Below are 526,725 nucleotides of genomic sequence, written 5' to 3' on the forward strand. Positions count from 1 at the left end.
TGAATAAACTAGGAAGTATATCAACCCAACTGTTATACAGGTCTAGTTGTGCCAGTTTTATCACTGCCCTCCTTAGACACAATTTGCCTATAGCCAACACGCTACTTTTCACTTACATGGAGGCAAAGTAACAGACATTTTCCTTTCACCCAAGTTATGGAACCTTCTAATTCCAACACAAGTCCTTTGGTTTCATCCCCACAGTTAACTAACTGAGCTGTAACCTAGTGGAGGGGAAAGGCCAGCAATCCAGTCTGACCGCTATCAACATTAATTCCTCATTAGAATGAATGTTTAACTGACAAGGGCCTGTAAGTCACTTTCCAGCAGGACTGCTGTTGCTACTGCCTGGCTAGTGTATGGAATCATAACTGCTCAACTGTCACAGGACTTGTTCTAACAGAGAATCCCTCTTTTGCTCCAGTGGCAGGGGCCTGTGCTGGCAGAGCAGGAAGTTCTATTGTCTAGCTGGCTCTAGCATGTATCATAAAAATACCACAGGCTGTGGATTTCTCCATTCCTGTTTAGAGAACACCTCTGCTGGAAGGGAATGGATTAGCTCAGTTAGGGCTCTTCCATCTTTAACCCTGGGATTAACCAAACATTTCACAGCCCATAAGTGCTTCTTACCTTCCAGACAGTTATTTGTATGTGGCTGTGTTGAGCAAAAAATGGATGGTCCTTTCAAGGAAGACTGTTGGTGGTGTAGAACATGCCACCAAGTAAAAGCTAGCCAGTCATTGCCATCGCCCCTGTAATGGTTACCTGCAGGACTTTCTATTTCAGCCTGACTGGCCTGGACAACAGCTGGCTTGTGTGTGCGTCAACCTCTTTCTTACAAGTTTCTCCATTAACAATAGGCGTTACATGGACTAAGTCATCTTAGAGCAGTATTATTATAACTTCAGCAGAGAGAGGGGTGAGTATGGGAGGGTGGGAAGTGACTGAGTTTACAAGTCTAACCCTTTTAAAATTGCTCCTAGCCCCAGAGAGTGAATTCTATAGGAACTCTGTGTTACCCAGTGGCAAACACCTTCCCTTCCTGCAGGACAGAAGCAGTTTAAAAATATAGAAGCCTTTAAAACAGCAGCCAGGGACATTTTCCACTTTGATTCTAAAACATTCCATAACTTTCCAAAAAGGGAATTAGTCTTAGGCCTGTTTTGTATACTTTTCTGGGGTGTGCATTGTTTGCTGCATATGATGTGTAAAACATACAATAAACTACAGTTTACAGTCCTGAAATCCTCCCTCCCCTGCCATGGAATGTCACAGCTTTCTGCTCAAACATTGGGTAGAGTGGTGCTCATCTTATCTGTGAATGCCCGTGGGCCAACTAATGCTAATAGGGACACAGACTACAAGAGAACGGTGGAGTTGAAGCTTGCACTGGAAAGGGTGCGACTCTCCAATGCTGGTGATGTCAGGGTCCAGATGCTGAAGGAAGGTGGCCCTGCTATTTTCAGAGTCGTCACTGAAACGGCAGCAACCGCCCAGGGTCTAATATCCCCTATTACTGCAGGGACCAGAGTCAAAGTACCATTTCCACATTCCTGGCATTGCTCTGAAGCTGGCGGTGGTTTCTTGGCCCAACTGAATGGGGTGGAATTCCACAGCATTCTAATTTATTCTGCTAAAAGCTAATGGAGAAATGGGTCCCAGGGACCTATGATCTCCTTAGTCTGTCACATAGAAAAATATGCCCAATTTTCTTATTTATATATCATCACAAAGGAAGGGCAGTGTGGGACTACAGCGTGGTCTCGCTGCCCATGTCCCGAGGGTGCTTTTCTGTGTCACTGTCTTCATAGTCCGACTCCATCTCTATCTTCACCTGGGGCACAGCGCAGAGAGGATTTCGGGAGTAGTTAAACGCAGGAGATGATGGGCAGGAAATCTTCAGGTGAAGCGTAATACTGGAAGGGTAGAAGGCACAACAAAGGGGTTACAATCCATGAGGCTGGGTTAAAGCCATAGTCTTTATCTAACGGAGTGGGAGAGGAGGAAGTCCTGAGATCTAGTCCCACCTCTGACACTGGCTACCTAGACTTTTGGACATGTTCTTCGTGGTTCATTTTCCCCAGCTGTATAACAAGGAGCTTGGGAAACCTGGATCCAGATGTCTGACTGTGCAGCCTGGACCCAGCTCTACTACACAGAACACCTGCCTCACAGAGGTCTTGAGAGAATTAGTTTGTAAAGTACTTTAAAAGATGAAGAGTCCCGTCTATTAATTCTTCATGTTCAAATCTTTTTCAAAACACCCCCTGAGGAGCTCCATGTTTTCTGAGCTTGGGAGGCAGAATCAAAGGACAGAAATCTAATAAGAAAGAAGGAAATGCTGTTCCCATTTGTTAATCTGTGGAACTCTCAGCTATAGGATACGATGAGACAGTGTTGGCAAGCTGTTAAAAAATGATATACACATCTAATTGTAAGGATGTTAAACTGAATACGATCAGAATTTCAAGGGCTATTGATTCTCTACCACATTCTTGGCCATGAAAAACACATCACGGACTGTGAAATCTGGTCTTTTGTGTGCTTTTACCCTGTTCTATACAGATTTCATGGCGGAGATCAGCATTCCTCAAATTGGGGGTCCTGACCCCAAAAAGGAGTTTCAGGGGGTCACAAGGTTATTTTAGGGGTGCTGCAGTATTGCCACCCTTACTGCTGCGCTGCCTTCATAGCTGGGTGACCAGAAAGCAGTGACTGCTGACCAATGGCCCAGCTCTGAAGGCAGGAGCACATAAGTTAGGTTGGCAATACCATACCAGGCCATCCTTCTGTGCTGTGGCTGGTAGCAGCTCTGCCTTCAGAACAGGGCTCCCAGCCAGCAGCTGCCACTCTCTGGCACCCAGCTCTGACAGCAGAAGCAAGGATAACCTTGCAACCCCTGCCTCCCCCCAACTTCTTTTTGGGTTAGGACCCTGACAATTACACCACCCTGAAATTTCAGATATAAATATCTGAAATAATGACATTTATGATTTTTAAAATCCTATGACCGTGAAATTGACAATGCCAATGAAGTCCTGCGCGTTTCAAGCTGGGACCCAAAAATGAAGGCTTCCACAATGTTTGGGCACTTCTGAAAATTAAGCCAACATTTTCACAAACACACCTCACAGAAAGGCCAGTATCTCCAGTATACAGAGGGCTAAACTAAGGCGTAGAGGCGCTACGGTCAATGGGACTTATGCTCCTAAGTCATGTAGCTACCTTTCAAACTTCCACCCTAGAACAACAAGCTTTAAGCTTTCATATGCACTAGACAATCAACAATGCAAATCCCTTTGGCTGGAGAAATTCCATCACAGTGAACAAAACCTCAGTATCTAGACAATACAAACGCGTCTCATTGGGTGCAAATGTCAACCAGGCATGTGCACATGAATCAGAGTACTAGAACTGACCCCAAACCAAAGCCCCAGATGCCAGGAGAGACTGCGGTGCTGAAAGCATCCTGGCCTGACTGGTAAATGGATTAGACACCCCCGCAAACCCCATCCCTCAAAAAAAAAAAAGCCAAGGAATCAGTAAACATTTCATGGTACGATCTCTCATGAATCATCAGGCCTAGAAACTCTGGCTATCACTCCTCACTATACATCAGAATGCCAGATGACCAATGCACTACAGAGGTGTGTACTAGCTTTCGGGTGCTAGAAATGTCAGCCTCTAAGAATCACACCGTTCAGCTTACACTCATGCACGGCCACTGCATCTAATACTTGCAGAGTAGCATCTCAGCCTGTGACCCAGCCAGTCAACACCTGCACCAGGGCAAAACAGTCCTGGGGAAGTGCAGATCCAAACTCTATGAATGGCCCGCCATATTTATTGTAGGCCCAGCTAAAACCCAGGCTCTGAATTTTGGCGGATCTGGACCTGAATGTTGCAGCTCAGGCCCATTTCTTTCTATTTGTGTTGCCAACTCTCATGATTTTATTACAAGTCTTGGATACCTGATGTTTTCCTTAAAGACCCAGCTCCTGGAATCATGTGATTAGGTGAGAAGCTCAGCTTTCATTAAAAATAGAAAGTTTCTAGTGCTTATGGCTGAGGAGAAAGACAAGAAAACATGAACCCTAAAAACTCTTAAAAGTAGAAAGAAAAACAAACCCAAAATTATTTTTAAAAAAATCTCATGATTTTTAGGCCAATTCATAATTTCAAAAGCCAGGGGCTGGCAGTACTGCTATTATGCTGATGAGGGTGCTCTGAAGTGAAAGGGCTTCAGTATCAGGGTAAAAACCTTTATGTGAAGCAGGAGTAAGAAAGACAGAAAAAGACACAAGAGAACCGGAGGTTCAACAATCGAATGAATTCGAAGCGGGACACAAGTTATTTAGTTAAGTAAGCGGATGGTCTTCCCAAAATGAGCTCCCAAAATCCAGCTGGATGGTTGCCGCATGTAGCACTAAGCATTAAAGTTCTTCGAAAGGAAGGATTGGAGACAGGATTCCTAAGAATTTAGAGCCAAATCTTGCAAACTCCAAACTGCCACCAAAGGAAGGATCAAACCCAATGACAAGTTGGTCCATCCCCTTCATCAATGCACAATTATTGCCTGCGGCCCATTTCCTAGTGCACTGCCCTCTACCCTCTGGAGAAGATTCCACGTCTCACTGCTGGGAAGCTCTTTCTTGGTATTCAGTCTAAACTTTCCCTTTTGTTATTCCAGTCCATTTCTCCTAGACAGGTCTACTGTACCACACTACAGAGTTGAAGGAAAATATGAACAAACCTTCACCTTATACTCAGATCACACCTAATTTGAAGATGGAAAAAAAATGGTACTTAATAAAACAAGCTTAAAAACTTTTCTTATTCCTTTCTAGGCATTTTCACAGAGTCTACTAGCCATCTGCGCTGTCTTGCACAGCCAATCATCTCTCCAGGTATTTATGCAACTATCTACAGGCATTCATAGCATTAGTGCCCTAGGTATTTACACCATAGCTTCTGAGCTACTTGCTGTTGCTTTGACAGGGTTCATTCTGGGCCCAGCTGTGTTAAACTACCAGAGGGCAAAGTGTCTTCCTGGGGTATTTCTGGCCCAACAGGGAAGTGGAGATACTAGAATTTTCACAAGTGAAAGTTCTCTCCAGCAAGAGTTCCTGCCAAAATTTGCTGAGCTCTGGATAATTCGGCCCAGTATCTGACCTGACCTCTAGGCCTTTTGACCTTTGCCCAGCCCACTAAAACACCATCTGATTAGACACATTTGCAGAGTTGCCAGTGGAGTGTTAGCTGCAGGGAGAGAAGAGTGCACCAATGGGGCTTAGTTCTCCATGTGCCACTTTGGAAAGCGGAGACACATTGCATGACAAGGGGGATGCAGAAATACCATATTACCTGCATGTGCCAGATATACAGACAGCCTGGGGAATTCGCTGCTTCAGAGGTCAATGCTCAGCACAGCAAGGAGCAGGAAGGACATTTTTTCCATTATGTGCAGCACTGTGCAACCTATCAGGTGCATTATAATTGGGCTTTCCCTTCTGCCCATTCCTTTCTCTGAATGATGAGATCTGCTATGGCACCGTGGTCTGCTATGATCTAACATGCCATAGCAATAACAAAACCTTAGAGGATTGGAATAGCGGGGGAGCCCTGAGCTGGAACAGCAGGGGATTCCATGAGTTAGGACTGTGGTGCACTGGCAGAGCTCGGAGTTGGGGGGAGAAATCCCAGGAGTGGACTGACATAGCAGGAGGTGCTACAGATCAAGGTTGTGCCCCCCATGTTTTGATAGTGTCAGAGTTTATGAATAGTGTAATGAATGGTGTGTGGGTGCGGTATTGGTGACCTGTGATATGTAGGAGGACAGACTAGATGATCTGGTGATCCTTTCTGGCATTAAACTTTATGACCTTTAATAGCTGTGACTTAAATGACTAAGCTGTTTGGAATCTGTCTGGCAATTCAATAACTTTTCGAGATAAGGGCCAATTCTCTTCTCATCTGCACCAGTTGGTGCAACTATTTACATTGTTTTTTTTTGTTTGTTTTTTTGGTTTTGCACAGGTGTATCCGCAAATCCCTAGTGAAAATGTGCTGCACCAATGTAAAATGTGAAGCTGGGATACATTTTCCAGGATTATGTTCTTAGTAAAGCCTAACTGCTGCCCCCTAGTGGTCACTTTTTGTTATAAACAATAACATCTAGACAGCAGTGCAATTTAGGTATGGCACAGACGTATCCCTATTCAGGCCCAGTTCTAGAGGGTGGGCGTGGCTGCCAAACTATTATGCTACTCACTGACTGGTTTTAATTTTTGTTCATCCGCTGAGGAACGTGGTGGAAGGCAGGAGGGGGCTGAAAATATTTTCCACCTTGGCTGGCAAAACGGTGAAGACCACTCAGTCTCTGTTCTCCCAAAGCTAAAGAAAACTTGGCTTGAATCAGGGTGAATAGCATCACTTCACTCTCTCTAATGAGGTTAAAAGAAACCAGTGTTTAATTAAAAAAAATCCAACAAATTTCCATACTTATGTTACAAATGAGACCTTGATTATGAAATCAGAAAGAAAAAATAGTCTAATTTGCACCCTTTACTTGTTGCGTGTCTTTCATTTGGGATAATGACAACATACCGATCAATTTCATTTTTGCTAACAATCAGGTTCTGATCAATTTCACCTTCAGAATCTCATGCATCAAATCCAATGCTGCAATCTTTAGTAATACAAGGGGGATCCTGATTTGCTTTAAAAAGCCTACTTTCCATTAGAATTAAAATTAAGAAAAAAACAACAAAACACAAAACCACAACAATGGGAACATTTGTACCAGCCTTTTTGTTTAATAAAGGCTCCGTCTTCACAAAGTCCAAAACAATGAGAGCAACTTAATGTGACAGTGTCCCTTTGAATAAAAGTTCTAGCTGATCTTTAAGATGTCATGTTTCCAAACAGACTCACTGGCTTTACACTAGGGCTGAATCGGACTCATTGTGTTTTGGAACCTAGCTAATGACATATATCTGGAATGGTGCAGCACAAAAGCTACAAGCCAGAAAAATCTGAATGCAAGACTGAAGTCTGATCTTTAACTCACACTGACCCCCATTTGGAAGTTTAACCTCTGCTTACCTATTTCTGTAAGTCACAACATCCAAATATTGTCACACTAATGGGAAAAGACTGCAAGGCCCTGTACACAGAAAGAAGACCCCGACAGCTGGTACTACACATGCAGTACACACAGGAAAATTCATCTCCGTTTTCTTTGTGGGCATCACGAATTTCATGCTGCTGAGTACACATCAGCCTATTTGATAACTGGGACTGGTGGGCAGAGTCAATTGAGGCAAAGGAAGGCCCTGCTCCCTTCACTGAGGAAGGGGGCCAGAACCTAGAAATCAACAGATCATAGGGACAAAAAAAGAAACAGCAGGGACTGGTGTGCGGGTCACAGAGCTGGAGACTGAAGTCCTCTTTTTATCTGCAGAACAAGGGTAGCACTGGCAAGCTTTTCTCACCCTTATAGACTCATAGACTTTAAGGTCAGAAGGGACCATTATGATCATCTAGTCCGACCCCCTGCACAAAGCAGGCCACAGAACCCTACCCATCCACTTCTATAACAAACCCCTAACCTATGTCCGAGTTATTGAAGTCTTCAAATTGTGGTCTGAAGACCTCAAGCTGCAGAGAATCCTCCAGCAGGAAGGACTCACTAGGCAAGAGAGGGAGGAAGCTCAGTCCTTGGTTTCTCTACCAGTGAAGGGATCAGCTCATGTCAATTCTCTTGACAGTTTTCAAATTAGACTGAGATCTCCCAGCTCTGCCAGTACAGACGCCACGGGGCCGTCAGACAGCAACAACCTGTGCTGGATTTGAACCAGCGACTGAGTCAACCTCCACTGTGGCTTTTGTCAGTTTGCATCATACGTTTGGTCTGGTTACAAGTGATTGTATGATTCAGGGGACCTAGGGTCTTTTATTTCCTACTCTGTTACCAAGAGATGCTATCCAACCCCATAACTGAACTGAGTCATCATTTCTCCAACAGACTGTAGCAGCGTGTTGGCTCATTCGAGCACTATCAGCGATGATACGGGGCCACAGTAGAAGAGGCTGGAGAGAATCACAGATCTTCAAAGACAGTCTATTTTCTAGCCTGATCTGCTGGCCGTTGCAGTGCTTCCTACAGCAAGTAAGACAGTGCTTTTACCTAGCTTTGTTTTAAATCTCTCAAGCAAGGGGGTGACTCCCCTGCCCTTGAGAGGAGATTTATACCCTTTCAGGTATGTTCTCTCAGCAATGATGCGGAGTTTTTGCAGCTTGTGTAGACATACCCAAGCTAGCTTTAATCTAGCTTGCTTGGGTACTGGAGCAGCGGAGCTTCTGGCTGCTTGAGGAGTTATCCAGGGTTCCAGATGGGCTTGTACAGCCTGTGCTGCTGCTGTTTCACTGCTCTGGTATCCGAACTAGCTAAATTCAAGCTGGCTCAGATATGTCTGCTCAAACTGCAGTCATACCCCGGGATTGCAACAGAGACACACTCATAAATCACCCCTTTGCAGAAGGCAAGCACAGGCCTGATGCCCCGTTTAAACCGTTGTGATTTAAATGGCTGATGGGCTTGTGCTGGCCCCCTCCGCACAAGGGTGAATTCCACCCACAGAGCCCAGGGTTAGAATTTTTCTTCCCCTAGATAAGCCTGCATTTTCCCTCCCTTCACTTCATCCTGTTGCTCCTAACTAGACCCTCTCCTGTTGCCCGAACCAATTCTGATTCCTCCCTGGTGTTCACACCCATGGAGATGCCTGATTCCAACAGGTTTGGGGGCAGGGTTTAGAACTGGGGAGTGATGATGAGCCTGTTAAATGTCATTTACCTGCGATCCAAGTCTGAACCATTAGGAGAAGAATCAGAACGCAAAGCTCCAACTGGAGGACCTCTTTCCTGAAGGGAAACACAGATGCATATGAAACCATTTCAGAGTGAGGAAGGAACAAAACAAAAACCAAAAATCCCCCAAGACCATCCCAGTTAGAGGGAAGAGGCTGGCCCCGGACTGCACAGCTGGGGCCATCCAGGTTTGAGCCCTGTGGAACCTCCAGTAGCTCTGAGACCTCAACCATGAAGTTCAATGAACTTGCATGGTCATCTCTCTCCACCCACTAACTGGTGGGAGAAAAAAAGCTAGTCTTAAATGCTGCATTTTTAAATGAATACAGCAACAAAGGGGAGGGAGCATCAAAGGCACAAATGAGAGTTAAGCATCCAACTCTCCACTGAACGTCGAGGTGTTTCTGCATCTTTAGAAATCATCCCCTAATTGCTGCAAAAGGGAAGACCTGGCTACACAAATCTGCTGCTTTTACCTCTCGTGTGGTCTTTGACTAGGTTTTCCTTTTAAATGTCAAAACCCACTTTTTCAAGCATGGGAGCCTCAAGTTAGGTGCCTAAATAAGGATTTAGGAACCCAAGTAAAATGTTGCTGAGCTCCTCTAGCACCCACAGATTTCAGTGGGAGTTGTGGGGGCTCAGAAACTCAAAGTCCTTTAACTTTGGGCAAATAATAAAAAACTAGAGAAAAAGCAAAAAGGAGCTAATTTCTGTGAGTTAGTAAATGTAGGGTCAAAGGGTGCAATTTTCAAAAGTGTCTAAGTGACTTAGGAGCCCAAGTGCCATTTTCAAAAGTGCTTTTGAAGTTAGGAGCATTGCATTGAAAGTCGATGGAAGCTAGGCTCCTAAATTACATAAGTACTTATTCTTTGGGGACAAATCTTGATCCCATTGAAATCAGTGGTGAAACTCTCCCTAACTGCAATGGGAACAGGATTCTGCTCAAAGAATTGGCATTGGTTTCCTCACAAACAGGAAAAATAAATCCACCAGCTAGCCACAAAGTCGACACTCTGTTGGCCTGAGGTTCAACCTTTCAATCCAGATGCAAACTGCTCCCAAGTTCAGGGTTGCTGGGATCCTCTTGATGGAGGACCATGAAGGAAAGGCATGTTTATCAGACAAAAGGGACGGGAAGTTCAGTGCACATCACAATTCAATCGCTGGCCTTCCTGCTGAGATTGCCACCAATAAGCTAGTGCCAATGATGGTGCTGGCCTCTATCCACTGGGAACAGAACTAGACTCTTAGCTTCTCTTTTATAGGCAACAAAACACCCCTCACATGGTATCAACTCTGCATCACAGTCTAGCCAGGCTGGCTTCAAACCTGTCTCCACAAGCCAAAAGGCCCTGTGTCTCCTATTGCCAACCCACTGATCAGTAGAATTTGTCTCTACAAGGCTTGCAACAAAAATGGAGGCCATTTGTCTCAGTGACCCTTGAAGGACAATGGGTTAGAGGACTGATCCTGAAAGGAGTTTCATTCTTGGAGAATTGACTTGGGAGACACCGGGCTCACTGGAAACAAGACTATTTAGAGAGACAATAAATATCCTGAATCTCCATCTAAATATGAACCGGAAGCCATAAATGGGGTGCCATTTGGATAAAGCCTGGAGTCTGCATTAGTTGTTGACAATAGCAAGTCCCAATTCACCTTCCAGCTGAGGATTAAATGTTATTTTCAGGGTTTTCAAAGCAGCCTAAGGCAAAGAGGTGCCCAAATCCCATTGGGAGTTGTGTCCTTAAGTACTTTAGTCCTTCTGAAACCCCATAAGAGATTGCCCCAAAGAGCAACCATGAGGAAAGACAGAGAAGGAACGACGACAGCTACAGCGAACCAGACGTGAACGCTGACCATTTCTGTCTCTTCCAGGAGAAGTAAAGGCCTTTCCCTAATATCCCAGCAAAAGCTGAGACAGCCCTTGTGTCAGGATACACCATGTGGAATAATTTATCGGTTCTAAGAAGTTCCGCCTCCACATGGCTGACTGCAGGGGACTCTCATGGGATAAGGTGGATCAGATGGACATGAGGGGCCAAAGTGAGGACAGTAACTGAATTTAGAGCTGGTGTATCTTACGCCTTCTGCTGCGCCCCTCAGTGTGCAGCCTGCACCAACTGGGACAGTCAGACATGTCGATGGACAATTTAATGCTCCCCAGACATCACCACATCTGGATTTTGCTCATTGAACCGGAGGGATTCTAAGAGGGGGAGTGGAAGATGGTTTAGATCACACACTGAGGAGACCACACAGTAAAGTTTGCCACCTTTCAGTCCTCAGACTCCACCTCAGAATCTGGCTCATTGAATTTTGGCCCAGCCCTTCCCCTCACCAGCACTGCTAGTAACTGGACGCAAGCGCTGCGCCTCCGGCCCACTCACATACAAGAGAGACGGACGCAGTTACGAGCATTGCAGAGGTTGGACCTTTCAGGCGTCTGGAGTGGAGCGGGACTTGGGAACAATCAGAAGCAAGCGTTGGTTCTCCACCAGTCTCCCTCAGAAAAAGGCACATTTCAAATAAGCCATCCCTTTACCAAAGTGACAAGATAACGTTTTACTGAAGGACTCAGGCATCCCTCTGACGTGCAGTAGCCTGGGACAGGAGAGATGGCAGAGGGGGAGGGCTATTAGCACAACTGTCTTTCAAGAATGCAAGGGAGTCACCTTTAATCCGACAAATGCACAGGAATCCAACGTCTAATGTGCACAAATTTGGTTAATGATTATCCTGGGCTGTCACTGCTTCCTGTACCAGGTTGCAATGGCAGAGGGCCCAGGCCCAGAGAAGACAGAATGAACGTTTCCCCCAAAAGACCTGTCATTTCAGGTGCTGAGCGCCCACAGTTCTAGCAGAGCTCGGCACGTGCCTAACACTCCTGAAAATCACGTCCGAGGTGCCTGAAGTTGGGCAGGCAAAATCAGAGGCCCCTTTGACTGCTGGTCACTTGCCTGTCGTCCCACAAGGAGATGGTACTGAAGCAAAGGCTAGAACCCAGGTCTCCTGAATCCCAAACCATCTGGCATTTTTTAATCTTTAACAACAGGAAGCAGCACTTTCCACTTCGCCAGTGAACTTTGTGCCACACTTTACACCCATTGACTAACAAAATTCTTATCCCCCACCCCTGCCGTAGGGGAGCTAACGTATTATCCTCTGCATATTTACATATGGGGAAATAGGCATAAGAAGGTTCATTCTCCATCCAGGTTCTGAGAAACGCACCCATCACTATGGTAAAGTTACTTGCCCAAAGGCAGGCAGCACGTCAGTAGGAGAGCCAAGATTAGTACTACGGAGTTCCTGGTTCTTGATCCGCCTGTGGGCTGGCAACCCCAGAGGAACAGGTTCATGTGAGCGGTTTCTGGCATTCCTAAGCCAGAATGTGGAGTTTTCAGGCAGCAAAACAATTTTAAAATCAAGTTTGGATCTAAAAAGCAGCTGAAGGATCCATGTGTGTTCTTTTCCTCAAGCCTGTTTGCGGATCTCTTATCTACACATATCTACAGCTTCAGAACAAGCCAAGCACCTGCAGCGGGTTACTTTGATTAGTCACAGAATAGACCAAGTTGTTGAGGATTAGTAAGTGGTAATAACGTTAGAACCTAAGCACTGTACTTACTGGTAATGCAATGGATACCGTTTTGGGGGTCTGATTGGACAGGTTCCATTGGGATCTTTATAACTGAGGGAGTTGGGAACCGAGGCTGGGAAAAAAGTGGGAAGAGCCAGTGAATACATTGATTCATACAGACATGTCTGGGGTTAGCATGTCTGAAAACATACTCATGCTGATGAAAATACAGATGCCCTTCTGCATTAAATGGATCAGTCTCATGCATATGGCAGAAGGCCAGGATTTTCAAAGGAGTCTAAAGGATTGGGTACCCAGTTCCCATTGAAAATCCCATCCTAGACATCTATGTATCTATCTGCATGGTGGAAAGATCAGCATCAGTAACACCAATTAACATTGATCAGGGTAATATGTTGCCTGCGCATAACAATACCTTACATTTCTAATACCATTCATGCTAAAGGATCCCACATAAACTACAGTAAAGCCGTTTATCTGAAATGGTTTGGGGACATCAGAAATATCTGGCTAAACAAGGAGATTGGATGAGAGAGTTACATTACTTGGTAAATAATTCACATAAGTGGACATAATTAAGATTAGAATAGGCAAGATTTCTAGGTCAGAGGTATTTGGATAAATGAGATTCTCCTACAGACAGAAGTCACCCTTCACTAAAATGCAGCCAGCTCTGGGAGGAGGAAGGGGCAATATGGCAGCTCTTTAACAATGAATGCTATGCATCAGTTTAAGACAGGCAGTGAAGAGAACCATTGTGTCCAATTCAAACTGCAAGGGGAGACTACATAGGTAGAATCAATGGGGAAATAAACCACAGAGTTTGTAAAGCTCAAGTGTGTCTACAAAATTTTATCCAGATACTTAACAAAAAACGCAAGGAGTTTGGCGATCAGATTATGCCCAAAAGCATAAGCCCTAATGGCCCTTGTGACTTTTACCTAAGCTAGGAGTATAACTGTCACTGCTAGTTTTAGTCATATAAATGCCTCCTCTTTTGATCCTTACTGAGACAACTGCTTCAATACTACCCTGCAGAGGTGAGTTCCACAGGTTAATTATGTGTTGAATTAACAAAGTATGTCTTTCTATTCATTTTAAGTGTGTTGTTTTTGATTGCATTATCCTAGCCTCTCGAGTCTCCTGCCCAACCAAAGTCCTTCCCTTGAGGCTTCTAATCATTTTGGTTGCTAGGTCTTTTGAGGTGACCAAAACTGACCACAGCATTCAAAACATATTTGAAATCATCCTTTATCCCAAAACTGCTTGCCAAGGTCCCTATTCGAGACAGCGCTTAAGTCCCATTGAAGTCAAAAGGACTTAAGCACATGCCTCAGTGTTTTCTGGAACCTTCCCAAACGTGCTGAGGGGCAGCCACAAATGGGACCTTGGGTGAAAGCTGGGTACGTACTGCCCTTTGTGACTCTCCCTTTTATGGGGCAGTGTAGTTGGAGGGGTTTGTATGCATTCAGTACCCAAGGTTAATGTTGGCGTTTTGGCCACATGCTTTTATTACTCAGGTGACAGAATGTCTCTCTTACATGCAGCAGCCTGCAGCAAGTAGACTTAGTTACTGTGGAACAACAAAGGGCTCTAGACATCCCTTGAGACATGTGCAAGACTGTCATTAGCGTTAACAGATGTTCTGCATGTATCCTCATCGTGGGGCTAACGGATTTTCTAAGCCTGGAGGTTGTTTATTGTAACCCTGCAATAACATTTGGAGAGACTTGGAACTAATTTTCTAATTGCACAAAACTGAACATCCTTGCCCCACCCCCTACTCCACCCCTTCTCTGAGGCCCCACCCTTGCTCACTCCAACCCCCCCGCCTCCACTCTATCGCCTGCTCTTCCCCACTCTCCCTCACTCGTTTTTACCGGGGCGGGTCGGGGGCTGGGGTGCAGGAGGGGATGAGGGCAGGGACTCCGGGCTGGGGCAGGGGCTTGGGGTGAGGCCAGAAATGAGAGGTTTGGAGTGCCGGAGGGGGCTCTGGGCTGGGGGTGTGTGTGCTCTTCTCAAGCACCTTTCATGAGTAGATCTTAAAGTGCTTTACAAAGGAGGTCTGTACTGTTCTCTCCATTTTACAGATGGGGAAACTAAGGCACAACAAACATGGACCCTCATGATATCGTTTGGACAGAGCTATTTTTCAGAGCAGAACTGCAGTGCAGATGGAATATTCCTAATGGCCTTATCTGAGCCCTGGAACAGGTGAGTGACATTAACATCCCTGAACATCTACAACACTAATGGACTGTAAGCCCCTTGCTGCTCCCCCCGAGCATGGACACACCTCATCCTCACTCTCCTCTTCCCCTTTGTTGCCTTTCTTCTTCTTCTTCTTGTCGTCTTCCTTCTTCTTCTCCCTCTCGGGGATGATGTTATCAATCCAGGCCAGGTCGTGTTGGGAAAAGATGAAATCCAGCATTTTCCTCACTAAGATTAAGGCTAAAATCTAAGGGTGGGGGGAAGGGGAAGGAAGAGAGATTTAAACAACCGCTGCCAACGTGGACAGAGCAGATCCAGATTCGAGACTAGATTCCATTGAAGAAAGCAGGTCAGACTCCGAATTGCGCTACAGTGACGAAACACAGTGGGGGAGGGGCAGTTGCGGGGCCGACCACTGCAGAACAGAGAAGGGGGCATGGAGCTTCTGGCTGAGGGCACCAAGAACAGCTGCTGTCCTCTCAGGATGTGCTATGGAACCTTGACAGCCCCACAGAGAACCGTGGCTTGTGACATGAAACACTCCCCATGCGGGAAACTTTATGGAACTGAATGGAGCTGCATCAGAAGGGCTGAAGTGACTCAAACCGAGGGATTCAAGAGATGTCAAACCCCAGACTGACACCTCCTTTTATCTTTGGAGAAGGCACCTGCTAGTACTGGTCACTTCATGGAGTGCTGACGGCATCCCAGGAGGACGACCTAGTCTCTTTAGTTCTAACTCAAGGATACGGTGATAGGCTGAACTAGAGGGAAGCCAGGAAGATCAGCTGATAGAAGGCTTTTGACACTCAGAAAACCAGACCTGCTGTCTTAAGGCTCTGGTCTCTACAAATACAGACAAAGTCCAGGAAGATCAGTGGTTGTATCCCTGTTGGGGATGGGGCAGAGGGGACTGCATGGGGACCCCAGCTGCTCACCCCCTCCCCACATCGTCTGTTCCAAGGAACTCCTGAGTGAGCGAGGAGGCCCTACCATCACAGGGAAGATGATAGCCGCCACAGTGGACTTCAGGATCCAGAGGATGGCTAGGCAGATGATCTGCACCAGGGTGAAGAGGTGGATCCGCCGCAGGGGCACGTGGCGAAGGAAGGCGTAGTCAGGCTGGTGCTTGGCTGGCATCAGGAAGAGCTTGCAGCGGTCCCAGAACTGCCAAGGAAAAGCAGCACGTTATTTGCCATCCCCTGAGTAAAGGCTGAGTTAGGCTTGGTTCTGAAATGAGCAACTGTCAAGTGCTCCATGCTGGCTGGAAAGGAGAGTGCTGCACGGACATCTGCTGAAGGTTTTGGCTCAGAATGGTCCTCACTTGGCCCAAAATTAGGCCAACTTCCCACTAAGTCCAATGGGAGATTTGCCTGAATGAGGACTTCAGCTCTAGTCCAATGGGCTGCTACACAGATTTCAAGGCCAGAAGGGACCATTGTGATCAGCTATTCTAGCCCCCTGCATTACACAGGCCAGAAAACTTCCCCCAGATAATGCCTTCTGAACTAGATCAACTCTTTGTATCTTTTACACAGTACTCTCTCAACTGAAGAGGGTCATTGCAATCCAGTTTGTGGTTGCACATGTTAAGACTGGGTAATTGGACTTCATGCTCCTTGGGCATATACTGATTGTCACTAGAGGTCAGGAAGGAATTCCAGCCCCCATCTACCTCCCTGCCAAACGTATCGCTGTATGCCTGGGCAAGTTAATTATTGGGTAGGAGTTGGGGCAGGGGGGTTACATTCCTCTGAAGCCTCTGGTATTGGTCACAGCTAGAGACAGGAGCAGGATCTGCTCTGGAAATCCTATGTTCTAATCATATAAAGCATTATCCAGGAAAATGATCTTTCCTTGTTTGTGCAGTGCTAATACTCATCTATGGTTTCCACAAACAAACTCTTCAGGTCGGATTTATGCTCCCGGGAGCTAAAGCTACGGCATCCGCCTTAAAATAGTTTCTGACGTTCAGACCATATTAACCTGGAGCCTAATTTTAGCTTAAATATAGCTTTAACCTTCACTTCAAAAAACCAACAAAACAAAGTGATTAAGACTCAGTGGGCCAAATTCCTTTCCGGTAACACCATTACAGTCAGTGACATTACACAAGGGATAAACTCTATCCCACTTTGTTTAAACTGAAATTATCCTTAGGGTTAATATGAATTGGATGTCAAAAAATCCTGGTTGTCATTTAAGAAATTGCTGTGTGTCATATATCCGGAGGGCAGCTCCTGTCCAACTGACCCAACCTCACTTCTATCCATCCAACCTTCATCACTGTAGTATCTGGGCACCACAAGAGCTGGGATGTTTGTGTTTGGACACCACCCTGCAGAGCTCAGAGTGAAGCAAGCAGGTGAGATTCCCATGGAGGGCTTTGCTGCATCCACTGCCAGCTAAATCCAGCAGCGCTCACTGAATGTTCCCAGAATGACCAATTTTGGTGCTGATCCAAAGGCTCTTTACAAGCTTAACGTTTTAGTAATTTCAAATATGGCCTGATTAAATTTCAACCTCTCCTTTCCAGGAACAGCCCTTAATCAGTCAGGCAATAAACCATGTGTCTGGATGAGTAATTCTCCCTGCACCTTGTAGGATCGTCACTTGGGCTCCAAGTTGCGTGTCAGTTTCCCAATGCAAGGCCTGTCTGCAGCTGATGGGGAGGGATGGATTATGCGCCGGAAGGGAAGAGGGATTTGAGAAAGCTTTTCCACCATAAGCAGAATGACGTTCATAGCATCAACCACTGCCTTCTCCCTCTTCCCCAGGCAGAGCTTTCTATAACTGAGAAAGGGCAAAGATCCAGAGATTCCCTGAAATTCTCTTACGGCCAATCTTCTTTATGTGGAAAACACTCAGATCCTATGCTGATGGGCCACAGTACCAAACCCTAAGACAGACAGAGGTCTCAAGAAACGTATCCCATTTATTCTCAGTGCTCTGAGCCTCCCCTTGACCACAGATTCTCTAGCAATTGGAAGGACCCAATTCCGCCTTCACCTATACAGGGGGTTGCCTGTGGGTCCATTCAGTTTCTTATGCAGTCAACTCATTAGTAGGCGCAATAGATGATTCAGTTTTCCTGTAGTTGTGTGAACAGATGAGGAGAATAAAGATGGGGATTGGGAACATGGTAGCAGCACATGAAGGGAACAAGCTCAGCAGTACAGATTCAATTCTTACCTGAATGCCATTCAGAGAGGCAACTCCCATGTAGAGAAAGACACCATAGAGCACCGGCATCGGAATATACTGCGGGCAGAGGAAAAACAAGCACATGGTGCTTAGATGTCTCCTGCGAACTACAGCAGAAAGGGCATTTCTAGCAGTGTTTGTCCAGAACGACATCCTGGGGAAATCCTGGCTGAAAAACCACCTTGGTCCATAACCAAGCAGACAGATGCTATAGTGACAGGGTACTACAGATACCATATAGAGAAGAGGTACAACGAATGCCCGGGGTTGCTTCTGGCGAGATGCAGCCACATGCTGTCTCTTACTAACGTCTCAATTGAGCCCTACATTTGGAGATCTTTTCCCTTTTGTAAAAATGTTCAGAGTTTTCTACCGCGCTTGACTTGAAGTGGCCCACATCTGAGCCGAGCACACAGGATCCAGCTCTGATGTTTTGCGGAGGTCAAGCCAGACCTGTAAGGAGCCATGTCACCACCTGCCCGGTTACTCTGGGTGCTGTGAAATGCTACGCTGGTATGGCTCACAGCCCTGACACAGAGAGCCAGTAGGCAAGCATTCAGGTTATCCCCTGGCTTCCCCCGCCCAGTTCCTTTTTGCAGCGTGATTCCCCCCAAACCTTCTGCCAGAGTGATGCTCTGCTGAGGTTCCCAGAAATGAGAGTTACTGGGTACATCTACACTGTGATAGAAGACCCACAGCACAGCTGGGGCTGGCCCAAATCAGCGGAGCTTGGGCTATGGGGCTTTGAAAGGGGCTATAAAATTGCAACACAGACATTCGGGTTCAGGTTGGACCCTGGGCTCTGGGAACATCCCTGACACACCAGCTCGTCTGCCTTGCCAGAAAACTCTTCAGTACTCTGCCAGGCCAAACCTTGTCTTCAGGTAGCAAACAGTGACCCCCAAGTCTCAAGATCTCCAGAGACACTTCCCTGCAGTGTCCAGCCTCCTCCTGGGTCACTCATGGAAGTTATTAAGTTCGCTGTTCCTTTAAAGAAACATGAACAGCAGCTTCCTAACTGAACAGCACTTAACAATTTCAGTCACAGCACTGAACTAGTTTATAGTAAATGTGGAACAAATATGTTTAATAAGAGAGGATGTAGGATCAAGGGATACCAAGAATAAAGATAGAAAGGACTGCCAGCAAACAATGGTAAACATACACTTCTAAGACAAGAATTTAATTTCAGCCAGTTACCGTCTTTGTCTAAGCAGATTTCTCATCTATATTCAGTTTTCAGAGACTTCAACCCCCTTGGTTGAAGGATCCACTTTTCTCAGATGAACAAGAGCCCTGGCCTCTTATCTCCCCAGTAAGGAATAATTATGGGGTTCTCTCCCCTTTCTTTTCACAGGCTAGTAAACCTTGGAAAAGTATTCTTTGACAAGCAAGCCTAGACAAAGCTCCCTTTCTGTGCTGACTGGTGTAGCCTCCATGCTGTCTTCCTCCCTGCGGGTGAGCTTTACAATGCAAATATTCTCTTCCCGCACCTTCGAATAGTCCACTGAATTTGGCCACATTTGGGTTGAGGTGTCGGCCTCTTTCCTTTGCCTGAAGAAAACCTGTTTATCAACTCCCCCTCAAGATGCCTGGTTTAAACACATTTTAGTCACATATTTTTGCCATATATTTATAAAGTCCTTTGTGGATTTACCATACACACATCATGCAATAATGTTAATGATCAGTGAGTTATTAGTTGTCCAAGGATATATTACCTGCCACCGTCTGGGTAAATATCATGAAAACAGTGCATTAGGTGTAGTGAGCGAGTCAGGTCTGACAAGAGATGCTGACACATTAGTGCAGAGGCAGATTACCATTTTGTGGGGCCCTGGGCCAGAGCAAGTGAGGGCTCCTCCCCACTTCTTCCGCCTGCAGTCGTCCCTCCCCCTGCGCTCCTGCTGGGGAGGAGGTTGGGGTATGGGGGTGCCTATTTTTCCGGGGCCCACCAATTGGCCCGAGCATGGGCCTTGTTGGCCCAGTGGCTAATCCGTCATTGCATTAGTGAACCACCAAAGGCCACAATGTTTTACTACATTTAGGATCACTATTTGCTGTTTGTACAGGACCTAGAAAATCTGATGGTAACAGTTTCAAAATAATGACTAACACTCATTTGTAAACCCTGTAATAGTCAAAGCCATCGTGAATTTATTTGGTACTCATATCAAGAAGAGATTACTACTATTATGGTCAACTGGTTAGTGTTCCTTCTACGAGACAGAAAGAACTGCACAACTGTGTATCATAGGCCCTATTTCACTTAGAAGATTCTTCTTTAGCTCAAGTGGCCTGGAGAAGAAGGATCTGCGTTCTCTCCACATAAAGTTCTGAGTGACCATGGCACATAGCATAGCGAGCCAAAATGGAATGGGAGCCAGGCTGCGATCCAGTGCAAGGGATAATATGCTGTGGGATTCCGAGACCCTTCTCTGGCACAGTTATCCATAAGGCAAAATAAGAAGAGCTTTCCACTGTATCCCCACAATACCTCACTGGGTCATTATTTCAGCACAACTTGTATTCTGCTTGGTGTCTTGTAGATATCTGAACGCTGACTGGGCCCCTGGGCCTTCATCAGCAAACTGTGCAGTGAAGAATGTTGTGTGAAGTAGAAAGAGGAAATTTTACCTTCAGAATTGGAGCCAGGAAGACAGATATCCCAGTCAGGACAAAGACAATGATTCCGGTGACTCTCTGCTCCCTGGCAAAGAACAAAGACAGGCAGAGTTAAATGCGGCATTGGAGCAGGACAATTTCTTGTGTTTGCCTTATGTTCCTATGATGAAATGAATGGCTGGGACATTGAGAACCAATGGGCGTGTGTGGGGCTGCTGGCCAGTCTCCCCAGCCCAGGAAAGACCAACACCATGCCCAGTCTCTAGGAGGCCCTTGCCTCACGACATGGTTTATTCATTCAAACACAAAACTCACAACCCAAGCAGGCTGCAGGACTCAGAGGCCTTTCCCCATTCATCTCTTCCCCCTAACTCCAGCGCCTGCCACAAGCACTAACCTCCACCTCTGGCTCCCTCCTCCCAATTGAGCTCTCTCAGCCCTTCATAGAAAACCCCTGACCCCTTCCAGCTGGGTCTGATAATTGAAGCTGGCCACAGACCCACTGGCCTTAAAAGATGACCTTGTTATAGTGCCAGATATCTACGGAAAGGAATCTAGACAGATGGACATATATGGTGATAGCCAGCCAGCCTGCCTCTAGTTAGGTTTTCATTACATCACTCCTCTCTGCTCCTGTTGCAGTCTCCCTGGTGTGATCCTTAACTCCCTCCTACTCTGGTCTGTCTGTCGACCCGTTTCTTTATTGAATTTCTCTCTCTCCCCCCACCCCCATATTCTTTTCTTTGTGAGAAATAAAACCCAGAAACCTTCGAGGTCTGAGTCAAACTTTAAAACCCACAGCGTTTGAGAGGATCCAGTATTAGGCAAAACAAATCCAGAGATAGCCTCGACCCCACCCTGCAAACACCCCAGTTTGCAACATTTTAGAAGGCCTTAAAAGCACTTTCGTGGCACTCCCAAAGTCATCACATCACCAGACAGGAGTTTAGCTCAAAAAGGGAAAGCCCTTATGTCCCACTGACTTTCAATGAGACTTAGCCTCCTTTTGAAGAAGGGACTTGCGTCCTTTGGTAAATGTGCCAAAATTCAGCCAATCCTGAGCCTCTCCTGATTTTGCTGCTAGAGCTGCAAGGCTCCACATCTATGGCAGGGTCTTTGGCTCATCCTGAACTTAACCCTTGTGCACTCTGGCACACAGTATATTCTGGGCCCTTCCCTCTGCTGTGTTCCATCGTCACACATCTACTCCCAGCGAAACAGGGGCTGTTGGCAGTAATGCTGCCACATCTTAAGCTACAGAGAGAGACCAGATGCTTTTGGACCCAAGCTGAAATGCTATTGTGATGTTTCCTGCTCATGGTCCATGTGGTCCAGAGCAGGAGCTGGATGGCATAGAGAGAGCTTGGGAATCAGGGAGTTTCCATTTTAATTTGGCTGAACATTACAAGTTCCTATCATTTTCCTCCACACACACTGTCAACACAGCCCAGCCAGTGGACCCAATTCTTCATATTTTGCCACACACTAGTACCAGTGCGGAGAGCTCTGCTCTGGGTGGGTTTTACAGTCACTATGCATGGGAGTCAGTGACTACAAAAGACGCAAAGGGCAGGGGAGAATCTGGTCTGTTACTTAGGTCTGCCCTTACTGCAAAGAGGTTTGGGGCAGGTGGGAAGGAAAAAGGTTTGCATGCTGCACCCTGCCCATTGCACCCAGAGGCACTTAATGCAATCACTTTACAGGCACCCAAAATTTATTGCCCTGCAATGAGATGGTGCAAAGTACAGCTCTTCTGTGGAATATCGCGTATCAACTATTGGAGGTGCTGGAAATGTGGCTCCCATTTCTGTAGCTAGATACATGCCAGGATTCCAACCTCCCTGACCCGCATGCTGCTATGCAGTGCCCTCGGCCTCCGCTCTCCAAATTAAAGTAGCTGCACGCTAGACTTGGAAGTGAACGGATAGTGGCATGGCCTTGTAAGAGTCCTCACCTCACTCCCAGGAACTGCGGCTGCTCCCCTGGCGCGCTGGTCTCCGTCTCCATCTTTAAGCTGTCGATGTGAGCTATGGAAATGACCGTGGCAGCTACATACCAAGGCAGCCCCATGAATGAGCACACAGCCATCAGGACCCCCACCCAGAACAAGTCCAGGTGATAACCTGCCGCTTTCTGCAACAGAGCAGGTTTCTGGTTAGGCAATGGGGGGCTGGCCCCATCCTCTCTGCTCCAGAATGTGAAATGTTTAACACTGCTCCCAGTGGGGATTTTCAAGAGCAGAGCAAAGGAGCTCGGCACGCAGCTCCCATTGAATTTCAGTGGATGGGAGGCCAAACTCCCTTCAGTGCCTTTGAACATCCCTGTCTAAAGAACCTCAGAGACTGAGCTTCTCTCCCTTGAATTCCAGAAGTGATCTAATTTCAACAGAAAACCCCAATGAAGTGTAAAGGGTTTGCACCTGAAAACAGAACCAGTTTGAGGAGAACATAGGGATTATTATTTATTTGTATTCCCGCAGCTCCTAGGAACCCCAGTCATGGACCCTGCTGTGCAGAACAATAAGACAGTTCCTGCCCCAAAGAGCTGATTCCCTAACTGCCAGACTGGATCAGACCAGCGTTCCACCTTGCCCAGCATCCTATCTCTGACAGTGGGCAGCATCTGCTGCTGCAGAGGAAAGTGTAAGATATCCCCGCGTGGACAATTATCGAATCATTTGCAGTTGCGCCCCTGACCTCCTGTTAGAGTTTGGCTTATATCCCTCCCATACCTTATTATCTTGATAATTAAAGAGCTCAGTTTTTGCAGCTAATCCCTGTATTAAGATCCAAAAGGTTAACAAAACAGCCATAGTTTTAGTGGCCATATGGGGGGGGTGACATGCTGGCATTCTGTTGTAGTAGGACCTTGCTAATTCACCCTTTGATAATCTGCACAATGCAGAGCTCACATCCAAAATCTCAGTCGCCTCTCCACATTGCTCCAAGATTTAAGATTCATTTCTTCAGAGAACACACTTTAAAACGCACCAGGACACAGCACACTTAAATAATTACAGCTACTCTGCCTTGAATGAAAGGCACTTTCACTTTCAGTGGAAGTGGGAGACCAAACTCCCTTCCGTGCCTTTGAACATCCCTGTCTAAAGAACCTCAGAGACTAAATAAGGATGTTGTTGAATAAAAGGAGCAGCCCAGGATTCATGAACTTCTTGAATCCCACCTAGACCCTAGTTTTGAGTAGCACAGTTCTGGCCTTCTGTCCAGGGGAGAAGCTCACCTCAAATGAACAAATGGATAGGTAAGCACTGATTCCAATCCATAGAGCACCAAATTTTACCCTTACACGGGCCATGTTACTTCTGTTGAAGCACACGTGTAATCAAGGGTAGAAGATGGCCTAGTTTCTGGTCTGCTCTGTGGTTCGTTGAATAGGTTTACACCAGTTCCAGATACTGTTAAAAGCCATACCCTCAGTTTATGCTCCTTCCTATTGACTATGACAGCTGTGATTTGCTGGTCCATGAAGATCAAGATGGTAACCAGCAGAGCTGGCAGGGCGCTGGCCAAGTAGATCCACCATGGATTCTTACCGAATGGGAACACAAACCATCCTCGATCTAAGCGAGTGGGCTGAAAACAGAGCAAGGCAAGAGTTATTGCATGCTGCTTTCTGACTCCAGGTCGTAAAAATTAAATTTCAGGAAAATGCCATTGCATTTGGGCAAATTTGTATGAAATCTTGGAAGAGTACGAAAACCTGAGTCTGTTGGGAGTGTAATGTAATCTTGTTCCAGGACAATCGGTACCTAATTCACATTGGGAACTGACCACCACCCTCTTGAGCCACTGGATAACCATTTCAACCCATAATCACAGTGTGGGGAACTGGCTAGCAGGCACACACATCACCTCCCCCTACTGCATGGAATTAGAATTGTTCAAATGTGGGTCATAGTCACAGGCACTGTGCCACTAACATACAAGGGATCCTCCTTTTGCTCAAGTGCTAGGGACCTGGGCTTTGGCAGCTAGAAGTGCTGCAGGCGTTCTGCCTCCCTTCCAGCATGGTTTTCTGAATGACCCTAGTATAGAGCATAGTGACAAACATTGTCTCATTCCATCTCATGCTCCTCCTATCTATTTACTGTATGGCCCGATCTATACTACAAAGTTTTACCAGCATAGCTATGTTGGTTAGGGGTGTGAAAAAACACACCTCTAACAGACACTGCTATGCCGACAAAACGTGTAGTTATAGCTTATAACAGCAAGAGTCCTTTTGCTAGTATACGCTGCATCTCCACAAGGGGACTCTAGCCTGTGTAGTGTAGACATGCCTTGAGTCACAGACCACGTCTACAGTAGGAGCACTTTCCTGGTACAAGAGTACTGGTATGCTATATGGGCAAAGCGCTCCTGGCATGGACACTGCTTATGTCAGCAAAGCTGCGCTCTGGACTGGCATTGTTAAACCATCCCACACAAGGGAAACAAGCTAGACTGGTAAAAACGCAGCTTAGCTGTGTCTACACTAGGGGCTTTTGCTAGCATTACCCCTTCACACCCCTGCAGCATAGACACAGCTTTATGCGTAGGCTTGGTCTACATTTAGGAGTGAGGTCAACATAGCTACATCCATCAGGGGTTCCTTCCACCACCACCCCTCCAGGCCCTATTATCATAAAATAATTAACAGTAACAATAAATAACTGACATTCTAACACAGCCACAGATTTGTAGCAATATGCATATTGTCAGAGAGCGCTGAATACTTTGAAAGGGACGCTAGTTCTTTTACCTTAAAATCAGTAGGCACTTGCAGTTTAGGAGTATTCAGTCCAAACAATACATCGAGACCAACAAACATTAGTATGGACATGAAGATAGAGAAGTCACTAATAAGTTTACGTAGCTACAGAGAGAGGGAGAGAACACAAATCAACACAAAGAAAAGGCAGAAAAGTGGCGGAGTTTGAGCATTAATCAGAGATGAAAATAATTCATGTGAGACATAGTGTTAGCCAATTCATTCAACAGAGAAATGGAATGGATATTTACTGATATCAATATCATCTTGCCTCAGCAGGAGTCGGAGCCATTCCCTAATGAATCATGAATATCTACCTAAGGTACTCATATGGACTCTGTTACCTTGTGAACACCTCCCATTCTTTAATGGGGATGCTATTATCCCCATATTACAGAGGGGAAACTGAGGCACAGAGAGGCTAAGTGACTTGCCCAGGGTCATATAAGAAGTCTGTGGCAGAGAAGGGAATTGACCATAGGTCTAGTCCTATCCGGGCTCCCTAACCACTTACCCAACCTTCCCATCACCTGCTCTAATCAATGTATTTTGTGTGCCAAGGATAAACTTCTTTCTATGTGATGTTTGCACATGTATCACTGAGGCTGGATGTTCAATGTCCATAAATTTGATGGCTGGGGGAGATGAGGTGCTCAAGAAATGTTTTTGCTGCTAATGTCACCATTGAAAAATCAGATCAGCCAATAAATTGTCTTGGAAACTGAATCCCTTTCATCCCATTCCTAATGTAGCTGTTGGAAGGACAGTCTCAAGGGTTAGCTGGAAAGGAATTGGAAGGGACAGAAATCAGGAGAGGAAAGAACCTCAAAACCGCTACATTCAAACCTTAATTATACTGGGAACATGCAGCTTTGGAGTGTCCAGGCCAAACCAGGCATCTATTCCACAGAACAGCAGAATGGAGAAGACAATGGAAAAATCAGCAATAAAGGCCCTGACCTGGAGGCAGATGGGGTTGGGAGGGAAAGGCTGGTTAAACAGAGTGGCTTACAGATCTACAAGCATGCAGTATACCACTGGGACATTAAGAGACACACAGGCCTGATCTCCTTCTCATACAGGTATAACTCTGTTGATGTCAAAGGAGTTACTTTTGATTTGCACTGGTGTAAGTCAGAGCATCCACATCAGCATTACCAGTTCTCGTGATTTTATTATTAAATCCCAAGCTCCTGGAGTCATGTAAATATGTGAGACTCTCAGCTTTCATTTAAATGTTCCTAGTCCTTCTGGTTGTGGAGAAAAGCTTGGAAATGTGACCCAAGAGCAGCTTAAAAGCTCACAAATCAGAAGGCAAATTAAAATAAAACAGTTAAAAAAAAAAGCTTATGATTTCAGGTTGGCAATATTGGCATATTGCTTTATTAAAACATCAAATCCTCAACTGAAATCTGGAAGAGGGTTTTTAAATGGCAGCAGCTTGTAGATTTTTAGCAAGTTAATGCAAAGTTTGAAGAAAGTTCATTTATCTGATATAGAAAAAATAAACCCAGAAACATGAATCAGCCTCTATTCCTCATAACTGGCAGAAATATCAGCCAGCAGTGGCTTGGATTCTGTTACTTTTAATTGAATCGTATGCATAGAAAAAGTTCAAGAATCTTTTAGAGAGATGCAGACTTCACAGAAATGGGAAGTGAAACATATATGGGCATCTTAAATTTACCGTGATTTTTAAATGTTGTTAAAAACTTGCCATTATAAAAGCTAAGACTAATAAAAGAACAACTCAGAAAAGGCATCCCAGTGAAAGCAGTATGCAGTGTTTGCAGCCCCAAACATTGCTACATCTGTAAGAGAAATGGACCATAAATAAAAGCAAAACATAGATTTTCATTGTCCAAAGTAGGTGAAATGCAAAAAAATCAACAGAGAACATCCATAGCAAGCAGCATACGGGATATTTAAAATCCTTTCATGTTTAATAATTTAAAGGACACCTGCTGGATAGGTTACGCTCAGAATTTTGCTGCTGTAAAATAAAGTGTGTGGAAGGGAAAGATAAAAGCTAATATGAAAATGTTTGCATGGATTTCTATAAAATAAAACTAATCTTCTGTACTCTAGTGCACATCTCTTTTGAACAGGTGTCTAATTAAAAATCTTGGGGCGAGCTAAAGAGATATTCATAATAATAAAAACCCCAAACACCCAAACTAGAAATCTTGCATGCTTCTATTTCTTCTTTTTCATATTCTCCCCACATCCCCACTCTGACCTGCACATTTGTTAAATAAAACCCTGATCCTGCAATTAGATCTACCCAAATCAACCTTTGTGCCTATAGAGAAGCCCTCTGACTTTGATGGGACAATACACAGGCATAAGAGAGTCTGTCCATGCAGATCCAAATGCAGGATTGGAGGCCACAATCTGTATTTCAAGTTCCAGTGTCTCTCTGAAAGGGACCAGCTTACAACTTATGGTGGAAACTGAAATATAGATGGGTTTCACGGTCTTTGTATTTTTTTCTTACCTTTGTAGGAAAGTAGCGACTGAACTTGAATTTCTTCAGAGTTACAGTCATGGAATAGGTCCCAAAGAAGAGGATGAAGGACATGAGGGCTAAGTCAGGAACAAATTTACAGGATTTCCCTACTAGGCTTCCACCATACTTTAGACATTCCTTCTTACTCAGTTGGGTCCAGTCCAGAGCTGTTACATTAATAGCATTGTACTTGGAATCAAAGTGTTGAAGAGAATAAACCAAAATATTATTAATATATTGAGCAATTCTAGTGTGCATGCAAATACAATTAGTCATATGGCACTGCTTAGGAGCACCATTATAATTCTGGGGAAAGTTAAAGTGCTCCATCAAATATACAGTGCAACACATCACCATCATCCGTAAGAACTTGGCTCAGAATCAACTTTATTTCAGAATTTGTAGTATTCAGCGTATTTCCTACAGTAAGTATAAGGATAACAGTAAATACAAGTAATGATATCCCTTCATCCAACAGCAAAATTGGCAAGTTGTTAAGGGTGACTACTGTCGTGACATTAAACACCAGCAGCGCTAAACCAGATAAGACCCATGTCTCCTAATAATGAGGCATCCAGAGCTTGTCTGGTGCCCAGGTATGAAAAGATTTTTCAGAAAGTGCCTAGTGATATTTGGATCCCCAACTTGAGACTGCTAAAAAAGGCCTGATTTTTGGAAAATGCTCAGCACCTGCCTGTGAAAGTCAGACCCCTTTAAGGTATCTCAAGTTGGGCACCCGCAAGGTGGGGCACCCAGAATCACTCACAACTTCTGAAAGTCTTGGTCATTGTTTGTACCTTGGCTAGTATCAAATACACACCAATATAACAGTAACAATCTGTCCCATGGTCTTGGATTCTCTAACTTGTGAGTGTAGACAAGCCCTAAACTGGTTTATAAATTGGTGCAACTTTTCTAAGGGCCTGTCTACCCTTGAAAGTTAACTTGGACTAAAGTAGGGTGTGAATTTAAAGTCTACTAGCTACTCCTGAATAACTGTGTGTAGACAAACCCTTGCTCTGCTGCATGTCCCAGGTGGCTGGGAGCTCCTTAAGCCACAGCACACAGAGTTTCACTGGTTTAACTTAAAATGTGACTTTTAATTGAGTTAAACCACTGTGGAGGGTCTTTCTTCAGTTTAAACCAGGCTCATTTCAATTTCAAACAAGTCAGCTATGAATAAATTCAGCTATGTTTTAAATTCAACTGAAATCACCTGCTCATAAATGGAAATAAGCGTGTCCATGCAGAGGTTTGCTCTGGTTTAAATAACCAGTGCAAGTTTGTGCATAGAGAGGCCTCACGTTCAATGGTGAGGTACATGCTTTAGAAGTGCTTGACTGATTGTGTATGCACTGCATACACAGCCACACAGCGGAGATTAACTAGCCCAGCGTGGCACTGCTGTGGATTCTTTGGCTCAGTCTGTTCTTTGGTGGTTTATAATATCCTGGTTGGGCACGTGAAGGCCAGTGCAACGGGAACGAAGAGAGACATAGTTCCCATTCTGCTCCTTCCCCAAAGCTGCACGTTAATTCCATGCTGTGATTTAATTCATTCGGTTGGCAAGTCATATAACTAAGAAGTTGATTTCTAAAGAGGTTGCTGGAGGCTCTGATAGCATCCCTGGAAGAAGAGTGAGTGACTGATTTAGCTGGCGGATCTCCAGTTGTCCCACTTACTTTCTTTCTGGGCTAAGAAAGGATCCAGAGGGCTCAGCTACTCCCTACTTGAATATACATAAAACAAAAGTACTTACCACAGAAATGTTAGTGTTGTTTGGTGCCAGCGGAGCTGAAGCATTGAACAATGTTGTATTCACTGCAGAAAATGAGTTAGTTATTAAGGTTTTATATATATATATAAAACAGTCAAATTCAATCCAGCATGGAAATCCTGTTTAAGCCTAGAGGACCCTGCTGGCTTGAACCAGTAACTGCCCTTTCATTCCCAGGAGAGAGCAAAAAACTCTGTGTTCCATTCTCAGCAAGGGTTACCTAGTGTCACACACAGCTGTGGGTCGTTTAGACAGCTCTGTCTACATGGAAGGGAAAGAACGTAATGAAGACTAGGCTAAGCACATTATTACAGACCTGTTGGAAAGGGAGGGGGACGGGACCCAGGAGTGAAACCTAGCACGAAGGGCAGAACACAGATTTTGGGAGCTAGAAAGTAAACCCTGGTTCTAACTCCAGCAGCGACTTCTCCCTGATTAAGATGGCGTGTGGCCTTTCATTTAGACCAGAAAATGACCCCCTGAGGGCCTCATTGCCAGGAGCCCCAGAGATGCACTTCATTGTAAGAAAATGGAACAGATTGCATCTTCCTTCAATATCTGAGGATGGGTGGCCCATGGAGACTACAGGTCCCATGGTGCAACACTTCATCTTAGGTCACATGACCTCAGACTCAGCTCCCATGCATCTTGGGATTTGTGGTGTCAGTGGGCTTCCCCTCCACTTTAAATGACCACATTTGGTCCATGGACCACATTTGGCTGCAGCCTAGGTCACTGTCAGAAGCGTTGCCTCTCAGCCTAAAGAAAAGAGTGGTCATATAAAAGAACCCCTTATGGTTTTCTGGGTAGCTCCCAGGGAGATATACTAATGGAAGCCCCTCCACCATCCATTAGGAGACCTCTCCCAGCTCCCTGAATGCCCCCTCAGTTGTTTATTGTGTTCTTTGCCATTATAACATACAGTTGTGCTTACCACCAGTTCAGAGAACGCATGACGCAGATGGGGTCCCTTCTTCAAAGCCCTCACTTTTCTGGATGTGATATGGGAGAGGGGATCATAGTTTGAAAGTTAAGATGTCCATCAGAAAGAATTGCCATTCTTGGGGGAGAGGGTGCTGGAGAGAACCTAATGACTCTTTCTTCTGGAGAGGGGTTTACCCTCATTCTTAGAGGGTCACTCCTTCTGCAAGAACTTTGTGGCTTTTGGAGAGATCCACTGGGGCCCACCTTTTCAGAAACAAGCTGTGAAAAAAGAAACCCTTCTCCCTCCAGAAGCTGCATTTGCTCAACAAGTCACCTCTCATCTAGGGTGAATCTCTTCTGTTGCCATCCTGGATTCTCTCTGCAAGAAGGAGGCTTCCCTCTCTAACCCCGCCCAGCCCTTTTCAAGGAGAAAATGGATGGAGAGACTTGGATCTCTCGCACTTGGAAACCCAAATGGAGAAAAACAAAACCACAGCACTAAGGATGGTACTTAGAGCACTTCTCTGGCACCTTCTGGTGGAAGATTTTAAAGTGCTTAACTAAGCGGCAACTCCCTTCGTATGTCAGTATTATTCCAGCTATTGTATAGATGAAAACTGAAGGACAGAGAGGTTAAGTGACTTTCCTAAGAAGGCAGAATGACTCAGAAGTAGGAACTGAACATGAGCTGTGAATTTCTGTTGTAAGCAACACCCACTGCCTGCTTAAAGAATACCCTGCAGAAGGATGAATTTACTGGAAAAAACCCTATGCATATTTACATGAGTTTTGAACCTAATTGTCTCACTGCTGCAGATGAACTTGTTAAAGTCATGAGGTTTCTTTTGGCAGGCATAGATTCATCATGGGAGCTGTAGTCTCCATGGGCCACCCATCCAGTTAACAATTCTTCACATATGTTAAAGATTGTTATAAAGAGGCAGCGATCAATTGTTCTCCATGACCACTGCAGGCAGAACCAAGAGTGAATGGGCTTAATCTGCAGCAAAGGAGATTTAGATTAGATATTAGAAAATACTGTTTAACTATAAGGAGAGTTAGGCACTGGAATAGGCTTCCAAGGGAGTCATGGAATCCCCATCAGTGGAGGTCTTTAAGAACAGGTTAGACAAACACCTGTCAGAGATGGTTTGAAGTTGACTTAGTCCTGCCTCAGCTCAAGGGACTGGACCAGATGACCTCCTGAGGTCCCTTCCAGCCCAATATTTCTATAATTCTGAAGGTGGCAAACACATAACATCTAATGTCCTGCCTCAGGATGCTGTCATTCCTTTCCCCAATGAACGACACAAGATAATTAATGAAGGAGAAGTGATCGCTGGATTAGAACCAGAGCCCTTGATGCTACCAAAACAATACTTCACCACCAGAGAAAAGGAAGGGAAAACTGAACTAATGTGACTTTTGGTTTGATTAACTCCAGACTTTACAATGTTAAAGGTTTCTTTCGATAACCTTTAGCTTTTCCAGAACCAGACATATTTGCAATTTCTACTGCTTTAAATTGTTCATTGCCCATCTTAAAGAACACTGTAGCATTGGCTGTATTTTTATGAGAAGGCCCATAAAAGTGCTTTACACAAATGGATATATTGGACTCGAGATAAAAGTAGGAGACATTAAAAAAATAAAAATAAAACAAAAGGGTAAGAGTATCAATTATTAATTTTTTTTAATATTTATAAAGTGATACTCACTTGAGATTGAAAGCAGCCAAAATAGATGTGTGCAGCAGAGACAAATATGGTACAAATCAGTTACAATAGTCAAAAATCAGAACTAACAAAAATAAATAAAAGGATCAAAAGGAGATTAACACACACTCTCAATAACTGGAAGAGTGAAATGTCCAAATCTGAGACCACTTTATTAGATGCTCAGAGCAACATGGGTGAAAGAATACGTTTCAGTGTGGCTGCTGTTGGGAGGAGACTGAGGGTTTATAGCGTAGAAAAACTTCTAGAGAAGAATGGAGTTTCCATGTGGACTTTGGGGTTTGCGTGTAACAAAGGAGATACGTGTGGTTTTGGTTTCCTCAGCTGTTTTAAGTCACTTAAAATATATATTATTATTAAATTAACTCAATGATGGTAAAAGATGCCAGCTTGACAGCTCTGGAGACTGAAATCCTTTGTCTGTCCAAAGAACAGATTCTGCATAGATGAAAAGAAGGCTAGTTGTCCACACAGACTCCGCCAACATGCCTCAAACTTTGTCCTGAAGGGACTGCTGCTAGGAGTGAGGGTAATCCAGTCTCTGTGGACTAGATCATGTTGTTTAGACACAGTCCAAAGGCAGAAAGTTCCCTGTGACTCCCACATGTTTCTGTATAATTCACCTGTCACTACACTCCTATATGGGTTTGAGTTCAAAGGAAGCTGTTACTACAGGAGGCCATCTGGCTAAAAAGAATATTATGATGAAGCAAAAAAACCACACATGCTTTTGTGCTAATTTCCTCAGAAATCAGATAGTTGATTTAGTTCCCTCTAGTTCAAACCTGGATCCCAGATGGTGTTCACAGGAGACACGTGAAATGCATGGGTGGGTCTCAGAGCAGTTTGCGGGAACCCACTAACCCACCATTACAACCAGGGCTGCCCAGAGGATTCAGGGGGCCTGGGGCAAAGCAATTTTGGAGGCCCCTCCCATTAAAAAAAGTTGCAATACTAGAGAATACTATAGTCTCGTGGAGGCTCCTCCGGGCCCAGGGCCTGGGGCAAATTACCCTACTCCCCCCCCGCAGCACGCCTGATTACAACTGGTTGTAATAGATAGGCAGTCTCAGAGAGGTCAAATGAGCCTTGGAGATTATGCTAGCAAATCATCCCTAGAGATGAAGGACCTGATTCTGTTCTCACACTGATTTTAAACCAATGTAACTCCATGCTTGGAGTTTTTCCCAGTCAGAACTGAGTGATGTCTCCAGGGTTGCATGGGGGAAGTCTGCACTGCCACACCTGTCCTTTGGATGACCAGTGGATTTCAGCTTCCATGGCTGTTGCCTCTGTCTACTGATGCCTTCCTTCCATTTGGGTATTGCTCAGCAATGTATGAAAAAGAAAGTGTTAGCAAATTTCTGCAGAAAGGTGTGTGTATGTGCAACATTTAATCAAATTGGAAAAGTTCACCATTGTTTGCGGAATATTTTTGGGGTAACTTTGCACTTACGATAGTCCATTTCTTTTTTAAAATGGTCCTTTTCTTGCTGTGCATTGCACCAGACAGAGATAGGGCTCTCTCTTCAGATTTCCCTTTTTTATATTTAATGCTTCACAAGATCACCCAGACTGTGCCCAGGCAGGAGAAGCACTTTTTCAGACCCTACTATCACTAGCAGGCCTGTGGCCACTGAGTGGGAAGTGCTGTTTCAGAAAAGACGACTCAAAGGGTCAAATCCTACTCTCAAGGAGGGCCTGATCCAGCTCCACCACTGGCTTCTACAGCATCAGGTCCTTACACCAGTTTACATGACAATCATTCCACTGAAGTCTGTGGAGTGACTCTAGATATGCAGTGACTTCACCAAAAACATAATTTGATCCCCTGGTGGCAAGAAATTGCAGCCTCTCTAGTCAAGAGTTTTAAAACATGGAAAGATTTAAGAAAAGTGATTAAAGACAGATCTGGAAAAGAAAAAGTTAGAATTTCTAAGCCAGTTTAAGAGGCCTGATTTTGCTGCCAAACAAATAGGCTACATTTTTGCGAAGACAGCCTATTTTTCAATCTCAGGAAAAACTCAATTTTCACTGCAAAAAAAGGCTAAATAATCTAACTATTTATGCAGACCGAAATTTAAGAGGCACTTTCAAGATTAAATTAATATATTTTAAAAAAATCTCTTCTGATTAAAACTGGAACACAAAAATGCATTTACTTTTCATTATTCATGAATTTTATTCGCATGGATTCAACTCAGTTTAGACTCAGTGAAAGTAGACTGCTCAGTTTCAGTGTGTACATGTTCAATTTCACTTTCTGGCTCATTTGCACTAGAATGATGATGTTATGTTTGAATTTCTAAAAGTGTAGGATGATATTTAAAAAGTGTATGTGTGTGTGGGTGTGTGTGTGTATGTGTGTGTGAAATCAATGCAAATTTCTCCTGTTTTCCTTGAAATGTAAGTGTCCTGAAAATCTTTCTATTCATGTTAGTTGTGGTGCTTTCAAACAAAATCCAAACTTTTGCCTTAAAATATTTGGCAGTTTCTCCAAACAGGAAGGGAATTCACTGAGATCTGCATGAGAGAACTGGCTGGAAAATGAAGGGGGTTTCCTGCAGAAAATTCTGACTCTTCATTAAAAAACCCTGCTTTCTCCCCAGTTTTTGGCAACTGAAAACTAATAAAATTTTGGCCAAAAAGTTGAATTTTTTTTTTGTTTATCAAGACTTTAGTTTTTCAATGAGAAACTGAAATTTTTCGAGAAACGCAGATCCTTTCTGGTAAAATGTTCATTTTTGGGTCAAAAATCCAGTTTTCCATTAGACTGAAGTTCAGATAGAAAATTCTCCAACCAGCCCAGATGGATGATTCAGAAGGGAAGAAATTGGAGATGGTATGTGAGCTAGTGGTTGCACTAACTGTAGTAGCTAGCAGGACTTGGAATGGGCAGTAAAAATACATAGTGTCATATATCTATTGTTTCTCAGGAGCCAGTAGCCCAAACCAGGTAGTCTATTATTCCTAAATTAATGAAAGGACATAGACTTGTACAGGAGGCTGGTTTCCTTCTCTTAGGCTACGTCTTCACTACCGGGTAGCAATTGATTTCTCGGGGATCGATATATCGCATCTCATCTAGACGCGATATATCGATCCCCAAATGAGCTCCTGTCGACTCCGGAACTCCACCAATGCGAACGGCGGTAGCGGAGTCGACAGGGGGAGCCGCGGACGTCAATCCTGTGCCGTGAGGACGGTAGGTATCTCGATCTAAGATACTTCGACTTCAGCTACGCTATTCACATAGCTGAAGTTGCGTATCTTAGATCGATTTCCCTCCCTAGTGTAGACCAGCCCTAAGCTTCCTGTGTCTCGCCATCTGCATTCCATATGGTTTTGTCATGTATTCAGTGTTCTGCCAGAGAATTCCTGGCAGACACCAGCTGGCAATATTTTGACATGCATCTTTCAGGATGGCACTGTACCGAGGTGACCTCACCAATTGCATGTTAACAGGAACAGGTTTCCAATCATATTAAACTGTAAATTCCAAGTTAGAAAATATTTTGTTTTTCAAAAAGAAAAGAGCTGCTGTTTTCTGTCCACATTTAGAGAAAGGGAAGGTATGTGTCAGCAAGGTAGCAAAAGGAAATTGCCTGTAGAACTCAAAGAAACAAGTGAAGTCCCCACTCTGCTGCAAACGGGACAGGCACACCCCAGATCTGGTCCAAACTTACCTCCTACCCTTCCTGGAGTCTGTCTTTTGTGTCAACAACCAAACATAAATCTCTTAAGCTTTCTGTAGGGTTGTTCCTAGAGTTTTTACCCTAGAGGACCACACACTGTCTCAGACCCTAGTTCTTTTTGCCCCTGTAATACTGTAAGTGGGAACTAACAGGATTCCATCTGACAGTATGAGGTGTTAGAAACAACTCTGCATCGTAATGCACCTGCAGATTCCTGCATGCCTGTGTGCCTTCCTGGAACCTGCCATTGTATTACAGCTCTATTCGACCTTTAATATATATTGCGGAAATTTCCCTTGCCCTCTCTCATCAGCTGCCTTGACTCTATCTGATGCATCATGTATATCATGGAGAAACATAACTCCAATGATGCACCAAGTATATTACCCCTGAAGTGTCAATGTTTCATTAGGTAAACTGAGTAATGGGCCCATGCGCACACACTGCACTTCCGTGGCAGAGCTAAGAATAGGACCCAAAAGTCCTAGCTCCAAGTTCCCTGCTCTAATCACTTCACCAAGCTCCAACACCAATGCTCCAATGGCATGCTGGTACTTCAAAGCACACTGCTGCATTATACCTTTGCAAAAAGGATACACATGAATCAAGTGAGAACAGAACACCACTGATTACTGCCTGGTAAGGAGACAATCCAACGGGTTTCTGCAGAACTGGACTGAATGCGACTGTGTACTGGACCAGGAATTTTTCAATTTCCTCTGAAGCATCTAGTAAAGGATGCTAGAGATAGGATGCTAGAGACCTAGGTCGATGGACAATTGTTCTGTCTGGTATATGGGCATTCCTATGTTCCTACAAAAAAGGGGAAGACTGCTTATGCTGACAGCAGGTCTTTCTGAAAGGTTACTTGCTACTGATGTAGGAAAAAGCTTCAACAAACCAATATTTAACACGAGCAAAGTCAGCTAAATGTTTCAGTGGCAGTGTTTCTTGATCAGCAGATTTAATATTCGGATAAGTCCAGTTTACCAACTTTGGCCAAGACATTTTTTTAGAACACACTGTAGGAAACAAGCCAGCACTGGCTGAGGATATGGAAAGGTGGCTCCATCAGTCACTAGTTTCTATGATTTTACAAGAGTAAAGATGGCAAAGGACCAAACAGACCAAACTGTGCACAAATGCTCAGCGATGCACTTCAGTGCAGATAGATTTCGAGACGGGATATTACTTTTTTCTACAGCCAGCCCAAAGGTGCAAACTGAAGTTCCAACAAGGCAGCTTTAGCAAGATGAGCACAGGCCCTAGCCAAGAAGCAAAACAGCCACTGCAATGCAGGTCAGGGTGCTGCCAACATGAGAAAACACAATAATGCACCACTGGAAAATTCCAAGAGTCCATTCACTTTTTCTGGTCTTCGCTGAGGGCTCATCTCCACTACCGCTTAAGTCGATGTAAGTGATGTCACTCAGGCATGTGAAAAAGGCACCCCTCTGAGTGATGTAACTCAACTTAAAGCAGTGTGCATGCCACGCGCTAGGTCAGCGGGAGACGCTCTCCTGCTGACATTGCTTCCCCCTCTTGTTGAGGTGGAGTAATGTCGTCGACAGCAGAGAGCTCTCCTGTTGCCATGGTGCGTCTTCGCCAGATGCACTCCAGCGGTGCAGCTGGGCCGATGTAGAGCGGTAGTGTAGACTAGCCCTGAATGAACCATTGGGGGGGGGGGGGCGGGGAAACTTAGAGATGCTTCCAGACCAAAACAACCCTGGAAGAACTTGCAGCAGTCAGTAGCGTGTTTCTGCCTGCTCAGCTTGAGAGGAAAATATAGTCACTAAGAATCTCCAGATATGGGGAATGTGAGTTGAGTGTCCTATATCGATGTAAGCCTCTATCAAGCATTCTAGCTGAATTCAGCAGAACATTTTAGCAGGTGCTTAACTTTAAACATCTGCATAGTTTCATTGACTTCAGTCAGGCTTCAGTCAGTCAGTCAGTTTCATTGACTTCAGTCAGTCAGTGTGTGCTTAACTTTAAGTGCATCTTAAGACTTTCACTGGATCAGACCCAAGTGCTCAGCCCTTGCAGGGTCTAGCCCTTAGTTTAGAGATGAATGGCCGCAAGGTTGTTATAATGTGACACTTTTCATAAGAAGAAAAAGAAAAGACATATGAGGCTGGTGGCACAGTTCATGGTTTCACAAGTGAAATCGTGACATCACGGTACAGCATCACAACCCAGTGTCCTCATGTTAGGATGTGACATAACATGTGACATAAAAAGCTTGCTAAAAAATAGTGATGCGGACTGCACCAACGTGTATTGGAGCCAGAAGCTTTGCAGACCTAGCTAAAGTACAGCTAGTCCAGACCAGAAGTACACCTACGGGAGCTGCAAATCACACACCAGGCTGCTGTGTAGATTTACCCACTGTGTCACAATGAGATGATGCAATATGGTCAGTCTAGGTATCCGTAACTGTGCTCATCAGCATGGTATCTGAGCTGGAGGTGACACTGTACACAGTGTTGTGGTTGTTGAGTAGCACAAATGCCAATTGTTGATAACCATGAATCAAGAAAAGAAATAAAAAAAAGTGACGGATGTTACTTGCAGCACATCAGGTAAGCAGGTAAACATGTAAGGAAGTGCAATCAGATAGATGTCTATGGAGGGTATTTGGCATGCCAGTGCTTATTTCTACATTTCTATTTCCAGAGTGTGTGTTGTCGTACCTTTCTACCTTCTTCCATAGTTATTTTAAAATCTCCAAGAGTGTTTTTCTTCCCTTAAATAAATCAGGAATTTTGAGGGAAAACATTTCCTGATAACATTACAGTAAATGACTCTGTTCTGAGTGCTAGTAGTACTTTGCACTTCTGAGTATTGTAATCTGAATTCTGGATAATTTGGAAATTAACTTCCCAGAGCAAATATGAATATTGAGGATGAAATGAAAATAAAAACTGGTTGGGTTGGTTTTGGTGTGATCTAAATGAGCCTGAATTACAGCCTTCTTCAATACAGCCACTGGCAGAGAATGGGTACATCTTGGCTCTGGAAAAAGGTTGGTTTCCTCTCACTCAATGTTGTTTTGCTTTAATTGCCCTATCTCTTTGTATCTTTGCGGTGGTAGAAATTAGCATAATACTGGACGAAGCTGTTAAAAATCAGAACAAAAAAACCCACCCCCAACTCCGACACAGTCACATTTCCAGAAAAGGACCAAGGGGCGAATCAGTCAAAAGGGTTGTGGAAACCTAGTGAATGTCCCACTGGAAGCCCTGTCACTGAATATACTTAAAACTGGAGATGATAAAGCCATCCAAGAATATACTCTTGAGAACAATTCAGCATTGACTGGAAGTTGGATCTAACAAGTCTTCTCCATCCCTAATTCCTATGGTTTTAGGTCTGGCCATCTAGAGGAGGTATTTTGCTACAAGACCTCAGTGACTGGGGATGGGCTGGTCTGCCAAGGAAGAGATGATTTTTAAAAAAAATTTTTTTTGCTCCCTTTTGGGAGCACTACTCTAGGGAACCAGGTTAGAGAACTGCTGGTGGGGAGGTCACTCTCCAAATTCCCATAGGACATAGACCATACTTTGTGGGATGACATTGTAATCCATTCAGAGATACTGGGCCCATAGGCAAATGGGCACTGCCACCATAACTGCTCTATTGTGGGGGGAGAGGTGAAACTCGTATCTAGGAATGTCTTTTGAAAGTTCAGCTGCTCAAGATTTAATAATCTTATTGTCAGGAGATCTTAAAAGCATTTTACAAAGCAGGTCAGTATCATTTCCCCCATTTTTACAGATGGGAAACCAAGGCACAGAGACTTGCCCAAGTTCACCCAGCAGGCCAGTGACAGAGCTGGGAAGAGAATCTAGGTCTCTTAAGTTCCAGTCCAGTGTTCTAACAACTAGGCAGCACTGCTTCCATTTAAAACAAGCTGCTGGAGTAAATCACCAAATGAAGCTCATGCAGCAAAGGCTACCTGCCCCTCCACCAGGTCGCAATCTGCAAGGACCAATCAGGAAGCTGTGTAGCACTCTCTCTCAAGAACTGGACCTCAGCATGACAGCTGCATGGTTCAAGCAAACTGGCAATTTCACAGTGAAATTCTCAACAGGGAATAGGACTTGTACTCACCTGGGTCAGGAGCAATGCACTCGCATTTGTACATGGTCACATAGTCTGCTTTGAAGTCTGCATTGATAGGGTAATACTTAAAGGCGCCGATCATCTTCTTGATAGCATCATAGATGAATATAAAGCTGATGAGGGTGGAGAACCCCTCCTCAGTGAAGCGTGTGATGTACTTTATAATGAAGCTGGCATCTGTAGCCACCAGGACAAGGCACTGTAGGGCAGAGTGTAAGCCGATCCACAGACGGAACTCCATGTAATCTATGCTGTTGCCTCTGGAATTGTGCACAACAGGAGGTCAGAACGACAGCTCTGCTCATGAAAGAGAGATACAGGAACTGAGGGCTCATGAAAAGTGTCACCATATCTGATCTCCAGTGAAAGGAAGCGCCTGCTCCCCACAGGGGTCCTTTCACACCAGTGATAACGGCCACCTTCTTGGGAAAAGAAACCAGAGTCTGTGTACTTATATGGCCTCCATTTCCATCCTTATCTATCCTTGCAGCACCCCTGTAAAATGGGGCAGTGCTGGTATCTGCAACTCATAGGGGGAACTGAAGCACAGAGACTACATGACTTGCCCAAGGTCACATAAGAAGTCTCTGGCAGAGCAGGGAATTGAACCTAGGCCTCCAAAGTCCCAATCTAGTGCCCTAATCATTGGCTCATCCTTCCTCTCTAACTCTGTGAGGTACAAATAAGAGACACAGGGACAGGGATGGAATCAAAGGAGCAACAGAAGAACCCCAGTAGGGGACACCAAGCAGAGAACCCCAGACAGGGTTTCTGCTCCAAGAGAAGATCAAGGGAGTCATCCACAGGACAGGTCTGCCACGAGCTTCCTCACTCTGCCCTGCCAACACGCCCCTAACCAGCGCAGTGGCTGCCAGGGCTCAGAGGTGACTCAGTCTCCATGGCCCATCCAGTATTCGGCCACCAGGCTGAGACTGCCAGTGACTGGGCCGGAGAGCACCAGTGACATGGGCGCCCTGTTAAGTCTCCTGGATCGATTGCTGGTGCCCTGCTCAGTAAGAAAACCCACTACGGGAGCTCCCCCAGCAGCCGCTGAGGAGTAGAGAGAGATGCAGAGAAGCCAGGGAGAAGACGCGGGAGCTCCGTCTGTCTCCTGGGTGCCTGCTTCAAGCTCCTGTTCTCACTGGGAGACCCACAGAGCTATGGAGAAGGCTCTCTAGGCCTCTTCTCTATGGTAGACCCACCTGGAGTGCTGCCCACAGCTATAATGTTATGGCCAGAGGGACGCTATGTAGGCCTCAACAGTGACTCTGAACCTGCCCTGCTCTTGTGCTTCCCCTTTGGTGTTACCGCTGTGAGGGCAGCAATTCTGAGCGAGCTCCACTTACTTGCTGAAGTCGAAGAGTAGCTTTTCGAAGATGAGGATGGGCCCTGTGCTGCTCAGGATAATGAGTGGCTGCCCGGCAAAGAAGCAGAACAGGGAGCCTGCCATCGCCGTGCCGAGGAAGCTCTCCATGACCCCCTTTGGGAAGAGAAACAATGTGAGGAGACATTCAGACATGTGCCCTGGGTTGCACCAGAGGAGTCGTGCCGAGGGGAGGTCTAATCACAGTGTGTGGCTGGAGAACACACTCACGCCAGTTCTCCTTGGCCTGTGTCTCACTGGAATCAGCCAGCGCAAGAACCCCTGCTTCGTTCCTCAAGACACAGGTCCGTGCTTTGGGGCTGATACTAAGCTGAATGGGCATTGGTGAATTATCCCACTTAGCACAGATGCCGTGCGACACACAGGCAGGGAAAACACTGGCAAAAGCAGTGATTTCATTACAGACTCGTCGCACTGTGAGGTATCTGTGGGGCTCGGACATGACGGTTTGGAGTCTGCAATCCCTTAAGTCTCCCCCTCAGGCTGAGTGACGGTTATGTCCAAGTCTCAGCTAGGAATGGCTTTTCACGCTACGGACCGCAGTGGGGTGGAAATCTCTCCCAGCAACAGGGCAGGGGTATTTACCTACCACATTAGGGAGGAGAACTGGCTGCAGTTCCAAAGGAACCTGGCCTGCTGCACAGGGGTTATAGCCATCTGCTGTGAATCCTGCTATCTGCCACGTGTTAGCAAGAGGCAGGAGCTTCAGCGTCTCACCATGCAGCACAGCTAAGGTACGTGGCAACAAAAGCCACCCTCCAAACATTGGGGCATCTGCATCCAAACTTCCAGCTCTAATAATCCTTCGGAGGAGGAGAACTCCCTGGGCAGCTCTTTGGTTTACCTGGTAGTTGTCTGTAGCATCACCAAGCAGCCCCCCAAATGTTATGGCATTTGTGATGCAGCCCAGGTAAATGAAGAGGATGGCGGAGATAGACTGGATATGAAAGCCTTCATAGAAATCACTGGGGAACCAGGGCAGCTTCCTCTTGATATCCAAATACAGGCCGCCGCAAAACCTGGGGAAGACACGCAGAAGGGTCCCAGGTGCGGCAATCCCATTAGCTCTGAGTGGAACTAGGCAATTTAGGATTATTGTTTGTGATGTTGTAGTGCATGGGAGCCCCAGTCATGGCTCAGGACCCCGCTGCACTAGGTATTGTATAAATAGGATGACCAGATGTCCCAATTTTATAGGGACAGTCCTGATTTTGGGATCTTTTTCTTATTTAGGCTCCTATTACCCCCCACCCCCTGTCCTGATTTTTCACACTGCTCTCTGGTTACCCTATGTATAAATGCATAACAAAGATGCTGTTCACGAGGGTGTGTTTTACTCTGCGATAGCAAGGGGTGACTGCAGTTTATGTAGACCTACCCGAGGCTGGCTTTAATCAAGCTTTGGTGGGCTAGCCTCACGAGTAAATACCCACAGTTCCAGGTGGGCGTGGAGTACTGAGTACTGGAGCAGGTGTTGCTGCCGCTCTCTTGGTCCAGTTGCTGTGCTAGCTCGATTAAAGCTCGCTCAGGTACGGTTACAAAAGCTGCAAACACACCCTGTGATTGCAGTTTAGACATACCTTAAGTATGAGAGAATAGGTGAACGCAACAAACAGATGAAGAGGGCACAAGCCACCAGTGAACCCCAGATAATCCGTACACATCAGGGATTGCATTCTAAGGCACGGATACTTCTGTGGCACATGCCGACCCCAAGGCGGAATCTAGCCTGATGCCTGCTCCTACTTTTCTTGGCAGCGTTTAGCCAGGAGACTAGGTCAAGCAAATTTTGCTTCTTGGCATTCAGCTGCAAGCATAAGCAATTGTGCACACACGAGACCTTGAGTGGGCAACTCCTCATTTTGCACACTCAAAGGCACTTTTGCACCAGCACCCTTCAGTGCTAGCCTCCACCTGTGTAAGGATCTGTGTAAACCAAAGCATGTCTGAGGTCTCATGGACATTTTTGGGGCCGTTTGGGAGGGGAGGACTAGGACCATTATCAACATTGAGGGCACTGGGGAGTGTGCTGAGAGGGGAGCAGAGGTGCTTGTATCTGGGGTGGGGAATTTCATTTATCCTTGAAGGGGAAGGGAAGATGCCAGGCTGGAAGGCGGAGGAGGTTGTAGGAGAGGGCTGACAGCATATTGCCCCAAAGTAGAGGAGCTGAGGTTTCGCTTACCTGCCTGTCCAGACAAGCTCTTCCCCAACTTCATGCACAGCTGGCATTTCTCCGCTGTCACTGCCACTGCCGCCCCCTCCACCTCCGCCGCTCCCTCCTGCCGCTCCTCCTGCGGTGCCGTTCATCTGCCCTGCTTCATTCAGCGAGAACACTGATTTCCTGAGAGAGACGTTGGAGGGCATGACTGGAACAACAGCGCTTCAGCAGCATCTCCCCTCACCCCAGGAAGGGGGCAAAGCACTTTGCAATCAGCAGGAGTTTAGCCTCCCTGCACCCCTGAGGGGTTGGTCATTCTTAATTCCCCTTTGTAGATGGGGATAATTGAGGCACATGGAGGTGAAGCAACTTCTCCAAGGTCACCCAGAGAATCAGGACTTCCAGGAGTCTTGATTTCCACGAGCCCGGCTGTGCACACAGGGCCTCCCTTTAGCACAGTTGTGTCTATGGCAGCATTTTGATTTTTGGTTGGATTTGCCTTTAGGATAATCTAGGGCTTCCAATAGTAAGTAAAAACACCTAGCTCTCCTAGAGCATGTTTAATCTCATAGCACTTCACAGGATCATCTCCATTTTACAGATGGGGAAACAGAGGCACAGCAATTTAGCCAAGGTCACCCAACACACCAGTGGTAGAGCCAGGAATAGATCCCAGGCCTTCTAAGCCCCAGTCCAGTGCTCTGCCCACTAGGCCAGACTTGATGGCTTTGCCTGTTTATTGCAGAGTGAAGTACAGAATGACCTGACTCTGTGATTGCAGATGAGGCAGACAGATTCTTGCACAACCTGGTCTAGTCTACACAAAAGCCAAGGGCTGTGTAGGAGCCTTGAGTTTTATACCAGCTGTCACGTGCCTGCTACTTCTTTTAATGGTATAGATCATTATCCTATTGTTATTTATCGATTTACATGGAACTTCCACAAGCCTCACAGTCAACTTAGAGGATTATAGATGATATGCATAGAAATTGCTTTCACTGACCCACAAGCAGCCCTTGTAACACTGCCAGCCATACTGCATCAACTGCCAGCACAAGAGGTGAGGAATGGTGCAAACTGCAGAATCACAAAGCCCACATTTGGATTTCCTTGAGAAAACAAAGCTTTCCATGAGGGACAGAGATCTAACCCAGCCTGCAGCGTTCTCTTCACTAGCACCCGACACACTACTCTTTTGCAAAACCTAGCCACCAGGGGGGTCACCCAGGAGGTGTAGCTGGGAAATTAGTTCCACTCTCCAACCATCTTCCCTGTTCCTGGAGTTTTTCCTACCAATAGGAAGAGAAAAAGTTGCACATTCTCCAGTTTAGCTCATGTGCACACACTGCGAGATAAATTGACCTTTAGCTATTGGATTAATGCATCATGAAAAACGGAGCATACTGTAGCCAGAAGTGGGATATATTTCGGTAAGATGTTATTTGGATCTAGCATTTCTCTTGCCCCCAAAAAGCAACTCTCCCCTGCCTGTGATTGTCCTGTAAGTTGTGAACTTTGGTGTTTTTTTCCTTAAAGTGCCAGCTGCTGGAGGCAGGGGATGAGCTAGCTTTTACTTTAAAAAGTAAGTTTCCAGAGAAACCAGCTGCAGAGAAAAACTTGAAAGTGTGACCTCTAAGGGTGTGTCTAAGGGCGAGTCTCAGAGCCTGGTTCTACAACCTCATGGGGCTCCTGCTAAGGTGCTAAAAAGAGCTATGCCCCCTCTGCAGGCTTTGAAGCCTGATCTCTAACCCGAGCCCAAATGTCTGCGTGGCTATTTTTAGCAATCTAGTGTGAGCCTGGATCTGCAGACGCGGGCTCTGAGGCATGCTGCCATGGGCTGCTGTTTGCTGTGCAGATGTCACCCTAAAAGGCTCAAAACCCAGAAGGTGAATAAAAATGCTTGAGTTTGGCAACCATGAAAAGTGCTATGGAATCTTTCTATCTTATGCCACAATAAGGGAGCACCTCACAGTCTTTAGTGTATTTATCCTCGCAAAATGAGGTCCTCCATGCAGCAAAAGTGCTGAAATGTTGTTCTGGAGTGTTCTGGCCCTGGCACAAGAGACGGATGGACCCCTGCATAATCCATACTCCCCATTTTAGAGGGTTACATGCTCACAGACTACTTAGCATCTGAGTGCAATGCTTGTATCTAGACTTCAAAAACAAGATGGCATTTAAGTAACTTTGCATTGAGACACAGAAAATATTATACAAGGCAGATTTCTTAAAGATTCCTCATATTAGCTACGTTTACATTTGTCTATAAAGGGATAATGCTGAGGTCCTAACCAGGAGGCTGAAACACTAGGATAGTAATGGCCAGGCTAATACAAATTCTGCTAATAAATTGCCTCATTTCATTGGATTTGTTACCCAAAATTCAGCGCAGCTCCAGCTAATCGAGTCTGATGCTGGTTGTGCTGGTTTTACACCAGTGCAATTCTATTGACCTGATTTACAACACTAACTATGAACAAAATCAAGCTCATTATGATGCTAATAATAATACTTAGCTCTTATATAGTGCTTTTTAATCCATAGATTTCAAAGTGCTTTACAAAGCGGGGGGAGGGTCAGTAACATTATCCCCATTTTATAGATGAGAAAATTGAGGCACAGGGAGTTGCCTAAGTTTATCCAGTAGCAGAGCCAGGAATAGAACCCAGGTCTCCTAAGTCCTAGTCCAGTGCACTATGAACTGCACTGCAGTTAACACCACCTACCTTTTCTCAGCAGAAGGGACTTTTTTGGGTGGCTCTATTCTAATGTTTGGATCCCACTCCCCTGGTGGGAGGACAATGACTTCATCCAGAAACTCATCTATTCCTGCAATCAGGTCATCTCGGTCTCTGGCCTTGTAGGCCACATCACTAAAAAGCTGGAAATACACCGAGAAGACAAAAGGTTTAGGCAAACTGTTAGCTAGGCAGTAGGAGAGATGGAAGAACTAATTCTGCTAGAAGAAGGGTCAGGCTTCATCTAACGTGCTTTCTAGATCACAGAGATTTTGGACCATGGATTGTGGCTCACCCATTGCTAGCGTGAACATTTGTGCTTGTTAACAATATTTGAATGAATCCATGGCTAGCTAGGACTTCATGGGTGTCACTCTGTTGCATGCTGGAATGTCGCACATTCGCTGGGACTTGACTCAGACCCTCCTGCTCCAAAAGCCCAGTTCCCTGTCATCTGAACGAAAGAAGAATCTTCGCTAAGTGTTGGCAATATGGAACCTATGACACACAGCTGAACGGATTCTATCCAGGGGAGGACAGTGGTGTATGGGCACGCATACACGCACACACACACGTTACAATATTTTAACTTTATTCCTATGGGCAGATCCCTCAGCTGATGTATCTCCACTGACATCCATGGAACTGCACAGATTTTTACAGTACCTGCCAAACTGGTTTTATGGAGCTCTGATGGGATGTCTCATTTCATCTTTGGGAAATCCCATAAATGTACGGACTGCCTGGATTTAGTGCACATGAAGGGAATGCAACAGGAGCATGGCTCTGCCATATCATAAGATTTACTTACGTCATCTACCATGAGGGTGGCGATAGCTCTGCCGATTTCATTGTAGGATTTTGCCTTTCCTGAAGGACCCAGGAGAATAAAAAGGAACCTGGTAAAAGAACAGAACTCATGACCTAATGGCCATCTTTGCAGTCTGTGGTTTAAATTACAACTCTTGTCAGTATGCAGGATCTGGTCTGAACCATCAAACTAACTAGTTTCAAGATGGAGCTTAATAAAGTTACGAGCAGGGTTATATGACAAGGTTATCTGCAATAGCAGAGGACTGGTCTCAATGGCCCAAGATGTCTTTTCCAGTCCTGAGCTCCTATGTAAGCACTTGTCTAAACACTAAGTTTAGCCGCTCAAGAAATACAGGATTAGGCCCTTTGATTTTCACCAGTTGGTTCTCTCAGATACAGCCTAATCCAGCTCCCATTGCAACCCCAGGGGAGTCTCATATAGAATCATAGAATATCAGGGTTGGAAGGGACCTCAGAAGGTATCTAGTCCAACCCCCTGCTCAAAGCAGGACCAATCGCCAACTAAATCATCCCAGCCAGGGCTTTGTCAAGCCTGATCTTAAAAACCTCTAATGAAGGAGATTCCACACCTCCCTAGGTAACCCATTCCACTCCTTCACCACCCTCCTAGTGAAATAGTGTTTCCTAATATCCAATCTAGACCTTCCTCACTGCAACTTGAGACCATTCCTCCTTGTTCTGTCATCTGCCACCACTAAGAACAGCCGAGCTCTATCTTCTTTGGTAGCTGAAGGCTGCTATCAAATCCCCCTTCACTCTTCTCTTCATCGAGATCAATGGGAGTGTTAGTTTGTGTGTCAACCCACACTAACGCATGACTCTTTGTCCCCTTCTAATGGCTAGAAAGCACAGAATACATAATGAGCCTGCTAGTGATTTTGAGTTAACAGATCTGGCCCTTTATTACAAGCAATAGAGGCTTGTAGACCCAGAGGGCCCAGGTTCGATGCCACAGATAATGTAACCAGGGTTGTGGTTACAGCTACACAAGGGTCCCCTCCCCTCCAAATAGGGCTGGTCACTGGGATGTGTGATCTGAAATGTAGCAAACCTTGAATACCCATAAGTACCAGAAATCCTGTTCTCATAAGAATCCCAACACCGTTCTGCAGACTGAAGCAGGGGTGCTGGAACAATTTGTATAGTGGGGGTATTGAGATCCGTTGAAAAACTATAAACCCTGGATAAGATGGAAACTACTTCAAGCCGGGGGTGCTGCAGCACCTTCAGCTCCCCCAGTTCCAGCACCTATGGACACGAGGCAGTTTGGAGACGAATACGCACGCTATCCGAACGGGAACAACTCAGCATTTCTGATCACTATGCAAAAGATGAGCTTTTCAAACGCTTTCAGAGCTGGCCCAACTTTGCTCCCACTGACAACAACATTAAAACTCCCATTGACTTCAATGGGAGCAGAGTAAGGCCACCATGGAGAGTTTTTGAGAATCTCGCCCCAAAGCATTCCACTATTACTTCTGTACGCAGCCCCGGCAAGTCCTGGCAACGCAAGTCAGATCCTATTGATGTCTAGGAGTTCATGGCAGGGATGCCCATGAGGCTAAATATTTGCCTTTGTTTCATTCATGGCTTTTGGAAATATTTTTTAAAAGTCTCAAGGAGGCGCTTCTGGACCCCCAAAATGTGATCTGCTCTTCAGTTCCTGAATGGTGAAAATACCATAAGGAGACCAGATCTTATGCAACAGTTATTATCTTAGGTCCTTATCTGGTCCCCCATTACTCTAATCTCTGAGCCTCACAATCTTTAATTGATTTGTCCTCACAACACCACTGAGAGGGAGGGAGGTGTTGTTATTCCCACTTTACAGATGGGTAAACCAAGTGATGTGCCCAAGGTCACACAGGAAATAGTGGATAGAGCAGGGAACTGAATCCAGGTCACTCAAGTCCTAAGCTAGTGCCTAACCAGTGGACAATGCTTCCTCTCTAGCTCCACCAAACAGGCCCCGGGTTAAAATTAAAAAAGAAACTGATTAAAGTATTTAAATATTTAGAATAATATCTACAAAAATACTAAATATTATATCAAATATACTAATATGAACAGGTGATTTTATGTGGGTTCCTCCAGAACCCAAGTGCCAAGCCTTACTTTTCCAAAGAGGCATTTAAATGCCCTATAACAGGGGTGGGCAAACTTTTTGGCTCGAGGGCCACATCTGGGTATGGAAATTGTATGGCAGGCCATGAGTGCTCAAAAAATTGGGGGTTGCGGTGTGAGAGGGAGTGAGGGCTTCACCTGGGGGTGTGAGTTCTGGATGGGGCTGGGGATGAGGGGTTTAGGGTGCAGAAGGGTGCTCCAGGCTGTGACTGAGGGGTTCGGAGGGTGGGAGGCAGATCAGGGCTGGGGCAGGGGTGCAGGAGCAGGTCAGGGTGCAGGCTCTGTGGGGTGTTTACCTCAAGCAGCTCCCGGAAGCAGCGGCATATCGCCCCTCTGTCTCCTAGGCAGAGACGGAGCCAGGAAGCTCTGTGTCTTCCCCATCCACAGGTGCCACCCCTGCAGCTCCCATTGGTCACAGTTGCCAGCCAATGGGAGCTGCAGGGGCCATGTATGGAGCCCCCTGCCTGTCCCCACAAGTAGGAGGTGGAGGGGGATCATGCTGCTGTTTCCAGGAGCCGCGCAGAGACCTGGCATGCATAGAGCAGGGCAAGCCACCTCTCCACTGAGGGTGCCTAACTGAAAATCCATGTTGATCATCAGAACCAACAATTAGATGATAATTGGAAGAAGTTATTTTGTGAGTAAGCAAGCTACATAACCAGTTTCCTTGACAATCTGAACCGAAGCACAGTTTGGAATATTAGTAGCAAGTGTAATTCATCCTGTTCCATGGGCCAGCGCAAGGCTATGTCCCACACAAACCTTTCTCTGAGCAAGAGCCAACATCAGAGCTTAGACATCAGAGATGTGCATCTCCATCTTTCTGGGCACTGACGTATGGAGGTGAGTGGGGGTGGACCAAGAGACCTGCAGAATATTCTATGCCCCTGAGCAAAGCAGACCCAGAAATCTGCAGCCCACTAGTTAAAGAGTGTAAGCAGCATTTAAGTGGTGCATATGCTTTGCGCAGACCCCTTTCATCCACTGCACCCATTTCATTTGTAAATATCAAAACACTTAAGGTCAGTATCATTATACCCATGGAGAAACTAAGGCACAGAGCAGGAAAGGGGATTCATATACCATTTAGTAGCCGAGCTGGAAATTGAACCCAGGAGTCCTGGCTCCCAAATTATCTCCCAAACGCTGCAAGAAAATATAGGTTAATAAAAGCTCTAGTCTCTCTCCAGTTCATGTAGGACCTGACTGCCCCACTATCATTAGTGAAAGTTACATGAGCTATTTGAACAGTGCATTAGACCTTAGGAACCCATAGCCTCCTGAGACAAGGGAAGAAAATGTTGTCCCAGCTAACATGGAAGGTAACATGCTATACTGCTAGAGGTGGGCAAAGTTTTTTGTCCGAAACTTTTCTTTTGTTGAAAAATGCAGATTTGGCGACACTGAAACATTTTGCAAATTCATGTCAGTTTTGTTGAATTGTTTGTTTGGGGGACTGCCATCCCTCCAAAATTCGTAAAAAACCCACCAAAATACTGAAAATTCTTCTCTCCATTTGCAATGACTGTTTGCTTTGAAATTTCTTCTAATTTTATTTCAAAGGTTGAAATGGTTTGAAAAACACTAGCAATCAAAATAAAATGTTTTGTTTCAGATCAAATGAAACATTATGTTTGACCCCAAACTATTTTATTTTACTTCTTACTGACTGGTTTGCCGAAATCTTTTTAAACATGGTTCATTTTGGGTTGACCCGCAACAATTTTTTTTAACCTTGATTTTTCAAAACGGCCAGTGAATCCAAAAGTGTTATTCATACAGCTCTAATTAGACCCCTTACAAATTTGTAGCCGTCCAGAGACAGGGGAAGAAAATATTGTCCCACCTAAGCTGAAGATAAGGTGTGCTATACCGCATCAGGTTTACATAAGAGTTTACAGCTGAAGCCCCAGTTCTGAACCACCAATACCTTTCTTCAGTTCTTGCAAAAGCACATTTTGTTTGTTTAAACAGCTGCGCACCTAGTGGGGACGGGAACTTCGGTCACCCCGCCCAGCATGGTGGACTGTATGAGCCTCACGAATGCCACAAATGGCTTCTCCAGGAAGTCTACCTCTCCCACCAGGACATTGGAGGCTTCTGCGTCTTTGGGGATCTTCTTTATGAATTTATTTTTTAGCTGTTGGGGGAAAAAGAAAGTTCATTCATGGGTCAGATCTTCCTTTACTTTACTTTTTTTTTTTCCAAAATAACACCACGACAAACCTATTTCTGCTTGACATTTAGGATGCTAAAAACTGCTGAGCACCTGCTTTGAAATTGGAGTTTCTCCTTTCCTCTAAGCATATAGTAGCACTTGGGTACGAGTTACTAAGTTAAGGCAAATCAACAGTGTGAAGTCAATGCACATGAGTTAAAGCATTTTAAACCCACCTCAGTGTGGATGCTTCTCAATCAGGAGTAAAGTGGCCTTAGTCTTCTGTAACTTAATCCTCCTTGCAAGTTTCACATCCCATGCAGCACCATGACAAGGTATGTCTCCACTGCAATCAGGATTGATTGATTGCAGCTCAGGTAGGCATGCCCCAGCTAGCTTTGATCTACATGTGCCCAAAACATTGCTGGACTGCAGTGGAGACATACTTATGGTGGTGCTGACTCTCGCTGAAAGCTGAGATTCTCACACATCCACATGATTCCAGGAGCTGGGGCTTCAAGAAACACACTAGATATTACAAAACTCATGATAAAATGGTCAGAGTGGGCAACACTGAAGTCCATCCTCACTGGGAACAGCCCATAAGCGTGCGCTAAACTTTAAGTGCTTACATCTGAGACACTTCAAATCGAACTTGAGCGCATTGAAGCAAGTTCAGCACGTGCTTAAGTGCTGTCCTGAATAAGGGCCTAAATAAACACATAACAAAACACTTCACCTCCAAATTGGACCCACAAAACACCCACACTCAAGTATGACAAAAGAGCATGTCTTGGAGCCTCTTTCCCTTCCAGCAGCCCCCACAAGTAATAAGGAAGGAAGATTCATCATAATAAGTAGCTTGAGCTTCCATTTTGTAGTTCATTCCCCCAGATATCTTCTTTGGAAAGGGGGCAAATAATTGTAGGTGGTGGCCTCATTTCACAGATTGAACCTTGAGTCTCTTGTCCCCTACAGCCCTTTCATTATTAGCATAAAAAGGTTCAATACAAACCCAGGTAGGATGTTATTATAATCTATATGCCAGCATGAGGAGAGGCATGTGAGCTGGGTGGCAAGCTCCCCCCATTCTAATCTTTTAAATCCAAATGGAAAAAAAAAACGGTAATAAAACCACTCCTCCGATACAGCTTGGAATAAGCAAAAGCAGGAGTTAACGGCAACCACTAAGCTTCATGAAAAACTTTAAGAGTCCCTTTGTAGTGAGTCTAATAGGCTGATTAAAAACCAACATTCTTTGGAACGAAATGGTTTGCATATCTTAGTGTTAACCCTCGATGCACCGACATTTGATTGTAATGTTTGGATTTTCTTCTCAGGGAATTTGCTTTCATTACAGCAGCTCTAAACTAAGAGCACCCACTGGTAAATTCTGACTATGGAGAGCCCTACGGAATATTTCCCACAGTAAATTCTTTTCCTAAACAGTCCGCACACACTCTGCTTCCATTAATTTATCTAAGTTCCACTCAGCACCCTGGAAAGGGCATGATTCTGGTATCCAGGCTGCAGTCCTGAAGCCCTTTGGATACATTACTGAGCAAGTGTAAAAGCTTCTGTTCACCACAGAAAGTCTCTATACCCATTTCAATCAGACTAAACTACAAAGGTTGTGACCCAGCTCTGCGGGACCCTCTCTTCCAGCTCCATCACACATAGATCACATGGCTAGAAGGGACTGCCATGATCATCTAATCTGACCACCTGCATAACACAAGCCAGAGGACTTCCCTGAATTAATTCCTGTTTAAGGTTGACAACACTATCGTAATAAAGCCACGGCTGCCCAGAACTTCAAGTGACAGCAGGGGATAGAACATAGATCCACAGCCATGTGTCCATGACCCAAAGATCCCTCCCCAGCTCAAAGGGAATCCCTTTAAGCACTCAGCAATAAGGGACTATGACAGAGTTTTTCAAAGCGTGGGTCGCCCACCAGTAGGTCATGGGAAGGTTCCAGATGAGTCACCACATCCAGGGCTGGATTAATTTATCACTGGCACCCGCCTAGGTAAACAAACACTTCTCCTGGCCCGGTGCAGATGGGAAGCCTGCAGGAATGGGTGCTGGAGAGCAAGCCTGCCTCTAGCAGCACTGGGCCTAGTGCCCTGCTCTGGATGTTGCAACCTACTCAGGTTTGGCCCAGCCACCCCTCTGTCGCAGACCAAACCTGAATGGCGCTGCAACCAAAGACAAAATGCAGTTGGGAGGGCTGCCATACTAAAATGTTTGAGAACTACAGAGCCATGAGTAGTTCTGATTGCATCCATCTGATTGCATGCGCTGAAAGCCAAGCTTGTCTGCTGTAGCGCGGAACAAAGAGAGCAGAGTGCTGATATTGTAATGTGACATGGCTTCCTTTTTGCTGGATGGCAACACACACAGGGCTCCTCCAAGAGGGAGTTTTGCGTCTGAGGTTCTTCACTGTGCAGGGAGGATAGAAGAGCAGGATTTCCTTGATGAGGCACCTTCCCCACCTCGAGCTCATTGCTCCTGTACCAACAGGAGTATAGCCAGTAAACAACAGTACCTAGCATTTCTCCAGTGCCCAAAGCATTAACTCATTGATCTTCACCCTGACCCTGACAGGTAGGCATGTGCACCGCCTGAGTACAGATGGGAAAACTACAGCACAGAAGTGAAGGGATCCACCCAGGGAAAATGTGGGGCAGACATGGGAAGAAACCCAAGATCTCCTGGCTCACAGGTCTGTGCTTTAATTTGATGAGGAAAAAAAACAACACGCCACTAAGGAATTCCTATTGACTTAAATAGGGGCAGGACGGAGCTGTAAAAATAGCATTGTGGGGTCCTATACTGATCCTCTCTTGCTAGCCGCCAGATCAAATTCAGTCAGGGTACAAGCCAAAGGATGGTTTGTCTAACGTCGCAAGGATTCTGAAAATCCATCTAGGTTGTTGTTTCCCCCATCGACGCTAGTAACAGAGATTCTGCCCATCAGAATGTGGCTGAAAAAATTCAGTGAATAATGCACGAGGCAGAAGAGAATCCAGTTCTCCCCGCTTCGATTGTAATAACTCCACAAAATCTTGTGTGTGTCAGCAAAGCCAGCAGAAGTGGCTTGTATTCACAGGAAGCAGATATGTGGAATAGGGAAGCTGCATTTCTTGCAAACTAGTAACAGCAGGACCTCAGCAATGTTATGGCAAAACGACTTCCCAAATGTTGGGAAATGTGTGGGTCACATTTATAGATTCCAAGGCCAGGAAGAACCACTATGATCATCTAGTCTGACCTCCTGTATAACACAGGCCAGAGACCTGCCCCACAATAATCCCTAGAGTAGAGTTTTTAGAAAAACATTCATCTTGATTTAAAAACAAACAGTCATTAATGAGAATCCACCGCAACCCCTGGTAAATTGTTCCAGTGGTTAATTACTCTCACTGTTAAAAATGTACGCCTTATTTCTGATCTGAATTGGTCTAGCTTCCACTTCCAGCTATTGGATCATGTTAGATGTTCCTCCGCTAGAGTGAAGAGCCCATTGTTAAATATTTGTTTTCCATGAAGATTACACATATATAGACTGTAATCAAGTTACCCCTTAACCTTCTCTTTGCTAAGCTAAATAGACAGAGCTCTTTGAGTCTATCATTACTGGGCAAGTTTTCTAATTCTTTAATCATTCTTGTGGTTCTTTTCTGACCCCTCCCCAACTTATCAACATCCTTGAATTGTGAACACCAGAAATGGACACGATATTCCAGTGGTGGTTGCATCAGTGCCCTATATAGAGAGATTCCCCTGTTTATGCACCCCAGGATTGTATTAACTCTTTTGGTCACAGTATCACACTGGGAGTTCGTGTTTAGCTAATTATCCACCATGACCGCCAAATCTTTTTCAGAGTCACTGCTTCCCAGGATGGAGTCCCCCATCCTTTAAGTATGGCCTGCATTCTGTCTAGATTTACATTTAGCTGTACTGTTTTCTTGTGCCCAGTTTACCAAGAGAGTCAGATTGCTCTGCAACAGTGACCTTTCCTTTTCATTATTTACCATGCACTCAGTTCTTGGGTCATCTGCAAACTTAATCAGTGACAATTCTGTTTTTTTCTTCCAGGCCATTGATAAAAATGTTAAAGAGCATCCGATTGCTGGATATAAGAGAATAGGATGTCACTGGTATGGTTTTGCATTAGAGTGTAAGTTTGATGAAGCCAGCGTATGCACAGCTTTTTGGTATTTGCTGGAGATGGAAATGAATATCTTGGGCAGTGAATACCAAAACCATCCCAGGCAATATAAAGGCAGAAGGGAATGCATGAGTCTTTCCCCTTTACTTCTTATGTGTAGTCTTTCAAAGGTTTTGCGTGGATGGATTATGTCATGCCACTACCTTAACTGTCATTGCATGCATTTTTGTCATAGAATCATAGGACTAGAAGGGACCTCAAGAGGTCATCTAATCCAGTCCCCTGCACTCATGGCAGGACTAAAGTATTGTCTAGATTGACCCCATTTTGTTTGCTAATCAGATATGTGTGTCTGTTAAGAGAAGTTGTGCAAACCCTCTAGGGCTGATTCAGATCTTGCGTCACTGAGCAGTCATTCCATTGAGGTTAACGGAGTTACAACCATATATGACGGTCAAGAGGAAATGCAGATCAGGTCTTCTCTTTTTATTGTAATAGGCCAACTCCTGAAATCGCTAGTCAAAAAGCTTGCTTAAAGTAAATGGAAGTTTTGCTGGAGTAAGGATGGTATGAAAACTAAGTAGGGAGCTCAGGATATGGCTCAATATGGTAAACTGTGACCATACAATGTACCTCCATTAAATAACTATTTGGGAGAGGAAGTATGGTCCAATAGTTAAAGCACAGGAGCAAGAGTCAGGAAATCAGGGTTCAATAATACCAGCACTCACACCAATTTGTGTGAGCTTGGACATGTCACTTAATAGCTCTGTGTGACTATTTCCCTGGCTGGAAAATTACGATAATACTCTTCTATTTTACAGTGTTCACTGTAAATTCACTACAGTTTGCAAAGTGATTTGAGCTCCTCAGTAGAACGATGGTTTGTTCTCCTTGGTTCTCTGTGCAGTGCCCCGATCTGTCTTTAATTCATAAAGCCAAAGGATCGAATGACTGGAACAGAGTGGTAGCTACAGTCTTTGAGCTTTAAATCTCAACCAGCTTTCATTACAGGAAGTTAATCGTCTTCGGCTATCCCTCAATGCGAGGATGTCGTCTGCCAAGGGGGTTCATTGGTGAGTTTTTAAGTAGCTGAGGAGCCCTGCAGATTTTCCCACAGAAGTGACAGGTGTGATCTTGGAGGAGACATCGTTGTTGGCTAGAGTGTTGTGCCTTTTCTTTCCTCCTTTGTCGCTTCTCTGTCTCATGAGCACAACTGTTCTCCCCAAAGGGCTTGGCTACACTGGAGAGTTGCAGCGCTGGTGGTGGCTTTACAGCGCTGCAATTGAATCACCATCCACACTTGCAAGGCACATACAGCGCTGTATCTCCCTGGCTACAGCGCTGGTTGTACTCCACCTCGACAAGGGGAATAAAGACTGTAACGCTGCATCAGCAGCACTGCCCGGCCAGTGTGGCCACCAAAAGCGTTGTTATTGGCCTCCAAAAGTATTCGGAGGTATCCCAGAATGCCTGTTCGAGCCACTCTGCTCATCAGTTCAACCTCTACTGCCCTGGCCTCAGGTGACCAACCGTCAGACCGGCCCTTTAAATGCCCCGGGAATTTTAAAAATCCCCTTCCTGTTCGCTCAGCCAGGTGTGGAGTGCAATCAGTGAATCTTTCCAGGTGACCATGTCTCCACACGGCAAACGAGCCCCAGCATGGAGCAATGGCGAGTTGCTGGACCTCATCAGTGTTTATGGGGTGGAAGCTGTGCAGTCCCAGCTGCGCTCCAGCCACAGGAATTACGATACCTATGGGCAGATATCAAGGGCCATGATGGAAAGGGGCCATGACCGGGACGCACTGCAGTGAAGGGTTAAAGTGAAGGAGCTGCGGAGTGCCTACTGCAAAGCCCGCGAGGGAAACCGCCCCTCTGGTGCTGCCCCCACGACCTGCCATTTCTACAAAAAGCTGGATGCGATACTTGGGGGTGACCCCACCTCCACTCCAAGGACCACCATGGACACTTCAGAGCGAGGGGAGCAGGAGGAGTAGTAGTAGGAGGAAAGTGAGAGTGAGGGTACTGAGGTGGGGGGAGATACCCCAGAGTCACTGGAGCCATGCAGCCAGGAGCTCTTCTCAAGCCAGGAGGAAGGTAGCCAGTCGCAGCAGCCGGTACTTGGTGGAGGACAAACAGAGGAGCGGGTTCCCGGTGAGCGGCTTTATTTTCAGGATGGAAATTTTTTGGGAGAGGAAGGAGGGTTAGGGCTGCATGCATGCATGCCTAGATGTGGAACAGCGCATTGATGTGATCTATCACGTCACAGTAATCAGCCTCAGTAATCTCTTCAAAAGTCTCAGCCAGAGCGTGGGCAATGCGCTTGTGCAAGTTTATTGGGAGAGCTACTGTGGTCCTTGTCCCAGTCAGGCTAACTCATCCGTGCCATTGTGCCACGAGGGGTGTGGGGAGGGGACCATTGCTGCACACAGGCAAGCTGCATAGGGGCCAGGGCGGAATCCGCATTGCAGTAGAAGATCTTCCCGTGCTTCCCAGGTGACCCGCAGCAGCGAGATATCTTCCAGGATCAACTCCTGTGGAAAATGTTGGGATAGTGTTCAGTGTAGGTGCCCCTTGCAGCTGTTTGCTTTCCCCAATGCACAGAAACCCCGAGGACAGTACAGCCCTGAAACAATCAGTCCCCCTTACTCACCATTTCAGGGCTCCCATGGGTTACGTGTGCTGTCTTTGGGATGGGAAAATTATGGTATTGTGAAAATTGAAAACTCTCCTTAACTGCGTGGGAATTACTTTGTCTGGTATAAACAATACTGCCTCTGTTAAGTGTTGCTTTTTGCCTTTACAGATGCAACCTTGAGATCTCGGCTGTCTGTGTTATCACCGGCTGAGAGACTACAAACCTCTGGAAGAGGCTGCAAAAAAGCAAAGACGACATTCTGCAAGAAGCGATGCACCAATCTCTCACAGAGAATCAAAAAGTACAGGAGTGGAGGGAGAGGGAAAGCAGGATCTGCAAGGAAAATGCAGTGCAAAGGAAGCAATGCATGGAGCGGTTGATAAGTATCCTGGAGCGCCAAGTGGACTCTTTCCAGGCGCTCGTAGCCATGCAGGCAGAGCACTACCGCCACCGCCCCGCCCCCCCTGCGCCCTGGTCCCAAAGCTCTTTCCCTTGTGCCCTCATGTTAGCCCTACACCCCCTTCCCCAGCATCCGGGTTCTTACCACTACCAGCTGCCTCCAACACCTGTACGTTCACCAACCAGCCCTGAGAACTACGACCTTTACCCCCTGCACTCAACCTCCATCACCATGCAGTACACCCATCCTGAAGTGCAGCAGTCATTGCACAGCACTCCAGACAGGACATATGCAAATCTGTGATTGTACCGTTTCCCACCCCACCCCCTTGCCCTTTCAGATTCCAAAAAAGTTGTGTGTCTTTCAATAAAGTAATTTTCTTTTGAATAATTGAATTTTTGGCTTTGAAAACAGTCTTTATTATTGCAGAAAGTTAAAGATATCTTAGCCCAGGAAAGAAACAGGCACTGCAAATCAGCTTAGGAAACAGAGATTCCTACTAACATTGTAACCACTGCACTTCACTCCCATGCAAGGCACCAAACATTACTGTTGATTTTCAGCCTCAAATTCCTCCCTCAAGGCATCCCTAATCCTTGCAGCCCTGTGCTGGGCCTCTCTAGTAGCTCTGCTCTCTAGCTGTGCAAATTCAACCTTCAGGTGTTGAACCTCGGAGGTCCATGCCTGACTGAATCTTTCACCCTTCCCTTCACAAATATTATGGAGGGTACAGCACGAGGATATAACCGCGGGGATGCTGCTTTCCCCCCAAGTCCAGCTTCCCATACAGAGAGAGATCGCCAGCGCCCCTTTAAATGGCCAAAAGCACACTCCACAGTCATTTGGATCCGTCTCAGCCTGTAGTTGAACCGTTCCTTGCTGCTGTCAAGGCTTCCTGTGTATGGTTTCATGAGTCATGGCATTAATGGGTAAGCGAGGTCTCCATGGATCACAATGGGCATTTCGACATCCCCTACTGTGATCTTCTGGTCTGGGAAAAGAGTCCCGGCCTGCAGCTTCCTGGACAGGCCAGTGTTCCGAAAGATGCATGCGTCATGCACCTTTCCAGGCCAGCCTGCGTTAATGTCAATGAAATGCCCATGGTGATCCACAAGCACCTGGAAAACCATGAGAAATACCCCTTCCGATTAATGTACTCAGATGCTAGGGGGGGTGGTGCCAGAATAGGAATATGCATCCTATCTATTGCCCCTCCACAGTTAGGGAAACCCCCATTTGTGCAAAGCCATCCACAATGTCCTGCACGTTCCCCAGAGTCACGGTTCTTCTTAGCAGGATGCGATTAATGGCCCTGCAAACTTGCATCAACACGATTCCAACGGTCAACTTTCCCACTCCAAACTGGTTCCCGACCGATCGGTAGCTGTCTGGAATTGCCAACTTCCAGAATGCAATAGCCACTCGCTTCTCCACCGGCAGGGCAGCTTTTAATCTTGTGTCCTTGTGGCGCAGGGTGGGGGCGAGCTCCTCACACAGTCCCATGAAGGTGGCTTTTCTCATCCGAAAGTTCTGCAGCCACTGCTCGTCATCCCAGACTTCCATGACGATGTGATCCCACCACTCAGTACTTGTTTCCCGAGCCCAAAAGTGGCGTTCCATGGTGCTGAGCATGTCTGTGAATGCCACAAGCAATTTTGTGTTGTATGCATTACGCAACTCGCTATAATCGTCAGACTCCCCACTGTCACTTTGGATCTTAAGGAATAGCTCAACTGCCAAATGTGATGTGCTGGCGAGACTCGTCAGCATATTCCTCAGCAGTTCGGGCTCCATTTCCCACAGACTGAAATGGAACACAGAAACTGCGCAAAGATGGCACCAAATGTGGACGGAAACACAGGGATTGCTGGGATTGCCACACTGCAGCGCTTTTCCTACACAGCTGTACGAAGACAGCTTTAACTCCCAACTGCAAGTGTAGCCAAACCCAAAGGGAGCTGTGGCTTGGTGTCTGGTGTGGCGCCACTGTGTTCTGTTCTGCGCCAAGTTTGGTTGATGTCTCCCTTTTTAAAATGTACTTTCAGTATGTCCATGAAACACTTCCACTGCCCTCCGTGAGTCCTTCTTCCCTTACTTAATTGAAAGAAGAGCACTTGCTTCAGGAGGCGAGTGTCAGGCATATGTACACAGTGGCCAGCCCAGCAGAGTTAGTATTTCATGACCTGAGCTTCTATAGTGCTGGTGTTGGCTGCAGAGAGAACGCTGATGTTAGTGCGTCAGTCTTCCCAGCTGATCCTGAGAATCCTCCTGAGGCAGCGCTGCTGGAACCACTCCAGCAGCTCCAGTAGTTTGTGCAGATGAGGGCTGTAGAGTACCTTGGTTTTCCCGATGTTGAGAGAGACAGATCCAGGCTGTGATAGGCATCCACAAAAAGATTTAGGGTGCTTTGCAGGTTGGCCTCTGTATGTGCAAGAATGACATAGTCGTCTGCATACTGAAGGTCAGTGATGCCAATTCATGTGATCTTAGATTTTTTTTTTGGAGTTGTCGAAGATTAAGAAGATGGCCATCCATACGATATGATAATCCCAATTCTGTCAGGAAGGCAGTCCCAGATGAGAATCAGGATCATGGTAAGGTACATGGAGAAGAGTATTGCAGTAATGACATCGCCCTGCTTGACACCAGTGCGAATGGTGAATGATTCGGTCTCTGAGCTGCTGCCCGAAGTGGTAGCAGTCATCCCATCATGGTGTAGTCTGATGATGGAAATGAATTTTTGTGACTAGACAAACCTACACAGCACCTTCCATAGGGCATCACAATTGATAGAGTCAAAGGCCTTGGTTACGTTGATGAATGCCATGAACAGTTCCTGGTGTTGCTCTCTGCACTTCTCCTGAATCTGTTGTGCCATGAAAATCATGTCGGTTGTGCCATGGGATGGCCTGAAGCCTGAAGTCTCTGCCTAAAGATGGCATTTGTGATGAGCAAATCATGCTCCAAACATTTGCTGAGGAGGCGAATACCATTGGGGTTTACATTTCCCACCCCTTCTTTGCCTATTGTGCCTCTCCATTGGGAATCCTGTGAAATCTCCCAGGAGGATGAGTTTGTTCTGCCTTCGGTGTGGTTGTGAGGACTGTACTGAGTGTGCTATAAAACTGCTCCTTATTATCTTCCTCATCATCAAGTGCTGGGGCATGTACACTGATGATTGTGGCAAATTGGCTGTTGCTAAGCTTGAGTCTTGAGATGCTCGCTGATCCCCACAGGAAGCTCCACAAGCTGACTGGCGATCTTATTTTTGATGGTAAAGCCAATTCCGTGACTGCATCTCTCTTCAGGTGGCTTTCCTTTCCCAAAGAAGGTGTAGTCACTTCCATCCTCTTGTAATTGGCCCTCATCGGCCCGGTGGGTCTCACTAAGTGCTGCAATGTCAGTGTTGAGTCTTGCCAGTTCTCTGGCAATTATGGTAGAACAGGAAGTCAGTGTAATACAATGGAATACACCTAGATATAGATAGGGATAGAAGCCAGTATTCCTGATTCCTAGCGCTCTGCTCTAACCACTAGACAATAATCTCTCTCATAACCTGGAAAGAAGACAGCAGTTCTGACTCCCAGTGACCTACTTTAACCAACAACCAACTATCCTTTCTATAATTGAGAACAGAAGCCAAGAGTCCTGACTGTCAATATCTTGCTCCAACTACTAGAAACACTCTCTCTCTAAAACAGAATCTCAGACTTCACTCGCGTCCCTGTGACTTATTTGAGCTTAATCTCAGATCTGTGCAGGGTCAATGAAATTGTGAAGGGGAGCAGACAAATCTGAGGTAGGAACAATGTGTCCCTTTCTGATGACCTTGAGGTGGAAGATGATGCTTTGAGGTCGTATTCAGGATCAAATTGAGCTTTAGTAAGTTAAAGGATTTCAATGTGATGGATGGAAGAGCAGGAAAAAAAAAAGCCCATGGTAGTCTCACATGAGGCACTTTGGTGGTTATTGACTGCGTGAAGCAGCACAGATTTTTAATTAACAAAATTGGAACATACCAGCCAGACCTGGACACAGAGAGAAGATGAGAGCAGTATCCATGTTTCATCAGATTGCCTTTATGTTAGAGTCATTTTTATGCTTTGCACACCACATTAATGGGAATTTCACCTGCATTTAAACATAGCCGTGGTGACAAGAAGAGAGATAGCACTCCATACCACATGGCAGAAGCACGGTCATACTGATGCAGAATATTACAGAAGAGGCATACACACTGTGCTCTCACCTGGAGACATTATTTTTGTTCTTTCTTGTTCGTAGCTTTCACTTAATCCAAACAAAAGAAGTCAGGCAAATGGGTTGCTCTTTGTGTATAGAAAAACATGACCGTCTACTAAGTTCTTATTTCCTCATGATCTCCTGCTTTTTCATCCCTAGACTAGTAATATTCCTAAATATGTCATCTTGTCTTCATCTCTATTATATTCCACAAACAACCCCACCTCTTTATAATCCTATCTATCCTTCCCACGCACACCCTGCTTCCTCTTTTATTTAGATATTCCTTGCTCTATTTCCTCCCAAAGCTTTCAAGAGCTTTTCTCCTCATCCCAAGACTCTAGCATTGTAATAAACAGATAGCTAAGGGTTAATGTCTCTTTCACCTGTAAAGGGTTAACCAACAGTGACCTGCAACACCTGACCAGAGGACCAATCAGGAGACAAGATACTTTCAAACCCCGGTTGAGGGAAGCCTTTGTTTGTAGTTTTTGGGTTTTGCTTTGTTCTCTCTAGGCTCTGAGAGTGACCACACATACCTACAGGCTCTCTAATCTTCTGTTCCAATTTTGTAAGTACAAAAGTAGAAATACAGTTTAGTCTTTTTAATTGTTTTTCTGTATTTGCAACTGTGTATCTGGCGGGTAGAGTTTTAATGTGTATTTGGGTGAAAGTACTTTAAATTGTATTTCTGCTGGAGAAAGCTTAGGAGAATTCATGCTAGTACCCATATTTTGGACGTTAAGGTCCAGATTTGGGAATTATACTATGACATTTAGGGAATGGTTTATTTCCCTTTGTTGTGAGACTCAAGGAATTTGGGTCTTGGGGTCCCCAGGGAAGGTTTGGGGAGACCAGAGTTTATCAGGTACTCAGAATCCTGATTGGTGGCAGCCTATCAGATCTAAGCTGGTAATTAAGCTTAGGGGAATTCATGCTAGTACCCATATTTTGGACGCTAAGGTCCAGATTTGGGAATTATACTATGACAAGCGTGTCATAAACAGATAGCTAAGGGTTAACCTCTCTTTCACCTGGAAAGAAGTATCTGAAGCACCTGACCAGAGGACCAATCAGGAAACAGGATTTTTTCAACTCTGGGTGGAGGGAAGTTTGTGTGTGAGTCCTTTGTTCTTTGTTCTTCTGCCTATACTCTCTCGGCTATGAGGAGTGATTTTTTCTGTTTCCTGCTTTCTAATCTTCTGTTTCCAAGTTGTGAGTACAGAGATGGTTTGTTGTTTTGTATTTACATGTCTATAGTTGCTGGAGTGCTTTGATTTGTATTCTTTTTGAATAAGGCTGTTTATTCATATTTCTTTTAAGCAATTGACCCTATATTTGTCACCTTGATACAGAGAGACCATTTTTATGCATTTTTCTTTCTTTTTATATAAAGCTTTCTTTTTAAGACCTGTTGGAGTTTTTCTTTAGTGGGGAACTCCAGGGAATTGAGTCTGTGCTCACCAGGGAATTGGTGGGAGGAAGAAGTCAGGGGGAAATCTGTGTGTGTTAGATTTACTAGCCTGACTTTGCATTCCCTCTGGGTGAGGGGGGAAGAGAGATTAGCTCTCGGTACTTCTGTTTTCCAAGGCTGGAAACGGGGAGGGTGGAATCCCTCTGTTTAGATTCACGGAGCTTGCTTCTGTGTGTCTCTCCAGGAACACCTGGATGGGGGAAGGGAAAAGGTTTATTTCCCTTTGTTGTGAGACTCAAGGGATTTGGGTCTTGGGGTCCCCAGGGAAGGTTTGGGGGGACCAGAATGCCCCAAAACACTCTAATTTTTTGGGTGGTGGCAGTTTTACCAGTTCCAAGCTGGTAACTAAGCTTGGAGGTTTTCATGCTAACCCCCATATTTTGGACGCTAAGGTCCAAATCTGGGACTAGGTTATTGACATGGTGGCAGCGGTGGGATAGAATCCAGAAGCCAGTAGGACTATTATATTTTTCTTTTCTCTGCTAGGGGCTTTTTAGCAGAGAGAAACAGTTTGGTTTTAAAAGGGAACCAGAGAGAATTTTTTTTTTCTGCTCTCTCTGGCAGTTGTGGCTTGCATATTAAGCTAGCAACCATTAAGTAACTATTAAGGGTCTTTTGTGACAATAGCACTCCCATTAGGAGGCAATTACCAGCACTATACTCATGCAAATAAAGTGGTTTTTGTGGTTTACTTTACATTGAAAAACTTAGCTAGAGAAAGAAAGGGAAAAAGGCACTGTTGCTAGGCAGACCCCAGGAGGCAACAGAGCCTGCAGTTCAGACAACAAACACCGGAGGGCACCCCAACACAAGAAAACAGGAACCATGCCTTCCAATACAAAAATGGTGGCCAAAGAACAAATCAAAGAAGCTGAACACAGGCGACAACTGGAAAAAAGACAAAAAGAGGTGGAGCTGAAAGAAAAGGAAGAAAGCATCAAACTGGCAGCCTACAAAAGAGAACAAGCAGCCAAAGAGGCAGCCCACAAAAGAAAACTAGAAGAACAAGAGGTGGCCCACAGAAGGAAACACGAAGAAGAAGAGGTGGCCCACAGAAGGAAACAAGAAGACATGGCCCACCGCCGAGAAATGGAAAAACAACAAAAAGAAAGTGAAGAGAAGGAAAAACAGAGAAAACATGAACTGGACTTAGCGCAAGCTGGGCTGAATGCGCCAGCCAATCCTAACAACCCTTCGTCAGTACTTGTTCCACAGCACAGGAAATTTCCCACCTACAAGGCAGGTGATGACACGAGGCCTTCTTGGAAAATTTTGAAAGAGCCTGTTTGGGTACAGCATCCCTGAAGACCAGTACATGGTAGAATTGAGGCCACAGCTCAGTGGACCTTTAGCAGAGGTGGCAGCTGAAATGCCTAAGGAGAAAATGAACGACTATAAACTTTTTCAAACCAAGGCCAGATACAGAATGGGGATAACCCCGGATCATGCCCGTCAGCGTTTCAGAACCCAAAAGTGGAAACCAGATGTGTCATTTCCCAAACACGCCTACTACGTTGGGAAAAATTATGAGGCCTGGATATCAGGACACAATGTTAAATCCTTGGAAGAACTGCACCTCCTCATACAAATGGAGCAGTTCTTGGATGGTGTTCCTGAGGACATAACATGGTACATACAAGATGGAAAACCCAAAAATCTCGCTGAGGCGGGGGAGATTGGAGCCAGATGGATGGAAGTGGTAGAAAGCAAGAAAGCTACTGTCAAGGGGAATGAATACCCCAGGGGGCACACCGACCATAAACCCTACAACCGAGGACAGCCAAAGACCCCACATACAACCCAAGTAAAGCCACAGATGCCCTATTCTTCCACCTCACCAGTCTCCAGTAACTCACCTCGTCCCAGTGACCCATCAGATGGAAGATGCTTTAAGTGTAATGAACTGGGACATATCAGGGCCAACTGTCCAAAGAACGCCATCCGAGTGCAATTCATTACACCACCATCACCCAAAAGATCCCCAGGCCCAGATGCCTCTCAAATACCCTTGGAGCGAAGGGAAAATTTGAGAGTGGGCGGAAAGAAGATTACTGCGTGGAGAGACACGGGGGCACAAGTGTCAGCTATCCACCAATCCTTCATAAACCCCAAATTCATCAACCCAAAGGCCAAAGTGACAATTTACCCCTTCATGTCACAAGCTGTAGACTTACCTACAGCTGAACTGCCTGTCCAGTACAAAGGCTGGTCAGGAATGTGGACTTTTGCAGTCTATGACAATTATCCTATCCCCATGCTACTGGGAGAAGACTTGGCCAACCAGGTGAAGCGGGCCAAGCGAGTGGGAATGGTTACACGTAGCCAAACCAGGCAAGCTTCCAGACCCATTCCTGTTCCTGAGCCGTCCACAGACGCCCCGTCTGTGTTACCAGAGACCCAGACCGAGGTAGTGGACCCGGATTCCATACCTACCACTGAAACAGCCACAGCACCTCCAGTCCCAGGCCCGGAACTGGAACAGCAACCAGCACCAGCAAGTGCAACCACATCTTCAAACTCAACGCCACAAGGCGCCAGCGAGCCAGAACTGGCAGAAGCAACAGACAGCCATACCCAAACGGCTCAGCCAGAGCCTGAAATACCCTCAGGTGCACCAGAGGAGAGCGGTTCACCAGCAACGGAAACAACCCCATCACCTACATTGCTTCCAGAGGGACCAAGCCCAAGTCCACAGTCTGAGGAAGAACTGGTGACCCCAGCCTCAAGGGAACAGTTCCAGACTGAGCAGGAAGCAGATGACAGCCTTCAGATAGCTTGGGCGGCAGCACGGAGCACCCCACCGCCTCTCAGCTCTTCTAATCGATCCCGGTTTGTTATAGACCAAGGACTTTTATACAAGGAAATTCTTTCTGGTGGACACTGGGAAGAATGGCAGCCGCAAAAATAGTTGGTGGTTCCAACTAAGTACCGGGGGAAGCTCTTAAGCTTAGCCCATGATCATCCCAGTGGGCATGCTGGGGTGAACAGAACCAAGGACCGGTTGGGGAAGTCCTTCCACTGGGAGGGGATGGGCAAGGATGTTGCCAAGTATGTCCGGTCTTGTGAGGTATGCCAAAGAGTGGGAAAACCCCAAGACCAGGTCAAGGCCCCTCTCCAGCCACTCCCCATAATTGAGGTCCCATTTCAGCGAGTAGCTGTGGATATTCTGGGTCCTTTCCCAAAAAAGACACCCAGAGGAAAGCAGTACGTACTGACTTTCGTGGACTTTGCTACCCGATGGCCGGAAGCAGTAGCTCTAGGCAACACCAAGGCTAACACTGTGTGCCTGGCCCTAACAGACATTTTTGCCAGGTAGGTTGGCCCTCCGACATCCTTACAGATTCAGGATCTAATTTCCTGGCAGGGACCATGCAAAAACTGTGGGACACGCATGGGGTGAACCACTTGGTTGCCACCCCGTACCACCATCAAACCAATGGCCTGGTGGAAACGTTTAATGGAACTTTGGGGGCCATGATACGTAAATTCGTCAACGAATACTCCAATAATTGGGACCTAGTGTTGCAGCAGTTGCTGTTTGCCTACAGGGCTGTACCACATCCCAGTTTAGGGTTTTCACCGTTTGAACTTGTGTACGGTCACGAGGTTAAGGGGCCATTACAGTTGGTGAAGCAGCAATGGGAGGGGTTTACGCCTTCTCCAGGAACTAACATTCTGGACATTGTAAGCAACCTACAAAGCACCCTCCGACACTCCTTAGCCCTTGCTAAAGAGAACCTAAAGGATGCTCAGGAAGAGCAAAAGGCCTGGTATGACAGACATGCCAGAGAACGTTCCTTCAAGGTAGGAGACCAGGTTATGGTCTTGAAGGCGCAACAGGCCCATAAGATGGAAGCATCATGGGAAGGGCCATTCACGGTCCAAGAGCGCCTGTGAACTGTGAACTACCTCATAGCATTTCCCAATTCCTCACTAAAGCCCAGAGTGTACCATGTTAATTCTCTCAAGCCTTTCTATTCCAGAGACTTACAGGTTTGTCAGTTTACAGTCCAGGGAGATGATGCTGAGTGGCCTGACGGTGTCTACTACAACGGGAAAAAAGATGGTGGCGTGGAAGAGGTGAACCTCTCAACCACCCTGGAACGTCTGCAGCGGTGACAAATCAAGGAGCTGTGCACTAGCTTCGCCCCATTGTTCTCAGCCACCCCAGGACGGACTGAACGGGCATACCACTCCATTGACACAGGTAATGCTCATCCCATTAGAACCCCACCCTACCAGGTGTCTCCTCATGCCCAAGCTGCTATAGAACAGGAGATCCAGAACATGCTACAGCTGGGTATAATCCGCTCATCTACCAGTGCATGGGCATCTCCAGTGGTTCTGGTACCCAAACCAGATGGGGGAAATACGCTTTTGCGTGGACTACCGTAAGCTAAATGCGGTAACTCGTCCAGACAACTATCCAATGCTACGCACCGATGAGCTATTGGAAAAGTTGGGACGGGCCCAGTTCATCTCTACAATAGACTTAACCAAGGGGTACTGGCAAATACCGCTAGATGAACCTGCCAAGGAGAGGTCAGCATTCGTCACCCATGCGGGGGTGTATGAATTTAATGTCCTTCCTTTCGGCCTTCAAAATGCACCCGCCACCTTCCAGAGGCTGGTAGATGGTCTATTAGCAGGACTGGGAGAATATGCAGTTGCCTACCTCGATGATGTGGCCATTTTTTCAGACTCCTGGCCCGAACACCTACTACACCTGGAAAAGGTCTTTGAGCGCATTAGGCAGGCCGGACTAACTGCTAAGGCCAAAAAGTGTCAAATAGGCCAAAACAGAGTGACTTACCTGGGGCACCAGGTGGGTCGAGGAACCATAAACCCCCTACAGGCCAAGGTGGATGCTATCCAAAAGTGGCCTGTCCCAAGGTCCAAGAAGCAGGTCCAATCCTTCTTAGGCTTGGCCGGATACTACAGGCGATTTGTACCACACTACAGCCAAATCGCTGCCCCACTGACCGACCTGACCAAAAAGACCCAGCCAAATGCAGTTAAGTGGACTGATGAGTGTCAAAAGGCCTTTACCCAACTTAAGGCAACGCTCATGTCTGACCCTGTGCTCAGGGCCCTGGACTTTGACGAGCCATTCCTAGTAACCACAGATGCATCTGAGCGTGGTATAGGAGCAGTGCTCATGCAGGAAGCATCGGATCACAACTTCCATCCTGTCGTGTTTCTCAGCAAAAAACTGTCTGAGAGGGAAAGTCACTGATCAGTCAGTGAAAAGGAATGCTATGCCATTGTGTATGCCCTGGAAAAGCTACGCCCATATGTTTGGGGACGGCGGTTCCAGCTACAAACTGACCATGCTGCACTAAAGTGGCTTCATACTGCCAAGGGGAACAACAAGAAACTTCTTCGTTGGAGTTTAGCTCTCCAAGATTTTGATTTTGATATTCAGCACATCTCAGGAGCTTCTAACAAAGTAGCTGATGCACTCTCCCGTGAGAGTTTCCCAGAATCCAGTAGTTAAAAAGTGTTCTTAAAATGTAGAAGTCTGTTAGTTATATACTTAGTGGTATATGTAAAGGTGCATGTGTTGAATAAGGCTGTTTATTCATATTTCTTTTAAGCAATTGACCCTGTATTTGTCACCTTGATACAGAGAGACCATTTTTATGTATTTTTCTTTCTTTTTATATAAAGCTTTCTTTTTAAGACCTGTTGGAGTTTTTCTTTAGTGGGGAACTCTAGGGAATTGAGTCTGTGCTCACCAGGGAATTGGTGGGAGGAAGAAGTCAGGGGGAAATCTGTGTGTGTTAGATTTACTAGCCTGACTTTGCATTCCCTCTGGGTGAGGGGGGGAAGAGAGATTAGCTCTTGGTAATTCTGTTCTCCAGGCTGGGAACGGGGAGGGTGGAGTCCCTCTGTTTAGGTTCACAGAGTTTGCTTCTGTGTATCTCTCCAGGAACACCTGGAGGGGGGAAGGGAAAAGGTTTATTTCCCTTTGTTGTGAGACTCAAGGAATTTGGGTCTTGGGGTCCCCAGGGAAGGTTTGGGGGGACCAGAGTGCCCCAAAACACTCTATTTTTTTGGGTGGTGGCAGCTTTACCAGGTCCAAGCTGGTAACTAAGATTGGAGGTTTTCATGCTAACCACCATACTTTGGACGCTAAGGTCCAAATCTGGGACTAGGTTATTGACAAAGCATCCTCTCTACAAAAGTATTTTTGCTGTGTTTTCATACTCCTAACCTGCTTTTTCTTGCTGCCCTGAGTCTGGCAAAGGTATTATTTCCAGGGTGGTCATCTGAGTTACCAGAGATCAATACACGTATTAAATGCGTTAATTAGAAGTCTGTGCATTTCCACTCCATCAGTAACGACACAAAACTCACATGGGCCTCTTATGTTGAACACAGAGAAACCCTTTGACACATCAACCTTCAGTACAATCCATGTCATGAATACAACTCCTTTCTATTCCCAGAGGATCAGTCTGAAGGACCCATTGTCCTTATCCCAGCACACACTGTAGTCGAAGTTTCATCTGAGGATCTCAAAGGGCTTCAACAAATATTAATTAAGCACCAGGGAGACAGGCCAGTGATATTAAAAGTGAAGCACAGAGCAGGGAACTGTTTTTGATTTTTAAACAACGTTTAAACATTTTAAAATGGCTCTGCAGCTGGTGCGATTGATGCTTATCACACCGGCTCCGTGTCGTCCCTCCATCTGTTTATTGTATCTGCCTCTTGTATACTTAAATTCTATGCTCGTCAAGGCAGTGAACATCTTTTTTTTATTTGTTTGTACCGTCCTTAGCACAATGGGGTCCCGATCAGAGTCTTTAGGTGCTATGAATACAAAAGAACAATAACAATAAAATTACTCCAAAGGAAGCAACATGTAGTATGGAAACTCAAGTTACCCCCAAACTGTGCACTGTACCCATGACATGAGTATGACAACACAAGAATGTGTATTCAGCATATAAATTAATCTGTGGAACCCATTGTTGCAGGGTATTCTTGAGACAATTCTTTGGCAAGATTCAGATCATTCTTTTTTTTTTTTAAAAATCCTATTTACTGTAACTGTGGAGTCCTCATTATCCATATAAATGTCTAATCCTCATCAGAATTCTGCTACACTGTTGGCTTCAATTATGTATTGTGGCAACAAGTTCCATAGGGTAATTCTAAATTGTGTAGAGAAGAATTTCCTTTTAAACTCTTCTAAGTTTGCTGCCTTTCACTTTCATTAGGTGTCTGCTTGGCTCATGGAGCTCAAGAGTTTGGTAGTATTAATAAAGGATTAGATATTTATGTAGGGATGAGAACATCCTATTAGGAGTGAAAATCCATAAGGGATGTGAACTTACCATCTTCAGGGCATAAACCAAGCACTAAGTGAGAGGGGATAGGAAGAATCATCTTCTGGGGACAGATTACTCTGTAAACATCCACCACAAAGATTTTTTGCTGCTTCCTCTGAAGCATCTTGTATTAGTTGGGAATAGAATACTGGACTAGGTCAGCTCTGTGAGTCTTACATTCCAATGTATCTACCTCTTGGTATGTAACAACTTGGCCCTGATTGGCTGGGTACAGGGCATCACAGATGCAGATTGTGGATTAAAATTAGACACTGAATGCTGCTAAACATAGGAAGTACATATTTTTCACCTGTCCTGCGTGAACACAATCAGCTTTGAGGCCACTCATATTTACGGTTTATGGATGAGAGTACAACAGCAGATATTTGTTTTTCTCCCCCCCGGTAATGGGAGGCCGTCGGTCATTACATTACACAGAAAACTTTGGTCCACAAAAGGCTTTTAGAACTTACTACCTGATCTGTGCTTGGAGTATCTGTAATGTCATTCATGCTTCTGCTTTGCGCATGGCCTAAAGAAAGCACAAGGGAAAGACACGGTAAGAGACATTTAGAGGCCACAAACCTTCTATGTACAGATTCACAGGCCCATATTGCGCCCTTCAGCGGTGTGACTGACAAGCGGCTGAAAAGGAGAAGGGGGTCCTGAATTGCCTCTAGTGCTGTTCATTTCTAGAACAGGCCATATTCTGGTCCCATTTACAACAAGGTAAATTTGGTGTAGCTCACCTCGACTAACTCCAGATTTAACATGGCATAAATGTGACCAGAACAGAGTTACCCTGGTGGAGTTCACTGGACTTATACCAGTGTAACTAGGATCAGATTTTGGCCACGTGTTGACACTTTTCTCTTACACTGCATGGGCCAAATTTTGCCATTACATTTGCATTTACAACTCCTGCTGAGTTAATGGGTATGGCATGGATGAATGGGGGGGCAGAATTTTGCTCCATTTTTTGGGTCCCTTTACCCTCTTCCTGTGACACGTTGCCCCAGCTTCCATCTTTTCCCATCAGGGCTTTCTCAAGGTCTGTGCAAAGCTGCAATTCCAGGAGAGTTCATATATGTCAAATCAGTGGGTGGTTAATGAAAGCTTTGCACATAGTCCCCTTTGGGGGTGACAAGCCACTTATCTCTCAAAGTATAACCAAACGATCAATTTCCAGGAAACATGCAGCAAAAATCAAGATACTGTATGCCACGAATGCCTAGCAATAAGGAGGCAGCGAAGGGAATAATTCTGTTACTCAAAGCTTCCCCCTTCCCCCTTCCTCAAGGACTATATAAATTTAAACTCATTTTTGACATTGTTTCAATTTTAAGCAACAATCCACCCTGAGTCCCTCTTCCTCCATTTTGTGGTTTTACAATTTCCTATTTTTCAAAATATATTTCTCTTCAGAACCCAAAAGGGGAAGCCAATTGCCAGAAAATACAGGGTGAACAATATCAGAGGGTAGCCGTGTTAGTCTGGATCTGTAAAAGCAGCAAAGAATCCTGTGGCACCTTATAGACTAACAGACGTTTTGGAGCATGAGCTTTCGTGGGTGAATACCCACTTCCTCAGATGCATGTCTGAGGGTGAACAATGAAATTGACTCAAACTGAAACACAGCGCTGACAAATATTCAAAGTAAGAAATCTGAAAAAGAACAACCCCAAAATGATTCCCCTCCCCCAATTTCTTTTAGTTACAGTAATTTTAAATGTGACTTGTAAAAATAGCCTGTAGAACATTTTCAGACAGCTGGCCTGACTCAGGAGGTCTAGGTTCAATCTCCAGTTTTCTTATGAGTCTTGCCTGACCACGGCCCACCAACTGAGGACCAGAACTTTAAAGGGAGATAGGCAGCTAACTCTCTTTTTAAATCTGACCCTTAGTGTCCTTGTGCCTTTGATTCCCCATCTGGACAGTAATAATTCTTCTCTTCCACTGTTTGTCTGTCTCATGCATTTAGACTGTAAGCTCTTTGGGGCAGGGACTGTCTTTTATTACATATATATACACAGCACCTAGCGCAATGCTGTCCTGATCTCAGATGAAGCACATAGATGCTACAGTAACAACAACTGCAAGTTTAAAGTTGACAGGCTCCCTTTAATTACTGCCTATTAGAATCTTGGAACCAAATGATTTTTTTAAAAAATCTATCAATCAAATCCCACTGCTTGAACGGAACAGCTTAGTTAGACTAGAAGAACCAGCTCAGAACTAAGTAAGTTCTAGAGCTGGGCACTAGCTTCCAGCCGAAATTCTCCAATTCATTTGCTAAGGGGAGCAAGAGGGCATGTCTACTGCAATACAGCTGTAGTATAGATGCTTCGGACATCAACAGAAGCATGTTTACCATCTATGTAGTTAATCCACCTCCTCGAGTGGTGGTACCTAGGTTGATAGAAGAATCAGGGGTTAGGTCAACTTAGCTATGCACACAGCAGTGTGAATTTTTCACATCCAAGAACGACACAGCTAGGTCAATCTAAATTTTAAATGTAGACCAGTGCTGAAGCAGTTAAAAATAATTATGACTTGTTCGTCTACGCATTTTGGTTGTTTTCTTGTTCTATTGTCTTGTGATTCTCTTTAAAGCTTTATACCTCATGGGTCACTACACCATCATCCATAACAGCATTCATCAGCCTGAGGATTGTGGTGCAAATTGATTGCAAAACCCTAAAGTCCTTACTCAGTTTTTATTCATTTCTCACCCCTCTCAACAATGCTTTCCCCTGACTAAGTGTAACCCACTGGTGAATGTGTGTATCAAGTCCCCCACTACGGTGATCCCCAGAGAACAAGAGTTGATACAGACACAGAAAGGGATCCTGTAGCAGCTAACGCTTTTCTATCTGGAGGTCCCTGATTCCATCCCCTGTGTGTTGGCCATCACCCCGCCATCACATAAATATTTGGGGCTAGATTCACACAAGGATTTAGGCACTGAACTGCCACTTTGGGCACCTTAATCCCACAATCATCACCCTACTCCCAGGATTCACAAAATCCCTGTTCAGCTGCCATCAACCTTGGCAGATAGCTAAATGTTTGCAGGAAAAGTTCCCCAGGTGCTTGTGTATCTGAGGTCTGAGCCTCAGCATGATGAAAGAACCAGCGGACGAGGTGTTCCTCCAACTAAATTACCTGTGGGCCCCCATCTGGGAGGCAAGCCCTGAACACGCTCTCCTCTCCTTTTTTGTAAGAGCTCGGTAGGCCTCTCCCTTGTGTCTTAGCCTAATGGTGAGGTCGCTCACTTGGGATGTGGCAGACCCCTGGTTCAACTCCCCCCTCCACTTGAAGAGGGGCCAGTCACTTGTCAAGAGAGTGCCCTAACCACTGAGCTATGGGATATTCTGATGTGGGGCTGCCTCAGTCTCTCCCGTCAAAGCTGTTCCACTGTGAATACATAATTAAGAGTAATTGGGCCAGAGAGCGCAAGGACAAGAATGACTTAGTAGCCTGGTGGCTATAGCACTTGCCTGGGAGATGAGACCCCCAGTCTCCCTGCTGTTGATGATCCACCTTCCCCTGCCCACCTCCCACGCCAGCTTCTTGCATCCTTGGCATCTCCCATTGGCTAACTTAACTGGCACCTGGCCTCCAGCATGCTGGCTTTTATGAACCCCATTCTGAGGTGCCTGCCTCTCCCCTTTCACTGTATAGGGAGCCTGGCTGCTTAACCCAGGCTTTGTGAGTCACAGTGATTTTCCAGGTGCTTAAAAATTAAGCCTGGAGATGCTCAGCAACACCACGCCCAAACGCCTTTGTGAATCCAGCCCTTCGGGGTTCGCCTCAGTGTAATTTGATTTCAATATGAATTATACCCACTAGAGTAATCAGAGCAGGCTGAAAAATGCAAAATCCGCCCCCCGCCCCGATTTTCATCTCAGGTTGAGATTGTCACTTGCCCTACACCCCTACGCAGCAGGATAAGGAGTTGTAAGGTATGGAGGAGGAAGTCGTCTGTGCCAACTATCCAGCTGTCACACACTGTGACTTTAAGTCAGAACGTGGTTTCTGAAGCAGCGTAATTATGTGCTGCCCCTTGCTCAGGGCTTGCTACTAAGCGATGATTTCTAATTTTAAAAACCTTTAATTTTTAAATGACACTTTCAATAAGTTCTACCTGGCAATACACTGTAATTATACTTTTTGATACTTATAATTGCCACCAGTGCATAAAAATGGCAGAACTACAAGGCTGAGGATAACTGCAATGTAATTGAAATGTAGCTAAACACACCTGGGCTCCAAAAAGTGATGTAATAAGATGAACACCCAGAGGTGTAACAATAAGGGAGTCTGTAATGCAATTCTCCTTCTGGTTATTTGAATTACTTGTAATAAGTTATGGAAAATCATAGCCACAGCGTAACTATGCCGCAATTGCAATGTAACTACAGTCACCATGGGATAAAGTGGCATCCATCTTTCTCTAATCTCTTTCAATCATAGTAATTTTAGAGTTTACATAGAGCAACATTTGCAGATGGAAAAGTGATTTTCAAGTGGACCATTCTCACTTTCCTGCTCTAGGAATAGTTGTTTACAATCAAGGCCCAAAGAGATGATGTGCTTTGCCAGATGTGAATCAGTCATATAACCAGGATTAGAACTCAGGAGTACAGACTCCCAACCAGTTGTTTGTTCTGCTAGACACTGCTGCCTCGCCAAACAAGTAAGTAGCTGTTGTTCAACTTACGTAAACGTCCATAATTTGCGTTCTGTCTCATTCTAAGATCTTCGGTGGAGCGATGGAAGCTGGCCCCTGCTGCTGGGCTCCTGACAGGACTGCGATCTGAGAAGGAGAGAGCATTTAGATCACATACATGTACATAATGAGGCTGTCAGCAAATGCTGCCAGCTCGGATCATGTGTGACCATCAATGAATACAGCTTGTCATTTTCAGGTATTGAAACTTGAGTGACAAATTAATTGTCCAATTTGGATAGATTTCACACCCCTATTGATATTCTGCAAGCTTGGCTATGAATTCAGCAGCATTTCCCACTTTTGACACAGACAGAGTAATTTTTCTATTAGGAAGGAATGGTCTTACTTCTGCCAGGGTATTTTTAATATTTTCCTTGTTGGGTGAATTTCATCCCTGTGCAGAGGGCCAATACAAGGCTTATGCCACTACCTTAGTCCCATTTAAGTCCTATTTTGAGGCCTGAAGTAGCATTTGACTAATGCACAGGCCCTCTCTGCACGAGGATGAACATCACACAGTGTGAATACAAGCTCTACTACTTACAACTGGCCTTTGTGCTCAGATACCATGGCTATAATTGAGGAGAGAAACGGAGCAAGGTGATGGAACTTGGCATGGTGTGTGACAGACTGATAATATCCTGTATTGTCCTGAAGAACTGTTCTGGAATTAAGATAAACTTCATTAAATTAAGTTAAACCTTATCAAATTAGGGCTAATACCTTTGCGGCACACTGTATTAAAAATGTGTGTTACTGTGGCACTGTATGTACTTTCTCTAGTAGGGAAGGAGGGATGCTAATGAAATTCCTCTGTTATCAACCCTTTGAAGCCACTCCCTGGCTTATACTAATTCAAACTGGAGTTTCCAGCAGGGACCAAGAGACAAAAAAGGGGTTTGGATAAATAGCCTCTGCATGATCCAATGGATGGACAGGACCCCCGGCATATGGAGGGCCCCAATCCCTAGGGTAGGGTCAAAAGGACTAAGCCTCCTGAGGCCCCATAAACCTGGGAGCTTGTTCTGAGCTAAAGCTGTGCTGAGCTTGTGACCACAAAGGAATCCCCTTGGGTTGGTGGTTGAAGGACGACTCTTGCCAGCATCCAGGAGAGGGTGCGGGTAATGCTCGGTCAGCTTATTAGCAAGCGTGCAGATTCCTTTATTGTTTTAATATGATTTCTCTGTAATCCTTTTTACCTTAAAAATGAAGTAGGCTTGCACAGGAAGTGCTGTGTGGTACCCTGTAGCAATTACCCCTGTTAAGCATCTCTGGAGAGCAAGCAAGCAAGCAAGCAAGCAATGTCCTTGGGCAACCTGCCAGTGGTGGGAAATACATGGTGAAGGCAGGGTACTGTGCAGGCAGGAGATCCCCTCCCTCCCTTCTGACCAGGGTGAGATAGAGAGGGGCAGGGAAAAGGGGATGGCTTGAGAGTGGGTGCCCTTGACTGGACCACTGAGCGGGAATACAGGGGCAGTTGCCCTGAACTCTGACATATACTAGGGGACTTGGGTTGCAGTAGATAGAAGCTCACTCTCTCATAGCTGTGTTGGCTCTATAGGTAGGGTGACCAGACAACAAATGTGAAAAATTGGGAAGGGGTGGGGGTAATAGGATCCTAGATAACAAAAAGACCCAAAAATCGGGACTGTCCCTATAAAATCGGGACATCTGGCCACCCTATCTGCAGGACTCACGAGCAAAAATTAGTACAAAACACACCTTCATGCCTAAAAAGAGCTTACAGAATTCTGAATAAACACAAAAGGGCCTGATTCTGATCTTGCTCACACGGTGGATGTAATGCATTCACTTCACTGGAGCCACTCCTGATTTACACTGGTGTAAAGGAGAACAGGATGAGACTCAGAGAATAGATCTTTTGATTAAGAAGGAGCTGTTTTCAATACAGACACTGTTTATGGTACAGCTGCATTGAAAGCGTTCAGGGACATCCAGCACCTCCCCAGTGTTAATTCAATGCTGCTGCCAGGGTGGGATCTTGTCCTGTGACAAAGAGCTCCTCGCTAGAGCTGGTCAGGAACTGAAATCTGCGTTCCACAGCAAGTTCCAATATTCTGAAAAATCCCTGAAATGTCCTCAAAATGAGAATTGCTAGTATCAAAACATTTGGCCTTTTTCATTATATTAAATGTTAAATATAACATATACATATATTTACATATTGTGTGTAGAATATTATTAAAATCTATATTTTAGACTATAAAAGTCAAAACAAAACTGAACTTTGATTCAAAATGTTTTTGACATAAAAAATGCTTCATTTTGACATTCTTCCCATCAAAAAAATGTTGTTGAAATCGACGTGTTCCCATGAAAAATATAGATTAAATAGCATTTTTCAATGAAAAACTTCTGTCAAATTTTTTTGACCAGCTCTACTTATTGCTGATAGACTTGAAGCAACAAGATGAATAGCGGCTAGAACAACAGCAATAACAATCTTCCCTGCAATTTAATAATGGGTCCAACACAGCATCCACCGAAGTGAAAAGCAGAACTCCCTTTGTCGGTAAACAATCTGCCCCTGTATTTTACTATATATTGTCAATATTCATTCCAACAACCTATTACTCCTTGTAGCGAGGTGGACTGGCTCCCAGCCGTGCCTGATAGGGCCGAGCTGGAACAGACGCCAAAGTGGGTGGAGCCACTGTGGCCTGTTCCCGCCCCCCGGAAGTCAAGGGGTGGGACAGGAAGTATAAAGGCCCGGCCCCAACGCTCAGTTGGCCGCTGGAGAGGACAGATGCTGGTGCCCTAGCTCTCGCTGGGCCGAGCCTGCCCCGTGCTCACTACCCTGAGGAGCGCTGGCCGAGCCTGCCCTGTGCTTGCTACCCTGAGGAGCGCTGGCTGGGTCTTCCCCTCGCCCAGTATCCTGAGGAGCCACCTGAACTTCCCAGCGCCCCAGGGCTGGCGCTACCATTTAGGCGATCTAGGCAATGGCCTAGGGCACCAGAATTTTTGGGGGGGTGTTATTTTGCCGGGGGGGTGGCACGCGGGTCCGGTGGACCTACTGCAGTCATGCCGGCAGACGGCCCGCTGCTGGAAAGGCTCCAGTGGAGCTGCCGCAGTCATTTCGGCGGATGGCGTGCTGGTCTAAAGGCTCCGGTGGACCTACCGCAGTCATGCCTGCGGCAGGTCCACTGGAGCCTTTAGACCAGCGGACTGCCAACCGGCATCACTGCGGCAGCTCCACCGGAGCCTTTCCAGCAGCGGACCGTCCGCCGGCATGACTGCGGTAGATCCACCGGACCCGCGGGGGGCGGTGAAATGGCTGTCTGCCTAGGGCGTCAGAAACTCTGGTGCCACTCCTGCAGCGCCCAGCATCCCGAGGACCAGCCCCGCTTACCCAGTGCTCAGTATCCTGAGGGGCCCATGGTGTGGGACGTTGCGGAAGAGGCAGAGGACACACAGGTACCAACAGAGGGGGAGATTGGAAGTGGCCCAGGGGTAGCCGACTCTAGTCTGGCTCCAGGAGACCCCGAACCAATGTCAGTGTGCTGTGGTCAGGATCCCCACTGACACAGCAGCAGACTGCCTGCTGCTGTTAGGGCCTCGGGTTGGGATGCAGTGGAGTGGGAGGGCCTGCGTCCCACCTGCCACCCTTCCAGGGGTGGGCAGAATCCCCCTCTCGCTGGCCTGAGAAGGGCCTGGGCTTATAGACTATTTGTTTGCTCAGCCCCTGCCTAAGGGCTGGAGCCTGGAACTGCTTGTTGCCCCACCCTGCCCAAGGGCCTGGGCTTATTTATGGGGTGTTTGCTTGGTCCCTGCCTGAGGGCCTGAGCTCCTGACTGTTTCCTGCCTCACTAGGCTAGGTCAACAGCTCACCCAACTTGTGTAGCAAGGCGGACTGGCTCCCAGCTGCGCCTGAGGGCTGAGCCCCCACACTGGACCCTTACACTCCTAAATGGAAAAAGACCTACAGTGTAAACATCGATGAGGAGTAATAACCACAGCCAAAATACCAAGGCTAGAAATCACTAAATTATGAACAAAGTTCTGCTCTGAGCTGTTGGGTGAATCTCCGTTCTGCTACACTGCTCTCCCCAGAGTCATGGATACCTCGCTGAAGTCAATGAAAGCATGCATGCTTGGAGAGCAGGCTATCGGAGATTACATCTGATGTGCGGAAGTGAAACCTTATGTTTGCACTTTAGGTTAATCTAGAGAGTGGACAACCTAAGGTTATTACATCCAAGATTCCATCAAAGTGCCTCCCATCTGAACCAAAGTTAATATCCTAGACTGGGAACAGAGAAATTCCCCTTTAAAATGGCTAAAAAAATTGGGTTCGTTCTACAGATCAAGCAATGCAGTGGCATACCACATCAGAGCAAGCTTCCAGCACAGCCCTCTGACAGGATGCCTTCGCCCTGACATGGAAATCAGGTTTCAATGCGCCGTCCAGCCTTCGGCCTCTCTGAGGGAATGGTCACCAAAGGTGCCATTTACAGCCTCACGGGGTGATACTACTATGATGGGGAGCTCTACGGAGACCACCAGCTTGCTTCACACAAACCAATGTCAGACGAGTAATATTTTTTGTTTACTAACAACCTCAGAAGGATTTGAATGGGTAATTGGATTTAATAGGCTGTAAAAGGCTGGGCCTTCCCTGTAGTGCCCCCTTCTGGCTAAATGAGGCTGTGTTGAGGCCCTGCCTCAATTTACTCTCCTCAAGGCTCCTTAGATAAATTCCACCAGGCCTGAGTCCTTTAAACATTCCCCTGGTGTCTGTAATTTATGTATATACAATTCACAACATTCAATCCTGGGGCTTCTTCCTTTTCCCAGGAGAGTGTTCTCCTCTCCCCTGAGTCATTTGCAGGCTTTCCTGCCTGGAGCCTTTGTCCCCTAGTGTCTCAACTCAGCCCTGGGGCCTCTCTTCTTTCCCCAGGAGAGGATCCCAGCTTTCTGCTCTCTGCAGGAGCCCTCTAAGGCTATGAATGACAAAACTTGTCTGTCAGAGGTGTTAACTCCTCCCCCTCCCCTTGAAACACAAAAATTTTGCTGCGACAAGTGCCAGTGTGAACAGCGCATCATCGGCAGGAGTGCTCTCCTGCTGACAACATGAACGCAGCTCGCTGGGGGTAGAAGTTTTTTGCCGACAAACAGCGGCTACACTGCGTGACTTTTAGTGGCACGGCTGCGGTGACACAGCCACGTCACTAAAAGCTGTGTAGTATAGCCATCGCCAAAGTCTCTGCAGCTTCATTCTGCCCCCACATTCCTCGCCCTGTTTCCCTCTTTATAAGGCCCAAGTGCCTTCCCTTAAGGCCAACTGAGCAGCAGGTAATCACTCACAGGTTGCACTGGGTGCTGCTCCTTCATAAAGGGGCCAGTCACGCAGCGAAGTAGACTCTACGTTCCTTTACCAATTCCTTGTGCCACCTTCTGGGCTACTGTGGTTTCCATCCATCGCTCTCTGCTATGATCTCATGGTCCCTTCTGGCCTTAAGCTCTACGAATCTAAGAACCACGAGCTTTGTTTTTATCTACACATTTCACATACAGCATAAGAGTTGTAGAACATATTGGATGAAATCCCGAAGTCTGTATTCAAGGGGAAGTGTAGAGGAACAGCATGGCCCTGCATGCTGCTTATGTCCCAATGAAGACCATAGGTATTCATACAGACGGAGCAGATTGGTGGATTTGAGCCACAGGGCTCAAATGGGCTGTAAATGGCGCATAGAACAGGTGCTAGCCCTCTGTAGAGAGAGTGCATTTTAGGGGCCTGAGTAAGGACTGAAGGTAGACGGCAACACAAGTTTACCCTGGGTTAAAAAAAAAATGAACAAGGACATTGGGATACAGCCACGTGTGAGCTGAATCTTGTGAACTCACTTGTGTTGGACGAGACCGATTTGCCAATGTCTGCCAAGGATCGGTGGATCGGCTTCTTGGTCTGGTGGCGGTGTTTCCTCAGTAGCACGTAACTTATTTTCTCTCTCAGCTCTGGCTTGAGCAGACCATCCTCTATCTGCTTTTCAATAACATCATCTGAAAGAAGGACATTGGAAGCACGTGCATGACTCGCTGGGCTGCAGTATGACAGGTTCTTTTGCAAAAAAAAATAAAATAAAAAAAATCCCCGTCCTTGCATCCTCTAGAACTGCATCACATGCCAAAGACTCAGACTTTAAGGTCATGAGGGACCATCATGATCATCTAGTCTGACCTCCTGCACATCGCAGGTCACCCATGGGAAAAATTAGTGGGTGCTCGGCACTCACCAGCAGCCAAGCTAGCCCCCGCTCCCAAGCACGCCATGTCCCCACTCCTCTCCCTCCCTCCCTCCCAGCGCTTCCCGTCCCCTCCTCCCCGCTGCCTAACAGCTGTTTGGCAGCACTTAGGACTTTCCCGGAGGGAGGGGGAGGAGTGGGGATGCGGTGCACCCAGGGGAGGAGGCGGAGAGGGGCGGGGACTTGGGGTAAGCGGGTGGAATGGCGGTGGGGTGAGGGCAGTGCAGGGGCCGGAAGAGGTGGGGACAGGGGCAGGGTTGAGCACCCACCAGGCAGAGGGGAAGTCAGCCCCTATGCTGAAGTCCTCAAATCATAATTTAAAGACTTCAAGTTACAGAGAATCCACCATTTACACTAGTTTAAACCTGCAAGTGACCTGTGCCTTATACGGCAGAGGAAGGTGAAAACCTCCCAGAGTCTCTGCCAATCTGACCTGGAGGAAAATTTCTTCCTGACCCCAAATGTGACGATCAGTTAGACATACTGGCGAGGCCCACCAGCCAGACACCTGGGAAATAATTCTCTGCAGTAACTCGGAGCCCTCCTCATGTACTGTCCCATTTCCAGCTATTGGAGATATTTGCTGCTAGCAGTCGCAAATCGGCTCCATGCCATTGTAGGCAGCCCCATCATACAAACTCTATGCAGTCTGTAGAGGTTCTATGGTGGGATCAGATCATCACAGGTAAGTTCACGCTCATTCTTTACTCAGAAAAAAATCACAGTTAATATCCTTGCTCCCCTTGAGGTTTTGCCTGTATAACGGAGTGTTGAACCAGGGCCATGTTACTGTCCTTTTCTTAAAGGTGTAGTGCTTTGTTCCTTATGTGATATCTGTGTAAAATGCAGCCATTCAGATATAGCAGGGTGTTGCATTAACTTTGCATAGGTGTGCAATGACGACACACAAGGAGCAAGGCAGTGAAGAATCAAGCTTGTTCTGCCTAACGGGCCAACTCCTGCAGTTCTTGGGCAGGCAAAACTCCCACCATTGGGAAGAATCAAAGCTACATGATTTGTCTCTAAACTTTCAAAACAAACAATATGCTCTCTCCAAGATGCTCATCATCAAACACTTGGGCAACAGTGAGATCAGTAGTGATTCACAGAAGGCACTAGGATGTTTTTGTGTGATAAAAACCCATCCCAGCATGAGGTACGTATACATCTTCGAAGCAGTTACTATGCTAAGCTAATCTGAATGGGTTGGTGTTGCCAATTTAGCTGCCCTAGGTCTTCAACTATACACAGGCTTGCACAGAAACAACAAAATCAGTTTGGAGTCTCTCTCCTTTTGTTATTTCAGTGCAGGTTTGTGGGTAGACTAGCCTTTATTTGTCCTGAGAGTGACCTCTTCTGATACTGTTAATTAATTCTGCTGTCCTCTCTTTTTACCCCAGTGTAAATTCCACTGATTTCAACGGAGTTCCTTATGATGTGACATTAGAATCAGGCCCACAAAGTTAAATTAAAAAGTACATAAAAAGCACATCACACCAGAGATAATAAGTCAACCAAACAGAGAGATGATTAATGAGTAACTCTACCGAGCTCAACACTAAACATGTAATAGTGCAGCAATTTGAGCCAATGTTCTAATGTATGCAGTGGGTTGTTACTTTGAAGGGCTGACTACTACACCGCCTTTTCAAGGGTAACGTGTAGTTATACTCTGAAAAGGGACAATAAAAAGGAAGCTGTAGAGATCTAAATGTATTGTGCTTTCTCTCATCACCTTGCAGAGCAAATCTGCTGTGATTATGAGTCGCTTGCTGAATAGAGAATCACAGAAATGATTGAGACGTCATCAAGTCCAGACCTTGCGCTGAGGTAGGACCAAGTAAATCTAGACCATCCCTGACAGGGGTTTGTTCAGCCCGTTTTTAAAAACTCCTGTGATGGGGATTCCGCAACCTCCCTTGGAAGCCTGTTCCAGAGCTTAGCTAGAGTTAGAAAGTTTTTCCCATTGTCTAATCTAAATCTCTCTTGTTACAGATTAAGCCCATTGCTTCTTGTCCTACCTTCAGTGGACATAGAGAACCAATGATCGCAGTCCTCTTTATAGCTGCCATTAACATATTTGAAGATTTATCTGGTCCCCCCCGGTCTTCTTTTCTTAAGACTAAACATGTCCAGTTTTTTTTAAACCTTTCCTCACAGGTCAGGAATACACAACTTTTAGTGTATTTATATGTAATGACATTTGTATGTAACTATATATAATCAAAGGAGAAAAATAAATAAGTGAATGGATGCACAGAAATTAGACATCAATTTTGTCTTCTTTTCTCAACTGTACCACATATCCTGCTTGACAACTGTTGCATTCTCTCTGGCTTATATTACGTAAGGCATAATGAAATGAACATTCATCAATAAAAAATGGAAAGTGAAACCCAGCATAAGGCATTGTTAGTTTTGATGGAATACTGCATCTGCTTTCTTCAGCTTTTCCTCACCTGTCAGGTTTCTATAATCTCAGGATGCTTTGCAAACATTAACTAGAGCCCTACTAACACCTGCAGGTCTCAGAACAGAACCCAGGAGTCCCAGCTCCAACCACGAGTCACAGCTTCCTTAACACATGCATGTGGGTTTATTGGGGGCTGTAAGCCTAAGACCCACCAGACAGACAAGGTGGGTGAGGAAATATCCTATCTAATATCCTGGGATGGACACAGCTACAATTACACTGCATAAGACCCACCAGGTAACAGAAATTCATCTAGCAACAACCTCATCATCATCATCCCTTCATTGCCTAACTTCATATTGGATGGATTACAGTGAAGTGATATGTATTAAAGAACCTCACTGCATCTGACTGCAAAGGTGTCAATGTGTAAACACGGAATAATGGAAGTCAAATGCAAACATATCAGAGCGGCAGTGATTTACAGTTGCAGTGCGTAATCTACTTTAGCTACGTATCTGTCCCCCAGATGCTCAAAGGTCTTTAGGGACTTCACTTCCATTGGCTTCAATGAAAGTCAAGAGAGCTCAGTACCGTTGAGGATCTGGGCTTATGCACTTCACAAACTATAACGTATTTATCCTCACAACAGCAGCACTGTTATCCCTACTTTACAGATGAGGAACTGAGGCCCTGAGAAACTAAGGCCCCAATTTTTAATAGAATTGAGACACTGCTGTGCTGAGCATTGCAATACTTAATTGATTTAGGAGCCTCTCATTTTCAAAAGGGATTTAGGCACACAGGAGCCTAAATAATTGGCATATTGGCTCCTAATCCCTTTTGAAAGTGAGACAAGGGCTTCTAAATCAGTTTGGGGTTGCAATCCTGAGTGCAGCGACACCTACATATCATTAAAACAACAAGGAGTCTGGTATCATTACAAATCTGGGCCTAACTGAATGCCCAGGGTCATGCAGGAGGTCTTTGGCAGACCAGGGAACTGAACTCCACTCTCCCCAGGCCTACACTAGTGGTCTAACATCCTCTCACACAGAATAAATTTGCGGTCCATCACCATAGCCACTTGCCCACATCATTTTATTATTTACATTACACAATCTTACTATTTATACACGTCAATGACTACACAAGTGGAGAATCAGACTTGATATTGTCGGTTACATTATGTGCCAGTTGACATGCCATTAACCCTCCCTTCCACCAAATTACTCTGAGATGAGTGACACTTTCCTCTAGTTCTAGGTAAGGCTTCAGAGCGCCAATGAAATCACTTCAAGAAAACCCCACCGCTGTTTGTACTGAGAGGTTAATACCGATGATCTGTGGTAAGGAGTAGCCGTCTAAGTCTAGGAGCACCGTCCCTGTCTGTAGACATGTGCGTAGTTCAAACAGGCTGTGCAAAGATAATGTTGACACATGAGGTTTGCTCCATCTCTCCCCTCCTTCTTCCACCTTTTCTTCGAATTTTATCCACCTGAAACAACAAAAGCCATAGTTGTGATCAATACAGGGTACAAATGCATGGCTGGTAAACTGCACATCTGTCCAAACAGTGCAACAATCATGTGATCAAGGACCAAGGTGATGGACACAGTGTAAGAACTTGAACAGAACAGATCTATCATAGGGCAGCTGCTGTACAGCCTGTGTGCATTTTAGTTAGATATATTTATCATCAATAAACTGGATTAACAGCCATTGCTTCAGAAGGAGCCAAGGTGCTTGGAGGAGCCCAGGACTGGAACAGCTGAGGACTGAGAGGCATTGGCAGAGCATGATTCAGGGCTGGGATATCTAGAAGAGTCCTAGGTCAGGGTGGTGGTGCATTGGCAAAGCTGCATAGCTAGAGGAATCATACAAGAGCTTTACCAGCTGTATTAGCATTATGTTATATGAGGCACCTCTTTCATGAGTCCAATTCATATATGGTTTTAAATTATCTTTTTTATTAAAGGGAGATGTGCTTCACATGTACATAGATAGCACTTTCCACCTGCCAAGTGCTTTATGAGCATTAACTAATTCATCCTCAGACCATCCCTGCAATGTATGTCTGCATATTACAGATGAGGAAATGGAGGCAGAAAGGTTAAGTTATTTGCCTAAAGTCACATCATCTGAAAGAGGAACAGAACCTGATGGGTTGGTAAATCTCACTGCTGGGATTAGGTTCCCCCCCCCTCTTTCTCTCTCAATATAATACTTATGCTGCTATGAAAAAAAATAGACTGTAAAGTCTTCAAGGCAGGGAAACCATTTTATCGGTGAAGTGCCATGTGCATCTATGGAATAATAATGTGCTTATGCATACAACTAACAAATACTAAAAGGACAGGTGTCACAGCATGCCTGGTGCAAGGTGTCTGGTTCAGTGAGCTCTTTGCTCATCCTTTAACAATTAAAGTTCAACCCCCAAAATTGGTCACCTGAGCCCTTAAACTTTAAGACCAAAAAAACCCAAACCAGTTTATTGTACCCCTTCAGCTGAAGGTGCAGTTAGATGATTAGGTTCTGAGGGCCTGGGGTTCCAGACCTGGGTTTCTGGGTTAGGGCCGGGGATCTCCCCTCCTCTCCCAGCTTCATCCAGCACTGCCCCTACGAAGCAAGCAAGCCTTCTTATATCGCCTGGTGGGTCCTGATTGGCTAATACCTCCTCCCACTCCCCTTCTAGCCCCTGGAGGACCAAGTCTTGTTGGCTCTGCAGGTACTAGAACCTGAGTGGCAGTGTTCCGAGGTCTAACTCATTGCCCCTCTTTCCCAGCCAATGCTTTTCCTTTGGGTGGAGTGCGTCAGGGCGGTGATGGGACAAAAAAGGCCTGGTACACCTGTCGTGGTAGAACACTGGAAAACTCATTTAATCAGCTTGATAGTGATCAGAGTTCCCAAAACCTTAACCTGCTCTGTTCATTTCAGTGATGGGTTAATTACATTTTGGCTACATTATTCGTGTGAAGGATTTCAGCATCAGGAAAATGTGAAATGGCAAATGAGAGAATGCAGCATGCTGACTAAGCAAAGTTTCATCCCCAGTGATGCAGCATTTATAACACACCTCCACCATTCAAGGATATTAAAGCGCTTTAGAGACATTTGTTAATTAACTCTAATGGCACTATTATACCATTTTGCAGTGGCTAAACTGAGATGCTGAGCTAACCCGATGTCACACTGTGAGTCAGTGGCAGAAAAGAACTTAGGAGCTCTCACTCCCAGTCCTCTGCTCCAACCTCTAGACCCACAATCCCTTCTAAGATCTGGGAACAGACCACAAGAATCTTGACTTCCAGTCCCTTCTCCAACTATTAGACCATGCTCTTCTACCAGACCTAAGAAAAGAACCCTAGAATCCTGACTTCCTGCTCCAATCACTAGAAAAAGCTCCCTCCCTTAAAAACCCCCTAAACTGTCCTGCTTTTAATGTTCTGCATCAGCTTCTTAACATTCATTATGAAGACTAACACAAATAAATGAAAGAGAGCAGATTTCTGCAGGCTCCCTGGGAATATGACTCGTGCTCCAATTAAGCACAAGTAATTCTCGGCAACGCGCCTGTATTTATTTTGGAAATAAAGCTGCTGTTCCTTTAAATCAGGTTTCCAGAGTCCCAGCTCCATGAATTCTCATGGATTAGTCAGTCTAGGGCTTAACTTGGCAGCTTTTAACTGGTACAACTTGGATTTTGGCTCATGTCACTGCAGTGGGGACAGAGGGAAAGAACAGAGGACAACAGGGGGCTTTAAAAAAAAAAGTAGCAACAGAGTATATGCTAATTATGCCTGGAAATACTGGAAACAGCTCTGGATTATCCAAGCTATGGTCAGGGACTTACCTGGTGGTTCCTTCTCCCTAGTAGCTCCTTTAGGTTGGCATTTACCTGGATTAGAGATCCAAACTACAAAGGGGAGGCAGATTGACACACTTCAATGTTTTTTTCCCAGTGGGAGAACTAATTTAGATAATCTTTCCCGCTGCAGCTCTGCTGCTCATTTAGGATTCTGGGATTCGTTGCTCTAGAACCAAGGCGGGGTGGGGAGAGACGTGGAACCCAGGATTCCTCCTAGTTAACAGAGTAGAGCAGCATTCACCCATTTAGCAGTGAAGAAAGGAAATAGATTCTGGGTGCTGCAAGTCTGATTCGGGGCAAGGCAACAGGCTACTGTTACCTCACCCAGATTTTGCAGGAAGTGATTGACAAAGTACGGTGGCTATTCTGTACTACTATTGCCGTATGATGGACTGTGAAGGTAGATTGAGAAACAAAAGGCTATCAATGCATCAGGAGAAGGAGACAGTGTAATGTAGTGGTTCGAGCACATGCGGTTTCTAGTCCTAGCTCTAACATGGATTTAATGTGTGATCTGGGCAAGCCACGAATGGCCTCTTGATGCCTCAGTTTTCTGTGCTAAACCTGACACACAACACTGCCTGCATTAGGAAGTGCAGCGCACCCAAGACAGTGAGAGCTGTAGGAATCTAACGCCTCTGATAATCAGGCTCAAGTTTGGCTGAGCAATCTGAAGCAACCCTAAAAAAAAAAATTAGCTCAAACTCTCTGGTGCTTAGGGTGACCAGATGTCCTGATTTTATAGGGACAGTTCTGATATTTGGGGCTTTGTCTTAAATCGGTGCCAATTAGTCCCCACCCCCTGTCCCGATTTTTCACCCTTGCTATCTGGTCGCCTTACTGGTGCCTCAGTTTCCCTTCTTTTCAGAGGGCAACCATAATAACTACTCACCCTTTGGAAGGCACTTGGAGAGCTTTGAATGAAAAATGTTACATGAACACAAAATGGTGTTTGTTAAAACTAGAGAAAGGGAATCAGTGAATAGTATTTTAAATAAATACATATAACCAAGAGGGCACTATACTGGAACCGCATCAGGAGATACTGCAGAGCTTTAGTTAGGAGAAATTCAAGGAATATTTTAAAGAACATCAACGTGAGACTCGTTATTCAGAAAAGGAATAGTCCTGGTTTGTTGCATTTTTCTTCCCATTACAATGTAGCTCCTTTCACCCACTGATCTCAAACTCTTCATAGATATTCGTTAATAAACCCTCACCATAGGTCAGCTTTAGCTCTCCTTTAATGTTCACAACGTATCACTGTCCTGTGTCTTTCACAAAATAGCAACCTGATGCTATGACACAAACATCGCCACCTACACTACAACCAAGCGATGACTCTCTTGCACTAACCTCTAGATACATACCAGTCCCAAAGCTGGGAATACAAACCAGGAGTAACTCCTCCCTGCTCTAACTGCTAGGAAACACTTCCCCACACCAGGATTTGAACCCAGTAGTCCTAACACCTAATCTCCTGCTCTGAATACTAGACCACTCTGTATCCTTTTAAGCAGAGCTACAAAAGCTGTTGCTATATTAACGTACATCTCAGTCACATTATTTACATCAGTGCTGGCCAAGAGATTTATGGTCACTGAATAAGATGCCTGCCATACAGAGGCTGGCCAAGAGCCCACTGATGGCAAGATATGAAGCCACCTGGAGATTTGCATTCTCCCAGTTTCCATTTTCAGTCCCAGTATCATGCAGTCCCACACGCATTGCAGTGGCTACTCTCACCCCTGTGCTTAGTTGATGCCTGGGTCCGGTGGTTCCTTTCCTGAGGCTGAGGGGAGGGACCTTTAGACGTGGGCGGGCCCACACCCACCCATCGGAAGTGCTTCGGTAGGTGTTCTCACAGCGTGCTCTGCCATTCGGGCTTTAGGAACTACCACAGTGCTAAGTGCTGACCATGCCAGCAGAAAGCAGACAGGGGTATCGCAAGTGGTTTCGCTAACACTGCTCCTGATCAAACTCTAACGAAGCTGGGTTAACACATACACCGTCCAGAGCTGGGAACCACGTCAGGTGGGCTAAGGAACTGTGTCAGATGAGGAACATTCGCTATCTATTCCGGCAAACCTCAATGGATTTGTTAAGAGCACTGCTACAGACCTCGACCAATGCACCTCAGTCCTGTCCTGGGACCCTCAGTTCTGCACTGAACTGCACCACCCTGGTATGGTCTAGTCATGAGATCTCACGCAGCAATGCTTATATCCCCGAGTCCCAAACGGGCCCCTCCCCATCCAGCACTGCCAATGCTTCTTAATGCTGACCTGCACCATGCTGCTGCTATTTCTGTCCTGCTCCCTCAGGACAGCTCTGCTGACACCCATAATTCTGGTGTGCAGCACCCCCTGCTGCTTTAGTCCTGGACTCCCTAACACAAGTAGCTCTGTAGTCTTTATCCACAACCCCCTGGCTATTCCACCTCTGCCTCTGACCATGTGACAATTTTGTGATGTGCCCAAGGGCAATAGCGTGAGCAACTCAAAATTATTGTCGCTTGTGAGCGGAGGCAGGATTTCAACTTCTGATCACAAAGGTAAAAGGTTTGTGTCCTCATCACCCCGCAGTCCAGAATCCTACCTATGGTGCTGTGAGAATTTACACCAGATGACGATCTGCTCACAAGGAAGACGACACCCCATTACAATATGGAATACTCACTGAGATGGGTGAGATTCCAGTACCTAGGGAGATGGTGGAATCTCCTTCCTTGGAGGTTTTTAAGGTCAGGCTTGACAAAGCCCTGGCTGGGATGATTTAGTTGGGAATTAGTCCTGCTTTGAGCAGGCGGTTGAACTAGAGGACCCCCTGAGGTCTCTTCCAACCCTAATTTTCTATGAGAAAAATTCCTTCCTGACCTCTGCACTGAAGCATGAGTTCCTGCTACCTTTGGCCTATTCTGTTTTATAATTTGTGTGACTGTTGCACCTCGAGGCCCCAAGAGAGGTCAGGGCCCCATTGCGCTAGGTGCTGTACAAACACACCCTGAAGATAGTCCCTGCCCGAAACAGTTCATGATCTGAACAGACTTAGTGTGACCAGGGGTCCGGTTTTCGAGCAGAAAAGGGGCCCTGCAGGCTCCAGTCAGCACCTCCGACCAGGCCATTAATAGTCTGGTCAGTGGTGCTCTGGCTCTAAGGAAGGCTAGTCCCTACCTGTCCTGGCACCACGCTGCACCCTAGAAGTGATCACCAGGTCCGGCTTCTAGATGGGGGGGCCATGGGGCTCCAAAAGCTGCCCCTCCCAGTTAGCACCGGCTCCGCACTCCCATTGGCCAGGAACAGCCAATGGGAGCTGGGGGGGCAGTGCCTGGGGGTGAGAGCAGCACGCGGAGCGTCCTAGCCCCCACATCCCTGCCTAGAAGCTGGATCTGCTGGCCGCTTCCGGGGCGCAGCGTCATGCCAGGACAGGCAGAGGGTCTGTCTTAGCCTCGCTGCGCCACTGACTGGAAGCCGCACAAGGTAAATCCATGCCCCAACCCTGAGCCCCAAGCTGCTGCCTTCTAAACCCAGAGACCCCTTCTGCACCCCAAACCCCTCATCCCTGGCCCCACCCCAGAGCCCATACCCCCAGCCGGAGCCCTCACCCTCACCCCCCGTCCCCCCTGCCTCAACCCACAGCCCTCTCTCACATTCCCAATCTCTCAGACCCACTTCCCAGCCTGGAGCTCCCTCCTGCACCCCAAACCCCTCATCCCCAGCCCCACCCCAGAGCCCACCCCCCGAGCCATAGCCCTCACCCCCTTACACACCCCAACTCCCTCCACTAGCCTGGAACCCTCTCCCACACCTTGAACCCCTCATCCCCCACCCCAGAGCCCACACCCCCAGTTAGAGCCCTCACCTCCTCCCGCACCCCAACTCCCTCCTCCAGCCCAGTGAAAGTGAGTGAGGGTGTGGAGAGTGAGCCACCGAGGGATAGGGAAATGTAGTGAATGAGAGGTGGGGCCTCAGGGAGGGGTGGAGCTAGAGTGTTTGGTTTTTGTGAGATTAGAAAGTTGGCAACCCTAAACAGACTAGACACTGTCACCACAGCAAGTGTAATTTCTGAGCATCATTATCCCAGGCGTGGCAATCTAGCATGCAATGCCTCACCCTTGGCCTTTTTGCGCAGTCAGCTTTCTCCCCATGTTAGACTCCCGGAGCCAAGCCCATTCTGTCTTGACAGCTGCTTGGCTCTGAAGATGAAGTTTCCTGTTTAGGCTTGCCAAGGTTTTATTTGCAGGTAGTGCTCACGCAGAGAAGGAGCTGGCTCCCCGCAGCTAAAGAGGCTGTGAATTCCTGACCCAAGGAGAGAGGAAACACAGGGCCTGCAATTTGACAGCTTTTAAACCTGCAGTGGAAATGCTCACATGAAGTCCTGGGCTGCCCCTGGAGACTGAAGCCCTCTCTCTCCAGAGCGGGTACAGCACAGCCAGTAGCACTGTAACCGTCTCCCTGCGCTACCCCTCTAATGTGCCTGAACCAGCTCTGATTGGGTGAGAGGGAGTCCAGTTTCCAGGTCCTGTTCACTCCTTGGCCTCCCTACTGAGGAGGGCTGATTAGTGTCAATCTTGCTGATGACTTTTAGGCCAGGCAAACACACCTGCCGCCTCAAGGGTCTGCAAAGAGATCCATCAAACTCCTTCCGTAACCTGCACCTTGGACAGCATTAAATTCTGGCACACACCCAGCCCCACAGAATAACGGTTTATCATAGAAAGGAATAAAACCTTTTGGGAAAATAATTAAATGGCTCCCTTAGCAGTGACCAAAAATATCATCATCTATTAGGAACATTAACCTGTAGAATGCTGGTGTTTAATCCAGGCTGGCAACAAAATGAATGCTTAGGATGTAGATTACATATGCCCAGTCTCCAAACGGTTAAACCACTTTCAGCAGACACCTAGCAGCCCTGGGGTCACAGCTTAGTGCAATCACGCTTCTGCTAACAACTCAAACACTTAGGATATGTCTACACTGCCCATACTGGGGCATCCACACTGCATTGTAAGCCTGGGTTTACAAGTGCTGGACCCGGGTTTCACAATTGTGCTAACGTGCCTATACTGCGTGACGCAGACCTTCTGACTTGGGTCTGCGACTTGACTTGTGTCCACACTGCACAGCGACAGGGATTGGATCCAAGTCAGAGTGGGACTTGGGCTCTGACCTACCCCCTCTTAGTAGGATCCTAGGACCTGGGGCCAGAGTCCCTGCTGGCCTGAGTCAGACTGATCTGTGTGTGGACGGAAGCAGGGGCTTGGACTCAAACCTGAGTCAGAGTCCTGGCTTAGTGTGCAGTGTAGACAGACCCATACAGAGCCAATTTAGTGTGCAGACAGGAAGACTAAGGGGAAAAAATGAAATACCACCCTAGGGAGGGATTTTCCAAATTATTCAAGTGAGTCAGGAGAACAAGTTTCATTGAAAGTCAGTGGGACTTGTGCTCCAGCTCACTTAGGTGCTTTGGGAAATCACTTGCTCCAAAAAACAGACTAAAAGCTAACTAAATCTGTTGCCCAAACAGCCTCGACAGCGTCTAATGCTTCACACGCATGTAGTTTCTTTGGATCCTCACTGATGGGACAGGGCTGGATCCTGCCAGGCTGGGCCAGGTTCTAAGTGACACCAGTTCCCACTGAAGATAAAGGAAGTTGATGGACTTAGCCCATTGCAGAATCAGCCTAATAGTGATGAAAACACATTGTGCTTCCAAGTACTTTTCATCCAAAGATCTCGTACAGCTTTCTAAACATTAATGAAACAAGCTTCACCTTTTAAGATAGGGACGATGCCCTACATTAATAGTTTCCAAGATCAGAACGGACCATTGTCCGACTTCCTGCCTAACTCATGCCATGAAAGTTTCCCAAAATAATTCCTAGACCAGAGCTTTTCATCTTCATTTTAAAATTGACACCGATGGAAAATCCACAACTCTTGGTAAATTGTTCCAGTGCTTAATTGCTCTCACTATTGAAATTTTAAACCATATTTCCCGTTTGTCTAGCTTCAGCTTCCAACCATTGGATGATGTTATATCTTTGTCTACTAGATTGAAGAGCCCACTGCCAAATATTTGTTCCTCATGTAGGTACTTATAGGATTTGTCAATATGGTGCCATTGTCTGCAATAGAGGGGCACTAGATTGTGTGCTGACCCATGTGGACCCTACTGGCGTGCAGTAAAAGTTCTCTAGTGCACAATAATGTGGTCCTATTTCAAACTGTACTATGTTAACATGCATTAGGGAACTTTTAGTGAATGCCAGACAAGTCCACAACACCAGTTAGTGCGCAACATGCTGGTGTGCTTTAGAATCTACTCCCCTGTAGTACGGACTAATATTCCATGTAGGCAAACCCATAAACTGTGATCAAGTCATCCATTAGACTCAAGAAGCTCAATTTATTGAGGCTGTCACTATAAGGCAGTTTTTTGAAACTTTTATTCATTCTTGTGGCTCTTCTCTGAACCCTCTCCAGTTTGTCAACATCCTTCTTGAATCGTGGACAGCAGAACTGGACACAGGACTCCAGCAGCACTCATACCAGTGCCAAACTGAGGTAAAATCTGTTATCTAATCCTACTTGAGGTTACAGATGCTGAGGAACAGGAAAAGGAAGTATCTTGCTTAAGCGTCACACAGCAAGTCAGTGGCAAGAGCCTCTGTCTTGACTCCCAGTCCCCCTTCTCTAACCACTAGACCACCCTCCCTCCCCAGAGCTGGGAACAGAACCCCAGAGTTCTGATACCCATTCTACCCATCTAACCACTAGACCCCACTCTCTGTCTAGAGCTGGGAACACAATCACTTGCCCAGTAGTTCAAGAACTTTAACACTCAGAACCATTAAACTAACTGTGATTTCCTTCTGCACCTTGAATCCAGTAAGTCTTTGCAGGCAAAAAATCCCCCCTGTGTTCATGGCAAGAAACTATCAGTTTTAAAAGCCACCAGGTTTCCGCAAGGTGAACTTTTTCATGGTGGTGGGTAGATCTGACCGTTACCCACTAACCTTTATCTATCTTAGGTAGATAGAGATCATATAGTCCCCAAACCATAGTACTGGAGAATGTCACAGTCTTTAATATATTTATCCTCACCACATCCCTGGGAAGCAGGGGCGTGCTATTATCTTCATTTTACAGATGGCAAATTACGGCACATGGGCCCTGATCCTTAAAGATGTTCAGGCTTTTATCTCCCATTTAAATCAATATGGGTTAGGCTCCTAAGTCCCAAGGTCACATGGGCTGTCTGGGGCAGAGCATGGATTTGAACCCATGAGTTCTGGACCACCCACTTCCGCATGGCACTTCGATGCATGAGAGGCACCACACTATTTGGTACAGAAACAAAGGGGTCAGTAGGACACCGTGTACCCATCTCATTGTTCCAGGAGCTGCACATGTAAATCCCTGGGTGTCAGAGAGCAAGCACATCCCTTGGTGCTGGCCCCCAAGCGCACATTAGACAAGGTCATTATGTGGCACAAGTGGGATGCCACTGGTGCACGTGGGTGAGATAGACAGAATTAATAAAAATCTGTTTTATTAACTGCCTGACCTCACCCCATCAATCCCATTCGAAATGGCATGAACACACACAAATCCCTTTGTGTTACAATAGAGAAAGGGCTCAGCTGAGCTCAAAAAGCCACCTAAATCCCTGGCGCAACAGTGACTCCTTTTTCAAAGAATGAAGCTCACTGGGGGAAAAAAACAAAACACCTAATAATGCTTACAAAACTTACGCTAGGAAGAGAAAATTCCACATGGATTTGAGATTTTTTACTCGGTTAAGCTCATAATTCCACAAAACGAACACTATTTGTGGTTCCTCTAATACTTTTATTAAAAGTTTTGGGTCTTTTCTTTTTCCTTTTTTTTGAGATCTGGAACAGTGGGGCGTGTTAACTCTTTGGATGCCCATGAAAAGGGAAAATGCAGAAATATTAGACAGATTGGGCTTGATTTTTCCACTGTCTTGACATGTGGTGGTATCATTTCCAAAGAGTGTAAAACAAAGGGTGTCGAATGCTACCAATCTAATCTGGTAGCATTTTGCACCAATTTTCTTTGCCATGCTGTCAGCTGTATATCAGTTCCATGCTTATGCTATGCCAGTTCCATACAGTGTTATCTATGCCAACTCCATGTGATGCCAATGAAGTTTCATTCGACTGAACCTTTATTTCACAGGTTACCAGCAATAGTAATGGCTTTGATTCCTAAATCCACTCATGATCCAAGCACAGAGGCAGAGGCTGGAGGAATGAAACTGAAGCCATCCACCAAGCACGGGCTGCGACTGCTGCTTATCACATGGGTCAGAAGTAGAGCTGGGCAAAGAATTGATTTTCCAGTTTAATTGTCAAAATGAAAAAGTCCAAAAAAATGTTCCTTTTAGGTCAGCCTGAAATGACAACCTTTTGGTTTTTCTTGCTGAAATGATACACTGGTGGGAGGCGGGGGAGATTTTCAGGTCGAATACAATGTTTTGATTTGGAAAAAAACAACAAATGTTTAATTTTTTTAAAAGTTTTTTTAAAAAGTTAAATCTAGCTAAATTTCCATACAAAATGTTATTTTGAAACAAAAAGTTGAAATGTTCTGTTTATACATTTTTGGAATCCCTCTCCTCTTTTTTCTGTGGCCAAAACTATTTGCTGAATTTGACTTAAATTTGCGAACGGTTTAAGTTGAGAATCTCAGCTATTCACTCGAAACTGCATTTTTCGGTGAATAAACTATTTAGCAAAAAATAAATATAAATAAAAAAATTCACCCAGCTCTATTTGTAATTGCAGCCTTGCCCAGACACAGGGTAATAAAACAATACATACTGGGGTCTTTTTATTTGCTGTCTGGTGGCAGAGCCTGTAGTGTGTGCTATTTTTCTCCACCACTTCTTCTTTCTTGCCACTTCCTTATTTGAAGTCAGCGACTTTTATAACTTTGTTCCAAAACTCATGATCATACACAAGATTGTCATGAAGATCGGTCCCTCTGAGATCTGCTGATATTTGGTCCATGTACCTAGTCTTTGGTCTCCCTCTTGTTCATCGTCAACAATCACAACAACAGCTCTCTGGTCTCTGCCAGATATGCCCATACCAACATAACCAAGCCTTCTTCAACTTGTCTTCAATTGGAGCAACCCACATTAGGCCCCTTACCACTCAAGGACTAGAAACTTACTTAAAAAAAAATACAAATGATCATTGAGATTCTCACCTAATCACATTCCTCCAGGTGCTGGGGCTTTAAGAAATACACCAAATATTGCAAGATTCAAGACCGGGGGCAGTTCCAGGCCCCAGCACGCCAAGCGCATGTTAGGGGTGGCATGCCACGGGGGGGGGCTCTGCTGGTCGCCAGTCCCGCGGCTCTGGTGGACCTCCCGCAGACTTGCCTGCGGAGGGCATGCCTGCGGGAGGTCCACCGGAGCCGCCTGCCGCCCTCCCGGCGACCGGCAGAGTGCCCCCCAGTGCGTGCCGCCGTGCTTGGAGAGGCGAAATGGCTAGATCTGTGCCTGCTCAAGACTCCATTCCACAGGCAACTGCAGTTTTTCAGCTCTGGAGTGGGCTCCAAGAAACAGCTATGTTTCTAGTCACCATGTTTTACATTGTTCCTCTTTCAGGATTTGTGTCACTTTGCATGGTCAAGCAATGAACTGGCCCATACTTGCTGTTTCCTAATCAATTTCAAACCCAATCACATGTTGCAATTTGAGGATCGATTAATAGATTTAGCCAGTGTGTTCGGTCTCAGCATCACCATGGTCATGAAGTCACCAGATATGTCCTATGAAAGCACCCTGTCTAACTTCACTGTGGTCACAAGCAATTTGTGACTTTTCTTTTGCATCATCTTACTTGCGATTATAACAACTTACTGCATTTCTATAGCTACTTCAGTGCTTTACTAACTATGAATATAGCAGAATCGCTTCATCCAGCACAGAAATGCAACCCCCTCTGGGGGGGAACGTGATAACTGCTCACCAGTACAGAGTTACACTATGCAATAGTTTACATATTGCCTTGTCTACACTCTTATTTTTTCTCCCCTTACAATTTGCCATTATTGGGAGTGCTAATGTATACAAGACTTACCATTGTGTCATCTATACCTGCTCTGAGCTGGCTTAGAGGAAATGGTGCTTAAAATGTGAGAGACTTCCTGGAGCCATCTGCCCTAAGGCTCTCATCAGTATTGCCACTCATGTAGCTGAACTAGTGGGAACAACGGTGGGATATTCTGGGACCCTATCTGCAGGCAGGGGACAACCAACTGAGTACTAACTCTGGGGAAAAAAAAGCCATCTACTGAATCATCAATGCTACCTCCAGCAGCACAGTATCTCCTAACTCTCTGCTGGGGGCACTAAGTCAGCGCTGACCTAGACTGGAAGCTGTACGGGGCAGGGACCATCATTCTGTTCTGTGTTTGTACAGCACCTAGCACAATGGGGGGTGGTGGTCCATGATTGGGGCTTTGAAGTGCTACCACAACACATGCATAACAACATTACCTATTGAACCACCAGCGCTGGTAAGGTGTCCTCTCCTTACCTGGCAGATTCTTTCCACTCCATTTCTTCCCCATCGTGCTGCAGTGTGTCCATCTCAGTGAACAGGGTGGGGTTTGGAGGGTCATCGTCTTCACCCAGGATGTAACGAAGGCGTTCAGCAGCTGGAGACACTAAAGTGAGGAGATAAAAAGAGTTCATTTAACCCTGGGCAACTGTGGATGGTTCTCACACCAATCCAGCTTCGAAAATGCTCCTGGAACCTTGTGAGAATGAGCTTTCTGGTGAATATGTACTGGTTACAGCCATAGAGTCACAGAGTTCAAGGTCAGAAGGGACCACCAGATCATACCTCTCACCTCCTGTATAGCACAGACCACCACCTGCACACCAAGCCCAGCCACCAGAATAAAACCAAAGTACTACAGACTTCAGGAGACTAAACCATTGAATGCCACAGGTAGAGCACACCAATGGCAAGGAACTGATACTGAGATATACCTATCCGGCAAGAAATACGAAAATGGCAGCTTTGCTTGTGATAATTTGGTCCTTTCAAACTCAGCTTCAGCCAGAGCTAGGAACCAAATCAAGAAAATGGAATTTGTTTCTTTCTCCAAAATGTTTTGTGGGCTCAGGTTTGAATTTTAGGTGGAGTCTCAGATCAGTTATTGAATCAAACCTGGCCGCCTGTTGGGGAAACAATCTTTGATTTCTCTTCCGTTTTGCTCATGCTGAACAATCAACTTGGGAAGACCTCGCTGGGCATCTCGTGCTGTAGCGATTGCAGAAGAGTTCTTTGTTGCCAAAAGTGCAGTTGTAGCAGTCCATTCGGGCAGCCTGAGCAGCACCCCCCGGCTCTAGTTTTCTAGGAAAGATGCTGCAAAGGCTAAAGGGGTAATTTTGATGGCAAGCAAAAGTGATTCAGCATTTTTGGGGTAGCAAGATTAGTCACTCCTAACCCACAAAGCTTTGGAGAAACAGAAAGGAGGGTAAGGGTGGAGGAGGGGACCAACATGCGTATCTTAGATCCTGTAGCGAAAAGGACATTTTGAGGACAATAAGCCGTTTGAGGGAACAACTCATTCAGAAACAAGAGGCTCATTGAGGAGCAGGGAAAGCCAAGACAATAAGCAATTTAGGCCAAGTTTCCTCAACAAAGAGGGCTTGAAATATGGAACAACTGGCAAATGTAACGAATGGAAAGCACACTCTCGACTTTGGTAATCAATGGATACAACCACTAGCTAGATTCAGAGGGTGAAATCCTGGTCCCATTTAAATCAATGGGAATTTTGACATCCGTTACAGAAGGGCCAACATTTCATCCACTGAATTCAAGGCCAGAAGGGACCATGATGTCCCTCTGGTCTGCCCTCCTGCAAAACACAGGCCAGAGAATTTCATCTCCTGCACCACGCACATATTTGTGGTTGAGCTAGAGCGTATATTTTTTTCTGAAAGGGACATCCAATTTTGTTTAAAAAGACATCAAGTGATGGAGAATCCACCCCATTCGACAGGGAAGTTGTTCCAATGGTAATTGCCACACAGTTACAAATCTGTTCTTTACTTCTAACTTGAATTTATCTAGCTCCAACTTCCAGCCATTGGATCTTGTCCTGCCTTTACCTGCTAGATTAAAGATTCCTCAGCTATCCCCAGGTAAGTATTTATGGACTGAACTTCTTAACTCTTTGGATCCGCTGGGGAAGAAATGTGACAAGACATTGTACGCATATGGTGACACTCTGTGTTTCCTTTAGGTTCTAGGGGGCAAGGTCCTGGATCAGGAAGGTTCCACCATGTCAGTGAGAAATTCTGGCTTTGCGCCAGTGGATGGCTCAGGGGACTGAGAAGTGGATACAGAGCATTTAACTTCCAAGTCACGAGCTAGAATCCAGCCCAGGTTGGGAAGTGACTGGTAGTTACCACCACCTGATGACTGCTGCTTGGTGGCCTATGTGAAATGAGTTTGGTGCAGCCCAATCCCAGTGCACAAGTGTCCATATCATAAGAAATACTGGTACAATTGCCCTTTCCATCACATGACACTGGTGGCTTAAGTGGAGAAGCCAAGGTCATGGAGTTTGAACCGTCCTACCTCCAGCTCAGGGAGGAATGTTGAGAAGCTTGCTTTGTACTGTGCCAGCTGCAGTTAAACATAGGACTTCAGTGTCCAGAGCTGTCAAGCCAGCACCTTCTACCAGCAATACAGCCCTGTAAGAAACAAGAAACCCTGGTCTCTAGCACAGGGGGAAATTTTGTCGCCCCCTTTTCTATGCTTTGTTTTCCTCCAGACATTGAGCCGAAACAAGAGGTCGTTGCTCAGACAAGACTTCCATTGACGTCACTGGGAGTTTTGCCTGATTGGAGCTGTACAAATTGGCCCAATGTTTCTGTGTTATAAATGATTTTTTTTCATACTGTGATATGTGAGTTCACCCATCAAATTCAAATCTGTTTCTGGGCTCTCTTTCTATTCAGCTATTCTGGGATTCCCCTCCCCCCAACATTTTCTCTCTCGATCTCAGAAAGAAAGCGAAACTCTGAGATAAAAAGAGAGAGAGAGAGAGAAAGTTTCTTAAGAGTTTTGCGCTCTCTCTCGGTCTCAGGCCATGTCTACATCTAAAATTTTGCAGCGCTGGCTGTTACAGCTGTATTAGTACAGCTGTATAGGGCCAGCGCTGCAGAGTGGCCACACTTACAGCAACCAGCGCTGCAAGTGGTGTTAGATGTGGCCACACTGCAGCGCTGTTGGGCGGCTTCAAGGGGGGTTCGAGGAACGTGAGAGCAAACCGGGAAAGGAGACCAGCTTCGCCGCGGTTTGCTCTCGCGTTCCCCGAACCACCCTGCAAACCGCAGGGAAGGAGACCTGCTTGCTCGGGGGTTCGGGGAACGAGAGAGCAAACCGGGAAAGGAGACCAGCTTCGCCGCGGTTTGCTCTCGCGTTCCCGGAACCACCCAGCAAACCTCAGGGAAGGAGACCTGCTTGCTCGGGGTTCGGGGAATGCGAGAGCAAGCCGGGGAAGGAGACCAGCTTGATTACCAGAGGCTTCCTCAGGTATGCTGGGATACCTGCTTATTCCACGGAGGTCAAGAAAAGCGCTGGTAAGTGTCTATACTTGATTACCAGTGCTGGATCACCAGCGCTGGATCCTCTACACCCGAGACAAAACGGGAGTACGGCCAGCGCTGCAAACAGGGAGTTGCAGCGCTGGTGGTGCCCTGCAGATGTGTACACCTCCTAAGTTGCAGCGCTGTAACTCCCTCACCAGCGCTGCAACTTTCTGATGTAGACAAGCCCTGAGGCTTCCCTTTCTTGCATTCTTTATGGCTCGAGCCTCCAGAGCAAAGCCTAATGCTCCTGTCATAACAAATTAACTTTGTTTCCCGCTAAGTGTCAAGGGGAAAAAAGAACAGTTGAGACAAGCTCCACTATTGAGCAGCTGCATCAGAGTAATCTTAGGCCTTTGGCTGTGGCATGTCACCCAGAGATGCGGACAGAAGTTTCAGCAGCACAGGAAGTTTTTAATTACCGAGAGAGCCAGTTCATTCCCTTTGAATTGTTCTGCCTGAGTGACTCTAATGCATTCCCTATAGCCGTGCGAGGGGGGGCAGGGAGGAGGAGAGCACACACTTGCCCTCCTGACTGCTTGCTCCATCGCTGAGTGAGCTTGGTGGATTTTCTCTTAAATCTCTGTGTTCACATGCTTTTAGATCTCTTGGCAGCATGCAAGGCGGCTGGCAACAGTCAACGCAATGCTAACCCACTGCTGATGTGTGCGAGGTTAAGAATAAATGCTATTTTAGCCAGGCTAGGAGAGACAAGGCCCAGTGGTCTGAATCCTGGGCTAGAAGCCATGAACTCCTCAGTTCTAATGGCGTTTCCTACCTACAGAGTCTAAGGCCAGATAATGATAAGCTATTATTATGATATCATTATTCCATGCAACATAGCCCAGGGAATTTCATGCAGTGATTTCTGAAGTGGATGGGGGTTATCCTTCCCCTCTGTGTAAGAGAACACTACCGAGTCCTATTCCATGATTTGTATCAACAGAGCGCCTAGGAGTCCTCATCATGGACCAGGACCCCATTGCGCTAGGTGCTGTACAAACCCAGGACAAAAAACTGATGGTCTAATTATAATACAAGACACTACATAAGGAGATGGACAGGCAGGGGAGTTCAGGGAAAAGTCAAGACTATATTCTCAGTCTTCTTGAAAGGTATCCAGTCGTGATTTAAAGACTCCTAATGATAATGAATTAACTATTTGAGTAAAAAGCGACAAAGGGTTCTGTGGCACCTTATAGACTAAAAGAAGTATTGGAGCATAAGCTATCGTGGGTGAATTATTTGATTGTGTCCATGAAAATGGGTGTAGTGCTCACGGCTCACCCAGAGTTGCAGTGGGTATTTTGAAGACAGAAGGCCCTAGATACATGCATGATAGAGAGGCAGGGTAATCCAGGGCTTAGGACACTGGAGTAGGTCCCATCTCCATCATTAACTCACTGGGTGATCTTGAGCAAGTCACTTTCTGCACCTGGGAAACGGGGAGAATAATCCTGCTTTTTGGTAAGGAGCTTAGATGGAAAGCACTGAGTGATAAATAAGAATATGCATGATTAATAACACCCAATTAAATAGCCCCATTCTTAAAAGCAGCTGTCACTCCAATAATTCATATGAATTCCAACTGCATCTGCATGCTGCTGTCCTTACACAAAAGTTCGGGGAGTTAGAAAAGTATTAGTTTTTATAAAAGTGCCATGCTCTCCACTATAGCATCATTACACCAGAAGTGATTCACAAACTTCCCCACACAACATAACTAGGAATCATTCACTCATTACTGAATGCTGTGAAACGTGACAACTGTTTAACAGAACCTAGCTATATCACATGACAACTTAAGACAAGAAGCTAAGAATCTATAGGTGCTCCCGATGAGTATCTGTCATGGCTGCTGCAGGAACTTTTGCCATGTTAAATTCCAGCTGAAATAAAGCTGCTCCCTCACTGAATGGCATTTCAGAGGGACCATTCTGACCCTTTAGTCTTACCTCCTATACAGCACAGGCCACAGAATTTCACTCCGTGATCCCTGCATTAAGCCCATAACTTTGGTTTTGGGACTGCACTTTGACTGTCACAACGGACATTCCCTCTCCCTGTACCAAAGCATACATTTGACTGCAAAATGCCAGCGTACTCTGGCAATGTCTATGCTAGAAGCATTTTTTGTTAATGGATGGGATTTTCAAGCGACTAAGGCAATTGAGCACTTAACTGCCTCAGATACTTTTGCAATCAGTGTGGTTAGAGCATTGGACTGGGAGTCAGGACACTCAAGTTCTATTCCTGGCTCTGCCATTCAGCAAGTCACTTCCCCACCCTATGCCTCAGTTTCCCCATCTGTGAAATGGGGATAATGATGCTATCCTCTGTAAAGAGCTTTGAGATCTGATGAAAAACACTGGGTATTACTATTTCTCCTACTGTGCTAACACCAGCTAAATTCCGTTGGTGGTAGCAACAGTGGAAGCACAGATGTTGACATGGCTGTTTTTTTTAACTCTGCTCAGAGCAGATCAAGACAACATGGCGATAAAACCACTGATGGTTGGTTTATGCTAGGTTTCCCACCAGCGATACTGGTGTAGGGGAACCGGTGCAAGAATCATGGTAGGAGATGTTAATAAAATTGCCGGTTTAGAAAAGACCTGGGAGCTAACATTCACAGCTCAAAATGGGCAGCGGAGGAGAGGTAGCACAGACAACCAAGATGGTCACAGTGCTCTAGTCTCTAATTTATGAAAAAGTCACACAGAATAATAGAAAATAGTAGTATTTCTGTAGTTTTGGTATCATCCTATTTAATGCGATAGAACAGGAGAAACTTTCTATAGATTACCTCAACCACCGTACTGAATTTGAGAGATAATTATCTCTCCCTGCTGTAGAATTTTATGAGATGGTTTGGAAAACCTACACAAAAGGTCACATTCATCATGAAATTCTATAGGTTTTTCAGAGTAATTTCTAGAGAGCCTTATCACATTTCTATAACCCCTATTGTTTCCATCTCTATTTCATTGTATAGGACTTTTCCATGAATGGAAGGAACATGAAGGGCCACGGGGAAAGAGGAAGCCTCAAGGTGACCCATTAACAACTTTAATGTTATGAAGGGAATTGATAAAGCTGACTGAGAATTCTCCAGGGGAGTGATTCTAAACTAGGGCCAAAAGCTAAAAATTAGGAAAGTAGAACTAAAATGGAGATAATCAGGGAAATACCATGTGCTCATGGAATCAGGCATCGTGACCAATTCAACCAGGCTCTATGCTGGCTTCTAAATGTGTAGATGCAGCTATTGGTCAGTGTGGGTTACAGGTCCTCCTTTGTTCAATCTGAAGAAGAGCTAATACAATTGTTGGATGCATAAAAAGGGAATTTTGAGTAGGGGTAGAGAGATGATTTTCCCTCTGTGTTTGACATTGCTGTGATCACTGCTGGAATCCTGTGTCCACAATTCAAGAAGGCTCTTGATAAATTGGAAAGCGAAGAGCCACAGAATCATTAAAGGATTAGAAAACCTGCCGTCTAGTGATAGACGCAAGGAGATCAGTCTTTTTAGCTTAACAAAAAGAAGGCTATAGGGTAACTTGATTATAGTCCATAAAGTACCAACACAGGGAACAAGGAGGTAATAATGGGCCCTTCAATCTAGCAGAGGAAGGTCTAACACGATCCAATGGCTGAAAGTTGAAGCTAGACAAATTCAGACTGGAAATAAGGCGTATATTTTTAACAGTGTGAGTAATTAACCATTGGGACAATTTACCAAGGGACGTGGTGGATTCTCCATCACTGGCCATTTTAAAATCAAGACTGGATGCTTAGTAAAAGATCTGCTGTAGGAATTATTTTGCAGAGGTTCTACAGGAAGGTCAGACTAGATAATCATAATGGTCCTATCTGGCCTTGGAATCAATGAAATCTACAAAGCTCTGGAAGTCCCCAGTTCTATCCCCTTATGTGGGTCATTCAAAGAGACTTCTAATGACAAAGTGGACAGATCCTACCTGTCACTGGAAGGCTCACTTATACCCTAAACTGCCAATGCTACCACCATTTCTGTTGTTGGGTGGGGTTGTGTTTGATACACAGGAGGTCAGACTTTCAGTGGTTCTCAAACTGCAGCACACAGCTCACAGCAGACAGCTGTGGCCCACGTGACATCCCCAGGGCCATACAGGTAATATTGTATGTGGCCCACATAACGCACTGTGGCCCACAATGGTAAATAGATTGAGAATCACTGGACTAGATGATCTGGTGGCTCCTTCTGACTTTAAACTCTGACTTAGTGAGTAGCTCTAGTCAAGGCAACAAAGGAATGTGGTCATTCCCCACAGTAGCATCTACCTACCTATGTAGGTGCGACATATTGCTGGGGTAGCGGAGACTCCTATGGCGCCTCGGATTGAAGGCAAAGATGGTGAGGGATGAAAAAGGCAGTACTATTAGCCTTCCCTCCCAGTGAATCCTCTACTGAGTCTCAGGCCAGTTCTGGCAATCCTAGACCATTGTCTATTTCTGGTGGATTTGCAGGAGATAGTAGAAAAAGTAGGAAGGTGGGATCTGCCAAATAACGACAGTCGTTTTGGGCCAGGAGGCTTTCCCTGTTCCTAAGATTCTTTAACAATCTTCTCATTTAAGGGCCTACTTTATGCAGAGCAGAACACACCAGTTATTTGCAGGCCACAAGACTCTCCCTAGGAATCTGGCAGAAGAGTGTGCCATGCGCCCGGTGTGTTGGAATGCTATTCACTCATGCTATTTGGGTCTGCTTCCAAACAGCTGAAAAATGCCTGTGGCGGAGGAACACCTTTGTTCAGAGGTAATACCACTGTGGGATTCCCAAGGGAGAGATCCTTGGGCCAACTGCAAGACGATACTTGTATGTTATCGCACAGCACGTCCAGAAGTGCCACAACTTATGTAAATTGGGGTGTGTGTGGGGGGAAGAGCAGGAATGAAAATGCAGGCATTTGGAAGTGATGTTGAGGGGGGACATCAACAGGAGAGTCAAAATTGATGGAGGCATGTCCTTTCTCTTCCCCAAGCAGTTACACCAATAGGCACATAGGACACAATGTACACAGCTTAGGCAGAACAACTACATTAATGGTGGGGAAAATTCTCAGAGTGCTTAATTCCAGTACTTTGACTAGATTTGGATTATGTGACTGGTCTAACCTATTAATTTTAAAAATCAAAAAGATCCCCTCCATTTCTAATAATCAGCACATGCGAGAAATGTACAGAAGCATTCGGCCCTTCCCATTATAGAAAGGTGGGACCCAAAAGCTAAGTGCTATGGGCCAAGTATTGAAGCACCCAAATCCCTTGTGATGGGGAAAGAATGAATGAATGGAGAACACACACACGAGGTACACTCCTAAGTGTGAGCACCCCTCTGAACATCCAGTCTCTTTCCCTGCCACTGCAGAATTTCTGCCTTCAGCACATTTGCTAGTATTTTGTCCAATCTGGTTTATAAATTCCCACTCTTTCCCTTGGGAGACTATTCCACAAGCCAATAATCTCAGTATCAGGCATCTCTTCTGATATTCAGCCTAAATGTTCTTGTCATTCATTCAACTGCTTTAGATGATCCTTCCCTGCTCCTGGGCACTTACAGCCTTCAAGTACTTCCAGGGGGTTATGACTGGCCCTTCGTTGTCACTTAGCCAGGCTAAGCACGTCTACTTCTTTTGATCTTTCCTCCTAAACCTGCTCCCCTCCAGATTTTTCTTCCTCCTTTCAGAACTCCCTCCCGTTCATCATCAGTATCCTTTGAGCCATGAGATACACAGAAATGACCACAATACTCAAGATGTGGTCACATCAGAGTCATACAAAGAGATGCTTTTTTGAAAATGTTACCCTCAGTCATTGGGAGTATGTCTATATCGCAATCGCAGGGTGTGACTGCAGATCAAGCTTTAATGTACCTAGTTTGGCTCCTGGATCCGTAAAGCCATGGCAATGCAAGCTTCAGCATGGCCTATACAAGACTGAAGTGGCTTCACTGCTGTGGGACTTCACAGCTAGCTTGGGTGTGGCTGCCTGAGTTGCAATCACACCTGTGACTGCGGTATAGGCATACTCTTCAGCCCTAAGTCCTCTTTCAATGGGATGTAGGCTACCATTGCCCAGATTCTCAAAGGAATTTAGGTGTCTAACTCCCGCTTATTAAGTGGTTTGAGGAATTTTACCCAGGTTGTAGTATATCCCCATTCTGGGACATAATGGCCTGCCCACATACAGGACAAAAAACCAGACAAAGGGCCAGAGTCTTGGCTGGTGTAAATCAGTGTCACTCCACTGAAGATATTGACCCAGGTTCAGTGAAGCCAATGGAGCTATGCCAATTTACACGGAGTGAGATTCTGGTCCACGGCGATAACTCACGAAAATAGAGAATGACATGAGGTAGAGATACAATTCCAGAAAAACTCACTCTGGACTCATCCACACGAGAAGGTTGCCCCGGTATAACTTGAGGTGCGAACTGAAACCAATAGAATGACACTGGCGTAAAAGACTCTGTGGACACTCTAATTTTGGTACAAGAGAGGCCTTTTCCCAGTTTAACTTAATCTGTTCCTGACTGACCTGAGCTAAACCAAAATAAGCCACTCCTATACTGAAGTAAATGCCCACACAGCCTTTTGCACTGGTTTATATTGGTTTAAAAAGAGATTTAAGTTATACTTTCTCATGTTGATAAGCCTTGAGTCGATGTATATATTGTAGATCTTACAATGCTCACACTACTTATACTCTGTAGACATCCTCATTCTGACATTTCTGTCCCCCTTGTAAGTGGTTCCCCTCTTACATACAGTACTGAATCTTCTAACTCTACATGGTATGCTTATCCAAACAAACACTCCCCCTCCAAAGCTATGTAAAGTAAAATAATCCCCCCCAAACAAGAGTGACATCCACTCTACAGGCACGCTGGGTTCAATCCAGTAGTAATTTTCATATTCCACACTTTCACAGTGCCTTCCATTCTAAGATCTCAAAGCACTTAACAAATGATTACAAACTTAGCATCAAACATTCCCATGAGGTTGGCAGGGCATTGCCCCTTCCCACACTGCCCCCTCCCTTCGTTTTACAGGGGAGGAAGTGGAGCAATACTGAGCTTACCAGACTTGCCCTAGGTCACACAGTGAGCCTGTCTAGACCCATCCAGCCATGCTCTCCTCCCGGCCTCCCCATCACCACAAGATCAGAATTTGTGGCAGAGCCACAAATAAAATGTAGGCCTCCTGATTCTTCTGATAATCTTTCCCCTGTTATGAAGAGAAACCATCTTCAGCTCCTTTAATATTCCCTGCTCACTGGCCTATGAAGCATCATGTTCGTAATAGGCATGCAAATGGAGAGACCTTTTGTGTGTCCCTAACTTGAGGGCTAAATCTCCTCTCCAAATTGCACAGGAGAATCTCTTCCAGCCCATTCCCCACTCCATGCATGTGCCTGAGTTATACATAAGGACAGCCTTTGGAGAAGTGTGCTCTGCAAAGCTAAGAGGGGAGTTTAGACTTGTGCTCGCAGGATCAAATCTGGATTCAAACTTCCGGTATTGAAGTCAATTGAAATTTTGCCTGAGTAAGGACTTCCGGACTAGCCCACGTTTCAACTATTATTTCTAACATTCTAACAATACTCTTGGCACATTACAAAATAAAGACACAGTCCCTGTACCCATAAGGGCTTATACTGTTAGAACTGATTCTGTCTCCTCATCACCCTGGCATTTCACGAAGTAACCTGGACAAGGACAGGAACCTCCACAAAGGTGCAGAGCTGCTGGTTTGGGTTGGGATGGTTGTCTCCTCCGCTGTTGGTGGTGAGTTGCTCAAACAGGGGTTTAACCCAACCACATGTTGGTCTCCTCGGACACCATGTATTTTAATAAACTGTTGGGTTTTAGCACTCTTAATATGTCAGATGTTAATCCACTTATGAAAATGTCTTTGTTAACGGAATCCCACTGCTCTAGAACTTGGAAATAAGAAAGTCAGCCAAATACAGCACTCAAGAAAGGGGCTAATTAAATTGGTACATATGTGTAAAAGGAAACTTCCTGCTGCAGCCAGAAATACTGCCTTTCCCATCCATAAAAATCAGGCGAAGCAGAATTCATAACTGCCGTGAAAGACTAGGATGTCCATTGCATTATAGTTTAGCCTGCTTTACTGCTTAAGACCCTTAAGCCACACCACCAGAGACTTGGTCATTATTATTATTATTAATTATTGTCGTGCTCTGAGGCTCTGGTTGGAATCAAGGGCCTGTCATGCTAGTTGCTGCACCAACACAAAGGAAGACAACCCCAGAGAGTTCACGACCGATGTACAGTAGGTACATTTCAGAATCTCTCTCGCCAAAAGCGATGCTGGGATAAAAGCAGAGGATGTGAGCTGAGAGGCCAGTAATGCTTTCTGATCCGATTCCTCAGCCCTGCAATGGTATGGGGAGCTCACGGACGTGAGAACAAGGATGGCATCAGTCCCCTTCCATTGCAATGCTACAGTCACGTGAGGTGCAAGCTCTGTATCCTGATGATGCTGATGTATTCTTTGCATAGTGGTAGCAACATGGGGCCATAAGCAGGGATTGGGACCCCACTGCGGTAGGCGCTGTACATGCACAAAACAAAAAAGCCTCCCTCCTCTGGCCATGGAGTTCCCTGATGGCAGTAGAGCCGGTGTGGGGTCTGTTATGCAAAAGATTAGACCCCCTCTCTCCAGATCAATAGGAAAGCTGTTTGTGATACATCACCCTGCTGAGAGGATGAACAACATAGGTTAAAAATAATAACGATTATTATGTGGCAGCCAGATGGGTGCTTCACAGAACACACATAAGACAGGTCCCTGCCTTGAAAAGCATAAAAATCTACATGATAATAAACAAATGCCACAGCTGGTGGGAGGGTTGAGGGGTCTCAGGCTTTGCCCTGGGAAGGGGGAGGAGTTGGGTGACAACCTCAACTCTATGCAACTTTCTCAGTTGGAGGGAAAGGACCTTCCCCCTGCGGGTACAGAGCTTGTTGGTTGGGAACCCTTTAAGGGCTCCATCCCAGAGACACCAAGGGAGATATGGACAAGAGCTATTCTGTATAGGAGTCCCTGCTGCCAGCCTCTCTGCAGCCATGTCCAAGTACCAAGTTAATTATTCCTATGCCAGCCTTGACAAAAGGGCATATCCTTTGAGGGGAATCCATAACGGCCCTTGGAAATGTCTCCCATCACTGACAGTAGCTATTTTAATCTAATCTATATTTTCCCTACTGTAGCTTCAGCCAGCCACCTTTCTTCTGTCTCTAATGACAGAGAGGAATTTTGTCCTACCTTTAACATCTCTTTGCAAAGTTCTAGACACCTTCTTTTCTCCAGGCTGGATCTTCCCAGATCTTGGCCCTAACCTAGGACTTGGGAGACCCTACTCTGCCACAGACTCCCTACGGGACTTTGGGCAAGTCACTTCGCCTCTCTGTGACTCAGTTCCCCCAGTGGGGATAATAGCACTGCCCTGCCTCCCAGTGGTGCTCCGAGGATAAATGCATGAAAGACTGAGGGGGCCACATCTGTACCTAATGGTCGTTTAACATTGTAACTTTCTATTCTGAGTGCATTTATGAAGAAAAAAACAAATTGTCAGCCATTGACGAAAACAAAAGACAAAGCGGAATATTTACCTAGAAAAGAGGGTTTTTTCTTTCTTTCTCCCAGCTTAAGGTCTAAGCCGATCTGTCTACACATAACACGTACTTTTTGCACTGTGCAGTTTTGCCAGGATGCTTGAGCTACTGCCTTCCCTTCATTCACAGCACACCTAGTCATTCAATATCATGCAAGTGGAAGGCCTGAAGATCATTTTTCAGGTCTCTTCCTGCTCTAGACTCTTAGTCACATTGTTCCCCTGACCGGGGTCACTGACCTGAACAAAGAGTTATTTGCTAAACCAACATCGATAGGACTTCATTGAGCAGTGGGGGCAGGAAGCTGCTGGAGAGAATGTTTGGTATTTATTCACCTGAGGGATCTTTTCCTCCCTGAAATAAACAAAGCCTATCTTAGCCTGGCCATAGTTTCAGGCACTTATTCATTTTTCTCAACTGGTAAGTCTGATATATCATTCAGCTTTGCCAATGAAGATACCAGATGTTCAGTTAGGAAGATATTTAATGGTGATTTTATTTTGAACATGCAAACCGGGCATCTTTGAAGAAGCGCTTATACAACATTCTTGGATGGCTTTGACATCTTAGCCTTATTAAAACTATCCTCATTAAAACGTTCCCTCTATTTACTACTTGAAGTCATTGGCCACCTTGCAGAGCACTGGGTTAAGAGGGCATATGAACGCCAATGGCTAGTTTAATAAAAGCTTTTTGCACTTTTGGAGCAAAAAAGTGACCCAAAAGCTTGCAGAGTTTTTGCACTTTTGAAAGACAATTCACTAAAGCTAAACCAGAATGCATACACTTATTCTAGGAACTTTACCAAAGGTCATAAAGAGATCCAGTGATTGGGCAGGAATAGATCATATTCATGTAATTTAAAAAACTCCAAAGAATTAAAAAGGATATTGTCAAGATGACAGATTTTGGTCTCTCAACAGTTTTATATCAGTGCAACTCCACTGGCTTTAGTGGAGTTACCCCTAATTTAAACCATAGTGAGATCAGAATCAGGCCCCAAACTTTCCAGAGCTGAAGGTTTAGCTCAACATTAATACTACAGACAAAACAGATTATATTAAAATGGATCATTGCACAGAATAGCACAATGTAATACTCGTAGTGTTACATGCATATATCTATATTAACGATGCACCAAACCCTCAGAACTACTTCCCAAACCTTTCCCCAACATGATAAAAGCCCCACCTAATGTGGTTTTGCAAAACAAAGGCCAACTCTGGTTTTGCTTCTTGGCTACCATTAAAAGAATAAAAGCAGTGCACAATGTTATCGGCAGGGACTGCAGTTTTCAACTAGACTTGGCGTAACAAATAACTAACAAGCACCTAGCATCTATTTGAAATGCTAACTATCTAATGGTGCTTGACAATTGTAATTATCCATTCCTTCAAAAGAGAGACATTCATTTTCTGCAGGACTCATTTTGCAGGACAATCAAAACATACAATGGGCTTTTTTCTCCTTTGCTGTCCATTTCTTGCCCCCTAAAAGAAGGATGGCAGCAACACTGGTTGTTCAACGGATTTAATCCTTGCAACTAGCTGCCTTCTACAATAAAGCATCCCAGTAGCAGCACTTATTGAACTTCAGGACTGAGAACCACTTAGAGGATTTAGATGCCCAATTTCCATTAATTTTAATGGGAACTGGATGTCCAAATTCCTTAGAATGCATTGAAAAGCTCAGCTCACAGCTCTAAATTATCCCTCTAAGACCAACATCCTATTCTAGATGCAATTTGCCTCTTCTATCCCACTTCCAGAACACTGTGATGCAGCAATGGTCTATAAAATGGAAGGCTCGCTCTCTCTAGCATGCATGTGGGCTTACTGCTAAACTCTCTTTGTTATATTTTTTGGGGTCAGCTGTGGCACATTAAGGCTCAGTATCCCTGAGTTTGTAGGCTGGAAGGGACAGTGACACCAGTCAAAAACACCTTTCTTACCCCCTCAGACATGAAGGAGCTGTGTTTGCTACCAAAAAGTTTATTTTCAGCAAGCACATCAGATTCCAAGATGCCACACTGTACAGTCTTGCTAATCAATTTCTCTTACACTTGCAAACAGAAACAACGTTGTCGCATTTTACCGGACCACAGAAGTTAAGAAATGGCTTTTGTAAGCAAGAAACAAAGCCCAGGAACACCAAGGTTTTTAAGACTGGACAGAGAATGGAAATAGCATGTGGAACAGTTCTTACCTGGATTGGTTTGCATTCTTTCCCCCCGTTAAACGTACACCACACCAAACAAAAAACACTCCAAACTTCCTCCTTTATCCACTCAGTCTTGTTAAACTCCACGGCTTAATGAGCAGATTATAGAGAATATAAAGCACTTTCCTCTCTCTTCGGCTCTCATGACGTGAAGTTACCAAATCCACTGAGATGCCTGTATAAGAGGTGAGTGAACTGGCGTGTGTGTGAGAGAGTGAATGGGGGGGGGGGGAATGAGAGAGAGAGGTGGGAGGATGGGAACAGCGGCACAGGTTTTGATATAATCTCTACAACTTCAGAAATGCTGCACATATTTAGTCCAAGCACGGACAGAGCCCTATGCCTCTTTACTCAGGCAAAATTCCCCACAGAAGTCAATGGGAGTTCTGCCAAAGTATGAGTTGAACTGCTGAACAGACCCTATTTTAGCCGGTTTAAATCCTAAATGTTTTGGATTCTCTATGTGCCTTGTGCTTTAGTGTTCCTTCATTTTGCATCAAAATGCATGCTTGGCCTCATCTTCAGATACTGACATCCATCCATCAGGAATATTGCATTGGATTGATTTCCTTCAAGGGAAGGGAAGGGAAGGGAAGTTCAGGACTCTAAGCAGGGTTAGAGTGCTCTACTAAGTGCTTTGGAGACTGTTTCAAGTAGACAATTGCAAATATTTGCTTTGTAAATGCTGCATTATTCAGAAACAACTTGCAACAACTACAAAGGACTGTACTCCCCTGAACTAGCCACAGTCAGAAACCTTTTCCATTTCCAGCACCTTTTACTGGAGACCGTCAAATGGAAGACAAACCTGCGCTGTTGATCCTACAGGTTTTCTATCATTTAGCTTTAATGCACTGCCTCTATATGCAAGTCACATTGAATAATTAACTGGGACACTATGCTTTGCCAAGCGAAAGAAAACAAAAAGTTTAAGTATAAGGAATTACAGGCATGATTTCCAGACTGGTACTCTGGTTTTACAAGTGCACTTTTGCCAGTGAATTGCTGGAATGCTTTGCCAGTGAAAAGCATGAATGAATCACAAGCAGAATTTATGGTGAGTACAAAATTGTGCCCTTAAAGAGAGGATTGGAAAGCAAAACCCTATATCTGGTCACTTTTTGTCATCCACCTCCTACAGCAGTTTGGTTTAGTGCACTCTTAAATGAGCAAAAAGAAGAGAACATCTATATTGGGGCTAAAACGAAGATTGACAGCTATTTTGCTATGTAAAATGTTAATCTTTGCTAAGGAGCTTTAAAAACTAGACTGGACAAGGCTCTAGGGAATAAACTGTAGGGAACAATCCTACTCTGGTGAAGAAACAGACTAGCTGTGATCCAACAAGGTCTTTCCTGTCTCTAACAACTATGAATCCATGACACCTTGAATTATATTAGAACAACGAATACATTTTCTGCTAAATTCTCGTCATTCTGCTCACTCACCCTCCCATTCACTCCCCACCCCTGCCAGTCTTCTCTGTTCACCTGTCATGTCCTGTCTGACATCTAGTCTGTGAGCTTCTTGGGACAGGGATGGTCTTTTTTGTTATTTTCTGTGTACTGCATAGCACAATGGGGCCCTGATCCTCAGCTAGGGTTCTTAGATGCTACTGTAATTGGAATAATAAACTAGGAGAAATAATAATACCTAGCTCTTTTATAGTGCTTTTCATCAGTAGATCTCAAAGCACTTTATAAATATTGCAATTAAGTCAGGATGGAAAAATGCAAAAAGTAATGCCTGAAAATGGTCAGCAAAAAGGCACTGCATTCAGTCATAATTCAGTGACCAGAAATATGGGCTATTAACTCTACTGTTTAGTAAGAAGCAGGAAATAACATTAATTACTTACAGCACAATAACACTTTGAAAAGACAGCATTGAAATGACCTTGCTGCATTACATACGGACTCTTTCAAAGGCTAACATAACACATCTGCTTTGCTTACAAACGAAACGGTGTGTTTTCAAATTGCTGGCGTCATGGGACTTGAAAAATTAAGGCTATGTTCTTCCTTGTTTTGGTATCATTTAGAATAGTGAAGAAGAGATCACAATTGTACTTACAGGCTGCAAATGCTATATTCTTTACCATGTTTTATCAGCAGAGAATGAACCCAGGACATTCAATACTAAAAGCAAGGATGGCTACCATTGAACTAGAGGAGTACCACATTTGCTATTAGCAGGAGTAGGCTCATGGACTTGGACGTGGACCAGCCACTACAGGAAACACACTACACGTCACACAAAATATAAAATAACCCAGTGAGTGGGTTTCATAAACATGCAGGATGGAGAGAAAATTTATTTAGTGTAGCTAGCCATACCCTATGTACTATGAGTGGTTGGTTGAATTAGGCCGAATATAAGGAGAAAAGCTTTCTGACAATGAGATCTATTAGGCTGTGCATTTCCTGAGAAAACAGTGGAAGTCCTATTTTTTGGGGGGGGTGAGGGTGGGGGGGTCGAGGGGGGCAGCTTGTAAAATTAGACTGGACACAGCAGTCCAAGCATCTCTAACAATTATATTGCATGGAGGATGGGTCCATCAATAGCTATTAGCCAAGACAGTCAAGGATGCAACCCCATGCTCTGAGTGTCCCTAAGCCAGGATACTAGGCTAGATGGACCATTGGTCTGACCCAGTGTGGCCGTTCTTATGTTCCAATTCTACAGTCAGAACTTACCTGACAAATTTGCTGATGCTGCACAAAGCAGAACAGAAACCAGCTCACTCTTCCTAAACTGCATGGGCTGAAAGAGACCCTGGCAACAAGACTTGTGCTTCAGCAGCCCTAAGCTGCCTGAACAGACCCTTCGTGGCCAGTGCAACCACCTATAATTTAGAGAAGCCTTTAGGCCATTCTTACGCAGCCGAGAACCAAATTGGCCCCTGGCAGCTGTGGGAATTAAGGGAGTACAAAGCCAGCTCTGGAACATCTGAGTACTGTTCCCCTGTGGTGAAGGCACAAAAGGCTATGTTAGCCTGAGTGCTACAGAGGACTAAAATTGAGTGAATAATGGTTTTTTGGGTCCGGGGCTGAATTGAATTAAAAAAAATAATAAAAAAAAAATTAAAAATCTGAACCAAAATGAAACTTTCAAAAGTTTTTGTCCAGTTGAAAAGCTGAAATTTTTTTTTCCATTGAATTAAACGTTTCTATACCTTTAAATGATTTTTCCCCAGTGTTTTGATTAGTTTAGAGTCAACCAAAATGTTTTCGGTCAACATCAAATGCTTTTGTTTTCAAATTTTTCATTTCAATTTGGCAGGTTCAAGTGTTTTTCACCTTTTTTTTTAATTGGCCAAATTTGGAATTGAAACATCAGTTTGAATCAAAAAGCCGAAAGAAAACATTTAGACTTCCAAATTTTTCTTCAACTGAAACGATTCATTGAATTCAAGCCCTGTTTTTTTAAATGAAAAACACAAATTTGTTGAAAAAAAATGATGCAAGTATTACAGAGGACCGCAGAGCCCATCTCAGGAAATCTGATCTAGCAAGAGCCCAATTCCTTTTCTTGATTGCGAGGTACAGCACAACTGGGACTTACTTGTCCTGCTGGCATTGTCGTTCCCATTGTCGTAGCTTGCTTGTCCTCCTTCATCGGTATCTGATCGGTCCTGGTGCTCATAGAGCCTTTCATTCTCGCTGGTTTTATCCCGGTTGGAGGTGGATCTCCGTCTGCGCCTTTTCCTCCTGTAGCCCCGTGGCATTGGTACCCCGATGTAAATGGAATGGTAGTCTGCAATGGAGGAAAAAAAAGAAACCCACCAAGGAACTTTCCATGCAGAAGCAGGGCTCTGGGTGTACAAGCCTCACAGCTTTTCACTTGTGAATAAAAGCCAGATCTTCCATATGCTCTCCCCACCCATCCCCCATTAGGCCTGAAACACCAAGCATTACTATCATGCTAACAAAGATGTCTGGCTACTCCCAAACCCATCATGGAGTCCACAAGTAGGCAGGCCCTTGGGTTCTGCATCTCATCGACACCCCTAGAAGCTACTCCCAAACCCATCGATGCTATGGAGTCCACAAGTAGGCAGGCCCTTGGGTTCTGCATCTCATCGACACCCGTAGAAGCACCATAACTCACATCTCCACCGATACATCAATGTGCACGACTATGCTAAACCATGTTTCATCTCCACAAAGGATGTTTTTACTTATTTAGATCGAAACATGACAAATTTTATCCATTTCTCCTTGAATTTTGGCATCACTTCTCTATTCTGTTACTCCAAGGAATACTACCCTGCTAGGTAGTCTTCAGACCATCTGAACAGCCCTATTCTGAGACATGCTGAGTAGCTACAGCTTCCACAGACTTCAACAGGAGTTGTGGGTGCTCAATACCTCTCAGGATCAAGCGTCAGCTGTTTAGTAGGAAGTGTAAGGCAGTGGTTTTTCAACTTTCTCCACCTCTTAGTCAAAGTGAAAAATGTTCATGTCCCCCTTACATTTAATATAAAAAAAGAGTAAAAAAAGGTATCTAGGATAACAATAAGTCTTATTTGTGTGCGTGCTTTGAGAAGTTGATAGAGAATACTTGACTTTGAAGAGTAAGGGTGTGTGAGGAGTGAGATTTTCTTTTCTTCCAAACAAATACAGTTTTCCATGCCTCACAACCCCTTTGGCTGTCATGACCCACGAGCTGAGAAACATTGGTCTAGTGGATAGACAGGGCATTAGACTAGGACTCAGGATATCTGGGTTCAATTCACAGCTCAGCCACAGAGTCCCTGTGTGCCCATGGACATGTCACTTAGAGCTGTCTGGGGCCTTAGTTCTTCATCTATAAATGGAGATAGCACTTCCCTACCTCCCAGGAGGGTTTGGAGAACGAATCCATTAATGATTGTGACATACTGCAGTGATGAGGGCCATATAAGTGGTAGGCCCGCAGATCAATCAATTACTGAAGTCAGTGAGAGTTTTGCCATTGGACTTCAACAGGAGCAGGATCAGCCTTCCAAGGCAAATTGTGGAACACCTGGAATTTCTCTTACCTTCATCATCATCATCATCATATCTCTTCCTGGAGTTGCTGAGACCTCTCTCACTCAATCCATCATCCTCATCCATCATGACTGAACCACTAGGGGAGAGAGCGGAGGGATTCGGGGGTGGGGGGGAGAGAAAAAGAAAATAAGAAAATATATTTTCATTTTAGATCAATAAGAGATTCTCTAGAGGGAGGCATCTGGCTTCACATCAGTGACTCATAGACTTTAGGGTCAGACGGGACCAATATGATCATCTAGTCTGACCTCCTGCACAAAGCAGGACACAGAACCCCACCCATCCACTTCTATAACAACCCCCTAACCTATGTCCGAGTTACTGAAGTCTTCAAATTGTGGTTTGAAGACCTCAAGCTGCAGAGAATCCACCAGCAAGTGACCCGTGCCCCACGCTGCAGAGGAAGGCGAAAAACCTCCAGGGCCTCTGCCAATCTGCCCGGGAGGAAAATTCCTTCCCGACCCCAAATATGGCGATCAGCTAAACCTTGAGCATGTGGGCAAGACTCACCAGCCAGCACTCAGGAAAGAATTCTCTGCAGTAACTCAGATCCCATCCCATCAAGACCACTGGGCATACTTAACTGCTGATGATCAAAGATCAATTGCCAAAATCAAGCTATCCCATCATACCATCCCTTCCATAAACTTATCAAGCTTAGTCTTAAAGCCAGATATGTCTTTTGCCCCCACTACTCCCCTTGGAAGGCTGTTCCAGAACTTCGCGCCTCTAATGTTAGAAACCTTCGTCTAATTTCAAGTCTAAACTTCCTAGTGTCCAGTTTATACCCATTTGTTCTTGGGTCTACATTGGTACTAAGCTTAAATAATTCCTCTCCCTCCCTAATATTAATCCCTCTGATATATTTACAAAGAGCAAGCGTATCCCCCCCAGCCTTCTTTTGGTTAGGCTAAACAAGCCAAGCTCTTTGAGTCTCCTTTCATAAGACAGGTTTTCCATTCCTCGGACCATCCTAGTAGCCCGTCTCTGAACCTGTTCCAGTTTGAATTCATCCTTCTTAAACATGGGAGACCAGAACTGCACACAGTATTCCAGATGAGGTCTCACCAGTGCCTTATAACAGTACTAACACCTCCTTATCTTTGCTGGAAATACCTCGCCTGATGCATCCTAAAACTGCATTAGCTTTTTTAACGGCTATATCACATTGGCGGCTCATAGTCATCCTGTGATCAACCAATACTCCAAGGTCCTTCTCCTCCTCTGTTGCTTCCAACTGATGCGTCCCCAATGTATATTTAAAATTCTTATTATTAATCCCTAAATGCATGACCTTGCACTTTTCACTATTAAATTTCATCCTATTACTATTAGTCCAGTTTACAAGGTCATCCAGATCTTCCTGTACGACATCCCGGTCCTTCTCTGTGTTAGCAATACCCCTCAGCTTTGTGTCATCCGCAAACTTTATTAGCACATTCCAGCTTTTTGTGCCAAGGTCAGTAATAAAAAGGTTAAATAAGATTGGTCCCAAAACTGATCCTTGAGGAACTCCACTAGTAACCTCCCTCCAGTCTGACAGTTCACCCTTCAGTACGACCCGTTGGAGTCTCCCCTTTAACCAGTTCCTTATCCACCTTTCAATTTTCATATTGATCCCCATCTTTTCCAATGTAACTAATAATTCCCCCTGTGGAACCATGTCAAATGCCTTACTGAAATCGAGGTAAATTAGATCTACTGCATTTCCTTTGTCTAAATAATCTGTCACCTTCTCAAAGAAGGAGATCAGGTTGGTTTGGCACGATCTACCTTTAGTAAAACCATGTTGTAATTTGTCCCAATTACCATTGACCTCAATGTCCTTAACTACTTTCTCCTTCAAAATTTTTTCCAAGACCTTACATACTACAGATGTCAAACTAACAGGCCTATAGTTACTCAGATCACTTTTTTCCCTTTCTTAAAGATAGGAACTATGTTAGCAATTCTCCAGTCGTACGGTACAACCCCTGAGTTTACCGATTCATTAAAAATTCTTGCTAACGGGCTTGCAATTTCATGTGCCAGTTCCTTTAATATTCTTGGATGAAGATTATCTGGGCCCTCCGATTTTGTCCCATTAAGCTGTTCAAGTTTGGCTTCTCCCTCAGATGTGGTAATATCCATCTCCATATCCTCATTCCCATTTGTCATCCTTCCATTATCCCTAAGCTCCTCATTAGCCTTATTAAAGACTGAGGCAAAGTATTTATTTAGATATTGGGCCATGCCTAGGTTATCCTTAACCTCCATTCCATCCTCAGTGTTTAGCGGTCCTACTTCTTCCTTCTTTGTTTTCTTCTTATTTATATGGCTATAGAACCTTTTACTATTGGTTTTAATTCCCTTTGCAAGGTCCAACTCTACATGGCTTTTAGCCTTTCTCACTTTTTCCCTACATGTTCTGACCTCACTAAGGTAGCTTTCCTTGCTAATCCCACCCTTCAGCCTACAGGGAGTGGAATTCTGCTTTTTCTTAATCACCTCTCTGAGATGCTTGCTCATCCAGCTTGGTCTACAACTCCTGCCTATGGTTTTTTTTTCCCTTTCTTGGGATGCAGGCTTCTGATAGTTTCTGCAGCTGCGACTTAAAGTAATTCCAGGCCTCCTCCGCATTTAGATCCACAAGTTCTTCAGTCCAGTCCACTTCCCTAACTAATTTCCTTAATTCTTTAAAGTTAGCCCTTGAGAAGTCAAAAACCCTAGTCCCAGATCTATTTTTGTTTATCCTTCCATCTAGTGGGAAGAGACTATTATTAAAATTGTCATCTTTTGGGGGCAGGGGCCATCCTTTAAGTTTTGTGTTTGTACAGTGCCTGATCCTTTTTCTAGATGCTCCTGCAATACAAATAAATAATAAATCAATACTGACGAAGACAGGAGTTTCTTGCTGATCCCCTGAGGTAGTTCTGCCGGATCTGGGCTAAGACACATTGCTGGGGGGCAGTGTGGAGGACGTTGCTTAAGAAATGTTATGTGTGTTACATTAGTGCCTACAGACCACAATAGAGATGGTGACTATTGAGCTAGGCATGGTACTGTCAGCTGGTGAGAGACAGTCCTTGCCCCAAGAACTTACAGCTTAAATAGACAAGACAGGCAAAGCATTGGAGAGAGGAAGGTCTGAAGACATTGTTTCACTGTGTGTTTGTACAGGGCCTAGCAAAATGGGTGGCTGGTCCATGATTGGGGCTCCTACCTTCTACTGCAATACACATAAATAATTACAAGGGAAATATTTAATGAACAAGAGGCCTACATTCACAGAGGTGATTGTGTTATTAATATTATTTTTGTAAGGGAACTAGCTAGGTTAGGAGGTTTGTAATGAGATACAGAAGTTATCCGCGCTGTAGGTACCTGATCCAATTGCCACTAAAGTCAAAGGAAAGGCTTCCCTTTTTATTACTCATTATTTGTATTCCTGTAGCATGTAGGGGCTCTATCATGGACCTGGACCCCACTGTGCTAGGTGCTGTACAAACACAGAACAAAAAAACTCGGTCCTTTTGATTCTCATTGGGGCTGCACCTGGCCATACATCACCAAGTTCAAATGTGACTCATTGCAAAGGGTAATTAGGTAGCAATGGCTTTTGACGTTTGTCTGGTGACTTGGGCAACATGAGGTTTTCAGCTCAGTTCCTAGCATACACATCACAACCATTGATCCTAACTGGTGGTCTCAACAGAAAGGCCAAGAACTAGGTAGGCCGTAGAGACTGAACTACCCACTCACTCCTAGAGAGAGTGACACATATATGGCAATTTCCTGCAATATCTTTGGGAGAACTCATTGTGGACCTGGACTGTATGAAATTCCATTGAGGAGAGTGACCATAGCCCTCCAGGAACGAAGAACAGTGGCTGGAGGTGGAGGGATGATTAGGCAAATTCATTCAGGTTTTAACATGTCCATAGGGGCACCGCTACCTGGAGAGGCTCACATATACTGCTTGAAACCGGATTCTCCAGAAGCCTCTGGACAAAGGAAGGTCTTTTGGATGAACAGCCTGAGTTTAAACTAAGGGTACTTTCAGATCCAGCCAACAGACAGGACCTTCTGTCCAAGGCAGGGGCAGGGTGTGTGTCCCCCAATCCTTAGGGAAGGGTTGGAAGGACTGACACCTGTCAGAGCCTGAGATTGGAGTTTGGAGGGTGGGTGATCGCTTCAATGTTTTTTAGCATGAGTGTACATATTAAACATATATTTAATATGTTTTCTCTGTAATGCTTTCCTCTTAAAATAAAGGTGCTTGCTTAGAAAGAGCTGTGGACTAACTTGTAACTGCTGGCAATTCCACCGGTCATAGGCTTTAAACCGTACGCCAAGTGCAGATGCTGGCCTGGTTAGGCAGACTGGCTTGCTGGAGATATCACAGTTTTCAGAAGCGAAAGGCTAAAGCAGTCTAGTTGTTATAGCAGTGGGGCTGGGAGACAGGAGACCGTTTTCCCAATCTTAAAAAAAACAACGATACTGACATCCCTTTATGAAGTGTTTTGAGGATGAAGAAAGTATATAAAAAAAGTGATCTACAGATACAAAATATTATTGGCCTGCTGCTTCTCTTAAGTGGAATTTGCATTTTCATCATGAACAGACCCATTTTGGTAAATATTTGTTCTGCTTTTTGCTCATAATTCTCACATACTGTCTTATTTTGAATGGAGTTTTTGTGTTTTCATCAAGAATAGTAATTAGTTACCTAATTATCTCACCTACAGTGATTGCCCTTCACACTTGATGAAGACAAGAGGATGGTTACTAGTAGTGGCAGTAAAATCAATGCCTTTCAAAGTCACTTTGAGAGTGGTCAGATAGCCAGCTTTGGGCTCCGAGAACCATCGCAAACTAATGACCAGCTCTTGTTTTCTCAACAGAAGGCATAAAACATGATCAGAGTTGATCAATTTAAAAAAAAAAAAAAAAGATTTGCAAAAGTAATAGTGAATAAAGTACTGAGTTACTGGCCTTGGGTGGCAGGCCAGTCCTCGCCCACAGACAACCTGAAACATATTCTCACCAGTAACTGCACACCGCACCATAGTAACTCTAGCTCAGGAACCAATCCATGCAACAAACCTCGATGCCAACTCTGCCCACATATCTACACCAGGGACACCATCACAGGACCTAACCAGACCAGCCACACTATCACCGGTTCATTCACCTGCACGTCCACCAATGTAATATACGCCACCATATGCCAGCAATGCCCCTCTGCAATGTACAGCGGCCAAACTGGACAGTCTCTACAGAAAAGGATAAATGGACACAAATCAGATATTAGGAATGGCAATATATAAAAACCTGTAGGAGAACACTTCAACCTCCCTGGCTACACTATAGCAGACCTTAAGGTGGCCATCCTGCAGCAAAAAAACTTCAGGACCAGACTTCAAAGAGAAACTGCTGAGCTTCAGTTCATCTGCAAATTTGACACCATCAGCTCAGGATTAAACAAAGACTGTGAATGGCTTGCCAATTACAAAACCAGTTTCTCCTCCCTTGGTTTTCACACCTCAACTGCTAGAACAGGGCTTCATCCACCCTGAATGAACTAAACTCATTATCTCTAGCTTGCCTGCATATATATACCTGCCCCTGGAAATTTCCACTACATGCATCTGACTAAGTGGGTATCCACCCACGAAAGCTCATGCTCCAAAACGTCTGTTAGTCTATAAGGTGCCACAGGATTCTTTGCTGCTTTTACAGATCCAGACTAACACGGCTACCCCTTTGATACTCTACGTATCTAGATCCATACACGCACACATTCAGATATTTTCATTAGCTTCAGAGGTTTTAATCTCAATATACAGAACTTTATCTGCTTATATCTGAGCCCTGGTCTCTACATCACAAAATGTCAGTATAACTATATCACTCCAGGGTGTGGAAAAATCTACATGGATTATAACAACCTAATCCCTGGTATAGATAGATTGATGGGAGGGCTTCTCCCATCGACATACCATCTCTTGGGAAGAAGTACCTAAGCTGACTAGAGACGCTCTCCCATAAGTGTAAGTAACATCTTCACTATGTGTTCATTGGTGCACTGCTGTAAGTGTAGAAACCCCTGAGTAGCTGCCAAGAATTTCAAAATAATATTCCCTGTCCCTCTTCCAAGACTACAGGAGAAAAAGCAGACCAATAGTAACTGTTGATGTAGTGCAGGTGTAGGCAACTTATGGCATGCGTGCCAAAGGTGGCACACAAGCTGATTTTCAATGACACTCACACTGCCCGGGTCCTGGCCACCAGTCAGAGGGGTTCTGCATTTTAATTTAATTTTAAATGAAGCTTCTTAAAACATTTTAAAAACCTTACTTATTTTACATACAACAATAGTTTAGTTATATATATATTATAGACTTATAGAAAGAGACCTTCTAAAAATGTATTACTGGCATGCAAGACCTTAAATTAGAGTGAATAAATGAAGACTTGGCACACCACTTCCGAAAGGCTGCCGACCCCTGATGTAAGTGGGTCAATGTAACTGCTGATTATCGCATTGTTTTAGAGAGATTCCCACAGCAGGGGACTGGTGCTCCTAGAATTTCTATTTTTACAACAGAAATATATAAATGGGGGTGGGGAATTTCCTAGCGTTTATGTGCACGAGTAGGATTTATAGACACAATGACAACAGGTACTCTAGCATTATAAAGAGAGCGCGTCTCTTTTGAGACGAAAATACATAACATCTAAAATCTCTCATATTCCACAAGAACATTCCTTCAAAAATCGTGACAACTATGTGATAGATTCTATTATAGGGCAAGAGGAAATCAAACATTACTTTTCTTAGAGGAGTGGTCATCTTATTACATACCAAATGATACAAGTAAGGGTACAAAAACAATAGCAGTGAAGCTGACGCTCTGCAGCTCCGAGGTCCCCGGGTATTTACTTGGGCGGCTAGCCTGTGCCACCACGACTATCATTATTTGGGCTAGCTGGATCAAAGCTAGCTTAGGTGTCTCTACACATGCTGCAGTCACACCTCTGACTGCAGTGGAGACTTACCATAAACCATGCCTTAGGTGAACTTTACTGCACACATGTTATTAACCTGCACTGTTTGGACTCACAATGTTCCATAAAAGAGCTTTAGTTTTAATAGGCAACCTTACCTTCTAATTCCCCAAAATGTTCAGAACTAAGCAGAGGGGGGTGTCCAGCAGCTGATCAGCAAAAGCTCTAGATGAAAAGAAGTCCTGGGTGTTGTAGGGTGAGAAGCCTAGTTTGTCTTGACAGAGAAAACTACTGATGCAAGCATGGTATTGACTTTGAATGTCAATGGCGCTGCCGCTTCCTAGTGAAAATGTGTTTTGGGCAATGTTGATTGATTTTTAGAGCGGAGCAGCATCACGTCACAGGACACAAATAGATCTCAGTGGAGGATGTGACATGTGAACAAATAAGGACCTAGCCTTGTACAGTCACAATAAACGAACGAAGGAAAAAAAAAACAGCAAGAGCATAAAAAATGAAGCCAACAAAATCTAACCTGGCCCCTTCTGTGCTGCGCAGAGCATCCTGTCTTGGGCGCATCAGTCTTGCTAGGATTGTCAGTTCCCCCTTTTGGACAGGAATTGCCTTCATTTTGTGTTTTGTACAGTGTCAAATATACTGTCAGCACTTAAGAAATGATCAACAGTAATAATAACGGAGCAAAGTTATATTGCACAGGACAGTCCAATAAAACCTATACATGAAAAGCCCCCTGAAGTCTGTGGCAGCCTGATCAGATGTATCCCTTCCCCACCACACTGTGTCATTCTTGTCTATTCAGATGAGAAGTTCATCAGGCAGTTATTCAGGTAAGTTCAGTTCTTTGTACAGCACCTAGCATTATGGGGGTCATTGTCCATGATGGGGGCTCCTAGGCATCCAAATAATAAAAAGAAATTCAAAAGTTGAATTTTTTTGTACAAAATTGAACATTTTGCGACACAAACACAATATGAAAACCTCAAATTTCAAGGTATTTGAGATTTCATTGAAAGTATATCAGATGGCCCGAGTTAAAACCACACATCTTTATAATTTGGAATATTGCATACAGATTAAGAGCCTGATTTTCAACTCCTCCGGACAAAGCTCCCACTGAAGTCAAGAGCACTGTGAGAACTCAGGACCACTGAAAATCAAGGCTGCATGTACGCTCTTCCTGACCTGGCAAACGTTTATGCAGGTGGTTAACTTTGTGCATGCGTGTGGTCTCACTAAATGCTTCCAGTTAAGCTCATGCCTATGATTACATCTACACTGCAATAAAAGACACATGACACAGCGGTAGCTGGCCTGGGTCAACTGATTCAGGATAGCGGGGCTAAAATAGCAGTGTAGACGTTTGGGCTCAGAATGGAGCCTGGGCTCTGAGACCCTATGAGGGTCTCAGAGCCTGAACATCTACACTGCCTTTTTACCTCCAAAGGCTGGGCCCTGTGACCTTGAGTTAGCTGACCCACGCTCTGAGGATCGGTGCTGCTGGGTTTTTATTGCAGTGTAGACTGCAAGTGTCTGCAGGATCTGGCCCTTTTAATAAGGCTTCTGTTCCAACATCACTTAGATGCTGTTGAAAATCCCTTCCAGCACTAAGGGTCTGATTCAGCAAGGTGCCGAGCAGCCTCAATGCTTATAGAGTTCAATAAGGATGGAGGGCACTCAGCGCTCGAAGGATCTGGAGTAAAACAAGCAGTCATGAAGTCCAGACCCCTGAACTGCACAAAATCACGGTATGAATTTTAAATTATGATGTAGGTGCAGCCATACCAACGACAGGGCCCCCGTGCTGACAGAGGAGGGCTTTCAAAAAACCAAGTTGAGTGTAACCTCTGCCTCTGCTCTCTCTGAGGCAGGAGGGCATACGCTGAGAATGAACTGCTGTGTCATTCAGGGATTTGGGGCATCCACCAGCTGCTTGCAATGGCTGTAAGTCTGGCCCCACCGCGATGTATGGAAAACCATTGCCCATTGACCCTTCTCTGTTTGAATGAGGACATTATCACTGCACTGACTGCATGGAGGCCTGAACCAAAACCATGGATTAGAACCACTGCCTGAAATCTGGTGTTTGTTGGGCCCATTAGAAATAGGGACCATCTGGAAATTTCAGATCAGGCTCCAATTTTTAACACCCTAGAGTTCTGATGTGTTCTGAGCTAGTATTTTTCATTTGGGTTTCTCTCATATGGAACCATGCATTTCTAATGGGCTTCTGTCCCAAATCCTCCACTGATCCAAGTTCTGATCTTAGTCTTGAGTTTGTTATGATCCCCCAAAGTGGGTGAGTTTCATGTGGCTTTAGGTTTTACTGCAATTGCTGCACACAGCCCTGTGCTAAATTTACACGGATACATCCATTTACATGCACACACACTGATTATCTGAGCTGTCCAGTTATATTTCACGCCAGGGCTGTTCAGATCTACTTATCCTTTTAACAAGAAATATCAATAAATCTGCATCACAACTGTCAATATAATTTCTGGATAGCTGGTCACACTGGTAAGAAGAAACAGGAATGGGAAGTGACATTTTACAGCTTAAGATAATGTGATAGGGGCTTCCCCACTCCCTCCTCCCCCAATTCCTTTTGGGAGATTATTCCACACACTCTTTTCCTGATATTTGGCCTAAAGCTTCTTTTGCTTTCATCCCCCTGGTGATAGTTAAACACCATCCTGCACCCGTTTCACTCCCTCCTCAGTGTTTTAGCCCTTCTAACACTTGCACACGATTTTCTTGGAATTGAAAATGAAAATGATCCATTTCTAGAGACAAAATTGCATGGTAATAGGGAATAATCCTGCATTTGCTGGGGCATGGACTTGCCTCTTACTCCTAGACACCTTTCCATCTCTACTTCCTATGGTTCTAGTATTCTAACAGCTAAAGCAGTAGGACTAGGAGCCAGGACTCCTGCATTCTCTTTCTGATTCTGCCACTGACCTTGGGCAAATCAATTAACTTTTCTATACCAATCTATAACATTTACTCACTTCACAGGTACGTTCTGAGTCTTAATTAGTTTTTCCTAAAGTGTATAGTGCCAGGGATCTCAAAACAAATTCAAGTTTACACCCCATCCCCTGTTAGTGCATCTTTAAACAGTTTGCAAATCCATCTCCTTGGAGACTCCTTCAAACATCCCAAACTTCTAACCTGCTTTGAACAGGTGCCATTGCAGAAAAACCAAACCTGGCCCCAAACTATTTCTTTACACAACATGTGGATTCCTCCCCACCCTATGCTCTGAAATTATACAGATCTGAGGTGCAAGATGGGTCCTGTATGAGTAACAGGTTTAAGGTCCAATATCATTAGTTTAAAGGGCTGGAGAGCTCATAGAAGACTCCTCCCTTTGCACGGGTTTTGTTTCCAACCTCGGTAAATTGGAAAGCATTAGACTAACACTGACATTCTGGGTTTAGGTCATTTAAGAGTTTCATTCATTATTTTTATATTACTGTGGCCCCTACATACTGCAAGCAAGATCAGAGCTCTATTTGCTGTAGGTGTTTACATTCAGGCTGGTCAGTAATTTTTCAGTAAAACGCTAATTTGTTTAAACCAAAACTTTTCATGAGAAAGAGTCAGTTTCAACAGCTAGGCATGCAAAAAGATTAATTTTTTTTCAAATTCTCAAAACATCCCATTTTGACATTTTCTAAGTGAAACATTTCAGTTTTCCACTTCCAAACACAGTAACTTTGTTTTCATATGTACACTAATTATAGAACTTTTTTTTTAAATGGTCAAAAAATCAAACAAAATATTTTAAAATGAAACATTTTGATTGAACTTTCCCTCCTCTCTCTTCAGATTTTCAGTTTGTAGACGTTTTCAAAGCTTTGATTTTTGGTCCCAATTTGGGCTGGGAAAAATTTATGAAATCTCAAAAATTTTAATGGGATAGGGAAATCATTTCCTGTCAAGCTCTCCTGTGCAGACACATAGGAAGATACAGTCTATGCCCCAAAGATTTTACAAGACAAGATAGACTAAGGGTAGGGGAAAAGAAATCTCTCCATTTTACAGATGGGAAACTGAGGCACAAGAGGGGACATGACTTGACCAAGGTCACACAGGGAGTCTCAGGCAGAGCTGGGAGTTGAATCCACATCTCTCAAGTCCAGTTCATTGCCTTAACCACCAGACCACACCATTTCTAACACTCCCTGCTAGCAGGGAATCTCAATCACTCAACCTCAGGTTAACCTGGCTACCTATAATTCTTAGCCCTTGTCTATAACAAGGTGACAATATACAACAGTTCTGCCCCCAGAGAAATTCTACATACTAAATTACCATGCAACCACTTTTATTAGTAGATTCTTTTTTAAAGCTCTGATACTAGGATTTTGAAAGACCCCAGGGACAACTCACCTTTAGTGCCACAGAAGCTGCATCCTGTTTATGTCAAACATGGAATTGTCCCTTTGTCTGAAGGGCCAGATTTCTCTCTGAATTGTATCTTAAGAATGGTTTAGTGAAAAGCAGAGACAGAAGGTATTTTTACTGTCCACAAGATGGTACTATAGCCCCACAATTTCCTTCACCACATGCCATGCAGTAATGTGCTGTTGGTGTAGTCCACATCATTAGTCACTTTACCTTATGTGTTTATCAGGCTCCATTTTTCTCTTCAGCCTTTGTGAAACCCTCACGTTCCCAGCTCGAGCCTCTCTCAGCATGCACCTGAGGTGAGCGCTACTGAAAAGGTTACTCCTGAAATGTTAAGGGGAGAGGGCAAAAAAAATTGTTATGTAGCTTATAAAAATACTAGAAATTGTTTTTGAAACTTCCTTGTCTGTGCTCTCAGGCATATACTTTCCTGAACATAATCCCATTTTTAAAAACTGTTGTTATTATTATTAATCTTCACTGGGAGAAAACACCAAATTCTACAGGGCTCTTTAATCTAGCAGAAAAAGGCAGAATAAGAACCAATGTCTGGAAGCTGAAGTCAGACAAATACAAACTGGAAGCGAGGCGCACATTTATATTGGGGAGGATGACTAACCATTGGAGCAAAATGCCAAGGGAAGTGGTGGACTCACCATCTCTTGATGTCTTCAAGTCAAACCTGGATGCCTTTCTGGGAGACATGCTAGAGCCAAACACAAGCTTTTGGACTCAGCACAGGGGTAACTGAGTGCAGTTTAATGGCTTGGGCTATTCAGATTAGATAATCTGATTGTCCCTTCTGGCCTTAAATAATAAATTCATAGAGTTTAAGTACAAACAATATACTTATAAAAGTGGCATCTTCATACTTAGCATATCTGCTCCCTACAAGTGCTGTGCTTCAGAGGGATGCAGGACCTTTTACGCTAGCTCTGCACAGGGGTGAGTTGCTGTACTCAGCTGAGTCACTTCTGCTGATTTTAATGAGATACAGATGCTTGTCTTGTTATCCCTGTGCAGCAGCTACAGCTATGGGAGGGTCAGCTGGATTCTAAGCAGTCTCATGCATCAGCCACAGAGCAAACAGCTAGGGTCAGACTGCAGAATCTTTATCCCTGCCAAAGATGTAAGCAGCAGCAAGAACAGTGTCAGCTTTTCAGAGTCCAGGCTCTGTTTGCAGTGCTAGTCCTTAGAAAAACCATCCTTTATCTAAGAAGTGAGTGAATGCAATTGGGAGAGACTAACATTTGAGCTCCTTATCTGATTCACCATAAGTTCTGGTTTCTCCTGTCTCTAACCTGATTCCTCCACCTATGAATGTGATTGCTGTGGGAACTCCACCCCGCTCTCCATTCAGACACTCCTCTTAAGGCAGGGGTTCTCAGACTTTTGTACTGGTGACCCCTTTCACACAGCAAGCCCCTGAGTGTGACCCGCCTCCCCTTATACATTAAAAACACTTTTTTATATATTTAACACCATTATAAATGCTTGAGGCAAAGCAGGGTTTGAGGTGGAGGCTGACAACTTGCAACCCCCCCATGTAATAACCTCGTGACCCCCTGAGGGGTCCTGATCCCCAGTTTGAGAACCCCCATCTTAAGGGCAAGGTTCTCCTGACTCTATGTAATTAACACACACTCTACTTATAATCACTATGCAGAGCTTAATAGTCCCTTCTATTTATACTGCATATTCCATCTGAAGGATTTCAAGATTTCCAGAGAGTCAGCCTTGTCCTTCTCCCATTGATGCCTCAGGAGTTTTCCCTTTGACTTTAGTGGCTTGCAGGCCTGTAACGTACACAGATAGCATCCCCATTGTCCTGGGCCCCATGAATGCAGTCTGTGGCTTCACAAAGGAATGCACCATTTCCCTTCCTGACTCGTTATTACACAAACTGTTACTGCCACCCCCTCCTGTTGGCTGTTATTACAGACTTATGGCGAGGTGACTGCAAGAGAGGAGAAGCAGCCAGCTGGATTTCCCATGGCCTGCCAGTTATTCCTGGACAAGGATACATACTCCTGTCCCACAGAGCAACAAAGCCTTGCAGAAGGGATAGTGCCTGAAGCTATCTTTCAGAGTACCTTGTAGCTGCAACCGTGCAGGGGTGCTGCCATTCAAAGACTGATGCCCTGAAAAATCCACTCTGGGAAAGCAATACAGCTTGCTTACAAATGAACTATATGGCAAATAAATGTATTTGACACATGGAGCGCACTTGGGTCCTACTGATTAAATACTCATTGCCTATGGCGCTGATTACTTACTAGACTGCACAGCAGAGAACATTTTAAAGACAGATGATGGCTATTGCCTGTACTTTATTTAAGGAAAAATAGAGTAAGCTGAACTTTCCTTCCATGGATGATTGTTTGGACTTGGTAATTGACAGGAAAGGTGCATGCCATATTTATTTAGTTGCGTTTATTAGGAGGGCTTTTAATGCACATTGCAAGTAAAACAAATATTTTAAAAAATTACAGCTGAGATCTGATGGTGGAATTATTCATTGCAAATAATGGCTGTTGCAAATGTCGTCCTTTTTTTCTGTTCATGGACTCAACCTGATTTTTGCCAGTGTATCCAAGATTTGCCAGGTAGTTTGAATGAACAATTCTCAATCTATCAGTTACTCATAAACCGTTCACTTTGTTAATTTCACTATTGCAGTGTGTGGCTGGTCACTTATGAGCTTTTGCTAGCTATCTAAACTTTTTTAAAAGTGGAGAACAACAAAAAGCACATAACAAATTTAATGAATTTTTGGATTAATATTAATTTATGCTACAATTCACAAAATTCCTAGTAACTGCTACTTGCCAGAGTACTTGGCAATCCTGTAAACAACAGTGAACTGAACTTGACTGATGGATAACACAGCTGGCTGGGGAAACTGCATCTGAAGAAGTGTTTCTTTACCCACAAAAGCTTATGCCCAAATAAATCTGTTAGTCTTTAACGTGTCACTGGACTCCTCATTGTTTTTGTGGATACAGACTATCACAACTATCCCTTGATATGTTTGAGATTTTTTAGAAATTGTAGGCAAGGTTTCCAAATTTTTTTCCAAAATTTCATCAGAATTTTTCAAAAGTGGAAAAATTCTGACTAGCTGGATGTCATCATTCTAGTTTGACTCATCCCACCCCATACAGGTGGGCATGGTATCACAAGGGAGCCTTTACCCTTGTTGAGGAGAAAACCAGCTACGAGAAAGTCCAAATAGCCAGCAAAATGCTAAAGCTAAATGCTACCCCTTGTGCAGGGTCTCCTTTATTCACAGAAAAGCCAATGCAGAACATAAACAAAACTTTCACCCCAACATCCCTGTGGGGTGAGTAGGTCTATATTAGGCTATGTCTTCCACATGAGTCCAGTGATTGCCTCTACAAGCTCTCCCCATGGGGTTCTCTTGGTTCCAGTCTTGGCCTCTGGGGTTAGGCCTCTTGCTCCTACTGGAGTAACAGAGTTCTCTGGAGTCAGCTGTCTGGGGAAGTCCATCCATTGGACTGTCTCCAGAGACAGCAGGTGATCCTTGCAAGGTCAGGCTTCTGGGCAGCATCTGAGAGACCTCCCAGATGAGACCAGGTCCTCTTAGATACCTGCTGACCCCAGCCTTCCACTTAGGAGGCCCCCATCTCTAGGAGCACCCTCTTACAAGCACCCCAGCCTGGTAGGTTCCCCAGGGAGCTCACCTTCTAGCTCAGACTTTTCCTAGGCACTCCCCTTCATAGGAGCCTCCCATCTCAGTATCCCTCTAATGGAGCTTGGGGAATCTTTATTAGGTCCAGTTGTTCGTTTACTAATCAGCTGTCTGGGGCAGCTAATAACCCTAGGTGGGGCCTTCATAAGACAGTCATGGGCAGAGTGAGTCCTAGCTCCCCCAAAAGAGCAGATTCCTTGGGATGTTCTGATTGAGAACATGACAAAAAAACCCTGCAAAATGTCATCAGTGTACATTTTTTAAAATAAAAAAATGTCAACAAAAATGTGACTGAAAAATGGAAATTGGAAAATTTCAATCATCTCTAATGGAGAGCAATTATTTTTACATTTGTGACTAAGGCTCCCATGTATGACTGACTGTATTAATGAAAAACTTACTTATTGTGATACTTTGCTCACAGAGATGCAGAATGAAGGTCTCAGATGGCTGGATTTCATTGGAATGACTTTATCTACATATGCAGCAGCTCCACTGGAGTTTCTGCAAACATTCAGGATGAAATCCTAGCCTCTCTGAAGTCAATGGCAAACCTCCCCCTGGGGCCAGGATGTCACCCTCAATACTTAAGCCTCATAAACCCACTCTGAAGCAAGTTAAACGCAACATACCTGTTAAATAGCTGGGGCTGCCGAGAGGTTAAGCAGTACCATTGAATCTGCAGTGAAAGTGGGAACAGAAATCCTGACTTCATGTTCTGTACTATAATCACTAGACCATGCTAGCGTTCCTAATTATAGCAAAGCCTCCCCCCTACGGGTGAAGTGAAGGGGGGCGGGTAATGAAAAGAAATAAGAGACTTCTCTACATTAAGATTCCTCTGTGTAAGGTGTCTACTACCAGCCACCTCGATCCTTAAGGTCATACCTGGCTTGGTCTCCATTCAGAACACTTCTGCTATTATCAGAGGGGAAGCCGTGTTAATCTGGATCTGTAAAAGCAGCAAAGAATCCTGTGGCACCTTATAGACTAACAGATGTTTTGGAGCATGAGCTTTCGTGGGTGAATACCCACTTCGTCAGATGCATGTAGTGGAAATTTCCAGGGGCAGGTATATATATGCAGGCAAGCTAGAGATAATGAGGTAGTTCAATCAGGGAGGATGAGGCCTTGTTCTAGCAGTTGAGGTGTGAAAACCAAGGGAGGAGAAACTGGTTTTGTAATTGGCAAGCCATTCACAATCTTTGTTTAATCCTGAGCTGAGGGTGTCAAATTTGCAGATGAACTGAAGCTCAGCAGTTTCTCTTTGAAGTCTGGTCCTGAAGTTTTTTTGCTGCAGGATGGCCATCTTAAGGTCTGCTATAGTGTGGCCAGGGAGCTTGAAGTGTTCTCCTACAGGTTTTTGTATATTGCCATTCCTAATATCTGATTTGTGTCCGTTTATCCTTTTCCGTAGCGACTGTCCAGTTTGGCCGATGTACATAGCAGAGGGGCATTGCTGGCATATGATGGCGTATATTACATTGGTGGACGTGCAAGTGAATGAACCGGTGATGGTATGGCTGATCTGGTTAGGTCCTGTGATGGTGTCGCTGGTGTAGATATGTGGGCAGAGTTGGCATCGAGGTTTGTTGCACTTCTGCTATTGTTGACTTCTTATCCAAATGCAAAAATGAACACTCCAGAAAGCTGCAGCCTTTGCTAGTCATCCTGCAACTGTTATTCCCGGCCCACGCCGGGCTAATTTGAAAGATCCTGTGATGAATGTTCTAACCTTTCCCAAGCCTTGCTGAGTGAAAGTGTCATAATTGTTTCCTGCCTGCCCTTTAGCTCGCCAATATTTCCTTGGACTGCTCTTTCTGCCCCCTCAAACATTGTCTTTTTTTCCGCTGCAGAAGCAATTGTGGGTACAGGCTTCTCTCCAACCTCTTCCTTTACATAACTTGGTACTGTTTTCCACCACAGATTCCAACTGAGTCCCCTCAGCTTTCTGTTGTTCAGTTTACCCTTCGCTATAGTACACCCTCTGCTTCCACAGACTGCTGTCCTCAACAGAGGGCATGCATAACTCATCCTTAAAGTGCATGTCCCCATTCTAATGGCTGGTCCGCACTGAAGTTTTATGAGTCTCATCTGGGTTCTGTAAAGGAGAGAGGCTCATACATTTAGTGCTGAAGGTTCTGGGTTGAAACCCCAGTGTTGTGCCATGGGTGGAAAATGGGTTTTGAACCCAAGACCTTCAGTGCCTATATGGACCAGCCATTAGTAGAAGAGTAGCACAGTATGGGAAGGAGCTGACCAGCCCTCTGTGGAGAAAGAAGTGGTTCAAAACTATTTAGAAAAGCTGGACAAGCACAAGTCAACAGGGCCAGATGCGCTGCATCCGAAGGTGCTAAAGGAGCTGGTGGATGTGATTGCAGAACCATTGGCCATTATCTTTGAAAACTCCTGGTGATCGGGGGAGGTCCTGGATGACTGACAAAAGGCTAATGTAGTGTCCATCTTTAAAAAAGGGAAGGAAGAGGTTCCGGGGAACTACAGGCCAGTCAGCCTCACCTCAGTCCCTGGAAAAATCATGGAGCAGGTCCTCAAGGAATCAATTTTGAAGCACTTAGAGGAGAGGAAAGTGATCAGGAACAGTCAGCATGGATCCATCAAGGGCAAAAGATGGTTACTCACCTTTGTAACTGTTGTTCTTCGAGATGTGTTGCTCATATCCATTCCAGTTAGGTGTGTGCGCCGCGCGTGCACATTCGTCGGAAAACTTTTACCCTAGCAACTCAGTGGGCCGGCAGGTCGCCCCCTAGAGTGGCGCCATCATGGCGCTTGATATATACCCCTGCCGGCCCACCCGCTCCTCAGTTCCTTCTTGCCGGCTACTCCGACAGTGGGGAAGGAGGGCGGGTGTGGAATGGATATGAGCAACACATCTCGAAGAACAACAGTTACAAAGGTGAGTAACCGTCTTTTCTTCTTCGAGTGATTGCTCATATCCATTCCAGTTAGGTGAATCCCAAGCCTTACGTAGGCGGTGGGGTCGGAGTGAAATGTGGCAGAATGAAAACTGCTGAGCCAGAGGCTACAGCATCTCTTGACCGTTGAACCAGGGCATACTGCGAAGCAAAGGTATGGACCGAGGACCAATGGAGCTGCGCGACAGATCTCGTGGGAAGGAACACGAGCCAGCAAGGCGGCAGATGAAGCCTGAGCCCTGGTAGAATGCACGGTGATGTGGCTTGGGGAAATATGAGCCAAATCATAACAAGTGCGGACGTCCGCCATCACCCAAGATGAGATCCTCTGAGAGGAAAACAAGCAAGCCCTCCCTTTGGCCCGCTACCGTGACAGAGCTGGGGCACCTTATGAAATGGTTCTGTCAGTGCAATATAAATGCGAGCACTCCACAGATGTCCAAGGAGTGCAATGGTTGTGCCCACTGCGTTGAGCTGTGGGTAACATGAAAGGCCGAAACCACCTTAGGGAGGAAAGCCGGGTGCGGTCATAACTGCACCTTGTCTTTGTGAAACCTAGTGTACGGCGGAACCAACGTAAGAGCTCTGAGCTTGGAGACCCGTCTGGCCGATGTAACAGCTACGAGGAAAGATGTCGTCCAAGACAGGTATAGCAGAGGGCCAGTCGTGAACGGCTCGACTGGGGGAGACATAAGTCTGGTTAAAACTAGGTTGAGGTCCCAGGTTGGGGCTGGGCGGCGCACCCGAGGGTGCAAGCGCTCCAAGCCCTTGAGGAACCTCGAACCCATAGAGCGTGAGAACACGGAACGTCCACCTTAGCCTGGCTGGAAGGTAGAGATGGCTGCTGAGTGTATCCTCAGCGATGATACCGCCAGGTCCTGCCGCTGAAGGCCAGAGGCAGGCCAAATAGAGGGGATCGAGACCTCAGTAGGAGCAAGATTGAGCATATTGCAGTGTAGAAGAAACGCTTCCACTCGGCCCGGTACGTTGACCAGGTGGAAGGCTTCCTGTCACCCCGGCTCAGTTACGCAGCAGCCACACCGTGAGGCGAAGAGGCTGCAGGTCTGAGTGACGAAGCCTGTCGTTGCCCTGAGTGATGAGGTCTGGGTGGGGTGGCAGGGTAATTGGGTCTGTTATTGACAGGCCGAGCAACGTGGTATATCAGCGCTGCCTGGACCACTCTGGAGTGATCATGATGATGCGCGCTCTGCCCCTGCGGAGTTTGAGCAGGACCTAATGAACCAGTGGGAACAGTGGGAAGGCATAATGGAGTTGGCCTTTCCCCGGCACCAGGAATGCGTCCAAGATCGGTCCCGAGGAGAGACCTTGGAAGGAGCAGAACATCTGGCATTTTCTGCTCTCGCGGTGAGCGAACAGGTCTATGTGAGGAAACATCTCCACTTCTGGAAAGCAGAACGCCTCACATGGGGCAGAGTGATCACTCGTAAGACAGGAAAGACCTTCTGAGTCAAAGCGCCAAGACGTTCTGAACGCCTGGGAGAAAGGACGTCACCAGCTCCATCGAGTGGGCCATGCAAAAGTGCCGGAAATGGATGGCCTCCTGACAAAAGGGGGGAGGACCATGTCCCTCCCTGGATATTCATGAAGCACATGGCCGTTGTGCTGGCTGTAAACACCGAGATACAACGGCCTCGCAGCTGCCGCTGGAACCCCTGGCACGCCAGGCGGACTACTCTCATTTTTGGGGCATTGATGTGGAATGCCAGCTCCCGAGAAGACCAAAGGCCTTAAGCTCGGAGGTGACCATGAGCACTTGAGCAGAGAGATGACTCATCCGTCGTCAGGGGCAGTGAGGGCTGGGGCGGATGAAACCGCATCCCTGCCCACACCAGGGAGGGAGTTAGCCACCACTCTAGGGAGCCTAAGGTGCTCGAGGGAATGGTGACTACCATGACCATCGGCTCCCTGTCCGGGTGGTACGCCGAGGTGAGCCGGACTTGGAGAGGACGGAGGCGGAGCTTGGCGTGTTTGGTTACAAACTTGCGGGCAACCATGGACCCAGGAGACTGAGACAAGTACGAGCCGAGGTCGTTGGGAAAGCCTGCAGACCTCAGATGATTGTTGCCATTGCCTAAAACCGCAGTTGTGATAAGCAGGCTCCGGCTAGGTAGGAGACCAGGATAGCCCCTAGGAAGTCCAACCTCTGCGTGGGAACCAGAGTGGATTGCTCTATAGTAATCATCAGGCCTTGACCCGTGAATAGACCGTGACGATGCCCACGCGCTGAGTGGTTTGTGTCTCAGAGTCTCCTCGGATAAGCGAATCGTCCAGATACGGAAAAACGCATATCCGACATCAGCGAAGGTAGGCGGCGACTATGGCCGTAAACCAGAAGTACTGACAGTTGGCTAGAAAGCGGAGGTATCTCCTGTGCGGAGGGAAGATGGCGTTGCGAAAGTACGCGTCCTTCATATCCAGGGCGGCATAGTAGCCCCCAGGAGGCAAGGATGGAATAATGGTTCCCAGGGATACCGTGCGGAACTTCAACCTTATCCTAAACCGGTTGAGTCCGTGCAGGACTAGGAAGGTCTGAGACCTGCGTTCGAGTGGGGGACTAGGGCATAACGGGAGTAAAACCCCTTGCCCCTTTCGTCCGCTGAAGGGGGACAGGGCTGGAACAAATTAGAGGTGGTACCTATGCTCCACCAGGCGCAGGACCCAGCGATCTGAAATTAACTGGGGCCACGCCAGGAGAAAGCGGGATTGGGATCCTGGCCTGTGACTGGTACACCGCCCTCAGGCGCACGTTGGAAGGTTTGTCTTTGGTCCCAGTGGTAATTGCGAGGGACCTTGACCTTGGCTCTTTAGGGGTCCTGACGTTCGTCTGCGACCACCTTGGCCTCGCCATTAGCCAAAGTCCTGTCTCTGGCTAGGCACAGAGTATGGCGGCTGGGGACAGAAAAGGCCTGCGTTTGGTCGCTGGCATATGCATGCTGAGAGAGCACATTAGGACCCTATTGTCCATCAGGCTTCGCAGCCTGGGGCTGTCTTTGCCGCGAAGAGGCCTGTACCAACAAAGGGTAAATCCTGAATGGCATACTGCAGCTCTGGCCGGAGGTTTGAAACCTGAAGCCATGAGATGCACCTCATGGCGACACCAAAGGCCAGAGTCCTGGCTGCAGAGTCTGCTGCGTCCAACGAGGCCTGGAGGGACGCTCTGGGTACCTTTTTTTTTTTTTTTTTCCCCCCCGTCCTCCAAGACGGCAGCGAACTCTTGGCGGGAGTTTTGAGGGAGAAACTCCATAAACTAAACTACCTTCACCCAGGTGCTACACTTATCGCAGCTAAGCAAGGCTTGTTGCTTTGCTACCCAGAGCTGCAGGGCCTCTGCAGAGTACACCTGGCGGCCAAGCAGGTTCATTCGCCAAGCCTCTTTCGGTTTCGGGGCTGGCGCCCGCTGGCCATCATATCAGAATCGTGGTCCTGAGCATAAGATCTGTGCATGTGGGATGACACGGATGCGTGTCCGGATGACCATGGAGGTACTAAAAGAAGGCACAGGCAGAGTCTCTGACTCTATCGGACCTTGCCCAACTCGGCACCGGGGACCGGCACCGGGAGGCGTACCGGTACCTGGAACGAGATCCAGACCCACAACCAGAACGGTGCCGGGAGGTCGACCGAGATCTCGAGGCTCGGGGAGAGGCTACAGGAGTCAAGCTACCTGTCGCGGTGCCGGGAGTCGGAACGGTGCCGATAGCGGGTCGGTGAACGGGATACCGACCGGTGCAGCGAGTGCGACCAGTACCGATGAGGAAAACAGCACCGGGACTGTAAGTGGTGTCGGGCGTTCCGACAGGACCTGGAGTGTCTGCGGGACCGTGATCATGAACGGTGCCGCTCTGCTGTGCTGACAGAGGACGGTCACATGAAGAGACTGTATTACCCGCACCGGCGGTGCCGGGGTCAGGCAGCATCGACTCTGTCATGGCAATGAGATCCCTCGCCGTTGGTAATGTCTCCGGCGTGGAGGGAACAGCAGGCTCAACCACAGTGCATACTGGGGAGCTGTCAGGCACCGGATTTGACAGCCCTCGTGGGACCGGGATCGACGGTACCGAGGTCGTCAGAGCTTCGGTAGGTGTCGGTGCCGGGCGATCCGAGTTAGATGAGCTGTCTGGCTGCGGTGCCGTCGGCACGGAAGCAGCAGGAGCAATAAGCTCAACCACGGCGCGTGCCGGGGAGCCGTCAGGCACCGGATTCGACGGCCCTTGTGGGACTGGAATCGACGGTGCCGACGTTGTCGGTGCCTCCGAGGTGTCGGTGCCGGGCAATCCGACTTAGACGAGCTCTCTGGCTGCGGTGCCGTTGGCACGGAAGCAGCAGGAGCAGTAGCTCAACCACGGCGCGTGCCGGGGAGCCGTCAGGCACCGGATTCTACGGCCCTTGTGGGACCGGGATCGACGGTGCCGACGTCGTCGGTGCCTCAGCAGGTGTCGGTGCCGGGCGATCCGACTTAGACGAGCTCTCTGGCTGCGGTGCAGTTGGCACGGAAGCAGCAGGAGCAGTAAGCTCTACCACGGCGCGTGCCGGGGAGCCGTCAGGCACCATATTCAATGGCCCTGGGGGACTGGAATCGACGGTGCCGATGTCGTCGGTGCCTCTGCAGGTGCCGGTGCCGGGCAATCCGACTTAGACGAGCTCTCTGGCTGCGATGCAGGTGGCACGGAAGCAGCAGGAGCAGGGGGCTCCACCACGGCGCGTGCCGGGGAGCCGTCAGGCACCAGCAGGAATCGTAGGCTTTCTCGACCTCGGAGGAAGGGAGCGGTGCCGAGTCGACTTCGGTGCCGGCGACGGCCGGTGCCGAAAGGCCGTGGCAGTACCGGCGGGGTCCGGTGCCGAGGAGGCGCTTCTGCCAGCCGCTTGATCATCGCTCGGTGCCCAAGGTGGAGGGGTAAGTGAAAGTCCCGCTCCTTTTTGTTCTCGGCTTAAAAGCCTTGCAAATGGGGCACTTAGCTGTCAAGTGTGATTCCCTGAGGCACTTCAAACAGGAGTCGTGTGGATCTCCCTTCAGCATCGGCTTCTGGCAGGCCGAGCCCATTTTAAAACCCGGTGAGCCGTGCATGGGCTCCGGCACCAGGTTCATGGAAGAGGCTACTTCCTGAACCCCGCTAACAATTACTAAACTAACTATGCTAGCAAAGAAAAACGTATAACTATACAAATATATATATAAAAGGATTATAACTGCATAACTATATACGAGAACCACGAGTAGCTAGGGAAGTGGAGGTCAGCTAAGCCGCGCTCCACTGTTCCAACGACTGACACGGGCGGTAAGAAGGAACTGAGGAGCGGGTGGGCCGGCAGGGGTATATATCAAGCGCCATGATGGCGCCACTCTAGGGGGCGACCTGCCGGCCCACTGAGTTGCTAGGGTAAAAGTTTTCCGACGAATGTGCACGCACGGCGCACACACCTAACTGGAATGGATATGAGCAATCACTCGTAGAAGAACCTAATCGCCTTCTATGATGAGATAACTGGCTCTGTGGATGAGGGGAAAGCAGTGGACGTGTTATTCCTTGACTTTAGCAAAGCTTTTTATATTGTCTCCCACAGTATTCTTGCCAGCAAGTTAAAGAAGTATGGGCTGGATGAATGGACTATAAGGTGGATAGAAGGCTGGCTAGATCGTCGGGCTCAACAGGTAGTGATCAATGGCTCCATGTCTAGTTGGCAGCCGGTATTAAGCGGAGTGCCCCAAGGGTCAGTCCTGGGGCCAGTTTTGTTGAATATCTTCATTAATGATCTGGAGGATGACGTGGCTTGCAACCTTGGCAAGTTTGTGGATGACACTAAACTGGGAGGAGTGGTAGATATGCTGGAGGGTAGGGATAGGATACAGAGGGACCTAGACAAATTAGAGAATTGGGCCAAAAGAAATCTGATGAGGTTCAACAAGGACAAGTGCAGAAGAATCCCAGGCATTGCTACAGACTAGGGACCAAATGGCTAGGAAGCAGTTCTGCAGAAAAGGACCTAGAGGTTACAGTGGACAAGAAGCTGGATATGAGTCAACAGTGTGCCCTAGTTGCCAAGAAGGCTAATGGCATTTTGGGCTGTATAAGTAGGGGCATTGCTAGCAGATCAAGGGACGTGATCACTCCCCTCTATTCGGCATTGGTGAGGCCTCAGCTGGAGTACTGTGTCCAGTTTTGGGCCCTCACTGCAAGAATGTGGAAAAATTGGAAAGAATCCAGTGGAGGGCAACAAAATGATTAGGGGGCTGGAGCACATGCCTTGTGAGGAGAGGCTGAGGGGACTGGGATTCTTTAGTCTGGAGAAGAGAAGAATGAGAGGGGATTTGATAGCTGCTTTCAACTACCTGAAAGGGGGTTCCAAAGAGGATGGATCTAGACTGTTCTCAGTGGTACCTGATGACAGAACAAGGGTAATGGTCTCAAATTGCAGTGGGAGAGGTTTAGGTTGGATATTAGGAAAAACTTTTTCACTAGGAGGGGGTGAAGCACTGAAATAGGTTACCTAGGGTAACGGAATCTCCTTCCTTGGAGATTTTTAAGGTCAGGCTTGACAAAGCCCTGGCTGGGATGATAGTTGGGGATTGGTCCTGCTTCGAGCAGGGGATTGGACTAGATGATCTCCTGAGGTTCCTTCCAACCCTCATATTCTATGATTCTATGAAGAGGGAGACCCACTCTCACTTGGTGTGGGGTACACATGATTTTAGGAGGCAGTCTGTGTATCTAGGGTACTTATATAGTCCCCGCTCCCGTAGTATCTGAGCAGCTCACAGACTTTAATATATTTATCCTCACAACACCGCTGAGAGGCAGGACGGCACCATTATCCCAATGTACAGATGGGGAACGGAGGCAGACAGAGGCCAAGTGGCTCGCCTAAGTTCACCCAGGGAGTCGGTGATAGAGCTGGGACTTGAACCCAGATCCTTGATTAGTTCTTTAACCAATGGACCATCCTTCCTCTAAGTGTGGGGCTAGATCAAAGGCTGTTGTATGGGCTACAGCCCCAGCTCTGCAACTGTTATGGTACAGAATTTTTGGCAGTGTTATTAACCAAACTAGAACCCAGCCAGGGCACTGAAGACAATACTTGTAAACTTATGGCTGCAGATGTCATCCCTTACCCAGCTCAAGGGTCAAATCTGGCAGCACAATACTGCTAAAATAAAGGGAATAATTGAAAAAGATTTAAAAAACCCACCTTTTCCAGGCTGCTGCCACCTGAAGACATTTGTGAAAGAGAAACATACCAGACACGTTTGTCTCATCATGCCCAGTGTTTACACCAAGTCGTCCCTCTTGACTCAGAGGTGCAACAGGGAAATGATTTTTTTACACAGGGATTATCTGCTAAGACTCACTGAACAGCAACTGCTTGTAATGAGCGAGAACATTCCCACTGCTAAACACATCGGTGAGTAGCAAGGTGAAGTGACATCGCTAACACTGATGAAATACTATCTAAAATACTAAGCCATTACTGAAATACTAAGCATCTCTCTGTTAGACTGATGTTCTGGCGCTATAGACTCTTGAGGACTCAGCCTCCTGTCTCTAAAATCCACCCCACAAAGAGCCTGATTCAAAACTTATTGAAACCAATGGAAATCTTTCCATTGGTTTTGATGGCCTTTGCATCAGGTCCAGAATGACCTCATTGCATCCTTTCCTGCCACTCAACAGACTATTCAAACCATTGTGTGTATTTATGAATCCTGATAATTCAGGCAAAAGCCTTGGTTATGCAAAAGTCCAGTGGACACTGTAACATCTGGATTTGGGAGAGAGACTAGGAATTGAAACACTGGATCTGAACAGTGGTCCATTTACTGGATCAGCCCACTATCTTGGCTTCAACAGTGTCCAGTACCAGCTGCTTTAGAAGAAGGTGCAATAAACCCCACAGGCGACAGCTATGAGATAACTTGTCCACACGGCAGTTTATTCCTGAACTCCATTAAATCACGATTGGCTAGATTCCTGAAACTGCATGTGAGTGTGTTTTCCAAAGCTTTTTAAAAAATCCTTACCGTTGTATCATTGGACCCATGCAACAGCCTGCAGGCAAGATAGGGACACAAAGGCATTTTGGGGTTAACAGAGTTTTGTAAAACTGAGGTTTACCTGCATCAGCAAAATGAGACATGGTAGCATGAGATGTTTATGTACAGCATATTCACATGTATTATCCTAACAATGGGTGACTATTGCTAAAGCTAAAATCCTTTTTTAATCTGAGGCCTATCTTTCTTCTCTTTTTGCTCCTTTATATATCTAATTAGAAAAAACAGAACAATAAGATTCCTTCATACAAACCAGCGCTCATCAATGGATTTTTAGGCTTTCTTTTAAATTCAGTTAATGTATATGTTTCTCTTTCAAGTGCGTCTGTGTTTCCTACTTGTCTAATACCAGAAAGTAAAGCAATGTAATACCACAGAAAAAGTGAGATCTCTATCCCAGCTTTGTCCAATCAGCTTCCGATAAGGATCTGAATTTTGTAAGTCACATAAGAAGCAGAATAATTGGATTGACAAAGTGATCTCTCTTGGATCTTTCTTTTTAAAGTAGTCTGGATTAATGGATTGTTTCCCCTTGGTCTGGATTCCAAATAAACCTGAGATTAGTAGTTAATCCACGGTCTTCTGAGCAAGGGAAGATTAGATTCAGTGGTGAATTCTGAGAAGCAACACAATGCATTACAAGCCTGCTGACTGCATTTCATTCCCTAGAGGTCAGACAGCCTTTATGGGCCTTGGCGGTAAATCTCAGAATGTTCAATGGAGTGAATGGAACATGATGAAAATACCTTAAAAATGCAGCAAAACACATTGATTCTCTAGGCTACAGGGCTGCCTCAACTGCAGACACCATATGCCTTTACAGCAAAATTATTCTTATTGCAGTGTTAACGGTAAACAGAGGTCGAGGAGTGAGTTAAAGTGACTGAATCCCTTCTAGTGGACACTCCTCGTTGAATCCAGTTAGATAAAGCTTACACAGGAGTTAACAAAAGATGAAGTTGGAGGCAAAAATATTGCATACACAAATGGTAATGTGGTAGGTTTTACTGGGAAGTAATGCCATTAAATCACAGGGGTGGACTAGTTATTTAAGGAGCTGATGTAGAGAGATGGAGCCTTTCATCTCGCTGAGCCATTGGTTTGAATCTAATGGGTATTAGCTAAAAGTTGTGCATGTCAGAAAGTACATTCAACAGCTAATTTTACTTAAACCAGGAAAAAAGATTCCGAAGCAGTAGAGATCAAAACACCTTGTGCAAGTGGTTTAGAAATCAGCTTGCTTCTAACACAGTGCTCAGCTTGCTGTGCATACCCAGATTTTGGCTAAACTCAGAACACCAGTTGCATTAATTAATGCATCACCTCAAGATCATGCCTCCATTAGACTTTTCTCTTCAAACTTTTCCACCAGCAGTAACACAGTGACAGCACTAGTGCAGATATGGCTGCTGGCCAAAGGCTGCAGGGCTTGATCTACTGTGTTATCTAGCACTGCTTGAAGCAAGGTGAGATGACATGGTGATTAAAATACTGGCACTTACCTCTAGTCCTGTTAACACCAGTGCTCCCATCACTGGGGGATGTGCATGAATGAGAAATTTTAAAGGGAAAAAAAAAGCCTATTCTAGAGGGCTTTAGTGATAGGAAAAGAACAGCTCACTTGGACTCCACGTGAATAAACTGAAAACTAATTAACCATTACTGTACATTGTTGGAGTAATTCACTGTTCCAAGCACATATCCAAATATTTTCTTAATGCAGTTTTAAGCAGCAGAAGAGTAAACACAGCTGCTCCAATCTTTTGGAGAAGACGAAGAAGAGACCAATTTAAATGCCAGTCTTTATGTAAAATCATCACTAGCAGCAATTGCTTCCAAGACTTTCTAATTACATGATCATAACTGAATCCTACCGAGACCAGAGCACATGTTTATGGATATGCAGATAATGGGAAAGAGAGCTGTGGCACTTTGAATGCGAAACAATACGCATACTCGCTGGAGCACAGAAGAAAGGCTAAGAAGAGCCAACAGGTGAACAATGTGGTGAAGGTGCTTAGCAGAGACCAGGCAGGAAATTGCAGGTGCATAGGCACATTGGAATAGCAAGAAGAAATGGATTTCTTAGACTAAAGCCAAGAGAACCCATTGTGATCATCTAGTCTGGCCTCCTGCATTGCACAGCTATTGTGTCTTCTACTATTTACCCAACAATCTACAATATGACAAAACTTCAGGTTCACAGCTGGGTCCCAAAAAAACGTCTTTACTAATGACACACTAACAAGCAAGGTGTAGCTACATACATGCTGCTGCTCTGACTGGTTTCCGGCAGCTTCCACAACACAGAACCCAGTGAGTGCCATTAGAGAGCTCACAAACCATTTAAAGGGAGACTACCTGATATGGGAGGTAGGGAGAAAGACTGATGTGACTATTGGGCCTAAAAAGTGTACCCCTGTTGTGGGCTCAAATGTAAAAAGCATGTGAATGTTCCATAAGATGTTACAATAACCATGAAAAATAGGTCAAGTTGTTTACAATGTTGAATGTCGTAACAAATTCAAGCGAACTAGACAAAGAAGCTGGATTAGTCTAAACCAGGGTTCCTCAAACTGTGGGTCGGGACCCCATTTTAATGGGGTCACCAAGGCTGATGTTAGATTTGCTGGGGCCCAGGGCTGAAGCCCAAGCCCAAGCCCCAGCCCCACCACCTGGGGCTAAGGTTACATGCCTCCCACCCAGGGCAGAAGCCCTTGGGCTTCAGCTTTGGCCCTTCTCCCCCTCCCCCTGCCTGGGGGGGGTGGAATTTGGGCAGGCTCAGTCTTCAGTCTCCCCCCCGGGGTCATGTAGTAATTTTTATCATCAGAAGGGGGTCATGGTGCAATGAAGTTGAGAACCGCTGGTCTAAACCAAAAAGGCCACATTGATATAATCCAATGACTGTTAAAATTATGCTTGGTGAAAACAGAAGATGTGGAACCAGAAGCTAATAGACCAGAATTTGTGTGATTGATATTACTAACTAGGGGAGGAAAATAATGAGGGGGAAGAACTATGCTGCCCACTTTTCCCCTTTCCACTGTGGAAAAAAAGATCAGTTCAGTTCAGCTCTCCCTCACATCTCCCATCCCACCTGGCATCCCAGCTCATCCCCCGACTGGCTGGCCCTGCAACTCATCTCGACTTGGGGTGACCAGATGTTCCGATTTTATAGGGACAGTCCTGATTTTTGGGTCTTTTTCTTATATAGGCTCTTATTATCCCCCCAACCCTATCCCGATTTTTCACATTTGCTGTCTGGTCACCCTATCTCAACCCATCAAAAGGACCGGCTGGCCTTGCTCTTGTTAAAGGAAATTTGTTTTCACCTGTGAGTGTTGAAAGTCATCACATTATCATGACACCCAGTCCTCAGCCCACCAATGGGGATATTTAATTATCAGCACTGCAAAGGCATACAAGATCCTGCATTGTATTCCCTTCTCTTGTTGAGGTTATTTTCTGTTTCTTTCCTCCTATGCTTTCTCTTGCTTTTTCATTGAATCCTGAAGTCAATCATATTGCATCTATCCAAACCTGCTCCGTCTGAAGAGAAAGGATCCAACTAGATTCCAGCTCCGACCAGATCGCAACTAACCAGGGTCCAAGCAGCAGTTGTTGTCAGGGCTCTGGAGAGGAGTCTGGAGATGGAGCGCGGAGCAGCTCCAGAGCAGTGGAGCTGCAGGTTTTTGCCTGGAGCTAGAGTGGAGCCAGAGCACAGCTCCAAAGCCCTGGTTGTTGTGGTTGACTTACCAGCCAAAGCATCCACTAGTAACTAACCAGCAGTCCAATGTTCCAAAAATATCAACAAAAGCCGTAATTCACTCATCTTTTCTATCTCGTCTCTCCTCCACCTTGTGTCTGTGTGTGTGTTTGATAAGAACAGGATGAGTGAATGCCCTTCACATCAGGCCTGAGAGTAAAATTAACCTTCTTTTCTTCAACAAAGAAAGGTTGCTCTGAAAATAAAGAGACTAATACTTTGACTCCAAAAGGAGAAAGACTTTGATAAGGTCTAACTAAGTTTGTTTTGCATCATCACTCAACCTCTGTTTCAATAAAAAGGCCTCTTTTAATGTCATGTTCTTTCTTGTGTTTATAGACTCATAGACTCTAGGACTGGAAGGGACCTTGAGAGGTCATCGAGTCCAGTCCCCTGCCCTCATGGCAGGACCAAATACCGTCTAGACCATCCCTAATAGACATTTATCTAACCTACTCTTAAATATCTCCAGAGATGGAGATTCAACAACTTCCCTAGGCAATCTATTCCAGTGTTTAACTACCCTGACAGTTAGGAACTTTTTCCTAATGTCCAACCTGCAGTTTAAGCCCATTGCTTCTTGTTCTATCATTGGAGGCTAAGGTGAACAAGTTTTCTCCCTCCTCCTGATGACACCCTTTTAAATATCTGAAAACTGCTATCATGTCCCCTCTCAGTCTTCTCTTTTCCAAACTAAACAAACCCAATTCCTTCAGCCTTCCTTCATAGGTCATGTTCTCAAGACCTTTAATCATTCTTGTTGCTCTTCTCTGGACCCTCTCCAGTTTCTCCACATCTTTCTTGAAATGCGGTGCCCAGAACTGGACACAATACTCCATTTGAGGCCTAACCAGTGCAGAGTAAAGCGGAATGACTTCTCATGTCTTGTTTACAACACACCTTTTAATGCATCCCAGAATCACCTTTGCTTTTTTTGCAACAGTATCACACTGTTGACTCATATTAAGCTTGTGGTCCACTATGACCCCTAGATCTCTTTCTGCCATACTCCCTCCTAGACAGTCTCTTCCCATTCTGTATGTGTGAAACTGATTGTTCCTTCCTAAGTGGAGCACTTTGCATTTATCTTTATTGAACTTCATCCTGTTTACCTCAGACCATTTCTCCAATTTGTCCAGATCATTTTGAATTTTGACCGTCCTCCAAAGCAGTTGCAATCCCTCCCAGTTTGGTATTGTCCGCAAACTTAATAAGCGTATTTTCTATGCCAACATCTAAATCGTTGATGAAGATATTGAACAGAGCCGATCCCAAAACAGACCCCTGAATGATACCCCACCGCTTCTCCCTTATCCACAAGGCTCATTATCCTATCAAAGAATGCTATCAGATTAGTTTGACATGATTTGTTCTTTACAAATCCATGCTGGCTATTCCCTATCACCTTACCACCTTCCAAGTGTTTGCAGATGATTTCTTTAATTACTTGCTCCATTATCTTCCCTGGCACAGAAGTTAAACTAACTGGTCTGTAGTTTCCTGGGTTGTTTTTATTTCCCTTTTTATAGATGGGCACTATATTTGCCCTTTTCCAGTCTTTTGGAATCTCCCCCATCTCCCATGATTTCCCAAAGATAATAGCTAGAGGCTCAGATACCTCCTCTATTAACTCCTTGAGTATTCTAGGATGCATTTCATCAGGCCCTGGTGACTTGCAGGCATCTAACTTTTCTAAGTGATTTTTTACTTGCTCTTTTTTTATTTTATCTTCTAAACCTACCCTCTTCCCGTAAGCATTCACTATATTGGACATTCCTTTAGACTTCTCAGTGAAGACCGAAACAAAGAAGTCATTAAGCATCTCTGCCATTTCCAATTCTCCCGTTACTGTTTCCCCCTCCTCACTGAGCAGTGGGCCTACCCTGTCCTTGGTCTTTCTCTTGCTTCTAATGTATTGATAAAAAGTCTTCTTGTTTCCCTTTATTCCCATAGCTAGTTTGAGCTATGGGAATAAATCAAATAACTTTAAAAATAAACTTTCAATTTAAATAAATGCTTTTGGGTGTTTGCCAAGGAACTGAATAAAACCAAACGCTTTGTTTAAAAATAACCTCAAAACCTATCACTGTTTAAGGCTGGCCAGTGAGACAGTTTATAAACACCTTCAACTCTTTGGGCCTTTGAAATCAATATCTATACCTCTGCCTGGAGTGCCCTCCTGTGGCACACCATGGCATGACAGGCGTGCCTACCTCAGTTTCCCACTTTCAGAGTTCCCAGTAACTCCATTTCAGGCTCTCTTGCTAAATAATACACTTCTTTGGGCTGGGCTGTTACCAAAACATAGTTGAAATATTCCCCAACAAAAATCTCAAACATATCCCTTTCCTCCACTGTACATAGTCCTTAAAACCCTGCCCTTCCCAGCTGGAACCCCACCCCCTGAGCTCTCTGCTGGGAGTGCATCCTCACCATACTCTGGTCTCCTTGTTAGACTTGTTCTGTCCTCAGCCAGGACAGCCACCCAGCTGAAGTGCTACCTTGCTCTTCCCAGTGGGAACCCCTACGCTGCTGGGATATCATCCTGACCCGGGAGGACCCCTCATTCCCCCTACCCTCCTACTGTCCCCCTGGCTCCAGTGCTGAAACATCAGTGGATAAGCCCCTCCACTGTTCCCCTGCCCTCAGCTTCAGCTCTCCGGCTTAGACATCAGTAGGCAACACCCTCTGCTGCTGTCTGGCCTTCAGCCTTCTCTGACCCTGACTCTCACTTGGGCGCACAAGCCAGCCAGCAAACCCCTCTTGCTGCTCTCCTGCCTTCAGCATTCCTCCATGAACCACATATAGCTTTTTTCCAACACTTTCCCTTGTCCTGCAGTCTCTGGCAGCTCTCACCTCCCCTTTTCCTGACTGGAATCAGCAGCAGGCAACCCTCATTCTCCCAGTCTCTCCCCCTCGAGGGCCCAGGTGCTGGCTTTGTATCCCGCATTCGCAGTTTGCCAGCTCCTGGGACTCTGGACTGAGTCTCTAGGGAGTCCTATCCTTTGGGCTACAACAATAATGTCCTCTGACACCATTTCCCAGCAGCAAGCACCAGGGGGCAGAGGTTTGAGCCCCATTTCAGGAGACACGGCTACATCTTTTAAACCCAGTTGGAGTGAGCTGATGATTCACAGATGCACTAGCCTGGGTACCTCTTAAAAGGAGCCAGTACAGGTCAGAGAATTTGACCGAGTGCTTCCTGCATCTGGCCCAACAACTGGAGGCTGAAGTACAGCAGGTTTATTCTAATTCCTAGATCCTCAGAATCAGGAGCTACTTTGGTAATAAATGTTAATAAAATAAATAAGTAGTCATATGAACTATGCACTATGCAGCAATGATAGCGCTGCCTTGCCCTTATAGCCGAGATGGCAATTTTATTCTATGGGCTGTACTGTTCCCAGCCATTGAAAAAAAGCACAGAACGGTCGCTAACTCTGAACCCTATCCCTGCCATACAATGGATATACAGTCAGTTGTGCCTTCGCTTGCCCTCACATCCACAGTTATACGATGTTGCATGTGATTCCATGTAGCCATTATAGAACGGCAAAAGCTGCAGGTGTCCTGATGAGGAACCTGCTGTGTCCTGCGCTGCAGCACATGTGTGATGTAGATGGAGAAAGCCAAGGTAGATGAAAAATAGGCCTAAAACTATTCTGTGCCTGCACACACATGCTAGAAACCCCTATGTGCCCTATGTGCAACATGCATACACAGGCCACAGAGACTCACCCTGTGTTTCTCAAGATGCTGACATGTTATTCTGAACCACCAGACGCAGAGACAACCTGGAGTGAGTCAATCTCTGCTGCCCAGGACAAGCCCTGGCTTGCCATGGTCCCGGTAGACTATTGCACAGCTGTTCAAAGTAATGACGTGACATCATCTGTTTTTTCCACGACCCCTCCCATCTTCCCCCAGACTATGTCCCCAATTCTGCTAGCTGTGTTCTCTCGTATCACAGCCGTAGTGTATCGTACCATTTCTATTCTATGTAGGTTTTTATCTGGCCCTCATCACTGCAGTATCTGAGTGCCTTCCAGTAGTGCCTTAAACGATGCGACTAACATTTGTCATGTGGTTCATTCTCTCTCATTGTGCCTGTCGTCCAGCGGTTTGTCTTGGTAGGGATGTGTTTTTTTAACATTCCACACTGCTTTGGAGGGAAGGCAGGTCAGAGAAGTGTGCCTGGTATTTGAGTAAGGTTCGTGACGGTTTTCAGTTCTGGTGGGAGTTCATTCCATAGGCTGGGACCAGCCCTCAAGGAAGATCTGTGTCTCTTGCACAGATGACCCTGACTCTTATAGGATAAAATTTTATTTTGCCAGAGGAGCAGAGTTATCATGCTCTTCATGCGGGAGCTCTACGGGAGATTTTAGAGATGTTGGGCCCAGACCACTGAATACACTGAAGAGAAGGATCGAGACACTGAACTTGCCTCAATATTCTATGGGAAGTTAGCGTAGAGAGCAGAGGACAACGTAGTGTGGAAATCCTGGCACATCTGCATTTCCCGATTGCTTGGGGCATTCCCAAAACTATCTGCAAGGCTAACCTTTGCTCCACAGTTTTAGAAGAGTTACTAACTCGACTGACTAACCACTGCAATATACAACCCTACATTCTCTATTTTTCAGTTGTTTCTCGTTTCCTTTTGCGGGCTGAATTTTTTCATGTCACTTCTCAGTGCAGAAGAAAAATTTTCTCTATTCACTTATGTAGTTTAAAGAAAATCCATCAAGTCATTTTTAATCTATCAGAATGGGAAGAACTTTATATTGAATTAGGTGTGGCTCTGGTCTATTAGCCAGCTGGCATAATTCACCCCAGCAATGGCTGCCTCTCAGTGGTGAGTGAACTAGATCCTCTTTCTATAGTTTGTAACACCAATGGAAAAAGTTCTTTAGAGTAGCATGATGCATCTGAATGATACTCAACCAATTAATAAAAACAAAGGCAAAATGGTTAGTTAGTTGCTTTCATAGGAACTTTTAGCTTCACTCCTGGGGCCACATGCCTTGATGAAACACACCTCTCACATTTTCTACCCACGCTGCAATTACTACACTATACAATTTATGATCAGATTAATAAATCCAGCTCCAGGCTTCAAAATCATTCCTTATTAATATTAAGAGGTGCATCAAAATATGATCATTAAAAAGGGCATTTGCAACAGTCTTTTGTGGGGTCAAGACAGTCACTGAATGTACTCTCACTCCTAAAATTACAGCTTTTGCATTTAATGTTAGCAATTATTATACCGTATGTTAACCCTGAAAGCCAAGTGTTTCACCTGACCTATGCATCCGCTATAACTCCTGTGGGTAATAATGGGAGCGAAGCACATTCACAGACGAAGTATACATCTCACATCTACAGTTTGTGAAAGCAGAATGAATTATATTGTGAAAAAAGAAAGGATTAAAGAAATGCTGTCTGTACCTTTAAGCAAAACTGTTGGAATGCTGCAATCCAGGTGTCAGGAATACAGACATTAACATAGAACAATTGCACTGTTTAAGGGCAATTGGTGAAGTATTAGCCTTAGATCGATAAGAGTTAGTAAGGAAGTAGGATATGCATGCTGTGCCCCTGGTGAATTTTACTGTTTTGCTTTCTTTGTGCCTTTGTCTAATTCCCACTCTTTTATCTGTATAAATAAGACTGTTTGGGTCTTGCATGGCCACTCACATTATCTGGGTATTATTGGCGGAGCGCTGCGCTAATAAAACAGAGTGGTCTGACAAATTGTGAGTCCTGATTCTAACTTTGACAATTTGGAGGTTCCACTGAGATGGCAACTGTCTTCACTGGGGCTGTGTGATTCCTGACCATTTTTGTAGGATGACCGTGGCAGCCGGCACCTGGGCATTTGGCCCGAGCAGTCCTCCACTAGAGTGGAAAGGTGCCCAGCCACAGTGAGGTCTACGCCATCGAACCTGTTGGTTCCCACTCTGTTCTGGTAGGGATCCCGGGATCTGACATCAGGAATCTGGTCAGGTAATTATTTCTGTGTTTTGTCCGGACTGAGGATTGTCCTGTCTCTGTGTCTATCCATCCTCTTGTGGAGTGTTTGAGTCTGGGTGCCGTCTCCGTCCAGGAATAGGCCGACCAAGGGGTTCCTGTCCCCGCGGTTTGAGTGAGTGGAATCTGCACAATCGCAGCCGCACCGCACTTTGGGTAAAACCCCTGGTGTGAAAGCAAGGGCGATTGAGGCAGTAGCCTGTGGGCTCCTTTTGTGTGTTGCACTGGGCATCGCTCTGATGAACCCGAATTTCCTTCTTGTGTGATTGGTGTGTGAAGTCCTCCTGTATTGGTAACCAGATGTCTAAGTCGGGACCGTTCCCTAAATGAACACTGGCTCATTTTATGTATTTAGGATGGGTCCGGACTCCTGTAAAAAGGGTCCAGATTCCCGTAAATTTCTGGAAAAATGGTCTAGGCTAACTCAGGGGGATCCCAAAACTCAGTGGCCACTGTTAAAATCTTGAAACAAAGACTGCGTGGACGTCTTAAAGGACAAACTCGGCCAACCTAAAACTAAATTGGCTAAAGGAGAGGTTAATTGTTTCATGTAGTGGTGGCAAGAGGCAAATCATAGGTGGATAAAATCAAAACTCGCCTCTCTCAAATATTCAAATAATAAGTTAAAAGCTTTATTAAAAGCCTCCTCTCCCACCACCAGACTGAGCACTCCCCTTTACCCCGTTCTCCAAACCCCGGATCAATCCAACCCCCTTCATACTCCCATCTCATTGTAAAAAGGACAAAAAGCCCCTTGTTCTGTTCCCCTTTGTTGTCTGCCTCAAAAACTGATTCTTTAGTGTTCCGCTACCAATTCAGCAAGGAGGGTGGGCTCCTCAACTAGCCCCCACCCTTCCTGGTCCCTTTCCTTGAACATTTCTTTCAAAATTGTGAAATGACCACAATATCACTCACAAACGGTTCATTGAAAAAAAAAGCAGGATCGGGTCCAGACAAGCAGGCAAGCAACAGATAAACAAACTGAAAAACAGGTTGAAAGCCCTAAGGGAATAGTGTCAGGAGTAAGAAAAGCAGTAAGTGCAGGCATGAACCCCTGGAACAATACTTAAAATGGTGAATCTGAGGCGATAAAGGTGTCATTTTGGGACATAAACAAGTGATTTAAGAAAAGAGAGTGAAAAATTAACTCTACAGAGGCTGAAGAGAATTAAGCAGTTAAACTTTGTGGAAAATGTTAAAAAGGACCATGTTAAAGAGAAAGAATTCTTGGTTTCTTTGCAGCCATTCTGAAGGGAAAATGGGCCCTTTTTCCAGAAGAATGCCTGTAAATAATCCATATATATATATATTTAGCTATGTAAAAACAAAGCAGTGTAAAGAAATGTTAAGGAAAAGAAAATGTGTATGTATCTATTTGTCTGTGAAAATATGTAACATTCTAAGAATCTAAACCAACACATCTGGTTTGTAAAACTCCTGTTTTCTAGGTGTGGGATAAATTGGTTTTGTTTTTGTTTTTAATGCCACTAAAAATTCATTTGACTCTTTAATTCAAAGCTGCAAAACTGACAGACCTTTTTGCAAGACCCAGGTAACACTGGTCTACAATTTTTGAGAAGTCGTCTGCTTCAGAGATAAAATATGATATTTATTATGTATTTTGATGTGCTGAATTCAAATATGACAATTAAAACAACTGATTGGCTACTGGTTCTAAGATATTTAAGTTTTTACATTTTATGTCTATGTATATTGTGTAGATAGTAGAGTTTTAATAATAAATTGTAAACCTAGGTCTTCTCATGTGTTTATGGTTGCTTTACATGATAATATTTCACCTGTCCTGTTTATGTAACACTTTAAAAATCAGCAAAAGGATTATATAAATAAAATTTATTGTGAAACAAATGGCAAAAAACTATTATGTACATAGTTTAGTCCTATTCAGGGTCTACTCGGCGCTTCTTGGCTTGTCTCTTATATTCATTAAATGGAGCATCTCTTGTCACTGTCCAGCAATAGTCTGCAAGCATTGATGGGCCCCATTTGCCCTGATTGCCTGTCAGGAGATTCCACTGCTGTAGTCTGGAACCCAACAGCTTTGCCTTACTCTTGGGTAGTTCCAAATCCTTGACAAGGTCATTCAGTTCACCTTGTGTTATGAGGTGTGGTTCAGAGGAGGAGGATGGGAGCAAATGTGTGTCCTGTGACATTGATGGTTCAGGACCAGAAGTTTCATCCTCTTCCTCTTCCTCGTCTGACTCAAGTGAGAATGATTCTGGTGCATCAGGAACCGGCAGTCCTTCTCCGTGGGGTACGGCTCTAGTTTTCAAGATACGCTATTGGGTCAGTATATACGACCCTTGACTTGGGAATGGCAGAGGATAAGTGAGTTATAAAGGGATGGGATGTCAATTTAAACCAGAAATGACTAAAATACATCTTTGACTGGATCTATGAATAAATCTAAGACTGGGTTTGGACAGTACTTGCTTTTTAGGCAAAATAATGCTGCAATCTGAAGCTGGTATTGCATCATACCTGATATGAATTGCATCATGTTATTCCTAGAAGTCATGGATGATGCAATCATAACGAAGCTTACATCACTCTGCTGAACAAATTGCCCTATATCAGCTCTAGAAATCATATAGTGTCGTGTTCTCTTATTTGTCAGTGTTTGATTTTGCGGTGATTTTGTGGTGAAGTGACTTTTGCCTATCCCCTTTATTTTGGCTGCAAAATTGGAGATCAGGACAAGAGGTGGACCCCAGACATATGCTGCAACATTTGTGAAACAAATCTTCGCCAGTGGTTGAACAGGAAAAGGAAATCTCTGCCTTTTGCAGTGCCAATGATTTGGAGAGAGCCAACAGATCATACCAGCAATTGTTACTTCTGCATGGTACCTCCAGTTGGGAAAGGTGTGTCAAGAAGAAAAAATGGACTGTGCATTATCCAAACATTCCATCAGCTATACGCCCAGTACCCCACGGAGAAGGACTGCCGGTTCCTGATGCACCAGAATCATTCTCACTTGAGTCAGACGAGGAAGAGGAAGAGGATGAAACTTCTGGTCCTGAACCATCAATGTCACAGGACCCACATTTGCTCCCATCCTCCTCCTCTGAACCACACCTCATAACACAAGGTGAACTGAATGACCTTGTCAGGGATTTGGAATTACCCAAGAGTAAGGCAGAGCTGTTGGGCTCGAGTCTACAGCAGTGGAATCTCCTGGCAGGCTATCAGGGCAAATGGAGCCCATCAATGCTTGCAGACTATTGCTGGACAGTGACAAGAGATGCTCCATTTGATGAATACAAGAGACAAGCCAAGAAGCGCCGAGTAGACACTGAATAGGGCTAAACTATGTACATAATAGTTTTTTGCCTTTTGTTTCATAATAAATTTTATTTATATAACCCTTTTGCTGATTTTTAAAGTGTTACATAAACAGGACAGGTGAAATATTATCATGTAAAGCAACCATAAACACATGAAAAGACCTAGGTTTACAATTTATGATTAAAACTCTACTATCTACACAATATACATAGACATAAAATGTAAAAACTTAAATATCTTAGAAACAGTAGCCAATCAGTTGTTTTAATTGTCATATTTGAATTCAGCACATCAAAATACATAATAAATATCACATTTTATCTCTGAAGCAGAGGACTTCTCAAAAATTGTAGACCAGTGTAATCCAAAGTACTGTATAATGGGCTATGTATTTGTGTTGATTCTTGGGGAAAAGTGTTTAAAAAGTGTTAGCAACCCACCAGAGGACAAATGTAAATGTAATGTAAGTACCGTGTTTACCAATAATCACATTTACTATTTGCCACAACAAGAACAACAACACCAAAAGAGTCTCAGCTTACTGTAAGCACTGATTTAGCTGAGTTCTCTATCAAGCTTGGCATTGAATGGCAAACAGTTACCAATCATCTGTTAAAAGATAAAAAGGTAACATAGTTCCTAAAAAAAACAAAAACAAAAAACCAAATGTGGAAAACTGGACCATTCATATTATACACACAAATGGGGACATGTTAAGAATTGCCACTACAGAAAAACATAACAGCTTACTATTGATATAACATATTTTCTGGATGGTCTCCCACAACTACTGGCATACTAATGTTACTACCCCTAATTGTGTTTTTGGTTTTAAATTGTATGTATTTAACTGAAATGTTTAAAATGTGCTGGTGGATAAAGCAAATGTGTGCAAAGCTAAAGCCACAGGCCCAAATCACCTCCCAGTATTTTCTATTACGTGGACTAAATAAGAAGTGACACTGGCGATTAATAATCTTAGTGTCAAAAGGGGGATATGTAGGAGCAGGATTTTATAATGTCCCATAAGAATTAAAGTATAATTTGATTTCATCCTGCTAGCAATGTTTTTAAATAGCAGAAAGAAATGACGCCCTGGGACTATAAGATTCTGTTTTCCCATATGCATTACAAATTGGGCCCTCTTTTAACTCTTCGTTTTAAGATTTAGTTAGTAAGAGACAGGATTCTCTATTGTGTCTATGTTAAGTAAATTAGAGAAACATTAAAGGCCTGGGTCTCAATGTAAATTGTCTTGGTTATCAATTGTAAAACTTAGCAAAGTTTAATTTGCAATGCCTTTCTTTTTGCTCGATATAAAATACTACTGTTTGTATTCTCAATCTGTTTGTGTGAATGAGGAATGTATGCATCAGGAAAAGATAAGGTGTGAAGGCCATTGTTATAGCCAGAGTCAAGGAAGAAGTAGTAAAGAGATTTAAAGAACATCAAAGAATCACCAGGCACTGCTTACTACCTGGACGGCTGTTAAACTGTCTGGCATCTCAAAGTGGATACATGCTTCGCAGTGTAAGAATGCACTACCCCCAGTGAACCAATCATCACCTCAGGACCATGCAGAGTCAATTTTGACTCCAGAAGAAGATGTAGAGGAACAGCCTGCAATACCTTACAATCTACGCTCTCGTAAGGGTTGCCGGAAGCAGATGACTACATAAAGCAAGGCCCAAGAAGAAGCAGTAGTGAGCCTAGCGCCTGCTGCCTGGTGGACATAAAACTGTGACTGCAGTTCCCTCAGTTGAGGTTGTCAGAACCAGAAGGGCCCTGCCTCCAACATGCACCTCTGGTGGCGCCTGTTCCTCGGCTGTTGGTGTCTTAAGGTCTGGGGAGTCCACAATGACAATTCTTTTATCCAGCAGCAAGCGTGGATAGCTCAGACCCTTATTATTTCTAAATGCTGGGTCTGCAGCCACATTGGAGCCCACTCTCAAACTGGTGTTCCTGTCCTGGCTACCCATTCAATCCCCCAGACCTCACTGGAGGACCTTGTCCGTTTAACACAATATGGAACAGTAATGACCACCTGAGCAGAGGCTATTGGCAGTTCCTTTATCCCTCTTGGGGGAGTAATACACCAGGCAAAAAGGCTCCTAAGGTTACAAGCAGTAGTGGAAATAATGGCAAATGAAATCCGAGAAAGTTTAAAAACCCTGGCCAAAGAAACAGGGGCAATCCGACAGGTGGCCCTCCAGAACTGTCAGGCACTGGACATAGTGCTGGCGGCCAAAGGAGGGACCCGTGCTCTCATTGGAAAAGAATGTTGTGTGTTTATACCTGGCAATACCAATGAGGTAATAGATCGCGCTAGCCACTTAAAACAAATCGCATATCTTCCCCATGAAGAGCCGAGTTCTTTATGGAAGTGGCTAAGTAACCTGTTCAATTTCTCTGGCATAGGAAACTGGTTGTTTCAGGGAGCCCTAACTATCCTGTTTGGAATCTTAGTGATTTTTGTATGCTTTCAGTTAATCTCCTGTTGTATCCAGAATTGTGTCACCCAGGTGACTGCCCCAAAACAGAGTGCTAATATGATGATTTTGAATATCACTGATGAACAAAGAGATAAGGAACGGTTAATTTGTGGAACCCAGTAATTGTTGGTCATGGCGTGCGCTTGACCAAAAGGAGGGATTGTGAAAGTAGAATGAATTATATTCTGAAAATAGAAAGGATTAAAGAAATGCTGTCTGTACCTTTAAGCAAAACTGTTGGAATGCTGCAATTTAGGGTATGGCTACACTTACAGTTGTACAGCGCTGGAAGTTACAGCTGTCTTCGTACAGCTGTGTAGGGAAAGCGCTGCAGTGTGGCCACACTGACAGCTACCAGAGCTGCAGTGTGGCCACATTTGCAGCATTTGCAGCGCTGTTTGGATTGGTGCATTGTGGGCAGCTATCCCAGCGTTCAAGTGGCTGCAACGTGCTTTTCAAAAGAGGGGAGTGAAGGGGAGCGTGGGGGAGAGAGAGAGAGTGGATTTTTGGATCTGTCAGCTCCCGCAAGTTCTCAGGACTGGAACATACACATCACCAACCTGCAATCAATTTAAAAGTTTTCAGCCCTTCCCTCACCCCTCTCTTTTTCACTAAATGCAAATTACGCACTCCTAAATAGCCTTCAGACCACATAAGCAGCTGCTCAACAAGGACTCCCCCCTCCCTCTGCCGTGTGACTTCTCTCTTCAAGCAAACAGCTGTGAACCTTCCAAAGCAATTCCCCTGCCTGCCTCCGCTCGATCGAGCAAACAGGAGCTGTGTTTGCTTTTTAGATAAGCAGCTCAGGGGAGCTCGGAGTTCAGCCATTCTTTCGGTTTGTTGTGAGCAGGCATTCTGGGATACCTCCTAATACCCTGGAGGCCAATAACAGCGCTTTTGATGGCCACACTTGATGAGCAGCGCTGCATCACCAGCGCTGCAATCGTTACACCCCAAGCAGACCAGGTGTACAGCCAGTGCTGCAGCAAGGGAGTTGCAGCGCTGGATGTGCCTTGCAGGTGTGGACAGTTACTAAGTTGCAGCGCTGTAAACCCACCACCAGCGCTGCAACTCTCCAGTGTAGCCAAGCCCCCAGGTGTCAGGAATACAGACATTAACATAGAACAATTGCACCATTTAAGAGCAATTGGTGAAGTATTAGCCTTAGATCGATAAGAGTTAGTAAGGAAGTAGGATATGCATGCTGTGCCCCTGGTGAATTTTACTGTTTTGCTTTCTTTGTCCCTTTGTCTAATTCCCGCTCTTTTATCTGTATAAATAAGACTGTTTGGGTCTTGCATGGCCACTCATATTATCTGGATGTTATTGGCGGAGCGCTGCGCTAATAAAACAGAGTGGTTTGACAAATTGTGAGTCCTGATTCTAAATTTGACAAGTTATACCTCTGTAGTTATTGAGCTGCTTCTTTTGCTTAGGAATATTAAAGAAATGTTTGCCATTCATCAGAGAAACATGCCAAAGTAATGGTGACACAGCAGTGTTCAGCCCTGAGTTGGAATAGCTGGATGAATTATGCATAGCATTTTCCAAAAAAGAGTTTGAATTTTTCCAATGAGTTTGATTTCACCTTGAGAATTCTCACTGGAGGTCTGCTTCTTAGGATATGTCTACACTGCAAGGGAAGGTGTGATGTAGATTGATACTAACTAGCATTTATAGCCATAGTAGTGTAGACGTGGCAGCACAGGTTTCTGCACAGGCTAGCAACCAGAGTAGGTGCCTGGGTAAGTTCTTGGGTTGCTAGCCCATGCCACCATGTCTACATTACTATTGTTACCCAGGCTAGCCATATGAAAGCTAATAGAGGTATGTCTACTGCACCACAATCACACCTTCACTTGCAGTGTAGACCCAGTGTAGAAGAGTTGTGCTCAACCATTCAGGAAATAGAGGTAATACCACATGACCTATATGGCCGATGAAATTTTGACTATCATGTTTGAGATGCAAACAAATTATGATGAATTACTGGTTAGATATTTTTGAATGAGAAGATGCTTCTCTGTCCATGGACAAGCCACAAACACAAAAAGAGATGAAGCTGCAGAATAAGTTAACTGTGATTTATTTGCCAACCTTGGTAGGTAAATACATATTGTGGCTCTCACAGCACCCTGTGACTCCAGGTTCCACTCCATGATAGCAAAGAGCTTCATCTCTATCTCTGCGCATCTGCACAGTTCTGCTGAAACCCTGTGTGACAGGATCCCGGGTGCAGCCTGTAACTGTGAGACCATTGTGCCCCCTTAACTCTCTCCAGCCTGGACTGCCTCTCACAGTGCTTTGCTAGTGACAAGCAGCAAACCTCTCCAGGTGCTGTGATCACTCAGTGTAATAGCATGTGGAGCCCCACACCCAGCTAGATTGCATGAAGGCTCCCAGAGACACTCATGAATCACACAGAGAAAGGCACCAGAAACAAATCCTGCCCTGCTCCCAACACTGTATCTCAGGAATATACCATCTTGCACTACTCCAGATGAGCAGTGCAAATTTATTAATTGCTTCACCACTTCATCAATGGAAAGTGGACAGACAACAGCTTTTGCAAAACCTGAGCAGATTTGCCCCACATTTCGTACAAACTCACTGGTAAAGATAAACAGTAAAACAAATGTATTGATTACAAAAGATAGATTTTAAGTGACTATAAGTGTTAGGCAAAAATTTGTAGTTAGTTACCAAAAGAAATAAAATATACGCATACAGTCTAAACTCTCAACCCTATTAGACTGGTTAACATCTAGATTAAGCAGTTTTTCTCACCCCACTGGATCCGGCAGTTCATAGTACACAGATGTCAAGGGTGAAATCTGGGCCAGTACCCTCATCTTAAGTCTTCTCAGTGTCCTTGTTGCTTGCAGCAAAGGTGGGGGAAGGAGAAAGGTGAGGCATGGACCTACTCTGTTCTGTTTTATACCCTTAGTCTCATGTGCTTGGGGAACACACAAGTCCAGGCATGTCTGAGGGGCATTGCTGAGTCTCCAGGCAAGGTTAAGCAATTCCCCTGGTGTGGCCTCGTGCAGGTGAGTCATTGAATTGTAGCTCCCTTGCTGGACAATGGCTGTTGATGGTGGTTTGACACCCTGCCTAGGCACTGGTTACTTTCCTTGCTGTTGCCTCTGGGGAGCTAATATCTGGCTGATTCCCCAATTTACAGCATGTTTTAGTGACAACCATACTACACAATTCTCATAACTTTATATGCATTAATAATATACATATATGGATAGAGAAATGACTTCCAGCAGATCATAACCATTCCCCTGATACCTCACATGCCCTGCTTTATATGCAAGATCACAAATATATATAAATGAGGAATATGGGGGTTACGGGGTGCTCCCCTGAGGTACAGAATATCATACCCTGCTCTCTAATTACTGCATTAGTTAAACTACAATCCTGATACTGGTTAATAATTCCTAATAGTAATAATACTTGTGCTCTGCAATTGTCTCCACAATCCTAAAGAAATCTTCGGTGCAAGGGTGTCCAAAATGAATGAGGGAGCCAACTGTGCTCCCTGGAGTATTAAACACTGCCCCATGCCCAAGTACTGATTATCCACACCTGTGCTTTTCAGGAGACTAAAGATTCCAAAGTGCTCAACTTAAACAATAGAGCCATTCTGCACTTAGTGTGCACTTAACCATGGTAAGCTTTTCTGAAAATCTGGGGTCTTGGTCTGATCTCCCTCACTAACTGGGCTGTAGGATGGCTTGGCTTTCATTGCTGGAGATATGCACCAAGCAGATGCTTTTATGTATCTCATCCTTCATACATGGTTAAAAGAAAGATATTACAGTTAAGAATTTATTTATTTTTTAAATTACATTTGCATGCAAGTAAAGTATGCCTCTTGTGCTCGTAGCAAGTGGCCTGTGCTGTCAAAGCAATTTAATATCTGCCCTGAATCTGGAAGTGGAGTCAGTGTCCTCAGAAGACCAACCCCTCTACAGGTAGGATCATTTTTTTCACTAGGGGCAAGGAACATCCAAACTGGAGGGCAGACTCCTCACAGCTGAGAGAGAAAAACCAACCAGACTTGCCCAAAATGACAGCCTCACGGTCCTGGAGATGCAAAATTCTTCCTGCCCTAGAGATTGAATTCCATGAATAGCATTGAGTTCTTGTGAAAGAAAGAAAGAAAGAAAGAAAGACTTTTCCTTCCAACAGGGCAGGTAGAAGTTTAAGCCTCCTGGGGCCAGATCCAGTCTTTCAATTGACTGCAGTGGGTACTGGATCAGGCCTGTGTAGTATAATTGTTAGCATGCCAAAAGAAGATAAGAATCCCAGACCGAAGTTGCATCCTGCCAGATCAGGACTTTTGAAGAGAAGTTAGTGGCAGAAGCGTGAATGGTCCAGGCAGTCTGGGCCAATACTACTTTCTCTAGGACAAAGGTTTAAATTGTATCCATCTCCTCCTCTCTTATTGTACTTTTGCCCTCCAGGTTGGTTTTGTTTTTTTGTTTTTTTACAGACTACTCTGAAACCTTGACACTTACACATTGAAACGGTTTCTTAAAATAAATAAATCAAGTAAGAGGTGAATTACATGCTAAATGATTTATGTTTCCCTGCTGAATGCATTATACATCATAAGGCACAGAAGCCAGAGTTTAAAAAAAAATGTAAAGAAACAGTCTTGTGGATGACTGCTTCCTGATGTGACAGCTTGGTAGGGAAAGGCACAGAGCAGGCAGGGGACCTGTCAAGAAGCTGAACAAGGCAGATACCTTCACAGGAGGGCAAAGAAAAATTTCAAATCTCAAACGGGAAACTAAAATAGGAGGAGGATATTTAGGTTAAACTAAAGGAATTTTTCATAGAAGATCTTTTCTGGAGTGGGGTAGGGGCTAAAACCTGGAAGGTGGCTTTGGAAGTTCTTAGGAAAGCTACAACGGACTCAGTCTTGCTGTAACTGCAGACAGTAAGTGGCTTGGTTTTCTAAAGTGCACCTGACAAGTCCCACTGAAGTCAATGGAGGTAGTGGATACTCAGCACCTCTGAAAAGTCAGGCCCCTGCAGTTTTACCATTAACTTAAAAGGGAACATGCCTAATAACCTGGCTACCTTGAGTTCCTGTCTGCAGCTGATTCGAAACATGGGATTACCATACTTGATCACATACTGGGTAAATCGGGTCTGGTATCCCACCTGCTGCAGTGGCCAGCAAAGGGTACTTCAGCATGGAGAAAAACCTTCCATAATGCACGTACCCGTTGTGTTACATTCTACTTGATTTATTTTGAAGCTTTCCTTTGCAGCTACAAAAATGGCCACCTACTCTGAGCACAGGCTGTCAGATAGGTGTCAAATTCCAGCATGTCATTTAGCAAAAACCAGGGAATAGAGGTGAGCAAACATCTTGAAGATGAAAGGCTCCACATCCCATTTCCAGCCCCCTAACTCCTGAGCCATCTGGACCTATACTCTGCGACAATCTAAATTATACATTTTAAAATGGCAGAAACTATTAGTCAGTTTCAAGATGGATAATTTCATCACATTTGAAGCTGAACAAATTCAGAATAGAAACAAAGAACAAATTTTTAAACAAAAAGAATGATTTATGATCAGATCAACCTAACACAGCTTGCGGTGGATTCTCCAACACTGGACATTTGAAAATCCAGTTTGGATATTTTTCTTATTCAAGCACAGCTATTGGATTTGCAGCTGGAATTAATACAGGGAAATCTTACAGTTTGTGTTATTCAGGTGGTCAGACGAGACAATCACAATGGTGCCTTCTGGCCTGGGAATCTATGAATATGAAAACCAGCTGATATCACATTGCAATAAGATCAAGCACGGACATTGAAGCGGGTGTTTTTGTTTTCCTGAGGATAAGAATTAAAGCAATTGTTCACCAGTGATGTTCAGGAGGGGTTCAGAGCCCTACATATTGTCATTGCCCCAGGAATCTCTCCTAGCTAAGCAGAAGCACATATACTTGCAGCAATAACCCAAAATTTGGCTCCCCATTCCGACTCGTATTCCTGGAAAAGTCAATTCCTTTTCAAGACAGCTATTGGCATCCTCCAACGAAGTAGGCTACAGAAGAACCTCTGGGCAAGTGGGTCTGTGTTCCAGTTACCCAAGAGACCATAAAAGCGAACTCTTTACTTTTAGATAGTGCCTTCCATCCTGACTTATGCCAAAGAGATTTTATATACAAGTAGATGGGGGACCCCTCACCCTTCACTGAAATGCAGCAGCTATGTAACTGACCACAGCAACACAACTGCTAAGGATGGTAAGTGACAAGACTAACACGTCCCACTGGAAATACAAGGAGAATGTAAGGAAAGAGAATGTAATTATCTAATGTGGGTATTGAAGTGATCACTACCTATCTATGATATATACCCACTTTCAAAAAGTGCTATGGGAACCTTGATAACCAAAAATAGTCATGATCACTTTTAGGGCTCATCTGAAAACTATTCATGATGGCAGCAATATGCTGGGGGATGCTGGTTCATTATGGCTCAGAAGGAAGGCACCTACTAGAGTATCCAATACGACCTCTCATGAGCAGAGTACTGCGGTCCTCGGGTGATACAGAGCTTGGCCTGAAGTTCCAAAAAAGCCAAACAACCTCCTGGCCCCTGATCTCTTCCAGGAGCAGAACCACATCAGTTTCACTGGGCCATAGCTTCTCACCGCTCTGGAGAAGGGCACAAGATTTGACCCTTATGCAGTCAAGAGAGACAGCTGAAATGAAGAATTGTATAGCGATTATAATATTAAACATTGTGCAGGTAAGAACAGGCCATTCAGAACACATCTTTGCAAGAGATGATAGTTATAATGACATTCTCTTTGCAGACTGGCCTTCTTTTCTGTGTGATAACTCAGGATATTAAAACTCAAACTTCCATAGCTAACTGCAGTGTTTTCTACCAATTCCACACAGTTTCTGGAAGCTAAAAATACACATCAGAAACAAGCAAGATTAAAAAAAAAAAGTTACATTTATTTTGTAAAAAGGAGATATATCCAAATACTTGGGGTTGCCAAGACAGTGCATGTAAACTATGGAGCTTTCGTGTGTCTTCAGGGTGTGTTGATTCTTACTCATGTATCCATATTAAGTTATTTTAGAATTCCTGCTAAGATACCCCATGAATTTGAGGATGAAGCACGATTGGGTGTGATATCTAGTTATTTCCCTACTTAAGGTCCATCACACATTCTCTAGTCTGTACCTTCAGGTGTGCTGTGCTCTGAACTGCCATGATGAGGATACTGGTACCTCTTCACACTTTACTTTGACCGATAACTTCTTCATCATCGTCATCGTCTGTGACATTGACGGGAATGTAGCCTCCTTCTCTGGGAAAACACAAGCACCAGCCAGCACCTGTTAAGTCCACTGTTTTGAAGTCTATCACCTCAAGTGCCTTGAAATCAAGAGTGTCCCATCTGCAGTATATGTCGTCAAGCTTTCGCCAATATAACCTGGCCATAACCAGGCCAAGTACCTGCAAGAAACATTCATTGAAAGGGATTAGATATAGTGATGTCAACAATTTATGCAGTTCCTTAAATACAAGAACTTTTTATTTTAAAGATCTTTTAAACCTGGCCATGTTAATAAATCCTCAGGTCTCATGCTAGGCAGGACTGAGCCTAATCAGAACTTGGATGGGAGATGTCCAGGGAAAATGAAGATGCTGCAGGAAGAGATGTAGACAGTACTATTCAGCTCTAAGTCTGTAATGAAAGTCCCAGCACTGCTGTGCTGCTACAAGGGCAGTCTTTTAAACATGCTCTGAAAGTTATCCCCCCTGAAACTTTTTTTTTTTTTTTTTTTTTTTTGCAAGAGGTGGTGTGTTAGCCCTCCTGTTCTGGTCAAATTCCAATAGGGCTCATTCCATTTTGCCTCCTTGAATTTCCCATGAAGTTCCAGGTGGAGAAACTGCTCTTAAATTGTGCTATTTTGTAAAGCTATTTGTGCATAGCAGTAAACGTGTAAGATGGTAAAGTTGGCTGCATTTCAGTGGTAGGTAAATGAGCCTGATATACACAGTATCTAACACACGTTGGGATCCTTCAGTGCTATATAACATTATTACTGCTTCGGTAGGTGAAGGTGCATTAAAAGGAACAAGAATTTGATTTAGTTTGGTGAACATCTCTTTTGGCCTTTTCCAATTTCTCCCTCAGTCACTCAGAAGACTTATTCCCCTTATCTGCTGTGACGGTCCTAAATGCCTCCTTGGTTTACATGACATGCACAGGCTTTCAGCCTGGGCACAGCAATGATAGCATCAGACAGTTAGGCTCTTATAGGCCCAAGAGAGGAGATGTAACATACCCAAGGAACCCGTGACATTTCAACTATAAGAATTTAAGCCAGACAATCTCCTGTGGCTTCTCCAAATGTAGATAAGAAGGTGCAGTAATTTTTGATTTTCATTATTTATGCATTCAAACAAAGCCATCAAAGCAAAAACATCAGCATTACTTGAGTCAATGTTATTGTCCATTTGAGTGAATAAATTCACCAAACTGGCTCAGATCGTGAGGTCTGGGATCTTGCCTTCAGCAAAGTCCAATATTAAATACTGCAGAGAAAGGCAAAAAGCCAATACAATATAATGCATCTAGTCAATTGTGTGGCACTATGTATAGGAGAACAAATCTCCTCTTAACCCTTGAATGGTATCAGATCATGCCCTGAAGTATGAGGTTTGACTAACCTGGCTTTGAGCGGACTATGCCCATAAAGAGGAACCAGAAGCTCCCTGGTTCTAATCCTGGCATAGATATTATCCTGCCGGGTGACCTAGGACAAGTCATTCCCCCTCTGTTTGCCCATCTGTACAGAGAGGACAGGCAGGAGTGTTAGCAGAAATACATGGTTAATGCTTGAAAAGGACTTCTTTGAGATTCTTGGATGAATGCAAATTACTGAACGGGGGTCTCTGAAGAGTGAAGTTCTCTCTTGATTAGCAGCACAAGCAGTGGCAGCATATGTTCCTCCACAACAGCCTGCTAATTTTTGTTATTCTGGCTCTAGAAAAAAGGTTCCATTTCAATGGTCTATTCAGTCTTTGGCTTCCCTGCTGAGGTTGCCAGCAGGGGGACAAGTCCCATTTTTTAGAAATGGAACTGAGGCACCAGCCATTTCATGTGGATCAAACAAGAGCCATCATATAGGCTTGTCTTTGCTGCTGATCTGGGATGGATATGAATGAGCGATGTAGATCAGAACTGGATTTGCATCCCTTAGTTAGCAACCTCCTGAGTTAGCTGTAGCCTGATTTTCAGCTCCTGTTAACTGTGGTGTGATGTTTGGGTGCTCAGTTCTTCTGAGGCACTAATTTCTCCATTCTTTCAGGTTTAAGGCCCAGCCTTGATACTCAGAGTTGATCTGTTTTAGGTACTTATATGGCACCCGTTACTGCCCAATCTTTTACATATTTATTCTCATGCACCCCTCTGAGATTGGGGGTAGTAGAACTGCCCTCTCTACAGGCAAGAGAATAAATGATGGGCTCAGCGTAACACACAAAATCTTCAGTAGGGCAAATGCTTGACCCCTGGTCTCCCAAGTCCCAGGCTACAGCCCTAACCACTGGGCCATCCCTCTGCTCCAAGCAAGGCCCTTAACCTTTCAGCTATCAGCTCAGTTTCTCTGGTCACCAACACACAACAAATGAAGAAACAATGCAAACCGCCTAATACAAAATTACAAAAACCAAGTTCCCATTAAATTCTGAGCTAGAATAATGGCCTCATTTACATCACACTCTTAAATGGCTTTATCTCATTAATTATAACACTAGTACCTTGCTAACCAGATTACAGTTAGGTCTGAAATCACAGTATTGTACAGCCACAGTGCACATTATGGGAAGAGTGGCAAATTATTCGATTTTTTGCTAAAAACTTTATCATGCCAGCAGAGGTGGTTCAGTGTGTTATTTATATGCTGCCATGCAGAGAAACAAAATCATAAAGCATTTCAGTCTAAAAAACCTATTTCATTAGCACAAGATTTAAATATCACTTTGCGTTCACCTGACATTTTCTTATAAACAGCACAACGGTGGTGATTATGAGCAAAATACTAGAAAGATAATTTAGTAGGGTAAAAACAGGTACAAGATACTATTTACAGAACAGACGATGACAACAGTAATAATCAGAGGTTTCCTTGGCTCATTTGGAACATCAGGCGTTCCAGCAAAATCCGGTATGTGGCTTATTTGGTATTAACCCCTCAATTTACTCAGATTTCAGAGGATGGCAGCTTACTTGGAAGACAAAAGTTTTGGGCCAATTTCAATCTCTGGTGCCCACAGGCACAACCACATTGACTTCAGTAGAGAAGGCCCACTGACATGTGAGCTGAATATGGTATTATGAATCCAAGTACAGTGGAATGACGGACCATGATGAACAATAACGATGACTGGTAGGCATCGCTCAGATGCTTTGGCTTGGTTTGGACAAGCAGTCTAAAGTTGAGATGCTAATCTGAACATTGTCCAAACTCTTGTGTTTGCAAAATTGGAAACCCAACCACAGCAGACACACCTCGTTCATTATCTTTTGCTCTGGAACCTCATGTTTCTTTTAGTTCTTCCAGATCCATTCTCCTGACTAGAAACAATTCAATCTGAAACATCTTGCTGTGAAACAGAAGAGACTAAGAAGTGCTCTGTAAGCAGTGAAGCCTTCTCTCAGAAGGCTAGGCAGCCTTTGCCTGTGATTCATTGTTTTGAGCCAGATGGGCTCAATTTGGAAATACAAGTGCCTTAAGGACACTGGGATCCATATTTAGATGCTCAAAGCACATTAAACAGGCACTGACACAATCAAGTGCCAAGTGAAAATTCCAATATAGAATTCGAATGCATTGTTTGGCTATTTATGTTTGAAAATCACACTTGCAGTATAACCAGTAGACCAGCCCTAAGTTGCTGTGCAGATCCTGCCGCCACATGCTCATGCGCTTGGATGTTTGAAACAAAGGAGCGAGGGCAGTCCCGTGAGACCTTTTGCTGTTTACGCAGTGCTATTACCCAAGAGTAGGTCACTCCCATGATATACTACTGTGCAGCTATTAGAGTCATGTGATGGGAACAGACAGGGCAATGAGTCTAGTGGGCAGACAGGAACACAATGTTTTGAATTGAATTGAACTTTTCCGATGTTTGTGGTGGGAGGAAGGGGTTGACTTGCCCTCTATATAGGCCTCTGTAGGTGATTAATTGTTTTTTAAGTTCTGAATGACCAAAACTGCACTGAGATACAGTGTAGAAAGAGCACACCTACCAGCTGGGGTGATGCATTAAGAGGAATATGTTACTAAGTTACATGGACTTTATTCTCCCAAGCAATTAACTTCATGCCATGGTGTAGGAGCTTTGTGTAAGATTAAGGCTATATAATCCTATGGTTTAAGATAACCTAATTTGACGTCTGCAGGGCTTTCCCTATCATTTTGCGAATGCTATTACAAACATGTTTTTTTCTAACATTGCTTAAAGGACACTGAAGTGTAAACCAGGAAGTAACCAAACTGCATCTGCCACATTTATTAATTCGAGTCTAACACATTATTGTGGCATATTGTTTTTCGAGCTGAAAAATTATACTAATGATTTATTTGAATCCTAATCAATCTGTGAAATTGTCTGGAAACTGAGAATGTTAAAAGGAAGAGACAAATGGGGATAAATAGTCCTGGGTGTAATGCATTTTAAATTACACAACAGTTTTGCCATTAAGTAGAATGGAAAATGAGTTTGCCAACAAGAGGCTACACAATTTGCAGGCAGACTTAACAGCAAATTGACTATGGGGAAATAACTAATCATATCATTGGTCTCCAGTGAACAGATAAAGATTAACAACATTTGATTTATTCATTTGTCTTTGGAAAAAGAAGGGAAGCTCTTCCATTCATGCTAATGGTCTGTGCAGGTGATCCGAAAATTATGTTTGAAGTTAACTTGGCCTCTGAGACTCACCAACAATTTTGCATTTCCCATGGAACACTAATACTTATGGAGCCTATAGACATCTAATTTTACTTTACAGTTGTTCTATCAGTCACCGAAATAAGAGAAGGCTATGACTGGTTAGGGCACATAGCGCATTCCCCGAACAGTTCAGGATTGTTCCCTACAGCATGCTCTTTGTCGGGTCTAGTTTCAGCCATCCATTGCTGTTGTGTTATTTTATGAATAGCATGCTATGCCACATCTTTTATTAAAACTGATCGTTAGAATGACTTGCCCAGTGATGGGATCTCTTTGTGGGACACTCAACAAATATGAAAGAGCTTCTCATGCAATGCACATTGCGGGTATGGAAGTTGCTAGTACTTGACCCTATCCAATCTAAAGCTGTAACAACAAAGGCTTCTACGCAATGGCTTAGAGTAAGCAGCAATCGTCCAGTACCTGCAGGGATCTTCCCTTATTCACAGGTTACAATAGTAAGGGAGCTGGGAGGCTGTATAACAGAGACCAGGATCAACCTCACAGTGGCAGGCACACCCTTTGATAATTAAAAGTACAATAATTGTTTTAAGAGTCCCAGTCGTTCCATCCTCAGGGCTTCGCCGAGCATCCTGTCTATTTTATGTCTATCTTACAGTGGAAGCTCTTTGGGGCAGGGGCCATCCCCGTGTTTCCTGTTTTTATACCACGAAGCACGTTGCTGGCACTTGAACAGTATGTTATCATCATCCTTAGAGAGATGCTACAGAGTGCAAAGTTAGGCGTGGCAAGCTGATCAACTGACCGGTCAAATGTCAGCTGGCAGTCAAATACTGTCAAATATTCCAGTAAGAGTGCCCCGAGGTTTTGTTACTGATTTGTTTCTGTGGTCATAGTTCAAATAAATTAGTGCTTGAAAATATTTGACCACCTTTCAACAATATATGGCCAGTCAATTGACCAATTATTGTTAGATCCATCAAATGCCCAGCCTTAGACATATTATTATTAGAGATTCTTCTGTTTGAAAGGCATTATATAAATCAGGGATGGCCAAACTTACTGACTCTCCAAGCCACATACGACAATCTTCAGAAGTTGGAGAACAGGGGCACACCTGCACGAGATACTTTGCCAGAAGCTGGGAATGGGCAAGAGGGGATAGATCACTTGATGATTACCTGTTCTGTTCATTCTCTCTGAGGCACCTGGTATTGGCCACTGTTGGAAGACAGGATACTGGGCTAGATGGACCTTTCGTCTGATCCAGTATGGGTGTTCTTATCCTGGGACTTGGGGCTTCAGCAAGTACTCCTGTTCTTTTTGCGGATACAGACTAACAAGGCTGCTACTCTGAAAGCCCCACAGGAGGTGGCTGCTGGGGCTTGGCCTTGATCCTACTGAAATCCCAAGCCACAGCAGACTTGCCCCATGGGCCTGAAGCCTTGAGAACCCCCTCTCCACTGGGCAGAAGGCCCTATCCCACCACCCCGCTGCAAGGCAGAGGTCCTGAGCTCCCCACTCCCAGTATGGTAGGTGGAGAATGGGGAGGTTTAGAAGGTTCTGTGAGCCACACTAACTCTAAAAGAGATGCATATGGCTTGTGAGCTGTGGTTTGGCCACCCCGATATAAATGAAATACTAAGGTTTTATTCATATTATTTGCTAGAAAATAAAACCACAGAAAAGGAAAGTAAAGTGAACATTAGAATCTTCAAAACACTTCACATCATTTAGCTATCCAGATGGCTTGAAAGCAACATATCTTACAGCTCAAATGATCTTCTAATAAGTTTGTTTTGTGCCCTGTGGCTTTGAAAACAATTCATTACTAAAACAGATAGTAATGTGTCCTCACGCTATTCTTTCAAGAATCATGCATCACTAAAGGCATGTGGAATACATTAACCTTCCAACACTATTTACAACCCAGAAATTGTGCAATGGGATATACAGAACTTCTAAGGTTCAATTGATTCTTCTGCCATTGAATTGAAGCAGAAAGAAATAAGCAAAGCAGGTAGACTTCTGGTTGAATCTGACAGCCAGCTTAGAAATTCAAAACACTTTATTTCATCGCGCGTTCATTACTGCTGCTTTGCACACTGATGGGACAATTGCAAACTCAGGTCATAAACAAAAAGGAACGTCATGCTCTAAAACAGTAGGCAGTGCTCTCCAGAGCCCACTGAGAAAAAGGTTTAAGACTTGCATTTCAAAAATCTAATGCCACTTGTTAGATATATTCAGGTTCTTATATGAGAGTGTCCATCACTGTGTAAACGAAGGGCCAGGTTGTCCTTAGCAAGATCTTAAGTGATTTGCACAAGGGCACCTGATAATTTAATGGCAGAACCAGGATGAGATCTCACATGTTCCTGACTTCCACTCCTGTACTTAAGTCCATTAGACCATGCTGTCCTGGAATCAGCAGAGGAATTCAGGTTCCAGTGCTGTTAAACTACCAGGAGAGATTGAAGGAGCCCACATTAGAATATCATCGAATCATAGGAGTGTCGGGCTGGAAGGGACCTTGATAAGTCATCAAGTCAAACCCCTGCATTGAGGCAGGACCAAGTAAACCTACAGCATATCTGTCATGTGTTTGTCCAATCTGGCCTTAAAACCCTCCAATGACAGGGATTATACTACCTCCCTTGGAAGCCTGTTCCAAAGCTTAACCACCTTTAGAGTTTGAATTTTCCCTACTGTCTAACCTCAATCTCCCTTGCTGCAGATTATACCCATAACTTCTTGTCCTACCATCAGCAGGCAAGGAGAACAATTGATCTCCATCCTCTTTATAACAGCCTTTAATATATTTGAAGACTGTTATCAGGTCTGTCCCCCCACGTCTGAGCCTTTCTTTTCTCAAGACTAAACAAGCTCAGGTATTTTAACCATTCCTCGTAGGTCAGTTTTTTAAATCTTTTTATCATTTTTGTTGCTTTCCTCTGGACTCTCTCTAATTTGCCACATCTTTCCTCCTGTGTCTTACATACGACACTCCTATTAATGCACTCTAAAATAATATTAGTCTTTTTCACAAGATCACATTGTTGACTCATTAAATTTATCATCTACTATCACCTGCAGAACCGATTCACTAGTACTAACACCTAGCCAATTATTCTATAGTTGAGCATTTGACTTTTCCCGCCTAAGTGTAGTACTTTTCACTTGTCTTTGACTCATTTTCTTCTTGTTGCTTTCAGATCAATTCTCCCAATTGGTCAAGTTTGTTTTGTATTCTAATCCTGTCCTCCAAAGTGGTAGCAACCCCCCTCCTGCTCGGTTTCACCTACAACTTTTATAAGCATACTCTCTGCTCCATTATGCAAGTTATTAATAAAAATATTAAATAGTACTGGACCCAGGACTGACCCCTGTGGGATCCATTTGACACCTCCTCCTTGTCTGACAGCAAACCATTGATACTAAAGTATGGCCTTTCAACCAGTTGTGCACTCATCTTATAATAATTTCATCTAGAACACATTTCTCTAGTTTGCGTATGAGAATGTCATGTGTGACTACATCAAAAGCCTTTCTAAAATCTATCCCACCTAACCAGCTGACTGCTATCAGGGGGCTATAAGTTACAAGGTGGGCTGGGCACCACTTCCTCCCCCAAGCATTTTGTGTGGAGAGAGGCAGGTCTCTAAGTCATTCTCACAAAAAACAAAGTAGGTGCCTAAGCCAGCTAATTCCAGGAGAGGGGTTCCCAGCTGTGGCTTGCTAGCAGAGATTGGTGCCTCCCAGCAGCCTGAACTCAGGGACCTAGCTCTGTGAGAGGGTCAGGGCTTAAGATATGCTCCTCTTTTCAGAATTTCCCCGTGGCTAGTTTAGGCAGCTCCCTGTCTAATGTGCTGGCTTCTGTGGATCCCATTCTAAGGCACTTATCTCTCCCCATGGACTGAAGAAGGAGCACAGGGACCTATCTCAGTCTTTGTGCATCATGTTGTTGTTTCCCTGATTTTCTGGATCCTTTGGGATTTCCATATCTTCAGTGTATGTCCCTATTGTTCCACCTCTCAGCCACTTTAAGGAGATTATCAAAGGGATATAGCTTTGTCTAGAGGTTAGGCCTTTTATAGATGGAGGACTAAATTCCCCCTTTCCTCACTGAAAAAGGGAAAGAAAAATAAAGGTTAGGGCAGTAAGAGAGAAAGCAGAAGGCTGTATTTGTTACTTAGCTTTACCAAAAGAACACTATTTCTGGAACAGTTATTGAATCCTTCAACTAGGAGCAGTGGCAGATTAGCCATTGGGATGTTGGGGCCTGTGCCTAGAGGCCCCAGCCAACTGGGAGGCCCTGGAAAAAATCCATCACCGGGTGGAAGCCCCCACACTCCATCTCTGCTCCGCGGCAGTAGCCATGGGGCGGGGGAAGACCCCCAGCGGATCCCGACCCCGGCAGAAGCTGCAGGGTGGCAGGGCAAGCCCCCCTCCAGTGGTCCCTGACCCCGCTCTCTGGCAGAAGTGGTGGGTGGCCAGGGCTGGAGAAGCCCCAGCCCCCCAACCCTCATCCCCCACAAAAGCGCAGGGGGCGGTGGTGGAAAACCCAGCACCTGGACCTGGTGCTGGGGTTGTGGTGTGGGGACAGAGCTTCTCCGGTCTTGGGGCTGAGGCTGGGGAATGGGGACACAGAAAAGAGAAAAAGGGATTGTCGAACTGTAGTGGGGAGGGGCATAATGGGGGGGGCCCTGGGTGGAACAGAGGCAGGCCCTGGGGAAGGGACAGAAAGAGGCAGAATGGGGGTGGAGTGGTGGTGAGAGACCCCCCGCTTGCTCTGGCCCAGGGCCCCAGGAAACCTTAATCCAGCTCTGACTAGGAGCCTATGCAATGTTCTCTTTTGGTGGATCCACCCTCCCAAAAAATGTTTTATGATAACAACCAGGGAAGTAAAGAGAGGAAGGCAAAACCCACTGCTGACATGCAGGGAGAGCAGACCCACACGGACCTTCCCAACAGCCACGTGATTTGATGGAGCATGCTTATCACCTTCCATTCCACCAGCACTTTCACACATCTAGAGTTGTGGAATTCCTCCCTCAGATCACATGAGCACGGTCACCTCCGAAGCCCAAACAACGGGAAGGCAGGGGTGTCACTAGACAGCAACATGATGTACTAGCACCCAGGGTGGGGAACAGGGGACCAAGCACCTGGTGCATTGTGCATGTGACAGATTGCTAGCAGCAGCCTCCTGATCACTGCCAGTGCTGCATAGTGAAGATGGCTACAGGCTCAGCTGCGAGCAATTAAACACTTTCTGTTGAGGGATTATGAGCAGCTGGGGGGTAATTCTGGGCTACTGATGCATGTGGGAGGGTATAAGTAGAAACAACAGGCAGCAAGGGGAAGCTCAGAAGGTGAGCTGAACTGAAGAGGGAGGTGGCATGGAAAGCGCCTGCTTTAAGATGCCCGTGTTACGCTGTGTGTGTGTAAACATGCGGAGAAATAAAAGGCACATGTGCAAGGAGCTGCCTCAGACTGATTAACTGAAAAGCTCCTAGGTATTTCTTCTCTTCAGGATCATGGACCTACTGTGGGAATTGGACTCTTCTTCAAGAATATGAAAGATGTAATAAATCTATAAATATTTGGCACACGACCACATAAGTCTGTCCTAGACAATGAAATATTCCAGCTCTACCCAGCTGCATACCAAATTCATCTTGGCACAACCACTCGCATTAAGGAGAGCTACATAGAGCAAAGAAGGCTCAATTTAGTTGAAAAATAATTATGTGGCATCATTATTCATTTGTGTTTGAAACTGACAAGACTGCAGGATATTTTCATGCAGTATTTTGTGTTTTTCTAAGTTGCAGCGGGCAGTCCAAAGGGACAACAATATTCTGACCCTTTCAGTAAAATGAAAATCATCCCCATTGTTTCTCATCTTAACGCCTCAAATATCTAGCTCCTCAAAACTGTGTGCTATTTTTATTATTTTGGGGATGGGTCCTGTCTTCCTGATATAGACAGTAGAGACCTCACGGCAACTTTTGTAACAGCCAGTATTTATAGCGTTGCTCTTGGTCAAAGTTTCCCCTTCCCTCACTGCTGTCCCGTGTGTTGGGTGGTTTTTGTTCCCCACCCTACAGGTGGCTGCACCTGAGGGTATGTCTACACTGCAGGCAGAGGTGTGACTGCAGCAGGTGTAGACATACTTGAGCTAGCTTTGAAATGCAGCAAGCTCGAACAACGAGAGCAAGTGAAGTGGTGCCAGCAAGCGGTGCTGTGACACTGCTGCTATTGTTATTTGAGCTAGCTAGATCAAAGCTAGCTTGGGTGTAGAATCACAGACTCCTGGGGTTAAAAGGGACCGCAAAGGTCATCTAGTCTAACCTCCTGCCAAGATGCAGGACGCATCTGACTGCAGTGCAGACATACCTTCAGTGGTGCTGGCTAGTTCATACTAGTTTGTGAAACCAGATCCCTTGGATTGAGAGATCCCTTGGATTTGTGAAACCGGATCCCTTGGATTGTTGTGGAAATGTCACACAGTATTAGAGTCATGGCTTGGTAATGCTGAGGCCAATCCTACAAGGTGCTGGACAACTTGAGGCCGGGATCCCGCTCTCATTGAAGTCAAAAGCTTCCATTGATGGGTGCAGAATCAGACCCTGAATGCCCTCAAGTCCCTTAGGACCAGTTTGTACTGCCCCTTACTCATACTGAATAGTACTTAACTCCATACATGGTCTCACTGACTTCAATGGGACTACTTGTGGTACAAGATACTAGGCACTGATCTGGCACTTCAGCACATGTCTATCAGCCAAGCATGTAGCTTTAAATCATGCGTATACGTACTTCCTTGAATCAAGACCCTATTTGAATATGAAAAGAGCATTAGAATTGGAATCTGGCCCTTTGACTTCAACGTTGAAATTGAAAGCAATTGCAACTTCCAGAATCTAGCCATTTGAGACAATGTATTCCCCTAACAATATAGGCTGGATTCAAGGGGGATGAAATTTGAACATTCATATTGTGCTTTGGCTTCAGGTTTTAATCAAAGACCCCTTAGAAGAATAAAGGCATCTGAGATTCACAAACTCACTAGTCCAAATTCCCCAGTCTTCATTCTCCTCCAAGTGTGAACCAACTTCCATAACAACTTATCCTACATGTATTTTTTAACTGAATGAAAATATAAAAGGCTGCCAGGCATTCAATATCCCACTCTCTGAAGGCCTCCTGCTTCCAGAAGCAAAGAGACATCTAATGTGAGTGCTGCTTTTATTACTGGTCAAGATCAGGGAACATTTTATTGCACAAAAGAGTATTAGTTACATATTCCAAAATGTAGCAAATCTCCATCTAAGAAAAGGTGCTTTTCCCCTGACTTTCCTCCCATTACATCTAGGAACATTACTGAGTGATTGGAGAAGTAGATGGACGTTACTACTTGCCAATGGTTTAAAGCATTCTAACAACCCACCATGCTCATTGTGGATGAAATTCATCCCTACGCAGACAACCAGATCATGGCCTACACCAGGGGTAGGCAACCTGTGGCACGCAAGCTGATTTTCAGTGGCACTCATACTGCCCAGATCCTGGCCAACAGTCCAGGGGCTCTGCATTTTAATTTAATTTTAAAAGAAGATTCTTAAACGTTTTAAAAACCTTATTTTACATATAACAATAGTTTTGTTATATATTATAGACTTATAGAAAGTGACCGTCTAAAAATGTTAAAATGTATTACTGGCACGCGCAACCTTAAATTAGAGTGAATAAATGAAGACTCGGCACAGCACTTCTGAAAGGTTGCCAACCCCTGGCCTACACACTGCCACTACTGGAATGCTTATATGGGATTGAAATTCCATAAAGACCTTACACTGGATCTCTGCAAAAAGGTGAATTTCACTCAGTGGAATTTCTATAAAAAGGTGTTAAACTCTCCAAACGACATGTCTGTAGATATTTTATAAATCTAGAGAATAGCTCAAGAACAGGTGGCTACAAACATGGTCTTCTTGCTACTGTAAGATTCAATATACTGTGGGATTTTGCCCAGGTTACAAGGACTGGCTAGAGGAGATCATGTACAGTGCTTAATGAGAACTGAATAATAATCGTAATAATGGTAGTGAGGCTCGGTGGGGCTGGTAGGCTCAGGGGATTGGAAAAGGCATCCAAAGCATTTCACCTCTCTCACCAATTCACATCTTGCCCAGGTGACTCTGTCATAAATAGCTGATGGATCAGTTTTTGCTCAAAGGATTTGAGGTATCCTAATTAATGTGTGATGAAGGAAAGTCAGCATGGGGTGTTTATAAACATTCACCAACTGCACTAAAAGATGCAACTGATGGCTGGTAATTAATTCTGGTCTGAAGAATTTATCAGCCATCACTAAAAGGTTGCTCAGGGGCCCCTTGCAAATTACCTCCTGTTAATTAGAACAAATAAAAGGAAATGCTACATTGCACAGCAGATAGCATAGCTATGGAGAAGGTCAGTGCCAAATATGGCTGCTAGGTGTAATAATAGTCTGGATAATATTCATGGCCAAAGAATATTTGTAGTTATGCAAATCAAAGAGAAGGAAGGATGTGTGGAAAGGAAAGATGTGTGTGTGCAGGTGTTTTTCACCTCCACGCACTGTACAAGCTAAATTCTATGCTGATGTGAATGGATGCAACTTCACTAACGTCTGTGGAGTTTCCCCCATTTACACCAACACAGAATTTGGCCCAAGATTATTTGTATCTATATTATTTTGTTTTGTGCCAGTGCCTGGGAGCACAAGTCATGGACCAAGATCTCATTGCACTAGGTGCTGTACAAATACTTCCCAGAAATAATACAAATACAGCCCAGATCTTACACAGCACTTTACAATGGAGGTCAGTATCATTATCCCCATTTTACAGGGGAAACTGAGGCATGGAGCAGAGATGTGACCTGTCAAAGGTCACCCATCAGGCAGAGTCAGGAACAGAATTCAGGTCTTCTGCATCTGAGTCCACTTTATATAGAACATATTTCATCTCCAGGGCCGGCTCTAGCCATTTTGCCACCCCAACCACGGCGGCATGCCGTGGGGGGCGCTCTGCCGCTCGCCGGTCCCGCGGCTCCAGTGGACCTCCCGCAGGCGTCCCTGCGGAGAGTCCACTGGTCCCACGGCTCTGGTGGAGCAACCGCAGGCACGCCTGTGGGAGGTCCACTGGAGCCGCGGGACCAGCGGACCTTCTGCAGGGATGCCTGCGGGAGGTCCACCAGAGCCGCCTGCCGCCCTCTCGGCAACCGGCAGAGCGCCCCCCGCGGCATGCCGCCCCAAGCACATGCTTGGTGCGCTGTGGCCTGGAGCCGGCCCTGTTCATGTCAAAGCACTTTACAAAGAAACTGAGTTAAAAGCTCATTCCTTAGAAGCACTCACACTAGAGCGCAACACTATAGCTGCTTAAGTGTGCCCAGCAATATTACTCAAGAATTTAGGACAGAAAGTGAAGCAGCAAACCACATTCAGTTGAAACTGCAGGGGGAATGTAAGTGGGAAGTATGCAATTACTCGCACTGATGCATTCATGTGGATCTCTTCCCTCTTACTCCCCTGTACATGCTACCCACCCATGTGGTCCCTTTTCTGTCCTGCTCCCCTGGACATTTCCCTTCTGATGGGGACACTGGCCCCATGCAGCTACTGTTTCCTCTCCTCTTCCACTTACTCAACAGTGGCCTTTAATGGAGGCAGCTGAGCTGCCTTCTTGTTGCAAGCTCTTCTTATAGGCCCAGGCACCCTCTACAGCGAAGAGCTTGGAGGCTGTAGGAGCAGCAAAGCAAGCAGCAAAGCCAGGTCTCCGCAGACTATGAGCAAGTGGCCAACAGACCAAAGACGAGAAACTACTAGACTAGACGCACACGGCATAGGAGGGAGATTTACACATCAGGGTGAAGCATTTGGAATGGAGTGCTCTGTGGACAGCGCTGGCACGCTGCTCCCTCCTTTTCCACCAGACAACGAGCCCATTTGCTGTGCAACACTCCCAGACCATGGAGACAGCCTACTCTGCAGATGGACTCTTCCCAGACTTTGTCATCTCGAGGCCCATGAGCCCTGGCAGCCAAATCAACTTCTCTGCAATTCAGTTTCCTTATGTGGAATGGGGAGGGTAGCTATCTACCAGGAGGAGCTGGGAGGCGTCACTGGAAGGTTAGTTATTGCTTATGAATTAAACTGTCCAAACAGCAGCAGCAGAGTGTGAAGCCAGCTGGATCAGAGAGGCCTCTTTCTTTTTAAATAAGAGAAATAGCACCAGTATGCTCAAGCCTCAGCAATTTCAACCCTATTCCAGTTTCCGTGACTGCACGGCTATTATAGGCCACCTGAGAGTGTGAAGGCTGACAGGCAATGAAGCAGATGTATCATTTGTACTCATGATCCTTTTCCTATTGACCTATTAAAACCCCTGTCACTGTCACAGTCTCTCTTTAGAGCCATATTTTCTCTAATAGAAATGTCTTATGTCCCAAAGAAAAGGAGTGCTTGTTATTCAAAGCCTAAACAATGCTTCTCTCAACCCTCCCCGCTGTACTTACTCAAGTGGCTTGTTCATATTTTCCTGTTGAGCAAGACTCTTGGAAGGGGGTCTCCTTGCTGCGTCAGTATCTGACATCAAGAAATCTGCAATGGAAGCTCAAGGGTGTGCTTAATGGGGGAGACGGTGTGCATTTAACTGAGTGAAAGAAAGGGATGGCAGGAGGGACAAGTTATTTAAGGCTCTTACGACATTATGCTGAGTGCTTGGTAGTGCAGGCAGTGATGCTACTGGGTGTGTGATCGCAGGTGGATAGCTTCACCGAGATGTCTGAGCCAGTGTGTCTAATGGTTAGAGCAGGAGCTTAGAAGTCAGGGATTTAATCTGGACACATGGCCAAAATTTTCAGAAGAGCTGACAAATTGACCAAGAATGACTCATGTCTTCCTCTTACTGGCTGTCTCCCTAGTGTAAAGCAGCAAAGTTCCTTTTCTACCTCTACATTTTAAAAACAGCCTCTAATATTGGATACTTCAAATTGTCGATGGCCTGGGCTCCAACTGAAGTCAGCAGGAACTGTGGGTGCTCAGCATCTCTGAAAATCAGGCTGTAGGTGTCTCATGCTGGACGTCCAGAAATGGGGACACCCAAAATTAGATGCCGCTTTTGAAGAGTTGGGCCTTCATCTTTCTGACCTCAGGTTACTTGTGTTTTAAATGGAGATAACATCCATAGGGATGCTGTGAAGGGTCAATTCATTATTATTTGCAGAAAGCTTTGAGTTTCTCATTTGAAAGATACTAAATCATTAATTTATAAAATAAAAGGTTTGGCATCTCTTTGGTATAGCTTATGATGCTGGAAAAAAGGAACAGCATTAATCAGCAGTTAAGGTCTGATCCAATGTCCTATGCAGTCAATGGGAGTTTTCCCATGCATGTCAATGACTTCTGGATCAAGCCCCTAATGAAGAATAAGAATTTCACTATAGTTACTGATCTAAATAATTTTATTTCAGGCAACTTGAAGCAGTGACAATATTTGAACTAATACAAATTAGCATAATAGCAGGTGTCCTGGTTTGCATTGCTGGGCCGGGCCAGCGTAATACCCCCAAGCTGATGTTAGCTGGTGGGAGAAGTAAAGCAATTACTACATCTTACAGAATGAATTCAATTTAATCAACCAGAGATAAGGTTTACAGCATTCCACAGGCTGAGAGAGCAGACAGCTAATTCAGCTCTGGCATTCTAAGATGGAGGGACCAGCTTTTCATAATAACTGAGATGTGAGGGGAATACAGAACATAGTTGGCTAGTGATTTCAAGAGGGGATATACCATGATACCCTGTATCGTATGTGAAGCTTAGGCTTTATTGGCTGGATTCATTCACATTTAAACTTAGTCCATTTCATTCTTTTTTCATATGGAAATAGCAACATTTACAAGTTATTAGAAAGATGTGAAATCTATCTGAGGGCTTCGGGAGATGCACAGTGCATCCTTGCACTGTGGGGCATTTGTTCACAGAGTGTTTGATCGTTTGGAGCTCTCCATATTCACATTGTGGCAAATCTTTGATTCTCTATGTGTGCATCAGGTGCCCACAGCTCCTATGCAACATCCTAACACAGTTAATGGTTGTCCACTGTCTTTGGCGGAGCAAGACACCAGGCAGTTTGATAGTGGGATTATCTATGAGGGGCTTGTTGTTTACGTCAGAGCCTGCCCATTGCATTTGCCAGGTGTCTTGTGGATGATGGAAGAGCTTCTCCAGCTATCCAAAATGGTTAGTAGGACTTAAGACAAGTGAACAAGGCTGTCATGGAGTAAGAGCTTTTGGTCAGAGAGAGTTTTCTTGTACTCACACAACGTAGCCACCTCTTGCTGGATGGTTGGAGGAAGGATGTTTGTGAGGACTGGAAGCCAGGACAGTGGCGTGGTTACAAGTCTCACAGCTGCATTTAGCTGGATATCGAAGAGGTCCATGTGCAAGCTTCTTCCACAAACAGGTGTGCTGTTCTGGGCTGTACAGTAAACTAAAGCCAGCGTTGTCATTTGCAGTGTTCGAGCATCGCAACCTCAACTAGAACCTGCTTGCTATTGGATGATATTGATGCGACTCTTGGTTTTAGGGCTCACCTGCTTCAGATGTTGTTGCTAGGTAAGGCTGGGGTCGAGAGAAATTCCTAGGTAGAAGAAGAACATAATATAGTAAGATGAGGCCCTGAAATATAAACTCTTGTGTCAGAGGCCTAGTCTGAGCCCTGAAGCCTGAACCAAAGTACTTCCAGGGACTGCTAAGCAAAAGCTGGGCTATGAGCCAGAGGCAAGCCTCACTCACAGAAATTGGCAAGAAGAGGGTTATCAGAAGCAGGTGCGTTCACACGTAAGGGCTAATAAGAGGAACTTGTGCCAAGATGGCACCTGGACAGCCTGATACAAGGACACTCCATAGACATTACAAGGATCAGGCAGGTGCATCTTAAAGACAGGACAGCATGATGGACAGATCTGTATGTCTGGAACAACATGATCAAAGGGGAGACAGCACCCTAATGAGCCAAGAGGCTGTACCTCAATACGTCAGCAGGGATGAGTAATCTGTCCTGTAACTGTATAAAAGTAGGTCCCAGAGTGTGCATTTTTGGCCAGCCTTGGGGGCAGTGGAAAGTCCCGCCACTGACTGAGCTGTGTCCATTGCCAGGGGGCACAAATTCATAGTATGTCTTGTACAGTCTATAGGAAACTATTACTGTGCTTCATTTGACAATAAACCTGGCTAGGGTTCCTTCGTACCTTACGTCTGTGGTCTTTGGGGGGTCTCTCGGAGTTTGCTGTGTCAGTTATCTGCGCAGAGCTGAGGCAGCACACAGAGGGAACACGCACGCAGCCGACTGTTATCATCATCGAACAAGAGCAGAGCACCACACCGGTAGCTACTAACAACACATAAGAACAACCGTAGTGGGGCAGACCAAAGGTCCATCTAGCTCAATATCGTGTTTTCCAACAGTGGCCAGTGCCAGGTGCCCTAGAGGGAATGAACAGAACAGGTAATCATCAAGTGATCCATCTCGTCGCCTATTCCCAGATTCTGGCAAACAGAGGCTAGGGACATCCAGAGTATGGGGATGCACCTATCCTCCATGAATTTATCTGGTTCTTTTTCGAACCATGTTAGTTGTCTAGGCCTTCACAACATCCTCTGGCGTGGTTAGGATCGTGGACCATTGCTTTACCGCAGAAGCTTACATTCAGCAACCTCTTAGCTTCAGAATTGCTGAGCTGGGAAGCTGACAACCCTGTTTTTGTTGGATTGGGTTTGAGCTGCCAGTACTGAAAGTAGTTTTCCATCCTCTTCAGATCAGCATGAAAGGTGTCTTCCACAACAGCGACAGTGGCAACCTTCGTATGGTCCTCCCCGTTAACTACACTTTAATCCATGTGTACGAACAATTGACACAATATGGGAGATCAAAGGTCATTCATTGGGCTCTGAATCAGAGCAGCAATCTATCCCATATCAACCTAACACTGAAATATCACAGAAGCTCCCAGGATCTGTGCTTGATATTTCCTTCCAAAGAATAAAAATTTGCATGCGCATAGCATCCCTTTCCTATAGGAGGAGCCCACAGCACTTCCAAAACCTGAGCTGACCAAAGGAGTTGAGCAGAAGGAATTGCCTCTGTCTGGGGCTGGATGACATTGTGGGACAGTTTAAGGGTGTTTTCCAGAGTTTCATTTCACCCTTGCTTATTGAATCAATGTATCAAGTTTTTGCAAAGTACAGCAAATGCAGGATGAAATTCACCCCTGGACAGAGAGCTTCCGTCAGTGACACTGCACCCCATAGTCTTCATAGTGATATGATGATGATATGATTATAGCATAATGATGATGTATTTTATGCAAGATGGGACCTGTGAGGTGTCATTGGAAAAGTTATGATTTGCTAAATAAGATTATCCTATTTGTATGCATGTATCATTTTTTTTATCTGAAGTTATGAATATTGACTAGCGATCTGTAATTCAAATGGGCTTACTCTGGAAAACACCCACAGCCAGCTTTTCAGGTACAACAGTGAAGAAGGCAGATGGCCCATCAACAAAGACAATGGGCTGTGGAATAGCTTAGCCTTCCTGTGGATGTGTTGGCCAGCCTGTAAGCAATGGCTGCTATAACTCTACAAGGACAAGTGGCCAGGCCACATGATTCTGAACTCCATCTTGGGATGTCAGTATTTTTCCACAAAGTGGTCTGGGAACCAAGTTTTTTGAAAGAAAGAGTTCTCACCACATGCTCTATCATAACCTTAGTCCCAGATTTGGACCTTAGCGTCCAAAATATGGGGGTTAGCATGAAAAACCTCCAAGCTTAGTTACCAGCTTGGACCTGGTACCTGCTGCCACCACCCAAAAAATTAGAGTGTTTTTGGGCACTCTGGTCCCCCTGAAAAACCTTCCCTGGGACCCCAAGACCCAAATTCCTTGAGTCTCACAACAAAGGGAAATAATCCTTTTTCCCTTCCCCCCTCCAGGTGCTCCTGAAGAGATCCACAGACACAAGCTCTGTGAAACTACACAGAGGGACTCCCCCTCTCTGTTTCCAATCCTGGAAACAAATAGTACTTTCCTATTCCCCCAGAGGGAATGCAAAATCAGGCTAGCAAATCCAACACACAGATCTCCCCGATTTCTTCCTCCCACCAATTCCCTGGTGAGTATAGACTCAATTTCCCTGAAGTAAAGAAAAACTCCAACAGGTCTTAAAAGAAAGCTTTATATAAAAAGAAAGAAAAATACATACAAATGTTCTCTCTGTATTAAGATGATACAACACAGGGTCAATTGCTTAAAAGAATATTGAATAAACAGCCTTATTCAAAAAGAATACAAATCAAAGCACTCCAGCACTTATATTCATGCAAATACCAAAGAAAAGAAACCATATAACTTACTATCTGATCTCTTTGTCCTTACACTTAGAAACAGAAGATTAGAAAACAGAACTACTTCTCCAAAGCTCAGAGAAAGCAGGCAGCCAGAAAACAAAGACCCCAGACACACAATTCCCTCCACCCAAAGTTGAAAAAATCCGGTTTCCTGATTGGTTCTCTGGTCAGGTGTTTCAGGTGAAAGAGACATTAACCCTTAGCTATCTGTTTATGACATGCTCAAGCTATATAAAGCAGGAAATGACATCATCTGGGGTTCTTCACTCCCTACACAAGAAGACTCCTGGAAACACCTGAGGAACAGAGTGAACTTGGGGACGTTCATATCTAAGCTATTAAGATTAGTTTGTGTTTTTTGTTTATTTGCTAGGTAATCTGCTTTGATCTGTTTGCTATCACTTAACATCTATCTTTTGTAATTAATAAACTTGTTTTGTTTGAATCTAAACCACTGAGCTTTGGAGTAGTTGGGGAAAATCTCTGCTTGCTTACCACAAGTGTGCATTGTTCCCTTCACATTCACAGAATATCATGGTTAGCAGGGACCTCAGGAGGTCATCTAGTCCAACCCCCCTACTCAAAGCAAGATCAACCCCGCCCCAATTTTTGTCCCAGATCCCTAAGTGGCCCCCTTGAAGATTGAACCCACAACCCTGGGTTTAGCAGGCCAATGCTCAAACCACTGAGCTATCCCTGCCCCTCCCCCCCTTGAGAGGTGGACTGGTTATTACACACATATACTGGCGAGATTTGACATGGGCAGGATGGTACTGCTCTGGGGTCCCAGGCTGGGACGCTGGTGGTTAAAGACCCTGCGTGTAACTGCAACTGGGGGTGTCCCTACCTGTGCGAATGCTAGTGAAAGTGCAGGCTGGAGGGCTTTGCACCTTGTCACAGCAGCACAGTGTGAGAGGGAGTCCAGGCTGGTGAGTCAAAGGGCTCAGTGGTAAGACCATAATAACAGCCAAACTGGGTTAGACCAAAGGTCCACCTAGCCCAGTATCCTGTCTCCTGACAGTAACCAATGCCAGGTGCCCCAGAGAGAATGAACAGAACAAGTAATCAACTAGTGATCCATCCCCTGTTGCCCATTCCCAGCTTCTGGCAGTTCCAGGTGGCACTCGGGGGAACCTGTCACACTGTGCACCATTTAAGTCCTCAGAAAAAACATTAAGGGCCAGATTTTTACAGATATATAGTTACCTAAAGATGTAGTCAGGCCCCTTTCAAAATCCCACTAGGCACCTATCTGTATCTTTGGGTGCCTAAACACCTTTAAAAATCTAGTCCTAAGTGGTGTGCAGGCCCTGTGCTGGCCTTTTCTGCACAAGACTGTATTTCACTGTTTGGCTTGATCCTACACCCTCTGATATCAAGGGAAGCTTTGTCATTTACTTCAAGGAGATTTGGCCTGGGCCTTGGATTAGGCATGTAATTGGGCCAACTGATATCTCATTTCCATCTAGATTAAAACTGAACTGGAACGATAGTCAATGCTGGGCAGTGGTGCTTTCTAAAAATGGGGAAGAAGCTAGGTCTGAGCACAGAATTGTTTCCAGTGGCAACATTACCAATGCCATCACATCCTCTCTTCTGCATCAAAATCTTTTAGCTGTCGCCAAAGCTCTCCATGTCTATCAGACCCACTCCCTCAATCCCCCCACAAAATATCAAGGCGAAAAACCAGCCACAATGACTGAGGCTTGTTCTTGTGCTACTGGGCCAATGGCATTAGCCACTTCTGGGGCTGCCAACCCTCCAGAATTGTCAGGAATTGAAGATACATATTGAATTAAAGATTATGTCATGTGATGAAACCTCCAGGAATATGGCCAACCAAAACTGGCAACCCTAGCCACTTCTGCAATTTAGTTTTTGCTATAAATAATACATTTCTGGTGCTGCTCTTATAGACAACAAGCTTTCTTTCTAGGTCTAAATAAGAGATCTGGTAAATGCAGGCGAAAGGCTTGCCTGGGGTTTAATCAAGGCATTTTAATAGCTAGGCAGAGAGGTGGCTGTAACCAGTCCTATTTGCTTATAGTCAACCCTATACAAAACACAAATTAGGAAACAGGGCTGAGGTGCTTTCCTCCTAAAGACTCCAAAGCTGGGGACTGGTTTGAAAAAACCTCTAAAGTTTTGGACACTTATCTTCATGCAAATGAAACTATCCCGGTTTCTTCCTGCAACCAGGGTAATCAGACACAATCCATATTCAAAAAAACAATCCAAGGCTGAGAGTTCAGATTTTAGCGTTGAGGTGAAATATGCATGTTTTTGAACTGGATGTGAATAATGTGTTTATGTTTATTATGTGGGCAGCACAAGATTTATGATGCCCTTAACTACTCATTTCCCTCCTTTTAAGTGCCAGGGTTTTTATAAATGAGGTGTTTGCCCAATACCCTGTTGCCACTTAGCAACATTAATTGGTTTTTGGAATATAATGTTTTAGACATAGATGTCAAAAGGCAGGAGTGTCATTGGGGTTGTCAGGGCCAGAGAGAGGAATAACTTCTCTGAATATGGTACTGCTCTAAAAAGTCTCTCTCTTAAAAAAAAATCACTTTGTGGGCTTCGATGTTCATTGTCTCTTCGTGACTGAGTATGAGAGGAGCTCAGTTTACAAGTAAACAAGTCATTTTACTTTTTTCTCCACTGCCAGCCCTGCAAGTGGTGCCTGCGTTCAGAGTCAATCTGAGTTCATTCCTTCTCACACCCCAGGGCCAGTAATAAAGGTTTCCAACATGCAGCACTTCCAAATTCTGCTCTCAGTGATTCTGCATAAGTGTGGCCAGTTGAAACTCAGCAAACCATTCTGTTGAAGATGCACAAAGAAGAAGAGGGTCTTGCTCACTTGCCCAGAGTACATAGCCAGCAGGAGGAAAAATAGTGAGACCATATGACCCACTACATGCAAAAACAGGTCTGCTAAGTAGTGCCATTTTTATATTGGTACTTTTCAGAACAAAACTGTACGTGAAAAACAGTTCAGGTTCCCCCCAGGTTTGAGATTTGGGGTGGATGCTTGCTTTAGTTAAAGCAGCTGACCTCTTCATTGTGCTAACCTGTGGCACTCGGATGACTGACAAGAACTAAACCATTGCAAATGTAGGGGCTATGAATTATCCTTCTTACCAGCAATGTACTGAGTTTGGAGGAAAATGGAAGAAATATGTTTGAATCAGAAACATTGGGGAGGCGGAAGTCCAGTGAAAGCTCTCTCTTCTAGTAACAAAGCTGCTCTGTCAAAACCAAAACTGCATGAAAAAATGGATGGCACATACCTGGTACAATTTATTTCACTTGTTGCAGGAGATGGATGGGAGCAATTATTTCAAACTCAGAAACATTTCTGGGAAGCAAACCAAGAAAGGGACTAAACAATATGCTGAAAATTATTAGGTAACAATTAAAGAACTTGAAAGCAGCAGATGTTTTCCCTCAGTAACTGAGGTGTGTGAGTGCTCCCCGGCAGAGCAGTTCTGCCCAGCAGCTTAGTCAGGGGAAGATGAGTCAGTGACAGTTTGCATGCTGGGATTCTCTACGCTACCTGAATGATGCTCAGCTTCACTCCTCAACACACATGGGCATCAAAGGCAGCAAGACTGCATAGCAAGTAGCAAGCATCTCCATGACTGAAGTCAGTGCTAGTATGAAATGTAAACTGCCTTCGGAGGCCAGATAGTTATCTTTCTCCTGCTCTCCTAGCCACAGCACTACATTGCTTTATAGAGTATGGAAGCCCTTAAATGCCCATTCCAGGGCTCATGATGTGCGAAAGGATTTGCTAGATGTTTTAGGGTGGTTTTAAAGGTATTACACTTACCTCTGTGGATGCTGGGGATGCGCTTGGCATAAACTAGGTAACTCGAGAGGATGGAAGGCCATGAGAGCCGGTGAAGTCCTCCTGCTCTGAGCCACAGTGTACCAGCTCTCCTCCAGACTCCATGTTTGACCCCAGGTTGCCCTTGTTGGGAGGGGCTATTCTGACTCCTACAGTTACTAGGTAGACTTAGCCTTGGGTGGGGCAGTGAGAGTGACAGATAATGAAGTAACATGTAACAGTTTTGGGTTCTAACATAAATAGTTAGGTAAGCTATTTGTTTGGGGCGCTTGATCTGAGCCCTGCTTGGCTCCAGGCGTCTATTTGTGATCACAAATAAAGTTTGTTAACTTCTCCACCCTGGTGTGTTCTACTGGTTGCAAAACACACTGGGCAACGAACCCAACTGTTGCCACCCTCGGGCACTGTGTGCCGGCAACAGTTTTTGGCGCCCAACGTGGGGCTTGAGGCCAAATTGTGCCTTGCCCGGACTCCTCTGGCGGCCAGCGATCGCAGCCGACGCCCAGCGCGTACCGGTGCCTTTACCGGGGGCCTCATCAGAGATGCATCAGACTGACCTCAGACAGTGCAACGCAATCGTATAGTGGAGAAGTAAGGGGGAGAAAGGGTAGATAGGTTCCTCTAGAAAGTAGATGTCAGTGGAAAAACCGATCCCTCCAGATAAGGTAAGGCCAGACTGGTTTATTTCTGGTCTGTCTCTGGTTTGTCTGGAGTGTTTGCCCGAGGCTGGGGACGCCCAGTCGTTGTAATTCCCATTAGCTACTGGTATATTAGCATATAATGGGTCAAGGGCATGGTATGGGGCGGAAGGTACAATGTACTCCGCTAGAATGCATTCTCAGGTATTGGAAGATCTTTAGATCAAATGTGATCATGAAAGATCAATTAAAAAGATTCTATACAGTTGACTGGCCTCAATACCAACTCGAGGACCAGGAAAGGTGCCACCCAGAGGATCCCTTAATTACAACACGATCCTCCAATTGCTTTTGTTTTGTCAGCATGCCGGTAAATGGAAAGAGTGTATGTATGTACTGTTGTTTATGTTGTTAAGGAGTAGGTCGGATTTGTTGTCTGCTTGTAATTCAGTTGTGACTGGATCACCAGTCAGTGTTTCTGTGGTTACTGAAAATCCCCTAAAAACTGCAATGTCAGAACTGGTGTCCCCTTCAGCCACCACCATGCAGCCATCTTGTCCCCTATCAGCCACAGCCCTGCCATCTTATGAGGTAACGCATAGTCAGCCATCTTGTGAGGTGTTGCATAGTCAAATAGGGCGGCCATCTTGGATAGTCAGAACGGGTTGGTCATCTTGGATACGGGCCTATCTCCCCTTATTACTGGAACTGCGATTGCTAGGCCAGGAACTGAAGCGCAGCCAGCCACCACCATGCAAGTTAATACCCACGTACCGTTTAACCCTGTAGACTCGGCAGCCTTCGAGGCACAGGCTGGGGAATTTTCTACCAACCCAAGCCATTTTATCACAGTTGTTGAAGAATGTCTAGCAAGTCTCAAGCCCAACTGGGATGATTGTCAGGTCCTCCTAAGAACCTTATTTTCCGAGGTTGAACGGAACCAAGTTATCTCTAAGACAAGGGAGGGGGCACAATGGAAACATAAAGGGAAACCAGCTAACATTCCAGACCCTGTAAAGGCAGTCCCCCTAGTAGATCCCCAGTGGAGCCACAATGACCACTGGGATTATAACTATACCCTTAGGGAGGAAGAAAAGAAAAAGAGGCAGGCGGAAATGATGTTTACCACAGTACAATTGGGCAGAGGGAGCCAACCGCAGGGCTACGGCCGAGGGCAGGGAATGGGAGACCGTGAGTGGAATCGTCCTGGCTCACGGGAAAGGCGTCTAGGCCAAAATCAGTGTGCCTTATGTCAAAAGGAGGGACACTGGAAGAAGAAGTGTCCCAACAGAAGGCCCATCCCCATAATGGAAGTAGAGAATTGGGACTAGAAGTGTCAGGGGAGACGGACTATCCCATCTCCGAAACCCCAAGTCCAGCTGCCCTTCCCTTAACCCAGTAACCCTTTTGGACTCAGTGTAGTGTTTTGTGTTGATTATAAAAAGAGAAGCTCAGATGAAGGAGAAGTTAGAGCGCTACCCAAAGGTCGTGCTTCGAGTCCAGTCCCCAGGCCGTCATGTTCTGCAAGGGTTCTTCCGCCCCAATGAAATTGTTGGCATTTTGAAAGACTTTATGAGAAGCCACCTTGCAGATGCAGAGCTGCCATTTTACCTGTTTATTGCACCTCCCAGAGCCATCCTGAATAATGAAAATGAAACCCTCATTCAGGCTAACCTCTTCGCAGCATCTGTCATTCACTTTGGATCTGAGGAACACAGAGATTGTTACTTGAGACCAGAACTGCTGAAGTCCACAGTGTCCCATTCCACAGCTGACTTGCTAGTAGCTAGAGGCTTGTCCAAATCACTAGTCACTTTTTGCTCCACCAGCTTCAGAAACAGCTGTTCCACCCCCCAGTTGGGCCAGAGGAAACAGATGGGAAAGGAACTGCTGAGAACCCAGAACCAGCAAGCGCTGCTACAGCTTCACAGCCAGTAAGAAGGCCCCCGGAAAAAGTACCCATGTGGCTAAAGCTGCCAGCTAGGAAGAGATGAAACATCCGAGGTGCTGAGCCTGAAAGATTACTTGGCTGGACTGAGAAACAGCAGAATCAATTGCACTTCTTTCCAAATAAACTGCTACAAAGTTTGTAATAAACCATTGGTGGTCCTATAGAGACCTGGACAACATGATTTATTTCTTAGAAAAATAAAATAGAATAGCTATTTCATGTTGCTAATTCTATCCTGTTAGGAGCAGACAAAGTCCCATGTGTTGTAACACTGCCTGCCTGGCAATAAAAGTAGGATCAGAAGGAGAAACTCAAGATGTCCTACATGCATGTAATCTGAAAGGAGCAGGTAGAGAAAATTCTTCCTAGCCATCCCTTGACTGCTGACGTTGCCTCTATAGGTGTTTGACACTCAAGCCTTCTTCAGAGGTTATCTGAAGCAGTGTGGCTGCTCTGCTACCTGGAACAAGACCTTAGTGCTGAAATCAGCTGCACAATTTCACCTATAGCTGTAAAGTGTTGCCCTGAGCTTGGCTGGTCCCTGTGGTGTGGCAGTGGCTACTGCTGGTTGTCCTGGAGGAGCCAACAGGGATTTAAGAGAGAGCGTATGAAGACAGCCAACAAGCAGCTTGCTGAAAAGAAATTTGAGGGACTTAAAGGACCAACCTCTCCTGGATGCAGATTACGAGTGGTCCATCAATGGCAGCAGCACTGTTGTGGACGGACAAAGGAGGGCAGAATATGCTGTGGAAACCTTCCACGACACCACTGAACCCAAGCCATTGCCATCGGGCTTTAAGATCTGCCAAGAAGCCAATTTAAGCATGGTCTGAGGCACTGCCTCTCTCCCTGCTCTGTCTTCGAGCCTTTCCCCAGGGTAGACTAAGGTTAAGTCCCTTTAGAGATTTTGTTTGGACAACCATAGCCTATGAATGGAATACTGGTACTGGCAGGAGAGTGGGTGATAGGGGATAAAATGTTATCTCAGTATATGTGCTTGTTGTCTGCTGTCCTTTTTTTTCTTCACAGGTTCACCAGGGATTCGCAACCCCTCCTGCTAGACGTGCCTGTCCACTCCCTGCAGCATAGTGACTCGGTCCTCGTCCGCACCTGGAAGGACGAACCCCTGCAGACACGGTGGAAGGGACCATATACAGTCCTGCTGGTATCCCACACGGCAGCCGAGGTTGAGGGACATAAGAACTGAATACACCATTCCCGGCTCAAGGCAGTGAAGGATCCCCCGTCATCGGATCAGTGGACTGTCCAGCCTGCTGGTAACTCAGACAACACCGACCTTGGACTTAGATTGCTGTTTAAACGACACGAAGGTCCAAAAGAGGACACTTCACCCATCTAAAGTGTGGTGAATTGTGCAGATCTTTGTCGGTTGTGACTTTGAACCCCGAGTTCACAGTGTTTTGTTCCCTACCCCTCACCCCAGGAAAACGTTATAAGTTCAAGCCCTCAGTATGTTTTGTTATTGTTTTTCCTTGGTAGAGCACTTTTCATGCTCCTGGTTTTGGTCTCCCTAATTAAAACCCAAATGCATGCTGGTTGGGATCCTAATACTCTCGATTTAACAATTAACACATATGAGGGCTTAAAGGTTGCCTCTGCCAGCAAATTTCATCTCTCCAGCTGCTGGATATGCTCCCAGATCCCTTATCATGCAGCAGGGCTGCCCTGGAGGGCAATTCCCAAGAATTGGTCTGATCATTGCCAATGGTGGTTTGCTACTGGGGGAAAAAAGTCTCGTTACACACATAATGTTCCTGGATTAGAACCTGGTTTGCCAATGAGACACTGGCCATAGAAAGGAGCCTCAACTCTGAACTTTACCAACTTCGACTCTTGGCTTTGCAGAATTGACAGGCCCTGGACTATGTCCTAGCCTCTCAAGGTGGAGTATGTGCCCTTATTGGGGATGAATGCTGTATATATGTCCCTGATAACTCGACGGACATTAATAGGCACATTCTATCTGCTGAACAAGCCTTTAATCAGTGGAAGGCTCAGGAACAGGTTCCTTCCCTTTTGATTCTCTCTTTAGGTGGTTGCCTGACTTTGGTGGGGTGGGTACAGAACTGGTTCGCTTCTTGTTAATAGGAACAGCATTATGTTTATTTACCCTCTTGTAATATTCACCTGTTGTAGAACAAACCTTACCAGTAATAATCTTACAACCTCTGTCACACCTATGCTGATGGCTGGTCCATGTCAGCATCCCCCAGAACCAGATTTAGACCAAGTGCTGTCATCATATAATGAGAAGACTCAAGCAGGAGCTTATTTGAGTATTCTCAAAGGAGGGATTGTTGGGGACGCACTTGGCATAAACTAGGTAACTCGAGAGGATGGAAGGCCATGAGAGCTGGTGAAGTCCTCTTGCTCTGAGCCATAGTGTACCAGCTCTCCTCCAGACTCCATGTTTGACCCCAGGTTGCCCTTGTTGGGAGGGGCTATTCTGACTCCTACAGTTACTAGGTAGACTTAGCCTTGGGTGGGGACAGTGTGAGTGACAGATAATGTTGTAACATGTAACAGTTTTGGGTTCTAGTATAAATAGTTAGGTAAGCTGTTTGTTTGGGGCGCTTGATCTGAGCCCTGCTTGGCTCCAGGCATCTATTTGTGATCACAAATAAAGGTTTGTTTTCTTCTCCACCCTGGTGTGTTCTATTGGTTGCAAAGCACACTGGGCAACGAACCCAACCGTTGCCACCCTCAGGCACTGTGTGCTGGCAACATGGAGACACCTGCAAGGGGGTACAAATGTTAGAAGCAACACTTTGAATGCTAATCCTGATTTACCTGCAAAACTGGGCACTAGGTGCTCGTACTATAGATTTCTAGGAAATTCACATCAAGATTAAATATGCAAGAAACCCAAACTTGTGGGAGTATGGAAATTCACATGCAAGGTGGCCAGACTACTTTACAGGCAAAGAAGGGCAGATGGTGGCGTAGCAGCTGCTGAGGACTGTTTTACCATCTATCCCAAGCATAGGTCTCTGATTCTAAGCAGTGATTTGTCACTGCATTAACCTCTGCTCTTATCTTGTAAGTTTAGATTTAATACTGAATTTTCTAGGCCTTTAACATTTGTTTTTCTGGACTCTAGTGTTCTAGAAAGGCAATGCACATTCCAGTATTTTATTGCAATATAGCAATAGGCTGCATAACTCTAGCACTTGCTCAAAACTAACAGCTTTTGAGATTCATAAAATACCAAAAGTAAAACTGAGGTGGATTTTACTCAACAGCAGCCATTTACTGTGAGTAGGCTGCAGTACAAACTAAATAGCTATTATCCCTTAGAGGTGATCTACAAGGAATTTAAAAAAAAATTGGACTTGTGCCCTCTTTTACTTTCATGTGATGGACAAAGGTGGCTTGAAAAGCTTTTTTACTCTGCTTGTTTTTAACTTATTAAAAGTCAAGACTACCAGTTTGAGTCTTTTATGATGATGATGATAGACCACCATTGGGAATCAAAGGATGTTTATTGTAAGCCCTTGGCTTCTGTGACTCCATCTGGTTCTCCTCCAATCCCTTTAACTGCTCCTTCAATAAGTCCTTCAATGGATCCTCCTCATCCTCCTGCCAACTTTCTGTGAGAAGTCCATAGGGTTCTGTCCTTAGCCTCCTTCTCTTCTCCCTCTATACCTTATCACTAGGTATTCCATTTGCATACACAAATTCAACCACCATCCCCATGCTGTCTCTCAGTTCTGCCCCTCAGCCCCAGACCTGTCTCTTTCTGTTCAGACTGAAAATCTCAGACTGTCTCTCTGACATCTGCTTGTGGCTATCTAGATGTCAGCTCAACCAGGCTAAAACAGAACTCTCAAACTTTCCCCTGCAAGCCCTCCCTGCTACCTCCTTTCCTGATCACTGTAGACAACACCTCCATCCTGCCCATCACCCAGGCTTGTAACCTGGTAACGATGAACTCGTAACAGGTCATTACTGTCAATTCAGACCTCTCTCACATTCAGATTATGCCTAAATCTCGCGGATTCTTCCTGCATAATATCCCCAAGATCTGGCCTTTACTATCTATCCACACAGCTAAAACCCATCCAGACTTCCATCCTTAATTACGGAACATTATTTTCGCTGAATGCTTCTGCAAAGGTTATTCTCCTAGCCCATTGCTTTGACCATGTCACTCCCCTCTTTGCCTTCCTCCAAATGGGTCCCTCTGCTCTACGCCATCAAACAGAAGCTACTTGCCTTCACATTCAAGGCCCTTCATGGCCTGCCCCCACCTACCTATCAACTCCTGCCTCTGATCAGCGCAGCAGGCCAGCCTCCTTTACCCATGTGTTTCATTTCCAAACTGTGATTTTTCCCATGCTTGGGAGGAGCTCCCTGTGAATACCTCCAAAGCGACCTCATTATCCTCTTTCAGTTCCCTCTGGAAAAACTCTCCTTCACTGTGAGGCCTACTAAAAAGTTGACAGCGATTAGGCTGCTGATGTGCTGAGACCTCTATGGGGCATGTTGACCTATACTGTCCCATTGTTACCTTGTTTGCTCCCATTACAGTGTCTGTATCCACCCATTGTCCCTTGCGTTATACTTCGATTGTAGGCTCTCTGGAGCAGGGACCATCTTTTTGTTCTGTGTTTGTACAGCACCTAGCACAGTGGGGTCCTGCACCATGACTAGGGCTCCTAGGTGCTACCATAACACAAACAAACAAATAATAATAATGAAAGAGTGATGGGTGTGCTGACTATTTAACAGATGCTTCATGTGGCCCGACTCAGTAACAACAGATGGACTGCAGCTATATCTGAGTGGTATCCGCGAGAACTGAAACGGCCATGCGGTCATCCTCCAAAGAGATAGGATGATTTCCTAACAAGGAGATAAGCATGGCGAAGACTGGCCAGAGTGAGAGAAGACTGGACGATGTGTTGTGATCAGCTCAGTCTTAACTGATGAAGGACAGTCTACGCAGTCTACGCTTCACTGCACTGAAGGGAACTTTGCCAGAGGATGTTGTGAAGGCCAAGACTATAATCAGGGTTCAAAAAAGAACCAGAAAAGTTCACAGAGGTTAGGTCCATCAATGGCTATTAGCCAGGATGGGCAGGGATGATGTCCCTTACCTCAGTTTGCCAGAAGCTGGGAATAGGTGACAGGGGATGGATCACTTGATGATTCCTGTTCTGTTCATTCCTCTGGGGCACCTGGCATTGGTCATTGTTGGAAAACAAGATTCTGGGCTAGATGGACCTTTGGTCTGACCCAGTATGGCCGCTCTTATGTACTTTGGGAAGGATGGCCTTGTGGCTACTCCACAGGACTTGGGCAAATTACTTAACCCCTCTATGCCCCAGTTTCTCTATCTGTAAAATAGGGATAATTCCTACCTGCACTGGTGGGTTGCGAGGTTTGGTTCATTAAAGACCGTAAAGTGCACCGAGATCCCCAGACAGAAAGTAATAGGGGAGAGAGAGAGAGAGAGAGAATAGTGAAGTACAGTGCAGAGGAAAGGAGAAATTATACAGTCCATTACTCTGGCCTTTTCACCTCTCCAGCGTAAAGGTTGCCATGCAGAAGTTTCACTGTTAGATATGCCCTCAAACCTCAGATAGTTTCTGCACTGGAGATTTCAGTGCTTTTCCCCTACATTTGAATTTGATGCCCTGCAACACAAGTATTTAAGGACAGGGAAGCCATCATAGCCTTAGGATACAATGCTCCAGTACCAAACAACTCAGATATTCAGCTTTACTACTGTAACAGTTTGGCACATGTGAAAGAAAGGAAACTCACAGGAGCAAAGGAAATGTCAGACTGGATCAGACCAGTGGTCTACTAGCAGCTGGTCTACGCTGCAAAGTTTTGCTGACATAGTTAAGCCAGTTAGGAGTGTGAAAAACACCCCACTCCACCCTGCCGACATAGCTATGCTAACAAAACAACTGGTGTAGCTGCAACTGCACTGATGAAAGATTGCTTCCATCCCTTAGCTAATGTCAGTCAGCAAGGTGATGTAGAACTCCTATCAGCTTACACAGTTTCTCACACTAGGGGGCTCTGCTAGCTATACCAGTGTAGACAGGCTACTATGCTGTTTCTTGCCAGTGGCAACCGCAGATGCTGCAAAAGAAGCTGCAGAGCTTCACAGAACCCAGAGAGGATTGCGGTCCGGGATCTCTCACACTTTAGGGCAGAAAAAAACTAATCCCAGTGCCTCCCATACAGAGCAGAGATGCAAGTGCCTGGATCTCTCTCTCAGCTGCAGCTAGCTTTATCTTTTAGACTGTACCTTCAAAGAAGCCCCTATGTTTGCTGATAGACTCACCCACACCACAATATGGGCATTTTTTTTTAAATTAAGAAACAAACAGGCCATAGAAGAATCTCAGATTGTTTTGACAGGTGTTGATTTCCCTTTGGAAGCTGCAGTGAAGAAGAGGCAGGAACAGCTATCAGTACTGCAGAAATATAGCCTGTAATTAGAAGGCACTTCTTGTGTCCACAGCAGCTGGTTATATTAACCCTCCTTTCAGGGTCAGCATAAAGACAACAATGAAAGCAGCAACCAAGGTTCTACTGTTGCAGAGAAAACACAGGGGTGTCCAAATGCAGAGGAGTGAAGTGAGATTTTAAGCCAGCTGTTAACTCCAACTGGACAGATGCTCCTACCTTACTAGTCTGGGAAGACAGTATAGTGAGAATACATTTCATATGCAAGAATAACATTTATATGCTCCATTGCACCTGCTGCGAGATACAGGTTTGTGCCATAATTAAACACAAGTACAAGGCTGCAGTGTGAATTCACTGCTGACTGACAGCAACTAAATTACAAAATCCTTTTCAAAGTGATATGAGATGCATCGCTGTTTGGCCTCAGACTGCAGCTTGGTTGAGATTAATGTCAAAGAGGCACGAACATTACTAGAGAAGGGAGCAGAGGGGAAAAAAGAAATACTTAAAGGCATCCTGCAAAGGCGAAAACATAATTGTATTTTGTGCACTTCTGCTTCTTTACCATGAATGAAGAATGCCTGAAATAAAAGATCTCTTCTCAATACTCCGGGAACAAGATTTTTTTAATATTTGTTTTTATTCCCCCCACAGGGTTTGCCTAGCCTGTTCTTCCTGGTGGACTCCATGGACAACTGAGGAAGAAGTATATTTATCACATACCAAGCACATAAAACCTGAATCATTGCTGCCAAGTGTCATGATTTTATCTCAAGGCTCATGATAGGTGGTATTTCTCTTAAAGCCTTAGCCTATGGAGTCATGTTATTATATAAAAAAATTACAGATTACATTTAATGTTTCTAGTTCTTTACTTGTGGAGAAAAGCTGAAAAATGCAAACACTAAAAGGTCAATAATTAGGACACAAATAAGAAGAGCCCAAATGTATTTTTTCCCCTTCAAATCTCATGATTTTAAGCCAGTCTCGTGATTTTGGTGGCCCAACTCATGATTTTTGCATGCTTAGGACTGACACTACTGCTACTTGCAAAGGGCACCTTATTCAGAATGTTTAAACACTGGTTTTGTCAAGAGAATGGGCATTTTCACAGACTTCCCTAGCTCAGCACACAGGCACTATATGCTTTGCTCTGTGTGCAAACATGACGGAATGGTGGAGAGTCTCTGGGTTAGGCTAAAAGGGGTAAAAAACACAGGTGATGTCGTGCTGGGAGTCTACTACAGGCCACCTAATCAGGTGGAAGAGGTGGATGAGGCTTTTTTCAAACAACTAACAAAATCATCCAAAGCCCAAGATTTGGTGGTGATGGGGGACTTCAACTATCCAGATATATGTTGGGAAAATAACACCGCGGGGCACAGACTATCCAATAAGTTCCTGGACTGCATTGCAGACAACTTTTTATTTCAGAAAGTTGAAAAAGCTACTAGGGCGGAAGCTGTTCTAGACTTGATTTTAACCAATAGGGAGGAACTTGTTGAGAATTTAAAAGTAGAAGGAAGCTTGGGTGAAAGTGATCATGAAATCATAGAATTTGCAATTCTAAGGAAGGGTAGAAAGGAGTACAGCAGAATAGAGACAATGGATTTCAGGAAGGCGGATTTTGGTAAGCTCAGAGAGCTGATAGGCAAGGTCCCATGGGAATTAAGACTGAGGGGAAAAACAACTGAGGAAAGCTGGCAGTTTTTCAAAGGGACGCTATTAAGGGCCCAAAAGCAAGTTATTCCGATGGTTAGGAAAGATAGAAAATGTGGCAAAAGACCACCTTGGCTTAACCACGAGATCTTGCGTGACCTACAAAATAAAAAGGCGTCATATAAAAAATGGAAACTAGGTCAGATCACGAAGGATGAATATAGGCAAATAACACAGGAATGCAGAGGCAAGATTAGAAAAGCAAAGGCACAAAATGAACTCAAACTAGCTATGGGAATAAAGGGAAACAAGAAGACTTTTTATCAATACATTAGAAGCAAGAGGAAGACTAAGGACAGGGTAGGCCCACTGCTCAATGAGGAGGGGGTAACAGTAACGGGAGACTTGGAAATGGCAGAGATGCTTAATGACTTCTTTGTTTCGGTCTTCACTGAGAAGTCTGAAGGAATGTCTAGTATAGTGAATGCTTACGGGAAGAGGGTAGGTTTAGAAGAGAAAATAAGGAAAGAGCAAGTAAAAAATCACTTAGAAAAGTTAGATGCCTGCAAGTCACCAGGGCCTGATGAAATGCATCCTAGAATACTCAAGGAGTTAATAGAGGAGGTATCTGAGCCTCTAGCTATTATCTTTGGGAAATCATGGGAGACGGGGGAGATTCCAGAAGACTGGAAGGGGGCAAATATAGTGCCCATCTATAAAAAGGGAAATAAAAACAGCCCAGGAAACTACAGACCAGTTAGTTTAACTTCTGTGCCAGGGAAGATAATGGAGCAGGTAATCAAAGAAATCATCTGCAAACACTTGGAAGGTGGTAAGGTGATAGGGAATAGCCAGCATGGATTTGTAAAGAACAAATCGTGTCAAACTAATCTGATAGCGTTCTTTGATAGGATAACGAGCCTTGTGGATAAGGGAGAAGCGGTGGATGTGATATACCTAGATTTTAGTAAAGCATTTGATACAGTTTCGCATGATATTCTTATAGATAAGCTCGGAAAGTACAATTTAGATGGGGCTACTATAAGGTGGGTGCATAACTGGCTGGATAACCGTACTCAGAGAGTAGTTGTTAATGGCTCCCAATCCTGCTGGAAAGGTATAACAAGTGGGGTTCCGCAGGGGTCTGTTTTGGGACCGGTTCTGTTCAATATCTTCATCAACGATTTAGATGTTGGCATAGAAAGTACGCTTATTAAGTTTGCGGACGATACCAAACTGGGAGGGATTGCAACTGCTCTGGAGGACAGGGTCAAAATTCAAAATGATCTGGACAAATTGGAGAAATGGTCTGAGGTAAACAGGATGAAGTTCAATAAAGATAAATGCAAAGTGCTCCACTTAGGAAGGAACAATCAGTTTCACACATACAGAATGGGAAGAGACTGTCTAGGAAGGAGTATGGCAGAAAGAGATCTAGGGGTCATAGTGGACCACAAGCTTAATATGAGTGAACAGTGTGATACTGTTGCAAAAAAAGCAAACATGATTCTGGGATGCATTAACAGGTGTGTTGTAAACAAGACACGAGAAGTCATTCTTCCGCTTTACTCTGCGTTGGTTAGGCCTCAGCTGGAGTATTGTGTCCAGTTCTGGGCACCGCATTTCAAGAAAGATGTGGAGAAATTGGAGAGGGTCCAGAGAAGAGCAACAAGAATGATTAAAGGTCTTGAGAACATGACCTATGAAGGAAGGCTGAAGGAATTGGGTTTGTTTAGTTTGGAAAAGAGAAGACTGAGAGGGGACCTGATAGCAGTTTTCAGGTATCTAAAAGGGTGTCATCAGGAGGAGGGAGAAAACTTGTTCACCTTAGCCTCCAATGATAGAACAAGAAGCAATGGGCTTAAACTGCAGCAAGGGAGATTTAGGTTGGACATTAGGAAAAAGTTCCTAACTGTCAGGGTAGTTAAACACTGGAATAGATTGCCTAGGGAAGTTGTGGAATCTCCATCGCTGGAGATATTTAAGAGTAGGTTAGATAAATGTCTATCAGGGATGGTCTAGACAGTATTTGGTCCTGCCATTAGGGCAGGGGACTGGACTCGATGACCTCTCGAGGTCCCTTCCAGTCCTAGAGTCTATGAGTCTATGACCAGAGAAAATGGCATGCTCCCCAATTTCCAAAGGGCTGTCCACAGTAGTGATCTTGTCTGTTTGACTTTGATGCTCTGTTCTAACCAGGAGCAGGGACAGGTAAGAGAAAAGCCAGGCTGAAACTAAGGAACAGGAAAGAGAGACCAGGTTTAAGAAATAGCCTCAGATCTGAATTTTGCAGCTTAGACTCCTCTCTAATGTATTTCCAGAGTACAAGAATGAGGACAGAAAGAGGGATACAGGGGCCGAAGTTGTTGAAGTATTATGGTGAACTATAGCAGCAATACAGCCCTAGAGTATGCACCAAGCCCAGTGTTTTTATATTACTGTATAAAGCAGGCACCACCAGACAGTATAATGGGGCACTGCATTCCAGCACCTGTTACTGCTATTTACAGATGAGCTGCCCCCGTAATAACTTTGTAACGAGAGCTGAAGGAACAAATGACCTTTTTGGTTGGGGCTGTGATGCTGTTGATTTAGCTCTGATTGTCTAGCACGTGTAATCAAAAGGATTCACCATCTTTGTCTTTCCCTTGTAAAAAACCAAAAACCAAAACAGGCAAATCAGGGAGCGAAGAATAGCATTTTTCAGATATTTTTGAATATAACAAGAGATTTTAAAAAGATAAAACTTCAGTGGAGGAAACCCTGGAAGTTTAATGAGTCTTTTGTCTTGACATGTTTTTCCTATGACCCAACAGAAGTATAAGGTGCTGCTTCTTGGCGTAGATCCAATGGCATATTAGTTTCACTTTGACACATCCTTTACCAGAGGGACAAGGGCATAAAACCTGTATTTGCACAGAAAAGACTCAAACCAATAGCTCTTTTCTATCATCAACTACTTTGATTTTAACTGCAGTGGAGGATTATTTTTCTTGCTGTTTCTGAGTCCCTTCCTTCAATTGCTGGGTGATTTGCTTTAAAAAAACCCAAGCCATCATGGGTCTTACAAGATAAGAAATGCATAAAATATACTAAGAACTTCTTTCCTGAACTGGGTCATGGAGGGGCTGGGCTGGGCTGGGCTAAAGGGGTGTTATAGAGCTTCCAATACTGTGCTCTTTTTGTCTGTGTGTTCACAAGCACACACACACACTCTCAATCAATCAAATACACCCTCAAAACAAACACATGCTTTGCAAACATACACACAAAGATAAAAAATACTGCACTGTTTAACTGCTTTATAAAGATACCCATAGAAAATCAAAATTGCTAATACTCCTTGTCCCCAAATACAGTGGAAATTTAGCATTGGGAACAATATTTGCTTAAAGGAATATGCCCACAAGGAAATTTCTTATTCTGCTACTAGTGGCAGGTATTTCATTGGACAATTGGAATATAAATTTTTCTGTCGGGGTAGAAATTAACACCTGTGCAGGAAGTCAGCATGAGGGCTATTTAAATCCTAATTTGAGAGCATAGGCTACATGCTGGCCTTCTGCATGGGGATGAAATTCACCCTTTGAATGAGGGTCATGGAAACATGAGCAAGCCCTTGAGTTTTGTTTCCTTACAAGCAGTCTTAGAGCTACCAGCAGTGACTGACAGGCAAACCTCAGTCCTGATAAGGACCCGAGATTTCAGGAAAGATGGTGCTGCAGCTAAATCACAAATAGGACACAGGTCACTTTGATTCTGTTCCCAGTTCTGTCATTGACTCCCTGAAAGATCTTTGCCAGACCAATCTGCATCTCCGGGCCTCAATTCGCAATGAGTGTGTGAGGATTAATAGGTCTATGGGGCTTTGAGATCTTTGCTGCTATTATGGATAGTTTCCCCATTTTGCAGATCAGGAAACCGAAGCACAAAGGGATTGTGATCTGCCCACCATCACACTGAATTGGTAGAGCTAAGATGACAACACAGTAGCCCAGTCCCACGATCTAGTCCCTAGAGCACACTTCCAAAGTGGTGTCATCACAGAACTGGAGAACTTCTTAGAATGAATGGGGGAATTTGTGATAAGACAAAGGAAGTGAACACAATTCAGAAAGTACATAGACTAAGTGGCAGTTTAACTGCTTAGCACTTCTTCACTCCCACTGTGATAGAATTATAAACAAACACGTTGCTTATGTACAATAGCCAAGGCTTTCAAAAGTGCATAGCGATTTTAGTAGCCCAACGTGAGACATCCGAAGGGGCCTTGACTGTCAGGGAGCAGCTACTACTAATTTTTCTTTACCAGTGACTCAAAAAAGCAGCACCTAATTGAGTTATACAGTTAATGCACACAAGTCAGAAATGGCATATGAGATAATATATTTAATAAGGCTGTCAAGCAATTAAAAAAATTAATCACAATTAATCACATTATTAAACGATAATAGAATACCATTTACATATTTTTGGATGTGTCATGGTATAATTCCCCACTCTGAACCTTAGGGTCCAAAAGATGGGGTACCAGCATGAATTCCTCTAAGCTCAGTTACCAGCTTAGTACTTGTAGCGCTGCCACCAACCAGGAATTCCAGTGCCTGGTACACTCTGGTCCCCCCAAAACCTTGCCCGGGGACCCCCAAGACCCAGACCCTCTGGATCTTAACACAAGGAAAGTAAACCCTTTCCCTCACCATTGCCTCGCCAAGGCTTCCCCTCCCTGGGTTACCCTGGAAGATCACTGTGATTCAAACTCCTTGAATCTTAAAACAGAGGAAAATTCACCTTTCCCCCTTCTTCTCTCTCCCCCTCCCAGATTCTCCCTGAGAGAGAAAGTAATCCTAACACAGAGAGAAAATTAACCTCTCTCTCCCCCTCCCCTCCTTTCTCCCCACCAATTCCCTGGTGAATCCAGACCCCGTCCCCTGGGGTCTCACCAGAATAAAAAAAAATCAGGTTCTTAAACAAGAAAAACTTTTAATTAAAGAGGGAAAAACAGTAAAAATTTTCTTTGTAAATCTAAGATGGAATATGTTACAGGGTCTTTCAGCTATAGACATTGGGAATACCCTCCCAGCCTAAGTATACAAGTACAAAGTTAAATCCTTTCAGCAAAATACACATTTGCAAATAAAGAAAACAAACATAAGCCTAACTTGCCTTATCTACCTAGTACTCACTATTCTGGACATATGAAAGAGACTGTATCAGAGAGATTGGAGAGAAACCTGGTTGCACGTCTGGTCCCTCTGAGCCCCCAGAGTGAACAACCAAAATCTAACAGCACTTACACAAACTTCCCTCCCTCAAGATTTGAAAGTATCCTGTCCCCTGATTGGTCCTCTGGTCAGGTGACAGCCAGGCTCACTGATTTTGTTAACCCTTTACAGGCAAAAGAAACATGAAGTACTTCTGTTCTATTAACCCTTGACTATCTGTTTATGACAGGATGTTTTCTACATGTTCAAATATATTGATTTTAATTACAACACAGAATACAAATTGTACAGTGCTCACTTTATATTTATTTTTTATTACAAATATCTGCACTGCAAAAATCCAAAAGAAATAGTATATCTCAATTCATCTGATACAAGTACTGTAGTGCAATCTCTTTATCATGAAAGTTGAACTTACAAATGTAGAGTTATGTACAAAAAATAACTACATTCAAAAATAAAACAAAGTCCATTAAGTCCTACTTCAGCCAAATGCTCAAAGACGTTTGTTTACATTTGCAGGAGATAATGCTGCCAACTTCTTATTTACAATGTCACCTGAAAGTGAGGACAGGTGTATGCATGGCACTGTTGTAGCCAGTGTCACAAGATTTTTACGTGCCAGACAGAGGTGAAAGTAAGCCGGTACAGAACAGAACAGGAGACATACAATTCTCCACCCAAGGAGTTCAGTCACAAATTTAATTAATTAATGTGTTTTTTTTTTAAATCGATCATCAACAGCATGGAAGCATATCCTCTGGAATGATGGCCGAAGCATGAAGGGGCACACGAATGTTTAGTATATTTGGCACGTAAATACCTTGCAACGCTGGCTACAAAACTGCCATGTGAACGCCTGTTCTCAATTTCAGGTGACATTGTAAATATGAAGAAGGCAGCAATATCTCCTGTAAATGTAAACAAATTTGTTTGTTTTAGCTATTGGCTGAACAAGAAGTAGGACTGAGTGGACTTGGTGGTAGGTGCTAAAGTTTGACATTGTTTTGTTTTTGAGTGCAGTTATGTAACAAAAAAATCTACATTTGTAAGTTACAATTTCGTGATTGCACTACAGTACTTGCATGAGGTGAATTGAAAATACTATTTCTTTTATCATTTTTACAGTTCAAATATTTGTAATAAAAAATAATAAAGTTAGCACTGTACACTTTGTATTCTGTGTTGTAACAGAAATCACTATATTTGAAAATGTAGAAAAACATCCAAAATATGTAATACATTTCAATTGGTATTCTATTGCTTTACAGTGCAATTAATAGCAATTAATTTTTTAAATCATGATTAATTTTTTGAGCTAATCACATGAGCTAACTGCATTTAACTGGTAGCCCTAATATTTAATATTACTTCACAGCTATTAAAAGCCTCCAGTGAAATATAAATTGAAGACTGAATAATAAAGACACTTCATCATTTATCTATATCCAGCAGGAAGTCCCATTATATCAGGTAGCAATGGGGATTAAAAAGTATTTAAAAAGAGGCCAGAAGGGAAAGTCAAGGACAAGTAATTAATTTGGAAACATTAATCTCGCCCATTGTCTAGTGGGAAGTGCTCTGCAGATACTGGCTCTTGGGAAAGAAATTTTTCAAGTGTTTAAACTGCTGACCATAAAAGTGATAGCAGAATATTTAGCAAAATAGGGAAGGTAGCAGGATTCTGACAAATTGTTTGAGAACTAGGAGCTGCTCAGATGGTCAAAGGGGCAGGAAATATTATAGTGCCAGGGCTCTTGAGTCTAACTGCAACATGTTCAACAGAGTAAAACTTGAAATGGCAAATATAAGGCACACTTGATACTGTAAACTTAATTATATAAAGCGAATATGCTGATAATGCATTAGAAAAAAAACAGGCACGGGGTCAAAGTCCATATGCAGGAATTCAGGGCTTTGTCTTATATAATCGCCTATTACCCACTCATGTCCCGATTTTTCACACTTGCTATCTGGTCTCCCTACTTAGGCCAGGAAATTTATAAGAATTACTCATCCTATCGAAAGTCTGTAATGCAGTATATACTCACCTCACAGCCAATTTATGCTTAATCCTTATTTTGGTTGTTCAACATTTATCTCCTGTTTGACAAGTTTAAATGTAGAAGAGCTTTGCTGCAGTAACATATGCTCCAATGAAAGCTTTGATTTTATATATTATTACCTTATCAATAAAATTTCAGGGCTGCATTAAAATAAAATCTTTGCAGTAATTTAAAGCAATTAATACGGTAAAGCACATCCTGAAAACTATATTGCTGTGAATAGGTTCTTAGGTAAACAAACTATATCCTCTCTGTGGGTAAGCTTCACCCTTTTCTTAAGGCTGCTGAGGTAGGATAAACAATAACGGTATATAGAGTCATGGAACTGGAAGACACCTCAAGAAGTCATCTAGTTCAGTCCCCTGCACTCGTGGCAGGACTAATTAATGCTAAATATCAAGTCCAAGTCAGGACTCCCTCTGTTTTAGCCTCTAGTGTATTATTATACGTCCCCAGCTTGGGTTCTTCTGGTAGCTGTTCCAAGCGCCTTATGCCAAAATTAAATGGGCCCATTAAACATGCAGTCAGCTGAGAAAGCAACTCAAAACCAATCAATCAGTTTAGAAAGCAAGCCCCAAAATTGGCCATAAATGCTGCAGATTCATACTATTCAGTAAACAGATTCCTTTCACCATGAAAGACTGACTGGATCGCATGTCTGCACAGTTAGAGAACATTTTGTAGCAGGCACAGAAACTGTATGCATCAATGCACGCCATAACCTTTCTTCAGGAGCATATAAAAATAGGAAAAATATTACTACATATCCAAAATTTTAGGCCATCACAGGTTAATTGGCGAGGGATGTGACTGGTGACACAAGAGTATGCTCAAGAAAGTTGTCTAGCAACATATCAATGAGATTAGAACAGTGTACCTGATTTACAGTGACTTACTTCTCTGAACTACAGGATGCAGTAACAACTGCTGGTGCTGACAAAGTGCATTGCTACTGGCAATAGTGTGTGTTCATGGCTAAGTAAAACAAGAGGCCATTGGGCTGTATGTTCAGCTCTGTCAGTTTCTATGAACACCCTTGTCTTGCAGAAATAGGTTTCTGCTTAAAAACTAATTGATGACCTTTCAATGCTGTGCACTCCCTCTGGAACAAGGAAAGTTCCCCTTTTGTGTCAATGTACATCTTGATGCTTACATTCAAAGAATTCTCTGTAAACAAAAATTGGTGGAGCAGAACCAGTTTTGTGGGGTTCACATGAGATAGTACCTGAATCCAAACCACTTCTTTGATTTTGCAAAACCAGTAGAGAGCTAATAATTGTTGGGACAATATAGCCCAGGGTTACAGGTATGCTCCAGAAGATGGTGGTCCCCCCTCATACGGTCTTACTCCTGAAAGCTCACTGAAGCAGCAGCCTGCATTAAGGACAAAGTACCTAATTTCATTCCAACAGTCTATAAAGGACACAGTAATGTCCATTCTCCTACAGGAGTGAACATAAAACAGTTCAATACATTACTTGCAAATTTTACCTGGCAAGATCCAGAAGCCCCAAACTGCTTAATGCTTAGTTGGTTAACACCAGGATACGTATAGCCGTTAAATTTTTGGAAAGGAAAACAAGAAGAGCTTTCCCATGTTCTTTCACCCCAGGATGTACCCATACATTCCATTGCACTTAGCTGAAGAAGTGTGAAAGCCCATCTAATTTTAGCAGATCACTATAGCAGGTAACAACCATCTTTCCCTATGTCCTCTTCAGAAGAAGCAGAAGACCATTTTCCACCTGTGACACAAAGCTGGAGGTGAAAATAAAATAGATTTCCCCCCTTTCACATAACCCTGCAAGTAATGAATGGAAAGGACAAGTGGGCAAGTCCCTTAGGATGATGATAATGAACGACAAAAAGAGTTCTCACGTACCTGTGGAAGCAGCAAGGTAGAAACTATCCCAAAAGTGACTTCAAAGTTGTCTTTAAACCACAGACCAACTGCATGGATACAGCCTCGCACATGGATAATGTCAACCAGTTGCAGTCGCTGCAAGCAGAACAAAACCAGGGAGTAAGAGGTTTTGAAATCCAATGGGAGCTGGGAGCCTAACTGCTCTTTGTGCCTTTGAAGTGATCCGGGTTGCCAGCGATTAGATTCTAAGGTATATATGTTACACCCGGGGTAACTTATTTCTTTGCAATATTCACTCCAAAGCTTTTTATACTAGGATGCAACCAGAGGCGCCTCTAGACGTTTCACTGCCCCAAGCAGGGCAGCGTGCCGCAGGGGGCGCTCTGCCGGTCGCCGGTAAGGCGGCTCTGGTGGATCTCCCGCAGGCGTGCCTGCAGAGGGTCCGCTGGTCCCGCGGCTCTGGTGGACCTCCCGCAGGCGTGCCTGTGGGAGGTCCACCAAAGCCGCGGGACCAGCGGACCCTCCACAGGCACACCTGCGGGAGGTCCACCGGAGCCGCCTGCTGCCCTACCGGCGACCGGCAGAGCGCCCCCCACGGCATGTCACCCCAAGCACGTGCTAAGTATGCAACCACTAGGTATGTAAAAAATGCATCTTTTTAAAGAGTGGATGCAATTCTTACACAATGCACTGAAATCAGGGTAAACCTCATGGTTAACCTTCACCTTCCTTGTGCATTTAACATTCAAGCCCCAAACCTTTCTACCTAAAACTATAACAACTTCAGCCAGATCAGACTGATCTGTATTTTTCGGCTGTGGTTACTAGATGTATTTTCTGAGAGATCTCTGAAAGTGCGTCACTATGCACAGACTTCTCTCTTTCCTAAATGAGCCCATCTATCTGCTAAAACCTGGGAACAAAATAAGGGACAGCCATAAATGCTAAAAAAGGATTGCTCTTACGTGGCTGTAATTTCACTGGCCTTGATAGAATTTGTGCTGTGCAGTAGCAGCAAAATGCATCACAGTAAATTATGGGTATTGACCTCCCCTGCCTACAATGGAGGCCTATTAAAATGACATATGATAGCTAAGGTATTGGAGCACATTTGAGTCAGCATCTGTGTTTAACTTGTGTAGCTGCATTGGGTTTATGGTACTGCTGTTGCTGTTCTTAATCCCATTGAGAGAACAGAGGCTGCATTTTGATGACGCATGATTTTAAGAGGAAACTAGCTGGAAAATATTCAGGATAGGAAAAAACTAATCCAGAGCCTTAGCGACCATTCACAAATTAGAAGACAAAAGAATGAATTCTAGTCTCATTTATCTGGTGTATCTGAGTTTGGAATGGGCCCAAGAAAGACTCCTACAGCTCAGAAAGATGTGTCATGGTCTGTGAGATGGAATCTAGCACTTCTGCTGAGTCACTGCTTTAAATCCAGTCCAGGTTAATAGTGGCCAAAAATCGTTAGCATAGGCAGCCTAAATGAAATAAATTGACAGTCTTTAGAGTGCACCTGTGCATCCACAAGACAAAATGATTGCACAACTAATACCCCCATTGGCAGTTTTTGAAAAGATGGGAGACTGAATCCACTTGAGGGCTAAGAGCTGTGTTACGGGAACTTTGTCTTGCTACTGTTAGCAACACACTGAAATTTACAAGCATTCAGAATGGGGAGGTCATGAGGCAGATGGTTGATTTCACCTTCTTAAAATTCCTATTGCACATTGCTTCTATAATATTATAGACATGGACCAAACAGATTCAGGGCTACATTACAACTATGCCAGCCAGAACTTTGTGTTAGAGATGTGTGACAGACCCAGACCAGCGGGGTACAGGAGTCTGGTAGAGGGCAAATATACTGATCACTGGATGAGTAGTTTTCTGTTCCCTGAGTGACCAGAGCAGGGGCTGCACTAGAGTAATCAGGAACCTGCTAGAACCAATTAAGGCAGACAGGCTGATTAGATCACCTGCAGCCAATCAAGGCAGGCTAATCAGGGCACCTGGGTTTTAAAAGGAGCTCACTCCAGTCAGGGATGGGGGAGCCAGAGGAGAGGAAGTGTGTGTGAGCAGTTGGGAGCAAGAGGCACAAGAAACTGAGAGTGAGAGGGTGTGCTGCTGGAGGACTAAGTAGTACAAGCATTATCAGACACCAGGAGGAAGGCCCTGTGGTGAGGATAAAGAAGGTGTTTGGAGGAGGCCATGGGGAAGCAGCCCAGGGAGGTGTAGCTGTCATCCAGCTGTTACAGGAGGCACTATAGACAGCTGCAATCCACAGGGCCCTGGGCTGGAACTCGGAGTAGAGAGTGGGCCTGGGTTCCCCCCAAGCCTCCCAACTCCTGATCCGACACAGGAGGAGTTGACCCAGACTGTGGGGAAGATCACTGAGGGTACGTCTTCACTACCCGCCGTATTGGCGGGTAGCAATCGATTGCTAGGGGATCGATATATCATGTCTCATCTAGATGCGATATATCGATCCCCGAACGCACTTATATCGATTCCGTAACTCCACCAACCTGAACAGAGTTGCGGAATCGACAGAGGAAGCCACAGACATCGATCCCATGCCGCGAGGACAGTGAGTAATTCGATCTTAGATACTTTGACTTCAGCTACATTATTCACGTAGCTGAAGTTGCGTATCTAAGATCGATTTTCCCCCATAGTGTAGACCAGCCCTGAGGTGAGCAAATCTGCCAATAAGTGCAGGACACATCAAGGTAGAGGAGGAACTTTGTCACAGATGATAAAAGGGCACTGTGCTGGGGGGGAGTGTCTGGAAGCATCATACCTATGCTGTGCAGGAGCTAGGGAAAACAAAGCTCAGAAAAAGCAGCAAACCAAAAGAAACAAACTGCAGCGTGTGCTCCTAGCAGCATTGTTAGGTGTGTAGTATGGGCAGGGCTCTGTCCATGTGCCCATTTCCACCTGGTCATGTCCTGTTTGGGGCATACAGCACTGTAAGAAGTGCTAATGGTCCTCCATGCATACCCTGTGCTCACAAAGCACTAGCTTTAATATTGAGACACCTGCAATTCGGCCCTTAATGTTATAGTCAATGAGATAATCCTGTATGTACATGTAATGTACCACACCTGGAAAGGTCAAGCACTGATCCCTGGATCTCTGGATCTAGAAGCATGAACCTGTATTGCCTGAGCTAAAACACAGGTTTCATAGCTCAAAGGCTGTTCTGGAAATCAGAGAAATGAATATCCAGTTCCCTGAAGTCCCCAAATCAGATCACTCAGGAATTCATTGTCAGAAAACAATCTAGTTGCTGTTACTTAGAGAAAATGCTAATAGGCATATAAATACCATCTCTCCCTCTCTACTGTATACACTGCATGCCCAAATCTCATCCTACACAAACAGTTTTCCAGCAAACCACCATTGCCTTTTGCATTCGATCTGTTATGTCTTTGACTTGTGTTCAGATTTCATAATTCCCTTCCCTTTAAATAGAAGCAAAACCCAGAACAGCGTGAGTTTCTAAGCCAGGGTGGCCAACATGAGCCTAAGAAGGACCCAGAATTTACCAATGTACATTGCCACAGAGCCACAGTAATACATCAGCTCCCCCCTCCCAGCGCCTGCTGATCAGCACCGCCTGATCAGCTGTTTCGTGGCATGCAGGAGGCTCTGGGGAGGGGGGAAGAGGGGAGGAGCGAGGGCACAGCAGGCTCAGGGGAGAGAGTGGGAAGGGGGGAGTGGGAGTAGGGCCTGTGGCAGAGCCGGGGTTGAGCAGTGAGCACCCCCCGGCATGGAAAGTTGGTGCCTGTAGCTCCAGCCCCAAAGTCGGTGTCTATACAAGGAGCCATATATGAACTTCTGAAGAGGCGTATGTGGCTCCGGAGCCCCAGGATGGCCACCCCTGTTCTAAGCCTTTGAGATGATCTGTTTGCTGAATTCCAGACAGACTGAAGGCTTTTTGTTTACCCACACAGAGTGTCAAGCTCTGAATTTGGAGTAACGACAACAGGTGTGTGTTGGTCTAGTAGTCAGAGCAAATAACTCAGAAACTCCTCTTTGGCTCTGTTCCTACCTCTGAAACAGGCCTGCTCAGCACTCTCAGCCCTCTCCAGTGGAAGCTGGCGATGGCTAGCACTTTTCAGATAGGCCCTGTGTGACCTTGGGAAAATGACTTAGCCTGTCTCTGCCTCTGTTACCTGTCAATTGTATAGAATATTTACCTACCCCATAGGGGTATCCTGAGGCTTAATGCTAAATAATAAATTGTTGCACTTCTGGTACCTTCCACCAGAGGATCTCAAAACATTTCACATCAGGTAGAAGAGATGCATGGACCAGACTCCGGTGAGGAAGTGAAGCATGGTGCTCGTTCTACAAGATGTGGAAATTGAGGCATGCTGTCCCTAGATCACACAGTCGGACAGATACAGAACAGAACCTTGGTCTTCCAACGTTCAGTCCTGGGATCTACCCACAAAACTAACCTGCCTCATTTTTAATGAATAGTTGTGAAGGAGGAAAGATGCTGTAAAACCGCAAACTGTTATTTTTATTAGGAGTTTTTACAGATTGTCTCTAATGCACTTAAAAAAGCACTCAGAGACTGTAAGCTCTTTGGGGCAGGGACTCTCTGTTCTTTAGCACAAGGGGGCCTGATTCTTGCAGGGTGGACAGGTGCTACTGCAATACAAATAAATAACAATACTATATAAATAACGTGCTCCACAACAGCATCTACCACTTCTGAGAGAAGAGATTCCTATAGGTGGGGCAACTTCAGGCTATCAGGAACTCTGCTGGCCCCAGGCATGGTCATTAAGCAGCTCAATGCCTAATAAACCCTCCATACATGACTGTGGCCCTGACCATTGGCTTGTCTCCGACCACACGTCTAATTCTGCTCTGAGCACCAGGTTGCATCACGTACGCCCCGGTGTGTTACACAGGCCTTAGTTGGTGGAACTAACAAGTTATCCACCTTGAAGAGATCAGCAGTACTCATTGGTCAACCATCTGGGGTAAGAGCAGCCCCCCCCCAACCACATTGTGGGTCAGCTACAAAAAGAAAGGCAATTGCAGAGAGAGAGCAATCTCTGGGCAGCCGTGGAAAGGAAAAGCAGCCCCACAAGCCAAAGATGACATCCTCCTCCGAGATTAAACAGGATGACAATGAAATGCTACCTCAATGAAGTAGGTGAGTATGACAGGTGAGGACACTCCCCACGTGATTCCAAGCCTTTTTAAGACCGGAGACAACCTTCCTGTCAGATTTGGAGTTGAAAGCCTTTTAAATAACAAACCAACCTGTGATGAAAATGCACAATTCATACACTTTGCTTTACCCCCTTTTTGTCATTGTTGTTTTTGTTTGACAGACTGCACCGTGTCCTCCTCACCTTTTTTAATCATCATGTTTGTCATATAGAATCAGCTGGGGATGAGGAGATGACAAGTTTAATGATCTTTCTAAGCTGTAAACACAAGTTACCATTTGCAGTGGACATGTTTATTTTCGGAGGTATCATGCTTCTGGGCTCAGGACGTGCATGACAAGCCAGTTGTAATTGATACATCAGACTGTCCTGTATAAAGGAAAGCTTAGCATTCTGGCTCTCTGATTTTTTTTTCTATTTGCCTTGCAGCTTTTTAATTTAATTATCCCCAAATGAATAATGGGTGGGTGGGAAAGGTTCTGGGTGAATGCCCTTTATTACATAGCTACTAAAGAGCCTTTTACAGCATAAATGTTTGTATTTATAGTGGCAGCTTAAGCTTGAGCTTCCATTGTTTGTCTTCCTCTTTGACAATAATGAAATCTTTCCTTTCCCCTATAGCCAACTAACAGAAATCATAGTTATCTATAGAATTAACTAGGTGGCAGAGCAAGGTGCCACATGACAAATTTCATTCTAATGTGGCAAAGATGGCTCAGTGGTCTAATAATCAGACTTGAAAGTTGCTAGAGGTAAAGGTTCAAATTTGGCCCTTGGCCTTTCTGAATTTGATAAGTTACGCTCCATTCAATTTACTCATTATAGATGAGACCTTAAAAGTCCCAAGGCCTTCTCCGCTCTATGCAGATCTTACAAATCTGATGATGCTTATAACAACAGTGGGGGTCGTGCTCTGGCAGCATTGTTAACAAATGTTATGCTCGTCCCATGGCTGAGGCAGGGATCAGCTCTTTCTCTTTGTTTGGACAGCAGCTGGCACAATGATGTCCTGATCTTCCTGGAGCTGCTGAGAGTGACCCAAATATTGAGCATATAGCAAGAATAACAAATTACAGTGATTGTGTGGGGAACAAAGTGATTGCTGCATGCCTCTCTCCAGAGATGGTTGCCCTACATTTTAGTGGAAACACGATGTCCTTAGGAATGAAAGGTGCTAAAAAAAAAAAAAATCAGCTCTTTATCTGTCTTGTGGTAATGACTATTAGCCCCAGTCATGGATCCCACAGCGCTAGGTACTGCACAGACATTACAGCAAGACAGTCACTGCCCCAAAAACTGACACCACAAGGAATTTCTGTCCATCACTCAGGCTGCTGGAAAGCGGACTGTTATTCTGATAGAAGTTTAAAAAAAAATGAAACCCATCACAAAAATAGCTTAGTTATAAAAATACAGAGAAAATACCCCCAATTAAGTCTTTCTCAGCTCAGCTATTTAGAAAAGAAGGTACATTTATTTATTCGTTTGGTTCTGATGCAGCAGAGGATTGGATTTATAGCAGATGAGAAAACCCAAAGAGACACCTCTCTCATTTTTAGACATCCTAGTGGCTGATTAGACACACGACAAATCAATAGGAAAATGAACAGCAACTCAGTAGGACATTGACCAAATAACCCTGTAGCACAAATAAGATATACCGCACTCTCCCCAGCACCACCTCTCAAAGCACTACTCCTTCCTTCCTCAGACTCCTCTTAAGAGGAAAAGCTTTGCAGTGTGCCAGAATCATCCAGTCCTGCATATAGCTCTCAAAGTAGCATATGCCTTTAGAATGAATGGCTCATGAAGGAGGAGTCAGCAAGCAGAGAGCTACACTGCAAATGAAAGGCATATGTTACCTCTTTTTCAAGGGTCTTGTATCCACACAAAGTGTTGATGACTTCTCCAGGGACCTATTAACAGAAAAACTGTTTCAGGCTTAGAGCAGAGTTTTGAGGAAACAGAAAAAAATCCTGAGACATATAAAAGCTGCTACCACTGCCTCTGGAGCTTGGGTCTCAGACCTTTCATTACAAACACAGGACCGGTAATTAACAAGCCTCTGACTTTGACATCAGTGGGGACTTTTTCCAACACAACACAAAAGCTATAGACTAAGAAATATACTCCTAGAGCTTTCTAACTGATGCCTGAGAGTCAGTAATAGGCATGGAGTTTTTCCCATAGTAGCAGTGAAGTCTTTCCTATCCAGCCATCTTAGCCAATTTCATGCTGGCTAATGAAGAGCTGCTGCTACCTACAATGTGATGTCCAGTGCTTTGCTCAGTCCAGTTTGCAATGATTCATGGAGGGGCTCCTACCGATTCATTTGGGAGTTTATACAGCTTCCTATTAGGAAAATGTTCTTTATTTTCTCTGTTTAATTTCATTCCATTATTCCTAGTTATGTGGCCTATTACACCACCTTCAATAATATCTCTCCCCTTGGGGTGATCTAAGTGCTTCAGGAATCAGGACCTATACCATCATTGGAGAACATTATAACATTAGAACACAAACTCTCATTCTCTATGGTCCATGGGACTTTTCCACGAGAGGTTTAGAAACTGGCTTGGGAATTACAAAGAAGGAGGTTTTCCCATGAGTGGCCCACCATTTCCATCCCAGTTCTGTCAGAGAGCAGACATTCTGTTTTTTGGTCATTTTGATTCTTGATAAAACCTGGAAAGGCAGAGAAGCCTGAGAACTGTCAGGGAAGTTAGCAGAAGGCCTGCTGACAAGAAGGAACTCACCACGCCTCAGGATCAGGCCTATAATGCATGTTCGCTTATTTTGTGAATCAAACAGAAGCTTTCTTATTTCAAGGCAATAAACTGAGGCTAGGTGTATATTTCAAAAGGTGTGTTGTGTCCATACAATGGTCACATTGAAAACAGAATTTTAGCAATGACATGATTTTGGCAACCAGGAAAAGCTGCTGGACAACAAAACAAACTTTCCATGTTTTACAGGCACAGAGATGAAAAGGAGAAATGTGCACATTTTGGAGCAAAATTGCGCTTTTCTGTAAAACATGGCATAAAAGAAACTGTAGAACAGGCAGTAGCCATTAAGCCCCAGTCTGTTCCTTCTATAATTGGGAAGGAAATTATTTTAACATTTCTTTAGCACAAATAGTCATTTTGACAATATGTTACTGCTCAGGGCTATTGTAAAACACGCCTTTTCCAATTTCCATTTATGCACTGCTAATCTGCCTGTCTGTGGCAAACAGAACAGAGTTAAAAAGGTTGATATAACTCCATTGCTCAGGAATGTGTATGTGCATTAAACAGGGCACACGGGTGAAATCCAGACGGCACTGAAGTTAATGGGAAAGCTCCCATTGACTTCAGTGGGATCAGGATTTCATCCTTTGGGTGTGCTTCTCATTTGCACCATTCGGCCAGTACAGTGGGGCCTTTGAATGAGGGCAAATGTAATTCACACCTGTATTAAGGCCCCATGATGTTGCCAGAATGGTATAAAGGGGGCTTTTGTGTCACTGAGAGCCAGCCCTTTAAGGGCAAGTTTACACTTACACAGTGTCGCCCCAGCTGAATCGATGGGTGCACCACTGTAGCGCTTTAATGAAGAGAGCTCTCCCATTGGTGTAGATAAGCTCCTTCCCCGAGAGGCAGTAGCTATGCTGACGGGGTTGACATAGGAGCATCTACACAGGGGGCTAGGTTGGTATAATTACGTCAGGCAGGGATGGGTTTTTCACACCCCTGAGTACATAGTTATACCAGGCCTGAATCTTGCTTGACTTACAGTTCTGGAGCCTTGCTATTTCACCTGTCCAGCATGAGAGCAGGGTTTTCGTTTTTGTTAAACCTGTTATTCAATGGATTGCACCCTGAATAGCAATAAAACTGTCATCAGACACATCTCCAGGTGGTTCGGGACTATTTAGAAAAACTGGAAGAGCTCAAGTCCATGGGGCCAGATGCGCTGCATCCGAGGGTGCTAAAGGATGTTTTTTTCCTGCAACCTCAATTAGGATTCTTTAAAATACAGCCAGCTCTCCTGGACTCCTTTCCTCCTCATGTTATTCTCCCAGGGGATCCTGCCCATCAGTTTCCTGTGAAACCTTTCCCTGTTAGAGTCTCGTCAGAACTGGGGTAGTTTCTTGTGAAAAGTTTCACTTTTGACAAATCAACGTTTTCTGATGAAAAACTATTTTGTTGAAAAATTCCCAACCAGTTCTAGGTAAAACTCTGTGGTGAACCTCGTGGTGGTTTTTCCCAAGTATTCTCTTCCCATGGGTTCTACCCAGAAGAATTGCATTAGGACCCAATAACATCAACATCCATGAAGTCTTTTGAGCTGTCTTTGCAAGAGATAGTGTTTCATGCACTTCTGGAAAAGTCCTACAGAATTTAATCACAGTAAAACTTTCTACAGGTTCTGCATCTTTAGAATTTAAATAGAAAAGCATAGCCCTGTAAGCTTTTTGGGGCTTGGGCTTGTATTTCTAGGTGTTTGTACAGTGTCCAACTATTCTGGGGTGTGAATAAAGTATATCTATAATGATGTTGCTATGGAATTCCAGGGGTTGAACTAAAAATCTATTGTATGGGTAACTTTCTCACTCAAATAGAATATTTTCTATGCAAACCTGTTGAATTTCAATAAAAAACCTACTGGCATAATCCCTATTAAATACTATAGGATTTGTCCATAAAGGTTCTGTCATCAATTAATTTTTTAAAATGCATTTGTCTGGCACTTTCTCCAAATCCAGCTATTTCCAACTTTGCATTAAATGACTCAGAGTTCTTTTATCATCTCAATTTCCTGCCCTGGTGCCCAGACAGCCATCAGCTTCAGTAATGACATCATAACACCTGCTCCCAGCTGCATCAGATATTTCTGGTACACCGATCCCACTCTGGTCTATTTAGCCTTTAAATATGTCTGTTCTAGCTTTTGGATTTCATCTGTGCCAATCTCTTTTCTCTTTCTATTAACAGATATTTTAATTTCCTTGAACAGAAAGACCTTGATAGATAAGATGTGGGAGAAACATGGGTTTTCAAATGACATTTATATTCACTATATTATTGGCCCATTATCAGCGATATTAGTTTTTACATGCAAGATGGCCAATAGCAGCTTGCAAATAGCCTTTCCAAATGCAGACAAATTCTACAAGTGCTTGTATACTAATGCTAGAAGGCTAAATACTATGAACCTGAGTGCTGGTTTTAAATGGGGATATTGATATAGTAGACATCACAGAAACTTGGTGGAATGATGCTAATCAATGGGACACAGTAATACCAGGATACAAGATATACAGTAATTACAGAGTAGGTCATGCTTGTGGAGGAGTATCATTATATGTGAAAGAAAGCATAGAGTTAAACATAGTAAAAATCTTAAATGAATCAAACTGAACCACAGAATCTCTAGGGATAAAAATTCCATACTTTAATAATAAGAGGATAGCAATAGGAATATACTACCAACCACATGATCAGACTGCAAAATGTTCAGGGAGATTAGAGAGGCTATCAAATCAGAGAACTCAATAATAATGGGGGATTTCAACTACCCTTATATCGGCTGGCTATCTGTCACTTCAGAATGGAATGCAGAGATAAAATTTCCTGACACCGTTAATGACCTCTTCTTGGAACAGCTAATCCTGGAAACCACAAGAAGAGAGGCAATTCTTGATTTAGATCTAAGTGGAGCACAGGATCTGGTCCAAGAGGTGGATGTAGCAGAATCGCTCAATAATAGTGACCATAAGGTAATTAAATTAACATCCTTGTAGGGGGGGAAATACCAAAGACACCCACCAGAGTAGCATTTAACTTCAAAAAGGGGAAAGACACAAAAATGAGGAATCTAGTTAAAGGGAAATTAAAAGGAACAGTCACAACAATAAGAACGAGGAGTACTTGTGGCATCTTAGAGACTAACACATTTATTTGGGCATAAGCTTTCGTGGGCTACAGCCTACTTCATTGGATGCATGCAGTGGAAAATACAATAGGAATATAAACACACACACACACACGCGGAGGAGGAGAGGGAGAGAGAGAGAATATGAAAAGATGAAGGTTGCCTAAAAGTGGCAATTCAACAAAAAAACTTCAAAACACAGACTCCAGCAAGAAACTGCAGAACTGGAATTAAATTTGCAAACTGGGTACCATCAAATTAGGCCTGAATAACAACTGGGAGTGGATGGGTCATTACACAAACTAAAAACTGTTTTCCTCATGCTAATTCTTCTCCCTACTGTTATTCATACCTTCTTGTCAACTGTTTGAAATAAGCCATCCTGATTACCACTACAAAAGTGATTTTTCCTCATGCTGATAATAGCCCACTTTAATTGATCTGCCTTGTTAGAATTGGCAAGGCAACCCCCATCTTTTCACGTTCTGTGTGTGTGTGTGTGTGTGTGTGTGTGTGTGTGTGTGTGTGTGTGTGTGTGTGTGTGTGTGTGTATAGATATAATCTTCCTACTGTATTTTCCATTTCATGCATCTGATGAAGTGGGTTTTAGCCCACAAACACTTATGCTCAAATAAATGTGTTAGTCTCTAAGGTGCCACAAGTACTCCTCATTCTTTTTGCTGATACAGACTAACATGGCTACCACTCTGAAACCAGTCACAACAATGAAATGCCTGCAGGCTTAATGTAAACTATTTAAAAACACCATAATAGAGGCTCAAAGTAAACGTATTCCCCCAAATAAAAAAAATTCATAAGAGACCCCAAAAATGCCACCATGGCTAAACAGAGTACGGTAAAAGAAGCAGTTAGCTGCAAAAAGACTCCTTTAAAAATTGGAAGTCAGTCCTACCGAGGAAAATAGAAAGGAACATAAACTCTGGTAAGCCAAGTGCAAAAATATAATTAGGCAGACCAAAAGAGAATTTGAAGAGCAACAGCAAAACATCAGAAGTCACTAAGTAATAAGTCACTAGGACCAGATGGTATTCACTCCAGAGTTCTGAAGGAACTCAAATATGAAATAGTGGAACTACTATCTGCAGTACATAAACAATTGCTTAAATCACCCTCTGTATCAGATGACTGAAGGGAAATTAATGCAATGCTGATTTTTTAAAAAGGCTCCAGAGGTGATCCTGGCAATTACAGGCTGGTAAGCCTAACTTCAGTACCAGATAAATTGATTGAAACTATAATAAAGAACAGAATTATCAGACACATAGATGAACACAATACATTGGGGAAAAGTCAAAACAGCTTTTGTAAAGGGAAATTATACCTCAATCTATTAGAATTCTTTGAGGTTGTCAACAAGCATGTGGATATAGTGTACTTGGGAGTTTCAGAAAGTCTTTGACAAGGTCCCACACCAAAGGCTCCTAATCAAAGTAAGTAGTGATGGGATGAGAGAAGGTCCTCTCATGGATCAGAAACTTGATAAAAGATAGGAAATGATGGGCATAAATGGTCAATTTTCACAATGGAGAGAGATAAATAACAGGGTCCCCCAAAGATCTGTACTGGGACCAATGCTACTGGGTAAACAGTGAGGTGGCAAAGTTTACAGATGATGCAAAATCACTCAAGATAGGTAAATCCAAAGCAGACTGCGAAGAGTTACAAAGGGATCTCACTAAACTGGGTGACTGGGCAACAAAATGGCAGAAGAAAGTCAATACTGATTAGCGTGAAGTCATGCATATTGGAAAACATAATCCCAACTATACATATAAAATGATGGGGTCTAAATTAGCTGTTTTCAAATCAAGAAAGATCTTGGATTCAGCATGGATAGTTCTCTGAAAACATCTGTTCAATGTGCAGCGACAGTCAAAGAAGCTGACAGAATGCTAGGAACCACTGGGAAAGGGATAGATAAAACAGAAAATATCATAATGCCACTTCATAAATCCATAGTATGACCACATGTTGAATACTGTGTGCAGTTCTCATTGCCTCGTATCAAAAAAAAGATATATTGGAATTGGAAAAAATACAGAGAAGGGCAACAGAGCTAGGGGGAGAGGTAGATAAGCTGGAGGGTAGGGATAAGGTCCAGAGTGACCTAGACAAATTAGAGGTTTGGGCCAAAAGAAATCTGATGAGGTTCAACAAGGAGAAGTGCACAGTCCTGCACTTAGGAAGGAAGAATCCCATACACTGTTACAGGGTGGAGATTGACTGGCTAAGCCGCAGTTCTGCAGAAAAGGACCTGGGGATTACAGTGGATGAGAAGCTGGATATGAGTCAGCAGTGTGCCCTTGTTGCCAAGAAGGCCAACGGCATATTGGGTTGTATTAGTAGAAGCATTGCCAGCAGATCAAGTGACGTGATTATTCCCCTCTATTCAGCTCTGGTGGGCCACACCTGGAGTATTGTGTCCAGTTTTGGACCCCCCACTAAAGAAGGGATGTGGACAAATTGGAGAGAGTGCAGAGGGCAACAAAAATAATCATGGGGCTGGGGCACCTGACTTATTAGGAGAGGTTGAGGGGACCAGGATTGTTTAGCCTGCAGAAGAGAAGGGGTGGGGGAATCTGATAGCAGCCTTCAACCTGAAGGGGGGTTCCAAAGAGGGCTGAGCTCGGCTGTTCTCAGTGGTGGCAGATGACAGAACAAGGAGCAATGGTCTCAAGTTGCAGTGGAAGAGGTCTAGGTTGGATATTAGGAAACACTATTTCACTAGGAGGGTGGTGAAGCACTGGAATGGGTTACCTAGGGAGGTGGTGGAATCTCCTTCCTTAGAGGTTTTTAAGGTCAGGCTTGACAAAGCCCTGGGTGGGATGATTTAGTTGGGAATTGGTCCTGCTTTGAGCAGGGGGTTGGACTAGATGACCTCCTGAGGTCCCTTCCAACCCCGATATATTCTATGATTCTATGAAGAAAAATGCTTCTGTACAAGGAGAGATTAAAAAGACTGGGACTGTTCAGCTTAGAAGGATATGACAGAATTCTGTAAAATTGTGAATGGGTGGAGAAAGTGGATAAGGAAGTATTATTTACCCATTCACATATAACACATGAACCAGGAGTCACCCGATGAAATTAATAGGCAGCAGGTTTAAAGCAAACAGAAGGAAGTACTTCACACAACGCACAATCTGTGGTTCTCATCACCAGGGGATGTTGTGAGGATCAAAACTGTAACTGGGTTCAAAAACGAATTAGATAAGTTCCTGGAAGATAGTTTCATCAATGGCTATTAGCCAAGATGGTCAGGGACAGAACCCCATGCTCAGGGTGTCCCTAAACCTCTGACTGCCAGAAGCTGGGACTGCATGACAGAGCAAAATGGATCACTTGAAAAATTGCCCTGTTCTGATCATTCCCCCTGAAACACCTGGCACCAGCTGCTGTTAGAGGATACTGGGCTAGATGAAGTATTAGTGTGACCCAGTCTGGTCGTTCTTATGTTCTTGCCTAGATGCAGAGCAGAATTCACACTTACAGGCATAACAGATGGTAGAAAAGTTGAACTTGTTCCCACTGAAGAAATCTGAATTTCACTTTAAAATCCTCACCTTCCACCCCTGCCGATGTTTCAACAGCAATATTCACAGCTTTGCTTTAAGGTAAGTGCTGTGATTTCCAACTGGGCATACTGACAGGGGAATACAAGACAGGGAGAGTCAGGAGATCTGCGTCATATTCCCAACTCTGTCAGTCTGATTCTGTGACTTGGGGAAACTCACTTCTCTGTGTGGGTACGTCCAGACTACCCGCCGTATTGGCGGGTTAAAATCGATTGCTCGGGGATCGATATATCGCGTCTAATCTAGACGCGATATATCGATCCCCGAGCGCGCTTATATCGATTCCGGAACTCCATCAACCCCAACGGAGTTCCGGAATCGACAGGGAGAGCCGCGAACATTGATCCCGCGCGGTGTGGACGGGTGAGTAATTCGATCTTATATATTCGACTTCAGCTACGTGAACGTAGCTGAAGTTGCGTATCTAAGATTGATTTCCCCCCGTAGTGTGGACCAGCCCTAAGTCTTCTTCACCATCTGCAAGATGGGGATGGATAACAGTACTTAACTCCATGTAAGATGCTTAATTCCTTAGTGCCTGAACTATATCTACATGCAGAAGGCCAGCATGAGTCCTATGCACCACTTAAATCCCTAATTGTCCTCAAATTACTTAAGAGGCACAGTGTCTTGTGGTAGCCCTCTGCAGTGTTTGCAAAGCACTTAGCCATATGGCAATATAGAAGTGGAAATTGTTATAACTAATAGGAAAAGCAATAGTTAGTACACATTTTTTTGCTTTAGGTGTTGTGATAGAGATTTTGTTCCAATTTCTCACAGCATTCCTTGAGAGATTTCTACATAAATGGTTACAGGTGGACTTTCCCATTAACCCTCTCTTCCTCACTTTCCTTTCCACAGAGAGAAATCAAGAGTTTTACTGTGTGCCCAGAAAATATCACTCTGTGGAAGAGAAGACAACTAGTGACAGCACCTCCAAGAAGCAAGCAGGTGGAAGCCTGACTTCTGCCCATCTTTGTTGCTATTTGTCTCTGATATTGGAATTAACTTATTTATAGCAGATTCATTTGAAAGACGACATCAGATCTCTTGACAGTGAAAGTAGGGGTTTCTGAGAATTCTAGAGGTAAATTGTGATGACTGCAGGGATTAAGAGCAGGATGCAAAGTGCCTCCAGAAATCCTAAAGAAATGGGGAATAATTTCAGGTTGCCTGCAGCCATGCAATGTTGGGTTGTGATATGAGCTCTCACTAGCTAAGCTATGCAAATTGAGAATGGGGTCAGAATGGAAACAATGCCACAGAATGGTGCTATGGGGTACTCCATTTCAAGAACTGAGCATTTGTTCTAAAATGAATCTAAGTATAAATGTAACAATTCAAATTCAACTGCTCAAAGTTATTCTGACTCCTAATCAAGACCTTGTGAACACTACTGCATGATGGATTCTGTCTGTCTGTGGGCCTCATTCTACCAGCTATGTTCAGTTTTTTTATGCCTTTCTGCAGACGACAGGCGTTTTGCCTGAGTAAGAGTGAAAATTGAGTACCCTTTACACTTAGGATATGGCTCAATTAAATTAAAGAAGTAAATGTGATATTTGGGACTGTAACTGATGCATGTGAGAAAGGTCTTGGATGCTGGCCACACTGTATATAGGGAGAAGAAAAGCTAGAAATATTCTCCCCTGGGGAATTTTAATCACAAAGCCCTACCTATCCTCTTGGAGAGCGAAAGCTCAAAAAGAATTTCCAGGTGCAAGTTAATTAGCAAAGGGCTCCTGAAAGATCGTTAATGAAATGGGATTACTGAGTCCTTAGAATCTCTCTCAGCCACAAGCCACTTGGTGTTTGAGGATGATTTTAGTGAGTGGGCCTATTTCCTGTAAGGGCTTGGGGAGAAAAAAGGTGCACTTGTTATTCTTTCCCTTTTTGTTTCTCAGCGAATTGCATGCTGGTGAAAGGTGCCAGATGGACAGGCCAGCATGTGCCCACAGGACAGACACAGTACAAGTTATGGCGTTGCCCGACACATCCCTCCCCCACCAATGTATCTTTGACAAGGCGAGAAAAACTCCAGAGGCAATAGAGTTTAGTCTCCTTGCTCAATTCTTGACATCTCTGCTAAGATACACACAGAAGGCAACATTTTCCAGTGGACAGAGCAAGGGACAGGGGACCCAGTTGCCATTGACCTTCTGTGTGTCCTTTGGCAAGTCAGATCCCCTCTCTGAGCATTTGTTCCCCTCCCATCCTCTGCCTTGTCTATTTAGATGGGCAGTCCCTATGTATGCACAGAGAGGCAGTCCCCATGTACTTATAGCATATAGTACAAAGGGTTCCGTTATTGGTTGGGGCCTCTAGCACCTATAGTACAAATAATAAATATTGTTAGCAGCAATTGATAGAGGAGTTTGTGTGATGTGGGCACCTATGAATTAGGAAGCAGACTCAGATCTTCACGACATTTCACAGTTACTGAAGCAGGCAAGCAGCTCTATGGAGCAGGGACTGTCTCTTTGTTCTGTGTTTGTACAGCACCTTGCACAGGGTGATCCTGGTCCATAACTAGGCACTATGATAATACAACAAAAAACAGAAGTTGGTCGAAAAAGAAAAACATGACCTCACCCACCTTGTCTTTATAATTTTCCCAACAAGTTGGTCACTGCCAACAGGATGCCCAGAAATGAAGATTTTAATTTTTTTTAAATTCAGAGTGGTGAGAGCAAGAAATTGGAAGTCACACTAACCTGGTTCTAGCCTGACCTAAGCCCTGGTTTGTCCAGGTTCACACAACTCACTTAAACTACTTGCTGCCTCAGTTTCCCTGTCTGGAAAAACAGACTGCAACGTGGATACTTTCAGAGGGGTGCTAAGACTTGATTCGTGTTAGTAAAACACTTAGTGCTCGGATAGCAGTTTTCAGCTGCAAAGCTCAAAGTGCTTGTAACAAAGCAGTACCATTATCCCCATTTTTTCCCACTGGGAAAAGTGATCCACAGGAGAAACCTGGGAGAGGTCATAGCAAGTCAGCGGCAGAGCTGGGAACAGACCCCATGAACATGGACTGTAAGCCAATGTCCTTTTCACTGATCCACACACTATGAGATCCTAGGATGGAAATGCACAGCAATGGTATTCACGCTGAGAAAAGCTTTATCAACTTTGACAGGTGGACTGAAGAGAGACAGTTTTCCTTTATGAAGAAGGCTGGGGGAGAGATAGTTCTCCCTCTTGCAGTGTTATGCTCTGTTCTTCACAGAAAGCTGATTCCTATCATAATTACCGGAAAATAGAAAATCAAATCAAATATTGATCTTATTTTCTTAATTGTGCACTTTCTCCTTCCCTTTTGCTAACAGCACCTGACAATTTAACGTAAAACACTTCAGCAAGGTTTCATCAGGGTAGTTGAGACCTATTAGCCCCCATCAGATCCATCCTTTTTCAGAGTAGGAGGCAGAATGTATTACTGCAATGGATTGGCCTGAAGTGATTTAATTCAAGCATTATCATATGCAGTGTTGTTGTAGCTGCATTAATCACACGATGTTAGAGAGACAAGGTGGGTGTGGTAAAATCTTTTATCAGACCAAGACATTGGACCAACTTCTGGTCCCATAAAAGATATACCTCAGCCACCTTGTCTTTTTAATACTAGCATGTCATTTTGGCAGAGGTCATCACACCCTGTGCAATCCCTAAGTGACCAGAGGAGCTAGCAACCAGGAGCGGCTCATGGGAGTTTTGCGAGTTCTTCAGGTGAAGGAGAAGTGATTATGTGACCCTCGGGGTAAGTTTATTGTCAGTACTGTATGTGTCTGGGATGTGCTTGCTGCTTGACTGAAATACACCGTGTGGTCTGTTTGTTTGGGGGACCATTGCTGAGCTTAGCGGCCTGCTAGATAAGGCTGAGAGCTTCTCAACAGGAGTGGCTAACAGGGGAGTTTTGCTCGGGAGTGTGTGTGTGTGGGTGGGGTGGGGGGGCTAGACACACTTAACATTCTTTAAACTTAAAGCCAAAAACACCCCCTGATAAAAACAAAACATCAACAAAGAAATGAGCTTCAGGAGTATAAAGATAATGCAGGCAGACATCCAGCAACAGAGTGGGGGCTACCCAGTTTATTGCACCCAATGCAGCATATATGATTACTTGTCCAATGGACAGGGGACGTATGTGTGCGTTTGGTGCAAGGAGCTCCTGGCCCTCAGAGACCGTGTACGGGCTTTGGAGACCAGAGTGGTTGAACTGGAGGAGCTAAGGGAGACAGAGAGGTACATAGATGAGACTTTCTGGGACACAGTAGAATGGTCCCATCCCCGGTCTGATAGCCTCTGTGCTGTTGAGGAGGATAAGGTCCCAGAGAAGGAGAATATCCAACTGGAGCAGCGGAGAAAGATCCCGTAGTTGGGACCCTCCTTCCAGATGATGTCATGGTATCCTCTCGCACTGAGAATACTTCTCTGTGGGAGGGAACTTGTTATTGGGAAGAGACAGGTAATAGCTATGGGGGATTTGATCATTAGAAACATAGATAGCTGGGTTTGTGATGTTCGGGAGAATCACACAGTGACTTGTCTCCCTGGTGCGAACGTTGCAGATCTCTCTAGACCTCTAGATAGACTTATGTGTACTGCTGGGGAGGAGAAATGGTCGTGGTCCACGTAGGTATCAATGACATAGGGAAGGATAGGAGAGAAGTTGTGGAGGCCAAATTTAGGCTGCGAGGTAAGAGATTGAAGTCCAGGACCTCCATGGTAGCATTCTCTGAGATGCTTCCAGTTCCATGCACAGAGCCAGTTAGACAGGCAGAACTGCAGGGTCTCAATGCATGGATGAGACAGTGGTGTAGGGAGGAGGGGTTTAGATTTATTAGGAACTGGGAAACTTTTGGGAAAGGGGGAGCCTATACAGGAAGATGGGCTCCACCTAAACCAAATTGAAACCAGAGTGCTAGCACTTAAAATTACAAAAGTCATAAAGTAGTTTTTAAACTAAGGGCTGGGGGAAAGCTGACAGGTGAAGAAGAGCATGTGGTTCGGACAGAGACATCCCTAAGGGGAGGCTCTATTAATGGAGATTCTCTGTGTCCTAATAAGGAGGAGAGGGTAGAAGATGGTAAAATACAGGTTTGATCTGATGAGAAACAGTCAAATGAAAAAAAGAGTCCCATTCAATTATATCATGTAATGGCAGACAGCTAAAAAGTGACAAGTTTTTAAACTGCTTATATACAAAAACTAGAAGTCTAAATAGTAAGGTGAACTAGAGTGCCTCATATTAAACGTGGATATGGATATAACAGGCATCACAGAACCTTGGTGGAATGGAGATAATCAATGGAACACAGTAATACCAGGATACAAAATATAATCGGAAGGATAGAACAGGTCATGCTGGTGCGGGAGTGGCACTATATGTGAAAGAAAGCATAGAATCAAATGAAATAAAAATCTTAAATGAACCAAATTGTACCATAGAATCTCTATAGATAGTAATTTCATGCTTGAATAATAAGAATATAGCAGTAGAGATATATTACTGACCAGGATGGTGATAGTGACTGTGAAATGCTCAGGGAGATTAGAGAGCCTATGAAAATAAACTCAATATCCCCATACTGACTGGGTAAACTTCACCTCAGGACAGGATGTAGAGAAAGTTTCTTGACACCTTAAATAACTGCTTCTTGGAGCAGCTAGTACTAGAACCTACAAGAGGAGAAGCAATTTTTGATTTAGTCCTACGTGGAGCACAGGATCTGGTACAAGAGGTGAATATAGCTGGACCTCTTGGTAGTAGTGACCAGAATATAATTAAATTTAACATCCCTGTGGCCAGGAAAACACCACAGCAGTCCAACACGGTACCATTTAATTTCAGAAAGGGGGACTACACAAAAATGAGGACATTAGTGAAACACAAATTAAAAGGTACAGCACCAAAAGTGAAATCCTTACCATCTGCATGCAAACTTTTTAATGACACTATAATAGAGGCTCAACTTAAATGTATGCCCCTAATTAAAAAAACATAGTAAAAGAACCAAAAAAATGCCACTGTGGCTACACAACAAAGTACAAGAAGCAGGAAGAGACAAAAAAGCATCCTTTAAAAAGTGGAAGTTAAATCCTAGTGAGGAAAACAGAAAGGAGCAAAAACTCTGGCAAATGAAAAGTAAGAATATAACGAGGAAGGCCAAAAAAGAATGTGAAGAACAGCTAGCCAAAGACTCACAAAGTAATAGCAATTTTTTTTTAAGTACATCAGAAGCAGGAAGCCTGCTAAACAACCAGTGGGGCCACTGGACAAAAGATGCTAAAGGAGCACTCAAGAATGATAAGGCCATTGTGGAGAAACTAAATTAATTCTTTGCATTGGTCTTCATGGCCAAGGATGTGAGTGAGATTCCCAAACCATTCTTTTTAGGTGACAAATCTGAGGAACTGTCCCAGATTGAGGTGTCATTAGAGGAGGTTTTGGAACAAATTGATAAACTAAACAGTATTAAGTCACCAGGACCAAATGGTATTCACCCAAGAGTTCCGAAGGAACTCAAATATGAAATTGCAGAACTACTAATTGTAGTTTGTAACCTATCGTTTAAATCAGCTTCTGTACCAAATGACTACAGGATAGCTAATGTGACACCAATTTTTGAAAAGTGCTCCAGAGGTGACCCTGGAAATTACAAGCCAGTAAGTCTGATTTCAGTACTGGGCAAACTGGTTGAAACAATAGTAAAGAACAAAATTGTCAGACATACAAGGGAACAATTTGTTGGGGAAGAGTCAACATGGTTTTGTAAAGGGAAATCATGCCTCGCCAATCTACTAGAATTCTTTGTGGGGATCAACAAGCATGTGGACAAGGGGGATCCAGTGGATACGAAAGCCTTTGATAAAGTCCCTCACCAAAGGCTCTTAAACAAAGTAAGCTGTCATGGAATAAGACAGAAGGTCCTTTCATGGGTTGGTAACTGGTTAAATGATAGGAAACAAAGGGTAGGAATAAATGGTCAATTTTCAGAATGGAGAGAGAGAGGTAAAATAGTGGTGTCCCCCTGGGGTCTATACTGGGACCGGTCCTATTCAACATATTCATAAATAATCTGGAAAAAGAGGTAAACAGTGGCAAAATTTGCAGATGATACAAAACTGCTCAAGATAGTTAAGTCCCAAGCAGACTGCGAAAAGCTACAAAAGGATCTCACAAAACTGGGTGAATGGGCAACATAATGGCAGATGACATTCAATGTAGATAAATGCAAAGTTATGCACATTGGAAAACAATCCCACCTATACATATCAAATGATGGGGTCTAAATTAGCTGTTAGCACTCAAGAAAGATCTTGGAGTCACTGTGGATAGTTCTCTGAAAACATCCATAAAAAGTGCAGTGGCAGTCAAAAAAGTGAACAGAATGTTGGGAATCATTAAGAAAGGGATAGATAATATGACAGAAAATATCATACTGCCTCTATATAAATCCATGGTACACCCACATCTTGAATACTGTGTGCAGATGTGGTCACCCCATCTCAAAAAAGATATATTGGAATTGGAAAAGGTACAGAAAAGGGCAAGAAAAATTACTGGGGTTATGGAACGGCTTCCATATGAGGAGAGATTAATAAGACTGGGACTTTTCAGCTTGGAAAAGAGATGAAAAGGGGTGGGGGATATGCTAGAGGTCTATAAAATCATGACTAGTGTTGACAAAGTAAGGAAGTGTTATTTACTCCTTCTCATAACACAAGAACTAGGTGTCACGAAATGAAATTAATAGGCAGCAGGTTTAAAAACAAACAAAAGGTAGTATTTTTTTTTCCACACAATGCACAGTGAACCAGTGGAACTCTTTGCCAGAGGATGTTGTGAAGGCCAAGACCATAACAGGATTCAAAAAAAGAACTAGAAAAGTTCATGGAGGATAGGTCCACCAATGACTATTAGTCAGGATATGCAGGGATGATGTCCCTAGCCTCTGTTTGCCAAAAGCTGGGAATGGATGACAGGGAGAAGATCACTTGATGATTACCAGTTCTGTTCATTTCCTCTGGGGCACCTGGCACTGGCTACTGTTGGCAGACAGGACACTGGGCTAGATGGACTTTTGGTCTGACCCAGTATGGCCTTTCTTATGTTCTTTCTTTTTGTCCCCTAGTAGTTGCAGCACCTCCTCAAAAGGAGGAGATGTCAGATAGATTCTTTCCACTCAGGTGGAGACAGGGAAGGTGGAAACTCAAGTTACGTTCCTGGGTGACAATATGATGTAGGTCCCTCAAAGATTTTTGCCAAGGTATTCCACTAAAGGAAGAGATGACTCTATTTGCAATGTAAATAATTCTTTATTCTTTAGAAAACAAAGTTTAATGCCTTTATACATCATAAAGGAAGAATAAAAGGGAAAATCAGAGGGTTTTTTGCTTTGCTATTCACCTTCAACATTAGTCAAACTGCAAAGTTCAGCTAGAGCACATTGCATATGGCTAATCTGCTTTTACATAAAAGCCTACAGCTACAGTTGTTTTATTTTTCCTTTCATCTAACAAACTGGTTTTTTCCAACAAAAGGAAAAGCCTATGTTGAATGTCAGCAATGAAGTCTTGCGAAGAACCAGTAGATGCATCACACCACGCAGAGACATACCATACAGCCTGATCCAGAGGGGGGGGATTTTAACAGAACAGGCTCAAATACTCATTTAGGAAGCAGGTACTTATAGATAATGACCCCATCTCAGATCCCATCTGTTATTCAGCTGCTTGTATTTGCTGACTGTCACCTGATTTGTATCACTGCCAGAGAGAATTTCAAATCTACACACACATTTATTTCCGCACACTGAATGTAATGCTTACTATGGGCTCTAATAGAGCACCTTGGAGACGGAAATCCTCTGTTCAGAAGAATAAATACAGCACATTGAACTGTAATGCAAACTAACTTCTTTCCTGATAACTTGCTAATGCAACTTAAACTGAAGGGTAAGTCTACACTGCAATAGAAGATGTTCTTCATAGCTCAGGTTAGCTAGCCTGAATTCGCTAATTCACATTAAAATAGCACGGAAGGCAGGGCAGTTTAGCTTTCAACTTGAGTTAGCATCTTGAATTCAACCCCAGGCTGCTCTACAGGTTTCAACTCAAAATTACTAACCTGAGTTAAAAGCAGAGTTGCTGTGTCTTCAGTGCTATTTTAACCAGAGTTAACTAAGACCAGTTAACCCAAGTTAAGAACACACCTTGTTTTTCCTCCTCCAGGGCAGACATACCCTAAGGGTGAGAGGTCGGTCTTCATTCCCATTCAAACTTGGCCATTCTACTGGTACTTCCAATAATGGGAGCAGTACCTGTCAGTTGTAATGGTGGGGATCTATCAACAGAACTGAGATAACCCATTCCTTGCTATCAGGTCTGAAGACACTTTGGTCATCACCACCGTGCACTACAGTTGAACCATTGACCTACAGTTGAAACTATATGACCAGCCCTACGTCATCTAGTCCCCCAAAAGTAGCCTTTTCAGAGCTTACATACTATTGAAATCTCTAGACTTCAAACAGGTGACGTAACCAGCTATTGGAGGCAGCACAAGGACTTGTATTTTGTCCCATTGACCAGCTAATTTAGGCAATACTAAAATAGTAATGTGGATTATAACTCAATTAAATTTAAATCAATGCCTCTATGTTTCAGATTTTTGTAGAAAGAAATTGAAGGAGCTAGCTGACTAATGCAAAAACCTGACATGAATATTCATTCGCTTTTTAAATAAATTCCCTTTGGTCATGCTCACACTCCTTATGTTCACTTTCCACAAATATTCACTCATTTATTCAAGTTTTATTGGCATGCATGTTTGTGAAGTGAATTTCCAATTTACATGTGTGAATATGTACAGAAAAGCTGTTCCCATGTGGAAGAATTTCTGTCTTTGTGTTCATCCAATGAGGAAGTGGAGACACCAACATGCAACTTATCTGATCCATCGCAATGTAACTCAAGTTTATAAAAGCAAATCCATACAGCAAACACATTCCAATATTTCCATTGAATAGTGAAGACCACTGAACTGTTAATAAAATTTGAGTAAGTCACAAAAAAAGACTACATTCATTGGATATTGTACCAGGTACAAATTACTTACTCCATTCTAGACATGGAAATAGTTATAATAGTGACTATCCCTTCCCTGAAGTCAGAGGGCTGTGCCTCATTAAGCAACGATAACCTGCCCCGAACAGGTGTACATAGCTCTAAGTTCCTATGGCCTAATCTACACTACATGGCTAAGTCATAGAATGTCAGGGTTGGAAGGGACCTCAGGAGGTATCTAGTCCAACCCCCTGTTCAAAGCAGGACCAACCACCAACTAAATCATCTCAGCCAGGGCTTTGTCAAGCCTGACCTTAAAAACTTCTAAGGAAGGAGATTCCAGCACCTCCCTAGGTAACCCGTTCCAGTGCTTCACCACCCTCCTAGTGAAATAGTTTTTCCCACACTGCAGCTTGAGATCATTGCTTCTTGCTCTGTCATCTGCCACCACTGAGAACAGCCGAGCTCCATCCTCTTTGGAACCCGCCTTCAGGTAGTTGAAGGCTACTATCAACCCCCCTCCCCAGCTCTTCTCTTCTGCAGACTAAATAACCCCAGTTCCCTCAGCTTCTCCTTGTAAGTCATGTGCGCCAGCCCTCTGATCATTCTCATTGCCCTCCACTGGACGCAATGCATCTTATGTCGACCTACTTGTGGATGTGTCTACACTTAAATTTTGCTCCTGCCAACATAATTGCCTTACTAGCCAACTTAAAAACACCACCTCTACAAGCTGCATAGAATCACGGTCGATGTAGTTAGGTCGACACAGTATCAATCAATCTAGACACTGCATTACTTCCATTGACTTGTAGTGGCCAATAGGAGCTGTCCCACAATGCCCCACATTAACCTCTGCATCAATACAAAGGCTCCTGGTGGAAGACTATACAGATTTCCTCTCAGGGAGGCTGCATTTGTGCCAGGAGGAACCGGCTGGAGGATACATTTTTGTAACAGCCACTGTATATTTCCTTAGGAAAGTGCTGAAAATACATTCCACTCAATCAGATTCAGTGCCAGCAATCATAGCCTTTTCTTATCATGTCTTTTCCTGATGTCTTGTATATGCAAGTTTCAGATGTTTTATGCACAGGAGTTTGTATGAGCTGAGTTCCAGCACCCTCCTGCCCCCAGTAGCAGTTGTATCCCCATGCTTGAGAGTGGAACTATGTGATTTAAAAATTAAGAGAATGAAACAGATTGGGGGGAAGAGAGGGTCTCAAAGGCTTTCACGCTGTTGATTCATTCTGAGTGTCCTGTGCACGCTTTCCCTCCGAATCACAACACACCCACAGTCCCACTGCCCCTCCCCGTTTGTGACTGTATAACATCCTTGTTCCAGCTACAGCAATTGCTTAAATGGAAAAACAGCGCCAGGACAGTATTTGACTGTCTTTGACATGAGAGAAGGTTAAGCACATGGCTCCCTTCTGCTCTCATATTCATCGTCCCCTCCCATCTATTCCGTTTCATCTTCTGTGGGGTGGATTAAATCCTAAACTGGTCAGCAGATTAAGTCTAACCCAGTAGATCTGTTTCGTCTCTAATTCTAACTTCAGTTCTTGTGACAGTGATCTTGTGACCTTCTAAATTGGCAATTAACAATCAACAATGCCTTGGTGCTTTGGGGCAGCCCCTCCTAGCCCTGTAATATCCTCTTCCACTGCAGCCCCAGGAACCTGGTACTTGCTTGTTGAAATTCCAGTGCTGTAACAGAACGTTAGTACATCACACAGCACTGCTGGTTGCCATCCACTGCAGCCTTTGGGATCAAGGTGCAAATGTAGCATAAAAAGGAGTGTAGAAGATGCTCTGTAGAAGACACCTGAGCAGCTCTACTCCCCATCCTTTGCATCACCAGATGCATATTAACATTTACGCTCTCATTCTGCACCTCATTCTTGGGAGGAGCTCTCCGTAAACATCTGCAAAATGACCTCATTAGCCTTCTTCAAATCCCTCTTTAAAACTCTGCTTTGCCTACAAAAAATGTAACAGGTAGGCCCCTGGTGTGCTGAGAACTCTGGCTATCATACTGACCTACACTGTCTCACTGTTTCCCTGTATTCCTCCGTCTGTATCCATCTGTTCTCTCTTCTTTTACAAATAGATTATAAGCTCCTTGGGGCAGGCACCATATTTCCATTCAGTATTTGTACAGCGCCTAGCACAAAGGGGTCCTGGTACATGACTAGGGTTCCTAGCTGCTACCACAATACAAATAATAATAATACCCCTACCAGTCTGCTGGTGCAAGTGACTTGCAGTGATTTGTCCATGAGCACAAGCAAGTGTTCTGGTCTCTTTTTGCTCAAGAAGGATGGAGATAAATTGGAGAGGGTTCAGAGAAAAGCCAAGAAAATGTTTAAAGGATTAGAAAACTCAAGGAATTCCATCTGTTTTGCTTAACAAAGACAGGGTTAAGGGGTGACTTGATCACAATCTGTAAGTCTCTTCACAGGAAACTAATATTTGATACTGGGCTCTTCAATCTGGCTAACAAAGATATAAAAGATCCAATGGCTGGAAGTTGAAGCTAGATAAATTCAGACTGGAAGCAAGGTGTACATTTTGAACAGTGAGAATAATTAACCACTGGAATAATTTACCAAGGGTCATGGTGGATTCTCCATCAATGACAATTTTTAAAAGCGAGATTGGATAGTTTTTAAGCCATGCTCTACTTCAAAAGGTATTATTTTGGGGATATTCTATGGCTAGTGTTATACAAGCGATCGGACTAGGTGATCACTCTAGCTCCTTCTGGCTTTGGAATCCAGGAAGCATTAAATGACCAAACTTTTATGTTAAGTATTTTTAATGGTTCCTTTCAAGATTTAACCAATAATTCCACTGAATGATCACCCACCTAACAAGATATATTGAAAACAATTTCTTTAACTAAATACACCTCACTGCCCAGAATCCTTCTCTCCAGATGAAACCACCATATTGCCAAGCAACTGTTCCACACAAGCAAATGATTACTCTGAACCACAAAATATCAGGCACAAATGCTACAGTTCTATTACCTTCCAATTAGGGGTGGCAGAACCAGGAGTCAGGGGGGTCAAGGGAGGCTAGAGCCCTCAAAATGGGAATATTGTGGGTGCTCTGCCCCTGTGTAAAATCACACATGTATAAGAGGAGCATGGAGGGGGACCCAGAGGGCCTGAAGCGGCTGCCACAGGACCTGGGTTTCAGGGAATGGAGTGAGACTCAGAGGTGCTGGAATGGGCCCAGAGTAGGTATGAACCCCCAGGACCCTCCTTCCCAGCCTGGAACTGGCTAGCACGCCCTTCTCCTTCCCTGTCCACTGAGTCTCAGTACCTCCCCTCACTTCCCTCCTATTCCTCTGCCCCTCTTCCCTCTCTCCTGCTTGCCATCATTGTTCCCATTACGCAGATTTCACCTGCACGTAGGAAACTTGCCGTATGATTTTTTGAAGCAAACTGAGTTTCTCTGGTTTAGTCTCTTTGAGGAATGTCAGGGCAACCTCACTGCTCATATAGAGATTCATAAACTGGGGAGAATCCTGAGTCACAGCTTATTTCTAGGGAGATCTACAATCTCCAGGGACTGCTCTCTCTTGAGCTGCTTGTACAACTAAGTCAAAATTAGACAGTTTCACTAGGGAGCAGCGATCAGAGGGAATTGAAAAAACAGCCTTCCTCTCAGGAGCTCTGAAAACACACTGCGTCACCACATTCTTTAAGTGTACTGCATAGAAATAGGATAGTATCCTTTTAAACCGTGTGTAAATCCTATAGAGGCGCTTACCATGTTCTAGGTTTGAGAAACCACAAGAAACCAGCCAGAGCAGCTGTATAGATTTAGGTAAGCCTAGCACATTTATGTAGAGTTAGTAAACACAGTTATTTGGACCCAACTAATATATTAGATACACTCTAGTTCAAACAGGAATTATTTTGGGGAAGTTCTATGGCCAGAGGTTGGACTGGAGGATCACAGTGGCTCCTTCTGGTGTTATCTCTGAACTGTGCCTGGTAGTTTTTCCTCCTACTGTTATTATTGTGTGAAAAGCAAAAGATGCAACACTGACTCCCCCTATGTGAAATTCAGTGCTTCCAGAATATGATGCATTCTAAACTGCAGGCCCTGGTTTGACACGCAATGTAGCCATTTCACTCCTTTTACTGCACCAAATGAATCTCCACTTTGACCAGGAGGAAAACCTCTAAGGGTGAGAAGATAGTTCACACTCTGTTCCATTCACCAACCAACAACAAAAGAAAGTAATCATGCGCTGTTATGGGTTAGTTTTTTTCCCTTAATCATGGAGCTGGAGTGCTTTATAATGAAAAGACAGAAGAGACTGGGGAGCAAAGAGTATGCATTAACTCAAGATTACACAGGCTCACTTCCTCAGGTTAGTCAGGGTTGTGAAGCTATTGTTCGCTGCACTAATATTCCAGTAATTTGGTCAGTGAGTGATGTGGGGATTGTATTAGTTCTAATTTCACTGGCAAGATATGGCTCCCACTACTCTCAGTGATGAGTCACGCACAGCAAGCCATTTCCTGCCATACCACATGGAGCGTTTTACACACACCAAATCTATTTCAGTTCACAGCTCATTCCAGGCAGTTTCTCCTAGGCCACCACTGACTGAGCAATAATGCTTCGGAACCCTTTCTGCTGCTAACCTCAGTGTCCTTGCCTGTGGTCTCATGTCCCTTCCTGAGTTGGAAAGTGGGCCTCCTGGGTTCCATTTCTTGCTCCAGGAAGACGTGTGCTACAGCTAAACAAAATCAGTTGACTTATTCCTTTCTCTCTACATAAATATATACATACACACACAGCGCTAGGCAATGCCAAACCTATGGAGTGGTTACAGAGTTCCTGGTCCTCCACATAAAAGAATAAATGGACACAAATCAGATGTCAAGAATAATAACATTAAAAAAACAGTTGGAGAACACTTCAACCTTCCTGGTCACTCAATTACAGACCTAAAAGTTGCAATATTACAACAAAAAAACCTTCAAAAACAGACTCCAACGAGAGAATGCTGAATTGGAATTAATTTGCAAATTGGACACCATTAAATTAGGTTTGAATAAAGACTGGGAGTGGATGGGCCATTACATAAAGTAAAACTATTTCTCCATGCTTATCTTTCCCCACCCTACAGTTCCTTATATCACCTTGTCAAGTGCTGGAAATGGGCCATTTTCATTACCACTGCAAACAGTTATTTTTCAATCCTGCTGACAACAGCTCACCTTAACTGATCACTCTCCTTATAATGTGTATGGTAACATCCATTGTTTCATGTTCCCTGTATATATATATGTATGTAAGTATGTATGTATCTTCCTTCTGTATTTTCCACTACATGCATCCAATTGAAGTGAGCTGTAGTCCACAAAAGCTTATCCTACAATAAATTTGTTAGTCTCTAAGGTGCCACAAGTACTCCTATTCTTTTTGCAGATACAGACTAACACGGCTACTACTCTGAGAACTAATCCTCCACAGTTCCCAGAAATAACTAGTGTGGCAGCGGGGAATTTAACAGAGGTCAGAACTTCCTGGTCAAGCTGTTCTCTAGTTGCTGCTTAAAGCGTGACTCTTTGAGTTTATGTCCTCACACAACAAAACCCATAGTCAGTGCTAAATAAACATGGGTAGAAATAGTATGTATGTAGGCAGAAATATATGGTATAAGTGCACACACCACCCTCGCCCACACACAATCTGCCCATTTCTTTAGCACCAATCCAGTGCTCGACATTGATAAACTCCACAGGTCAAGGACAATACACTTGGCTACACTTGAGAGTTGCAGCGCTGGTGATGGGGTTACAGTGCTGCAACTTACTCTGTGTCCACACTTGCAAAGCACAGCCAGCGCTGCAACTCCCTGGCTGCAGCGCTGGCTGTACACCTGGTCTGCTTGGGGCGTAACGATTCCAGCGCTGGTGATGCAGTGCTGCTCATCAAGTGTGGCCAGCAAAAGCACTTTTATTGGCCTCCAGGGTATTAGAAGGTATCCCAGCATACCTTTTCAGCCACTCTGCTCATCATTTCACACTCCACTGCCCTGGGCTCAGGTGACCCGCACTTTAGATGCCCCAGGAATTTTAAAAATCCCCTTCCTGTTTGCTCAGCCAGGTGTGGAGTGCAATCAATCACTGACCATGCCTCCACGCCCCAAACAAGCCCCAGCATGGAACACTTGCGAGCTGCAGGACCTCATCAGTGTTTGGGGTGAGGAAGCTGTGCAATCACAGCTGCGCTCCAGCCGTAGAAATTATGATACCTATGGCCAGATATCAAAGTCCATGCTGGAAAGAGGCCATGAACGCGATGCGGTGCAGTGCAGGGTTAAAGTAAAGGAACTGCGGAGTGCCTATTGCAAAGCCCGCGAGGGAAACCGCTGCTGAGGTGCTGCCCCCACAACCTGCCATTTTTACAAGGGGCTGGATGCGATACTTGGGGGGTGACCCCACTGCCAGTCCGAGGACCACGATGGACAGTTCAGAGCAGGGAGAGGAGGGGGAGGGGGTGGGGGAGGGGGCAGAGGAAACCGAGAGTGAGGCTACTAAGGTGGTGGGAGACACCCCGGAGTCCCAGGAGGCATGCAGCCAGGAGCTCTTCTCAAGCCAGAAGGAAGGTAGCCAGTCACAGCAGCTGGAACTTGTTGGTGAAGAAGAAGCAGAGGAGCGGGTTCCCGGTAAGCATATTTTATTTTTAGGATGGAACTGTTTTGGGAGAGGAGGGGGGGGTTATGGCTGCATGCCTAGATGTGGAATAGCCCATTGATGTGGGATATCACGTCGCGGTAATCGGCCTCTGTAATCTCTTCAAAAGTTTCAGCCAGAGCGTGGGCAATGCGCTTGTGCAAGTTTATAGGGAGAGCCACTGTGGTCCTTGTCCCAGTCAGACTAACACGTCTGCACCACTGTGCCGTGAGGGGTGGGGGGACCATTGCTGCACACAGGCAAGCTGTATAGGGACCAGGGCGGAATCCACATTGCTGTAGAAGACCCTCCCGCTTTTCCCAGGTAACCTGCAGCAGCGAGATATCTGGCAGGATAAAATCCTGTGGAAAATGTAGGGATAGTGTTCAGTGCAGGTCCCCCCTAGCTGCTCTGTGCTTTCCCCAATGCACAGAAACCCCAGCGAGCCCTGACTCAAGCAGCTTCCCTTCCCAGGTGAGCCGTGGCAGCAACATGGCTTCCAGGAGTAACTGCTGTGGCAAATGTGAGGGCAGTGTTCAGTGCACTTTCCCCCTAGCTGCTCTCTGCTTGCCCCAATGCATAGAAACCCCAGTGAGCCCTGACTCAAGCAGCTCCCCTTCCCAGGTGAGCCACGGCAGCAACATGGCTTCATTAATCACTCATTCCCCATTACTCACCCTGTCTTCACTGCTGTGGCCTCTCTGTGCTACGTTTGCTATGTGTAAATGATGCTACAAATAGTCTACAAACTCCTTCACTGTGATTATAAACAATGCAGCCTCTGTAATAAATGTTCCTATTTCTGTTTTTTTTAAGTGTCCTTGAATCCTCCGGCCCTATCACAGCCTGCTGAAAGACTACAGAACTTGAGGAGGAAACCAAGAAAAAGCAAAGAAGATTTGGTGAAAGCAGTTATGAATCAGTATGCCAGAGAGAATAAGAGGCTGCAGGACTGGGAAGAGAAAATGCATCAGTGGAGGGAAACACAAAGCAGGAGAAAGGAATTGGCTACCAAGAAAAGCACAAAGCAGCTGATAAGCCTCCTGGCACGCCAAATGGACTGTATGCAGTCACTTGTAGCCATGCAGGCAGATCACTACCGTGCTAACCCCCCCCCGCCATCCCAAAGCTCTCTCCCTTGTGCCCCACTGTTTGCTCAAAACCCCCTTCTCCAGCATCCTGGTTCTTACAACCACCAGCTGCCCCCAACACCTGTACGTTCACCTACCAGCCCTGAGAACTACGACCCTTACCCTATGCACTCAACCCCCATCACCATGCAGCATATTAATCCTGAAGTGCAGCAGGCATTGCACAGCACTCCAGGCAGGACATATTCAAACCTCTGACTGTACAGTTCAGCACCCTACCCCCCTGCCCTTTTATGTACTGTATTTTGAATACATGATTTCTTGGCTTTTAAAACAGTTTTTATTATTGCAGAAAGTGAAACATACTGTACCCCAAGGGAAAAATAGGCACTGCAAATCATTGTAACCACTGCACTTCACTCCCGTGCAAGGCACCAAACATTACTGTTGGCTTTCAGCCTCAAATTGCTCCCTTAAGGCATCCCTAATCCTTGTAGCCCTGCTCTCTGGCTGTGCAAATTCAGCCTCCAGGTGTTGAACCTCGGAGGTCCATTCCTCACTGAACATTTCACCCTTCCCTTCACAAATATTATGGAGGGTACAGCACGCGGATATAACCGCAGGGATGCTGCTTTCCCCCAAGTCTAGCTTCCCATAAAGACATCTCCAGTGCCTTTTTAAACGGCCAAAAGCACACTCCACAGTCATTCTGCACCGGCTCAGCCTGTAGTTGAACTGGTCCTTGCTCCTGTCAAGCTTCCCTGTATACAGTTTCATGAGCCATGGCACTAACGGGTAAGCGGGGTCTCCAAGGATCACAATGGGCATTTCGACGTCCCCTACTGTGATCTTGCCGTCTGGGAAAAAAGTCCCGGCCTGCAGCTCCCTGAACAAGCCACTGTTCCGAAAGATGCATGCACCATGCACCTTTCCAGGCCAGCCTGTGTTAATGTCAATGAAACGCCTATGGTGATCCACAAGTGCTTGGAGAACCACAGAGAAATACCCCTTCCGATTAATGTACTCAGATGCCAGGTGGGGTGGTGCCGGAATAGGAATATGCGTCCCATCTATTGCCCCTCCACAGTTAGGGAAACCCATTTGTGCAAAGCCATCCAGAATGTCCTGCACGTTCCCCAGAGTCATGGTCTTCTTAGAAGGATGCGATTAATGGCCCTGCAAACTTGCATCAACACTATTCCAAATGGTCGACTTTCCCACTCCAAACTGGTTCGTGACCGATCGGTAACTGTCTGGAGTTGCCAGCTTCCAGATTGCAATGGCCACCCGCTTCTCCACTGACAGGGCAGCTCTCAATCTTGCGTCCTTGTGCTGCAGGGTGGGGGTGAGCTCAGCACACAGTCCCATGAAAGTGGCTTTTCTCATCCAAAAGTTCTGCAGCCACTGCTCATCATCCCAGACTTGTAGGACGATGTGATCCCACCACTCAGTGCTTGTTTCCCCGAGCCCAAAGGCGGCATTCCACGGTGTTGAGCATGTCCGTTACTGCCACAAGCAATTTATTGTCACGTGCGTAAGGCAAATCGATATCGGACTCCTCACTGTCATTTTGGAGCTGAAGGAATAGCTCAGCTGCCAAATGTGATGTGCTGGCAGCATACATCAGCAAAGTCCTCAGCAGCTCGGGCTCCATTTCTAACAGAAATCACCCTTCAGACTCACAATGGCACCAAACTGCTGGGATGTGTAGCGATGCATCACGGGGCGTTGGGACAGGAAGCAGAATGACCCGCACTCTTCCGTCCCCTTCCCACAACCCACAGTGCCAAAATGGGACGAGGTGCTCTGTGGGATAGCTGCCCACAATGCACCACTCCCAACAGCGCTGCAGATGTGGCCACACTGCAGCGCTGGTAGCTGTCAGTGTAGCCACACTGCAGCACTTTCCCTACACAGCTGTACGAAGGCAGCTGTAACTCCCAGCACTGTACAACTGTAAGTGTAGCCATACCCTAAGAGGGACAGTTAAGGCAGAATCCCCTGATAAACTCAGAGCAGGGAATAACAGTTTATTATTATTATTGGCTGATTTCTTTAGGTAGCAGAGAGGTGCCTAAAACAGAAGGTCTTTGTTTCACCTGTCAGCAGCCACATCTCTCTCAAAGATACGAACAGAGTCTCTTGTGGGTTGCCAGAACACTCTTTACACTACCATCCTAGATAGTATATTTCTGATCAAAGGGTTACCAATGTCATGGAACAGACACTCCCACCTGAACCATCATGCTCTGTAAGAGTAAACAGAAGCAAGTACACCCAATGTATCCCTCACAAAGACACCCTCATTAATCAGATTTACACTGATTTTTTCCCTCACCTCCTTGAATGTTGGGCAGACAAGCAGTAATATCATTGCAATGGCTCTGTCAAAAGCATACACATTCCAGCTAACACAGATTAACGTGCTGTACTCTTTCAGACATTGGAAGGTGGCAATGAAGCCTAATAACTTTATTAATTGAGAGACTCGGAAACAAGTCTGACAATGGAGTTAATTATGTTCTTTTGCTCTGCTGTTTGACATAGGCCTGAGACATTTTTATGAAGCTTGTTACCTGTCACAGAGAAAGGGAAAGAACAACCCCAGTGAATTTATTATAAGCTAGCTAGAAATGGAAGTGTGAGATATTGGTTCTTTGCAGAAAAGCTGGTGCATGACTAGCTGCATCTTCTGGGATGGTAAGAATTCAATCTAAGTAATTCATCAAGAGATGAATTGATTCAAGAAGGTCACGATCATCCAGTGAAAATAGTGGGCAGGTGCTAGCAGGGAGGTAGGGAATCTAACGGTTAACGCAAGAGGCCTGATTATCAAGGCTGTTTACGGGGCTTTGCCATCAATTTGTTATGTGATGTTGGGGTGGGGGGGGCCTCTAATTTCCTCAGTTTCCCAAGATGTACAATGGAGGATAACATTTTCCTAATTCCCTAGTATATCACAGGATTTAGAGTTTGATTCTTAAACAATGGTCTCTCTTTGTGTAGCCACATTTTGCACTTGCAAGTGATGATATGCAAACAACTGCCTAATGGCACCTGCAAATTTCTGTCCAGGTCACTCCTAACTCTAATCTGCAAGCTTTCTGCACTCAGAGCCCACATCAGCTTTAAAAGTGGGTACACAAGCGATGAGGGATTTGGGCTAATATGGTGCAGTTGCTGCATCGCACTTGATTTCATTTCATGGAGTCTAAGGGCAGAAGGGACTGTTAGATCACCTAATTTGACCTCCTATATAACACGGACAATTACATTTCACCTAGGTACCCCTGTATTGAGCCCAATAACTTGTGTTTGGCTAAAGCATCTCTTCCAGAAAGGCATCCAGTCTGGATCTGACGCCTTTAAGAGATGGAGAATCCACCACTCCTCTTAGTAGTTTGTTCCAATGGTTAAATCACTCTCACTGTTAAAAAAGTGTCTTATTTCTAAATTCAGATTTGTCTAACTTCAGCTTCCAGCCCACTGGTTCCTATTCTGTGTTTCTTTGCTAGCTTAAAGAGCCCTTTAATACCTGGTATTTTCTTCCTGTGAAGGTCCTTACACATTGTAATCAAGCCATGTCTCAATTTTCTTTTTTGATTAACTGAACAGATTGAGCTCCTAATCTGTCAAGGTAAGACATTTTCCATAGCCCTCAAATCACTTTGGTGGCTCTTTTCTCAGCCTCCAGTTTTTCAACTTACTTTTAAAAATGTGGACACCAGAACTGTAAACAATATTTCAGAATCAGTGTCAGTGTCAGATACAGAGGTAAAAATCACCTCTCTACTCCAGCGCATGACTGCCCTGTCTACACATCCAAGGATCACATTTGCATTGCACTGAAAGCTCATATTCAGTTGACCCCAATATCCTTTTCAATCACAGCTTTCCAGGCAACAGTCCCCCACTCTGTAGCTATGACCTACATTCCTTTTTCCTAGTTGGGTAACTTTGCATTTGGCTGTATTAAATCCCATTTTATTTGAATGGGCCCGATGTATCAAGCAATCCAGATTGCTCTGTATGACTGCCCTGTCTCAATTATATACTAGACTACAAATAGTTGTCATCTGCAAGTTTTACCTGCAACGATTTTACATTCATGTCCGGATCACTGATGAAAATGTTATATTGAACTGGACCTAGTACTGATCCCTGAGGAACTCCTCTGGAAACATCTCCATTGGATGATGATTTCCTATTGATGGCTACTTTTAAAGATCTGTCCAATTTTCCTATTCCTCATCCATTTCACAGGTGCTTTATTGATAGTGCATACGGCTAACTTTTTATTCAGGATGTTATGAAGTATTAAGTCAAATGCCTTACAAAAGTATATCTACTAAGCTTTTTTTCATCAACCAAACTTGTAAATCTCCTCAAAGAACGAAATCAGATTTGTTTGACAAGACTGATTTTCCATAAAACCATGTTGACTGGCATTAATTATATTCCTGCCCCTATCAGCCTCTTCATTTTTATTTCTTTGCCCTGAATAGATGTCAGGCTGACCATTTTATAGCAATTTGCCATTTTTGAAAAGACGGTTACTCACCTTTGTAACTGTTGTTCTTCGAGATGTGTTGCTCATATCCATTCCAGGTAGGTGTACGCGCCGCACGTGCACGTCTGCCGGAAACTTTTTTACCCTAGCAACTCCAGTGGGCCGGCAGGTCGCCCCCTAGAGTGGCGCCACTATGGCACTTGATATATACCCCTGCCGGCCCGCCCGCTCCTCAGTTCCTTCTTGCCGGCTACTCCGACAGTGGGGAAGGAGGGCGGGTGTGGAATGGATATGAGCAACACATCTCGAAGAACAACAGTTACAAAGGTGAGTAACCGTCTTTTCTTCTTCGAGTGATTGCTCATATCCATTCCAGGTAGGTGATTCCCAAGCCTTACCTAGGCGGTGGGTTCGGAGTGAGAGGTCGCGTCCTGGAGTACTGCAGAGCCAAAGGCCGCATCATCTATGGACTGCTGTACCAGGGCGTAATGGGAAGCGAATGTATGGATCGATGACCAGGTCGCTGCCCTACAAATCTCTTGTATTGGCATGCGGGTGAGGAAAGCCAGCAATGACACCTGCGCTCTGGTGGAGTGAGCAGTCACACGGCCCGTCGGAACTTGGGCCAGGTCGTAGCAGGTCCTGATACAGGACATAACCCATGAAGATAACCTCTGGGAGGAAATCGGTAGCCCCCTGACCCGGTCCGCAACTGCCACAAATAACTGAGGGGACTTGCGGAAGGGTTTGGTTCTATCCACATAAAATGCTAGAGCCCGTCGGACATCTAGCGAATGTAGCTGCTGCTCCCTGCGGGACGAATGAGGCTTGAGGAAGAAGACTGGGAGGAAAATCTCTTGGTTGACATGGAAAGCTGAGACCACCTTGGGGGGTGAGGCCTTAGCTGTACCTTTTCTCTGTGGAAGACGGTATACGGTGGGTCCACCGTGAGGGCCCTCAGCTCTGACACTCGTCTAGCTAAGGTAATGGCCACCAGGAAGGCGGTCTTCCACGAGAGGTAGAGCAGGGAGCAGGAAGCTAATGGCTCGAATGGAGGACCCATGAGTCAAGTTAGGACCAGGTTGAGGTCCCATGAAGGGGCCGGAGGGCGAATTTGTGGATAAAGCCGCTCCAGCCCCTTCAGGAATCTCGTCACCATAGGGTGAGAGAAGACGGAACATCCGTCTACTCCGGGATGAAACGCGGAGATGGCGGCTAGGTGGACTCGGAGGGACGACAATGCCAGACCCTGGGCCTTAAGGGACCAGATATAGTCCAAGAGAGTGGTGATGGAAGTCTCCATAGGGCGAAAAGCTTTTTCTGAACACCAGCAGCAGAAACGCTTCCACTTAGCTGTGTAAGTCGCTCTGGTGGAAGGCTTTCTGCTGCCCAAGAGAACCTCACGAACAGGGGTGGAACATCGCAACTCGGCGTCTGTCAACCATGCAGGAGCCATGCTGTAAGGTGCAGAGACTGAAGGTCCGGGTGACAGAGCCTGCCGTGGTCCTGAGTGATCAGGTCCCGATGCAGGGGCAGGGTAACTGGGTTGGTCACCGAGAGGTCCAGCAGCATGGGGTACCAGTGCTGCCTGCCCCATGCTGGAGCTATGAGAATCACCCGGGCTCTGTCCCTGCGTACCTTGATGAGAACTCTGTGAATCAGCGGAATGGGCGGGAAAGCATAACACAGGTGGGCTGTCCATGGGATCAGGAATGCATCCGCTAGAGACCCCGGCTCCCGACCCTGGAAGGAGCAGAATGTTCGACACTTCCTGTTCACCCTGGACGCGAAGAGGTCCATCCGGGGACGACCCCACCTCTGGAAGAGTGAGAGGGCGACGTCCGGACGGAGGGACCACTCGTGTGAACGGAAGGATCTGCTCAGCCGATCCGCTAGGGTGTTCCGCGCTAGATAGGAGGTGGAAAGGTGAATAGAATGGGCTATGCAAAACTCCCAGAGACGTATTGCCTCGAGACAGAGGGGAGAGGACCTGGTGCCGCCCTGCTTGTTGATGTAAAACATAGTCGTCATGTTGTCGGTGAACACCGCGACACAACGACCTTGAAGGAGGTGGACGAACGCTTGACAAGCAAGGCGGACCGCTCTCAGCTCTCGCACATTGATGTGGAGGTTGATCTCCTCTGGTGTCCATAAGCCCTGAATTCTCTGGGTGCTGCAGTGAGCCCCCCAGCCCAGATCGGAGGTGTCCGAGGTCAGGGATGCCGAAGGTTGGGGCGGATGGAACGGGAGCCCCGCACAGACTACGGATTGGTCCAGCCACCAGCGAAGAGAGTCTAGTACCCTCTGAGGGACGGTGACGACCGTGTCCAACGACCGTCTGGCTGGCCGATACTGTGCAGGGAGCCAGGATTGAAGAGGCCTCATGCGGAGTCGTGCATGTGCCGTTACAAACGTGCAGGCTGCCATGTGGCCTAGGAGGGCCAGACATGTCCGTATTGAGGTCAGCGGGGCCACTCGCAACCGTAGAATGATGCCCAACAACGACTGGAACCTGGGCAAGGGCAACAAGGCCCTGGCTAGGGCAGAGTCTAGAATGGCCCCGATAAACTCTATCCGCTGTGTGGGGAGTAGAGTAGACTTGTCCATGTTGATTATGAGGCCCAAGGCCGCAAAGAGGGTGCTGATCCTGTCTACATGGTTGCGGACCTGCAAGTCTGACGTGCCTCGGATCAGCCAGTCGTCCAAGTAGGGGAAGACGTGAATGCGGCAACACCGAAGGTGTGCGACGACGACTGCCATGCATTTTGTAAATACTCTTGGGGCCGTGGAGAGGCCAAACGGAAGGACCGCGAATTGGAAATGTCGGCGGTCGGCTACAAAGCGGAGGAAACGCCTGTGTTGGGGGGCAATAGAGATGTGAAAGTAGGCGTCCTGCATATCGAGGGCGGCGTACCAGTCTCCGGGATCCAGAGATGGGATAATGGTTCCAAGGGATACCATGCGGAACTTCAACTTCACGATATACTTGTTGAGTTCCCGCAGGTCGAGGATGGGCCTGAGGCCGCCCTTGGATTTGGGGATTAGAAAGTAGCGGGAATAAAACCCCTTGCCCTTCTCATTGTCTGGAACCGCCTCTATGGCTCCCTTGACAAGGAGCGCGTGCACCTCCTGACGGAGGAATAGCTCGTGAGAGGGGTCCCTGAAGAGGGACGGGGATGGTGGGAGGGAGGGAGGGGAAGAAAACTGCAGGCGATAACCGGCCTGCACCGTACGCAAGACCCAACGGTCCGACGTTATACGGGTCCACACCGGGAGGAAAAAGGAAAGGCGGTTGGAAAACTGCGGGGAGGGATCTGGAGGGGAAACTGGTACTGCGCCCTTGGGCGCACCTTCAAAATGAAGGCTTAGGCCTTAGAGGGGCCTTGGTGGAGCCTTGGTCCTGCCCTGTTTGTCCACCGGACTGTCTGCGGCGGTTGTTCCTGCCACGGCGCCTTGAAGGGTCCTGTCGCGGGCGGAACGGAGGATATGGCCGCCGTTGCTGCTGCTGATTTTGCTGCCTGAATGGCCTGCGTTGCGTCGCCGGCGTATGCATGCCCAGTGACCTTATGATGACTCTATTATCCTTCAGATTTTTGAGTCTAGGGTCTGTTTTATCTGAGAACAGCCCCTGGCCTTCGAAGGGGAGGTCCTGGATCGTGTGCTGGAGCTCCGACGGAAGGCCAGAGACCTGCAGCCAAGAGATCCGACGCATCGTGAGCCCCGAAGCTAGGGTCCGAGCGGCCGAGTCGGCAGCATCAAGGGAGGCCTGTAGCGATGTTCTAGCTACTTTCTTGCCCTCGACCAGGATAGTGGAAAATTCCTGGCGTGCCTCCTGGGGCAAGAGCTCCGTAAACTTCTCAGCCGCTACCCAGGTATTGAAGGAGTATCGGCTGAGGAGGGCCTGCTGGTTGGACACCCGGAGCTGCAGTACCCCAGCTGAATAGACTTTTCTGCCCAGGAGGTCCATCCGCTTCGCCTCCTTTGACTTGGGCGCTGGGGCCTCTTGCCCGTGGCGCTCCCTATCATTCACTGACTGGACCACCAACGAGCAGGGGGTCGGGTGAACGTACAAGTACTCATATCCCTTAGAGGGGGCCATGTACTTACGCTCCACCCCTCGAGCGGTCGGAGGGATGGAGGCTGGTGACTGCCAGATGTTAGTGGCATTAGTCTGGATGGTTTTAATGAAAGGTAGGGCCACTCTGGTGGGTGCATCTGCTGAAAGGATGCTCACCACCGGGTCCTCAATTTCCGACACCTCCTCCGCCTGTAAGTTCAGGTTCTGTGCCACTCGGCGGAGGAGGTCTTGGTGCGCTCTCAAATCCAGTGGAGGGGGACTGGAGGACGAGGTACCCGCCACTGCCTCATCCGGAGATGAGGACGAGGACACCCCCGGCACCAAAGCGTCCACGGGGGGATCCGTGAGGGGCTGCCCCTCTACTTCCGGAGGGAGCTCTGGGTCCTGGTGAGTCCCCTCTGTTTCCGGGGAGGGAGGAGGTCGAGACACCGTCGCCTCCGGAGGTCTGCGCTCCGCTACAGGGCGGGGGGTAACATGTTGCGGACCTTGGGTCTGGGAGTATGCCCATGGGGTCCAGAACCCCCACTGTGGAGGCCCTCGTTCTTGTGATGGATCTTGGAACAGGGCCTCGTGTCTGCCCTGTGCCAGGGCATAGGCACTATCCGCGTGGGAGGAGACTGACGGCTCCCTAGAAGGCCAGGGAGGCGCTGAGCTTGGATAGTATACAGCTCCATGCGCCGTGACTGATGTTCCCCTCGGTGCCGAGGCTCGGTGCCATGACTGACCTCGGTACCGGGATCGGGACCGAGAACGGCGTGATGCTCTGTGCCTCGAGCCCGACCGGGATCGGGAGCGATGTCGGTGCCGGGAGCGGGACCGTGATCTTCGTAGAGTACGGTGCCGGGACGGCAGCGGAGACCGGGACCTACCACCAGCGCGGTGCCGGGAGGTCGACCGGGTTCGGGATCTGCCATCGGTTCGGTGCCGGGAGGTCGACCGTGGAGCCGAATGCCAAGGCGAATGGCTCCTGGAATCTCGGTGCCGGTGGTGAGATGAGCCCGACCGGGACCGTGCGGATGGTGATTGGTGCCGTGAGTATGACCGGTACCGTCTGGGCGACCGGTGCCGGGACTCCGAGTGGCGCATCGAGCGAGAGCATTCATGTCTCCGGGGTGATCGGTGCCGGGACTCGGGAGACGGCGCTCAGAGCATCGGCTTGCCCCTGGAAGTTAAGTGTCCCAGGGGTGCCGGCTGAGGCTGAGCTGGCTCCGTCAGCGCGATTAAGTCCCGAGCCGAAGCGAAAGTCTCCGGCGTCGATGGGACCCTGAGCTCAACCACTGATCGCATGGGGGAGCTAGGTGGGGCTGGACTCGACGGACCTTCCGGGCCCGGAGTCGACAGCAGCCCTGCAGGCGGTGATGCGGCCAGGGTAGGTGCCGGGCGCTCCACTCGGGCCTGCCTGGATGTTGTTGCAGACGCCAAGGGACGTGAGTCTGCTCCCGGTGCCGGAGATGGTCGGTGCCGGGGAGTCTTGCCAGTGCGGTCCGGTGCCGGTGTAGAGCCGGCCGACTGCGCCGCCAGTGCCGGAGACAGAGCCGCTTCCATCAGGAGAGCGCGGAGTCTTTGGTCTCTCTCCTTTTTAGTGCGAGGCTTAGGGGCCTTGCAAATGCGGCACTTGTCGCTAATATGCGATTCCCCTAGGCACTTGAGGCACGCGTCGTGGGGATCGCTCGAGGGCATCAGCTTCTTGCACGCCGAGCACTGCTTGAAACCCAGCGAGCCAGGCCTGGGCCCGGCCGGGTGCCGGGGAGGGCAACGGCCCACCCGCCGGAAACGTTCAATAACTAAAGACTATCTACACTTAACTATTAACTATTAACAATACTTAACTAAGAACTATCTTACAAGTTAAACGGCGATCAGGAGAGCTAGGGACGTGGAGGTCAGCAAGCCGCACTCCACAGTTCCAGCAACCGACACGGCGGTAAGAAGGAACTGAGGAGCGGGCGGGCCTGCAGGGGTATATATCAAGTGCCATAGTGGCGCCACTCTAGGGGGCGACCTGCCGGCCCACTGGAGTTGCTAGGGTAAAAAAGTTTCCGGCAGACGTGCACGCGCAGCGCGTACACCTACCTGGAATGGATATGAGCAATCACTCGAAGAATATTACATTTCATTTACCTTGCAGGTCATTTTCTGTTCATCTCTTATGCAAGCTGTCAATATGCAGCATATTAGACTTTAAGCAAGATGGAGGTAACCAGATTGATTGCTAAAAAGAATTCAGACGTAACTCATTAAAATGGGAAACATTTTGTTTGAGCTACATGTCTTACTTTATGAATAATAACTAGGTAACTGCAACTTTTAATTTAAAATAAAAACCTGTCAACCACAAAATGCAGCTGCTAACGTGGACACCTTCAAAACTTCAAAAACACATTTTGAGGATTGCATACTGTGTTAAACCAGGCCACTTTCTGGTTATATAAACAAATCGCTTAATGTGCTAAGATAATAGCACCACCACCTAACTCTTCTATAGCACTTTTCAGCTGTAGATCTGAAAGCACTTTACAAATGGAGGTCTAGATTGTTATACCTATTTTACAGATGGAGAAATCGAGGCACAGAGGGTTACAGTAATTTGCCAATGGCATCTTCTTTCCGTTCATTCACCAGATAAAATGGACATACTCATGAATTTATTTGTATTCAGGTAGCATGAAGGAGCCCCAGTCATGGACCAGAACCCTACTGCACTAGGTGCTGTACAAACACAACACAAAAAAACGGTCCTGGCCCTGAAGTGCTTACAGTCTAACTACCTGTAATTTTTCCTTTTCCAAAATGCGCACCTCGTAGTCTTGGATCCATGACAAATGAGCTACTCCTCTTCATTTTCCAAGCATACATTTTTGTTTGTTTGTTTTTTTTATTCTCTCTAGCTTCACAGCATAGTGCCAACACATGGAGCTATTCAGCCAACTGATTGCCTCTGACTCCCCAGCCAACCACCAAAGCTGAGAAAACAAACCATAAATTTTAATTAATAACCATTGCAGACCACTAGCCATCTCCTGACAGGATATTTAATCGACTTATTTATGACACAAAAACTGGAAGTGAAGACTAATGGCAAAGATCCCAATACGAGAATCCCAGCCTGTCACCATCACTCTCCGGGAATGCTCTCTATAGAATAAAGGAAGGGGGGAGAAGTGAGGGGGAGGAGGAGGAGAACAGACTAATCTTTGCAACTATGAAGTATGAAATTGAGAAGAAAAAAAGCATGCTCTATTTCAGGTATTTTCCCCACATTTGAAAGTCACATATTCCAACAATGAACATTCGAGAGAATAAAAATCCCAAAATAAAACACTGTAATAACTGAGTGGCCTTTTATGGTATAAAATTGCAGAATTTGGTTTGTTATTGTAGGGAGAATGCATTGCACCTTTATCTGAGGCATCCAGCACTGGCCACCGCCAGCAACAGCATGTTAAAAAAATGTGAATGGTACAGAGTTTAAGCATAGAAGTTTCTGGTTATCAGGGAACAACATACAGATTATTGAGGGTGCAAAGTTTGGTTTAAGATCGGGTTGCATAAGGAATACAAAATCTGCAACATCCCCGATTGGAGGTAAAAGGTTGGTGGGTCAAAGTACAGACATTGAGATATGAGGGTATGAAGTTCATAAAGTGGCTATGTTCGGGTGTGGAGTATAATGAGTGGATATGATGAGAGGATAGATTGACCTTCATTTGGTGAGATTTAATGTTCAGGGAGTTTATGGTTCCAGTTCATATGATCCAACAGAGAAAGTCTCTTTGTCCCTTTCTCGTAGTCGAAGAATGATGTCACTCTGGCTCATGCCTCCTGGTACTGTCGGTAGCCGGTGATGTGCTTAAATGTAGATGTCCCTGGACCATCAGATGGTGTCCGAGACCATGAGGCGCCGCATGAGCCATGTGTAGCGTCGACCGATCCTGCAGGTTCACAGCACTCACTCGGTGCAGGGATCCCAAGCACCCAGGGCTCTGACAATCAGGGCGTCCGTCTGCACCTTGTAGCCCTTCGTTCTCAGGGTTTCAGCTAAACTAAGGGTTTGCAATTAAACACTGTGGCTGGCCCATGACAGCAGACTCGGGTTCATGCTACAGAGCTGTAAATTTGCGGTGAAGGTATTGGGGCTGGAACTCTGGCTCTGGGACCCTCTCCCCTTGCAGGGTCCCAGGGTTCAGGCCAAACTCAAGCCCAACTATCTACATGGCAATTTTTCAGCCCTGTAGCGTGAGCCTGAGTCAGCTGACGTGGGCCAGCCGCAGGTGTTTAATTACAGTGTAGACAGACCTTAAATGATCCATTCGCCTGTTCTGGTGTGGCGATTCCCAAGTCTACCACACTGATGAGATGTAACCCAGATGTATTAACTTGGGACTAAAGCCAGGTCCATACTAGAAACTTTTGCCTTTAAAGTAATGTTGGATAGGGGTTGACATTTTTTTTTAAAATGACATTTCTATATCAGCAAAAGTCTTAGGGCTTGTCTACACTTACATTTTATAGCGCTCGAACTTGCTGGCTCAGGGGGGTGAAAAAATCACTCTCCTGCGTGCAGTAAGTCTGAGCACTTTAAAGCACTAGTGTAGACAAGCTCCAACTGCTGGGAGCGTGGATTACCAGGAGTGCTAGGAGAGCTCGTGCACAACCACACTCGCACTTCAAAGTGCAGCCGTGGGAGCGTTCCCGTGTCAGCGCTTTGAAGTTTCCAGTGTAGACATACCATTAGTGTAGACATAGTTATACCAGCAAAAGTGCTTTTCCATTACACCTTATTTTGTTCTGGGAACTGGTATAACCTATACTGGCAAAAACACTCTTGCTGGTACAAACTGCGTCTACACTAAAAGGTTTTGCTGTTATAGCTATACTGGCAAATCTTTACTAGTGCTGGCCACGCCAGTGTAAATACAGAAAGCAGGCATGGACTATATTGTCTTACTGACAATATTTTACTTCATCGGGAACATCAGTATATAATATATATACCTTTTATCCCTGCCTTACTGAAGACTTTTAAGTCCCTCTAACTCTCCAGAAAAAAAAATCTTAGTGGCCCTGATCTAGTTCATTTCCTTTTATCTCCTTGGACTCAAGCATGTTCTCTCCCAGAACATACCTGAGACGGCTTTATCTTGTGCCCTTAAAACGTGATTTTGAAAGGTGCCACCCACAATTCCCACAGACTTAGATAGGAGCTGTGAGCATTTCAGAGACTCTGAGAATCAGACCATCAGTCTCCTTGACCTTGTCAGCTCTTGAGATTTTTATGCCAGATATTCCCTCTGTCACAATCAATCAGGCTGCAGCCTTCAGAGATTTTTCAAAGCCACCCAGTTCCCACTAAAATTAACAGGATCTAGATGCTCAAATCCTTTTAGGTGGCCTTGAAAAATCTCAGACTAAAACTGTCAGCATCTGCTCACAGTGACAAATGTTATAGGAACCAAATATTGGTGAAGTTTTTTTTTTATTATTGTGTTTTTCCATGCAATCTAAGAGCCATATGAAATCAAATTCTAACATTGCCAGCATTTTTGCTTGAACAACAGGCACAATTTCTCAGCAGCTCATCTCCTACCACTTTCTTTTTTAAATAGTTTAGATGAGTGAGACACTCATTGTCAAGTCCCAGTTACAGTAAGGAGCAGCGATGCCATACGCCGTCTCATCTGGAGGGGATGTGAACTATGGAACGCTCTGATTATTCAAACTATTTCTGAAAAGTTTGGCAGGTCTCCCAGCTGAAGTTAATCTTTCCGTCCTCTCAGCACTGGCTGAAATACAGTGGAAGCTGCCCACCTGCCAATGAAAGTCAGATTCTGTAGCGATGCATCAGGCTTGCTGACACTGGCTACTTCAACATTATGAGCTAGGAGTGTGATTTATTGAGTTAGCACAAGTATAAATAGCAGCAGTTTCAGGTGGGTTTGTGCTTGGCTCGGCTAAGCCATGCCCCTACTGCTGCTACCTGTCCTACACAGCTATGCTGCTATTTATATTGGCACTAATTCCAGGAGAGGAGTGTGTTTACATGAGCAGGGGAATCACATCCCTAGCTTGTCATGCAGATATAGCCTTAAAAGAGCCACCAGCAAATACTGTCTTGTATTTGAAGGAGATTTACCCAAATTGGATTCTGTGCTGTGAGCGAAAGGCTTCCATTTCAGTTAAGCTCAGACTAGGATGGGCAAATTCCAACTCCCAGTGTCGACGGTGCGAGAAGCTGCCAGGGTAAATTTATTATCTGGCTCACTGATTTTGTCTGTTTTTTTTTTTTTTTTAAAACATTCTGTTTTGTGAATTTCATGCATGAGAGATGCTGGGGACTGGAGTGCTCCATGCGGCTTTAGAATTGCTGAAGCCTTCTTAGCGGAATGGATTTCAACCCACCACGGTGCCTCAATCACTCTCTGCAGGAATGTCCTCCAAGACCATCTCCATGGCTCACATCATAATTGGCCTGTCATGTGAGGATGCCAACAAGGGGACATCCTCATCAAACTCTGGTGTATTTTATAATGTGAGCAATTGTCTATTAAAATCAGAATTGAGATCTCCCCGTACAGCTCATCTCTTGCAGACCAAGCAGATAAGCATAGCCTGGCTTGGATTCTGACCAATAAGCTAGAAATGAAAAGTTCTGTATAGAGTTGGTTGAGAAAAAGCTAATTTTTTTTTCCAGGGTAATTCAGAAAAATTTTAGTGTTTGTCAGATTTTCTGTTAAAATGTTTGGTTTTCAAAAACCATTTTCAGTAAAAATCCTTGGGTTTGGGGGAACATTTTTTCCATTTCATAGATGAAACCAAAACCAGAATATTTTTGTTGGATGAAAACCATTTTCATAAAATCAAAGTTATTTGACAAAGCAAGTTCTAACTAACTGTAGTTCTACACGCTAGGCTACTCTGGAGCGTCTAATCCCAAAATGCAATGTAGTATGTTGAACCTAGACTAATCTTACCTAAGAGGAGAGAACCCCTCACTCACTCTCTGCTTACTGAGAGCACTAATAGCCTAACGTCAAACCCCATTTGCTTGCAGGGAATTGGCAACAGGAGGGGGAAAGTAGTTTGTGTATTACACAGTTTAACCTTGACATGTTCTAGCCTAGCCCATCAATGGAAGCTGAAGAATCTATTAGCTAGGAAAGCCCATACAGTGTAAAAATTTAAACAAAGACTGTCTTGTGATTCTGGGTACCCAGCTTGGTAGTTGATCTGATTTTCAGAAGTGCTGAGCACGCATAACTCCAAAATTAAAGTTTGTGGGAGCTGCTGGGGTTCTGAAAGGCCAGGCTCAGTGTGTCTAGTTGAGCATCTAAAACAGGGATCTCAAACTCAAACCACCATGAGGGCCACACAAGGACTAGTACATTGGCTCGAGGGCCACATCACTGACACCTTTTCATATAGGTACAAAAGCCTCCCCTGCCAGCCCTCCTCACTCCACTCCTACCATGAGGCCCCACCCTGCCCCTTCCAACCCCTTACCCAAATCCCCACCCCTGCCCTGCCTCTTCTTCACCGCCTCCCCATAGTGTGCGGCTCCCTGCTCCTCTCCCCTCTCTCCTGGAAAGTGCTAAGCACTGCCAAGCAGCTGCTGGCAGCAGAAAGTGCCTGGAGATAGGCAGAGGAGTGGGAGTGCGGCACTCTGGGGGCAGGGAGGATGGGTGAGAGGAGTTTGGTGGCCACAGGAAATAACTCTGGGGGGAGGAGGGCGTGGGGATCTTGGCGGGCTGTAGCAAATAACTTCGTGAACTGCATGTTTGAGACCCCTGATCTAAAATTAGTGGCTGCTTTTGAAAACATTTCCTTTCTCCATCTGCTGACCCAGTCAGGGCAGCAGGAGTCTTAGACAAGACCATAAACAAGTAAGGAAAAGAGCTGTTAATATAAGCACTGTGGCAAAAACTTTTCAGTCACTATAGCTCCAGAGAACATCTACATGGTGTGCCCAGCAGGTGGCGGAAAAAAGATTCCGAGAAGCAGAGAAAAGGCAATGTCTATGAATTAATAAGGATACAAAGTCTCCTGGGTAAAGGAACATGCACAGTAGGAGCAGCCATTAAACCTTTCCAACTATTCAGCCATGCCTGTAGTGTGTTATGGGGCGGTTTTCAGAAATAGTCAGCCTTCCTCAACCCCAAAAAATGAGTTTACTGCTCATGAGAAGAATAACTCAAGTTTGAGCTAGAGACTGATACTGTCAAATCATCCTGAACACAGCTGTGCCAATGTACCACAATTCTTATCTTCAGCCTTAGCTGCTATTGCAGTCCTAGGTCTCCAAGCACAGCGGTGCTAATTCAACACAATTCTAATCCCCAGCACCGTCTGCTATTGCAGTCTCATTCTCCACCCATAGCTCCGCCAATACACCTCAATCCTGACATGCTTCGTTCCCTTACTATCCCAGTCCTGCTATTTTTCCAAGTCCCTAGGTCAGCTAATTCATGTCTGTTCCAACCTACGTAACCCCCTGCTATCCCAGTCCACAGGCTAGCTGTTTGAATACAGACCTAGGATCTGGGTTGGGCTTGTATAACCTAAGCTGCTAATTCAAGGAAGCTAGATCAAAGCTAGCTCAGGTATGTCCACACATGCAGTCAGGTCTCTAATTGCAGTGTAGCTGTACCCTTAGACTCTATTGAAAATCCCACCCTACACAGCCTGCCCAACACCATACAGCAATGGCCCGATTTTCAGAGGTGCCGAGTGCCTACAGCTCCCAGCGGAGTCAATGGGAATCAGTTGCTCAGAGCACTGGAAAGCAAAGCCCTACGTGAAAATAATCCAGATCACATGAATCCCTCTAGTCCTTCCTCCCTTCATGTTCCTTCTCAGAGGAGCCTGTTATAACTAACCTGCATGGCAGTACTGGCCTCATTACTGGCCCAGCTATAGTATATTTTTAATTCTAGCTGCAGCTTGGCACAGTTCCTGGTACTCTGTTACAAAGCACATATTAGAATGGTAAGCACCAAGAAGACCCCTGTATTAAATATGATTGACACTCAAGCAACTTCATAGAACTTAGCTTATTCTCAGTGAAAAAGGAGCTTCATTAATGGGAGCCATACCTTCAATTTACAATTCCTTAATGTATAATGTAGCAATTTACAGTGGACTTGGGTATAATTATTGTATTACAATGTATTTAAACAGAACTACATACATATTCCCTTCCCTTCTTAACTGCTTTTACCGTTTACATGGGGGTTTGTAGTTAACCATTTGGATGTGGTTATATAGTTATGTGACTGTTATTCATCTATTCTTGCAGTTAATTTATTGTGACAAAGTTCCTCCTCTACCTTGGTGTGTCCTGCGCTCATTGGCAGATTTGCTCACCTCAGTGATCTTCCCCACAGTCTGGGTCACCTCCTCCTGTGTCTGATCAGGAGTTGGGAGGTTTGGGGGGAACCCGGGCCAGCCCTCTACTCCGGGTTCCAGCCCAGGGCCCTGTGGATTGCAGCTGCGTATAGTGCCTCCTGTAACAGCTGCATGACAGCTACAACCCCCTGGGCTACTTCCTCATGGCCTCCTCCAAACACCTTCTTTATCCTCACCACAGGATCTTCCTCCTGATGTCTGATAACTCCTTAGTCCTCCAGCAGCACACCCTCTTACTCTCAGCTCCTTGTGACTCTTGCTCCCAGCTCCTCACACGCACTTCCTCTCCTCTGGCTCCTCTCTGCCTGACTGGAGTGAGCTCCTTTTTAAACCCAGGTGCCCTGATTAGCCTGCCTTGATTGGCTGCAGGTGTTCTAATTAGCCTGTCTGCCTTAATTGGTTCTAGCAGGTTCCTGATTACTCTAGTGCAGCCCCTGCTCTGGTCACTCAGGGAACAGAAAACTACTCATCCAGTGACCAGGATATTTGCCCTCTGCCAGACTCCTGTACCCCACTGGTTTGGGTCTGTCACATATCCCTCCTCCCTGCTCAACACCAAGGGGCTGGGCAGCTTGGGATGCCAGACAGTGCACATGTGACAAGCTATCAGGATTGCCGTGACGGTTCCTTGCTCTATGTTGCACATGGAACTGGAAAGATTGGAGGGATAAGAACCACCTGGTCACCCTTGTGTTCTTCTCCTTGTTCCGCTGCATCCATTGAAGAGGGGCATGGTCGGTCATGAGGACAAATCTGCGCCCGAGCAAGTAGTAGCGCAATGCTTCCATGGTCCATTTTATGGCAAGGCACTCTCTCTCCACCACTGCATATTTTTGTTCCCTCGGAAAGAGTTTCCTACTGAGATGCAGAATTGGGTGTTCCTCCTCCCCAACTATCTGTGATAGAACAGCCCCCAACCCTACTTCCGATGCATCTGTCTGCAGGATAAATTCCTTGCTGAAATCAGGGGCTATCAGTACAGGGTTACTGCAGAGGGCAGTCCTTAGTCTGTGAATGCTTCTTCTGCTGCGTGAGACCATCTGACCAGATCAGGTCCACAGGCTTTTACTAGGTCTTTCAGGGGGCTTGCCCTTGTGGCAAAGTGGGGGATAAATCGTCGGTAATACCCCACTACACCTAGGAATGCCCGGACTTGTTTCTTACGACATGGTCAGGGCCAATTTTGGATGGCCTCCAACTTGTTCACTTGGGGTTTTACCAGACCTTTTCCCACAATGTAGGCAAGATATTTGGCCTCCGTAAATCCTACGGCGCACTTGACAGGGTTTGCTCTAAGTCCAGCTCGCCTGAAGGTATCAAGGACTGCCTCTACCTTCTCTAGGTGAGTTTCCCAGTCTGGGGTATGAATGACCACATCATCCAAGTAGGCAGCAGCATAACTGTTATGCGGGCGTAATAGTTTGTCCATGAGGCACTGAAAAGTAGCTGGGGCCCCATGTAGTCCAAAAGGGAGGACAGTATATTGGAAAAGACCCTCTGGTGTAGAGAACACAGTCTTTTTCTTTGCATCTTCTGCAAGGGGAATCTGCCAGTACCCGTTTGTCAAGTCTAGAGTAGTCAAGTACCGGGCATTACCCAGACGGTCCACTAGCTCATCTATGTGATGTATGGGGTACACGTCAAACTGAGATACTTCATTTAGTCGCCGGAAGTCGTTGCAAAACCTTGTGGTGCCATCAGGTTTGGGCACCAGCACGATTGGGCTGGACCACTGACTGTGGGATTCTTCGATGATCCCCAACTCCAGCATCTTTTTTTTTTACTTCTGCTTTTATTTCCTCTCTTTTGGCCGCTGGCACTCGATAGGGCCTCATTGTTATTCGGGCCCCAGGGTTCATGATGATGTGGTGATATGTCTTGGTTGTTCAACCTGGTTTTGTCGAGAACACATCTTGGTTCCGGAAGATCATCTCTTCTGGTCTGGTGTTAAATCGGGAGACACTCTCACCTGTTTGGAAGACTTGTTTTCCTGGGTTAGGTCTTCTTGGATAGTTATGCATGCCTCTTGTGCATGCCAGGGTTTCAGAAGGTTGATGTGATAAATCTGTTCTTGTTTTCGGCATCCTGGCTGCCGCACCTTGTAGGTTACTTCCCACACGGGTTCAACCACCTCATAGGGTCCCTGCCATTGGGCCAGAAGCTTGTTTTCTGCCGTGGGTACCAACACCATCACCCGATCCCCTGGTTGGAACTGTCGGACTTTTGCCTGGTGATTGTAACAGGTTCTCTGGGTCTCCTGGGCCTTTTCCAAATGTTCCCGTACAATAGGGATGACACAGGCTATCCGGTCTCGCATCTGTTTTACTTGTTCTATTATATTTCTCCCCTCATTGGGTTCCTCTTCCCAGATCTCTTTAGCGATGTCTAGTATGCCACGGGGGTGATGCCCGTATAATAACTCAAAGGGGGAAAACCCAGCTGAGGCCTGAGGTACCTCCCGGATAGCGAACATAAGGTAGGGCAGTAGGGTGCCCCAATTCTTCCCGTCCCGACTTACAACCTTCCGTATCATAGCCTTGAGGGTTCGGTTAAACTCTTTCTACCAACCCATCAGTCTGCGGATGGTAAACTGAAGTTCTCAGGGTATGTATATGGAGCAGCGTACAGAGGTCCTTCATTAGCTTTGACATAAATGGGATTCTTTGGTCTGTTAATATCTCCTTTGGTAGCCCCACTCAGGCAAAGATCCCCACCAGCTCTTTGGCTATCGTTTTAGAGGCTGTGTTCCGCAGGGGGACAGCTTCTGGGTAGCGAGTAGCATAGTCTAAAACAACTAGTATATATTGGTGGCCTCAAGCCGTCTTCTCCAGGGGTCCCACTAAGTCCATGGCTATTCGCTCAAAAGGGACCTATATGATGGGAAGGGGTACTAAAGGTGCCCTCAGGTGGGTATGGGGACTGTGCAGCTGACATTCCGGGCAGGACGCACAGTACCTTCACACTTCATGTACTCTGGGCCAGAAGAACCGTTGTAGGACTCATGCCAGGGTCTACTCTACCCTCAAGTGCCCCCCAAAAAGGTGACTATGAGCAAGACTTAATACAGCGTTCTGGTGTTTTTGAGGTACTAAGATCTGCTGTACCTTCTGCCCTTGTACTAGTGCAACCCGATACAAGAGATTCTTCTTCATTATAAAGTAGGGTCCTGGTTCCTGGGTTCTCCCTTCCACGGGGACCCCCATCTATTTCAGTCACCTCCTTCCTAATGTGGTCGTACCTTGGGTCTTTGGCCTGGTCCTGTCCAAAATTTCCTCTCCCAGGGCTAATCTGCCCAAGATCTAGGGGCCCAGTCTCTGTTGCCTCTACTGGTTCAGAAGCGTTAGGGTGGGGGTCAGACTCAAGTGCTTCTCCCTCTTGAGTGGCCTTCTTTTCAGCTGCTCGGGTCTGTCTACCTATGAGAGCGACCCTCTGGCTTTGGGCCATTATTCGGGTTCCCAAAGCCTTAGCTGCCCTCCTTTCCCTTTTCGACTTTCTACCCTGTCTGGGAATGGAAAATAAATCTGGGGATATTTCAGAGAAGACCAGGGAGTGACAGTCTACTGTGGATGCCTCACTAACTTCAGGGGTCCCCTCTTTCTCCAATCCTCCTACTGAGAGTAAGTCTCCAAACCCTGGGAAGTCTCTCCCTATGAGCACCGGGTATGGGAGTATAGGGACTACACCTGCTGCTACCTCAGTAGTGTTCCCCTGAATCTCAATTTTTACTAGGATAGTGGGGTAATAACCAACTGTCCCATGGACGCATGTTATCCCCATACGCTTAGCCCACAGCAGCTGACTACACTTCACAAGCTTCCCCGAGACAAGCGTGATAGCACTCCCCGAATCAACCAGTGCTGTGGTCTCTACCCCATTTAGCTTTACTGGTCTGTTGTACATATGTGGGGTTCGTGAGATCCTCCACAAGGTGGATTAGGGAGCATGGGTCTGCCCAGTTCCCCAGGTTATACAGCATAGGCTCCTCAGCATTGGGACACTGTGCAGCTGTATGTCCCCACTACCCACAGGCATAACATCTGTATGGAGCCCTAGGCATTCCCCAGTCTCTTGGTTTGGGCAATCTAACATCATGATCCTCTTCTCCCTCTGTGCTCCAACTCTTTGCGGCCTCTGGTGGGCCTTCAGCCCCTCTCTTTCCACCTGAGCCCTCCTGGTGGCCCAATCATCCGAGTTTTAGGGCTTGGTGCTGATAGTTTAACCCGAGGTGCCTCTTCCTTAACTGGTCCGGTCAGCTCCCTTGCCGTCCTTCGCCTCTCTACCAGTGCAACAACCTCATCATAGGTGGAGGGTTCGTTCTGGCTTACCCAAGCACAAAGGTCTGGCGGTAGTCCCCTCATGTATCGGTCAATGACCAGAACCTCTAGTATCTCTTCCGGACTCCGTTAGCAACCACTTTTGTGCGAGATGGATGAGGTCATACAATTGGGACCATGGGTTTTGTTTTCTTGGTACCACCACTTGTGATACTGTTGGGCCAGCACTGCGGTCGTTACCCCAGATCTGGCCAGGATCTCTGCTTTCAGCTGGGGGTAAGTCTGCTGCAGCCTCTTCAGGCAGATCATAGTAAGCCTTCTGGGCCTCTCCACACAGGAATGGGGCAAGGATGCCAGACCAGTGATCTCGAGGCCAGGCCTCTCGTAGGGCTGTCCTCTCAAAGGCCAGAAGGTATGTCTCTACATCATCCTCCTGCGTCATTTTCTGCAGCCAATGGCTGGCCCGTATGATCTGCGTCCCATCATGGCCACTGTTCAGCTCTGTAAGGGTCTTTACTTGGTTTACTAGTTCCCGCAAAATAGCCCGGTCTTGAGAAGCCTGGTCCATCAGCAGGCGATTAGTCTCTTGCTGCAGCTGCACTGCTTCCTGTTGGGCAGCTGCCTGGACACGAGTAGCCTCCTGCTGGGCTGCTGTAGCTTGTATCAATGCCCGTACTAAGTCATCCATTGTGGTGGAAAAAAATAAACCCTCTACTTTTTTTTTTTTTTAAAAATCACCCTCCTTCTGCCACGCTGTGCACACCAGATCCAACCCCTAACACCAGTTGTGACAAAGTTCCTCCTCTACCTTGGTGGGTCCTGCACTTATTGGCAGATTTGTTCACCTCAGTGATCTTCCCCACAGTCTGGGTCACCTCCTCCTGTGTCTGATCAGGAGTTGGGAGGTTTGGGGGGAACCCAGGCCAGCCCTCTACTCCGGGTTCCAGCCCAGGACCCTGTGGATTGCAGCTGTGTATAGTGCCTCCTGTAACAGCTGTATGACAGCTACAATCCCCGGGCTACTTCCCCATGGCCTCCTCCAAACACCTTCTTTATCCTCACCACAGGACCTTCCTCCTGGTGTCTGATAACGCTTGTACTCCTTAGTCCTCCAGCAGCACACCCTCTTACTCTCAGCTCCTTGTGCCTCTTGCTCCCAGCTCCTCACATGCACTTCCTCTCCTCTGGCTCCTCTCTGCCTGACTGGAGTGAGCTCCTTTTTAAACCCAGGTGCCCTGATTAGCCTGCCTTGATTAGCTGCAGGTGATTTAATCAGCCTGTCTGCCTTAATTGGTTCTAGGAGGTTCCTGACTACTCTAGTGCAGCCCCTGCTCTGGTCACTCAGGGAACAGAAAACTACTCATCCAGTGACCAGTATATTTGCCCTCTACCAGACTCCTGTACCCCACTGATTTGAGTCTGTCACATTATGTATAATCAAAGTGTGGTTAATAGTTAAGTAAGGTAAGGCTGCAATATAAGGCTTTCATAGGTTCAGAAGAATCATTCCTATGTTAAGTACATTCTGGTCTCTAATCAACAGAAACTGCACGGATTTTTTAAGTAAGGCTAATGATTTTAGTGGGTGCCCCTTTCAGGGTCTCTGGCAAAGGCCATCGCCCCAGTGGACTTCTATAGATTTTCTCACTAGCTTGGACTTGTCTTCCTGTCCTTTTACTACATAAGAAGTGCAAAAGGAACTTTCTTATATCTCATACCAAACAGATCAAACATGCACACGCTACTTACCACAATGAAGAGTGCATCAGAAAAGTTAAAGGGCTAGGGGCATAACATCAAAAATATACTCAACCCTCTCCTCAACATTAAGGGGAATCAGCCAGCTAACTCCCCAGGGATGTTGGAAACCTATCTTAGAGGTCTAGAAGTGGCCCAATGGGGCTAACTCAGTCCTCCTCCAAGCATTGAGCCTGCCAGGATGGTCTTGAGTTGTTATAGTATCCAGGGTACTTCATCGTTTGTTTTTTGCTGGTTCTTCAGTTAAGTCTGAAGATTTGAGCACACAGATTTTCAATGGAGCAGCCCTGCAGGGCTGCATCTGAGGTGCCACATGTCATGGATTTTCAAGGGATTGTCCTGATTTTATCAGATCCTACAAGCCAACTTTGTAAGCTGCTGACTAGTCCCCCAAGGAGACAATAGATGCTCATGAAAGATAACGAGCTGCGACAGGACAGTGCTCTGACTGTCAAGAGGTCACTGTGACAGGTGCGGTCAGAGAGACCCCCTTGGGACTGTCACCTGATGTGCTGAAATTACCTCTGAGCCCATTTTCCCTGCCAGCCTGGGACTTCCAGAACCCTGTCCTGTCGAGCCAGACATGATAGCCTGCTGCAACACAGACATAGGGTCTGAACCACGCCCCCAAAGCTGCAGGCTTTAACTGAAAACCACTCAGCAGGTTACCTAACACCCAGAAACCCAGTTCCCAATGGGATCCAAAACCCCAAATAAATCCGTTTTACTCTGTATAAAGCTTATACAGGGTAAACTCATAAATTTCCCGCTCTCTATACTATTGATTGAGAGATAGGCACAGCTGTTTGTTCCCCCAGGTATTAATCACTTACTCTGGGTTTGTTAATAAACACAACTGATTTTATTAAGTATAAAAAGTAGGATTTAAGTGGTTTCAAGTAATAACAGACAGAACAAAAGTAAGTTACCAAGCAAAACAAAACAAAAACATGCACATCTAAGCCTAATACATCAAGAAACTGACTAAAGGGAATCTTTCACCCTCAGAGATGTTTCAATAGGCTTCTTTCACAGACTAGATTCCTTTCTAGTCTGGGCCCAATCCTTTCCCCGCTACAGTCCTTGTTAGTTCCAGTAGACATTTTAGGTGGAAAATGGGTTTTCTCCCTTTCTTCTCTTCTACCCCCTTTTATAGCTTTGGTATAAGGCAAGAATCTTTTGCCTCTCTGGGTCCCCACCCCTCCTTCTAAATGGACAAGTACCAGATTTAAGATGGATTCCAGTACTATGTGACATGGTCACATGTCCTGTGAAACCTCATTCTTCATTACCCAGGGGCTGGTCCACGCATACACAGGAAGGCTTGCAGGTAAATAAACTATTCACAACCAATTGTCCTAGTCAGTGGGAGCCATCTAGATTCTAAACTACCATTAATGGCCCACGCTTTGCATAATTACAATAGAACCTCAGAGTTACACTTCATATTCCTAGTTTCAGATACAAGAATGATACATTCATAGAAATAGGATGAATGTATTCAGTAGGTTGTAACCTTTGTAATGATACCTTGCATAAAGCATATTCCAGTTACATCATATTCACACTCATAAGCATATTTCCATAAAACATATGGAGTGCAACGTCACAGTCACTTTGAAAAAATTGATGCAGTGTCATGACAAGTAGGGTCCTCCAAATGGGCAACCCTCTGAAATGCAGATGTGATACTGCAGGGGAGGGAGCAGAGTCTAGTGGTTAGAGGGGTGCCCAGCAGATAGAATTCTGATCAAAGCCTGGTCTACATGGGATGACAAATAGAGCTGGTCTGAATGTCAAAATATGCTGTTATGCTGAAACTTTAGTTTGGATTGGTTTTAAGAGAGATTCTATAGCCTGGTGATATAGATACTGGCCCAGCAAGTGGGAAATTTAGGTTCAAAACCCTGCTCTGCCTGGTTTAGAGTGATGTGGGATGCAGGACCGGCGCTAGGGTTTCTCGCACCCTAGGCGCACGGCCATTTCACCGCCCTCCCGTGCTGATCCCGCGGCTCCGGTGGAGCTGCCGCAGTCATGCCTGCGGAGGGTCCTTTGGTCCGTGGCTCCGGTGGAGCTGCCGCAGTCGTGCCTGCGGGAGGTCCACCGGAGCCAGGCGAGCAGCCGAACCTCCGCAGGCATGACTGCGGCAGCTCCACCGGAGCCGCGGACCAAAGGACCCTCCGCAGGCATGCCTGTGGAAGGTCAACCAGAGCCGCCTGCCGCCCCCCCTGGCAAAATGCCACACTCCCCCCGAATAATCCTGGCACCCTAGGTGATTGCCTAGGCTGCCTAAATGATAGCGCCGGCCCTGGAGGGATGAAAAACTGCTCTGAATTAAGGCCAGTACCCTATACCCCCAGGCTATTGAGAGTGACTACATTTATCTGACAAAGTAGGTATTCATCCACAAAAGTTCATGCTCCAATACGTCTGTTAGTCTATAAGGTGCACAGGACTCTGTCGCTTTTTACAGATCCAGACTAACATGGCTACCCCTCTGATACTAACCAGGGCCGGCTTTAGGAAGTGCGGGGCCAAATTCAAACAGTTTCAACGGGGCCCTGGCAGGGATGACTTAAAAAAAAAATGTAAAAAAAAAAACAACAAAAAACACACATGGAGCTTGTATTCACCGGGTGGTGCTCTGAGTCTTTGGCAGCACTTTGGCGCTGGGTCCTTCACTTGCTCCAGTTCTTCAGCAGCACTGAAGGACCCGCTGCTGAAGTACTGTTGAAGACCCAGAGAGAGGAAGGACTGGCTGCTGAAGATCCAAAGCACCACCAGGTGAGTAAAAATTAAAAAGGCGCCTCTAGCCACGGAAGGGATTCTCACTGGGCGCGGGGCCCTCTTAGGCGCGGGGCCCAATTCAGGGGAATTGGTGGAATAGGTCTAAAGCCGGCCCTGTACTTAACACATGCAAATGTTTCACAAAACTCTTTTGAAAGGTTTTGTTTTCATTCCAAAGCAGAATGAAAAAAATGTGTAACCTCAAAAGTTGCTATGAAATTGAATTGTCCTCTGGTCTGTTCAAGTGATAAATGCAAGACAGTCTATAAAAAGGCTAACGGTAGAGAGTGAGAAAAATAGACACAAGTAGGCAAGGGAGAAAAGAAAAGATCTGTTATGTGAGAAGAGACATGAGAAGGCCATTTAAGAAGGCAGCACAAGCAGAGAAGAATGCTCTCAGACCAGGAGCCACATTGTGAGAAGTGACAGAGGAGACATATGCTAGAAGGCCCTAGAGAGTTGTCATAGGACTGTTTTAATTAACACTTTTCAATTTCTTCTCTTAACTGCTCAATCTCCCTTACCTTCTTGATACAGCAAGTGTAGGGAACCCCGCAAGCCAGAGGACCACTGCTGTTGCATGAATGGTACTGATTGACATCCCAGTCTTTATATTCATCACCTCCACAACAAGAGAACTGTGCAAACAAAGAAATTAAAAAATGCATCATAACCAAGTGATAAATAACAGCATGTTTGCAGTACGATAAATATTTGCAGCATTTAACTGAAACTAACAAGAAGGGGATTCCTTATTCATGCTATCGGACAGGGGCCGACTCGGAAGTTCTCTCTGACTCTGTACCACTCAGACTAACACAGCCTCATCTAATGTCATCATACAGGAGTTTTCCCTAAGTTACAGCTTGAACTCAGTTATTCTGGACCTACACTACAGGAGCCAGGTAGAATATTTTTGGCATGGTCAGTAAGAATTACAGAGGAAGGACAGGAGATGGCCTGAAACTAAGTGAATTTAGCAAAGTGCAGCATTTACTTTTCCAAACTAAAGCAGCTTTCCAGATGACTGTCCATCAGGATTGTGACGTTAGGAACAGGCTCAAGCTAGCAAGGCAGCCTTGACATGCCCAAAGCACCGAAGCAGGATAATACGAAAGCTCAAGCAATTTTTTAATACTGAATATTTTCAACCCATCTGTACATGTGCCCTCTAAGCCCATCACTCCTCTGGGCACGGTTAGGATTTCAAGAGCTAGTCTGTGGAACAGACATTACAAGAGCTCAAATTATTTCTTGCTCAATAGAGCAACAAACAACTCAACAGAAGGAGGAGTCAGTTTGCTATGAACAATGAGAGTTCCACAAAGTCCTTTCGGCAGCTTGTTTTTGAAGGCACAAAGACTTCAATGTAATATTCACTTGCGGATTTTCCTACAGATATTTGGATGCTACAAGTGTATGCATTTATGTAAAACTACTAGGCATTAGTGGTCTAAAAGACCCCATCTCTGTTCATTTAAAACAGGACAAATGATTGGAGAACATGCAGGAACAATCCTGCCAATGACCAAAAGGGATAGATTTAATTCTATAGGTCTTTTTAAACTCTAAGGTAAGACTTTCGCTCTCCCTTTCTTTATAACAATATCATATAGGGCTTTTTAGTGTATTAGACTGTTACCCTTTAGCACAGGTGATTAGCCAATATTTGGGGTCTTTTGGATTGTTTCCATTAAGAGAAGAAATTGATGAAAGAGTCAGGTATTTATTGCAATCCTATTTATTTACAAAGAACATACACAAATTCCTATCTCTCTGAACAGAGTAGGAGTCAGTTTCCACACTTCCAAGCCTCTTTCCAACCAATACTCTGCCTGAAAAGCTCTCTTTCAGGGCCATGTTAACCATTGTTTCTCTTATTTCCTGGCTCTCTATTTATTTTTCAGCTCTCTATTTATTTTCCTGCTTCCGGCTGCTTCTGACAGACAATTACAGCTCCACCAAATAATATCCAGCCCCTATATTTGAATTCAGTCTCCAAGGAAAACTCTTCAGTTCACATGGCTCAGCTCCAATTCCAACCTTGTGCCATAGCTAGTCTGTGAATTGAGTGGCAGCTTCTGTTTCAGCCATCACTAAACGGAGGAGAATTTAGCTGCTCACTCATTGTGCCTGAACGAAGGCTACTATCACGCCAACCAGCTTGAAGTTTGTCAAGGCTGAATCCCCACTCTGTCATTCCTAGTGCAGAAGGTGGGGGCCTGCAAGGATTCTAAAAATTAATACTTTCCACCCCAGGCTTGCATTAAACTCCCAAGATTACAGCTTTTCTCTGACCTTGGTTTGGTAAACACTGCCACTGCCCAAATGCAACCCTCTGCCCCAAAAAACCCTTTGAACCCAGGAAGGAGCACTTGGGAATTCCTCCCTATGGAGTACCATCAAGCCCTTTCACCTCTCCCCACCCCCACTTCTGGGGAAGAGCTGAGAAAGAAAACAAAGGAAATTAGCTGTGGCTACCAGCTAATCAAACATCATCCACAAACTTCTTAGGACACCAAAAATCCAATCCTGTTCTTAAAGAAAGAAATTTTATTAAAAACAAAAAGGGAAAAAATACATCTGGAACTCAGGCTTTTTGCTAGATCTTAAAAGAAACAATTACAAAAATTAAGCACCCAAAACATCTTTCTTGGGGGTTCAGCTCAAAGGTTACAAGCAAACAAAAGCATCTGGGGTTAGCACAGAGGAGATCCACAAGCCTTAAAAAATAAACAGAAATAAACCTGATCACTTTCAGCTAAACATTTTGATTTACTTACACATTTGGAGTTTAGATAAGTAGTTCTAGGCATGATCTGATAATTTATCATAATACCTGGCTTAAAGCTGCTTATAGCATGGCTGCTCTGTCCCTCCAGCCAAGAGAACAGACAGACAAAGGGAAAGTTTCTTTCCCCCATTTTAAAAAGTTCTAGCCATTCCATTGGCTCTTTTGGTCAGGTGCCCACTTTTTTTTCCCTTCACCTGGGGATTTTTTAACCCTTTACAGGTAAAGCAAGTAAAGAACAGCTATCAAGAGGGATTTTACAGCTAACTGGCTGGCTGGCTGTCCATCAAAGAGTTATCCTCCACACACACACACTTTATTTATCACAAAGTTGGTTTATGATTTCCCATAAACCAAAGATATACTCCCCTGGCAGCCACCCACCTCCAGCATTAACAACACTAAATGTTTTCCTGCACGCTACACCCGAGTGCTAAATACACTGATTTTCACAAGCAATGACTTTTGACTTTTCATTCTATTTGGCTCCCAAGGACAGTGTTATTTTCATATTGCAGCTTTTCAGAGATTTGTAACAGAAAAAATGTGCTGGAGTGAGTTTTAATTGACACTCATCTTGCAGATGAAAATGCAAAAAAGCTGCAGAAGGGAAATGTTTTTCAATAAATTACTGTAAGTTTTACAATAACTTTTCTCCTCTCCTCCCACTCTAGGGCCTGAGAATGAGATTGCATGGGTTAGTTAAGTGAAACGTAATTCATGATGATTGTCAGATTTATTGGGCTTAAATTGATCTTTTTTAGTTAATTTAGTCTAGAAAGAAATTATTTTCACAACACTTGTAAGTGAATTTAGTGCTGGTTAAAGGGCCAATTTGACAGCCTAAGAGACTAAAACCCTGTCTGTATTCACAGGATAGATATAGCATAGGAAGTAGCACACCAAACTTCATCACTCTTTCCTCCATCAGTATGTCTGGCCTCTGAATTATAGGGACCACCCTCTAGGATCAAGAGGACAGGTCAGTCTCCATGACCCAGTCAAAGCCTGCAAAGACAAACAAACAATAATTGGGACCAGTTTTGGAAGTGGTTTTAGTGATGTGGTCACCCATCCCCCCAGGTCCCACTGGCAATTAAGCTCAAATGAAGTTGAACAAGTCAAAGATGATGACTGAAAATGGTGCAGAATTGAGACTCATGGTGCTACTTGTCCTGATAATTGGCCTCTGGCTAACCTGGCCCCTCAGAAGTGGGGCAGACAGCTGGAAATTGGCATGCTGGAGACAATATAGTAGCTTTGTTTGAGGCAAGCCTATAATCCAAATCATAAACCAACTGTGCACCTTTGGAGACATTTACATTGAACCAATGCTTCTCTAATGAGTATCTTTGTTCTCTCTCTCTAACGCTAACTGATTTTTCATATTTTCTATGAACATGACAAACAGCAGCTGCAGACTGGGTTGTTTTTTGTTTTTCATTTCCATGTATGAACAGATCTATTTCAGCCCAGGAAAAATCAGGCTCATTCATCTTTCATTCAGGCTGATTTAATTAGAGGCAACTAGGATACGTCCTTTATTTCTTTCCCTTATGAGCACAGGCAAGAGTTTTCATTTCATTGTCTTTAATGAATGTATTTCTCAGTTTTCTCCAACACATAAGCTAGCTGATCCCATTCCACAAAATGCCAATCAGACTCCACTCTCTAATGGGGATTTCTCTCCATAAGTCAAACTAAACTAGAGATCAGATTTACAGCTAAATAGAACCTTGTTTTACTTTTTTCATATTCACAAAATACAAAAGAGTTCAAGGAAAGATATTCTGTTCTTTGCAGGATGGAACAAAGCTCACACTATATCGTGTTTATTTAATTGGGATGGAGACTGTTAAATGAGCTTGCTTGTTTAAATTTTTACCCTGAAAGAAATATCAATTTGTTGCTGATGGGGAAAGGTGTCAGACTGACAGTCTTGGATAACTGTCCTCTTATTACTCCTCCAAAGGCATTGTACAAATAACAGGAGGGCAAGTGTTCTGTCTTTCCCATACTGCCTGGCCAATATATTCAAGCCTGTTATGGAGAGATGGCCTCTAAAGATGATACTGGAGTTCAGTCTCTATAGTCCATTTAGCTCTTAGCCTCTTTGCTCAGATTACATGCGGTGGTGAGGAGTTTAATAACTGGTGTGTGTCCACTAGCAATTGGACTGAGACCATCAAATTTATTGCACCCAGGTCGCTGAACTGGTTGGGTTGGTTGTTATTTTAATTAAATGCTATTTGTCCAACACAAAGGGAAACCACATCCTTCCAATGTGAGTGATGCTGTATTTTAGAATAAGAGAAGACAAAACAGAAGAAGGATAAACTGTCCATGAGGGAGCACTGTGGAAGCCTCTCCTGTATAATAGCATCTGGCAGAAAGCAGGCTTCTAAAAGTTTAAACATGCAGTACACAGAACAAAATTGTAAGTTTATAACTACATACATCACACAGTAGTATAAGCGACATACTTGGTCCCAGTGTAAATCAGGAGTAGCTCCATTGATGTCAGAGTTAACCAGTTATGTCAGATGAGAATTAGGACCACTTTGCATTCAATATTTTACCCATAAGAAGTGTTTATTAAAGTTGCATAATGAATATAGATGTTATACAAGTGATGGAACCCAGAAGTCTAAAGATGGGGCCCAACTTAAATCTCATTTTCAGACATACCAAGACTCTGGGAAAAATTCAGAACTGGATTTGAATCTTGAAGTTCTGGTCTTTCCCTGACTTTTTTTTAAATCCACGGTCTGTAATACTAATATACTTGGTGAGACAGCTACTTATACAGCCTACTCACTTTGTTCCCTTATCCATTTCCAGAATCACTATTTTGACTTCAGCTATTTCAAACATGCCTTTGTAGTTATTCTTATGGTAAGCATTTCCCACCTCCATAAACAAAATAAAAGTAACGCCAATGAACTAGCTGTTCAATCAGTTGTACAATCCTGGTTGTTTAAGAACAGGATAGAGCCCTATCATTCATGTGTCTCCCATCAGCACCGCATGACATGAGTGTGCATATCGATGACTGAAAAGATGTCTGAAAATGCAGATTTCATGGCCCCCTTTGGTGCAGCAGAGATCATCATGTCCCAGCGAAGAAGTTACATGGATTGAAACTTTGATTTGATCTCTCACCCTCCAAACCCAAAAGCAGCTAGCTTTTTTGCCAACACCCCTCTAACTGAAATTTCAAACTTTGTGGAAGCTCAGATTTCAAACATGCTGGAAGTGGTAAAGAAGTGGTGCACCTATGAGCCTGCGAAGAAAGTTAAAGGGGGTGAACTGTCCCTGAGTGTGACACTTTGCTAAACTCGGAGTCTGCACCTACATCTCCCAAGTAGAGCTGAGTGAAATGGATGAATAACGTATTTGATGAAAAAATGCAGTTTTGGTCAAACCAAAACAATTCCTGAATTTGACACAAATAGTTTTGGCCATTCACAAAACGGCCAGAGGAGAAGATGGGGAGTGACTCTGCTGCTGCTGTTCCCCTCCCCCAATCTTTGTAACCATTAGCCCAATGATTAGAGCAGTTACCTGGATGTGGAAGAGACAGGTTCAAATAACCACTCTGGAAAATGGACTTTTTCAATTCACCAAAAATTCTATGTTCAGTTTGATTGGATTTTTTTTTAAAAGAAATGTTCAGACCCACCCCCCCAAAAAAAGATTATTATTTGCCTAGCTTTGCTCCCGAGTCCTAGCTGACAGTTCTGACCACTAGACAACACAGCTCCTGATTTCATACTCTTGCTGCTGAAATTGGCTGGGGAGCCCTTGTGCCAGACAGTGGCTGTGCAATTTGGGGCTACCTAATCCTGAAGAGAAATGAGCACCATGTGCTGAAAGGCTTCAGGCTGGGATGTTCACAGGTGTCCAAGGAAATTAGGTACCCAACTCCCATTGACATTACAGAGTTTTGATTAGAACATGACTCCTTGCTTCAGGTACAAGCCAGCAGGTTAGTTCTGGTCAAATCTGATGTTATCAGCAAGCAGCTGATCAAGAGGGACACAAGAGTTTTAGATTTCTTAGCAAGAACACGAGATGCACAGGCAGATTAGTGGACTGACATTTTTGAGGAGTGACAAGGTGCTGATACCTGTTCAGTTCCCCAGAGAATAGGTTAAGGAAATATTCTCATGTCCTTAAGATGCTTAACAAGAGATGACTTTTGGGAAGTAACAGCTTTCCCCAAGGAATTTCAACCCTATCAACTTGAGACCTTCTTCTCGCTGACAAGTCAGTGGCAATGATCAACTGTATTTTCTGCAAACATCTCTGGTTCTCTTTCAGGAGAGTGGAAAAAATAGGCTTTTTAAAAAAAGCAACAGCATATTCCTATTTTCTTTCTTCCCTGGCTTATCCTTAGCAATGCATGTGGTGTTTGAAAGAGATGCTCGTTATGTGTTTATGTCCCAAACTTGTGTGCTGTTTCTTTTAATACAGAATTTACTTAAGAGTTTGATCCAATTAATCCCGCCTCATGAAAAACAATCTTCCTCTCTTGCCTAAACAGTGTTTAGATTATAATCCAAACTTCATGGCAGATACCTCTCAGTTGAATCCAAATGTTCTCCAAAGTTTTATAAAAGTTGAGATCTGGACTCCCAAAGTGTCAAAGAAAAGATACATTTATCACCTCAAATATGTTTACACAGATTCTGAAATCCAGTTTATAATGTCCATTTTGTTTTAACACTTTTCTTTTATATTTTGTTTTGAAAGTTGCATAAAAGGTGTTACTGTGATTCTTGCTTTGTATAGATATTTGATAGAAGTCTTTAATAGTTAGTTGTAAATGTACTGCAAATAGCAGATCTTAAATAAAAAGACTATTTTGATCAAAAGAGCCAGCAGATCAATGAGATCTTCTGATCAAAAACCCAGGTACATCCTGCTGGTATGAGATACAAGACTGGTATAGAGATGAGGTCTCTTCTTGAGTACAAGACTTTGTAAAAATGCAAGGATGTTCTATTCAGGATATTTGAGAGAAATAACGTGGAGAGATCTGTTATCAAGAGAAGTAAACGTGGGCTTTTTCACATACCCCCTAGTTTCACAGAGAAAAACCTCTGTTTCAAATCCACACAAAGAATTCGAGAAATACTGAACATAATTTCTTTTAGAGACACTTTCAAGTCTTCTTCATTCATTTATCTTCACAGAAAACGTGTATAGTTGGGAAATGTTTTGGTTATGACTAAGGGCTTATCTACAAGATGCTGCAGTGTGGTCTATGGGGGTGTGAACTGTAGAGCATTAATATGTTGCTTGAATTGTCCAGGTTGTGTTGACGTAGAGCTACATTAATATGCCCTCAGTCCCTTTTAGTTTGTGCCAGCAGGGGCTACCTGGGGCAGTTAGGACGTAATGCATTAGAGCATTCTACAGTTCACACCCACATAGATCACACTGAGGGATTGTGTAGATAAGCTCTAAAACTCATGTTTCCTCTTAAAAAAACCTTGGAAAAACTTTACAATCCCTTAATGCTTAAAGATGGCATAAGCCTCTTTTGAGATGCATGTTTGCAATATTTTGTCTAAATGCAAATCTGCATACAAAAACTTCCAGATACATGTTATGTAAATAGTGAGATGGTTATATGTGACACAACAAGGTCATTTGATGCTAGAATTGGTTACTAATAGAAGAAGCCACTGGAGTATAGGATATTTATATTAATTGGGGTATTAATTAGGTATCTGGCAATGCCTAAGCAACTCCTTACTGAGCATAAAAAAAGACAAGAATCAGGACTCCATGGTTTGGTGTGAAGAAAGGACAACAACAGCTTTGATGACTGCCATAGGGCTCTGCCCTCAAGCGTGCCCCCTTGTGGCCCTTCAGGTACACTGCACACAGCCCCTCAGATTCTTTCACTCAACTACCCAGACTGAGGCTAGTTCAAGACAGGTACCCCGTTCGTGGGGTCTGATTTACTAAGTCGTTCTACAAAGTGTAATTCACTTTGTTAGTTGTGCCAGGTCTCCATGCTCTGGGTCCACATAAAAATCCTGGTCAGCTCTTGTTCCAGTTCAGGAATGGAGCAGATACATGCTATTGTAACTGAAGGTACTAACAGCGTCTACTGTGAAACACCAGGGTACTTGGACCATGTATTTCAAGTGAGGATACATAAACAAATCTCGGTAAATAGAGAGAAACAGTGGGATATAATTCAGATTTTAAATTCTTAATATTCATTAAATTTCTCTGCCTCAAGCCAGCTCCTTGAATGGCGCGTTTTAAGTAACTGATTTCAACACCTGCTTTGACTTCATAGAATTTAGTTAAGATTACTCACATTGCCTATTTACAGGGCCAGCACTTCCATTTAGGCGACCTAGGCAGTAGCTTAGGGCACCAGGATTTGGGGGGGCAGCATTTTGCCATCCTACGTGGCAATTCGGCGGTGGGGGGTGCTTCCGCACTCCGGGTCTTTGGCGGCAATTCTTCGGCAGGTCCTTCACTCACTCCAGGACCCACCGCTGAAGTGCCCCGAAGACCAGAAGTGCGAAAGGATCCCCCCGCCGCAGAATTGCCACCAACGACCGGGGGTGCGGAAGGACCCCCCCCCCCGCCTAGGGCGCCAAAAACCCTGGCGCCGCTCCTACCTATTTATAAACTCTTTATGTTATCCATGATAAACTGAACAGCACTCACCAACCTTTAAATGAAAGTCCTTTCCCCCTAATCTATGATATGTTGCAAAATGTAGCCTGGTCTATAGATGATGAATAAGAATTCCCAGTTATTGCTTTGAAGATTGACAGGTCATTGTCCCAAGATCAGGCCCAGTACTATTATTATACAGTTGGGGAGCCAAATGTGCACAGCTGCAACACTCACACTATAGGAACTCGTCTATATTCCCAAATAAATAATTTATGAATCCATTTAGTAAAGTCACAAACACTCTAACTCAGTAAGGTAGATGTATATCCTGTGGTCTCTCCATCTTCCAGAAGCTGGTGGTAGCTCTTGTTTCTGTGGTTGGCTGATGTCATTATAGGCAAAATTCCCCCCTTACATTTGACTTCCAGTTCCCCAAAACTTATGGGTTACCTAAGTTTATCTATGCCAAAGTTCGTAAGCCTCAAGAATGAGGCTAGCTGCTAAAGCCAATGTCTTACGGGATACAGGCCTGTAGATTCCTTGCATTTACTACTGAATAAAATAAAGCAGAATATAATGCAAAGCAATGACTAGAATAGAGGTAAGCTAGCCCACTGGGCTACAGGAAGGACTCACTTCTAATTTTGAGGAATGATACTCTGGTTGTAGTTTACTTAGAGATGTGTCCCCTCTAGGGTAGACGCCACTTTTAAGGTTTAATCTCTGTTAAAAGCTTCCACAGAGGGGCATCCAGAAGTGATTAGAACTGAAGTCGCCACTGTTTGTGCCTTGTTTCATTTTGCTTTTACTCTCCTACCCCTTTTCATTTAGTCATAGTTAATTGCTGTGATTGCTCTGCTTAACTGTTGGGTGTCCTAAAGCAGAGACAGAACTGCATGTGACTGACAGTGAAAGTCACATCCCGGAACTGGCACTGAGAAAGACAATTGCTAAGAACTGGCCCCCTGCCATTTCTTGTTTCTCTAGATCTTTTTGGGGGTACATTTTTTGGAGATAAAATTACTTGGTGCTCAGCAACTTGAAATGTCCCTTTCTAGTGCACAGTCCCAAATTAAGCTTTCTTGCGCATGCCCGCTCTGCTGGAAGAGATTATATCGCTACAGTGCCAAGTCTTACACGAGGATGAATGTTGGAAGAAAATCTGGTGTGGACTCTTCATGGCTGCATTTTCTAGCTCCTTCAAAGTGTTGGTCAGGATCTTGGAGGGTGTTTTTCCCTGGGAAGTTAGATATATTCCTAGCTATTTACTGTGCCAGTATTTACTTCTCACAAGACACCACATACTCAAATGTGGTTTTAGATCTGAAGGAAGCATAAGAGCTAGTTTTCATGTTTTCTTTCTTGCTACACTTTGATGGAACCCAACAGATGTGGCCTTAGGGGTCACATTATCAAAAATGATCCATGTTGATGATAGGCAAGGTATTGTAGATATAAGAAATCTGATAGTGGTATTACAATTCTGTCTTCTAGATGGTTGTTAGCGTGTGTTTGTTAAAACAAAAAACACACATCCCAGTGACAGACTCATGGGATAATGAGCAAGATTGGTGAAAGAAACCTTTCATCTTTTTCTGAGAGAGACTAAAAAGGAAGAACATGTTTGCAAGAGAAACGCCCATTTATAGGCAAGCAGTGGGCCTGAATTTTCAAGCTAAACAACGGGACACAAAAAAATTTCTTGTATGTGCAAATAATAAATCTGAGCTAAGCAGTTAACTTGTTTTACACATTTTTCCATTTGTTTTTAATAAGCTATTTTTCAGAAAAGAACCACAAAGCAGGGGGAGGAAATGGCTTTAGTATGCCTAAGAGACTGATTTCCAGTGGTCAAAGTCACTCAGGCTAGGTCCGCACTACAGGTGAGGGGTGCGATTCCGCAGCTCATGTACACATACTTGCACTAGCTCTCATCTAGCTAGTATGAATATAAATAGCCATGTAGCTGCACAGAGTAGCACAAGTAGTGTCAGTCGAGATACAGCTTAGCTGTGCTGAGTACAAACAGGCATGTGTATATGAGCAGAGAAAGCACACTCCTAGCTCGTAGTGCAGACATGGCCTTAAGCACTTTTGAAAATCTCCCATCGTAGGTGGTTTGGGGAGGAGGCTTTAAATCAGGACCTAAGAGTTTGATTCCTGGCTGTGCCACTGAGAGACGTGCTATATGATCTTGTGAAAAAACTGTCAGCTCTCTGGCCCTCAGTCTACCCATTTATAAAATAGGTATATTAATACCTATCTTATAGAGGATTTAGGAGGCTTAGGGCAAGTGCACAAGCAGAGTTGTACCAGTTTAATTTTATTTTAATCCAGTTTAGTTAAACCAGTGCGTGTGTGTAGACACTCTTGTTTCAGTTTACATTAAATTGATTAGGAATACGTTAAAGATAAACTGAAGTAAGGGCTTATCTACACTACAGAGCCTTTGCTGGTATGGCTAGGATGGCAAAGACCCTTAGTGGAGATGCAGCATGTCAGTATAACAAGTTCTTTTGCTGTCATAGATACACTACCTCCCTGAACGACCTCAGCTACACTGGCAAAAGCACTCTTTTATCAGTATACTTGTGTCTACACTGGGGTTGGGTGGAAGGTTGCTGGCATAACTATGTCAGCTAGCGAGTGTGATTTTCCCCCCACACTCCTAGTCAGCACAGCTGTGCTGGCAATACCTCACAGAGTAGACCAAGCCTAATGGCAAAAGAAGACCCATGGCAGTGATTCTCAGAGCCCGGATCAACTGACTCAGGCTCACGATTCATGGCTAAAAACAGGACTGTAGACATCTGGGCTCAGGCTGGAGCCCAGGCTCTGAAACCCAGCAAGGTTTCAGGTGACCCAGGCTCTGAGACTTGCTGCAAGGAGTCTTTTTTGCAGTGGAGACATACCCTCAGAGTATATATAAACATACTCGCACCAGTTAAATGATGCCAGTTTAACCCAATTCAATTAAACCAGTTAACTATCTGGTTCAAGTGTATGTAGACAAAGTTTCAATTGACATTTGTAAGGTGCTTTGAGATCCTTGGTGTTATTGAAATGCAGAGTGCTTTGGGTCAAGCAGACTGCAAGGGTAGTGCATGAAGTCATAGAAAAAGGATATTTACAAGGCACACATTGCACCTGCTGACCCTTGCCTTTGACAATTCAGTTGCTGAGATTTTGCACCCTTCAAAAATTCATCATGCTGCTGACACCCACACAGTGAAGTTTATTCGATAGGTAGATAAAAATCAACAGTTGTTATGAGGCCAGTATTATCAATGTTCCAGCTACTACTTCATATGGTGTAAGGGAAACTAATCCAAATGATTTATTGAGTCCTAACCAATCTCCTTTGCATTATTACTTGCATTATTTATTACCTTTGACAACATATAAAATCTAGTTTATTAATTATTTCCTCAGTTAAGGCAACTGAATGAGTTCTGAATAGTGGTATGACTTGCAAAAACTGCCAAGCTTTAGCAATAGTAAACAGCAGCTTTGAAGCTATTTCCAAGCATGTATAACACATAAATTTGTTATAGCAAGAATCTTGGTCTTTACACTTTGTCCTTTCAGTAGTAAGAGGGATTGGCTTACTTTTCCACGGAAGAAAAATTATCTTCGTCAAGGTAAAGAACTGGAGTCCAGTTCCTGGATTCTGTTCCTAGCTCTGCCACAGATTCTCTAAAGGAAATTTACTCCCTCCTTTTCTGTGCCTCGGTTTCCCAAATGATGAAATAGGGATAATGCTTACTCTCTCTCAGGTCTGAGGAGCTAGGTGCACTATTTGTAAAGTGCTTTGACATTTTAAAATTAAAGGGGCTATTCAAATGTGAAATACTGTATTACCATGGACTTCAAATTGAGAGTGAAATTGCAAGGCTTTTGATTTTAACAGCTAATCAGTGGTTTAAGTATCTTTAACATTGTCCACTGGGGCACAGTTTCACGTTAAAAGTTATTACAAATCCCTTCTAATTCAGACAGTTTATTTTCTAAGCTTGAAAGAGGAATAGTCCTGGCCCAAGGTATTCCTATACCTTTGAAGCATCTGGCTGTGGGACTAGTCTGATCCAATATGGTAATTCTTAGGGTCCTATGCAATTCTGCAGGCTGCTACTGCATGGGTGGCAGGTTACAGTTAACGCAAAATGAGTTTAAGCCTTGGTAGATTTGTTTTGCACTAGTTAGTAGCTGAGGCAGCAGGCCTTGTCAGTGCAACAGAATGATTTTCCTTACACAATGAGGAAACTCCTATAGAAAAATCCTACAAAAATGAATAGACTGATGGAAGGCAAAGATCTGCAGCTCATATTGACTTTAAAGGGAAATAGGATGCCTATCTCCCTCCCTTTGAAGATCCTGGGCAAAGCCAACAGAATTCTGTAGAAGTGCATTATGGTTTTAAAAGAAAGTTACTTTGAAGCCTAAAAGAATGAAATCTAATCTCTAGGGCTTTTGAACCTCTGGCAACCCTCTGGCAACCCACATCAGTCTCTTGTTAAGTTCTGTGAGATGGACCGACTAGCTAGCAAAAGGGTTATCATCTGTTAAATTCCATAAAGAAAAGAACTATAGAAATGTTGGAAGATTAACTCTGTTGATTTCTGGTTGAAAAGAGGCTTGATGTATGAACAAGAAACACAGTACCCTTCTCAGCTTTCAAGGGTCTGACTCATGATTCAAGGTTTCATTCAAGGATGTATCTAACTACAAAATCGGGACGTGGAACAGCTCCCCCAAGCTTGTGGGTTGCAATATTTATTATGCTAATATTTTAACTTCTATTGCTTCCACACTTCCATCTGATGATACCAGAAATAAATGCAATAATGCTTGATCAGGGTGCCCTTTAAAAGGAAGCTATGCTACAGTCAATTTATTGATGCAGATCTGAAGAAGCGAGGTTTTTTTACCCATAAAAGCTTATGCCCAAATAAATCCATTAGTCTTTAAGATGCCACTGGACTCCTTGTTGATTTTTGTAGATACAGACTAACACGGCTACCCCCAATACAGGACTTCATGAATATCCATACTCAGTTATGCCTTTACCAGAGCAAACAAGACTATAAAAAGAGAACACTGTTCCATTTGGTGCCAGGAAACTGGGACTCTTGAGTTGTCTGGCTGTTATCCTTCCTTAGATCCCCTACAGCCACACCATGTTTCCCATGACTGAGCCTATGTGAGCAGAGCCTGTAGTCAGGAAGTGAGGCAGAATGACATGATTTTGAAGCTTCCATGTTCTCTGTTGTGCACCTCAATCTAGTGTTTATAAAAGACCGACCCGGAAATATTAGATCTTGCTATTTTTAAAGAAACACAGGACCCAGCAACATTGTCAAATAGCTATGAAAATGTACCAGCTCAGACACAAAGTTTGCATCACCCCCATTTTCCACTTCTTGTGAGCCGGGGCGGCTCTAGGTATTTTGCCGCCCCAAGCACGGCAGGCAGGCTGCCTTTGGCGGCTTGCCTGCAGGAGGTCCCTGGTCTTGCGGATTCAGCGGCACACCTGCGGGAAGTCCGCCGAAACCACGGGACCAGCGGACCCTCTGCAGGCATGCCGCTGAAGGCAACCTGCCTGCTGCTCTTGTGGCGACCGGCAGAGTGCCCCCCGTGGCTTGCCACCCCAGGCACTTGCTTGGCGTGCTGGTGCCTGGAGCCGCCCCTGCTTGTGAGGATGATAATAGAACTATTAATAGCCAATCACTGATCAAAACCCTTCTTGCTGTGGGTAACTGGTGAGAGAAATCTCATAAGGCTGAGACACATATACATTAAGGCTGTAGGTTATTAGCTCCCTGCACACAGGAATTACTTAGTATTTGTATACAAGTCCCTGTATACTACACCCAGCTACTCTAGTGATGGGTGCCACACAGATACCTGTAAAAAAAATACACATATCTCAGGTCAGCAGATGCTGTGGAAGCCTCTCTCTAATCAATTCACAAGTAGTTGCACAACTGGTGCCTCAGCTGGTGCTCACGCACGTAAAGAGGTTGTTCATGCTCCATGCCTTGTTCCTTTCTTGACTTCTGTGCTGAGAATTTCAGCAAAGGCAATAATGAAGGCAGGTTTTATGATATAAATACCTATCCAGTAGGACCTACAATGCCATCAATGCATTTCATACAAACAACCTAACGGATATCATAATATAAAAATGGCCATACTGGGTCAGACCAAAGGTCCATCTAGTGTTGTCTTCCGACAGTGGCCAGTGCCAGGTGCCCCAGAGAACAGAAGAGGTAATCACCAAGTGATCCATCCCTTGTCACCCATTCCCAAATCCTGACAAATGGTATCAAATGGAAATGTTCAGTCAACAGGGCGGCATTCAAACCATGGCCATGAAAATCATAAACTATCCTCACTTCTAAAACATGAGCCATTTATTCCCAGTGAGAGAGAGAGGAGCACTTTTGAAAAACTCTCCCTACCATATGTTTGCTGCCAGAAAACCACATGACTTTTTTAAAAATCATGCCGCTAATAAGCCAGATCACTTCTGCTAACAGGATACACAGGATGGAAGAGTGTAGAATGAGCAGTGGCTAGTCATATACGCTCTTGTGACTCCCTCTGAACTCTTGCTAGGAAAGTATCATGTTTGCAGCTAGCAGATACTTAATATACCTTTCAATTACAGGTCTCCATTTAAAAAATCAATATTTACCCATGGAAGTATCGGAATTCCTGCAATTCTTCCTACTCTATGTACAGTAAAACACTGCATTGTATGGAAACTGTGGGTAGATGCTGATTCTTTAACAGCAGCCATGGTACCTTGATTGCATTAAATACTGTATTGTTTGCAGAGTATCTGGTATTCTTCTATTTTCATTCAGAGTGATCTCTAATAATCACCTCATCTACTTATGAATTAAATGGATCCTACAGCAATGCTATACAGAAATTCAGGACAAAAAGTGAATGCCTTGGCCAAATAAGATTGCAGGGTAGTCAGGGAAAACAGAAAATAATTACCTGAATTGGAATCGAGACAGGGCTTTATAAATACTTCACAAAGGGAGGTAAGCATCATTACCCCCATTTTACAAATGGGGAAACTGAGGCACAATAAGGGGAAGTGACTTCTCCAAGGTTGCCCAGCAGGCCAATAGCAGAGTTGGAAATAGAACCCAGCTCTCCTCAATCCCACCCCACTGCTCTAACACCTATGCCACACTGCCTCCTCTGAGAGATGGGGTATGCTTTCTTCTTGTCATTCCTATTTGATAATTAACAAAAAAGTAGGATGGGATTTTTCAAATGATCTTAAGCAATTTGGATTCCTATGTCACTTAGGTATTTTTGAAAATTTTACTTACATAGCTACTATTGAATTTCAACAGTAATAGGGCCGCTAAGGGCTTGTACATATGAAGAGTTAGGCTCCTTTGTAAACCCCAGCCTTAAAGCAGATCATCAAGTATTGTATTTCTGAGGCTTGGCTTCAATAGTCTTGAAGTTTAGCAAAAAAACCAAACTACTTAGCATCAGAGCTTGTATTAATGTAAAAAATATTTCAGGTGATAAAAATGACAATACTGAGTAATTAACAGAGATTATCCATGAAAACATGAAGATAAAAAGTAACTTCTCTCAAGGCACAAATGGGCTCTCTCCTGGAGTGGGCGCACACACACTATTATATATTGCGAGTGCATAAATTAACTGTGTGAGATTCTTCATGGTAAGCACGAGACTAACCAGAAAGAATGTTTAGCCTCAGTAGCAGAGTGATTGCAACTGTAAAGCACCTGTCGGGTTTGTCTGGATCATTGCAGAACCGAAAATAATTGATTGATCGACGGATGCATTTTTAAGGAAAACTGAATACAATATTCCTTGAAATGGAAATGAATTCCAGGTAGGAAGGAAATTATCACCTATATTTTTAATATCTCTCACACTCATAGAAATTGCAGCTTACTACTCATGAGACATTTTCAGAAAGAAAAACAAAAATCAATAACTGCTTTCAGTTGATATTCCCCTTATTGACTATTTGGTTGCTATTTAATGAAGCACAGGTGGCTCTTCTGGAAGGATCGAGTGAATTATTGTGTCAAGTCAATCTTTACAATAACATGCCAACACTTAAACAAACAAAGCAAAACCACAGCAAAACTAACCTTTTCTTGTACAAAATCTAAAATGTTCTTGAAATCCAGGTCATCATAATAATGCCTAATCCCCTCTTGGATGTTGGAATGGAAAACTGCATTCATCTGGGGAAACAAAAAGCAGCAACAGCACAATACCAAAGTGAAAAAGATGCTTGGAAAAATACCAAGAACTGAAGACAAATACAAGGCTACAGAAATGATGCCTTTTTACAAACCACCATCATCTTTCTCGATCACTGTCCAAGGTTTAGGCCGCAATGTTGCCATGTCTTATGATTTTGCATCTCAGAATAGTTGGTATTTTTTTAAAGCTCCAGCTACTGGAGTCAGGTGATTAAAATGAAAGTTGAGATTCTCATGTAAACAAACAAACCAAAAAAAACACATTCCCAGTCTTGGTGATTATGAAGAAAATCTTGAAAATGTGATCCCTAAAACTTGAAACAGCAGAAAGTAAATAAGAACCCAAAGTTTATTTTTTAAATACTTTGGATTTCTGGGTACTTGCGGGTGCCTGACTCTTGATTTTTGAACCTTCAGGGTTAGCACTCTTGTATATAACCTCTGCCTTTATTTGCTGCATACTGCATCTTTAAATATCGAAGGCCATGTCTGCACTACAAAAGTATGGCAACCCAAAAGCCATCACAGATATTAAATTGCTTGTGTGTGAACACTTGCCTCCTTGTGTTGATGATGCATGCCCTTGCCAGGAGTGCTTGTATTGATTGTACTGTCTGGGTGGGGCATTGTGGGACAGCTCCTGAAAGCCAACAACAGTTGACATAAGCAAAGCAGTGTCCAAGCGGACACTGCATCGACCTGATTACAACCGCCATGACTCTACGCCACGCGGGGAGGTGGTGTTACTAAATCAGCATAGAGAGGCACTTATGTCAGCAGGAGCCAAATTTAAGGGAAGACATTTCCACAGCTAGGGTGATGCAAGGCAGCTTACGTCGACCTAACCTCATAGTGCAGACCAGGCCTAAGGGCTTTGCTGTCTACAGACAGTCATTTTGTGTTCAGGTCAGCAGACCCTGTCAGATTCTGTGCCATACATCTCAGGAGGTGCAGCAGAGAATGTCTGGCCTAGAGGTATCCTTGAGCCAACTAACTCTGGGCAAACTCCTGGGGCCAGCACATCTCCCAGTATGAATCAGAGAAGTGCCTAACTTAAAGCAGCATTCAACAGCTGCCTATGGGCTACTCTGCAACCCAAGGCACACCAGCCATTTCTCCTCCTGCCTCTGACATCCCCACTTTCTCTTCCAGTCCATGCCTATGCCTAGGGCTGTACCGATAGCACATTGGTCCTTATCCATCCTGAGCTGGGGGCATTCCACTGGAGGTCATTCCAACTGTCTTTCTGGATCACAGAGAGAGTATTAATCTTGACTTCCCAAATAATCCAAACTTGACAGGGCAGTCACACACTTTGGTATTCTGACTAAAATATGGCCAGGCCCTGCCAATTTAACCTAGAAGACAGGTCACAAAAATGTGCATTCCTGCTCAGTTTTTCCTAAACCTTGTCTGCCAATTCTGTATTCTGAGGTAGTTGCTGAGGGGAATGGACTCTGGGAAGTCTTCAAAGGAGTCAGCTCTGAGCAGGGCAGCTGCAAGCCAAACCCCAGGGCAGGTTGCCTCCTAAAAATGGATAAAACGACTCTGTTGAAGGAACCTTTTCGGTCACCCAGGCCACGAGGGGACCGACGGGTGATTGCCAACTCATTTACAGAACTTTGTTCCACTTCCGCAGCAGCTACCACGCCTATTGCTCTCAATAAAAGCTGCACCTGTGTAACGGATAGGGTTGCCAATTTTGGCTGGACCTATTCCTGGAGGTTTCAGCACATGACAATCTTTGATTAAAGATTACTCTTTAATTCCTGGAAACTCCAGGACAATCCTGGAGGGCTGGAAACTCTAGTAAGGGAGAGCAAAATCTGACCTTTCTGGTCAAAGACTTATCATGTACTATTTTTTCCCTTGAAGGTCATTGTAGCAGCATGAAGACTCACCGGTGCAGCACCTCCTGCTGGTTGTATTGGAATTAGGTCTTTTCCAGCTTCAAAGCACCCTCTGCTGGCCAGTGTCTTGCCTGCCTCAGACCCTGTATCTCTCCCAGATCTCCGTGGCCCTTTACCTGAGGGTTCTGCCAAGCAGTACCCCTTACTCTAGGTCCTGGGGAACCCCCAACCCACTATATCCACCTTGCCTCAGTGGCTACTGCCAGTCATCATCTAGCCCCCTTTCTCTGGGGCAGACTGCAGTCTGTAATGGCCACTCATCATTGGCAAGGTGTGTGGGGGGGACAGTTGGACCAGCTGCTTCTGCCTAACTCTGGACTGCATCTCTGCAGCCCCAGTACCTTCTTTAGGCCTTGTACAAGGCCTGCAGCCTGGAGAGTTACTAGGCTGGAACTCCACAGCTCCTCTTGCCTTTCCCCAGCACTATTCTACCTCTGGTAGCCTGCTCCCAGGCAGCTAAGTCCTTCTCTCTCCACCGCTAGAGAGAAACTCCTCCAACTTCTGGCCCATGGCCCCCTTATCAGGGCCAGCTGGGCCCTGATTGAGTGGCCACACCTGTGGTCAGCTACTCACTCAGCTTCCCCCAGCTGTTCTCACTCTTCTCATTTCAGGAATGAGGTAACCACCCCGCTACAGTCATGAAACACAGGACTCTGCTATGTGGAATGGGACACACAAACAACAAGCTGACAAAGATCTCTAAGGCAGAGCTGATACAAAAGGCACCAATTAGTTCTAACCAAACATAAATCCTTTATTTTCTACACAAGCTCACGACTTCCAGTAAATAAAAGTATCTTTATCGACCTGCCTGCCGTTATCAGGAGACGCGTGTAGATGCTGTTGGCTTCCCTGACAGCATCTTAGATTGTGTCTGTAGAGAAATCCCTCCCCAAAATGGGATTTATTAATACATAGGTATTTCAGCCCTTTGAAGACAGGGCTAGGCAGCACAACAAACTATGAGATTTGTCTTATGGCTGTTGGCTACAATTATGATTTGTTGTGTTGGATCTGATTCTTTCCCCCGTTTTTATTTATTTACCTTTTACATTTGTGTGTTGGTGTTATTGAACTATGCTGCTATGCTGCTGCTAACACCAGAGATCTAAGTATTCTCTCCATAGAGCCCTTTGCACTTTTAAATCCCTCCCTACTTAACATTTTTCATCCTGTTAGTAACTTTGTTCCCTGACTACATCACATAAGACAAGACGGTTACTCACCTTTGTAACTGTTGTTCTTCGAGATGTGTTGCTCATATCCATTCCAGGTAGGTGTACGCGCCGCGCGTGCACGTCTGCCGGAAACTTTTTACCCTAGCAACCCCAGTGAGCCGGCAGGTCGCCCCCTAGGGTGGCGCCAGTATGGCACCTGATATATACCCCTGCCGGCCCGCCCGCTCCTCAGTTCCTTCTTCCGGCTACTCCGACAGTGGGGAAGGAGGGCGGGTGTGGAATGGATATGAGCAACACATCTCGAAGAACAACAGTTACAAAGGTGAGTAACCGTCTTTTCTTCTTCGAGTGATTGCTCATATCCATTCCAGGTAGGTGATTCCTAAGCCTTACCTAGGCGGTGGGGTCAGAGTGAGAGGTCGCGGCCTGGAGTACTGCAGAGCCAAAGGCCGCATCATCTCTGGACTGCTGAACCAGGGCGTAATGGGAAGCGAATGTGTGGACCAATGACCAGGTCGCCGCCCTACAAATCTCTTGGATTGGCGCGTGGGCAAGGAAAGCCAGCGATGATGCTTGTGCTCTGGTGGAGTGAGCAGTCACACGGCCCGTTGGAACGTGGGCCAGGTCGTAGCAAGTCCTGATGCAGGAGGTAACCCAGGAAGATAACCTCTGGGAGGAAATCGGTAGCCCCTTGACCCGGTGCGCTACCGCCACAAATAACTGGGGGGACTTGCGGAAGGGTTTGGTCCTGTCCACATAAAATGCTAGCGCCCGACGGACGTCTAGCGAGTGGAGCTGTTGCTCCCTGCGGGACAAATGGGGCTTTGGGAAAAAGACTGGGAGGAAAATCTCTTGGTTAACATGGAAAGCTGAGACCACCTTGGGAAGAAAGGCAGGGTGAGGCCTCAGCTGTACCTTGTCTTTATGGAAGATGGTATACGGTGGGTCCACTGTGAGGGCCCTCAGCTCGGACACTTGTCTAGCTGAGGTAATGGCCACTAGGAAGGCTGTCTTCCACGAGAGGTAGAGCAGGGAGCAAGTAGCTAATGGCTCGAATGGAGGGCCCATGAGCCGAGTTAGGACCAGGCTGAGGTCCCATGAAGGGGCCGGAGGGTGGATTTGTGGATAGAGCCGCTCCAGTCCCTTCAGGAATCTCGCCACCATAGGGTGGGAGAAGACAGAACATCCGTCCATTCCAGGATGAAACGCGGAGCTGGCTGCTAGGTGGACCCGGAGGGACGACAACGCCAGGCCCTGGGTCTTGAGGGACCAGATGTAGTCTAAAATAGTGGTGACGGGAGTCTCCGTAGGGCGAAGAGCTTTCTCTGAACACCAGCAGGAGAAACGCTTCCACTTAGCTGAGTAAGTCGCCCTGGTGGAAGGCTTTCTACTGCCCATGAGAACCTCCCAAACCGGGGTAGAACAGCGCAACTCGGAGCCTGTCAACCATGCAGGAGCCATGCCGTAAGGTGTAGAGACGGAAGGTCTGGGTGACAGAGCCTGCCGTGGTCCTGGGTGATCAGGTCCCGATGTAGGGCCAGGGTAACTGGGTTGGCTACTGAGAGGTCCAGCAATATGGGGTACCAATGCTGTCTGGCCCATGCTGGAGCTATGAGAATCACCCAGGCTCTGTCTCTGCGCACCTTGAGGAGAACCCTGTGTATCAGCGGAAATGGCAGGAATGCGTAACACAGGTGGGCTGTCCATGGGATCAGGAATGCATCTGCTAGAGACCCTGGTTCCCGACCCTGGAAGGAGCAGAATGCTCGACACTTCCTGTTCTGCCTGGACGCGAAGAGGTCCATCCGGGGACGACCCCACCTCTGGAAGAGTGAGAGGGCGACGTCCGGACGGAAGGACCACTCGTGCGAACGGAAGGATCTGCTCAGCCGATCCGCTAGAGTGTTCCGCACTCCCAGGAGATAGGAGGCGGAAAGGTGAACCGAATGGGCTATGCAAAACTCCCAGAGGTGCATTGCCTCGAGACACAGGGGAGAGGACCTGGTGCCGCCCTGCTTGTTCATGTAAAACATGGTCGTCGTGTTGTCGGTGAACACCGCGACACAACGACCTTGAAGGAGATGGACAAACACTTGACAAGCAAGGCGGACCGCTCTCAACTCTCGTATGTTCATATGAAGGTTGATCTCTTGAGGTGTCCACAAGCCCTGAGTTCTCTGCCGCAGTGTGCCCCCCAGCCCAGATCTGAGGCATCCGTGGTCAGGGATGCCGAGGGCTGGGGCGGATGGAACGGGAGCCCCGCACAGACTATGGACTGGTCCAGCCACCAGTGAAGGGAGTCCAGCACCCTCTGAGGAACGGTGACGACTGTGTCCAACGAATGTCTGGCGGGCCGATACTGCGCAATCAGCCAAGATTGAAGAGGCCTCATGCGGAGTCGGGCATACGCCGTTACGAACGTACAGGCTGCCATGTGGCCTAGAAGGGCCAGACATGTTCGTAGAGAGGTCAGCGGGGCCGCCTGCAAACGTAGAATGATGGCCGACAGCGACTGGAACCTGGGCAAGGGTAACAAGGCCCTGGCCAGGGTAGAGTCCAGAACGGCCCCGATGAACTCTATCCGCTGCGTGGGGAGCAGAGTAGACTTGTCCACATTGATGACGAGGCCCAAGACAGCAAAGAGGGTGCTGATCCTGTCGACATGGTCGCGGACCTGCAGCTCCGATGTGCCTCAGATCAGCCAGTCATCCAGGTAGGGGAAGACGTGAATGCGGCAACGTCAAAGGTGTGCGACGACGACTGCCATGCATTTTGTAAACACCCTCGGGGCCGTAGAGAGGCCAAACGGAAGGACCGCAAATTGATAATGTTGGCGGTCGACCACAAAGCGGAGGAAACGTCTGTGTTGGGGGGCAATGGAGATGTGAAAGTAAGCGTCCTGCATGTCGAGGGCGGTGTACCAGTCTCCGGGATCCAGGGATGGGATGATGGTTCCAAGGGATACCATGCGGAACTTCAACTTCACGATATACTTGTTGAGTTCCCGCAGGTCGAGGATGGGCCTGAGGCTGCCCTTGGATTTGGGGATTAGAAAGTAGCGGGAATAAAACCCCTTACCCTTCTCGTTGTCCGGAACCACCTCTATGGCTCCCTTGACAAGGAGCGCGTGCACCTCCTGACGGAGGAATAGCTCGTGAGAGGGGTCCCTGAAGAGGGACGGGGATGGTGGGAGAGAGGGGGGGGGAAGAAAACTGCAGGCGATAACCGGCCTGCACCGTACGCAAGACCCAACGGTCTGACGTTATTCGGGTCCATGCCGGGAGGAAAAAAGAAAGGCGGTTGGAAAACTGCGGGGAGGGATCCGGAGGGGAAACTGGTACTGCGCTCTCGGGCGCACCTTCAAAATGAAGGCTTAGGCCCTGGAGGGGCCTTGGCGGAGCCTTGGTTCTGCCCCGTTTGGCCACCGGACTGCCTGCGGCGGTTGTTCCTGCCGTGGCACCTAGAGAGGTCCTGCCGCGGGCGGAACTGAGGGTACGGCCGCCGCTGCTGCTGCTGGTTCTGCTGCCGGATTGGCCTGTGCCGTGTCGCAGGCGTATGCATTCCCAGCGACTGTATTATGACCCTGTTGTCCTTGAGGTCTTTTAGTCTAGGGTCTGTTTTATCAGAAAACAGGCCCTGGCCTTCAAAGGGGAGGTCCTGGATTGTATGTTGGAGCTCCGGTGGAAGGCCATAGACCTGCAGCCAAGAAATTCAGCGCATCGTGAGCCCCGAGGCCAGGGTCCGAGCGGCCGAGTCAGCAGCATCAAGGGAGGCCTGTAGCGATGTTCTTGCTACTTTCTTGCCCTCGTCCAGGATGGTGGAAAACTCCTGGCAGGCGTCCTGAGGCAAGAGCTCCGCGAACTTCCCCGCCGCTACCCACGAGTTGAAGGAGTATCGGCTGAGGAGGGCCTGCTGGTTTGAGACCTGGAGCTGTAACGCCCCCGCCGAATAGACCTTGCTGCCCAGGAGGTCCATTCGTCTCGCCTCCTTCGACTTGGGCCCTGGGGCCTCTTGCCCGTGGCGCTCCCTGTCGTTCACCGACTGGAACACCAACGAGCAGGGTGTCGGGTGAACGTATAGATATTCATAGCCCTTCGAGGGGGCCATGTACTTTCGTTCCACCCCTCGAGCGGTCGGAGGGATGGAGGCCAGTGACCGCCAGATGTTAGTGGCGTTGGCCTGGATTGTCTTTATAAAGGGCAGGGCCACTCTGGTGGGCGCATCGGCCGAAAGGATGCTCACCACCGGGTCCTCAATTTCAGACACCTCCTCCGCTTGCAAGTCCAGGTTCTGTGCCACCCGGCGGAGGAGGTCTTGGTGTGCCCTAAGATCCAGCGGGGGAGGACTGGAGGACGAGGTACCCGCCACTGCCTCATCTGGAGAAGAGGATGAGGAAACCCCCGGCAACAAAGTGTCCACGGGGGGGTGCGTGTGGGGCTGCACCTCCGTCCCTGGAGGGAGCTCTGGGTCCCGGTGACTGGACCTGCCGTCTGCTTCCGGGGAGTGAGGGGGTCTAGATACCGTCGCCTCCGGTGGTCTGCATTCCCCCGTAGGGCGGAGGGTAATGTGTTGCGGACCCTGGGCTTGGGAATATGCCCATGGGGTCCAAAACCCCCACTGTTGAGGCCCTCGCTCTTGTGGTGGAGGGTCCTGGAACAGGGCCGAGTGTCTGTCCTGACCCATGGCATAGGCGCTGTCAGTCTGGGAAGAGACCGATGGCTCCCTAGAAGGCCACGGAGGCACTGAGCCTGATTGGTATGCGACTCTGTGCGCCGAGACCGACGCTCCCCTCGGTGCCGAGGCTCGGTGCCGCGACCCACATCGGTGCCGGGATCGGGATCAGGAACGGCGTGATGACCGGTGCTGGGATCCGGATTGGGATTAGGAGCGATGTCGGTGCCGGGAGCAGGACCGCGACCTTCGATGAGCGCGGTGTCGGGACGGCAGCGGAGACCAGGACCTACCACCGGCGCGGTGCCGGGAGGTCGACCGGGATCGGGACCTACCACCGGTTCGGTGCCGGGAGGTCGACCGAGGAGCCGAACGCCGAGGTGAACGGCTCCTCGAGTCTTGGTGCCGGCGGTGAGACAAGCCCGACTGGGACCGTGCAGATGGTGATCGGTGCCGCGAGTACGACCGGTACCGCCTGGGAGAATGGTGCTGGGACTCCGAGCGGCGCCCCGAGCACAAGCGTTCACGCCTCCGGGGTGATCGGTGCCGGGACTCGGGAGACAGCGCTCGAAGCATCGGTTTACCCCTGGAGGTTACCCGTCCCGGGGGTGCCAGCTGAGGCTGCGATGGCTCCGTCATTGCGATCAAGTCCCGAGCCGAGGCAAAGGTCTCCGGCGTAGACGGTACCCGTAGCTTGACCCCTGATCTTAAGGGGGAGCTAGGAAGGGCTGGACTCGATGGATCTTCCGGGCCCGGAGTCGACAGCAGCCCTGCAGGCGGTGATGCGGCCAGGGTAGGTGCCGGGCGCTCCACTCGGGCCTGCCTGGATGTTGTTGCAGACGCCAAGGGACGTGAGTCTGCTCCCGGTGCCGGAGATGGTCGGTGCCGGGGAGACTTGCCGGTGCCGGCGCGGTCTGGTGCCGGAGTAGAACTGGCTGACTGCGCCGCCGGTGCCGGAGACAGAGCCGCTTCCATAAGGAGAGCGCAGAGTCTTTGGTCTCTCTCCTTCTTCGTGCGAGGCTTAAAAGCCTTGCAAATGCGGCACTTCTCGCTGATATGCGATTCCCCCAGGCACTTAAGGCATGTGTCGTGGGAATCACTCGTAGGCATCGGCTTCTTGCATGCTGAGCACTGCTTGAAGCCCGGCGAGCCAGGCATGGGCCCGGTGCCAGGTGCCGGGGAGGGCAACGGCCCACCCGCAAGCGATGTTAGACAACTATATACAAGATTCTAACTAACTACTATGCGAACAGTCTATCTACTACTTAACTATGAACTATTTACAACTAAAAACGACGAACAAGTACAGGAGAGCTATGGATGTGGAGGTCAGCAAGCCGCACTCCACAGTTCCAGCAACCGACACAGCGGTAAGAAGGAACTGAGGAGCGGGCGGGCCGGCAGGGGTGTATATCAGCTGCCATACTGGCGCCACCCTAGGGGGCGACCTGCCGGCCCACTGGGGTTGCTAGGGTAAAAAGTTTCCGGCAGACGTGCACGCGTGGCACGTACACCTACCTGGAATGGATATGAGCAATCACTCGAAGAAGAACTTGTATTGCAACATATTGGCTAGTTGCATAGAGAGGGGATATGGGACATGTTAGTACCCATAGTTTAAAGAGTCTCTTTAGTTCAGTGTAGATCTGTGTTTAAGAGTTGACAGCAACAGATACTGATCTAGTACCGGTGTCTGACTGAAGCACATGGAAAGTGGGGGGGAAGTGAATGGAGGCGGGGCCTCAGAGAAAGAGGTGGGGGCTACAGGAAAGGGGTGAGGCTTGAGGGCGAAATAGGTGGGGTCGGGTGGGGCCTCGGGAAGGGGTGGGGCAGGGGAGGTTCTGGCATTCCTTCTGAAGCGTCTGTGTTTTAAATATAAGCAAGTTGGCAACCCTATGTGTAGCTAAAATCTGAGACCACAAATGGACACACGCAAAAAGACTTTCCTCACCAATTCCCTCCCCCAGTGCTGTCTAGCCATGAGCTAGTCCTGTCTCTTCACAGCTCAGCCTTTGGCATGCTTGAGATAAATTAATTAACTCAACACAGCTGGCCTGTCTCTGCCACCCTCACAATCACTGTATTAAGGGCACGCAGCTGTGATCTCTTCTTAGAGACTGTACTAACCCTTTCACTGCCAACTCCTACATAGGTCCCCACGTTTTATCACACTGAATAACAACCTCCTCATGCTCTTCCAAAAAGAAGTTTAAGGAAAGGTCCTTTGCTTTAAATTTCATCTGCGTTTCAGTTGGGTGGAATGACATGGCTGATTTTATTCTTTTGCGATAAGGAACGTGGGGAGGGAACCACTTCCTGGTTTGGATATTCAATTTTCAACCCCAGGTGGTCAAATTGCTTAGTGGAGTATCCTGATTAGGTGGAGTGTGGTGGGAGGGGAAAATTGTTCCCAGCTGAGGATGACAGGCATGGAATCAAGCTTGCTTATCTATTCACTAGTAAAGAAAGGGTAGAATTCTGCTCCGCTGTGTAAAATCCCACATTCCATGCAGGGAACTTTACAAGACAGGGAGGAAAGCAGAAATTACCTTGAAAATGTGAACTGATTGCTACGGTTGAACACAACAAACAGCTTGCAGAACTTCTGCAGCAGTAGGAGGGTTGCGTGTGTCTTTAAGCTCCTCCACACACATTTAAAAAGTCAGTTATGTTGGGGTATATCCTGAAGTATCATGTCACACTGTCCCTCCCCCACATCCCTAAAGTCACTGTGTCCTTAGAGCAGTGATTCTCAACCCACGGCCCACTTGCAGCCCAATCAGCACACAGCTGCAGCCCATGTGACATCCTCAGGGCCATTCAGGTAGTACTGGATGTGGCCCACAATGGTAAATAGGTTGAGAATCACTGCCTTAGAGGCCTGAGCATGATGGAAAGAGGGTTATTTGGCGGGTGGGGGTCCACCTGAAAAATGCTACAGCTCCCTTTGTCCACAGCCTGTACACCTCCTCTCCCCAGTGCCCTCCCTCCCTCCACCCTTTCACAGTCAAACTGCAGATGCCAGACTGAAGTGTGGGTCTTCAATCTAGCACAAGTGTACATGTGGAGTTGGCTCAGGTTAAATAAAAGAACATTTCAATGGAGCGAGGGAGCTACAAATGGGAAAGAAGCCCTCTACAAACATTATCACAGCTTACCAACCTTTATCCAGTTACTTGTTGGTAATTTAATTATTCACAAAACTACATTAAGGGAGAGACAGAGGTAGCCCATCAAGGACTCATCGTGCAATCCCTAGAGCACATATCAAGAATACTTTGACATATCAGATACTTCAAATTAAGTAGTAGTTTAATATAAAAAGCAGTTTACAGAAGCTTGGAAAGCTTATTAGCTTACTCAAAGCAAAGCCTCTAATTCTAAATAGCAGGCCCTATTCCCAGAGTATGTTTGCGGTTTGACTTCTGACAAGATACCACTAGCCACAAACACTCAGAAATATTAATGAAGGGAGGGGGCTTATTTTGCTAATTAATTCTGACATGAAAATCAAATCTTGGGTGAGCTGGGGAATAGGGAGGAAGAATGCTAGAGGAATTTGAAAAAGAAGGTGTGAGAGGAGACACACGCGGGGACCCCATAGAAGAAGACGCAGCCTGCTGAGGTGGTAAAATTAGCAGGATATTCTGAAAAGGCTTTTAAGAAATCACTTATGCAGAAGTTTATTAAAATGTTAATTCTGATCTAAAGATAGACTGCTGGGCATTTTTTTTAATGACCATCATTAGCTTGAAGACAAACAAGATAAAGCCGCAGGTTTGCCATAGCTGACAGCTCTGCCACAATTCAATATTTTTTGAGGTTTTTCAATTTAAAAAGATATATTTTGGGCTTAAAATTTCATTTGATTTTTTCCAGTGAAAATGCAATTTTTTTTGCCAATTCTTCTATCAAGAATTTAAATTGCAAAATCAATTCTTGCCAGAAATTTTTTAAAATAAATTGTTTGCTGAAAAATCAACATTTTTGCCAAAAGATGTTGTGCTGTTTTTTAGGTTAAATGAAAAATGTATTCTTTTGGCCAAAAACTATTTTAATAGATTTTTTGAGGAAAAATCAATGTTTTTCCATTTTTTAAAGAAACTCAAGTGGAAAAATTAATGTTTTTGGCCAAAATAATGTTGTTAGGTTTTTTTTAATGAAAAAATTGATTTGTATTGCCAAAGTATTTTTTTTTTAGGTTTTCCAATTAAAAAATCAGATTTTTGGCTTAATATTGAGCAGCTTTCATTGTGCATGTTTTGTGTGTCCAGTTCTTCCTCGGATGTCTTCATGGGATGATCAACACTGTTTTTAGAATAGACGCAAGTGCACACGCTGCATGTCTTTGCTGGCAGCATAAAGATGCAAGTCTTTGCCACTTGTGTTCATCCGGAAGAAGGCAAAGTACACCCTGAGAATGCTTGTAAAGCTGCCAGGTGTTGGGGCACTAGTCTTTGTAACGTATGTTGTGTACACGACCCTGTCACCATAATACCTCACAAACATTTAAGAATTTATCCTTGCCAACCTCCTCTGAGGTAGGGAAGGATTTACCCCTATTTTTCTGATAAAGATACTGAAGAACAGAGAGACTTGCTCAAGGTCACACAGAGAAGAAATGGCTCCTGCTTCCTAAGGCCTGGGCTCTGATGGCTATTCAGTGCCAGAATGAGGCCCATGGTAGTAATGCTCTTCTCCTCAGCTATCTAGAAACTTTTAAGGGCGCTCTAAGAACTTACTGCACCTATAAATTAGGTAACTGTTTGTTTAGTGTAATGAAGCAATTTAAAGCAAGACACATTCTCATAATGAGGCTGTCTGTGACCATTTCTATGTTTAGCTCTTTCCAGATGCTACGTGCTCCAGAATATTTTATATTGTAGGCACCACAGAGACATACTATTCCTCCGTTGAAAGAACCTTATACCCTAGGTCAGTGGTACCATCCATTTACAGCATCCTGAATTACATCTAGACTTTAAGACAGCGGCTAAATGACGGAGAGCTAAATAATTCTAGCTGCATAAACTCTCTCCTTCAATTGGCACAAGGCAGCAAAAGCAGGTATTTAATTTAAATCATCTGCAACTCCATGAGCACATTTACATATCAATTGGCATAATTAAATGCCTAGTAGTTTATTCCAAATGCAGATTCACATTTGCTTTGTGCAGTGTGACAATTATAGGTCAAGAAGATTCATCGCTTGTTAAATCTCTGTTCTCTCTCACCAATTGTTTGATTTTTAATTAAATATTTATATCACCCATTAAATTAAATTAAGAGATGATTTAGATGCTAATGGTTTTACTCAAGCCACAAGTTTAATGGAAGGATTGCAATTCCATTTAAAAAAAATGTTTGCAGCTTTTCTCCCTCCTGCTGATCATCTTCTTCCTCTGGCAGTTGGGCATGTGTTATTAATAAGAGAAGAGGAAAAGTTGGGGCAATCTCAATGGGACAGTTGCCAGAGCTCAGTCTCAGGCCGAGGCAGTTGAGAAGGAACTGAGGGTGGTTCTGTATAACAATGGCACAGGGCACAAGGCTGACCAGCACGCATGCGCAGGCCAAATGGACACTGCTATGAGCAATCTCCGATTGAAGACACAGGGGGCACTAGCACACCTAGAGTGGAGCACTTGTAGGGACACTACATGAAGAAGAAATCAGAGTTAAGAAGGGCCTGACCTCTCATGCTGTCATTCATGGTTGTGCACCACAATGAGAGCTCTCCACTTCGTCATGCAACTGGAAGCATTTTACACCCATTGTCCCCAGGTATACATGACAACATAAGTTGCAAGTCAATGAAGAATCGGGCCCCACATCTCTAACTTCAGGTGACTCAGCCTGCTTGTTTGGAATATGATGGCCTAATGCAGAGATAATCCGTCCTTGGTACCAATCCAGAAGGAGGAACTGGAAGCCTATCACACAACAAATGGCATCTGCAACTCCTGCAATGCAACAATGAGCCAAGTGAACTTCTGTTTCACTAGAGGGGCTCATGCAAACCTTTCCTTTGGCTATGACTCACATAGGATTGAACGTCCTGAGTATTGATTTGTGTTTAGGGATTGAGGTCACTAAGGAGATAATACACTCTTTAAAATCCCCCACCCCAGCTATTATAGTGCTAAAAGAGCCATGAAATCATTTATACAAAACAGAAAGATTTTTATAAAGCCCCTAAGTATGCATTTTAGAAATGGTTCAGCCCTACTGGGTATTGTGTGAGCCAACAGAGATTATGGGTCTGTATTTAAGGCATTTAACTGATTGTGATGTCAAGTTAACACTGGAAGTAGCAAGGTTTCTTCAGCTTAAGTCAGAGAGTGACAGAAAAGAACACCTATTGTAAGCATTTTTAATCTGTCCATTACAGTGTTCTACAGGCATCATATGCAAAAGTTTCAAGCATCATTTAACATAATTGAGGCAAAAAGCTCAGCAAGTTCCAAAGAGGATTTATCCTTTGCTGGAAAGACTGCAAAAGAGCTTAAGTGATGCATAGGGCTTTGAGGGGGGCCTTGTACATAGGGGTGAATTTCACTCTTCAGTATATAACTTAACAAGGGTAAAAGTGACAAGGACCATCAATCCTAATGCTTCAGGGCAAACCTTGATCCTTAACTAAGATCAGGAAGATACCTCTTCCCCATTATAACACAGAGTTGCATATTTAACTAGAACAATGAGGAGTCTGGTGGCACCTTAAAGACTAACAGATTTATTTGAGCATAAACTTTTGTGGGTAAAAACCCCTCTTCTTCAGATGCTTATACCCAAATAAATCTGTTAGTCTTTAAGCCGTCCTGCACCACTTCCAGCAGCTCCCATTGGCCTGGAGCAGCGAATTTCGGCCACTGGGAGCCATGATCGGCTGAACCTGTGGACGCGGCAGGTAAACAAACCGGCCCAGCCTGCCAGGGGCTTTCCCTGCACAAGTGGTGGAACAAGTTTGGGAACCACTGCCTTAGACCCTTCACAGGCATTTGAAACTTGATACAGTGGGATACTGGATAGCCAATGGAAGGATCCCCCTTTAAAAATTTTCCCACAGGAAACTTTAATCCCCAAGTTTATTCAGAGAATCTTGGTTTATTTCTCATCCAAGAGACATAAAAGCCTTTCCCATCCTTTGCTTACAATATTTACCCAACCCTTCTAACAATCTGGTCATATAACGGGAGAGGGAAATTTCTTTAAAGGTATCAGTTGAAACCTGGTGTTCAGCTCTGGTGCCAACATCGAGTGTATCTCTAACCTAATTTGTGGGCAAGAAGAAAGTTAAAGAGCATTGTATCTTAACTAATAATTTTGCATAATTTCTCCTAATTCAGAGTGTATAAGAGACTTCATAACTGCAAAACTAATATACAATATAGGAATAAATGGTCAATGAGAAATATTTAGCTTTCTGCCATGCACAAAAGAAGAGGTGAGAGTCTCTTAAATAGCATAACACTGAAAAGAGGGACTTGGGAGAAAACAAATCTGCCTTTGCTCATGTCAATGGTTAATTGAACAGGTAGTTCCACATTCTTCTTCAGACAGGACAAATGTGATTTGCACTCTTCAAGAAAAGTTCAAAAAGCTCACCTTATTTTCGAAGATTATTTCAATGAATATCAACAGCACCTCAGTGATGAAGATCACCAGAAGAACCCAGAAGAACTGCATAGAAAAGAGAAAGTAGGCCATTACTATCGTTCTAGCCAAAGATGTATTCACTCTGACTCATTACAATTGTCATAAGACATGAACAAAAGGTGTTATTACTTGTGTGAAAGTAGAATGAATTATATTGTGAAAATAGAAAGGATTAAAGAAATGCTGTCTGTACCTTTAAGCAAAATTGTTGGAATGCTGCAATCCAGGTGTCAGGAATACAGACATTAACATAGAACAATTGCACCGTTTAAGGGCAATTGGTGAAGTATTAGCCTTAGATCGATAAGAGTTAGTAAGGAAGTAGGATATGCATACTATGCCCAGGTGAATTTTACTGTTTTGCTTTCTTTGTCCCTTTGTCTAATTCCCGCTCTTTTATCTGTATAAATAAGATTGTTTGGGTCTTGCATGGCCACTCACATTATCTGGGTGTTATTGGCGGAGCGCTGTGCTAATAAAACAGTGGTCTGACAAATTGTGAGTCCTGATTCTAACTTTGACAATTTGGAGGTTCCACCGAGATGGCAACTGTCTTCACTGGGGCCGTGTGATTCCTGACCATTTTGTGGGACGACCATGGCAGCCGGCACCTGGGCACTTGGCCCGAGCGGTCCTCTTTCTAAGCAGAAGGGTGCATGACCACAGTGAAGTCTACGCCATCGAACCTGTTGGTTCCCACTCTATTCTGGTAGGGATCCCGGGATCTGACATCAGGAATCTGGTCAGGTAATTATTTCTGTGTTTTGTCCAGACTGAGGACTGTCCTGTCTCTGTGTCTATCCATCCTCTCTGTGGAGTGTTTGAGTCTGGGTGCCGTCTCCGTCCGGGAATTAGCCGACCAAGAGGTTCCTCTCCCCGCGGTCTGAGTGAGTGAAATCTGCACAATCGCAGCCGCACTGCACCTTGGGTAAAACCCTTGGTGTGAAAGCAAGGGTGATTGAGGCAGTAGCCTGTGGGCTCCTTTTGTGTGTTGCACCAGGCATGGCTCTGATGAACCCAAATTTCCTTCTTGTGTGATTGGTGTGTAAAGTCCTCCTGTATGGGTAACCAGATGTCTAAGTCGGGGCAGTTCCCTAAAGGAACGCCGGCTCATTTTCTGTATTTTAGGAAGGGTCCGGACTCCTGTAAATTTCTGAAAAAATGGTCTAGGCTAACTCAGGGAGATCCCAAAACTCAGTGGCTACTGTTAGGATCTTGGGACAAGGACAGAGTAGATGTCTTAAAAGACAAACTCGGCCAATCTAAAACTAAATTGGCAACAGGAGAGGTCGATTGTTTCATGCAATGGTGGGAAGAGGCAAATCGTAGATGGACAGAATCTAAACTCGCCTTTCTCAAAGATTCAAATGATAAGTTAAAAGCTTTATTGGAAATCTCCTCTCCCACCACTAGACCAAGCACTCCCCTTTACCTGGTTCTCCAAGCAGACCCCCCTTCATACTCCTGTCTCCGGGTGGCAAAAGATGAAGAAAACCCCCTTGCTAGATTCTGGGGACGAGGATGAAGAAGACGCATTAATTGGCCTGACAGCCTTGCGTTGAATCAATAGACAGCCACCCACACTCTCAGCTTAGGAACAACTGTCACCAGATTTCCCAGCTCAGGAACAATTTCCAGAGATCTCCAGTTCAGAGCCGTCCGGATTGTCCGGTACTGCTGAGGACCATTCCTCTGAACTCGCTCTGCCTTGTAAAAGCTTGTGCTTGGGCCTTAAAAATATCCAGGCTCCCCTCCGAATCCTGCATACTGGGGGCCAGGATGAGGGTCCCACTTGGAGCTATAAACCCTGGACTCGCACTGAGCTCCTTTCAATTGTAAAAGGCTTTCCAAAGCCCCGAGAAAATCCTACCAAATTTGCAGAGGAATTTTTGTTAGTGTGTGATACCTATGAACCCTCTGAGGCAGCTTCTATGAACCAACCTTCTGCAGCTGTGCAAGCTACTTGTAGCAGCCCCTAGTGAGCATGAAAAATGGCTCACAGCAGCAGATTGGCTTGCTGCTGACCGCAACTCTACTTTACCAGATACTGGTCCTAATGCTGAATACCGAAAAAAGTGTAAGGAATGAGCTAAAAATCTATTTGAAGCCATCCCTCGGGTATGGACTCCTAAAACCAACTGGACGGCGATAAATGGCTGTAAGCAACGACAGGGAGAAAACCCGGGCAACTATCGCACCCGGCTAACTGACATTTTTCTGCAACATTCTGGTATACAGCAACCAGATAGAAATGGACAGGGCACCCTGGCTAGTGCGTTTGTTAATGGCCTCCTTCCTGCCTGCTATTGGCAATATGCTAAAACGAATAAGTGTTGGGTGGGAGACCAAAACCATGGACAAATTGCAAACAGTGGCAGAGCACTGCCAGCGTACTTTAAAAGGAAAGGAAGAACAATCAGCTCAACAGTTAATGGCCTTGCAAATACAGCATTATTCAGGGCAGGGCAAAGGGTACCGGGGACGGGGAAAATACCAGGGACAGGGATATGGTCATGGAAGGGGCCAGGGAACTGGATTTTCGGGTTATGGGGATGCTTGTAATTACTGTAAACAGCCGGGACATTGGAAGAATGAATGTCCGAGCCGGCCTGATAACTCTGTGAATAACCAGTTAGACCCCCTGCCAGCACAGCCAATCAGTCCCCAGCCTTACTTTGCCCCACAGCAATGATGGGACACCGGGGAACCGCAGGAAATTTTAGCTCCTTTACTACCTCTCACTCCCACGGATGAGTGTGTGTTAACTATCAATGAACTTTCTCTCCCTTTCCTTGCTGATACAGGAGCTTCGCTCTCTGCAGTTCGTACTACCGACCTGCCTGCGGTTCCCTGCTCTGGAAAAACCGTGTCTGCTGTGGGCATTATGGGACTCCCAACCCCTTATTCCCTTTCAAAACCTCTACCAGTCCAGGTTGGTCCCCCTTCTGCGGATCATGCCTTCCTTCTCTCTGATTCCACTCCAGTAAACCTTTTGGGTCGGGATCTATTATGTAAGCTTGGCTGCACCATATACTGTTCCCCGGATGGGGTCTATTTACAAATTCCCCAGTCCTCCCTGAGTGATTCTGTAGCCTCCCTGCTGTCTGAAACGTCCCTTTCTACTCTGGTCCCTTGTTGCTCACTGGTCCCGTCCCTTGAACACCTAATTTCGCAGGTCCCATCCTCTCTGTGACCAACCCATCCCTCTGAGGTGGGCCGCTTAAATACTGACCCTGTGAATAACATAGCTGAAGTCAGCGTACTTAGATCTACTTACCACTGTGTCTTCATTGTGGTAAGTCAACGGCTGACGTTCTCCTGTCAACTCTGCCTGCACCTCTCGCCTGGTGGAGTACCAGAGTTGACAGGAGAGCACTCGGCGATCGATTTATCGCATCTAGACTAGATGCGATAAATTGACCCCTGCTGGATCAATCACTGCCCGTTGATCCAGCGGGTAATGTAGACAAGCCCTTAGTGTAGACCAGGCCCTTGTAATAGTTTAGGAAAGGAAAGATCTCTAGTCCAACTGGGAGTACAGGAAAGGTTTTAGGGAAGCAAAATATAAGGACTCATTTGGATTCTAGATGGGGCTCTAGCTCCTACTTTTAAAAAATCTGCCATGAGGAGACAAACAGCTACTAGCCGTCAGTTAGTTTTTACCGAGCAATTCTCCCCAAAGTGCTAATCAGCGTAGCATCTAGGTGCTGTACAGATCCGCATAGAAATACACAGGCAAGAAACCAGAAGACCAAGGAGAAGATGAGAATTGGTCGCAGGATTGGTCACAATTTTTATACCCACGTATTCATGACATCTTATTAACCATAACTCCACAGTGGCAGCAGTGCTTATCATTAATCTGTTTGTAATATCCTCGTTATGCCTCTGCTTTTATTGCTTACCTCTCACATATGTCTGAGTCGATGTTATTGCTCCTCATCATAATAGATTTAATATAACGAAACACTCACGTGAGTGATTTACTCCTGGCTTCTCCTCACAGGACACCAGCGATTTCATCATCGATTTGATTTATTGTCACTGCAAGTGATCAGAGCCTCCTAGGATGCTCTTTCTCACTGCATGAGTGGGGATGTTTAAACACATCATGCCTCAACACTCCATCCCCCACACAAATTCCTCTGGTTTCCATCAGGAAGGCCCAATCCCACAGTACTGAGCTCAATGGAAATGTTGCCATTGATTTCGATGAGAGTGGGAGCAGGTCCTAACTTCATTGCTGTCTGTACTGAACTATATAGTTTCCAATGAACAATGAGCCCAGATGTTGCAAGGATGAATGCTCATATGTCCTAATTCTGTGTTTCTCAACATTTTCGGGTTGGCGACCATGTATTCAAAGTAAAAAATGTTCATGATTCCCCACTTATATTTACTGTAAGACTAAAACAATGCAACAATGATAAGCCTATGTAATGTCATGGTGTGTGTTTTGAGAGGCTGACAGAGAATATCTGACTTTGAGGTGAGGGTGTTTGGGGAGTGGATGAATACAATCTAAAGCAAAGAAAATCTAAAATTTTAAAGATTTGCAACCCCACTGATTGCCTTTTCGTGACCCCACTGAGGGGTCACAACCCACTTGTTGAGAAACAATATTGCCCTAATTGACAGCTGCTTTCTGAGAGAGAAAATGCTCGGTGCCATCTCAGAGTCCTGGCTCTCTCCATCCAGTGCCCCATCTCCAGCCATCTCTGATGCTTCAGTGGAAGGAGACCAACCCCCCGCCCCCAAGAATACATTTTGGGCAGATGGGTAATTTCTTCCTGACCTTTGCAGTGACTATCTGAAGTCCCGAGGCATGAGATTTAGAAACATCTGACATGAAGCAGAATGGACCTTCGGGACTGCTGACTCCTCCAAGTCCTGCCTCTATACAGTACCACTCATAAATTAGTCCAGCTCTCTCTCATGCTACTATGCACCCAGCTATACTCAATAGTAGTAGGAATACCTGATGCTCCCAGTGCTTTTCATTCACAGATCTCAAAGCATTTTACTCCCAACTTTGTAGCTCAAGTCCATGCTTATCAAAAAAACCACCCACTGATCAACTCTGATTCCCTATAAGAATGGAAAGATGTCCTCTGCACATTTTGCAGTCTAGAAACATATCCCCATGCTCTCGCTCTCTCTTACTAGGCTCAGATATAATCTATTGGAAATGAAAGAGTTACCATAGTAACTAACTACCTCATCAGATGTTGTCTTTAAAATACAGAACAACTTTATAAAAGGCAATTTACTTACCCGGTCATTAAATTTGTTCCTTGTGTCGTTAAAATGTGCATTTACAAAGCACCTTCCAAGGCAAGTATCCAAGGGCGTTGTACGGTAAGAAATCATTTACCAAACTCAGTGAGTCCAGTCAAAAGGCTTAAGGAAGTGCTGTCAACTTAATAGCATGGTTACAATGAAATAACATGCAGGTTCACAGTAACTCCACTGGAAACAGGAGTGATTATTTGTTAAACTGATAGCTATCAGGAGCAAAGCTTCAGTTAACAATTAACTGTTAGGGTTTGTTGACGTGGGGACATCCAGGAAAGTTAATCCAAACTAATTAAAGGTGTGAATTTGAAGTGGGTTAGCTGCATTCAGCTCCCTCATTCAGAATTAACCTGATTTTGTCCCCGTTGGAAGTGAATTAAGATAAACCAGACTACAGTCACTTTAATTTTAAATGAGGATGTTTACATAGGGGCTGAATTCAGTTTAACCAATACACTTCAAATTCATACCTTTAATTAATTTGGATTAACCTTTCTAGATGTCCCCATGTCAACAAACCCCCATAGGCCATGTCTACATCGCAATAAAACACCTGCACCTGGCCCATGTCAGCTGATCTGGACTCACATGGCTTGGGTTGCAGAGATATAAAATTATAGTATAGACATTTGGGCTTGGGCCAGAGCCTGTGATGGGGAAGGGTCCCAGATCCCAGGCTCCACCCTGAGCCCAGAAGTCTACACAGCAATTGTACAGCCCTGCAGCTTGAGCCAGCTGACACAGACCAGCTCTGGGTGTTTTATTGCAGTGCATACATACCCAGAGACAGTACTGTAGAAATATCACTACATGCATTACAATCTAGAACAGGATAGAGTGGGTCTAATGTAATCAGACAAGGAATTCCATAACAATCGACCAAGGATAACACCTGCTATATTAATTTGAGGATGGTGGATAGAATAGTAAACTGGGGCAAATATGTACAAGAAGGAACGATATATAGAGAGGAGCCCAGCAAAGAAACCCAAGGCAGTGATGGGCATACAGGTTTAAATACTTGAGAAAAGAAAGATCTTCTCATAAGCAGGGTACCAGAATTACAGTTCTGTTCTCACATCTGCCTAAGATTCACTGTGTGACCATGGGCAAGTGCCTGTCCCTCTGTGCCTCAGTTTCCCCATCTACAAAATGAAGATAATGCTCATCCACCTTTGCAAAGGGCTTTAAGATCTATAGAGAGAAAGGTCTATTATTATGGGGAAATAATTGTTTCATGAACATGCGTCACTGACTTTCAAATTATCAGAACAAAATATTTCTGCACTAGTTTGCAAATTGAAGAAAAATAGTGAATATGTTTCATCGACAAAAATAAACATTTGACACAGGGCTCTTAGAAATCCTTATTTAGCTCTAATCCATCTACAATGTGAGAAAACTGAATGCAACCTACCAGCATCCAGAGGAAATGAATGCAGATTTTTATTGACCCTATCTTGGATTAAATCTCTAGGTTTGGCACTCATTTCAAGTGAAAGTAATTTTAGAAGGGATAAAACTGTCATACCCATAGACTCCTTGTGGTCAGTCAAACATGATGAGCTCTTGAAAGAATTATAAAAGGGCTACCAGACCAACACTCACATAGCCCTAAAATGAACTCTTCTCTCTGCTAAGGGAAGCGCAGGAATTGTTGACAATGTACTTATGTGGAAAACTGAAATGAGACCTCTTAAAAAGCAATGAGTCTGCAAAGATAGGCCACTTAATTATCTCTGTAAATTGCAAAGCTTCATTTTGTCAAAGAGAAACCCCAAGTAGATAATCAGATGTGCAATTTTTCTTTGCATTCCAACAAGTTTGTCCTTCACAGAGCATACACTGAACTCCTTGTCAGTTCTTGGCTTTACTTTAATCCTCTCTATTCATTTCTGTTATTAATACACCTGTATCTCTAGTTTCCACTGGATACTTTTTCTAAAATTGTGACAATCATTACATTTCTATTAGAGAATTCAGCCTCCTCCATGTTAATTAAGAACACACTTGATCTGCTAAAATATAGAAGGCCTTGTTGGCTTATTAACATATTTGTATGCTATTGGCATAAATCCAGGGGTTGGGAGCCATTCTTGTTTATTCTGTTACAATGTAGTGTGTCCTAATGATTCAGTGGGTTAAATTCACATCTACCTCCTTCAACTGATTGCACAGACACACATGTAGCAGTCACTTTAACCACCACTAACTGTAGCCAACTGGAAGGTGAGAACCCAGGAACAGCCCACACAGCACCATTGCATGGCAGTTTAGCACAAGAAATGGAGACTGGAGGGATTTAGTAAAGCAGAGAGGGTGGTGCATGTGGCTAGTCACTGTATTTTATTCGACCTTAAAGGGTGAAGTCGGCCTCCTTGCCAGTTAGCATTGCAATGCCAGAGTTATTTCAAAGTGGTTACTGACTGATAGAATGAGCCATGCACATGGTGCTTCCCTTTGTGGAGCCTTTATATTTGGCCTGTCTTTTTTAGTTGTTTCCTTTGCTTTAGAATAAAAGTCATGCACACCGAAACTATATTTTTTTTCCCTTAGAGTATGTCTAGACAGTAGTCACTAGGCATAATTGCAGCTGGAGACAGCATGCCCAAAATAGATTTCATTTAGCTAGCTCAGCTCTCAAAATAGCAAGGCTGCAGCACTGTGAACCTCAGTACAGGGGCGTATCTTAGGTTAGGATTAGGTTCTGAAGTTAGCATGTAAGGTGAAAATCGCCTATAGGCAAACTCTCATTGAGAGGCATGGCAGAGGGAATCGCCCACACCACAGGTACAGTATTTAAATTGTTATTTTTCTCTTTTATGTTTTGTTTTGCCGAGCGCATATAGTTAAAATCATGTAAGTTAAATGCACCTATGATTCGACTCCACTGTACAGGCTAGTTCCGAGAGTTGCTACCCTGGGTTCTGGGCAAGTTTGTACAGCCCATGTTGTCATAGCCTCACTGCTCAATGATCTGAGCTAGCCAGATTACAGGGAGTTTGAGAATGTCAATTTAATCTACAAAAACATCCGGTGACTGCAGTCTAGACATACCCTTAGTCTATGTGGAAACATAACAATATAATTAATCACGATGCTGCGATTTCATGATGATGATGATAAATACTTAGATAGGGCAGAGGAGTTGAAATATGTCCAGGACACTTAGGTTAGCCCCTCCTCTTGAATAAAGAGTCAATAGTTAATGTCTATCTGAGTGATTAAATGCTGCACCTACTATTAAAAGAAATACCCTCTTGACATTGATGCTTTTATCTGATTGTTCTGAATTTAACTTTCAATCCTAAAGTAGCACAACTATTAGTCGTTAATCACCATGTTCATGTCTGATTTCATCAAGCTAACTAAATGCTCCCCCTAAAAATGGGAACGTTGAGTACTTCAACAGAATTTTAATTACTTCAGTACCACAAAATGCACTGGCAGTGGCAACAGATGATGCACGTTGTGAGCCTCCTGTGATCAGTAAAGGGTTTAAGTATTGCTAAAGAGAAGGAGCATACACAGGGCAGAGGTTGGGAGTCACGTGACCAAAGTTCTATTCCTAGCTCTATCATAAAATTTAGGAACCACTGCAAGATGGCACATTTCTTTATTGAAGTCACATAGATATCAATTTGACACCCTTCATCCATCGTCTCTGTGAAGTGGTAGAAAATAATTTTCTCTTAACCTTTTCCCTGATTCCCATGCATCTTAATCATAGAAACATAAAATATCAGGGTTGGGAGGGACCTCAGGAAGTCATCTAGTCCAACCCCCTGCTCAAAGCAGGACTAACCCCAAATAAATCATCCCAGCCAAGGGCTTTGTCAAGCCTGACCTTAAAAACCTGTAAGGAAGGAGATTCCATCACCTCCCTAGGTAACCCATCCCAGTGCTTCACCACCCTCCTAGTGAAAACATTTTTCCTAATATCCAACCTAAACCTCCTCCACTGCAAATGGAGACCATTACTCCTTGTTCTGTCAACTGCTACCACTGAGAACAATCTAGATCCATTCTCTTTGGAACCCCCTTTCAGGTAGTGGAAAGCAGCTATCAAATCCCTCCACCCCTTCTTCTCTTCTGCAGACTAGATAATCCCAGTTCCCTCAGCCTCTCCTCATAAATCATGTGTTCCAGCGCCCTAATCATTTTTGTTGCCCTCTGCTGTACTCTTTCCAATTTTTCCACATCCTTCTGGTAGTGTAGGGCCTAAAACTGGACATGGTACTCCAGATAAGGCCTCACCAATGCCGAATAGAGGGGAATAACCACATCCCTCAATCTGCTGGCAATGCTCCTACTTATACAGCCCAAAATGCTGTTAGCCTTCTTGGCACCTAGGGCACACTGTTGTTGCATATCCAGCTTCATATCCACTGTAACCTCTAGGTCCTTTTCTGCAGAACTGCTGCCTAGCCACTTGGTCCCTAGTCTGTATAAGTGCATGGGAGTCTTCCGTTCTAAGTGCAAGACTCTGCACTTGTCCTTGTTGAACCTCATCAGATTTCTTTTGGTCCAATCCTCTAATTTGTCTAGGTCCCTCTGTATCCTACCCCGACCCTCCAGCATATCTACCACTTCTCCCAGTTTAGTGTCATCTGCAAACTGCTGAGGGTGCAATCCACGCCATCTTCCAGATCATTAATGAAGATATTGAACAAAACCGGCCCCAGGACTGACTCTTGGGGCACTCTGCTTGATACCAGCTGCCAACTAGACATGGAGCCATTGATCATGTCTCTTCTTCAACAATGTTACATTCTTGCTTGTCTTAATTACCGAAAACATTATGTTTTACCAGTTGGGCAGCTGCTTGCCATTGACACTAGGCCAAACCTCAACACTTGTTAGATTCTTTGTCAACATAACCCCTTTGCAAGACTTTATACATATGTGATTAGCCAAAAGGAGCCGAAGTCATCACATTAGAGTCACAGAAGTTATATCAGGGATACATTTAACTCAATGTGTCCAATTCCTTGACAATTGAGCAGCCACCTTACAAAACAGGCAACAAAATTCCACTCAACTTTAAAGAGCAAAATAGCCAATAAAGATTTTTTGCTACCAATTTATCCTGTTCAAAACAGGCCAGATGAAGTGGGAACAAGTTCCTGATTTCTTATTAAATTAACACTTGCCTGAGCCAGTTCCTTTTAAAAAGTTCATCAGCCCCGATGTGGGCAATAAATTGTACTTATCTTTTTCTCAAATGCTTTGGAAAACGATGAATCATTTCAACTGCCGTGAAGCCACTCCATGGACTGTTTTTTACTCATTTAACAAATGCCTGCTCTACTTAAAAAAAATATTAGTCTTGTCTACAGCAAAATTGAGAAATGAAGCAAGGCTCACAGGGAGAGGGGATCATAATACATGATCTATGCCTTTTGTCCCAGTCAGTGACGGATCCAAAGGAGAACGACTTCATCTTTGATTGGGGCTTGGATGAATTAACACCTGGATCCAAACCAAATCTGGTAGCAATGCAGCACCCATCCTATTATGTCCAGTGCAGGAGGCAAAAATCCCTAAATTGGGCTGCACGGATATTCGCCTACAAGATCAGAAGGTTCTCTCCATCTGGGTTAAGACAGGGTCACAAGGGCAGCAGCAAGCCAAACACACCCTCCACATTGAGTCTGACTTGATCCCTGCTGTACACACACACACAGAGGTAATGAGGTTTCCTTCCAACAGCAAGTGTGGGGCGGGGTGCTCTTGGTACTTGGACCGAAGTGCTCCATTTGAACACCAAGGAGCTGGACAAAATGCATCCCACACTAGAACTTCCAGGATTTCGCTGACCCAGAATTGCCAGGTATTTACAGCCAGGACAGGAAACCTCCAAAATCTTTCAAGAATGCGCCTCAACATTTCCAGCCCAATTCCAGGCTCAGGAAGAGCCTGAATATCTAGACTTATGGGTAATTATCTGAAACTAAACCTCAAACAATTTGAAGTTCACTCATCACTAGGCAGCTTCCTCTGAGGAATCAATCCATCACTATTAGCCTGACTTTCAAAGGTATTGAACACCAGCAGTTCCCTTTGACTTCCCTAGGTTCTCAGCATCTTTGAAAGTTAGACCATCTGTAGTTACTACTTAAGATGGCCACTGGTTGGTACAGATTGGCATATGGATGGGAGACTAGTTGGTTCCTCTAGAAAAAACAACCCTCCCCCCCACCTCCAAAGTAGAGAAAAGGTGAGGATAGGTGGATTGATGATCCATACAATGGGCCAGCACAGGTCTGATGCACCACTGGGAAGATTTTCACCCCAATGGGTAAGAAAATATTGGGTTGAAGTACCAAAAGCCTGAGCAATGTGGTTCTGCTGTCCGTTTTATAAGAAAGGCCATACTGGTTCAGACCAAAAGGTCTAGCTAGCCCAGTAGCCTGTCTTCCAACAGTGGCCAATGCCAGGTGCTTCAGAGGAAATGAACAGGACAGGCAATCATTTAGTGATCCATCCCCTGTCGTCCACTCCCAGCTTCTGGCAGTCAAAGGTTTAGGACATGCTTGAGCATTGGGTTGCATCCCTGACCATCTTGGTATTAGCTATTGATGGACTATCCCCCATGAATTTATCTAATTCTTTTTTGAACCCAATTATACTTTTGGCCTTCACAACTTCCCTTGGCAATGAATTCCACAGGTTGACTGTGCGTTGTGTGAAAAAGTACTTTCTTTTGTTTGTTTTAAACCTGCTGCTATTAATTTCATTGGATACCTCTGTTTCTTGTGTTATGTGAAGGAATAAACAACACTTCCTTATTCGCTTTCTCCACACCAGTCACAATTTTGCAGACCTCTATCATGTCCGCACTTAGTTGTCTCTTTTCCAAGCTGCAAAGTCCCAATCTTTTTAAATCTCTCTGCAGACAGAAGCTGTTCCATATCCTTAATAATTGTAGTTGCCATTTTCTGAACTTTTCCGATTCTAATAGATCTTTTTTGAGATGGGGTGACCAGAACTACATGCATCTACTCTACCTCATCTATACACACTTCTACTCTAAATATGGCCTGCAAGGATATGAACAAAGGGTGAGTGCCAGCTATGTCAAAGCTTTCTGGACGGTACCTGCATTTGCACCTTTAAGTGCTTTCTCTGAAGATGCAATTGATACACCAGGTGGCCTGCTGCTTAGAGACTCGAAGAGCCTGACTCAGCACAGGAAATGTTAAAAAGTGCACTTTCCTTCTTGATTATATATTTCCATTTCTCAATCCAGCTCAACAACCACAGGAAAAAGGCCTATGACAGAGAAAATGACTATCTTTTTTAAACTGCAGATCTTACAAGCCTAAATCTATAAATAAAAGCCCATGTATATTGCAGGGGGACAACAGGATTCCTACAGATAAAAGCTAAACATACACAGATTTCACTAGCTTTTAAAGCTCTTTACAAGGGACAATTGATCCAAAGAATTTCAGTTTGGGATTACTTCAGGATTAAGCTAAACCACACATGGGAGGCTGAGCAGAATAGTTCTGTAAAGACATTGAAGTCTAGATTGAATATTGGTGTTTGACCCTGTAAGGTATATGAGATGGGATTAGTAGGTACACCATCATTTGGAAAACGAGAGAGAGGTAAAATAAGACTGTGCAGGTGTGTATTGACATGACAATGAGCTGACCAAGGATAAACTGTAGTTGAAATATATCTTTATCATTTCAAAAATTTTGGAAGATTACCAGAAAGGCCACATCTGCACTACAAAATTAAGTCAACATAATTTATGTCAGCATACAGCCACCACAGTAATTACACTGCTTAGGCATGTCTACATTTTGCATGTCCGCACCACGAGCGCTGGTGTGAATTGTACTTTCAGTGTGGGGCACTGTGGGATGGCTCCTGAAACCCAGTGATAATTGACAGAAGCACCACAGTGTCTACATTACATTGACCGTGACTCTGTGCTGCTCGTGGATGTGGTGTTAAGCCAGCATAGCGGGGCAGTTACATCGGGGTGGGGGGCAAAATTTAAGTGCAGACACTTCTATAGTTAAGTCAGTATAAGCTGCCTTGCATCAATCTAATTTTGTAGTGTAGACCAGACCAAAGGATTCAGTGTATGTGCAAGCTGCATGAGGTAGTGATTAGAACAGGGACTGGGCATGAGCAGGGCTTCTCAGAGTTCGGTTCTCATTCCTCCCACCCACTGATTGTGCAATCCTGGGCACTTCACTTCACCTGTCCGTACCTCTGCCTCCCTTCCTGTAGGCTGGGTACAATATTTACCTACTTCATGGGGTGTCAAGGGGCATTATTCCTGGTTATAAAATGCTGGAAAGTACTCTAGCCAAAGACACTATAGCACATAGGCTTTAAGATTTTTTTTAAATTTTCCTCAATATCCATTTTTTAATATAGAAACAAACAAAAATATGCTGTAGTGTGGCATCATCAACATTTTACAGTAAATGCTTCCTCAGACCTTGTTTCTTAAAAGGGATATTTTAGAGACTTAGGTCTGGAGCCACAAAGGAACTTAGGTGTTACAACGCTCAGGGTCATAATGCCTAAATTTTAGATGCCTAGAAAGTTACAGGAATTACACTGTGATCAACAAAGTCTGAGTTAGACAGCTAGTCTCCCTAGGTCCTGATTGAGCAAAGCACTCAAGCACATGCTTAACTGCAGCATCCAGACCTAAATAAAGCTTACTTTGACGGAGGTACAGATCTTCCATTAGCATTACAGGTGAGTCTCATTTTACGCGGGGATTCTGTTCCGCGGTTAGCGCGTAAAGGCAAAACCATGTATAGTCAAAATTACATTGAGTTGAATGGTGGGCAGAATTGCCCGCACTACAGAAACAAGGGCTGCCCAGAGTATTCAGGGGGCCTGGGACAAAGCAATTTTGGGGGCTCCTTCCATATAAAAAAGTTGCAATATTATAGAATACTATATTCTCATGGGGGCCCCTGTGGGGCCCAGGGCCTGGGCCAAATTGCCCCACTTACCCTCCCCTCTGGGCGGCCCTGACAGAAACAGTATTTAAATAGTTCTTTTTCTTTTTCTTTCTTTTTTTACCGACCGCGTAAAGCTGAAATCGCGCATGTTGAATGTGCGTAAGATGTGACAGATCAGTACTGGGAAGTTGTATGTCTGTGTATATCAAAGAGAATACACCCATACTTTTGATCTGGAAGCCCCAATATCTTGCAATTAAGAAACTTGTTTAAGACTGGTAGAATTAAACAGCCTTTCTCAAACCTGGTACTCAGAGTTTAAAGACAATGTATTTTCCCCTCATGTTCTTATGAGAACATTGTGACAAAGGATGACATACCAAACTGCTTTCCCCAGCTGTTTAGAAACATCCCTATCATTTTTGCCTACATCATATGTCACTGAAACGATCTTAAGAAATCTAATCCTTGTCAAAACATCCAAAGCAAAGAATAAATAGATGCACAGCATAATAACAGTTTACAACTTCAGTGAGGCAGGTTTGCACATTAGATGGGATCATTTTGAAAAGCAGGGGTAATATAAATATATAGTATCTTTATTATAAAGAACTCCATGGGGAAATAATTGCACCATTTGCAAATCGGCCCAGAAAAATAATAATCCACTTCTCACTTATTTTGCAAAAGGCAATGCTTCTTATAGGTTTCCCTGGACTGTGTATTGTTTACAACAATAAGCAAATTTAATATATTACAACCCTTTAACTGTACCATGAGAAGTGATTTTTCTCAGCAAAAGGCTACAGTTACAAACTCACATAGGAAAGCTCTACATATTTATATGATAAACTTAAGATTTTTGAAATTTAAGGATAATGCCTGTTATATAATTCTTTAGGAATGCTCAAAAAACCTATTAAAAGAATCCAATTTTGTATTAAAAGGGTTTAAGAGCAATTTCTGTAGAATCCTATTGGTTTATTTTCCATTAAGTTCTATAGCATTTTCTCATAAGAGTTTACTTACACAAGTAATCCCATTAAAGTCAAAGAGACTATGCCCAGGAATGGGATTTACAGGATAAGACTGTCAGTTTCCACATATGACAATTCACTATCCTATGCTCAATAATGCAAGATTCTGCCCAAATAAAAAAACATGTCCTCCAAAAACTTCTGTGAGATTACTTTGAAGTGTATGAACCTTATAAGGGCAGCAACACTTCAGTATACACCCTGTGCATTGGGTTATACTGACAAAACAAGCAATATACAATACTGTACATAGGCTAGGTAATGTCACTTAACAGGTAAATAAGGGACAAGGAATCGAGAATTTCAGTTTTCAAGTGGATAGCAAAGCTTTGGCTTTTTGCTTTCTAAAATAGCAGTGTAGCTGCTGTACCACGGCACAGGAGACCACTTCTTTTTGGGGGGGATCTCTCTGTGGTGATGACTCTGACCGATGTCTGGTCACCTTCTCAGGTGCAGGGTTCTTAGACACGGTTTGTGTGGAACCCTTGTCTGAGGCTGCTGCCAGAGAATTTTGGCCAGGAGGAGCCCTGGACTCTGGGTTGGAGGCTGGCCGGAAGGATTTCTCTATCATCAGTCATTTTAGTTGAAGGTCCTGGCTTTCAGAGTCCTAGCAGATAATTTTTTGCACTGTGGACACTTCTGCGGTACGTGGGTTTCCCCAAGACAGCAGATGCACAAAGCATGACCATCTGATACAAGAATTGATAGTCTGCAAGTTAGGCACCGTTTAAATCTGGGGGAACCAGGCATTCCAGAGAAAGTTTGGAGTTCAGTCACCGTTGGCAGAGCCCCACTGCATAGAGGGAGGGACGGGGGACAAGAAAATAAGGTGGGGTTTGTAAATGGGTAAATAAGGACGGGAAGGGGGGAAGACGAGAAAGAACAAATAAAAGTGAAGATTAAGCAATATATGAGTTAGCCGGAGCGCTGCTGTCGTTCCGGCCCGAGCCAAAGGTGGCAGAGAAGGAACTCAGGGACGGTTGGCAGCACACGCTAAGTAGCCGCTTGGAGCGGCGCAAGACGGCTGCCGCACGTACGTGGCCAACCAGGCACTGCTACTACAAATCTCTGACTACGAGCGCAGGGCGCCAAGGCACCTAAAGTGGAGCACCCACAGGGCCACTCCTCGAAGAAGAACCTCTCTGTGTGGAACAATTGTCTCACATGCTTCCTCAGATGTTGGCTTCGATAACGAGTGGGGGTAAATTTGCACTCACTACATAAATCAATAGATTTAAGTGAAGACCTGGGCAGCCACAGAAAAACTGATGCCAAGTGTCCTGGTACTGTAGTACAATGAAAGTACAAAATGGCTGGTTGGGAGGGACATCATCCAATTGTTAGGGCAGAGGACTGGGGGTTAAGATGGAATTAAGACTGAGCTCAATTCCATTTTAGTTTCACTGAGTGACCTTATGCAAGTCAGAGCTTGTGTGTGCTACAGTTTCCCCCGCTGTAAAAGGGGCATGAAAAAAAGTCTCTGAATATCATGAGAAAGGCTTTGGAGGTCCTCCAAAGATAAGCCATGTAACCACTCCACCCTGAAATCCCAAAACCCACCTTTTCCTCACAGTCCATCAAATGTTCCTTTAATCAATTCTCTTTAAACAATAGAACGTTACTATACAAATAAAACAGGAATTTACTGTTTACTATGCAACACAAGGATCCCTGTCACCTAATTCTGTGTATTCCGCTCATGTCTTTTCTCCCCAGCATCCTGCCAGGTCATGGTCTATTGAGATTGCAAGCATGAACCACACATTTACTTGCTACGCACGCTGAAGGTTTTATAGAGAAATGCTCCATAATACACAAAATATGATTCTCTCTATTATAGCAGTGCTCAGAGAGACAAGGTGGGCGAGGCGATATCTTTTATTGGCCCAACTTCTGTGGGTGAGAGAGCCATGTGTTCGAGCTACCCAGAGCTCTTCTTCAGGTCTGGGAAAGTTACTCCAAGTGTCACAGCAAAATGCAGGTTGGAACAGATTGTTAACACATACTGTAAGGGACCATTCAAGGGAAATAGCCTGTTAACACCTCTGCAGTCATAGGACAAAAAGAGGGGATTAGTGAGTTACATATTCTAAACAATCAATTCTACCCTGAATTTTGCTGCAACTCTGGGGGAAGTCTACACTACAAAATTAAGTCCATCTAAATTACGCTGATGTACTGTCCCTACAGTAACTGAATTGGTTTTACACGTCCATGCTACGCTCCTTATGTTGGTAGTCCTCATCAGGAGCACTTGCACTGCTTTTACTGTCACTGTGGGACATTATGGGACAGTTTCTGAAAGGCAGCAACAGTCAATGTAAGCAATGCAGCATCTGACATTGCATCGCCCTAACTACACAGAGTGATGCGCTATGTCTCTCGGGGAGGTGGAATTATGAGGGCTATGTCTATACTACAGCCTATGCCAGAAAAAATTACGTCACCCAGAGGGGTGAATATTCCACCACCCGGAGCGAAATAAATTACACTGACATAAGTGTTCGTGTGCACAGCGCTACATCGGCTGGAGAGCTTCTCCCACCGATACACTTTATGCTGCTCAGAGAGGCAGGTTGGGAGAGCTCTCTCCCATTGGCATAGAGCATCTTCATCACATGTGCTGCAGTGGCGCAGTACGCTGCACTGCTCTATGTATAGACATGGCCTAAGATGGTGTAGTGGGCGAGTTACATAGGTGGGAGCTACATTTTAGTGTAGACACTTACAGTATTAGGTTGACTAAAGCTGCCTTATATCTACCTATCTCCTTACTGTAGACTAGGCCTAAGAGTAACTTGCCCAGACCAGAAGAAGAGCTTCATGTGTCTCGAAAGCTTGTCTCTCGCACCAACAGGAGTTGGGCTGATAAAAGATATCACCTCACCCAACTTGTCCCTTTAATATCCTGGGACCCATATGGCTACACCTACACTGCCTCCAGTCATGCTCAGAGACACTCCCAGCTCCAAAGACCTTACAATCTAAAGACCAGGGCCCAGATTTTAAGTACCCAACTTGAGGCACCATAAAAAGGGTCTGGCCTCTTAAAAGTGTCAAAATGGACATAAAAAAATGGAGGCACCCAGAAACACCACTGGCTTTGGAAAATCTTAATGAAGATACAACAGCTGAGTGTAAAACAAACAAAGGAGATGGGAAAGAGAGGATATGGGTTGAAACACTTGGTTACAGACAAGCTCTGTGCACATGCATCTGGTTCTGAATACAAGGTTTTCCCTTTAAGTTTTAAGATGTAAAGTAATGGCCACCTGTCCAACTATTATCACATGACTATGGTAAATATAATTTACATGAGGAAACTTTCAAATACATTTCATTGCGTCCTAACACCATTTATATCTTGCCACAGTCCAACAATGACCTTAGGCTTGCCCGCCCACAAGTGACCCCACTGGCTCCTCTCAGCATCTATTTTGCTTTTATTAACTTTTCCTTTTTGTCCACCCCCAACTTTTCATTTCAACACCCTATAGAAATAAATGCACCCAAACTAGACAGACATTGGAAGCAAGGCATTTTATGTAAAGATGGACCGATTTCAGCTAATAGCTGGGCCTGGAAAGAATCCAAGTCCTAAATTAGGATTCGTATTTGTAGCTACTCGGTGCAGAGAAGGAAATGTTTTAGAAAGGTGTCCTAACTAGTTACATAAGAACATAAGAACGGCTGTACCGGGTCAGACCAAAGGTCCATCTAGCCCAGTATCTGTCCACTGACAGGGCCCCAGAGGGCGTGAACCTAACAGGCAATGATCAAGTGATCACTCTTTTGCTATCCATCTCCATCCTCTGACAAACAGAGGCTAGGGACACCATTCCTTACCCATCCTGGCTAAAAGCCATTTATGGACCTCACCACCATGATTTTATCCAATTTTCTTTTAAAAACTGTTATAGCCCTAGCCTTCACAACCTCCTCAGGCAAGGAGTTCCACAAGTTGACTGTGCGCCACGTGAAGAACTTCCTTTTATTTGTTTTAAATCTGCTGCCTATTAATTTCATTTGGTGACCCCTAGTTCTTGTATTATGGGAATAAGAAAATAACTTTTCCTTATCCACTTCTCAACATCGCTCATGATTTTATATACCTCTATCATATCCCCCCCAGTCTCCTCTTTTCCAAGCTGAAGAGTCCTAGCCTCTTTCATCTTTCCTCATATGAGACCCTCTCCAAACCCCTAATCATTTTAGTTGCCCTTTTCTGAACTTTTCTAGTGCTAGAATATCTTTTTTGAGGTGAGGAGACAAATCTGTACGCAGTATTCGAGATGTGGGCGTACCATGGATTTATATAAGGGCAATAATATATTCTCAGTCTTATTCTCTATCCCCTTTTTAATGATTCCTAACATCCTGTTTGCTTTTTTGACCGCCTCTGCACACTGCGTGGACATCTTCAGAGAACTATCCACAATAACGCCAAGATCTTTTTCCTGACTCATTGTAGCTAAATTAGCCCTCATCATATTGTATGTATAGTTGGGGTTATTTTTTTCCAGTGTGCGTTACCTTACATTTATTCACAATAAATTTCGTTTGCCATTTTGTTGCCCAATCACTTAGTTTTGTGACATCTTTTTGAAGTTCTTCACAATCTGCTTTGGTCTTAACTATCTTGAGCAGTTTAGTATCATCTGCAAACTTTGCCACCTCACTGTTTACCCCTTTCTCCAGATCATTTATGAATAAATTGAATAGGACTGGTCCTAGGACTGACCCTTGGGGAAAACCACTAGTTACCCCTCTCCATTCTGAGAATTTACCATTAATTCCTACCCTTTGTTCCCTGTCTTTTAACCAGTTCTCAATCCATGAAAGGACCTTCCCTTTTATCCCATGACAGCTTAATTTACGTAACAGCCTTTGGTGAGGGACCTTGTCAAAAACTTTCTGGAAATCTAAGTACACTATGTCCATTGGATCCCCCTTGTCCACATGTTTGTTGACCCCTTCAAAGAACTCTAATAGATTAGAAAGACATGATTTCCCTTTACAGAAACCATGTTGACTATTGCTCAACAGTTTATGTTTTTCTATGTGTCTGACAATTTTACTCTTAACTATTGTTTCGACTAATTTGCCCGGTACTGACGTTAGACTTACGGGTCTGTAATTACCGGGATCACCTCTAGAGCCCTTTTTAAATATTGGCATTACATTAGTTAACTTCTAGTCATTGGGTACCGAAGCCGATTTAAAGGACAGGTTACAAACCTTAGTTAATAGTTCTGCAACTTCACATTTGAGTTCTTTCAGAACTCCTGGGTGAATGCCATCGGGTCCCGGTGACTTGTTAATGTTGAGTTTATCAATTAATTCCCAAACCTCCTCTAGTGACACTTCAATTTGTGACAGTTCCTCAGATTTGTCACCTACAAAAGCCAGCTCAGGTTTGGGAAGCTCCCTAACATCCTCAGCCGTGAAGACTGAAGCATTTAGTTTCTCCACAATGACTTTATGGTCTTTAAGCGCTCCTTTTGTATTTCGATCGTCAAGGGGCCCCACTGGTTGTTTAGCAGGCTTCCTGCTTCTGATGTACTTAAAAAACATGTTGTTATTACCTTTGGAGTTTTTGGCTAGCTGGTCTTCAAACTCCTCTTTGGCTTTTCTTATTACACTCTTGCACTTAATTTGGCAGTGTTTATGTTCCTTTCTATTTGCCTCACTAGGATTTGACTTTCACTTTTTAAAGGAAGTCTCACTACTTCTTTTACATGGTTGTTAAGCCACAGTGGCTCTTTTTTAGTTCTTTTACTGTGTTTCTTAATTTGGGGTATACATTGAAGTTGGGCTTCTATTATGGTGTCTTTAAAAAGTGCCCATGCAGCTTGCAGGGATTTCACTTTAGTCACTGTACTTTTTAACTTCTGTTTAACTAATCCCCTCGTTTTTGTATAGTTCCCCCTTTTGAAATTAAATGCCACAGTGTTGGGCAGTTGAGATGTTCTTCCCACCACAGGGATGTTAAATGTTATTACATTATGGTCATTATTTGCAAGCAGTCCTGCTATAGTTACCTCTTGGACAGGGCCGGCTCTAGCCATTTCGCCGCCCCAAGCATGGCGGCATGCCATGGGGGGGCGCTCTGTGGCTCGCCGGTCCAGCGGCTCCGGTGGACCTCCCACAGGTGTACCTGCGGATGCTCCACCGGAGCCGCGGGACCAGCGGACCCTCCACAGGCATGCCTGTGGGAGGTCCACCGGAGCCATCTGCTGCCCTCCCAGCAACCAGCAGAGTGCCCCCTACGGCATGCCGCCCCAAGCACGAGCTTGGCGCGCTGGGGCCTGGACCTGGCCCTGCTCTTGGACCAGCTCCTGCACTCCACTCAGGATTAAATCTAGAGTTGCCTCTCCCCTTGTGGGTTCCCATACCAGCTGCTCCATGAAGCAGTCATTTAAAGTATTGAGAAATTTTATCTCTGCATTTCGTCCTGAAGTGAAATGTTCCCAGTCAATATGGGGATAACTGAAATCCCCCACTATTATTGGGTTCTTAATTTTGATAGCCTCTCTAATTTCCCTTAGCATTTCATCAGCACCATTACTGTCCTGGTCAGGTGGTCGATAACAGATCCCTAAAGTTATATTTTTATTAGAGCATGACATTTCTATCCATAGAGATTCTATGGAACATGTGGATTCACTTAAGATTTTTACTTCATTTGAATCTACATTTTCTTTCACATATAGTGCCACTCATCCCCCTGCATGACCTGTTCTGTCCTTCTGATATATTTTGTACCCTGGAATGATTGTGACCCATTGATTGCTCTCAGTCCACCAGGTTTCTGTGATGCCTATTATATCAATATCCTCCTTTATCACAAGGCGCTCTAGTTCACCCATCTTATTATTTAGACTTCTAGCATTTGTGTACAAGCACTTTAAAAACTTGTCCCTGTTTATTTGTCTGCCCTTTTCTGATGCGCCAGATTCTTTTTTATGTGACTGTTTATCATCTGATCTTGCCCTTACATTATCCTCTTCTGTCCTCTGCTCCTGACTATAACCTGGAGATTCTCTATCATCAGACTCTCCCCTAAGAGAAGTCTGTGTTTGATTCACATGCTCCTCTGCAGCAGTCGGCTTTCCTCCATCTCCTAGATTAAAAACTGCTCTACAACCTTTTTAATGTTTAGTATCAGCAGTCTGGTTCCACTTTGGTTTAGGTGGAGCCCATCTCTCCTGTATAGGCTCCCCCCAACCCAAAAGTTTCCCCAGTTCCTAATGAACATAAACTTCTCCTCTCTACACCATCGTTTCATCCACGCATTGAGACTCTGAAGCTCTGCCTGCCTACCTGGCCCTGCACGTGGAACTGGGAGCATTCCTGAGAATGCCACCATAGAGGTCCTGGATTTCAGTCTCTTCCCGAGCAGCCTAAATTTGGCTTCCAGGACATCTCTCCTACCCTTCCCTATGTCATTGGTACCTACATGTACCACGACCACCGGCTCCTCCCCAGCACTACACATAAGTCTGTCTAGATGCCTCGAGAGATCCGCAATCTTCGCACCAGGCAGGCAAGTAACCATAAGGTTCTCCCGGTCATCACAAACCCCGCTATCTACGTTTCTAATGATCGAATCTCCCATTACTAACACCTGCCTTTTCCTAGAAACTGGAGTTTCCTCCCCCGAGGAGGTAATCTCAGTGAGAGAGGCAACCTCAGCACCATCTGGAAGGAGGGTCCCAACTATGGGAAGATTGCCCTCTTCTCCCATTGACTGCTCTGCTTCCCTGAGCCTTTCTTCCTCCTCAATCTTGCAGGGGCTGTCTGACCGGAGGTGGGACAATTCTACAGTGACCCAGAAAGCCTCATCAACATACCTCTCTGCCTCTCTTAGCTCCTCCAGTTCTGCCACCCTGGCCTCCAAAGTCCGTACGTGGTCTCTGAGGACCAGGAGCTCCTTGCACTGACTGCACACATACGCCACCCACCCACAGGGCACGTAATCATACATGCTACACTCAGTGCAATAAACTGGATAGCCCCCACTCTGCTGCTGGGCTTCTGCCTGCATTGTCTCCTAGTTAATGAAAGGGTGGTAGCTGCAAATATCAATCACTTAGATCTGAAGAAACTAAGCAATTTGTCATCACTCAGTGCCCTGGATATACAGGCCTGTTCTCCTGACTCCATGATTAACATTTTGCTCCAAATCTAATCTACTTTGGTTTTTCCATAAGGGCAAATCAGTTGGGGTTAATCTATTTCCATGGATTAGCTGTGTATCTATTCCCTCTCCCCTCTTCAATCTATAAGAGCAAAATCAGATTTTAAGGGTTATTTCTTTATTAAGAACTAGCCACTTAAATGTGAACTATTAATACAGATTTAGACTAGTTAGTTTCACTAACATTACCTTCCCAGAAAAGATTTTAAAATTAAAAATACACCACCCTGCTAGTTCTCTAACCTAAGAGGCAAGGTATTTTGGAGATAGCAATCCTCATGAATTTTAACTAGGAGAAAATGGACAAAGATCCAAAGGGAAAGACTCTCTTTCTGATTGGGATAGTTGAGAATCAAAAATTCACGATTGCTCCAAACCAAATTACACTCCAAACAGTGTGGGATCCCCCTGGAAACTGTGTGCATGCAGGCACTAAGGACTTGGCTAGAGAGGAAAATTTATTGGCCTAATTTACCATAATAACTCCCCATATAGATACTCTTGCTTTGGAAGGAGAAAATGTCCACACAGGGAGTTATAAGAGTATAACGGTATAAGTTGTATAATTATATGGGTAATTTTCTCCATGTAGACAAGCCTTAAAGCTTAAACACACTTGGTGGACATCTACACTACGAGGTAGGGCTGTGATTCCCTGCGCACGTAAGCAAAGTCGTAATAACTTCCCCTGAGCTAGCATACTAAAAACAGTAGTGAAACCACAGTAGCAGGGCAGCAGCACAGGCTAGCTGCCCTGAATACATACCCATATTGTTCAGGCAGGTTTATATTCAGGGTAGGTAGCTCGTGCCATGCTCCAGTGGCTACACTACTATTTTAGCATGCTATTTTGATAGGAGCTAGCACCACTGCATACTCAACTTGGGAATGACACCCTGTGTGTGTAGTGTAGACATATCCTTGGGGGGATATTAAACATCTACAGCTACTGATCCATTCAAACTAGGGACAGACAAGGCCATAAATGTATGGCAACTTAATGCTCCCCTCTTAGGCCTTGTCTACACGACGGGGGGAGATCGATCTAAGTTACATGAATAACATAGCTGAAGTTGACATACTTAGATCTACTTATTGTGGGGTCCAAACTACGTGATGTCAACAGAAGATGCTCTCCCATTGACTCCCCTTGCGCTTCTCGTTCAGGTGGAGTACAGGCGTCAATGGGACTGCGATTGGCGGTCGATTTAGCGGGTCTTCACTCCCTCTAAATCAACTGCCGATGTATCGATCGCCGTGCATCAGACCCCCTGGTAAGAGGAGATGAGCCCTTAGAGATCACCATCTCTGATTCAGAGTCATGACCATATGTCACTATACCACTATGATTTTCACATTGAACCAGGCATACCTAACTTTCGTAGGGTTTTGTGCTGCTGCCCATCTGAGCACCTTTCATATAAAAATCAACAGCAAAGTCTATAGTGGACTTCATGGTGTTTCTGGCATTCCCCTTTTTGGGATAAAAGCTCTGCTGGGGGAAGGAGGAAGATAGTATCTGTTTAGTTTCTAAAAAAAAAAAAAGTACTTGTATTGTTAAATTAAAGAACTTTTCATATTATCTGCTGGTGTTAAAACATACCAATACCAAACAATTCTCCCTTTATGCAATTACCACACAGTTTTTATCTAAAGCTGGCAAAGGTTAGAGACAAGGGAGGAGGATTGATAATGATACTGGAGAAAATCACCTAGACCAGTGGTTCTCAACACGTATTCCTGGGACTATGCACAGGTCTTCCGGGGGTACATCAATTCACCTAGATATTTGCCTAGTTTTACAACAGGCTACATAAAAAGCACTAGCAAAGTCAGTACAAACTAAAATTTAATACAGACAATGACTTGTTTATACTGCTCTTTATACTGAAATGTAAGTACAATATTTATATTCCAATTGATTTATCATTATATGGTAAAAATAAAAAAAAGTCTGCAATTTTTTGGTAATAGTGTGCTATGACAATTTTGTATTTTTTATCTGATTTTGTAAGCAAGTAGTTTTTAAGTTAGGTGAAACTTGCAGGTTTGCAAGACAAATCAGATTCCTGAAAGGGATACAAAGTAGTCTGGAAAGGTTGAGAGCCACTGACCTAGACAATGATCCTGCAACGTGGGCGGACCCTAGCACTCAAATCCTACAAGGGTCCATGATTGCAGGATTAGGACCCAAGAACATATGTGGGATGGAAGGACACAATAAAAGTAAGATTCAGAAGCATGAGCACTTGCCTACCTCCACAACTTATCTTTGGCTGATGAATTCTCCTAATGACTTTTTAGCATTGATACTTTAATAGGCTTTATTGAAAAATGGGCACTGCTAGTTCCCTACAGAGGATTGTTCTTTTTGTTACAATACTGGTTTAAGAAATGTGATGCAGGAATGTACAGAGCTGAAATACCAAGTGTGGAATTTTAATGTACCAGGAGTTGGCTGATATAGAGAGCATGCACCATGAAGAGAATAATGAACTTTTTCCCCCACGTCATTCAATTTTCCCAAATTGTTCATATAATGAGGATGAATGGTGTGAGGGGGACACACACTATAGTGAATTAAATTTGAAAGTTCAAATTATTAGAAAGTCAAAAGAGACATGATCTCCCCTGGAGAAATCCAGTAAAAAGAATTACACGCTATACTGAACAATGTATCACCTGCGAAAGTAAATTCAAGTGATTTAAAAGTCTTAGAGTTCAGGGACAATTAATTTAAACCAATCCTTGAGCTCATAATAAATCATATAGTGCTTAAAACTTCCACAATACTAAGCTTATCCCCACAGGGTTACCAATTAGATGGGTTAAAAACACAGATTAACTTTGTTTAGAAAACAAAATCCTTGGGCCTCCGACAACTTCACAGCAGTATCACAAACACGTTGTTCAGTGATTACCACAAGCTGCAGTTTTGATTATTGGCTGGATAACAGATAAACTCTGAAAAGATGTTCAAATACAAACACCCTCAAAATGCATGTTTCCCACCCCTTTATGCTTGGAATACAAAGAGCTGACCCAATTCACCCTGGGACCTGAATATAAAAGCAGAATATCAGATTTTTATAAATCTGATCGGCTGTCTTGCTGCCCAAGCAAAGAACTATGAGTCTGAGGGCTGGTCTACACCAGAAAATTAGATTGACACAGCTATGTTGTTCAAGGGTGTGAAAAATCCACATCCCTAAGCGATGTGGTTAAGATGACCTAAAACCTCGTGTGCCAGTCGATGGAAGAATTCTTCCGTCAACCTAACTATTGCCTCTTGGTGGAGGTGGATTACCTATGCTGACAGGAGAACCCCTCCCACTGGCATAGATAGTATCTACATGGAAGTGCTGGGCCACTATAGCATTCTGGGTGTAGACACACCCTGATTCTCTCCTCAGTAAGACCAGTGAAAAAGCAGGAGAAACTTCATTAGAACTTTAGAAGCATAGGGCTGGAGAGATCTTAAGCGGTCATCTAGTTCACTCCTCCCTCACTCTTCCACAGTGCTGGGGGAGAATTAAGTACACCTAGACCATCTCTGACAGAATTTTGTCTAACTGTTCTTAAAAGTCGACAATGTGAGAGATCCCATAACCTCCCTAGGTAACCTGTTCCAGTGCGTATCTATCCTTAAAGTTGGAAAGCTTTTTCTAATATCTAACCTAAATCTCCCTTGCCGCAAGCTAAACTGAATACCACAGACTTAAACTGGTGTGAACCTGGAGCAAGCAAGAGGAGGAGGAGGTGGCAACTCATCTTCAAACCGTGTTTCAAACAGTAACTGAGCCTCACACCACCCACATGAGGCCAGTGCTTTAACAAACCAGTGTCCAGCAGGAATTCATGCTGCACACCATGACTACTCAGAACTTCATGAGGGCAGAACTCAGATTCTCCTGTTCCCAAAGTTCCCTGCTGGCAGGCTAAAACTGAGGAGAGTTGAATGGTTTCAAACCCAATTTCATCTACTAGAGGGCGGCAGCACATGTGCATATGAGTCTGCTCGTTACTGAATTATCTTCACTTGCAGATTAGAAAGTGAGACACAATTGGGGACACATTTTAACAGGTTTTTAGGCCCCGAACTCCCATTGAAATCAATTGGTATTATGCACCTAAATACCTTTGAATATCCAGCCCTAAGAGGTGTGATACAGCATGGCCAGAGGGCAGCAGGAGAGGGTTAGAAGGCATCCTTATTCCCTGTAAGAGGAAGAAAGTTTGCTATAGATTAACTAGAGCACCTGACTCCAGTTAGAGCATCTGAAGCCAATTAGAGCATCTGCAGTCAGTCACATGAAAAAAATCCCTGCTTCAGACAGTGTGGGAGTAGGAGCAGAAAGGATTGATATTGGAATAGAGAACAGTTTGAAGGAGTTGGAGCAGAAAGAATTGGTGCTGAAGCAGAGGACAGTTTGGAGAATTGCTGCGGTGGGCTAAGAAGTCCTACACCCTAGGTAAGGGGCACCTGGCTTGTGCAGAGGGAGGGCAGGAAGCGCCCCACAAGCTGAAGGGCAGGAGAGGAAAGTAGCCCAGGGGAAGGAACCGTCAGTTCAAGTGGTTCACCACTATCCTCAGGGCCCCTGGGCTAGGACCTGGAGTAGAGAGCGGGCCCAGGTCCCTCCCTTTCCACTCCCCTCCTCTAGGACACTAGTGGGGCAATTAATATTCCAATTTAGGGGCAAGAAATGGCACCCTGAACCCTCCCCCAAAGAAGAGAAAGCGCGAGACCCATCATAATAGTATCGGCAATTTGCCACAGAGGTTATAGGGACTTGCCCAGCGTCAAGGAGGAAATGCACATCAAAAACAATATTAGAACTCAGGGGCAGGGTCGGCTCCAGGCCACAGTGCGTCAAGCACATGCTTGGGGCGGCACACCGCGGGGGGCGCTCTACCGGTTGCTGGGAGGGCGGCAGGCGGCTGCAGTGGATCTCCCGCAGGCATGGCTGCGGATGGTCCGCTGATCCCGCGGCCCTTGTGGACCTCTCACAGACATGCCTGCGGCAGCTCCACAGCCACAGGACCAGCTGACTGTCCGCAGAAACACCTGTGGGAGGTCCACTGGAGCTGCGGGACCGGCGAGCGGCAGAGCGCCCCCCGCAGCGTGCCACCATGCTTGGGGCTGGGAAATTGCTAGAGCCGGCCTTGCTCAGGGGTACTGGCTCCTAATGCTACACTCCATTCCAGTACACACTTCCTTTCCTTCTCCCTCACCCTTTTTAAAAACATGCAAAGGAGCAGCAATAACCTTGGGGCATGATGAAGGATGAGGACTATTTGCCGAGGCGTTGCCTGGAATGGGCTATTTTATGCTCACAACAGACACTCGCTCAGCTGGATGCTGTTTAAAAAATGGATTTACTCACTTGCATGAAGCAATAATGGCTTGTGCAAAAGAGTCAACTCAGTGTTTCAGTAGCCAACACGACAATGTTATTGCTTGCACATGTGTCAATAGGAGTGCTCTTCGACAACAAAGTTGATTTGCGAACACCCACCCACCCACCCCATTTAAGCAGCACAAGGCACAAACACAACACACTGGGAATACTAAGGCCTTCAGATTGTCAGTATCTGTCTGTCATTAGCTTTCTTAATTCTTTAGAATCACTTGGGCATTTTTTTTTTAAACTCATGCAGAAAAAAAATCCTTTGACAGCTGAGTATCAGAGAAGGATCTGCTAAGTGATGAGGGAGGAATCAAAATGGAAGTTGGGAGATACATTTGCAAGGAAATGCTCTTTTGCTGTAGTAGAATTTGTAGCAATTCCCAAAACACAGATGAATTATTCAGTATTTCGCTGTGCCTTTACTAAGCAAAAAAGAATCTCCTCATTGGTTGTATTCTTCCTCATCTAAGCATCTATTGTTTGAAGATAGTTTATTCTGAAAAGCTTTACTGCTGGGCAGTTGAAAATTAGTACATGGCCACTTCCCCATGGCAGGTTCCAAAGAGCATGTCCACTACACTTGTAGATCAATTGTTAGCATTTCCAAAGTATGTAATGATTGTTCTCCAAACAAAAAGAGAAAATACTGATTCAAAGCTAAATCCTGGACCTCAGCCAGCAATTTAAGAGCCTGAGCTTTGGGATAAGTTTCTCTCCCCATGGTATGTGGGAAAGAACTGCCCTACCTTCCCATTATTTGGCTGCAGCTGTAGTCTCAGGAATTTAGGTGCCTCCATGATTTAGGCGTTATCCTTCAGGGGCAGGAGGAGAGAAATGTCTGGCAGATATGAATTAGCCATGGAGCCCAATTCCATCACTAAAGAAAACAGTACATGTTTGGATTTTGGACAGCCCAATGGAGCAAAGCTCCTGGACGCTTAAGGGGCTCTGAGCTGATTTTGTACCTATCACTCTTACAAAACTCCCGTTGACTTCAATGGGATCCATGTCTTTGCAGCCTGCAGGATCTGAACCAAAGTGTAGAGGTCTCAAGGGGGTACCACTCTTTGCTATATCATTTCTCACTACTGAATAAGAGAGATAGAGCTTCCCCAATATTTCAGAGTTTGCTAGTCCAGGGTTTCAGATGTGAACCCCATCTCCTATTTAGACAGGTAGAAATGTACAGATCTATTTCCTCCCTTTGGCCACGGACAGTTATATCCACCATGTAATGTTTCCATTCTGTTTGTATTGTACAATGTGCAATTGTTTCACCTGCTCACTGTGTGAGGCTGTATTAATTATTTGGCAAACAGTGAGAAGGAAGTCAAATCAGAAAAGCCACTTGTTTTCAAGGAAGGGTGGCATCATCCTCTTTAGAGAGAAAAAGCACCTGTTACAATTGTTTATGAACCAGAAAACACTTCACACTGCCATTGCTTGAATACAGAAAGAAAACAGTCAGCTGATGCTGAAAGAAATACCAAGGTGAATTCAGGAATTGTCTACACGGTGGGGGACATGTGCTCTACAGAGGTGTGATTTCTAAAGTGCACTAATATGTTGTGTATTAATTGGTCTGTGTAGACCCGGCTGGTGGGCACTAAAGGTTCCCTACTGTGCTTTAACAAAGTACTTTTTCAAACAGCATTATGTTAAAGGGCACCAGCAGGGTCTATATGGACCAATTAATGCACAACATTAGTGTGCTTTAGAAGTCAGACCCCATACAGTGCACTGTGTAGGCTGGCCCTAAAATTAAGATAGGTGGCATATAAAGCCTTAAATTCTCTCCTGAGGATCAGTAAAACAAATAGGCAGTGCCAAAGGATGTTCAACCAAGTTTGAAGTGACTTTTGGTAAAAAGGAGATTGCCTTTATTAGGGATATACTTTTCTCGTCCGCTATTTCTCCTTCCACAGCCCATGGAACTAGGCTGTTCTCAGTGGTGGCAGATGACTGAACAAGGAGTAATGGTCTCAAGTTGCAGTGGGGAAGGTCTAGGTTGGATATTAGGAAACACTATTTCACTAAGAGGGTGGTGAAGCACTGGAATGGGTTACCTAGGGAGATGGTGGAATCTCCTTCCTTAGAGGTTTTTAAGGCCCGACTTGACAAAGCCCTGGCTGGGATGATTTAGTTAGTGTTGGTCCTGCTTTGAGCAGGGGATTGGACTAGATACCTCCTGAGGTCCCTTCCAGCTCTGATATTCTATAATTCTATTCTACTCTGTCCCCTGGTGCTCATCCACTTCTTCCCCAGCTTCCATTTAAAGTCTGGGGCCATATTCTCAACAGGTGTAAATCAACATAGTTCCACTGCACTCAGTAGAGCTATGCCAATTTACTCCAGCTGAGAATCTTGCTCTTTGGTTCCAATCGTGTCCCATGGTAACATATTCCTTTAGTTTCAGACAGCTACTTTGGGTTCAGGACTGGACCCCCTTAGTCCTCTGACACATTTGCGGGCATTGAAATGTTAAGCTTTGCCTTTATCAACTCCTTTCAATCCCCCTCTGCTTTGTCAGCCTCTTTCATGGATTTTGAAAGCCCTTTGAGTGGTTAAAGCAGAAAATTTAAAAAGTGGTTTGTGCATTTAGAAGTCTTTAATTATAGAGCATTATATAATTACTACACTTGACAATAAATAAATATCCTTGAGAGAAACTCCGTAAGAACGATTTAAACAACTCCCTTTTCGGTTGTTTTGTGTTTGTGTTCTAATTACCAGGGTCTCGGTCTTCAGAAATCTACCCTCCCTGACAGTACTGCAATACGAAGGGGAAACGTCAGTCACTGGGGGGGCGGGGGAGAGAAAGATAATATAAAACATCAACAAACCTCACTGCTACTCTCCCCACATCAATCTTTTTCATATGTATGCAGAGAAACAGCCATTTTCCTTCAGCTCTTAAAATCCAGAGGCACTGTGACTGGATGCCAGGAAAAAAACATTAGTGGTAAAGTCTATTCAATTGAGAATAATCTCTGAGACAAGTGGTAGAAACCCCACTGCTTTGACATTTGAAGCACACACAGGAGTGGGATGTGTCACTGTAATGCAGAAATCAATCCTACATTAGCAGGTGGGAGGCCAAGATATGAAGAATTCAGTCCATTTATTGGTAAATGCCTATTTACAGACAATGCCCAACTGTTATGGGGCATAAAACTGAGGCATAGAGAAGTTAAACCGCTTGCCCAAGACCACTAAGTCATTGGGAAATTTGGTACTAGAATCCAGGAGCCTTCACTTCCAGTTTCCTTCTGTAACTATTAGAGAGCTGCCTCCAAATTTGACCTACATCACATATACATACTTAACTATGGTTTTTGTGCAGTAATGGATGTGCTTTGAAATCAGGTAGAGACAAACATTCTTTATACTGAACCTCTGAATCAGTAATGTTCACAATTGCCTTCTACTGGAGGGAGAAAACTGCTCAACTATATGTCATAGGCCCTGTTCTGCTAACAGTGAAAGGAGATTCTCCATTCACTAAAGTGGCAGGGGCCTGTGCTTTAGGAGCAGCAAATCTGAGTTCTAGGCCAACTTTCCCCCTGAAATTCCAGATGTTCATCCTGTGCAGCAAAGTGACAGCTTTCAAGTCTTAAATGGCCACAGATTTGTGACAATACTTTGAACCACGTGTATTTTGAAGGTTAATCTGCACTGCGCTACCTCAAGCAAACAACAGTACCTTGGGAAAATGGATTAATTTATTTCATAGCCATGGATCTGGAGTGTCAGAGGTAGCATTAGCAGTGAAGGTTTGTGATGTCAGAAACGGGTAGATGCTATTGACAAAGATGCACCAAGAGCCAACATACAGCTGTGGGTGAAAATCCTAATCAATTAGAGTCTCACTCTGTCTGGCTCAAAGAGCCTTCCCTGCAATGGTGGGCACTGAAGCTCCATTTCTCATTCAAAAATTTAAACAGGAGGAGAATATATCTACCGAGGTTTCCTGTAGTGCCCAGTGTGGAATATCAATCTATGGGTAAACCCATTAAGGGCAAACCCATTTCTATGGGTGAACCCATTAAGGGCTCAGATACTACAGTGATGGAGGTTATACAAAATCCTAAAATATATAAGTAAAATAGTTTTTACATCCAGATGGGGAGTCAAGTTACCCAAGCTCTTATTCTGTATATTTCATTGAATAGGGAATCTCTCTCTTCACCTGCAAGGACAGAGGATGCTTGGAGCAGAAGCAGACAGGTGAAATCATTTGCTAGGGTCTCTTGCTGGATACAGCTAGGAAAGAACTGGCAATTCTCCCCTGCCTTAGCCTGCAACAGAATGCAAATGTGAGAAATCCAGATCATCTGATGCAGAAGACAAGAGCTATTTTTTTAGACTAGAGCTGGTTGAAAGTTTTCTGTTGGAAAATGCTGAGTCAATGGAATTGAAACATTCCATGAGAACGTGTTTAATTCTGTTGAAATTGTCGATAGCAATCAGAAAGACTAGCTGGCCAGCCTGCCTGGTGATCATCAGGTTCCACAGCTTCTTGCCTAGCTCCCTAGTTCTCCAAGCTGCCCTCCTGATCCTCAGGCTGGCTGGCATGTGGGCTGGCTGACTTCACCTGAATTTTTTGAAAAATTCCATTCTGGACTTTTTTTTTGTTTGTTTCTTTGAATAATTTGAGTTTTGTGGAAAATTTTGCAATTTCTGCTTTTTATTCCCAATCAGAACCAAAAATGTGAAATTATAAAATTTTCAATAGATCCATATTCCATTTCCTGCACACCTCTACTTTAGAATCAAGAAGTTCTTTGGAGTATCATTAGCTGGTTGGTTGCATGTGTTTTTAGGTTAGTTCCCCCCATTCTTTTCCCAGCTACACGAAACAATAGCTACAGAACTTCATTTTAAAAGGATGCAAATTGTGCAAATGAGAGTAGTTTTGCATGCAGCCATGCTCATTTTGCTCTGTGAACCTGACCGATCTCACCAGCTGGGCAACATTGTTTTCCCCAGCTTTCACTACCACATAGCTACAGTAAGAATGTCATTTTCAACCTCATACCAAAAGATAACACCGGACTCTGCAGAGTTCAGCCACACTGCTTCAACACATACAGCATCCTCCTGATCAATGGGAAACCGCTTCCTTCCCTGCTGGAGTAACACACAATGCATTTCTCACAGGACTCCTGTGGTTTGGCTGGCGTAGGAATATGAAGCTGATTTCAGAGTTGAACGAATAAAAGTAGAGAGAGGTAAATAAACTAAACCCATTTTTGGTGAATCAAGTTACTGGCTGGCTGGCTGTTTTTATTGGAAGTTGGTGACTGAACAGAGAGACAAACTTACTGCTCAAAAGCAAGATTAGCCTCTCTAACTCCAGGTGGTCATGTTGCCTTCCAAGAGTCACTCCCATTTAATTGCATCTAGAAAAAATTAACTTACTGCCAAAACCTTTAGTTACTTACAAAATTGTTAATTCAGAAAATAAAGTTTGAGGAGGTTCACGATAGCCTGTTACACCTAGTTGGCACGGGCTTCAGCCAATGCGATGTGCAGTATATGCCGGCAAATACAGTACTGTGAAGTCAACGCTCTCATAAAGGCATGAAGCATTTTAAACTAATCTATGTCCTAGACACTTCTTTCATATTGCACTAGGAATTAGAGTTGCAAATCCTTCCACTGGTGCATTCCATCATGTCACCTGTCCACACTTCGTCCATAATATCTTCTCTATAGTTGGAAAGTAGAGGAGAAGCTGACAAACTGAGCAGCACATTTAAATGGCCTACAATGTGAGACATCTCACTCATTTGCAAAAGATCAGCTCAGGAGGAGAACCTGAGCCTGAATCCCATTCACTCCTAAGAGGAGACGGCTGGCAGGAAGTTTTCTGTGGGGGCCATACATACTGTGTGCTCTGGGCAGTCTGTTGTTTTTTGTGTTTTTTTTTTTAAATAAAAATGCAGCCCACACTAGGAAATTAAAAAGAAAGGCAAAGGACCACCCTGCATGGCTCACTACCCACTCATCCCTCATGAGTTTACGTCTGCTTTTTAACAACGCAAAGAAACACAGCAGTGTGAAAATCAATGTACAGAGGGAAATGTCATCTCCCGCAGATAAAGATCCCTCTCAAACAGAAGACTGACAGCTGTTAGAAAAGGAGGAAAGATTCAGGACAGGCAGGAAAAGGGCAAGCATCCCATCCATCTTCAATCTGACAGCTTCAGCGGGGGGCATGCAGATGCCCTTGCAGCTCTGGGGTAGGGAAGCTTGCACAATGCCACAGTCCTGACATGAAAGGAGGGCTAAGAGATGGTGGTTCAGTCTCTTTGGACAAGTAATGTCTTCCTGCCTAAATGTTACACTGGGTATCTGTTTACGCTGCAAAAAAGACCCACGGCAGCAAGTCTCAGAGCCTGGGTCAACAGACTCAGGCTCATGCTATGGGGCTAAAACCAGCTGTGTAGATGGTTGGGTTTAGGCTGGAGCCCAGGCTCTGAGACCCACCTCCTCCTCAGTTTTCAGAGGCCAGGCTCTGGCTTGAACCCAAATGTCAACACTGCTATTTTTAGAACCATAGCCCAAGCCCAAGTCAGTTGACATGGACTCTGAAACTCATTGCTGTGGGTCTTTTCTGGCAGTGTAGACATACTCAGCAAGCAAAAGAAAAATGGAATTTGTTTAAAAAAAAAGTAAAAAAATAAATGACAGCAGATGATTTAAATATAGGTAAATCACCTGCATATGTATATATGCACAGATACAAAGTTTGAGATTTATATACACACATGTATATTAAACACACACTTTCGACAATTTGGCTGTACAGTCCAATTCCATTCAAAAAGTAACAAAAAAGAATAAATGGAAGACAAGCTTTTGAGTGTTTTCATACTGACTGACTTAGCGCTTATTTTAAGCAGCTGACAGAGATACACCTCTACCCCAATATGTGACCCGATATAAAACAAATTCAGATATAACACTGTAAAGCAGCGCTCTGGGGAGGGCTGCGTGCTCTGGAGGATCAAAACAAGTTCGATGTAACACGGTAAGATTTTTTTGACTCACGAGGACAGTGTTATATTGGGATATAGGTGTACCTAGATAATGCAAGTAGATCTTAGCAATATGGAATTAAGCTCTGTACAGCGCTGTCATAATCGAAGGCTACATGAAATGGAAATATAGTTCTCTCTGCAACTGAAAATCTAACCACTTGACTGGCTCAAAAGGGAAATGCTGGTTTAAGTATTTTCTATTCTAATTGCCGCTTTTCAGAAACAGCAGGAAGTTTCAAATCACTGTATCATCTGGCTTTCCCCAAAAAGGAATTTATCTTTCCCTGTGAATGACAATACACTAACTCTGTGACTGCAGCCAATTTAACCTTTGTGTTATTCTTCCTCCATTTTAAGTTTAAGATAACTGCATTTTTCTAGTATTTGATCTTGTTATTTATGTGTGTGAATCAAAGGCCCTCGAGTGGTAAGAGGTGCATTTAAAGATCACTTTCTGAAGTCTCATCATGTGGTTGACCTTTAATAGAAAAGCTTGTGAATAAAATGAGCAGTAAAATTATTGAGGGCTCTACAATTTGCCTTTTAGGTGTTTTACGACTGCTGAATATGAAAAATTCTAAAACTTCACTTGTAAGAGGCTGAGTAACAGGGTGGGTCATTGATACAACAGCTGACATTTCACTTGTGAAGATATTAGAGAGACAAGGTGAGTGAGATAATATCGTTTATTGGACCAACTTCTGTTGGTGAGAGAGAAGTTTTTGAGCTACACAGAACTCTTCCTCTATCTTGTGAAGATGTGAGTTCAAATCCTGCCTAAGGTAACAACAAGTGAAAATGAGTTTGGTGGTGGTTTTACCCTAGCCCGCAGTGGAAATCTGACTAGGAGTGGGTAAAATTTCTTGGCCAAGACTTCCCCTCCCAAAAAAAAATGCAGATTCAAGTTGACGCAAATGTTTTTCAAATGTTCACAGAATGTATTGAATTGCTTCGGTCCAAAATAATAGGGGGGAGGAAGGGGAAGCACAGGGGGAATTGAAAATTTTGTTTTGACACATTCAATTTTAAATGCCTTTTTGTTCTGAATTTTACTGAAAATTATTTATTTAAGAAAAAAATAGTTAAAAAACCTGAAAAATTAAACATTGTTTCAAGTCTAATGAAACGGTTGACGCAAAAGTGCAGTAGCAGTTGGAGCTATAGGTCAGTAGAAGGCTGTGTTAACAGAAGCACACACAACACCTTGCATATAGAGGACTGATGAGATATGAAAGGGGTTAGCGCAAAAGCGACATGCAAGTATGTTCCAATATGACTTTTATAATGCATTTGATCCCAAATTGACTCAGTCTTGAGAAGTTAGATTTAAAATTTTTATTAAAACTAATATTAAAAAAATTGTATAATACATAGGTTGTGAAAAGAGTGTCTGTACATCTGGGTATAGTGCTTAGATTATCCACAAATATAAAGTTAGTTTTTAAAAGTCATATAATACATAGAGTATATAATCAGCAATAACCCACATTTAGGTGAATAGATTTAACAATACAGTTACTACCATGATAAGTACATGTTGACTTACGAGAAGAGACTGACCGAACTGGGGTTATTTAGTCTGCAGAAGAGAAGAGTGAGGCGGGATTTGATAGCAGCTTTCAATTACCTGAAGGGGAGTTCTAAAGAGGATGGAGCTCAGCTGTTCTCAGTGGTGGCAGATGAAAGAACAAGGAGCAATGGTCTCAAGTTGCAGTGGGGCAGGTCTAGGTTGGATATCAGGAAACACTATTTCACCAGGAGGGTGGTGAAGCACCGGAATGGGTTACCTAGGGAGGTGGTGGAATCTCCATTCTTAGAGGTTTTTAAGGCCTGGCTTGACGAAGCCCTGGCTGGTATGATTTAGTTGGTGTTGGTCCTGCTTTGAGCAGGGGGTTGGACTAGATGACCTCCTGAGGTCCCTTCCAACCTTGATATTCTGTGACTATGGTATAAACAGCTAAGTAGGTAACTAGACAAAGCCCATGCTATGCCTGTCACCATTCAGTGCTATTTGCTACTTACATTCATGGATGCCAAATCTGCACATAAATCATGAGACTGGAAGAAATCAAAGATCCAGATCTGCTCGGAGCAGCATGCTCTCACCAGCCATAACAAGAAGAGAAGACTGAAGTCCAAGAGAGAGGATCTGGAATTGTGAAAGGACGCTGACCAAGTTCCCAAGGAATGTTCAAGAGTGATGAGGAAACTGAGGCAGGAAATCATATATGGACAACTGTACATCTCTTGGGTGGTTTAAAAGTAAAGAATGATTGATTGAAAAAATCCCTCTGCAAATTCTATGTTCTACTGGCTACAACTATTACGTGTCCACAAAGGGATCCACTACATATCAGAGTACCTGCTAGGGTGAAGCTCCAGGAAAGGTGTGCTTAAAGCTGCTGGGGGATTCAGTACCCTTCCTGTGGCTAGGGCAGCTGGAGGTCCCTTTTCTGAGGAACGCCAGATACAAGCTACGCCTGGGGAGTGAGTTTAGAGGCCAAAGAAGAAGGAGACAGTGCCTGGAACTTACCCAGACACAGGGGAGCTTAAAAGCACCCCAGCATGTGGCTCCAAACACCGCAGCCTAATGAGTAAGGGGAACTTAACTAGGGCTGTGACAGCGTACTGGTAGGAAAGATGGTCTGGAAAAAATCCTGGTCTTACTGAAATCAACAGCAAAACTCCCATTGCTTCCAGTAAGAACAGGATTTGGCGATCTAAGCGTTACCCTTCTGCCCCTCTGAGTTGGCAGCAACAAGGGCTGGGTTCAGTATCCAGGGGTTCCGTTTCAATAACACAATGCAAAACTAGCTCGAGCCCCCACCCAGTGACCTGGGACAATTACATACCACCCCCTTAGGCGCCTCTAGGAGGCAATACTTCCCCTCTTGCAAGCACAGAGTCAGAGTGTAGCAAAATCCTTTTAATAAAGGCGGGAAACAAATGTGGCATCATACTGGGGAAACACCACAAACAGGATTCATAACAAACCATGAGCAAAAGACCCACCAAGTAAGTTTTGGCAATGTCCTTTTCCCCTTAGGGTCTTAAGTCCAATCACCCCAAAGTCCAACAACCCAAAAGTCTCTGTCTCTGGTCAGTGCCGCCCCAGAGTTCAAAAGTTTATCTGGAGAGTTTTAACCCCCTAGCCTGGGTGGAAATGGGGGGGGGGCACACAGGGTGTTAAGGGGTACCTTACATGGGCCGAGGCCGACTGCTCTGCCTCTCCATGGAGTTCTGCTGCAGCCTTCACCACGACCAGCTCCACTCCACTCACTCTATGCCGCTCCTCCAACTGACCCGTGAGCCGCTCCAGCAGTCCCTGCAAACCGCTCCACTCCACTCCGCTCTGCTCGCTGTTCCATGAGCTGCTCCAACCGTGCTGCAAACTGCTCCACTCTGCCAGCCGCTTAGTGATAGATCTTCAGGCTCCCCCACTAGTTAACACAGCACTCAGTGATCTCAGCTCAGTAAGTTTAGCTCTTTTAGTGATTTCAGCCTGTAGTAGGGGAGTCCCAGTGCTGGTTCACCATTGGCCCAAAGTGAATTCAGCTCAGCAGCCTCTAGATGGACTCCTAATGGAATCAAAATTAGCTCTGCTCTTCAACAGTGGAGAGAGGTGGAGGTGCAATTGGTGTTCCAGGCCCTCAAAAGGGGCCCATATCAGGTACACACACTAGTCCCCAACCTCTCTCAATTCACTGGGTTTTGGCACCCATAAACCTTGTCTAGCGAGTGCTACTTAATTGATGGTGAGACTCTGTCATAAAGCAGTCTCATAGTTCCTCATTCACATAAACAGGGTGACAACACTTTATTCCTCCTGCCCCAATAACAAAGAAATTGAGGATCCCAGATCTGTCAAAATAACCATTCCAGGCTGCCGTGGGCTATGCTAGGCAGGGTGGGTGTGCAAATGCAAACACCTGAAATTCCTTTTCACACTCCCTGAAATTCTTTCCACACTCCCCATAATTCACCACCAGACATCAGGGTAGAGCTCATCCTGACTCTGTTTACATCCTTTCCCCAGCCGAGAATTTGTCATCCCGACAAATCACATTCCCTACTATACCAACTCACTGGTCCTCTCCAAAGGGCCTCAGATAGCCCACTTTAGCTTCCACAAACCTGTGTGCTAAATGTATTGGCTCCTTACTAGTCACCCCAGGTGCATCATAAGTTAACCGTTTCACTGGTCTTATTACCCTGTCTCGCCTATTGAGAATCTCTGTTGCTGTGGTAGGGGGCACATCCTCTTGAGTGATGGATGGAGAGGTTTCCTGTGAGGTCCCCTCAGATACTGGCATAGGCCCCTGCATTTCTAGTTCTAACAGTGGAGGGTCGAAGGTGCTCAGGACATCCTCCATCTGTATGTCGCCACTGTCCAATAACCTGTGTATGTCATCACACGGGGGTCCCACCAGTGGCTCAGGAGTGTCAGGAATGGGCCTAAATACTTCTGCCATGGGGTTTAGGGTGGAAGAGGAGGTGCTCTCTTTTGATTCGGCTGATCAAGACTGAAATCTTGTCTTCATCCCAGGATACATCATGGTTGTGTCTTCCTCCTCAGACTCACTCTGAGATGTGCTGAGTAGGGGTAGATTAGCTGCAGAGGGCTGTCTGTCCACGTTGGAAGGCGGCTTTGGTACAGCACCTTCATTCTGCCCAGTTGCCCTGTTGTGGCCCACCTCATAAGAGGTGCCTACCAATTCCCCCACAGGGAGCAAAAGGTTTCTATGAACGGTCTTTGTCTGTCCTGGACCCTCTTCAGGTTTGATCTTGTAGACCGGCAGGTCTAGCTTTTCCATCAGCAAGTAAGGTATTGCCTTCCATCTTGCAGACACACCCTAGCATCATGTTGATGTTTGTTGCAGTCTGCGTTCTTCCAGGCTGCAGATATAGCTAAGTGATAAGCATCCCGCAGCTTTTCTCGTAGTCGGGATACATATTGCTGATGAGTTTCATAGCTATCGCCATCCTCTGATACACCAAAGCACAGGTCTATGGGTAATCTTGGTTCTCGCCCAAACATCAAGAGATATGAGGTGACCCCCATAGAATCGTTTTTTGTGGCATTGTAGGCGTGCATCAGAAATGCGACATGTTGGCTCCAGGTTGCCTTCTGCTCTGGCCGCAAAGTCCCTAACATATCTAATAGGGTTCAGTTGAACCTCTCTGGCTGAGGATCACCTTGTGGGTGATAAGGCATTGCCCTCGACTTCTTAATTCCTGCTATCCTCAGCACCTCCTTCAGAAGGTGATTCTCAAAGTCTCATCCCTGTTCCGAGTGTATCCGGGCTGGGAATCCGTACACTGAGAAATATTTTTCCCACAGTACTCGAGCGACAGTGTGGCCCTCTGATCACGTGTGGGATATGCCTGCGCATACTAGAATGTTCCCGATATTCCTCTTGTTTACTTCTAAAGACAAGAAATTAATGCAAACCAGCTCCAGAGGTTTGTTGCTGGTGATGTTCTTCAGATATGCAGCCCTCGTGGGCAGAGTGGTATGTGTAATCAGCACTGAAACGTACAAAGTGTTCAACCACACCAAGGTGCCCACAGAGAGCCATTTAAATGACCTGGAAAACAGAGGACATGGTGCACTTACTGAACTCATTCAAGAGGGTAAATTTCCACCTAGGAAATGAACAGACAAGCCTTCATGATAATTTTAAAGCATTTTAAATTTCAGATACAATTTGCATGCACATTTGAGCTTTGCAAATTTCTAACTGTGACAAAGAACGAACTCATAAAATTTAATCTAAAGTAGGAATTCCTATCCCACCTATTAAATGTGTATTCATAATACTGATTAAATATACCAGTAACCAAAATCCCTGGGTCTTCTCTGTAATTTTTCTAATAAACTTGTGGTTAGAACTACAAGTGGGTTGAAGGTTTTATTGAATAGTCTTTGCCTTGAATATTACAGAAGTAATTAAAGTGTTGATCATTCAGATCACAAACAGGCAAGAGTTGCATTTATTTCCACAGCACAAAGAGGAAATGAGAATTAGGGATGACTCAGGAAACTAAGTTTGATAAGAAAAAAAAACCTAAATGGAATTTCAGTTTAAAAAAAACTTGCAGAAGTGATATTGGAACCATATACCAATTTCCAGTTACAAGATTTGCAAAATAGTAAGTTATGAAAGATGTACATTTTGTTTGATTTCTGTCCAGAGAACTGGGAAGGAAGAAGTAATCAACTAGCAAAAAATTATCCAGAGTGATGTAAAGTTAACAAAAGCACCTGCACCTACTTACTATAATCTCATTTTAAAAAGATGTATTATAAAGATGTGTTTTGTTGAAGCTCCTGGCTTTTAAGGTACCAAAACATTTTTTCTAAAATGCAAGCCCTTACAAAATAGCATTCCAATTTTCAGATGAAGTGATAATAGATTCAGTTTTTATTTGTTGGTGATCTGACATCTAAAAGACTAGTCTTTAATACTGGCATGCAGTTAAAATATATTGGCGTACATTCAGCAAAAGAGAACACAAACATTCTTGTGCAATCTCCTTGAATCCCATTGAGAGGACCTGCATGCTGGCTCTTAGTAATTAGTATCTATTTTTTTATACTGTTCATATAATAGCACAAACCCTATGAGCTATTCTCAGTGCACTGTTAAATTGTCTACATTCCACTTCAACCATGTTTGACAGCTTCCTTTTCACCCCATTCAGTTGTTAAATGGTTTTGCCCTTTTGCTCTGTACAAGATCAGCTGATTACAACACCCTTTTTAACACTCTGAGGCCTGGTCTACATTACGCTGTTAAACCGATTTTAACAGCGTTAAATCGATTTAACGCTGCACCCGTCCACACTACACTGCTCTTTATATCGATTTAAAGGCCTCTTTAAATCGATTTCTGTACTCCTACAAAACGAGAGTAGTAACGCTAAAATCGATATTACTATATCGGATTAGGGTTAGTGTGGACGCAAATCGACGTTATTGGCCTCATTATTTTACAGTAGCTACCCACAGTGCACCGCTCCAGAAATCGACGCTAGCCTAGGACCATGGACGCACACCACCAAATTAATGTGCCTAGTGTGGACGCACACAATCGACTTTATAATATCTGTTTTATAAAATCAGTTTAAGCTAATTCAAATTTATCCTGTAGTGCAGATGTAGCCTAAGAAGATCTTTCCGTTCTAACTTCTATGTAACTATCTCCTGCTAGATAAACACTGCTCTACAAATGAGTGATGGTTGTATTTTCCCACACATTTAGGATGCTTGTTCATGTGAAAGCAAACCAACATGTAGTTCCCAAATCAGCCTCCCTAGAGGAAGGAGCACTGCAGGGACAGAAGCCCTTTAAAACAAAGTGGCCAGATACCTTGTGTTGCTCAATAGCAAGCCTTGTCACTGAAGCTCATCTGGGAGCTCCTCCAATGGGGAGTGATGTCCAGTCCTTGGACAGCAGGAAGGTAAATGCAACAGAAACTTGGCAGTATTCTTCAACTGATGATCTTAAAGTGCTTCACAGAATGTTAACACAAAGCCAAAAACCCCATCCTATAGAACAGGAAAGTACTGTTCCCACTTAACAAGTGAAGAAATGGCAGTATGGAGATTTGGGGCCAGATTTTTAAATCTGTTTTTTGGTTTTTTTTAAATCTGGTTTTTAGGCAGCTATGGGATTTTCAAAAGCATGTAGGTGCCTGATGCCAATCAATGTCAGTGAGGGTTAGGTGCCCAGGTGCTTTTGAAAATTCCTCTAGGCACTGAAATATCTTTCAAGCTCTGGCCCTTGGTGACTCATCTAAAGTCACAGAGCATCAGAGGTGGAACGAGAAACCCAAGGCTTGTGAGTTCCCACTTGGAGGAGAGACTGAGGCTCCCTTTGAGGTGTATTTTTACATCAACATGACTGATGGTTTGCTATTTCTTAATTCCCTGCTGTGTTCAGCTTTGTGTTAGGTTCAGTGAGAGCCATCCCAGAAGAGACCCTGTAGGCTCTCTCCCAGAGACTTTAATTTGGTCCTATCCAAAAGAAAGGCCATTCTCATTGTCAGTATGTATGTCGATAAAGCTAGTACCTTCTGCGCAAAGTATTTTAGAGCATGGATGTGCACGTCTTAACTAGTCTCATCAGTTATAAACCAGGAATTAATGCTGTTGAATCCTTTATTTTCCTCATGCAGAAGAAACTATCATAAGGATTTTTTTTAATGGTTCATCTTCGGTGGAAAGGAAACTCTTTTGGAGTCTTCCCCAGCAATGCAGCCTGACAGCCCATTGGAGGGTTTTGGGCTTGTTTTATTTTGCTCTCTTCTGGCAGGTCTGCCATTTGTGCTGACAGCTGTCAAGCTTCAGACACTGAAGATGAGAGCCAGTGCTCCAGTGTGAGGACTGGGTCCTGTTCAGCAGAGCAAGAGCAAAGTTTGGAACATAAACCTCTCCGAGATAATGAGGATGTTTTTGAACAAAAAATGAAACAAGCCTTTTAAAAAACAAGACCAAGCTACTGCATCCTATAGAACAACATCCTATAGAATTTTTAAACCAATATGCAAAATTCTACTGCAAGAATATAATTCAACTGGCTGGTTTAAAAGATACCTATAGAAAGGGTCTCCTTAAATTCCGTATGTTCAAAAGGCACAAATCAGAGGTGGTTGCTTAACAGTCTTTTGTTAAATCTCTCACTTTAAGAGTAATTTTTTCTAGAATCCTATTTAGTTTCCAAAATCTATTGCTTTCATTCCTTGTTCTTTCTACCTGTAAGAATTTACCCAACATGGATTTTACACAGTGCAGAATGTTTTATAACACTGAATGTGTAGGCTTAGGCTCTAATCCTGCTCCAATATATTAAGGGCTGTTATAAAGAGGACGGTGATCAGTTAGTTATTCTCTAGGTCCATTGGAAGCAGGACAAGAAGCAATGGGCTTAATCTTCAACAAAGGAGATTTATATTAGATATTAGGAAAAGCTTTCTAACTCTAAGGGAGTTAAGCTCTGGAATAGGCTGTGGAATCCCCATCATTGGAGGTTTTTATGAACAGGTTGGGCAAACATCTGTCAGGAATGGTCTAAGGTTTACTTGGTCCTGCCTCAGTGCAGGGGGCTGGACAGCTTCTTGATGTGCCTTGCAGCCCTACATTTCTATGAGAAATGTGTGTGTGTCTAACTTTACTCACACAACTAGTCCATTTATGTCAATGAGATATTCAAGTGAGGAAAGTTACTTCCATGCATAAGCTCCCTGGGGCAGGCACCATCATTTTATCCTGTGTGTTTGTACAGTGCCTAACACAGTGGGGTTCTGGCCCAGGACAGGGGCACCCAGGTGCAACCACAATACAAATAATTAATAAATTCATACATGAGGGGGGGAGGACTGGGGCCTTAGAAAGTACATTTGAAATACTATAAACTGGCAGGATTTCATATGAAGTAGACCAGGTATGAAAGCCTTTTAAAATATTAATTTTACTTAAAACAATCCACACTGCTATCGCACCTCTCATTTGAGGATATCAAAGCATTTCACTAACAGTTGATTAATGAAAATTATACTTATTTTACATATGGGAAAACTGAGGCAGGGGTATGGTGTGACTTGTCCAAGGCCATATAGGGAGGCAGCGTCAGAGCTGGGATTAGAATGCAAAAGCTCACAGCTCTCTGCTGTAACAACTCCACTCTCAAGCCTGGTATTAAATCAATACTCTAAGAACTGTGGAAAGGTTTTATTCTTGGATGTATTACCTCTGCAAATGGGAAAAGAAGGAAAATACTTTAGATGGTTGGTAAAGTCCAATTTCATAGACATTTTTAATCACCTAACTCAGTGAGCCCGATAACTTAGTCATTTTAGCTTTAAATGGACCCTTCTCTCTTTGCAACAGATGCAATGATTTATTTTTTGGCAATCTAAACGGAAAGAAGGAGGACTGAAGCACACAGTGTACCTCCCGATTCCGAATATCGATATCCAATTTCAGTGCTCCAAGTATGGGATTAATAAAACCAGATAATGATAAGCACAAGGCGGCAGAGTGCAAGCTGCAAATTAATGCTGGACCCGTTCCCTATTTCACGCTGCTTGAACGTCTCCTGGTGAAAAACTGATATCCCTCCAGCTGAATATTTGAGACAAAAAAAATAATTTTTTTTGCTCTTCTGTGATTATGAAAAAGATTCCACACTTCACATTCATATTTTCGCCAGGCTGTGGCACCTTTCCTCATTTGCAGTTCTCCTCACATTCTGACTCCTCACAACTTTGGCAATGCACCACAATCCTGCCCTGCAGTAATCCCTAAAATTCCAGTTCCAGGCCTTGGCACAAATCTGTTAATTCAATTATACCCTCCCTGTAGCCTCTCCATCTATTCCACTCATAGAAACCCACACAGCACTGGTAATGCCCTCATTCCTAACTCCGGCTACTCTTGTCCTTTACCAATCTCTCTCACTGTTCACCTGCAGTAACACCTACTGTTCCTGTCCTACAGCTACATATACCTCTACCAGTGTGCTCCATTCCTTACCTTTGCCCTGCCTCTGCAGCCCTGACCTCCATTGTGCAAAGGATCTGCCAGTGGTCATGCTACATTTTGTTTTATAAAATGGAAGCTAGAGAGATACCAAACACTTCCACTTGAGATTCAAATCAGGGTTTAAGTAACCACAGCCGGAATGCTTTGTACTACCCTGCAGCACTTAAAGAAGCACCTGTACTTTGAATTAAATGGTTCCTTATACACCATCTATAACAGTTTCTAACTTAAAAGGTAAGTATGAAATCTATATGTCTTTTACAATGGAAGGGAATTTGTTATTTCTACAAGATTTTATTTTGTTTCATCTATTCATTGTTGTGAAAGGAGGCAGCATTTTCCAGAAGACTGGGGTCTCCACTGGGAGTTAGACATGGGTTGGAGTCAGTGCATCATTTGTAATGAAAGAGGTGCTGGGGCTCAAGAAATTAGATACTGGGACTCAGCCCAGGCAAGCCCTTGCACAAATTAAGCACTGGTTTGAGTCCTACAGCTCCCACTACCCTGCTGGATGACCACAGGCAAGTTAATTCCCCTCTCTGTGCCTTCATTTCCTATGGATGAAAAGCACTCAGAGCAAAGTATTGAACTTTATATTTGCCTACCCTATTTTCCATCCATCACCTAAAATTCCACTCCTCTCTTTGAGTGTCCTAAGCCCTTCATGTGGGACATATGTTTGGAAACCATCCTTCATTGCGTGGCACACTGGGATCTGGAGAAGTACTGGCAGCAGTTTGGAAGTCTCTCAATGACATTTTTGAACACTGTACAATCAATCCCTGGAAAATGCCATGTGTACAGTCTATTCCAGGTTTGCTTCACTTGGGCTAGGAAAAAGCAGTCAAAAGGTAGGTTCCATTTCATAAAGCCTAATTAGGCAGAAGAAATTGCACATCAGTTGTCATGGATAAGCCCTGAACTTCCACAGGGAGCCATATGAGTATAGCAGTCCATCTGCACAGATCACAGTGCAGGAAATGGCATTGAAGGGTAATCCACAGGCAATACGGTATGTCATAATACATTCAAAAACCCTTAAGCAGGACAATTATGGCAGTTTACATTCTTCTTCGTATTCTGATCCATTTATATTTAAGATTCAATAGCCTATATCAGCAGTTTCGTGGAGTCTTTTGTAGTGGTCTACAGGACAAACAGAAGGACAGAGGATGCGAAAGATGAATTCAAACTGGAACAGGTGCAGAGAAGGGCTACTAAGATTATCAGGGCAATGGAGAGCCTGTCTTACCAGAGGAAGCTGAAAGAGCTTGGCTTGTTTAGCCTGGCAAACCAAAGGCTGAGCGAATATTATTGCTCTCAATAAATACATCAGGGCTGTACAACACCAGGGATAGAGAAGAGCTATTTAAGCTAAGGGACAGTGTTGGCATAAGAACAACTGGATATAAACTGGCCATGGATAAATGCAGGCTGGAAACGAGAAGAAGGTTTCTAACCTTCAGAGGAAGGAGGTTCTGGAGCAGCCTTTCAATAGGAGCAGCAGGATCAAACAACCTAACTAGTTTTAAGATGCAGCTTGATAAGAGATTGTCTGCCAGGACCGCCAGTGAGAACAGCCCTGGACTTGGTGAGCCAGTTCTTAGTTATGTGGGGATTTGACATCCTTAGGTGAATAGCGCTGCTGAAGACATTTCACTTTAAGCAGCTCTCTCTCTGTAAAGGTACTGCTTGGCAATGAACGTTATGCTTATGTGTACAAGCCTGCTGTTCAGATAACTTGAGTCAATTTTGAGTCGGCACAATTCCAAAGACAAGTGTATTCAGTTATAGAACTAACTAAAACTGTAACAGTAGTGTGATGGCTGTCAAGATGTGAAACCTCTCCCTGTTTTGCCTGAGAAATTCCAACCTCCAAGGTGATATTTAGACTACAGAGTTGTTATTGGGTGTCTTACTTATAGTAGTTTCTATCTAGTAGGCATGGTCAAAATATTTTGATGGTACAGTTTTCCACTGGAACACTCTGTTTCATCTAATGTTTTGAGGGAGTGTCATTGTTGATATTTTTGGAAATTTTAGATGGAAAGGTTTAGAAATGGAATACCAATTTCAAATAATAGTATTTTATTTCACGATGAAATGCAAGTGACATATTAGAGAAACTGTAGCGAGCATGGAGAGAATCTGGAAAGGATTCAGAGGCGAGCGACAAAGATGATTGAAGAACTGGAATGCAAGCCATATGAGCAAAGATTGAAGGAACTAGGTATGTTTAGTCTGGAAAAGAGGAGATTGGGGGGGGGGATACGATAGCAGTCTTCACATGTTTGAAAGTTGTTCATTCTTGCAACAGAGGGCAGGACAAGAGGCAATCGGTTCAAACTACAGCATAGCAGATTTAGATTAAATCTCAGTGAAAACTTCCTACCTGTAAGAACAGTAGGACAATGGAACAAACTACCTAAGGAGGTTGTGGAAGCTCCTTCATTGGAGGTTTTCAAAAGGAGGCGGGGTAGCCATCTGTCTTGGATGGTTTAGACATCACAAATCCTGCATCTTGGCAGGGGGGTGGACTATGGTTCTATGATTCATAGACCACTGAAGGGAAATTTAGAGACTTGTGCAGAAGTAAGTTGGTTTATGATTTTATAAATGCAAATAACTGTTTTCCCTAAAAGCACCAAAGGAGTGCTTTAAATGAATGTGCCTGAGGCCATGTCTACATCTAAAATTTTGCAGCGCTGGTTGTTACAGCTGTATTATTACAGCTGTATAGGGCCAGCGCTGCAGAGTGGCCACACTTACAGCAACCAGCGCTGCAAGTGGTGTTAGATGTGGCCACACTGCAGCGCTGTTGGGCGGCTTCAAGGGGGGTTCGGGGAACGCGAGAGCAAACCGGGAAAGGAGACCAGCTTCGCCGCGGTTTGCTCTCGCGTTCCCCGAACCCCCCTGCAAACCGCAGGGAAGGAGACCTGCTTGCTCGGGGGTTCGGGGAACGCGAGAGCAAACCGGGAAAGGAGACCAGCTTCGCCGCGGTTTGCTCTCGCGTTCCCCGAACCACCCTGCAAACCGCAGGGAAGGAGACCTGCTTGTTCGGGGAACGCGAGAGCAAACCGGGAAAGGAGACCAGCTTCGCCGCGGTTTGCTCTCGCGTTCCCCGAACCACCCTGCAAACCGCAGGGAAGGAGACCTGCTTGCTCGGGGGTTCGGGGAACGAGAGAGCAAACCGGGAAAGGAGACCAGCTTCGCCGCGGTTTGCTCTCGCGTTCCCGGAACCACCCAGCAAACCTCAGGGAAGGAGACCTGCTTGCTCGGGGTTCGGGGAACGCGAGAGCAAGCTGGGGAAGGAGACCAGTTTGATTACCAGAGGCTTCCTCAGGTATGCTGGGATACCTGCTTATTCCACGGAGGTCAAGAAAAGCGCTGGTAAGTGTCTACACTTGATTACCAGCGCTGGATCACCAGCGCTGGATCCTCTACACCCGAGACAAAATGGGAGTACGGCCAGCGCTGCAAACAGGGAGTTGCAGCGCTGGTGGTGCCCTGCAGATGTGTACACCTCCTAAGTTGCAGCGCTGTAACTCCCTCACCAGCGCTGCAACTTTCTGATGTAGACAAGCCCTGAGTCTTACTCTCACACTGAACCATTCAGTATTAAAGAGAATTGGCTGAGAAAACTATGCACAGCCATCTGAATTACAATAAATACACACTAGTCAGTTGATTACATTATCAGTACACCCACCAGTTTGTGCGCATGCATCTGAATGAATATCCTCAAATGGATGGACTCTGAATTACTCAACCATGTGTCCAAAGCCCTAAACGGTGAATGGAATTTTTCCTCTGCGAGTTGCACCGAGTGGCGAGCAAACAGCATCAGGTATTTTACAAGTTTGCTATGATGCAGTATATTTATTGCCTACTCCTTCCTCTCTGCTGTATTTTAAAAAACTAGTCTGGCCTAAAAATGCTCCTTAATAGACTCCTCAAATCATTGGCAATAACAGTCATTCAACATCAGTTACTTGGAACGTTGCCTCAAACATATCATGAGTCACCGTAATCTCAGTTACTGAATCATGTTACTGCAGCTTACAAATATGTTTTTGTGCCCTAGATCTTATTAAAGCAACACCCTCAAGGCACAACCCACTGTGATATGTTCTGCATTCCTGTTCCTTTACATTTGTGGTCCTTGTTAAAAGGCAAGTTTCCTGCCACATCTGTTAAAAGTGAGATGCACCTGCCAGCTCTTATTCATTCTTCTATACCACTCATTATTTCTTTGTACGATACAGAAAGAGGGGAAAGTACTAAAACCTAAGGAGATTAGCAGTGTTCAGAAACATCTAGCTTCTTATTAATAGAAGACAGACACTGATATCACAATGAAAAATGCAACTTCATTGTCCCAGTTTCAGGTGTTTTCTTGTGCTGCATCTAATTCACATAGGAAGAAAGAAGCTGGGTTAGCCCCAGGCCATTCTCAGTTATTACTTTCAGGAGGAGTATGATCCAGTGAATAAGGCACTGGACTGAGAATCAGGGGATCTGGGTTCTAGTCATGTCCATAACATGGATCATCAGGATGACCTTGACCAAGTCACTTTGCCCTTGCTTCCCCTTCTTCTCTTTGTCTTGTCTTTTAGATTTAAAGTTATTTGGGGCAGTGGCTATTTATTATTCTGTATTTGTACAGCTCCTGGTTCAATGGGGCCCTCAATCTCAACTGAGGCCTGTAGGTGCTACCATAATATAAGTACCAGTAAGTTATTATTTCTATTGTGATAGGGGCCAAATGCCCCAACCGGCATTGGAGCACCGTGTTGTTAGGTGCTGTACAGAGTAAAAAACACCAGTCAGTCCCCTACTCTAAAAGGGCTTACACTATATGAAGGGGGAAAGGGACAGAACATATACCGCTCCTTTCTAGATATAATTATCTTTATGAACTGTCCTCCAGCTGACCCTCTAACAAACTGTTGCTTGTTTGATCACTAAATTGACTTATCCCAGACAGTTTTATTTTCATCTGTATCCATTTCTCCAATTAATATCCATCTGCCCACTGATTAGCGTTGACAAGGAAAGCCGTTAAATATACAGAATTCCCCTCCAAGCCAAAATACCTTCTTAAACAATTTGCACCCAACATCCATAAGGATGGCAATTCTCAGTCTGGCTTTAAAATGTGCCATCCAGCTAGCCCATATTTCGTCCCATTAACAGAAATCTCACACTCCCCAATGAGTTTGCACATGGGGAATTTCCAAAAAATATTTAACACGGGGAAAAAAACAAAACAAAAAACAAACCACTTTTAAGACCTGTCTCTCTGCTCTCTGAAACAAAGTGCATGTTCTTGTCTGCAGTGCATGTTGGAATCTCATTTATAAGCAAAGCATTCATTGCACTGCTGCAGTCTTGGGGACATAGATGAAAGTGAATTACTGCAGAGGGATTGCACTGAAGCCGGTGTAGGGATGCTGGCTGCTTGGTGGGGATTTTCCACCGAGCTGTGAAACAGCAGATGGAGCAAACAGGAGACTCGTCTCACAAAACATGAATTGTGCTAACAGAACGGCAAAAGATTAGCCAAGAGGTTAGGGAAGGTAGGTCACGGTGACCCAAAGGAACTACTAGATGGCTGACTTCTAATCCTGTTCGGGAAGAAAAGAGCTTTGCAGGTCATTTTCTAAGGCTAACAGCCTAGATTGGTTCCATTGCAAGAAAATTGTTTTACCTATCCACTCTTACAGAAAATTCATTGCTATAATGTCATTTGATTGCAACTTACATTGTTCTGCAATCTATTGCACTGTATTTTATAATGCAGGACAGCCTTAAACCGAGTAACACTGGAAATAGCACACAGCCACACAATTTCCTTCAGAGGATGAGAAGTGGTGTGTAAGGTGATCAGATAGCAAGTGTGAAAAATCAGGACGGGGGCAACAGGTGTCTATATAAGAAAAAAACATAAATATCGGGACTGTCCCTATAAAATCAGGACATCTGGTCACCCAAGTGGTATGTGAGGCTGGAACATGCTGCTGGGGACACCCAGAGCTGGGAGTCACCGTGTTTACTCACTGCCTCAGCAAGAGTGAGCTTTGCTGGAGATTAAACTGCGTGTCAGCTCCCTGCCACACCAGTCTGTCTTCTTCATCAGCTGACTCCACCAGGCTCTCCCAGCCCAAACATTGCCTAGCAGGTAACAATCACTGAACATCAGCTCCCCGCCCTCTGCACTTCAGAGATGTTTCTCTGCAATGTACAACCCCTTCACAGAAGATACTACATTTGCTGCTATGTTAGAGTTGGTGCATTGCAGCTTATTACTTAACTGGGGTAAACAGACCCTTCTCTTCAAATGCAGCATGGAATTGATTTATAGTAAAAACACATTTATTAAACAAAAGTCATAGGTTTAAATACACAGTAGAAGGAATAAAGGTAGAAAGTATTACAATGAAATAAAAGGAAAAATACACTTCTAAGACTAAAACCTAACAAACTAGGGCTTTTTGTTTCAAAGCGGTTTTCTCACAATAGTTCTTATTCCACTATATCTGGCTAAGTCTTAGCCAGAATCCTCACAGAGTCTAAGGTGCTGGTTTCCTTCCCTCCTCATTCGAAGGATAACTTTGGCATTCCCTCCCCTTCTCTTTATAGTCCAGTAAGCCATTGAAATGTAGTCTTCTGAAACATAGCTTCAGATAAAATTAATTTCCCCTGCTGGGTGTAGCCTCCAAGCCACCTTCTGCTTATCTTTACAAAGCAAAGGATCTTTTCCCGAGACAAATGAATATTTCAATGAATTTGGCCACACTTGCTCTTTCCTTTGGAGAAACCCTGTCTAGCAAGTCCCCCATGACATGTCTGGTTTGAACACCTTTTAGTCAGAGACTTTAAAGCTTAATATCAGTAAGTATCTATAATTCCACATATAGCATTGTCACATACATTTCTTAATGATATTATTGACCAATGTGTTATTGGGTTTTGAATGGTACCTCAAAAACATATTTGTACAAATATTATTGCAGTAGTGTGTACTTAGCTATTTTACCAACCAGCCCCTTTCATATATTCTTGAGAAGGATGGCTCAACTAGGACAATCGCTTTTCAAAGCTATTGTCAGCCAGCAAGGTAACTTACATCCATAATGGTCTAATAGAAAATGCATATAACTTTTTAATGTGGGAAGGAAATTCTTTGCTCCTCCTTCCCATATGTTTATCTTTAGACTGGCAACTCTTTGGGGAACCAGTTCTCTTGGTTTCTTTGTTTTGTACTCCACAGAGCACCTTGCTGGTGCTAACCAAACTGCATGATCTCAGACAAACAATGCCCTGTATTTCCATAGAGACTTTTGATCAAGGAGCTCACTACTAAGTAATTAACCCTCAATACCCCTGGGAGGCTGACAGTGTCATTTGCTCCATTTTACAAATGGAAAAACTATGGCACAGAGAGAGGAAGTTACTTGCCCAAAGTTACACGGCAAATCTGGCAGAGCAGAGAACAGAAACCAGGAGCTCTGCAGGTCTGCTGATCTTTCCAGATAATAGATCTTGCACAATAAGCTGGCCCATGAAAGCTAGCCTACTGTTATAGTCCTTCTAACAACTAATGGTAAGTAAACATCTAAAAGTTCATAGTTTAGGTGAAAAACAATTGAGCATCTAAAAACCCCTTGAGAGTACATGAATGGGTTGGTCACTGGCAGAGAAGTGACCTTCTTGGAAGTGGCCTTCTCATTTTCTTTGTATATGCTGCCAGCTAGAATCCTGAAATATAAAGATGTGCCAGAGAAAAAGCTTTCCAAACAGTTTAGAATCTCAAAAATCTGTTTTTTAAAAACCATTAGCAATTCAGCTATCCATTAAAGCCATCTGATGAAAAGCTTCTGTTAACTGGGTTAGTTTATATGTACAGTCAAAGCAGTTCACAGCAAGATCCCTGGCTTTTAGTCACACAAGGAGAAATTCACGCACATCCAGTTGGCCAACACAAGGTTGACCACCACTTACAGCCTGCTTACCTCTATTTTGGAGGCTTAAGGCCAACATCAGTGATTAATAGCCCTTGTGTGAGCACTTGGCAGGGGTGAGTTTCACCCTGTGTGCAGGTACCACTATCCCCTGCTTTGCAGTATATCTGTATATCTCATATAGCATCCTGGCAACATTGAGATATCCTTACTTGCCCTAAATAGCTCCACTGCAGCCAAAAGGGATACTTATAAAGTAAGGTACTATGTCTGGTGACTAAATATCACAATGCAGCTCTCAATGAATATGCACAAGCTACTGTGAAGCAGCCATTCCTTGTTTGCATTAGTGAAGCTTGGATTTCATTTCAAGTTTGCTTGCACAGAAGTTTGATACGTAACATTGCATTAGAGAATTAGATACTTGATCACTGCCTGTTTCTCCTCAGGGCAGAGGTAAGTCAGTGCAATTAATCTGAAGAGAGCTGGCTACCACTGTTGATTATGAAATACCTTCGGAAAATGTATTTAGAATGGAGTTGAAATGAAACTGCTTATCAAAATTCCCAAATATTTTTGCATCTCCTTGCTGGGTGGGAAATGGGTTTCCTGTCCCACAAACATTTTTGAAATCTTAATAAAGTTCTCGATCTGTACTGGGATGAAACCACAATTTTTCCGTGAGAAAAAAAATCAGAGACCCAGCCAGAATAACCTGAGGGCTTCCCTCAGATATGAGACACCCAGCTTCAAGCCTCTGCTCTAAATCTGGCAGAGCAGAAATTTGAACCTGGGTCTTCCATATCCCAAGTGAGTGCTTTAACCAGCAGGCTATTTTTGTGGGGGGAGGGAAAAAAAGGTGGTGTCTCTCTCCTCCCATACACCCTGGAATTGAGAAACCTTCCCAGCAGAAGTTTTGTTAAAACTGATTCATTAAAAACAAAACTTTTTCATGGGAATATATCAGCATTCATGGACAAAAAGTCATTTGTCAGAACAATTTCCAAACAAACTTAGTCCTGTCCTGGAACTGATGGTTAATCCCCTAATCAATTGCTATCTGGTATTTACAGCCTGCTCAGGCCTAACTGTTGATCAGGGCCTATAATATCTAGAACCCAGCCAATGAGCTCCAAAACTTTTCCATTGTTCATAAATGAAAACTTGCATTCCTATTGGATTCTACTGGACTTCTCTACAAACAAGACATAAAATTTAAAAAGATGGGTTTATTTTTGATACTTCACACAGTATGTTAGAAAACACTTATGCTATATAAGTGATTTCTAAGGGCCCTGAATCAACATGAAGTGTTCCATCTGAACAACCCCTGCCAACGCATTTATTTTAGGAGTTGAACATAACAGCATGAAATAAAAAGCACTAAAACGGGAGGTGGTTTTATTACAGTAATTCCAAAACTTCATGTAGCGGAGCGGGGCCGGGGCTCAACCCTCCTTGAAGGCAGGGGGGAGCCACGCCGGCTTACTGCATACTGTTGGCCCGGGGCCCGCCCCTTGCTTTGGGGCTGTGCGGCCGCCCACTGTCACTTAGGGCTCAGGCCCTCTGTTGCAGGGCTGAGCAAACAGACACAGTTAGCAGGTGGCTCAGGCCCTTTGTTGCAGAGCTGAGCAGACAAGCAAACAGTCAACAGGTGGCTCAGGCCCTCTGCTGCAGGGCTGAGCAAACAAGCAACCAGGTAATAGAGGGCTCAGGCCCTCTGTTGTAGGGCTGAGCAAACAGGCACAGTTAATAGGGGGCTCAGGCCCTTTGTTGCAGGACTGAGCAGACAAGCAGTTCAGGTGCAGAAAGCCCGGGCCCTGGCCCAGGGCGGGGCAACAAGCGACTCAGGGCCCAGGCCCTTCAGGAGGGGTTGAGCCAACACACACCAGGAATGGCCTCTTCAGGCCAGGGAGGAGGGGGAGTCTGCCACCCTTGAAGGGGTGGCAGGGGGAACGCAGGCCCTCCCACTCCACTGCGTCCCAGCCCAGGGCCCTAGTAGCGGTCAACACTGCTGCCGGTCAGTGGGGGATCCTGACCGAACCACACTGACATCGGCTCAGGTGAGTCTGCAACCTGACTGGAGTCGGCTGCCCCCGGGCCACTTCCAACCTCCCCCTCACTGGGTACCTGCCATCCGCCGGCGTCGTCCGGTGGGTCCCAGACCATGGGTTCCTCAGGATACTGAACGTTGGGAGGTCCAGTCCACTCCTCTGGGGATTGGGCGTCGGGAGGTCCAGTCCACTCCTCTGGGTACAGGGTGTTGGGAGGTTCCGACAGCTCCTCCGAAGGCCGGCCGTTGGGAAGTTCAGGCAGCTCCTCTGGGTACTGGGCATGGGGTAGGTCCAGCCAGTACTCCTCCGGGTATCGAGCACGGGGCAGGTCAGCCCAACACTCCTCTGGGTACTGAGCACGGGGTAGGCTGGGCCCAGCAGGAGCTCGGGCCTCAGCGTCTGCCTTCTCCAGCAGCCTTCTCTCAACTGAGCGCTGGGGCCGGGCTTTTATATTTCCTGTCTCGTCCCTTGACTTCTGGGGCGCCGGGACAGGCGAGGGGTAGCGTTGGACTTCCTGTCCCACCCCTTGACTTCCGGGGGGCGAGGACAGGCAGCGGTGGCTCCGCCCGTTGCTGCACCTGTTCTGGCCTGTTCCTCTCAGGCACGGCGGGGAGTGAGGCCCCCTCGCTACACTTCACAACATACATCTTACATCACTCTACTCTATGCTGGGCACGTTGCCGTTAATATTCACAGTAAAGTATTTTTATCAGTACACACACGGCAGTGTTTTATTGCAGAACCGAGCCTACTCCATGAAATTGATGAGATTTTGCATCTGCTGCCCTCTGTCACAGTAAGCATAAGATTAGCACTGTATTGAGTGTCTTTTCCCCCCACTCTCTCATTTATCCATAGGCAGAGAAAATAGAATGTTAGCCTTAAATAGTGCTTATCAGCATAAGGAGGAAAAGAAAAGTGAGACATTTGATGAATCTACTTCAAAGTTATGCACTCAAAATTATCCTTCTGTAGAATAATCATATGAAGGGAGAAGACGACATTCAATATATGTTTGATTTGAAAGGAAAGAGAAAGGCTGCTCCCTGGAAGGATGTCAGTAAATGTTGGTTTTATCCTGCTGTGTGGGAGGAAGCCCCTCCAGAGCTGAGCCATGTAAAGGAATTCCACCGTTGATGTTACATTACCCTTGCTTCTAGACATCAGTAGTAATAAAATTGCTTCTAGCCATCAAGAGTAACATCTAGGAAAAAATTCTAATGCTGTGTATTATACGGGAAAGATTGAGCTTTCTTAATAGCCACAAAGAACAGGAAAGAAATAAATACTTACATACAGGAGGGTTGCTTGAGATTTTTCAGATGAAACATTTTTCCCACCAAAAAGGGCAGATTCAAATTAACTTGAACATTTTGTGAATTAGTGCTAAATTTGCTAAACTGTTTCATTAAAAAAAATCCCCAAAAAGTTGAAGTGTTCAATTCAACGATTTCAAAATGTGTTTATTTTTCAATTTGAACTGACTTTTTGTTTTGAATTTTAGTTCAATTTTCTTTTAAAAAAAAGATTAAAAAACAACAATCCTCAAATGTTTTATATTTGGGTAAAAAAGATATTTAGTTCAACTGGATATTTTTTTCTTCCATTTTTTGGTTTGGCCACCGAACTGAAACTCACCCACTCCCCACAATTATTTGCCTCGTTCTGTATGCAAGAGTGGTTGAGGAGAAAGCTAAGGTCTGCCACTGAACACATGTGTTTAGGAAATCTGAACCCAATCCTCATGTGGCATGTTAGTGGATGTATTTAGATGGTTATGGTAATGCTACTATATGGTATATTTTTGGATCTATTTCGATTGCAAAGGAAGTTGTCACTCCTTTTTCACTCCTACTTTACTCAGGCAAACTCCCACTGAAATTAACAGGTGTTTGCCTAGCAAGCAGAAAAGCAATATAATCAAAAATTAAAAGAAGTTTAGCCAAGCTAAATATTTTAGCAAAAGTAACAGAGCAGATAAAAAGATGAATAAAAAATTCTCAAATTTTGCCTTAAACACACTTGTGTGTGCAATAATTTTAAAGATTTGTCCAAAATTTGAGAGTTGCCTCCTCTTGCAAGACATTTCAGCAGGATATTTTGATGTCACAAATAACTAGGCAGTATTAACTGAAATTAGCAATTCATGTCAGTGAATGTAGTCTATGAATAATACATACATATTTGTTAGTACTTGACATAAAACTGCTCTTCCTGCTTGTGCATTCATTATGATTCCTTGGTATTAGCTGAATACTTATCAGTATAATGTGAATAATCACATGTTCCATGCAACATGTCTTACATACATACATATTCGCTTACATAGTAGCTGCAAAGCAAGCTGGGAATACAGAAGCTACTGAAAAACTATGATAATCTTATAACATCAGAGGCAGTTATTGCCAGAGCAGCAAAGACAATCGTGATTTGTTTCCCTATTTAAGGGAACATCAATATCAATTCAAGATGCAAGTGCACAGCAATCAAAAGCAATGCTACACTTAAATGCAAGTGACCATATGCTAGTATTGGTGTTTAATTAAAATAATAAAAAAACAAAAAGGACTGGCAGCAGACAGACTTGAGTGTTGTTAATTTCACTATCCAAACAATGAATACTCTCTGCAGCCACAGACACACACACACTAGCCAAAATCCTCGATGGATCATCCCAGATCATTGAACTGAAGAGATACTTACTGAGAAGGAATTGACTGTGGCTGAACAACTGCTGACGTGTAAATAGAGCTCTCATGAAGCCACATACACTTTGCTAGGTATGACCTCAGTAACAGGAAGCTTTGTCTGTGTAGAATCCAAATCCTAAGGAGCAGAAACTAGCTGGCATGGATTGACTTGAAATATCGGCATAATATTTCTGCAGCATCACTGAATTGGGCCAAGGGCTATCTACTTACCTACATACTTATGGAGCTCCCATTTCCAGAGTATCTGAGCAGCTTCCATTTGTGCAGACATTGATGGAGACCCCAAGGAGCACAGAGTCCAGGGGTATGAGGCTGAGCAAGTACCAAGAAGCTGCTGACCTCACCCCTGCTAGGGGCGACTGGTTCCAGGAGAGGCAGCTAGGGAGGGGGCATAACTTAGGCAGCTGGGGATGAATCCATAACTCACAGCAGACTACAAGACCCTAAAATCTACCCTTTCCAGCAGAACTCTACCCAAGAGAAGGTAGGCAGCAGCAACACTACCTGCCCTTGTTCAGAGTAACCCACCCACCAGGTGCGAGGCAGCTTGCAGGCAGAGAGAAGTATTTGTAGTCTGCTGCCATGGGAGGGTGTCGGGTGATTATACACTTGAGCAGGTTTGACATATCCTTCAGCAGAGAGCAGTGGCAAGATGTATTATAGCCTACAGGTGAGGCAGTAATGCATTGAGCCTACAGGCCTCAAGATCTGTAAAATAATAGCTTAACTAAACAAGGCAGATGGCCCCAAAGCCTTAGTATAAGCAGCTAGCTAGGAGTAACCCTAGATCATAAGCTATCACAAGATAGAATGGTGCAACGAACACTGTGGACAGGTGTTAGTTATTCCAGCTTGGGATATTATATGTTGGGAACTTCAGCAGATGTCTGACCACAAAGTGCCATTGGTAACTGACTGACGTATATACTAATGACCTTGAGGTACCAGGCCTAGTAACCTATGGGAGAAGGGCACCTCCACATTAGTAGGGTGAGGATATGCAAATAAGGAAAAGGGGAGAAACCCCTTACTGAATATGCATTAGGCATAGTGGCATCAGTGTAACACATTATAAAAGTTTTATAGTGGCCAGTGTGCCTTGGGAGATGCCAGGATAATGACCACTGGGGCATCGTTACAAATGGTGGCCTGTATGGGGATCTGAATTGCTGTGGACTTCTGAGAAAATCAGATCCAGCTTCCCTGGCCATGGGGAGTGACACCCATTCTGAATCTGTGTGATTATGGGTTTCTGATTCTAAACTACTGCCTCCAAACGAATGGAGTTAGTTCTTTAAAACCATAAGCCTCTACTGCCTGAGTTAGAGCTCAAGCCCCACAAACAACCTGACAAAGGGCATCATTACACATGCCCCTGGCAGGAGGGAAGATACACAAAGATAATGTATTATTTTAAGAGAGTGAGAAACTTGTGATGGCCACTGGGTAGATGATGGTTGGCTGATGGTAGAATGAACCCAGTGTCAGTGGGATGCCAGCTGGAGTGGAAGGAACAGGCTGCCTGTTAGTCACTTTGGAAACAGCAGCTTCACTTCCCAGAGATGGGATGAATTACATCAGGGCCCTTCCACATGACTGAAGTACTGCAGCAGCAAGACCCAGTTGTGGGAAAATGGCCTTCAAACCTCAGAAGACCTAGGTGACTCACCTGGCTAGCTGCTTCAATGCCAGAGTTATTCGATAAATTCAGATCTGGGAGGTACAACTCCCCAGAATCTCAGGTATCCTTTTGATGTCTTGTCAACATGAGCAGAGTTGCAGAGCAAGGGTCTTGCCATGTTTTACTCCAGTCTTCCAGACAAGGATAGACAATGAAAATGTAGCAAGCCAAAAATGTTAGTTGAATGCAGTAACTCAAGGCTCCAACAAAACCTTCAGAAAAAGGTTAAGAATCAAAGGGGAGGGGTTTGCTCCTCATATCCTACAGCTCTGAGTTGTTACAGAAAAGGGAATTCTCCTTCACCGCTCCATAAAAATTGCCTCACAAAAGGAACCAAAACTGTTCGTTTTTGGAACTGTTTGAACTACAATAAACCTAACAATGAGGAGTGTGCTAAACCAGAGATGAAATTGCCCCTTAAAAATAACTTTATATTTTAATCCAGAAGAAACTTAGCAACACTTTCCGCAGATGCTACTAAGCATTCAGCCGTATATAATAAGAGAATATTTAGGTATCAGCTTTGCAATTAAATTATACCAGGCCGTTGCTACAGTGCTGCCTTCTCCGCAGAAGTTAAAATATCAAGTAGTAATTCCATACAAATATACCATCTCAATACCATAAGACCAGTTACAAATATTAGCTAGGCGGCAGATGCTATATGTGAAATTTATAGGGCATAGGTGGGAGAATGCCATAGGAAGGGGCTGAAGCTGTGGATGGAGCTGAGGACTGAAGCTTGCACATTAAATTGTAGCATTCATTGCTACCTAGGACTTCACGGTTGTTGCTATGCAACACACCACGGCCACTTGGAATTTATAGCAGCAGGGAGAGAACAATTTCCCAGTTCCAGAAGCACAGGTTCCTACTGCATAAGCTGATGAAGAATCTCCAGTGCCAGTTAGGGCTTTTCTGCTATGATGCATCTGAGCAGCTCTGGTTCTATCCAGTAGATGAGAGTGGTACACGCATTTGCACACACACTTGTATGTCAGTTCACTGCAGCGTGTTTAAGAAAAGAAAATGCAAAACTCTGTTAAGGGTGGGGAAAAAAGAATTCCAAGACTAGATAAAAGCATTTGTAGCAAAGGAAAAGGCAGTTTGGAAAGAACATGTGCGGGATTTCCCTCTCCTCCCCACCTGTTTCTAATAAAAACTTTTCATTAACTGAATAGCTGACACTGCCCTATGGGAAAGATTTTGACTTAAAAGGTTGTTCTCCAGCATGATGAATCTCCACAAGCAAGAGTCGCATATCATCTCAGGTGTCATGCTCTCATTTCTATGAAATGTTGATGAAATAGTATATAAATAACTGCCACAACACATGGGCTCAATTTCCTACTCCAGCCCTTCAAGCTTACCCAGCTTCAAGTCAAAACACTATGTGCCATGCATCAAGCATTTATCAAGTGGTGCTACCATTGACTTTGTGTTAATCAATGGAGCAAAATTGAGTCCTACGAATCTGTGGCTGAAGGACAAAGACACATGGTCAATCAGTTGCCTCCTAGGAGCACTTTGAAAGGCCTCTATGATGTAAAACTGAGTTAATCATACAGCTTCAGTTAAATAGGTTCATTGGAAAGAACTTTTATGAATGAAATACTATATACTAGGTCAGCCTCTCTCTAGTCCACCTTCTCCCATAAAGAAGAATCCATGCCACAAGCAGAAGAGGGTTTTTTTAAAAAGCCATTCAAAGTTTTTTTTAAAAAGCCTTCTCCAGTATAGGTTCAGGGAGATCCTGGAATGTTAAGTGTCTCATACCCTTCAGCTTGTAAAACATGGAATGACGACTCCACAGTGTAGAACAAGAAGGGTATAAAGCTCTTACCATCTTTAGCAGTGTCCTGTTGTCTCTGAGGGACCCAACCATTCCAATAAAGGAAACAGCAAACATTGTGATGCCCAGCAGAAGGAGAACCACAGCTGGAGCTAGGAAGATCCCTTCCAAGGTTCTGTGTTTCTGTCTTTCCACTTCTGCATAGATGCCAATGCATAGAATCACCAAGCCGATTATCTGCAATAGAAATACATACATTACATCAGACTCAAGGGTGCAACAGGGTTGCAATAAAACAAAACCAGTTTTTACACAGAGAGACAGAAGGGTGAGATGATTTGGAGTTAAACTCACCAGGGACCAGATCTGAGCTCATTTTCACCAGCTTACCATGATGGGTGGTTAGAAAAACTTGGTTTGCCATGGTAGCCACCCAGCACTGGGGATTGAAATCTCCATTGAATCATAGACTCTCAGGTTGGAAGGGACCTCAGGAGGTCATCTAGTCCAACCCCCTGCTCAAAGCAGGACCAATCCCCAATTAAATCATCCACTGAAATGCTTTGGCTCTGCTGTGGGTACCACAGCAAAGTGAATTCAGCATTAGTGCTATATCAACGCTAACTCCATTGAAGGAAATGGAGTTCTATCTGGGTGGAAAGCAGCGAGATCAGAATGATTGGGCCTCCAAATTTCTATTAAAAAAATCCATCTAAGCTTGGACCCTCATAACCCAACCCACAAACTCTGCATGTCTGAAATACAAACTCTGATCTAGCTTTTGCAAATGGCCTCTATCTTTCTAGTAGGCCAAACAAAAATACTCTAGATGTAAATGCATCCCAAACAATAGGTGCTTTGAAATGTGAACCCAAAGATTGCAGCTTCCGCCCTTCAATACCCTCCCTGTGAAACACCCTCCCTGTGATAGCCTGAATTAGAGAGGGGTGACAAAGTATGAAAAACCAGCAGAGGAGCCTGTTTTGTTCTCAGTTGCTCATTGGGAGCTGATGCTCCATGCTAGCTTTTTGTTCTCCAGCTTAAGTCAGATATTGGAGCAGCACTTCCGAGTGAAAAGGTTCCGTATTGTTTCTACTGAAGTGACAAGGTATGGAACAGAAGGTGAATGGAAATGAAATTTAAAAATTAGATAGCAAAGAACAGTTAGCTATCTGAAGGCTGTAGCAGCTTGGTCTGCAGCAGTGACATTTTAATATCTGCTGTAACTCTCTGGACTCAAGAGGAAACACTTGCTGAGCACCCCCTAATGCCTCTGACTTCAACAGGAGCAGCAGATGCTCAAGACCTTTGAAAATTATGCCATTGGTGCTCTACATGTTCACTTGCCATTTTACTGTTCAGCATTTCACTGTTTTACCCTAACAAGCGCAACTGCTGGTGAAAACAGCAGTTCTAGAGGTTGCACTCTCCTTTCTAAGTCAGTAGTTACTCAACACCCCACCATGGATACAGCACTAGACAGGATACTGGACTGAGAGTCAAGAGACATGGCTTCTATTCCCAGACCTGCCACTGACCAATGTGCCTTGGGGCAAGTTGCTTCTCTTATGTCACCAGCATACACAAAGAGAAGTTAGATAAAAACATAAAATACTCTTTCAAACAGGTGTCATAACACCATTTTATTTCTTAGAATCCAGAATTCTAACACACAAGAACCAAAAACAGAGAGAAACTGAAAGCAAGCTGCTCCATAAGGCCAAGAGACACAACTCAGTGCAATTTGCTCTAGCCTGGCTCTCTGCAGACTGACTGCACAAGACCCAGTCCCAGATTGCATACTTCCCTACAGACCCTCCTAGCTTGCAAGCAGGACCAGGAAACTCCTTAAACTTAAAGTCATAAGTAATTTAAAGACTTTAGTATACTACAACTTTGCTTCTCTATGCTTCCATTTCCTTTTCTAATCCCTTTCCCTGTTTAAATTCTAAGGTTTTTGGAGCATGAATTGTCTCATGGAGTGTTGGTATAGCGACTGGCAGAAAAGGGGTCCTAAACTTGGTTGGGACCTCTAGGCACTGCTATAATAGCACAGTGTGTGTATCATCTTTCAGATAGCCTTAAAAATCAAGGTCCTGCCCACTAGATTATTACAGGGAGCTCTGGCTGCTCAGCATTTCTAAAAAACCAGGCCCAGACCGGCCAGGCATTCACTCATTAAGGCAGCCAAAGTCAGTGTCCACTTCTGAAACTATTTTTTTTTAACCTTAACCTCTCCAAACATGTTACACTGGCTATACAAGGGGGCAGCACTCACATATCCCACAGGGCTGTTGTGATGCTTAATTAAATGATTCGTGTCCATAAACAGCACTGAGATCTTCAGATGAAGGCATGATATGAATGTGCTCATTACTAAAGATGCAGAATCTGAATCTTCTCAGAATATAGCAAAGAATGATTAAGAGTCAAACATTATGTGTGTTCTCAAGTCTAACTTCTGTTTCTCAGTGGCCTATCTGTAATTCTTAAGAATCATTCTAATGTAAACACAGTTTATTAAAAGGATCTTGCATGATTCTTCATAAGGGAAACTGGATCAGATATTGAACAGAGTGTCAAATTAGCTGGATTCTGTTCCTGTAATGTGCTGCATGACCCTGAGGAAGTCATGTCTCTATGTGCCTCAGTTTCACTATTTATAAATTAAGCTAACAATACTTAGTCACTAGGTTCTTTGAGACCTATTGTTGCAAAGCACTATGCAAAATCTCCCTATTAAGACAGTCTTCCCTCCTCGACTTCTTTGAGATGGCCCTAATTTAAAAAGAGAACAGAAAATTTCTACAAAACAATTTCCTAACAAGGGAAGGCTTAAAGCTCTACATCTAAGAATAGGTTCTTGCACACATACTGAAACACATTAAGTTGATGGGTGACAATTTATCTTAGCCACTTGCATGCTTTAGATTGAAACTGGCAATTAGTTCTGAAGTGCTTCATGTTGTCAAATTCTGGTTTGCTTTATGCCCATCAACTATGCAGCACCATGGCTCTGCAGAAATGGAAGGGGAAGAGAACTGATTACTTCTCAGCCAGCTTCCAGCTGACATCTGAAAAGGTTAGCAAGAAAACCCAAGGTGCATTCAGCCTTAACAACGCTTCATGCTTCCACAAGCACTGCAGGAAACAGTAGTTTCCAGCCCTTTCAGTTATGGGGGATTTGAAATCATGTAGCGTGCGAATTTCCCAGTGACAGGTGAATGCATGAAGAAGAACATTCAAACTACTGTACTTGGGTTGATTGGGCCCACATGGTGCTCAGTATTTGGGAGGGGGTGTGATGAGACTCTGGATTGGTGCCTATAAAAGAGCTCCCATGATGATATGGATGCAAAGGAGATAAAAAACAATGGATGCCTTTGCAGTGTTCCCCATGTATGCATTCATAACTTGTTTTCTTATAGGTGCTTTCAGAGCTAGGGAAAGATATAAGATGGACAGCCCAGGAGAGTTCAAATACAGGATGAGAAATGCAGAGCTGAATGTTACATCCTGTCCCATCAAATATTTCATCCTTGACCTACTGGGGGAATTATTTCTAGAGCTACGGGGGTAACACATGCTCCATGCCAATTCAACCTGTCTAATAAGCCTGCCAATAAGAGGAACACTTAGGAACAGTATTTAATGATTCAGAAGAACCCCAACCTCCAAAGAAGAGAGAAACCCAACTTCCCTGTCTGCCATAGACACCTGTTTCCCTTGTGACTCCACACTTGCAGGTTGTATTTCAGCAACTTCTGTCATAGAGGTAAGGAGAGAGGGGGAGACAGGTGCTCATGGGCTGTCAGGGACTCTAACCCAGACAGCAAAGTTCGTTGTCTGACCGCGAGAGAGACAGGAAACACCAGCAAGGTCTGATTAAAAGCTTTTTATTGACAAGTGCATGCATCAATAGAGAGCAGCTCGTCTTCAGAGAGAACCAGCCTGCTTTTTACATTTTAGTATAAGCCTATATAGAGAGTTTTGTCGCATCATAAATTATTTACTGGAGCAACCCACCCCCTTCTTTTAACAACTAGAAACTAGACACCTTTAGTATACATGCATACGTAAAGTTAGAAATGTAGGGGAGTTAAAAACAAACAAAGAACAAAACCAGGGAGTGAAAACAAGGAGACTGGGAAACTAGGACTCTTATTAGTTCTTCGAAGGAGCTGCCCGAACACAGCACATTTGGTACTATGCCAGGAATGCAGCTTTTCTCTTATTTTACTTTTTTCCAGCGCTTGTGAGACATGCTGCTGCTTCTCAGTGTTTTCCATTTAGGGATTACCCACAAACCTTTGTTAGCCTGACTTTGGTCAGGTTGGCATACCTGGTTTTGTCTGCTATATCTTTATTCAGGCCTAACAGGGCTATTTAGGTTCAATTCCTGGCTCTGCCATGGGTTTCCTGTGTGGTCTTGCACAAATACTCAGCTTCCCATGTGTAAAATCAGGATGAAACACTCTTCCCCACCCCCCCTCTATAATATATGAAGATTGCAAACTCTCTGAAGCAGGGTCTCTTACTAAGTGTATATACAGCATCTTGCGTAATGAGTCTCCAATCTCATTTGTGGCCTGGAGTTCCTACTGTCACACTACTGCTTTATTAAGTGCTTGTGTAGCCCTCTGGAAAGGAAAACATTCCTTTTTTTATTGACAGAAATTTCTTGGACACTAATCACAATAATATCAGTATTACAATACAGAAATGCAATTTCATATTGCACATAGCAAGTATTTTAGTGACATGACTTTGCCTTTCCAAGCTAGCTGCACAGTTTCACTGCTTCTGTCCTAACCATTTCATTTGATTTCTCCAGTGTTTTCATCCTAATTTATGATATGTTGATATGTTAATCCTTAACTTTCATGCATCTTCAATCCTCGCTCTTTTCTGGAGTTTTTAAAATTGTAGTCAGATTATTTCTGGAACATAATTAACATCTGGTTTATGTCCATCAATCACTGTCTACCTTCAGGCTACTAATTTTTCATTTTTAAAAGAAAATTAAATCTATAGAGAAGTGAGGGTTCAACTCATGATACTTTTAGTTATTCAAAATTGAACTGGCAGAAATTATTCTGATAAAGTGCCATTAATCATCATTTTATCTTTAGATTCTAGTGGGCACTGGGGCCAGGTTTGGTTTAAAGTTACTTTAAATCTTATCTGGTGTTCCAGACAATATACCAAGATTTGGACAATTAAGGAAAAGACAAGTCCCTCCTTGATCAGTTTCTCTATTGTTCCTAATCTTTGTGTCACTGTTCGAAGTTGATAAACCCTGAACACTTCTTGTTTTTTAATTAATGAGTATGTCATAATGAATTATGAAACAGTTCAATGGCACCTGTATGTATATATAAGATTTTGAAGTTGGTTCAAGAGTTCGCTGCTCATGTGCTCTAGCAAGAAAATCTTGACTTCCATTAATTACTGAAAGCTTGTGAAACTGACAAAGCAGGACCAAAGGAAGTACACCCAATGCGCTATGCTATCCAGGAATATAAAACCAAGCTGGTGTTTGGCATGTGGACACCTGCATTTTGCATGCTTCTTTAAAAGTGACCCTTCTGAGACTAAGGTTAACATGGCATATCTGAAGCAGGGTTTGTTCTAGGCATATTCCAAAGTGCGGGGTGGATCAGGGGCCCACACATATATTTAGATGGTGCTGGCTTCACACGAGCTGGGCAAAAAATTGAGAGAATTTTTTCCCCAAAAATGCAAATTTGAGGCAACAGCTGTTTTGCGAATTCATGTCAATTTTGCCAAACTGTTTTTGTAACAAATCAAATACAAATAAATAACCTTTTGAATAAAAAAGGACTTTTCATTTAGAAATTGGCTTCAATTTTATTAAAAATATAAAAAACAACATTTTTTAAAAAGCTAAATATCAGAAATGTTTCATTACACACCAAACTAATTATTTTTTATTTTTTGCAGTGCCAGTGAACCAAAAAAAACAGGTATGTGCATAGCTCTAATTGTAAGCAACCTGCTCCATAAAAACACAGAACGCCTCACTGACCTCCAGTGATGGACTACAGGGCTCCCAGTATCTACCCACTCCCCCTTCAAAAGCTGACTCCCTGCAGCGGTGCTCACTCACCCTTACAGGGCCCCCTTGCATCAGTGCGGGATGTTGCCAGTATCTTTGGCTTCAGCCACTCATGCTGACTGCCTGCCTCTGGCCCTGGATCTTCTGTGGCTCAGCCCAAGTCACCCAAGTTTAGACCCTTTCCAGGGTATCATGAACAAGTCCACCCAAAACTGAATAACTCTTCTGCCCACTTGGGCTACTGAAGTCTTCTCTTCTCTGCTTACATCAAGGCAGGAAACAGAGTCAGTAAGACCACCTACACTGCAGCTGGCAGTGAATGTCCCAGCCCAGATAGACAGAATCACCCTAGGAGGGCTCAAGCTAGCACAGTTCAGTCTCTCAAGCCCACTTAACCCACTGGATCCAAGCTTGGGTGACTAGCCTGTGTCTCCACTGGCACTGCCACGTCCTCATAACCAGTTTTAGTATCCTAGCTGATCAGAGGCCATTTGTTAGAGTCTATGGAATCAAACAGAACTTGAGTTTAGCATCAGGCTGCTGCAGCCAACAGGTATTTAAGAGTGCATCCACTCAGCCTCTTCCTATCACCCCCATGCTGTGGAATGGGCTCCCACAGCACCAGCAGCTCTGGACCTACGCCTCAGCACAATGCAAAAGGATGTACTTACTACATAACAGTTCAAAATGTCATCAGATCATAAAATACTCCCCTATCTCAGAGGAGGTATTGAGAGTCTTATTTGATATTGAAGTGTTTTGAGATCCCAATGAAAAGCATGATGCAGGGAAGGAGAGCTATTAACAGCTGGCAATAAACACATTCAAGTACAGATTTCTTTACATTGCCCAAATTAAAGAGAGACCTGCATCTCTCGTGTGTACTATAAGAAACCGCAACATTTTATTCCAAGCATGACAACGGAGCAAAGGAATCAAAGTTGGCAAATATTGAACTAATACGCTGCAGAAAATTTTGAAATGCTTCTTCCCATCAAACACCAGTTTAATTTCATTTTGTAAAAGGTCAGCCATTTGAACCAAGCAGCAGCAGCCGCTCTTTGAGTGAAATACAGCCTTCTCTGTCTCTAGCTTTCTCCATGCATGGACAGCGGTGCATCATCAGACGCTTCCCATTTTAAACACTTCTGAGCCCTTTACTCACTTTTGTAGTGTTTTTCCTCCACAGTCAATTTAGAGTGTGCCAATCAAATCTACTCACTCTGAGTTTAATTTTAGTTCTGAGGAGAACAATTGTATTCAACACTTTGATGGCTAGTATGTCCTTGTCCCAGATCTGGTCCAGGTCCCCCTGCTGGACACTGCTGTGACGGGATCCAAAGGCTGAATCCTGCATACCCTTCCCTTGCTGGAACTGTGTTAGTGGGGACCCTGTGGTCCAACTGCCTAGGTGCTGACATTAGTGCTGTCTCCTACAGGCCTCCTCCCAGCATGGTCCCCAGAATCCCATGGAAGTTGTGAGCCTTCTAGGTTACAGTTTACTCTTCAGAGGCATGTGAGCCTTCTAGGTTACAGCTTACTCTTCAGAGGCATGTGGCCGTGAAAGTAAATAGACACAGGGTTAGCAAAAAGTTTCTAACTCAATGACTCTTTACTCAAAAGATAAAGCACAATAGGAAACAGAATCCCTGAATGCAATGCCACTCACTGTATCTCATCTTTCCTTTGGGCATCAATCTGTGTTCAGGTAGCCATGGTTTCCTCCTCTTCCTCAAAACAGTCTTCCCTTAGCTTGAGCTGATGAAAGCTCTTGCCCTGTTATAGCCTCCCAATCTCCTCTGTCACGTGAGCTTCAGGTCTCCCTCAACAGAGGAGCACAGACCCCTATTAGCTGACTCCATTGCCAGACAACCTCTTCTCTGCAAAATCAGTTCTGTTGGTTAGGAGCTAGCCTTTTGTCTAGAGTGCTGCTATTTGAGTGAAGGACCATCAAGGTTAAACGACCCTCTCTTGTTAGCCCTATGCCTCTCTCTACCCTTTGGAATTCCAGTCCAACACGAGCTCTCAAAAAAAAAAATTCAACAGCAGTAAAATTATTTCCATGGAGTCATTTTAATCTATATTACTTTATTAACTTTTTCAAAGATGCCCAAGAGATTAGAGCAGTTCCCTTACAGAATTCATACTGATTCTTATCCATGTCTTGTACTAGCCTATTCTCAATTTCACTCAGTTTTCCCTATTTCCAAGGTGAAGCTCACCAATCTATCATTACGGAACTACAGATATGAGAAGTTCCAAGTCCCTGAACTGGGTTAAACTGACATTAAGAGCCTGTCATATCGGCTTTCCTTCAGCTATATTGGTAGTTGTTACACAGGCAGGTGCTTGCATGTGAGCTGAAAGGGAGGGAAGGTTACAAAATGGCAGCAGGCTAAAAACCAGAAAAATGATTGGAGATGGTTTTCCTTTCTCTGAAATAGAACAGGCTTTTTGCAGTTCAATGAAGTTTTCTAGGCAACATAAGCAGAGGCTTGTGGCTGTATAGGATCCAATGGCACTTTTTGGAAGTGCAGAGATATTCAAGGTAACCTTAATACCCTGGCCAGATTCCCATTTGGATAATTATATACTATCTGCCTAAAAGCCCCTCTAGTTTGAATTGACCAGAGCAGTGGTTTATCACCTTTTCCCTCTGGATCTTGGACAATGTATCTGAATTCAGGACAACTGTCCCAGGCATTTCAAACTGTACATTCAACTACTATGAAGGGAAGAAAGCTTACACAGAAAAAAAAAGCAGAAATTCGGTGCACATTACAAGAGGAAAACATGAAAATGTAGTAAACTGGCGATTTACAAAAATGTTACCATTATGTTTTTCCCCTACACAAACAGCTAATATATACTTTCAGTCCAGATAGAATAGTTTAGATTGAAGGAAAAACAACAAAAGCAAAGTCTCCCGGAGAGAGCACAGTGTGCCACCCTGCATTGGCCTGTAACAATTCTGCCTCTAAATAACTGTCTCTCTCTTTAGAAAGCATAGTCCTTGACATCTATACATGCAGTGCATAGCAAACAAAGGTATAATAGTAACAGACCCACATTCCTTGACAAGTCAAATCTGAACACCTTTACACACACAAGTAACATCACTGAATGCACAGGCATGTGGGCCCATTTGATTTCATGAATGTGAGTATTTACTGGATTTGGGATTAGTTTCTTTTAAACCAAGCCAAGGCAGAATGTACTGAAAAAATTGATGGATCAGTTAAAAATTGATCCAATTTATTCAATGTTCCTTAAATAAATAAAGATGCTTTCTGAAAAAATAACTTGGTTGCATTGCCATAGCAACAACTATCAAATTATATATCGAATGCCTGGGTAATAAATATGTCTTTCCTGAGGAAATCAACAGTAATCAAAGTATAGGCAGCCATCACTGACATCAAACCAGGTGAAACTTGGTGGCAGCAGCTAACATGCTGAAGCCTTGAATTCAAGCAGCAGGAAAAGTTTGCACAATCCACACTGCAAAGAAAATCTGCAGTTGACTCCCTGACTCTGGGTTCCATCACTGGTTTTTTTCTGTGGGAATTTGATTAGTGCCAATGCTTTTGATTCACAGTGGCACACATATTCTCTGCTACCCACTTTTAATTACTTGGCAACACATATAATAGAGTTTGCTGGTAAATCCTCTGTAATTACATAGTACTTTCCTAGTGATCTCCTTAATATAATACAAAGGCAACAATTTTCAGCAGCCTGTAATTACTGTGGGCCTTGCACTGCATCCGAGGGAACACAGGCAAGCCTGCATTTACCCTGTAATGAGATGGTAAGTACCCAGTTACTACATGGCAATAGACATACAATTCAATGATCAATATTCACAAGCTTAAGTCAAGAGATACCAACAGAGACTCTGCAAAGGAGTGGTAGTGGTGGGGGAGCAGGGGGACAGCCCTCACCACATCACACTAGAGGAACATTTGCAAGAGATGATGCAAAAACAGTGTGCCCTGCCATTACCTGTGCAGTAACAGCCCCATGGATTTAAAGGCTTCAGCCTCCACTCTATCAGTGTCTGTCACTCCCTCCCATCTTACATGTCTTTGGGATGTTACACTGCAACCAGGAGGTGGGATTGCAGCATGTGTAGACACACACGAGCTAGCTTTTATATAGCTCTCTTCAACAACAATAGCAGTGAAGCTGTGGCAACACAGGCTAACCATCCAAGTGCATACCCAGGGTCCCAAGCAAGCTGCCTGTGCTGTCATTGTTTTATTACCATTATTTCAGTTAGCTAGATCAAAGCTAGCTTGGGTAGGTCTACACGTACTGCAGTCACACATCTGATTGCAGTGTAGACAAACCCTTTACCTTGCAAGCAACAAGTGCCCTCAGTTCCTCATAACACACCATTAGATTTACCATGGGCCTGCTTCGAAGTCCACCGAATTCGATGGAAAGACTCCCGTTGACTTCCAAGGTCTTTAGATCAGGCCCTAGGGCATGTCTGACATCAAACCAAGACAAGGGCCCTCCATACATTGTAAGACTGAAAGGGACTTAAGGCCCAAAGAGACTCGTACGTATCTGCTTTATTTCCCATCTACTCTGTTCATTTCAGATCAGGATATTCAGTTTGAATTGCTGGATTTTTCATGTCAATACAAGTCATTGGGACCCACAATCCCAAAGGCAAGAAATTCACTAAACAAGACTTAAATTGCTTGCTATCATTTTAGCATTTCAGAATTGCAATTAGACCTTGGGGGTGGTCTCATAAACAGATAGCTAAGGGTTAATGTCTCTTTCACCTGAAGCACTTGACCAGAGGACCAATCAGGAAACCGGATTTTTTTCAACTCTGGGTGGAGGGAAGTTTGTGTCTGAGTCTTTTGTCTGTCTGCCTGTTTTCTCTGAGCTTTGGAGAAGTAGTTTCTGCTTTCTAATCTTCTGTTTCTAAGTGTAAGGACAAAGAGATCAGATAGTAAGTTATATGGTTTCTTTTCTTTGGTATTTGCATAAATATAAGTGCTGGAGGGCTTTGATTTGTATTCTTTTTGAATAAGGCTGTTTATTCAATATTCTTTTAAGCAATCGACCCTGTATTTTGTCACCTTAATACAGAGAGACCATTTGTATGTATTTTTTTCTTCCTTTTTATATAAAGCTTTCTTTTTGAGACCTGTTGGAGTTTTCTTTTCTGGGAAATTTCAGGGAAATTGAGTCTGTACTCACCAGGGAATTGGTGGGAGGAAGAAATCAGGGGGAGATCTGTGTGTGTTGAATTTGCTAGCCTGATTTTACATTCCCTCTGGGTGAAGAGGAAAGTGCTTTTGTTTCCAGGACTGGGAACGGAGAGGGGGAGTCACTCTGTTTGGATTCCCAGAGCTTGTATCTGTGTATCTCTCCAGGAGCACCTGGAGGGGGGAAGGGAAAAAAATTATTTCCCTTTGTTGTGAGACTCAGGGGATTTGGGTCTTGGGATCCCCAGGGAAGGTTTTCCAGGGGGACCAGAGTGCCCCAAAACACTCTAATATTTTGGGTGGTGGCAGCAAGTACCAGGTCCAAGCTGGTAGCTAAGCTTGGAGGTTTTCATGCTAACCCCCATATTTTGGACGCTAAGGTCCAAATCTGGGACTAAAGTTATGACAGGTGGAAAATAGCAAAGACTAGAAATTCTGACAGGTTTCACCATGTTGTGACATGTTTTTGTACAGAATCTGCTGTGACAAAGTGCTAACGCAGCTTGATGTTGTATGAGCCATGAGAAATTAAACTCTGGATTTTATGAACACTGACAGTCTAAAGCAGTGGTTCTCAAAGCCGGTCCGCTGTTTGTTCAGGGAAAGCCGCTGGTGGGCCGAGACAGTTTGTTCACCTGCCGCGTCTGCAAGTTCGGCCAATCGTGGCTTCCACTGGCCACGGTTCGCCGCTCCAGGCCAATGGAGGCTGCAGGAAGCAGTGCAGGCTGAGGGATGTGCTGGCCGCCCTTCCTGCAGCTCCCATTGGCCTGGAGTGGCGAACCGTGGCCTGTGGGAGCCATGATTGGCCAATCCTGTGGACACAGCAGGTAAACAAACCGGCCCAGCCCACCAGGGGCTTTCCCTGAATAAGCAGCGGACCGGCTTTGAGAACCACTGGTCTAAAGAACACTTTTCTCTAGGTTACAATGAGCTGCATGTCTGCTGAAACTTTTTCCACTTCTCTCTAAACTTGTTATTTTGGAGGACTGTGGGGAAATAAATTATATCCTTATGATACCTTGTCCATCAATTTCTCCATACAATTGTATGGAAAAACAACAGTTTTGTTCATAATCAAAGCTCAGTAAAAGCAAAATGGATTCTTTTCCCTTTTTTGTGAGCATGTGAAAAGGGTAGAAATGACTCACCGTGATGATGTAGGGAACTACATTGTGAAACTGCTCATGAGCAAATATATAGAACAAAAGAACCTCCACAACAGATCAGATCAGTGGACCATCTATGCTAGTAACTTGTCTTGGATGTCCGTCAGCATCAAATGCTTCAGAGAAAGTGTAAATTCTCCAAATAATCAGGCAATAGCTAACCTATAGGAGAAGGTTTTTTCCTAATCTCAAGCAACAAGCAATAAGGTTTTTGTGCAAAAGCATGAAGGCTGGTAGTCTTTCTAATCTGTATTCTGGCTAGTGCAATTGTGAGTGATGGTCTTATTTTTCATAGAAATATCCATCCTCTTCCTGACTCTTGTAAACTCTTTGCATCAGTATCTCAAGGCAGCAAGCTCCACAGGCTAATTCATACTCCCCTGACACAGACTTTGGATGCAGGGCCAGATTTTCAAAAGTGAGCCTCTTATTTGCACTCAAAATGTGATACTTCAGAGGAAGAAGTTGCCTTCCTCCCTCCTGTAGAAACTATTATGCATGCAGTCAGTTTTGCAACGCTTTCCTTGGACTGGAAAGGAAATTCCTACCTACCCCTTCCCATGCAGTTCTCCATTTACTCTCCTGGGCATGAGATTTCATGGCCTTTTATTTTTGTAAATACACCCTCTGTTTCCTGATGGAGCTGTCAATATCAAACTTTCAAGGATCTTTAATACTTTCCTTTTATCTGCTCATTAACACTTCACAATAGCACTTCTCTCCAACTTATTCTTATGAAGCAGCAATTAGCTCTCAGGCTAAGTTCACCAGGGATCCAGCTCTCTAAACCCCACTGCCTTTGGGAGATGCTGTTCTTTAACCTGTCACTTAGACTGGATAGTGGTGTCATGGGGCTATTTCCTTTCAGGAAGGCAACCATGCATAATTGTCTACAGGAGAAAGTCATAGACTTCCATATGGGGCAATCCTCACCCTGTGAACTTAAGAGAAAAATTTAATTTGAAAATGGAAATTTATTCTCCTACCAAGTAAGCCTTGATCAGCAGGGCTTCTGATGATACATAATCATTCAAGACTAAGATCACTTACTTATGATAGCACCTGGTACAGGGCTGCCTGGTGGGGGGCAAGTGTGGCAATTTGCCCCAGACCCCGGGCGCCCGCAGGGGCCCCACGAGTCCTGACCCAGCGGCGGTGTGGGTCGTCAGTGGCATTTTGGCAGCGGGGGCGTCCTTCAGTGCTGCCAAAGATCCAGAGTGACTGAAGGCCACCCGCCGCCGAAATGCTGCTGAAGACCCGGACAACGCCGGGTGAGTACAAGCGCTACAGCCCCCCCCCGCTTAGCCCCAGGCCCCCTGAATCCTCTAGGCAGCCTTGACCTGGCATGTGCAAACTATGTTCCAAACACATAAAGACAGCCAATGTTACATTTAGTGATAAAGGCAGAGCCTCCCTTCTGCTGGACATGAGTAATGTAAAGCTCAAGGACCTGGGGTCCATGTCCCCGAGGTTGAAACTCTTGCAAAGCAGCAGCTGGAAGCTCTGCGTGACCCCTGCAGCTTAGTGACAAAACTCAAGGAAAGGAAATGCATAATGGGAGAAAGCTAATACATAAATAAGAGCAGAGGAACACAAGCTAGGGCATCACTCAAAACATCTTTGAGAAAGAGAAGCAACTCTGTTCAGGGACAAACTGCTATAATCAGATGAGTAAATGAGATGCAAATGAGAAGCCAGTAATTCATCGTTTTCAGAAACATCAGTGGGTCATGATGACAACAGCATCAAGGCCACATAGCTCTTCATATTAAAATCAGATTATTCAGAGAAGCCAAGTCCATATCAGGAGAGGGGTTCATATATGCACACTGACTTCCTGAATCATTTCTGACTGGGGTGAGGGAGATGATGTGGATACATCCCTCTGGTCTCAGCTTCTGTTCCATGTTGCTGTTACTTATGGTGGATGAACCTTAAAGAGTGGGAACTGGGGTTGGATAAGACCCCACAAGTTTGGATACTTATCTGAACTCTAAGGATCATGAATCTGTAAAATTTGGATGAAAATCTCATAAGAGGAAGTTCCTACCGGGGCCCAAGCTGCAAAATTCAAATCTGGATTTCAATCCCTCTGCCCAAAATTTTGGCCTTTCTAGACCTAGGGTTCAGATTTATTACTTGTCAGCCAAGGTTTTTGGTAGCTACTGCTTCTAGCTGAATTAGAAATACTGGGAAGCCAGCTTCTGCCAACTAGAATTTCTGCCCTTCTAGAAACAGAAATTCCCCAGTGCAACAAAAATAATGGGATGCTGTCTGTAGTGTATATCTGGAGTGTGTGCATATGGAGTCTGGCAGGACATGTGTGGAAGTTAACCAAACTTTTCAGAATTTAGTTAATTTTTCCATTCCAGAAGAGGGCTACAATTAGGGATTGATAGAGAATTTTTATTTCCCCCCCAGATCCAAACCACCCTATTTTTTAATGTTGCAGAACCAATACCCAATAATCTTGACACATCTCCAGTTTGCTGAAACCCACTACAATTGAATCTTCCTAACTGGTGCATCCCACTGGAAATAAACATGCCAATTAAAAATGTTTTTATCAGAGGTCCATAGGAACATAATCCACTGGGAAATGGTCACAAAAAAAATTGCAGGGAAAAGAGATATGAGTCCAGTAAAACATTGACAAGTACATTGATCATGGTACTGAGTCATTGTTTCATCCAGCAATGACCCCGTCAGATGACCACGTGGTATCTGAGAGCTCAGAAGTTGGAGCAACTAAGAACAGGAGGGGATAAGCCATCTTTCAGCTAAGCCACACTCCCTTGAAAATTCAAGAACAGCGATGACACAGATGAAAAAGTGAGCTCCTGGCATCTGACTCAGAATATGAGTTACAGATGACAGCTATTACGGTTTTTCCCCCCACACTCAGAGGAGAACATAACACTAAATTTGGATTTTTATTTTAGGTAAAGGAAAACTAAACAGATAATATAAAATCACCACAAAGGGGGCAGAGGGCAGTGTCTCTCTTGCTCCAAGTTCTGCCATTTTAATAACCCCTCACTGCCCTGATCCGTAGCAGACAAGCAGGACTTCTTACATTTGGAGACATAGAACTGGAAAGGGTTCCTGGGTTACTGAGTGCAGTCTGCTGCTGTCACAGACAATCACCCCATCATATAATCCCTTTCATAAAATTTACCAAGCTCCATTTCAACACTAGTAGGCTGTTTGCCTACACTCCTCTGATTGGGAGGCCGTTCCAAAGTCTTTCTTCTCTGACGGTTAGAAACCTTCTAATTTCCATCCTATATTTATTCACAATCCATTTATAACCCTTTGTTCTTGTGCCAACATCGTCCTTTAGCTCAAGTAGCTTCTCCCCCTCCTTGAGGTATGAATAGAGAGCAATCATTTCCTCTCCCAACCTTTGCTTTGCTAGGTTAAACAAAATGTGATCATCCTAGTAACCTTTCCCTGCACCTATTCCAGATGGAAGTCCTCATTCTTGAACATGGGTGACCAAAACTGTACACAGCATTCCTGATACCAATGTCTTGTGGAACAAATTCACTATTTACAGACACAATGCAAAGGAAAGCAGAATCACAGCTATGTTCACCAGAGCTGGCCTTTTTCATTGGTGCACAGACCCAGATGGTTTAGGCTCAGTCAGAACGGCTTTGATAAAGCTTAAGCACATATTGTTCAACAGAACTTGCCAGGGCAACTATGCCTAATTGACAACACTGAATTGCTTGAGTCACCCACCAAGCTGCAGATTATTGCAGAATAACTGTGAAACTAACATGCTCCCATTCACATACTGAACAAGTTTAGCTCTAGCTTTTTCACAATCCTTTCCTTGGGAAATACATTTCATGGAGCAGGACCTCAAGGAATCAATTCTGAAGAACTTAGAGGAAAGGAAAGTGATCAGGAACAATCAACATAGATTCACCAAGAGTAGGTCATGCCTGACTAACCTAACTGCCTTCTATGACGAGATAACTGGCTCTGTGGATGAGGGGAAAACAGTGGACGAGTTATTCCTTGACTTTATCAAAGCTTTTGATATAGTCTCCCATGGTATTCTTGCCAGCAAGTTAAAGAAGTATGGGCTGGATGAATGGACTGTAAGGTGCAATGGATCATCAGGCTCAATGGGTAGTGATCAATGACTCCATGTCTAGTTGCCTGCCGGTACCAAGCGGAGTGCCCCAAGAGTCAGTCCTGGGGTTGGGTTTGTTCAATATCTTCATTAATGATCTGGAGGATGGCGTGGATTGCACCCTCAGCAAGTTTGCAGATGACACTGAACTAGGAGCAGTGACAGATACGTTGGAGGATAGGAATACGATACAGAGGGACCTAGACAAATTAGAGGATTGGGCCAAAAGAAATCTGATGAGGTTCAACAAGGACAAGTGCAGAGTCCTGCACTTAGGACGGAAGAATCCCATGCACTGCTACAGACTAGGGACCTAGTGACTAGGCTGCAGTTCTGCTGAAAAGGACTTAGGGGTTACAATGGGCAAGAACCTGGATATAAGTCAACGGTGTGCCCTAGTTGCCAAGAAGGCTAAAGGCATTTTGGGCTGTAAGAGCATTACCAGCAGATCGAGGGACGTGCTCTATTCAGCATTAGTGAGGCCTCATCTGAAGTACTGTGTCCAGTTTCACTGTGACGCTTACCAGTCTAAAGACTTCTACAGTGTAAACTAACTTTAAGGCAAATGGAGTGAAATGATGCAAAAGGGACTTGGTGCTGTGTATCAGGAATTATTTCATCTGGAATAGTCTAGGGAAAGGATTGAGGCAGGACTGGAAAATAACACTAGATTGTTGATGTAGGCTCACCCTCCCATCATAATTGGGAAAGACTAAATACATCCTATCTAACGTGAGGTTATCCATGATACTTATTCACTTGGAACGTACCAATCTGATGCCAGGTTCCACTCTTCAGACTGCCTATAGCTTTGGAAGATTAAAGAGTTAACAAAGCTGACTACCTTAGGATTTCTCAATGTATTTCCACCTCCCATATTCTTGGCTGAATAGCTATAAATACTTTCCCCATTCTACTGCATTACAATAGCAGTTGGGTTTCCTTTCAGCTGTATTATTGCATCTGAGGTGTAGCAGAAGGGGATTTCAATGAGGGCCTGTAAACAGTACTATTCTCAGCCATCTCTCTAGCTCAAGAAGTGCCTTAAAATTAATGGGAAACTTTTCCGTGATCTTTTACTAAGGGTATGGCTACACTTGAAATTTCAAAGTGCTGCCGCGGCAGCACTTTGAAGTGTGAGTGTGGTTGGAGCGCCAGCGCTGGGAGAGAGCTCTCCCAGTGCTGCACGTAAACCACATCCTCTATGGGTGTAACTTGCAGCGCTGGGAGCCGTGCTCCCAGCACTGCGGCACTGATTACATTGAGGGTTTACAGTGCTGTATCTTGCAGTGTTCAGGGGGGTGTTTTTTCACACCCCTGAGCACGAAAGTTGCAGCGCTGTAAAGTGCCAGTGTAGCTAAGGCCTTAGACTGTTGAAGGTGGGAGCTTATCAAGGGATTTTGAGGAACCAAATAGCCTAGTAATCAGGGTTACAAAGTGAGGACCGCTGGCTTCTTTCTGGTTCTGCAGCTGGCTTATGCTGTAGCCATAGGTAACTGAGGGCTGCTGGAAGTGGCGGCCAATAAGTCCCGCGCTGCTTCCAGCAACTCCCATTGGCCTGGAGCAGAGAACCGCAGCCAGTAGGAGCCGTGATCAGCTGGACCTGCAGATGGGGCAGGTAAACAAATTGGCCCAGCCCACCAGGGGCTTTCCCTACACAAGCTGTGACCCTAGTTTGAGAAACACTGTTCTAAACAACCATGCTATATGTACAGCTAGTTTTGAATACTGTACACTCCTGATTATCCAAATAGCTGGAGGGGGGGACACAGATTTTATTTGGATAATCAGGAGCTTGGGTAATCAAAAGAACAGGAGCCATTCAGCAGCAGCGCGGCCTCCCCCACAACTGGGGGCTCTTCTTCTACCTCATAGTCTTGCCCAGGGGTCTCTACTCACTCCCATGACAGCAGGGCTGTAGAGGTCTCCCTGCCTCCCTCATTGTAGGATCCCAGAACATCTGGATTTCAGTCAAACAGCCTTTTAGTTGGAGCCCCTTAGCTCAAGTCAGCTGGCATGCGCCAGCCATGGGAGGCAGAGAAGGCTAGTGTAGACAGAAGGTCCCTGCTTCCCTTAGAATTGGCAGTCAGTTTCCAAATCAAACTCAAATCTGTTTTTAAAGTGGCTGTCCAGAGAGAAGAAAGTCAAGAACTTAAACTAATCTTGCATTTCTTACTGATATGCTCACCTAGAAATAATTGCCCTCATTACAGGCATGTGCTGAAAGGTAGCCTGCGGTGGTGCTGCCTCAGACTTCCTATCCACGGGCTCTCTCTCTCATCAGTACCCAGTGCAGAGAGAGGAGTGGAAAGAAAACCCAAACGATACCATAAGTAAAGCACTTGCAATCACAGCTGGAACTGAACAGTCGGCGCACAGGTCATTTATTCAAACTGAACAGTGAAATTAGAGCTACATTAATTTTAATGAGCTAGACCCCTCCAAATGCCTTGGATAGCTTTGAATATCTCAGTCAAAATGGATTATTCTTTGTAATACAAAAGCACCCAGAAGCCCCAATCAGAATTAGAGCCCTATTGTGCTTGGTGCTGAACAAATGTTACAGGGCTGGTGATCTTCTGATTTAGAACGGTTTAATGTCAGTAGAGTACAGACTTTCTGATTTAGAATGGTGATGAAACTGTGTTCTCCATTGAAGTTTTCTTTACTAAGGTGGTTGGAAGCAGGGTTGAAACTGGGTAGTTGGAGACCTTGTTCAATTTAAGTACAAAAGGTTCCAATAATAATTCTACTAAGTGCATTTAAAACCCAGCTAAGTATCCAGGGATGGCCCACTCCTGGAATATAATTAGTAGGACTTTCTCACCCTCCAAATGGCTCTGAGTGCTGCAGGATTTGTAAGATGACAGATTTGGAAATGAGGAGAACTATGCAAGTCACTTGCTGAAAAGGTTAAGTAGGTTTCCCAGTTTCTATGGGCCAATGACTTTTCTGAGGCAGAGCAGTTTAAAAACTATCCCTCAGGGAGTTTAGAAATTGGTAATGGTCACTAAGTCAACAGTTTGAAGGCAGCCCCAGTTAGGAGTCATTGACAGTTATTTCCTTTTTATAGCACTGTCTTAGGCTGTGTGAAATGATCTGTTCTCTGTTTATTTCTTGTGGATAGGTGTTTTTCTCACAAGCATGCACAGCAGCTCACTTTCCTCTTTGTCAGTCTTTGCAAAGATGCCCTGGTCTGACTACTCCAGTTAGCTCGGTATAATTTGGGTTTTATATTGTGCTTAGCATGACCTATTAGTCAGTTACATTTGCAGAGTGTCAAATGCAACATTGATTGAGTTTGATTGGAAGAAAAATATATCCCTGTCTCACTACTAGAACTGTTCAATGCTTTTATGAAAAAAATCTCCAAACCAGGCAAAACCCACCTGGTTTTCAGTTAAACCCTAAGCGTAGTCCTGGCTCAACAGGAGTTTCACCGAAGTTTACAAAACCTTTTCATGAACCTGAGCCAAATTATTTGGTGTGACAGGGAAAATCAGCACAAAGCTAATATGCTTGAGGTTCACTTAGGTTAAAATCTGGCTACAGAGAGGCTGACAAGGCAAAATTCTTCTTCCAGGCCTGGACTCCTTTGGCAAGAAGTGTTCAGGATGCTGCTTACCACACACAGTCACTTCAGGAAACTGAATTGGCTCCTGGGGATGGTAGGTGGATAATGTGCCTACATCCAGTTGGATCATAAGTTCCATTCTTTTATAAACTAATGAAAACTGAACCCACATTGTTGGACACTTTAGTAAACTCAGAAGTTTTGGTCAGAGATTTCTGCAAACCACCTACTTATATTTGGGGTTTCCCTTCAACTGTTCGCCAAGTTATGGCTTGAATTAGCCACAAAAGTCCAAAAGAGAACTCCAGAGAAACCATCAGCTATTGCCTAAGATTTGGGACAAATTATTTGAATCTATAGAGTATTATACTGTTGCCACCCATAGCCCAAAAGTCACCCTACTCTTGCTCAAACATTAGACTACATTGACTTACACGGTCGGTGAGTTTGGATGTATTTGCTGGGGGTTTTGATGTGTTAGGAAACTCACATTATGCAAGTTGCACCTAGCTTTATTAAGAGCTTCATACCACTACATCCTAGACACATTTCTTTCCATACTCCGGTCCCAGAATGTCTCTTTTTCCTGAGCTGATGTAGAGACACACTGTGTACAGTCCTAACTTACCCTCCTTTCCTGAGGTTTGGCTTGAACAAAGAAATCAAGATAAAGCTCTGCTCAAATCACTCCACAGGTTTGGCTGCTCCTTCAGGACTGAGATCCTTTCTCCCATTCCCACTCCCTGACATCTTTCTAGGGGAAGTCGCAAGTCACTCAGTGAAACGTTATAACCCACTTGATCCTGCTGGGACCGACAAAACTGCCAGTCTGAGTTCATTCATCAAAAATTCATTCTCAGAGGGTCATTATTTGTTTGTATTCCTGTTTGAGTCAGCAAACCAGGGAGCTGAAATAATACCATGTGACCAACGATACACTAAAAATGCTGAATGCCTTGTAGTAAATAATTCATAAGATGAACATGATTAGTCAAAACTGTCAAATATTTATGAATAACAAAGGGAATAACTTCATAATAAATAGTCTCACTGAATAATTTAGTTATAATAAAGTTTCACAAGCAATGCTGCAATGCACAAAGTCTAAAGCGAGAGAAATAATCTACTCATTTGCTGTTCTGCTGTATGTAATTACTGTTTGCAGAAACTAATGTGAATCTTCCTTTCGTCTCATTTACGTAGGTTCACAACAACGTCTGCACTGCTAATACCACACTGACCTGGTTTGCATTAAGAATTAACATATTCAAAATTGTGCTGATTAAATGGAGATTTAAAAAAAAAATTAAAAAGAACAAGTCTGGCCCAAACCACAATCATCAAGAACTCAGGGATATTAGTAACCGCAGCTGGCAGATTTCACATCCAATTCCTGCCTGATCTTCATTGAAAGAGACAAGACTTTAAGCATGGAGCCAAAGGCAAATGTAGAGTATAAACAATCTAGCTAGGAGTATTGTGAAGTAAACGTTTGCACTATTAAGACGTTAGATTCCTGATGTGATTTGTATTTTTTAAATAAAGGGGTGTCTGATATATGAACCAGGTCATGGCTTTTTAAAGGGGCAGAGGGAGAGGGGGGGAGATCAGGCAGAAATAATATTAAATCCAGCAAAATGGAGATCATCCTGTATTAAATACAAACAGAATTCTAGCAGCACAAATGGACACCTCCTAGGTTGCAGCCCAATTCCAAACAGCATTATTAACCAGTAGATTTTATATTTCAGAGGGTAAAGCTCTAAGAAACAGAAAGTAAAACAAACCACCAGGCAGGTACTGTGTGTTAATTCCCATAAACAACATAAAAGTTGGAAATGATTGAAAGACCTACCGAAAACAGGGTGGAATAGGCAGAGAGAGCAAATTTGATGCAGTAGTAATAGAGGAGGGAATCTTTCCCCTCTGATTCTTTTGTCATCTTTTCAGCTCACTGCTCTTGAGTGTGTGGATTGGGCACTGTCTCCTAGTCTCAGTGGCTGGAATAAAAAAAAAACAAAAAAAACCACCCTTAAACTTCAACTGCTCTCTACAACTTCCGCCTGGGAGGAACAGAAAGCAATTAGACAGGAGGCAGGAACATTAACCCTTTACTGCATTTATTGCCTAATGGAACTAGTGTGGATTTTTGTTTCTCAAACGAACGGGTCAAGATTCACTGCTTTTTTATTATTTCAGATGAATATGGATATTCATAAAATAGGTGCAATCAGAAACACAGGCAGCTGCCTACCCTTTGAGCTACATTCTTTTAAAAAAATAACTGTGTTACAGGCAACAAATCACAACAGGAGACACTTGTCTTGCCTTTTATGGCATAAAAAGCACACTACAATTCTGTGATCTCAGGGGTATTACTCACTTTCATAAAGCTCTGTTTACTTTTACAGATATGGATATTGAAGCATCAAGAGGTTAAGTAACTGCTCAAAGTCAAAGAGGGAGTCAGTGGCAGAGTTGGGAATACAAATCCAGATTTTCCACCTTCCAGTCTTGCATTCATCCTTTAGTTACCGGCTGTGACACATCCTCTGACAGCTGACATTATCTTTACACAGGGAAATGGGCTCATTGGTCTAAGAGTCAGCATTTTCCAATGAATGGGGTACAAGATGGGGAGGTAGACACCAAATATAGTGTGACAAAGTTCCTCCTCCATCTTGATGGGTCCTGCGCTTATTGGCAGATTTGCTCACCTCAGTGATCTTCCCCACAGTCTGGATCAACTCCTCCCATGTCTGATCAGGAGTTGGGAGGTTTGGGGGAAACCCGGGCCCGCCGTCTACTCCAGGTTCCAGCCCAGGGCCCTGTGGATCGTAGAGCTGTCTATAGTGCCTCCTGTAACAGCTGCATGACAGCTACAACTCCCTGGGCTACTTCCCCATGGCCTCCTCCAAACACCTTTCTTTATCCTCACCACAGGACCTTCCTCCTGGTGTCTGATAACGCTTGTACTCCTTAGTCCTCCAGCAGCACACCCTCTCACTCTCAACTCCTTGCACCTCTTGCTCCCAGCTCCTCACACCCCCCCCCCCAAACTGAAGTGAGCTCCTTTTTTAAACCCAGGTGCCCCGATTAGCTTGCCTTGATTGGCTGCACGTGATCTAATCGGCCTGTCTGCCTTAATTGGTTCTAGCAGGTTCCTGATTACTCTAGTGCAGCCCCTGCCCTGGTCAGTCAGGGAACAGAAAACTACTCACCCAGTGACCAGTATATTTGCCCTCTATCAGACTCCTGTATGGGCGTTGTCCGGGGTTCTCTGCTTGGTGTCCCCATCAGGTTCCCTTCATTTAGCCCTATGACCTCACTCCCGATCCTGCTTTTTCATTAGTTGTCCCACGGAATCATTTGGTGTCACAGACCTGTGGATCCTCCCCTTAGGCTGGGGGAGGTCCTTTAGAAGTAGGCTGGCCCACCTCCTGGATGCCAATAGGATCAGACTCCTGTACCCCACTTGTCTGGCTCTGTCAATAGATATTACAGTTTTGATCAGGATTTACTATGTGTAATATCAAGTATCAGGGGGTAGCCGTGTTAGTTTGTATCCACAAAAACAACAAGGACTCTGATGGCACCTTTAAAGACTAACAGATTTATTTGAGTATAAGTTTTTGTGGGTGAAAAACCACTTCTTCAGATGCATGGACTGAAAATTACAGATGAAGGCATTATATACTGACTCATGAAGAGAAGGGCGTTACCTCACAAGTGGAGAACCAGTGAGGACAGGGCCAAATCGATTAGGGTGGAAGTAGTCCACTCCCAATAATTGATGAGGAGGTGTCAGAAGCAAAGCTGCTCCTTCAGTAAATAGTCTAATAGGGTGGGATTTTCAGAAGCAGCCAGCAGAGTTTGATTTTTAAAATCAGGTGGGCTCCTAACTGTCATGTATTTTTGAAATTCTCATTCTTAACATTCAAGATATCATAGCCATGGAGAAAGAGAGCTCCAGCAATGACATATATGATGATTACTTAACCACAGTTCATTGAACATAGAGAAGATCTGGTCTGAATAAGTCAGAGAAACTGGTCTCCTTCACCGTCATGGAAATTACTCAATTGTATGTTATATTTGTAATACCGGGTATCTCAACGTGCCCTTTTGTTAGATCTTTTGTCCTTACTCTGCTGTTAGCATTTTTATTATTGGTATGCATTGTGGAGACACAATAAAGTATTCATCAAGAGCCTTCGCACCCACTGAGTTACTTCCAATTACTGCTTGTATAGCTTCCTCTCCAGCAATTTTCTCAGTGGGTTCTATTTTGCTACTTAGTATGTGACCCTGTTCCAAGTCATCTGGTTTCAGTTACGGTAACATTTAACAATGTCTGTACTTTAATGAAGCCCATATTAAGTAGAAGACTTAACAAAAGCAGGCTCATGGGCCAGACTCTCTGGTCTAAGTCCACTTCATGCGCTCAGGCACTACAAAATGGACAGATTCCAGCTGCAGGTGGCCATTGGAGAATTCCTTAGTAGAGGGGAAATCTCTGCTAGCACTTGGCTTGCAGAGGCTGCTCCTGTTGTACTCACCTCTCACCTCCAGCATTCCAAATGCTAGGTAGAAAGTGGGCAGAACCCTGTGCTTGCTCCTCCACTGGTGTAAAGTCATTGAGGGACCTCATGCCAGTGGCATGAAACAGAGATGCTCCTCAGCATCTCTCAAGTATTCTAGGACCAGACTGTGTGGGATCAGTTACATTGTTCTGTATTCAGCCTTGGTGTGTGGAAAACGTGAGCTATGGGCTCATGACCCAGAGGCTGCCAAGGCTTCCTGAGGGATAGCGATAATTTTTTATTCTGTTGGGGAAGCTGTTGCCTGTTAGCTCCCTCTAAGTGGATCTCATTTTCTTTCCTTATTCTCTGCCCTTCTCTAGTTTTTAAAGTGTATTTTATACAAATCAAGTATAATTATATGGCTATTAGCACAGTGACGGATTTTAATATGGTTATCAATGCGATGCTCCATAGCAGCACCTCTAGCCTCAGCTTTTGTTTTGTTTTAACGAACTAGCAGTAACAGCTCTGCAATGTTCTCTATATTGCTGACTTTTAAAAAAAAAAAAATGAAATGCTCTGGATGCTGATGAATTTCCTTTCCTTGTTCAATGTTCATGATTTCATCTGCCATGAAATGGGAAAGGCAGGCACTCCATTACATTGATTCAAAAGTAGTTCCAGACTTAGCTATGTCCCCAAGCCAGCTAGATCTGGGCAACATCCAGTCATTGTCTAATTGTGGGCCTCTAGGGTTCATTTTTGGGTGCGGACCCTCTGTCTGGCCCCCTTTCTAGAACTGTGGAGTCCCACGGCCCAGCTGCTCTAGAAACTGAACTCAGCTGGTCTCCTGAGCCTCCCAGTCATTATTCATGCTCTGCTAGAGTCCACCTCCATGGGTACGCTGGATTATCGTTTGGCTCTTCGGGGACACATGGAAGGTAAAGGAAGGCTTTGCACAAGAAAGCGCAGATGAGTTTTGAAACTTTAGGAAAACAGAAGCCTATATATTCTCACCCACCCTTCACCCCTCTTGTGAGGCCTTAGGCCCAGTCCGTGTGTCAGGCAGAAAGACTCTCTGCAGTCCTTCTCTCTGGCGGTGTTCAGCTAGTGAGAGTGAGGCGAGAGCAGGTCTTACCCTTATTACATAAGGTTAGATTCCTAACCCACTGACCAGCTTCAGAGCACCAGTCAGATGGTTAAAGTCCTAGCTACACACTCAAACTGCAAGACACGTTTTTTAAAAATGGCAGTTCGAATATCAAGGGACGATCACATTTTGATACCAACTCATACAGACTATCAGTGTCATTGGCACATTCTTTCACTGTAGATTCTCTAAGTACCTCTGTGAACTGTGGTTTTGTAACAGTAGTCAGTACACTCTAAGAGGAAATTCCCCAGGATTGTTTCAGGAGTTGCCTGCTGGAAAGGAATGTGGAGGAATTATTTTTCTTCTCTCACTAGCGTAACGGTAGAAAACCAGCTCTATGAGAAGTGCTGGGCTACACCTTGCATGGCTCAGAGGCTCTGATCCATTACCAGTCGTTTCTCCTCTAGGCTGCTGGTTTAAATCTGGCCCAGTTGAAAAATTACTGAAAATCATAAGCCATGTGTTGGTGGGTCAATGTCATTTCCTAGTGGATAAGTTCCAGATCACAAGAGCCAGAAGTGCTTCTGACACTAGTTTGCTCCCCACATTGATACCCTCAGCAGGGAGGCCAAAGACCAGGAGTCGAATTCTGAAGTAACTCGTTACCTTCAATGAGAATCGCAGACGCTCACTGTTAAATGCCCACATACATATATGAGAGCTCCCTTCTTCCGGATTAAGGGAAACAAGCACAAAAATAGAAACACCACAGTGCGAGCACATGCATCTCCATCACAGGCATTGGCAACTCTGAAAACAAAATGACTGCTGTCTCTGTACACAGGAAGCTGTGAGATCTTTGAAGAGAGGCATCACTCATTCACAGCTATATTTGCTGTGCACAGCACCTTTCTGGATCCAGCCCTGATTGAGAATGAATACTAAATTCTCTTTCAGAGGTGATCCCACAGAGATCAGGGTTGAGATGGCTGTGCAAACTTCTGCCATCCTCCACTGCTTGTGTTGGATCTATCCTAGGGCTAAACAGAGAAGTTCAGTCTTATGAGTGTCAACAATAAATTAACTAATGTCAATTGGAATTTTTTCATACCAAAACTAAGCGGTATTTGCACTAGTAGGAAATGTCTCACTATTGCACCATGATAGGTGCAGTTCTGCCCAGGATAGTGTAAACACCCTGGTGTTCTTACCATTGTGTCATCTAACCCTGTTTAGAGGAAGGAAGTCTAGACAATGCTGTGATAACACTGTTTGCTCGCTAACCCTAAGATCTGGTTGTTGCTACCACCAGTGGGAGATTTCCTCAGAAATGCTAGTGTGTAAAGAAGGTTTCGAAGTCCAGAACTAACAACTGGACACATTGGTGATGAGTCATTGCAATGAAATCAACTACAGAAAACCAAGAAACTGACTTTTTTTGGCAGGATTTAAAAACAAAACAAACAAAAAAGCACAGTCATTGATCCTAGTATTTCCTTAGCCCTATTTTTGTTATTCCAAACTTACAAAACTCCAGTGCCCCCCTGAGATTTGACAGGCCAGAACAAAGAGACAGTGGGATCAATAGGAACAGTCACTACCTTAAATTGCACAGAACAGTTTTCACAAGACACCCTTCACACACAGAAATTCAAACCTCTTACACTGCCCAACACGTGACATATAGATTAGAAGTGTCTGGGGAACTTTATTTTTATTTTGTAACAGCATTTTTTTTAATTGATTTGAGGTAAGAGGTGTCATAACCTATTCCCAGATTTGGACCTTAGCGTCCAAAATATGGGGGTTAGCATGAAAACCTCCAAGCTTAGTTACCAGCTTGGACCTGGTAAAGCTGCCACCACCCAAAAAATTAGAGTGTTTTGGGGCACTCTGGTCCCCCCAAAAACCTTCCCTGGGGACCCCAAGACCCAAATTCCTTGAGTCTCACAAGAAAGGGGAATAAACCATTTCCCTTCCCTTCTCCCTTCCAGTATTCCCTCCCTGGGTTCCTGGAGAGATACACAGAAGCAAGCCCCATGAATCTAAACAGAGGAATTCTACCCTCTCTATTTTCAGCCCTGGAAAACACAAGCACCGAGAGAGAGCCAAGCTCCCCCCCACCCACGCGCCCTTCACCCAGAGGGAATGCAAAGTCAGGCTAGTAAATCTAACACACACAGATTTCCCCCTGACTTCCTCCTCCCACCAATTCCCTGGTGAGCTACAGACTCAATTCCCTGGAGTTCCCCACTAAAGAAAAACTCCAACAGGTCTTAAAAAGAAAGCTTTATGTAAAAAGAAAGAAAAATACATAAAAATGGTCTCTCTGTATTAAGGTGACAAATACAGGGTCAATTGCTTAAAAGAAATATGAATAAACAGCCTTATTCAAAAGAACACAATTCAAAACACTCCAGCAACTACACACATGTAAATACAAAATAAAAAACCTATAAATCACTATCTTATCTTTTGTACTTACAACTGGGAAACAGAAGATTAGAAAGCAGGAGATAGAAAAATCCTTCCCATAGCCGAGAGGGACAGACAGAACACAAGAACAAAGGACTCACACACAAACTTCCCTCCACCCAGATTTGAAAAAGTCTGGTTTCCTGATTGGTCCTCTGGTCAGGTGTTTCAGGTTACTCCTTTCCAGGTGTAAGAGACATTAACCCTTAGCTATCTGTTTATGACAAGAGGTCAGGAGGTGAGACCAATAATGGGATTAACCAAACCAGCACACAATACTGAGAGGTGGGAACACAAAGATGGTAGCAAACTTTATTACTGCTTAAAACATGTTATATTGCATTATGCCAAATCTCACAAAGGAAGCAGTGGAAGTCCTGTCATTTGGAACATGTAAAACTAGAATGGATGAAATGTAATGTATTGAACAATGCCCTCCAGCAGATGAACTACAGAAGATAAAAGCCTTACTACTACTTCCACAACTTAGATCTAATCCATTAGCTCAAGTGGTATAAGCTAATGGTTAATGGAGAACAGGAAGTCCATATTTATGCAGTGTATGAGGAGCTCATTATAGAAGCCCTAAAAATTACACTCTAGGGGGGGAATTCTGCACTAGCAGAGGGATTGACACTGACTCTAATAGAACTTTTCCATCTCATATTTTGTATGAAATTTGCTATGCAAAACACTAGGGCCAGTGCAATTCCATCAGGATAGGTGTTTGAGAGGAGAAGTCAGCTGAGGACCAAATTTCTTTTTAGTTTATACCTTACACAAAACCCATCAGCTTCAGAGGGATTGCAAGGCAGGGGGCAGTTCTGGATATATTGGAGTCTGTTTTAAACAAGCTTTCCAAAGTTTGGATCAGCCAGCCCGTCAGGGTCAGGAACAGTTGTCGATGTCACATTACTGACAAGAGCAATAACAATGCATCAGCAACAAGCGATGCATTACATGCTCCACTCGCCATGAACTGAACAGTTACCCATAGGAAAGCGAGTCCCACAAGTCAACACAGCCTGCTACTTACTGTGCATCTTTGCAACACCACAACATGCTCCTTTCTACTTCACTTCATTTTGATCCTTTTAAGTAAATAACATCAAAAAGATTCACAGCTGTATGATTTTATTGAGTAATTTTGAGATGCTTCTGCTGATACCTCGTGGGGGTGTTCAAATGAAGCAAAGCATGATGGCTGGGACTGCATTCTGGGGGCCTTTAATAACGCACTCCTGAGATGCTTTTGAAGGCATGAGGCCACAGCAGTTCTGTTTGTGCAGCTCTGTTCCTAACCAGTATCACTGACTTTTTAAAAAAGATTGTTAAGAACATAATTGGGAGTATGTGCAATAATGACAGGCCTCTGCCAGGGAAAGAAAAGCCTAGACACATGTGTTATTAATTGGGTTGTGAATAGGCATTGGCTTCTGTGGAATTACTGTCTATGACCAGGTTCTCTTATCTGCTCCCCCAAGCAGAAGCCAGACAAAAACAGAGCTGGATTCTAGGTGAGAAAGGAGAGGATAGTACTAGAGCCAGAAATACTACCTCTGTTGGTACTCTGCAAAGGCAGCTTCACTGGAGCTCTATTAAGTAAGGCTCCACAGGTATTCCGGAGGAGCAGTTACTCTCTGAAACATGATCCCCTTCTGACCAGTGACTAATCTATAACACATCACTGAACCTGGCAGGATCCCCTCCACAGCTATTACTGTGAAGCTTTGAGGCAAAGATGAGAAGGGGAAGGGAGACAGTGCCAGCAGTGTGAAGAGACAAGGTCCTTGTAGGTCTCCTAAAAATCGATTTCTATAATATCGACCTAATTTCATAGTGTAGACAGACCCTGAGATTCTCCATGGAGCTCAGGGCATCTGCTAGTTTTGGGAACACCAAAGCTATGGAGTCTCCCACACTATGCACATGCAAAAGCTATGTGGGGAAGAAAGTGGTCCTTAAGACATAGCAAGTGGTATTAGACTATCAACCTAAGTATCAGCCTAGGATAAGACACAAATGGATAAGACACAAATGTTTATGTCTCCCTCCCCCCGCCAAGTTTATCTTCCTTACTTTCACTAGGATTTTAAATATCACTGTACCGATACTGCTGTACCATGCCACTGTAAAAGTGCTCGTGTAGCCGCTCTATGCCGATGGGAGAGAGCTCTTCCATTGACATAATAAAATCCCCCAAATGAGCGGTGGCAGCCATGTTGGCCATAGATCATCCCCTGCCTACATAGTGCTGTGCAGATGAGTGCTTATGCTGGCAAAACTTATGTCGCTCAGGGGTGTGAAAATACACCCTCCCAAGTGACATAAGTTTTGCCAACACATGTGGAAGTGTAGACATGACCTTAGTTAACACTGGTTAATTTAACATGGGTTAAAAATACATCTCTTTTCCTAGTCAAAGCAAGACCACAATGGATACTTGATCTACACACAGGCCTCACCAACCCATGCCTTTTTTATTGGCTTAACTGTTTTGGTTGCACTGAAATTCTCTTTGGAAATAATTATCAGTACAACCAATCCAGTTATATCAATATAAGGTGCCTTAGACCAGTATAGCTTACTCCCCTTCCTGTACTGGAATAAGAGCCTGTCTATACTGCTATAGTGCTTCAGTGAAGACGCTACATACACCAACGGAAGAGGTTCTCCTGTCAATGTAGGTACTCCAGCTCCTTAAGAGGCAGTAGCTAGGCTGATGGGAAAATTCTCCTGTTTACTTACTGTGGTCTATACGAGCGGCTAGGTTAGTTTAATTGCATTGCTCAGGAATGTGGACTTTTCACACCCTTAAGTGATGGTATTATAAAGACCTATTTTCCTGTTGTAGACCACGCCCAAGTTATAACCACATAAACAGCTTTATTCCAGTATAACTGCATCTACCGTATGTGTTTGTACTGAATTATACTGGCATAGGTAAAGCGGTATGATGTTTGCATTTAGACGAGCCCACAGCCTTATAATGAAATAACTGAAGGTGTGAATTAATACTGATTTAGTTATTTCAGTTCCAGCTTATGGGTACACAATCCTTGCCCCAAAGATTCTAAACAGACCAGACAGACAAAGGGCCAGGCAAATATTAACTATCTCTATTATATTAGTTGAGGCAGATTTTTTTTTTTAGCCTGTATATTCAATATTCAGTTAGGCTGTCTCAAGTTCATCCTCTCTGTTTAAGTGTTAGATAAAGTACATTGGGATATCACTATTTCTTTCACATAAGGAAAAATCTTATGGATAAACAAGCCGTGACGTGAGATATCTGGGAAGAGAAAGTAACTGGAAAAGTCAGTCTTATTTTAAACATTGATCTTTCAAGAGGGAATATAATTTGATTGTCTAACAAAGTGGGTTTTTTAAGTAAGCATCAGAAGCAGATCTCAGACATGCAAATATATGACACATTTTTCACGTTATTTCCCCTTCCTTACTAGGTATGTGACTATTTTACAAAATCCAGAACAGCTTTAATTTCATGAAATTGCTAACAAGAGCTCATTACTTGGCCTTGCATAGTTGTAAAATAAATAAATAAATAAATAAAATTACAAAAAAACAAAAACCACCTAAAGGGAAAGTGGTTTCAGGCTTGACTCATCTGACATCAGATAAGCATGTTAAGGAAATGGTCATTGGCAGAAAGAATTCATTAAAAAGAACAAGTTCTTCCCCTGATCTTTTACCCTGTGCGGACTATAGCAGTCAAATCCCACAGCAATAGCCAGATGTCAGTTTAGCTGGTATTGGAGTAATGTCTGATTAAAAATGGGACTCAGTCTCTCTAGTCTCATTTCCTTTAATCACAACTTAGTTAGTGCTTTAAATGTTGTTGATGTGGTATTTCGGCAAAGCCAATATTTCTCTTCACAGGATAATCCCAGGCATGAACAAGAGAAAGGCATTTTGACCATGTTATGCAAAGGCTAAGAAAATACTGCATTCAGAAAAATATACTGCATAATATTTACTTGTCCTTAAAGGGAGACTTATCAAGCCAAGTCATTTTCAGGCATTCCTGACTCGTGTTACTAACTGTTTAGATAAGGAAAATGGGAAATTCTAGAGGGTTGATTTAATTGTCCTCCATGAACTTATCTAATTTTTTTGAACCCAGTTATACTTTTGGCCTTTGCAACATGGGAATGGGAAGAGACTGTCTGGGACAGAGTACAGCAGAACGGGATCAAGGGGTTATAGTGGATCACAAGCTAAATATGAGTCAACAGTGTGATGCTGTTGCAAAAAAAGCAAATGTGATTCTGGGATGCATTAACAAGTGTGTTGTGAGCAAGACACGAGAAGTCATTCTTCAGCTCTACTCTGCGCTGGTCAGGCCTCAGCTGGAGTATTGAGCCCAGTTCCGGACACTGCATTTCAAGAAAGATGTGGAGAAATTGGAGAGGATCCAGAGAAGGGCAACAAGAATGATTAAAGGTCTTGAGAACATGACCTATGAAGGAAGGCTGAAAGAATTGGGTTTATTTAGTTTGGAAAAGAGAAGACTGAGAGCGGACATGATAGCAGTTTTCAGGTATCTAAAAGGGTGTCTTAAAGAGGAGAGAGAAAACTTGTTCATCTTAGCCTCTAAGGATAGAACAAGAAGCAATGGGCTTAAACTGCAGCAAGGGAGGTTTAGGTTGGACATTAGGAAGGAGATCCTAACTGTCAGGGTGGTTAAACACTGGAATAAATTGCCTAAGGAGGTTGTGGAATCTCCATCTCTGGAGATATTTAAGAGTAGGTTAGATAAATGTCTGTCAGAGATGGTCTAGGCAGTATTTGGCCCTTCCATGAGGGGAGGGAACTGGACTTGATGACCTCGAGGTCCCTTCCAGTCCTAGAATCTATGAATCTATGAAACATCCCCTGGCAATGAGTTCCACAGGTTCACTATGTGTGAAGTAGTACTTCCTTATGTATGTACATTACTATTTACATGATAATAGATTATGGTCTTCATTTCACTTAGCTTTGCCAGTGAAACTAGAATGATAAGTTTCATTTTAGGGACTCATCCTTCCCCCCATTGAAAACAATGATAAGTGTCCTATTGATTTTATAGGAAGCTGGATCTGGCTCTTAGGGTACGTATTTACAGCTAAAAAAGGAAAAAAGACGACCTGATCTCAGAGCCCAGGTCAACTGACTCAGGCTGCGGGGCTTTGGCCGCACGCCATGTAGACATTTAGGCTCTGGCTGCCTGAGGTCTGAAAACTGGCAAAGGAGAGGGTCTCAGAGCCGTATACTGCTATTTTCAGCCCTGCCACTCAAGCTCAAGTCAATTCTCCAGGCTGAGAGTTCCTGCAGGGTTTTTGTGGGGTTTTTTTTTGGTGTGTAGATGTACCCTTAGGGCCTAACTCTGCAAACTCTCATTTGTAGGAGTGGTTCCACTGAGCTCAATGAGAGTTTGAGAGAGAGTAAGGACTAGTCATGTGAGTAAGGGTTCACAGAACTGCATTTTTAGAGCTTGATCCAAATATCACTGAAGTCGATGGAAACATTCTGACTGATTTCAATGGGTTCTAGATTAGGCCCTCAATCCTACAAGTTGATGAGCAGACTGAGCCTAATCTAGAAAAGCACTTAAGAACATAAGTGGTCCCAAAATGACTTGACCTGGATTTATTTGTTTAAAATCTCTGACTCCCTGTAACAGGTTGGACTCACTACTGCAAGCCTCCTGCTGGTTTTTCTGGGAATTAGCTCTGTCCAACTCTGAAGCGCCCTTTGCAGGTGGTGTTTCACCTGTTGTTTGCTCTGCTGTTTCCTTTGAGGGCCTACATCACTCCTGGACTGCAGCATCCTCTTCAGGGCGTGGCCCTTTGGCTGTGCCCCACCTCTCTTGTCTCCCCTCCTTCCGGGGGAGCCAGCAGTTCTTCGTTTGGCTTCTTGCCACAGTGGCGAACTAGAGCCTGTAGTCTAGCCAGAGCCAGTTCCAGGCACCAGTGCAGCAAGCAGGTGCTTGGGGTGGCCAATGGGAAGGGGCAGCACGTCCGGCTCTTCGGCAGTGGGTCCCTCAGTCCCTCTTGGAGGGAAGGACCTGCCACCGAAAAATGAAGTGGCGGCAGTAGAGCAGCCGCCGAAGTGCTGCCGATCACTATTTGTTTGTTTTTTCCACTACTTGGGGCAGTGTAGCGGGGTGGTTACTCACTCCTGCCCTTTGGGGCTTAAAACAGCCCAGGAGAGGGCCGTGGCTGGGGCAAGAAGGGCTTAAAAGCTGCAGCTCTAAAAGCTGGGCTGATTGGAGAAGTGGCAGCAGCTGGGCCACAAAAGGCCAGGGAAGCCAGGAGCAAACAGTCTCTCTCTGCCTTTAGAGGGAGAAGGGCCTGGCTGCTGGGGAGTGTACCTGGGTGCCCAAGGGGGAGCAGGGCTGGGGAAAGGCAAGAGGAGCTGGGAGCTCTGGCCTGGAAACCTCCTCCCAGGCTGCAGGCCTACGGTAAGGTCAGCTGGGTACTGGGGTTGAAAAGGGGCAGCCCATGGGTAGGCAGAGGCATCAGGTCCAAACCCCTTTTGCCTATGATAAGTGGCTGATACTGCAGTCAGTCCCAGTGAACGGAGGCTAGATGGAGACTGGGCAGTAGCCAAAACTGAGGCAAAGTGGGGATAGTGGGTTGGGTGTTCCCCAGGGAGGGGAGACCCAGATTGGTGAGGCACTGCCAGGGGGCAGCACCCCAGTTAAAAGGGCACCGGGGTCCAGGGAGGGACATGAGGGCCAAGAGGACAGGCGGGTAACTGGCCTGCAGAGGGCGCTCCTGGCTGGAAGTGAGCTAGTTCCTGAGGACGACCAGCAGGAGGTGCTGCAGGGGTGAGTCCGCACATCTACAGATAGCTATGATCAAAACCAGCCTTTGAGACTTGATGAAAGAATAAGATAAAGAATGAGAAAAACAATTTAAGAAAACAAGCATTCAAACAATAATAGATTACAGCATGACGGTGCAAAACTCATTGGTCCCAACGAAAGAAAATCACTATATAAACAGGGTGCCTGGGGGTTCTTCCTGCCAAGACTTCCCCGGAGCATCACGTTACGACCAACAGAACTCAGCTCCTACCTCCCTGTGATCAACCTAGCTGGCCACTAGATTGATCCAGACTCTGGACTGGTAACTCTAACACTGACTGGCGGGACCGTGTGTGTGCATGATTAAATGCATATGCTAATTGTTGTATCTTCAATAAACATGGCATATTGCCTTTTCCCCTGAAAAAGATCTCATGTGCTTCTTATAAGCATAACATTTTTGGAGGAGAATTGCAAAAGAGGGAAAACATGCACCATGATTGTTGAAAATACAGCTAAAAGATATACCATATGTATAAAGTGATTGCTCATTCAGGTGTGCACACCCCCGGTTGTAGAGGTGCCGGGCAATAGTGGGAGGATTAGAGTCCTCTCTCTAACCCATTTGTCAGGGAAAACTATACAGATAGATATAAACTGTTTGTACAAACTGTCTAGGTATATACACCCCAGGTCGTAGAGGTGCCGAGCCCCAAGTGGGAGTATTACAAGAGAGCTGGTCTAGAAACTTTTAATAGCATTTAATATGGAAGGTGAATAAAACCTTTGAGGACCGGAGGAGTTGGGCATCTGAGTGTTAAAGACAGAAACACTTCTTTAAACAGCTTTCACGTTAAGTCTGCAGCTTTGGGGCACGTGGTTCAGACCTTGGGTCTGGGTTGGAGCAGACTGGTGTGTCTGGCTCAGCAAGACAGGATGCTGGATTCTCAGGCTGGCAGGGAAAGCAGGGACAGAAGTAGTCTTGGCACATCAGTTGGCAGTTCTCAAGGGGGTTTCTGTGATCCAACCCATCACAGTATTCCTCCACTGCTGTCCCAGCAGCCAGGAACTGTGGGGTATGCTCGCCGCCTGAGGTGGCTTGGAGCTTCAGGGACCACCAGAGGCTGCTGGGGTACCCCGCAGCTCCCTGCCCCTGCCAGTGGGGTGGGGGAATGGGATGACCCTGAAGCTCCTGACCACTATAGACTGAAGTCACGGAGGTCACTGGAAGTCATGGATTCCGTGAATTCTGTGAACCTCCGGGACTAAATCGTAGCCTCTCTTATAAGCAATTGAAAACAGGATCTGATAAATGGGAAGGAGATGTCAAGCAACCTTAAATGTAAGTGGCATTACCCACTCTGCCTAACACACTCACTCCTCATTCAAGGAACGTTAGTATCAACTTTAGAATGATATTTAATAAGCAAGTTGTTCCACTCAGGACCCACATCTTGTTGCACTATCAATCATTTACTAGACTTCTCCCACTGCATTGGGCTGGTAATACAGGAAGTGGCTGTAGCCAGCAACGTACAGAAGCCTCCCCTGCAGTATTCCCTCTTTGAGATGTCACCGATCCACTACAATAGCAGATGTGTTTATTTTTATACAATGGCTTCAATTTACACATCCCATTTGGTAGCTCAATTCCATAATCATGGCTACAAAAATTTGCTGTTTTCTGAAATGCTCAGTTAATGCTCTTCCCACACTGATGGAATGAACTAAAACAGCTTGTGTTTAACACCATTTGTTTAGCCATGTTACTATTGCCAGAGGGTGTTTTAGCAGCACAGACAAATTCTCAGGAGTTCTCAGAACCATGTTCAAGACTAACTCCCCTTCTCCATCCTAGAAGAGTTGGTGCCTGAGGGTTCTGAACTGCTGCTGAACTGAGACCACAAAAGCGTATCCCCCAGGCTTTGGAGAGAATATTGGTGTTTTAGATCTGAGGCCAGATCCACATTGTATAAATGGCTCATGTATTTAAGGACTAAACAAAAATACTGGAGCCAAACTTTGGAGTCTTCAGAATCTGAATCTAGATTTTTGTAGCATCTAATCTGAGGTCGTCTAATTTCAACCTGTTTCTAAAACATGGTTTGAAAATTGGTTTATACCCACACTAGACAAGCACCCCAGTTTTATACAAGTTTTAGCAGGAAGGATACTTACTAGGGGGATGGACCAAATTCAGTAGGAAAGACATAGGTTCCTCCCAGAAGGGTACTTGCCTTGTTGCTGTTTGGCCTATTGCAACCACTTAGCTCCAATCTTGCATTTGGCTTGACCAGAACTCTAGCCTAAACCTGATTTGGATCTGGATGCTGCTTCTTGGCTCATCTCTGATATATGCAAGTTTAGTTCCCAATGAGACATTATGCCCATTTCTTTTTTTAAAAGGATGTTGCAGCATGTGAAACATACAGAAGAAAAAAAACACTTTCTGTTACATGCTGTTTTGCTTCTCAAACATCTTTCAGATCCTTCAGTTTTTACAGTGTGTGGGTGCAGAGATTACAGGCATATTTTCAACTCATCGCACAGATAAATAGTTGAGTTTGGTGACTAATTTCCCACACACTCAGCTAAATATATAACCTGTTTTCTTCATCTTAATTAGCGAGCTAATTTAATGCTTAGAAAGTGAGGGAGAAAAGACACTTTGTTGAACTAGGAGTAACACAGGCAGGTGTTGTTAAAGGCAGCCAACATACAGTACCTATGAACTTAATCTCAACCAGCAGAACCACCAGATAATCCATGCCTGATACCCCAAGGACACCCCTTGCTCCTGCCCTGTTCTGTAAATGCTTCTCAAGGCCTTCAAGTCCCTCAGGCATCTTGAAACCTGGGCTCTCATATAGTTACGCCAATCTGCCTTGACCTGGAGCACGTGTGGGCATGTGTACACTGCAGCAGGCAGCGAGGCTCCCAGCATGAGTAGACAGACTCATGCTAGCAAAACTGGAGCTAGAATGCTAAAAATAGCACTGTGGATATTCCCATTGAGGCTGGAGCTTGGGCTCTGAAGCATAGGCGACTGGATCAGGTTGAGAGCCTGACTTTCTGCTGGAGCGGGAACATCCATCTTGCTACTGTTAGCACACTAGCATGAGTCTGTCTGCTCAGGCTAGAAAACTCACTCCCAGCAGCAGTGTAGACACACTCCTTGAGTCCTGCTATACCAATCTGGTCTCTACACAGCTCACATAGCAGAGCTGGCAGTTTGAATTGTTTGGCCCAACGGACCTGCTTCTGAGCAATTCAGAGCCATTTGTTCCTGGCAGTTCTGACACCACACAAGTGTGATGTTATCTGGCCTCTAGGGTGGCACTCACTGGTTTTGATTGTAAATTCTTCAAAGGAGAAACCTTTGAGGACCTGGGGAACAACATCTAGCTCTGAGACCAAGATGGGGCAGCCCATGCTGTCCCAATTTGAAGACTGCCAGGGCCTAGTTTGACCCCCCCACACACACACCTCCCAAGCACAATTGAGGACAGCCAGAGTAGCTACCTTAACTTGTGCTCTGGCTTCAAACCCCCCCCCCCCACAGGCCATTACACGACCATGAAATAGTGAGCATCCTGGTCATCTTCTCACCACTCCAATGCTAGGGCTCTTCGGAGGGTGAAACTTGTCTTAAAGCCATTTATATTGGCTCTGCAGCTGCTGAGGCGGTTCCATACAACTGGGGAACTGTAGCTGCCTTGTGGCCAGTTTACACTGGCAGAACCATGTAGTATCCTTGTTGTCTGGCCCATTGGTCAGGAACCTACTAGCTGTTGGCAAAGAGTTGCACTGAGATCCAGCACAGGATCCAGTGCGTAAAGGCTTCCTTTGGGAAATTGCCCCAGCGCGTTTTCAAGGACCGTGACCTATGGAAAGATACCAAGATCCAGGTCTGTAAGACAACTGTTGTTCCTACACTTCTCTATGGATGTGAAACCTGGACAACACATTGATAGCATGTAGATGTGCAGACTCACCCCTGCGGCACCTCCTGCTGGTTGTCCTCAGGAATTAGCTCACTGCCAGCCAGGAGCGCCCTCTGCAGGCCGGTGATCTGCCTGTCCTCTGGCCTTGCATCCCTCCCTCCCTGGACCCCGGTGCCTCTTTTAACTAGGGTGCTGCCCCCTGGCAGTGCCCCACCAATCTGGGTCTCCCCTCCCTGGGGAACCCCCAACCCACTATCCCCACTTTGCCTCAGTTTTGGCTACTGCCCAGTCTCCATCCAGCCTCCATTCACTTGGACAGACTGCAGTATCAGCCACTCATCTTAGGCAAAGGGGTTTGGACCTGCTGCCTTTGCCTACCCCTGGGCTGCCCCCTGAAACCCCCAGTACCTCTTGGCCTTACCCTAGGCCACAGCCTGGGCCTTTCCAGGCAGGAGCTCCCCAGCTCCTCTGCCTTTCCCCAGCCTTGCTCCACTCCAGTACCCTATGTCTAGCTCCCTGCAGCCAGGCCCTCCTCCCTCTACAAGCAGAGGGAGACTTCCTGGGCTGCTGGCTCCCAGCCTCTTTATAGGGCCAGCTGGGCTCTGATTGGGGCGTGGCCCAGCTGCGGCCGCTTCCCCAATCAGCCCAACTTTTAGAGCTGCAGCTTTCAAGCCCTCCCAGGCTGCTTTTTAAACCCCTCAGGGCAGCAGCAGGTAACCACCCTGCTACACAGCACCTCAAGAATTTGGAGAGGTACCACCAACAATGCCTTCGGAAGATCCTTTGCATCAAGTGTGAAGATCACCGCACTAACACCAGCATCATCACTGAAGCCAATGTCACCAGCACTGAGGCAATGATCCTCATGCACCAACTTCGCTGGGCTGAACATTGTGTGCGGATGCCAGACTCTTGCCTCCCAAAACAAGTCCTCTACTCTCAGTTGACCCATGGTCAGTGATACTGAGGTGGTCAGAGGAAACGCTGCAAAGACACACTGAAAATGTATCACAAGCTGGGAGAAGCAAGCCACCAACCAACCCCAATGGCGCCATATCCTTCATCAGATAGATATATAGACTGAGCTAAAACTGCACTATAAAAAAACCCAAACCGTGTCTGGAGCTTGCTAGGGTCTCTACTCTTGCATGCTGGATATCTGTTGTGGCTGTCAGGGAAAGTAAATTACAATGAATCTTATCTGTGACTCACTTACCTTTGAGAGGTTTCATAAAGTCAAGTCACATATCAAGGCTAGAATTCTTAAACACAGGACTTCCCCTAGGAATTTCAGATCTTTCATTGGATGTTCAGAAGTGGTGGATGTGGTTTTATTTTTAAATTTTATGTTGCTTCTATTGTTGATTTTATAACACCACTTCCTTTCCGAAATCAAGGGGAAATGGCTGGTTTCATCTCTAGAATCCAGCCATGCTTAAGGAATGATCCTCCACCTGACAGATGCATTTTTATTTCACCCAAGGACCCTTCATGAATTTGCACTTAAAAATGCTTTGAGATCCTTAGAAAGAAGGCAATCTGCACACATTAATTTAGGCTACAACTACCCATAGCAGATGGGACTGATACAGTATCTATTCTACTGCTGAAGAAATTTAGACTTACCTTTTATCAAAATGAACCTTTCGGTAGTGTAAGTTCACCTAGTGGCACCCACAGTTTTGCTCTGTTTAACAATAGGAAAGTTGATCCCCAGCTAAGGATCAAGACTTAAGTGACTTGTCTTAAGTTAAGAAGCAAGTCTGTGGAAGAGATGGGAATAGAGCCTGACTTTCTGAATGGCCTCTCTTTTGCCTTAACTGCACAACTGCTCCTTCTCCACCTCCACCTCCATTCTGTCCTGACCTCCCACTTGCATTACACACATTTCCTCCCCACGAGACGCTATTGGACTGTGCAGAGTCGCAATGGAAGAACAATGAGCAATCAATCTGGTAGCTGCACCAGTGCCTCTGCCAATAAATCGTCCTCCCTGAACAGTTCCTATTTGACAGAAATGGCAGTGATGCCAAAGCACCACTAAGAGTCCTTGATGGTGCTTCCTGATAGCTTATTTGATCCTTGAAATTGGAAGTCACAGTGCATCCGGCACCATTAGCCAAGACTGACACATGGAGGCTAGAATTTTCCTGCAAAATACCTCTTGTCTCTTTTAAAAAAAATAATAATCCAAAGCACTCATTTCCCCACAATTACATTTGCTGCTTGATTTGTTTGCAGCATGTAGGAAAGGTGAAGGTTGGTGAAAGCTCAACTGCACTGGTCCACTGAAACCCTGACCTAGCACATCCAGGAAGGAGCAAAACCTTATTTATTGGCTTAACTGCTTATTTAATGATTAACTGCTTCTGGCAGTGCCTCAGTAAACATTTGCTTTATCAGATCACACCTTTACCATTGGATTCCTCTCAATAGTTGCCCATAATAAACTCTCTTTATTTGTCTTATTGCTGATTTTACTTCATCATTTACTACAGACTCTGAAAATAGGCAGTATTCAGCACACCATGCATGGCTGAAATGTCACAAGAACATACACAGGTATTTGGAGCATGGCTGGCTTTTTTATGATTGTTACTGAACCTTTTTCATCCGAAAAATGAGGGACAGGGAAAGGCCAGTCTTATGTATCATAACGAACAGGCTACTATGCGCGCACACCACCGTCCTGCACTGGGTAGAATTGGAGCTGTTCAGCTGTGTGTCATAGATCCTTCACTGCTTTTGGTGCAAGACGGTTTAGTTTCTGTCCCCACTGTTGCAAGTTCAGAGTGGCCACAGCCTGCAGCATCATGACAACCAGAAAGTTCTTAGATATCCATGGCTAGATATCCCTTTGTGCACGAGGGAGAGGGTGTGTTGCAGGGAGTGGACCTTGTGCTTTCAGTTTGCCTCACTAAATCAGTGCCGTGTTAACTCCTTCCACTTGTGGGAAGCACAATAGCGCGGAGGATAACCTCTGCTATCTTTTCTGGGTTGTGATCAGCTACAGTGTTCTACTGCAGCCGGGAACAATTGTTGTAGGTGCGGGCTCTGGGGAGGGTTCAGTGACCGGGAAAATTCCAGCCCCATCTAGCTTTGCAGTCACTCACACATTGAAACAACCAGTAAACATTTTTTCTGCCTATAATATTCTGTTTTGTTGGGTGAACACCTGTTCTACACATATGGTAGAAATGGTTCCTGGCAGCGCTCTCATTTCTACTTTCAGGGGAAGAGTTACTCATTTTAAGAGAATGGAGGAAAATATATTTTCTCTCTCACCCATCTCAGCCAAACCACAGTGTTATTCATTTCAGCAATAGTCCAAGGTTGCGTGTTGGCTTCAGCCTCAATTAAGGCCAGGGATCAAGGCTGAGATTTGCTAGCACCAACACTCCAAAGCTGTTCTCACAAGATTTCAGCCCAAATGGCAGAAATGTCATGTTCACTGCAACTAAATGATAGGCTTCTTGGAGGTTTGCATCCAACCCAAAACCAAGAGATATATTCAGAAGCCATGATTTGAACCAGACTCTCCCATGTCATGTTGCCCCTGAAAGCCACAAGCACCTCAGCCACCTAAATTCTGCATCCCACAGTTCAGTGCCTCACATCTGATTGCCACAAAGACCAGTTCCCAACAACAGTACTGGGCACTGTGGGCCAGGAATTTCAGAATGGTTGAACCACAACTGACGGACACACTCTAGGATGATGCACTAAACCTTCACAGGGTCAAATGAGACAGCTGACCATGCAATCAATGTCCCAGTATGAATTCAGAATGCTGAATGTATTCAGTAAAGCTGTTAGCTCTTTACTCTAACAAAGAGCTTTAACCTATTAATTATAAAACAGCATTATTGCAAACCTGCAGCAGAAGCCAGTCATCCCAGCTGGCATGGCAGTGTTGTCATTTTCTGCTATGCCCGTTTAATCTTTACTGAAGAAAAAGATGGATGTATGTCCCAAAGCAACAGATGAGGGGCCAGATCTGTGGCTGATGTAAATCAGCATAAATACATGGAATTCAATAAAGCTAGGCCCAGTTTTTCACATGGTGCATCAGGCCTGAGAAATGCGACTGACTTATTTATTACAAGTGGCTTGAAAGTGCAAACATGGATAAAGCACTATATACACAGGCTAACTGGCCGGGAAAACCACAGTGGGCTAGAATGTAAATGGAAGTGCTTTAGCCTGCACTTCAAACTCACTCAGTTTGGAAAGGCAGGGAATGTTAACAACATGCTGTCAGGGCCAGGAAGTAGGCAGCCAGGCCTAGTGGCTAGCATAGGGCAGGAGGCCAGGTCCCCATGCCAGTTGGGGTTCAGAACCAGGAGGTCAGGAGCTGCCATCAGGAATCAGGAGCCAGATACCAGGAATCAGGCCAAGTCAGAAAATCAGGAGGCCAGGACCATGAGACAGGAGCAGGTAGGACTGGTGAACAGTCTAAAGCAGGGAGGAGCCAAGCTGTATGGACAACACCCTGTTCCTTTGTCTGGTTTAAATACGGGGAGTGGGCCCAACAGGAGCTCCAGTGTTCCAGTTTGGGGCACGGGGGTGGTGCCTTCTATCTGAGCTGGGCTTCAAGAAGGCCTGGTTCTAGATGATGCCAGGAGGTTGCCAGAGTTGGAACATAAAGATGCTCAGTAAACCTGCGGACCTGGATTCGAGTCCCTTGACTTATGACACCTGCTTCAGTCAGACATCCCTGAATGAGAAGGAAGAGCCTCACCAGCTGAGATTAACTTTTTCAGTTAAGTGTGTAGGAAGTGTCAGAAATCCAGAGCTCAGATGCATCGGAAGACTGGCTTGGATAGGTAATAGATCATTTGTACTTCCATAGTGCCATTCATCCATGGCCTCACGGGGGTTTACAAAAGTCATTCATCCTTTCATCACCCCTGTGAGGTAAATACCTAGCTCTAATCTAGCACTTTTTATCTGTAGATTTCAAAGTGCTGTACCAAAGAGGTCAGTATAATTATCTCCATTTTACAGACAGAGAAACTGAGGCACTGAGAGGGGAAATGCCCAAGTCACTCAGCAGGCCAGTAGCAGAACTGAGACTAGAACCCAGATCTCCTGGTGGGTGAAATGACTGCTATCATTTTAGCAGCTGTCTAGCAGTAGACAGTAATACCATACAACAGTTTAGAATGGGAAGAAGAAAGAATTACATCTCCATGGATTGCAAAATTCACCTTCCTCATTCGCTCTGTGTTTGATTTTTTTTGGAGGGTCCTGGCATGTAAAATGTCATTAGTTTTTCATAATCATCTTGGTAAAGGATGGGTGAGCTGATTTAGTGCTTTGGCTGGTAAATGTCATGACAAGTTTACAAGACTTGCTGTATCCAATTGAAAAGGCAGATGGAAAATAAGGGAAACAGAATGTAATTTCTTAACTTGGAAATTGCTCAAGACGTCATGGTTACCCAACCGGACTAAAAAACCATGGGATCTTTAAGAGCTACAAATGGTCAGGATCTTGGCTTAGCCATCTCATTCAGAAGGAGAGTTTCTCCAACAGCACAGAGTCCCGTAGCAACATAGAATCATAGAAATATAAGGCTGGAAGGGACCTCAAGAGGTCACCCATTCCATCTCCCCACTCTGATGCACATATCTAGACTATCCTTAACTGGTGTTTTTGTCTAACCTGTTCTTAAAAACCTCCAAGGATATGGATTCCATAACCTCCCTAAGGAACCTGTTCCAGAGCTTAACTGTCCTTATAGTTCAAATGTTTTTCCTAACATCCAACCTAAATCTCTTTTGCTGCAAACTAAGCCAATTGCTTCTCATCCTACCCTTGGTGGACATGGAGAACAACTGTTCACTGTCCTCTTCATAAAAGACAGTTATTCACCTTTGTAACTGTTGTTCTTCGAGATGTGTTCCTCATATCCATTCCAGTTAGGTGTGCGCGCCGCGCGTGCACGTCTGCCGGAAACTTTTTACCCTAGCAACTCCAGTGGGCCGGCAGGTCGCCCCCTAGAGTGGCGCCGCCATGGCGCTTGATATATACCCCTGCCGGCCCGCCCACTCCTCAGTTCCTTCTTGCCGGCTACTCCGACAGTGGGGAAGGAGGGCGGGTGTGGAATGGATATGAGCAACACATCTCGAAGAACAACAGTTACAAAGGTGAGTAACCGTCTTTTCTTCTTCGACTGATTGCTCATATCCATTCCAGTTAGGTGAATCCCAAGCCTTACCTAGGCGGTGGGGTCGGAGTGAGAAGTCGCGGCATGCAGCACTGCTGAGCCGAAGGCCGCGTCATCTCTGGACTGCTGGACCAGGGCCTAATGGGAAGCGAAAGTGTGGACCGATGACCAGGTCGCCGCCCTACAGATCTCTTGGATTGGCACTCGGGCAAGGAAAGCCAGTGATGATGCCTGTGCCCTGGTAGAGTGTGCAGTCACACGGCCCATAGGGATGTGAGCCAAGTCATAACAGGTCCTGATACAGGACGTTACCCACGAGGATATCCTCTGCGAGGAAATAGGAAGGCCCTTGACACGGTCCGCTATCGCCACGAAGAGTTGGGGGGACTTGCGGAACGGTTTGGTCCTCTCCACATAAAATGCTAGTGCTCGACGGACATCCAGCGAGTGGAGCTGTTGCTCCCTGCGGGACGAATGGGGCTTTGGGAAAAAGATGGGAAGGAAGATCTCCTGGTTAATGTGAAAAGCTGAGACCACCTTAGGGAGAAAGGCAGGATGCAGTCTCAGCTGCACTTTGTCCTTATGGAAGACCGTATACGGGGGGTCTACCGTGAGAGCCCGGAGTTCCGACACCTGTCTAGCTGAGGTGATGGCCACTAGAAAGGCAGTCTTCCAGGAGAGGTAGGGCAGGGAGCAAGTTGCTAATGGCTCAAATGGAGGGCCCATGAGCCGAGCCAGAACGAGGTTGAGATCCCATGAAGGGGCAGGGGGACGGACCTGTGGGTAGAGACGTTCCAGCCCCTTCAGGAATCTTGCCACCATAGGTTGGGAGAAGACAGAACGGCCATCTCCTCCCGGATGAAAGGTGGAGATGGCCGCTAGGTGAACCCGAAGGGACGATATCGCCAGACCCTGGACCTTGAGGGACCAGATGTAGTTCAGAATATTGGCGATGGAAACCTCCATAGGGAGAAAACCCTTCTCCGAGCACCAGCAGGAAAAACGCTTCCACTTGGCTGAATACGTAGCTCTAATGGAAGGCCTCCTACTGCCCAGGAGAACCTCCCGAACCGGGGTAGAGCAGCGTAACTCGGAGCTGGTCAGCCACGCAGGAGCCACGTCATGAGATGCAGAGACCGTAGGTCCGGGTGACAGAGTCTGCCGTGGTCCTGGGTGATCAGATCCAGGTGAAGGGGCAGGGGAACTGGGTTGGTTATTGAGAGGTCCAGCAACATGGGGTACCAATGTTGCCTGGGCCACGCTGGAGCTATCAGAATCACGCGAGCCCTGTCCCTGCGCACCTTGAGGAGGACCTTGTGGACCAGCGGAAACGGAGGGAACGCATAAAACAGATGGGTTGCCCATGGGATAAGGAAGGCGTCCGCTAATGACCCGGGCTCCCAACCCTGAAAGGAGCAGAATGCCTGGCATTTCCTGTTCTCCCTGGATGCGAAGAGGTCCATCCGGGAACGACCCCACCTCTGGAAGAGTGAGAGGGCGACGTCCGGGTGAAGGGACCACTCGTGTGAGCGGAAGGATCTGCTCAGGCGATCCGCCAGTGTGTTTCGTACTCCAGGTAGGTAGGAGGCCGTGAGGTGAATGGCATGGGCTATACAAAATTCCCAGAGCCGTGTCACCTCCTGACATAGGGGAGAGGATCTGGTGCCGCCCTGCTTGTTGATACACCACGACACAGTGACCTTGAAGGTGACGGACGAACGCTTGACAAGCAAGATGGACCACTCTCAACTCCCGTATGTTGATGTGGAGGTCCAGTTCCTGGGGGGACCACAGGCCCTGTGTCCTCAGGGTTCCGCTGTGCGCCCCCCAGCCCAGATCTGAGGCATCCGTCGTCAGGGATGCCAAGGGTTGGGGCGGATGGAACGGGAGCCCTGCACACACGACGGACTGGTCTAGCCACCGCCGGAGGGAGTCCAGTACCCCCTGGGGGATGGTGACAACTGTGTCTAATGAATGTCTGGCCAGCCGGTACTGCGCGATGAGCCAAGATTGGAGAGGCCTCATGCGGAGTCGAGCATACGCGGTCACGAACGTACAGGCCGCCATGTGGCCCAGGAGGGTCAGACATGTTCTTATGGAGGTCAGAGGGGCCACCTGCAAGCGCAGAATGATGGCCGATAGCGACTGGAACCTGGGCAATGGTAGCAAGGCCCTGGCCAAGGTGGAATCCAGAACGGCCCCTATGAACTCTATCCTCTGCGTAGGGAGCAGAGTGGACTTGTCCACGTTGAAAATGAGGCCTAGGGCAGCAAAGAGGTTGCTGATCCTGCGGACGTGGTCGCGGACCTGCAGCTCTGATGTGCCTCGGACCAACCAGTCGTCGAGGTAGGGGAACACGTGAATGCGGCTGCGCCGAAGATGTGCGACGACAACTGCCATGCATTTCGTGAATACCTTCGGGGCCGTAGAAAGGCCAAATGGGAGGACTGCAAATTGATAATGCTTGCGGTCGACCACGAAGCGAAGGAAACGCCTGTGCTGTGGAAATATGGCGATATGAAAGTAAGCGTCCTGCATGTCGAGGGCGGCGTACCAGTCTCCAGGATCCAGTGATGGGATGATGGTCCTCAGGGATACCATGCGGAACTTCAACTTCACCATATGCTTGTTGAGTTCTCGCAGGTCGAGGATAGGCCTCAGGCCTCCCTTGGCCTTGGGGATCAGAAAGTAACGGGAATAAAACCCCTTGCCCTTCTCGCTTTCTGGAACCTCCTCTATGGCTCCCTTGTCGAGGAGCGTCTGTACCTCCTGATGGAGGAATTGCTTGTGAGAGGGGTCCCTGAAGAGGGATGAGGGTGGGGGGGGGCGATGAAAACTGCAGGCGGTAACCGGCCTGTACAGTGCATAAGACCCAGCAGTCTGATGTTATTCGGGTCCATGCCTGGAGAAAAAATGAAAGACGGTTGGAAAACTGTGGAGAAGGATCCGAAGGGGAAACTGGTACTGCGCCCTCGGGCGCACCTTCAAAATGAAGGCTTGGGTCCGGGTGGGGCCTTGGAGGAGCCTTGGTTCTGCCCCTCTTGGCCACCCGACTGTCTGTGCCTACTGCTCCTGCCCCGGCGCCTATTAAGGTCCTGCCGTGGGCGGAACTGGGGATACGGCCGGCGTTGTTGCTGCTGGTTCTGCGGCTGGAAGGGTCTGCGCTGCGTCACGGGCGCATGCATCCCCAAAGAGCGCATGATGACGCGATTGTCTTTAAGGCTCTTTAGCCTGGGGTCTGTCTTGTCTGAAAACAGGCCCTGGCCTTCGAAGGGGAGGTCCTGGATGGTATACTGGAGCTCCGGTGGAAGGCCAGAGATCTGAAGCCAGGATATGCGGCGCATCGTAAGCCCTGAGGCAAGGGTCCGAGCGGCCGAGTCTGCAGTGTCCAATGAGGCCTGCAGCGAGGTCCTTGCGACCTTCTTGCCCTCGTCAAGAATCGCCGCAAATTCTTGACGTGCCTCCTGCGGCAACAGCTCCTTAAACTTGTCCGCCGCTACCCAGGAGTTAAATGAGTAGCGGCTAAGGAGGGCCTGTTGATTGGAGACCCTGAGCTGTAGCGTCCCCGCCGAATAGACTTTACGGCCTAGGAGGTCCATCCGCCTCGCCTCCTTAGATTTGGTCGCTGGGGCCTCTTGTCCATGGCGCTCCCTCTCGTTCACCGACTGTACCACGAGGGAGCACGGTGTCGGGTGGATGTGCAGGAATTCATAGCCCTTAGAGGGGGCCATGTACTTTCTCTCCACGCCTCGTGCAGTAGGAGGGATGGAGGCCGGTGACTGCCAGATAGTGGTGGCGTTGGCCTGAATGGTCCTAATGAAAGGCAGGGCAACCCTGGTGGGAGCATCTGCGGAGAGGATGCTGACCACTGGATCCTCGATCTCAGCGACCTCCTCCGCTTGTAAATTTAAGTTTTGCGCCACGCGCCTGAGGAGGTCCTGATGTGCCCTGAGGTTGAGAGGGGGAGGGCTGGAGGACGAGGTGCCTGCCACTGCCTCATCAGGGGAAGATGACGAGGAGACCCCTGGCAGCAGAGCGTCCACAGGGGGTTCCGTCTGGACCCGGCCCTCCGGCTGCGGAGGGAGCTCTGGGTCCTGGTGGCTGGACCTGTCCTCGCCTTCCAGAGAGGGAGGGGGGCGAGACAGCATTGACTCTGGTGGTCTTCAGTCCGCCGCAGGCCGGGGAGAAGTATGTTGCGGACCCTGGGCTTGATGGTATGCCCAGGGAGTCCAAAACCCCCACTGCTGTGGCCCTTGGTCTTGAGGAGGAGGGTCCTGGAAGAGGGCCGCGTGTCTGTCCAGGCCCAGCGTATAAATGCTGTCCGCCTGAGAGGAGACCGATGGCTGCCTCGAAGGCCATGGAGGTGCCAAACTCGGCTGATAGGCCTCCCTCAGTCCCGACGCCGACGATCCTCTCGGTGCCGAGGATCGGTAATGGGAGCCATACCGGTGCCGGGACCGGGACCGGGATCGGTCTGGTACTCGGTGCCAGGATCTGGACCGGGACCTGCCTCCAGCTCGGTGCCGGGATCGGGACCGCGATCTACGTCTGATGCGGTGCCGGGATGGCGCTGGGGACCAGGACCTACCACCGACGCAGTGCTGGGAGGTCGACCGGAACCTGCCACCGGCTCGGTGCCGGGAGGTCAACCGGGGAGTTGATCGCCGACGCGAACGGCTCCTAGAGTCCCGGTGCCGGTATGGAGAAGAGCCAGACCGGGACCGTACCGACATCGACCTGCGCCACGAGTGCGACCGGTGCCACCTAGGAGAGCAGTGCCGGGACTGCGAGCGGCGCCGAGAGCACGAGCGTCCACATCGTCGGGGCCTCGAAGGCGATCGATGCCTGGATTCCAGAGACGGCACTCTCAACGTCGGCTTGCCTCTGGAGATGACCCACACCGGGGGTACCGGGGGTTGAGGCTGGGATGGCTCAGTCAGAGCTATCAAGTCCCGCGCCGAAGCGAAGGTCTCCGGCGTGGACGGGACTAATGGCTCAACCCCAGATCTTAAGGGGGAGCTCGGAGGGGCCGGACTCGACGGACCTTCCGGGCCCGGAGTTGACGGCAACCCTGCAGGCGGTGCCGCGGCAGAGGTAGGTGCCGGGCGCTCCACTCGAGCCTGCCGAGATGATGTCGCAGACATTGAGGGTCTTTGATCAGATCCCGGTGCCGGGGATGGGCGGTGCCGGGGTGTCTTTCCGGTGCCGGCGCAGTCTGGTGCCGGTGTAGAGGTGGCCGGCTGCGCTGACGGTACTGGATTCAGTGCCGCTTCCATCAAGAGAGTCCGCAGTCTTTGATCTCTCTCTTTCTTTGTTCGAGGCTTAAAGGCCTTGCAGATGCGACACTTCTCAGCGATATGCGATTCCCCGAGGCACTTCAGGCACGCGTCATGGGGATTGCTAGTTGGCATCGGCCTCTTGCAGGCCGAGCACTGCTTGAAGCCCGGCGAACCAGGCATGGGCCCGGTGCCGGGCGCCGGGAAGGGCAACGGCCCAACCCGCGAATAAGTTCTATAAATTATATACAATAACTACTAATTACTATACAACTCTAACTGTATTATTAAACTATTTACAACTGCAACTATTGACAGTAACGAAGGAGAGCTAGGGACGTGGAGGACAGCAAGCCGCACTCCACAGTTCCAGCAACCGACACGGTGGTAAGAAGGAACTGAGGAGCGGGCGGGCCGGCAGGGGTATATATCAAGCGCCATGGCGGCGCCACTCTAGGGGGCGACCTGCTGGCCCACTGGAGTTGCTAGGGTAAAAAGTTTCCGGCAGACGTGCACGCGCGGCGCGCACACCTAACTGGAATGGATATGAGCAATCACTCGAAGAAGAACAAGCTTTTACATACTTGAAGACTTAAATGGGGGCATTGATTTAATAAGGACTCAGAGGGACAAAGCCACCCAGCAAGTCCTCATCACCACCTCCTGTACCTCCCTGGGTGTTCCTTGGAGGTCTCCCGTCCTAATATTCACTCAATACATTTCAATTTTAGCTTGTGAAATCTGGAAGGGTTCTAGCATTCCAGTCTCTGGCCCAAGATGTGATCAAACCCAAGTCTCTCTCAGCGATTTCAAAGAGTTTGGTTAGTTTTATCTGCATTTGTTAATTCTTCATCCTCTTCAATACACCCTACTTTCAGCTGGCAGGAGGAATGAATGTACTGAAATACCTTGGGATAGAGAAAGATTATTTCCATCCAAAGCAAAGCCCAACATGGAATGAGAGCATCATGAAGAAATCTGTTCTCTTGAGCTTTCCAGTCAGATTTCCAGGCCAAAGACGGGTTTAAATCTACATTTTGGATACGCTCCAAACTGAACTGAATCTCTGACCCTTTAGTCATATACTCATTACTGTAATTTATTGATGGTGACAAAGTTTCATAAAAGATATTTGCCTTTACTTGCTTTATTGTGCGTATCAGACCATAGTGTTTGCTCATGTCTGTGAGTATTGAGATACTAATCATACCTTTAGAGACGTTTAGTTTTAGTTTAAAGGGAAACAAAAAGAACAGAAGAGAAGTGTCCATGAGACAGTACAGTGCATATTTCCTGTGTATCATATCTGAAGAGAACACAACACGGCAAATGCCCCTAGCAGAAAGCAGGTATCTAGATATTTAAAGATGCAGTATGCCAAAAAAAAAAGTCACAGATACATTCTCATTCCCATAAACTGCCTTTTATTTTTGTCTTGGTTCAGGTATTAAAAAGGAAATATTTATGTTTATTCAATTCCCAACCACCCAGTCTATACAGCCCACCTTCCTCTTACCAGCTTTTCCAGATTAAAACAAACACAAGCCTGTTTTTTAAATGACTACTGTAAATTTTTGTAAACCTGAAGCTCAGATTTATTACAACAATTAGTGCATCCTCTCTTATATACGATACTGGACATTTTAAATGACTGTGTAGTGGATTAAATGGTTCATTGTGTTACAAGGTTTATTTTTATGTTGTATTTGTATCATCACAAGGCAGTAAGTTTAATTTTGTAGATTTACTGCCCTGCCAATTCAAAGTTCTGAGCCAGGACACCATGGCTAGAAAAGCAGCACTGGAACACCCATTCCATAAATGAACTTGTGATCTACAATCCACTTGTCAATGAATAGCAGGTGCCATCAATATTGTTGGCTGATACATGCCCTCCTTCAAAATAGTCCACAAGTATGAGGAATCTCCAGGACACACTCACTCTCACATACTGTGACTGTCTAGGATGCTGGTAGACAGCAAAGCTATGTAAATAAGCAGGCTTAGGGCCTATTTACGTGGTTGACTCAAAAAGGGCAAAGGCAAGGCTCCCTGTGATTGCCCTGAGGAGGCACCACTGCTGAATCTTATTAGTTTCTACTACATTATTTGCTGACTTGGCCCTTGCATCATCATTTGCAAACTTAATGTCTAAGTCATTTATGTACAAATATATCAGTGGAGAAGGCCGAGGTTAAATAATTAGAGAGAAGATCTTCAACAACTTCTCCATCTTGCAGTAAAGTGTCAGCACATGACCTTTGCAGAGATCTTTGCAATAGTCTTTCTCAGCCACTAGATGGAAGGCAAGACACAGACACCAGACCCTGGGGTGTTCCACCACTTGCCAGCATCCTCCCCTCAGCCAGTCTGAAGAAGAGCTCTGTATAGCTTGAAAACTTGGCTCTCTCACCAACAGAAGTTGGCACAATAAAATGTATTACCTCACCCACGTGGTCTACCTCATAGCCTGGGCCCAACACTTCTACAACACCACAACAGAGGCTTACTGTTAACATCTGTCATTGGCTAGCTAATGAAGGGTTCAGTCTTGCAAGGTGCTAACTGCATTGGTCCCAGTGCAGTGAAGCAGTTAATTACAGGCTCAACTTTCAGTAGATGAGTTAGGACTCACTTGGGCAGAAAGTTAAGCCTGCTGTCCTGGAACAGGGCAAAAGTACCCATGATCTTGCAAAGTTGAGCCCCAGATTATTAGGAAAGATGGTTCCTTCTATTCCTGTGCTATCCAATACTTTCTAACCTTATAATTTACTCCTCCTTACAACATTATGTCAGATACATTCTACTTGGATTTCATAAAGGTATCATTGCATTAGCTGCTTAGTTCTCTTGAAAGTCCACAGGACTTGCCCTATCGATTCTGATTGTTGGTCCTTTAAATCTGGTATCCTCCTGCACACACCATTAACTGAGTCCTCAGAGACAGGTAACTCCCACCTATCATGTACCTACCTAGGTATGCACTGCTATAAACTGATGGAGGAGAGTGCTTTTTCATCCCTGCAGCACTCACCATTAGACTCAAGCACTAGACTGGATAAAACCTACATTAAAATGCTACTACTGGTCAAAAGATCCTGCATCCCCCTTTTAAATCCAGCTATAGTATCAGGTCTTCAGTATGATCTCACTGACTGGTGTAACTTTATGATTTGCATCTGATTTCCATCAGCATAAGCAGAATGAATTCATTTGCCTTTTGAGTCCATAACCTTAGGGGGCTGTGAATTCTGTAGGATAACGCCACACTGTGTGGAAAAAAGTGGCATTGTTTTCATATTAAAGAACAAACAGCATAAAAAGGATGAACTGAACAATTACTACATCACCCTTCTTAAATCTTAAATACTTCAGTAATAATACAACATTCTGTGCAGACCTCTATCTTCTTTGACATTCTCTGGACCTTTTCAAGTTTTTGTTTTTTAAAGATACAGCAACCAAAAGGACGCTGTACTCAAATGAATGTGTAATATAATATTATTTTTAAAAATGGACCAAAAATGCACCCTGACATCCTGTTTGCTCTTTTAGCCACTAGCACATCAGTAATCTAACCACACTGATTCCCAGAGTGTCCTGCAAGCTCATAGACAACGAGAACTGGTAGGACCACAGTCAATACACTTACAGAGAATTTAGACTATATTCCAAGGGGACAGTACTCTGCAGATACTCAGGTTAATTTCCTCCATCATTGCATTGCCCTATCCCCCAAAGCATTTCCAGGACAGATTTTCAATGAGATTTTGTCATTTTAGCTATTCTTTACACCAGGGATTGGCAACCTTTGGTACACAGTCCATCAGGGAAATCTGCTGGCGGGCTGGGATGGTTTGTTTACCTGCAGCATCCTCAGGTTCAGCCAATCCCAGCTCCCGCTGGCCACGGTTCGCCATTCCCGGCCAATGGGGGCTGCAGGAAGTGGCGACCAGCACATCCCTCAGCCCACGCTGCTTCCTGCAGCCCCCATTGGCCTGGAATAGCGAACTGCGGCCAATGAGAACTACAATCTGCTGAACCTGCAGACACTGCAGGTAAACAAACCATCCCAGCCCACCAGTGGTTTTCCCTGACAGGTAAAACGTTGCCGATCCCTGCTTTACACCTTTGAAAATCTGCCCCTTAAAGTCCATCTGGAGCTCCTTGCAATCCCCTGTTGCTTTTACTAAAGGGGGAAAAACAAACAAATGAAGAACCAACTTAGTGTCCTCAGCAGAGTTCTCCAATTTGCTTTCCACTTCCTCCTCCAAGTCATTAACAACCTGATTGCTTCCTTCTTAATAGATTATATTGAAACCTTTGCATCCCTCTAATGATCATCAAGCTAAAGTGATTAAGCAAAGTTAGCCAACAATCACATTACCGGATAGTGATGATGACCTAAATGTTATGAACACAACTAGCTTAATAATAAGGGGAATGAACAATGGGTATGTAGAGTGATGCCTAAGAAAAGATTATTTGTATTGGATATAGAGCACCTGATACACCATCCTAAAGACCACATCCCCTGTTTATCTCTCCCTCTCTCTCTCTCTCTCTGTCACGCACACACACACACACAGTACAACAGCAGTTCAAGCTTCCTCTGTCCTGTCCTGGAGTTGGTCCCTTATCATTAATGACCATCAGCCATGTACTTGTTTGTCAGGCATTTTTATTGTGCCACTGACTATCTTAATGCCAAATGCATTTATTGTTACAATGGATCTAATATTGATTTCTGTAGGATTGCATTGCAACCGACTACAGATGAGTATGTTACTGTGACTATCTGGGTTAGGTTTAGTGCTCCAGATGGATTGCAAAGCTTTAGGACATGCCACTAAATCCCTGAGTATTTCTCACATACACAACCCTTTCCCTGCCCCCCTTTTCCCCTCCTCATTGAATTACCTCCAGGACTGGACGGGGTTGAAACACCAGAACCTCATGCAGAAGGCATCTGATCAACTATTAGCCATTTTTCAGAATGACACAATAGGGCCTAAATTATGGAGACTTCCATTTAATCTTAGGAAATGAGATGCTGCTAACACTGTCATCCATGTTCCTTTATGAAGGAAACCATATGTTAAGGAGATAGACAGAAACAGTGAAATGCAGATGATACAACCATTTCATGCCATTGAACAAATCCCAGATGGCACAGGTGCATTTTCTATTGATATTCCATGTGTTCCAATACCATTTGATTGAAAAGAAATAGCTGCTCAATTGCCAGAAATCCGTGACCACAATATGCAATAGAATATTAGTGTGGTTCAGGATGCAGACTCTTCCAAGCTATTCCATCAATTGTACTGAAGAATGGAGAGTTTCCCTGGGCCTCCAATCCTGAGTGAAATTTTCTAATATCCATTGTTGTACTCTAGTCCTAAGCAGCCACACAGGTGAGTAATGTCTCCTCTGCTATCAGCATAGGACCTGCCTGGATTTGGGGTCAAGGGAAGAGCAAGGGTTGCAGAGCTGACATGCTCTCTTGCAGGCAATCTGATGGGGAGTAGATGAAGCCATGGTTCTGCCCCTCTTGCCAGTTAGCAAAGCTGTCTGGATGTGAGAGGGGGAGTATGCCACATACTGTCCTCCTCCAATGCTGAAAATGGGTGCCTGGATAGGAATTGTCACTGGGGAGTTCCTAGTGCTCCTCCTGGGAAGGCAAATCTACCCATTTCTCCAAATTCAGGGCTGAGTCTGAAAACTCAATGTAGCCCTTACCATTTAGCTCCCTCTCTGACTCAGTGACTGAGCATGTCTCGTTTTCAAAGCACTTAGCAGACATTGATTCTCAGATCACCCCTGTAAAGCAAGCACTGCTTTTATAGACAAGGTGAGACAGAGAGGCTAATGTTTCCTAAAGTGGCTGCTGATTTTAGGTGCCTAAATAGTGACATACATGGCCTGGTTTTAACTGGAGCTATGAGTGCTCATTATGATGGAGGTGGAGCTGCTATATAAGTTATGAAAGCTGTGTGGTGACTTAGTTAGTGGGATGTTTACCACCTGACTATACTGTGTTAAATCAACAGGGCTATTGGAAAAAAAAGCACAAGAATGGCTTGAGATAAGCCACCTCCCTGGTAAACACTTCAGGGTTGTTAAGAGACAATGCCCATGTTCAATAACTGAGCATTCCAATTCTGGGTTCCAGCCAAGTTCCAGAACTTCTTTTGCTACATGGGGCCAGGGCAGGGAGCCAACAGACTAGGAGGATCAGAAACAGTTGAAGACTCTCTGTCATGAGGTGACAGTTGTTGTTGGGGAGCTGTTCAGGGTGCTTCCCAGGACTGGCCGCAGTGCCTGGAGAAGCTAGGCCTGCCTGGCCCACCATCAATAGCTGGCAGGGCTCTAGGTAAGATAGATATGTGTCTAGACTGTTGGTTGTTTTCAAATTCTTTTCTCAAAATGTTTTGTTCCTACTGTTATGATTAAATGATACTTTGGTTGCTATATTCACACACTCCTGAAGGGAAGAAACACAGGTGATGAACCCAGCTGGACCTGCTGGGTAAACCCAGTGGGTTTATTTACAGGGTGCTGCAGCCCTGGGCCTGGTTGAAGAGAGGGAAAAATGCATGATTCCATCATTGGCGAAATAGGAACACAAGATTAAGGCCTGATAACTCAGGACATACACTCAGAGAGAGGACAGAGGTGCAGCCAGTCTTGTAACTGTGACACTCACCCTTTTGGAAAAATCAGGCCAATGCAGTCTCCAGATGGGCATTCAAAAAATGGAGGCACCTCAGATCAGTGGCCACTTTTAGACTTCTGCCTAAGTCACTTGCCTAAGGCCACAAAGGGAATCTTTCAAAGCCAGGATAAGAACTCTGGAGCTTCTTGGCTCCTGACACCTGTGCTCTGGTCAGTAAATTAAAATTAACACTGTTAACTGGTTTAGGTGTAGATTATGGAGCCAAATGCAAATGGTGATGAAAGTGAGTTAGAAGACAGAGGTCAGTGCTCATAAGTGGCAAACATAACTTGCATTGACTTACCTGGCAGCTCGTGGGTGTGATGAACAAGCATGACTTCACGATGGCTAGATGGATGCAGCCAAAAAAGCAATTAGTGTCTGGAATGAGGGCAGCTTCTGCGATGTTGCATGTGTGCCAGGAAGACAGGATGGGGGCCAGTTCTGGCTGTTCTTCCCTTGCAAAGGCTAGCGATATTTTCATTTCACATCAAAAGCCACGTGCAACAGCAACCACATCCCTTTTGAATCAGAAAGACGTTGAAATGTCAGGATCACTGTGCCAGGATCGTTTGTGGGCTCACAACGCCCCATTGCAGCATCACTGGTCAGGTGTAAAAGACAAAAAGGTTTTAATGGGGCACCCCCTGCCACAGCCTCATTCAGCAGCAACAAGTCACTGGTTATGAATCACATCAGGCCTACCTTCCCTTAGGGTGGCTCTAACAGGCTGCTGTCTTTACTCGGCACAAACTGGAGGTCTGCCTTCTCTACCAGCCAGTTCCCAGCAGAGCTGGGCCCTCCCCAAGCCTGACACCTTTTTCAGGTGTCCTGAGGCATGGCTGACTGAGCCCACAGCAGCTCATTAACCCTTTCCTGGCCTGCATGGGTTTTAGATCCCTCATCATAGTCACCTGTGGCAGCAAAGGTCAAATTACAAGAAAATTCAAATAGGTCAATTTAAGCATGACTGAACTATAAATGAGCCGATGGGGCTTTTAGGGCACAAAACCTCGTTAAGCAAACCTGCTAGAGGTTCCACAGCTCAGCTATCCATCCTCAAGCCCTGGGACATAAAAAGATCATGGGCGGAATCAAGATAACATTTTTCCTCTGAATATTGTATGGTATTAGGAGAGGTTTATACCTTCTTATGCACTACCCCTGTCATTAGGCACCACTGGGATAGGTTAGGCATGAAGGATCATTGTGCAATTAAGGACTGGTTCTGACACAGATTTCCTGTGTGATCTTGGATAGGTGTCTCTCTTTGCCCCATTTTCTCCCATCTATAAACTGGGGTTATAATAATTCCCTGCTTCACAACAGAGTTTCACTAATGTTTGTGATGTGTTTAGATGAGGTAAGTAACTAGCTAGAAAGTTAAATCATTGGCCCCAGGTTCTGAAAGTTATTTAGATTTCTATCTTGATTTCAATGGAACCTAAATATCTTTGAGAATCTGAGCCTTGGTCTTTAATAAAAAATCAGTTCTTGTTCCTCCCTTTGTTAGCCTCATAAGAAATCACACAACTGTTTTGTTTGCTTCTTTCCAATCATATTTCATGCTACTTGCAGATCCCAAGCCTTTGTTCTGATGGATGGCAGAGGAAGACAAAGTTTACAAGGGGCCATGACTTCATTAGCTGATATTTATGCTAATCTTGAATTCGTTAATGAGCTTTGATGTGGGATTTTTAAAATATAAACACATCTCTCTAGCTAGCTCTTTGATTGAACATGTGTATCCATTTCTTTCAACACTGTCTTTGCTGAAGCAAATTCTAGAACTATGGGAGAGCAGCAGCTCTGTGGCCCATTGATACCAGGCCTTAGCACACAGACATCCAGGGGCTTTTGTTCTCAGGGCTTGGCTACACTGGAAAGTTGCAACGCTGGTGGTGGGTTTACAGCACTGCACCTTAGTAACTGTCCATACCTGCAAGGCACATCTAGCACTGCAACTCTCTGGCTGCAGCGCTGGCTGTACACCTGGTCTGCTTGGGGTGTAACGATTGCAGCGCTGGTGATGCAGTGCTGCTCATCAAGTGTGGCCACCAAAAGCGCTGTTATTAGCCTCCAGGGTATTAGGAGGTATCCCAGAATGCCTGCTCACAACAAACCAGAAGAATGGCTGAACTCCGAGCTCCCCCGAGCTGGTTATCTAAGGCCATGGCTACACTGGCACTTTACAGCGCTGCAACTTTCGCTCTTAGGGGTGTGAAAAAATACCCCCCCGAGCGCTGCAAGATACAGCGCTGTAAAGCCTCAGTGTAATCAGTGCTGCAGCGCCGGGAGCGCGGCTCCCAGTGCTGCAAGCTACACCGGTAGAGGATGTGGTTTACGTGCAGTGCTGGGAGAGCTCTCTCCCAGCCCTGGCGCTCCGACCACACTCACACTTCAAAGCGCTGCCGCGGCAGCGCTCCCGCAGCACTGCCACGGCAGCGCTTTGAAATTTCAAGTGTAGCCATACCCTAAAAAACAAACACAGCTCCTGTTTGCGCCAGTGAGCAGAGGCAGGCAGGGGAATTGCTTTGGAAGGTTCACAGCTGTTTGCTTGAAGAGCGAAGTCACACGGCAGAGGGGGAGGGAGGAGTCCGTGTTGAGCAGCTGCTTATGTGGTCTGAAGGCTATTTAGGAGTGCGTAATTTGCATTTAGTGAATAAGAGAGGGGTGGGGGAAGGGCTTTAAAGTTTTAAATTGATTGCAGGTTGGTGATGTGTATGTTCCAGTCCTTAGAACTTGCAAGGCAGGGAGCTGACAGATCCAAAAATCCACTCTCTCTCTCCCCCACGTTCCCCCTCACCTCCCTCTTTTGAAAAGCATGTTGCCGCCACTTGAACGCTGGGATAGCTGCCCACAATGCACCACTCCCAACAGCGCTGCAAATGTGGCCACACTGCAGCGCTTTCTCTACACAGCTGTACGAAGACAGCTGTAACTCCCAGCGCTGTACAACTGTAAGTGTAGCCATACCCTCAGAAAACAGTAACTGAGCTGACTAAGACTAGCCTGCCACACTAGTTTTTAATCTGCACAGAGAACAGCAAGTCATGATTTGTTTGCTTTGCCTCTCTTTCTAACAGTCCATTTGGGAGCTACATCTGTCATATTAGCAAGCCGGCCAACCCCTTTCAGTGTTTGCTGTTTTTCAGCCAAACATCAAGTCATTTTTCTTTACGGGGTGAGTAAACCAGGCTCTTGACTTGAAATGGAACATTGCACATTGCCAATCTGCAAGTGGCAAGGTACATTTTTACAAACAGGCCCTAAAAAATATGTACAGCCTGCTGTGCTGTTTCCCAGACTTCACCCTACTTCTCGGTGTCAGATTAATGCTCCAACCTGCTTATTAAATACACAACTGAATAAAAGGGCCTGCCATGCCGCAATTACACTGCTGTAATGACATGATGGCCTATAGTTTTACGTGCAAGCAGTGATTAAATTCCAAATGTTAATCCCTACCACTACAAACAATGAGACTGCTGGCTTTAGACAGCTGTGAACATGGGGCCATAAAGGACAAAGGGGCACCGCAGGTGGCTGGGAGGAATGATTGCTTAACAGAGTTAAGTTAATAACTGGGGATACTGGAAGATTATAAGTAGTACTAAAACTGAAGCATTAATGTGCAATTTTCTGATTTGCAAGATGCTTTGATTAAATGTGTATGAGACCAGCATACCTAATGTGCAGTAGATTCTGAAAGCTTGCTTGCGACAGGCCAAATTGTGTCATTTGTGCACTGGCCATTGCTGCAACATAACAGCAACTCAGGGAAACTCTGTGAGGGCTGCCACAGCATGCTGGTATTCGGTGTCAGTGACTGGGATGTGGGCAGTCAGGTCTAGTGGATAGAGCAGAAGTCAGCTGCTACAGCTGAAGTCAGGAATTGACATCCAGGGATCAAAGCTGGAGTCAGAGGCCAGTTCTCAGAGCCAATGGTCAGATCTGAACTAAAACATCGGAGCAGAGTCAGGACTGAGCTACCTTGAGTAAGGTAAGGCAGGGACAAGGTAGGAACAGGACAGAGGCCGAGGCCAAGGCAAGAACTGGGCTGGACCAAGCAGATGCTAAAGCTATTGCAGCTGTGGATGAGTGCTTTGAACAGCAGCTGAACTGCTGCTGCTGAGCTTTAGAGCCGACTCTTCCAACCAATCAGGCTGTGTAGCCAGTCAGGCAGCCTGATATAGGCCTACTGGGCTCAGTAGGATACCCAGAAACTGGCCTTGCTAGCCCTGCTTCCTGACATTCAGGAGGCACGTGCATGCATCCTGCACCAGCCCACTGGAGCTGGAGGCCCCTGTATTGTTACATGCAAATGACGAAATCCAAGTAATAGCATTTTGCTCTTCATTATTCTCCTAAACTAAAATTCAGCTGTGCGCTCAAGGAGCCAAAACAACAACAGAGAACGGGACCCAGATGACCAGTCACTCAACAGGAATTGTGAAGCGTCTGCAAGCTGCCCACAAGATAAAAGTTGTTTGAATCAATGTTTCATGAAATAATTATTATGGATCAATCTGTACAAAACAAAGTTTGCTTGCAAGCAATAAGATTATCAAAATTCATTGTGGACATTTGTAATGAATAGTTGGACCAATTCTCCTAATGCCACTTCTCCATCTCTTCATCAAAGAGTCTCTAATTACTTTACACCCATTACTTAAGCATCAGCACTGCTACAAATGTAGGCGTTGTCCACATTTTACAGAGCAGTAACCAGAAGTACAGAGTTTAGGTGACTTCTTCACGGTCATTCAGCATATCAGCGGCAGAGACAGAATGGAACCCAGGAGCCTGCTTGCCTGAGCCTCTCCCCAGCATGAGCTCACGTAGCCATTATTTACGATGAGAGCAGTATGTAGGATACGTGTAGCTACCCACTACCATGAAAAGCAGGCTGCAAGCACTGCATGGCAACATGTGGCAATGAAAAACTGGTAGGAGGAAGGCAGTGGGACACCACTAAAAATACCAGCGTAGATGTGGGATGCACTGCTTGGGTGTCTAGAAGGCCAGGTAAAGTACATACCTAAGGGTCTGACATGTCTTTACATGCCTAAGTCATGCCTTACCATCACTGCTATTTATACCCATGCTAGGGGGGCATGCAGTGTATGCACTGTCCAAGCCGCCATAAAGTGCACCCATAGCCTTAAATGCCTCTAAAATGGTGCCAGCCTAGGGGCAAAGGCCTCCATGAAATGCTAAATTAATGGGTTACAGCATCTCTGGGAGCTGCTGGAGATCCTCCCAGGAGCACATCAAAACAGTTTGAATTGACCTGCAGCGCTCACCCGGTGAAGCTGAAGAGAGATGACGGGTCACTTGAGGTGACAGAAATTGGGTTGCTTTGACTTTTGTATCCCGAGGAAGCGGAGATTAAGGATGGGGAGAGTGTTGAGGCAGAGCACTGGGAGGCACTCGTAAAAACTACTAGTGATGTCCCAAAACACAACAATATGGAGGCTACTACAGGCGCTTGGAGGTTTTGCTGTAGAAAAAACTATAGTATCTAAAAGGGAAGCAGAAGACAGGGATCAACAGGAGTGGAGGGAGGGAAAAGCTGAGACTGTTACAGTCCTTATGGAAAGGGGCGAGGCAGAGTGTATAAGGAAGTCAGAGGGCTTGGGGGAAAAGGACTCACTGAATGACAGAGGTTGGGAAAAGTGGGAGGAATAGTTGCTCATGTGCTGCACCAAGCCCAGAGTGGATAGAACCCAATGCCTGTGTATCTCCTATATGGGAGCTTTTACGTTAGATTAATTTCAGCAACGGGTGCACCAGCTCTTAAAAACCTATTAGGTCTTTGATGGTGAATATTGAGCACTGTTGCCAGATCTTGAAAGGATGCACGGAATACTCAGAGTGGGTGGGAACACCAAGAAAACCTCCTGGTCATGGATATGCAAGAATATGTGGCACCTGTATTGATGGATGTATTAGAAACACCTACGGTGTAGAGATTAGACAGATCTACTGCCCTGCTGAGCTGGGATTTCAGGTGTTTGTGAGGCTTCATCGATTTCTGTAGAGCATTTTGAGATCTCAGATGAAAGGTGCTAGGTACTTAATCACCACAGGTTCTGCTTTTTTGTTACTGGCAAACAATTCTAAAATTTAAAAGGTTTATGAAAATACCTCAGGGTATTTATCTGCATCTCACAGACACCATCATATCTAAGCTTCATATGAACTAACAGTGGGCCAGATTTTAAGTTAAACTCTCTGCATCTTGGGGCAGGGAAGGCAAGTAGAGAGGGGTTTATTCCTGTGGCAGCTCACATGTACAGCTGCCTGCAACAGCACTCTGTGAAACATTGCCACAACTCAAAATAACCAAAGCAAGTACAGTCTCTGGGCATCTCTCTGGCACACTCCTATGCTGGCAGACTGCAAGATAGAATAGCACAGGGCTCTGCTGATCCTAGGACACCCAGGGAAGCCTCCTAACCGAGGGGAATGCACTGTGGGCCAGTTCCTCTAGCTTTGTGGCCCATTTTATGCCACAGTGGAATTGACAATCGATGTCAGTGTTTTTCCAAGTGTCAGAGGAGTAGCAGTGTTAGTATGTATCCACAAAAACAGCTAGGAGTCCAGTGGAACCTTAAAGACTAACAGATTTATTTGGGCATAAGCCTTCGTGGGTAAAAAACCACTTCTTCAGATGCATCAGTGTTTTTTCAGTCATAAACTGCAAGCTACTTAGTTTGGGGAGAGAATGTGCCTGATTGTTTAGGATAACACTCTAAACCTAACCAGGAGAAAGCAGCTCATGGTATTGCTTTAGAGAGCAATAGAGCGATGTGTCAAGTATCAGAGGGGTAGCCATGTTAGTCTGAATCTGTAAAAGCAGCAAAGAATCCTGTGGCCACCTTATAGATTAACAGATGTTTTGGAGCATGAGCTTTCATGGGTGAATACCCACTTCGTCAGATGCATGTAGTGGAAATTTCCAGGGGCAGGTATATATATGCAGGCAAGCTAGAGATAATGAGGTTAGTTCAATCAGGGAGGATGAGGCCCTGTTCTAGCAGTTGAGGTGTGAAAACCAAGGGAGGAGAAACTGGTTTTTTTACTGAGCGATGTGTGATGCCTCTGGAACAAGATTATTTAGTGAATGAGGCAGTGGAACTAACATGCAGATTTAAGGATCAGCATGAAATACAATTGCTCTGTGCACATAAAGTAATATGATATACTGTATTATGGTTAAATCTATCAACTCATTTTGCAATGAACAGGGGGAAAAATCACTTCAGCCTAGATTTTGATTTGATTTATTTCATTTCTTCTCCTATTCTGATTTTTGCTGCTTTATTTTGTTTTCTTCTTTATCTAGCCAGATACTTCTGTGCCCATGACTGTAATATTGGAGAGACTTATTTTCTTTATAGGGGGAATTTCCTCACACTAGAACTGAGCACTTGGCAATTAGTTTACTATAAAGTGTTTTGGGATGTGGATTGTATTACCACCACCACCAAATACACTGCATTCCCTTTCAATACGCTGCTAGCTAATCTCCTATTATTTCTCTTTATGTGGGAAATGAGATTAAAAGGTATATTTTACACTGTGACTAATACAGCTATATTTTAAGAAGGAGAGCTCATAAGCACCTAAAGGAGTTTAGACACACAAGTCTCATTGAAAGTCAATATTATTTGTTCTCCCCTGTAGGCAATTTGAAAATCCTATCTATCCTAAATTTCTATCTATTGATCTAGGATTTTCTATAGTGCCCATCACCATTATATCTAAAGCCCCAATTCAGGAAAACATCCTTATTCAGAAGTGTCAGGAGTATGGCCCTGCACCTATTCAGGCTCTGGGAATGGATGCAGCTGCAGCTGCTTGGTTTCCAGCCAGCCTGAGTCAGCTAAGCTGCCTAGTAGACAGACCTGCCTGACAAGCTGAGAAGATGGCTGCTTAATGTGCTTGCTTCACGCCAAGTCCTGCTCCTGCTTTGCTTTGCTGCTCCATTGCTCCAGCCTAGATCCTGCCCTGCCCTCAGCCTCTATCCAGCCTGGACCCTGCCCTGCACCAGTCCTGTCCAAGCCTTGCTCCTTCCTGCCTTTCCTGACTCCAGATAATCCAGTTCTGACCTTTGGTGCCACTCGTTGACTCTGCTTTGACCCTTGGCTCTGGCATTTGGACTCTTGACTATGGTTCTGATCAGGGCTTAAATTCTCAGAGATTATTTCCTGGGGCTCTCAAGGCATCAGCCCTGTGGGAGACAGGGTGCCAGGGCTCAGAGCTTCAGCCCCACAGGACATAAGCCTGAGGGAGGCAACGGAGCTCTGGCTTTCAGAGTTCCGCAGAGCTCTTCTTCAGACCTGAAGCTTGTCTCTCTAATATCCTGGGACCGACATGGTTACAACTACACCAGATCCTCTAAAGTATTTAGATGCCGAACTTCCATTAGAAATCTGGGCCATTGTACCCAAGAGTTTTTAAGATTAGGGCCTTAGATATTTTAGACTGAGTTTTACAAAAGAGATCTGAGTGAAGGATATAAAATCTACTGAAACCAGGAAGACAACATAACAAGATGCTCTCATTCATTCTGCAAACAGGAGTTAGGGTTTGTTTGTTTATTTGTTACATTACTGTAACAAACTGAAATTGACTATTTTAAATACATATCTAGCATTTCCCAACCTTCATAAAAAAATTTCCTGTTTTTTTTCCATGTACATATTGAGATTTATTCAGAGAAATGAATATTTAATAGTTTACTTTCAGGCTAACTGAGATACCTGGAACTCTTATGCTGAATAAATGATAAAGCCACAAGCTACAGAATTTATTCAGTAAATTAGCAAGAGACCCTGTGTTGGAAAATCTTCTCCCACTGCATATGGAAGTTGTCAGAGTAGGTTTAATTATCTACAAATAATTTTGAGCATATCTTTATATTGTCTCTCTTATTTTTAAATGAAAAATTACTTGTCAGTTTCTTAATTTAAGATTACTGCAGAGTGTGAACCAATGCAATTAGGAAGCTGTAATGTCAATCCCCGTAATTACTCCTTGGGTGATTTGCCCCACTTTTTTTCTGGGACAATTCTACCCTGGGATTGGCTGCATTATATTAAATCTGAAGTAGAGTGGCTTGATTTTGGTGAAGATGTGGTGGAAGTGATTGAAAGCTGAGTTTAAAAACAGGAAATTATCATTAACAATGGAGGTAATAGTATCTTCCATAACACATCTTGGTGGATGCTACACAATTTTATTTTGTATTGCATCTGATGGATGAACTTGATACACAGCATAATAAATGCCTGTGCATCACTCCCCTCTATTGGATGGAACCACTGACCTGTTCAAGTCCCCATGACTATATCTAGTAGTGGCAGCTTACAGAAGCAATAAACTGTAGTACTACAACTAAGAGAAAGTCTCCATTAGCTCAACTAAGAGAGATTCTCAGTTAGCTCAAATCGTGGGGTAATCTGTGCTCATTAGAGCATAAGGCCCTAAATTCTCACACCAACTGTAGTTCTGTAGTCACAGAGTTACTACATATCACCTTCACCTTGATCCATCAGCCCTCTCAGAGAGAGTGCCAATCACAATATGACATTCGTGTTTTTCTAGCCAGTCCTTCAGCCATCTGCTGGCCAGGCTGTCAGTGGCACCAGACACTCGATCAGCATAACATACTTCAGTCCAGAGCCCCTGAGTGATCTCCCAGTCTCAGCCTTTCAAGTAGCTGGGATTACAGGCACATGCCACTATGCCTGACAGATGTCTCTACATATCTTTCACACAAATTGTATCCCAAAGCATCTTCCAAAGTTAAATAATAGGACTCGACAGAAAATACCCTAGAGGCTTACAGAACCATAAATTGGAGACTTAAAATCCACATCAGGAATGATGACAAAAGGAAGGTAGCAAAAAGACCAACAGTTTTGTGATGGAGGATGGAAGGATGAACTTTACGCGCAATCACAACAGACAGTTTATACTGACAAAGCAACTTTCATCCCAAAGCACTGTAGAGACTACCATATGGGTAGAGAAATTTCACCGCCTACTGAAATGAGTGAAATGTAGCAGCTATTTGAAATCACGCAGCAACACTCCCCACGTTGGAGCTAAGCAAAGCTCCCAAATGGCATACTCGCAAAGCTGGATGGCTTCAGTAAAGCTGCTGCTACTCAACACTGCACCTGAGTGCATTAAAGAATCTCTGTAACCTGGAACACCAGACTTTTCTTTCTCTTTTAAAATGTGTGTCCTGTCAGGACAGTTGAACATAGCATAGTAAATTACCAGTATAATTAGAAAGCACAGTGATAGGCTTGTAGACTCATCAACGATTTGTCCTTCTCAATCCCCCTCCCAGACTCTCCCTGAGAGAGAAAGTAATCCTAACACAGAGAGAAAATTAACCTTTCTCTCCCCTTCCCTCCTCTCTCCCCAGAATAAAAAAAAATCAGGTTTTTAAACAAGAAAAGCTTTTAATTAAAGAAAGAAAAAACAGTAAAAATTATCTTTGTAAATTTAAAATGGAATAGGTACAGGGTCTTTTAGCTATAGACACTGGGAACACCCTCCCAGCCTAAGTATACAAGTACAAATTAAAATCCTTTCAGCAAAATACAAATTTGAACTCCTTCCAGCCAAATACACATTTGCAAATAAAGAAAACAACCATAAGCCTAACTCGCTTTATCCACCTAGTACTCACTATTCTGAACTTATAAGAGCCTGTGTTTCGAGAGATTGGAGAGACACCTGGTTGCACGTCTGGTCCCTCTGAGCCACCAGAGTGAACAACAACCAAAACATAACAGCACACACAAAACTTCCCTCCTTCAAGATTTGAAAGTATCCTGTCCCCTGACTGGTCCTCTGGTCAGGTGACAGCCAGGCTTACTGAACTTGTTAACCCTTTACAGGCAAAAGAGACATGAAGTACTCCTGTTCTATTAACCCTTAACTATCTGTTTATGACACAAGGTCAAAACTAGCTACAGTTTCTGCTATTCAGAATGGGAGGAGAGGACAGACAAGTAAACGATTGAGACTAAATACCTTGGTGGTTGGAAACCTGGAGCCTAGACACCTCTGGTATTAAAAGTGTATTGAAAGTAAAAAAAGTGATGATCCAGTTGGGGTCATTATCATCTAGGTGTTTTGTAGCAGTTTGTTATAAAAGATTATCTAATAGAGTGTACTTTGGAGCAGTCCTCTGAAGCCATCTTGAGACACATTTTTCCTGACACCCTTTCTCCCCAGTGTGTGAGCAACTGGCCACTGCGAACTTGCTGTTAATTACTCAGTACTGTTCCAGATGTTAGGTAAATATCTAGGATGTTCAAAACCTATTGCTTATGTTTGTGTGCTTAAATCTGATACTTGTATGATACTTGTATGAATCTTATCAGATGGAATTGCTGTGTTCCTATTGATTTATTCCTTACACCAGCTGGAGTCAAATAGTTAAGTTGCCCCTGTTGGGGGTTCTGAAGACCCTAGGTAAAAGTATCATCTTAGTACCTAAGGGGCAGCTCCTGGGAGGTCAGCTTCCACTTATGTGAGCAAGAGCTGAGGGCAGCTTATAGGAGTTGCTCAGCAACTTTCAGCAACAGCCTGTGCCACTAAACCTGTGGCGGTTCACTATTCAATTGCGTGTGCGTAAAACACTGCAGAAGGCAGTGTCTGCTCTTCATGTTCATGTGGTATTGATCAAAGCTGCTGAGTGAGCAGAATGACAAGCCATAATGTCCTTAGTCCTCAGGTTGGCACACTGATGAGGTTCTAGCAGGTATGTAAGGTAGAATTGGTGTGTTGGTACCATGTATTGTATATTTGGTTCACAGCAACAAAGCAGCTAACAGGCATGTGTGTTGTTTGATGATCTTATTGATGGTTGAGACAGTCCTGGAGACTTAACATTACACCTGTCCTACAAGAAAGGACAGAAACCCGCTGTTATTCAATAGAGCTCACCTTGCAGGGTAGCAAATCTGCTGCAGTGTAGCCAGAGTTTTAAAGTTCCCCAGTTGTGTGCACAAGCACACATACACAAACACACACTAAAGTGTGTAACAGTGTCTCCTCCCCAGCTGCAAGTCCCCTTTGTTTTGATTGCCTGTTGTATCAGAAGTTTAAGCCTTTGACTTTCCCCTGTTGTGTTGAAAACTCTGAGAAGGGAAATGGAGCCACTGGAAGGCTGAAGACAAGCTGAAATTGACTGGATACCTGCAGATCAGCTTGGCAGAGAAAATTTTCAGGTTGAATTAAAAGCACTCACCGCTCAGGCTATCACAAGAGACTACATACAAGACAAAATGCAACAATGACCCCCTCCACTTAGAAAAGCTAAAAATGTCAGGTCCCAATTATGTCTGATGCTACATCTTTTTAAGTTCCCCAAAGGGATGTCTCAACCAGCTCAATCAAATATGACTAAGGGAAAAGCTTTAAAGCTGCCTTGGAGAGCAAAAAGCTGAAATCCACAGTAAGAGCAGATTATGGAAGGCAAATGCAGTACTGAGAGTACTCTTGGTTATGGAGCCTGGGGGGAAAAAACAGCTTTCCTCAAAGATGAGGTGGTGATAAGGCAGTCTTGTCATGGAAGAAGGTATCTCTGTGGATCAGGGGGCCAAAATCCATCCCAGGATAACTACTGTGTGAAAGACAGTTAAATCCGAGAAGCCAATTTTTGTCCCAGGTGCAGCATTATTCCTCGCTAACTTGACCCAAGACCTACACCAAGAGAGACCTCCTTATGGTTTGTCCTGATGGAGGACATGGTTGCATTACTCTTCATCACCACAGTTCGTTTTTTTTTTAATGTAAGGTACACAGCCAAGGTGATATTTGTACCTAACAGCTCTATTTTATGCTGAAACAGTAACACAGAGGACATTTTAATCAGAATTGGAACAAAAACATCATCAACAAATATTATTTCTCGTTAGTGTCTTTAAAATATGCCAATTATACTGCTCCATGTTAATTTAACAACCTGAGGATCCTCTGGGCAACCTCACTTGGATGCAGAGAGCTAGCAGCACAAGATTTTTATTGACTGAACCATTTTCTGTATTTCTGGGGAGAGCTGAGAAAAAGAAGGAGGACCCCACTTGAATACTTCTGTTATAAAACCCCAAGCCAGCTGTGAGTCTCCTCGTTTCGGATTTCATTGCCAACCCAAAAAGCAGCTGCTGTTCTTAGAGAGCCAGAACCATTTGTGCAAACCTAAGCCCAATTTTGATCCAAACCCAGAGATTACATTTCAGGTAAGATTTGCCCTGTTCAGTACTCCAGTGGAAAGCAAGAATTCTCAGAAGTCAATGCGCATCCATCCCAAGGAAAATTCCCTCCTGCCTCCAGTTCTGGATAGTGGTTTAAACCTCCCTATGAGAGCAAGAATCATTGCAGTTGAAATGTAGTTCCACCCTGAAAAATGCCATCATAGGGTTCTATGTTAATTGTCCCTCACCAACTCCAGATCAGTGGTTCAATGTATTAGTTAAAAGATTCTCTCCTTGGCCCCTCCCCTACCCCTGCTGACAATTCACCCCTGAGAAAATCAAGCTGGATCCTGTTTCACACATGACCCTTGTAATAAAGTTCAGAAAGCCAAATTCTACCTTCATTAGACAGTGTAACTGAGGGCAGAGTTGGGAGGATAGTTGCAGTGGGAGATTAATAACTCTGCTGATGATGCATGAGTCACAGTAGAATCCAGCTCAGTATCCCAGTAGTATCCAGCTTATGGAGGTGGCACTAAAATGCTAACGTAAGAACTAAAAATCTATTTTTATCACTAACATTGGTAGCAATGAATACACACAGGAAGCAGAAGGGACTCCTAAGATGCCACCTCAGCATAGTCAGTTTTCAGACAGGAACTAAACTTTTAAGTGTCTATTCCTATTTGCACCAAAAACAACTCCAAACTTTTCACTGGTTTGTAAAACTTTGCTCCTTAGCTTGTACTTTTATCAGGGCATCTGGATTCTTATAATTGGTTGGAAAATTTGATGGTATATGCTCCCTTTCTCTGGCTTTATTGTTTTTAACAACACTTCCAGAAGCACATTCACTTTCATCAGCATCTCTGGAGTGAGCGCCTCTTGTGAGGTGGAATCATTTTCAGATTCCACTGCTAGGTGGTCCAACGTAGGTGTTCCTTAGATGACACCTGCAATATTAAGTTTTCATTACGGCATTCATCAGCTGTTTTAGGGTGACCAGATGTCCCGATTTTATAGGGAGAGTCCTCATTTCTGGATCTTTTTCTTATATAGGCTCCTATTATCCCCCACCCCCATCCTGATTTTTCACATTTGCTGTATGGTCACTCTAGGCTGTTTCAGTTTCCCATCTGTCATTATCAGGATAGCTTTTCATTTTCTGGGGTAGGAAAGCAAAGGGCATTTATCCAAATGGTTAGATTTTCTTTATTTGATTCTGAGAAAAATTGCAGCATGAACAGGGCGGTGGAGAAAAGTTAGCCCCACCATCCCTCCCATTGTGCCCTGGACCTGGATTCCAGCAAGGGGTCCTACCATGGACCCCCTCCTCTCAAGCATGAATGCTAGATGAGGAGCATTTTAGCCAGGATGGAACCAGTCTGCAGGAGGGCAAGGAAAGGGTAGTCCAGGAAGGGCCCACATGAGTCTCACATCTCCTTGGACCTCCTGTAAAGACCTGGATTTTGAGTATGAACTCCTGGACTCCGCTTTCTGAATAGACCAGGATATCTGTATGGACTGGGCCTGGCCCCCAGATCCCATCATCAAGTGGACTGCCAGGACAGCGGAACTTAGGGACAGGGCCGGTGCGACCATTTAGGCGGACTAGGCGGTTGCCTAGGGCGCCGAGATTTGGGGGCACCAAAAAGCACCCCTCAATTTTTTTTTAAATGGTTGAGCAGCCACTGCTGCTGGGACAGAGAGGGAGTCTGAGCTGCCGGCGGCAGCCGGCAGCCCAGGGTGTCCCCTGGGTCAGGGCGCCTCCGCAGCAACCCGCAGTCCAGGGTGTCCCCTGGGTCAGGGCGCCTCCGCAGCAACCCGCAGTCCAGGGTGTCCCCTGGGTCAGGGCGCCTCCGCAGCAACCCGCAGTCCAGGGTGTCCCCTGGGTCAGGGCGCCGCCATGGCAGCCGGCAGTCCAGGGTGTCCCCTGGGTCAGGGCGCCACCGCGGCAGCCGGCAGTCCAGGGTGTCCCCTGGGTCAGGGCGCCTCCACAGCAACCCGCAGTCCAGGGTGTCCCCTGGGTCAGGGCGCCGCCACGGCAGCCGGCAGTCCAGGGTGTCCCCTGGGTCAGGGCGCCACCACGGCAGCCGGCAGTCCAGGGTGTCCCCTGGGTCAGGGCGCCTCCGCAGCAACCCGCAGTCCAGGGTGTCCCCTGGGTCAGGGCGCCACCACGGCAGCCTGCAGTCCAGGGTATCCCCTGGGTCAGGGCGCCGCCGCGGCAGCCGGCAGTCCAGGGTGTCCCCTGGGTCAGGGCGCCTCCGCAGCAACCCGCAGTCCAGGGTGTCCCCTGGGTCAGGGCGCCGCCACAGCAGCCGGCAGTCCAGGGTGTCCCCTGGGCCAGGGCGCCACCGCAGCAGCCTGCAGTCCAGGGTGTCCCCTGGGTCAGGGCGCCGCCGGAGGGGGCGGCAGGCAGCTCCCGTGGAGCTGCTGCAGTGGTGCCTGCAGGCGGTCCGGTGCTCCGCGGTTCGGGTGGAGACGCCACCATCGTGCCTGTGGACGGTCGGCTGCTCGCGCGGCTCCGGTGGACCTCCCACAGACACCACTGCAGCTGCTCCACCGGAGCTGCGGGACCAGCGCGCAGGGCGGCGAAATTGCCGTCCGCCTAGGGCGCTCAAAACCCTAGCGCCGGTCCTGCTTAGGGAGCCCACATAGGAATCACATGGGGGACAAGTCGCAGAGTTTAAAGTCAGAAGAGACCAGCCGGTCATCTTGTCTGACCTCCAGTACAGAACAGGCCACCAATCCCACCCAGCACTTGCACTCTAACCCCAAGAACTGAAATTAGACCAAAGTACTACTGCCCTAAGGAGATGAGACTATTATATGCCACACGCAGAGAATAGGAGGGACTGAGGTGCCCAAAGCCCCAACAATGGCAGGCAATTAAGTGAGAGATACGCAGATTAACCTCGCAAGTGACCTGGAGCCGCATGATGCAAGAAACAGCAAATAACAAACAAACAAACCCCCAAGTCCACTTCTAGAAAGCTGCCTCTTTGATGAAAGACTAGGGAAGCTGCCGAAACATCATCAGCTAATAAAAATGGCCAGTGAGATGGGCAGCCGGAGACACGTTCTGTGCTGTATTTTTTATATTTAAAAAATATGAAGCAGCAAGGAAACAAGCCAAGGACATTAAATAGTAAATAATAATCACAATATAAAATTAAAAACACTGAAATTTCCTGCATAACCATGTGGTCTTATCAGTGTTACCTTTGCTCCGCTCCCCCTCGCTATGATGTCTTGTTTGACAATTCAATTTATAAGCTCTTCTGTACAGTGTCCAACAAAACGGGGTCCTAACCCTGACTACGTCTTCTAGGTCCTTCAGTAATACAAATAATAATTAACAACAACCATATATTAGAACAAGCTGCAGTTTGTACAGTAGCCTTAAGCAGATACATTTTTTAGTGAATTTAGTGCTTGGGGTAGGCACTCTGTTGACCAAACTGGAGAACAAAGCCATCTATTCACAGAACACGTTTGACATGGGCAGCAGTAATGCAAGCTAGGGGTCAACCTCCCCCCACCACCTGCAATCTTTTTACTCTCCTCATGATCGAATCATAGAAATATAGGACAGGAAGGGACCTCAAAAGGTAATCAAGTCCAGTCCCCTGCGCTGAGGCAGGACCAAGTAAACCTAAACCATCCCTGACAGCTGTTTGTCCAACCTGTGATTAAAAACCTCCAATGATGGGGATTCCACAGCCTTTCTTGGAAGCCAATTCCAGAGCCTAACTACTCTTACCGTACGTCTACACTACCCACTGGATTGGCAGGTAGTGATCGATCTATTGGGGATCAATTTATCACATCTAGTGTAGATGCAGTAAAATCAAACCCCAATCGCTCTGTCATCAACTACAGAACTCCACCATGGCAAGAGGTGGAAGTGGAGTTGACGGGGGAGTGGCAGCAGTCAACTCACGGCCAGGTAATTCGCCCTAAGATACGCTATTAGAGTAGCTGAAGCGGCGTATCTTAGGTTGACCCCCCTCCCTAGTTTTGACCTAGCCTGAGAGTTAAAAAGTTTTACCCTTTTAGCTATCCACATTTTTCTGAAAGTGTGGTGCCAAGAACTAGACACAGTAGCCCTGCTGAGGCCTCACCAGTGATGGTCTTTTCAGGGCAGCTTCCTGAGTAATGCATTTCCACAGCCACATATTCATTTTGTTAAATGTGGCTGCACCTCCTTGTAGGTCATGGCAGATGCTATTCAACTTCAGTTACTGAGGTTCGCTACCTCTCCTAAAAGGAGCTTGCTGTCCTCTATTATAGGGCCTCATATAGCAGAGATGGGCCCTAATCAACATACTCGATCATAACAGCCCTGAACTTTGGGGAAGTTCAGATCTGGTTAGATGTGGCTCAAGCCCATACCTCATAGAGACATGAGCATGCATGGTAACCAAGCAATACGTTAACAGGCCCACCTACTGGGTGGCTTTATGTTTATCCCCAGTCTTCCTGCAAAAAAAGGAAATTAGGGCTTCAATTGAAGAAAATGTCCATATTCAGGATAGTATTTATGTACGTGTTTGACTGTAAGTGCCAGTGTATTCAATAAGACTTAAGCACATGGTTAAGCACAATTTTACATGCTTTCCTGAGAGAGAGCCTAAATGAATTAGAGAGACTGTCCTGATGAGCTTACATCTTCCTCCTGTTCTCCAAATGCTTTCTTTTGAACATACAGCCAATTACTAATATCCTGGCAAGTATGTTACACAGAAAGAGACGCTCAGCATGAAGTAGCCTTGACACTGCTCATGGTCCATGGAACCATTCCCAGAATCCATCTGGATACACCTAGGCAGGCATGCATTCATTCTGCTGTCATCATTCCAGCTATTAGAAAAGCATTAGCGCTCGCTGCATCAGCTCAGTGAGCAAAAGCAGGGAGCTTGGAGATCATCAAAAGGGTTCCGGAGAGTTATTTTTAGTATACACTAATTTTTACGTTTGGAGTACTTTGAAAAAAACAACAACCAAGGATAGAAATGCCATGACAACACAATACTGTCTCCTGGGACATGTGCATCATCCATTGTTCATGTTTTTTTCCCTCCATTGGCCTCAGGGATCCAAAGTAGTGTGAAATTTTGTCTTCTAAAGTACTTTAGTTCCTGGATGATGGAACTACTATGAGAACATGTATATATATATATGCCTCATATATAGCTTCCTGATGCAAATAAAATAAAAGGAAGTTCCTCAAGAAACAAATGCAAAGCTGTCATAAACAGATAGTTAAGGGTTAATGTCTCTTTTACCTGTAAAGGGTTAACAAACAGTGAACCGGACACCTGACCAGAGGACCAATCAGGAAACAAGATACTTTCAAATCTTGGTGGAGGGAAGCCTTTGTTTGTGTTTTTTGAGTTTTGCTTTGTTCTCTCTGGGTCCTGGAAGGGACTAGACGTGCAACCAGGTTTCTTGCCAATCTCCCTGCTACAGTATCTTATATATTCAGAATAGTGAGTAGTAGAGAGGGCGGTTATAGTCTTTTGATTGTTTTCTGTATTTGCAAATGTGTAGTTTCCTGGAAGTATTTTAAATTGTATTTTTGCTGCGGGGGGGGGCTTCTTTCTAGTGTCTATAAGCTGACAGACCCTGTAACTTTTACCATCTAAATTACAGAGATAACTTTTACCTTTTTCTTTCTTTTTTTATTAAAAGTTTTGTTTTTAAGACCTGTTTGATTTTTTCCCCTTGTTGAGGCTCAAGGGAATTGAGTCTGTACTTAACAGGGAAGGGGAAGGGAGGGGAGAAGGGGGAATCCCATTGTTTGGATTCACGGAGCTTGAATCTGTCTCTCTCTCCAGGAGCCCAGGGAGGGAACACCAGGAGGGGAAGAGCAGGGGAGGGAAATGGTTTATTCCCCTGTGTTGTAAGACTCAAGGAATTTGGGTCTTGGGGTCCCCAGGGAAGGTTTCTGGGGGGACCAGAGTGGCCCAAAACACTATATATTTTTGGGTGGTGGGAGTGTATCAGATCTAAGCTGGTAATTAAGCTGAGGGGAATTCATGCTGGTACCCCAACTTTTGGACTCTAAAGTTCAGATTGGGGAAAGATACTATGACAAAAGCATGGATACCTAGCATTTCTCGCGGTTTCTGTGGAACCTGTGTAGTCATCTTTAAGATACAGCTTCATTTGGAAGTTGTGGGTGCTAGCAGATTTCCTTGGTGCAGGTGCTTCTACTAAACAAGAGTAGCCTCTAGAGAAGGGTCTCTCTCTTTGCTGAGGGACTCATATGGTTTCCATCACTGCAGACTCCAAGTGCTTCACAAATGAACTCAGTGAGACTACTCATATGAATAAAATTCTCATGCATGTAAAATTCTCATGTGCCTAATTGTCTGGAGGCTTGAGGTGTCAATTTGGCTATTCTCATCTCCAGGACACTCTCAGGATTCAGTAACCACTGATGTCAGGTGCTTGACTTTAGACACCTTGGCCTGGCTATTCATAGGTGCTGATGGGAGGTGTTGCCTTATATATTAAAAATGTACACATTTGGACTGAGCTGGAGATGGACATAGGAGACGGAAGTGTTGAGAGTCTCTGGATTAGGATAAAAGGGGTAAAAAACAAGGGTGATGTCATGCTAGGAGTCTACTACAGGCCACCTAACCGGGTGGAAGAGGTGGATGAGGATTTTTTTTTAAACAACTAACAAAATCATCCAAAGTCCAAGATTTGGTGGTGATGGGGGACTTCAACTATCCAGATATATGTTGGGAAAATAACACCGTGGGGCACAGACTATCCAATAAGTTCCTGGACTGCATTGCAGACAACTTTTTATTTCAGAAGGTTGAAAAAGCTACTGGGGGGAAGCTGTTCTAGACTTGATTTTAACAAATAGGGAGGAACTCGTTGAGAATATGAAGGTAGAAGGAAGCTTGAGTGAAAGTGATCATGAAATCTTAGAGTTTGCAATTCTAAGGAAGGGTAGAAGGGAGTACAGCAAAATAGAGACAATGGATTTCAGGAAGGCGGATTTTGGTAAGCTAAGAGAGCTGATAGGTAAGGTCCCATGGGAATCAAGACTGAGGGGAAAAACAACTGAGGAGAGTTGGCAGTTTTTCAAAGGGACACTATTAAGGGCCCAAAAGCAAGCTATTCCGATGGGTAGGAAAGATAGAAAATGTGGCAAAAGACCACCTTGGCTTAACCACGAGATCTTGCATGACCTACAAAATAAAAATGAGTCATATAAGAAATGGAAACTAGATCAGATTACAAAGGATGAATATAGGCAAACAACATAGGAATGCAAGGGCAAGATTAGAAAGGCAAAGGCTCAAAATGAGCTCAAACTAGCTATGGGATTAAAGGGAAACAAGAAGACTTTTTATCAATACATTAGAAGCAAGAGGAAGACCAAGGACAGGGTAGGCACATTGCTCAGTGAGGAGGGAGAAACAGTACCAGGGAACTTGGAAATGGCAGAGATGCTTAATGACTTCTTTGTTTCGGTCTTCACTGAGAAGTCTGAAGGAATGTCTAACATAGTGAATGCTTATGGGAAGGGGGTAGGTTTAGAAGAGAAAATAAAAAAAGAACAAGTTAAAAATCACTTAGAAAAGTTAAATGCCTGCAAGTCACCAGGGCCTGATGAAATGCATCCTAGAATACTCAAGGAGTTAATAGAGGAGGTATCTGAGCCTCTAGCTATTATCTTTGGAAAGTCATGGGAGATGGGAGAGATTCCAGAAGACTGGAAAAGGGCAAATATAGTGCCCATCTATATAAACAGAAATAAAAACAACCTAGGAAACTACAGACCAGTTAGTTTAACTTCTGTGCCAGGGAAGATAATGGAACAAGTAATTAAAGAAATCATCTGCAAACACTTGGAAGGTGGTAAGGTGATAAGGAATAGCCAGCATGGATTTGTATAGAACAAATCATGTCAAACCAATCTGATAGCTTTCTTTGATAGGATAACGAGTCTTGTGGATAAGGGAGAAGCGGTGGATGTGGTACACCTAGACTTTAGTAAGGCATTTGATATGGTCTCGCATGATATCCTTATCGATAAACTAGGCAAATACAATTTAGATGGGGCTACTATAAGGTAGGTGCATAACTGGCTGGATAACCGTACTCAGAGAGTAGTTATTAATGGCTCCCAATCCTGCTGGAAAGGAATAACAAGTGGGGTTCCTCAGGGGTCTGTTTTGGGACCGGCTCTGTTCAATATCTTCATCAACGACTTAGATGTTGGCATAGAAAGTACGCCTATTAAGTTTGCAGACGATATCAAACTGGGAGGGATTGCAACTGCTTTAGAGGACAAGGTCAAAATTCAAAATGATCTGGACAAATTGGAGAAATGGTCTGAGGTAAACCGGATGAAGTTCAATAAAGACAAATGCAAAGTGCTCCTCTTAGGAAGGAACAATCAGTTTCACACATACAGAATGGGAAGAGACAGTGTAGGAAGGAGTATGGCAGAAAGAGATCTAGGGGCCATAGTGGACCACAAGCTAAATATGAGTCAACAGTGTGATGCTGTTGCAAAAAAAGCAAACGTGATTCTGGGATGCATTAACAGGTGTGTTGTAAACAAGACATGAGAAGTCATTCTTCCGCTCTACTCTGCGCTGGTTAGGCCTCAACTGAAGTATTGTGTCCAGTTCTGGGCACCGCATTTCAAGAAAGAATTGGAGAAATTGGAGAGGGTCCAGAGAAGAGCAACAAGAATGATTAAAGGTCTTGAGAACATGACCTATGAAGGAAGGCTGAAAGAATTAGGTTTATTTAGTTTGGAAAAGAGAAGACTGAGAGGGGACATGATAGCAGTTTTCAGGTATCTAAAAGGGTGTCATCAGGACGAGGGAGAAAACTTGTTCACCTTAGCCTCTAAGGATAGAACAAGAAGCAATGGGCTTAAACTGCAGCAAGGGAGATTTAGGTTGGACATTAGGAAAAAGTTTCTAACTGTCAGGGTAGTTAAACACTGGAATAAATTGCCTAGGGAGGTTGTGGAATCTCCATCTCTGGAGATATTTAAGAGTAGGTTAGATAAATGTCTATCAGGGATGGTCTAGACAGTATTTGGTCCTGCCATTAGGGCAGGGGACTGGACTCGATGACCTCTCGAGGTACCTTCCAGTCCTAGAATCTATGAATCTATGAATCTATAAAACTTACAACTCCAAAGGGAATCAACAGTGACTGTAAATACTAAGAAATCAGGCCCAAGGTATCTCATGTTCAGCACTTAACATCAGTGGCTACTTTTGAAAATGTGGCCCTAAGTTGCTTGCCCAATGTCTGCACTGGAGCCAGGAACTGAACTTACATCTCACAAGTCCAAGTCCAAGTCCAGGCCCTTAACAGCAAGCCCATCCACCTGGCCCCCCAGACTGATTCTTTGATGTTGCCTCACTCCTGAGTACTCCTTCCTTTCCAGGACTGGTGCTTTGGGGTGGTTTAGACACTGGTTGTCATTGACTGGGATGTGGGTGTCATGCCTAGGGGTCAGAGCCAGAGGTCAGGAATCAGAGCTGAGGCCCAGAACTGTTGAGTGAGGAAAGGGAGGGGCAGGGGCTGGAGCTGTCATAGCCATGGGCAAATGCTTTGCGTGGCCACTGAATAGGGTGACCAGATAGAAAGTGTGAAAAATTGGAACAGGAGTGAGGGGTAATAGGTGCCTATATAAGAAAAAATCCCAAATATCAGGACTGTCCCTATAAAATCGGGACATCTGGTTGCCCTACTGCTGAACTATGTCTGCTACTGGGGCTAAGAGCCTGTCATCTACTGACTCTTCCAATCAAAGAGGTGGATAGCCAATCAGGCAGCCTGATATAGACTATCTGCACTGATTAGGTGGCTGGGAGAAGGGCTCTGCTGCAGGTCCTGCTTCCAGACACTGGGGGAATTAATTGGGGAAATTTCATTATTAAAAAAAAAAAAAGTACAGGGTCCAGTGTTCTCTTCCACTCACATGGATCAAGAGGGACAAAAGCAGGCAAAGATGGGGCAGGCACCACGGAACTGGGTCGGGAGCAGTATCTGGGCAGCATGTTGATATTTTTCGAGGTGGGGGAGGCCTGCAGAAGCCCCTCCCATTGTTCTGCATTGTGGAATTGTAACAGTAATTGCAGGATGGGTTAATTCTGGTTGACAGGAAAAGATAGAGTGTTAAACCCCACAGTCTGCCATCATCAGTGCAACGGCCTTGATGAAGGTTAATAATCAGTTTCAGGTATACTTGGCCATTTACATTGCAAATCCTTTTTTACAACTAAGTTATATTTCCCTTTAAAATGTCAATCAAACTTATCTACAAGATATTTTAAGATCAAGCAAGAGGGAATTTGAGCAGAAAACCTGCTGCCAAAAATAGTTGAACTGGTAGATTCTAGTCCCTTGAATAATCAAAACATCTAATGTTGCTGGCCCTTTTAGAGCCACAGTAATATAAATACCCTGCAGCACAAAATGAGAGAAAAGATGGCTCCACAGTTAAGGATCTTGGAAAGGACAAGCTGACCTCTAGCAAATTGCACCAAGTTCCTATTCTGAAGTCTCTTTGTTCACAAATGTAACTCAGCTTCCTGTTAACAGCGATCTCCAACGGGCATATTGCCTTCTCCAGCATGAAGTCAGAACTAATAGAGAAGAATTCCATCGCTGGCCCCATTCAACAGAGAGATTTAAATGAAGCGTATTTGGATGGATTAGTGCAGGGTATGAAGTGTTAATGTTGGAGGGTAAAGCACAAAGAAAATGCTCAGGAGAAAAGGCCTGGCAAATTTTCTTACCACTGTATTTTGTAGTGTAATGGAACAATGATCATCTGATGTGGCTGAGCTACTGAATATCCAGAACTCAGTTCAACCAACTGAAATAATACACTTTCCACACCAAAGAGTTCTTCCTATCCTAATTCAAAAACATTTCTGAAGCATTTTCTGGGTCATTACAAAAGGGGGGTTAGAAAACTGTTTACATTTCTAACCCCAAAACAATGTTTTGAGAAGTCTGGACACAACCAAAATCAAGTCAGGTGGGACAAACAGGGATTTTGTGTATATGATTCAGTCAGGTTTAGGTTAGACAATGGAAGTTATTTCCCAGAGTAAAGATTAAGTAATAATTGAAAGAACCTGAGGATTTGGCCCCAAATTAGGATAATTTTGGAATGGTAATCTCCAATCTCACAGATTTTTGGTTTGTTTGGAGTCTTTCCTCTAAGGCTTTGTCTATACTACAGGGGAAATTTGATCTAAGCTACGCAACTTGAGTTACATGAATAGGGTAACTCAAATAGACGTTGCTTAGATCTATTTACTGTGGGGTCCACACTATGCGAAGTCAATGGGAGACGCTCTCACGTCGACTCCCCCAACTCTTCTCAATCCAGCGGAGTATAGGAGTTGAAGGGACAGCGATCTGCAGTTGATTTAGCAGGGCTTCACTAGACCTGCTAAATCAACTGCTGATGCATCGATCACCACTTGTGGCTCCCCCCGTAAGTGTAGACAAGTCACAAGTAAAGTCAGGCCATTTTCACAAACCTCAAACAAAATAGAAAAAAACAAGTGGGAAGAAATGGAGCAAGGGGAAGGAAAGGAAGAACCAAACACAGAGAGAGAGAGAAAGAGAGAGAGAGAGTGTGTGTGTGTAAATTCATGTTAGCCTAGATTTTAGGTGCTCATCTATCCCTAATACATAATACACACTCCTCTTTAAGTAGGGAAGGCATAGTATAATTGTCTTATCCTTCAGGAGTAGTCCCTGCTGTAGGCTTCAGTTACAAGAAAAGAAAGTTTATGAACCACAAAAATACATGTTGGCAAATCATTGGGTTTTATGTGTTCCTACAAGCTTTACCTGCACAGATTCAAAAAGAGTAAATGAAATGTAAAAATATGACAAGTGCTGCAGGAAAACAGGAAGCCAGACCAGACAAACAGCATGTGCAGTCTCTGAGGGGGAAGGGGTTGGGAAGCCCATCAGACATAGAGATGAAGGCAAATATATTATCCAAGTGTCAAGGGAAATTATCTCAGCACCTTAAACTGCAGGATAATTTCAAATGTGTGTTCTGAGCCAAAATTAGAACAGTGTTTAATATACTGAAGGGAAGCAATTGAGGTATAAACAATTATACAGTAGTTAAGGAAGATAAGGCACTTTTGGAAAAATTATTATAATTACAATGGCATCTTTCAGATTAGGAATGGGTGAACCAGTGAGGATGAAGAACTGCCCTGAACTTTTGTCCCAAACTCATAGGAGATCTTTGGTAGAACTGGGATCTGCTAATAGATAGTAAGAAATAACAGTGCTTTGCAATCTGCTGAGATGACTCAGCAGCAACAATCCTCTTATCAACATAAATCCAACGGAAGTTACCATATGCAAAACCAGATCTAACACAATGATCCTTCACTTTGGGATTCAGCAGTTGGATGTTCAGTTCTTTCTGCTCCATGGACATTCTCTCTCTCTCTCTCTCTCTCTCTCTCTCTCTCTCTCTCTCTCCAGCAGCCCTTTCCCGGAGACAAACACCCATGCAAGGGAAGGGGCTCACAAGGCTGGACTTAACCTCTTGTGTACTAAGGATCAGGTAATGCTCCCACAGCCTGTCACAGCATGTTTCTCCTTTAAAGTGCTTTATGAACATTAACTCAAAACACTCTTGTAGTTTACATGTAATAATGCATTCTCTCTCTCCCTTTTTTTTTTGTAGACAGCGAAACTAAAACAGATGAAGTGATTTACCCAAAGTCACAGAGCAAATTGCAGTTGGGATTAGAACATAAGGAATGTAGTAACTTTGTAGCCATTATTGTTATTTACACATTTCTCTGCTTCATTGAGTCCTGCATTTGACAAAATGGATGTCTTAATCTGTGTTAGAATTAGCCATGGTTTCATGTGGTTTATAGACCTTTAATTAAGCTTCATTTTGGTGCAATTATCTAAGGAAGGGCTTTCTAGCACCACAAACAGAAAAAAATACTTTTTTTTCTTGCTAATGACTCTCTGTTGTCATTACACCCAACAACCTAATGTTCTTCTAGTGGCTAATTTAGACCATGGAAATTATTGCACTAATTGTTCTTTTACTAAAGAACTTTTAGTTCTTTTGCTAAAAGAACAAATGTACAGTCTGGTGGGTAAAACAGAACAGTTATTCTGTGCACCACCCATGGAGCTCTTTCTGGTGGTATACAGATTAAGTCCCTGATCCTGGGATGAGCTCCACATGAGCAGACTCCTGTACCAACACAGAGCTCATTGTAGGATTGGTGTCTTAAACATTTTGAAAACTGAGCTATGGGGAAATTGAGGCATGAGGAGAGAAGATAGTCTAGTGAAAGCATCTCTTTAAGTCATAAGAGATACACTATGGTTTAATTAACTGGTTCAGGTAAGTAGGCCTTGATCCTAACCCATCACACAAGCTAATTTGGACTCTAATGAAAACACAGATCCATATGCTGACATGAATTGATGCTGCTAGCACAGTCATTTCCACCATAATTTCCACCTCACTTGCCTGAAGATATCACATTCCAGTTCAGGACTCTTGAGGCTCATCTTGTACTTAGATACCATTGTGCTAGTCTCCTTAGATATAGCTTAGACAGACACAATGCGTTTGGTAATAAGCATTGTTAGTAAGAAAGATGCGTGTGCAAACCTTGGGATACTGAGCTCAAAACAGCTAGAAAGCTACTAACTAAATAATTGGTAGTTAAAGCTTCAACTACATTTACAAGCTTACTGAGGCAGGATTTGCAGCTCTGTGGTATAGGAATGGGGACAGCAAATTGCAAAAGAAGAGGCCCTCATGCCAACATTCTGAAGTACAAGCTGTTCAAAATCAATATTGCTGTGCTAAGAGCTTTTTAATATTAAAAGCATTCACAGCATTAGAATCTATATTTTTATGAACAAAGTGGACATCGGAAGCAGATAAAGCACTGGACAAACAAATTGAATGTGTATGTTTATCTATCGCTAGAGTTTAAATCCCATTAAGAAAAATTTGACATAGATGGATTTGAAAAAGAAAGAATTGTTGTTCGACTGAGGCATACTCATTCCTGTTATTCGTCTCCATGTGAAGCCTTTGGCTGTCCTTAAACAACCATGCTCAACATTAAATCTGGAGGTGACACACATAACATAAGAGAGGTGTGTATCTCACAGGTGCATTCAGTGCATGGTCCAACTTCTGAAGCCGATAATGGGGGACCAGCTAGTACCTGTTGTATTTACATGAATTATATTTGTCCTGTCCACTCCTCCATGTTGCATCTAAAGTTCTTTTTATTACAAGCACCAAGGCATCTGGGATCCTGTCATGGTATAATTCCCCACTCTGAACCTTAGCGTCCAAACGATGGGGTACCAGCATGAATTCCTCTAAGCTCAATTACCAGCTTAGTACTTGTAGTGCTGCCACCAACCAGGAATTCCAGTGCTTGGTACACTCTGGTCCCCCCAAAACCTTGCCCGGGGACCCCCAAGACCCAGACCCTCTGGATCTTAACACAAGGAAAGAAAACCCTTTCCCCCACCATTGCCTCTCCCAGGCTTCCCCTCCCTGGGTTACCCTGGAAGATCACTGTGATTGAAACTCCTTGAATCTAGAAACAGAGAGGAAAATTCACCTTCCCCCTTCTTCTCTCTCCCCCTCCCAGACTCTCCCTGAGAGAGAAAGTAATCCTAACACAGAGAGAAAATTAACCTCTCTCTCCCCCTTCCCTCCTTTCTCCCCACCAATTCCCTGGTGGATCCAGACCCAGTCCCCTGGGGTCTCACCAGAATAAAAAAAAAATCAGGTTCTTAAACAAGAAAAGCTTTTAATTAAAGAGGGAAAAACAGTAAAAATTATCTTTGTAAATTTAAAATGGAATAGGTACAGGGTCTTTCAGCTATAGACACTGGGAATACCCTCCCAGCCTAAGTATACAAGTACAAATTAAAATCTTTTCAGCAAAATACCAGTTTGAACTCCTTTCAGCCAAATACACATTTGAAGTCCTTCCAGCCGAATACACATTTGCAAATAAAGAAAACAACCATAAGCCTAACTCGCTTTATCTACCTAGTACTTACTATTCTGAACTTATAAGAGCCTGTATCGGAGAGATTGGAGAGAAACCTGGTTGCACGTCTGGTCCCACTGAGCCCCCAGAGTGAACAACAACCAAATTCTAACAGCACACACACAAATTTCCCTCCTTCAAGATTTGAAAGTATCCTGTCCCCTGATTGGTCCTCTGGTCAGGTGACAGCCTGGCTCACTGATCTTGTTAACCCTTTACAGGCAAAAGAGATATGAAGTACTTCTGTTCCATTAACTCTTAACTATCTGTTTATGACAGATCCTTTCTGGCTTACACTGACGCACTCAAAATCTCAGTCAGAGCAACCATATGTTACATGCTCCTGCTCCCTTCAGTGTTATCCATCAGCCAGGAAACCAAGATTTATTTAGTTGGAAAACTCTTGCTAAAAGTCACCAGGTTCATATTTAATTGCATCCCACTGGGAGCAACGTTCAGCCTACTATGTGTAAAATACAATTTAACTTTCCATTTTGACTTTGGAAGCCAACCTGTGGCCTGAACATGGCCACGGATGCCTCAGGGTGATCAGGGAATTTAATGACTACCTGGATGAAAACTCTGGTGACATGTTCTAATGTATGTCACTGCTGAAAGCACTCTGTGACAGATACAGCAATGCTGCAAAGCCCAGCATTGCTGAGTTGCTACATAATCTCTCCATTGGGAACAGCCAAGTATGGTGCCAAGCAACACTTAATTCATCCATCCAGGTAGACTTATGAGCCCTCACTGTCATTGTATTGTGTTGATGAGCATGGTATATAAACCTATACATACTAAAGTAACAGAATCTGTGTACCTCGTTATTTATTCATAAGTAATGAATTTATCCTCATAACACTCCTAGGAGCTAGGAAGATATTACTGTTCCCATTTTTCAGGTGGGAAACTGAGGCACAGAGCTATTAATGGCCAAATTTTCAAACGTGCTCACCACCAAAACTGGGGTAAGATTTTCAAAAGAAATTAAATGGCCAGGTTGTCAGGTCTTAGCACCCCACAGCTGCCATTGAAACTTCTTTATGTGCAAACTTGATTTGGATGCTGAGCAGTTTGGAAAATGTCTGTATATGTCTTGTCCAAGATTACATGGGGGGCCTATGGCAGAGAAAGGAATTAAACCCAGTCCTCCTGAATTCTAGCCTAAAGCCTTAGCCATGACACTATGATTTTAAATCCATGGCATTTAAGATTTTGTTATGTCTTATGACTGTTTATGACATAATTGTTACATTGCATTCCACTGTATAACTTGACTGAGTGAATCTGTGCAGAATAGTAATTCTTTGCTACACAAAGTGAAAAGCCACAGTGGTATTTGGAATAGGAGATGAGTGAAATGCACAGTTCTATGAAAGTAAAAATTTCTGCTCACAAACATGCAATCAAACTTTTGAAGTTTGGGAACAGTTCAGTTGTGCTGGAACTCATGAGTCATTCACATATCTTACAGCAGAGAGGGAGTTTTCCTTCCTTCCTTCCCTTCCATTATTCCCCCTCCAAATTAGGGGCTGACTCCTGATCCAGCTGAAGCCAGCTAGAGTTCTGACACCGATTTAGGGCTTGATCCAAAGCCCACTGAAGTCAAGTAAGAGTGAGTGAGTGTGTGTGTGGTGTATCTTTCTACTGACTTCACTAGGTTCTGAATCAGGCCTCTATGGGAAGCCTCTAGATATGTTACTGGGTACATATAACGCTTCTGCCCTACTTGGTGTCCACCTTTGGACTCCATTTTTCACAATTAGTGAATGAGTAGGTGACAGTGCAGGTAACAATAGTGAAAGGACAGAATACTGCCACCACTGAATGCCTGAATCCCTCTTCATTTATCATCTCTCTTTAACCTGATACAGAAATAGAAAGTGGCTATTATAAGCTCTTTGTTTCTGTCAGCCATTCTATAGGACAAATTATATTCCACATGGATCTCTGTGAATTTACTGGGTGGTTTAAAGACAATGAGTATCTAGTTGATTAAACCTGGGATCTAAGACTTGGGAGTCTTCTATTCCTTGTTGTGCCACTAATTTGTGTCACCTCAGGCAAGTGGACAACTTGTCTTTTTCCTTCTCTTAACATGAGGATACTACTTAGCTCCCAGTTGGAATAATCATTACTTTGTCCTGTAAAATCCTTTCAACATATAAAAGATCTACAGACCCAATTGTTTTTATTAAAGTTGTGGGAGTTAATGTTTTATTAAAGGGGGCATGAGGGTGAGACTGTCTTCCCTGTTATTCTTCTTCACCGATATTTAGATCTTCCCCACAAGTCATCTGAAGCATTACAGATGTCACTGAGACTGATGTAGATGCTCAGGCTGCATGGCATGTGATTGTGTTTTCTTTGTACCATCACTGCGAGCCTTGAAAATTTGCCATTTTCCAAAGCAGGATACCTCTTGCCTACATATGGCCTTATTTCATTTTCTCATCCTTTTCCCTAGAGGCTCCAGTGATTTTGAATGCTGTCTTCTTGATAGAAAAACAATGAGCATCAATTTCATTATTACAACTAACTTCACAAGAAGCCTGCTAAAGACGAGAACCAGCTAGGCTAACAAAGGAGGAAAATGAAAAGCAAGAACATTTGTTAAAGGGTCAGATTATTATATGTCAAATGCCAGTATGGAGAGAAAAAAAAAATAAACCTTGTGTCTACAACGAGCTTGCAATGAATAGCAAGCACAATATGGGTTCTCTGTATGGAATGTATTCAGAAGATTGATATTACTAATTAATGTTAGTATTTGAAAAATCTACAGAGGGCTATCATGTGCAAATTGAGAACAGTCCATCCGCTCAGTCAAATCTGAATAGACCCCATGGACTGCCAGCATAGAGAGCTCCAAATTCATGCTGATACAGTAGCACTCCTTACTGCAGTGAGGTACTTCTAGCTGTAAACATAAGTTTAGTTTAAAAAATCATGTAACAGGACTACAGGAATAAACCGTGCTGTTACAGGCATCCATCAGTTCTCTTTCCATTCTCTGCTAGGTGAGTCAATAGCAGCAAAAGTTCATTTCCCAAACAATCATCAGCAAATAACTTTTTGACAGGAACCACATTCTGCTTACGTAGAAAAGCATGACATGTTCTTTGGGTTTAATAATCATTGGGCTTCATACAGCATTTCTCATGTACAAAATAGTTTACAGGCATTAACCATTTATTCCTCACAACTCCCTTGCAAAGGTAGGTGGGTAAATATTATTAAACCCATTTTACAGTTTGGGAAGCTGAGGTAGAAAGAAGGGAAGTGACTTGCTCAGGGCCACAAAACAAGTCAATGGCAGAGCCAGAATCAGGGCCGGCTCCAGGCATCAGCGAAGGAAGCAGGTGCCTGGGGCTGCAAATAGAAAGGGGCGGCACGTCAGGGCAGCACGTCCGGGTCTTAGGTGGCACTTCGGCATCAGCTCAATCATTTTTTTTTCCCTTCGCCGCTTGGGGTGGCAAAAAAGCTGGAGCTGGCCCTGGCCAGAATCAGAACAAAGGATCTCCTAACTCTTAAATCTGTGCTCATTCCATCAGTCCACATTACCTTCAAAGAGGAAATGCCCACTATAATTCTAAAGCAAAAGATTTACTATAGGTTTTTTGCCCTTGTTTTGTGTTTTCCTCTTTTCTCTGGCACCTCCCTAATAAATAATAATTTGCCATAAGAAAGTATTATAAGGAAAGAACAGACTCAATCATTCTTCCACCATTGAGACCCTCCCCCCTAACATGACTGGCTCCAGGATGCAAACACGTGACTGCAGTTCAACCCACAGAGAACTCAAGGAGTCCTAGGGCTTGGAAACCTGGCTTTGTAACTGTTATGGTTCTGACAATTCCAGTATACATTTGTATTTGTGGACAGCTGTATCAGATCACTCGACTTTCCTGGATGCCCTCTTGCATGTGCTTCTGGATCAAATGCCATCTGAAGATTTATTCTAACACATGCAAGAATGTGCCTCTAGCAACATAACAAAGGCATATGCCTGTTGGACAGAAGTGTGACGTGCTGGAGCAGAGAACATTAATAATAAATCAATAAGCAAATGCCGCAGGTTCTCTTTTCCCATGTGCAAATATATCACATCCATTATGCAGTATGGGCAGCGGAAAAGCTAAGCACTGGCAGGTTTCCCTACAGCATGCAGAAAGAAAAGATTGCTGGAGTATGAGATCTCTGCACTGTTCTGTCTGGGAGAGGTTCCTAGCACTATTATTACTACCTTACTAATTAAAGGGCTTGGATGAAATACAAAGGAATTGCATTAAGCTATACTAAAGTTAGTTTTTCTCCCCCAAGTCAAATATGCCAAATGGCCCAATGTATCAGCACTGGCCAGCAACCAGGAGTTGCTGTTATTTAAAGCAAATTTCAGTTGTGAGAAATTCCATCAACTTTTCTTTTCCTTCTAAATTAAATGCTTCAGCTATAAACTACCCGGTTGTCTCCTGGGTACCTCTGGCTGTAGGAAATGCTGTAAATAAAGGCTTGTCTACACAAAGAACTCAACCAGCATATCTGTAGTGGAATAACTATTCTGCTATGGCTCTTCTGGAATACCTCCCTGTACAGACACTACTCCAAAAGTAAAGTGACATTATTCTGCTTTGGAAGCGGAGTAAATATCCTGGAATAAAATCACTTTTATTCCAGAATGTGTCCGCACAGGGGAGTTATACCCAAATAACTCATTTATATTGGAATGGCTATAGAAGGTAGTTATTCTGCTACAGCTATGCCAGGAAATGAAGCTTCAACCAGCAATAAGACAGAGCACAACTGCCCTGAAATCCTGCTTAGATTATACAATACATGAAACCAACTCCAAAAATTCAAATAGGTGGTTGACAAAAGGCCTTGTCTACACTACAGAGTTCAGTTGATGCAAGCCAGATTACATTGACCTAACTCTGTAAGCATCTATGCTAAAATGTCACTCCCATCAATGTAACTTGCCCACTACCCAAACTTAACTGCCTCCACGAGAGGTTGACACAGCATCAGTGTAGACATTGACTGTTGCTGCCTTTCAGAAGCTGTCCCACAATATCCCACACTGACAGTTAAATCGGGTGCAAGTGCTCCTAGTGAGGACATGCATCACTGACACAAGGAGCGTAGTGTCGACATGCAAAAGTATTTTAATTACTGCAGTGACTGTATGTTGACATAACTTAAGTTTGTAGTGTAGATTTGCCCTTAGAAGATAAATGTTTAATAGGAAGAAAAAGTGTGAAAAAGTCCTTGCAAAAAGTTTTCTATTTATCCGCACAAATCAGGGAATGAAACAGTTTGATTAAAACAATAGTAACACTTCACGGGCTGTTACTAGCTTCAGTGCAGTGTTTGTAAAGGGCTTTGAGATCACTGCATAGAATGGAGACTACAGAAGTTTATTATAACCAAGGATAATATATCATGATTCCTCCCACACAGTGCTCATTCAACAAAAATACTGAAGCCTGGAAAAAAATCTGTGCCTCATTCAACATTTGGCACATACCTTGTTCAAAATGATGAATCACCATGCTAGAAATAAATGTAAATCTCCACTTTCTACATTATCCCAAAGCTAAGAACATATTAATATACATCGGTCCCTCTAAAACTAACCCTGGAAATGTGGCTGGAAAAAAAAACCCCAAAAACAAAAAAACCAAACACAGACCAGGTAAGTCACTGCCGCAACTTTATTTTGCAGTTGCAGACATGTTGGTCCCAGGATAGTAGAGAGACAAGGTGTGTGAGGTGATAAGCTGATCCAATAAAAGATATCACCTCACCCCTGTTGTCATAACATTTTGACATAACTGGTACATCTAAAAGGAGCCTCTATCATATAGTGATAAGAATTAGCATGATTACGGAAGCAGCAGGATCCAGTGGACCGGGAACTGGATTGGGAGTCAGGAGACCTAGGACCTTTTCCTGACCTGCCATGTGAACGTATACATGTCACTTCACCTCTTTCTGCCTCTATTTCCCCTGCTGCCCTTTGTCTGTCTTTTATTGAGATTGTAAGCTCTTCATTGCATAGACTGTTCTTACCATGTGTTTGTACAGTGTCTACCACAATGTTTGCGTGGGGGCACTCTCATCTGGGGCCACAGGTGCTACCATAATACAACTAATAATGAGAGGGAGGGTCAGAGGTATGAACTGTGGGATCCACCAGAGACTGGGGAAGGTGAAATGTCTCTGGGATCCCAAATTCACTATTGCTTTGGGGACACATTACTCAGTCTCTCTTCTCCGTTCAACCACACATTAAAGAGATTCCTCGTGGGGCTGTTTGGTCCATCCAGGTGTGCACTGAGCAGCTAACTAGGGGGCCCCTGTAAACAGGGCAGTCAGGTGGGCTGGAAGTGAGTCTAGGGTTGGAAAGGACCTCAGGAGGTCATCTTGTCCAACCCCTTACTCAAAGCAGTTCCAAAACCTACTAAATCATCCTGTAGAACTGATAAATGAAATTGTTTTTAATTTATTAATGTAACTTCTGTTCACCATCCACACTACACTTGCCTACACTGTAACTTCTGTTCCATATTGTAATTCAAACCCCATTTTAAAACACTCACTCCATTTTGTAAAAGCTTCCTCCCACCTTCATTTTTGCAAACCCTGCTGTAATCTTATTAGTTTAGTTTAGATGTGTGAATGAGGTATGTATGAATGATGGAATCAGCCTCCAGCCCCAGCCTGTCCTGATGAGATAAAGTTCAAATACCAACGGCTGAAGACCTAGACAACAGCCCTAAACAAAGTAAGAAGCATCCACCCTAAAAAGAAAAGAACAACAGAAGGAAGATCAAAGCCAGGTTCAAGGCTGAAAGTCACGCCTGCAATTGATGGGTGATCAATCTAAACCCAGAGGCAGCGTGACACAGCAAGACCTATAGACTTTGAATCCAAACTAAAAGCCTATAAAAAAGAAGGGTGAGATGAGAGATTCTGGGTAACATTCTGCTGCCAACATGGAAGGACATCAGTGCCTGCCCAACAGAGATCCAGCTTGTCCTTGTGCCTGGCTTTCCTGGCCAGTTAGCCGCCACAAGCTACGAACCCAAGCTACAAAATCAAGCTATCTTCAAGACTGGTAACTATGCAGCAGCTGCAGAACATCTGATGGATGTGTGTGTGTGTGTGTGTGTGTGTGTGTGTGTGTATATAGGTATTAGGTATAATGTGTGTGTATAAAAATTAAAATATTAGTTATTAGTCATAAATCAAATTGTTATCATAATAAATGTGGCATCTTTGTCTTGTCCCCTTTAATAAGATCCTGCTGGTTTTTACTGGTCTAATATAATTGATATAACAATCCCAGCCACGGCTTTGTCAAGCTAGGCCTTAAAAACCGCTAAGGAAAGAGATTCCACCACCTCCCTAGGTAACCCATTCCAGTGTTTCACCAGTCTCCTAGTAAAAAAGATTTCCTAATATCCAACCTAAACCTTCCCTACTGCAACTTGAAACCTTTACTCTTTGTTTTGTCATTTGCCACCACTGAGAACAGACTAGATTCATCCTCTTTGGAATCCCCTTTCAGGTAGTTGAAAGCAGCTATCAAATCCCCCCATATTTTTCTCTTCTGCCGACTAAATAATCTCAGTTCCCTCCGCCTCTCCTCATAAGTCACGTTCTCCAGCTCCTTAATCATTTTTGTTGCCCTCCACTGGACTCTTCCCAATTTTCCCACATCCTTCTTGTAATGTGGGGCCCAAAACTGGACACAGTACTCCAGATGAGGCCTCACCAATGCCGAATAGAGGGGAATGATCACGTCCCTCAATCTGCTGGCAATGCTCCTGCTTATACAGCCCAAAATGCTGTTAGCCTTCTTGGCAACCAGGGCACGCTATCGACACATATCCAGCTTCTCGTCCACTGTAATCCCTAGGTCCTTTTCTGCAGAAATTCTGCCTAGTCACTTGGCCCCTAGTCTGTAGCAGTGCATGGGATTCTTCTGTTCTAAGTGCAGGACTATGCACTTGTCCTTGTTGAACCTCAGATTTCTTTTGGCCCAATCCTCTAATTTGTCTAGGTCCCTCTGTATCCTCTCTCTGCCTTCCAGCATATGTACCACTCCTCCCAGTTTAGTGTCATCTGCAAACTTGCTGAGGGTGCAATCCACACCATCCTCAAGATCATTAATGAAGATATTGAACAAAACCAGCTCCAGGACCAACCCTTGGGCACTCCGCTTGATACGAGCTGCCAACTAGACATGGAGCCATTGATCACTACCTGTTGAGCCCGATGATCTAGCCAGCTTTCTATCCACCTTATAGTCCATTCATCCAGCCTATACTACTTTAACTTGCTGGCAAGAATACCGTGGGAGACTGTATCAAAAGCTTTGCTAAAGTCAAGGAATAAACATGTCCACTGCTTTCCCCTCATCCACAGAGCCAGTTATCTCATCATAGAAGACAATTAGGTTAGTCAGGCATGACTTGCCCTTGGTGAATCCGTGCTGACTGTTCCAGATCTTTCCTCTTCTCAAAGTGCTTCAAAATTGATTCCTTGAGGATCTGCTCCATGATTTTTTCCAGGGACTGAGGTGAGGCTGACTGGCCTGTAGTTCCCTGGATCCTCCTTCCCTTTTTTAAAGATGGGCACTACGGTAACATTTTTCCAGTCATCCGGGACCTCCCCGATCACCATGAGTTTTGAAAAGTAATGACTAATGGCTCTGCAATCACAGCCGCCAACTTCTTTAGCATCCTCGGTTGAATTAGATTCGGATCTGTGCTCGTCCAGCTTTTCTAAGTAGTCATGAACCACTTCTTTCTCCACAGAGGGCTGGTCACCTCCTCCCACTACTGTGCAGCCCAGTGCAGCAGTCTGGGAGCTGACCTTGTTCGTGAAGACAGAGACAAAAAAACCCTGAGTACATTAGCTTTTTCCACATCCTCTATCACTAGGTTGCCTCTCCCAGTCAGTAAGGGGTCCACACTTTTCTTGACCTCCTTGTTGCTAACATACCTGTAGAAACCCTTCTTGTTACTCTTAACATCCCTTACTAGCTGCAACTCCAAGTGTGATTTGGCCTTCCTGATTTCACTCCTGCATGCCTGAGCAATATTTTTATACTCCTCCATGGTCATTTGTCCAATCTTCCACTTCTTGTAAGCTTCTTTTTTGTGTTTAAGATTGCAGTCCATAAATAGGTTTGAAGGTTGGAAGTGGAAGGGGTTTCCAGCTTCAGGAGGAAGCCAGTACCTTCTTAAAAGCTCACTTCTGGCCCAGTCTTGTCCCAGGAGAGGTGGTACAGGTGACATTTTTGCTTGATTCTTCTCATCATGGACCAGAGATTACATGTGATGGACTAACAGACAACATTCACATTGAGCCATATTCTCTACAGGTGTAAATTGTTCTGCAGCTCCATTGACTTCAAATGAGCTGTACCAATTTACTTAGCACAGGCAGCAAATTCTGCTATTCATCCCCTTGTTGGCCTTCCTGTTGTATTGTACAACCCTTATCCACTTAGCAGAGGCACTGTGAGGTTTAATCCATTCAGGTTTGCAAACTGAATGGTGTTGGGGTCTTAGCTGCAGCTGGAACCTCTTGCAATGTCAGAGACTTCTGCATTCTGAGAGTCAGGACCTCATCTTTGATCGTGGAGACACTGCTGCCCCAGAACATTCCCAAAAAGCAGGTTACACAATTTCTCTGTCCAAATTCCATAGCTTAAGCCACCCTCAGTCTAAAAGGGATCTTTTGTTTTAAGTGACTGTTCATTGAAGTGCTTCATTCCTGCCCTGGAGGAATTCCCTGGAGCCGCTGGCTGAGAGGAACCCTTGTGCAGTTGAGCTTCTGTGTCTCAGCTTCCCATGGTTTCTGGTGGAGGGGAGAATCACTGCAGGGACTAGCTGCCCCATGTCTCAGCTTCCAGAGCCGATGGCTAGTGGGAGAGACATGGTCAGGTCAAAAACAACAAGGAGTCTGGTGGCATCATAAAGGCTAGCAGATTTATTTGAGCCCAAATAAATCCGTGAGTCTTTAAGGTGGCACCGGACTTCTTGTTATTTTTGTGGATACAGACTAACATGGCTACCCCCTGATACTTGACACCATTGGGTCAAGCTGCCCTGTATTTCAAAAGCCAGTCAATACAACTCGAGTTATCTTCTTGTATTTCTCCAGGTCTGAACCAGTGGTCTGGCCATACTGCCAGGTCTGAAGAAATCCACATATTTTCTAAGTACAATGGAGACCATGGAACTTCTCTTAGCCCCCAGCCAAGGGGAAAGATGTCCAGGGCATGAGCTGCCCTTTATTGCAGAATAAACCCCTCCTCATTTTGTTGTTTCTCGGGGTCTGAACAAGCACTTCTTTCCTCCAGAAAGCATATGGTGAAGGAGGAAAAATAGACATACCCATCCTAGCCTGATCCTCCCCATTCTCCGTCCAGCCATATTCTTGGGCACTTTTCCTACTAGCTACCCTTCCACTTCCATACTGTTCCTGTGGCTACATCCCCATCATATAACATCTTTACAATCTTTGCAAAATCGGTCTCAGCTAGAACGGGAACATGTACCATCATAAAATTTTCCTCCTGCTCCTCTTCAAAAGTGGGTATATTATAGACTTCAATAGAACATTCAGGACCTGATCCTCCACTGTAGTGAACCTTGTGGGTCATTTTATCTGTGCAAAAGGAGTATAAAATTCTGCCAGAGCAGCATGGCCTTTTTACACCCCATTATATGGGTGTTGTTGACCTGTAATGTGGAAAGTCACATCCGTAATGTTCTCCTTTTGTTAGCATTATCATCCCCATTACATTTAGCATTTTGCTTTTCACATGTTAACTCTGTACCCTGATAACCTTGTGAATTTTAAAGTTTTGCTAATGCAATAGGCAGAGAATGCAGTAGAGAGTGCTCAGATAAAATAGGATATGTTTTGTCTTCCATTCACTAATACAGAGTGTATCAGATCTTGAATTAATTGGGCAAAGTCTTCTAAGACAATCACGTAACAGTGTGGAGAATGGACAGTCTTGTCTGGTCCATTTCCCTGACAACAGAATGAAATATCCACTGGTTCTAGCTGGGTCCAGTTCTAAAGTGGTTTGTTATTTCAGTGAGTGAAGCAAAGATTTTCAGAAGTGATGCCAGGTGCCTAACCGGAGACACCCCATTGAATGGAACCTGCTCGTTCATACACTTTAACAGTGTAGCACCAGACTGGCTCCTGCAATAGGTGGGTGGGGGAATTTTTAATAAAGTGGTCTCCACAGAGAATAAAATGTACTGTTTATATAATTACATCAGGATAGAGTTTGAGGTTCCAAGCGCCTTCACCAAATCTGGCCCTTTAAGCAGAGGGGGTATTTTTTGTTCTTACATCAGCTTATTTTATAGCCACTCTAAGAAAGAAAATCCCATCAGGGGCTGGTCCCCTTCCCCACCTTAATCTTCAATTCTTTGAGCCCTCAGCCCAAGGGGGAGAGGCACCCTGGGGCCATGCCCTGTTTCTCAGCTTTTGGGAGCCACCAGTCAAAGGCAGAGATGCCCTGGGGACAAATTGCTCTGTGTTTCAGAAGTAGGTTAAGAAATGAACCCTTTTATCTTACATTTCCCAGTTGTGAACAAGTGTCAACGTCCCCCATGTGGAGTAGATATAGGAAAAAGATAGATTCTGAGTCACAGCTCAGGTAGTGGCGGCATCCCTGAGACCCATGCTGCTGTCTCATTCCCATCCACCTTGTTGCTTCCCATCCTCCAGCTAGCCTCATTCTCATATCTCACTACCACCATCCACCTTGCATCTTCCTCTAGCTCACCATCCCCAATTCCTCCTCCCCAGCCACCAGGGTCTATTCCTGTATCCTAACCCCTACATCCCAAAGATCCCCTGTGTCCCATCCACTATGCCCCTACACTCCCTAAACACCCGTTCCCTATGGCCAGGAGTATTCTTTTTGGCCCTGTCCCTTCAGTCAGCCTTATGGACCTCCATCACTAGGACTCTCCACTGTTGATCACTTGCAAGTGCCACCTTCCTGCCCCTGCAGAGCACAGGATGGGCACCACAGACCTCAGCACTGAGCTCCTGTGCCAGCACAGCTTTCCCTTTCTCTCCATATTTATTGGTCACAACATCGCTCAACAATTTCCATCCCACCATCAACCTCATTCTGGACCAGTCCACACAAGAGATCCATTTCTGGACATGACAATGCTAATAAGCGATGGTCACATAAACACCACCCTATACCAGAAACCAACTGACCGCTATACTTACCTACATGCCTCCAACTTTCATCCAGACCACATCACATGATCCGTTGTCTACAGCCAAGCTCTAAGATACAACCACATTTGCTCCAATCCCTCAGACAGAGACAAACACTTACATGATCTCTACCAAGTGTTTTCAAAACTACAATACCCACCTGCTGAAGTGAAGAAACAGATTGACAGAGCCAGAAGAATACCTAGAAGTCACCTACTCCAGGACAGGCCCAATAAAGAAAGTAACAGAACGCAACTAACTGTCACCTTCAGCCCCCAACTAAAACCTCTCCAGTGCGTAATCAAGGATCTACAACCTACCCTGAAGGATGATCCCTCACTCACAGATTCTGGGAGACAGGCTAGTCCTCACTTACAGACAGCCCCCCAACCTGAAGCAAATACTCACCAGCAACCACACACACCACACAACAAAAACACTAACCCAGGAACCTATCCTTGTAACAAAGCCCGTTGCCAACTCTGTCCAAATATCTATTCAAGGGACATCATAGGATCTAATCACATCAGCCACACCATCAGAGGCTCGTTCACCTGCACATCTACCAATGTGATACATGCCATCATGTGCCAGCAATGCCTCTCTGCCATGTAGATTGGTGAAACCGGACAGTCTGTATGCAAAAGAATATATGGATGCAAATCAGATGTCAAGAATTATAACATTCAAAAACCAGTCAGAGAACACTTCAGCCTCCCTGGTCACTCAATTACAGACCTCAAAGTCACAATAGTCCAACAAAAAAACCTTCAAAAACAGATCCAATGAGAAACTGCAGAAATGGAATTAATTTACAAACTGGACACCATTAAATTAGGCTTGAATAAAGACTGGGATTGGATGGATCTTTACACAAAGTAAAAACTATTTCCCCATGTTAATTTTCCCCCTATTGTTACTCACACCTTCTTGTCAACTGTTGGAAATGGGCCATCCTGATTATCACTACAAAAGTTTTTTTCTCCTGCTGATAATATCCCACTTTAATTGATAACTCTCATTATAGTTGGTATGGCAACACCATATGTTCTGTTTTTATGCTCTGTGTATATATATATCTTCCTACTGTATTTTCTACTGCACGCATCCGATGAAGTGGGTTTTAACCCATGAAAGCTTATGCCCAAATAAATTTGTTAGTCTCTAAGGTGCCACAAGTACTCCTCATTCTTTCAACATAACTGAGTGTCTTTTCTATGTACAATGTAAAATATTCATTAGCTGTCTCCTCCGTGAGGATTCTGCCACCTTACTGATGGTGTCTGCATAGGCAGACCCTGCATCGCTGCATGGTAACAGATTCCTGCTGTCAGTTATGTTCCTCATGCGGACTGCTTCAGATTACAAACACCACATGCCTCCTCGGTAGGAAGGGCTGAAAACCATCACATGGAAAGTACAGAAGCAGCAATAGCTGCAGAGACCCTCTCACTGAGATAGGGCTGCACATGGGAGGAAGATGAGGTCTGATGTTTCAAACTCAAATGATCAAGGAACCTACCACTGAGAAAATTCTTCAGATATGTACAGTCACCTCAGTTAAACCTCACTTACACCTCTACAGTGTTCGCTTCAGTGGGCACTACCAGAGCCAACAGGAGGGGGTCTCCTGTCTGCATAGGTGATGCACCTCCCTGAGAGGCAGTAGCTAGTTCAATGAAAAAATTCTTCTTTGATCTAGTGGTGTTTATACCAGGGGTTAAGTCGGAGGAGCCCCTTCTCTCTGAGGTGTGGATTTTTCACACGCCTGTGAGATGTAGCTATGCTGACATAACTTCCCAGTGCAGACCAGCCCTAACTCCTTTCAACCAACGGAACAGCATCATGATTAAGTGGAGGGGGAAGGGCAAATAGCTCTGATTTTACAAATGATGCTACTTAAGATTGACCCAATCCAATTACATATGATTAATAACTTTGCTTGATTACTATCTAATTCCTTTAAATGTAAGGTACCTATGGAAATTTTGAAATGTTTTTACATTGAGATCATTTGAGCCAAAAAATTAGACAAGCTGAATTACAAAATAATGTTGGTTAGATTCCGAGTTACACTGCCTATCTTTAAGCCACCTGGACTCAACCAGGGAACCCAGTCCATAGTGTAAATCAACGCAGTCCTTGGGATTGCTCTAATTTACATAAGCTTTGAATGAGCCTCTGCTGGTCCAATGTCCATGGTGGATAGAGTGCTCTACCAACAATCTCTCCCTCCTCCAATACACCTTTAGCATATCCTGTGCCAGAAATTGCAAAAGTGGAGGCACTGTATGGACATTATTCCAAACTTCTGCCACTGTGAGAATCCCACCCTCTATTGTGAGAAATCCAGCTGCTTTCCCCACCCCCATAGGCTGTTGGAACAACATAAAGGGACTGGAATGCAGCCAACCCAGTTTTAAAAACCTAGAAAGTTACTTGTATTCTGAAGAACAACTGAGTGAAATTTGGAATCTTAATTCACTGTGTGAAACCATAATTTTAGTCCTGATTTCAGTGAAAATCTCAGCCTTAACAAGGGAGGCACCAACCTGTTCATGGGTGTCTAGCAGTTAGAGCTAGAAACAGGTGTCCAGACTCTTGGGTTCTGTTCCCATCTATGCTATTGGCTTGCAGGGCAAGCCATTTAACCTCTCTACTGAGTTTGTAAAATTGGCTTCCTAAACAATAAATTAAGTCTGGTATCTTTCATGCCTTTAAGATTGCACAAAAGCAACACTCAGATGGGTTGAAAGAACTCTGTAGCATGCACGACAGTGAAGGAAGCCAAATGGAGGATATTTACATTACAAACGGGCTCCAAAGAAATCATGATATTGCATGGGGACAACAATCCTAACATGAACTGACATTCAAACCCAGAAATATATAATTAATAATAGAATGTTGCCAAGTCCAGATGAGCTACTTGTATCAAAAACAGTAGTTCTCACCCAGGGGGTCATGACCCCGGGGGGGTGGGGGTTACAAAATGTAATCAGTGGGGTTGCAAGGCACTGAAAATTTTCTGACAATCTAAACTAAAGTTTGCTGCACACCCTCTCTTTTCAAAGTCCTTTCTATTAGCCCCTCAAAACATGAGTTATATTGGCTCATTGTTAGACTTTTTTACTTTTATTGCAAATATAAAGGGCTTGTGAAAAGTTTTTATTTCATATAAAGGGTTGCCAGCCTGATAAGGTTGAGAAATACTGGTATAAAAACCTATTTTCTGTTTTAAATAGGAATTGGGGAAAAACTGCAAGGGAATCCAACCACTACATAGGAAACTATCCAATGAATGATCAGATCCTTCTGGCTGTAGGGTGACCAGATGTCCTGATTTTATAGGGACAGTCCCAATTTTGGGGTCTCTTTCTTATATAGGCTCCTATTACCCCCACCCTCAACTCGATTTTTCACATTTGCTGTCTGGTCACCCTATCTGGCTGAAATGGAGCAAACGCTGCAAATTGTCAGCGGCAGAAGTCACTAGCGATTAGTAAATTATTTTAATCTCAAGACTGAAGAAATGTGACAGCACAGATTGTGAGACTTTGTAGCTTTAGCTCCCCCCTTCCAATCACTTTAGCTATGTTATTTCAGAGGTGTCTCACCAAATGGTCTATGTAAGACACTATGGGAATTGATCATTCCTCTGTGGTTGGCATTGTAAATATTTCCAAGGATGATGTACACCAGAACTAAAACCAACACAGACACAGATGACTCATGGGATGGATAATAGGTTTGTGAAGCCTTCTGGCTCTAAATCTGTGGGTTTTAATCCAGCCTAAGTCAATAGTGAGTGAAAGTTGTATCATCTGATGTCTTTGGTATCCTATGTGAAGTGAGTTTAGAGGTCTTAGCCTGGTTGTCAAGTATCTACATTTCAAAAGCAACCTCTTCAATTGGCAGCTTTGGTGGTAGCCTCACTAGAGGCATAATGGATTTAACAGACCAAGCACAGTGAATGTCCCTCTGGAAACCATCCCTTTATATCAGGGCAGTGGTGCTGGAACAATTTGTATAGTGGGGGTGTTGAGAGCTATTGAACCAAACTGTAAATCATATATATGATGACACCACTTCAAGCCAGGGGGTGCTGCTGCACCCCCAGCACCCCTAGTTTCAGCACCTATGCATCATTGGTGGCGCATTGTACCAATGTCCTGGGCCTATTTTAATAAATAGGTTATTTAGTTACACTCTGAAGGAAGTGGGTTAATGTCTCCATGCTTATTTAGTCAATACGTTTAACCAAACACCATTTGTTTTAAAAGAAAAATCCCATGAAATATTTTAGGGAAAGTTACCATGCCATGCAATATATTCAGTATTGCCATGTAACAAGTGAATGAAAGTTCTGTGGTCTTAGCTCAAGAAGCAGACTGCAGTTCAGGGAACTAAGTCATGCAACGAAACTCAGAGACCACTGTTTTGGGAAAGCAAAATATTTGGCTATCTGTAGCTCAAACCTTTTGCAATATCCAGCAGGGAAGTTATCAAGAACAGTTTGGCAGTTTCAAGGCAAAAACATTAATTTGAGAGCAAGTTGATGAAAAATTAATTTGAACGAGGGTGTTATTTTGATGGCTTGCTGCCAAACGCAGTGTTCAACAATCAGATCAAAATCAGACTGTCAGCCTCCTGAATTCTTGTGTAAATTACTTAAACAAGACTTGGGTTGAAATCCTGGTCCCATTAAAAACAATGGCAAAACTCATTAACATGACTGGAGTCAGGCTTTTACCCTTGCTGAGAGAGAGAGACAAAAAATACTATAACCATATCACTGCTAAAAGTGATACAAATATTTTAACTAGAAAAGCATCAGACTAGGAAAAATCATGATGCACAATTATCCAGAAACAAATCTTATGGGTGAGACCATTGGCATTGGGCTTTTAATGCAGCACACACAGGATGCTAAAGTGTTTTACTTTTAGATCCCTAAAGCTATTTCAGGTTGGCTTGTTCCTATTTCCATCTTTCTCCACTCAAACTTTTATTCAAGGTCAGAGTGAAGTCTTAATTTTATTTTAACCAAATCCATTAACACAGGGCTATAATTGAACTTATTTTCTCAAACCCATTGTGGTCTCTGGTCTTTCAGGTTGCTTGACTAGAAATTCAAGAGAACGTACTGTACCCACAGTAAGCACCTCCAGAAATACAGACAGAAGGATTGTTTAAGTGCAAAGGAAAAAAGTGCTCTAATCATTTTTGGCTTGCTTTAATTTTGCAACATTTCTGTATCTGTCTTGCATCCTCCCAGGTTTCTTATTAACATGGGGTTTTCTCCTGCCCATCTCCTTTCCAGGCAATTGTAATTTTCATTTCCATCTCGGAGATTTATTCAGCACTCCCCAGGGTGGGTAAATTACTTTCTATGCGTTCACACACAAACAAAAACGAGAGCTGTCAACCTAATCTCAAAACAAGATTGAGACAAACAGTTTGAATTTGTAGTTACTGCTCAAGGTTAAGTGACAGAAGCATATTTAGCTCATCAGCTTCAGTTTGCAAAACACAGCTATGATTTAGTTTTCAAACATGAAAATAATTCATGAAATTAAAAATGTGAGCAGCCATGAAAGGCCACGTGATTCACCCAGTTTGACTTTCTGCAGGTTTCTCCCTTGTTCATTAATTGGATTTGCTCTTGATTACCTCCAGAGAAGAGCCTCAGCCACTTCCCATTGTAATCTATTGAAACGTTCAATTGTTTTAACTGCTAAGAACTTGAACTATAGAATAATTAGCTTCGAATCAGTGCTTCTCGACTAATCAGCTTCTGGAATTCAGTAGTCCCCTTGCATCATTTATACCTCTTTAAAGATATTTATAGGTGGCCTTTGTATTTGCATTACAGTCTTCTCTTTGCAGAATAAAAAGTTTCAAGAATGATGTAAACCTCTTTGTAAATCTTGTGTCTTAATAACAGTAACTTAAAGTTTAGAAGACTAACAGACGTTTTGGAGCATGAGCTTTCGTGTGTAAATACCCACTTTGTCAGATGGATGTAGTGGAAATTTCCAGGGGCAGGTATATATATACAAGCAAGCTAGAGATAATTAGGTTAGTTCAATCAGGGAGGATGAGGCCCTGTTCTAGAAGCTGATGTGTGAAAACCAAGAGAGGAGAAACTGGTTTTGTAGTTGGCAAGCCATTCACAGTCTTTGTTTAATCCTGAGCTAATGGTGTCAAATTTGCAGATGAACTGAAGCTCAGCAGTTTGTCTTTGAAGTCTGGTCCTGAAGTTTTTTTGCTGCAGGATGGCCACCTTAAGGTCTGCTATAGCTATACACACAAACACACACACACATACACGCCCCTGGAAATTTCCACTACATGCATCTGACGAAAGTGGGTATTCACCCACGAAAGCTCATGCTCCAAAACATCTGTTAGTCTATAAGGTGCCACAGGATTCTTTGCTGCTTTTACAGATCCAGACTAACACGGCTACCCCTCTGATACTTAAAGTTTAGAATTTACAGAGTAGAGCCAGAACACCCTGAGAGGCAAGATTACCAGATTATACCGGGGTGTACAAGCTACGGCCCGTGGGCTGGATCCAGCCCACAGGATTGCCTGCCCTCCCCGCCCCCCCATGGTGCCGTGGGCCCTGCGCCGCTCCCAGAAGTGGTCGGCACCATGTTCCTGTGGCCCCTGGTGGGGGGGTTGGGGGGGAAGAGGGGAGGGGCAGAAGTCTCTGTGTGCTGCCCTTGCCTCCAGGCACCGCCCCCCACAGCTCCCATTGGCTGAGAATGGGGAACTGTGGCCAATGGGAGCTTTGGGGGAGATATCCACAGAAAAGAGCAGCACGCAGAGTCCTCTGCACCCCCCACCTCCCAGGGGCCGCAGGGTCATGGTGCCGACTTCTTCCGGGAGCCGTGTGGGCCCAGGGCAGGCAGGGAGTCTGCCTTGGCCCAGGTGAGCGCTATTGTCACCCCAGTGCTGCTTCAGGTAAGGAGCGCTGGGTTAGAGCCTGAACCCCTCCTGCACCACGTACCCTAACTCCCTGCCCTAAGCCTCTTCCTGCATGCCTCCTGCACCCCAGCTCCATTCCCTGAGCCCCTCTCATACACCCTGCACCCCTCCTCTGCCCCAACCCCCTTGCCCTAAGTCCCTTCCTGCACACTGCACCGCCTCCCACACACTGCACTCCCTCCTGCACCCCAATCCCCTGGCCTAGCCCTGAATGCAATTTCCCCACCCAAATGTGGCCCTCTGGCCAAAAAGTTTGCACATCCTTGGATTATACAATCCAATAAATCTGGGTTTTGTCAGTGCTTAGATGGAAGTCAGAGAAACAAAGGACCAATTACTACTGACACATTGTTTGGGCCATTTAAAACTAGCCTGGAGTATATAAAGTAGAACATTCTTTCACTAAATGCACAATAGCTCATGTCTTTGGCAATACAGTCATTACAGTATCATGAAAAGCATCATATACCATCAAATTCAATTCCAGAACAGCACAGTGTGGTGCAGATCCTCAGCAAAATATCAAGAAAATGATAAGCAATAGAATGTGAAGTAAATACCTACTGTGTTTTGCCAATGAGTCAATAAAAGTATTTGATCAAATTATGAGGGTAATTGAGTTTTGACTACTAGTCTGTCTGTTAAAGGACCAGCTTTATGAACAGATCCAGCCTTGAATATGATTAGCAATGCTATACTGTGTGTGTGTGTGAGAGAGAGAATGTGTGTACACACAATGTAGTTAATTATACACATAAATAATAACTATTAACTAACAGCAGTTTAATATTCAATATTTTATCCAGCGATCTCAAAACATTTTTCAGATGGATGAATCAAGGAATAGATGGGTTAAGTAATAGTCAGTTGCAAACCAAACAACAGAATGCAAGAAACTTGACTCTGACTTTGCTTTAGCCAGTAGACACTTAGACTATAATTTTTTCCTCGGTACTTTTCTTTGTCTTTTGAACTCTTGGAAATAATTTCAACAATTTATGCAAGCCATTTTTCTATAAGGAGTTTGGGAAACTAATCAACTCCTCATGATTAGGAGGATTGATTGTTTTTACAAGACCATCTTAATTTGCATTATGACAAAGCCTGTTTTGGTGAAAGACTGCAGTGAAAAACTAGAGAAAAAATCTGAAATCTTGAAGAAAATGTAAGGACAGTCTAGGTTATGAGATCAGTTGAAAATAAAAATTTTCTAAATTAGGGGACATCATTATGAAAGGCCTACTTCTTATGGATTCATAGACTCTAGGGCTGGAAGGGACCTCAGGAGGTTGTTGAGTCCACTCCCCTGCACTCATGGCAGGACCAAATACTGTCTAGACCATCCCTGATAGACATTTATCTAACCTACTCTTAAATATCTCCAGAGATGGAGATTCCACAACCTCCCTAAGCAGTTTATTCCAGTGTTTAACCACCCTGACAGGAACTTTTTCCTAATGTCCAACCTAAATCTCCCTTGCTGCAGTTTAAGCCCATTGCTTCTTGTTCTATCCTTAGAGGCTAAGGTGAACAAGTTTTCTCCCTCCTCCTGATGACACCCTTTTAGATACCTGAAAACTGCTATCATGTCCCCTCTCAGTCTTCTCTTTTCCAAACTAAACAAAGCCTCTTTCAGTCTTCCTTCATAGGTCATGTTCTCTAGACCTTTAAACATTCTGTTGCTCTTCTCTGGACCCTCTCCAATTTCTCCAATTCTTTCTTGAAATGCGGTGCCCAGAACTGGATACAATACTCCAGTTGAGGCCTAACCAGCACAGAGTAGAGCGGAAGCATGACTTCTCGTGTCTTGTTTACAACACACCTTTTAATGCATCCCAGAATCATGTTTGCTTTTTTTGCAACAGCATTCACATTGTTGACTCATATTTAGCTTGTGGTCCACTATAACCCCTCGATCCCTTTCTGCCGTACTCCTTCCTAGACAGTCTCTTCCCATTCTGTACATGTGAAACTGATTGTTCCTTCCTAAGAGGAGCACTTTGCATTTGTCTTTGTTAAACTTAATCCTGTTTACCTCAGACCATTTCTCCAATTTGTCCAGATTGTTTTGAATTATGACCCTATCCTCCAAAGCTGCTGCAATCCCTCCCAGATTGGTATCATCTGCAAACTTAATAAGTGTACTTTCTATGCCAATATCTAAGTCGTTGATGAAGATATTGAACAGAGCCGGTCCCAAAACAGACCCCTGCGGAACCCTACCTGTTATATCTTTCCAGCAGGACTGGGAACCATTAATAACTACTCTGAGTACGGTTATCCAGCCAGTTATGCACCCACTATATAGTAGCCCCATCTAAGTTGTATATGACTAGTTTACTGATAAGAATATCATGCAGGACTGTATCTTTCTTCTTCTAAGTTCACCATTTCAAAAAGCATGGTTTGAAAGGGCTGCAGTCAAGGTCACAAGAAGCCTTGAATTAATACATTAAGATTTTGCAATTAAAACTTGAAGGTTTTAGCCTCAAAACCAACCAGGTGTGGCACTTGGTGGTTAAACTGATGCAATCCTGTATATCCTCTAGCAAGCTCTTTCTAGGCAGGAAAGGCAAAGAGAGGCTCCCCTACGTCAGGGAAATTCTCAGGAGGGAGTTTCTGACCACTATTCTAAGATGGTGCAAAGGGGCTGAAGAACTGAGGTAAATAACTAGCATCTTCAACTCCAGCTCAGCCAGAGATCTCCCTAGATCAAACACTTGCATGATGGAGCATGACACCATGCATTTGCTTTTATGTAAAATCAGTCCTTTTTGGAGAGCTGCTTCTACTTCAGTTGTTCCAAAATCATAAGCAGAAACAGAGGCACTATTCACAGGACTTCTAGCAAGAAGCTTTACTGTACCCATCCAAATGCTAATTGAGCACTTGCATTATATATAGAGAGTGCAATAGATTGTATAGTTCTCTGGCAACAGAAGAAAAAAATAATGCTTAGGACTTATCCATACCTATTCAAGTGATTTACAAAAGAAGATCAGTATCAATATCCCTATTTTATAGTTAGGGAAACAAACACACAGGTGTGAAAAGACATGCACGAAGTCATTTAGCAAACCAGCAGCAGACAAGAATAGATGCCTGGCTCCCAGTCCAGTACTCTATCTATGAGACTATGCTGTGGAACTTAAAATATTTATCAAGTGTAACAGAACTTAGAAAACTGCAAAGTACTATAGGTAGGCTAAATATTATTACTAACCAGATAATCCAAGACAATTCATTCTTTCCTTAGTGTCTAGAGAGCATCTCATAAATGCTGTTGAGAGTGTCGATTGTGTGAACTGTAGGCAGGGTCCCAACCTGTTGATCACACAGCAGGTTATTCTTTTACTACTCTTGCCTTGGTCTGAATTTGCTGTAAAACAATTAAACACATCCTAGGTGCCTCAAAAATGCAACAAGCTTCCTCTTGTTGGGAAAAAGCCAAGGGCCACGTGGAGAATGTAATTGACACAGTAGTTTGCTATTTAAATTACATGGATAGCAGGGAATCAGGACAGAGCTAGCCAGGAGATGAAATGGTTTCTGGCTATTGTTCACAAAAAAAAAAAAAAAAAAAAAAAAAAAGTTACTGCTTGCTGCAGAATTGGGCAGGGGAGCAAAACCATCATTTAGACTCCAGTTTATCCATGTGGAGGGGAGAGAAATTAACAGCTCTTAGGGGGTTTTATCACCTGCAAATTATCATCTATGTTGAATTCACTGGTGTTTGAAATATGAATTAGTTGCCTAAAAATATGCCTGGCTGTGAATGGCCAAAATAACAGTGGAGTTAGAGGGAAAGAAACAGAACCCTGAAAGGGAGCAGAGACAGTGGAGTAGAGAGGAAAACAAATCAGTTGTGTTGTAGATGCTCACTACATATATCAGCTTTACAGGGCGTTATGCTGGATTAAACATTCCCCACGTACGGGACACTAGGGCACCACCAGGCTCCCTGTCAGAGCAAGAAGAGGAAGTTCCTTTATTTTTTGACAGCAGCTCTGCAAAGAAATGTCTCCAAAATGAGAATCAAACCCTGATTTCCAATATAACAATGCAGAACACTAACAAGAAAGAAAACAGACAATCTGACGTGTGTATTAACCTATGTGTCCTTTCCCCACACCTGTCTGCGTGCCCTTTTAAGCTGACCCATGTTACCACACCTCCACCATCTCAAAACTCTCTTTTTTCTGGCAGCCCATAGTTTATAATCATATGTGAAAAACAAACCTTACATTGAAACACAATGCGTTTCAGATATTCCCAGTCATCATGCTCATTGTCTTTGCTTTCACCTATCACGTCTCCTCCATTCGTTATCTACATATTTTTTTTTGGCTTACTGTATGTATTGTATGCAGTTTTGGGCAGGAATCCCATTTTTATTATTTATACCTTTATAGAAACCAGAGGCCCCAATCAGGATTGATGCCATGCAAAAGCCATAAAAATCACTGCCCTGAGTACTGTCATAAACAGATAGTTAAGGGTTAATGCCTCTTTTACCTGTAAAGGGTTAAGAAGCTCAGTAAACCTGGCTGACATCTGACCAGAGGACCAATAAGGGGACAAGATACTTTCAAATCTTGATTGGGGGAAGTCTTTTGTTTGTTCTCTTTGTTTTGGGGGTTGTTCGCTCTTGGGACTAAGAGGGACCAGACGTCAATCCAGGCTCTCTAAATCTTTCTGAATCAGCCTTTCATGTTTCAAACTTGTAAGTAACAGCCAGGCAAGGTATGTTAGTCTTATTTTTGTTTTCTCAACTTGTAAATGTTCCTTTTTGCTGAGAGGATTTTACCTCTGTTTGCTGTAACTTTGAACCTAAGGCTAGAGGGGGCTATATGAATCTGATTACCCTGTGAAGTATTTTCCATCCTGATTTTACAGAGATGATTTTTACCTTTCTTTCTTTAATTACAAGCTTTCTTTTTAAGAACCTGATTGATTTTTCCTTGTTTTAAGATCCAGGGGGATTGGATCTGGACTCACTAGGGATTGGTGAGGGGAAGGAGGGGGGGAAGGTTAAATTCTCCTTGTGTTAAGATCCAAGGGGTTGGATTGATGTTCACCAGGAACTTGGTGAAAAAGCCTCTCAAGGCTGCCAGGGAGGGGAAGGTTTTGGGGGGGACAGAAAGTGTTCCAGACAGTGAAATTTCTGGATGGTGGCAGTGTTACCAGATCTAAGCTAGTAATTAAGCTTAGAAGTGTCCACGCAGGTCCCCACATCTGTACCCTAAGGTTTAGAGTAGAGGAGGAACCTTGACAAGTACTTACACTGTAATTAGACAAAAGACAATCCAAAGGTGGAGTAGGTTATGTCATGCAACATACAGGCAAAGTCTTTAGGGTGCTGGTATGTTACTTTCTTTTCTTTTATAATTACCATTATGGGATTGGGTGAGGGAAAGTAAATAGGAGCAAAGGAGAGGGAAGAAGAAAGACAGGAAAGACACTGAAGAGGGAAGGGAGAAGGAAGAAGGTTCAGTTTGTTTTGTAATGTACCATTTGTGTCTATGACATTGGGATAGCACCGTCTGCATTTATGTAAAGTAAACAAATAAAAATAGACCTGTAATATTCTGGGCAGCATATGCTGTTTGTTCTCTTCCACTGGTATATATTGTAGGCAGCATCTCTGCACCTAAGAAATGAATTATATAGGTTAGACAAATAACAGTGTTCACTGACAAGATGCACAGCTTCTTTAAAAAAAAACAACCAACAAACAAAAAAACACAGCTTTGCCACAACAAACAACAGCATTTCTCCCAAGATCTAACCACACAGAACTGGCAAGACTACCAGCAAAATTTGCCTCTAGAGAGCAGAAAAACAGAAGACGAAAGTGTTGAGGACATTGCATGCAGTCTGAACTCGCTGTACCTTTGCAAGTTAGAAGGAACTGATGGGAGTTAAGAAAGACCACAATCAGGGCAGTCCTTAGGATTTATGGTGCCCTAGGCGGTATTATTAAATTGGTGCCCTTGTGCCTGTCTTGCTCTTACCAACACCAACAAGCTTACAGTATTGGAAAACTTGCCACATGCATGTTATTAAAACCAGTTTAACTTAATTAAGCACACTGTAATGCTGATGGACTAGCACTAAAGAAGTAGCACTATAGAAAAAATTCTGATTTGATTGAATGATGTAAATAATATAATTTTTTTAATTTGTCAACATTTTATTGGAAATGTATATGAAGAAGTATTGAAACAAGGATTTGTTTTTAATTAAAAGCAATCTTTCTGGCATTTTGGCTGCAAAATCAGTAATAATGTCATCATATGACAAAGACAAAGTGATGTCTTGTTCAATTGCAAGAATAGCAAGACCAATCAAGTGTTCCTGACTCCTTGTAGAGCAGAGATAGTTTTTAATGAGCTTTAGTTTTGAGAAACTCCGTACTCCTGATGCTACTGTTACAGGAATTGTCAGTAGAATACGAGTGGCAATGTATACATTAGGATATATGTCAACAAGTTTGCTGGTATGAATAAACTGTACAATGTCTATCATCAATTTTGCATGTGGCAACATTGATGACAGTGTCCTCAATTCTTCATACAGTCCAAGTCTATTTAAATCAAAACGATAGCCGTGCTTCAGGAGGCTCTCTAGGTCAGGGGTCCCCAATGTGGTGCCCGAGGGTGCCATGGCATCCACAGGGGCCTCTCAGTGCACCTGCGTACTGGCCAGCAGACAAGCATACGCCGAAATGCCACCAAAATTTGGCAGCATTTCGGCAGCGACGCCTCTGGATGACACCGCTTGCCGCCGACAAGCAGTGTCATCCGGAGGCGTCGCCACTGAAATGCCGCCGAATTTTGGCGGCATTTCAGCAGATGCTCGTCCACTGCCACAGTGACTAGATGAAAAAGGTTGGGGACCACTGTTCTAGGTTCTTGCACTTTGTCATTAGTTGCTCTTGTTTTTCTATTTCGTTGAATTTAGTCCTGCTCAGCCCGCTACCAGCTGAGTGAATGGAACCCCAGGCCTACAGCAGGTTGAGTGGCTCAGCTAGGGTATCAGCTGCTGGCCTGCTCAGCCCACTGCCAGCCTGATGTTCCTTGGGGGTCCCCAGGCCAGCAGTGGGTGCTGAGTGGGGCCAATGGCCAGGACCCCGGGTGGCAATGGGGCAGCAGCCGGAACCCCAGAGCAGTGGCGGGCTGAGCTGCTCAGCCCGCCACTGCGTGCCATCAAAAATCAGCTCGTGTGCCACCTTTGGCACATGTGCTGTAGGTTGCCGACCCCTGTTCTATACATTAGTAAGGAGATGAGCATATTACAGTTGTTGGAGGGCTCTATTTAGCAGTAATAGGGCTATAGGAAAGTCAGTCAACATTTTTTTGTTTCTCTGATGAAAACTGGCCCACTTCCTTCCCCATACCAAACTTGTCACAAATAATTGTCAACAACTTAATTTTCGGTTTTTGGCTAAGATATTGATTTTTTAAAAAAAATTGAAATTGAATTCAGGATTGTTAGCAAGCATTTTTGGCGAACACAGTTGTTAAATGACAATCTAAATGGCAACGCAGTACTGCTTTCATGTTTGGCTCACCCCCTAGCCTGCTGGTCCAACAGCTGCAGTAGAGGAGGAGATAGATTTTGGGATCCTGCAGTTTTACACCTATCTCTTGGGGTGCTGAGTGGCAACAGCAGCAGCAAGCCCTCAGGTCCAATCACACGCCGATGAGCACCACCGCCAGCCCCACAGACCATGGTGAAGTTAGCACAGCATCTGATCTCAGGGATGGGGCACCCATGGAGCCACAGCAGCTCATCCTGCCCTGTGCAGCTCCCCCCGGATGAGATGGATCGCTGCCAGCCCGAGGGAGAGACTTGCTCCCCAGCTAGGGTGACCAGATCCAGATGTCCTGATTTTACAGGGCCAGTCCAGATATTTGGGGCTTTGTCTTATATAGGTAACAATTACCCCCACCTAGGGTGACCAGACAGCAAATGTGAAAAATCGGGATGGAGGTGGAGGGGAATAGGAGCCTATATAAGAAAAAGACCCAAAAATCGGGACTGTGCCTATAAAATTGGGACATCTGTTCACCCTACAGGTGAGTTCCTTCCCCCACCCCTTCTCAGAGACCCCAGCAGCCAATCCCGTCCCTCAGACTGTGCAGCATTCGCCTCTCTCTAGGACTCAGCAGCCCTGCTCTTACATGCTCCACTGCTTCTGGTCTGTCCTGGCTCCCAGCAGAGTGGTGCCCCCATACCTAGTGGTGCCCTAGGCGGCTGCCTGTTCTGCCTATGGCTAAGAACGGCCTTGACCACAACCCCTTTTAGACCTCAGAATCTACAATGGGAAGGGATGAGTGTGTCCAATGGACACTGCTCCCCAAAGATTCTGGGATCTCAGTGCAGGCTTCTTGATCCCACAAGCAGATACACACAGAAGCCACTCAAAGAAGAACTCTTAGACCGTAAAATCATTTTGTTGCTGCTGTTCAAGTCTCCATATTGACTTTTCTAAGCAAGTTCCCCCCCAAAAACACATACAAATAGATGGATAACAACATAATCACAAGGATCTTGCAGAGTTTGCTCTGGCAGGAATGGCACTGTTGATGTGAAATGTGCCTATTATTTTTTGTGACAAATTACTACACATGTTACCACTGCAAGTTCCACAATAGGAACCGTTTAAGAAAAAAATATTTGACTAACACATGGATTAAAGAAGTTATATTTACACAATCCATACCGACTAGCAAGCTTTTTCTAGGAATAAGAAGTCCAACAATACAGTAGTGTCAATTTTAGCAGGAAAGAGCTTTTATTAAGGGTTAAGCATTAACAACAGCTGAGCTTGTCCTGCTGTGACAGCATCCGAAATGTTGAACTTAGAACCATAACATGCACCCTTAGGAAAGACTTATAAGCCGAGAGTCCCAGCTTTTTCAAACCATGATTGCACATTCAGCATTCATAACTGTAACTCCTCAGATGTGTCCCAGAATTCTTTGCACTGATTCCCACAGCACTGCGGACATAGCCATGTCGGTAGATCTTGACAAGAAGTGCTGTGGGAAGCAGTACATTGGCATATAATGCAGTAAGTTCAGGGTCTGGAAATGACTCTTGCAAACAGCTGAGACAAATCCACTGCATCTCAAGCTCAGAGACATGGAGTAACAGAGTGCTAGGAACTCTTTGTCACAAAAAACGAACAACCGTCCCACCCCCCACATTGTTGGGAACCACTGCCCCTAGAGAAGCCCTCATAAACCAGCTGTCACCAATGAGTATCAAAGTTTTGCTTAGATTTATTTCTGCCTCCTGATCCCACGCAAGAAAACCTGTACGGATCCCTGTGCAGTGTTCAACTACCATTCCCACATTGTGACTAGACCCCCACACCTTGGATACAGGAAAAACCAGGACTATCTGCAATAGTCCTGTGGTAGGTTGCTGTCCACTTCATTCTCCTTGACTCCCAGACTCCCTCCAGAGCTGTGTTCCCAAGAACTTCTTGGTCACACTGTCCCCTAGGATCCCTGGGGTGTGTGTGCACACCTATGCTGAACATACACTCATAAGCTGTACGTCTATGCCACTGAATCTCTGAAGGGCTGGAGAAGTGATTTCTCTCTTCCCAACCTCACACCTGGACCTTCCAGTCTCTGCCTGGCTGCACAGAGAGACCTTGAAAAGGAGAAGAGGAGGGAAAACAAGGTCACGGTGGCTGTTCCCCTCTCCTTTCTAATGTCAGGAGAAGATCCACACACAGAGGATAGCTGTTGAACCCAAATTCAGAGGCAGGGGGTGGAACAATAATGACTGGGGGCCACAAAACGAATGGGAGTAACTGATGTGCTGGCCAAAATTCTGATTCCCATCAGTCACTCTGCAGCAACTGCTCCACCCCACAGAGAAATCCAGTAGAAGCCACCATGGCTTTCAAACAATTCCATAAACAGACAGTTTGCCTGCTGCTGCTTCTGCTGAAGCATCACCACAACAATGCGTTGGGAGAAGACCGATCTGCTAATGTGCTTTTAATCACCCAGGAACAAAGCATGTCACAGCTGGGTATTAGCTTAGCAACATCTAAGGCCATGTCTACACTACAGCATAAAATCGAAATTATTAAAACTGGTTTTATAAAACTGGTTTTATAAAATCGATTTTACGCGTCCACACTAGGGCACATTAATTCGGTGGTGTGCGTCCATGGTCCTAGGCTACCATCGATTTCCGGAGCAGTGCACTCTGGGGAGCTCAGTAAAAGAATGAGACCAATAACTTCGATTTCCATCCACACTAACCCTAAATCGATATAGTAATATCGATTTTAGGGTTACTTCTCTCGGGGAGGAGTACAGAAATCAATTTTAAGAGCCCTTAAAATCGATTTAAAGTGCCTTGTAGTGTGGATGGGTACAGCGTTAAATCGATTTAATGCTGCAGTGTGGACCAGGCCTGAGACGGTGCCTAAAGAAGTAAGTCAAAAAACAGCAACAAGGCATAATTTGGCTTAAACTGCTTGGAGCAATCCTTCAATTTAATTGTGCTCCATTTAATTTGGTTACATCATCAGGAACAGGACAATCTGTGTTACAGGTAACTGCCACTCATTTTGATCACTTTCGGCAGCTATTTCTGGGTGGCTATATACTATTTCCGTTTAATAAGGAAGACCAACATTTCGAAGGAAATGAAGGGAAAAGCGTTTAGAGGAAGATTCATGGCAATAAAAAGGAAGATTTTCAAGGAAAATCCAAGTGAGTGGGGGAGATGGTGCTGGTGAGTCAGTGAACTGCACTTTCCTGCGAGTCAGTATCGAACCAGTTCTGTCTCTCTAGCCCTTTCCTCTTCCTGCAGTTTCTAATGAAAAAAACACTCATTCATGCTTCACCGCATTTACCACTTGTCATGCTCCTGTTGGAATAGAAAATGGCCTACCCAATTGTTTCATTTCTAAGCAAGGACATCACCCCAGTATGGACATAAACAGCTTGCTCCCCTTTTCTTCAGACTCTGCAGGCTTTGCTGTTGCCAAGCAACAGCAGTTGGGCCTGCTCTCAACTACAGCCTGTGAGAAGAGTTCTTCCAAATCTATAGCAATACTTAGCCCAATTAATGTTCAACATCAGCTTCAACTACGTGCATTGTTCTTCCACACACGATGAAGAGCCACCATGACGGGCAGTCTTCTCCAGTGCTCACTCATCTGTTTACTGGCATCAGGCATGGTGAAAGTACAATAAACTACCCCCCAAGCTACTTCAGGCGGCATAAGATGGTATATTTGCCATTACCCCTTTGAGGGTTGTTTCTCACTTATCTGTATGACTGTGGGGCCAGAGTTTTCCTGTGAAATAATCAATCTTCCTTTTAATACCTAGCACTGAACCCCCAATCATTCATATTGTGGCTAGCGACACTGAGTTGCTGAAGATTCTGTCCATTTTGCTATCTGAAGAGTTTGAAGGAATTACTCTATCCTATGCCAGATGAACTGAGATTTTGAGCTCCTGGATCTTATAGAATGTTAAAGCCTGTTTGCTTAAATATTTGTCCTTAGCTAGGTTCTCATTCCCCTCCAATCACCCCCTTGGAGGGCTAGTGAAAAAGTAAGGCTGTTTTGATTTTGGCCTTTCATGACTGCTAGCTGCCATTTTTTTCCCCTCTACACAGTATCAAATTTGTCAGGAAGAAAAAAAAAGTCTTGATTTTCTGAGTCCTCATCTTTGCCAGATCCAGATATTTCCCCATCCACAGCGGAAGAGCTGAACATAAGGATGGCCATACTGGGTCAGACCAAGTGGCCAATGCCAGGTGCTTCAAAGGGAATGAACAGAACTGGTCCCTGTTGCCTGTTCCCAGCTTTTGGCAAACAAGAGGCTAGGGACACCATTTGTGCCCATCCTGGCTAATAGCCATTAATGCACCTATCTACCACGTATTCATCTAGTTCTTTTTTGAACCCTGCTATAGTCTTGGTTTTCACAATATTCTTTGAAAAAGAGTTCCACAGGTTGACTGTACTGGAACTAGAGCAGGAATTCTTTCGCATCTGACATCTTTGATTTTTGTCTCTTGGTTTAAAAAACATGTGTTTCCTTTTCTTTGCTCTTGTCAGGCACCATGACAGATCTTGCAAAACATCTTCCTTGAGAAATGTCAACTTCTGATTTATCTTCAATAGATACAAGTTCAAAAAGCAGATGACTGGAATGCATTGCTTGATCCTTTCCTTGGATCAAGGAGAATGGAGACGACACCCAGTTTTTTGACCAAGGGAACACTATGAACATTTGAATACAAGAGGCTCTTGCCCTGGTTTTTGCAGAGTCACGCTCTAGGGAATGGTGAGTGCCCAGAATGCTGCTCGGACTCAGAGCTCCATCCCTAAAAGCATAAGCCCTTCATGGAGTCTGAAAACAAGGCCTCACAAATAGGACATTTTTACTCTTCCTTCAGTGCTTCCAGGCTGCACTACCATTGTTTGGGCTGCATACAATGGTAGTGCAGCATGGACAGACCCAGAGGGTAAAGGCCTCAGTGACAGAGTTTTCCAAGCCAAGAATGAGGGAGGAGAGCGGTGAAGAAATAGCTTGCTACTGCCAGCAAATGAGTTTAAAATTTTAATCTGTAAAGTTAGCAAGTATGAGAAGCGGAACCACTAGCCAGGCTCTACCACCACAGCTGGAGCTTTTGGCAGGCTCCAGCTAGGAGCAGGGCTAACTCATTTCCCAGCAACAGCTTTGAATAGCCACCAGTTTCCAAAGCACAGAGGGAGCAAGTCCAGCCATACCTGGATCAGGAAATGCCAACAGCTAGCATGGCACCACATCAGTAGTACACAGTTAGCTTGGAGTGGCACTGGAACTGAATTTCCCTCCCCAAATTTACCCGTGGCTCCATTAAAATGGCAAATTTTAAAAGTTACTCAGCTTTTCCAAGCTCCTCAGATTACTGTAATTAATGGGATGAAAAATAATTGAAGTTATTAAAAATCCAATAGCGTTCTTTTAGCATAAACAAGGTGAAATTTAGTCTTAAAATAGAGTTTGCCAAAGGTAATTAGATTAAAAAACATGGGATTGTTAGAGAGGACCATTAGATCACAGAAACCCAAATACGTTAGGTAGTAAATCAAACAGTGAGGATGTGGACAGTGGATGAATTAGGAGGCTGGCCAGCTTGAAAACATGGATAAAGCAAACAGGAATGAGAAAATATAAAGTTAAGGAAGAGCCTAGAGAGAAAATTTAAAAAAAGAGATTTTTATTATGGAAAAAGCTAAGGGTTGTAGGATGAAACACATAGCTCAATAGGTGTGTCAGAGGCGAAGTAAATGGCTTAAAGATCACACTTTAGTTTCACAAGTAAACTACACTTCTGTTTTTCTGTTACAAAAATAAAACTCATGAGACATGCAGGCAGAAAGATCAATGTTTGATCCCTTGTGCCTCTTTCTAGGTCACAGACGAGATGAGCAATGAGTGCCCTTTAGATATAGTAACTGGAAAAGAAATGACTGAAAGAGTCATGCCAGCTGCAAGATGCTCACAGGATTTCTGGTGTCTAATAAATGAGGCTCAAGTGTCACAGAAAATATTACTTTGTTGCGGGCAGTTGTGCCAAAACGTTTGCTGATTAATACATGGAACCATTAAAAGTGTCCAAGCTTTGTGTGTTAACAGATATCTTTCATTTTATTCTGAATAAAGGATCTCTCTCTCTCTATATATATATATATATTAATGCATCCTTCAGGTATCACTCCAAAACAAATCTCTTATGAAATTGCCTTTCTTATATGCATATTAGAGATTTGAATTCTCTGGGGCTTGGTAGTAGGCTACAGTTGAGTCTTCCCCACTACTGGATATGCAAGTATCCACTGCAATAAACTACTCCTGTTTCCACTGTCTGTACTCCCTGATATTGATTTTAGACTGAATCACAGTGGTCCATGCGTTCATGACCTCCAGGCACTATTATTGTAGTTCTCTGTCCCACATAAAACTTCTGACCTCAGAAACATAATTAATTCTGACCACAACAACCCATCGACCCTGGAATGCACAACACACACCGCCAAAAGCCTAATAACTTCCTTTACCAGATCCCTGTGGAATGGTGGGTCAAATTAAAGTTTTGATCTACATCTTCAAAGCCCACCAAGGCACTGGACCAAGTTACCAGAAAGACCACAGGGATCTGACCTCCCCCAACAGCTTTGTTCTACTGGCAACATAAAATGTGTCAATCTTAAAACAGACGTGTGCGGTTTTCTTGCCAATAGGCCTATGGCTATCAAACATGATTCTGGAAAAGGTCAGGATGACCTGGTCTTTTCTCAATAAGATCATTAAAGAGTCCAAACAGAAACAGAACCACCAAACAATATACAAAATAAACTTAGTCCAAACCCTGCAGATGGGAGGGGGAAAACAGAGTGTGTCCCCCCACTCCATAATTTTAGAAGGAATTCAGATAGATAATATGGTGATTGGAGCCAAATTAATTTATTTTAGAAATCAAATAGGTTAGACTGATATACAGCCTTTCACCTCTTGGTCTGACTTAGTCTATGACTACATCTTTAAGAACATTAGTAAATTTTTCTCTTAAAAACACCTGAGCCCAATGTAAACCTATGTAGAATATCAGGGTTGGAAAGGACCTCAAGAGGTAACTAGTCCAACCTCCTGCTCAAAGCAGGATCAACCCCCAACTAAAACATCCCGGCCAGGGTTTTGTCAAGCCGGGCCTTAAAAGCCTCTACAGAAGGAGATTCCACCAACTCCCTAGGTAACCCATTCCAGGGCTTCACCACTCTCCTAGTGAAAAAGTTTTTCCTAATATCCAACCTAAACCTCCCCCACTAAAACTTGAGACCATTACTCCTTATTCTGCCTCATGTATTCTCTTACACAGAATTTCTCTACAATATGTTAACTTTTCTTGGCATTACTACACCTTTGATCTAGTTCTTGTAATCCTGTTGCCGGCAGATAACTGCCTGAGGCCAAGCAACAGCGGGGGGGTGGGGTCCGTCGCCTGGTGTGCCGCGCCAATAAACACACCAGGGTGGAGAAGCAAACCAAGTTTATTTGAGATCTCAAAGCGGTGCAGGGAGATTGACTCAGATCAAGCACACCTAAAACAAGCAGTCTGTTCCTTTATATCCATGAGAACTTTTCTCACTGACTAGCAATCCCCCCTTTTCCCCTCCCTCCTCCTCCTTCCTCCCCCCATAGCAATTACGTAAGCGCAGGTGCATTAAGTAATCTTGGCCGGGGCAGCTCGTTAGTAAGTTTTCCTTCTGCAAGTTATCTTGTCCTTCTGCTAAAGGTGCACAGGCCTCATTATTTCTGCTTTAGACCAGTTAGAACTGTTGCAACTGATAACGGCTGTTACACCTGGCCTTTTAGGTTGATTAAAGTTCAAACATGGAGGGACTCTTGTCTGCTGAGGCCTAAAACCAGGAAGGCTCCATACTCTTGTGGCCTTCCACCCTCCCGAGTTACGTAGGGTTATGCTTAGTGACACCAACAACTCCCTCCTTTGAGAATACTCAACAAACTTTTGGCTGAGTGTTCTCACATTTAAAGGATAACATGTGATTAAGCTCTAGGGAGCTGGAGTGCTTTACAGCAAGCAAGCAAGAGAAGAGTAACAATACACAACACCACACCAGTGAGCAGGAGGTGAACAATGCCTTCCCCTAGTTCTCCCAGGTTGAGTAACCAGCCCCAGAGGGAATCAGAAAGAGTAGGTTTCTTTTCCTGGGCCTTCCACTGTTCAAAAGCCTGTTTGGTTGACAGGATGTGCTTGTAAATATCCTGTGCGCTTTCTGGGACATAAGTACAGCATTCATCCCCTATAAGGGCACACACCCAGCCCTGGGAAGCCACACTTCCACCCAGGAAGTGTCCAAATATGTCTCCATGATCACAGATCAGATGGTATTCCTGATGCGTCTGTAAGGCAGTGGGCCAAGTCTGGTACTCAAGATCACTCCGAATGGCCATCAGCTGGTCATTCAGGAAATCCCGAATTCCTAAACATACTAGATCCCACTGCAATGCCTTCCCAGCCTCAGTTATATTTAATACCATCTTTTCTTGGTGTAGTACTATAATACACCTGTTATTTAACTATTCTCAGGTACTGTCAAAAGGCATTTCCATTAATAGCATACATTATTAGTCACTGGAATGGTTTCAATATGGGTAAAATTTCTAGTAGCAGAACAAACTCTTTGGGTACTTGTTATTTAAAATCCAATTAGAGAGAGATATATATGCTGAAGGATTTATCCAAAACACAGGGCGCAGCCTGTAGAATAAACCCCAAAATCCAATTAATATCACATTCCCAAACATGGGTCCCACAAATGTCCTCCCACCAGTGTATAATTCTTTGTTTCTTCACCAGGGTCAGTTCTTAATGTCCTTTCTAGTCAGGAATTCCTGGACTTTGGCAATTTCAGTGGAGCGAGTGTTCCTTCTTCTTTCCCAAAACAGTTGTGGTGCAGCATCCTTGTACTTTTTCCCTACTGTCCAGAAGGCACAGTGGAGCTAGAAGGTGAAATAGGCTAATCATCAGTAGGAGAATTCTCCCGAGGTGGAGGGGTCTTTTTGCAGTGAGAATCTTGGGTCCAAGCAGTCAGTCTTTGGCACTTCACAGCGGTGTTGGTAGGTAGCAGGACTTAATAAGGGCCTTTCCAGCATGGAGCCAAGGCAGTCTTTTGTCGGTGGACCTTTACATCAATCCCGTCTCCTGGTTCCAAGGAGTGGCAGGGCTGCTAGGGTCTTTGGGTAGCCCTTCTTTACCTGTGAGAAAAGAAACTTAACACATTTCATTAGTGCCTGGCAATGTTTTTCAGATCTCATAGCTGTTTGGGCAAATTCAGGCCCTCCTTTTCCTAGTTGTTAGCCAAGTCTTAACTGTGAGCAGTGTCCTTGAATGGAGTCAGTGTCTTATATATAGCCTGAGCTTGCTATTTTATTTTATTTTTTCAGTTAATTCATTCTGTTTTTTGTCCTTCTTCCCTTCTTGGCTTCTTTTAACCTGCAAAGGAAACTTCCACTTTTTACTTATACACCTTCTTCCCAACAATGAAGACATAAACATTGTCATTATACAGTACATTAGTCTTATTATTTAATATATGCCACACACACCCTTTTACTAAAATAACCTTATTACAGAGCTTTGGAGCAACAAGCCAGGACAAGCACACCCACTTTGAGGAGTTCACTCAATACAACCTCTACTCCAATAGCCTTTCACCATCCCCAGCCCTCTGGCTAGAAATCTGAGGTAGCCAGAAAGATCCCATGTACAATATGGGGAGTGGGTTAACTTTTCATGTCTTTGCTTTCAAAGACTGTTGGTATGCAAATTTTAACAACAATTTTGCAATTAACAGTTTGGCCAATGAAATTTCTTTTTTTTGAGGAAATGCATTAGACTTTAGTATATCACATTCTCCTGATTTATCCAAACACTTTGTATTCCAAGTTGAACAAAACAAATATCTGCATTTTAATTTAACCTTTTTGTTTGATTTTAAACTAGACTATTTTATAAAAATATTAAACACAAAAATTCCGGCCACAAGACAAACACCACAAGACAGAACATAGAACACAAAACATAATTTCTATTGTGCCAGTAAATGCATGGTATGTTGAATGCTGTTCAGCTGGCATCAGTTTTCTCTGATTATCTGAAAGACAAAAAAACAAGAGGTCTACCCACCCTTTCTGGGCAGACAATCATCACTTGAAATATACAAATACTCTTGTTGGCTTCAGGCAAAACAGAGGAATTACCCCATAGTTTCTTGTATTTGTTTCATAGGCAGCCCAGGTTTTCAATTACATAACACTATATACATTCTTCAGCTAATTCAACTAAATTGTTCATAGCCACACCAAATGATTGCAATCCAATAACTTCTTTGCCTGAATTTATTTACAAACATTTCACAGACACCAAAAACTTTTTTTTTCTTTAGCATTTTTACAAAGTTCAACTGCCGTTTTCTTCAGCAACTACAGAGTTAACTTCTCACTCTCCCTTAAATCACTTGCTTGTCTCCCAACAGCCACTTTTATCAACTTAAATCACCATTCCAAGTAAGTCCTAGGTATTTGAAATCTCCATGCTTACACTTACTGACTCCTTCCTTCCACTACACCCTTAAAGTTTTCCAACCTGCTTTCCAATCTCTCTCTGTTGCCTGCCTGCCTGGGCCCGATCCTGCTTTTCTTGCTGAACCGTCCCTTCCATGGGCACCAACTTGTTCCACTACCAGTTTAGTTAGGAGGGTGGGCTTCTCAACTAGCCCCCACCCCTCCTGGTCTCTTCCCTTAAACATTCTTACTCACAAGACTACCCGAGTCCTCCTTCATGAGGCTTGCCACCTGGACAAAAACACATGGCCCATTGGGCAAAGGCCATTTACTTAACATATAATTTAAAGGACTATTCTTAGAGGGTTTACCCAGAGACTCATTCATCTGTTTGACACTTAAACAGAAAAGAGAATTACACAGAGAGCAGAGGGAATTACAGTCTAAGCCAGACTTTCCCACTTCTATACACTGACCGCTACAGGGGATGGGACAGAAGGATCTCAATTCAACCTCAGAACTTTCTCGCACACATGGCTTCCACTCCGAGGAATTACGAACAAGAGGTTCAGTTCTGCCCACACTCCTAACGCCCAAATGAACAGAGCAAAAATAAACAACAGTAACCGGTTAAACAGAACAGAACCAGAACCAGATAGCGTTTTCTTATCCTATTAGGACTCACTTTTACTCATGCAGTTCTCAACATATAACACCGACAGTACCAAGCAAAGCAAACACAAAATAACAAGGGTAAAACAAATAGATGGTGTAAATTCTGCAGGGCTCCCCCCTTCTTAATTGCTCACCAAACTGTGACAAATTTCTGTTACCAATCTATCCCTCATGTCAGGTGATCAGGCTGACATTACAGGATCGTTGGGGGAAGATAAAGAAAACACACCAGATAACTGAATTTTAAAGCTTCATTAATAAAACAACAGAGAGTGTTGAACGCTCCCACATCACTCAGGAAAATATTAATGCCCCAAGCCCCTTTCATATCCACACATGTACGTCCAGACTGGCCACTTCTGTGTATAATGTTCAGAGAAGGGGGAGAGGTGGACAGGAGATTATCCTGTATACAGCTTGTCCAGAATTTCCAACATGCTTCTGCTCTTGGGAGGGCTGTTCTCTTACACCCTGGAATCTCCTGCGGCGTCTCTTTCAGAGATTCCAGTCCAGGTCGGCTGCCTGTGGCTTCTTTGGTGTCACCAAGCCACACCGACTCCAGGGTCACAAAGGCACACTGTTGGATCTTACTGGACAGTTAAGATTTGCAAATGTAATCTTAGTTCTGTAACTTGTATTGCCTTTGGTTCGCCTCTGTCTATATTTTTTCCTTCACAGCCAGCTGGGGCCGAAAGCAGTTTTTCTTTGTACTTAGCATAGTCTGCTTTGATTCTGGACCTTGAACGCAGAGCAATCCCCCCCTTCCATCCCTGGGCCAAGATGATTTTTAAATTAACCCATTCCTTTCCTCAATAGACAAATTTGCTCACCCTGTGTCAGGGCTTTTTTGGTGATTAAATGCTCCTCTTCGATGTATGATCTTATCTAGATTGAAGTACCTTCTAGTGTTGTTTAGATGGATGGATGGATTTTCACGCGTGTAAATATTCCATTTCTCTAAATACCTGCAGGTTGTTGAACCATAATGTACGTACATGTAATATGCTGGGGTACCCTAGGGGGTGAGGTGGAATGTTTAGACTGCCCCCCCCATTTTCCACTTACACAGGGAGGGTGCCCTGTCCGCGCTAGCGGCTCATAAACTAAGGATTTTTCCCTACAGGGTACTCACACAGGAGAGGCTAATGAGGATGGCCACGACCCTCCTACACCTCCCTTCAGCAAAGAGCGTCGGCTAGTCTCTGGGAGACGGCGCCGCTTACTCTGATTGCATCCAGTGAGATGATCAGACTGTCAGTAGCCCACACGGAAAGGAAAGGGGAAGGGAAGATGGGTACACACACTCCTAGACCCAGGCAGCTTCCTCACCGGACGATGCCAGGCCAAGTCAGGCCACCACGGGTCAGACCTCCTAAAGATCCACTAGTTACCGGGCTTGCGTTAGAGTAGTCCTGGTCACGAGCTTTTGCTTCACAGGGTACTCTGGGCGTCTTCCGGTAACAGTCACTCATACTGGCCCCCAGTACCATTCTGCATCTGATCTTGCTTTTTAGCTACAACAGGGAGAGTGTGCACTAGGACATAGGGTCTCCCCTTTCTAGACAGGTCCCTCCTTTGTCCCTGCACTATCCCTAACCTGCTTTTGGATCTTTGCACTCTGCCAGACAGAGGGAGGAACTGGAGCTACAGTGGGGTATTTTTACAAGAGCTCTCCATACAAACAGCTTCAGAAGCTACCCATTTACTGACAAAACAGGAGTAATTGGAGGATCATGTTATAATTAAGTGATCCTTCCGGTGGCCACCTTTCTGGTCCTCTAGTTGATATTGAGGCCAGTCTACTATACAGAACTTTTTAGTTTGCTTTTAGTTAGTGGATCTGATCCAAGCACTTCCCAATTCGCTAGAATGCATTCTAAGGGTGTACACCATGCCCTGCCTGTACTCTGTCCCTGCCCCATATCCTAGGGTGACACTGGGCGTCCCCAGGTCATAACAGGCAAAAATCCAGACCACTGGACTGTTCCTACCTTATCCAAGGGACCGGTTCCTCACCGTCGCCCTCAACTGCTTCTCCACTACTCGAGCGCGTTGCACCGTTGTGCCCTCTGGGGTCGCTCATACCGCGTCTCCGCCGAGGCCCCCGGTGAAGTCACCAGTGCGTGCTGGGCGTCGGTCGTCGCCGCGATCCGTCGACCACCAGAAGGGATCCAGGCAAGGCTAATTTTAGCCTCAATGCCCCACGTTGGGCGCCAAGAACTGTTGCCGGCAGATAACTGCCTGAGGCCAAGCAACAGCGGAGGGGTCCGTCGCCTGGTGTGCCGCGCCAATAAACACACCAGGGTGGAGAAGCAAACCAAGTTTATTTGAGATCTCAAAGCGGTGCAGGGAGATTGACTCAGATCAAGCACACCTAAAACAAGCAGTCTGTTCCTTTATATCCATGAGAACTTTTCTCATGACTAGCAATCCCCCGTTTCCCCTCCCTCCTCCTCCTTCCTCCCCCCATAGCAATTACGTAAGCGCAGGTGCATTAAGTAATCTTGGCCGCGGCAGCTCGTTAGTAAGTTTTCCTTCTGCAAGTTATCTTGTCCTTCTGCTAAAGGTGCACAGGCCTCATTATTTCTGCTTTAGACCAGTTAGAACTGTTGCAACTGATAACGGCTGTTACACCTGGCCTTTTAGGTCGATTAAAGTTCAAACATGGAGGGACTCTTGTCTGCTGAGGCCTAAAACCAGGAAGGCTCCATACTCTTGTGGCCTTCCACCCTCCCGAGTTACGTAGGGTTATGCTTAGTGACACCAACAATCCCAATCCTTGTATTGTATTGCATGATTTTTTTAAATATATTATTAATTGTTTATGACAGTTGTCATGTGAAAGTTGTGGGCTGCTACCCCTGGAGGGAGACCAAGGTCCACTTATCTACACTAGGGGTATATTGCATAGGGGGAAGTACAACAAGCTATTAGTCTGCCAATGGGCCTCAACCTGGAGGATCTATCTCTAGGATGATAACAAAAATTCACTTTCTAGCCTTTGACAAAAGCCCTTTCAGTCTTTGTTCTCAGTGCTGACATTGCAAGACAAGGAACCAGTTAGGGCCACATACATAGGTAGTTTTAGGGATGTAGAAAGCTATTCACTAGGAACTCACCTGGGACCAGCAAATTAATTGCATATACATTAAAATGGCCTGATGGTTAATGACTTTCAGTCACCACTGACCTGGGATAATTTTGAAATAGTGGCCTTCAGATGAAAGTATTTCCTCTTAGTCATTTAAACCATCTTGTACCCCTGGAAAATCCTCTTCTGGGTTATGTGATGGAGATAAAGTTGGTGGGCGGGTGGACCATTGTTTTGTCAATGGGTTTCCTAAACCTCTGTGAATAAGTGTCACTGCCCAAAAGCCAACTAACATGGTCCCATTCCTTGTGGATCTCTGTATTGGAAACTTCAAGGAACAAATTTGTTTCTTCATTAGAAACACACAGAGATACAGCCAGATCGAATAAAGGCAGGGATAAAATTAAGAGCTGATGAGCTGCAATAGCATGACATTTTTTGCTCTTCTTTAGACATGGAAGAGACAAGGACTGGAGTGTTTTATTGAATATTTTAATGATGTGCCCCAGCCATAAAATATTCTGCCACCTTTCAGCTATCAAACAGCCATTTGCAGATGGATTAGCTGCCACCCAGAGTTGTACAGAGATGGAGACACACAGACAGGTTTAACTCTTCACAAGCACCATAAGCTGTGAGATAGCCCATCCCACACAAGCAATTCAAAGGAGCAAATCCCAGAAGTTCAGCTTGTGTGGGGAACAGCACTCTTACCGACAACAACAAAAAAAAGTTTTACAACTGTTTTAAAAACAAATGGGCTGTGTTTATCCCTGGCATGACTCCCATGATGTCAATGGAATTATGATGGGATGAATTAGACTCCACTGAAAGGCACTGATGGGAGGACAATGTTACATTTTAATGCTGGTTAAAGGTGGTCAGCCTTGCAAGGCGAAGTCCTACATCTCCAAAACAGCTATAGCTAGGACAAATTTTCCCCACAGTGGCCTCTCACCTTTGTTCTTCACTTGAATTTCTAGGGTAGAGAAAGTTGTACATGTATCTACCTTCTGCCCTTAGCCCTCTACTTCTAAGGTACTGAGGGTAGCGCAGCCTTCATGACCTATTCTGATATTGGCTTTTCCGATACGCTGGAGGACAAAGGCATTCTTAATTGCGTACAAGTAAAATGATTTTTAAAGTTGTAGGGAAGCAAGATATAAATCCATTACTTGAGTGTGAGGCATATTTAAAGATATATTTCATCAACTAGCAGCACAACATCCATTCCATAGTCTTTTGTTAGCACAAGTACTCAGCTGTGCAAAATACACCCCTTGGGTGTTCATTATATCTTATGTCAACACCAGTCAAAACCCCTGTCAGCCAGGAACTTTTATCATAAGACAAATTTCGTGCAAATTTGTTCTGAGTCAGCGCTCCTACCCATATCTGTACAAATTTCACTCACATTCATTTATCCTCCAGCCTAGCTCTGTCATTCAGTGCCTTGGTAGGGATGTGCGCATAGTTCAGATCTGAGTTTATGGCTGATTGATTCAAGAGACTCATTTTTTGCCTGAAGCAGCAACCACTCTATGGCACTGGAATATGAAGGAGCACAGTCTGTGTAAAAACTACGTATGTGGCATTCATGAATTTCTATTGATGGGGCTCTTTCCTATGGGGGTTTGAGATGGGTGTGTCAATAATTCCATTAACAAGGTGGGGGAGGCAATATCTTTTATTGGACCCAACTTCTGTTGGTGAAAGAGATGAGCTTTTGAGGTACACAGAGCTCTTCTTCAGGTCTGGGAAAGATATTACCTCACCCACTTTGTCTCTCTAGTATCCTGGGACCAATATGGCTAACAATAATTCCACTACTGATCATCTTTTCATTTATCTTTGCGCCGCTTGGAAACAGTTTATCTGAGATGTGGCAGTTCTTGCATAAACTAGATGATGGATGTAACAAGTCAGATTGGGCTTGCTTAATAATGTTTTTTAAATCTGAAAGTGCTGTAGTTTATGAACTCAGAATGCTCTGTACTATAGCCATTAAAGAAAGGGCTTTTTCAATTTATGGCTACACCACCAATAAAGTGTTCCCAAAATGGCAGGTTTTTTTTACAGCATGCATTACCATCACTCTTCTATATCCCTTACTCTATCTCATGTTGGTTACGCAGATCAGTGTAGCAAGTTCAGACTTAGCTTCAAGAGTTTGCACAGCCCAGCCTACACCTGCATCTGTTGCTACTCCCTCCCCTTGTTCTGCTAACAAACCCCAGCTGAGGTCTACTTACTCATCTTCACCACTTCTTCCTTCATGTCCCTTACATCAGAGCTCCCTCTTTATCCTAGTTTGCCAAGTGAGCATCTGCATTTTTGCCAAGCACACCAATACTAAACCTTTCCAGTACAAATGCAGATATCAACCAATTAAACTCATGAGTGGTCTAAAGTAGTACTTTCCTCTGAATTGTGTCAGTCTATATTTATACCACAAACTCTTTGGGGAAGGGATTGTGTTCTTCTATTATATTGAATGCCGAGCACACTGTTCACACTTATATACTTCAATGAACTAGCATGTGTGCGCACACTCCACTGCCCTCTAGTGGGTGGATTCAGAACTTGCTAATATTCCATAGACCCTATACTGCTAGCAGCTAAAGGAGATCCTCCTTTAACAAATCCATAGCTATGTAGGAACTTCACTGTTGTCTCTATTCAGTCACATGGAATCTCATGGCAACAACAGAGACACAATTTATGTGCTGGGCCTGTGCTTTTGGAGCAGCTAGAATTCTATCTCTGTTGCTGTTGTCATGAAGTCCCAGGTGAGTGTAGCATGCAGGATCGACAACTATGTTCTAGACAACAGATTTTAAAAACATTAGTACAGTTCAAATGGGAGGGGAGAGGGGATGGGGACAGGGTCATTCCCCCACACCCTACATTTAATATTGAAAAATCAGGGAGTACAGGGAAAGTAGCTGGAGAAGAGCACCATCATCAAAACAAACAATGATTTCCAGATGCCGAGGTCTCATTTCTGAAAATGATGCCTTAAGATGATAAGCCATCCGTCCCCTAGAAGGACCAGTACTGACAGCGGACAGTAATACCTGTAAGTATTGCCTGCGGACTGAGGTTTCCCTTAGGCATGCCACTACAGTGGATTTGTTAGAAAGTGTTCCTCTTAATTGCTAATACTTATACAGCATCTTTAATCTGAGAAGCTCAACATGCTTTAAGGTCTTAATACTTAGCTTTTATTTAGCACTTTTAGGCTATAGGTCTCAAGAGAGTTTACACAGTAAGGAAAGTAGTATTCCCATGTTACAGATAGGGTAACTGGCACAAAAGTGAAGTGAGTTGTCCAAGGTAATACAGCCGATCAGAGGAACAAAACCTAGCTCCCTCAGTTCTCAGGCCACTGGACCAAACTGCCTCTCCTAAGGGAAGTATTGCTCTCATTTGGTAAATGGGTATACTGAGGCACAGAATGGTAAAGTGACTGTCCAGGATCACTGCAAGAGTCAGAGCCAGAATCTGGATGCCTTGACTCCCAATCCCCTCTAATTACTAGAACATCTCTTTATACATTAATTTTAAAAAAGCAGAATATAAAACTTTGATGCTGGCTGCTGGTCCTTTTCCTAATGATTTAATATACTGCTCCACACTTTTTTCACTCTGAAGTATGACTTTTTCATATATGAAAATGACCTCAATATACTATTCTTGCCTCTCCAAGAAATTATTTTTCAAGTGTTCATTTTCATCTCCAGTTGCAAGATTCCACTTGATTTTCTTCCTTCAGAGAACATTTTTGCCCTAGAGTTGCTCCTCATTTTTCATGTTGTACATTCACATGTTAATACTTCACTCACACTGCTCCTCATCAGCCCTTGCTGAAAATTACTCCGCTGAAGTTCTCTTTACTGACTTTGGAGTGCTAAAGTGAGTATTTCTAAAGAGAGATTTTTCCCTGTTGAGCAATAATACATAAAAGGAAGGAGCCTGTACTCTGATGTACATTTTAAAGTGAATTTTTAAAATTAGAGAATGTATATAATATCAGCTAGGCCAGTGAACCCCAACCTTTCTGTTGCAATAGCATATTCATGTTCCCAGAAGAGTGTGGTGAGCGCCAGACGACCAGCTGCCGAAATGCCACCAAGAAGCAGAGTCATCAAGAAGTATTGCTGCCGAAATACCGCCAAGAAGCAGCAGCATTTTGGGGCGATGCTTCTTGATGACACTGGTTCTCAGTGGCATTTTGGCGGCTGGTTGTCCAGCGGCCATGCTCCCTTGTCAGTAGGCTGCCACACATAAATGCCCCAGCGGGTGTCATGGAGCCCGTGGGCACCGCGTTGGGGACCACTGAGGTAGGCAGAACTTTATTATGGGTGGAGCTAAATCACCATTGAGATTGAAAGGTGTGAATTCACCTTTCAATTAACATAACTGTAAACACAAACCTCCACCTAAGACAAAAAATGTGTTTTTCATAGCTTTTCATGGAATCATAGACTATCAGGGTTGGAAGAGACCTCAGGAGGTCATCTAGTCCAACCCCCTGCTCAAAGCAGGACTAATCCCCAACTAAATCATCCCAGCCAGGGCTTTGTCAAGCCTGACCTTAAAAACCTCTAAGGAAGGAGATTCCACCACCTCCCTAGGTAACCCATTCCAGTGCTTCACCACCCGCCTAGTGAAATAGTGTTTCCTAATATCCAACCTAGACTTCCCCCCACTGCAACTTGAGACCATTGCTCCTTGTTCTGTCATCTGGTACCACAGAGAACAGCTGAGCTCCATCCTCTTTGGAACCCCCCTTCAAGTAGTTGAAGGCTGCTATCAAATACCCCCCCCCACTCTTCTCTTCTGCAGAATAAACAACCCCAGTTCCCTCAGCCTCTCCTTGTAAGTAATGTGCCCCAGCCCCCTGATCATTTTCGTTGCCCTCCACTGGGTTCTCTCCAATTTGTCTGCATCCCTTCTGTAGTGGAGGGCCCAAAACTGGACACAATACTCCAGATGTGGCCTCACCAGTGTCGAATAGAGGGGAATAATCACTTCCCTCGATCTGCTGGCAATGCTCCTACTAATGCAGCCCAATATGCCATTAGCCTTCTTGGCAACAAGGGCTCACTGCCTGACTCATATCCAGCTTCTCACCCACTGTAATCCCCAGGTAATCCCTACTGGGACCTCGGTCACACCATGCATTTGCAGTTCCCAGTTGCTGTGCAGCATCAAATCTTAGGCACAAAAAGTGAGAGCAAAGAGACTGGGACTGAATTAGAATGGTGAGAAGACTGGGATTGATTGGCCAAGGAGATAGGACTGGAAGCCAGGAGGTGTGTGTGTGTGGGGGGGGGGTGTCAGCCAATGGGTGGTTAGGTGGAGAGAGACTGGATCTTGTTTTCAGTAATTCAGACCTTTCAGAAAAATTCACCTTTGAGGCTGACTCTTCCAAGCTTGGTCTCTGTCTGAAGGTCAATTTTTAAAATAAAATTAAGCAAACAATGGCTCAATTGTTTGATTATAAGAAGAATGAAAAAAATCCCATTATAAAAATTTCTTGTGGACTTTTAGAATATCTTCATGGCTGAAACAGTTGGAGATGGAAAGTTGAAGTTTGAGAGGGAAACAACCCTTATTGAGAAGTACCCTTGAGCATTCAGGTAAAATATGATTTTAATTTGACTCAGTTATGCGTCTTTGAAGAGGATAATCTAAGAGGTTATGGGATTCGAGGATTGTTTAATTAGCTGCCGCTTGGTTTCAGCCCAGCTCTCTATTGGAGAGCAAATAGAACTAGCAACGTGCAGATGTTACTAGAAAATCCTTTCTTGATGCTTTTGCAAGGATTACAAATGATTAAGTAATTGTGGGCAGAGTCCTTTTTATACAGCAAGCAATAACTGGAACTGTATGGAAATTTTGTGAGGGGAAACCTCACTTGGTTTTGTTTCAAACATGAAATATGAACTAGGTTTGTCAAGGCTAATGACATTTTCTGTGAATTTGAGCTAAGTGTTAAGCACGTCTGGTCAGAGCTGGGTTTGAGAAGAAACCAGGAAAAGCTTGCCGGCTTTAGAGCTTATCTGAACCCAAAGATCAGGGTTCCAAACCTCACATAAATCAAAATGAGGGGGAAAAAGTGAACATGTTACCATTCTCTTCCATAGTATCTTTCATGTGAGAATTTCAGTGATTTGAAAACCTTAATGAAGCCTCATAATGTGCAGTTCCTGTGAGAAAACTGGTAGCTTTATCCCCATTTTATACATGGATAACCTGAGGCAGAGAGTGAACTGCCAAAAAACAGGGAGATCCATATAATAGCAACATATACTTGTCATTGTTTCCTTTATTTATAACTAACTTGGCTGTGGTTTTTTGCTTTTGTTTATATCCTTTGCTTGTAAACCAAGTGCTACTTTTACAAGTTCAGCTAGGTAAAAATCCTTCTATCTCAAGACTAGAGCTGAGTGAATAATGGATTTTTTGGTTTGAGGGCTGAACCAAAAATAGTCTGGAAGAAAAAAAAAATCTTGCTCTATTTCAACTGAAACAATTTTTTTCATCAAATTTAAAAAAATAAAGAAACCCAAAAACATTTGTTTTGAATCAACCAAAATGATTTGAATCAGCTCCAAGAGATTTTTCCCCATAGTTTTTCAATTTGATTTGGCATTTGTTTCTGTTTTTTTAAACTGGCCACATTTGAAATCAAAATGCTATTTCAAATTGAAAAGTCAAAAGAAAAATGTTTTTAAATGAAGTGGGGAAGGTTCCAAAAAGAATTTTCCATCTGAAACTATTAGCTGAATGTGACCCAATTGCATGGTACGTGGCTTCATGGAAAAAAAACCAAAACAGTTTGTCAAAAAAATTCTAGGTTGGTTCACAACTCTCGGCCTTCTGAGGCCCCAAACCAGGACTTTATTGTTGATGTAATAGACTGGCTAGTGTGTGTGCCACGGCCCTCTACAGTATAGAATCAGAGCTGTTCAACTATACATCATAAGCCCCATGCTCCACAAGCTGAGATGCTCTTTTAGATCAAGGGGTAGGGGCTTGTGATTTTTGGAATAGGGCGATAAGATTGTGATCTCTGCTGCCCCAGTTAGATACTAGTGACCATGGCATGCAGCATAGTGACAACTATCTGTCCAGAAATACATCTTACATACAGGAGACAAATTCTGACTGTTTGTTAGCTGAGAAAACAATCATGCAATGAGTCATCACATTTATGTTTACCTCAGCTATTTAGATTAAAGTTACCAGTTCAATAGTATATCCATTCCCTCTGATAGGAGGGGTTTTGAGATATGTTGACTGAGAAGGTACATGGTCTTCCAGCCCTGTCTCCAGGGACCCTGAGATACACCCCAATTTTTAGCTCAGTAGATGAAGGCCACAGCTTAGGTGTCAGCACCAATGCAGCTACGCCTCATGCTGGCTGTGAGTGGCTGAGCTGAGTGTGAAGCTGAATGCTACTTGGAGGCTAAACAAGTAATCTAATCAATAGTGTGGTATCTGACTGCATTATCAATTGTGAACTGATTTGTTGTTGCAGCATTGTTGGTCCCAAGATATTAGAGAGACAAGAAGAGCTGAAGAAGAGCTCTGTGTAAGCTCAAAAGCTTGTCTTTCACCAACAGAAGTTGGTCCAATAAAAGATATTTCCTTACCCATCTTGCCTACTGTGGTATTATCAATTATCTTTGGCTGAGATATATGGTATTCTCTAGTCTTCTAGAATGTTGAGGGATTCGTTTGTTTGCTTGCAAACAGACTATGGTTAGGGTCATATAGTTAAATGATAGGGTTGCTGTGGTAGCAAAGGACAGGACTCAATTACCCAGGAATTATTCAATTCCATTCCTACAACTCTATTAGTCCACCTGTACTCAATTTCTTAAAGGAAAGTTAAGAGCGCAAACAAGAGAACAGCAAAGCTGCTAATGTACAAGAACAAGAAACTGCACTGAAGAAATATAATTCCATTGTCTTTGCAGAATGAAATGCTGAGAGTTATAGCATTTATGGTAAAGAGTCAATTTTAACGAACTGTTTCCATGAACAATCCTAGGTGGCATTAGTGACCAATAGGAGTTCTGAAATATGATTTTTATCTCAATGTCTATAACTAGAATGGCATTGGAACCATTGTGACCAACAGCCTTTAATTATATTAAAGCAAAGCAGCAGAGCCTCTAATTGAAGTTTAAAAGGGAAAGTGCTTTATGGACAGATGATATCCCATGACTGCATTTTTCAGTATTGGAGGACAACATTAGAAGGACCAGCACATTTCAAGCTGAGCCAATCAGATAAGGCTCGTAAAGTGACAAACTTCCATGGAGTTATTGACACCAACCAATCACATTTTCATTCAGCTACTTCATATAAGGGCCTATTCAAAAACTCCATCATTAGAGGGTAATTATCTTTTTAATTTGTGAACAGTATAACAAGCTTCTGGATTATTTTAAAACCAGTTCATTTCAAGGACAGGTTTCCTACCTCAATCTGTTATATTTAACCATAGTAGACTCAAAAGGGAAAGGTTGGAAAACTGTTACAAGAGTTTAAAAAAGAATCATCTCAAAATTATAATCTTCAATTTTAAGCCTTTGGATGTAAAGTGTTGCAGAGCAATTGTGGTCCAGCATCTTGTGGACCCTGCATATATCTGACAGGAAGTAGGCTAGAGAGAGCCATGGACAGAGAGTGTTTATGGATTGAGAGACACTGAATCAAGTTTCATTCATTATTTAACAAATACCTAAACAACCTAAAAAAGTATTTAACTGAAACCTAAGGCCTCCTGCTTTCTCAAGAATACCACAGTGATATCTGTCTGTGCCTAATTGGTACTGTGCCTTTAAATTAGGACATGGGCTAGAACCACTGCATTCAGACTCAGGCCAGATCCTGACCAATTTTGCAACCCAGGTGCTCAGGTCTGGCCAGATGTGAAGACAGATCCAAAGTCTGTTGAAATCTAGATTTGGTTTCTCCCTCCTTTACTCTAATGTAAGTTTCCAGCACCATGTAGTGAGGATCTACTGGGAAATCAGTGATTTGTCTGTAGAGGGGAAAGCCCGGAAAATCCTCCCCAACATTATCGTTAGTAGCTCAGATATGCTCCTGGGCTAAAATGTCCAATAGCATCCCAGCCATGAATTGTTTTTCCTCACTCCACAGTCTTCCTCTCAATGTTTTTGTGTGGTTTGCATCAGTCACTAACTATTACTAGGTGTACAGTGTTGCTATGAAACTTGGGCATGGCTTCTCTCCTGCTACTGACATCACCCAGAAATCCCTGGGAATAAATCAAGAAGAATCAGAAGCTTCACGAAAGGGTGGAGAAAAAGCAAACAGCTGAAGAGAAATAAGAGATGGACTGAATGAGTCTGGCGGACTGCAAGGGATCTCTTTCCAGCATCTGCTTTTACAGTCTCATGGGGCATGACAGCTATACATGGACAAAAAGGCTAACTTTCTAGACTAATGTTATCAACTTCCCACATTCGGTCTTTTGGGAGGGAAGGATCCAAATAATGTATATGGTAAAAAATGGTCTTCTTGCCAGTTCCTTTGTTTGCTATTTTTTAGTTGGAGATCCAGGAGATTAGGGACCAATTGAAAGAGGGTAGCATCAACTCCATCTTCCTCACCCACAGGGACATTGTTACTTAATTTGTCCTACTCTAAGAGCCTTTTCTCATCTGAGCAAGTGACAGAAGTGAATTGTAAGTGGTACACACCAGCCCTTCCGTTCTCTCTCCCTGATCATCTCCCCCAGTTCAGAGCCACGTTTGGATTTCCCTTCATTTCTTCCCAAGAGCAGCCCTTTCCACCTATTTAAATGGCCATTATTACAAAAAAGAAATAGGACCAGATTCTTCTCTTCAGTTCTTCTCCACAGAGTTTGGCTAGGTTATGTGTTTAGCCACCGCCTGATGATGGATGTGCTGAGCTGAGACTAAATGAGCCACAGCTAAATCAAAGAGTTTCGGGGGTGGAATTAGTACCTACCAAGAGATCCTGTAGAAATCTTGTGCATTCTGAATTCTGACTGGAGACAGACTTGTTCAACACAGTCTTCAAGTTGAGATGGGCAACCCCACTGCCAGCTCAGAGCTCATAAGTGTAAAATGCAGTGCAGACGGTTTTTGTTTAGAGCTGGTGAATAAAATACCTTTCCATGAAATTTGGTGTGAAACTTTTTGTTTTTGAAAACAAAAATATTTCTGATTTCGATTCACTCTCCATTTCTGGGGGGAAAGGGATGAAAGGGAAGGAAAGCCCCCCAAAACAACCCCCTAACCCCCAAAACATGTTGAGATGTTTGAAAATTGAAATCAAATAGCATTTTAGTTAGAAATAAAAGTTTTTATTTTGATTCAAATGTTTTTCATCAAGAAACTGACCAAAAAAAGTAACCTATCATTTAAGTCAGCAAACAATTTTAAATATACACATGGGATTAGTCTGCTCAGTTAGAAGGTGTCTTTTTTTAACTAGAGTCACCATAATAAAGACCGTAATCCTAAAATGAGCTCCCAGCACAGAATCTTATGTCTGCACAGAGCCCATTAATTTAATCGAGGTTCTGCCTCTACAGAGTTTATTGCAGGATTGGAACGTACATGATTGCAAGCAGAATTAAGCCCCATAATTGGAACGTAGTTACTAATTCTGTGACAGCTCCTTCAGTCATTCTTCTATCACTTAATCACCAGCTGTCCTCTTTCTTCACATCCCCATGTCCTCAAGCAGTGTATGAATACACATATAGTACTCTGCCAACAAAGTACCCCAGCCTTTTTTCCCCTATGTCTACACTTGTGATTTATATACAGACATTAAGTGACTAGTTACTGCTGCAGAAAATTTAGGAATTCAGTTCAACATCAGTGGATCAACTTTGTATCATATGCCATGTTTTTAAATGGATTTTTAAAAGACACTATCAATCTACTCATTTGGGGGAAGATTCATAATACATATTGTACCGTACAAAAGATAAACCTGGTGTAATTATCTATGAAACGCCATCAAAGTGCTCACCTCCACTACTACAAAGTTGCCTGTTTTAAGGTAGTATAATCCAATCTTGCAAGAGAAGATTCTAATGCTTGTTCAAAGCTCCAGTGTCATTTTTATTCTGCTCAGATTTTATACTGTGCTCATCACTGTTGTATCTGAGATCATCAATGGTGCTCCACACAAGCACAAGGATTCACCCAGACATATCCAATTGCAGGACTATGAACTAGAAGTATTTCTTAAGCCTTTAAACGGTAAATATTTCTTTGATATATTCCCGATTTTTAAATAAGGCTTTTTAGCATACTGTGAAATTCGAACCCCTCAAAACTAATTTTTTTTGCATTTTGCATTGAATTTTTTAAAAAGTGTCTAATTTGGTAGAATGCTTGAGATGTTGGCTGTTTTATTCCAAAGGAGGATCATTTCGAAAGAAAGTGAGCCATTTAAAATTTCTATTGAATTCAGATGAACACCAATTTCTTTTCATCCCTGGCTGGGATGATTTAGTTCAGTGGTTCTCAAACTTCTGTACTGGTGAAGCTTTCAAATAGCAAGCCTTATGAGTGCAACTCCCCCTTATAAATTAAAAACACTTTCTTATATATTTAACACCATTATAAATGTTGGAGGCAAAGCGGGGTTTGGGGTAGAGGCTGACAGCTTGCAAGCCCTCATATAATAACCTCACAGCCCCTTGAGGGGTCCCGACCTCCAGTTTGAGAACCCCTGATTTAGTTGGGGATTGGTCCTGCTTTGAGCAGGGGGTTGGACTAGATGACCTCCTGAAGTCTCTTCCAATCCTAATATTCTATGATTCTATGATATGAAAAATATTTGCAATCTCTCATTGTTTCATGTGAGGGTATCCATTTTACGAAAATTCTGTGAAAACTGACATTTGAGGGCTATGCGGTGGCCTAGGTTAGTGGCTCTCAAGCTTTCCAAACTAATGCACCCCTTTCAGGAGTCTGATTTGTCTTGTGTACCCCCAAGTTACACCTTGTTTAAGAACTACTTGCTTACAAAATCAGACATAAAAATACAAGTGTCACAGCCACACTATTACTGAAAAATTGCTGACTCTCTCATTTTTGACCATATAATATCATAATAAATCAATTTGAATATAAATATTGTACTTACATTTCATTGTAAGCAGTATAAGCAAGTCACTGTCTGTATGAAATTTAGTTTGTACTGACTTCTCTAGTGCTTTTTATGTAGCCTATTGTAAAACTAGGCAAATATCCAGATGAGTTGCTGTACCCCTGGGAGACCTCTGTGTACCCCAGCGATACACATACCCTTGGTTGAGAACCACTGCTTAAAACAAGTGCGTGTGTTTGGTGAGGTATTAAGTCCTAGTCCCATATACGAAAGTACAATGAAATCATTTTAGTGCCTCCAATAACCTAGCATAGCATTAGAGAGTGCTGTGCTTCTGGGATACCATATTCTGCAGGAGGTTTAAAATTAAGGCTCTCACCACTTTTGATCATTGACGATTTCAAGAAACCTTTCTGTAAGAGGTGTATTAATCAGAGAGTTCTATATAAATTCCAAATTACGTTCATAGTCGGTTATCCTCTGCCCTCTTCACTTTTATCACAAGATATGGCATGCTTCACTTCCTGTCCTAACTGGTTCTTAGTGCTGCATCTTCCTGTTCAGCTGCTGCATTCCAGCCCAGAGGTGGCTGCACTTCAATGATCTCTAAGCACCAGCATGGCAAGTTCTTTGGGATCCTTTGCAATTAAAGATACAACATGAATCCAAGACGTTGTTATCCATAATTATTAATCAGCCCAAAGAGAACCAAAGGAAAAAACACACCAGCTCTCATCCTCCTTCCAAGCCTGTTGTGGAACCTATGATAGTAGTTTCTGTAGCCAACGCCTTCCTAGATTCTCAGGCAAAGTGACTGGAGCTGCTGCAATAGGGTAGGAAAAGCCCTGACTGTAACTGATAGCATTAGTACCAAAGTGCATAAGGACCTTCTGGGAGTGTTCTAAGTGTTCTGCATCACCAGAGGCTCTCAACATCTTGCAAGATCAGGTCCTCAGTATGAAGGGGGGAAAAATGACTCATTTCATAGGAGAAGTCATGAATGGTGCTGAATACAAATACACCGTGGAGCTAGTCCCATTGAAGTAATTTTGATTTCAGTGGGAGCAGGCCCATAGCATTAATAGGTATTGAGCACCTCCCTAGGGCATTGATCAAATGCATCTGTATTCATAACACATGTGAGTACATGCTTAAAGTTATGCTTTCTTGAATAAGGATAGGCTCAAATACCAGCTTAAGTGTTTTGGGGCCCAGAATTAGACCATACAGTATATGCCAAAAGCGTTTTACTTTTTCACCTATCAGTTTAAATAACGAGAATGGCATGTGTTGGGAAAAAAAGTCCTATTGCCGGACACATGACAAGGAGCTGACTCATGGGACAGATGACAAGCAGATGTCCTCAATAACCTTATTTCAGAGATGACTGTTTAAAGCACTGATTTTGCACAAACACGCTTGTGAATTAGCTCTGCTGCCCATCAAAAATGTTAAAAAAAAGACTTCCAGTGAACAACATTGCTGAGAATGGTTACCATAGTGGCATTTCAGTTAATGGAGAAAACTTCAATTAACAGGCAGCTGGGTTTATGCTATGAAGATTTATGCTTCTTTATTGGATAATAAGGCCAATTTCCCCCTTTTTAAAGCAATTTAAAGTTATGAGGTTTCAGGGTCCGCCCCCACCCAAGAAGAGTGACTTTGCCTTTGTCTTTCTATAGTAATTTTCATCTAGGGACCACAAGGTGCTTTATAATGTTATTGAATTCTACCACAAGCCCCCAAAATATAGAGCAGGTCCAATAATATTTCCCTAAGTGGATGCTGCTCCATTGAAATCGATGAAATGGCACCCACCTATAAACAGTCTGAGTTTGAAGCCAGGTGTATACCTCTCATCCCTATTCTATTTCCCTCTGGTCTCTTTATTCTCTAAAGCAGTGTGTCTCAATGACCAGTCTGCAGACTGGCATCGGTCCCTGAGATCTCCCTGATAAAGATTAGGAAGGTAGCAAGCTGGTTGAGAAACACTGCTTTAAAGGACTAGAACATGCTATCTCCTCAGGGAAAGGAAAAATGGAGAAAAACATAACAGAAGCAAACCTGACTCACCCGCTGGGAGACAGGTAGGTATAGCAAAAAGCAGTCACTTGCAAAACTGTCACTTAGGACAGTAAAAGTTCAGCTCTGACCAATTTAAAGGGTCATCCCAAAGGCATGCTGGGAAAAATAGTTTCTATGAGAGGGAAATCCTGGAGTGGAGAGGGTTATTATGGGACAAGAAATCCTGAAGAAAAGGGAGTCTGGGAATTGGTGGTGTGTTTGTGTTGTGTGCCATAGCTAAGGAGGTGGCTTGCTTATGTGTTTTATTTTAAAGCAATGGTTCATGGTATTGATGAGCTATTTGCAGACAGCCTGGTAGGAAAGCATCCACTCTGTTCTACAGGGTTCTTTTTGCTTGCATGAATCTCACTGGCAGCGGCCAGGAGAAAACCAACCAGTAGGGCTCGTTCAGGTCGGGGAAGGAAGGGTATGCTAACATGACAGCACTAAGTTATAGGGAGTGAGCAAATGATTTGAATATAGTAGAGCAGATGGGGAAGTTCCTGACTGTAGAAAGATAAATGTGGTAACCCTACACTGAAACACAGAAAACACCTGTTGGACACACCCAACATCTTACCTATTTGCCACGCGTAGCTCACTGAAATGCCTGATTAGATTGTATTAATTGTCCTTTTTATCTGACAAAGGAGTGCAATGAGATTTTGACTGCAGCTGATACTCCTTTAAACTCTCAAAGACATGAGAATTGACTTAGTTCCCAAATGTTATACTTTTGTCTTGGGAGCTTAGTTTGTGGTTTGGAACCAGTGGGGCTGGAAATCATTAATCCTGAATGGACCTACATGAAGTGAGGAAGAAGAGAGCTGCTAGAAAGTCCAGACGACTTAATTTCATTTACTTTTGATTTCCAACAAGAGCTAAGTGAATAACTGATTCCTCCAGTTCTCTGGCAGCTCTGAAGTTAACCAGCCAGTCTGTTTGGATTCAAGGAAACATTTACTTTTCAGACACTTTTTAACATAAGAGTAAAGGATATGAAGTGCTAGACTGGTGAAAAAGCAGCTACCACCATATCGCCTTTCCAACCTTTAGCCCCGTAGTTTAAGGGCACTTTCCTGGGATGTGGAAGATTTGGGTTAAATTCTCAGGTGAGTATCCTACCTGCTGAGCTAAAATCCTTCAAGGTGGCCTTTCCTCCTCTGGTGGTTTTGTGAATGGTGCTTAAGCCCTCACAACATTTTTGGGCCAAAACTATGTGGTGATTTCATGTCAAATTTGTGACTAGTTTCAGGTCAATCAAAACTACATTTTTTAAGAAACAAACATTTCGTGTGAAGTTTCACCCAGCTCCTTTTGCAAGTGGGATTTCAACTTCACCTTGTATGTCAGAGTCTTGAAATCAAAGCCTACTTTTTTTTAGCCACTGTGACTTGAGGATCATAGGACTGGAAGTAAGATCCAAAATTGGGCAAAGATGCCTATGCAGGTAATCTGTGCAAATCCTGTATCTCATGAAGCTTCCTTAGAGACTTATGCTATGGTTTTCCACCCAAATGACAGCTCTACCTATCAATAGTAGGGAGGGATCCATCACGACACCTATTCCACAATACATAGCTTCCTGCAATTTTGAGGGAACATGACTGAGATGGGTGTGTGGGCAGTGTTGAAAAAATATATTGCTCCTTGTAGAAGTACAATTTCTAATTCGTGCCTTTGATGATGTTGTCTACTCTGTTACCAACCATATTCTGCCATGCTCAGGAAATCCATGAAATGAACAAACACTTCTCTGATCTACACAAGGTACAACATGGGGAGGATGCTGTATTTTATACAGAAAACAGTATTGGCATCTTCAAAGAGCCTTGCAAATATTGAGTAACCCCACCAGATTTACAATTTCTCAAAGCAATACTTAAGTCTTTTCCCACTCAAAACGCTTGCTTAAAGTATTTCCTTTCGGCACAATCACAAATAAAGGAAGTCAACACTTCCTCTGACAAAATTACTATCCAGCCTACATACAAATCACATGCCTTACCAACTAGCCAGCTTAACACCCAAACACAAGGCTTATCTCCAACAGGCTTCCTCTCATATCCAGCATACAATTGCACTTCTTTAATTCAGATCTCCGGCTTTTAAGATACAATTATAATTATTTGCATTACTGTCGCACGTAGGAGCTGCAGTTATGAACCAGGCCGCTATTATGTTAGGTGCTGTACACATGCAGAGAACAAAAAGACGGTCCCTGCCCCAAAGAACTAACGACGGAAGTAGCAGTAACAAGACTCCTCTTAGGTACGCGTCTGTAGGTACCATGACTTTTAACTCTAACCTTCGCAGGGCGCATTTGAGTTTGTTGTGGATGGCTGTCATGTCAGAGGCAGAAGGGAGTTTGCTGTGAATGGCGCGAGTGCACATGGGTGTCCTGGTGGATGGAAAGAGGTGTGAGTTTTGGCTGGTCTGGACAGGGCTGCATATGCTAGGGAGAATGACTTCTCCTCTGACCCCTAGACATGCTCCATCCAGGGCTGAGCGGTGACTCAGTTGCAGGGCAGTGAGGTAAGCAGGCGCGGACACTGCCTGTACTGCACACAGATAAAGGCCCTTGCCCTCCAGGGCTGTCTAGTCTGGCACCAAGTCCGTGGTGAAGCCTCAGAGATGCTACAGGGTAATAATAACGAACAGAACCTTCATAAACATGGACCCTTGGAAGGATTTTAAATCAGTTCTCCAGCCCTTGCTTGCTGTCCCCTCTCCGATTTCTTGGCAGTGCTGCCACCCTGTGGTACAAGGGAAAGAGCAGCACTCGCTTGAGAGCCTGAAGCAGCTGCAGTCTTGGCAGCATTAGCTTGTGCCAAGCCCAGGGCGTAAGAAAGCTATTCCGGAACCCTCTGCCCTCACATATCCTGCTTTTCAGGAAGAGGGCTAACTGATGTGGGGCTGAGGCACACAGTTGGGGGCCCTCCTCCTTTATTGCTTAAGCCAGTGGTCTCCAATCTTTTTCATCTGGCGTGTGCTGGATGACGAGCCACCGAGGACCATGGCCAGTGGACAAGTATCTGCTGAAATACCTCCAAGAAGCGGCAACGTCAAGAGGCGTCGCCGCCGAAATGTCGCCGAAAATCAGCAGCATTTTGGTGGCGATGCCTCTTGATGACATGGTTTTTCGGCAGCGAAGCCTCTTGATGTTGCTGCTTTTCGGCAGCATTTCAGTGGATGCTTGTCCGCTGGCCAGTATGCGGGCTCAGATAGATGTCCCGGCAGGTGCCATGGTGCCCGTGGGCACCACATTGGGGACCACTGCTATACTTCATTGTAAACCTGGGACTGTGGGACTAGGGCTTGTGAACTCAGTGTTTCCAAGCCTGTGGTTGAGCATCCACAATGCACTGTAAACCTGGTTTACAATTGCTGGATCCGGGTCTCACAGCCACGATAATGCGTCCGTACTGCACTACACAGACCTTCTGACTTGGATCTTCAGCCTGAGTTGCATCCATACTGTCCACTCAACTGACCCATGCCCCTTAGCAGCGTCTTAGGACCTGCATCCTGAGTTCTTGCTGGCCTGAGTCAGACTGATTTGTGTGTGGACAGAAAGTGGGCTTGGACTCAGACCTGAGTCAGAGCCTCGGCTCTGTATGTAGTGTGGACAGACCCAAAGAGGCTGTAGTAGGATGGGGTCTATACACACCCCATCTCACTGCCTCAGAGGGTACATCTACAGTGAGATAAAAGAGCTGCAGCTGGCCTGGGAGAGCTCACTTGGGCTCTTGCAGTGTAGACATTTGGGATCAGGCTGCACCCTTGGTCTGAGACCCTCCCAGCGGATGGACATATTCACTCCTCTCATTAGCCAGACTGCTTGGTTGAAGCTACACCATGTAGCAAGTTAATTCTGCACTACTGTTTGGCTTTAAAGGTGGCCTGAATAGAAAAAAGGTAGGATTATGCCTCTTTTTTGATGATGTTCATCCATTGTTGTCAATGAAGACCTCAACAACTCATTCACTCGATGACCGGGCTCTGTGCATCCGAAGATGACTGATCAGTCCGATTCGGGCGTGGAACGTCCTGTCACACATTGGGCAGACATGTGATGGCACTGTCGATGATGTGCGGGCAGCTCTGGACTTGCGCAGCTCACACTTTCTTTCAGCCTCAGCAGTACGCCTCGCCTCAGGGGTATTACTGCCTGTGTGAATGAGGCTGCGCCATGCTGGACGGTTCAGTGCGAAGGTTTCCCATGTGGCGGTGTTGATCTCAAGGGACTTCAGAGAGGTCGTCAGCATGCCCTTGAACCGCTTCTTTTGTCCTCCATGGGAGTGCTTTCCCTGGGTGAGTTCTCCGTAGAAGAGCTGTTTAGGAATGCGCTCGTCTGACATTCTCACGACATGTCCAGCCCATCTGGTCTGGGCTCTCATCAGCAGTGTGTGAACTGACGGCAGACTGGCTCTGGTAAGGACTTCAGTATCGGGCACTTTGTCCTGCCATCTGATTTTTAGAAGCTTTCGCAGACAGGAAATGTGGAAGTGATTGAGCCTTTGTGCATGACTCCGACAGACAATCCACGTCTCACAGGCGTACAGCGGAGTTGGAAGCACCACTGCTTGGTAGACCTTCAGCTTCATTGGTAGGCTGATCCCTTGACGTTCCCAGACGTTGGAGTGCAATTGGCCAAATGCAGAGCTGGCTTTAGTAATTCTGCAGTTTACTTCATCATCAATTGACACTATTCGGGAAAGGGTACAGCCCAGGTACATGAAGTGGTCCACTGCCTGAAGTCTCTGTCCATTTACAGTGGTGGACTGTTCTGAGTACGGAGTGTGGGGAGTTGACTGGTGCATGACCTCAGTCTTCTTGATGTTAATGATAAGACCGAAGTTGTTGCATGCAGATGAAAACTTGTCCATACTGGCTTGCATTTCTGGCTCTGTACTAGCATTCAGAGCACAATCATCGGCAAAGAGAAAGCCTCGAAGTACAGTTTCCTTCACCTTGGTGATGGCACGCAGTCACCTCAGATTGAATAGTTTCCCGTCAGTTCTGTACTTCAGGCCTACTCCTTCAGTGCAGTGTTGAAAGGCATCAGTCAGAGTGGCAGAGAATATCATGCTGAACAAAGTGGGTGCTAAAAAACACTCTTGCTTGACGTTGTTGGTGACTGGGAAGGCCTCAGATGTTTCACCGTCATCCAGGACAAGAGCCATCATACCGTGATGAAATTGACGTACTATTCGTATGAATCTGTCTGGACAGCTGAATTTCGACATGATGCTCCACAGGCCCTGGCGAATGACAGAGTCGAACGTTTTCGTGAGGTCCACAAAAGTTGTGTAGAGTTCACGATTCTGCTCTTGACATTTCTCCTGTAGCTGATGCGCAGCGAAGATTGTGTCAATAGTCCCACGTCCCTTGCAGAAGCCGCACTGTGATTCTGGCAGTAAGCCCTGCTCCAGGTGAGTGATCAATCAGTTCAACAGAACCCTTGCAAGAACTTTCCCCACTGTAGAGAGCAGCGAGATTCCACGGTGATTGTCGCATACCTGGCGACTGACCTTCCTCTTATAGAGGTGCACGATGGACGCGTCTCTAAATTCCTATGGAATGGATCCCTGCTTTCAGAAGGACTGAAACAGCTCAGTGAGTTTCCGTAGCTGCACGGGTCCACCGACTTTGTACACCTCTCTTGGTATGGCATCTGACCCTGGGGCTTTGCCGCTTGACAGCTGGTTGATGGCTTTCTTCACTTCGTCTTCTTCTGGTGAAGCATCCATGGAGTCATTAACTGCAACCTGGGGCATCTTGTCAATGGCCTCATCATTGATGACTGAGGGGCAGTTGAGAACTGCTTCAGAATGTTCAGCCCATCTCTGGAGAATCTGTGTCTTCTCTGTAAGGAGCACAGTGCCATCAGAGTTCAGGAGGGGAAAGCTCCCAGAAGACTGTGGACCATACAGTGTGTTGATGGCTTCATAGAACTGCTTATAGTCGTTCCTATCCGCATACGCCTGTATTTCATCTGCTTTGGTGCTCAGCCACAAGTCCTGCATTTTGCACAGTCAGTTCTGCACTGTTCTGCGAGTGTTGATAAAGGTGGTCTTCTTTGCTGCTGAGGATGGGTCGTTCTGATATGCACGATGCAGGCGGTGCTTCTCAGCAAGTAAGGCCTGGATTTCTGCATCATTTTCATCAAACCAGTCTTGCCGCCTGCTTGTGGAGGGCCCCAGTACCTTCAATGCAGCTGTATGGACAGTGTTGCGGAATCACTCCCAGTCTTTCTCAGCGTCATCCTCAATACGAAGATCAGCAAGCTCTTTCTCTAGGTCTTCCGCTAGATTTTCAGTGATGCGGCTATTCTTCAGCTTCGACACATTGATCCTTTTGAGAGCCTTATAGCCTTGTGGTCGTGTCTTCGGCATTGTAGCAGGGTGAATCCCTGCTCCTGCCCTGAAAGGGTTAAAACAGCCCTGGATAAGGGCTGGGGCTGAAGAAAGCAGCCTTTTAGGCTGGGCTGATTGGGGAAGTGGCAGCAGCTAGGGCCACGCCCCAAACTGAGCCCAGGCCCTCATATAAGGGCAGAGAAGCCAGGAGCCCACAGAGTCTTCCTCTGCCTATAGAGGGAGAAGGGCCTGGCTGCTGAGAACCAGAGCAGGTACCTAGGGTAAAGCAGTGCTGGGGAAAGGCAGAGGAGCTGGGGAGCTCCTGCCTGGAAAGCCCCAGGCTGCAGCATAGAATTAGGCCAGGAGGTACTGGGGGTTGTAGGGTGCAACCCAGGGGTAGGCCAAGACAGCAGGTCCAAACCCCTTTGCTGATGATGATTGGCTGATACTGCAGTCTGCCCCATGGCGTGGGGCTAGACAATGACTGGCAGTAGCCTACACTGAAGCAAAGGGATAGAGGGTGGGGGGTTCCCAGGGAGGGGAAACCCCTAAGGAAAAGGGGTTGCTGCCAGGGGGCAGAACCCCACATAAAAGGGGCACTGGGGTCCAGGGAGGGACATGGGGCCCGTAGCAGGAAACAAGGCTTATCACCGGCCTGCAGAGAGAGCTCCACTGGAACCTGAGCTAATTCCTAAAGTGACCAGCAGGAGGCACCACGGGGGTGAGTCGCGCCCGTTTACAGGCATGATACGGAGCTTCATTTTGGATACTATGAGCCTGTGATCCATCCAACAGTCAGCGCCACACATAGCTTTTGTAACCCTGACATCTTGTCTGTCTCTTCTCCTGATGATGACATAGTCGATCAGATGCTAGTGCTTGGAACGGGGATGCATCCATGAAGTCCTGTTACGGGTAGGGAGGTGGAAGACCATATTGGTGATCAGAAGGTCATGTGCTGCACAAGTTTTCAGCAGAAACAGGCCATTGTTGTTACACTTTCCCACTCCATTTTTCCCGATGACTCCTTTCCAGGCTGCGGCATCGCATCTGACTCCTGCGTTAATACCGCCAAGCAGGATCAGCTTGTCTGTGCGGTGCACTGATGATAGCAGAGCATCTAGTTCTTCATAGAATTTATCCTTCACATCCTTTGGGTTGGTCATTGGGGGAGCATATGCACGGTCAAAGTAGCTTGTTTTCCTTTTTGAAGTGGAAGCTGCATTGTCATGAGTCGGTCATTCACACCCTTGAGAGGACTGGCAAGTTTGCGAACAAGATGATTCTTGATGGCGAAGCCAACTCCAAATTCGTGACGCTCATCGCTGCTGCGGCCACTCCAGAAGAATGTATAGCCTCCGCCTGACTCGGACAGCTGTCCTTCATTAGCAAGGCGAGTTTCGCTAAGGGCTGCAATGTCAATGTTGTAGCAAGCGAGCTCTCTGGCAACAAGTGCTGTTCTTCTCTCCGGTCTGTCTGCCATGATGTTGTCCAGTAGCGTGCGCACATTCCATGTGCCAATGGTGATCGGTGTCACTCTAAGTTTTGTTTTTGTTCGACCGCTTTTATGGGATCCCCGCCAGCTGCGGTATGTTGGCCAGGGTAAGGTGAAGCAGACAATGTTTAAGGCACCTTTTCTAGACCCCTCCTCATTCTGCAGAGGTGAGCAGTGCAATCCTGAAAGCTCAAGAAGATGCAGAGCTCCACTGCTGCTTCGGTCAGTGAGGAATGACCATTATACCTGAGCCGCCTGTGTGCAGGTCTGTGGCTACAGCTCCCAGTGTATCCACACCTGCTGCTTCGTCGCTCGCCCATTGCCACAGGACTTGATATGATGTGATATGATATGATGTTGAGACTTGCATGTGAATTGGATTAAACTGAGGGAGAGTTGTGCGACGTCAACCTCACTCTCTCTTCCCAGTTCCTATTTGTATCCAGTGGCAGGACAAGAATCGAGATGGCTGGAGACAGGGCAGGGTGCAGTGGGGTGTATGGGGTTGTCAGGGACGGGTAGTACCTTTGATGGGGGAGCAGTCATACTCCTAGGAGTAGCTCATCCACTTTGGTCCCCACTTGACACCCAGCTCTCACCTGTGGCTCCAAGTAGCTGTCAGCATGCGACAGCGGCCACACCCCAGAAACCGTCTCGACTGGTGGGCTAAACCAGGTGAGGACAGCCGATGAGTCTGAGATCCTCGGTGAGTTAGGGCCTGTCTACCCATTGCATGCGAAGGCTGGATCCAGCTGACTGAGGAAACCTGGTTCAACGGTCAGGAAGGCGGTGACAGCAAGTGTTGTGGAATGCTCAAGAGCACGACAAGACATGTAGGCATCCTGGTCATCCTCTTTTTTACGATGTGTAAAGATGGTAGGAAAGGTGTGCATTTTTACCTCAAAACTAAGATTTTCTGCTCCTCTTCAAAATGTTTTGCGTCGTATGCACTCCTGAGTTCTGTGGATCAGAGGAAGAAGGGTCTGGAACAGCTCTTCAATAGCAGTAGTGGGAGCAAACAACCGAATAGTTTAAAATGGAGCCTGATAAATTTATGAATGGGAGGATCAGACGGGATTGCCTGCCATAGCCGGTACTGCACTTCATGACCTACGTGGTTCTTCTGAGGAGTAGCAGGCACCTGTAGTAAGGGCATGACACACAGGTGCTGATAAGGCCACCCTTTATTTCCTGGTTTCAGTCACCTGACCTGGGTCAGGATTGCCAAAGTTTAATCCCACTGACATGGGACAGCTGTCAGTAGACATTGATTCCAGTGGTTACTATTGTCAATATTACAAGTACCAAGGAAAAGAAACCTGAGTGAAATGGAAGAGAATTTTCTTCAGACCATTAAAACCTCCTATACCTATTGAACGCAGATCTGAGTAATGCTTCGGAGTCTTTTTATATCCCAGGTTGGCCTCCCTTGGAAAATATGGGGCATGTGTGTGTGTGTGTGTGTGTAGTTCTGAACACCTCAGTACCATATGCTCTGCCCTGTCACGATAGCATCTGACTGCACCATGTTCATTAATCAGTTTATCCAAACATCTCTCAATGGTAGGGAAAAAAATCTCATCCTCTGAGGCAGATAGTGGTTGAGATGTGGTCAAGGTAGCACAATGGAGTCTGTTGCACAGCCAGGAATTCCTAATGCAGGTACCTTAACCACAAGACCATTCTGATGGTCTGAAGATAGAGTACAAGCAGGGACAGAGCACTAGACTGGGACCAGAAAATCTGGCTTCTCCTTCTGCTTCTGACACTGTGTGACATTAAATAATTTGCTTCACATTTCTGTGCCAGCTATAGAATGGGGACAAGACTTGCCTTCTTGAGCTCTGTGGTTGGATTTCAATGCAGAAAGCCTATTAATAGCTCTCTGCACGAGGACATTCTTCCTGATACTCAGCCTAAGATTTCTTTCACTCAGTTTCAGCACGTTAATCTTATTTACACCTCCCTGTTGCATCCAAACTGATTCTTCACCCTGTTTGGGGCTTACTCATTTCAAAACATTATTCCCATTATTCACTGCCTCTTCATTCAAGGCAGAATTTCTACCCCGAAAGGGCGGTGGGCGGGGAGGGGCTGATTGACATGTTCACTAAAACAGAAAACATCCTCTGGACACCTGAGAAGTGTTGGTTAAGAGGGGATTGGAATGCAGAGTTGGACAGATGCCTGGAATAATCAAGCCCTGTTAAACAACTTCGGACTGGCACTTGGCACACACCTGCAACCAGCTGCAGTGTCTCAACACTCAGGGCTTGATAATTGATACTTAGAGTGAATTGTCCATACAGCTGACTGTCCAAACAGCTAAGTTCAATGTGTATCAGAATGCTGAGTTTACAGTATCTTTCATCTTGAGACTGACCTTCCCCCAGCTCCACTATCCACAGCAACATTTCATAGTCACTATGAATTAGAAGACCCACTGGACATCTGTTCCATTAACTGGCTTGTGCCAAGAGGCCTCTCTACAGAATGTTCTCTAGTGTGTTTTTCTCCTCAATCCAATATTAATTGGGGCTTCTATCAATTCCCATGGGTTCATCTTCTACCACTCATGATTTGAACTAACTGGCCAGATTCTTGCCTCTGTTTCATAGGTTTAAACCTGGAGTAATGGAACTGAAGCTAGTGGAGTTACACTTATGTAGAATCTGTGTCAGTGAGAAGTCCCCCTCTGGACTTAAAACCAGTCTATCTGTGGCAGGAACGTGAACCATAACCTTTGCAACATCAGGCAAATCCCCATGGCTACACATTCTCCTGGTGAGTGAAAAGTGACTGCACTTATAATGGATAAAGGATAAAAATCTTCAAAATTAGCCATTGCTTCTTGGTGTCCAACCCAAGATGCCTAATCTTGCAGAAGCGCTGAACAACTTGTAGTTGTGTGATCTGGGAGCTTAGCACCCAAATCAGGCCCTTTAAGGTGTCTCAAGTTGGGTTACCAAAACTGGAGGCATACAAAATGCTGCCTTAGTTTTAACCTCTCTGCCTTTCTCTTCCCCTTCTTTAGAGCAATCTCACCTACCTGAAGGGGTTAATGTTTGTTAGCACTTTGTGCATATAAAGCACTATATAAATGTCATGTATTAATTATTATAGCTTCCCCTGATTAAAATGTTCAACATACGGGTTCAACCACTGTACAAGGTCTACACTAACAGAAGCAATCTGTGAAATGGTTACTGTCATAGAAATAGATTTGCACTGGAGCAAAATATGAGAAACCAACATGACGGGTAATATAAATAACACCAATGAATGTAATTGCCTCTGTGTGTGATAGCAGATGGATATCAAAATGGCCTTGGCGGGTCATTGAGCCAAGACGGCTGGTAACAAACAAATTAAACTGCGCTCCTGATATTGCAGCACATTTGGTTGCAAGTATTTCAAGCAATGAAGCGATACCTTTAAAAAAAAAAAGATGCACTCTTGATCAGAGCATGATTGGGACCTGGACAACATGAAATAGACAACAAGAATGGAATTGGTATTCAGTGTCCTTTTCTTAAAGAATAAAGCACTAATAACTCAAAGCACTGTAGATGCACTATGTAAATTGCAAGCGATGGCCATAGGAAAGGAGAAAAGAGGTATACTAGTAAGAAGGCAAAGTTTTAGGAGTGCCCAAATCCTAATCCCAATTTAACACCACCTTGCTCTGACACTAAATCAAAATTTTCACAAGGGTATGTCCACTAGCTTTGGTGGCCCAACTTGAAAGACCGAGGGCTTGCTTTTTCCAATGCGCTAAGCACCCATAGCTCCCATTGACTTCAGATGATGTGGCAGGTGCTTGGCAACTAAATATTAGGCTGTAGATGCCTCAGTTTAGGCACTGGAAAAAGGACACTCACAGCCAATGGATACTCAGGATGATGTCAGCCTTTATGTCCCTGTGCATCAATTTACTCACTGATAAACTGAGGAAATGTGAAGACAGGTTAATATTTGTAACGTGCTTTGAAGGTGAAAAGTATTCAGCAGTGTATCCATATTTGAACAGTATAAAAGCAGCTATTTGCAGTTCACTCAGCATATGAAAGGCTCCTTTCAGAGCAGCTACCTAGCATAAACCTTTAACAAATGACAGAGGGATTATGCAATGAATGACTTGACAGACCTTAGTTAGAGTGGCGCTAGGAGATGCTGTTATAATGTTAATTTGATTTCTGCTTTTGATGCGTTCTACTTGGATAGGTTTGCTGTAAAGTGCTACTTTGAGAGACGTTCGGTGTGTGGTAGAATCTAATCTTTAATTGCTGCATTTAGCAATGGTATCATGGTTGGGTATTCCTACTGTAGTCCTCAGGGCAGATATGCTTTGAGCAGAGCATTTTTTGTATACTACCATCACTTAAAAACCCCCAAGTACTTAACAACTCTTTCTGTTGCTTTCTGAGGACAACAGTAAAGCATAAACTGTCTACAATGAACAAATATGTCAGACCAGATCAGATTTGTGTGGTATCCCAAATATGACAGCTCAGTTTTGCATTGAGGAGGAAAGAGTTAATGTTGAGGTTCCTATTAGATATTGCTACACGTGACATAGCAGTTCTTAGGCAAAGGGTCCCCTGTTCTTTGCAAACTCCTCTAACCTCAGACCTGACAGACTCACTACATTGAACATGGTTTACAGGATGTTTATCCATAAAGAGTAACATCTACGGTATCTACAGAAAGCTCATAACTTGTTAAGATTTATAATCATTGTGAGATGTATGCATGGGTTACATTTAAGGAATAATGTATTTATACTGAAAGTATGCATTATGGACTTGGAGTAAAAATTAGTCACCAGGGGAGAATATGTCTCAATTATGTCCCATTTAGGAAGGAGAGAGTTGTCACCCTGTGCTGTTTAGTTGGTGATGCAACACAATGCTCAACTCAATTGGTTAGCCTTTTCCAATCCCAAGACATTCAATGGAAATCCATCAGAGGCAATTGAAAACAATTGATATCTCCTGAAGATAAAAAAGGAACATTACATCAAGACAGGAGTTTGTGCTGTCCATGCTTAGAAACAAAAGACTGTTTAAGTATAACAGAGGAAGGAGAAAGACTCTGAATCCTTTCACTGAGGAGACACCTTGAGAAGTAAGGTGTGCTCATGAAAAACTGGATCCTTGTTTCTGTGAAGCCAACCAGCTTTGCAACTGAATGAACTTTGGTGGGGAAAGCCTACTTTATTAGACAGGAAATGTGACTATTAATAAGTGTAGCCCAGGTTCTCGTTTCACAATTTTGTTTCGTATTGTAAACTTTTGTTTCCATCCTCTCTGGGTTCTAGCAGAATCTCCCTATTCTTTCTTAAATAAATCTTCTTTTGTTTTATTATAAATGCTCACAAGTGCTGAGGCTTGCATGGGAGTGATGGTTTAAAGGTAAAACTAGTAAACTGGGATACACTGCTCCTTTGGGGTCACAGGTTCTGGGGTTTCTGCAGGTACACAGTCTCCAGGGCTGTATATCACAAGAGAACAGTTCAAAGGGACTCCTTTCTTGTTAAAGAGCAGTGGTATATTTGCGCTATGCATGGGGTACATATACAACAAACACAATAGTCAGTGTCGTCCATGTAGAAAAATCTGAAAAAATTCTTCAAGAACCTCTGTGCAGAAAAAGGCTGCTTTCAAATAGATCTGTTTTCTATAAATTGATCAAGTACTGGAGGCAGCAAAGGTATTTTATATTGCTGTGAGCTCAAAGTTAATCCAGTAATACACTCCAAATGCTATTTGCTACTGTAGCTCTATTTCTGGTTAGGCATTCAGAGTAAAATCTGAACTAGAAGTCTTAAAATTAAACACTATATTTTAAACTGCAGGTGACTATTTAAAATTACATAAATGAAACAAGATTTGAACTAATATATTATCATGCTTACTAATGAATAGCCAGTATATTGAAAAACCATGTTGGGGACACAAAATGTACCTGGGATTTACATTAGTGCCTGATACTGCAATTATTATTATTGATAAGTTCTTTTCATTATACATTTCAAACTGCTTTAATACCATTCTCATTTTACAGATGGGAAAACTGAGGTACAGGACAGTGACATGACCTGCCCACAGTCACCCAAAAAGCCAGAGCCTGGAATTAAACGCAGGTCTCATGAGTCCCAGTTTGGTGTCCTATACATTAAACCACACTACCTCCCTTAACCCATAGACTGTAATTCAGCAAAGCATAAAAGTTCTAATAAAGCACGTCTAAAGTTAAGTACATGCTTAACTTACTATAGACCCTATTCAGCCATCTCACTGACTTCAACTGTACAAGTTCAATGAGGAATGATTTGCCAAATCTGCCAGCAGAACCATATCAGTATAATTATACCAGTGTAGTTCCGCTGGTAAATTTTCCCATTTAGACAAGCTCTAAATGGCTCAGGATTATAGATCTTAATGGCCGATTGAATTTCTACATAAACAGATAACAAATCAGAGTACAAACCACAGTAAAAAGGAAGCAATTGCCTCTGATGCAGATGTATCAATGTGTTTTGTTTACAATCACATTAGCGGACAAAAACAAGGATAATGTGCTGAAAAGGCTGTTAGGGAAGATCGGTATAAAGGAATCCAGATAATATGCTTTAAAAAACTACTTTTATTTTTAGTAGCTATGAGCAGGTAACATTCAATACATAAAAATCCAAGTGCAATCATAATCAAAGTCTGCCCCGAGCCACATTCCTGTCATTGGGCTGAGATGGTTAAGGCATGGGGGGGTGAGGGAATATCTTTTATTGGACCAACTTCTGTGGATGAGAGAGACAACTTCTGAGTTACACAGAGGTCTTCCTCAGGTCTTATGTTGCTCTGAGTAAGCTTGAAAGCCTGTCTCTCTCACCCCCAGAAGCTGGTCCAGTAAAAGATATTATATCATCCACCTTATCTCTCTAATATCCTGGGACCGACAGGACTACAACAATACCGTAAACAACATTGCTGAGGCATGTCAGTTTCCATAGCCAACAGTACAAAAGGGAGCGATGGAGCTAGTACAAAATCTGTCTGCCTTTGATCTTCCTAACTCCATGCAGCAAGTACCCCTTCACCACTGGCTGCCCTGGAAGCAGTCCTTCTGTGTGAGATGGAGCAAGTTTTGAACCCACCATGTCTGAGACTGTAATCAAACACCTCAATCACTCTGACCCCACAATATTTCAGCATAACTTGCATGTCAGCTCACAGCAGATTTCTAACAGCCATGCTTTAATTGGACAATAAGCTGGCTGGTTTTTCTACAGGGCCAGATTCTGTCACCTTTACTCATCACTCACACGGAAGAGTGCCTTACACGGCAAATAGTCAGTCCCACTGAACTCAGTGGCAGGTTTTGTGGAGTGAGGTATTACTCTGAGAAAGGGTATCAGAACACAGATCACAGATCCAGGTTCTCCCCTCCTGCACTGGTGTCAACCAGGAGAAACTCCATCGAATGCAATGGCACTACACCAGCATAAGTGAGAAGAGAATCAGGCCCCCTAGAGTGATTCCAGATGCACACTGGTGTAATTAGGATCAAAATGAGGCCAAGAAGAACTAACAAATAGTGAGCTGAAATAGAATGTTGTGATTTCTTTGTTATTTCAGGCTCTGAAGCTTCTTTATGATGGATTTAAAGGTAAGAGAAGAAAAAAAGTGTTAATTTTTAAATCATGCTGTACTCTGTTGGTCAAAGCATGTCTACAATTGCTTCCAGAAGAGGATTTGCTGTGGCTTTTTAATGGATCATGACAGTAATGAATTAACAATGACTTGGTTTCTCAGTATTGATTCATTCCCTACCAGTTTTAAAGAACAACCTGTTAGAAATACACTGCTAGTCTTAATGCAAAGCTGAATGCGCTTGTTAAATCCAAGAGCAGCCCTTACAAATGTAAAACCATATATTAGCTGGGCTTGTTTTAAAAACATGGATATCACATTCTCCTCCCCACTGATATCCGTGTGTGTTATCTGGGCTGGTCTAAACACTAGTTTTGCACTGATTTCACTTATCTGTTTAGAAACTGATATAGTTACATTGGTACAAAAACTGTGTATAGATAAGGCCTGACTGGGATTGCTGTAGCCTGACCCAAAGTTGGGTATATATAATTGTAACTTGAGGATTAACAGGTTCTTGTCCCAAGATCAGGCCCAGTAAGATTATTGTAAAATTGTCATATAATTTGGGAACCCCAATGTGTACAGGTGCAACACTCACACCATAGGAACTCTCTCTATATATTTACAAATATATGATTTATTAATAATTTAGCAAAGTTATACACACACTTAAGCTCAACAAGGCAGATAGAGACAATACAGCAAGTATATTTGGACGTCCATATTTACACCCTTATCTTTCTTAACCCATTTAACTATTATCTTTCTCATCACCGTCATCATTGTCATCTTCCCTGGTGGCCATCATTCTGGCTCCTCCCAAGGTCTACATCTCTCCACTCTTCTGCTGCCTCTGGGATGTTACTTTTATAGTAGGTTACGCTGATGCTGCCATGTCCAATGCATATTTAATAGAGGTCCTTATTTGTATTTCCTCCCCTTAAGGTGTCCGTTTTCTACAGGTTAGTCTATGTATGATGTTACCCTATTAGCATACACATCAATTTGTTGTCATGGCACCTTCTGGATGCTGGTGTCAGCTATGTTCTATGGGTGACTGGACAAAATTCCCCCTCTTGCACGCTACTTTCAGTTTTCTATAACTTATGAGTTATTTAAGTTTATCTATACCAAAGGTTATAAGCATCAAGCCTCACACTATTAACTAAAGCCAAATCTTATAGGATAAAAGCCTGTAGGGTCCTTGCATTACTACTAAATATAATAAAGCAGAATAACAAAGCAATGAATATAATACAGGTAAGCTGCCCATTGAGCTACATTGCTGAGAGACTGGGGAAATCATCAAAGATAGTCTGAGTGCAGCTTGGCTGCTGTGTGTATTTTCTACACATCTCTATGGAGTGCTTGGCTTGTTGAAAATTGATTGTTTTCACTAGTGAATTCAGTACTTCACAGGCTGGTTTGGCATCTCCAGAGCAAAATGCCACCCTGGTGGAATTCTATCCGCTCACACCAGGCTTGAATTTCCCCCGAATCTTCTATTTACTTGGAGGCACATCAAAGGCACTGTAAGCTACCCCACACTACCCTACTCGGTGCACCTTGATCCTGAACTGCCTCTCCATTAGTGATGGCAAATTGAGGCTTCTAATGAGGGGAACAATGCTAAGGACACTTCTCCACTGTGAACATCTCACACATGCCACCAAATAGCTGTCTGATGATAACAGCTGGACATCACCATATGATGTGAGCCAGATTCACGCTATCTGGAAAAGTTCCCTATTAAGTATCCTTTGCCATCGCACTGCTTCTGGTACGAGGGCCTAGAGCAGGGATGATAAGCTTCTGCTGCCATGAGCACAGCTGGTGAGTTCAACAAGCATCCATACTCATACGGGCAATGTCTAGCTGCAAGCTTCCCCCATCACACCCAGGAATGTAGCCTAGACCTGGCAGCATCAAAGCAGACACAGAAAGGGTCACTCATGTAAAATACCAGGGCAAATCTCCAGATAACTCCAGCAGACTTGGGGAAAATTTGGATCAGAGTTGTAGCTGAAGCCAATCTACATTATACACCCAAGTAGGTGGCTAACGAGTCTACAGGCCAGTGGCAAGGTAGAGGGAGGGCACAACAGAAAGGTGTTTATGGTACATCCTCCATAGCATGGCACTGGGCAAGCAACACAAGCAAAGGTCCTATCAAAAACATAGAAAGCCTAAATTTGGTCCATTAAAACCAGCTGAACGTGAGAAAAAGCTGCAGAATCTGTGCGTGCATCTAAAGTGTGGGTTACAGCCCACAGATGCGTGTGCATTAACCACTGTCAGTTGGGGAGAGTAACAACACCCTTGCAGAAGCTCTGCACAGGTAAGTGCAACATGTCCAATCACCTATGTACTGGGCACATACAATGTCCATTCCCAGAATCAAGACCCCATAAAGTGCAAGCAGTGATGCATGTGCAATCCCACTGGGCAGTATGTCTGGGAATTCTACCCACTCCCCAGAGAGCCACCAATCAAATATCCACTGCAGAATCACAAAGGAGTCCCAGGTTACAATTTAGTCTGCAGAAGAGAAGAATGAGGGGGGATTTGACAGCTGCTTTCAACTACC

The 526,725-nt window shown here is 44.5% G+C and overlaps 2 protein-coding genes and 1 pseudogene across 3 annotated transcripts; all 3 read right to left on the minus strand.

Annotated features, from left to right (window-relative positions):
* Positions 1-1,839: 1,839 nt before the first annotated feature.
* On the minus strand, positions 1,840-167,946 carry SLC4A5 (solute carrier family 4 member 5). The gene is made up of 28 exons (XM_030551928.1): positions 167,877-167,946; positions 131,237-131,350; positions 119,587-119,675; positions 118,128-118,319; positions 99,585-99,714; positions 86,472-86,632; positions 82,324-82,479; positions 76,444-76,539; positions 72,197-72,252; positions 51,269-51,426; positions 47,140-47,227; positions 46,317-46,471; positions 43,615-43,773; positions 42,277-42,451; positions 41,395-41,528; positions 40,037-40,308; positions 29,551-29,612; positions 27,780-27,980; positions 26,129-26,242; positions 23,944-24,105; positions 22,467-22,645; positions 20,525-20,597; positions 17,876-17,944; positions 15,677-15,850; positions 14,769-14,930; positions 12,500-12,584; positions 8,855-8,922; positions 1,840-1,916 (listed from the first exon to the last, which is right to left on the minus strand). Exons 2-27 carry the CDS (start codon positions 131,314-131,316, stop codon positions 8,888-8,890), a joined length of 3,417 nt encoding a protein of 1,138 aa, XP_030407788.1. The 5' UTR covers positions 131,317-131,350; positions 167,877-167,946; the 3' UTR covers positions 1,840-1,916; positions 8,855-8,887.
* A 441-nt stretch (positions 167,947-168,387) lies between these two features.
* LOC115646278 (tetraspanin-15-like) lies at positions 168,388-389,884 on the minus strand. 2 transcript variants are annotated; one of them, XM_030551929.1, is made up of 8 exons: positions 389,763-389,884; positions 367,762-367,947; positions 304,981-305,055; positions 289,500-289,595; positions 272,423-272,536; positions 219,568-219,621; positions 212,520-212,636; positions 168,388-168,853 (listed from the first exon to the last, which is right to left on the minus strand). In XM_030551929.1, exons 1-8 carry the CDS (start codon positions 389,847-389,849, stop codon positions 168,629-168,631), a joined length of 954 nt encoding a protein of 317 aa, XP_030407789.1. In that variant the 5' UTR covers positions 389,850-389,884; the 3' UTR covers positions 168,388-168,628. The 2 variants fall into 2 exon arrangements, with proteins under 2 accessions (XP_030407789.1, XP_030407790.1); XM_030551930.1 differs by lacking the exon at positions 219,568-219,621.
* Positions 389,885-507,094: 117,210 nt separating this feature from the next.
* Positions 507,095-516,564, minus strand: LOC115645008 (annotated as a pseudogene).
* Positions 516,565-526,725: the final 10,161 nt, after the last annotated feature.

Source organism: Gopherus evgoodei, chromosome 2 (genome assembly GCF_007399415.2).
Source record: "Gopherus evgoodei ecotype Sinaloan lineage chromosome 2, rGopEvg1_v1.p, whole genome shotgun sequence".
NCBI lineage: Eukaryota > Metazoa > Chordata > Testudines > Testudinidae > Gopherus > Gopherus evgoodei.

Excerpts from the sequence above, each read along its gene's own strand:
- SLC4A5 (XM_030551928.1), bottom strand. The coding sequence starts at position 131,316 with ATGCTGAGAGAGGCTCGAGCTGGGAACGTGAGGGTTTCACAAAGGCTG. Across the intron at positions 24,106-26,128 it reads ATGTTCCCAGTATAATTAAG|CCCACTCGCTTAGATCGAGG; the intron begins GTTTGAATGTAG and ends CTCTGTTTTCAG. Across the intron at positions 15,851-17,875 it reads CCTCTCTGAATGGCATTCAG|TTCTGGGACCGCTGCAAGCT; the intron begins GTAAGAATTGAA and ends TTTCCTTGGCAG.
- LOC115646278 (XM_030551929.1), bottom strand. The coding sequence starts at position 389,849 with ATGACAAAAGAATCAGAGGGGAAAGATTCCCTCCTCTATTACTACTGC. Across the intron at positions 289,596-304,980 it reads AAATAATCTTCGAAAATAAG|ATGAATGCAGTTTTCCATTC; the intron begins GTGAGCTTTTTG and ends TTGTTTCCCCAG. Across the intron at positions 212,637-219,567 it reads ACAAGACCCTTGAAAAAGAG|CGACTGCAACTGGTTGACAT; the intron begins GTAACATATGCC and ends TTCTGCTTGCAG.